This window comes from Zootoca vivipara, chromosome 1, assembly GCF_965207765.1.
Source record: "Zootoca vivipara chromosome 1, rZooViv2.hap1.1, whole genome shotgun sequence".
NCBI classification, from domain to species: Eukaryota; Metazoa; Chordata; class Lepidosauria; order Squamata; family Lacertidae; genus Zootoca; species Zootoca vivipara.
The window spans coordinates 922,608-1,372,768 of NC_142582.1; the positions used below are offsets into that span (position 1 = coordinate 922,608).

General features: G+C 43.6%; 15 protein-coding genes across 52 annotated transcripts; 7 read left to right on the plus strand and 8 right to left on the minus strand.

Annotated features, from left to right (window-relative positions):
• Positions 1–18,594: 18,594 nt before the first annotated feature.
• Positions 18,595–27,157, minus strand: TNFSF13B (TNF superfamily member 13b). Of its 2 annotated transcripts, none has more exons than XM_088675736.1 (6): positions 26,728–27,157; positions 26,505–26,601; positions 23,000–23,056; positions 21,956–22,068; positions 21,803–21,869; positions 18,595–20,054 (listed from the first exon to the last, which is right to left on the minus strand). In XM_088675736.1, the coding sequence occupies exons 1-6, from the start codon at positions 27,034–27,036 to the stop codon at positions 19,942–19,944; spliced, it is 756 nt and encodes a 251-aa protein (XP_088531862.1). In that variant the 5' UTR covers positions 27,037–27,157; the 3' UTR covers positions 18,595–19,941. The 2 variants fall into 2 exon arrangements, with proteins under 2 accessions (XP_088531862.1, XP_060138585.2); XM_060282602.2 differs by having other exon boundaries at positions 21,719–21,869.
• A 7,348-nt stretch (positions 27,158–34,505) lies between these two features.
• Positions 34,506–41,786, minus strand: ABHD13 (abhydrolase domain containing 13). Of its 3 annotated transcripts, none has more exons than XM_035140106.3 (2): positions 41,661–41,786; positions 34,506–37,223 (listed from the first exon to the last, which is right to left on the minus strand). In XM_035140106.3, exon 2 carries the CDS (start codon positions 37,186–37,188, stop codon positions 36,175–36,177), a length of 1,014 nt encoding a protein of 337 aa, XP_034995997.3. In that variant the 5' UTR covers positions 37,189–37,223; positions 41,661–41,786; the 3' UTR covers positions 34,506–36,174. The 3 variants fall into 3 exon arrangements, with proteins under 3 accessions (XP_034995997.3, XP_088531839.1, XP_034995988.3); XM_088675713.1 differs by having other exon boundaries at positions 41,565–41,679; XM_035140097.3 differs by lacking the exon at positions 41,661–41,786 and adding an exon at positions 40,993–41,131.
• A 43-nt stretch (positions 41,787–41,829) lies between these two features.
• On the plus strand, positions 41,830–49,643 carry LIG4 (DNA ligase 4). 4 transcript variants are annotated; one of them, XM_088675594.1, is made up of 3 exons: positions 41,830–42,320; positions 42,721–42,819; positions 43,020–46,671. In XM_088675594.1, the coding sequence occupies exons 2-3, from the start codon at positions 42,743–42,745 to the stop codon at positions 45,760–45,762; spliced, it is 2,820 nt and encodes a 939-aa protein (XP_088531720.1). In that variant the 5' UTR covers positions 41,830–42,320; positions 42,721–42,742; the 3' UTR covers positions 45,763–46,671. The 4 variants fall into 4 exon arrangements, with proteins under 4 accessions (XP_088531720.1, XP_034995952.1, XP_034995966.1 ...); XM_035140061.3 differs by having other exon boundaries at positions 41,830–41,963; XM_035140075.3 differs by lacking the exon at positions 42,721–42,819 and having other exon boundaries at positions 41,830–41,963; positions 43,020–49,643.
• A 1,010-nt stretch (positions 49,644–50,653) lies between these two features.
• SUCLA2 (succinate-CoA ligase ADP-forming subunit beta) lies at positions 50,654–70,545 on the minus strand. The gene is made up of 11 exons (XM_035140025.3): positions 70,427–70,545; positions 64,096–64,273; positions 63,038–63,137; positions 62,384–62,546; positions 60,411–60,539; positions 58,075–58,213; positions 56,961–57,122; positions 56,726–56,868; positions 55,881–56,001; positions 53,853–53,941; positions 50,654–51,960 (listed from the first exon to the last, which is right to left on the minus strand). Exons 1-11 carry the CDS (start codon positions 70,520–70,522, stop codon positions 51,886–51,888), a joined length of 1,395 nt encoding a protein of 464 aa, XP_034995916.2. The 5' UTR covers positions 70,523–70,545; the 3' UTR covers positions 50,654–51,885.
• Positions 69,834–83,823, plus strand: MED4 (mediator complex subunit 4). 4 transcript variants are annotated; one of them, XM_088675752.1, is made up of 7 exons: positions 69,834–69,970; positions 76,483–76,549; positions 78,611–78,781; positions 79,524–79,581; positions 80,759–80,845; positions 82,045–82,176; positions 82,911–83,823. In XM_088675752.1, the coding sequence occupies exons 2-7, from the start codon at positions 76,496–76,498 to the stop codon at positions 83,081–83,083; spliced, it is 675 nt and encodes a 224-aa protein (XP_088531878.1). In that variant the 5' UTR covers positions 69,834–69,970; positions 76,483–76,495; the 3' UTR covers positions 83,084–83,823. The 4 variants fall into 4 exon arrangements, with proteins under 4 accessions (XP_088531878.1, XP_088531875.1, XP_034995899.1 ...); XM_088675749.1 differs by lacking the exon at positions 69,834–69,970 and adding an exon at positions 74,634–74,870; XM_035140008.3 differs by lacking the exon at positions 69,834–69,970 and adding an exon at positions 74,634–74,738 and having other exon boundaries at positions 76,439–76,549.
• Positions 83,824–89,853: 6,030 nt separating this feature from the next.
• Positions 89,854–108,530, plus strand: ITM2B (integral membrane protein 2B). The gene is made up of 6 exons (XM_035139992.3): positions 89,854–90,129; positions 98,067–98,195; positions 102,116–102,322; positions 103,761–103,871; positions 106,628–106,778; positions 107,875–108,530. The coding sequence occupies exons 1-6, from the start codon at positions 90,010–90,012 to the stop codon at positions 107,961–107,963; spliced, it is 807 nt and encodes a 268-aa protein (XP_034995883.1). The 5' UTR covers positions 89,854–90,009; the 3' UTR covers positions 107,964–108,530.
• A 2,036-nt stretch (positions 108,531–110,566) lies between these two features.
• On the plus strand, positions 110,567–163,427 carry RB1 (RB transcriptional corepressor 1). 3 transcript variants are annotated; one of them, XR_015951514.1, is made up of 27 exons: positions 110,567–110,731; positions 113,652–113,766; positions 115,080–115,189; positions 116,003–116,137; positions 119,810–119,848; positions 120,373–120,440; positions 121,758–121,868; positions 124,394–124,536; positions 125,291–125,368; positions 126,781–126,890; positions 128,671–128,748; positions 130,503–130,590; positions 131,596–131,712; positions 132,492–132,548; positions 132,635–132,666; positions 132,764–132,840; positions 134,277–134,485; positions 145,781–145,899; positions 148,052–148,191; positions 149,943–150,088; positions 152,473–152,577; positions 154,679–154,792; positions 155,422–155,588; positions 156,888–156,918; positions 157,496–158,554; positions 159,194–159,243; positions 162,208–163,319. XR_015951514.1 is itself a non-coding variant. In XM_035139875.3 (27 exons), the coding sequence occupies exons 1-27, from the start codon at positions 110,670–110,672 to the stop codon at positions 162,279–162,281; spliced, it is 2,718 nt and encodes a 905-aa protein (XP_034995766.2). In that variant the 5' UTR covers positions 110,567–110,669; the 3' UTR covers positions 162,282–163,427. The 3 variants fall into 3 exon arrangements, 2 of the variants coding, with proteins under 2 accessions (XP_034995766.2, XP_088531738.1); XM_035139875.3 differs by having other exon boundaries at positions 158,412–158,554; positions 162,208–163,427; XM_088675612.1 differs by having other exon boundaries at positions 124,394–124,491; positions 158,412–158,554; positions 162,208–163,427.
• On the minus strand, positions 139,057–140,383 carry LPAR6 (lysophosphatidic acid receptor 6). Its single transcript, XM_088675698.1, has one exon. It carries the CDS (start codon positions 140,231–140,233, stop codon positions 139,199–139,201), a length of 1,035 nt encoding a protein of 344 aa, XP_088531824.1. The 5' UTR covers positions 140,234–140,383; the 3' UTR covers positions 139,057–139,198.
• Positions 162,456–185,709, minus strand: RCBTB2 (RCC1 and BTB domain containing protein 2). Of its 11 annotated transcripts, none has more exons than XR_015951523.1 (14): positions 185,604–185,674; positions 184,329–184,394; positions 181,401–181,526; positions 180,920–181,070; positions 179,057–179,223; positions 178,228–178,386; positions 175,689–175,796; positions 174,727–174,869; positions 174,117–174,307; positions 171,374–171,500; positions 170,835–170,974; positions 170,196–170,295; positions 169,058–169,188; positions 163,382–166,459 (listed from the first exon to the last, which is right to left on the minus strand). XR_015951523.1 is itself a non-coding variant. In XM_035139941.3 (13 exons), exons 3-13 carry the CDS (start codon positions 181,524–181,526, stop codon positions 166,319–166,321), a joined length of 1,584 nt encoding a protein of 527 aa, XP_034995832.3. In that variant the 5' UTR covers positions 184,329–184,394; positions 185,604–185,674; the 3' UTR covers positions 162,456–166,318. The 11 variants fall into 11 exon arrangements, 7 of the variants coding, with proteins under 7 accessions (XP_034995832.3, XP_088531755.1, XP_088531752.1 ...); XR_015951524.1 differs by lacking the exon at positions 163,382–166,459 and adding an exon at positions 167,402–167,536; XM_035139941.3 differs by lacking the exon at positions 170,196–170,295 and having other exon boundaries at positions 162,456–166,459.
• A 3,300-nt stretch (positions 185,710–189,009) lies between these two features.
• On the minus strand, positions 189,010–190,233 carry LOC118094398 (uncharacterized). The gene has a single exon (XM_035134790.3). It carries the CDS (start codon positions 190,205–190,207, stop codon positions 189,143–189,145), a length of 1,065 nt encoding a protein of 354 aa, XP_034990681.1. The 5' UTR covers positions 190,208–190,233; the 3' UTR covers positions 189,010–189,142.
• Positions 190,234–205,879: 15,646 nt separating this feature from the next.
• On the minus strand, positions 205,880–290,805 carry PCNT (pericentrin). 6 transcript variants are annotated; one of them, XR_015951507.1, is made up of 41 exons: positions 290,702–290,805; positions 287,119–287,268; positions 284,185–284,508; positions 282,924–283,098; positions 278,330–278,451; positions 272,473–272,584; positions 271,160–271,424; positions 268,294–268,381; positions 265,105–265,321; positions 263,456–263,679; positions 260,253–260,707; positions 258,034–258,604; positions 256,925–257,116; positions 255,538–255,680; positions 252,108–252,331; positions 249,089–249,270; positions 248,329–248,491; positions 245,417–245,629; positions 243,639–243,868; positions 243,382–243,505; positions 241,644–241,867; positions 238,976–239,143; positions 235,099–236,118; positions 233,412–233,942; positions 229,032–229,134; positions 227,609–227,769; positions 225,161–225,355; positions 224,302–224,475; positions 221,415–221,610; positions 219,348–219,570; positions 217,924–218,074; positions 214,272–214,952; positions 212,991–213,259; positions 212,138–212,237; positions 211,150–211,314; positions 210,574–210,729; positions 209,515–209,750; positions 208,354–208,479; positions 207,766–207,907; positions 206,978–207,084; positions 205,880–206,283 (listed from the first exon to the last, which is right to left on the minus strand). XR_015951507.1 is itself a non-coding variant. In XM_088675562.1 (41 exons), exons 1-41 carry the CDS (start codon positions 290,729–290,731, stop codon positions 206,258–206,260), a joined length of 9,321 nt encoding a protein of 3,106 aa, XP_088531688.1. In that variant the 5' UTR covers positions 290,732–290,805; the 3' UTR covers positions 205,880–206,257. The 6 variants fall into 6 exon arrangements, 4 of the variants coding, with proteins under 4 accessions (XP_088531688.1, XP_088531695.1, XP_088531709.1 ...); XM_088675562.1 differs by having other exon boundaries at positions 208,391–208,479; XR_015951508.1 differs by lacking the exon at positions 210,574–210,729.
• Positions 281,503–306,428, plus strand: C1H21orf58 (chromosome 1 C21orf58 homolog). 6 transcript variants are annotated; one of them, XM_088675730.1, is made up of 11 exons: positions 281,630–281,935; positions 293,365–293,500; positions 294,185–294,362; positions 295,994–296,051; positions 296,616–296,689; positions 298,326–298,472; positions 299,929–300,043; positions 301,723–301,862; positions 304,072–304,280; positions 304,880–304,948; positions 306,241–306,428. In XM_088675730.1, exons 3-10 carry the CDS (start codon positions 294,303–294,305, stop codon positions 304,920–304,922), a joined length of 846 nt encoding a protein of 281 aa, XP_088531856.1. In that variant the 5' UTR covers positions 281,630–281,935; positions 293,365–293,500; positions 294,185–294,302; the 3' UTR covers positions 304,923–304,948; positions 306,241–306,428. The 6 variants fall into 6 exon arrangements, 4 of the variants coding, with proteins under 4 accessions (XP_088531853.1, XP_088531856.1, XP_088531849.1 ...); XM_088675723.1 differs by lacking the exon at positions 293,365–293,500 and adding an exon at positions 296,199–296,225 and having other exon boundaries at positions 281,644–281,935; XM_088675727.1 differs by lacking the exon at positions 293,365–293,500 and having other exon boundaries at positions 281,503–281,935.
• An 832-nt stretch (positions 306,429–307,260) lies between these two features.
• On the plus strand, positions 307,261–333,588 carry KMO (kynurenine 3-monooxygenase). 5 transcript variants are annotated; one of them, XM_035139797.3, is made up of 16 exons: positions 307,261–307,358; positions 307,816–307,908; positions 311,348–311,417; positions 314,536–314,633; positions 316,234–316,323; positions 317,973–318,021; positions 319,594–319,681; positions 321,113–321,278; positions 321,622–321,693; positions 323,523–323,644; positions 324,983–325,130; positions 327,412–327,469; positions 330,977–331,059; positions 331,143–331,244; positions 331,347–331,406; positions 332,781–333,588. In XM_035139797.3, exons 2-16 carry the CDS (start codon positions 307,855–307,857, stop codon positions 332,949–332,951), a joined length of 1,431 nt encoding a protein of 476 aa, XP_034995688.1. In that variant the 5' UTR covers positions 307,261–307,358; positions 307,816–307,854; the 3' UTR covers positions 332,952–333,588. The 5 variants fall into 5 exon arrangements, with proteins under 5 accessions (XP_034995688.1, XP_088531803.1, XP_088531805.1 ...); XM_088675677.1 differs by having other exon boundaries at positions 307,278–307,358; positions 314,536–314,664; XM_088675679.1 differs by having other exon boundaries at positions 307,298–307,516; positions 314,536–314,664.
• Positions 333,589–333,881: 293 nt separating this feature from the next.
• Positions 333,882–381,016, minus strand: ITGB2 (integrin subunit beta 2). Of its 2 annotated transcripts, XM_035139784.3 has the most exons (17): positions 380,881–381,016; positions 374,932–375,105; positions 359,483–359,543; positions 356,957–357,045; positions 355,759–355,933; positions 352,857–353,027; positions 348,103–348,344; positions 344,752–344,907; positions 343,883–343,978; positions 343,590–343,679; positions 342,426–342,569; positions 340,598–340,785; positions 339,827–340,071; positions 338,186–338,405; positions 337,688–337,893; positions 336,561–336,727; positions 333,882–335,259 (listed from the first exon to the last, which is right to left on the minus strand). In XM_035139784.3, the coding sequence occupies exons 3-17, from the start codon at positions 359,538–359,540 to the stop codon at positions 335,194–335,196; spliced, it is 2,313 nt and encodes a 770-aa protein (XP_034995675.1). In that variant the 5' UTR covers positions 359,541–359,543; positions 374,932–375,105; positions 380,881–381,016; the 3' UTR covers positions 333,882–335,193. The 2 variants fall into 2 exon arrangements, with proteins under 2 accessions (XP_034995675.1, XP_088531747.1); XM_088675621.1 differs by lacking the exon at positions 374,932–375,105 and having other exon boundaries at positions 380,881–380,926.
• On the plus strand, positions 380,034–430,946 carry SLX9 (SLX9 ribosome biogenesis factor). Of its 2 annotated transcripts, XM_035139828.3 has the most exons (6): positions 380,034–380,180; positions 381,935–382,037; positions 408,889–408,957; positions 410,080–410,233; positions 424,836–424,901; positions 430,331–430,946. In XM_035139828.3, exons 1-6 carry the CDS (start codon positions 380,046–380,048, stop codon positions 430,455–430,457), a joined length of 654 nt encoding a protein of 217 aa, XP_034995719.1. In that variant the 5' UTR covers positions 380,034–380,045; the 3' UTR covers positions 430,458–430,946. The 2 variants fall into 2 exon arrangements, with proteins under 2 accessions (XP_034995719.1, XP_088531886.1); XM_088675760.1 differs by lacking the exon at positions 424,836–424,901.
• Positions 430,947–450,161: the final 19,215 nt, after the last annotated feature.

A 450,161-nucleotide genomic window follows, 5' to 3' on the forward strand; every position in this document is an offset into this window, starting at 1 on the left:
AGGCCCTCTGCCTAGTTCCCTGCAACTTGGCTTCTCGCAACGAGGGAACCAGAAGGCCCTCGGTGCTGGACCTCAGTGTCGGGGCAGAATGATGGAGATGGAGACGCTCCTTCAGGTATACTGGACTGAGGCCATTTAGGGCTTTAAAGGTCAGCATGAACACTTTGAATTGTGCTCGGAAACGTACTGGGACACAGCAAGGGTTGGCTCTGCTCTGAAGGCTTGTTCTTGCCCCTTTCCCTCCCGTACCTGTGTGACTGTGTTTGCCTCTCCAATGTGTTTTTGGGGGGTGGATGGAGCTATTTTCAGTGGCTGGGACTTATGTCAGCAAAAAAATTCCTCCTTGTCTTGTGCTTCAATGACCTTTTACAATTTTTAATTGTTTTCTCCGATATATCCAATACTACTACAGTACTGCGGTACTACTACTACTGCCAAAATTATCAATCTCTTTAAAAAAGGTGACAGAACTGATTGTGGAAACTATCAATGCATCTCTTTATTAGCTGCGGCCGGCAAAATTCCTGCAAGGATCTTAGCAAACCGTCTGGTAACAATATCTGAGGTGACCCTTCCTGAATCCCAAAACGGTTTTCGGCCTTCTAGGGGGACAGTGGATATGATTTTCACCGCTCGACAACTTCAAGAAAAATGCAGAGAGCAAAACCAACCCCTGTATATGGCATTTATTGAGCTGACTAGGGCTTTCGACACTGTAAATCGTAATGCCCTGTGGACTGTCCTTCTGAAAGTTGGCTGCCCAGATAAACTTGTAATCATCATTCAGCTCCTCCATGATAATATGACAGCAACAATCACAGATAACAATGGCTCTCAAAGTGAACCATTCACAGTGGGATCAGGTGTTAAACAGGGTTGTCTTATTGCCCCAACTCTATTCATTATTTTCATTGCCACGATCCTACACTTTGTCGACGGGAAACTCCCCACCAGAGTAGAAATCATATATCGAACAGATGGAAAGCTCTTCAATCTGAACAGGCTGAAAGCAAAGAGTAAGTGTCAGGGAGTTGTTGCGGCTACTCCCGAGTAAAGATGCTCCAGTCTGTTATGTCTTTGAAGGTTTTATTGTGCATGCTATTTACAGTGCAAAGATAGCAGAAAACATGACCGCCTAGTCACTCTCAGAACCCGGCAATGGCACCCGTCGGCTTTGGGGCCAGCATAATAGCTTGGGGACCCTGAAACCCCGCCCCTTTCCCCTGCATTTGGGCGCGTGCCTTAATTCGGGTGCCGGAAGGAGCGGGTTCCCTTCTTCCCCCCTTGCAGGCTGGGAAGGTGCCTGTCCGATGTCTCCCTGAGCCGTCCCTCCTTCCCCTGATGGTCAGAGTGGTGCAGAGGCTCTGATACGTCGCTGAGCCCTTCCACCACTGTCTGTTCCCCAGAGCGTTGCCAGGGCTCTGATGCCTCGCTGAGCCTTCCCTCTTGCATTCCTGACCCGCTGCTAGCGCTGTTGCTGGGTGAAGTGCTGGTCAGGATGATGGGGGGAGGCTCCCTGTAGGGAGTCCCCCTGACAGTAAGGTTACCGAAACTTCCGTCATAGAGCTCCAGTATGCTGATGACAACGTAGTGTGTGCACGCTCAGAGGATCCAAAGCATCCTCAATATCTTTGCAGAAGCTTACGAAAAGCTTGGCCTATCACTCAACATCCAAAAAACCAAAGTGCTGCACCAACTAGTACAAAATAACCCCTCTGCAGCACCACATATCCAACTCAGTGGTGTAACATTGGAAAATGTTGATCATTTCTCCTACCTAGGCAGTTACCTTTCCACAAGGGCCAACATTGATGCCGAAATCCAGCATCGCCTGAGCTCTGCGAGTGCGGTTTCTCCTAATCGAAGTGCAGAGTGTTTGAAGACCGGGACATTCGCAGGGAAACCAAAGTGCTTGTTTACAAAGCTATTGTGCTACCAACCTTACTATATGCTTGTGAAACATGGGCCACTTATAAACACCATCTCCAACTCCTCGAAAGATTCCATCAACAGTGTCTCCGAAAAATTTTACACATCACTTGGGAAGACAGGTGAACTAATACCAGTGTACTGGAAGAAGCAAAGATCACCAGTGTTGAAGCAATGATTCTTCAACATCAACTTTGTTGGACTGGTCATGTTGTGCGGATGCCTGATTATCGTCTTCCAAAGCAACTACTCTATTCTGAATTTAAAAATGGAAAGCATAATGCTGGTAGTCAACAAAAGAGGTTTAAAGTCTGTCTCAAGGCAAATCTTTAAAAATGTAGTATACACACTGACAACTGGGAAACACTGGCCTGCGAGCGCTCCAGTTGGAGAACAGCCTTTACCAAAGGTGTCATGGGCTTTGAAGACACTCGATCTCAGGACGCAAGGGAGAAATGTGCTAAGAGGAAGGCACACCTGGCAAATCCACACTGTAATCAACTCCCGCCTGGAAACCAATGTCCCCACTGTGGAAGGACATGTGGATCCAGAATTGGCCTCCACAGTCACTTACGGACCCATTGTTAAAACCGTGTTCATGGAAGACAATCTTACTCGGCTACGAGTGATCGCCAAAGAAGAAGAAGACTACTACTACTACTACTACTAATGATAATAATAATAATAAAATAATTTCAAACCTAGGAGTTAGCATAGGTCTCCAACAGGGGCTCATAGAACATGCAAAGAGGACAAGTAAGCACTTTGCAAGACTGTTTGGGAAACTCCTTAAATATTATGTCCTCACAGGTTTTGCAGGAGCAGCTGGGCTAAGATGAGTATTCCCTTTTACAAAACTGGCTACCAGAATTCACCCTGAAAGTCTCTTTTGCTTAGCATCAACTGGGCCCATTTTAAGATGGGTTAATGGGGGGCAAGCCGAAGGGTCCAGAGTTTGTTTGCATGATAAAGCTGGGCTGTCAGAGCGTGGCATTCAGAAATGTAATCTGAAAAAGAGCAATCGTCAATGAAAATGTCACTCCAGCTGCCTGTCCTTACAGAAACAGAGCTTCATTATCATAATGGTGAAGGCTGTGATTTGACAAAGTTAACATTGCATTTTTAAATGGTGGAGGACAGGCATGAGGAATTTTAATGATAATAAAGGTTGTTTTCCAGTTAGAGCATGACTTGTTGACAGTTGTTGGATGCAGGTCTGTCATACTGTATTATATGCTTCACTACCTACTTTTCAAGCTCAGTCATAAAAAATTCTCCCTGAGCAGATCTTTATATAAATAAATAGAACAACCACCTAAGACAGGGATGGCCACCTGGCAGCTCATGAGACACAACTGACCCACAAGGCCATTATTTTATTGGGCCTTGGGCAGCCCTACCAAAGGTTAAGCAAAGCTTTGTCATAAATATATGCCCACATTTTCATTTGAAAAGAAAACTATTTCCCAAAGCTTTAAGAGATAGTCTGCATCTCAATGTTCCACGAGTCTTTGCTACCAAAATTCACCCTGAAAGTCACTTTTGCTTAGCATCAACTGGGCCCATTTTAAGATGGGTTAATGGGGGGGGGGGCGCAAGCCAAAGGGATGCAATGCTGTGAATGACAGCTGCTCAAAGACTTTATTGAAGAATCTAATATTCTATGAAAGAGCGGAGTTTGTGGCAAGAAACACTTTCAGATTCTAAATCACTCACTGGGAACCAAGTGTGTGTTTGTGTACACATATATGAATCAATTGTTTCTTTTGAATAATTCTGTGATTAAAAGTAGGTTATTCAAGAAGGTAAATGGGAATCTTTTTCTGGCTTAATAGATCCCCTTTGTGCTGCAGGGTTCTGTCCTAGGCCCATTGTTGTTCAACATCTTTATAAATGCCTTGGATGAAGGAATTGAGGGGATGCTCATCAAATTTGCAGATGACACCAAACTGGTAGGAGCAGCTAATGCTGCAGAAGACAGAATTGGGATTCAATATGACCTTAGCAGATTGAGACCTGGGCACAAACTAAACAAAATGAGTATGGACAAATGTAAGGTTCTACCCTTAGGCAGGAAGACCATGAAATGGAGAACACTTGGCTTATTAGTAGTACATGTGAAAATGATCTAGAGGTCTTTGTAGACATCTAGTGTCCCAGTCAAGGAAAATAATAAAAAGGTAAAGGGGCCCTTGACCATCAGGTCCAGTCGTGTCCGACTCTGGGGTTGCGGCGCTCATCTCGCTCTATAGGCCGAGGGAGCCGGCGTTTGTCCGCAGACAGCTTACAGGTCATGTGGCCAGCATGACAAAGCTGCTTCTGGCAAACCAGAGCAGCACACGGAAACGCCGTTTACCTTCCCACTGTAGCGGTTCCTATTTATCTACTTGCACTTTGACGTGCTTTCGAACTGCTAGGTGGGCAGGAGCTGGGACCGAGCAATGGGAGCTCACCCCGTTGCAGTGATTTGAACCGCCAACCTTCTGATCAGCAAGCCCTAGGCTCTGTGGTTTAACCCACAGCGCCACCTGGGTCCCGACAAGGGAAGTAATAGTACCACTCTATTCTGCCTTGGTCAGACCACACATGGAATACTGTGTCCAGTTCTCAGTGCCAAAGTTTAAGAAGGTTATTGACAAGCTGGAGCATGTGCAAAGCAAGGCTACCAAGATTATCAAGGGTCTGGGAACCAAGCCTTATGAGGAATGGTTGAGGGAATTGGGTCTGTTTTGGCCCGGAAAAGAGGAGACTGGGAGGAAATATGATAGCCATCTTCACAACAACCTAAACCCCCCAACAGCATATGAATTGAAATGGCTAACCTGGCCTAACAACTCTGACCCAACAACACAGGCATCCAAACGTCACTGCAATCAACCAGGCCCTGGGTGATCTCTCACAATACCAACAAAAACAAACAAATAAATAACCTATCCATATGACGCTGACGGGACCCAGGTTGTACATGGGGACCCAGATGATACAACCACCGTTGTATCATCTGCAACCCTAATGATCTTGTTACTAGAGTACTTGGGAGCACAATCAGATGTATAGAGCGTATATAGAAGTGGGCTCAGCACGCATCCCTGCGGCGTCCCCGTATTTCTACTGAGATCCACAGAGACATGAGAACCCATCCTGACCCGTTGGGAACGGTTCGATAGAAAATCTAATATCCACCTGCATAAGCTCGGCGGAAGTCCCAGGACTAATAGTTTGGGCACCAGTCTATGCTGAAGAATAGTATTAAATGCAGAACTAAAGTCTATAAATAATAGTATCGCATTGTTCTTTCAGCGCAAGCATTTCTGCTTCCCAGATGGAATGAGCTCTCCTTTCCTCCTACCATGTGCTGTTCTGGGGGTTCTTCTGACTCTCCAGAGAAGATATGTGGGAGGCACAGGGAGTCCTTGCATTGGCTTCTACTTGTGTACTAGGTTGAATCCAGCCCTACACTTTGTTGATGCAACCTATAATACATTTGCCTTTTTTGCCACCACATCACCCTGGTCATTCATGTTTAGCTTGTCATCTGTTAAAACCCACACCCTTTGAATGTGTACTGCTGTCTAACCAGGTGTCACCTACCTTAGGGTTCATAGCTGCCAAGTATCCCGTTTTCGCTGGGAAACCCCCTTTTTTCCTACTGTTTCCCGGCGGTCTCCTGTATAGGTTTTTATCCCGTTATTCTCCCTTAAATCCGCTTCTGCCGGCAGCCATTTTTCTGGTGCCACTTTGCCCTTCTATGGGCACCAGAAAATGGGGGCACCGGAAGTCGCTTCTACGCATGTCCGGAAACGCATGCACGCAATGTCCGGTGGCACTTTGCCCTTCTATGGGCACCAGAAAATGGCGGCGCTGGCGCCGGAAGTCCCTTTTACGCATTTCCGGTCATGTGTAGAAGCGACTTCCGGCGCTGGCGCCACCATTTCTGGTGCCCATAGAAGGGCAAAGCGCTACCGGAAGTTGTGTCTACGCAACTTCCGGTGTTGCGGGCTGCCAATCCTGGATTTTTCTGTCCAGGACTTGGCAGGTATGTTAGGGTTGTTGTTGTTTTTTTTAATGTCTTTAAACAGAACTTTACAATAATCTCTGTTGAAATTAATCTTGTTTTCGCCCAATACTTCACCCTGTCTTGATCATGCTGAATCCTGTTTTTGTCTTTTTGTCAGATATGAGCTGGCCTTCCCAGTTTGGTGTCATCTGCAAATTTGATGAGTATCACACTCTTTCATCCACGTTATTTATAAAGATGCTAGACATCACCAGGCACAAGGCAGATCTCTGCAGCACCCTACTTCTCTTTTCTCTCCAGGCTGATGAAATGCATTAGTGAGAACTCGGGGTACAGTCCATCAACCAACTATGAATCTGCCTGACTGTAAAAGGTAAAGGACCCCTGGACTGTTAAGTCCAGTCAAAGGCGACTATGGGGTTGTGGCGCTCATCTCACTTTCAGGCCGAGGGAGCTGGTGTTTGTCCGCAGGTAGCTTTCTGGCTCATGTGGCCAACAGGACTAAACCACTACTGGCTCACTGTAGACCGTGACGAGTGCCAGAGCACATGGAAACACCGTTTACCTTCCCACCACAGCGATACCTATTTATTTGCACTGGCGTGCTTTTGAACTGCTAGGTTGGCAGGAGCTGGGACCGAGAAACGGGAGCTCACCCCATTGCAGGGACCGCCAACCTTCTGATCAGCAAGCCCAAGAGGCTCAGTGGTTTAGACCACAGCGCCACCCGCATTGTCTAGACCATACTTTACCACCTTGTCTACAGGAATATCACAGGAGACCTTATGCAAGGTTTGGTTTGATGGTGGAGGACCTTCCCTGCAGATGTGGGTGACCATAGCCAATTCAGATGGCCTTCCTATAAAACCACTTCCGCATCACACGGAGGTGGTGTTGTGGGCATGGCCTGACTGAATCCCTGCGATGGGGGCTGAGAGTTCAGCCCCCTCGCGGGATGGAGTTCCTGCCTCCGTCATAACCGGGCTAACCAATAGGGTCGGCCGGGAGGCGGGGCTTCCCCCGTTTAAATTAATTCGGAGGCGGGAACGCTGCCTCTTTTCGCCCCGGCACCCAGCACGATCGGTTCACCCGCCTGCCCTTTAGGCTAGGCAGGTTAGGCAGGTTAGGCCGACGCTGCTATGGACTTCTGTTGGTCGCCTTGGTTGGCTGGGGGGGGGCTGGTAGGACTTTTTCCACTTGGACTAGCCAAACTGGTTTTTTCGCCTACCTCATAGCAATTCGTCACAACTTGGTTTGGCGGTTAGGCATTGGAAATTTGCATAAATAAAGAGGGGGGCAGATTACGTCATCCTCTGCCCGAAATTGGAGATTTAATCCCGTTAAAGGGGTTCCGGGGGCGGTAGCTTTGTCCTGAGCCTACGGAGGTCAGGGCCTTATAGCCCCCCCCCCCAACGGTGGCCACAGGAGATATCTCAGTAGATGTACATGACTGGGCTCCTTTCTGGTGGTTAATTTCTCCAAGACTGTAACACACGGGTTACAGTCGGATATAGCCGGTTAGGTTCCAATGCCTAAGCCAATACCGCTCAACATCCGAAACCAATAAAGTTGTGGCCTTTTCGCCCACTTAAAATTCAATTCACTGTGTCTTGCGTCTTATTTCCTGGGGAGGGAGGGACATTGCCACACAAACACCTAAGGGAAGTCTGAATGCTTTGGGAAGTGAAATATACTCGGAGTCAAGAGTGAATTTCATGCTCTTTATTCAGCTCATAGTCATCAAGGAGGAGAAGAGAAGACGAATGGCTCTTTTCCCCAAACCATCTGCTTATATACATTATTTACACAATGGGCCTTGCGTGATTGGCTACTTCAGGGCTACACCTGTGGGCCAATTATATTGTGGATTGACTTCTGCCTGCAGCCTGATTGGCTGCTCCTACAGGCCAATCAGGTAGCAGATTCACTTCTGCCAGCCGCCTGATTGGCTGCTCCAGCAGGCCAATCAGGTTGAGGATTCACTTCCACCTGGAGTTGGATTGGGTAGCTCCCGCTGATTCTGAATCCTATTGTTCTAGGATTCAGCTCAGTACATAACAGGAAGGTTTCTTGAGAGACAGGATTTGTGATTCTGTCAGCGACTTTAAAAAATGTTTTTTGTTTATATTGGCATTTGACTGGTGGCTTCATATTTTTAATTGCTGCTGCTTTACTTGCAAATATTGGTACTGTTTTAATGTCTTGTTATTTTGTATATGCGTCTTGATGATTCTTGTTAGCCTTCTTGGGAGAGTTTTACCCTAAAAGGTGGGATACAGGTATATTCAAATGAAGTTCCTGACTCTGCCTTCCCTTTTCTAACTTCTCGAGAATTAGGCAGAGGGCTAAACTTCACCACAGCAGTTGCAATGGTTGTGCTGCTGAGGAAGATCAAGAGATCTGTTTGTTTACCAGAAAGGCAAGGATGCTGTCTTTTAATTCATATACTTTTTTTAAAGCCATCATTGACAAAAGGCTTGAGTGAAGAAGGCAGCTAATTAGAAGTAATTTTTTAGACTATAACAAGGGCACTCAATAGGTAGTAAGCTGGGCGAGCTAATCCTGCCTACTAAAACACAGGCATGCACATTAAAGTTGGGAGCAGGAACTCATTGTATGCTTCAGTTAACACTAACAGACCTGCAGGATTAGTGATTAACAGTCCTCCAGTGTGGAAGTCAAGACTTCTAGGCCTCTGGAGGCACATCACCATGTACAGGATAACATAACTGTAGGAGCACTTTCTTTCTTCCTTCCTTCATGAAGTTGGATAACCTAACCTAATTTGCTCAAATTGAGCACCCTTAAGAGAGGTGCTTGCTGCGTGATCAGTTCCAAGCACCTAAAGGGCCTGTGGGAACAACCCCTCAACAATGACACGTGTGCTGGCCATGCATCTGGCTGATGCATGAGTGGTGTTAGTCTGGAAGTGGCAGGAACCCTAGTCCCTAATGCTTGAAAATGAATTTGCTAAATATGTGGGCAAATACCAGGAAGTTACAGCCAGTCACGGGTGGAGGGGGACTGAAGACTTTGGAGTCTCTTTCACCTGTTCAGGCTGTGAATTTTAAAGGGCCAAAGCCCTGGCCTGACAACAAGCACCTCTCCTCCTTTCTGGGATCTCCTACCTGACATGCTCTCTGAGCCTCTGGATGGGTATGCTAGTATGAGAGATACTATATTTCTCTGTCAAGTATTGCATCCATGAAGGCCTGGGCTCAGGCTCTATAGGCTCTGAACTACCAGCATCAGGACCCTGACCCAATCCCACAGCCGATAGTACAGCACTCCTGGCTTCTGATAAACCATTTCTCCAACTGTAAGCTCGAGGTTCTGCCATAGCTGCCAAGTCTCCCGTATTCCCCGGGAAACCCCCGTTTTTCTAGCTGTTCTCAGCTTAAAAAATGGATTTTTTTCCCCGGTTTATTCTGGCGCGGCAGCCATTTTGGAACTGGGCGGAGCATGCTCAGAAGCGACTTTTGATGCAGCTCTGCCCAGTTCCAAAATGGCTGCAGTGCCACTTCTGGTGCAGCGGCCATTTTGGAACTGGGCAAAGCAGCATCAAAAATCGCTTCTGAGCATGCTCCGCCCAGTTCCAAAATGGCAGCAGCGCTACTTCCGGTCTGCTACTTCCGGTCCGGTCCCTTATTTCTCCCACAGGAACTTGGTAGGTATGGGTTCTGCACCTATGAGGTCTTTCAGCTATGTGAGGCCTAAGTTATTTAGGGCTCAATACACTAAAGTGAGTACTATAAAATGCAGCTCTTAGATCAGGGCCAATATGAGGTTATGTTCAGAGTTTATTTTCATATAATCCAGTTTGAGGGAGTACATGGTTCTGGCACAGTATTTAAGTGTCAAAAAGACATAGTGTATTATTTCTATTATTTAATTTTATTGGGGTTTTTAACCAAGGTAATTCAAAGCAACTTTCAATATGCGGTATGTACATACCAGTACAAGCACATACATACATTGAAACCAGCATAAAAGAAAAAATAAAGACCCTAAAGGAAAATCCTAGTTTTAAAAGGTGGGATTAAAACATTCCACCCACATCCGAATATAATTAAGAGGCAAAGGCCTGGTTAAAAAGGATTTTTATATAATGACTAGCTGGCCCTGCCACGCGTTGCTGTGGCTTTGTGTGTGAAATTAGGAAGAAAGGAATAAGATAGTTGATGTTTCAAAGTTTAATAATTTTCCAATACTTGTTGGTAGACAATATTTTTTGTTGTGCTATTGGTTGTGAAGATGTATAGATTTTCTGGTGTACCTACTCTGGAACATGCCACATACAATTCTCCGTGAGAGAAGCAATCCGTCTCTAAATCCAAGCCACAAAATTTCATAGATTGGCCTTGAGATTTGTTGATGGTAATTACAAACACTAATCGAATAGGAAATTGTAATCTTCTAAATTGAAATGGTGTATCTGTTGGAATGATAGGAATGCGTGGAATGAGGACATCTTCACCTATGAAAGGTCCTGTCAACATTGTTGCTTCTATGAGGTTTGTCATTAATTTTTTTTACTGCAAGTCGTGTGCCATTGCAAAGTTTTGTAGGGTACTGGGGCAACTTGGCATGGCGTGATGATTGGGTACTTTGGGTGTGAGATAAAAGGGGAAAGTATTGTTTTGTGTTGTGCGTTTTTTGTGTGAAGCCGGCATGGGGTGAAGTTCTTGAGGGTGGTTGTTGCTGGGGAGTCAGTGTAAAATTGAGGTGGTCTGGGTTCGTGAATTGGGAGGTTTGTGTGTGGGGTGGGGTGGGAGGGTACTGGAGCAACTTGCAATGGCGTGAAGTTTGGGGACTTTGGGTGTGATATTTTGTGTGTTACCTGGGCACTCCTCCATGGAGTGGAAGTGGTTGCGTCAGTGGGGGGAGCTGCTGGTGTTGGGAGGTGTAGTGTGGCGAGGTAAAGCCTTCTTTTGATGTGTTGGCTTTGACGACAGCGGCTGCGGCGGTGGTGGGGCTCGGCCTAGCTCTGATGGCGTCGCTGGTGTTGGCGGAGGTGACGGCACGGCCGACCTACCACTCGTGGCAGCGGCGGCGGTAACCAGCCAGCTTCTGAAAAGGTATGTGGAGTATGTGGTGGTTGTGGGGGGGCCTGGTCTGTCTTTCTGTATTTCGTGGCGGCGTCAGCGATGGCGGAGTTGTCGTCGTCGGGGTTTGGCCTTCCTCTCTGGGCATGTGCGGTGGCAGTCTCCGACGGCATTGTTGGCGGTGTCAGCACGGCACGGGTGCCTCTCACGTAGCCATGGGGCCAAGGGGCAGAATCCTGTCATTGCTTTTTGAGCAGGAGTTGCCATGGTGGCGGTTACAGCATGCTGAGTTTTCTGACGTCAGGATATTGGCCCCCACCCTTGGAAAAGGAACTGTTTGAGTCGTGTATTATAGCGGTAGTTATGTCATTGGCCATTAGAGGGCGCTGTGTTGAGTTCCTAAAAACTGGGTTTTACCTGCCTCAGGTGTGAAATCTGTCTACGCAAACTGCATAAGATCCCTCGCATATTCGCATGTGACTTTGTGTCAAAATTTTAACGCAATCGGCTTCGGTGAAAAGTGGAGACATGCAAACATGTTCTGTTTACATTTATATATATATATATATATATATACAGTATGTATAAAATGGATAAACAAAAAGGCTTTGCCACAGAGACCTCTAGATTCGACTCTGATGTAGTAAATTCTAAATCTAAAACACTCTCCAAAGCATACTGACTCCTCCTTGACTGGGAAGTCAAGGAAGAGGAGGTCACTGCTGCTATGATTAAGTGGGCACAAGATTTTGGGTACACAATAACTATGAAACAGTGGGAGAATTTGTGGAAAACCAACATCGATGGTATATAACCCCTTGGATGTATAAAAGTGTACCAAGTAACTGTTGGAGGTGTAAAGAAAGAGTCGCCCTTCAGACTCCCCTGACCTTCAGAGCCCCCGTTTTACATGTGTTATATTTACACAGGCGGACCCCTGTGACTCCCCCCACCCATTACCTAAACCGCCCCCTCCTCCCCCACCCCCCACCCAGGCAAGGCCCCACCTCCATTTGGCCTAGTCTGGAAAGCGGCCCAGTCTCCAAAGCCAAGCCGAGATACTGTGGAGAGGGAAGCTTTTCTAGGTGCAGTACCAGTGTAGCCATCACTAGAAGGCACTGCTTTGCAACCTCTCCTGTGCTCCCAGCATGCACTTTCGTATGATTTGTGTGTTCTGAAACACAGGGTTGGGGGGGGGTTTAACCTGGTGTAGGTGACACATCTGTCTTAGCAAACTTTATAAGAGCCTTCAGACATTCACATGTGATGTTTTGTCAAAATTTCACCTCAAGCGGTCAAGCGGTTTCGGAGAAAACTGGATAATAACCCACATGCCCTTTTTACATTTTTATATAGATAGTTTGTAGGGCAATATTTACCAAAAGATAAGAAGAATCTATCTATGTATGCAACAACAGTGGCCAGAATTCTACTATCTCAAAGATGGAAAAGCAACAAAATACCAACAAAAGAATATTGGCAAGAAAAGTTGATGGAATACGCTGAAATGGCGAATTTAACTGAGAGCCTCAAAGATAAGGACAATAACGACTTTTTAAAAGATTGGGAACCTTTTATGATATATATACAGAAACAATGCACTGAAATTAACTCATTGGCAGGATTCGAGTAATACTTACAATGGACATGTATAAATATAAAATATTAATATGAGGTAAAAAATGTTAAGAATACCGTAATTAATAATACAATTTTTATTTCAGTATATAAGGCATCAAAACTATAAGCAGAAGAAATAAATATGCAATAAACCAAAAAGGGAAGTTGGGGGGGGGTATTAATTGAAAAATGTAATTTGATTTTTTTGATTATGTTAAAATTTGTTGTAAAATCTTAATAAGAATAATTTTAAAAAATGATTGTCAAGCATTTCAAGGCCAAGTCCTTTGTGAAGGTCTACAATTTGCACCAATAACTATTTTTAAAAGCATCCCCCCCAAAAATTTTTAAAAAAATTTAAGTGAATATTAAGGCAGACCACCTGAATGAAGCTCATTGACCACATATTGGGAACCTCTGTTCTAGATAATGTATGACTGTAAATTGCTTATAAAAATCGGAAGCAAGGCCTAAGCAAGATTTTAATTTGGTGTGCAGATAGGCATTGGCAAAATACATGTGGATGTTTGCCTAAATGTATGCAAGTTAGAAGAATCGGCTTGTTTCCTTGTGAGGTAAATCAGTTTAGCCTAGTATAGAACTAACCTTCCTTTTTCTTATGGTTTACACAACCCTCATCATGGTCTGCATTCCCTGAGATTTGCCTTGGTATAGCTGGCAACTGCCAATAGTAATAAAAATTAAAACAGGTAGACATATTCTGGAGCTTGCACATCCATATAATATTTTCTGTTTAGAAGTAATTTAATGCTCTTCATTCAATGCAGTGGGCAGTATTCAACTAAATGTGTGAGTGGAGCAATTTCAATTTGCACCTTGGGAATTTTTCGCACTCTCCTCTCTGCACATGCTCCACCTGCCCTCCCCAAATCTGCTCCAGGTGGTTGAGGGAACCACTAGAACAGGTTTAGAGGGTGCTGTGTTGAATACAACCCAATGCAATTTTAATCTAATTCGCTTACCTTTGAGCGATTTATTCCCCATACTGTGGCTCCCTGCATTATGACAGTGTTTAGGAAGATTATCTGTCAGAAGGCTGTTCTTTATCATAGATTCACATAACCTTAGATTTGAATAGGAGCACCCTGCAATGCCAGAGTCATTCTTATTCCTTACCACATATGTTGACACTTATTCGCACTGTTTTAATATAATGTTGCATTTGCAATTACTGAAATACCACGTCTTTCAGTTTGACAGTTCGCCAGCGCCTGTTTCAGAAAATGGGTTCAGCTGTCTTACGGTGACCTCCACATGAGGTGCACCTCATTCCCCCACATTCCTAACAATCTTCAATGTCATATACAGTGGTACCTCGGTTTAAGTACACAGTTGGTGTTGTGACGTGGGGTTTGTGATTTCAGCTCTCTTGACAAAACATGCTGGAGACAGTTCTCTAGTAACAGCTCTTTATTAAAGTGAACAAGACTGAAGACTGAGGAGAGGAAAGCTACATTTATAGGGACAGGGGACTAGCTAGGAAGGGATACATTTTGGAGGGAACAATATCAAGCAATCACAGTGCTGCCTTTTGGAGGAAACCAATAAGACAGAGGATCCAAATACAGCAGCTTAAATGAACCAATAGTAGCTGTACCCTCTGGAACCAAAAGGCAGTTACTTTATCCTAATGCAAATACAGACAATAATAATACAGATATAAAATCCTTTGACTCAATACACAACACCCCTCCCCCCCTAGTAAGCACAGCAGACGTAATCCCTCAGGTACTGTGGGGTCCTACAACTTCTACCTGATCTCCTGACAACAGGTGTTGCAGGTTCTGGATTGGGTGTTACCTGTGGTGGAGGGGCTGCTATAGGGGTTTCATCAGGAACAGATGGAGTCCCAGACATCTCAGGGTCCCCGACCTGTACCTCGTCATCATGAGGACTAGCAGACCCTGGTTCATTTGCTGAAGCCCCTGGTGACTGTACCTCTGGACCATTTTCACTCTGGTCTTGCAGCTGTGCGTCATTAGCCAGGGATGAATTATCTGACTCCTCCCTGCTGAGCGCCCGGCGCCTCAGCTGATCTATATGTCTCTTCCAAACTTGCCCATTTTCCAAGGTCACATAATAGGACACAGGTCCACTAGCCCGGGTGATCACACCGGCCACCCACCGCGGACCTCGTGAATAGTTCCTCACCCAGACCAGATCTTCAGGGGCGAGATACCTTGTTGTGTCAGTCTCAGCCTGGGGGGTTGCTCTTGAATTACAGTTTGGCATTTTATCTGGGTGGACATAATCCAGCACCGTTACCAGTCTTCTACCTAAGAGCAGCTCGGCTGGCGACTTGCCCGTCGCAGTACATGGCGTCGCATGCTGCAAAAATAACATTCGCGCAATGCGAGCCGACCAGTTACCCTCCATTAAGCGCGCAATGGATTCTTTGGCTGTTCTTACCATGCGCTCAGCCTGCCCATTGGAGGATGGGTGAAAGGGCGCGGATGTGACCCCTCTTATAAAGTTATCAGCCAAGAATGCCCTGAATTCTTGGGATACAAAAGCTGCCCCATTATCTGATACAATGGTCTCAGGTAACCCGTGGGTAGCAAACAGCTGCCTCAACACCTTGATTACGGCAGCTGATGCCATGCTAGGGACCATCACCACTTCTAACCATTTGGAATATGCATCAACGATAACCAAAAAGACCTTCCCTTGGAATGGCCCAGCAAAATCTATGTGCAGCCGGCTCCAGGGAGTCCTGGACTGCTCCCACCAGTGGACTGGTGCTCTGGCCACTTCTGGCCGCACCTCTTGGCATGCCTTGCATGTTCGTACCCATTGTTCTATGTTCTGGTCCATTCCAGGCCACCACACATAACATCGGGCTAGCGACTTCATCCTGACCATTCCCGGGTGTCCCATGTGAAGCGTCTCAAGAACCCTGTTTCTCAGTGGTGCTGGGATTATCACCCTATCTCCCCATAGGAGACAACCCTTATGCATGGACAATTCGTGCTGCCTTGTCGCATAAGGCCTGAATTTTTCTTCATGCGGACCACCTGGCCACCCCCTCCCCACCCAAGTGAGCACACGGGAGAGAACAGCATCTTTCCTAGTTTTCTCAGCTATATCCGTAGCTGTTACAGGAGCCCCCGGAAGTGTTTCTAGCATCATAATGTGCTCCGCCGGAGCAGGATCCTCATTGCTCCCGCCAGGAAGGGGCAATCGACTCAGCGCATCAGCATGGCACAACTGTTTCCCCGGCACATGGGTCAAGGTGTACTGGAACCCATTCAGGAATATTGACCAACGCAACATTCTGGGGGAGAGAATTTGTGGCGTTTGTTTGTTTGGGTTGAACAACCCTAACAGTGGTTTGTGGTCCGTTTCAATGGAGAAATGGCGACCGTACAAATAATCATAGAACCTTTTGATTCCGGACACAATAGCCAGTGCCTCTTTATCAATTTGAGCATAGTTGCGCTCTGTGGGCGACAACGTACGGGAATAGAAAGAGATGGGCTTTTCCGACCCATCCGGTTCCCTATGACTCAGCACAGCCCCCAGACCGTATTGAGAGGCATCACATGCCAGGACCAGCGGCTTTGACTCATCATAATGAGCAAGGACGCTCCTGCTACTCAGCATTTCTCGCAAGGAGTCAAAAGCCTTCTGCTGCTCCCGCCCCCATCGCCACACATTCTTTTTCTGCAATAGTCTATGTAATGGTTCAGCTACCGAAGCTTTCTGGGGTAAGAACGAATGATAAAAGTTAATAAGTCCCAGGAATGACTGCAACTCCGTCTTGTTCTGTGGTCGTGGTGCCTCGATGATGGCCTTAATCTTAGCATCTGTGGGGTGGATGCCTGATGCATCAATTTTAAACCCCAAGAAATCCACCGTTGGCACCCCAAAACTGCATTTTTCCTTTTTCAGTTGCAACCCCACCTCCTTGAACTTGAGCAACACTGCACGGACACGCGCAACCAGTTCCTGTGGGTCTTTTCCAGCAATCAAAACGTCATCAAAAAATGGCAAGACCCCCGGCAGACCTCTTAACAGGCGTTCCATGAGCCCTTGAAAAATCCCTGGGGCCACACAAACTCCGAACTGTAATCTGTTAACTCTGAACGCCCCTTTATGTGTGACAATAGTCTGTGCTTCCGCTGATTGTGGGGTTACTGGCAGCTGTTGGTAAGCTTGTGCCAGGTCAATTTTGGCGAACACCTTGCCCCCAGCCAGTTTAGCCAACAGATGTGATACGACTGGAATGGGGTATGAGTTTCCCCTGAGTGCCTTATTGATAGTACATTTGTAATCTGCACATATCCTGACTTCCCCATTTGCTTTAAGGGGTGTGACGATTGGAGTCTCCCACTTAGCAGAGTCCACGGGTGAGAGAACTCCCTGCTTGACCAATTTATCCAGCTCTGCCTCGATCTTGGGTTGCAGTGCAAATGGCACTCGCCTTGGTTTGAGTCGGATTGGAGCCACCCCGGGGTCCAACTCGAAGTCAACTGGGGGCCCTTTATAACAACCCAGTTTTCCATTAAAGAGACCAGCAAATTCCTTGCATAATACCTCACTCATCTCAGGGCAGGTTTGGATTGAATTAAGCCCTGAGATACTCAGTCCCAGGGCAGGGAACCAGTCAGTGCCCAGGAGACTGGGGCGACTGCCCTTCGCAATCACCAGTTTGAGTACAGCCTGTTTGTCCCGGAACTGTACTCTCACGGCACACATTCCCATAACATGGATGCGGCCTGCTGAGTACGACTGCAAGGTTGCCGGAAAGGGCTCCAGAGGGGGCAACTTACCCCTGGGGAAGAATGTCTTCGCGGTCTGGTCCGACACGATGGTGAATGCGGATCCGGAGTCCACCTCCATGTCGCACTGCTGACCCTCAATCTTCACCTTGACGTGTGCCTTGCCTTGCGCTGGAAACTGCACGGCCCTCCCGTTGATCTCCGTTACGTAGTGGCAGTCCTTTAGAAAACGAGTTGCTGTGGGCGGTCTGCGATGCTCCAGTCTAGGTGCTCCTGTTGCTCCCGACGACGCCGATCTACAGACCCTGGCGATGTGACCCGTCTTTCCGCACGTCCGGCAGATAGCATCCCTGAAACGACAACTCTTCCTTTCATGGTTTCCGCCACAACCTGGGCAACTGCCTCGGCGATCTCTGTGCACTGTGCAGGCCTGACGCACCGACTCGACCCCACGGACTGGGCTCTGGCTCGGAGTAGCCTCTAGCTCGTCCATGGCATGCGCAACTTCTATCTGTGGCTTAGTGGCCTTGCGACTGGCATCAAGCTCCTCTCTTTCATAATTCTCCGTGGCGGTGGCCTCTTTCAAGGCTGAAGCAAGGGTAACCTCTTCTTTAGCCACGATGCGTCTTCTGGCTTTCTTGCTGCTCAGACCACCAATAAACCGATCCAGGAGAGTCTCTTCCAGATTTTGGAAGCCGCAGTGCTGAGCGAGCTTCCGGAGTTCAGCCAGAAATGTGGATACAGACTCCCCAGCATGCTGCTGCCTCTTATGGAACTCCATCCGCCGGGCCATCTTGGTCTCAGTAGGCGCCAAGTGGCTTGTTAGGCAGGCAAGAATATCTTTGAGAGATGTCTCACTCAGCTTTGCTGGAGCAAGTAATGCCTTGGCCAGCTTGAAGGTCTCGGGCCCACAGTAGCTCAGGAATGTGGCCCTTCTTTTGCTGGCATCGGTGATCCCTTGAGCCACTGCAAAGAACTCGAAGCGTTCGACGTAGTCTTCCCAGGTGTGGGGCTCTGATGGCTGGAAGGGCTCCAATACCCTTGGACTCTCCATTGTCCTAGCGGGCAGGGTCGTCTTCTCAGCTGGCCAGTGAGTCTTGTTCTCAGCTGCAATCCGGACTCTGAGGCAGGGTTGTGTTTAACCGCTCCTCAGCATTCCGGATCCCATCCTCGTCGCCAGTTGTTGTGACGTGGGGTTTGTGATTTCAGCTCTCTTGACAAAACATGCTGGAGACAGTTCTCTAGTAACAGCTCTTTATTAAAGTGAACAAGACTGAAGACTGAGGAGAGGAAAGCTACATTTATAGGGACAGGGGACTAGCTAGGAAGGGATACATTTTGGAGGGAACAATATCAAGCAATCACAGTGCTGCCTTTTGGAGGAAACCAATAAGACAGAGGATCCAAATACAGCAGCTTAAATGAACCAATAGTAGCTGTACCCTCTGGAACCAAAAGGCAGTTACTTTATCCTAATGCAAATACAGACAATAATAATACAGATATAAAATCCTTTGACTCAATACACAACAGTTGGTTCCGGAAGTCTGTACTTAACCTGAAGCGAACTTTCCCATTGAAAGTAATGGAAAGTGGATTAATCCGTTCCAGACGGGTCCACAGAGTACTTAAACTGAAAGTACTCAAACCAAGGGGTACTTAAACTGAGGTATGACTGTAAGTGAAAAATGCCGTCGATATTTGCACTACTTTGTTGGCCAATGGGAAATAAAGTCTGATGCTGCAGAGATCTTCCTTTATCTTTTTGTGTGTGTTAGCATTTAATTTATTGATAAGAACACATTTTTGCTTGACTTTTGAATTGAAAACTGCAATATTTTACACTTACTGAAATGTAAATCCCACTGCAATGATTTTTACATATTTATGAACATGCATGGAATTCAGTATCAAGGGTACTTCTGTGACATATTGCAACAATTCAGTTTTATTGCACTCTATGGGAATAATAATAATAATAATAATTTTATTTATATTCCACCCATCTGACCAGGTTGCCCCAGCTACTCTGGGTAGTTCCACTCAAAATATTTAAAAAAACAGTAAAACATCAAACATTAAAAAAAACTTCCCTATACAGTACAGGGCTGCCTTCAGATGTCTTCTAAAAGTAAAATAGTTGTTTATTCCCTTGACATCTAATGCGTGGTCATTCCACAGGGCACATTCTGCTGAAATAGTAATGCATCTCCCCTCCTTCCTCAAAAGAAAATTGATCTTAAAAGTTGTTAGTCCTGCCATACTAGCTGTTGGGGGAGACAAACAGTAGAGAGGGCTGTTGCATTTCCAGATAGCCACTGTAGGAAGTAGAACGCTAAAGTAATCAAACACAGATCAGATGTTGGTCTGACTCAAAGACTGCTCTATTTAGGCACTTATGCAACAAATGCTATATTTATATCCTCCTTACAAGTTTCATTTCTGGTAACCCACATGAGGTGGGGGTACCACATCCATTCAGCTTCCTGTTTTCAGTAAGTTAATGAAACAGAAAATAGTACTCCATAAACCAACTAGCTAAAAATGAAACACACAACAGATCCAACCCTTTGTACAATGAAGAGCTTCACAGAAGTCTGACTGCACCAAAAAAGGTGGCATCTCCATTCAAGACTATCTTGGCTCCTATCCGTGGAATGGTGAGCTGAAGCTCATCCCCTTCTTCTAATTTTGCAATACCTGTCAAGAGAGTTTGAATATCCTTACAGAAATGTAAACATATAAACATGTACAGATTGTTATCATTCAGTCCAGAGGCACCTCTTTGATTTAATGTTGTTATTGCTGCTGTTGCTAATAATAAGTTCCCAGGATGTAAAATAAAACTTACAACAAATGAAAAAAATTATTTTCCCAAGTAGAGCATAATACCTGGAGAGAGACTGTGTGGGTCTCCAGCAAGTGTTGGGAAGCGACACTTGTGTGACACATATTATGGTAAAATAAAAAAATTCCTTCAGTAGCACCTTAAAGACCAACTAAGTTTTTGTTTTGGTATGAGCTTTCGTGTGCATGCACACTTCTTCAGTGTATCTGAAGAAGTGTGCATGCACACGAAAGCTCATACCAAAACAAAAACTTAGTTGGTCTTTAAGGTGCTACTGAAGGAATTTTTTTATTTTACTTCGACCCAGACCAACACGGCTACCTACCTGTAACATATTGTGGTATCAGTCTGGGTGGGTGACTCTCTTCCTAACTTCATAGGATTTTTGAGAGGATAAAGGGATGGACAATTATATACACTGCCTGAGATCCTTGGAGAAAGTGCAATATATAAAAGTAATAAAATATCCTATATAATAAAGTCCCTGTGTCTCTGCGTCCAGTATTCCCTGTGTCCCTGGGTTTGCGCTAATGCACATGTGCCCCACGGACACAGGGACTGGATTAAGAGGCGGGACGTACACACACGCGCGCTCTCTCCCCCCCTCAACCCTCTGCCTCCTGTCCCCCTGTGGCGGCAGACCAAGATGGCGGCATTGGGTTCCGGGGCCGCGGCAGCAGGAGCCCAGTCCGGCTCCCGCCGCCGCGGGCCGCGGCCCCAGAGCCCGATGCCGCCATCTTGGTCCGCCTCCTCCTCCTCCTGACAACCCTATCTGGCCCGTGGGAGGAGCGGCGGGGCCGCGGCCTTCCCTCCCTCTCTGCGCTCAGCCGCAGGACACGACGGGAGAGCGCTTTGTTTAATTGTGTTCCCAGCGCGCCCCGAGCGCAGAAAGTGAGGGAAGGCCGCGGCCCCATCGCACCTCTAGCGCCCGTTTTCTTAACGGGCTGAATGAGACTAGTAAAATATAAAGATTGACTTTTAAAACTGTGGCCCAAGTTGGTGGCCACAGCTTTCAGGTCATGGAACAGGAAACAGAACCCCTAAACTACCCACAAGAGATCTTCAGTATGATGTGAGCATTGCTTATAGACAGTTAATCGTGCAAGTTTTCCAACACATAGATACACACTTTTTCAAGGGCAGGAAGTCATGTGAATTGTGCACCTGTTCCTCCACCACACAGAGACTGCTTGTCACCCAGGTAAGCATTTGCACTCAGGCTTCAAAATTACTGAGCACATTCTGCTGAAAGTAGCTTGAAATAACAGCCACAACTCCACTGAGGAGAATCTAGTATTGTCTTTGAATACTGTTCACAGGCAACCACCACAGAGTAGGTAAAGATCAGGAATTTAGGAATTTATGTATGAAACTTAATAAGTGAATCAGTGAATGGTTGCAGAAATATGTGCTACACACCCACACCACTTAGAAACACTGTGTCAGATTTTTTTTAAAAGCTCCTTCTCATTCCATGTGTGGGACAAAATGTATTTAGGACAGGTAATGTATTTACCAGCAGTATAACAAGAGTTGTTAGGATTAGTGGGAGGCATGTTTTGGATGCAACGAAATAATGTAACCAAACTGAGATCATCACCAACTACATGAGCTTTTTTCCTCTGGATCCAATGTCCCATTGCAAACATTTCATCTGTATACAAAACCTGAAGAATAAAGAGAGACAAATTTGATTACATCATGAAACTTTAAGAAAACAGAACAAACTCCAGGAGCTTCCTGAACTCTTTACCTGGCCGTATATGAAAAAGTAGCCAGTTTCTCTGACAAGGATTTTGTTTCCTTGCTCTTCCAGAGCATTTCCTCTTTTAAAGCTAAGAAGCCATGGAACTATACTTGAACCATCTAAAAGAAACAAAAAATATTGTAAGAATAAGCTAATCAGTTCATGCTTCCTTTTAGTATCAAAGGCATGTTGCTGACTTTTGAAGAGAATCAGTTGAATTTTTTGAAATCAGTCGTTTCTACCTGTAAGATGAGATTCAAAGAGCTGTGGTAACAACTTCTTTATACCTGCTTGTTTTTCTCTTAGGTCACTAGGAATAAGGCACCCTCTCCCCAACACAGATGATTCATGTTTTCAAAAAATTATGGAAAGTTGGGGGCCTCCACAACTGCAGCAGTGCAGCAAAAAGAGAAAATGAGGATTGCCCTAGTATGCACAGAGAATGCACCACTCGAGCTGGTATGGCTAACATTTCTCCAGGCTGACTGCCAGACTAACCCATGGGTCAACTCTCTGGGTACTGCATATCTAAGTGGGTGTGGCTAATTTTCCAAAAAGAAAAGGGGAAAAAAAGCACATCTGAGGGGGTCTTGAGGAGGGTCACAACCTCTTGGCATCACAGAAACACAGCAGAGGGCATGCATTTAACATCTTTGAAGAAGAAATTGACAAATTTGGGAGGGCACAAATCTTTTGAAATCACAGTGGGGAACAGAAGGAACCAAGGCAGGCCTCTGCAGCCCACAGGGTAGCAACCCCTGCACTAAAACAAGTGCAATAACTGAGCATAACTCTGTCACAGCGCTCACCTGAGCATGTGCTCCAATGAAGCAGTAGCACACAGGATTTGAAGACAGGGTCACCATTTCAGCATAAGGCTGTGCTGACAAATTCCCATTGGAAATGTGAAGGGATGTTACTAATGGAAATGAAAAGCTGAGCACAATTTGATGTGTTTCCTGCCCTGTAGCAAGTGAAATGGAATCATAGGTGGTACTGCCCATTTATTTGTGGCAAGAGTAAAACGAGATTTAAAAATTGCTGCATTACCATGTTGCTGAATGTCACGCTTGCTGTCAGCCATCAACTGAAGACATGACTGTAGAACTGAAGGGGGAAACACAAGGAAGTAACACATCCCAGCAGCCGAGACACTAAAGTACAATTCCCCCGCAGTGGCCGCAGAAGCAGAACAATATTGATGGTAGGTTCTCTCTGTGTGTGTTTTTCCTGCCGTCAGGGGCAGAGGAAGAGGGGTGCGGTGGGGGCAGGTCGCTTCGGGTATCACCACTGAGGGGGGTGACAAAATGGCAGGCGGCACTCACCGCGGGGCCTGCAGCGTGTCTGAGCCACGTGTCTCTCCTGGGAGTGATGTTGTGGCTTGGGCGCCTGCAGGCTCCACACTGCTCCAAACGGTACGCCCGCCGCCACTTCCCCCTTAGCTGTAGGGCGGCTGAGTGGAAGGAGGCAGGCAGACTCCAGAGGCCCCGCAGAGCATCCTGCCCTGGCACGCACGCCGCCCCAGTCGCCCGATTGGCTTGCTCCGCCACTGCCTGCCATGTCCCCTGACTCCTGCAAACTCAAATTACTCCTCCTAACTAGTCTTGGGGGACCTGCAGTCCATGGATTGTCAAGGCTTCATGTCATTGTGATGCCAGGTGACTGACATGTGGCAAGTGGCCTCACCCACCTGTCAAAACATGGCACAAAAGGGCTGAGGAGGAGAAGGATCCTACCCAATTGCCAGATCCAGTTTCCCATACCCAACTTAAGTTATTGCTATATTTTGTAAAATAGTGTTTTCTGATATCTTTTTTTGCTATTTGTACCCCACTCTTCAGCCCAAAAGGCTCCCAGAGCAGGCTACACACACAAGTAAAACAAGGCAGTCTATGCCCACAGGCCAACAAGCAAAACAAAAAAGCCATGCAAGGGAAAAGGGCCTGGCAAAGAAGTGGGGAACTTGTTCATGAATCGACTCAATTTAGGGGTGAATTTAGGAGGTCAAGTTTAAAGATGACACCAAATTATTCAGTGTGGTTAAAAAAAACAAGAAGTGTATCTGAAGAAGTGTGCATGCACACGAAAGCTCATACCAAAATAAAAACTTAGTTGGTCTTTAAGGTGCTACTGAAGGAATTTTTTTATTAAAAAAAACAAGTTACTTTGATAACTTGTTCATTACAAAAATGAAATTTTATTTATTTTGGTTTTCATTTATGTTTTTAGATTTCATATTGTAATTGTTCTGGGATGCCTTTGTAGGCCTGCAGAACTGCCTATAAATGGTTTGTGTGAATAGTCTAAAATGGAAGTTTACCCTCATGCGGCTGAGTGTAGTACAGAGCTCAAACAAATTACAGTGGTACCTCGGGTTACAAACACTTCAGGTTACAAACTCTGCTAACCCGGAAGTAGTTCCTCAGGTTGAGAACAGAAGTTGCGCAGCAGCAGCAGTGGGAGGCCCCATTAGTAAAGGTGCGCCTCAGGTTAAGAACGGTTATGGGTTAAGAACGGACCTCCGGAACAAATAAAGTTCTTAACCCGAGGTACCACTGTAAAAATTAAAAGTTAATGGAGAATGGTTTCCTGTCATCAGATTTATTTTCATGGCATTAAGTTCAGATATTTGCAATTCTAAACAAAAATTAATTCAGTTAGCAGAATGAAGCAAAGCAAACTTTGAAATGAGTACTTTATTGACTAGCTTTTGAGGAATTATTGTTTGAGTAAGACCATACCAAACTAAAAGTTATGAGCTTCAAAATTTGCCCCTTTAAATACAACAGATATAGAAAGTGAAAGGCAGCTATGGTAGAGGTGTTAGGTTGAGCAAATATGGGATTTAACCAACACAAAACATAATGAATCTACTTTTCCAGAATAGTACAGATTTTTATGGTGACATCTCATCAGCTTCTGAATATATTGATATATACAGATTCAGTATTCTCTTTTTTTTAACAGATTAACCATTACTTATTTATCTGCTACTTCTGTATCATGTCTTTCCACCAAATCGTGTTGAAGGCTAATAGCAATATTTTGACACATGTGGCTTCAATGAATCTGTGTAGTTTGTTCACCTTCTATAGATAAAATAACACTACTGAACCTACCAGAGTTGAAGTGTTCCCCATGTATGAAAACAATGGATCACACCAGGTGTGAGGAACATTTTTCAACCTAAGTGGGAAACTTTATGGAGACCACCAGCGGAGCAAGCCGATCGGGCGCCTGGGGGCGGGGCCAGCTGCCCGTGGGGGCGGGGCTAGCTGGGGCAGGACGCTCCATGGGGCCTCTGAGGAGTCTGCCTGCCTCCTCCCACCCAGCCGCCCAACAGCTGAGGGAGAGGGGGCGGGTGGACTGTTTGGGGAGACGCATGGCTCAGGTGCACTGCAGGCCCTGTGGTGAGTGCCGCCTGGCATTTTGTCACCCCCCTCAGTGCTGACACCCGGGGTGGCCTGCCCCCCTTCCTCCGGCACTGGAGGCCACATGCCAGTGGTGGGCAGGGCCAGAGGTCAAAGGGTGTGGAGCAAGCAAGCACAATTCTAGGACACATTGTAGCTAGGCAAAAGCTCTCAGGGAGGTGGGAGAGCAGGGCTGGTGAAAATAATGACCTGGAGAGAGTCCTAAGAAATGGATCGAGCCGTTCAGTCCCCGGGTCTGAGATTTCACACACACACACACACACACTGCTTTTCCCCTCTAAAAATGAAATACTGCCCGTCAGTGAGGCCAAACTTAAGATTCCCCAAATGTTTAGGGGTATGCGTCATAGCTGCCAAGTTATCCCTTTTTTAAAGGGATTTTCCCTTATGCTGAATAGGCTTCCTCGCAAGAAAAGGGAAAACTTGGCAGCTATGGTATGCGTACCACTGCGTCCCCCCAGAAAAAAGCACTGTCTCCCTCCCTCCCTCTCCCTCTCTCTCTGTGTGTATCAATGTTACATTTTCCAAAACCACATTCACATTAAAATAAACATTTCCTCATTCATATCTTTCTTTAAAATAAACCAATCATTTATGACTTTCCTTCTTCCCCCTCTCTGGTTACTTTAATTTTCCCACCTATCCCACCTATTCTTGTATTTTCATTTAATTCCCTTAATCCTTTATTATTCCTTTGTTATGTGTTATACTTTACTCCTACTAATGTTTTCACGTGGTTATAGTTGTTTTCCAGATACTCCACAAAATTTTTCCATTCTTCTTTATATACTTGCTCTTCTTGTTCTCTTGCTTTATTTGTTAGACGCGCTAACTGCATATTATGTCCTTTTTAATTGCCAATCCTCCTTATTTTGGACATCACTCACCCACCATTTTTGGGCTAACAAAATCCTAGCTGTTGTAGTAGCACACATAAATAGGTTTTTTCTGAGACCTAGGTACTTCCGACTGTACTATTTTCAAAAGAAATGCCTAATTACCATAATTTTGGCTGTATGGCCCAATCCCAGCAAAAAGACTTATATGCCATATCTGGCTTTCATAGTTGCTAGCCCATTTACTCCTTGGGGGCCTGTCTTCTTTACTAAGCTCTTTTCACTTACCTGCTTCTCCTGCGTGCGGGGGAGACCTTTTCCCCCTGTGTTTGTCTCCACTCCACATTATCTCTTCACTACTCTGATGTGGTCCAGAAGAAATTTGCTGCCAACAACATACGCAGAAAGTCAATTATTAGGGCTGTGACTCGTGTCCTTCCCCAAAGTGAATGGAAAATGCAGAACACGCAAAGAAGTATATATTTCCTTCCAAATGGGTCTGCAGGCTCACCTGACTAGAAGCACCTTCTAATACATTCAAGTAGGGAATGAAGGAATTGGCCTCTTTGCTCTTTTTCAAAGACCTCAAGAGCTGTGGAAATGCTGTCCTTGTCTGGACCCTGCAGTTCAGCTTGCTGCTCAGCATTGCTAGTTCTGATTTTAATGCTGTAACATAGTAGAAAGAGACTGCTGCAAGGCAAGATGACATGAACACTGCAAGCCCCAGAAATATTAGTAAGAGCCCTTTAGGATCCAAGCCATTAAAAGGATGGGAGATGGTGATATGGCTCTTTCCTCGTGTGAAGGTCATAGATGCCATGGCTCCTTTATTAAACACCAGATGAAAACTTCAGCTGATTCTTTCTGGTGAATAACTACATCTTGCCGGTTGCATCCAAGATATGTGGCCAAAATGCAGGCAGCGCTAACTTCCTGTCATGTGGGTCTGTTGATGCTATGTGCATGACATTTAATGCTTGCTTCTGCTTTATGGCTCTGTTTCTGTGGTTCCCCAACTCACCTTCCTCATTTCAGTTTCAGCTTGATACACAGCTGTGTATGATCTTCACCACATCCAAATGCCTGGTCATTTTGAATTCCATTGCACTCTTAGATAGCAAGCTGTGTAGGAAACTCTTGGCAAGGTGTAGGGAATACAATGTATTGGCTCTGAGTACCAAACATGACATAATTATATATTTTCATTTTCCTCTTATACAATCCAGTGACAGAAAGATTAAAACTCTGACATCATCAAAGAAATCCTATCAAACTACGGGGATTAACAATGCTACTCTTGTTTTTCAAAAGTCACTAAGAAATAATTATTATGTTAAAGCTCCTAGACCATGTATGTCTTATTGATACAATTTATGGAAATGGCTCATTGATCACAGTGGGGTTTAGAATCATAGAATCTTAGAGTTGTAAGGGAACAAAGAGCCATCTAGTCCACCCTGTGCTATGCAAGAAACACAGCTAAGAATCTCTGACAGATGGTCACCCAACCTCTGTTTAAACACCTCCAATGAATGATAGTCCACCACTGTCCACTGTTCAACAGTTATTTCTGTCAGAATGTTATTCCCATTGTTTTAGTTGGAATCTCCTTTATTGTAATTTGAATCCATTGGCTTGTGTCCAATCTTGCAGTGCAGGAGAAAACAAGCTTGCTCCATCGTCCATGTGTCAGCCTTTTAGATATTTCAAGATGATTGTTATATCTCCTCTGTCTTCTATTTTCAAGGCTAAACATACCCAAATTTCTCAACCATTCCTCATAAGACATGGATTCCAGGCACTTTATCATCTTGGTTGCCCACCTCCAAGGTTGTCAATAACCTTTGTAAACTGTGGTGCCCAGAACGGGACACAGGACTCCAGGTGTGGCCAGACCAAGGTAGAATAGTGCGGGACTATTACTTCCCTTGATTAGTTACAGGTAGATAGTTGTGTTCGTCTGCTGTAGTCAAAACAAAATAAAAGAATTCCTTCCAGTAGCACCTTAGAGACTAACTAAGTTTGTTATTGGTATGAGCTTTTGTGTGCATGCACACTTCTTCACAAACTTAGTTGGTCTCTAAGGTGCTACTGGAAGGAATTTATTTTATTTTTTCCCTTGATTAGGTCACTCTTGTTAAGCTGATGGTCTACTAAGATCCCTAGATCATTTTCGCATGCACTACTGGCAAAACAGCTACCCCCTATCCTATATATGTGTACCTGGTTATGCCTAGCTAAGTGTAGAACTTTACAATTCTCCCTATTGAAATTCATTTTGTTAGTTTGGGCAGTGATCTCTGATCCATAAAGATTATATTGAATCATGATACTATCTTCTGTGGTATTAGCTACCGTACCCCTGTCAGATTGGTGTCATCAGCAAATTTGATGAGCATCTCTCGCTATTCCTCCATCCAAGTCAATTATAAATATGTTGCTCAATGATGGGGCCAGCACAGAACCCTGCAGCACCCACACTTGTCACTTTTTACCAGGATAACAAGGAACCATTGGTGAGCATTTTCTTGGTTTGGTCAGTCAACCAGCCAGAAATCCACCTCATAGTAACATCATCTAGCTCACATTTTCTCAGCTTCTCCAGAAGAATATCATGGGGGACTTGGTCAATTTTTTTTTTACCAAAATCAAGATACACTATATCGAGAGCATTCCCCATACACACAAATCTGGCATAACTTATTTTTGAGAAAGCTTGGAAATGGGCTTCTGCACTGGTGTGGGGTGACCGGGGCTGTGGGGGGAGGTGGCCCAGCAACCGACACCCTGCAGGGAGGCAAGCCACACGAGGGCCAGGCCTTTGGGGCTAGGCTGGGCCCCACACTGTACCTGCCCAAGTTGCCCACCCACTGGCCAGCTCTTTTCCCCTCAGCGCAGACATTTCATTTGATCTCTAACATTGCAGCCAGGTGCCCCCACAACAGGTGCCCTGCAGGAAGGCAAGCCATGCCAGGGCTAGGCTTTTGGGGTTAGGGTGGTGCCTCTTTCTCCTAGCAAGAGAGAGGTCATCTGGGATCCACACACACACACCCCACTCTACCGGAGATAATTGGGACTGTGCTGCACTGCCTGCCCTCCCAGCGTCCACACAGGGGGAAGCCTGGCTGGCCAACAGAGAGCTGTGCTCTCTCTCTCTAAGAGGAGGAGGCACTGTCCCAGCCCCAAAGGCCTGTCTCCGGTGCGCCATGCCACCCCACAGGGTGCCTGTCATGGAGGTGCCTGGTTGTGCCCTCTCAGAATCCAGTGGTGTTGGCATTGACGGGCTCCATTCACCCTCCGTGCTCTACCTCCAGCATGCATGTACCCTGGGCACCAAAAAGGCACACTACACCACTGTGCCTCTGCCTACCCTTTTAAGATAAAAGGCAGTGGGTAGAGGCTTATCTCTGAGCTTAGCACTGCAGCCCCACACTGCTGAGATCAGGAATAAGAGAATGCTGCCTGATCTTTTGAGAGTATTGGTGGAAATACTGTTCTTTACTCCTAAAGAACAAGATATGCTTGTTATTTTATTTTTAAATGTATATATTTGTTCTTGTTTTTGTGTCCTTGGAATATGGTCCTCAGACCAAAAAAGGCTCCTTTTTCTTGCTACTAAAAGTGGTTTCCGGTCAGTTTCCAACCTAAAGTCAAAGTATTGATCTTCTAGGGCTTTAACAACTGTTGCTGAGAGTTCTTGAAGAACAGCCGCATCTCATATGACTTGCACATGACCCCCCACAAAAATCAGATTTAGTTGTCCTATTTTGGATGACACACCATAATTAGAGACAAGGTTGTGTCATTCATTCTTTGAATTCCTTCCTCTGGAAACCTGGCTATTCCCTTCCTATTGGCACTTTTAGAAGTTCCTTTGTTTCATCTGCTCTTTTGAGTTCTGAGCTTTCACCTGTTACAGCATTTCCCAACTTGTCGGTTGCTTTTAGAGATAAATGCCACATAAAACTTTTTGTTTTGTTGGCTTATTACAACCAAATGTCAGAACGGCTTGAGTGTTACATTTTAACACTTGGGAACCACTCTCTGGTGACAGATCTGGTGATAGTTCGCTGCACGGTCCTTATACAGGGTGTAGATTTGAGTGACTATTACAACCTGTCTCTGATGTGCAGCTCCAAAGGCAGCAGCTACACACAGGAGGCAAGGTGTACAAGTCACTCAGAATGACTCCCTGTACAAGCACCTTGTGGCAAAGTTAAGCCAAGGCTGATCTGAAGTTTGCATATTCAAAATAAGAAATAACATCTGAATAGGGTTTAATCTTTTTTAATTTTGGTACTGCTAAAGATGGATTAAAATGAAATTCAGATAGGTGGGTTTCGAAAGAGATGTGGGTGGAAAATGATGCTGTGAGAAGAATTTATATGTATTGTTATATGTTTTTGTTTATTTTGTTTATGTTCTGTTTTGTAGTTGGTTTTTTTATGTATTTATGTTGTTATAAAATGAATAAAAAATGGGGGGGGGGGAATAACATCCGTATCAACTAAGCCTAAAAAACCATCAAATAGGTCACTTCATTGGCAAACTGCAGGCTGAGATATCTCACGGATACTTTCCAAAATAGACTTTTTTTATGAATACTGTTTAAAATATTCATTGTTGGTTATAGCTAGCACTGCTTGTGTAACTGCACACAACAAACAAAAATAATTCTGAACATAACAAAGGAGGTTGATTCCCACCATCTTCTGAGGCCCTTCTCCATGCGCCCCTGCTGAGAGAGGCACAAGTATGGCAACCAGGGAGATGGCCTTCTCAGTTCCATGCTCTCTGGAGTGAGGCCTGCTTGGAGCCACCAAATACCTTTTTGGTCCGATGAAGACTTATTAGCCCTCTGTCATGGATGCTTTAACTGAGATTCCTGCATTGCAGGAGGTTGGACTAGATGATCCTTGGGGTCCCTTCCAATACTTTTCTTCACCAAGTGAATCAAGGCTCTGTTAGTACTGCTCTGGGTTGCTGATAAAACACCAGCTTTCAGAGCGGTAAGCGGTGGCTCATGAACTTAATTACTCATCTAAATTTTTATTGTTGCTGTTTGATACTCTTTCTCAGATCATTATTGGTTAGCTTACCTGCCTCTCATCACCATGTTGTGCAAGTTTCTGGTTTCTTGAAACGGCCAACATTTCAATCAGTTCCCTGAAGCAAAGTTTCCACACAATGGAAAAAGTCAGTTGTAGTTTCTGAAAATTGAGTTACATCCTTCACTTCTCCAGAGTAAATAACATGTCTAAGTAGAAAGATCCACAGAAACACTACAGTACCATGTCCATGCCACGGATTTTGGCGAAGTCATATCAAAAGTATACTATAAATGAAACACTGCCACCTACAGTATGATAATCCTCGTAATGTTCGGTTGTTATGGAAAGCAAGTATATTAGAACTGTATCAGTTAGTAGTCTTTCAGAGTAAAAGAACTAGATCCATATCTCTTGACTAGAAAAATATGGGTTGCCCTAAGACCCAATTTTCTAGGGTTTGCTTGGATCTCTTTGGGCTGATAACTGGCCTGAATTTCCAGCTTTCGTTCTAAAAGGGGAGAGAAGGAAGCCTCTCCTGTCACAGGTGGTGAACCAGCAGCCCATCAACCTGATGCACCTTTGTAGCATTTTTCTATGTCTGCCACTCACAATAATTTGCAATGGTACGGAGGGAGGAGAGGAGTCAGCAAACTACACAGGGGCTCTGCAGTTGACAAGATCAGCATTCATTTTTTCCAGTCATCGCTGGTGTGGCTGCGTTGAGTAGTTTTCTAAGCGATTGCAGCAGCATCATAGTGTTGGTTCTGCTGTCACTAGTGCTTCCTGAGAATTTGTGCAATTTGGATGACTATCTGGCCCTTTCCCCCCCTTTCTAGGTCAACTTCAACTTCTTCAATTCACTCCCCACCTCCAAATTAAGGAGTGGGTGGTGGGATGAAAGCCTGGGAGCTTGAAGCCCAAAGAGTTGATTCCCGGAGTTCAGAGCCTGTGTTTGCCTTTTGAAATCATCATTCAAAAATGAAATATTCAGGTGCCATGTGCCAGGATTAGGCAGCAGCATAGCAAGAGAAACTGAAGGATGTGAAATACTAATCGTATTAATATGCCATGCTACAACATATTGAAGTAAGGAAGAAGAGTCTATCTGAAAACAGTTTTGATGCACTGGCCGAAAAAGGATAAGCTTATCCCACAGGGCATACTATATACCAAACAGCAACCAATCCTTAATCAAGTCATACATGCCTTTAAAATTAACTGAACTGAATGTATAACAGATTAAGTTGGCAGTGTTTTAAGTATTAAGAGATTTTTTCCACTGCTGCCCAACTGATGGCTTATTCTACATTTTGAAACTACAGGAAATTGACAGAGAATCAGAAGGATAATTATACTGAAAACAAACCAAACACACAGAAAAGGCTATTAGCAATTGTAGGTGTTATCAATTTATTGCATATGTTAGTACATAAAAATAGAGGTTATGTAAAAGGAAAATCAATCTATTGTAAAAAAAAAAAAAAGGCAGATTAAAATGAAAATGAAAGTGTTTAATTAAATGCATGTCTAAAAATATGAAATGACAAGTATTGTTTTTAATCTGTAGAAAACACACATATACCAACAGTCTGGCCCTAAACATGTTCACTTAGAAGCAAATCTCACAGAACTCAACAATATTTACTTTAAGTGAAAATACATGGGGCTGCAGTTTTAATTTTTGTTTTGATCTAAGTGAAATATTCAAAATTGAACCCACAAGTATCTTTAATTCTATTGCATGCAGCAAAAAAATTTTGGCAAGAAAAGTTATGTGTCATTTGCAAAAAGTTACATAAACAACAAAAATCTATAGATGTTTCCCCATACTTATTTTCTAATTGAATTTTACTGAAATTTCAGTAGTCTTAATTTTGTGGATCTGCCAAAGCAGAAGGTAGGGTATATAACCTTAGCAAATAAATAAGAGCACCAAAAGGACATTTAAATATCGTTACTCTGATTTCAGTATCACCTTGTGCCACAATGCACAAACCCTTGAGAACAGACCCTCAATTGGTCCCATAAATTAATCCAGATTTTTTGCTGAATTATCACAGATAAAAATGTATTCAAAACAATACATCTGTCATTATAATTGGACCCAATAAGCTTGTGCTATATTTAAAAGTCTCACCTTCCCAAGGGGGTAGGGGGACATCTGAAATGGAGGGGGCTTTGTACAGTTCCTATGGAAATACTCAAAACAAGCACAAATTTCATATAAGCATCTTACTCTAGCTCTGCACAAGTACTTACTTGAAAGCATAAGCTTCTCTTATCTCTTCAGGCATAACTGGGGAGTCAATGAATCATTCTCTATTCAAAACTAGACCATTCCTAATCTTTCTGGAAAGTACCACAAATTTCAGAGGCAAAATTCAAAGTTCAAGTCTCAGCTGATTTACTGTTCCACAAAAGGCTGTTCAGTTGCTCTTATATAAAAGATAATGTAACCTATATTTTTTCTACAAGATGATGAGCTCCAAGCAAAGTCAAAGTGCACATAGCAAATACACATTTCATTATAAAAAGATAAGGGAAAAGGGACGTCTCTACAACAAATGCTGTAAGATTAATAATTACTATAAGATTCTCTTCCAAGCAATACTCAGGCCAATAATATACTGATCATTGTCGTCTAGGGTGTCATTGCAGCATTCCTGCGCTGTTTTCACATCAGGCTTTCTACGACTGTGGATGGTATGATCTACATCCTACAGTATGCTATTGCATGCTAATGCTGAAGGTTTTGTATCAGGCTTAATTTACTTTCTGTGAACACTAATAGAGGCATGTTTCCAAAACTAAAATAGCATACCACAAAAAAGAATGGCAAAGTACAAATGCTGTTGTTGCTGAAATATATCAAATTATTTAAGAGATTATTTGCAATTTCTGTGTAATATAATAACTGTGAATAGAATGATGAATGAGATGTTGGAAGAAGACTAATCAGGAAACAATTATGTCAGAGAAGATACAGAGAGGAAAAACAAAGAAAATGTCCTCAAATACTCAATATTGGTTCTAAGGGGCAATATCCCATGTTAGTCATACTCAGCAGACTCACTGAAATCAATGGAATCAATTGATTTAAGCAATTTCAGTCCACTGATATCAATTTGTATATTCTGAGTCTGACTAACAATTGAGTATTACCCATTAGTTTTCCACTTCCTGCACGAGCATATGCATAATACCTTGATTTATGCTCTCTTCAAATAAGCACAACCAGTTTTCAAAACTGAATGTTTTATTTTACTGCATCTTAACAAATGAGTGGTTAAAATTGCATTCTGTAAGATTCTGGAGCAGTCTAAATGGGTAAACTGTTTTTTTCTTTTTCTCGGAAAATAAAAAGCCCAGTTTTTTTTGCAATAAATGCATTGTTTATAAAGCAAAAATAAATTAAAACACACACTAGATATCCTAATAGAATAAGTAATTTGATTTTGTAAAGTATACTCAATATCAAACTCATTATTTAATAAAAAAAAATCTTTCCAGTAGCACCTTAAGTTTGTCATTTATTTTGTTTTGACTACGTCAGAACAACACAGCTAGCTACCTACCAATCATTATTTAATACTTAGTCTGGCCCTCTTAATAGCTCAATCCCAAGTATATTTTCATGAGGAAGTCCTGTTGTTTAGTGGGACTTATTTCCTGAGAAGTACACCTAGGATTCTGGCCTTTAATAACCAAAATATTTTCAGTTCTATTCATGTTACATGACAATGGTCAACAGTGTTTAGAAAATGACAACATGCTGCAATGAAAGAAAACCAATTCCCCTACAAGAAAACTTTTAAATTAAACATTTAAAAATAATTAAAGAGGAGTTTGATATGAAAAGCAGAAGTAAATGTTAGCAGTAGATTTTTTTTAAAAGCCCCTTTCCCTGTAGTCCAACTTCTCCCAATTGCCATATTGCTATTTAAGTAGAAAGCAATATTCCAACCAGACTTTAGGTTTGATGCATTAAGCACTCATGGCTTCTAGGGGAACAAGCACAAGAGGCACAATGCACAAGTGCTAAGGGGCAGTGAACCTTTGCAAACACAGCAAAATGAACACTAGTCAGACCGTCTTCATGACTGCATGAGAATATCAACACTAATATATCATTAACTTTAAATGCAACTTTTCCCCATTCATCCTGCATGTGGATGTAAGAAGCAATGAGTGTACTTCCATATTTTTTTTAATTCCTACCATACCTTTTCTCCCAAAGGAGCCCAGGGGGCCATTAGTGCTACTTATAATGTTAAGCACACTACACAATCAGAGATGCATAACAAAAGGATTCAGGGGTTTATCATGCATCCCAAAGCTCTAGCTACAGAGTGTGTTGCTAATCATGGTTACCTATGCAGCCAAAACACACTGCACGCAACAGCTCTGTTCTTCTCTTAACACCAGTGGGCAACATCCAATGATGTCTGTCTGCCTGCCCAACAGAAATCTGCTTGTGCAACAGAACTTCTGGTTTCTCTTCTCCCTGATCCATCCCACCCCGCTCTATGGAGGATCTTATAATCCTCTGGAGCAAAATTTGGGAAGGCGGGTGGGCTACAAAGGAAAGAAGTCCCATTGCACAAGTGGATCCCCCTTGCACCACATCAAATCTCCCCCAGGGTTAATTTAAATTTTAGCAATAAGCTTAATAATGTGTCTTAATCTAAGAAATGGAAATTAAGATTAATTTTATCAAAACCATCACTAATTTATAACGCTAAGTGTGAAAACTATCTGGCTCATAATTTATTAGATCTCTCCATGTTTAATTTTGCTCTTTAGATAAGTACAAGACAAGAGTACATACTTTAAAAATTGTCATTCTTTATCACTTTCTACAAATCCAGGTACAATGCAGTTGTATCAGACAGAAAGACTGGAATTAGTTATATTATTGTTACATTAGATGACATTTTTGCCATTTCTTCAGGGGAATAACTCTTTGCAACTTCTTTGATGAATTGTTCAAGTGCTGTGAAGTAGCCTTGGCACTGCCAAGTGTCATTATGAGTTCCATCTGGAAATATTGCCAATCTCTTAGTCCGAGCAGGGGAAAGCTCATAAAGCTGCTTCATCATAACTGGAGGAATCAACTGGTCAGCAAGCCCAGAGATGAAGAGTGAAGGCATTCTGCACTGAGATATTTTTCGATAGGAGAGGAACTTGTTTTTATAGCACCACAAAGGAAGGTACCTCATTGGAAAGAAAGAAAACAGAGTGCTGGCCATATGCGGGATACTAAGAAATGTGTTCTCCACCATGATGGCAGAAATCCTATGGGAATTCTCAGACGCTAAGTGAATAGCAACTGCTCCCCCCAAGGATCGTCCAAAGAGAAAAATTTTCGTCTTGTCAAGATCGGATCTAGTCATCACGTAGTCTAACACAGCCTCAGAATCTAAATAGATGCCATCCTCGCTTGCTTCTCCTTCACTTTTTCCATAGCCTCTATAGTCAACCAGCAATAAGTTTACTTTCAGGTTTACCAGCATCAGCAAAGCATTGGGTAGTCTGTGACCAATGTTTCCTGCATTTCCATGAAAGTAAATGATAGTAGGTGAATATGAGGAGTTGTCTCCTGTGTTTCTGAGAAGAATCAGATTGAGCAACACACCATCTTTGGTTTTGATGAAGATATTTTCATGTGGGATGCCAGTAGGCATGGGGACATAGAGTCGTGATGAAGCAGGTTGCTCTGGGAAATAAAGCAACACATCCTGGAATTTATATAATATACCTGCAATAGATACAAATATTAACAGAGGTAATATCATGCCTCCATACAAATGAAAAGTTACTATCAAAGGTAAGAGAGAGATACGGCAGAGGCCCCAGGACCATGAGACCAGTGCAAGGAGCCACTTTTCAATGAAAGTCCAAAGCATCCATGATTTTTCCATTATAGTAGTCAATGAATCTTTAGTCCATATGAAGCCTGAAAAAAGAAAATAAATAAGCTTCTTTAAAAACAACTTTTAAAAGGGACAACAAATGTATAAGATAATTCATACCTATACTTTATGTAGTGCTAAAAGACGTGTGGGCTCCATGCCTATAGGTGCACTGCAGAGAGTATGAAGCTACATCACAACATGCAGTGCATTTACACGAGATACGATGCAGAGAGATGTTGTTTTATAAATGTTTCTCATCACAAAGCAATCCCTAAAGGCTGGGATGTATGCAGTTCTCAATACATAGTTTGCTTTGCAAAAAAGAATGGCTGCATACTTCCCAGCCATTAGGGCTTGCTTTGCAAATGTATAGTTATTTGAAATAGAAATAGAAAGGTATGGAATTCAAGGAAAAACAGCAAACCATCTCATGTAAACAACTGCGCAAAGACTTGTGCTAACAGACTAACAACTCCAGGATTTAGTTCTGTACACTTTTCTTGTGCAATTTTCTTCAGCTAAAAGAGTCCATCTTTCCACTCATAGAAGGGCACTTTTGGACCCAAGCCACTTGTTCTTATCCACCTGTCCCCTCCCAACCATCAAATCTTACTTTCTTTAACCCTTGTCAGCCCTACATACCCCCAACACAGAAAGAGCCAACACATTAACAGTCAAGGTCAAATCCTAACATCATGCAAGTCTAATTTAAAACAGTTAATTTGCAAATGATGTTGCAGAAAGTTAACAGCTCTCTACTGATAATGTATTGGGTATCTGGCAGAGAGGTGGGAATGATTGGTAGATCCAAATAATATTATATTATTTTTAATAAAAATTTATATACCGCCCTTCATCCAAAGATCTAAGGGCGGTTCACAAAATAATCTGTTTGAATCTATGATAATGGATTGCAAAGGAGACAAGGACATGAAAGCTGTAACCAAATGATATTTTTAGAATGCTCTGATTGTTGGAATTTCTGCCTATATACTTCTTTGTTCAAATTGAAAATGGTCTCTCATCGAATTTCCAGGTATCCATCATGTAGAAAATTCAACCAAATTAAACCAAAATTCAACCAAAGCTTCAGTCTGTATTTTGTAGGTTTTCTGTGTCCCCTTATCTCCACCTCCTGATAAGTGATGGGTTCCAGCAGTCAATCTAACTACAAGCAAAATAAATTGAAATACTGTTGGGAGAAGGAAATCTGGATCTAGAATATTCTGTGTAATCAATGCCATTAGTATTTCTTCAGAGAGCATAATGTGTAATAGTGGGGAGATGACCTTCTACAAGAAGTAACTTCAAAGCTCAATAGCAAAAGCAGAAAAAATTCTGGAGCTGCTTAAATGACACATTTCTAAATACAATCACTAAGTACTATTTGATTAGCATCTTTCGAACACCCCTACCAGTCGTTATGCCCCACAAAGCAGCTGCTACCCTCACAAACAGTACAATATTGTCTGGGAGTGCAGAGCAGGATTAGGGAATCAATAGAAACTGCTACAAACAGATGTGCCTTCACATAATGAGGCTCTGGATCCCAGCTAGCATCATATAGACCAGTGGTGGCCAAACCCGGCCCTCCAGCTCTTTTGGGACTACAATTCCCATCATCCCTGACCACTGGTCCTGTTAGCTAGGGATTATGGGAGTTGTAGTCCAAAAACAGCTGGAGGGCAAAGTTTGGCCACCACTGATATAGACAATACACAAATGCCTAAATGCTTCAAACTAAAGCTATTCAGAATAATGGGATAAAGTGACACAGGTGCCTGGTAACTGAGGACCAATAAAATAAAGATATAGGACTACCTAAAACAATGTTGTTAGATTTTATTGATCTTTGTAAAGCAATTAAAAACAAGATAGGGGATTTAGCTGAAGATTAAATAAATTTTGTGCACAAAATATGTCTTTTACTCATTTGGAGGGGGTAGTTTCCCAAACCTGTACTGTATCTTTATAAATTTGTGAACAACTGTCAAGGAGCTATCAACAGGGTAGGCACACACACGAAAGGCACAGAATGCAATTAGCTCTTTATTAACAGAAAATAACAACACAGCAGATTCCTCTGGTTCATCTTAATCCAGCTAAGACATTGCTGAAACTGACCACTAGCTCCGAGCTTCCCACCTCTAGCCTTTCAGTCTGGATCCCTCCCAAGAGGACGAAGGGGGCAAGCTCCTCCTCTGGGCATGCATGGCCCGTTGCTCAGCATGACTCTTTTTGAGTGGGGTGGCAGAGGGGAAGGCAAGCCAGCAGGACTGGGACTGTTTTGTTGCTGTGTAGCAGGGCCAACCTCTGACTCCTCTTTGTCTAAATTGGCACTCACACTGTGACTCTCAGTCTCTCAGCCTGTCCTGGAAGGCCCTCCTTCTCCTGACCTCTCTTGATCGCTCAAACCCCCTGCTTCTAGGGGCCCCCTCCTTGCGTCTCCCTCATGCTCTTCTAGTCACCCCCTTCCATTCCGTCCATGACCACAGTTGGTCACCCCATTCTGAACAGTGTAGCATCAAATACACTTTAATGCTCAAAAGGCCAGGAACAACAATGATTTGAGTTAGTAGTAGTGTTGGCAGCAGAATATACAATATCAGAAAATTTAAACCCATAATTAAACAACTCATCAAACCAGCAAAACACCACTTTAAATCTGCTAAGCTACCTGGTTAAAACAAATAGGATTACAGCATATGTTAGGTAAAAGCCATTTGAAATATACTAGTCATACCTCGTGTTGCATCCGCTGTGGGTTGCGTTTTTCCGGGTTCCGAACGCAGCAGACCCAGAAGTGTTTACTTCTGGGTTCCGCCCCGCACGCATGCACAGAAGCGCTCTATTATGCTTTTGCGCATGCGCGGAAGCTCCGCTCATGTTGCGGACTTCTCAGGGTGTGAACGGCACCCCGGAACGGATTGGGTCCGCAACCCTAGGTACCACTGTAATGCTTACTTTAAAGCTTGCAGAGACAGTCACCCGAACCACCACTCATGGGAAGTTCCATAGTCCTTTAGGTCCATAGCCACACACACAGAAAATGTATGATTCAGCCACATTTGGAATACTGTATATGCTGTAGTTTAATTGCCCCATTTCAAGTGGATACTGTATTGTTAGCCTTCATATCCAGAAACAGGACATACAGCACTTAAAGGAGTACCGATGGTGTGCCAAGTTACAAAAGGAAGTGTATTAGCCAGTATTGCCTCACTATCATAATTGTTAATTTTGAAAAACAGGAATGAGGCTACATTAATTTTATCAAATAAGTAATTGCAGCTTTGGAAAACATCTTGTATCAGACATCATTCTTATTAATTTCCAGTTAAGAGTTGTTTTTTTAAAAGGACATTACAGGCTGCAGTGTTCACATACAAAAGAGAACTAACAAACTCAACTATGCATCCCAGAGTGATGTTCCCAGAATGATGTGATTTTTCATAAGCAAGTTTTTAGGCTATTAAATAAAAAAATTAATGATATATTACGTTTTTAAACATAAGAAATACCCAGACAGCTTTCCTGGATTTCTACTGTGGCTATCACCAAACCTTCTGGAGTGACACCATAGAGCAGTGGTGGCCAATTCCCATCATCCCTGACCACTGGTTCTGTTAGCTAGGGATGATGGGAGTTGTACTCCCAAAACACCCAAAACATCTGGAGGGCCGAGTTTGGCCACCACTGCCATAGAGCCAAACTTTTGCCTTATAATAGACTGGAAGCTACATGCTTGGAAAAATCAGGACTTCCAGGTAAACATGCACAAAGCCATTCTACCACCGTGAACATACTCACATCGAAGCAAATCCCACTGAAGTAAACTGGAACTGCGAAGTACACTTATTTCAGATACTATACAAACTCAGCAGGGCTAAATTCCAAATAATGTAATTTAGAGCTAAGGAATGGTACTGCCGTCAGATCTTCACGTAGCGAGGCCAGAGAGAGCGGCAACCGGTCAGAACCGACGTCGCCGGCCTGCGCTGCCGTCGAAGGCGCGCGGACGTTTTGTGTTAGGCGCGACAGCCGCCTACGCGGGATGTGGGCTCTGGGCAGGAGGGAGCTTTCACTCGTGAGGGGACGAGCCAGGTGTCAGCCGTGGGAAAGGGGCCTTCCTGCAGCACCGAGAGCCGCCGCCGCCGCCCTGCGCATGAAGCGCAAGGCAGACCGTGCTTCGCTACCTGCTGCGATGCGAAAAGCGAGAACTCCCGGGCGCTGGCGCAGGTGAGGCGGAAGGGGGAGGTGGACGAGGCCGTCCGCCGCGAGGAGCGCAGGGAAGAGAGGAGAGTGCCGCGGCTCCCCGGCCTCCCCTGCCTGAGCCTCTGTCTGCTACTCCGCTCGGGCTGATGGAGCCCCAATGCGCCAACCTCATTGCGGTCCTGGGCGGGACATGCCCGCGCCCCGCTCCTTCCTCCTCCGTCGTCCTCCCCGCCCCCAGGCAGGGAATCTCCTCGCCCACTCACCACTTCCGGGAAACCGGCACGGACGGCAACGCTTCCGGGTCAAAGTTCGAAGGGCAAAGGTTCCCAACGAGCGCCTCGACAGAGCCTATCAGAAGCGCTTGATTGTGGAGCAGGCGCGGCAGAAGGAAACTCCGCGAGAACAGACGAGGTTTCGCACATGCACATGCGCAGAGCAGGAAGGCCGTAGGTCGCGGCGAGGCAGGCTGTGCTTTGGTCTTTGTGCGAACGGCGGAACTCGCTCGGCCGAGGCTGCGGAAGGAGGAGGAGGAGGAGAAGCGTCCGGCCCCGCGGAAGCTCGTCGAGGTGAGAAGGAAGGGACGTGGGAGGCTGCCTCGTTCCGAGCCAGACCCCTGGGCCCAGCAGGCTAGCCGCGGCTCTGCGGGGTCTCTCCCACCGGGCGGCATGCGAGGCAAATCCTCCGCCGCCTTTGGCCCAAGGCTACATGTGGGAGGAGGAGAAGTCCCCAGGCTGCGCTTGCTGGGTCGCCTCCGCGCCAGTGTCCCCTGAAGTGGTTTGGACACACTTGCGGGCAGTCGCAGCTACATCAGCATTTCATTTCTGCATTGGTGTCTGCGACGTGCTCCTCCCACCCTTTAAAACTGTAAAGATATTTCAACATTGTTCTCTAGTATGAACCTGGAAATACGACCTATCCAGACGGTGAGATGCTTCTTTCTATCGTTTTTCATGTGTGTCTCTAGACTTGCGCTCTCCTTTTTCGGCCACTCCATTGCAGTCATCTAGCTAGATCAGACCACTTGACCCCTTGGCTAACGCTGTGGAAGAATGCCCACGCAGGAGATAGGAGCAACAGCTCTCTCTCTCTCCTCACTTGTGGTTCACAGCAACTAGCATTAAGAGGCAAATTGCATCTTACTGTGGGGATAGAACATTTCCATTATGGCTCCATGAATTTATCTAATCCTCTTTTAAAGCCATCAGATTTGTTGGTCAGCAATCCGATTTGGTGGTCAGCACTATGTCTTGCAGGAATGAATTCCATAGTTTAGTTGTGCACTGTGTGAAAAAGCACTTTTTTGCCTTTCTTTCCAACATTCAGCTTCACAGGGTGGCACTGAGTTATGAGAAGAGAAAAACTTCCTAAATCCCTCTGCAGCTATCACCACATCAAGCATAGATGGCATATATATAAAATGATGTATGTATCATCTTACTATTTTTCTAAACTGAATAGCCCCAAATGAAACTTGCTTCTGCCTACTACTATTGTTGTGTAATAAAACTGAGATTTTAATTCATTTTAAATGTAGAGCTATGTGGCTAATTCAAGGAAAAGCAGGAATAAGATGGGAGTTGTAATATTTGAAAATTAGCTTGCCATTTTCTTTCTTTTTGTAGTGAAATACTCAAGATGTCTTCCATCTCTACTTCCTGTTCTCCTTCCCAACTAACTGTGGCATCACAAGTTCCTTTTGAAGATCTCTGTTTGACATTAGAACGAATACAAAAATGCAAATCCCGACCTGAGAAAACCAAGAATTTCAAGGAGTTTTTAGATTCCTGGAGGAAATATCATGCTGCTCTTCATAAAAACGAGAAAGATGTAACAGATTCTTTTTATCCAGCAATGAGGCTTATTCTTCCACAGTTGGAAAGAGAGAGGATGGCTTATGGAATTAAAGAAACCATGCTTGCTAAGCTGTATATTGAACTGTTAAATTTACCCAAAGATGGAAAAGATGCTTTAAAACTCTTAAATTATCGAACACCTACTGGCTCACGGGGAGATGCTGGAGATTTTGCTATGATTGCCTATTTTGTGTTGAAACAAAGATGTCCCAGGAAAGGTCAACTGACCATAAAACAAGTGAACGATATTTTAGATTCCATTTCTAATAATAATGCTGCCAAAAGAAGGGATCTGGTCAAGAAGAGCCTTCTTCAGTTAATAACTCAGAGTTCAGCACTTGAACAGAAATGGTTGATAAGGATGATCATAAAAGATTTGAAACTTGGTGTCAGCCAGCAAACCTTACTTTCCATCTTTCATCCTGATGCTGCAGAGTTGCACAATGTTACAACTGATTTGGAGAAAGTCTGTAGACAGTTACACAATCCTTCTGTATTTCTTAGTGATGTTTCTATTACATTATTTTCTGCCTTTAAACCGATGCTTGCTGCTATTGCTAATGTACAACAAATTGAAAAACAAATGAACCACCAGAGTTTCTACATAGAAACCAAATTAGATGGTGAACGAATGCAGATGCACAAAGATGGAGATGTTTACAAGTATTTTTCCCGGAATGGGTATGATTATACTCAGCAGTTTGGAGCTTCTCCCTTGGAAGGTTCATTGACTCCATTTATTCATAATATCTTTAACAATAATATTCAGAACTGCATTCTGGATGGTGAAATGATGGCCTACAATCCCACCACACAGACCTTTGTACAGAAGGGTAGCAAATTTGACATCAAAAAGATGTCAGATGATTCAGAATTACAGACATGCTTCTGTGTGTTTGATGTTCTAATGATTAATAACCAAAAATTGGGTCATGAGATGTTGAGCAAAAGATATGAGATACTGAATAAGATATTTACACCAATAGAAGGTCGTTTGCAGTTTGTTCCTAGAAATCAAGCTAACACTCAGAAAGAAGTAATAGATTCTCTAAATGAAGCAATAGATCACAGAGAAGAAGGAATTGTGGTAAAAGATCCCATGTCAATTTACAAGCCGGACAAACGTGGGGAAGGGTGGTTCAAGATCAAACCAGAGTATGTTAGTGGGCTAATGGATGAACTAGACCTTTTAATTGTTGGGGGCTACTGGGGAAAAGGTCTTCGTGGTGGCATGATGTCACATTTTTTATGTGCAGTTGCTGAGACTCCTCCGCCTGGCGAAAGGCCATCAGTGTTCCACTCCATTTGTCGTGTTGGTTCTGGTTACACTATGGAAGAACTTCGTGATCTTGGCTTGAAATTAGCCAAATATTGGAAACCTTATCGTAAAAGAGATCCTCCTTTTAATATATTGTGTGGAACTGAGAAGCCTGAAGTCTATATTGAGCCTTGTAATTCAGTCATCGTCCAGATTAAAGCAGCTGAGATTGTGAGCAGTGATATGTACAAAACTGATTATACATTACGTTTCCCTCGTATTGAGAGGATAAGAGAAGATAAAGAATGGCATGATTGTATGACTCTTGACATTCTAGAGCAACTCCGAGGTAAAGCTTGTGGAAAGCTAGCGACTAAGCACTTTGATATAGATAATGATGAGCCACAAGGAAAGAAACGTAAAACTGTGTCAAAGATTAGGAAAAAAATTGGTTTAATGGATCATTTTAAAGCTCCTGATCTTTCAAATGTAAACCAGATTTCCAGTATATTTGAAGATGTTGAGTTTTGTGTTATGACAGGGACACAAAAATATTCAAAATATCAGCTAGAAAGTAAAATAGTGGAATATGGTGGCAGCATAGTCCAGAATCCTGGTCTGGACACCTATTGTGTGATTGCAGGAACTGAGAATGTCAGAGTGAAAAATATTATTTCTTCTGACAAGTATGATGTTGTGAGAGCGGAGTGGCTTTTACAGTGCTTTCAGTACAAAACATTTGTACCCTGGCAGTTTGATTTCATGATTCACATGTCTCCAGAAACAAAACAACATTTTGCCCGTGAATATGACTGCTATGGTGATAGTTACACAGGTGATACTGATATTGCCAAACTAAAAGAGGTGTTCTCAAGAATCAATAACTTTCAGGAAGAGATCTCTCGGGATGCGATTGCTGACATAGAAGCACGTTATTCATGGGAAAGCTCTCCACTAAGTATGTTCAGGCAGCACACGATTTACCTGGCTCTTTCTGATGAATTGAATAATTCAGGGGTTAGGATTAAACAAACAAAACTATTAACACTGATACTTCGATTTCATGGAGCAAAAGTGGTTCAACAGCTTGAAGAGGGTGTGTCCCATGTAATCAGTGGAGATCATGCTCATTTGAAGGAGATAAAGACAGTGAGAAGAACGTTCAAAAGGAAGTTTAAAATTTTGTCTGAGCAGTGGGTAAAGGATTCTATAAAGACTGGCAAGTTACAAAATGAAACGGTTTACTTAATTTAAATCATTTCATTTACTAGGAAATTATTTACTTTGGTTAACTTCATTTATCTATTTAAAGAATTCTGCCAGGCTGTTTTTAATACTACACTTCATTTTGAAGTTTGTAGATAGAGTTTCACAAGTATGAACATGAAAGAAAAGCTTTCAGGTATAGTGCTGAGAGTTAGGTTATTTTTAAAACAACCCCTCCATTTTATTGAGCTGCTGCTAGCACATTTATATAGCTGCTTTGGTCAAATATTTGTTAAACATAACCCAACTTGCAAATGAGTTAAACTGGAGAAAGTGGACCTAAAGTAATTTAGTCTACTTAAACCCAATAGCCCAAGCAAGTGTAACCACTGTGGATCTAGTCCAGGCTTCCTCAACCTCGGCCTTTGGGATGTTTTTGGCCTACAACTCCCATGATCCCTAGCTAGCAAAACCAGTGGTCAGGGATGATGGGAATAGTAGTCTCAAAACATACGGAGGGCCGAGGTGCTGGGCTCTGTAGAGCTCTGCCGGCACAGCTACTAGTGAGGATCCAGGCGTCTCCACTGTGGCAGCCTGTGGATAAATGAGGGTGGATAAGTGATCTTCCACTCCTGTCCTTTTACCAGTTGTTGTTGTTTAGTCGTTTAGTCGTGTCCGACTCTTCGTGACCCCATGGACCATAGCACGCCAGGCACTCCTGTCTTCCACTGCCTCCCGTAGTTTGGTCAAACTCATGTTCGTAGCTTCGAGAACACTGTCCAACCATCTTGTCCTCTGTCGTCCCCTTCTCCTAGTGCCCTCAATCTTTCCCAACATCAGGGTCTTTTCCAAGGATTCTTCTCTTCTCATGAGGTGGCCAAAGTATTGGAGCCTCAGCTTCACAATCTGTCCTTCCAGGGAGCACTCAGGGCTGATTTCCTTAAGAATGGATAGGTTTGATCTTCTAGCAGTCCATGGGACTCTCAAGAGTCTCCTCCAGCACCATAATTCAAAAGCATCAATTCTTCGGCGATCAGCCTTCTTTATGGTCCAGCTCTCACTTCCATACATCACTACTGGGAAAACCATAGCTTTAACTATACGGACCTTTGTCGGCAAGGTGATGTCTCTGCTTTTTAAGATGCTGTCTAGGTTTGTCATTGCTTTTCTCCCAAGAAGCAGGCGTCTTTTAATTTCGTGACTGCTGTCACCATCTGCAGTGATCAAGGAGCCCAAGAAAGTAAAATCTCTCACTGCCTCCATTTCTTCCCCTTCTATTTGCCAGGAGGTGATGGGACCAGTGGCCATGATCTTGGTTTTTTTGATGTTGAGCTTCAGACCATATTTTGCGCTCTCCTCTTTCACCCTCATTAAAAGGTTCTTTAATTCCTCCTCACTTTCTGCCATCAAGGTTGTGTCATCTGCATATCTGAGGTTGTTGATATTTCTTCCGGCAATCTTAATTCCTGCTTGGGATTCATCTAGTCCAGCCTTTCGCATGATGAATTCTGCATATAAGTTAAATAAGCAGGGAGACAATATACAACCTTGTCGTACTCCTTTCCCAATTTTGAACCAATCCGTTGTTCCATATCCAGTTCTAACTGTAGCTTCTTGTCCCACATAGAGATTTCTCAGGAGACAGATGAGGTGATCAGGCACTCCCATTTCTTTAAGAACTTGCCATAGTTTGCTGTGGTCGACACAGTCAAAGGCTTTTGCATAGTCAATGAAGCAGAAGTAGACGTTTCTCTGGAACTCTCTAGCTTTCTCCATAATCCAGCGCATGTTTGCTATTTGGTCTCTGGTTCCTCTGCCCTTTCGAAATCCAGCTTGCACTTCTGGGAGTTCTCGGTCCACATACTGCCTAAGCCTGCCTTGTAGAATTTTAAGCATAACCTTGCTAGCGTGTGAAATGAGTGCAATTGTGCGGTAGTTGGAGCATTCTTTGGCACTGCCCTTCTTTGGGATTGGGATGTAGACTGATCTTCTCCAATCCTCTGGCCATTGCTGAGTTTTCCAAACTTGCTGGCATATTGGGTGTAGCACCTTAACAGCATCATCTTTTAAAATTTTAAATAGTTCAGCTGGAATATCATCACTTCCACTGGCCTTGTTATTAGCAGTGCTTTCTAAGGCCCATTTGACTTCACTCTCCAAGATGTCTGGCTCAAGGTCAGCAACCACACTACCTGGGGTGTACGAGACCTCCATATCTTTCTGGTATAATTCCTCTGTGTATTCTTGCCACCTCTTCTTGATGTCTTCTGCTTCTGTTAGGTCCTTACCACTTTTGTCCTTGATTATGGTAATCTTTGTACGAAATGTTCCTTTCATATCTCCAATTTTATTGAACAGATCTCTGGTTTTCCCCATTCTATTGTTTTCCTCTATTTCTTTGCATTGCTCATTTAAGAAGACCCTCTTGTCTCTCCTTGCTGTTTTTTGGAAATCTGCATTCAGTTTCCTGTATCTTTCCCTATCTCCCTTGCATTTTGCTTGCCTCCTCTCCTCCGCTATTTGTAAGGCCTCGTTGGACAGCCATTTTGCTTTCTTGCATTTCCTTTTCCTTGGGATGGTTTTCGTTGCTGCCTCCTGTATAATGTTACGAGCCTCCATCCATAGTTCTTCAGGCACTCTGTCCTTTTACCAGATGTTTTTATAAATACCTATTTTCCTCCCACTGGGAAAAACTTTAGGGGAAACTGGGGTAGAGATTCACAGCAGCTTGGGCCCTTACCAATGTTAGAGCTTCAAAAGCTGTTAGATGTTTCCATAACTGTTGTGTGGTGGATCTGACATTTTATTTCTCCATCATCGATAGACAGGGAGCTCGGATGTTTCCTTGGACTCTTGGGATATATTCCTGGGGGTCACAGGATTGCAGTTTATAGATTATAATTTGAATTTTAAAGTCTAAAAAAATTAAATCCTTTGAAAGAAAGTTCTGTAAATAACTATACAAATAAAATACTTTTTTTAAAAAACAACTGCCTTTGATTTTGAAATCAGAAAGACTTGATGAGAGTACTTTCTGATGTATTTCAAGTATACTAGGAAAACTTTTTGATATCTTTTGGATGCTGATAATACTAATGTTGAAGAGTCTATGTTATCCAAACATTTTTAAATTTTCTACTAGGTGACATAATCACTCATTAAGTTTTGAAGCCAAAGGGGAAGACACTAATACAGTATTGCTGTCTTCTTTAATTCCAAATCAAGTGTGGAAAAAGGTTTGATATTTTAGGCCACATACCAACTAGTAAACCACCTTAAACAGCAATAAAAACCTTACAGAGAGAAATAAACAATCCTCCCAAAGACCTTCACCCACATACAGTACCCGATCCAGCCATAGGGAGCCCGAGTGTTTGGTCCATCATCCTACTCGACTACGTTGCCCTGCACCATTTGGACCTGCCCCAACCAGGCAGGGCTGGGTGTCTCCATGGCTGTTACCTGTGGCAATTAGGGCTCCTAATCTGGGCAATTCAGGCCTAGCTGGGCCACCTTCAAGGGCAGGAGTGCTCCTATGGGGACTCGCACGAGGGGTTGTGTGAGGGACAGAAGCTACAGGCAGGTCCCTCCCATCTTAAGTACCAGCTCATCGCCCAGCGCTAGTGCGAGTGGGGAGGGAGAGACCTCCAGCGGCGATTCAGGAAGTGGTGACCGAGGCTCAAGCAAGGTAGCGGAGCCCATGCCCAGTGTGGGAAGGGAAGTGGGAGGCAAGGGAAGAAGGCCGATCCCGCCGACCCCGGAATTGTGCAGGAAGCGACAGGGGCGGAGATTCAATATTCCTAGGCTACTTTGCTGGAAGAAAACGCGGGAATCTCCATTCGGAGGTTCTGACCCCTAACTGACAACATGTACATAGCACTGTTATGCACTGTAAATAATCAGCACTAAATAAAAGCATGAAAAGACAACGCTTGGAGGAGTCGTTACTCTAGAGTAGCCACTATCGAGCCTGTGACAGGTTGGTTGTGCAAGGATTGGAGCAGGGTGACGTAGTTGGAGAGGATGACGGACCAAATGCTGCTGAGGCCCCCTACGGCTAGATCTGGTGTATGTGGGTGAAGGTCTGGTGGGGGAATTGTTTCTTTGGAATTGTTTCTTTGGAGTTATTTCTCAGTACATTCATACCTTGGAAGTCGAAGGGAATCCGTTCTGGATGTCTGTTCGACTTCCAAAATGTTCGAAAACCAAAGTGTGGCTTCGGATTCGTTGCAGGAAGCTCCTGCAACCAATCGGAAGCCACAGAAGCCCCATCAGATGTTCGGCTTCCAAAAATGGTTCGCAAACCGTAACACTCGGAAGCGGTTTTCGGGATCCAAAATGTTCGAGAACTAAGCTGTTTGAAAACCAAGGTACAACTCTATAAGAGAGTTTGTATTGTTGTTTAAGAAGGTGGTGTCACTCTATATATCAAAGGGCATTAAACCCACAGGCTAGAAATCCCAAAAGGAGCAGAAACACAGTGGTGTGATACCTAGCAAGAGTAATTTAGTACTATGAACTAGTACTATCATCCCTCCAACCAAATTGCCCAGGAAAGAGCAAGTGTTGTACTAACTAGGTAGATGACTATTCCAATCATGGCAAAGAGGTAAAATGCCTTAAAAATGACACTGCCCCAGAACAATTTGTTATGAAACCAAATAGTGGGGCAGTGTCCATAGATTTAAGATTAATCTGTGTCTTCCGGTATGACCTGGTGTGAGATGCAAGTATTGTTGAACTAAATGGGAACACCGACCTTGTAGCTATTAAAACCCAATGCGGAAAACTGTCAAGTAATAACAACAGTCACATATGACTACAATCATGTATATGTATGCTGTGTTTAAAGATGTGTTTGTCAGCGCATATGTGTGTCATCTGTACTTGACATGTTTGTTGCACAAATACTCATGAAAACACATTTGCCACAAACATGTGAAGAGTTTCCAATTCTTTATTTATCCTAGTTACAAATCTGGCCCTGGTTCCAAGTTGTACGCAGCTTGTTAAACGTATATTCCAATAGAGGTTTTCTATAAAAAGGAAGTGTATCTATTAACATAACATTCAATCCCACTTTGCTGTAGCTAAGTTTTTGTGGCACTATTAGAGATAACACATGTTGAACGTTTTGTAGACTCTAAGGCACTATGTAAGTGCTAAGATTGTAACATTCAGATCCCCACTGATTTTAGTAACACATTTCACAGTAATATTTAACAATGATTTCATTTAAATATAAAAATGTGAAGGGGAACAATGCTCAGCTCTTTGAATAAATTTTATTTGCTACTCTAAAGAATACTATGTCTACCCAGTACTAAAAGAAACAAGCAGTTATTAGTTCGTATACAAATCTACATGATATTTTAAATTAAGTACCAGAAAATAATGAAGACGGTACTTTTATAGTGATTAAATTACAACGTTCAAAGAGCTGTTGCTGTAAAAATGCACTGTTCATAAATAGTGAGCAGTATTTTCTAGTTCAGGCATCCCCAGATGTTTTGGATACAATCCCCATCATCCCTGACCACTGATCCTGTTAGCTAGGGATCATGGGAGTTGTAGGCCAGAACATCTGGAGGGCCACAGTTTGGGGATGCCTGTTCTAGTTCATTCATTGTACTGCAGAATATAAATATATTTGATATACTGCCTATACAGAATACCTCAACACATTCATCTGTATTACCATAGTATTCTGTGCTAAATGAATTGTTTCTCTTAAAGTTGCCCAGCAGATACTTCTGGGCAATGAGGTGCTAATGCAGCAGTTTGACTTCACCCCTGGAGGTGCACTCCATTGTCTCCAGAGACAGACAAATGCCAACAATATGTTACTAAGCCTAACTGTTAAGTATGTTATCACTCAGATCAACACAAGCTATGGACTTTTAGTTTTTAACTAAATTTTCAACCTCAAGGTTGTATTTCCCCATATGAAGACCATCTGTTTCTGTAGCTGTAACTGAAGGACAGACTGCAACTATTTAACTTTTTTTTATTACAGCAAACACTTTGAATATTAACAGGAAGGTGATACAAGCTTGCCTATCAAGCAAGTAAAATCTTCACACACATAAAAGGAAGAAGAAATAATAGAACAGTATTTTAGAAAGCTGATCACAACAAGGGTTTGGGGAACATGAACCATTACGTGTCTGATCAAATTGGTAACTGAAACTTAACATCCACTTGAGCTTGCTTTGCTAAGGTGACTATTTCAGAGAGTTTCACAACCTAAAAGACAAAACAAAAATCATCTTGAGATACTAAAATCAACAAGTACAGGTGAAATGACAACAATAAAAAGTAATTTGAGTGATTAACGGTATGAATAACTGCAAAATGTTACAGCTAAGTCAGATGGAAGGAATAGCTTACAGAGTGTAACAAAACCTCAGAAAAGAAGTCATATCACTCTAATGCACTGAAAGATGAAGTCATCTGACCGCTTAAAAAAAGGATGAAGAACCTTAGGCCCAGGGGCAAAATCTGGTTCCTTTGGAACTGCTCTGCCAGTCACGTCGTCACCAGAAGCATGCGTGCGGATTCTGTGCACCTTAGTAGCTGCTGTAAATGCATGCTTTTGTCAATAAAAAATTAAACTATTGTCCATTTGTCCTCCTTGGCTGGGTATGGACAGGACATAGGAGCATGAAGAGCAAGTGAAGGTGATCTGAGAGCTTAGTCTGAGTGCATGGCCCCCAAACACAAGGCAGCTTCTTCCTCAAGGTGGGAAAGCTAAAAAGCAGAATGTGTTCCCACAATGCAAGATAAACTGGCTGTGCTGGACTTCTTGAGAGGCGGCACGACTGTCTGCACTGGCACGGGGATCTGGCCTGAATGAGTCCAGCATCCGTGCCATCAAGGTGTGCAAAGAAGGAGATCCATGGGGCTGTGGCATCAAGTGCTCCATTACCTGCCAAGGTGACCAGCCAGGGGTGTGCCAAGGCTTTAGTACTGTACCAGGTAGGACGGACGGTTGTAATTCTCTCATCCACTTCTCTCTCTAAGCTGTCTAAGCACCTAACAAACTCCTCCTCCTCAGACACTGTTCAGGGCAAAAAGGGTTGTGCCTCAAGCATTTGCTTCACCGAGTTCCATTAAGTTACTATGCATTCATCAGTTTACACACTTATATGCACATTCTTTCAAAACATGTATAGCTATATGCATGGTCTCTTATCCTGAATAAGGTCTAGTTATAAGTATATTGATTATGAACAGATGTAAACAGAGGCTGCCCTCCATGAGTTGGGAAGTCAAACGCCACTAATCTCAGGGTTGTGGGTTCGAGCCTCATGTTGGGCAAAAAAGATTCCTGCATTGCAGCAGTTGGACTGTATGGCCCTCATGGTCCCTTTCAACTCTACAATTATATGATTCTATGACCTGCATTGGGGTGTTTTCTGTGCCTGTGGGAGCTCCATGCGCAATTTAGACGCCTGGTTTACTCAGTACAGAAGGCTCCCTGCTGCAGATGTTTGCCCTCCAACATGGTAAGCAGCAAGCATGGAGCAGGGATGTGGTGAAGCCAGACGGCCTGCACCCCCCTCCCCCCATAGGATTTAGAATTGTGTGATCAAACTGAGAGCCTTAACAGGACTAGATCTTACAGCCACCTGACTGTGCATACGTACATTTTGCCGTATACTACAGTATTGGGACGCAGGTGGCGCTGTGGGTTAAACCACAGAGCCTAGGGCTTGCCGATCAGAAGGTCAGCGGTTTGAATCCCTGCAACGGGGTGAGCTCCCATTGCTCGCTCTCAGCTCCTGCCAACCTAGCAGTTCGAAAGCACATCAAAGTGCAAGTAGATAAATAGGTACTGCTGTGGCAGGAATGTAAACGGCATTTCTGTGTGCTGCTCTGGTTCGCCAGAAGCGACTCTGTTATGCTGGCCACATGACCTGGAAGCTGTACGCCAGCTCCCTCGGCCAATAACGCGAGATGAGCGCCGCAACCTCAGAGTCGGTCACGACTGGACCTAATGGTCAGGGGTCCCTTTACGTGAAGAATCCTATAACACTGAGAGCTTAAGACTGCCATTTCATCAGGTTTAGGTAAGCTAAAAATGCCTATCAAAAATAAGTTGCAGCAAGAATTTTTACAAATAAGTTTTAGCTCACCATTTTAGCAGCTTCATCCAAGTCATCACAGGCAAGTATTTTCAGACCGCTGGCTGTTATTAAAGCTTTAGCATCATCAACTCGTGTACCTACATAGTTAAGATTTTATATTTCAGGATTCACAGGTTATTTCTGTCAATGTTATCCAAACACTTGACTCTGAACACAGGACAGTGTGGCCTTGATTGAAGTAGCTACCATGCTTCTCTTTCCTCACAACCAATCTTTTTCTTTTGTCATATGACAATATATTTTAAGGCTAGAGTGGGAGTCCAGTTGTCCAAGAGGCAAAAGCTTTGTCATTAATGGACTTCAGTAGTCAAGAGTCTGATTCCATTCACCTAGAATTGGGGAAGTTGGCTTTCTGTTATCCCACCTCAGCTTCCTTGAACACATTAAAATTACATGTTAGGGTAGGCTTGCTGAAACAGCCTTTTTTAAAGCAGAATACCGGATTTCAGCTACTAAATAATGCAATGCAGTTTCATCAAATATTAAAAGCTTCCCTAAACAGGGCTCTCCTAAAAGTTACCATATTTTTCATTCCATAAGACACACTTTTTTCCTCCTAAAAAGTAAGAGGAAATGTCTGTGCATCTTATGGAGCGAATGCGTGGTCCCTGGAGCTGAACTGCCCAGGGGCTAAAGGCAGATCATGCTTTTATTTTTTAATAGCAAGCTAAAGGCTAACAAGAGGGAAAGAGAAAGGAACCCGCTGAGCAGCTGATTGCAAGAGATCGGGGAGGGAGATAAGAGAGCTAGCTCCCTTCCTGGCCCCTCCCGGCCCCTTGCCTAAGCCTCAATTGTTGTCTGCAAAGGGAGACATGTGACTGGCTGATTAGATTATCTGTCTGGAAACTGTAGAAATGGGTCCCTTTCCTAGAGAAGCTGCAGAACTGTGAGTTGAACCCCATAAAACAGGATTTTTCCCTTTGCAAGGAAACTCAGCAACTTTGAGCTGATCCTAAAAAATTGAGCTTTCCCCCCTTTGCAAAAAAGATGCACAACTCTGAGCTGACCCCCCCCCCAAAAAAATGGGGCTTTTCCCATTTGCAAAAAAAGCTGCACAACTTTGAGCTGATCCTAAAAAAAATGGAGCTTTCCCCCTTTGCAAAATAAGCTTCCTCAAATATTTAATGCGGGGGGGGGGGCAAAGGCACCTAGGCCTCTAGGAGTTGGCTGCTATGCCTAGGACAATTCAAGAAAGCAAAATATTTTTTCTTGTTTTCCTCCTCTAATAACTAGGTGCGTCCTATGGTCAGGTGCGTCCTATGGAGCAAAAAATATAGTGCTGAATTACTGAAACCTGGTGGGATGAGACTCATGCCTGGAATGTAGGAACTGAGGGCTATACCGGTAACCTGTTCAAAAGGAATAGACCAAACAGGAAGGTGGGAGGAGGAACATTATATGTAAATGTGTACACCTGTGAAGAAATCTATGACCTGAAGCATGGAAAGCAGATTGATAATATATGGGTAAAAACAACAGTGACCTTACTGTGGGGGTCTGGTATACACTGCCTAGCAAGACTTAGAAGATGCCTTCCTAGAGCAGATTACCAAACATTAAAAAAGGAGAGATACAGTAGTCAGGAGAAACTTCAGCTACCCCAATATCTGTTGGAACTCAAACTCAGCCTAGAATGTAAGGTCCAACAAATTCCTCCATTGCCGTGCTGAAAATTTCATTTCCTAGAAGGTGAAAGAAGCAACAAGAGGATCATCTATCTTGGGCCTGGTCCTCAACAACAGCTATTATTCATTGTGTTACAGGCTCTGCTTTTCTATATTCTGTATTGCAAAGCATGCCAAAGCAGCATTCGAAATTAACCCATCACCAGTGGCTTTTTGTGACTCAGGAGTGCCACCTAGCAACCAAGTTGAGATTTGCAGTCACATGATTTGCAACTGGCTGAGTGGCAGAGCCGAGATTGAGATTCCTGCATTGCAGGAGGTTGGACTGGATGACCTTTGGGATCCCTTCCAACTCTACAATCCTATAATTCTTTTATTGTAAAATGCTCACCTTGTAACCGTACAACAATAGGTATTTTGATTTCCAAATCTTTTACTGCCATAATTATTCCCTGTGAGATCACATCACATCGCATAATGCCTCCAAAAATATTTACCAGAATAGCTTGCACCTGTGTAAAAAAGTACATAGAACTGTAAACATAATGGTGCACAGATTCATTTCGTCTTCTGATTAGAAAATAGTGCCTGTTCTACAAAAGGAAGATCGTTGAATAGTTTGCTAATTTGTAGACAATATGCAATTATGTGGCTGCAAAAGAGCATATAATTGGTAATATGTTTTTCTTAATACAGTGGTGCCTCGCTTTACGAATGCCTTGCACAATGAAAAACTCGCCAGACGAAAGAGTTTTGCGTTGTGCGAGGCATCCGTAACACGACAAAATTTTCTATGACTACCGCTTCGTCTTACGAAGCGCGGCCATAGAAAGCGGCAAAGGAAGATCAGCTGTCAGCGCAGGAAGCTGACAGCTAATCTTCCTTTGCCAGGGGGGACGGAGCCGAAACACGGCAGTGCGGCGGCTGCCCTTGCCTGTCTTCCCCTTGGCTCGGGGAAGACAGGCGGGGGCAAGCAGCGTCCGCTGCAATTCGGCTCTGTCCCCCGCCGCCGCCTCTTGCCTGCCTCCCCCGACACGGAGCGCAACTTCGGAGGTCTATAGATTTCATCAAGTGAACTAGCACAGGACTGTGCTTACGGTAGAGGTCAAGATGTTCCTTGAAAGAATATGCCTGTTCATAGGAGAAACAGTAACCTGTATTTCTGACTAGCAGCAATACTTTATTAATTAAACATCAGGTTACACAGACAACTCTAAATAGCAACTGTGTTCTTACCTTTTTATCTGATGTAATCAGTTTAAAGGCCTCCGTTACTTGTTGCACTGTAGCACCACCTCCAACATCAAGAAAATTTGCTGGGGTGCCTCCATGAAGTTTAATTATATCCATAGTGGCCATTGCAAGACCAGCTCCATTCACTGAAAGAGGGACAGAAAAAGAAAACAATAACCATTGCAGGCATTGCTGCATCTTTAGTTCCTATATTCAGCATTCACCATGCCCAACATACCAAGACATCCGATGCTTCCATCTAATCCTATATAATTGAGATCTGCTTTGGCTGCATCTCTGTCTCGCTGGTCTTCCTGGGTCCAGTCCTGCAGGCCGAAGATTTTCTGCTGACGATAAGCCGAATTGCTATCAAAATTTATCTTTGCGTCCATACACATCACTTGGGAAAACAAACAAGTTGTGTTTAGATCCCTTAATGCTAAGAACAGTAACTTCCCAATCTATCTATGTGGGCTAGTCTAAACACAGTGCAGATTCAGGTAGCAGAGTCCTGAGCCAGTTTAACATGAAGAAGATATTGTATTTCTAAATGCCCCACAACATGCAAATTCCCTGAAAGCAGAAAACAACCCTTGCTTGCTCTGATGTGCAATAATATGTTTCCTGCCTGTTGTGCTGGTTTTGTACATGCAGGGAACTTTTTACAGCAAATTCAGGAGTGGCATTCCCCCACCTGGAACTACAGTGGTACCTCGACTTATAAAGACGATCCGTTCCGCGGCTGTCTTCGTAAGTCGAGGTTTTCGGATGTCGAAGCGCCACTATGGCGCATGCACTGACCGCGCGCGCCGCTTTGCGCAGGCGTAGAATGCGCCCGCCCGAAAGGACTTCCGGGGGTTGTCGACTTCGTAAGTCGAAACCTTCGGAAGTCGAAACGTTCGGATGTCGAGGCATGACTGTACACTCGTTCACCTCATCCTGCTACATGTATAGACCATCAAAGTTACGATATTTCTTCTCAAAGCCAAGAACACACGTGAGAAAGTCAGAGACCGGGGGCAGAGGAGTCACTTTGGGGCACAGCCAAGCTCTCTTGCCCCCAGAAAGCTCAATCTGGGGTTCTTTTGGGGGTCAACATTGCTCTCGCGGCTCCCCCCTCCCTCACAGTGCCAGGAACCTCAGAGCTTGAGGATTCCTCGCCGATCAGCGCTGGCAGTAGATCAGAAGTCGCCAGAACACATCTTAAACAGGTAAATCTAATTTGTTTTTGTTTGTTTTTAAATCCTCTTAATAAAACACGAGCAAAAACTCAGGTATCCTATTTTGTAATTAAGTTAATATTCCACAATTAAGTTTTCAAAGTGAAACAATTCCAAAAGAAAGTACTTTACCAATCCCTGTAGAATCTTCAACCATGGGGTTAATTTCTACCATAGTAGCATCAAATTTAATGAAGAGGTTGTAAATCTTAATCATATTATCAGCTGCTTCATTTACCAAATTAGCAGGAAACCCCATTTTCTTGGCCAGCTGGAATTGGAAAACAAAAACACAGAATGAACCTTTATGGTAAATCAAAAACAAGAAAACAAAAGAAAGAAAGAAAGAAAATGAACACATTTCAAGCTGCCTTACATATAAGCCAGAGATGGGGAACCTTCCCCCACCTCAAGTGAGCCACTCTGCTCGCTCTCTCACCTACACACAACCACGCTCTGTTCATTCATTCACTAACTCTTTTGGGGAGGTGGAAGATTCAGATCTAGATTATGGCACCAAGGAATTGGGGGGGGGTATCTTTTCCCCCAGCTACAAAGATCCAGACACAAGCATTCCTCAGACTCTGTAAGTCTGCTATTGGTGTTGGAATAAAATGTTCCTATTGAAGCAAACAGGAAGACAGATTGCAGGGATTGGGGGGGTTATAAAGAACCCTCCTGCCCCTCTGCCAGGATTGGGTCTCCATGCCTACAATTAGCTGTATCTCCCTGCTAGCCACAAGGGGAAAAAGCTCCTCCCTGAAGTCAAATCAATAGGGTGGAAGGAGCAAAGCCAAGGTCAAGAGGTTCTGTGGGCAACTACCAGACTTTTAGAAGACATCTGAAGGCAGCCCTGTTTAGGGAAGCTTTTAATGTTTAATAGATTATTGTATTTTAATATCCTTCTGGAAGCTGCCCAGAGTGACTGGGGAAACCCAGCCAGATGGGCGGGGTATAAATAATAAATTTTATTTATTTATTTATTTATTTATTATTATTATTAGAAAGAATCATCCACGAGTGGAATTAGGTCCACTCCTAGTGCAGGCTAATCTGTTGTTGTTGTTGTTGTTGTTGTTGTTGTTGTTGTTGTTGTTGTTGTTGTTGTATTATACTGTATATCTATTTATGCCCAACCTTTTCCCCTGACGGGCTCAAGCTGGCTTAGATAAAAATAAGAATCGTTAAAACATAGAAAACACAATCATTTTTAAAAAATAAAACATAAAATAAACATTGATAGAATTAACACTAACACCACCTTGAGTCTCTGTCAGGAGAAAAGGCAGGGAATATAATTAACATAATATAATTACTGTATTGTATTGTACTGTACTATACGGATGCTGTTGTGTTGCTTTTTCAAGGGAAGTCATAGCATTGCTCTGTTTGGCCTTGGTCAGACCACACCTGGAGTCCCGTGTCCAGTTCTGGGTGCCACAATTTAAGGATATTGATAAGTTGGACCATGTGCAGAAAAGGACAACCAAGAGAATCAAGGGCCTGGAAATCAAGCCTTATAAGGAATGGTTCAGGGAGTTGGGGATGTTTATCCTGGGAAAGAAGAAACTGAGAGGAGGTATGACAGCCATCCTCATTTATCTAAGGGCTGTCACATAGAAGATGGAGCAAGCTTGTTTCCTCCCGCTCCAGAGTTGGACATGAACCAATGGATTCGTGTTACAAAAGGAGATTCCAACTAAACATCAGGAAGAACTTTTTGACAGTAAAAGATGTTTGACAGTGGAATGGACTCCCTTGGAAACTGGTGGATTCTCTTTCACAGGAGGCTTTTAAGCAAAGGTTGGATGGCCAACTGCCATGGATGCTTTAGTTGTGCTTGCTCCAGCAGCATATATGCTAAAATTGGAATGTCACAGAGAAGATTAGCATATCATCAATGCTTCAGTTGAGATTCCTGCATTGCAAGGAGTTGGACTAGATTGTTTTTTATTATTTTATTAGTTGTTTTGTCGCTTTTTGCCACAGGCAACTTAAATTAAAACCAGATAAGAACAAAAACACATTAAAAATCTCACCCTCTCTAAAAGGTCCTAGATCATAAAAAACCAAGGGCTGGTTGAAGAGGAATGTTTTTGCCTGGTGAAAACTCTATGGAGCATAGCTGCCAAGTTTTCCCTTTTCTCACGAGGAAGCCTATTCAGCATAAGGGAATTTCCCTTAAAAAAAGGGAGAACTTGGCAGCTATGCTATGGAGCAAATGTTTGTTGGGCACAGGAGGCTGCTGGAGCAAGGTGGGGGGGAATAGAGGAGGAATGAGCAAAAATATCCTCCTCACCTATATTTCTACTCGCGGCAGCATTCAATCCACGGGATTTTTCTCTGCACAACTCTAAATCCAAACCATTAAAAAATCTGAAGATCCAGTGTTATATCTTTTAGTTAAACAGACCATATGTGTACAGAATATAGAGATGTCACTGAACAAACAATGCATATTTCAGTACCCTGATGGCCTGCTCCTTTTGAATGCCTTCTACAATGTCAACTGGCTCCTTAGCTATGGCATCAGGATTCTCTGCAGCAACATCTTCAATATTGACACCACCCTGAGAACTGCCAATGAGGACAGGACCCTAAAAAGAGGAAACACTTTTCAACAAGGTCTTTTTACAATCCCCAAAATATTAAAGTAATTTTGTAACATACTTGTGGGTTGAATATGAAAAATATACAATTAGATACTATGTAGAAACTGAGTGTTCAACTATATGCCTAGAAAAACTTAGAAACACAGAATAACTCATTTACTATAGCCTGGTTCCCAACCAGCTATTTGAGTGCCGGTTGACTGAAAGGTAAAGGGTATCAATTAGTCAATAAAAAAACTATAGGTTTGACAGCTGGAAATTTACAGGCCCCTAATTCAGTACTGGAGACTGGAGTCTTTCTTGCTATCATATCTTAACTACCGTCTAAAAACCAGCTGTCTGAAAATATTCCAATGAATGTGGTTGGGACAGGTGGTTATATCACTCACACGAGAACTTATTTATGTGCTTGTGAACTTTCAGAGAAAGGCAGAGTAGAACTCAATTTTAATACCCCCCCGGGGGAAAAACCCGATTGACCAGTGAAACAAAAGTGGTCAATCTAAAAAAAGTGGACGCCACTACCCCCAGTAGGAATCAGTATTTCTTAGAATAAATTAGTTGTGATCAGCACTTTGGGAAACTCCTAAAGCGTTTTATGTTTTTATAAATTCATTCTTGGAAGACAACCAAAGACACTAGCGGTTTAGTACCAACATGCAGTGCATAAGATAAGAATTTGAAACAGATTCAGTAGTTTTCATTTTATGCGAAAATGATTTTAATCCAAGCCAAAGAAGAACCCCCCCTCCTCTCCACTACCACGGCCGGTTAGCCCCCCAAATTTGCTACCACTCATAATCCAGCCTGGCTCCATTTCTGCCGGGGTAGGCTATAAAATGAAAAAATTGTATTCAAGTCTAACTATTTTAAAATCTTATTCATGCCCCTAAAGCTGTGCTCTTATTTACACTCTTGTTAAGCACAAAGGAAAAAAATGATGGTTTAAAATGCACCCAGTATTTTCTAGGAAAGGCCCCTTTCAGCTGCTGTCCTCAAGAGCAGCTGCTGTAGAACTTGTCACAGATGCATGCATGGTATTTCTCCTGAAAGGACTCTCGCCTGTTTACTAAACTTATACAGGTAAGAACGGGTTTCCTCAAACTCGGCCCTCCAGATGTTTTCGGCCTTACAACTCCCATGAGTGGTCAGGGGTGATGGGAATTGTAGTCTCAAAACATCTGGAGGGCCGAGTTTGAGGAAGCCTGGGTAAGAAGCTATTTGGGGATTTACTAAAGGCTACTGCCGAGAAGGAAAACCTCTAAAAAACTCAGATGCTCAGATATCTAATCTAAACCTTACATTAATAAACACTTCTGTCACCAAGCACTTTACAATTCATATGTCCTATGAGGCACCTAATTGCTTCATACTATAGTCAATAACACTGACAATGTTTGATAGAAGAATTTTTTTAAAAATACATACTACAAAAACAAAAGATTTTGCCCAGATTGAGAACTAGGGTTCTACTGCAGTCAAACCTCAGTTGTCAAACGTAGACCGTACTGGAAGCCCTTTCGGCTTCCAAAATGTTCGACAACTGAGGCACGACTTCAGATTGGTTACAAGAGCTTCTTGCACTCAATTGGAAGCTGCGTCGGATGTTCAGCTTCTGAAAAACATTAAAAAACCGGAGCATTTACTTCCAGGTTTTTGGCGTTTAGGAGCCTAAACATTGCAAAACGGAGCCGTTCAGGAACAGAGGTTTGACTGTATAATCCATGTTTTGCTTTACTAACTATCCTTCTGAAGACAGCTGAAGAGTCTTTATCCCAACCAAAAACACTGAACTCTAAGAGCATTTCTCCTCAAAATCGACTACTCACCTGAAATGATCGTTCCATGGTTATTGCAAAGTAGTACTCTCTCCTGGGATATCTGCGCTCACAGATAAACACTTGATTGCATATTCTGCCCTTTTCTCCTGTCTGCTTTGTAAACAGTTTTTTCCCAATCATTCTGGAGGAAATATCTCTTGCTTCTTCTGGACTAATAAATAAATATTATTTATTAATATTTATTATTTGTGTAGCCAAAGCCATCACAAAACAAAAACACATTAACCAAACAGAATAAAATATACTACACAATTAAAATAATTATTAAAGTATTATTCTGTCAGATAAGAGTTTGCTTCCCTAAAGAATTTAATTGATTATCCCCACAAACGTTTCTTCTTAAAATTGCCGCTCTAAAGGCAATCAGGCCTCTTTTTCAGAGTTGTAGGGTGACTTGTCCCCTAATAAAATAAAAATAGTATTCACAAAATACTAGATCACCGTAAGATCCATGTTATCTAATCTACTATACCAAAAAGAGATCAAAGTCCAGAAATGAAGTTACTGAAGTTTAAGTAATATTTCAAGTATTCTAAAAATACAAATACTGAAATAATTCTAGTAAATGGTTATGCATAGTAAATGCCCCTGGACTATTAATGTTTTTGCTTTCTGTGTTAATTAATTAGAAGCTCAACTTACGAAAATACTATTTTCACTCCTCCTTTAAGGCCACCTTCAAAGGTTCCTTTCCCCCTACCACCAGCTAAAACTTGTGCCTTTACAACAAGGTCCTTCGTACCTGGAATAGAAGGAGGGTAGACAAGAATTGTTTCAAATTAAATAATGTACAAATACTATTTGAGGTTTTTTTAACCTAGGCAGGTCTAGGTTTTAGAAAAGAGAATGAAAAGCTCCTTTGCAGTAGCCAAGACAGCATGTTTGACAGCATGTTGGGCCTAAACAAAACTCTTGTACTGAAGTACAAGAGTAATCTCATCCTGGGTCATGCTTTCAGAAGCAGAGGATATTATGGTGTTTGAAGAAGAGAAGAGTTTGGATTTGATATCCCGCTTTATTACTACCCGAAGGAGTCTCAAAGCGTTTAACATTCTCCTTTCCCTTCCTCCCCCACAACAGACACCCTGTGAGGTAGGTGGGGCTGAGAGACTTCAGAGAAGTGTGACTAGCCCAAGGTCACCCAGCAGCTGCATGTGGAGGAGCGGAGACGCGAACCCGGTTCCCCAGTCTACCGCTCTTAACCACTACACCACACTGGCTCTTGTGGCATCCTCTTGACGCCCTGACCTGATGAAACCGGAACAAGGGGTAGCCCCAAAGCAAGGACGACAAAATGCTATTTCTTTAATTCAGGGAGCCTTGCCATGCAACAGGCCATAAATTAGCAATGCAACAGGCCATAAATTAGCAATGCAACAGGCCATAAATTAGCAATGGAACAGGCCATAAATTAGCATGACTAGTAGTATAGACAATTGGGTTTTGGAAAGTGTCAGTAACATAACTAATGTCAAAAAGTACATCTAAGTACTTCACAGTTGACAAATCTCTGAATGGTATTATCTCTCCTACAGTGATTTTGTAGGATCTCAGGAATTGAGAAAGAAGAAAGAATTTGAAAAATGTAAGTAGTTTTACCACTACCTATTAAGTCTCTAAAACTTTGTGCATGGAGCATTACCTGGGGAAAAACAACAAAAAGAAAACATTTACTACATCTATAGACTTCAGTTCTATACCTATTTCTTTTGCAATTTTGTAGGCTTCCTCTGGTGTCTTTGCAACCAATCCATATGGAACAGAAATGCCAGCTTCTTTTAATAGTTCCATACTTAAGTATTCATGCAGCGACAAGCTCCTTCGCTGCTGCACTTGGAACATATAGCTAGGAAACAAACCTTGTCTTCCACTGAATACCTAGGAAAATAGGAACACAACTTTCAGTTTAACAAGTCTTCATTTATTAACATAGTTTACCTACTTTACTAAATAAATAACCAAACTGTGATCTTTTTACAGTGACACAACCAAGGGATAAACAGCAACTTCACCCTCTGGTTGAGATGAAGGGGATAGGGGGGTATGTAAATAATAATGTAATATATCAAACAGAGAGAAAAATGTCAAAGCAATACTGTTTATTATGTTGAGGAGACATTAACAATCTTAAAGCAATTGCAAATCATATTTTAGAATATACTGTACAAGATAGAAATAAGCTTAACATGAGTCAACAGTATCATGCAGCAGCAAAAAAAAATCTAATACTATTCTAGGCTGCATTCAATAGAAGCCTAGTGACAAGATCAAGGGAAGTAATAGTACTGCTCTATTCTGCCTGGTCAGACCACCAATTCAGGACACTACAATTTAAGAAGGGTATTGACAAGATGGAATGTGTGCAGAGGAGGGCAACCAAGATGATCAAGGGTCTGAAAACCAAGCCTCATGAGGAATGGTTGAAGGAGCTGGGTTTGCTTAGCCTGGAAGAGAGGAGACTGTGAGAAGATATGATAGCTGTCTTCAAATATCCCAAGGGCTTTCACATGGAGCAAGCTTGTTTTCTCCTGCTCTGGAGGGTAGGACCTGAACCAATGGCTTCAAGTTACAAGAAAAGAGTCCAACTAAACATCAGGAAGAACTTTCTGACAGCAAGAGCTGTTTGACAGTGGAAAATACTCCCATGGGAGGTTGTGGACTCTCTTTCATTGGAGGTTTTTAAGTAGAAGGTGCATGGCCATCAGTCATGGATGCCTTAGCTGAGATTCCTGCATTGTAGGAGGCTAGACTAGATGACACTCGGGGTCCCATCCAATCCAAGATTCTATGAATATGTTTTAGAATGCCATTCTTTTCTGTCACTGTGTGCCTGGGGGCAGGTTATCTGGTTTAGAGTCTAAATCGGTCACAATCAGTGTTAGAAAGTCAGATATATAAGCTAGGTGCCAAATGGCTCCTTAAACCAAAACATACTGTCTATTTTGGGGCAAGACAACTCTGTTAAACATATGGCTAGTTCAGATGACAATCTTGAGCTAGGATAAGAACTTTGAAAACTTAAAGAAGAAAAGTCACTTGATCCAGGGACAGTCCACATATATATCAGCCTATTCCAACCTCTGTTTCTTAATGGTGACACAGACTATTCATAACGCAAGTATATTCTTCACAACTGTGAGCAGGGCAGTGGGGTAAGTGAAGACAAGCTACATCAATTAACTATAACATTGTTCACTGCTCCTGCTCAAGCATTTTGGTTCCTGAAATTTAATCTGATTGTGAAGATAAAATATAACTGATAGAATTCTACAGGATGTGGTATTAGTGTGTGAAAACTGTCAAGATCCAATGACCCCCAGGCATGCACCTCCAGATGGTGGAGATGTCAGGAACCATCCTGGTACCCAGGAAGGGCAGCTTCTCTTGGTCACAAGTGGCTGATCATCAGGTGCAAAATATGCCTGGCACCTGGCTAATTTTGAACACTGGTCACAAGATGCTCAACTAAAGCCCAATAGCATGGTTGAGTTCATGGTTGAGCTTGCACTGCTAAAGTGGACCAAGAATTGGCACAAATAGAATCAGTGTGAAAAGAGCCATGAGCGCTAAACAGGTACAGACATAATGAGCCCCATTCCTTTTTTTTTTGAACATATTTTTATTAGTTTTACAAATTACAAAAAAAACAAGAAAAAAAACGGTACATACATAGACACATTTCCCCCTTCTTCCCACCCCCCCATGGGTCCTCCCCTGCCACTGGAGTATCCCATGCAGGTGAGCAGTCAAGGATGGTCCATTTTATGATTGGGTTTTCTGTCCTCCCCCCCTCCCCCGCCCCAGAGCCCCCCCCCTGCCACCAGAGGGCTCCAGGAAATCAGGGCAGGGAGCAGGAAGGCATCCATCCAACCATCCATTCTCATACCAAAAAGGGAAAAAAGAAAAGAAAAAAGAAAAGAAAAAAGAAAAAAGGGAAAAAAGCAAAACAAAAATAATCTTTTTCCATTCAACATTGATAAACCATATTTTGTGGGCTTCCCCAACCTCCCCCCTTCCCCGGTTTTCATCCATTTTTCCCCCTCTTCCACAGTTTCTTAATCTATCAAATAATTACCTTTATACCTCATACAATTATAAACATTGACTAATATCATTTTCACCAATTGTCTTAAGCATTATAAATCGAACTCCAATTTTTCTACCCGTGCCTAATTTTTTGCCCCCCCCTATAGACCTCCTTAATTTCAACTTTTTCTAAAATCAATTCTCATTTAAACTATAACTATTCCCACTCTAACCTTTCTTCCCCGGTTTCCAGCTATAACCCCCCCAATCCAGCAAGTTCCGTAGTCAGCAGTCCAGTTTTAATCCTAATCGTCCTGGTTATCCATCCTATTAATCACAACCCCACTCTCCCTTCATCCCACCCCCTTTTTCCAGTGTTTTACCGTCCAAACCTCCATACAACCCCCCTGAGTTTCACCCCTTCTTTGATTCTTTTTTTCTTCTTCCCTGTGGGCATTCTGAAGTTCCAGTATATCCAGTCGTACCCTCCTCAAAAGAGGAGCACTCCACATGTCTTTTTGTAGCAAAAAGTCATCTTTTCCTTCTTGGTGAGCTTCATTTTGCATTATATTGTCACAGTCGTCGTCATCCTCTATACGTTCCAAATCACAATCACCATCATTGTCAAAATCCTCCAAATCACTGTCACTATCATTTTCAAACTCTTCCTCCTCAGTTTCAGTGGCTTCATCCTCTAAGAGATCATATTCCGCAATCACCATCTGGAATTGTTACCTTAACTCTTGCTGTTGTGTCTCATCTTGACATAGTCCTATTCTTGTTTCCCACATAATTCTCACAACATTCCGCTGGAACTCAGGCGGATACCTTTTTGTTGACATAGTTCAATCCTGTCAAGGTCAAAACTTATCACATGGGATGGAAGCTGGTCACAGTTATTTTCTCGACCCCATTTTAACAAGCTGGCTGCATTCTCCAATTCTTAAATCCTAAAAATCCAAACTAATACTTCCAAAACATATAGGCCAAAAAAATAAAAAAATAAAATTCCACTTATAAATCCAAATCTGCTCGCTGGGCTGTCTGGGCTGCCGGCTCCCGGGGGGAGGAAAGGTCTTTCTAAATCCTTATATCCACAGTCCTTCTCCCCTTTTACCCTGTATCTTCTTTTTCTTTTTCAATGTCTTTAAGGAAGACTTCGGGTTCGGGTTTTTTGTTTACTGTTTCTTGAGTTGCCGGTGGGGGGGGGGGTGGCTTCCATTTTTACCCCTCTCTCCCAAATCCAAATTAATTTATAATCCAATCTTTTAAGGTTACTTACAGTCTTTTCCAAATCGTTTTTTCAAAAGAATCCAGCGCTCTCCGCCTTCGGCTTGAAGCTTCTCTCCGCTAGGTTAACGCTGTTGTTCAAGATGGCCCCCGCGACTTCTACCCTCCTCACTCCGGGGCTCTTGTAAGAGCTTACCAGAGAGTTGGGGAGTCCGGATTTGGGCACCGCTGAACAAAATTCGCCCCCGGGACGCTCTTCCCGGGGTTCTAAGGGGCGCAGCGTCGCTCTCGCTGCCCTCCCCACTCCTAGCGGAGACGGGTCGTCTCGGAGACGAGACGAAACCCCGCCGATCGGCGCTGGCGCTGAACCGGAAGCCCTAATGAGCCCCATTCCTACCGGTATTAATCAAATGGCATATATTCAGTGGGAAAACAAATCACCTGAAGAGCTTCCACTCCATATTACTGGGGATAGCTAACATGCTGCCATCCAGAGCCTGTTGGACTCCAACTCCCATCAGGCCTGGGCAACAGTCCAGCCAGCATCGCCCACAGACAGGACTGTTGGGAACTGGAGTCCAGCAACATCTATATGCACTGACTGGTATCAGAAACCAACAGAAGAAACCACACAGGCAAAGAAAACATTTTGGTTGCCGCTTTCATTTACAGCTTTTAGCAGCAGCTACGCAAACTGTATTTATGATATGCTTACTACATAGGTCCCATTGTATTGGATCTGTTTATAATGCAAAAAATTCATTTAATGCAAAAAATTCATTAAGGGGAAAAAGAACCACCAAAAGTCACACATGTATAGTAGTTAATAAAAAGATACAGCCACATAGAAAACAGTAACTCTGATATTAAGAACATAAATTATACTTCAAAGTTTGTGACCAAGGCTAACACATTTTACTTTAAAATAAAAAAGATTTCTTCCAGTAGCACCTTAGAGACCAACTAAGTTTATCATTGGTATGAGCTTTCGTGTGCATGCACACTTCTTCAGATACACTGAAACAGAAGTCACCAGACCCTTATATATAGTGAGAGGGTGGGGAGGGGTATTACTCAACAGCCTGCACAACAGGTATAGCACAACCTCTTTGAATTCTGTGGTTTTACATATCAGGACGTAATAACAACCATCTGTTCCTTAACAGATCTTTAAAATAGGTAAATAGAACCTCAGATGAACAACACACAACATATTACACTGTGTCAATATTTATTAAATCAAAATAAAGCAAAAATGGAGAAAGTAAAAAGCCTCCAGAAAGTTGCTACAAACAGAAGGAACAGCACCTCAAGGTACAGTACTAGCTCATGACACACCACAGTGCCGTACATTCCAGCAGTGGGAGAGCTGAGAGTCAGAGTTCATACCATGGCTCTGGTGTGACAGCCCAGCCCATCAGGTCTCCCCAGGGCTCATTCCACCCACTTTGCTAGAGGCCCAGCTCCCTCAGGCACCTCCTGCCCCTTGAACTGGGCCAGGTGGTCATGACAGGGAACAACTCTTTAGAAACTGGTGCCTGAGTTCTCATGTTGCATTTCCTCTTCCCTCACTGATCCTTTTCTCTTGTGTCTTTTTTTTTTATAGATTCTTAAGTCTACAGATAGAAACTGCTTTGTTCTTTGTATGTAAACCATGCTAGGAACCTTTTTGGCTGAGGACCAGGGAGCAAATGCTCTTCAGGGGTGGCCAACTCCCAAGAGACTGTGATCTACTCACAGAGTTAAAGACTCCTTCAGTAGCACCTTAAAGACCAACTAAGTTTTTATTTTGGTATGAGCTTTCGTGTGCATGCACACTTCTTCAGATACCTCATACCAAAATAAAAACTTAGTTGGTCTTTAAGGTGCTACTGAAGGAATTTTTTTATTTTACTTCGATCCAGACCAACACGGCTACCTACCTGTAACCAGAGTTAAAGACTGTCAGTGATCTACAGTCTGGGGGGTTCAGGTCAAAGTTGTTGAGCTTTATTTAGGGAGGAAAGCCCTGTTTTGGGGGGGGGGCAAAGGGCAAAAATGTTGACTTTTTAGGGGACTTGTTGCGCTTCTTTGAGGGGAGCCAGTGATCTACCAGTCATCTACCACAGACATCCATACCGGTAGATCACTGTTGGACGTGCCTGCTCTAAATAAATAAATATTACACAGGCAGGATGGTGGGAGGCTGAGATGTGTGAAGTAAATGCTTCCGACAGAAATCGTAGTTTCATCTGACTACTGTGTATTTTATGTGAGGCCCTCAGAAACACAAGCTCTAAAGGTGAAGCACGAACACTAAGAAAGCAAAGGAAATCCAAGGTACTGCTTTCTTCTTCTGCAACTATGTCAGCCTTGGCTGGCAACCTCTTTGAGTTTGGGGGGGGGGGTGGAAGGGTGACGAAGCCCCCTTTCCCTGTCACTGGCCCTGAATGGGAGGCGAGGCGCGGTTCCTGCGCGGGCCGGGCGCCTCGGGGGGGGGGGCCTGTCCAGACAAGGCCCGTCCCGATCCTCGCCCTCACCATCCACCCGCGCTCGCCATTTCCGCAGGCTTCTCCCTTTCTCTCCTGACCGGCTTCCCCCGCGGACGACTGAAGGGCGCAACCGGCGCCCCCTGCCCCGCACCCGGCGCCCTCCCGTTCGCCCCGCTGGCTCCGCCCCGGAGGCCTGTCGGTGGGGCGGCCGGTGACCTTCCCTCCCTCCCTGCCCCCGTCTCTGCCTCCCTCGCTCCGTCCCTCCGCGGGCGCGGCGAGCAGGGGGAGGTCGAGCCCCGCTCACCTTGGCAGCGGCACTCCGCTCCGCGCAGCCCCAGCCCAGCAGCTGTTTCGCCGCCGCAGCCGCCGCCGCCCGGGCGCCCATCATGGAGGCGGCCATGATCCACCTCCTCCCTCAGGCCTGGCCTCGCCGGCAGTGCGCTTGCGCGGCAGCAGGCGGCGGGGGGGGGGAGCCTCAGACGCGCTGGGTCCGGCGGGCCGCTTCTCTCCCCGCTGCAGCCCAGCCCAGGCTCCCCGGGCTCAGCCGTGTCTAGGCACCGCCCGCCGCCGCCGCCTCCTCCCTGAACCAGGCCTTGCTTCGTGCGCAGCTCCGCCTTTCGAGTCCTAGTCAGCCAGCGGAACTCTCTGCCACAGGAGGCGCCGAGGGACGGCTGTCAAAGAGGAGGCGGCAAATGCATGGCGGGGGCGGGGCTGTGGCGGGGCCATTAGGCTCCGCCCTCCACGGTCGGAGGCGCCGATGCTCCCGATCCCGGTAGTCGAGAGCCACGCGAGGGAGGGGAGAGGGGCTCGGAGGCTCCCGGTCTGCTCGCTGGTTCCCCGCAGCATCTGGTCGGAAGCTCCAGCCCCGGCCTCATCCGGCAGGGATCCTGCTCCGTTCTTGGATGGGAGCAGCTGCCCCCCCCCCCCGGCTGCAGGCGGGGTGTGTGCGCCCTTCCAGAGGGGAGGGAGCCGTGGCCTTGGCTTTGCTCCCCGACGCATCTGCTGCAGCGTCCACACAGCAACACCGGCGCCAGCAGAAAGCCAGTCCGCACTTTTCTGGCATTTCCAGTTGCTTTTTCCCATTGCCTAGGGCTGCTTCAAAGCTGAGACCGCTTCCAGAGGGTCGCTGTTTTCAGAAAGGGTTCAATCACATGCTGGCAAATTGAGGCTGCATAATTAAAGCTGCTTTGGAACTCTTAAAAAAAAACCCATTTCCCCAAAAGATTATGAGACCTTTTGCGATAAAGAAAGTGACAGGGAAATGCATTGGAAAGTGTAGGATCACACTTGTTTGATGTAACTGCCTTACTTTGCACAAACAAATCAGGATGATCTCTCCACAAACATTAGGCAGGACATCTAGAAGCATCCTGACATCTGATTTTGTTAATTTTTGTTATTTATTAAATTTGTACGTATACTACCCTTCAGCCAAAGATCACAGGGTGGTTCACAACATAAAAATACAAAATGAGAACACAAAATACATATAAAAAACCCAACCCCCCTTCAAACACATTTTGAAGGCCATAGATTTGTTGTTGTTGTTTGTTTAGTCGTTTAGTCCTGTCTGACTCTTTGTGACCCCATGGACCAGAGCACGCCAGGCACTCCTGTCTTCCACTGCCTCCCGCAGTTTGGTCAAACTCATGTTCGGAGCTTCGAGAACACTGTCCAACCATCTCATCCTCTGTCGTCCCCTTCTCTTCTCATGAGGTGGCCAAAGTATTGGAGCCTCAGCATCAGGATCTGTCCTTCCAGTGAACACTCAGGGCTGATTTCCTTCAGAATTAAAATAAAAAAATTCCTTCAGTAGCACCTTAAAGACCAACTAAGTTTATATTTTGGTATGAGCTTTCGTGTGCATGCACACTGTATCTGAAGAAGTGTGCATGCACACGAAAGCTCATACCAAAATATAAACTTAGTTGGTCTTTAAGGTGCTACTGAAGGAATTTTTTTATTTTGCTTCGACTCAGACCAACACGGCTACCTACCTGTTCCTTCAGAATTGATAGGTTTGATCTCCTTGCAGTCCATGGGACTCTCAAGAGTCTCCTCCAGCACCATAATTCAAAAGCATCAATTCTTCGGCGATCAGCCTTCTTTATGGTCCAGCTCTCACTTCCATACATCACTACTGGGAAAACCATAGCTTTAACTATACGGACCTTTGTCGGCAAGGTGATGTCTCTGCTTTTTAAGATGCTGTCTAGGTTTGTCATTGCTTTTCTCCCAATAAGCAGGCGTCTTTTAATTTCATGACTGCTGTCACCATCTGCAGTGATCATGGAGCCCAAAAAAGTAAAATATCTCACTGCCTCCATTTCTTCCCCTTCTACTTGCCAGGAGGTGATGGGACCAGTGACCATGATCTTGGTTTTTTTGATGTTGAGCTTCAGACTGTATTTTGCGCTCTCCTCTTTCACCCTCATTAAAAAAGTTTTTTAATTCCTCCTCACTTTCTGCCATCAAGGTTGTGTCATCTGCATATCTGAGGTTATTGATATTTCTTCCGGCAATCTTAATTCCAGTTTGGGATTCATCCAGTCCAGCCTTCCGCATGATGAATTCTGCATATAAGTTTAATAATCAGGGAGACAATATACAACCTTGTCATACTCCTATCCCAATTTTGAACCAATCAGTTGTTCCATATCCAGTTCTAACTGTAGCTTCTTGTCCCACATAGAGATTTCTCAGGAGACAGATGAGATGATCAGGCACTCCCATTTCTTTAAGAACTTGCCATAGTTTGCTGTGGTCGACACAATCAAAGGCTTTTGCATAGTCAATGAAGCAGAAGTAGATGTCTTTCTGGAACTCTCTAGCTTTCTCCATAATCCAGCGCATGTTTGCAATTTGGTCTCTGGTTCTTCTACCCCTTCGAAATCCAGCTTGCACTTCTGTGAGTTCTCGGTCCACATACCGCCAAAGCCGGCCTTGTAGAATTTTGAGCATAACCTTGCTAGCGTGTGTGTGAAATAAGCGCAATTGTGCAGTAGTTGGAGCATTCTTTGGCACTGCCCTTCTTTGGGATTGGGATGTAGACTGATCTTCTCCAATCCTCTGGCCACTGCTGAGTCTTCCAAACTTGCTGGCATATTGAGTGTAGCACCTTAACAGCATCATCTTTTAAAATTTTAAATAGTTCAGCTGAAATATCATCACTTCCACTGGCCTTGTTATTAGCAGTGCTTTCTAAGGCCCATTTGACTTCACTATCCAGGATGTCTGGCTCAAGTCAGCAACCACACTACCTGGGGTGTACGAGACCTCCATATCTTTCTGGTATAATTCCTCTGTGTATTCTTGCCACCTCTTCTTGATGTCTTCTGCTTCTGTGAGGTCCTTACCACTTTTGTCCTTTATTATGGTAATCTTTGTACGAAATGTTCCTTTCATATCTCCAATTTTCTTGAACAGATCTCTGGTTTTCCCCATTCTATTGTTTTCCTCTATTTCTTTGCATTGCTCATTTAAGAAGACCCTCTTGTCTCTCCTTGCTGTTTTTTGGAAATCTGCATTCAGTTTCCTGTATCTTTCCCTATCTCCCTTGCATTTTGCTTGCCTCCTCTCCTCCGCTATTTGTAAGGCCTCGTTGGACAGCCACTTTGCTTTCTTGCATTTCCTTTTCCTTGGAATGGTTTTCGTTGCTGCCTCCTGTATAATGTTATGAGCCTCCTTCCATAGTTCATAGTTTATTATTATTTATTAAATTATATTTAATGTATGCTCCTCGTTTGGTCTGAATCATGGCAAAATGGCTATGCAAAATGTGTTGTCTTGCTAGTAGATTATTACTCTGTATAAAGGGAAGAGATTATTTGCAGTACAGGTACACTATGCGACATCTTAGTGTAACTGTAATTGTGCAGCAAACTGTATTTTTTATTAATGTTACCCGCCTCCCCTATTTTTATATGTAAGTTGGAAAAGCGGGGTATAAATATACTGTACATAAAATGCTACTACTATCTCGGTTGGTTAGAGGGTGGTGCTATGGTTGCAGGTTTGATCCCCATATGTCCCCAACATGAAACTTGCCCTCCCCAACATAAATCCTGGCTACGTCCGTGACTGCTGCCCATTCATTTTTGTTATTCCATTTCCATACACGTAATATAAAAATATACGTACGATGTACGTACCGTAGAGAAAACTAAAGCAACTTAAGCAGTTACCAATTTTACAAAACAACAACAACAACAGCTGCATATAAAATGTTGCAGTATGCAATACGAAACTCAGGGCGACGCAGAAAAACAGGAACCCCCTTTCTCTCCCGCCCCCCATCGATTCCGTCGGGCTGCAGCCCCGGTTTGCTCCGCCGGCAGAACAGAAAAGGGAGCTTGGAGCGGGAACCTCGCGCGCGCTTGGCAGGGAAGCCGTGCTGCGCCGAGGGGCCAGCAGGTGGCGCTGCCTCCCAACCTCCCCTTCCAGCTGCCTTCCTCCTTAGCTCCCTTCCTTCCTTCCGGTCGCTCGCTCACTCGCTCCTCCTTGTCGGCGGCACGCTCAGTGGGGGCTATGGCGGCGGCGGCGGCTGGCGGCGGAGGACGGGGCAGCACCCGCGAGCGGCTTTTGGCTGCGCTGGACGACCTGGAGCTTCTTGCCAGGTGGGTCGCCATCGCCGCCGCCAAGGGAAGGTCAGCCGCGGGCAGCGTCTCTCAGGCGGCGGCGGCTTCCCTCACCCGCCTGTCGGCAAAGGCGATGCTCCTGTCTGTGCTCCCTTAGGAATTACATTGCAGGTTTAAAGGAGCGGTTACTGTTTATTATCATTATTAGGATTTTATTGCAGGTTTAAAGGAACTTATTTATTTATTATTTTCCCCGACAGTGGCTCAAGGTGGCGTACAAGTTTAAACAAAAACATGGGAAGGGGGAATGGGGGGAAATACTTTTTTTTTTTTAAAAAAAATCCAGTTAAACATATAAAACTATTATACCGGTATGTTAAGTAGAAGGCAGCTGCGAAACAGCCATGCACACTGGGTCGCTCTGAGGTTGCCAGGAAGGTAAATTGGTAAATAGACAAATGTAAACAACTGCTGCATAGTTTAGATTTTTATCAAAAGCACCTTGTTACCAATCTGCAGAATCTTAAATGATTATTATCAATTATTTATTAGCACCATACCTGCCCAGTCTCCTGCTGAAAAAAGTGGGATCAGCAGCGGCGCGGCACCGGAAGTTGCGTAGGAGCAATTTCCGGCGCCGCTCTTCCCATGTGTGGGCACTGGAAATCAGGCAGAGCGGCACCAGAAGTCGCTTCTATGGAAGACCGGTGGCCATCTTGGTAGCCGCATGGCGGCGGCCATCTGCTGCCGCCATGCAGCCACCACCAAGCTTAGCTGCCAAGTATCCTGTTTTTCGCAGGAAACCCCCGGATTTTAATCCGTTCTCCGCTGTTCTCCCAAATGGAGAAAAATCCTGGAAATCCCCTGGATTTCCTACCTGCCAAGGAGCCTCCATTTTGGGTGCCGTTCTTCCCATGTGTGGGCACCGGAAATTGGGCAGAGCAGCACCGGAAGTCGCTTCTACACAGGTCCGACGGCCATCTTGGTGGTGGCTGCATGGAGAAATGGAGTAGAAATATGTACCCCAAACAGAAAATTTTAAGAGACATCTTTTTGATTAAAGGACATGGTATAAATGCTTTAAGTAAATAAATAAGTGATCCAAACCAGGGATGAGGATGAGGATGGTGAATCCTCTGCATCTGAAGCCCTGTTGACTTGCACCAGAAGGGGGGAGGACAATTTACTATTAGGTTTTTGCCACACCTGCACCTTGTGTGTACTGTATTTAATTTGTGCAGTTTCAATGAGCAGGCTTTCAACTGTGCAAAGTTGAAATAGCACAGGTTAATTGTGCACTATATGCAATCATAATGTATTTCAGATGCTTTTTCCACACAAAATCAAGTTTTTAGAGATGCGGATTAACAGAGTGAACATGTAACAAGCCAGGAAATTGAAAGCTGGAAATTCAGGCCAGTTATTAGCCCAAAGAGATCCAAGCAAATCCTAGAAAATTGGGTCTTGGGGCAACCCATCTTTTTCTAGTCAAGAAATATGGATCTAGTTCTTTTACTCTGAAAGACTACTAACTGATACAGTTCTAATATACTTGCTTTCCATAACAACTGAACATTACGAGGATTATCATAATATAGACGACAGTGTTTCATTTATACTTTTGGCATGACTTTGCCAAAGTAAGTGGCATGGACATGGTACTGTAGTGTTTCTGTGGATCTTTCTACTTAGACGTGTTATTTACTCTGGAGGAGTGAAGGATGTAACTCAATTTTCAGAAACTGCAACTGACTTTTTCCATTGTGTGGAAACTTTGCTTCAGGGAACTGATTGAAATGTTGGCCATTTCAAGAAATCAGAAACTTGTACAACCTGGTGAAGAAAGGCAGGTAAGCAAACTGATAAAGAGCTCATAAGGTCCGGGTATATTTTTGTTGGGAGAGGCCTGTATAAGATGCAAGCTGTATAAGGCTTTACAGTCATACCTCGGGTTGCGTCCGCTGCAGGTTGCATTTTTTCAGGATACAAACGCGGTGGACCCGAAAGTGTTTACTTCCGGGTTCTGCCCCACGTGCATGCACAGAAGCATTTTGCGCACTTTCCGCCTGCACAGAAGCGCTCTTTCATGCATGCATGAAAGTGCTGCTTGGGTTGCAGACTTTTCGGGGTGCAAACGGCACCCTGGAACGGATTGGGTCCGCAGCCCGAGGTACCCTGTTTCTCATATTTTAAGACATACCCATAAAATAAGCCATAGCAGGATTTTTAAGCATTCAAGGAATATAAGCCATACCCCGAAAATAAGACATAGTGATAGGCGCAGCAGCAATGCCGGCCACGGCAGGAGGAGGAGGAAAAAAATAAGACATCCCTTGAAAATAAGCCATAGTGTGTTTTTTTGAGGAAAAAATAAATATAAGACATGTCTTATAATATGAGAAACACGGTACCACTGTACATGTTAAAACCAGCTCCTTGAAATACTAGTATTATTGGTATTATTACGATTTATTAGACCTGTTTGTCACTTGTTACCTGAAGGCCTCAGCAACTTACATTATACCACAAAAACAGAACAGAAACACCCCCATAACAGCCACCGGAAGTTTAACAATCAGACTGTCAGGAGGGCAGTGGGGTGGGGTAAGTGAAGACAAGCTACAATTAACTATAACATCGTTCACTGGTGCTGCCCAGGCTGCCCAGAAAAAGCATTTTGGTTCCCGAAATTCATTCTGATTGTGCAGATACAATATACAATATAATGGATAGAGTTCTACAGGATGTGGTATTAGTGTGTGAAAACAGTCAAGATCCAGTAACCCCCAGGCATGCACCTCCAGATGGTGGAGGTGTCAGGCGCTATACTGTCACCCAGGCATCTTCACTTGGTCACAAGTGGCAGATAGTCAGGTGCAAAATGTGCCTGGCTAATTTCAAACACTGGGTAGAATCATAGAGTTGGAAGAGACCACAAGGGCCATCCAGTCCAACCCCCTGCCAAGCAGGAAACACCATCAAAGCATTCCTGACAGATGGCTGTCAAGCCTCTGCTTAAAGACCTCCAAAGAAGGAGACTCCACCACACACCTTGGCAGCAAATTCCACTGTCGAACAGCTCTTACTGTCAGGGAGTTCTTCCTAATGTTTAGGTGGAATCTTCTTCCTTGTAGCTTGAATCCATTACTAGCATACGGAATCTTAAACAAGTTGGAATCAACCTCCTTTGTTATGTTCAGAATTATTTTTGTTTGTTTGTTGTGTGCAGTTACACAAGCAGTGTTAGCTGTAACCAACAATGAATATTGTAAACAGTATTCATAAGAAAGTCTATTTTGGAAAGTATCCGTGAGATATCTCAGCCTGCATTTTGCCACTGAAGTGACTTGTTTGATGGTTTTCAGACTTAGTTGATTCGTAGGATACGGATGTTATTTCTTATTTCGAATAAGCAAACTTCAGATCAGCCTTGGCTTAACTTTGCCACAAGGTGCTTGTACAGGGAGTCGTTCTGAGTGACTTGTACACCTTGCCTCCTGTGTGTAGCTGCTGCCTTTGGAGCCTGCACATCAGAGACAGGTTGTAATAGTCACTCAAATCTACACCCTGTATAAGGACCGTGCAGTGAACTGTCTCCAGATCTGTCACCAGAGAGTGGTTCCCAAGTGTTAAAATGTAACACTCAAGCCGTTCTGACATTTGGCCAACAAAACAAAAAGTTAAGGATTTAAAGCAATAATTGTTTTGGGTTCATCCATAAAGCCTGCAATTCAAATACACAGGATTCATAACCTACTTGCAGGTGATGACCCACTGTTTAGGAAATGCTGATTCAGAGCAGAATTGTTTCAGGAAACTGCTCAGAAATTGACAGTATATATACCTTCCAATTCAGCTTTGAATTTCTACTTAGCAATCAAAAATTGCAATTCACATTGGTTTTTGGACAGATCCTGGAGCTGTTGATTCAGAGGGATAAAGAGTTCCAAGAATTAATGAAATTGGCCCTTGATCAAGGGAAAATACATCATGAGATGCAGCTATTGGAAAAAGTGATGGAGAAGAGGGACAATGATATCCAGCAGCTTCAGAAACAACTGAAAGAAGCAGAGCATATATTGGTGAGTCTGTGAATAAAATGGCCTGTCGGAAGATTGGCATGACACCCATGTCTAATAAATCTGCCATGCAGTGAAGGGTGAATGTTTTAATTAGTCTTCTAAACACAGTTAGGGGTTTACATGTCTCAGTCATAATAAGATACACTGCACATTACTTTACTAATAGTTCAGCCTTTGGGTGCCTTACTCCAGTTACTATGGCACCCTCAACCCAAGGTCCAGGTTTCCTTCAACTCTCTTGAGAAGTCTAGGTTCTCAGACTCTTCCACTTCAATCATCCCATTCATTTGAATTGTTCTGTTCCCTTTTAACCCCAGGACCTCTATTTCTAATAGGCCATTTCTTCTCCCACTCTTGCATTTCACACTTTACTGGTATTGGCGTCCCTAAATTTCTCTCTTCCCTCAGTTCCATGTAGTAATGTTTCCTGTTTCCTGAAGTCAAGCACCTGGCAATAATTACAGGTGCCACAGAAATTCTAACTGGTGATCATTTACAACCATAGTGGATATGTGGACAAGCTTTGTCGTTGATATATCCCTGTGAGGGTATGCTGTTTTAATATTTTCTCTGCAACAACAAAAGCTAGAAGTATGTGTTGTCAATCAGTGAAAGGTATTCTTAAGATACTGTCAAATGTTTGGTCAACTTGCAAAACATTTAGTTCAACTCGTAGGGGAATTCTCTTGTACTAAACTCTGGTTACATATTTGTTCACCAACAAATATTTTTTTATATATAGGCCACAGCTGTTTATCAAGCTAAAGAAAAACTGAAAACAATAGAAAAGGCAAGAAAAGGTGAGTATTATAATTTATGTGTATTTTAGGAAGTTCTACGGTCAGTTTCCACAACTACATTTGACGTGTGATGATTATATCTCTTATGTAATAGCTTTCCAGTGAAAAACTGCTATTATCATCTAAAAATAAGAAAATAAGCATTTAAATCTCAACTAATGATCTTATTACATGGAAAATATATGTATAGTATTGTATCTTTACAAATGTTAAACAAATTTTTGGATTAATTTCCAAAGAAATCCAATTCAACTCGCTATTGGATTTTATTCAATCTGCTCTTCTAGCATTTATATCTTCACATATCTAAAACCTTTTAATTGTCTCAAGTAAATGTCTCACGTAGGCAAGGGTGGTCAGTAATGTCCCAAAAAAAAAAAGCTCAACAATCTTGTTTTCTTTTAAAAATAAAACTTTGGCCACCCCCCCAAAAAAATTTTTATATAAATTATATAATATGTGTGTGTGAGAGAGAGTGTGAAATGTATATAATGCTTTTTCAGTTTTATAAAGTTACATCTCCCAAGCCATATATGGCAGTTAGATCAACAGTTACAGATATATGCTAACACACAAACATTCCTGTAGACATAATTTCCTAAAATATATTTTCAGTTTAGCATCCTGGACATGATGACACTCTTCTATAGATATTTGAAGGCGGCAAAGAGTTGTACTCAGCTGCTCTGAGATCTAATGGGCTTAAGTTACAGAGGAGTAGGTTTCATTTGAACATTAGGAGAAACTGCTTACTGGATAAGAATAGTTTGACAATACTGCCAATTATTTACAGTAAAAGAATAGTGGCTCTTCTTGAACTACTAGATGTTCTACAAGACCCCCTTCCTGACTCTATGACCCTGATAGTATCCAAAATAGGAAAAAAGCATGTAGTTGGCATCTAGATGCAACACACTCTCACACACACACACACATTTCTTCAGCTAGGTTTTTGATTACAAACCATGCAACAATTAGAAACTCGCTTGGTTGTTCATCACTGCCAGCAGCACACATAAATTTAGTTACACCCATGTGTTCATGGTATCTGCATAAGAGTGCAGAACAGAATGGTTTAATAAACAGGAAGGAATTGTTTTAACACTGGCTTTTGAATCTTGTAATGCAGAGATGAGGCTTTTTACCTACTGCATCTTTTTTTCTCCACTTCTCATAGGGGCAGTCTCATCTGAAGAAATAATTAAATATGCTCATAGAATTAGTGCCAGCAATGCTGTTTGTGCTCCTCTGACATGGGTGCCAGGTAACAGGTTTCACAATTAAACATTTGACATATTTTCACTGGAAAATGGATCTAAAAATGTTTTATCTCTGCGTATACTTTGTGTACAAGTTTTGGCTGAATTTCACAGGCAGATGGAGCAAGACACAATTTTGTATGTAGAAAATATGCTATATGCTGCTAGGTGAACAGTGGTTAAAAGGAAAGGTGATTGATGGAGATTGCCCGCAGGCTGTCTCGCCAGAGTGGTTATCTCCTGCTTGGACTACTGCAATGCGCTCTATGTGGGGCTACCTTTGAAGGTGACCCGGAAACTGCAATTAATCCAAAATGCGGCAGCTAGACTGGTGACTGGGAGTGGCTGCCGGGACCACATAACACTGGTCCTGAGAGATATACACGGGCTCCCAGTACGTTTCCAAGCACAATTCAAAGTGTTGGTACTGACCTTTAAAGCCCTAAACGGCCTCGGTCCTGTATACCTGAAGGAGCGTCTCCACCCCCATCATTCAGCCCGGACACAGGTCCAGTGCCGAGGGCCTTCTGGCAGTTCCCTCATTGCGAGAAGTGAGGTTGCAGGGAACCAGACATAGGGCCTTCTCAGTAGCGGCACCTGCCCTGTGGAACACCCTCCCAGCAGATGTCAAGGCAATAAGCAACTATTTTACTTTTAGAAGACAACTGAAGGCAGCCCTGTTTAGGCAAGTTTTTAATGTTTGATGCTGTACTGTTTTTAATATTCGGTTGGAAGCCGCCCAGAGTGGGTGGGGTATAAATAATAAATTATTATTATTATTATTATTATTATTATTATTATTACTATTATTATTATTGAATAGTTGTCTTGCTCTGTGTGTGTGTGTGTGTGTGTGTGTGTGTGTGTGTGTGTGTGTGTTCAGAATTGCAAACCAACCAACCTCCACCTCTTTCCCCCGCCAGATGGGTGGGGTATAAATAATAAATTATTATTATTATTATTATTATTGAATAGTTGTCTTGCTGTGTGTGTGTGTATTCAGAATTGCAAACCAACCTCCCTCCACCTCTTTCCCCCTTTTCTTCCTAATGTAACACTAATGTCTCACAACAATTGAAACTGATCTGTAGAAAACGCAACTTGAAAAAAGAGACATTGCACATACTTTTGTAAACCAATAAATCTTTCATAAAAATCTATTTTTTAAAAAGAAAGAATTGCAAACCAATTGTTTATTTTTAAGGCGACCCGAGGAGGCCATACCCAACTGATCTGGAGATGAGGAGTGGTTTGCTGGGTCAGATGAACAACCCATCAGCAAATGGTGTCAACGGACACTTACCAGGCGATGCACTTGCAGCAGGCAGACTGCCAGGTAATGGGAAATGAGAGAAATTAAACTTCTCCATTGGCCAGTGACTGAATCAAATCATTTGACCTGTTTCAAATACAGTATATTATTTCAGAGATAGAGAAAATACATGTGCTTTAGTTAGCCAACAGCTAAATTGATTATTTATTAAAATAAACAGTATTGTAGATGATAAAAATTAAAAGTAAAAAAATTTCTTACCTGCACGGATGAGTCATTGTTTGGATGGGGGGGGGGGCTTTTATCCATTTTCGCAGTCACACAATCAATCAATCAATCAGTAGCTGAACTAGGATCCACACAGATCCACCCCTCCACTCTGCTGCAGGAAATGCTCCAGCGGCATGGGGGGGGGGAGTTGCACGCCTGCCAACCAACTGGCTGGCGGGCACACAGCTTCCCTCCCTCGCTGCTGCAGGAAACGCCATGACAACCCCCTTCTCCGCTGCCGGACAATGGAAATGTGGCACTCAAAACGGAAGTGCACCCCGGAGTATGTTCGGATTCCAAAAAAAGTTCGCTAACCGGAACACCTTCGGTTTTGAAGTGTTCGTGTTCCAAATAGTTCGTGAACTAGGCTGTTCGTAGACTGAGGTACGACTGTAGTTAGAAATAAAGAACTGCATAGTCCCATGAAACTTCTAGACTGTGCAAAACAATGGACTGCAAGGTATTAAAATACATTGCTATGAAAATAACTGGATGTGTGATTTTGTATCATTTCTTTTTTCCTTTAGATGTACTCGCACCTCAGTATCCCTGGCAATCAAGCGACATGTCAATGAACATGCTACCGCCTAATCACAGCAATGACTTTATGCTGGAACCTCCTGGACACAATAAGGAGAATGAAGACGATGTGGAAGTCATGTCAACAGATTCCTCAACCAGCAGTAGTGACTCGGATTAGGGACTGAGACTGACTCAGTCTGTTTGGTGCACATTATTTACATCATGAACACCTGCTCTGCAATCCAGAGAACCACAGTGTAAGGGGAAAAACTGCCTACAACTTGGACATTTGAATTGCTGCTCATTCAGAATAACCCAGCTATGGCTGGAAAGTGTCTTGGAGAAAGTGAAGCTTGTTTCCAGCAGTTGTAACACAATTTATTTCAGTGTGTAGATAAAACAAATTCTGGAAGAAGAAATAGAAAGAACAACTATAGGGAGTGGTAGCTGATCATCCTTTAATTTGTGGAAGGGGCTGTTTTTTCTAATGGTGGTGACAGCAAACAGACTGAGGATATTTTCACTAATTCCCCTAATAGAATAGATAGTTGAATAGATAGTTAGAATAGATAGTTGGAGGCCATGAAGGAATTTGGGGAAAGTATCTGCATTTCCATGAACAGAAATATTATTTGGAGTGAATTTCACTCACAGAATCTCTGGATTAATCTCTCTAACTTTTCAGAGCGAATGTGCAATGTGAAAACAGTTAAACTTATACAGATATTAGAAGTGCTGGATTCAGCTTATGACCAGTATATAGAATATAAGCTTCAACTAACTTTAGTGTATTATGGACAGCTTTCCCTCAAACAAAAGCATACCACTAGTCATCTTTTTTTCCGAAAACCATGCAATAGGAGGGCATAAAGTTGTATCCACTTGTTGTTGCAGGAAATAAAGCTGATCCAACCAGTCTTCCTCAGCTCAACCCACTCCCACCCCACAACAATCTTTCTAAAAAGCCTCTTCATTGGGCTGAAGACCCTTCTCAACATCAAGGGCTGGGCTGGCAGCTGCTGCCAGCATGGGGGGAAATTACCTAAAATCAGGTGGATGCGCACACAAAGTGCCTCTGCTACTTTGCATTATTCTACCCTCCTGGTACCCACAAACACAGTGCACATTATCCAGGAGGGCCTTACCGCCCTCTGGAGGTTTTACAGGGAAGCTCTAGGTTATGCAAGCTGCTTTCCATTTATGCAAACCGTGGATACAGTGCTAAGAGTTCTATTGTACATGCAATATTGAGGATTGCTGTACTATTCACAGAGCTATCCTAACTTCCAACCGACTGGAAGGGGTTTGGATGTGGCAAAGGAACCCTTCTGGTGAGTGCCTGAATGTCACCATATAAATGGTGGGTGGTAGTATCCCTGCCATGGCATTTTGGGAGTTGGCGTTGGCCAGTACTGGATCCTGAGCTGGGTCACGCTATGAGGGTAATGAATTTGTTTTCAGCCTCTCTACTGTGCCAGCCTGGGGATCACATAGCAGAGACATTTTTCCTGTGCCAGAGACAGCTATGGATGTGGCAGTGGCTACACAGTTCCAACCTCCACTGCTGCCAGCCATGGATATGGATTGCAACCTCAGGTTGCTTGCAGTATATATATGCTTAGTTTTTTTATTTAGCCTTTGAAGGTTAGGTGTGTTGCTTGGGGTGGGGGGAGGTAGTAGTGGGTGATTTTGAAAGAAAAAGCACTGATTGGGAGGACTAACATCACTTAATTCACGCAGTACGGTATGTTACTCGCAACTGTCCATATTGCAGGACCTGTAGTATTGAAGCTTCCCTTCCCTTGTAGCCAGTCTTCCAGGAACCCCACGGGTGGGCAGGGCCACCCAGCCCTTCCTCACATACCACAGAGCTGCACCTCAGTATGGTCCAGCACTTGGTCCCTGCCACCAGCATCCCAGCAGCCAAATCCCTGCCCAGTGCCTTGTCCTCTTATGGAAGCTGCACTATCCCCATCCCAACTCTTAAAAAAATATATATTTGCTAGACTCTGAGAAAAGGCCAAAGTGTAGTTTGAACTGGGTGAAATGCCTAGGAAAATGAACTTCACCTCATTTAAAAGGATCCCCCATGGACTGGTATATAGCTTCAGAGCAACTGAAAGAACCAAGGAAGAGAGCCACCAGTTAGGAGCCAGGTTTGGCTCCCAACTGGTGCCTGCACACCTCCACTCAGTGGTGAGCAGGTAGGAAGTCAAGCTGGTAAAGGCCGCTTATGTGATCTAGGGCCCTTGGCTAGTGTTAAACCTGGTGGTGGTTGAGCCCGAAGAGAAGGTATGTAAACAGGTACCCTAACTTCTTCCACCTCATTTAATCTTCAAAAACCACACTGGCTTTGTTCACCACAGGCATGCAAACCCTCAGTAGAGGTGGACAGGGAATTGTCCATCCCAGCCTTCTTGCAGTAATGGCCTCTCTTAACTCATTCTGTTGTATTAGCAAATACTGTAACACAAGCCTTGTCCCACACAAGGCCAATGAGCCAATCCATTCAGCAACCTTTCAGCTAGTATGGTGAGAAAGGAGCTGAAAATGCAACCAAAATGTTAAAGGAAAAGGCAGGGTGTGTGTTTGTGGGATTGTATCCCCATGTAGCATTGTACAATGAGGTTTCCTTGTTTATTACTGTCCTCGAATGAGAAGGCTGGGGCAGATGGAAGAGGTCATAGGCCAGGCATCCCCAAACTTCGGCCCTCCAGATGTTTTGGACTACAATTCCCATCTTCCCCAACCACGGGTCCTGTTAGCTAGGGATCATGGGAATTGTAGGCCAAAACATCTGGAGGGCCGCAGTTTGGGGATGCCTGTCATAGGCTGTCTTCCAAGAGGGTGTTCTGTGATTCTACACAAGATATTTCCTACAAAATGACTTTAAGAACAATGTTCCCCAAATGTTCCCAGAAGGACCTTATGAGGTGGGGGTGCAAACATGCACAGATACATTGCCACAGATTCAAACCGCTGGATGTAAGCTGGATCCTTTCCAACTCTATGATTCTAACATTTGAATTTGTTCCTACTTACTCGTCTTGGACGGGCTGGTGGAGCCAGTGGAGAACAGGCTGAAAAGGAATAAAAGGAAAGAGCACCGTTACCTGTCTGCTTCATTTAACCTTGTCCTCTCTTGTGCTGCGTGCCACACTTGGCCCAGGTGATGGGAATGTGGCACACCTGGACAGGAACTACCGTAGCCAGAATGTGGGTCTGGCTTCAGCATATAATCAGGCCTAGCTCTTGAACTGGTGTAGCAGCAGGTGGAGGCTCCATGTCCTTTGCAGGGCAACCTGAGATGGGAAGAGTCTCCAGCCACTAATTCCAGAGATACAATGTAGGAATATAAAAATGCTTTCAATAAAGTCTCTGGCAAAAAGAGCAATTAAATGTTGGAACAAGTGATAAAGAGACAACATGAAACAAGATAATTTACCAACTCTGAATATATTCAGAATCAGACTTGACATTGCCTAGCAGGGATGATTTAATTTTAGAGCTACTTAAATTACTTCTGCCATGAGAATGGACTGTCTGAGTCAATGCAAGAACCAGCCCTCTGTCTCAAAGAAGGCTTCTCAAATTGTAATCTATGGGGAGTTCAGTGTCAGAATGGATCCTTTCCTTATTCCCAAACCAATACACCATCTGAGACTTCAGTGAAAGGAAGGGCAAGGTTCAGCAAGGACCAAGAACTAGCCTCTATGTGGGTCTAGGTGCAATAGTGCCAGGGAGCACTGACGAAGTGTGCATGCACACGAAAGCTTATACCAAAATAAAAAACTTAGTTGGTCTTTAAGGTGCTACTGAAGGAATTTTTTTATTTTGTTTCGACTCAGACCAACACGGCTACCTACCTGTAAAGGGAGCACCTGTGTTTCAGTGTCTCATGCAGATTCAGAAGACATGGATTGAAGTCAGACTGAACAGGGTGATTAACCTACTGTTGTGTCACAAAGTGGCACGGAGATTAGGGAAACGAGGCACCTGGAGAGGGGTTTTCTTGTGGGAAGCTGCCCTGAAGCCACAGGTTAGGCTGCAGTACTGTATTGACAAAGCAGATTATTTATGGAGGACCTGTACAAAACAAGGGGGGTCTCCTGCTCTGTGACATGAAAGGCCAAATGCCATGAGAGCTATAGGAAGACCATCTTTTCAGACCAACATCAGTTCTGCAAGAATGAGATACCATTTATGTAGGAACGTTTATATATAATATAAAGGGGCCCCTGACCATCAGGTCCAGTCGTGTCCGACTCTGGGGTTGCGGCGCTCATCTCGCTCTATAGGCCGAGGACGCCAGCGTTTGTCCGCAGACAGCTTCCGGGTCATGTGGCCAGCATGACAAAGCTGCTTCTAGCGAACCAGAGCAGCGCACGGAAACGCCGTTTACCTTCCCGCCGGAGCGGTCCCTATTTATCTACTTGCACTTTGATGTGCTTTCGAACTGCTAGGTGGGCAGGAGCTGGGACCGAGCAACAGGAGCTCACCCCGTTGCAGGGATTCGAACTGCCGACCTTCTGATCAGCAAGCTTTAGACTCTGCGGTTTAACCCACAGAGCCACCTGGGTCCCTCATATATAATATAGCAGGGTTAAATGTTTCCTTATTGAATTTACACAGCAATTTACACAGCAGCAAGTGGATTGCTGACTCATTAGAGTCCTTCCTGCCTTCTTGGTTGTTAATCCCTTTTGTCCCTCTTGAGAGAATACATAAGAATCTGAATGATAACAATATAAACTAGTTTACTGTCAGATTCATTGAGTACATACTTAGGTTACAATAGATATAAACAATATATAAGATATTAGTGAGTCCTAAAAGACTCCATCAGAGCATTTACTTCTTAACACTTCTATAAGCAGCAGCCTAACTGACCAATGGACCAAACTAACTGACACTTAGTGGCAGTTGGTCCTCTCTTAGAATGTTGGATTTGACTGACATATCCCACAAACCCCTTCTCAGGCAATACAGTAATACCTCGGTTTAAGTACGCTTCGGTTTGAGTACTTTCAGTTTAAGTACTCCGCGGATCTGTCTGGAACGGATTAATCCACTTTCTATTACTTTCAATGGGAAAGTTCGCTTCAGGTTAAGTACGGACTTCCAGAACCAATTGTGTACTTAAACCGAGGTACCACTGTATAACATTAATAAACTAAACAACTTTACTACACAAAGTCCCAGTTTTCCTTGTAAGCTCTGGAAACTTTCCTTTGTCAGAGGTTTTGTTAGGATATAAATCTATGCATTGTTTATGCTTTAGCCTGAATACCCCAAAGTCACATATGGGGTACCCACACAACATGACCAGTTCAAGAAAGTTGATATTGAATAATCATTGCTTTGCTACTTAGCTTTGCTTTTTCCAGTACACTGGCATTAGTTCGCCTGCCTTCCCAAGTGATAAAAAAATTCCTTCAGTAGCACCTTAAAGACCAACTAAGTTTTTATTTTGGTATGAGCTTTCGTGTGCATGCACACTTCTTCAGATACAGTGAAATAGGAGTCCCCAGGCACTTATGTAGAGAAGGGGTGGGGAGGGGGTGGGGAGGGGGAGGGGAGGGGGGATCACTCAGAAGGGTGGTGGAAATGGGTGATTGACTGACTGATAGCTGTTGATGACCGAAAATGACTGCAAATGGTTTTGCATGAAAAAGCATGAGATGGCTACTGAAGTAATTTTTTTATTTTACTTCAACCCAGACCAACACGGCTACCTACCTGTTCCCAAGTGATGTGTATCTATTTTCAGAGATACCGTTGAGGGAATCTTTTGAGAAGTTGGAGATGGAATTTATAAGTGATCCATGTTTCACAAGCCTACAGTAAGGTTGGTGGTAGTACAATAGCTTTGTAAACAAGCATTTTGGTTTTCCTGCGAATCTCCCAGTCCTCAGTCGGGAGAAAGCTGCACTCGCAGAGCTCAGGTGATGCTGGATTTCAGCATGTCAGCCCTTGTGGAAAGGTAGGTACCGGTAGAAGTGATTGATGCTTTCCAACATTACACCATTGAGTTGGATTTTGTGGCGCTGCAGAGGGGTTGTTTTGTGCTTGTTGGTGCAGCACTTTGTTTTTGTGGATGTTGAGCGATAGGCCTAACTTTTCATAGGCTTCTGCAAATATATTTAGGATGGTTCGGAGGTCATCCACACTACGTTGTCATCAGCATATTGAAGCTCCATGACGGAAGTTATGGTATTCAGCCCACTCAAATTAAAGAGGTTTCCATCTGTTTGATATATGATTTCTACCCCGGTGGGGAGTTTCACTTTGACAATGTGTAGGATCATGGCCATGAAAACAATAAATAAGAGTTGGGGTGACAGCACAATCCTGTTTAACACCTGATCCCACTGTGAATGGTTCACTTTGAAAGCCCTGGACCTGCCCTATATGCAGGCTAGGGAGAAAGACTGTCGTTTCTTTTTCCGATGCCAAGGTGCAGGTTTGGGGGGAGGCAGCCGGGCGAGCTGTCTTCTCCGCGGCCCTCCTCGTCGCACCTCCCTTTGTTCGCCCTGCAGCTGCCCAGGGAGCCTGGGCTGCCGCTGCCCATCGTCTCCCCGAGCGCCCTTGGGCAAGGGGCCGCGCTGCGCCCAGGCGCACTTCTTCGTCGCACGGCTCGGCGCGGGGGGATTTCCCTCCCTCCCGCGGCTGCCCCAACGGGGCCCGGCCAGTTGTCCTCCGGCCTGCCCCCTCTCTTGCGGGTCGCTCCTGAGGCAGCTTCGCGCGCGCGCTCTCCGGGCGCCGTCCGCCTCTGCATGGCGACGGCGAGCTCCGGCGCTGCGCCCGCCCGGCGGCTCCCCCTCGGCCCGGTCCAGCCGCAGGGCTTCGTCGGAGCGGGCGGCGCGGCCCTGGCTCCTCCCTCGCCCCTCCCTCTTCCGCGGTTGCCGGGCTGGTTGGGCGCCTGAGCGAGGAGGAGGCGGCGGCGGAGAGCGAAGGGAAGGGAAGGGAAGGGAGGCAGAGGCGCAGGAGCAGGAGCGGCGCGCACCAAGCAAGCCCCAGCCGCACCCTCCGCCGCCGCCTGCCCAGCGAAGAGCCGGAAGCTCCCGAGATCGCCGCTCAGCCGCCGCCGCCGCCGCCGCCGCCATGGTGAAGGTGTCGTTCAACTCTGCGTTGGCGCAGAAGGACTCCGCGGGCAGGAAGGAGGAGGACGAGAGCAAGGAAGGCAGCTGCAGCCAAGTGCTGATCTTGCCCCCCGGCGCCAAGGTGAGCGGGCGAGGCGGTCGGCCTGCTGGGCTCCGGGGCGGCGGCTCCGTCCGCAAGGCCGCTTCGGGAGGCCTGCGCTGCCTGGCGGCCCTGGCAGAGAGCGGCGCCTGGTTCCCGGAGAGGCGAAGGAAGAGCTCGGGGCGGATCTAAAATGGCTGACTCGGGAAGAGCCTTCCGAGCTTCGCCCCCTTTTCTGTCGCGGCGTTGTTTTCGCCCGGCCGCGCTTGGAGCTGCCCCAGCGGCGCCTTTCGGACGCCGCCTTCCCGGTGCGGAGCTGCCTCTTGAGTCCCGGGGGGCGGCGGGGCCCACGGGGATGCTTAGTGGGCCTGGTCCGCTCCTGCATCGCTAGCAGGGAAGGAAAGACGGGCGTGGGCAGATCCATAATGCTCAGGTCGACGCGTCTTTTGCAGCAAGAGGGAGGAAGGTTCCCAGATGGGTAGTGTGTTGCCGGAAAAACAGCAAAAACAGATCTATTGTGTCGGAAGCTTTTCTCGGCAGGAGGCCGCTTCATGGCAGGCATTTCCTCCAAGTGCAACCGGTTTTCTTTACACCTATATTTCTGCCTGCTAAAAAGCACATTTAATGTAGCTAATGAAGTACTGTAGCCTATAATCAAGGAAAACCAATGTTAAAATTGATAGATTGGTCTTCACATTGCCACATGATGGTCATATTGTACCAAATTGTGACGACATCTAATAAATCATTAGTTTTATGCAATGAATTTAATCTCCAATAAGGCAGTGGATGAGCCATTTTATTTCCTTATTCCCAGTCAAGCTAAAACTGTCTTGCAGGATCCTGGTTAATTTTAGGTTACCATTTTATCATGATGGGACATGGTAGTTAAAATAGTCTGGCGTTTTCTGACTTTCTAAAGACTAAAAAGTTCGTATTTACACTTTATAGTTCTCTAAGCTGCAACTGCAAGTATGTACAGTACAGCATACATGTATCTACAGCAAAGAGGATTCATCAACATGAAGCTACTGAAACTTTCGCCATGGTTCCAAATTTGGTATTCCTAGCTTTGGGTTTAAGCAGTTTAGAAAACTGATAGACAATTGTTCATCAAAACGGAGGGGGAAATTATGAGATTAGTGAGGGTTTTTTTAAAAAAAGTTTTCCCTATCAATTGGCACAGTTAGATCTGCTCAGTATACTGTGTCCAACTGTCTATCTTCAGCTCCTCTAATATTTCTGCTGCAGTAGATATTTTGCAAAGTTGGTGCTATCATTTGATGTGGAAAAGGGGGGGGGTTAGTTTGGTCTTTGTAATAGCTGTTCAAGGAGCTGCTGTTCCCCCCCCCCCCACCATTCCTTACATGGGATCCAAGATCTAAACAGTTTATTGTGGGGTTGAGGTAGGGGTGACCCTTTTTTATTTCCCTTGAGTTGTTGGTTTGTGTTATCCAGCAAGCGTCTAGCATTAAGGTAATTAAAAGAGGAAATCAAGCATACAAACTTTTCGGCTATGTTGATGTTGTTTCACCCTTCCTCTCTGACTCAATTTAATCTTGCTTCATAACAAGAGCTACAGAATCAACTGGGCAATGCAATCAGCTGGACTCAGCCAAAAGCAATCCCCTTTGCCCAAAACCTTTCACTGTCTGCCTTGCCTGGAACATTACCTGGAAAATGAGCAGATTTGATGCCTACACTTCTGTAGAGTGGGCCTGCCACTTACACAAGAGTTTGGTTATAGGGGTCCGTGCACAAAGGCAACCTCCAGAACTGCCCTCCTGTGAGGTAGGAAGCTGCATACTGGAGTCTGTGGAAGTCCTGGGAGGGTCCTGAGAGCTTTCCAGGGCCCTCCCAGGACTTCCACAGACCCCAGTAAGTGAGGTGGTGCCTCCTTTACTGGGCTTTGGGACATTCCCAAAGCACTCGCTCTGCCTTCACCAAAGTCGGGTCACTGAGGGAAGGAGGCATGAGGGCTCCAGCCTTGTTCCAGAGTCCTGGCACCTCATTCGTAAAGTCTGGAGACTGTTTACTGGGCTTTGGGAAGGTGGATGAAGGATTTCTGCTCTCTATTCCAGAACAATACTTTTAAAAAGGTTCAGCTGTTTCAGAGATTTTTCCTGGGGGATGGAGTCTTAGCTGTGTAAAACTTACTCCAGATAACATGGAAACTACAGAGAGAGGCTTGATTCATTAAAACATCAATCACAATCAATACCAAAATACATTTTTATTAGCACAAGCTAAATGATGGATTACCTTGACTGGGCAGGCTAACAAGTGACTCTATCATTGCCATAGCATGGCTCAGATTCACTGGTCTCAATTAGGTATTTACATATTGTCAGGGGATTGTTGCGGCTGCTCTCGAGTAAAGACGCTCCAGTCTGCTCTGTCTTTAAGAGCTTTATTGTGCATACCATTTACAGTGCAGAGACATCAGAAAACATGACTGCCTAGTCTGATTCAGAACCCGGCAATGGCGCTTCTCTGTTTTTGCGCCAGCATAATAGTCTGGTGACCCCAAAACGCCACCCCCTTGCCCTACGTCTGGGTGCATGACCCAACGTGGGCGCCGGAAGGGGCTGCGTTCCTTCTCCCGTCCTTTGGCTGGAGCGTTGCAGTCTCCAACACCTTGCTGCGCTGCCCTTCCTCTGGCGAGCTGGGTCGGTGCAGGGGCTCTGACGCGCCATTCCGCTCCATTCCTCATTCCCTCCTCCTGACCCGCTGCTTGCGCTGTCACTGGGCAAAGTGCTGGTCAGGATGCCTGGGGGAGGGTCCCTGTAGGGAGTCCCCCGACACATATGATTGCTGCCAGGAAGTAGACTAGGAGTACAGTGGCATAGCAAGTAGATTTTGACCCATTTGCTGTTAATTTACTCAGTACAGTGGTACCTTGGTTCTCAGACTTAATCTGTTCCAGAAGTCCATTCCAAAACAAAAAGCATTCCAAAACCAAGGCGCACTTTGCCATAGGAAGTAATGGAAGATGGATTAGTCCATTCCAGACTTTTATAAACAACCCCTAAAACAGCAATTTAACATTAATTTTAGTATCTTATTGTTTAGTCGTTTAGTCGTGTCTGACTCTTCGTGACCCCATGGACCAGAGCACGCCAGGCACTCCTGTCTTCCACTGCCTCCCACAGTTTGGTCAAACTCATGTTCGTCACTTCAAGAACATTGTCCAACCATCTCATCCTCTGCCGTCCCCTTCTCCTAGTGCCCTCAATCTTTCCCAACATCAGGGTCTTTTCCAGGGAGTCTTCTCTTCTCATGAGGTTTACAGGGGTCCCCAAACTTACCCGGCTTCGGTACAGTGCCTGCAGCGCCGATCGCGCGGAGGACGGGGAGCACGCGCCTTGTGTGCATGCTCATGGGCCTCCTCAGATCCGGAAATGACACTAGCGCATGCGCACAGGCCATTTCAGGCCCAAAAGTGGGAGGAAGTACGCCGGAAATGACGCTAGCGCATGTGCGCAAGCTATTTCCAGCGCTTTTTCAAGCCCAGGAGTGGGCAGCCGCACCGGTAAGAGCGGGCAGCGGGGGTCATCGTGGTCATCGTGGGCCGGATAAAAGAGGCCTTCGGGCCGTATGCGGACCCTGGGCTGTAGTTTGGGGATGCCTGCTTTAGTATCTAACGAGACTATTGATCCATAAAATGAAAGCAATAAACACTGTTAATGGTTCTCTTGCCTTGGCTGCTTTTATTTATTTCCGCAGTCGCACAATCAATCAATCAATCAATCAGTAGCCGAACTGGGTTCCACACAGTCACAAAAGCAAGTCACAAAAACGAAGTCACAGTCACAAAAATGAAAAAACTACAAAAACGAAAACACAAAAAATAGCAAAAACAAAAGCACCAAATATAAGATCCAAATATCACCTCAGAACAGAATACTTCTTTTGGAATAGTAGGGTGCAAATTAGCAGTGCAACACTAAAAACGGAAGCTCAGGATTCAAAGCGGAGCATGTTCAGCTTCCAGAACAAAGTTTGAAAACTGGAACACTCACTTCTGGGTTTTCAGCATTCGGGTTCCAAGTAGTTCGAAAAACCAAAGCGTGACTTCTGATTGGCTGCAGGAAGCTCCTGCAGCCAATCGGAAGCTGTGGAAGAAGGCCCGTCAGACGTTCGGCTTCCAAAAAGAGCTCACAAACTGTAACACTCTCTTCTGGGTTTGCAGCATTCAGGAGCCAAAATGTTTGAGAACTAAGCTGTTCGAAAACCAAGGGGTTTCTTTGGGTGGGGACTAGTTTGAATGATGTGCTGTGCTCCTTCCACACCTGTGATCCTGTGTATGGGGCAGAATATGTAAGAGGAAACAAGCCAAACCAGTTCCTTTTTTAAGGTTTGGCTGCCTATTTAAGTACTGCAATCTACCAGTCTAAAGAGGTTGCCATAGAAATAAATGGGTTGGGTGTCAACACCCCACCTGGCTAGAAGATAGAAGTAGTAGCTCTGGTTAATTTGTTCAGGAGGTCCGGTCTTAACCTGAAACGGTTCTTAACCCGAGGTACTACTTCTGGGTTAGTGGAGTCTGTAACCTGAAGTGTTTGTAACCCGAGGTGTTTGTATTGGAGGCCGGCTGGCAGCTGGAGACACATAAAAATGTTTGCTCTGTGCTGGATTTTGGGGACTCCCTTGGAAACCAATGGGGAAGCAAGAGCTAGGTAATTTTAATCTGCTTCAGTATGTTAACTTTTGTTTGTTTTAAAGTAGGGTTGTGATTTTTTTCTTGATTTTACTGTGTTAAAGGTAAAGGGACCCCTGACCGTTAGGTCCAGTCGTGACCGACTCTGGGGTTGCGCGCTCATCTCGCATTATTGGCCGAGGGAGCCGGCGTATAGTTTCCAGGTCATGTGGCCATCATGACAAAGCCGCTTCTGGCAAACCAGAGCAGCACATGGAAACGCCGTTTACCTTCCCGCTGTAGCGGTTCCTATTTATCTACTTGCATTTTGACGTGCTTTCGAACTGCTAGGTTGGCAGGAGCTGGGACCAAGCAATGGGAGCTAACCCCGTCACAGGGATTCGAACCGCCGACCTTCTGATCAGCAAGCCCTAGGCTCAGTGGTTTAACCTGTGTCCTTTTTGTAAACCACTTTACTGTGTTACCTTTTTGTAAACCACTTTTAGGGTTTCGCAATCAAGCAATGTATGAATTTTATTAAAAAAGTGAATATAAATAAGATTTACTGCAGAGCTAATGCTGAGCGTCATTCAAAGAAAACCAAGCTTTGGGTAAGCGCAGGAACCCCTGGATTCTCTCACTGCTTAGAGATTGGAGTGGCACACAACAGTACATTTCCCTCACTAAATTCAGATTTTCCCAGTCTGAAGATAATCTGATATGGGAAGAAAATCAAATATAAAGTTGAACGTTGTCTGATAGTAGAGACCCTGGAACATATAGTATTGGCGGGTTCTTTTTCATATGTGGTGGTATTCCGTTGGTCTCACCCCCTCCTCCCATTTGGGTTTCACCAATCCAACAGAAAGGATGCAGCTTGCTCTTTTTATACTGGCTGTTGCTGAAGGCACATTCATAGCGATTGTTGTTGGTTTTTAAAATCTCTTTTGCACAGAATTGCTCTTGCATGAAACAACTATATTTTTTTTATTTTAAAAATTGCAGGAAATGGAGTCAGGAAAGGAAAATAAGGAAGTGACAGACTATTCTGCAAGTAACGCCAAGTTCTTGGCTGCTTTGCAGTAACACACGTGCACACACACACACAGAGAGAGAGTGATGTTAAATTCTTGAGAATAATCTTTTGGAGACTATTTTCAATTAATGAGAATATTAGAGAATTTTCATTTAAAATAGGAGAATTCACCATTCTAAGGTGATGGCACCAGTAAGGTTTGGTATAAGGAAACTCAGTAGTTAAATCATATTTTATTATTCCATTAGAACATGTACATGTTATAGGACAAGTCAAAAAATACAGTTGGCATGTTTGATACAAGTAAATTCAGTAATATGCTATCTTGTGCTTCTAATAGCTCTAACACTTAATTACAGTTTTGGTGACAAAAACACAGCTTGATAAACAAAACTATATGTATACATATAAAAAAGCCATTAACATTAAATATATTATCATTATATTATATTTCAGTATGCCAATCTCAGGTAAATGGCACCTTGTACCATTGAATGGCACTGCAAAAACCAGTTGGAGTGGACGCTCAGGTTGCAAACATGATCCATGCGGGAGGCACGTTTGCAACCCACAGTGTTCGCAACCCGCTGCGCTGCGCCTGCGCACACGCTGGTTGCGACTTGGCGCTTCTGCGCGTGCACAAAGCACAATTTAGCTCTTCTGCTGAAACCCGGAAGTAACCCATTCGAGTACTTCCGGGTTCGGCGTGGGACGCAACCTGAAGCGTCCGTAACCTGAGGTATGACTGTACTGCCACTAATGGGGCCCCCCGCTGCCACCGTGCCATCAGTGCGCAATTTTTGTTCTCATCCTGGGACAAAGTTTGTAACCCAAGGTACTACTTCTGGGTTAGCAGAGTTTGTAACCTAAAGCGTTTGTAACCCGAGGTACCACTGTATAGAAACGCCAGCTGTTTAAATCAAGGCCACCTCACATGCTGTTACATGTAATTGTATAGGCCTGGGTACTTTAAGTGTATATTAAAGTGTATATTAAAGCTACTTTCTGTAAAAAAAAATCACACTGTATGGCCAAGGGTATAGAATTGCTAAGAATACACACCAAAATAGAAAAAAGGCTATTGCATATAGTTGAAATACATACAAATTCAAATGTTCATCAGGTTAAATGAATAGCATTTTTAAAACTAAAACTAAAACTTAAAAAAAAAGAAGTTTTCTGTAGCTCACATTTCAGAACTGTCAATGGTGAAGGACACTGCCCAATCATTATTCATTACTTACACTGGCAATATCACAGCTTGACTTACAGTGCTACCTTGGGTTATAAACGCTTCAGGTTACAGACGCTTCAGGTTACAGACTCCGCTAACCCAGAAATAGTACCTCGGGTTAAGAACTTTGCTTTAGGCTGAGAACAGAAATTGTGCTATGGCGGCGCAGCGGCAGCAGGAGGTCCCATTAGTTAAAGTGGTGCTTCAGGTTAAGAACAGTTTCAGGTTAAGAACGGACCTCCAGAACGAATTAAGTTCTTAACCAGAGGTACCACTGTATTATTTACTAGATTTTTTTTTAAAATGTGAGTTGTAAAACTGGTTCTTACATTAGAATTTACAGTTTGTGGAGAATATTTTCTGGATAATTTTCTAGCAGAGAATATTCTCACCTCACCTCACTACACGCACATACCTTTGCAAATCTGGTACTGTCTATTGAAAAGTGTGTATATAAAAAAAGTAAATGTTTGAGTACCCTTGCTCTCTAGCTAGATTTATCCCTACAGGACCAGTGATGCAGCCAGCATAGCTTTGTGCATGTGAGCAAATGTCTTCTTAGCACAAGCTTGGAAGTGGGGGGTGGGCTACCTTGGCAATGATTATACTGCTTACAGAGATGTGACCAATTTTCAGTTACTTGATCTGCAAGACAAAGCAGGGCCTGTCTCTTTCTCTTTCTCAGATACTTGCAAGCATGCCCAAAGTGCACCTCAGGTTTCTGGAATTTAAGGAGCGCAGGGACATACCACATAATTATCTCTGTTGGTGAGCTGCTGACAAAAGTTGGTCAATTTGCCATGATCCTCCCCAGAAGTCCTTCCCCCCCCCGTTATATAGCAATTTCAATATTAAAAAATATACATGATAACAATTCAAAGCTCTCATACTAATCACTTTTACTTAGAAGTAAACAATGTATATACTTTGATTTCAATGAGTGTACTACTCTCTGACTGTGATTTAGTTTGGTATCACCCTTTACAAAGAACCACAAATCCATGCATCTATATGGCCTTATAAAGCTTGATGGACACAACTGCTTACTGTTTCCCTTTCTATATTTATAGGATCCAGAGGGCGTGGTCCCTATCGCACAAAGGAGGGCTTGGTGTTGGTGTATGTGTTTTGGATTAGCTTTTATGCTTGCTGTGGTGATACTTGGGGGTGCCTATCTGTACAAGTATTTTGCATTCCAGGTAGGTTGAATATATTATTTGTAAGTAGAGGTACCACTGTACTTAAATGAGTAAATACTTTAATTGTTCTCTTGGTAGTGTTTTGACAATTTTCTGCTGGTTACCCAACTTTAACTCTTTTTTTAAAAAGGTGAAGGGAAAATCCCCAACTGCTATCCCTTGTGTAAAGGTAAAGGTAACGGGACCCCTGACCATTAGGTCCAGTCGTGACCGACTCTGGGGTTGCGGCGCTCATCTCACTCTATAGGCCGAGGGAGCCAGTGTTTGTCCGCAGACAGCTGGTCATGTGGCCAGCATGACAAAGGTGCTTCTGGCGAACCAGAGCAGCGCACGGAAACACTGTTTACCTTCCCGCCGGGGCGGTCCCTATTTATCTACTTGCACTTTGATGTGCTTTCGAACTGCTAGGTGGGCAGGAGCTGGGACCGAGCAATGGGAGCTCACCCCGTTGCAGGGATTTGAACCGCCGACCTTCTGATCAGCAAGCCCTAGGCTCTGTGGTTTAACCCACAGTGCCACCCGGGTCCCTTGTATACTTAGAGTTAATTCACATGGTAATTTTAATCTTTTCATAAGGAAAGTTCTTGCATTTAACATGTATGGCCAGGGACCATCAGTTTTGGGGGACTGGTTTTACTTGCCAGCCCCAAATCAGTTGTTGTTAGGACACTTTTTCCCCCAAAGCTAGGTCTCTGAAACTTTGCATGAGCTCCAGGATAATAAATCTGCTCCTCTTTCCAGCTTCAAGCTTGGAATTGAGAGCTGAAAGAAATCTTCCCCCAACAAATTAGAGATAGAGGGAGGCTAGAGGTTTCTTCTGCATCTCCGGCTAATGGCTGCTGCAAGCTCAGCTACGGATAGGTGCTTCAAGCTCAGAACTGGGAGAGTTGAGACACTGTCAGGCACAGATGCAAGCCTATGTTTCGCTCCATAACACACAGTTTTTTCCTCCTCAAGAGTAAGGAGAAATCTCTGTGCGTGTTATGGAGCGAATGCCATGGCTCCGGCAGCGGGATCCCTCGGTGCAAAGGAATGTGGTATTCAAAGTGGAGGAAGGAGAGATGAGGAAGGTGCTGAAGGGAATCAACTCAAGGAAGGCTACAGGGCCAGATGGAGTAGCTGGAAGAGTCTTAAGAGACTGCGCAGACCAACTAGCGGGAGTCTTCACTGGGATTTTAAATCGATCCCTAGCCCAGGCTACTGTCCCATCTTGCCTGAAGTCTTCTATTATTGTTCCAGTACCAAAAAAATCCAATCCGGAGAATCCGAATGACTTTCGTCCAGTAGCACTTACACCCATAATTATGAAGTGCTTTGAAAAGCTGGTACGAAATTATGTCATTGCCTGCCTACCAGAGGGATTGGACACATTCCAATTTGCCTACAAAACGAAAAGATCAACAGAGGATGCCGTGGCGATTGCCCTCCAAGCTGTTCTTGCACATTTGGAGCAGCGGGGGAGCTACGCCAGACTGCTTTTTGTAGATTTCAGCTCGGCATTCAATACCATTCTACCGCAACGTCTGATAACTAAATTGGGAAATCTGGGGCTCCCGCTATCACTCTGTGGGTGGATACTGGACTTTCTCTCAGATCGCTCCCAGAGGGTCCGGTTGGGCCCTTATATGTCTAACATGCTTAGGACTAACACAGGAACACCACAAGGATGCGTGCTTAGTCCGCTCCTTTATACTCTTTATACATATGATTGTGTCGCTGCCCACCCTAGAAATAGGGTTGTCAAATTTGCAGATGACACAACCGTGATCGGGCTCATCTCTGATAAGGAGGGTGAAACTGAGTATAGAGATGAGGTGGAGCGGCTGACAGAGTGGTGCAGAGTCAACAACTTGCTCATAAACACAAAGAAAACTAAGGAGCTTGTGGTGGACTTTAGGAGACAGAAGAACGAGGTCCAGCCACTCTTGATTGACGGAATTTGTGTGGAGAGGGTAACAACGTTTAGATTTCTAGGCATTGAGTTACAGGAGGATCTGTCCTGGAGTGTTAATACAAGGGGGCTTGTGAAGAAGGCGCAGCAGAGACTGTATTTTTTGAGAATTTTAAGGAAAAACCATCTTCCACAAAAGCTGCTGCTTGCCTTCTATCACTGTGCCATACAGAGCGTGCTCACGTACGGTTTATGTGTGTGGTACGGAAGCTGTACTTCCCAGGACAGAACAGGGCTGTGTAGAATTATTAAAACAGCAGAGAGCATTATTGGCTGCTCACTCACCACCTTAGAACAAATTTACACCACCAGGTGCCATAGAAAAGCACTAGATATATCAAGAGATCCAACGCACCCTGGTCACCATTTCTTTCAGCTCCTGCCATCGGGACGGAGATATAGAACAATGCAGGCAAGAACAAGCCGTCTCAGGAACAGTTTCTTCTCTAGAGCAATTTTGGCCTTAAATGGAAAGCCCGGACTTTGAAGTCATCTTATTTTACTTGTTATTTTGTAGTATATTTACTGTTTTTAATTAGCTTTTGTAATTTTGGATTATGCGGAATGCTTTATCTGAGTGGATGTAGCAACCGAGTAATTTCGTTGTTCCCGCAAGGGGACAATGACAATAAAGATATCTTATCTTATCTTATCTTATCAGCTGTCGCTGCAGTCGGGAGCTGACGGATGTCCCCGCCGCCGGAGCCATAGCTCCCGCCCGTCCCTCCTCGCTCCTCCCTGCTCGCTGCCCCCACCTGTCGCGCTCTAGCCGGGAATGGAAGCGCCACCCATGCAGGGCAAAGCAAAGAGCGAGCGAGGGAAGCATGTCCCTTTAACCCCATTGGGGCTGGGCATGCCTGTGCCGCCACCGCCGCTTCCCGCTTGCCAGCTCCGAAATGGTGGATGCGCTCTTCCAGCCTCGGCGCGTCCACCATTTTGGAGCCTGCGAAATAAACTTTCCTTTATTTTCTACACTGTTCATAGTTTCATTTTTAAACTGTTAAATTTTATTTTTAATCTAAATTTTCCTGTTAAGAAAATAGGATATAAAAGGTAATAAATATTTATAGCAAAGCTTTCAGGGCATTTTGCTAAAACACAGTTAAGTTAAATATGATATTTTATTACTTAAGATTTAAGAACATGCAAGAATAATAATTTTACCCCACCCATTTTGCTGGGTTGTCCCAGCCACTCTGGGTGGCTTCCAATTCATAAAAGCATAATAAAAATCAAACATTAAAAATGTAAGCTCAGGAGATGTACAGGTGAAACTCGGAAAATTAGAATATCGTCGAAAAGTGCATTTATTTCAGTAATGCAACTTAAAAGGTGAAACCAATATATGAGATAGATGCATGACATGCAAAGCAAGATATGTCAAGCCTTTATTTGTTGTAATTGTAATTATTTGTTGTTAGGCAGGCCAATTATAAATGGAATGTAATTAATGAAATGTAATAGCGATGTTTATTTTTGTTTATTCTTGTATTGTTGTAACTATTTGTTTTATTGCTGTGGAATTTCCAAAAGAAAGCATTTGTAAAAATTAAAGTAAAAATAATAAGTTGCATTACTGAAATAAATGCACTTTTCGACGATATTCTAATTTTCCGAGTTTTACCTGTAAGTCTAGGTTTGAGAAGAAAATCCATAATGTATGTCTCTCTATTTTCCCAAACCACTCCCACAGTGTTTTTAATTGACTTTAAAACTTCCAGATATTTTAATTGATTTCTCCCCAGAAATTTCCTGTCTCTAGCTGGACACATGAACCTGCCTGGGTTACACCTGCTCTTCACACTCCGCTTCCCCTCCACTATCCTTCTTGAAATAGCTTTGAGAGGAAAGTGGAAATAGCACTTTAGTGCATAAGGAAGGGGCCTGGTACATATTAACGGTTTAAAGGTGATTATGAGTGCCTGAAAGCTTGCATAATATTTGCTTCACTTTTAACTTTGCCTTTTAGGAAAATGGCGTTTACTTCTGTGGAATAAAGTACATTGAGGATGGCTTAACATTAAGTGAGCCGGATTCAGGTGCCCCAGCTCCCCGTTACCAGATAATTGAAGAGAACATTCAAATCCTCAAGGAGCAGGAGGTTGAGTTCATCAGTGTGCCTGTTCCAGAATTTGCTGACAGTGATCCAGCTGATATTGTTCATGATTTTCACCGGGTAAGGACAGTCTCATGGTAATGTCTTGCCATATGCTTGTTTGTAGCCATTGATTGTTTGTGTTGACTTTCAAAAGCGGGCTGCAGGGCTGTAGTTCAGTCCCTGACATCTCCAACAGGGCTGGGAAAGGCTTGCACCTGAGACCTGGAGAGCTGCTGCCAGTCGGCATAGACGAGGGTGGGCAACGTATTTTCACCTGAGGATCATATTTGTTCCTGACCAGTCCTTGAGGCTGCATGCCAGGAGAGGGCAGTGCCATCAGGAACAAGGCCACTGCTCACATGCATCTACAAGTGACACAAAAGCGATGCAGACACTCAAGCAGCACACACCTACCAGCTTTGAGATGGCAGTTTCATACCAGGAGTTATTGTAAAACACTCCAGCTGTCTTCTCTACCCTTTCATGATGGAACTGCCACTCCTGATGAGTTCATTGAAGATCCAGTGCTCAGGCTGTATTGGAAATGATGCCCTTTTCCAATAATGCTCCGATACTGACACTGATTGCTGAACGTTCTGGCGCAGAAGTTCTATTCTGAAATTGGAGAGAGGCCAGCATGGGGCAGGTGAAGCCAGAGGAGGACCACTAGCTACTGACAGTTGACAGAACTTGTTGTATATTTGATTCTATTGCCAATGCCACAATGCATTCAAAATCAGGGAGTGTCTCGAGCCCAGATAAAAATGCTCAGGCCGTTCATCATCCTTGTGTAGTAGAGAATATTTGAGTTAGCTGGACTGATGATACGATTCAGTTTAATACAGCTTCCTATGTTCCTGTGCAATAACATAGTTGCAATAACTGCAACCACTGAACATGTTCTAAAGCCTGTCAACAACAGGCTTTTTAGGAACCTGGGGTTTGGAATGTGGCAGGTATGGAAATAGGAATTTTCAGTCCTTAACAAAAGTCCTGATTTTCTTCCCTAATTCATGTCCCAGACAAGGAAATGATGGATCCCAAACAGGAAATGATGGACCAAACAGGAAAGGAGGAGGAGTGGCATTATATATCAGAGATGTGTATACCTGTGAAGAGATCCAGGATTTAAAACTTCAAAGCCAAATTGAGAGTATCTGGGTCAAAATTAAGGAGAGAAAAATAACAGTGATCTCATTGTGGGAGTTTGCTATAGACCCCCGAGCCAAACTGAGGACACAAATGGTGCCTTCCTGGAACAGATGGCCAACCATTCAAAAGGAAGTGAGATAGTAGTAATGGGGGATTTCAACTACAGTGGTACCTCGGTTTAATGAAGTCCAGAAGGCTGGACTTTTCTTAGTGCTAGTTTTGTTTTATCTGAAAGGACATTACAAATAATATACAAAGGCAGGCATTCAGCAGGAAAATGAAGTAGCCAGTTAGAATGATTACTCATACATAATTTTGTATGTTTAAAATTATTAACATGCTATTTGTGACATCTTCTCATCAGAGACTTACAGCTTACCTTGACCTCAGCCTGGATAAATGCTATGTTATTCCTCTAAACACGTCGGTTGTTATGCCGCCTAAAAACTTTTTGGAGTTGTTGATCAACATCAAGGTATGATTAAAATTCATTTTTGTTTTTGAATATAATCAGGCTAGAACATTAAACTTTCATACTGGAGATATAAGTGTATGTAAACATGAAAGAGCACTTAATGTACTACAGGACAGCAGAATGTTGTAACTTCTTTAGCTAAATTTTTATTTATAAAGTTTTTCATTTCTTTTACTATAAAGTCATTTTGAGAATCTAAAAAATAATAATTACACTGTACACAATTCAAAAGCATAAATTACATTGTTTGAAGAATGTGGTTTATATGTGGTCTATAATTAGTTAATTTTTACATTTGTTTATGCATTCAAACCAATTGAATGTTGTTAACAGCTTCTAGCATATTGTTCAGCAACTATTCTATGTGATGCTGTTCTGTTGACATGGCTGCTTTTCCATTCCTCTCTTTATAGATGTTTACTGAGTGGAGTGCTATCCCTTTAAAATTTTATCTCCTCACGGGAGCAACTGAAATGTGAAGGTGTCTATCTTGCAAGGGAGGAGTTGCCAGGGAAGAGTGGTGTGGGGAAAGGATCCTGTTGCCAAGCACAGTTGGGAGTGAGGTGGTCTTTGGGGAATGCACCAGCAAAGGCCACGGAGTCCTGCAAGCAGTTGACTTTCCAACTGCTCTTGTCTCGTGACTTTGTAGGTTGGCAAGCATTTTGAAAGTAGCAGACAAACAAACATGGCTCAGCCAGGTTGGGACATAACTCCAAGTGAACAACAAACCATGGCTTCAGATTATGGTTTGTTGGCAGAAAACAAAGCATGGTTAATTTGCTGGGCAGGTTTCAGTTGATCACATAAGCTATAGATCAGCTACGCAAACTATGACTAACGTATGTTAACCAGGCCATGTGGATGGAGTGCACTCAGCTGAGTTTTGCTTATGCGGTGCTCTGCTGCAGGAAGGGGAGGCAATTTTCACTGATTCCTTCTGCAACCTCCCCCCTGTCCCTCTTAAGAAGTTGTTTTGGGAGGTTAGGGGAATCACCTGAAATAGCATAAGAGGTGATTCTTGAGGCTGAAATGGAATCAGCAAAAAATACCCCTCCTCCCCTTCCTCCAGTGGGAGCCTCCTCTGGATCAAAGCCCCATCCGTTTATGGAAGGACAACTCAAGGTCCAGTCCTTTATCCCTTATCTGTAAATATTAATACCATTGTGAATTTTGACATGTTAAACATTGTCGTTCATATGAGACCAAACCCGACTATTTACCAGTAATGAAGCATAACAATGAACATTGCTTGCCTTCTAGTGTATAAAAGATCTAAGTATATCACTAGAATTAAAGTCTCGATCATATATAATAGATGAAGATGTAGAATTGCTATAGCTCATTTCCCCTCTATATTCTTAATTATTTAATTTATGAATCATCTTCAATATGTGCACCTACCATATTTTTTTTGTCCCATAGGACGCACCTGACCATAGGATGCACCTAGTTTTTTAGAGGAGGAAAACAAGAAAAAAATATTTTTCTTTAATTGTCTTAGGCTCTGGGCGGGCTCTGGCTTTTGGCAGGGCTCTGGCTCTCGTATTCACTCCATAGGACGCACGGACTTTCCCCCTTCCTTTTTGGGAGGGAAGAAGTGTGTCGTATGGAGCGAAAAATATGGTAGGTGCACATATTGAAGATACCATAAATACAGCTTAAAATAATTTTAAAACAATATAAAATGAGCATCTAAGGCAGTAACTTTCTCACCTAGCCTGTCAAGGCTGGTCAGAACAAAAAGTCTTCAGTTGTTTTTGTAAAGTACAAATAGTGGATGCCTGATGTATCAACAAGAATGCTGTTTCACAGAATAGGGGTAGTCACACTGAAAGCAATGCTTGGAGCTATGGTTGACTAGGCTTCTGATATATTTGATATATTAAGGAGAAAAACTGCCTTGCAGAACACAGTGACTTACTGAGTAGATAAGAGATAAGGGGGTCTCTGAATCTTAATACAAATTATTAATATTAGGTTTTTAAAGTAATCTTGTCCTGAGGGCCATTTTTGCTAGTAGCCCAAACCTTTCAATTTAAACTAGAGTTCCTCATTATGTCCAAATTGAGAGAACTGCAGTTAACTTTAGCCATGGAAGGGTTTCCATACGTCCGGAATTTCCTGCAAATATCCGGAATACTCCTGTCTCTAGCTGTGTCTGGGTGGAAATCGGTCAAAGGTCTGGGAAAATCCGGATGTATGGCAGACCTTGTCGGTAGTGCCATTTTTGCTTATTTTCTTTAAAAAGAATTACGTAGAAAGCTCAACAAAATTGGCCAAACCAAAGCAGAACAACTTTGCTGTCTGGATTTTCACTGTTTGAAATATGGCATCCCTAGCTATGGTTATTTTCAAAAATAGTGTTATAGTGGTAGCATTAAGCCAAAAACCTTTCGGCAGCTTTGAGAGATTATTGAATATATTAACAGGGCAAAACTGCCACACTCCTTAACATTAGTGTTGGCAGAAATATATGATACAATAGTTATCTATTATTATTTATATCTACTGTTCATCAAAATTTGATTCACCATTTCTCCTCTATTATGTTTTATTGTTTTCTAAAATGTGCAAAATTGTTGAGTATTTTTTTTAAAGCAATTTCCTTTTACCTTCTGCAAAAAAGTCCCTCCCCTCCAACACACATTCTGCAGAACTGAACTTTCTTTTTCACACAGCAATTGTAAAAACGACTCATCTGGCATCATTAACATTATTGAGACTATACTGTTGCACTTTTATTTGGGTTGATGTAGGCTGGAACATACTTGCCTCAGTCCTACTTGGTTCATGAGCAGATGATAGTTACTGATCGTATAGAAAATGTGGATCAGCTGGGCTTCTTCATCTATCGCCTCTGTCGTGGCAAAGAGACCTACAAATTGCAGCGCAAGGAAATGCTGAAAGGTATGGTTGGCATGTGGATGGGAAAAAGAAAGGTACCTCAGCTCTGTTAAGGGTGATGGCCCTCCTGTTAAGTGCCATATAAAATAGTGAAAGTGTAGCGTCCCAGTGCTCTGTATTCATATTGTGATAGTCTGAGACATCAGTGCAACTTTGCTGCAGTTCAAGTGGACTTACATGCATTTGTTGGCCCTCATGCTAAACAGTTACATTCTCACACGGCAACTCTTAGCATTGAAGGCAGTTTTTTTTTTGGTGTCATTGAATATGTTTAACCCAGTGTTTCTCAACCACTGTTCCGCGGCACACTAGTGTGCCGCGAGATGTTGCCTGGTGTGCCGTGGGAGAATTACTTTATATATAGTCAATATAGGCACAGAGTTAATTTTTTTAACATTTTCTAATGGTGGTGTGCCTCGTGATTTTTTTCATGAAACAAGTGTGCCTTTGCCCAAAAAAGGTTGAGAAACACTGGTTTAACCTCATGCCTTGTGCGTTGTTTTAATATCAGTAATTGCATGTTTAGCACTGGTCTGATTCAGAGAATATGCTTCACTAAGAACTGTAATAATAAACGTATTAGTGGAATGGTAAACTCATGGACCAAATACATAAAACCTATTTCACATGCTACTTGATTATTTAGTTTAACCAGTTTGCCAGTTTGAATCATGCTACTTTTATGCACCAAGCACTTTGCATAAGATTTTACAACAATGCTTTCTGAGCAGAGGGCTGCCTATAACTGACTATCAGCTAATAAAAAGTCACAGGGAGCCTCTTTGAAGGCCCAGCATCCATCAGCTGGGAGCAGCTCTAAAGGAGGTTACTGTAACAGTTCCAGTTACGGTACCTCCTTTGAACTTTGGCATACACCTGGCACGTCATTGTGATGTCAGGTGTATGCCAAAGTTCCCACCCTCTCAAAGTTGGGTGTGGGGGAGATAAGGAGCTGGCCTGCTGGCCAGACCCAGTTCCCTATTAATGATCTACAGAGTCTCCAGTTTGACAGAATCCCTCACAACAGTTTTCACAGGAAACAAAAGGCAGCTATCTTAATAAAAAAAATCTTTACATTCTATTCACTTTTCCACGACAGGAATACAGAAGCGTGAAGCAAGTAATTGCCGAAAGATTCGACACTTTGAGAACAGGTTTGTCATGGAAACACTCATCTGTGAAGAATAGACATACTGTTGTGACTGAAAATACACCCTTTATATTATGTGCAGTGATCTTTATTTTAAGTCATTTATGTAAGTAGTGGACAAGGCTTTATAGCTGAATGCCAACACTTTTTATCTTACAATAAACCTTTTTAATGTTTTCCCATCTTTGAAGCATGGTGCCCTTTTTATATGTTTGAATAGCTGCTATATAAAGTCTTAGTTGTTAGTGCATCTCATGTAAAAAACCTTTAAGTAATACCAGGTCAATGATTTATCCCATTTTAGAGTAAAATTGGAGAATAATTCATCTGAATTTATAATAAAGAATACATGCACAAATGGACTGCAACTCTTGAGATTTTTAATAGCATATTACTTGCAATGTTGGGGAAGCATTGGGAAAACAATTTGTAACAAAAGTGCAATTCATTTTCTTTTTTAAAACTCATTTAAATTTGATTTCCAAGTCGCTGTTCTACTATAAGCATCCGCTGTAACTAAGTTAAGCAGTAACAGAATGTTACCGACGTGTATATATGCTCTGTATGTGCTGTGAAAATAAATATTACAAACCTGTTTGTCTAAATGTTTTTGTAACTTTATGTGATTTTCTTTATGTGGACAGTATCTCTGGGAATGTTTGAATTGCAGGATTTGAATGCTAATAATATTTTAGAGCAGACTTGAGACTAAAGTACTATAAATCACTGTATAGATTAACAATAGGAACCATTATTAAATGGGAATTCCTAACAAGTAAACATAGAAAATTGCTTCATGTTCTCAATTTTGTTTGTCTTTTTTCTACCACAGTTAGTTACTTTACCACAGTTGCCCCAGTGAAAGGGCCTTGCAGGGTTGCCAGTTGTGTTGCTAGAATGTGCTCCAAAATCATCCAAGTGACCTCAGTGAGCATTTCAATTTAAAATATTCTGATTATTTCTATTTAAGTATTTTTATTCATTTACTTGATTGGGGAGGGCAGCTGTCCCGTGGCTACGCCCATGTCAAAGTAGTCTGTGTCCACAGCATTCCCCTGATCCACCAAACTTGTAACTATCCAAAAAAGAAATGAGATTTGTCTGTGCCCACAGACTAACTGTTGAGATTGTCTAGGTTTTTCCTTACCACCTTGTTTTCTGTCTTGGGTTGCAGCTCCCTCCTGATATCATTTATTATGTTATCACCAGGATGGGCATTATTTTCTTTTTGGATGGAGGCAAAGAAGGGTGGAATCTACACACACAAAAACTGCTCTGAAAATGCTTTTTTTTAAAAAGTTCTTTAAAATACATGGAATTTTCCATAAGGCTCATTATCGCCATCTAGTGTCACATTGTATATTGCACTTAAAACACACTTAAAATGTTTTTTATTTGCAGCTGTATAGCTGAGTCCTAAGTGTTGAGCAGTTCTGCCTTTTGTCACCCAATAGCATTTCTTTGTCTTCGCCATACAAATGACTTACCACTTTCTTGTTCACCCTCTTGCTTCGAACACAGGCAAAGAAACCTTTTTTATTTTTTACATCTCTTTCAAGCGTGAGCTCATTCTGAGCTTTAGTCTGGCTGACCGTCACCCTGCAACTGTTGGCTACTCATGTGATTTCCCCTTTCTTCCATTTTTATACATGCCCTTTTTAAATCTCAGCTTTAGATGCCTCCCACTTTTCTTTCTTGTTGTCATTTGAGGCTTCAGTATTTCGCCTTTAAGAAACTCCCATCCTTCTTGAACTCCCTTCTCTTTGAGTATTTCTGACCATGAGATCTCACTCAGTAGCTCCTTAAGCTTTTTGAAATTTGCCGCCTTAAAGTCCAGATTGCATGTGTGACTAAATGCAGCTCTCCCTTGCTTCTGAATAATGAAACCCAGGACTTTATCACTCCCTTCTAAGTTTCTGAATAGAGTGCAGGGATTCTGCTCCTGGCCCCTGCATGCTCTACCCTGCCCCTGTTCTGCCTTCTTCCTGGTCCAAAAGTACCCACATGTTGGTGGTCACACATCAATGGGGTGCACACAAAATGATTGCCACCTTTACTTCCTCAACTTCATCAGTCAGTTCCTCCTTATTGGTGAGGACAAAGGGGGAGTGAAGCGTTCAAAAAACGATTTCTCCAAACTGAGTGGGCGGTAAAAACAAGTGCAAAATGATGCATTTTGGCGGGTGGTAATTAATGTTACAGATGTGGTGTCTGAACTGGTGGTGATGGATCAGGAATGAGACCTTGGAGTGATGGTGGATAGCTTGATGATGTGCAGCAGCAGCAGCTGTTAAAATGGCAAGTTCCATGTTTGTGATCAAGGAGTTGAAAATGAAACTGATGCACAGTTCTGGCCCCACGTCACTTCAAAAGGTACATCCAATGAAGCTGAATGTGGGAAGATTCGGGGCAGAAGGAATAAAGTGTCTCGGCGCAGCGTCCGACTCGAGGACCCGCTTCTTCCCGCTGGCCAAAGGCTCGCCGAACCAGGCTCTCGGTGCCACGCGCTTCCCCGCTCAGAGCCGCCGGACGGGAGCCGGAGCCCACGACCTCCCGAGGCTCCCGGGCCGCCCCGGTCCTGGGGAGCCCGGCATGCTTTGCAAGCGGCAGCGCCTGGGCGGTGTCTTTCTGCCCCGGAAGTGACGCAGGGGGCGGGAATCTGCCGGAAGAAGGGGCGGGAGCCGCGGGCGCCGGTCGGAACCTCGTCTGCGCTGGTCTCGCTGTGGGCGGTGGCGGCGCCCGGGATGGCGACCCCCAGGAAGACGGAGGCGCCGCCCGCAAGCCAGGCGCCGCCGGAGAGGGACAGGTGAGGCTGGCGGGGAGGGCGCGGGAGGGAGGGAGGGAGGCTCGCCTTGGCTGCTCTCTCTCGGTCTCGGTCTCTCCCTCTCCGAGGACAGCGAGAGGCGGGGCGCGCGGCGTTTTCTCTCCGGCCGAGCCTCTCCGTTGTGGCGAAAGGGTCCCTTCCGCGGCAGGAGGAGTCAGGCGGGGCTGCGCGGGGTCCGGGGGGCGCAGCGTGGAGGATGCCCGCCCGTCTCCCTCCTTCGCCCGCCCGCTCCTCTGGCGGGACTCACGGAGGCTCACCTGCGAGCGACCAGGAGAACCGCAGAGAGAGAGAGAGAGAGGACAGCGCTGTTCCCTCGTAAGTCTCTTGAGGCTGATGGAAGTGGCCCTGCAGCCTGAGCAGGTGTCCTGAAAAGGAGGACGAAGTAGGTGAAACAGAGAAAGGAAAGGGCAACAGGGACACCAGGCATCAGGAACTTGGCAAGTGTACAGAGATCCCGAAATGGATCTCTCTCCTCTCTCTCTGTCCGGCAAGGAACTTTTATTCTGACCCAGTCCTGCCCTAGGGAGTGAGGTGAGGATTCACCTGGCATCCCTGCTCCCTCCAGCTCCCACTTCCACCTCCACCAGACTCCAGCTGTCTCTTCCTGGGCCCCCAACTGCTGCTGCCATCACCATCCTGGCAACTATTCACTTCCCCACTATAGCTGACACCTGCATTCCTTTTGATCCTGGTGAGGTCTGGAATGTCATAGAGATGGGTTAGAAAATGAATAGAGTGCCCTTGCTCCATCACTAGAGGTTTAGTTAGAGGAAGATGGGACGTACAGTTGGCCAGAAATACAGATCTTATGAATGACGTCTCATGCCTTTCTCCCACCAAATGGAAATGGATAAAATTAGTGTCTAATCAGAAAAGCATGTTCTGGCCCAGGCAACACATGTAGTGCTTCAGGGGGAGTCCAACATGGCAGCCATATTTTTGTCACAACCCACCTTGGGTACCAGCCCACTGGCTGAGGATCTGTGCCTTGTCCTGAGCATAACCTCCAGGACTTTTATCTTTTTCTATCGTTCTCCTTTGGCTAGGTTTAATCAGACATGAAGGGCAAGGCTTGCAACAGCACATTGTTAGGTGCATAGTCACAAGCACCTTCTCAGAAACTGAAATGAATCCCATAAAGCGTGATGTGATGAAGCATTGGAAATCTCACTTGGCGCTGCATCAGTCATTGATACATCTAAATTTCAAAAATCGGGTTAGAAGCTTTCTTGTGATCCAATAGTACTTTTTGTTTATTATAGCTATCATTTTGCACAAAAGTTACTAATTTGGTTTTGGGATCATTGAGACCTTAGTTGCATCTGCAAATGTTTGCAAGGAATTTGCACGCTTACTTCAAAAGGTAGCCAGACTTAATGGCAGCTCTCTGTGCAAGACCTTTCTTTAGATGACTGCTTGTTCTATTCGTGGAAAGATTTACAAAATGAGTACAGTAGAGTGTTGTCCCAATAAAACACCCCCCCCCCAAAAAAAACCCCAAACATCCAAAAACTAATTACAATCAAATGGTTTCTGATACGTATTTGTAGATTTTAATAAACTGCAGCTGATGTTCTTTAATGTATTTACCAATAATTGTATTTAAACTTTTAGTCAAAATCGTGGTCCACATTTTGTAATATTGGTTTAGGAAAGCAGTGGGTTAATAATACTCTATTCTAGAGAAATAGTGGGTTTTTGTTTTTTTAACCTTCTGTTTGACTTAATCCCTTTTTGAGGAGAAAATATTGCATTACTTAATTTATTTCTTCTAACAAATCATATGATAACCCCTTAATAAATGTTTTGTAATATTCTTCTGTCAAACCATCTGGCCCTGGTACGGTGCAATAACTTCATAACATTCAGTAATATTTCCCAGGTTTCAGTATCTGTTGCAGGCTCATCTGCACTGTACATTTAAAGCAGTATCATACCACTTTAAACAGGCATGGTGTCTCCCAAAGAATCCTGTATACAGTACCTGAAAGAGCATTTCCACCACCAGTTCCGAGGGCCTTCTGGTGGTTATTGCAAGAAGTGAGGTTACAGGGAAGTGAGGTTGCAGAGGGCCTTCTCGGTAGTCGCACCCTCCCTGTGGAACACGCTCCAATCAGATGTCAAGGAAATAAACAACTATCTGACTCTTAGAAGACATCTGAAGGCAGCCCGAAATAGGGAAGCTTTTAATGTGTGGTGCTTTACCGTAGTTTTATCATTTGTTGGAAGTCGTCTAAAGTAGCTGGGGCAACCCAGTCAGATGGGTGGCATATAAGTAAATAAATAAATAATCCCCATCCTCATCATCCTGGGAACTGTAGTGGTTTAACAGTTAATCCTTCCCACGGAACTCTCGAATCCATAGCTCTAAGCAATAGTACAGTTCAGCTGCAGTATATAATTTGTGTTTCTTGTTCTGGTGTAGAGTACGAATACTGTTGATAAAAGCTGGTTCATTATGTGCTGAAGTTTCTGCAATACTGCATGGTCTGAAGAATGAACTTTATGATTGGCCAAAGAATCCTGATACTCTTCATCCTGATAAATGAAGAATAATCCATAACCCACCTTAAACTTACACCCAGGCACAGCCTGCATTCCTAGAAAGAGAAGATGCAACAGATCCAAATAAAGGGAGCAAACCTTTAGTCTTCCAAGCAAGCCAGCAAAAATATTATTATGAGAAGAAATGTAAGGCAAAGCAAGAGGGATTGCTTTTCTGCTAGAACCATTTGTTTTTGAGAAACAAGATCACAATTAGAAGCCCCTTAAATCATCAGCCAGCACAGGAATCAGCAGCAGAAGCCCCACAAGCTTGTTTGCAAACCACAGCATGTCTCAGTGAAGGATTGGAGGGGACAGGTGAAAATCAGTCAGATTTTGATACATTTTTCTTCCTTAGGCTTCCATTTGCTGAAACAGCCTTTTTTGTCCTATGTGATGCTTTGCATGTGACAGACAATGTGCGAGTAACCGCTTGGAAGACATATGAAAAAGTGTCTCTGGATGGAGTTGTAGTAAGTATATGATTTGTTTCTTAACAGAATAATAGGGACCCAGGTGGTGCGGTGGGTTAAACCACTGAGCCTAGGGCTTGCTGATCAGAAGGTCGGCGGTTCGAATCCCTGTGACGGGGTGAGCTCCCGTTGCTCGGTCCCAGCTCCTGCCAACCTAGCAGTTCGAAAGCACGTCAAAATGCAAGTAGATAAATAGGAACCGCTACAGCGGGAAGGTAAACAGCGTTTCCATGTGCTGCTCTGGTTTGCCAGAAGCGGCTTTGTCATGCTGGCCACATGACCTGGAAGCTGTACGCCGGCTCCCTCGGCCAATAATGCGAGATGAGCGCGCAACCCCAGAGTCGGTCACGACTGGACCTAATGGTCAGGGGTACCTTTACCTTATGTTAGAATGTGCTCAAGATATAAAATAGTTAAGAAGATTGAGACAATAACACCAAACCAAAAATTTACTAGCCCCTCTTTATACTCAAAACATTTTTTTCTGCCTTTGTTTCTATTTCATATATCTTGTGCAGTTGAGTTGGTTTGCAAACAAACAGTATTGGTACAAATCATGCATATGTAACGGTCTTCTTAAAAATTTAGTGTGAACCTTAGATATTTCCGAAATTGCATTAATCAAATGCAGGCATTTATGACCAGTAACTTTGAAACGGGGTTCAGTTCTTTCCTGTATAAGCACAACACTCATGTGCAGAAAGACCTTTCCCCCTCTCCACTTGCTGCTATGTGCAGTTGGGCCCTCAGCAGACCAGGCAGGTCTACGAATGGGAATCCTAGGCCTCCTGCCATTCCCATGCAGATGTTCCAGGCTCACATTATTGAATAAGGTGGAGAGGAGAAGCTGTATGGGCACGTGGGAAATGTTTTTCTTTCTGACCATGTCTAGATATGTCCTGCGCACCCTGAGGAGGGAAACCTGGGCTCTGGTGTGCCCTGATAGGCCACAAGCATGGGACACAATCCCCCTCTGAAGTGTTGCCCGGCCGGTTTGAGTGCTGCTGTTTCCTATTGATGTCCATGGGAGAGCCTGGGATGTGCTTAATTCTTTCACATTGACATGAATGGGGTTTCAGTATCCTAATTTAAAAACGAATTCCACTGATTCTGAGGGGGTGCAGGAGAACCTCAGCTATTTTTATATCAATCATATCCATTTGACATTTGCTTCTTGGTATCAATTTCCTAATCTTACTAGCAAATGCATATTCCTAAGAAAACACTCAGTTTTGTCTTAAGAAACAACATTGACTACTCAGTTCGGCTTCTGATTTACAATGAACATGAAAACTACTATTTGTTTTTTCTAGGAGGGCCATCTTAAAAAAGAATGGTGGGGGATCTGTATTTTTACAGCAGCCATTGACCTGGATGAGGTGACATTCACTTTTACAGAGCTCCTGAAATGCTTAGGTATTAGGTAGGTTTGTTGTATCAGCTGAGTTTGATATAATTCAACAGGTATGGAATAATTCTGTGTGTGTATTTTGTCGGAAGCTTCTTTCCCAGCTACTGTGAATGGGTCTATTGCTGTGGTTTTGCCTAAAGCAATGTCTAACCTCGGGGTCTAGGATTTAACAAGATAAATGTTTCCTCATTTCACTTGCATGAAGAGGGGCCTGGGATCAGTTTTTGTCAGATTGTACTTGAGAATGGGTAGGGACTGTTAACCTCCCCCCCCCCAATTTCCCATATCGAATCCTACCCTGCTGTGGAAGAATACAAATCCCAGCATTTCCTCCCTGCTGCAAAGCTTTATAGCAGCTTGGTGGGTCTGCACTTTTGGTCAGGGAATTGCTGTGCTACTACCCTGATAACTTTTATCAAGCCCTCCATGCATTGCAGCTGCATTTAAATAACGGCTGGTGGAGTAGGGAATCATGATAGCAGCTTTTCCATCTCATGTCTGTTTTAGGCCAGGGAAAGAGAGTGGTGTGAGTTGGCTGAAGGTTGAAGTGCGATGAGATGCAGGTGTTTTTTTCCCTTTGGGGCTCCAGGGTGAGGTGCTGGATAGGCTGCCTGGGGCCAGTTTGCCTCCTCCTGTGCCTAGCTTGGGGATAAAGCAAATATTTTAAAGGCCCTGGAGAGCTTCACTGCTCTGTTAGCCAAGCAAAGCTTAAACCCTGTAGCATTGCTCAAGGAAAGTTTGGTCCTTTTTGAGAAATTGGCTTTTAATATGTGCTTTGAGCCTTATGGAAATATTTGATTATTGACTGTTATGTTTTTCTTGCAGCGTTTGCAAATTTGTGTACATGGTTAAAGAAATGGATGTCAACATGGACACCATTAGCACTAAAGTGGAAAGTACTATATCACACCTGAAGAAAAAATATGATGTTCTGCTTGCGCTATACCACAAGTTGGAAAGGTAAACTGCGTTCTAAAACCTAGTTTAAAGAAATTTGGTCTTTGCTTACTCAAGGCTTTCTGAGTCCTTACTTTCAAAATTTTACTGTTTTGAGGGAATTACAGTGTTAAAATGAACATTGTGTTTGGGGATTAAGAACGGTGTAGTGGCTGAAGTGTTGGTCTATGACCTGCGAGACTGATGTTCTAGAACCCACTCAGCCATGAAGCTCATTGTGTGACCTTGGGCCAGTCACTGTCTCTCAGAAATGATAGGTCAATATATCCCCGCAACCTCCAGCTTAGTCTTGCTATTATTTAATGACATATTCCCTCCCCCAAGGTCCAAAGAATTGACAGTCTTTCTGTTTATAGCAGCACAATCCCAAATCACACAGATAAATGAACAGAATACGGTTTATTAGGCTTTCTGAATGTCTCACCGTGCCAAAATTATTCAAAGCACCCCTAAGAAAGATTGTTTTGAACCTGTCTGGTTCACCTTTTAAAGTTAAGTTAACAACCTAAATGTTATACCTACAATTGCTTAAATCTCACTGCGGAGAGGTTTAGTTTCTCATAAATGAAGAGGCTTGATACAGGTAACATGTTTATGATCTTAGCTTAGCTTATCTCTTTTATTTCATTGTAAGGGCAATATAAACAATTCGGGGGGGGGGATATCTTTATTATCCTGTGTTTGACTGTAACGCAGTATGCAATGATAATATAAAACAGAAAAGCAAATAAAATTGATTTTTTTAAAAAATTGAAAAAAAATGTTTACAGTTCAGCCAAATTAATTCAAAATTACACAAACACACACAGTGTCTTTTGAAAATTGATAGTACAACAGTGCTTAAGTTTGTCTGGATCATGTACTACTACTACTACTACTACTAATTTTTTATTTGTATTCCGCCCTCCCTGGCCGAGGAGGAGGCATGAAAACAGAAATCAATTAATTAAAATACATCTTAAAATTAATTCAGACAAGTTAAAATCTGGGCAGGTGGCAATTATCAGGTTGGAGTTGAGAGTGGTTAATACTTGCCAGGACCAACTGTTTCCACTGAGCATACAAGGACCTGTGTGCGGTTGGGGGCCTCCTTCGGGCTTGTTTTTATACAAAGGAAAGTAAGTCTGACCTGTTCAAAGAACTTTCCATAATGGAAGATGAAAGACTTGATGTTCTCTTTGAGGATTGCCCTGTAGCCAAGTGTGCTTTCTATGGCTGCAAAAGCTTAAACAAGAATAATTTAGTCTCCATCAGGGATGGCCTCTTGAGAGGCACTTTCTGGATGAAAGTTGAGATTAATGTTTAATATTCTAGGGGGAAAGTAATACAGGGTTGTATCCAACCAAGTTCCACTAACACAGCAGGAATCATCCTTTCTGTCCTCCTGTCTTCTCTGTGGGGTCTTCCAGCCTGCAAGGAGGGGCAGGGGGGAAGAGGGGAGGGAGGGGAGTCCCATGGCGTGAGCAGAGGTCTGCTCTGTTTGTGCGAGGGCTGTGTGAGATACAACCCACAATCCCGAACACTTGGCTCTCTGACACAGACAGCGGCTGGATCAAAGGGTGTGGCAATAGATAGGGATGGTCTCACTGTGTCTATGTTTGTAGCAAAGTATGTTAAAGAGCTGGTTGGGTCTGATGTGACACAATTTTAATGTAGGATTTCCCCCTTCTCTCTACTGAATAGTTGGGTGCCAATTCTCCATTTCTAAATTAAATACTTGATGGGCCAAAACATAGTTTTAATGCAGATTCATATGTTGGTTTTCAATAGTCAGTTAGAATCCCTTCCAGATGACCAGGCAGGAGAACATGGCAAAAGTTGTTGTTTTTGTCTCTTGTGTGTTTGTGTGTGTGGTGATATTTGTTGGCTAATGTTTACAGAGCCAGAACTCCACCCATGGGACACTCACCTGGAGGAAGGCGGGGGTGTCCATTCTCCTTTCCCACTATGGCCCTCCAAAACGGGGGAGGGGGGGATAGAGGGCTGCTGTGAGAAGGGGAGATTGGCAAGAATCACTTTCTTCAGCAGTCGTAAACAGTTCACATCAGTGACACACTGTTAATATCACATTTTTAATAGCAATTGTTAATAGGGCAGCACAAACATAAATGGGTCTCAGCAACAGAGGACAAAACCATAAGTCTTTTGAATATTTGCAAATACTGGCATGTAAATTGTGTGTGTGTGTGTGTGTGCGTGTGTGTGTGTGCGTGCACTCTATAATTATGTAAATTATTGTGCTACATTTGAACTTGCATGTTTAAATTTGTTCATACAAGAAAGATACTGGTACCATACTTAAGATTTCAAAATATTCTACTCTTTATTGCTCTTGAATGGCCATCTGTCATGGATCCTTTAGCTGAGTGAGATTCCTGCACTGCAGGGGGTTGGACTAGAGGACCCTTGGGTTCCTTCCAACTCTACTATTCTATGTTTCTAACATGTCCTTTAGCAACATCCTTCCACCACAGATTTGCAGCATTGAAATCTTCCAGGCTGGGAGGGGGAGTTTGAATGGTGTGAAAGGAAACAAGGAGGAGGAGTTTAAAACTTCCTGTTAAGTCACTCTGTAAAATACTGCAGGGAGCACGGTATCAGCATACTACAGTACATCAAGGGAACAGAACAGTTCCCGCCAGCTGCCAGTTACTAGCATGTCTCTCAAGCTGAGCTGAAGAGTTTGGAAAAGGGAGAGGAATAAGCAACTCTACTATACAAACACAAAGTAAAAACAAAACCCTGGTATCATTCCTATTTGGGGCTTTCACAACTAAGTAGTGTTTTTCAAGAATATCCAGGTAACCCTGAAAAGACGCGCCCCAAGTTACTGGACATGTTGTGTTTTGTGTGCAAGGGATCTCCCTCCTTCCACAGCCCAGAGGAGCTCCATATCCACACTGAGCTCTTGGAGGGTTCCTGGACCTTCACAAAGCTCTCCCTGCCCACCTGCACCTCCTCTGCCCCCCTTAGCCTGAGGGGATTTAATGCAGGGGGCTTCCTGCAGGAGAGGTCCGTTCCCTGGCTTCCCTTCCCTTCCCTTCCCCAGCTCCCTCCAGCCTTGGGAGGCATTTCTCCTCCCACGGCCTCAGCGCAAGCAGCGACAAGTTGGATCTGAAGACTTAGGCGAGGCATAATGCGACAAGACTTCAGAAACTGCTCGCACTCATAAAATTCCTTGTTGCGGAACGTAACCCGACGCCATCGGCTTTTCTGGTGCTTGCTAAATGGTACATGCAGTATATATAAAATAATTGTGTATAGTATAATACTATAGAGCAGGCATCCCCAAACTTCGGCCCTCCAGATGTTTTGGCCTACAACTCCCATGATCCCTAGCTAACAGGACCAGTGGTCGGGGAAGATGGGAATTGTAGTCCAAAACATCTGGAGGGCCGAAGTTTGGGGATCCTTGCTATAGAGTATAGAAATAATAGTAGACATATTTTAGCATTCATATGATAGTATAAGTTTCAGCATAATTGGAAAAACCCCTGCAGAATTTCATTTTGCACCCCTGTGGCTCCTGCTAAAAACCATCTAGGATCTAGCCCACTCCCAGAAAACACATTCTCTTCAAAGCAGCTGTGACTTTAGAATACTCTGGGTATGCTGAGTTGAAATCTTAAGTTTTAGAGTGCACTGATACACCTTTTTTCTTTTTCTTTTGAAAAGAACTTGTGGACTTATCTATGTTCAGCATCCTGATGATCAGTAAGTTTGCCTGTTTCATGAAATGTTGATATGTGAGCTGCTAGCTAGTGCATAGAAAGGGTATGAGTATGTTTCACCATTATAATGTGAAGGTATATTGTTTAGGGAAGTTTTTAATGTGTAACAGACCATTGTATTTTAATGTTTTGTTGTAAGCCTCCCAGAGTGGCTGGGAAAACCCAACCAGATGGATGGGGTATAAATAATAAAATATTATTATTATTATTATTATTATTATTATTATTATTATTTTAATAAACTGTGTTGGGGGTGTGGTGGTACTGTTTTTGTTTGTTACTATGTTATGTATTTTTCTATTGTAAACTGCTCTGTCATCCTCCATGTCCCAGAGCAAGCAGTTCAAGCAGCTCCAAGTATAACTGTATTTTTTGGCTTAAAAACTCACAGCCACACAAAACATTAATCCCCTGGTTTAAATCACTTCAGTTGCATACCTTTTAAAAAGTGTTTTAAAGCAGGAAATGTAGAATAATCACTGTAATGTTTTTCTCTTCTATTTGTAGAGCTTGTGCTGAACTAAGTTCTTCACTAGTTCTAAAACTATGCTGGATCATGTTTCTTTTGGCAAAAGGTAAGTAGTAGTATCCTTCAAATTGGTTTGACTATTTTGACTCTAAGCTTTGCATTAATATTAATATTTGCCACCTGGAAAATGCTGTTATTGGGACCATATAAATGTTGTAGGTAGATCAGTCAATCAGTAAAATATTTGAAATCTGAGAAAAGCAGTCATAGGGGTGGTTCCTAGCCGGGGTGTGTGTGTGTGTGTGTGTGTGAGAGAGAGAGAGAGAGAGAGAGAGAGAGAGAGAGAATTGGGCGATATTCAACTGGTAATGTGATGGCAAAGCTTATCTCAGGAATACAATTTAAAGAAAAATAGCAGAGGAAGATACTTATCAACTATCAGCTAAAATTGTTTTCTAGCCATGTTGCTTAGTTAGAGAATCTTCCTGTCAATTTTACCATAAAGTTGCCAAGCTAAGCAATCATATTACCAAGCTGAATTCAGTGCTGCATTTGTACAAAAAGGGATCACCTGAAATAAACCACCTGATCTTGTATAGTGGAGCCCTTTGTATAATACCTTGGTCTGCTACTGTTGTTTAGCGTGGGCATATCCTTTTTAAAAAATAAATAAATTTTTATTTCAAAACAAAACAACACAAAACACAACACAACAAAACTTACATAGTGTTCCTTAACAACAATGCTCCTCATCTAAAAAAAAAAAAACCCGAATCGAAAAAGAAAAAAGCGTGGGCATATCCTAAAGCAGCAGGGGCCGTTTTGGATAAACCGTGATGACCTGCCCGTGACCTGATGTCATGATGTCAGGCGCAAGAGAGTTAAGGGGATCTCTTTATTTCAAATCTACATAAGCACCATAGCACTAAGGTTGGAGGGAAGCGTTCAATGAGGAAAAGGTAGCAATGAGATCGCTTATCTATTCTAAGCACCACGGTGGTCAGATCAGAGAGAAGCTGCCAGCTTAAGGGAGAGGTTTGTGGAAATGCTGTTTTTTGCTCTTGTTCCTATTCCTGTGGTGCTCAGTCCTCTGGAAAAAGCAAGCAGAGGAATCTCCACCCCAGGGCTTAAGCGGAATGGGCTGGAAATGCTAAATGTGTGTGCGCCTGCCTTCCCTCTGAGGACCTTCCCTCCTCAGCATCCTCAAGGGTCTGCACCGCTTCCTGAGGTTCAGCACCATCTCCAGTGGACGGCTCCACCTCACTGCCATCCAGGGCTCTGGCAGCATAGGAGAGCCTTTGTCCCCCCCTTCCGGGACACTCCGCTGACCCCTGGTGGTCCCCATACAATGTGATAAAATTTTCACTTATGGTTTAAAGAGGTGTCAATTGAAAAGGTACTCTCATTTTTCTAACGTTTTCAGGAAAAATACTGCAGGTTGAAGAAGATTTGGTTATTTCCTTCCAGTTGCTGCTTTGTGTCCTTGATTATTTTATCAAACTGGTGCCCCCAGCAATCCTCAATGAACCATACAGTAAGGATTTAAGCTTTTCATTGAACACAACAGTAAACATGTTTGTAGTCCACATAAGAGATTGTGTGTTCTGTCCTGAAACTGTCAGGCCTTGAAAGAGAATTTCATAAGTTGTTTAAACTGACCCTACTTTCATTTACTGTGTTGCTTATATTTTGTGCCCCTTAGTGCATTCTGTACCAGAGCGACTGTTCAGCCATGCACATATATGTTGCTACAATGGAGCAGCAAAAATGTAAAATCTTACACATTACAGAGGTACCTCGGGTTACAAACGCTTCAGGTTACAAACTCCGCTAACCCAGAAATAGTACCTCGGATTAAGAACTTTGCTTCAGCGGCACAGCGGCAGCGGGAGGCCCCATTAGCTAAAGTGGTTCTTCAGGTTAAGAACAGTTTCTGGTTAAGAACGGACCTCCAGAACGAATTAAGTTCTTAACCAGAGGTACCACTGTAATAATATTTGGGAATCATGCTTGAGCATTGAAAACAATAACGGCAATATTTGCATTTTATAATACAGTACTTGCAAAACTTTTGTATTGCTGCAATGCCCTTTAGAATCATTTCCCCATATTCTCTGTGGTCATAGACAGGACTTTGAAATAGAAATGCATAAAGTACATTCCAGTTGTACATTCCAAACCCAAAGAAGGTTTCTGCTGAAAATGACACAAAGAAAATTGAAACATCTGTTTAATCTGAGTATTTTTGCATGCTGCTTAAAATATTGTTTACAAATCTTTTTTTAAGGTAAATAATAAATATTTACCTACTTTACTAACTGGCCTGGTGGATGCTTGAATATATGTTAGATTTTGGTTTAAACCATCCCTGAAATCTTTCAGAGAGCTATGCCATGTTTAAAAAGGTTTTTTAAATAAAATTGTTTTGTGAATTTGTCCTTGAGCTCTGTATAAACTGATATTCTGGCATCAAAAATATATGGTGATGCATATACTATAAATGTACATGTCATGTGAATGTGCGCTCTCAATTTTGTACTGATCCAAGTCAGACTCCATAGGCCGGGGGACGCCTTTCAGGTTTTGAAAGAGTGCTGTTTTGCAGGAACAGAATGGCTACCATGGGGGAGTGGCATATCATTGCAGCTCACTTCAGAAAGTCAACCAATGCAATTGCTGCCCAATCACAACAGAAAGCCTTCCCCAGTACCAGGAAAAATGTACACAGTAGCCGCAATCACTCTCTCCCTCACACTCATGCCACATATGCAGACCACAGACACACAGGCCTCTCTTTCTCTTGCGTTCACACCCCTTTCAGGTACGCAGCCACATGTGCCACCCTTCCCCTCCCCTCTCTGACCAAATGCATCTCCCCCCCTCTCTCTCTTTGACCACACAGTCATGCCCCCCTTCTCACACTGCACACATTTCTCTCCCCTCTCCCCAAGTACATGACTCTCAGTCACACAAACGGCCCCTTCCTTCAGTGGGCAATGAGCAAGCAAATTGGAAGCATCCCCGCCTCTTCTCCCCCCACCTCAAATTTTTCCAAACCAGCCAGAATGTGGTGGGGGGCCTTCCAGTTCTAGCAACCACTCCACACTTTTGCCATTTCCAGTTATTTAATTTTTTGTGGGTTACCTGGACTGGGCACCTTTGAGCGCAGGTGCCTGTGTATGCCAGGGAAGGCCTTGGTGAGAGTCATGGAACCCAAGGGCACCAAACTGGTGATTCTCACAGTAGGCAAAAGGCCCAAGTCTATAAGGCTATTGCTTCATGCTGTTCTTCATTACTGTTGAAAGAAAATCCTGAAATAGTGCCAGTTGCAGAATAGTTTTAGATTTCAGGATGAGACAAAATTGTTTTGGTTGGTGGCTGAAAAACAAGACACATTTGATTCAGAAATACTAAATTCTATTAATTCCTAAGTACGACTAAAATAGTGTTCCTATTTGGAGAATGACATAGAAACACAATGATCAGTTCTAGAACTATCTAAAATGCAACACAGATATTTCTAATACTGGTTTTATGTTTTAATATTTCTTGCAAAACCTCTAAAAGGGACAAATAATATAGATATCCAGATCTTTAAAATTAGGGACATCATTTTCTGATTGCACTGTAAAAAAAACACACACACACACTTTTTTCCCTTTTAGGGGTTTTGCAAGAAATATTAAAACATAAAACCAGTTTAGAAATATCTGTGTTGCATTTTAGATAGATCTCGAACTGATCATTGTGCTTCTTTCTATGTGATTTAGAGAGAGAGAGAGAAAAGGGAGAAAAGCCAAGGGATATATGTGAATGCAGTTGAGTGTTGAGGATCAAGGGCTTGAGCCAAAGTTTCAAGGATATTTTAAGAAAACAGGAGTCTTCAGAGGGTTATGCATAGTGAGAGTTATTCTTGTTTAATAGATGTTCTCATTTCCTTTTCAGATATACAAATAGAGCTTTTAAAAATTTATTTTCATATGCTTAAAATATTGCTTTTTTGAATTTTGCTTTGACTTAATGATTAATGATGAAGAAATACTTGCCTTCTTCCCATAGAATCCCTGAGTGCAATGTCGATCAATAGCTCAGCTCGAACTTACAGGCGAACTCAGAACAGGAGTATACGTACTTCAAAAACAGATACAGAAATAAAGGTTATTGAAGAGCTTTGTAAAGAACATGATTGTAATTTGGATGAGGTAAAACCAGGTTGTTGTTGTTGTTGTTGTTGTTGTTATAAAAAACAAACAGTTTTCTGCAATGTCCTCCCCTGCCCCCCCCAGGTGACCCACTCCCTTCCACATTTGCCTACAATCTCCCACTTGTCTTACTAGTTTCTCAGTCTGTTATTGCTTGTGTCCCTCTCTATGTGATCTAATGCCTTTTGAGCCCTTTTATTTTTGCCCTGGTAAAACAGATTTTTCACACCGCTTAGAGTAGCTGCCTTGCCCTGTTGCTAGCATGCCACGAACTTCTGTTCTCCCTCACATCTTGACCTCAGCAGTGAAAGTCCCATAGCTTCATAACCCCCCAGTCAGTCTATAAGTATGGGTTGAAGTGCAGGAGCAACAATCTGTTATTTATCTATTACAGTTTCATCTGATGTACGGTATCTACTCCTAATGACATAATAGCATTCAGCACTGAAGGATTCCCTTTCTTTCTTCTTTGGAGATTGAAACCTTTGCCTTGTTTTCAGTGTAGTGGGGTCAGGAAGAGTGCCTTTGAACAATGTCCTGAATTTAGCTCTCAAAAGTTAAAGCAATTGAAGATACTTCATAAAGTAATTTAAAAATCTAATGTCTGCATGTGGGCAACTGCTCAGACCTGGAAATACCAGCAAATACCAGTACATCATAGTTTTTCCAATAAGCTTGTTTTGCTATATTATGCATGAAACTAAGAGGCCACCTAATAGTGACACTTTGTTTTGTTTTGTTTAACCTTTTTAAGGTGAAAAATGTTTACTTCACTAGTTTTATTCCATTCCTGAACACTTTGGGTATTACACCTTCCAGTGGACTTCCAGAGGTAACATTAGTGTAATTTTAAAATCTTTAATTAAAGGTTGTCACAGTGAATCCTAGTTCTGTTTTTGTTAGTTTTATTCTGTCTAATTCTTATAAATAGTTTATATAGGAGTACCTACTTCACAGCTTTTTGATATGATAGGTCCTTGGAACTGTCAGATTAAAGAGATTAAGAAGAACTTTAAACTGACAATCAAAGGGTTGTCATATAGATGATGGAGCAAATTTATTTCCTGTTGTGCCAGAGGGTATGGCTCAAACCAGTGAGTTCAGTTACAGAAAAAAGGACTTAAGACTAAACATCGGGAAGAACCTCCCAATTGTATACACCAGCAGAATACCTTGCAGAAAGCTAGACTGTTGAAAGTTTTGAAGTACAGTGGTACAGTGAGGGGAAAAAGTATTTGATCCCCTGCTAAATTTGCCCGTTCGCCCTCTGACAAAGAAATGACCAGTCCATAATTTTTATGGTAGGTTTATTGTAGCTGTGAGAGACAGAATAACAACAGGAAAACCCCCAGAAATGGGCACATTTAGCAGGGGATCAAATACTTTCTCCCTTCACTGTACTTTGGTTCTCAAATGCTTTGGTACTCAAACAACTTGGAACCCAAACACTGCAAACCCGGAAGTAAGTGTTCCACTTTGCGAACCTTTTTTGGAAGCCAAACATGCTCCAATTTTGAGTGTTATGCTTCCGATTTGAGTGCCACACTATCGTTTTGAGTGTTCGCTTCCGTTTTGAGTATTACACTGAGGTCTGTCTGTTTTTGCATTTTTGCATTTTTTGCAGCTCGTTTTGTTGTTGTGACTGTGTAGAACACAGTTCAGCTACTGATTAATTGGCTGTGTGACTGCAGTACATTGTTTACTGCTTTCATTTTATGGATCAATGGTCTAGTTCAGGCATAGGCAACCTTGTCTCTCCAGATGTTTTGGAACTACAACTCCCATGATCCCTAGCTAACAGGGCCAGTGGGTCAGGGATCATGGGAGTTGTAGTTCCAAAACATCTGGAGAGCCAAGGTTGCCTATGCCTGGTCTAGTTAGATAGTAAAATTCATGTTAAATTGCTCTTTTAGCGGTTGTTTTTAGAAGTCTGGAACGAATTAATCCATTTTGCATTACTTTCTATGGCAAAGCACGCCTTTGTTTTGGAACAGACTTCCGGAACGAATTGAGTTTGAGAACCAAGGTACCACTGTATAGGCTCTTGGATGCTGTAACAGTAGATTTTGTTCATCAGCAGTGGGTTGGTGGAGTAGAGTCCTCTAACTGCACAGTCCTCTAATTACTTTCAGGAATGAATTGAATTGCAAATAAATAGCTTGCATATGAATAGTTAGATAATTGTGAGCCTATGTCTCTCAGTCTTAGTTTTTTCCTTTTGTCCCCTTTTTGTTGAAACCCAAGGTTGAGAATATGTCGAGCAAATATGAAGAAATGTATCTGAAAAACAAGGATATTGATGCCAGATTATTTTTAGAGAAAGATGAAACTTTGCAATATGATCACACTGAATGGTAATTTTTTTAATTGCTTTTGTTTTGCATTGAAATTCTACTAATTCTTGAAGCAAAGTGGAAACCTGGGGGAATGTTTCTTAACTAATCTATCTTGTGGGATTTTTCCAATGATAAATGATAAAATTCTATGAGAAGTGCTATGTGAGAATAAATAATAAGGCTTTAAAATCGCTGCAGTAGAATATGGCTTCTATGGATAATAATATCTGTATGAGTTCTTTCTAATCATCCTCCTTCTTCCAAAATGTCCTGTCATATTTCCACTTGCTTTAATTTATATGTTTAGAGCTGAGATTCTCTAATACTGATAAAGAGCTTCTCTTCACTGAGTTGTTGTCATCATGGACCTGAGCTGGAGGCCTGATGTTACTTTCTTGGAGTTGCAACTGGAGTCTGTCATGGCAGCAAGTGAGCGCTCCATCCCTGTGTGCCCAAGGAAACTGGCCTTTTCTCAGCACTGGCCAGCAGGGAAAAGCCTTCCCTTCCCCTGTGGACGATTGCTTGAGGTCCCATCTGGCTTGACTTTCGGGGAAGTTAAGGCCATAAACCAGAGCTTTAAAAAATTTTCATGTCGGTGGCACACTTTTTAAATATGCATCATTTCGCAACACAGCAATTGAGATTTACTACAAAACTGGAGGATAAACTAACCCCTTTCCAGCCCCAGGGGGAAAGTGGGAGCATTTGCGCGACACACCAACACGGCCAACACACTAACGTGTCGCAACACAGTTTGTAGCTCCATTACAAGTGGAAAGGCCACTTTTAAAGAATCATAGAATCATAAGAGTTGGAAGAGACCACAAGGGCCACCCAGTCCAACCCCCTGCCAAGCAGGAAACACCATCAAAGCATTCCTGACAGATGGCTGTCAAGAAATCTTCCCTGGGTCCCAAAGACTTAAATAACTATCACCAAGTTGCAAATGTCCCCTTCCTAGGCAAGGTTTTTGAGCAGGCAGTTGCTAACCAGCTCCAGGCTCTCTTGGAAGAGACTTGATTTTCTAGATCCATGTTGAGGTTTAGGCTTTGTTTTGGCATGGATATTGCCCCTCCCGTCTATCTGTCTATCCACCCACCCACCCACCCCTTCATCCAGGGCAGTTTACAATATAAAAAGACAAAAATACACACCGTAATAACAGACAACACACACACACACACCACATACACTTACAGTTTAAAAGGGCATAGATTAGATCAGTGTTTCCCAACCTTGTGCCTCCAGATGTTTTGGGACTACAACTCCCATCATCCCTAGCTAGCAAGACCAGTGGTCAGGAATGATGGGAGTTGTAGTCCCAAAACATCTGGAGGCACAAGGTTGGGAAACACTGGATTAGATAAATTAGATAAAGGCCTGGGAGAAGAGGAACATTTTTGCCTGGTGCCTAAAGGCGTCTAATGAAGGTGCCGCACAAACCTCCCTGGGAAGAGCCTTCCACAAACGGGGAGCCACCTCTTCACTGGAGCAGAAGTGAGCAAACCACAAGCTCTTGTATGATTCTATGAAACCATGGCTTCATCTCCTGGCTTGTTTGGAAGCAGTTCACTGTAATTTCCTGGTTTGAACAAAATGGGAGAGTATGGCTAATGAGAAGACTTCCTGGTTTCTTTGCTCATGGGCATAAAGGGTAAAGCACGGAGGTTTTGTGCAAGATCTAAATGCTCATTCATACCTACCTACCAAGCCAAGAGTTTATTGTCCAAATGTAGGCATCTTTGCTGGAATACACCAGGTTTTTATGTAGACAAGCTAACATTTTTCTCATGTTAAGTTTACAGTTGGAGAGAACACCAACCAAGAATATCCCAGGTTATGATCCTCCTGTTGTCTTTCCACAGACCCCAGTTCGGTAAGAATAATTGTCCTAATTTTGAATTTAGTTGAAAGGTTTAGAAAATTATTTCTACAGGTATAGGAAATACAGTGAGTTTATCTGAAATTCTGTTTGTCCTGCAAGTGCTTCAATCCTGATTGAATGCTTCTGCATAAAAAAGCATTTTCAGATTCCCTACAGACAACTCGAATGGTATGACTGGTCTTTCCAGGAAAACCAGCCTTCAAGTTCAGCTCACAAACGTAGACAGTAGTCAATGTCTTCTGGCTGACAACTTCTCTCCGCAGTTAGAATGCGTGTCAACATTGCATAGCTTTAAATCAGTTCAGCCACTGCTGCCCAGAAGCTTAATCAGAACTTCCACAGCTGCCGCAAAATTAAGCTCATAGACTGTATGAAATGTTGCTGAGGATACTAGTGATATGAATGTAAGGAAGTACCAGCTCTGTTTTTAATAATGTTCCAAAGAAGGTTATTTCTGGTAGTTGTGTTCAGCTGATCAAATCTCTGGGTCAGTAAATTCTGATTAAATTGGGGAGTCACAATACTTCTAGAGCAAGCATCTGTACTTACGTTGAGGAAAACTGAGCTGTGGAACACCTTGCTACCAGGAAAATACCAAACTCTGCCTCCTTCTGCTGCCATTTGGTGACTTCTTCCTCTGCAGCACCATTTTGTGATTGATGAGTTTCAGTGAGTTAAGCTGTCTCTAGTGTGTCCTGAAGGGAGAATTTGTGAGAAGCCTCTTTTAACCTTTCCTCATGCAGGGGGTGCTCCAGACCCCTGATAATTTGGGTGGCTCTACTCTGAAACTTGCCTAGATCTACAGCATCCACATTGAGCAGAGGCATTTTCATATTAGCAAATCTATTTTAGATCCCTTTTCTAGTATGATCCCTAGGATGGATTTTGGTGTGGACAAAGCACAATGCATTACTTAATGCTGCCCTTTGCATTTTATTTATATTATGGTGATTTTATTGATATATTGCTTTATATATATATCAGTTTAATTTCCTGGTTATAATAGGCATTATATACTGTAACTAATTTAATTAATAAATAAAGCCCTTGCACACAAGCTAGGAAGCTATGGTTAATGACTTCCAAGCAATCCTGAATATAAAGAGATAGTTCAACATTGGTTGCATATCTTGGTTTGTTTGGAAGCCATTAACCATAGTTTCCAATGTTGATGTAACAGGAAACTACTGTCACGACAGTCCTGGCACCGATCTGAGCTGTGTGCAAGCACAGATGGGCGGGGTACAAATAATAATAATAATAATAATAATAATAATAAATAATAAAGCAGGTGCAGACTCTGCCTGTGTCTAACCTGCTTCTGCTCCTCCCTCTGCAGTCCTCTTCTGGACCTGGGGAGCAGGGGACCTGCGGGCAGGAGGAAGCAGTGTGGAAGCCCTGGGCTCTCCCCCAGCCTCTTCCTTCTCTCCCTACATGCTCCCTCAGATCCCTTCTTCCAAGTCAGTCCCAAGCCCCCTTCTCCCAGTGCCCACTCCTCAGCGTCCAGCCAGTTCCAACAACTACAATTTCTCCTGCTTTCCAGGTCACTTCCCTTCTGTTGAAAGGAAGGAAGGAAGGAACTAAGCATGCAGGTGTAGGAAGCCTGTTTGTATTGCTGTTCGTTATGTAGATATTTGATGTCCAGATGTGGCTCATGTATCATTTTATGTGGTGATTTTTTTTTTGTTCAAAGGCAGTTTATTCATTTCAAAAAATACTAATAAAAATACTTTCACCCTCTGTAGTGCTGCGATGAATACTATCCAACAATTAATGATGATTTTAAACTCTGCAAGTGATAAACCATCAGATAACCTTATTTCATATTTTAACGTAAGTAGCATCATTTTAACCAAAGGAACTGGTTTGAATGCAGTATAAAAAAATCAGAATTTAATGTTATTTTATGCTTCACAAATGTTGCATGTTCTAACATGCTCTTTTCATGCTATTTCCCCACCCCACCCTGGCTTCAGGGAGTATAGCCCTGTTTATCTCCCAGTCTCCAGAGGTGGAGCTAGCTGCTCTGGCAACTGGAGCTCTGTGCACCTGGGGGAGGGGTGAACCGCCTGCGGGGGCACTGAAAGCAGCGAGCGTTCCAGGGGTGGGGGGGCACAGCGATGTCTCCCCCCCCAGGGATGACACCTGGGGTGGGCCGCACTCACCGCACCCCCTTGCTCCGCCAGTGCCAGTCTCTGCCTTTTTCTAACTCAGAATATTCTAAAGTAGTAGAAGGAATAGATGGTAACTTTTAAGGATCATATTAAAGCCCTACCAAGTATCCTAGTACGTTTGTTTTGCCAGCAATGTAACTTTTAATTCCTAGGCAGGACATACAGATTTGGGCAAGAGTGGAATGAGGATGTAGCAGGGGTGGTGTTTGTTCCCAGAGATGATAGAATGATTCCATCACAAACACGCTTACTAAGTAGACTTTAATGTCTTTTGAATAATGGAGAGGCATTTGTGAGCACAGATATTGTAGTGAGAAAACCCTTTTTTGAAGGGTTTACTTAGAACCTCCTTGTTAGGTGGTAGTCTCCTGAATTGTGGTAAAGTAATTGGATTTATGTATTCAGACCTTCGAGGATTTCAGAGAAGCCTTTTTTGCTGCCAGGAAAAATCTTAGCCCATTTTCTGCTCTCAAACTTCCTTGATAGTTGGCAGTCTTTCTTTCTTTCTTTCTTTCTTTCTTTCTTTCTTTCTTTCTTTCTTTCTTTCTTTCTTTCTTTCTTTCTTTCTTTCTTTCTTTCTTTCTTGTTATGTATATTTATTTCTTGTTTATCCAATATATTATATCTGTTCATCTAAGGGGAAGCTTCCCCCATCTCATTACAGAACTGCACTGCAAATCCCATGCAAAGCATATTGGAAAGAACAGAAAACCTGAGCCATGTCTTCAGACAGAAATTTGCTAAAGCAGTTGGGCAAGGATGTGCTGAAATTGGATCACAGGTGGGGTTCTCCGTGGGGGCGCAGGCATCCTCCCAGGCTGCATTTGAACGCATCACGTTCAAACTGCCCTTCTTGCAGGACTCCAGGAGGCTCTGCTACTGCTGCTGGTGCTCCCAGTCCAAATGTAGAGCGCTTTTGCTTATGCTCTTTGCACATACCGGTAGCTGAGATAGACCAGGGCCTGGCCAGTGCAGGCTGTGCTGATTTGATTTCTCCAGGACCCGTGCCACTCTCTGGACTGTACATTTGGTATCCAGCAGGAAGCTTCTATCTGAATATCCCAGGGCTAGGGTGGGGAGTGTACACTATAATCTGCTCAGTAGAGTTTACTGCAATTATGAAGCTAAAGTTGTTTTCCAGAGGCAAACTCGCAACTTTTCATTTCATTCTTTCTTGATGTATCATTTGCTTCTAATTCTGTTTCTAGGAATGTTTAATTGAATGGATATTATGCAAAAATACTACATTATGCTTAGTGAGCCATACAAGTCTTGTTACAATAAAAGTTATGAACTCAGACAAAAAAAGCAGCTGTTCCCTGGAAGGCCCCCGCAAGGTCTGGGGCAAGTGGTGTACCTGCCCCCCCCCCCCAGTACAGGCCTGTAGCCACAAGATTGGGTTGAGTTGCAGGGCCATAATGTCTTGCCAATAGGTATCTAGCACCCTTTCTCAAACCCATTAATCACAAATAAACTGAAGTGTATTACAGAAGGTCATTCTCTTAAAGCAAAGTATTGTTACAACTTATTACATCAGCTTTTAAATTGTTTTTCCCCTAGAGGTATAGGCTTGGAGTACGGTTATACTACAGGGTGATGGAATCCATCTTAAAGTCGGTAGGTTTTCAACATACAGAATTCTTAATATTTATATTCCCTTTTTAATGGGCTAAAGTTTATCTTCATTTATTCGTTTATCTTAGGAAGAAAAACGCCTATCAATTCATAATTTTAGGTATGTTTGGCAAACCTACTTCAAAGTTATATTTTAAATGCATCTAAAAATGTTAATGTTGAAATGCTGAAAGACTGTCTTTTTTCTTTTTTTACAGCAAACTTTTGAATAACAACATCTTTCATACATCTCTATTGGCCTGTGCTCTTGAAGTTGTCATAGCTACTTATGGCCGTAAGTTGTATATCTATGCCATATTACGGAAGGGGCTGTTTCATCCATAGAGATCAGTCATGATTCTCCCCCCCCCCCAATGCCCCGCTTGCCTTTTCCCACACAGCCATGACTTCCCTAGTATTTACTTTGTTTCACCTAATGCTGGTAAGAGTCCGTTGTGGTGTTTTGTGTGTGAGCTTTATCCTTGGGACAATGCTTTTAATATCAAATTATTAAAACTGAGTTATTTACATTTGAAATACTGATTACTGCATTATTTGCAAAAGGAACACCAGGCAGATTAATACCAGAAGGATTGGGGTGTGTGTGTGTTAATGTACCCAATTTCCTAAACTGTTATAAAATTGCCACCTTTTGTATAGGATTCCTTCCCCAGTCTCAAGTTAACACACTTCCAGTTTCCTTCAGAAACACTGAAGCATTAGGCGTGTTGAATTTTTCAGATTCCTTAGAATGAGAGGTGCTGAAACACGGCTTGGGAATTCAAAATATATTTCAGTTAAATTAATATAATTTAGTTTTGCTTGGTAAGTAAAATGTGTGTAAAATTGCATGGAAATCATAAAAAATGATTGCCAAGTATTTGCAATAATATTCTATATTAAAATTATTATTAATAATAATATTTAATATCATTTGGCATTATGCTATATTTTCAAGAGGTAAAATTAAAATTCTTAGATTTTCTGAAAACATTATTCTTAGATTTTCTGAAAACAGTAAATGTAGACTTACCAAGCTAAATGTGGTCCAGTTACCAAAAAATAGCAGATTTGAATTCCTCACACCCAAAATTATTTTTAAGACCAGACCCCTCACTGAATTTCCCCCCCAAAAAGTAAGTTTAACCCCCCTAAAATGACATGCTCTAGAACAGGGGTCCCCAAACTTATCTCGCCGAGGGCCGGTGCCTCCAGCGCTGATCGTGCTGCGGGCCGGAGCGCGCAGGAGTGTGCGCCCATACGCATGCGCACACGCGATTTCCAGCGCACTTCCGGGTCGCCAGAACACCAGAAATAGTTTGTGCGCATGCACTTCCTCCGGCCTGGAAGCACGCCGGAAATGAGGCCTGCGCATGCGCACAAGCTATTTCCGACGCTCTGGGGACCTGGAAGTGGGCAGCTGCAGTGTGCCGTTAAGAGCGGGCGGTGGCAGTGGGGTCGCCGGGGGCCACATAAAAGAGCCTCGCGGGCCGCATCCGGCCCCCGGGCCTTAGTTTGGGGGAGCCTGCTCTAGAACCATAGTTTGTGTGCAGATTTGTTGTCCGATCTCAGAACTTAAACTCTGGAGCAAAACTTGTTTTCAACAGGACTTCCTTGGATCTGGAACTTGGAGAATAGGGACATGATAAATGGCACATCTCAGTGTGTAGAAACAATTTATTGAGGACTTGTGTTATTCAACAAAAGACTCATCAGTTGTATTCTCTTTAGCCTCAAGGAATGCTTCACAAAGTGAAAGTATGAATATGGAAACAGATTTATCTTTCCCATGGATTATCAACATATTTGACTTAAAAGCCTTTGACTTATACAAGGTTATTGAAAGCTTCATTAAAGCAGAACCAAACTTGACAAGAGAGATGATAAAACACCTGGAATGCTGTGAACACCGTATAATGGAATCCCTGGCCTGGCAATCAGTAAGTTGTCTTCTCCATCCAAATACTAGCAAGGTCTAAACCTGCTTAGCTTGTGACTTCAGGCGTGTTCAGGGGGCTATGGCCTTAGGCACTGGTCCATTGTTTTCTAAACATAAAAATGTAGTGTATCACAGGAGTATAGATACATAAAATAGATGTTATTTAAGAAATGCCACCATTTGATCTCTCTGTCCTATATTTGTGCATGTCCTCTCAAGTTAAAGCCCAAGAACCCCTCAGCCGCCCTGGTGCCCATGGCCATTGGCTTACGGTTGGGTGAGGGGAGCAGCCGCTGGCAGTAGTGGTGGTTGGAACTGCAAAGGGTGGGGGTGGGGACATTGTGTACCTGGCTTCTGACACCAAGTGCTGATTCTTGCCAGATGGGTAGGGGGGGGGGGAGGTACAGGGATCTCAGTGTCATGCAGGCACGGCAGCAGAGCCAATCTGGCCACCCTGCTGCTGCCCCCCACCCCCACCCCATGGATCTCCCTGTGCCTTGCCCACTCCCTCTGGTACGCAGCAGCCCCATCTTCAACCTACTGGTTGCTTCTGCTAAGTGACCTCTTCTTGGGGGGGGGGAGAGGAGGCTGGTCTGGGCAGCCACTCCTGCCTATCAGTTGGGCTGGGCGTTACCAGCTTTTCAACATTACGGTATATTGCCAGCCAAACATCACAGTTTGGCGATATTCCACCATGTTGAAAAAACAAGCTGCATTGGCCTCTGCCCACGAGGCACCTGGTGAAGCTGCTCCAGCTCTCAACTCAGGAACCGTGGCAGTTTCACCCAGGCGCTCACAGGCTCGAAAAATGCAGCTTGTTTGCGCAGCTCAGCTGGGAATGGAGAAGGTTCCCCTCCCCCAGCTGAGTCAGCCCTGGTGCGTGCCTGTTTGTTCACCCGGCTCCAGTTCATTCTCCACCAAGCTCTGATATTGATAGGAACTGTGGGAAAGCTTTCTGCCTCAACTTCAGTGTTTCTTTGGGGTTAAACACCATTCTAAGCATTCCTGTAGATGGAATATTTATTTGACTTCTATTAGTCCGTGACCTCTTGCACGTATTATATGGAATTAAGAAACAATTGATTGTGTTTCATAAATATTGCCAATACATTATTAGCCCACGTGTTGCCTTTTGTTGATCACATCATCCGGCTGAGGTAATGGCAGCTGCACACTCCTCAGTCAAGCAGGTTAAAGATCCTTCTGCATCAGAGGAGGGCAGAGTGCGATGGCGGTTTCACCCTGCATTATATCGCTGGTGAAACTCCTACCGCTCCCGAGTCCTTCTGCTAGCAGTACCCCTGGAGGAAGGAACTCTAGCAGAGGGACCCAGGAACAGCACGGTCTGCTCCTCATACTGGTCCTGGGCAATAAATTGATATATCGCCCAGGCCTAGCCATCAGTCGCACCTTCCCTAGAGCCGCGAAAGTGGCAATACTCCCTTCTCCTCTCCCCGTGTTGCTTCCAGATGGGCCTTCTCTTCAGGATATATGAATTTTTGTCGTTGAGATGGGCTTCTTCACAGTTGGTTATTTCGCTGTAGGGTGGGGAGCAAAAGGAAATTCTATCAAGCCATTACAGATGGAATAAATTAGGACTGTTATTCTTAAAATTAATTCCTGTAAAGCACTGGGGCCAGATGGCTTTCCTGTGGGGGGGGGGGTACGATGCCTATCTAGATTTCTTGCCCGCTAAGCTTCTTTCTGTTTATCAAAATGCTTTTGAAGCAGGTACCCTGTCAACGTCAATGTCAATGTATGAAGCACATATTTCTCTGAAACCTGGCAGAGAGCATACTAATGGTGAAAATATAGACCAATCTCTTTAATTAATGTTGGTGCTAAAATGCCGGCAGCAATTCTGGCTAGTATCTTGATCAGTGATTTCAACAAAATAAAAAAATTCCTTCCAGCAGCACCTTAAAGACCAACTAAGTTTTTTATTTTGGTATGAGCTTTCAAGTGCATGCACACTTCTTCAACAGTGTGTTTCATTCAGCAGAGAGTAGACCATCTAAGATGGGAAACCAATTTAGTGGCTAGATATAGGGTAGTCTTTGAATGGGTCTGGCTGCACTTAACTTCTTTGGGTGCTATCAAAGCATTTGACAAAATATATTGGCAGTTTATGTTTGTTACTTTGGAAAAGTTTGGATTTCCTCAAGAACTTATAAAACGGATTAGAATTTTATACCAACTTCCTAAATCTTAAGTAAAGACAAATGGAATTATTTTTGATCCGTTTTTTGGAGAAAGTTACAAGTCAGTGTTCTCCTCTGTCTCCAATGATATTTCCAACCCTACAGTTCTGTTTCTGTCAGGTATCAGTCCACATTTATCCAACATTATGGAACATTGAGTTATCAACAGTTGCTTACAGGATCATCTTCATCCCCCCTCCCCCCAATAGAAACAAAACCTGTTCTGTAGAATGTTACCTATACTGTATTGTTTAAGTTGGCTTCTCTTGACTGCAAAATTATTCTGCCCAGTAGATGTCAGGCTTTTCCATCTTACACTTCATAGTTGCAGGCATAAAAAACACACTCTTTCTCTCTTCCTTTGTAGACATTACAGCTAACCTTGGTTGTATCCTTCCTTCTCCACATGGCAGATGTGGCACAGCTGAGATACCTCACATCTAACTTTCACTTGCTTTCTCCTTTACTGACTGTTTCTTCGATCTTTTCTATTACTATTTTTTCTACAACAAACCTGTGAGGTCATTAAGCTAAAAACAAGTTCTTTGCACAAGGCTTCCCTGGGAGCATCACGGCTGGGAATGAATTTGGCCTTACATTGTTTTTCACTGCCCTCGTTCAGCCACTCTTGGATTACATACCACCCCCCACCACCCCCAACTGTCCTTGGGATATGAAAAAGTATTAGTTTCTTTCTTTCTTTTTTAAACTTGGGGTTGCGTAACTGGCTGTGCTGGTGAGGCCCTCTATCTCGTCCTTAAAGGGGCATGCCATTAAGAATGGAGCTTCTTGCAAATGGACATGTTCTGGGAAGTTCATATGAGGCTATTAAATTAGCCATGGTTAAAAAATCATGGTGGTTTGGCAGATGAGCATGTTGCAGTAAAATTCTCATAACTTCAGTCTTGGTATCTTTTGATAAATATTCTGGATCATAACATAGCTTGCAAAGGGAAAATAAAACTGAGGCCCTGAAATAGAAGCCGGTATTAAAATGTGTGTGTTAGTGGTATATGATTCAGACTGTGGAGGCCACTAGTAACGTACATTATAATCAAATGTCAACAACTTTTTGCGCAGGAGGGAAAGGCTAGGCAGGAGAACAAATACTGTTCTTTTGGGCGCTGGGCACCTATGGGAAGCGTCATTTGATCATTTCCCCCATACACTCCTTCCTGAGAGATGTTACCAAACCTTGCAGCTTGAGTGAATGAGATTGGAATAATCACTTAAAATTTCTAGAGTTCAGAGTATTTTTTCACTCAGGAACTATTTACAGAATGAGTGGAGAGGAATAGCAGTCATTTTGTCTGAAAAGAACAACAAAATGGCTCAGCATTTAGGGATGGAGTTGTAAACAAGCTGTGTCCTCATGTGGTTTAAAACAAGACCTGCATTAGCTACTAACTCAAGAGAAGGAAATGTATTTGCTTTTCTCCAACAAGGGAAGATCTAAAAGGAAGCATGTGCTAATAGCCACTGATTTAGTGTACAGTACTCTGCACACCTCCAGAAGGCATTGCCAGACTCTTCCCCAGTTGTCCTATCTGAGGGTAAAGGCTGGAGGGGAAGAAGGTGCAATTTCTAGCTGCCTTTGCAATTCTGGCCTTGCCTGTAAAGTATCAGATGGTGGCTGGCAAAACCAAACTTCACGGAGCTAATTGTAATCATTGTAATAGCAGGCTATGTGTGTGTAGTATACGTTCTGAAATACTTATATTTCTCAGCTTCGCTCTAAAAACGTTTACAAGCAGTTATTGTACCCAGTGCACTGTTTTCTGTTTAGGCCAATTAACAGAGCTTTCTCAATGGAAGTACACAATGTAAACAGTAAACTATTTACATTACACGGATGAATTCATAGAATCACTCTCACAGGGCTAAATTATCTACATTTTCCCCTCTCTGACTGCATAATGCAAGGCAGGATTTATGGCAAAATTTCAAGCAACATTAATCTGTACACTCAAAGTGTAATTATGTAAATGTCATTTGGAAAGAAGTGAAGACTAACCTGGATAATTAATTTAGCATTAGATTGCTTGTGATCAGGCCATTCCCGTCACAAGGATCAGTCTTTTTTTGTCTGGGGGGTGGGATCTTACAATAGGTAGGAGTATTGTAGGTATTAATCTTCACAAGATTCTTTGAGCCTCTGGTGTACACAAATTTGCTACAAGAACATTGAAAATAAATGGGATTGATAATCTTGCCAATTTAGGTTTTAAACTTGCAGTGCAGCCAATGTTATGTACAAAATAGAAAAAATAATGCAAGGTGGGTGAGAATCACTTTTCATGTTTGTTATTCCGATAGGGATAATATGTGAAGCTTTTTCTCATCAGAACATAATTTATAAATTGTGAGAGGCTAGTTTTAAATAATTGCTTTAATCAATATAATTTTCATCGTTATATTTACAAGCATACAAGCAACTCCTTATACAAAGAAACAAAAAACCCACAGATTTTTTTTAAAGGTTCATTCTGTCTCTCCCATTCTCTCGTGTCCATTCATATTGCAGATTCACTGTCAAATATTCTTGTTTTTATGGTTTGGAGGCCATGTTGAACGAATTTGTCAGAACCCTTAGTTTCAGTGAATCTATTATCATATCTTCTATTTGACCAGCTCTTCATTTTTATTGAATTTTGAATAGTCTCTGAAGTGAAATAATAAACTATGGGGTCAAAGCAACAGTTTGAAACTGCAATACATAGAGTGATTGGATACATAGTCCTGACAGCAGCAACTACTGAACAGTTAATCCACGTTTGTGTTCTGATCAGGGAATAGAGTATTAGGGTGATGTTATATGGCACAAAACAGAAACAGAAAATCAGCAAATGAACAAAAATCATTTTAAGGACTTTCTTTTTGCTTAATTTATTCCGACTTAGTGTAACTGGCTTATTTAAAGTTCTTAAAACCATTGTGGAGCAAGTAACATTCAATATCAGCGGAATTAAAAATCCTACAATTTCAATGAAAATTATAATCCTTGAAAGATAGGTTTTCCAAATTTTTTCAGGAAAGTTTTCAAAACATGTCTTTTGGGGGAGTCCTTCCATGCTGACCTGAACATTGGTGGACTGGAAAAAGCTTGCTGGGATGCTCCCTCCTATCACAATTATCCAGACAGCAGCACAGATGATCCTGGCGTTTCTTCTTGTTCGAATAGCCTTAGATCGAAAGGGGTGTACGATAGCTAGAAAACGGTCCATGCTTATGCCAGTCAAAAAGAAAATGCTTCCATACATGTTTATATAGAAGAGTGTGACCGAAATCCGGCAGAGTATGTCTCCAAATGGCCAGTCTTTGGATGCAAAGTAATAAATCCTGAAGGGCAAGGTGAAAACGAAAAGTAGGTCTGATATTGCTAAGTTAAGCATATAAGTGGTGGTTTCATTTCGTACTTTTAATACGCAGGTGAAAATGTATATAGCAACGCAGTTGGATATTAAACCAAGAACAAATACCATACTAAACATGCATCCGTACAAAGTATACTTGAAGGAGTCTTCAGCAGAACAGTTAGAGCTTAGCATTGCGATGCAATGAACTGCTAAAACTAGCTGCCGCTTCAGTCAAGCCGTACCTTGTATTTGGTTGTAGTCGCCGTGAAATCCTCAGATGGTGCGTAAAACCAGTCCTTGAGTGATTTCATATGGGTCCAGCTTGACTTTGAAACTTCACAGCTGAATTTCAGTATTAAACAGAGAAGATACCATTCTGCTGGTCACTGGCAAATAATTATTTTCTTCCAAATGCCATAGTAGTTCTGGGTGACAGGGAGCATCTCCTTATCCACGATGAAGGTGTAATTAAGCTTAACTTCTTCACATATTTCCGTAGAGGTTGATACTTCCTGTGGTGCTGTAGAAAGTTACTTCAAAAAAATCCGTTTCAAATTACGTTCCGATTTACGTGGGAACAGACTTCGTTGTGTTAGCACTATGCTAGCATTTTTCTTGCCTTTGTGCTGTTGAGTAAGTTCTGACCCCACAGGGTAGAAAGCAAGCCAAAGAATAAAATTCCTAAGCATGTATTTTCTTGCTGCTCTTAAGCTCTCCCCACAGCTGCCAATTAAATGGTGTGTTTGCTTGTTCAGAGAAGGCAAACTAAAGAGCACGCAAACCCAAGCCCCACCCGTGCTTACTCAGCTTGCTAAATGACATGGCAGGAAGAGGAGGCTGGGCTTCGGAAAGGAAGGTTTCAGCTCAGCTACAAATTGTTTAGCAAAAGTATATTTTTAACCTTCCATGCCAGATATATATTTGAACTGAGAGCCACGCAGACGATGACTACCTGGCTCAGAGTGGCAGATCAAAACCTTATTAATACTTTGTAAAGGTAAAGGTAAAGGGACCCCTGACCATTAGGGCCAGTCGTGACCAATTCTGGGGTTGCGGCGCTCATCTCACTTTATTGGCCAAGGGAGCTGGCGCACAGCTTCCGGGTCATGTGGCCAGCATGACAAAGCCGCTTCTGGCGAACCAGAGCAGCACACGGAATCGCCGTTTACCTTCCCGCCGTTTACCTACTGTAGTGGGTGGCACTGTGGGTTAAACCACAGAGCCTAGGGCTTGCCGATCAGAAGGTTGGCGGTTTGAATCCCTGTGACGGGGTGAGCTCCTGTTGCTCGGTCCCAGCTCCTGCCAACCTAGGTTTGCCTTAGGAAAGTATAATTAAGCAAGCAGTTTTTACCGTAGTTACATTTCATTTTTATTTCTATGGCTGTCAAACCATTTTAATTAATCATTCTGTTGATTGATCTGTTATTAGGTTTAAATATAAGTGAATTTCTTCTTTAAATGCTCAGTGTAGGTGTTGGGGGACATTGCAAGAAATGTAAGAACTTGCAAAGTTGCTTAGAAGTCATCTTTAATGTTTTCTTTTTCTATTCTCTGTTATAGTAACTCAAAAATCAAAATAGTCATTTTCTCTCTCTCTTTTTTTTTAGATTACACTGAAATGCCATATCTTTTTCTTACCTCTTGACAGTAAAGGGAATTGCAGCATTTCCTTTCAGAGGGGGCCCAGTAATAGAGAAACAGAAAGCGCTGTATTCCTCTGAGGTGTCCAGCTGTTCTACATGCTTTCAGTCCCTTGCTATCAGAGAGTGCATTCATAAAATGAATCAGGCTAGCATAGGTAACCCTCCACAATCCAAAGTGCAAAACAAGCATTAGAGGATAGTTCAGAAAGCATCCACTTTTGAGAAGAGATCACTCTGAGGTTCTGGTCTTAAAGACAAGTTGTCAGTGCCTGATAGAACACAGTTACAAAGCTACATAAATGTATGTCACTGTTATATGCAAGGGACCTTTAGAAAGCATTTTCCCATTGTGAACTCACCCAGCCCTTAAATACCTTACATGCCTTTCTCACCACTATCTCACCACTAAATTAATGGATGGTTTGACAAGTGTAGGAATTGCTCATAATAGACAAATATCTCTGCTGCTTTGCACCCTAATTTCAAGTTTGATTTTTTGGGAAATGATTCCTGTTTCTGGGATTTGTCGACTCTAAAAAGGGCATGTGTGAAAGGCTGACTAAATTTAACCCTATATATGTGTATTGTGATTTTAATATGCTCTGTTTAACTTTCAGTGAAATTAATCTTTGGTGACTCTAAAAACAGAATGCATTAGTGAAAATTGGTGATGATATTTGAATGGGATGTTTAATAAGAGAACAACTTCGTCAGTATTATCCCTCCAATGTAATTTAGCAGCAACTGCTCTACAGACTTCAGCAAAGAAGTGGGACTGCGGAGCTTCTGCATCGGCTAACCTAAGAGGCCAGCAACGTTTGGCTCTTCCGCTCTTTGATTTTTTCCCCATTCCAGCTGGTCAATACAGTAATTCTGTAGTTTAGAAGTACTGTAGTGCCTGAGCTTGCTTTCTTCCCCCTCCTTACCAACGCCTGTTTCTTTTGTGTCATAATTTATGGCAGGAACTGAGTTTTCATTATTTATTTATTTAGTAAATTTCTGTCCCAATGTTCCTCCCAAGGGAGCTCAGGGTGGCAGACCACAAAACAGAGCTCTACAACATCCTATTTAGAAACACCTAAAAACAACCACGTACCTTCACAGTTGCTAATTTCAAGGCTGTCAACCATCTAATGGCAAGGTGATAAAAAATGTTTTTAAATTTCTTCTAAAAAGCTATAATGATCACGATAGACACACCTCACCAGGGAGGTCATTACGCAAACAGGGAACCACTACAGAGAAGGTCGTGCCATGGGTCAGTCCAACTGGACAACAACCAGAGGTGGCACCACCAACAGGGCCTCCCCTGCCAACCATAGGGCCCAAGATGGCTGGGGTTTTTTTTGGGGGGGGGAGTCCTTTAAGTACTTGGTCCCAAACCATTTGGCTTTGTATGCTAGGACTAGCACCTTGAATTGGACTAGTGTAGAGCCTGCAGGACTGGTGGCTGATGGCTCCATCCGGCTGCCCCATTTACCAGCCTGGTAGCCACATTCTGCACTAGCTGTGTCTTCAATGGCAGCCCCACCTGGAGCACATTGCAGGCTCAACGGGAGACCCCTAGAGCATGACTCCAGAGGTCAAGGAGTGGCTGGAGCTGGCAAACCAGCCTGAGCTTGGGCCTAAGCACTCCCAGCCACAGAAGACTCAAGTGGCAAATTGGAACCCTGGATTACTAATAGGAGTAGTAAACTATTTTGAAAGCATTTTTTCAGCTGAAGAGGGGTGCAAAAAATTGTTTAAACTGTGTTCTTGGTCCTTCTAATCCTACTTCCATAACTCCTTGTTGGTGTGAAGAATGTCCTCAAAACACAGGACTTAGTGATGTACTTTAAAAAAAAAACTTTTTGGAGATTTTTACCGTATTTTGTGAGGAGTTTGACTTGTATCCTAAGATAAATTTCTGAAGTACCAGTAAGTGCCTTCTGTGAAGCCAAGTTCATGGAAAGACAGTTCAGCTTTTTCCTTCTATGAACTACCTTAATGGTGTAATCTTTTGTGCCTACTCAGAAGGAAATGCCACAGAGTTCTGTGGGATTTATTGCCAGGTAAATTTGCATATGTTTGCAATCTTAAGACTATACCCACTGACCTTTGAGTGACATTTTTATGGGTAGACATTCATAGACTGATTGCGCTGTCCACTTGTGCTGTGTGAGTAGACAGAAGGGCTTGCATTTCAGCATCAGAAAAATGTAAAGTATGCAAAATATAATGATCATTTATTCCTTTTTGTATTTTCTTCCTGAACCTAATTGGGAAGACTCTTCCTGATGTTCTCAGCTGACATCCCGAGGCCTTTCTTTCAGTAGGAATTGTTTGATTTAGAGGACAGAATAAAATACTCAGTCTTGTTCCTTGGGCCTTTGGAACTGAACGTTTCTTGTCAACAGTTTGGCAATCTTACTTGCAGGCATAGGCAGTGGTAACTTAAAGTGCATTGTTTGGATTCTTTTTGTCTTTTGAAAGGACTTCATGGGTTAGAAGAGTGAAGAAGAGGGGCATGCAAGTAAGATGTGGGTTTTCCTCCTCCTGTGTGTGTCCTGGCGAAGCTACTTACTAATCTGTAGTTTCCTTATCTATTAACCCTGGCTATATTTACCTAACTGAGCTGAGGCTTACAGGTTGACTCAAGTGGAACTCTGAATTGGACTACTTTGCAGTCAAATGTTGTCCTGTAACAGAAGGTTTAGCAAAAATATCCCATAACTTAAATAATTTCTTTAAAATAAATCATGTTTAAAATAATGTGTAATTTGGCACCCTAAAGTGTCACTTAAAAGCTTTGAAATTCCTTATCTAAAAGGAATTTAAGATAATGAAGTTTACACAAAAACCCCAATCAAGTAATATTTTCTGTAGTTTCTGTAGAATGGGTGTACAAAGTCCTGTTTTATGGGTGTGATAGTGGACTCTGCATTATTCCTCTAAAAGGCTTTTCTTCAAACTACAAAAGGTATGCAAAAGGTCTCTGGTTCAGTCCCTTTTGTCTCTAGGTAGCTGAGAAAGGGTTTCTGTCTGCAACCCTTGGTGGAATTATTTACTTACTTAACTAAATTACTTACTTACTTACTTCACCTTTATTAATCAGAAGTAAATCATATTTCAATGGAAGTTACTTCCAGGTAACATTAGAGGCTGCATGGAGAGGCAATACTTTCACTGTTGAACCTCTCTGACTGCTACAGAAATAAGCTGCGTTGCCCATTCAGAGTCACAAGCCAGGGTCTCGCCATCATGAAGTGAGCCTGGCTTGTGATTTCCTTTCAGAAGTTCCTGCTTCAAACACGAGGAACTTGAACAGTTCCTCCTTTAACAGGAAATTAATGGTGCATTTTAAAATAGCTAAAACATTGAGCCCGGTTCTTTTCAGATACAGCATTCTTCTGTCTTCGTCACATACTGGTTTACCTACATTGAACCACCAGTCCACCATTACAAAGAAATAAAGAATTGTTTGGAAATAGTTTTTAGTATTTACCTGTCTTGGTTCTTAACTTAAAGGTCGGAAGGGAGCAGCTTGAGAAAACTGGAATGCTTCCAGTAATTCTGTATTTGTGATGGGCAGCCAGACCAGTTAGAGTTTAGTGAAATCGCCAAGTTCTATCAGGTTCCAAGTTCGTAAGTGTATTGATCTAGCCAAGGCCATGACAAAACTCTAGCAATAATACAGAACATATAGCCATAATAGAAGCCAACATCCATGATGAAAGAGAGAAGATACCCGAGACACAAACAAGATTGATTTCAGATCAACCCCCCCACAATCCCTCAAACAACATACAGCTATTTTATCAAAAGCGTTTTTCCTGATTTGTTTTGCAGCTCGTGCAAAGACAGCTGCTCTGTGTATTACAAAGCCATTATTGTCACTCAAACTCAACCCTTTATGCTGAGGTGTAGCTGCTTGCTTATGCAAATAATGATTTCAGAAAGCGATAGAAGGGCGAGGCTAACAGATAAGGAGTGATTTCTTCCACCTGAGATTACTATTGTAGTAGGCTTTTTCTTTTCTGGTTATTTTTAGCTATTTAAAAACTTAAGAGAACTCCAGTAACTAATCAGATTCTTATGTTGCTGGCTTTTGTTTTAGGATTCACCATTATTTGAGCTTATAAAGCAGTCTAAGGAGCGAGGTGGGCAGCCTGACCAACCTGAACCTCCCAACTGTTTCACTCAGCCTCTTCAGCATAACCACACTGCTGCAGACCTGTAAGTAAAAGGATGGGCAGATTCCTATGAGAATATAAAGATACTCAGTTGGTCCATTTGACTCTACCTACTCTGACTGGAAGCAATTCATCTACTCCATTTAAGTTTACAGACATAGGCAGTGATCACAGATGAGATAGCATCTGTATAGGGTTACCGTGGGGAGCATCTTTTTCCAACTGAGCTGGCCAACCTGCCACTACCTTCTGACCAAGGGGTTCCACACATTGACAACCTTGAGATTGCATTACTGTAGTAGGGCATGTTGAATTTTCCAACTTTCAAAGTTAAAAATTGAGGGGTGCTAAAAAGTTGTAACATGACTTGGGGATTCAAAAGATATGTTTGTTAAATTAATATAATTTAGTTTTGCTCAGTAAGTAAAATGTGTGTAAAATTGCACAGAAATAATAAAAATGACTGCCAAGTGCTTGCAGTTACATGTGAGATCTGGGGTACCTTGTTGTATTGTGAAAGAGCTTTAATACAGTTTTATGGGGGGGGGGGAGAGTGTGTGTCCCTCACTCGTTCTGTTAGTACCTCATTGGCCCAGGGAGTTGGTTCTCTGAGAGCCTCCACTGAGCAGTGTCTCCAGGTCTTCCTCTGTCTTCAGGCAGGAGTAGGGAAGCTCCTCCAGTTTCTTCAGTCCAGGGTGTCTGTCTAGCCTCAGTGCCCACCCACATGTCAAAGATTACTTGGAGAAGCTACACTTATTTCTCCACTAAGAGTACACAGTTCCCCTAAATGGCAATTACACACAATACTCAACACTTTCACCATGGGGGGGCAGGCATTATGTGGGGGGAGCAGAACTGAGTTACCTGTGACACAATTTGCCAGTTAGTTATTTTTATTTATTTGCTTGACTTAGCAGGGCTGCCTCTCCGGCTATGTCCATGTATTTTACTAAACTTATTTGAGTCACTCTGTGGAACTGCTGTGCATTGGCACAAGGAGCCTCTGCATTCAGTGTGTTATCCATCAGTAAAGATCTATGTATAGTCCACAGCGACTGTGACCCTAAGGATTTGCTTCAAGATGATTATTATTATTATTATTATTATTATTATTATTATTATTATTCCTGTTTTCCACAGAGAACAGGAGCCAGTGCTGCCTTCCTAATGCCTCCATGCTCTCTCCCCTGAGCAGGCATGGGGCACCTTAGATGTCTGTAGAACTCTGTGCGCGCACACAGTCATTTCACATTTCCATCCTCGCTCTGGGGCAAAGGCCTTGAAGGGGCTGCTTGGGAAGCTGTGGCGTGCCAGGCTCCTTGTCTCAGGCTCACAGCACATTCCACAAAGCAGCAGCTGCAACTGCAGCCTTCATTACCAATACTGATATTCAGGACATTTCCAGTGCCCACATTTACGAGACACTACAGAGTGGATCTACATGCATCAGTTGTGGTGGTCTTTGTTTTTCTGCCTCAGTGAGCGGTGTTTTGATTCCCACCCTATGTCCCTACAGGCCCTGGTACATTGCACAGTCGCATTTTGCTAGGAAAATGGAACACTTACCATGCACTCACCAAATGGTACTTACAATGCAGGGGGGCCAACTTGAATAAAATTTTGGGAGACTCAGGGAAGCCCCGCCCCGCATAACTGATCACAAGACATGGTGCATACACACCATTCGAATGGTGATGCCCATCAACTTTGGGGGATCCTATCCCCCTCAAATATTTAGGGAGGGGCTGAAGGAACCTTGGTCCCTAGGTGCTGGCTCCCAAGTTACTGTGAATGCAACTTATCCAGCAGAATATGTGTGATAACCACCAGCAGACCCTGCATACAAACTGCTCCAAGCCTCATGCAGCAGTTACTGAAGGGTGGGGCATTCCTACCCTTAAGAACATTAGAGGCCCTGTTTTTTGACTAGCTTTTCCATGCTATACTCTGTATATGTATTATTTCCACACGTTATCTGTGATCTTGGAGGAGCTTCCATCTAGGCCTGGGCGTGACAGTAAGCCTGGGGAGGAGCAGTGGAGGAAATGATGAAGTTTAGCCACGTTTCCTGCCTAGAGCAAGTGGAAGGATATTGTTAGCCCCCAGTAGGCTCACTCGCTTATTCTGCGATAAATGTCCCATTCATGGTTAGCATCCAGTGTTCCATTCTTGTTGATTTTGCGTTGTTTCCATAGGTACCTGTCCCCAACACAATCTCCCAAGAAAAAGGTTTCTTCCGCTTCAGTATATCCTCCTCCAGATGGTCAGCACGCATTGGCAAACCATCCTCAAAAACCTTATAAATCTACTTCTCTCTCACTGTTCTACAAAAAAGGTTGGTGGTGTGTGTGTGTGTAACACATTTTTATTTTCAGGCAGTGGGCAGAATCCACTGCGACAGGATTCTACCTTTCTCTCCCTCCCATGACTGCCACCATTGCACCCCAAAAAGCTGCTCCAAGAAGGTCTTCCTTCCATGAGCTTGTAAAGCGCTGCAAGGGGGAGAGCAAGAAAGCGGCAGGAGCGGAGTTCTGTTCTGCTCACACATGGGCAGCAGCATTGGCTGCCTCCCTTGGATCCTCTGTATTCCATGACAGACATAATCAAGAGAAAGGGAAGGAATGCAGTCTGGAGCAGGGAGGGGAGGGAATGAATTTCAGTCCTGAACATTTGAGGAAGATTGCCAATTCATAATAATGGAGAAATAAATAACGCCCCGTCCCATGCCGGGGAAGACAGGCAGGTGCAGCGACCGCATCGCCACACACAGCCGGCATTGGACGGGGCTTCGGAGACCTTCTCCAAAGCTCCGTCCCATGCCGGGGAAGACAGGCGGGCGGCGGGGGGGGGGAGAAGCGCTTCTCTTCCCCCCCCCCGCCACCTCGTTTACAGCCAGCATTAGACAGGGCTTCGGAGACCTTCTCCGAAGCCCCGTCCCATGCCGGGGAAGACAGGTGGGTGCAGCCACTGCACTGCCGCACACAGCCGGCATGGGACGGGGCTTCGGAGACCTTCTCCGAAGCCCCGTCCGATGCCGGCTGTGTGCGGGGCGGTGGGGCGGGAGAAGCCCTCTCCCCCTGCCTCGTACACAGCCGGCATGGGACGGGGCTTCGGAGAAGAGCTGCGCCTTCTCCGAAGCCCCGTCCCATGCTGCCGCCATTCCTCCGGAGCCCATAGGAACGCATTGATTAAGTTTCAATGCATTCCTATGGGAAACCGCGACTCGCAAGACGAATTTTCCATAGGACGAATTGAGTCCTGGAACGAATTAAATTCGTCTTGCGAGGCACCACTGTATACCAAAGGCATCTAAATCTGCATAAATTCAGTATGGTTTATACTTCTGATAATGGCTAATTATTATGTCCATTCTCGAATGTTTCGGCTCCCGAATGCCAAAAGCCCGGGAGTAAGTGCTCTGGGTTTGGAACGTTACTTGGAACACAAATGTCCAACATGGCTTCCGCTGTGCAAAAACCTAGCTGCCGGGCAATCGGAAGTCATGCCTCTGAAGTCGAACGGACTTCCAGAACAGATTACATTCGAGTTCCGAGGTACCACTGGACTGGACTGATATTTGGCAAATTATATAATACCACTTTCCCCCTGTATCTGAAAGAGATCCTACTAGGTGATTTAAAAGGAGAAATAGAATTAAATGATTTATAGCTAGTTCCTACATTATTTTCAGGGGCAAAAACATATTGCCAAATACTGGGAATTAGATTTAAACCTGCAAATATCCGACTGGCTGGTTAATAGCTGGGAAACAACCATTTTAATTAACTCTATAACACACATGCATTTTAATACAGTATATATTCTTAAACGAAAGCCGCATAATTTCTTTAAAACAAGAGTAGATTCATCAAAAGCATATCTATTTTTCTGAGCAGTTCACTTCTGTACATACCATGCTCAGCTCAAAAGTGCAAAATGCAACAATGCATTTGAGAAATGCTGTTCTGTTGCCAAATAGGCTGTTGGTTCTATTTAAAATCACAGTGCTTTGCTTTAAATTTCTGCAACACTAAATATTATGTGTCAAGCAGTGATTTGAAGATGATTCTCCTCTCTCCTCTCTAGTGCATTGGCTGGCTTATATGCGATTGAAAAACTTATGTTCGCGTCTTCTGTCTGAGCACCCTGAACTTGAACATTTGATCTGGACACTCTTTCATCACACACTGCAAAATGAATATGAACTTATGAAAGACCGGCACTTAGACCAGGTAAGGAATCTGGCGGGTGTGAGCTGATTTCAGTCTTGTGTAGCCTATGCTTCTTTCTTCTTTTAGCTTCTCCATGGTTCAGAAACATGCTAAATTTGCGAAGTAAGTGTGTATTTTTGAGAAACCCAGTAGCCTTTCTCAATCTTCTCCACACAGAGAACATACCACTTGCTTGTTCTTCCTCTTGCTTCAGACATCGCCAAATAAACATTTATTATTATTTTTTACCTTCCTTGCAAGTCTGAGCTCATTCTGTGTTTTAGCCTGACTGTCACCCTGCAACTCCCCTCCCCCAACAGCTTCATGCAGTTGTTGAATAACATTGGTGAGAAACAGAGCACTCAGGAACATCGTGGTACATATGCCTTAAGCTGAGTGTGCCCCTCAGCACTATCCTCTAGGATTTACCCCCCAAGTAAGAGCAGAACCTCTGTAATAAATGCCATCATCCCAGACAGGAAATCCAGGATACCAAAGCAATAGATTGTCCCCCCTCCACATATTTTGCCGTTTGTAGGCTGTCCACCTTGGACATGCACACGAAAGCTCATACCAAAATAAAAACTTACTTGGTCTTTAAGGTGCTACTGAAGGAATTTTTTTTATTCCTTCAGATGTTTGCACTAGTGAACATTAGGTGGGTGGAGACCAGATAGAATACATTGTCAGTAATGGCCCCAGGTTTTATGAAACGTCTTTCCCAAACACATGCGGGAGGTACAAATACTGTTGTTGTTTCCGTGACAAGTTAAGAACATTTTTATTCTCCCAAACATTTAGTGGTTGATTTGGTGCAGTTTTTCTAAAATTTTGTTGCATATTAAAATTGATATCTCCCCCCCCTTTTTTTTTTAATAATTATTTATTAAATTTTCCAAAATAAACACATTTAAAACATTATACAAGACAAACAAACACATAAACAAACATTCAAAAATACAAACATCCCAAAAAAACATGCTCCGCCGAGCTTGACTTCCCTCCCTCCCCTCAAAAGGTTTTCTAATCAGTTCTTATCTCGCAGTTCCTTTGTATCTAATCTTTAGGGTCAATTCGTAGGATTTATTTCACGCCTGCAAGTGTCTTTAAACCTTTACAGTTCATTTCCATATAGTCCACAAATTTACTCCAATCCCTTAGAAACCTTGTCTCCCTCTGGTTTCGAATCCTGCTAGTCAGTCTCGCTAATTCTGCATATTCAATCATCTTTGTCTGCCAGTCTCCAATTGTCGGTAAGTCCTGGGTTTTCCATTTTTGGGCTAATAATGTCCTCGCCGCGGTTGTCGCATATAAGAAAAGGGTACTATCCTCCCTTGTTATCTCTTGGCCTATCAGTCCTAACAGAAAGGCCTCTGGTCTTTTGGGAAAAGTATATTTAAATATCTTTTTCAGTTCGTTATATATCATTTCCCAATATCCTTTAACCTTTTCACATTTCCACCACATATGATAAAAGTCCCCTTCCTTTTCATTACATTTCCAGCACATTCTATTACTCATTCTATACATTTTCGCTAATTTCACTGGAGTTAAGTGCCATCTATACATCATCTTCCAAACATTCTCTTTCAAAGCAGTACATGCTGTAAATTTTATTGTTTGGTTCCATAATTTCAACCACGCATCATATTCAATATTATGCCCAAAATCCTTAGCCCATTTTATCATTACCTCTTTCGTCAACTCATCTTTAGTATACCACTCTACCAGCAAGTTATACATTTTGGACAACAATTTCACTCTGCCCCCTAGCAACTCTGTTTGAAATTTGGACCTTCTCTCCCCAAAACCAATTTTTTTATCTTGCACAAATACATCATTAATTTGATGATATTGCAACCAACTCGTCAAATATACTTTCACCTCTTCATACGGTTTCAGTTTCCAACCTTGTTCCGATTGTCTTAGAAAATTTTCATATGTTGGTCTCTCACCTTCCATATTCACTTTTTTCACTATAATCACTTCCATTGGTGAGATCCACCATGGCGTCTTGGTCTCTAACAAGGCTTTATTTCTTTCCCATACTTCAAATAACGATCTTCTTATAACATGGTTCGTAAATCCTTTATGGGTTTTTTTCTTATCATACCATGCAAGTTCCCCCCCCCTTTTTTAACAAGTGGAGTATTCAAGTGCTTGCTGGTTTTTGTGCTTGTGTTATCATTGTGTTTGTGTGTTTTTTTATTATTTGTATAGCTGCTTTTAATAGAAAAGCAACATAGGAATCTTAAATAAAATTAATTAAACTTTTAGGTAATTCCAAATTGTGTGTAGTTCCATTTGTTGAGTGGCTGCTTAGAGCTCATCTTTATTGCTTAGAGTTCACCTCTGTGAAGGAGCAAAATGTCCAGTTCTGACAGGCACTCTCTGTTTTTCCATAGATAATGATGTGCTCCATGTATGGCATCTGCAAGGTGAAGAACATTGATCTCAGGTTTAAAACTATTGTGACAGCATATAAGGAACTCACTAATGCAAATCAAGAGGTATGGGAAACCTTTCAGCATCAGTTTTCTATATAGCTCTTTTAATTATAGCTGCTAGTTGGGTCTAACATTTCTTTGAAACATTATGGCATTGTGAAAATGTGTTGCCATCCCATTTTGTCCCAGCAGAGATAGGCAATTGAAACAAAAGAGAAAAAGACTTTCTCCATTGTCAAAAACATTTGAATATCATGATAAGGAAATGGTAGCATTAAGAAAGATAAGGACACTCTGGTTGCTTTAAAAAAAATCTTCATTTTATATTGCTTTTAACTCTCTGTCATGTTTAGAAGGTGCTGGCTGCAAAAGTAAAACTGGATTCTTTAGCGCTGGAAAGAAACACACTGCTTACTTAAAGAGACAGATACAAGTTTTCAAGACAGAGATGGTTAACGGGGAGAATAACAGAACCCAATATAGCAAAGACACTGTTGAACACCCCACTGATTATTGATATCATGCGGCAATTATTAGATGAGCAACTGAAAGAGCTGAGAGCTGAGATGCATAGAATGGTGAAAGAAATTAGATTAGAAAAAGAGCAGACCAAAGAATACACAGGGCCTTTGGGGGGAAAATACTGATCAGGATCTGCCTGAATATGAGAGTGGAATGGTAAAGCAAGAGACAGCAGATGGTGAAACAGAGACCCAAACAGGTGTCTAGAGGAGTGAAACAGGTAAATGATGGAGTTGTGGTGCTGGAGGAAAGGAATGGGACTATTGATAGAGACATTAAACATCTTGAGGTGGCAGAGACAGAACTGAGAGGGAAAGGATCCTGTGTACAAGTGGAAGTGAATTCAGAGGAAGCTACTGGTGATTCTTATGGGAAAAGAATGGAAGAAACAGAAATGGAAGGAACTTTTCTTTCTAAAATAGGATGGGAAATCATGGCCAGCAGGAAAAGGGATTGGAAGACAGGGAATGAATTAATGAATATACAGTGGTACCTCTACTTATGAATGTTTCTACTTGCAAACGGAGCTCCGTCCGCCATCTTGGATGCTGTTTAGATAGGATTTTTTCTACTTACGAATTTTTAGATAGGGTTGCTTCGACTTACAAATTTTTTCTCCCATGCATTCCTATGGGATTCGACGTACAAATTTTTTCGACTTACAAATGTGCGTTCGGAACGCATTAAATTCGTAAGTAGAGGTACCACTGTACAACAAGTAAATAATTATGGGTTATTTTTCTAATTAGAGATGTTGGAATTTCTTGGAGATAAAGGTGTTATAATAACAATTGAAGAGCCCCTTTTGGATTTTTTGTGTGGAAAGGAAAATGAATGAACCTGAGGTGTCTGGGATTGAAAGATTGGGGAGGAACCACGGGACATTGCCCTAGAAGACAGTTGGATAGCACCCTGGAGTGAACACTTTGAATATTCTGAATAACCTTTATATACACAATTGACAGATGAAGAATCAGAAGTCCTTTTTTATTTCTTCCTCTTTTTCTTTTTTTATTATTTTGATCTCCTATTTTCATTCTTTTTCTTCTGTTCACTTTATTCTTGCTTATGTCCTGTTTTGCTTTTTGATGTTCTCGATTCTGGGTTAATACACACAGGAAGGTGATGGTTGACAAAGGACTCTGTCTGAAAGGCAGGGAAGGGAAAACCTCCTGGGGTGGGGGCTGGGAGGGGAAAGGGAAGCTCCCAGGTGAGAGCTAGGAGGGTCCACCCCCTTTTGTTTAAGGCAAGGGTAAAGATCTACCTTTGAGAGAGGGCTTTGTATAAAATAAATCTATTTTCTGTTTCTCATTTTGTTTCCTTTTCCTTTTGTCTCCTTTCCATTTTTTATTTAGATTTGTTTGTTTTTTATTGTATTGTATGTGGGAAAGTATCAATAAGAAGGGGGGAAAGAAAATGATAGCATACGCTGAACAGTGTGGATGCATTAGTTACTTAAAGGATGTCTTGAACTTTTGCAGTTCCTGAGTTAGATCCAGGAATGCCCTATCTAAAGGCAATTTTAAAGCTAAGCCAACCACCACAGAGGGACATCTTTCCATTAGGACTGTGCTATGGAGTAGAATAGAAGAAAATGCAAATACTAAAGAGAGCTTATATATAACTTTCTATTCCTGTCCAGACTTTCAAGTGTGTTTTGGTTGGGGAAGGAAGATATGATTCCATTATAGTCTTCTACAACTCAATATTCATGCAGAAGCTGAAAACTAACATTTTGCAATATGCTTCCAATAAGGTAAGTAGTTGTGCTCCTGTCCTGAGTCTAGTGTAAATTAAGAGAAATGAGCAAAAATTAATTGGATGGATTACAGAATGCCTATCCTGATATGAAACCACATTAGCTCTCATGCCTTTCTCCACGTCCCTTCTGTCAGGGAAGCTCTGAGGATGAGGACCAGGGAGGGGGCCTTTTCAGCTGGGGATCCTCGTTGCAAGGGGGGGGGATGTTCTCTGCAGGTTGGTCTGCCTGGCACCTTTGCTGACATCTTTTTGGTGCCAGATAAAAACGTCCTCTTTCCTCCAGGCTTTTGATGGACTGTGATGCTGATGTTTCACTACTGATGCTCTGTCAAAGCTTTCTGCTGCTGTTAGGTAGATTATTTTGTGCATTTTTAAACCAACAACATTAGTTTTTATGTGAATGTATCTATATTATAAACTGACACTGTTAAGGCCATATTGATGGAAGACAATCTTACTCGGCTACGAGTGATCACCAAAGAATAAGGTTATAATCTAGTCTTACTTACCCTTATGTTTTTAAATACGCTGCAAGTAGCTTGAAGGCCTTTTTTGTGTAACAAGGAACTAGCCTGTTTAATTGATTATGTTGTTGTTAATAATCATATGTTTTCATGTTAACAGCCTCCAACATTATCGTCCCTGCCACACCTTCCTCACAGCCCTTACAAGTTTTCTCATTCCCCTTTGCGTGTCCCTGCGGGAAACAACATTTATATCTCACCTTTGAAGAGTCCCTACAAATTCTCTGAGGGGCTGTTGTCCCCCACTAAAATGACACCCAGGTCAAAGTAGGTAACCTGTTTCTTTAAGCAAATAACTGAATCAGACACAAAAACGAGCTAGATAGAATGTTTCTGGGCTGAAAGGATCAGACTCTTGCTATACATCTTCATTATGTGAATGCTTGGGGGGCTCTGTCATCTCATCCCCCTTCCCCATATCTGCTACAGGAGATAGGGGGTATATTATATTATATTATATTATATTATATTATATTATATTATATTATATTACATTATATTGTGCTACCGGTACTAGTAACTAGTAAACTAACCATAAGCAATACTATACTATACTATAAGCAATACTTACTTTTTTGCTATGTCATTTACTGATTTATATGAAAACTTTTTCAAGATAATGTGGAAGTATTATTGATAACCTTAAAAAGTATTAAGGATTAAAAGTCTGATGTTTTTAACCTGGATTTTCAGTTTCTACTTTAGCTATGTCATGATTATCTCATCTAGAACTTGTTTAGCCAAATGAAGCCTCTGACTTGGGCTATTGACACAGGAACTTCAGCGATCTGAAGAAAAGCAGCTGGGGGAAAGGGCAGGGGAAGCAAGAAAATTCGTTTAGTTGGGTCAAATAAATGAACCACCTCCAAACAGCCTATTAGAATTATGCCCAGACTAGGAACGTCACTCTGACTGGTTGAACATATGGATATCATTGGTTATCAATCCTTGTCTGTAGCATTCTCTCCCCTCCCCCTCAGGAGTAGTTTGTGTTGTAGTTTAGGGAGTTAAGAAAATGGGTTTTGATTTCTTTCCTTTGAACAAGATATGTCTAGCTGATACGACTTGGCACTTCCTAAATCTGGGTGAAAAGGAGCAAGTTGAGCATTATGGGGAGTATTGTGCAATGTTCTCTTGTGGATGTGACGGTTTTCACATGTCACGCCTTGTATATGAGGCAACTCTCATCTTATGCAACAGTTTGGTTAAATATGTGAAGCCAGGAGACCCCGTAACCACTCCCTCCACAAGGGTCCCAGAGCCCTGCTGGTGCCTTCTCAAAGCCCAAGTCTGGCTTCAGGAAAGAGGAGTGAGAGCTCAGGCAGGGTCCTAGAGTCCTTGCGCCTCCTTCCCACGATCATAGCTTTAGGCAGGTGAAGCCAAAAATAAATAAATGGAAAGTGGGTTTCCTTCAATTTCCATTTATTCATTTATTTCCCACCCATACATGCAAAGCTGCCATCGCAGAAGTAAAACAAGCAGAAGATGCAAGTTGCCTGTAATCTTTTGGCATTAGTTTAATAGAAAAATGAAAGTTATGTTTTTATCCCATTCTTGTTCTTGCAGAATATTGGTCTCAATTGGAGAATCCTTTGGGGTGAGTTTTGTGTTTGAAATGATAATTGCTTTAGAGTATTATGGTAAAGATGCACGTTACAGAGCTACAGCATGTCCCTTACATCTTTTTAAATAAAGAACATCTGGAAGGAGTGTGTGTGAAGGAGTTTTGTGGTTGGCTCTTTCCCCTCACAATTTGCACCCATCAAGCTACATGTCTCTCTTCAGGCGAAAAGATACAAGAATCTGTTTTTATTCCCCTGTACTGAGGTGAGACAGGAGCAGCCTGAGGAGGGCAATTATGAGCGGAAATTTACCAACATGGAAAGGGTTAAACATCCCCCCCCCCGGTCATCTTTCTGCCCTTCTGATTTCAGCTCCATCATTAATAGCAAACTAAAGTGGTTGAATTTCAGTTAGTTTGGAAGTGAGCAGAGCCACACAAAAATGAGATAAAGTCGTACTTTGGTTTTCGAACAGAATGCATTCCGGAAGTCCATAAAGCACAGCTTCTGATTGGCTCCTGATTGTGCGGGTGTACCGGAAACAATAGCGGAAGCTGCATTGGACGTTTGGCTTCCAAAATAATGTTCGAAAACCGGAACACTCACTTTCAGGTTTCGATCGTTTGGGAGCCGAAACATACGAGTACCAAGGCGTTTGGACTAGTGGTTTCTACATACAGTATTGAGTGGACCATCTGGGTTGGAACCCTCTTTCATCCTGAGGTCTGGATTCCCTTCCAAGGGCCACACACCAGGGGTGAGTGGGGCTAGAGGCAAATGGACAGGGACCTTACTTTTGCCCCATTGGCTGCATTCCAACCATGCAAAGGTGAGATCACAGGAATCTGCCTTCCAGCCAGCCAGACACCTGGCCCCTCTATCCCAGCGAGTTTCCAGGGTCTCAGGCAGGGATCTGCCACCTCAGTTCCTACATGAACCTTTTAGCATAGTGAAGGGTAGCAAGGAAGAGTGGCCTCCCTGCCCCCTGAGCTAAGCTTGAACAAGGACTACAGTGCACCTGCGCTAGGCTGGTTGGACCTTCAAACTTCCATTCTCTCCTTGGGCTCAGGTTTTTTTGTGTTTCCTCCCTCCATTAACACTCAGCAGCTTATAGTACAGTATCCCAGAAGGAGTGATGGTTAGAGTTTGGAGAGTAAGTGCTATGATATTAAAAAATAAAAACAAATAAACACCAGCTCCCTATCCTAATCTATGTGAGGCTGTTTCAGGAATACGGAAGGGAAGAAAGATGTATTTTCCCTACTGAGACTTTGATGAGTTAATCCAGTCTTGTGCTTGGTAGAGGTCCATTCCTATGAAGTTCAACTGGAGGAAGGGAAGGAGAAGCGATCTACCCCCGTTTCTCCTTCGCCCTCTGAAAGGTGGAAAGACCTTTGGAGCACCATGGCACCTTGTGATGGATCTGCTCCCTCCACAAACAGAAGGGTAACTGAATCAAACCCATAGTACTGTATTTCTCAGATAAATTGATGGATTTCAACTTTTGTGTGGTTCTCTGGCATTCTAGACTTCTGAAAAGTTTCAGAAGATAAACCAGATGGTGTGCAACAGAGATCATAATCTAAAACGCCATGCCGAAGTGAGCACAGCGCCCAAACCTCTAAGGAAGAAGCTGCACTTAGATATTGGACAAGATGAAGCAGATGGAAGGTGAGCTTGTTTTTAAAGTGGTTGGATTCAATTGTCTATATTGATATAACTTTCTAAAAGGAGAATGGAACGTTTGGTTAAGTGTACGTATGTATAATTATGGCAATTAACATGTTTTATTTTTTATACAAAGTGATAAGGAAGTTTCTGAATTTTCCAAAGCAGCTGCTTGTAACTCATAAGTCTTGCTGTATTGAAATGCCGCTTGTTTCTTCTACAAATGACACTGGAAATTTTTGGTGAAGCCTCTGTGTGTTTTGATGGTTATATAACTGATTTCATATAGTAAATGAAATTATGCAAATGCCTAAAGTGCGGTGTAGACTGTATATTTCTCTCTGTGTGTACACACACACATTAAACTTGAATGAGAAACTATGTCTGGTTTAAATTATTAAATTATGTTCTGATCTGCCAAAGGAGATTCCTTCACTCCCTTGGAAATTCCACACAGAGATTAGGTGCAATGTACACTGGAAGTCATTCGGTGCCGTTTGCCAAACATGTATCCATGTTCTCATCTGATTTGCAGTGGGAAAGCACATACGCGTTTGCTGCCCTGGGGCACTCGTCAACCAACCATGCTTTTTGGATCAGAGTATTGTGTAACTGTGTGACTGGGTTTTTCTCTCTCTACAGGGAACACCTCTCTAGAGATTCCAAGTTCCAACAAAAGCTTGTAGAAATGAGTAAGTTCTTGTCGCCAGGAAAAAATAGTTCTCAATATAATGGAGTGACATTCTCAGGAAAGGAGGAAGAGGGGAACAATCCCTTAGAAGGACCCATTCCTTAAGGCATGAGCAATTGTCCTCTCAGGCCTCTGGGGGAGTGGAGGGATCTTGGTCGTGGGGGAGTCGGTCATTAGCAAAAAGAAAGCCACCTGTGATGGGGATAAAAGATTGGTGCCTGAGATGCCCAGGGACAGCTTGACAGCATGGTCTCCATGTGTGGATGAGACTGTATTGCAAGGAGGACGTTTGGACTTATTTGGCACTGGGGAATATTTGGGGACAAGCCAAGCCTGTACAAGCTTGTATGTTTAGCCTGGAGAAGAGAAGGTTAAGGGGTGATATGATAGCCATGTTCAAATATATAAAATGATGTCATATGGAGGAGGGAGAAAGGTTGTTTTCTGCTGCTCCAGAGAAGCGGACACGGAGCAATGGATTCAAACTACAAGAAAGAAGATTCCACCTAAACATTAGGAAGAACTTCCTGACAGTAAGAGCTGTTCGACAGTGGAATTTGCTACCAGGGAGTGTGGTGGAGTCTCCTTCTTTGGGGGTCTTTAAGCAGAGGCTTGACAGGCATATATCAAGAATGCTTTGATGGTGTTTCCTGCTTGGCAGGGGGTTGGACTGGATGGCCCTCGTGGTCTTTTCCAACTCTATGATTCTGTGATTCTATGAGAGGCAAGCTGCCCTTGAACCAGCATGGAACCAAACTATTGACACGTAAAATATAAAGGTGGCAAAGCAGCTTTAAAACAGATTGTTGGGGGAAAGTTGATAGGAACCGAGGAGGGTCCAGTTCAGAATAAATCTTTCCCCCGAGATGAAGGTGAAATTTTGTTCAAATGTCTTTGGCACTTGGTTTTAGACTGTGGTGCTTTGATCTCTTTGAACTGCTGCCATGCACCACTGCACTTTCAATGCCTAGATTCTGTCCCTCTGTGAAATCTTTATATGCCAATGCTAGACGCTTCTGAGTCCGCAAGTGTGAGCTTGCGTGCTTGGTCTTAGAGGAGAGCATTGATATAAGGGGCATATGGAGAACACCAGCGGGATACAGTAAGCTCTGAATACAAAATCCACAGTAAAGGCAGGGAAGGAAGCACTGGAGGGGGAATCACTCGGTATATCAGATAGGGCACAGAGTCCAGCAAGCTGGAAATCCCCAAAGGGGAAGATTTCTCCATAGGAATGCTACACATGATGATACTGCATCCCAAAGCTAACTTAGTGCTGGGGGATGTGCCATCAGCCCCCTGACCAAATTGCTCAGGATATTGAGATAGATTGTAGTAATAGGTGATTTCCATACCCTCATATGGACAGGGTATATGTGTGCTCCAGTCAAAACGAAGAGGTAGAATTTTTGATGCACTGAATGACTCTACTGTGTTCATGGAACTGACCAGAGAACTTAATCTTAAGTGGCACCCAGGACACCTTTTCGCCTGAAAGGGAATCAAGGCAGCTTAAAGATAAAATAGAAATAGCTTAAAACATTTGGGGGGGTGTCATTAAAAACAGTTAAACATTAATAGAATTAAAAGGTGTGTATGTATATAAGATCTGTTAAAACACAGAGATCGTTACAATAAAAGCACCATTAGGTCCAATCGCGGACGACTCTGGGGTTGCGGCACTCATCTCGGTTTAATGGCCAAGGGAGCCAGCGTACATCTTCCAGGTCATGTGGTCAGCATGACAAAGCCGCTTCTGGTGAACCAGAGCAGCGCACGGAAACGCCATTTACCTTGCCGCCGGAGTGGTACCTATTTATCTACTTGCACTTGGATGTGCTTTCAAACTGCTAGGTTGGCAGGAGCAGGGACCAAGCAACGGGAGCTCACCCTGTCGCGGGGATTCAAACCGCCGACCTTCTGTTCGGCAAGCCCTGGGCTCTGTGGTTTAGACCACAGCGCCACCCACATAGCACCAGCCTTTTCCTTAAAAACAGTCAGTTCCCAAAAGCCTGTTGGAACAATAGATTCTTCACAAGCTGGCAGAAGGAAGCCAGTTTAGCCTGTATAGCAGGTTTCCTCAAACTCTGCCCTCCAGATGTTTTGAGACTACAATTCCCATCATCCCTGACCACTAGTCCTGCTAGCTAGGGATCATGGGAGTTGTAGGCCAAAAACATCTGGAGGGCCAAGTTTGAGGAAGCCTGCTGTATAGGGAGGGGGATCCAAAGTCTGGGAGCAGTTTAAAGCAAAACATTCACACAAATGGGGTGTTGGCCATGCACAAAGTAGCTTAGCAGTTTTCTAAGTCTGGGTTTCTTGATTTTGACTGTGATAGTCTCCGGTGGTGGCATTCTTGGACTCAGATGGGTTTTGTCCCCCCTTGTGCTCTTAAGTCAGGTCCTTTTAATAACTGATGCAGTCCCGGGTTTTTCTGTGCCAACTTTTCATTATTCCTCTTGATACTGTTTTTATTCATTCTGTTCACATGTCCATTGTAATGAGTACCGCATTTGTAGAACAAAGGCCAGATCAGCTGCTTACAGGTGAAACTCGGAAAATTAGAATATCGTCGAAAAGTGTTTATTTCAGTAATGCAACTTAAAAGGTGAAACCAATATATGAGATAGATGCATGACATGCAAAGCAAGATATGTCAAGCCTTTATTTGTTGTAATTGTAATTATTTGTAGTTGGGCAGGTCAATTATAAATGGAATGTAATTAATGAAATGTAATAGTGATGTTTATTTTTGTATTATTGTAACTATTTGTTTTAATACTGTGGAATTTTCAAAAGAAAGCATTTGTAAAAATTAAAAGAAAAATAAAAAATAATAAGTTGCATTACTGAAATAAATGCACTTTTCAACAATATCTAATTTTCCGAGTTTCACCTGTATTTGCCTTCCACTTATTTTTCTCATTTAATGCCCAAAGTAAAACTGTTGTGCTTGTTTTTTTAGAATCTACTCAAACCAGAATACAAAACCAGAAACTGAATGATGGAGCTGATACTTCAACCACTGATCAAAAGTGAACTTCCACATTATGTGAATTGTGTGTTTTGCTGTATCTTTATCTTGCCATTTGCTAATTTGAAATAGTTGGGCTTTATAGCCAATGTTTTATAGCAGTATGCAATATTAGCTACTTAATTGCCATATATATGGGTTTTTTTAAGAAAAAAATTTCCTTGCTTCCAAATGCAGCATTGGTGTTTAATACTCTTTTATTTATACAAATTCCTTAGAGAAAAGGCATCTGAGATTTAAGTAGACAGTCAAAATGCACTTGTGTTTTAAGAAATGTCATTTCAGTTTTAGACTTGCAAGCACTATTTACCTATTTTATGCATTAGAAACAAACATGCGAACAAAAAAGCAGTTTGTACATAATTTAATTACACATGCAAGGGCTAAGATCTACAATGATATGTATAACTTGAACATGAGGTGTAAAAGCTGATTGTACTTGAGTGGGACTGGATCCAGCTCACTGTGTAGCCATACTACTGAAACAAAGATGCTGTACCTCATTAATATTTCCACCTTCATTCCTTTTGTTTTCAAGCACTTATTTGCTTTTTGTAATCTGGTAGGCTTCTGGAATTTTACTGAAATGTACTGATAGGCATATTCACCATTTTCTTTTCTGCAGTACAAAATACTAAATGTGCTCTTTTCCATCCATATCTTGAACAAAAAAAGATGTTAAAAGCTTTCATGCAAATAGGTAGTTGGATTTTAAAGCTTAACTAGGCTATGAAAATGAAACCCTGGGGTTTTACTAGCAATAAGTTTAAGATTTTGGCTACTAAAGTTTAACTATCCTATTATAATTATGTATTGAAGCAAAGGTGACCACTGTTCATTGAAAGTATTATTCTTTATACAGATAAATATTACTGCTTCAAGGATTAATTTCACTTTTTCATGTAAGCAGGGATGGTCTTCATGTAAGCAGCAGTTTATAGTTTTCCTTGTAGTTATGTCCTTGAATTCTCATAACCACGTGCATTTGATTTTGGTCCTAGGATGGCTTAGAGGTGAACTATAAAAATGGATTTTTTTTCTCACCTTTGTCTCCAAGTATGGATTATTTTCATGCTGCATGATATATGGGCTTATAGGAAAAAACTACATTCTTGAAATTTTTATTTCAGTACAATAAACATTTACAAACATTGGTTGTTTAATGTTAATAGTGACTTCAATGCAGTCAGATTGCTAGCAAAATACTAGTGGTGTAACTATTTTTAGGGCTTTTTCACCTGTAGTTTATTAGGGTTTTAGTATTATTACAATACAGTTTCCTATTCACTTGCCGTCCTGGTCCCTCCCTCCCTCCCTCTGCCCTCATGCCCTTTTGTTGTTGTTACATTTCCTCTTCAGTTGTTCAGCAGAAGTGTTCAGGTTCACATGTTCAGATAAGGGTTAGGGTAAAAGAGGGTCAGTGCTCTGAGTTCCAGATACAAATAGGCTGGAAAGGTTTGCAGCTCCAAAAATATCATTCACAGCCCTTGAACATTTCCCTTTTTATGCAGTTTACAGAGCAGAATTTGTTCCCCTGTGTGGTCTTGGATCCAGCTTTCCACACTTCCCAATGGAGTGGTTATTAAAGGTGACATACAGTACTACCTAGTGAGGTGCCAAATCTATCTATAGTTTTCCAATCACCCAAGGTATTTCAATGAGTGTTGTTGTCTTCCTCTTTTTCTGATGCTCTGCCAAGCTCTCGCCAGCACTGGAAATGAGGGCGGAGGAGCACTCAGCTGGTGGACATGTTCAGGGACAGCAAATGTGCTAGCTCCTTTGGGTCACTTTGCCATGGTTGCTGGCCAGCCAGCAGGTCCCTTTTCGGCCCTAGAGACATTGGATCTCCAAGGCTGGTCCGGTCAGGGCAGTTGTGGCAGAAGCAGGACCAAGGGATCAAACAATAGATCTCTCTTCAGCCTCAGAAAGGGAGAGCTGATGCATTCTGTGGCCACATGACGTCTTTCCAAGCATCACAGGATTACAGCCACAGTATCATGCAAAAACTCCTTAATTTGGTTTGAATAGTACACAAGGATGTTGATTTTCAGCAATGATGATTAAATAAGCAACTTTTATAGCATTATCTTACACAAGGTTTACTTGGCAGTAGCACTTGTGTCATGGTGTCACTGGGTTGGGTGGAGTTGTCCTGGTGAGGAAGGCAGGGGAGCTCTTCAAGAAGTGGGTGCTCCCCCGTTTCCTGCTCTTGCCTGTGCTTTGCTCCCCTTTCGCTCCTTCTACAGTCAGCAGTACTTTCTACAGCAGAACTTTAGCTCAGCAAGTCTGGGAGGATACCCACTGTGGGAAGAGCTTATCACTCCTGCCTTCTTCACCAGGACGCCACCCAACCCAGTGACCGCATGACACCCTTACAGATCTACTTTTCAGGTAAAATACCAGTCGTACTTTCTACCAATGGAAAGTTTAAAAGCTCTTGTAGACTAGAAACACCATTTTTCTTTGCACCCCATTTCACTTTGGTGACAAAGACAAAACAGTACTGTGGCCTTTCTTTGACCTAAAATATGCACACGTATGTATCAGATTTTGAAGCAGTTTTCAAGTTCCCACATACATGGAAGATCTTTAGAAGACTAGTTCTAAAAATACACCTTAGTCAAACACACATGAGTATTTTCTACCAGTTGTAACAGTGAAGGAACTAGCTCCTGTTGAGATTTCCCTGTAAGAGCGTGTGATTAGAGAAGGTTAAATTTAGATATCTGAAGCCGTAGAAGTGGGAGTGGAGGAAGAAGAGTTAAGCAAAGTTTAGTAGTTAAGGGGCAAGAGCTCAGTGCCCCCCCAAGATCTGCAGGATAAATTATACATAATTTATACAGGTTGGCAGAATTTCAAACCAGAGTTAAAAAAGGTAAGTGAACAGAATCTCTTCAAAAATCCACTTGTTTTCTCCCCCAGCCAACTTCTTTTCCATAGGGCAGCTCCACTGCCTCCTTCTTTTACAGTGGAAAAAGAAGGGACAGCAAATGTGCTAGCTAATGGAAATGTGCTAGCTAATGGAAAGTGGATTAATCTGTTCCAGACGGGTCTGCGGGGTACTTAAACTGAAAGTACTCAAACCGAAGCGTACTTAAACCGAGGTATGACTGTATTAATGTTCTGACTTATTAATGTAAAATATTTATCGTCCTCCACCACCCACCTTTGGGTGGATGGAAGTAGAGAAGTCATTTCTGCTGCAAAAGGCACTCACTGTAGCTTGGAGTACAAAAGAGGTTTACAATGCTGCTCCTCTTGCCTCTGAGGATTATAGGGTGTGACAGGCTAGAAATGACAACCACAGCAGAGGCTGGTATAATAACCAAATTTACCTGCAAATGAGGAAAACACCAGTTGCTGAAAAAATACTGTAGGTTCTGGTTGCTTAGTGCATCTCAATGCACGAGGCTACGTACCACTGCAGTCACTTTTGTAGACGGCTAATAGCGGTGGCGCTTTTATGACACTTGCTTTTAAGTGGGTTTAGATTTCTGAAAACTAGCCTAGACTTAAATCAGGGAGTAATTTTTAATTCCCTGTCAAAAGTGGGCTATGGCCCACAAAAGCTTGCACCATTGTTGCAGCAAAGAGACTGATGGAGTGACACCATTTGAATTTCACTTAGGATAATATATTGCTTTGAAGGATTAATTATTTCCATGTCCAAGCTAAAGCCAAGAGATGGCATCCTCTGCAAAGAGAGTAGAACATAGTGAAGTGAATAGACCAAGGGGTGCTGTGTCCTTTCCTAGGTTTCCATGAGTACTAAGAGTCCCTTATTGGGGCAGCACATTGATTCTTGAATGCTGCCAATGCAAACTCCAAACAGCATTTCTGCAAGGTTTTTCAAAGCTGAACAAGTGACAACGGAAGACGCAACAATATCCCCCCCCCCGGGGGGGAGTGGCTATGAGAGTCCCGCTGCCTTTTTTGCTCCATGAAGTTAGTGGCTATGTTTTGCGAGCCAAACTACATTTCAGCACTTACTTTGCGAGTCTCCCTTCTGAAAATGCCTTGATTTTCTGCCACTGCCCTTCCTTCAGTTTTTAAATGCTCCCACTTGGCTGGCTTTGCTAATGAAGTTCTTCAGAAGGTCATGGTCCATTTCTGCAAAGCCTGATGTCTGAGTAACTACAGTCAAGTGGTTTATGCAAAACCGAAAGCAAAATTCCTCTAATTCCTAGGAAGGAAATAAGTATTACATATGTTAGCAGAAATGGGACCACCCAAAGTGAAGCGACATGGCGAATACATTTTCCAGCTGCTGCTGCTGCTGCAGCCCCTATGCTGACATTGGGCTAAATTCAAAGTAAACTCTTGATGGCAGCTGCCACCCATGGGCTGGTAACTCCAACTGTGGGTCATCCAAATCAAGTGATTCAGGTTTTTTTACCTCGTGGAATCCAATATTCTTAATATTTTGTACACTTGTTGAATGATCAAAACTACTAAGTTTAAATCTAAAATTTTATTTTTTTATCTCATCCCATTTTTGAGTTATGTGGGTTTGAATTTTTTTAAAAATGACAATTTTGGCCTTGCCAGACTACACAAAAACCTTGAAAGCTCAGCCCAGAATTGAGATATTTCAAAACTAAAAATACTGATCTCTTCAGAACCTTTAATATGCTATGTCACATGATGGGCTTAGTTTAAATTGTAAAGTTACAAAATTTTAAATTTTATAAAGTGATTTAAAAATTAATATGATTACAAATTTACCAAATATGTATTATTTAATATTTGTAAGCGTTACCTGTAAAATTTCATCTTGGGATCTCAATGGGATCACATTTTTAAAAAAATTTTTTACATACATGTCTACCTTATTGGGTTCTATTTAGGAAAAATAGGTCGTCTTGGAGTAAAATATAGCAGAATAAACAAGACTTCAAACTATAATATCAGTTACTTCAGGCATTTCTTTAGAAAGTTATTCAGTTAAAAGGTACCTGAAAAGCTAGTCAGGCTTTTAAAAATGTGTTTCAAAGCCGAGTGATAGCTTGCTGTTGCATGACAGAATTAACGCTTTGAAAGAATCCTTGTTAGTACTTCATTTCAAACAGTCACTGGATCATACCGTAGGACTGCAGAGTTGAAAGGGACCCCATGGGTCATCTAGTCCAATCCCCTGCAATGCCAAAATCTCAGCTAAAGCATCTGAGCCCATTAGCACTAAGCCACAGTTCAGTATTTGCAAATGCAGCTAATATTGAAAAGAAAGTTGGCTCCAGTAATATGAACCATACTCAGCAACCTGAATAAGAAAAGAAAAAGTATTTGAAAAGAAATTGTTACAACAGAACTATGAAGGCTGGATCCTGGCCACCCAGGAGCAGAGCTCTTCCTAATAAAAGGCAGAAGAGAAGTGAGTTTCTCTGGTGGCCCCTTCCCCTTTCCATTCCCCCAGAAGTTGGGGGTGGGGGTGGGGCATTCGGAACAACAAAGAAGGTAGAGCTGGGAGCTGCAGGAAGAATGAGGAATGGGTGAAAATTGCCTCCATACAAAAGGAAGGAACTTGCTCCTCTCTGTAAATGGAAGGAGTCCATCCCTTAGTTACAGGAGAGTTAGTATAGATCCAACCCTTGCTATTTAAGAATCACCACTTAAAAGTTCTTCAATAATAATGTACCGTGCACCATGAATACACAAAAACAGCTCTCACAAAGGGACTGTTCAAGATATTTTTAAGTGTACAAGTTCTGCTGAAAATGCAGCTTGTGGCTGAGCTACAGTTTTCCTTTATTTAGCACATTTCAGTGCAGATAATGTGTTGTAGTGGCTATGAACAGAAAGGGCAGGTCACTAGTGCCTGGTCCCATGAAGACACCCACGAAAGCTAGTCTAGAAGGAAGAGGGGAAGGGGAATGTCTGCAGCTCTCTGACCTTTTTGATAGCTATTGGATATCTTGTAAACCAAAAAACCCCTGTGACCTTCTGATTAATATTTGTGCTGTACTTTCAAATGTTCAAACTTCTTTGCATACTGTGTCTTCTTCTCATCCTTAGGACAGCCAAGGAAGATAGGCCAGGAGTATTCTCTCCAGATTGTAGATGGGAAGCCGAGGCTCAGAAAATGGCCCTTTGCCCCTGGCAGGACGCGGATAAGTGTGCCCTGCTGGAAGGGGGCTGTCATCTGACTGGGGAGAGGAGGGCAGTGGTTTGTGGAGGTAAGAATCAGAGGCAGGAGAAGCTTCAGAGCTGGAGGAAGAGGAGGAAGGACAGCCAAATGCTTCCCACCCTCCCCTGCCCCACTGTCTCCCAGAAGCAGGAGAGGATGGAAGGGGGAAGGACAGAGGCGGCTTCCACGCAGGTGCCAGCTATGTTTGCACAGGCTGTGGGGAGAAGGGGCAGAACCTGGTGGAGGGAGAGTGCTCTGCAGTTGCTGCAACTGCTCCATAGAGTCCAGACCTGGGAACAGCTGCCTAGAAGATACTAGATACATGTGCTTAGGTATCCTGAGCTATAGAGGCGACTGTGTGATCTTTGGCAATGAAGAGTTAACTCTGCCATGTGCATTCCTTGGACTGGGAAGCACCTCTGACAGCCACCTGGAAGGTATATTACAAAAGCAAAATTCAAACTGGGCCCCTCCTGATTCATAATCATCATTTTAATTTTAATAATAATCTTATTATTTATACCCCACCATCTGGCTGAGTTTCCCAGATTAGTCTCTTAGTTACCAGATTATTTTCAATACCAAGGGGTCTCAAACATCACAAGCAGCCTGTCTCTGCAGGAAACTATTAAGCCTCATGGTAAGCCTCGTTCCTACCTTTGCTTCATACTTGACTGCAGCGGAAAGAAGGGCGATTGCATTCTCCTCGGAAATTCCCTGCTTGATTGTTTGCTGGCAAAGCTTTTTCAGTCTATTTTCACGGTAGAAGGTTGCGAGGTCCAGCAGACCTGCCAGGAGAAAAGAGGGGCAGGGGAAACACAGGTTAGAAGGAAAGGAAACATTTACGGTAATAGTTCATATTTCCAGTGGCACACAAACACCCAAGCTTTTAGGGATGTTTTGGACAGACAACATGCTTGCTATTTGCATTCCACAATTTTAACTCATCCCTATTTTTCTGAGGTTTTCCCAAAACAGAAACTCTGGATCTTAATACAGTATAACTGTCCAGAAGGGGAATAAGGCAGGAAAAATGCTATAGTCCTGTATTTCTTGGATCAAAATGGGTAGACCACAGCTTTATAGCTTAACAAGCTGCATAGTTGCTTCTTGGGGGAACCATTTAACATGCTTCCAATTTCCGGAATCCTGGTTGCCCAGGCATTCAGCTGAATGTGCAGCAGTTGCCCCCTTCAGACCTTCCTACTCAATGGGTGAAGATCTGAGGTTGCAGCCAGGACAAACTTGACTTGGTCTGCCTGTGATCAGTCAGGACTGAGCAACCCCCACCCTGATTCCTGAGGCCTAAGAGCCTCTTAGCAGAAAAAGTAAGGCAGGCTATGTGTGTTGTGAAAGCAACCATTTCCTCATTCCCTTTTCATCACACAGACTTGCGTGACAACAGCCTGCACCCCCCCCCCCAAACAGAGTCTGGAAACTGCTATGCATTGCATGTTCCCGTTATATAAATTCTGTGTTGTGGCGAGTTTTGTGATGTAATGTTTATGCAGTGTTCCTTTTTGAAAATGAAAAGGGAAATAATTGAGCTTTCACTTCTTCTTTTACGGAAGATGTGAAAATACTATTGGGTCTTCAACGTCAACGGTCATATTATCAATTGAGCAATTATGCTGAACACCAGCATAACTGTGATAATTTTTTAATCAAAACTGCAGCCTGGGGAGAAGCTGTGAGGAACGACAGTGATTTAATTTTGCTCAAGTATGCAAATGGTACAGTAGGAAAAGTAGGGATGCTGAAAATAATCAAATAGGGGCAAAGCCTCTTAGCTGACCTGCAGGTTAGTTGAGCAGTACACCTGGGGCTCCTCCTGCCCCCACCTGGGGCAGGTGGCCCTCTGGCTCCCTCATCTGGAGGGTAGGAATTCTGTACTGCTAAAGAGAATAAAAGACAAAAGGGAACAGAGGGTGGGGAGCACCCTCTAAAAGGCTTCCAAACCCCTTTTTTCCTGGTCTCTAGCTCTCTCCCCAATCCAGACTAAAATATCTGGAGTTGAAGGTCTGGGGCTGGCTGCTGCTGCACTACCCCCATGCACCAGCTGTTAGGCAGGGAGATGGAGCAGCTGAAAAAAGCCCCGCTGTGCCTCAGGTCTCTTCAGGGCTTCCTCTGTCCTCACTCTCTTCGGGCTCCAGCTACAAGGACTCTCTAGCTCTCTTCACACAATTTCCAAGTTTAAATTATTGATTTCTCAATGCCACGTGTATACATGACGGCGCACAAATCGATCACATGTAAATGGGGGGGGGTACGCCTATATAAACAAACGAATGATCAGAATAAAAAAGGGCTATTCTCAAAATATATGAAGCATTAAAGAGTATCACAGGCTTTTCAATACATTCAACTACTTTACATTTTAAGCTTGCTGAAATGAACTCCAGCTCTTCCCAATGAGCCCATTTCTTCCAATTACCTACTGCATCTTCAGGAGGAAGACTGATGCTGTCTGTGTACAGGTATTCCAGAAAGGCTCGGTAAACGGGATATGAGAATTCACTTATTTCTATAATTTCATCGTTGTTGTTGTTTAGTACTGAACGGAAGTGCTCACACCTGAAGAATTACATACAAAAGGAAAATAAGTTTTGTTACTGGCAAGCAGCTTGATTCTGGTTGTAAAACAGAACAACAATGGCACAAGTTCCCACGCACTTCCTCAGATGTACAAAATGTTATCCTGGGTTACCAGATGTATCAGAGCTCCACCAATTTTGCAGGTTCTAGAACTCCACAAACTCTAGCAGGATGCCAACTGTTAGCAGCCAGGCTCACCTGACTCAGCATCAAGGTGGCCCAACCAGAGAGAAATGATTGTTCGCTTGGCAGAAGAAGTGCTAACAAAACATGGACTAAGAAATTATGTAGCACCACAAAGATTTTAATGCCAAGGGAGAAGCAAAGTAGAAGCTAACAAAAAGGGAGAAAAAAAGGGTGGGAATATTAGTTCCATACCTAATTTTGAGAAGGACTTTATGAACATGAATGTATTTTCCATCCACTTGAAATCTCACATCTGCATTATCTGGACTGTCAAATTCCTTCTTTATTGACTGAGCTACTGTTAAGTGGTCATCAGGCTCTAAACAAGACACCAATGAATACATTTAAAACACACTGCCTCTCCCTTCAGCCCTCTGTTCACATGAACCAATGCAAAACCAGCAGGCAAGAGCATTTCAAGGAAAAGGAAACTGACAATAATGCAGGCAACCAAGGGAGAGAGGGGACAGCCTTTCAGCCATTCTGGCCACATCAGGAGTTCTTTGCAGAACAGGAATTGTCTATCTTGGCTTGAGACCGAGATGGTAACCACATCCTCATTTGTCACGTAATCAGCTGAAGTTCCCACAATTTACACCCACGGCCCCAGGCCCCAACCTAAAAAGATGAAGAGCAGAATGGAGCAGACTCCAGTGCAACCAGGGGTCTAAGGCTCCCACCGCTGGCCAGGGGCAGGCAGTTAAGTGACCAAGGACCTGCAGAGCACTTCCTCCAGCTCTGCCGCCAATTCTGAGCCCTGGCTGAGCTGAATACCAGCGATGATGGATCTGATTATGAATGCCAAACCAAAGTGCTAACACAGAACTGCATTGAGCAAAGAAGGAAAACGACTCCATCCCTTGCTGTGAGCCCCTCCATCATAGGCTCAAGTCGTGTGTGTGTGTGTGTGTGTGCAAATAAACCATATATCCTAAAGACACCAGTGTCTCTTCTGTGCCTCATTTCCACAAACTCAGGCTAAGTGGCGAGACTCTTGGAATGCTGCAGTGCTGTGGAGTCTGGGGTGCCATGTAACACTCTTTCTCTGGATGGTGTTGGAGGCTTCCAGCACAACCCCAAAGGTCAATCACAACAGGGTGGGGCAGCCGTTCAGAAACCGGGAAGAACCTTTTGAAGCATCCCTTGCCCCAATGCTGCCTTGGCCAAGTGCCTGCTCTAAGTAGAAGGAGCAGCGCCAGTACCGTATTTGAGGAAGTCGTCCTCCCCCCCCAATGTTGATGGGCATTGTCATTCATATAGTGTGCATGCACTTTGTCTTGAGATCAATTGCAGTGGTTCTCAACCTGGGGGTCCCCAGATGTTGTTGGACTACAACTCCCAAACTGAGGACACAGTGGTACCTCGGGTTAAGAACTTAATTCATTCCGGAGGTCCATTATTAACCTGAAACTGTTCTTAACCTGAGGTACCACTTTAGCTAATGGGGCCTCCTACTGCTGTCGCGCCGCCGGAGGCCTGGAGCACGATTTCTGTTCTCATCCTGAAGCAAAGTTCTTAACCCGAGGTACTATTTCTGGGTTAGCGGAGTTTGTAAACCTGAAGCGTCTGTAACCCGAGGTACCAATGTAACTCCTTGCAGCTACAGCAACTCGACTGTCCCAAATGTTAGCTCACCAGTCTAGGAAGATAAAGCACAGAGGCATTTGCCAACTACTACCATGGAAGATGCCCATTTTCTTAAGGACCTGGAAGTGTTTGCTGCTGCCACAAGTCTTATGGGTTGATCCTTTCCAAGATGGAGGCATTGGGACAGGGAGAAAAGGAGGCAAAGTAAAAAAGGGAAAGCTGCACCAGGGAGCTGGGCAAATAAACATGTGCTTTTTTAAGCAAATGAAAAGCAAAGAGGAGAGCAGTAAAAGACAGAAGGCAAGGGCTAAACTAGGCTAAAGAGAAGAGGAGACAGAAATAGGAGGCAGAATGAGCTGAGCTTGTAGGAGAATCAGCAGACCCTGAGCGAAGGCAGGAAACAAACTGAGAGACCAGCAGGAATTTTAGGATTGCGTTTCCTGCCTTCTGAGCAGTAGGAGGCATTCGTGTATGCAACACATACATTGTTTTTCAGGCTGACCTCAAGCAGTTCACAAAAGATATTTACAATGATAAGGGTTACTTTTTTAAAATTACAACAAAATGGGAAAAGGAAAAGCGCTTGTGACTGCCTCTCTTGGGGCAAGATGGTTCTGCAGAAGCGCTGTGGGAGCTGGCTGGAGACAGTTCACCAGGCTGCTTCTCTTTCTTCTTCTTCTACTTCTCTTTCTTGAACGGCATAATCCCTGACTGGCCATGCTGCTAGGAATGATGGGGGTTGTAGTCCAACAACACACAGGGACCCAGGGTTGAGAAAGGCTGCTCTAGGAAGATGTGCAGTGAGCGGGGTGGCCTGGGGGGAATCCCAGGGGTCAGAGAGACAGGCTTATGGGCCTGTGCATTTTGGCCCCAGGCTCCCTACTCCTGGCCTACAGGTGAGCTTCTTGCAAATTCTCCTTTGTGGTTCTGCAGTTGCTCAGACCTGCAACACAAATAGGGAAGGGCTTTCCACAGCTCTCAGAATGGTCAGCCCTGTCCCATTCAGCTGCTTTCCAACTGCTATCACAGCAGTGGCGCTTGGAGCTTTCCTCTCCTCCTGGGGAGATTTAAGAGCACATTCTGCAGAACACCAGGCGGAAAGGAGCCTTCAGCAGTCCAAGTTAAGGAGGCAGGTGCCCCTTAGGATCATTAGGGCAGAAGGCCTGCCTTTCCCCTCAAGAGAAGCCATGTTGGTGGAGATAGAGCCAGCCCTGACAAGGACGTGGAGCTTATTTCTTCCACCAAGCTGTGATCCAAACTATACCACTAAAAAGAATGGTATTTACATATCTTCAAGAAATAAGTAATATACAGCAATGCAAACAGAAAAAAAATGTCTGAAGCTCACCTACTGAGAGGAGACGCCAAGTCACTGCAGGAGTAGCAAAACAAGCAAACACATCATCCGTGCAGACAAAGTGGGTGAGATGCGGCAGAGTGAGAGACTGCCCCCGGCACTGACCCCACATGTACACTTGGCCACCCTGGGTTTTAGCAGCAGAAGTATGAGCAGAGTGACATGCAGCAATCTCTACGACTCTATATTTAAAAGCAAACATAAAAAAACAGTGGCATAAGGACAACATGCAGTGACAAAGCTCAGAAGTCCTAGGTGCCGGTGGCCATTGTTCACTTTGGTGGATAAAATGCATATTTGGAACCTAATGCCCGTTTCTATCCCTTGCCTCGGCTGTATTTCTGATGGCCAGACTTGCATTTCTAGGCACACGTATCAGTTATAAACAAACTCTCTTTAGACTCTGCTTCCTTGTCCTAAAAATCTTTGGTCAGGCTGCGTAAACACTGCACATTGTTTTAGCAATTCTTGTTTTTACCTGTAAGCAACCTTGAGCCCTGTCGGGGAAAAGTGGGGGGTGGGGTACATATATAAAATCCCACAGTTACTGCAGTACATGCTACAAATTCTGCTTATTGCTTGATTATTAGCAGGATCCTACCTGTCTTTATCCACAGGCACAGGAGCAGGGTAGGACTGGTTCCCTCTATTCCCAGTGCCTAACTGGCCATAGGAATTTGCTCCCCAGGCATACAGCTGACCTTTGTCCGTTAGCACTAAGGTATGTGCATAGCCACAGGCAACCTAGAAAAAAGTACCTAAAATAATTTGTATTCTTACATTTTTGCATTTTACATACCAGAAGATTTACTGAAGCTTTTAAAAGCATTTCTGGAGAAGTATTTATTGAAAAAAACCAAATGCGAAAGACAGTTGAATCATTTATCACCATTCAAGATTCACAAACAGAATTCGAGATGCTGAACTCTCTGAGTTTGTTAGAAATATCAGCTTCCAACATATCACAGAATCTTCTGTCTGCATGTGGCAGGACATAGAGTGAATACAGATCGACACTCAGGCAATGTGTAAATTCAGAACTGACAGAAGGCTATCATGACCTTATGCAGGATTAGGAACAGCCAAGGAAACAGAAAAAGGCAGGTGGGCTGTCCATTTCAGGATAATGGTATTGTACTGATAACGCAAGTCACTTTTGACAGTATCTTTGTTAAAACATTAATTTCTTTGACGATATATTGTAGTGCAGAGTGCTCCTTTTTGAGACTCCAGTAAAGCAGACCCTCTTCCAAATACTTTGCTCCTTCCCTGTCTCCCACACACCAGTTCAGCCCAACAAAAGCCAATCAGCACTAAATGCCAACTGGGCATGGCTCACAGAGCTGTTTTTAGGGTCCTTCCCCCTTTGAATGCCTTTCCTAAATATATTTTGGGCTTCTGTAAACCTGCAGCTTCCCCTAGGCATGTTGCCACCTTCCCTCCTGCATTGGCTGCATCAGTATCCACACTTGGGAGGACAGGCTTGCTTATCAGTATATAAGATGAAATACATAGCCTATTTTAGCCCATTTTAACGAAGGCCTGGCAACAAATGAAACCTACCCGCTGCACATGGATGCCTTGCAGAGCTGCTATTCTGCAAGGTGTTGGTTGATTGCCGCTATTGCCCAATCCAAGCTGGCCATTGCCATTGTATCCCCAGACATAAACCTTAGAAAGGAAGATAATTCCAATTAGTTTGCAGGAATAAGAGCAAAGAAGAGGGAAACAGAATCCCCTATAATCTTTGTGTAATTCATTAATGACACTTAAAACAAAAAGTTTTAAATGCTAGAACCAGTTATGTACTCCATGGGACCTTAGCGTTCACCTGAGATGCATCTAACAAGAAAAGATCCTGCCCTGTCCAATATATCTATGTGTACAGGAGTGATGAAATGACCCGCTTGATCAGGGAAATATCTGAATGCTCCAATTTGCTTGGGTAGATGCTGCCTTCTAACCTTAGCATTAGCTTAGAGCACACACTAGCTAGACTTCTCAGGTTGCAGAGGCAGCGCTGTTCAATGGTTTCCAGCATTTGTCCCTAAACTGATCCCATGAGCGGCTAGAGCACCTGGCTTTTCTTTTCATCTCACTTCTAATTTGTATACCGCCTTTCTATAAGGCAGGTTATAAGCTGTAGAGACGACAACAAAATATACAACAAAGGTCACACATCATATAACAATCCAATCCAAGGCAAATAAGCCATAATAAAGAATATGACCTTAAAATAAACAACTTACTGGTGTGTAAAATAAAGCAATATGCAACGATCCATTTAGGGTATACTGTATTACACTATTAAATTTACTCCCTACATATCAGCAAATAATAATTAAAGAGAAATTCACTCTCAAACAATAACAATAGATCATTACTAGACTATAATCAATAAAAATAAAAGCCAGAAAACTTAGAATACTACAATACATAAATGAAGATCAAACTAAGCAACAAAGTCACATAGCTTATAAAAGTGCAACATAATGTAACTGGTCCCTTGGTCCACACCCAGTTCCTGGTGAGTCTCCCAGGGGGTCCCTCCACTCACAGTTCTTTCTCTAGCCTCTGCCCCTTCCCCTTCAGCAGCTTTCAACTTATCAGGCCCTTTAATGCTTATGTGCTGTGGATAGGAAATTACCTGAGGAACTGCCCCCAAATTAGACCTAAACAAAATCTGCAGTTTTACTACTCCCTTTCACCCACAAATTTGATTTTTAGAGCAAAGAGGATGATGGCCATTTCCTCTACTTTACCATGCAAGCAGCAGTGGGGGGGGGTGGCACTCAACCCTGTGCTATTACAATTGTCCCATCACCGCAAGCATTTCTTGCCAGACAAAACAATCTCCGCTCCTTCCCCCCACATGTTGACGTGACCCATGCACCCCAGAGCTGATTTGGAGGAGGGAATGTGTGGGGCTGGGACATGAGGAAGCCTCACCGTTTTAGTGGGACTCCCTGTGCTGCCTCCAGCTGCTGCAACTATTTTGTTGGATCTGGTCCACAGAGTGAATTAAGAAATAAATGGGGAAGTGGATTTGCAGTTGTTAAAAGCTCAAGGGAACAAAAAAAAAAACCTTCACTAACTTGGACAGCTCAGAAAGAACCCAGTCAGAGAGGTTCCCTTGGAAGAACACTTAAAAGTTGTGACAGAAGGTAGCCCAAATCTACATAGCTACCAATCTGGTACTGACAAACACCCTATCCCCCAGTTTAACCATCAAAATCTGTTTTCTGGATTCAACTGGATTCAACCTGTTGACAGTCTCTAGACAGCTGTTAACAGACTTCATGAGGAGCATGAAAAACAGAGCTGCACTCTGTCCACATACAGACCTAACACTCCAAACTTCCAATACAGAATTGCTCCTTTGCTTCATTTTGTCACCTAAGGTGAACTGGGAAAGGAGATCTCACCAGAGGCTGTCACTGCGTGACCCCAGTGGCAGCACCAGGGTGGGGTGGGGGGCAGGATTCTGCTACCTGAGATGGCTGCTTCAGTTCGGCTCATGGGCAGACCGGCCTGCCACCTGCACTGCCTCTTGGGCACCTCCAATGCAGAGTCTCTAGTCACTGAGATTGGTACTTCCTTGTGAAGATGGGGGCAGAGCATTCCCACAGCTCTGCCACACAGCACAACATACTTGCACTACCCAGCATGGGGGAAGGAGAATGGATACCCAATTATCTTCACCAGGGGCCTCTCCTCATCCCTTCTGAAACACTCTTCCTTGCAGCACAATGGACTTTCATTCAAATGCTGTGTAAGAGGAGGCACAGAGGACAAGAAGGACTCACAAGCTTCTCTGCTCAAAACTGTGCCTAGCTTGGAGGGAGGAGTTTACACTGGTGAAATCAGAAATTGAGCCTTTATGCCAGGAGGAAGCACTATTCTGAATGTTAAGAGAGAGTTGTTCTCCAGACACCAGGAGGGAATATTCTATCAGAATCTATCTAACCAGACTTATTATAATTAAATATCTGTCTTAATTAGCAGCATTGTCTACTGTAGGGGGACACAGTCAACGACTTAAACCCCAATATTACACACCATAAAGAAAAACGGCCCTTTTAATTCTGAAGAATTCTCTTACCTCCCCATTTTCTACCACCGCCATTGAGCACATCTGGCCACAAGCAATGTTAGTTGCAATCTTGCTTTTTAAGCAGCTAGTGACTCTCCGTGGTATTGGCTGGTTGGCTGTTGAGCCAGATCCAACTTGCCCTGAATTGTTGTAGCCCCATGTATAAACCTGTAAAGAAACAAACTATATTATATGGTTATAATCCCATATTGAGAGAAATGCCAGGTCCATTTAAATTAAAGGGACTCACTTCCAACAAACATGTTTAAGATTGCACTTATGTCAAAGACAAATGCTAAATTAAATCTCAGTTGATTTAGGCCGATGGAAATTTTTGTGACTCAAAATTTTCTGGAAAACTCATGTCACTGATAGGTCTGTGAAGAAATCATCCCAAAAGCAAACAAATAGAAGCAAATATTATTTGGAAGTTACATCTCAAAAAGAGCTCTTTCCTTTTTGGTTTCTTGATACTAGATAAGATTGGCTCTTGTTTGTGGAAGCAACTACTAGGACAGCAATGTGAGTATTCATGTATCTGAGCTAGTATCCCACCATATCTGGGATTCCCAGAGCAGATATTAACAATAATATAATATAGTACATTTAAAAACACCACACAATCCCTTGTCTAACCTCAGAAACTAAGGAAAGAGACTTTGTTGCAGTGGTTCTGTAGCCCAAAAGGGCTACTAATGTAGTAGCCCAGTGAACTTTCAGGTGGCTATCAGCATACAATTTACACCCCAGTTTTATCCAATCCAGAGTGCTTGCCCCTTTTTGTTTCAGATATAAAATTCCAAAGTTACTTGAACAAGATTCCGATAGATTTTCTTACCTCTCCATCAGATGTTAAAACCATTGAATGATGTGAGCCACAGGCAACTTCAATCACTTTTTTGTTTAACAAGTTGGTGGAGATTTGGCAAGGAACTAAACTATGGTTGGTTGTTCCATTTCCCAGTTGACTATAAGCATTATGTCCCCAAGTATATACTTCTCCTTCTACAACATAAGAAGAAAATAACTTTGAAAACATTAAAGCTATCTTTTTCCCAAGTAAAGAGAAAAAATAAACAATGACTGAAGCTTTTTGTTCCATATATTGTCCTCTGCTGTGATTTAACCACTATGTACACAGAACACGATTAAGGGCAAATGTCCATTCAAGCATTAGCAAGCATTAATGGAGACAATAATGGTTCAAATAAGTAAAAGGGATGGGTTGTGCTCTATTAGCATTCCATGTATTGTCAAGCCTTCAAATGAAACAATTTAAATCTTGAAGAGAATGTGCGAGGTTATATTTTTGGCAAAGTAAAATCTCCATGCTTACTATGCATCTCAAAGTATAATATTCTCTCCTACTGGAACTTTCTCCTGTAATGTGACACGAGGCAGATCTCTTAGGTTTAGTGTTGCAATCTCTCATTGCTAAAATAAAATAAAATCTCATTTATCTCTACAGTGCATTGATCCAGATTCACATCCTCTCTACCACCCACCCTTGTAGAACTGAATCTACAGGGAAAGGCCTGCTGGAACCAGTTCGGTCTGGGACTGGAGGCAGCAGCTACACAAAGCTTTTCAACTTTGCCCAGCTTTGCACAAATCAGTCACACACAGCAGCTGTCAGCAGAAAAGTCTGCTCAACCCTCTTCTGGGATTTTGAAGGCTTCTACAGTCACTGGAGGAGGAGGATGTTCAGCTTTTCCTCACACTAATATGATCGGGGGGGGGAGGGAACATAATAGGTCATGGATCGGGACAGGGTGGGGGCAGTCACAGGGATTAGCCACAGCAAGGCATGGCACGGTCAGCTAGTTAAGATCTAAAATGCTTCTGTTTAAGGATGCACAAACACAGATTCTCATGTGCATGTGTTAGTAATTAAGGATTTGTTTGGTTTTTACAGTCAAGTAGTATATACATTTTATTAAATAAATAAATGGATACTGAATTTGCTTTTCAACTTGGATACTGAATTTGCTTTTCAACTTGCTTTTCAGTGGGTGTACTGAATGAGTTGAATCCTATTTTATGGATGCTGATGTCTTATATACTATATTATTTCATTTGTTCTATGTAGTATCTTCAATTTTTCCCTTTCTAAACAGCTTTGCAGTCTTTTCTGGTGAAAAGCAATATATAAATACTTAGAAAAAAATTTGTTTTGTTTTTTTGTATTTTAAGCATAGGGCTTCTTAGGGGGCAGAAAGGCACACCTCTAGGAGGAAAGTGCCCCATAGCCTTTACAGGCTTGAGAGCACTGAATCAAGAGCACAGAAAGGGTAACATGGATATATTCTAAGAGTTAGGAAAGCCTTGCTCTTTTCCTTAGCGTTTCCACATGTTGTCCCTTGGTGTTTCTGAATCTGAGCTTGGCTTCACCAGCAAAATATGGTTGTTCCTTCATTATCTGCTTTTGAATCTCTAATAGGCAAAACATTATTAACACAGACCATTTTCATTTATTATCATAAGAGTCCCAAGATCTGGACCATCCAGGTGGTAATATGCCCATGAAAAAATAAGGAACTAGACTCAACAATCACCCCATAATCGAAAACTTAAAATGTTCTTTCTTATCAGTGTAAAGAGTACCGTATATACTGCTTTTCTCTTACAGTTGAAAATTAAATATCCCTGTCAGAGTAGACTAACAGAGTAGACTAACCACAATGAAAAGCACACAACGTACCAGTGGTCGCAGCAACAACATGGGGGCCACTTCCATAGCTGAGGCAGGCTAGTTTTTTGCCACACAAAGTATCTAACCTTCGAGGTTCAATGCTGCTCTGTGTGTCACCGATTCCCAAACAACCACTGCAGTTAGTGCCAAGCACAAAAACCTGTCACACAGTGATACTGTTAGTACAGAAAATATTTACTATCATAGAATTTCAGTCTGAAAGTTTAATAAAATAGTTACACTTTTTAAGATTTTGTCAGATATTTGTTAAAGAAAATCAGAATTCTGCAGCAAGGATAACTGTTTGGGCACAGTAAAAAATTGTGACATCCACGCCTAGTGTACCATTTACTGTGCTTGCAATGGGAAGAAGCCAGGCATCAGGCATGACCTTGAAGTCTTGTGCCCTGGAAGTCTTCATCCAATGCCTGTTTAGACAAACATGATGTAGAGGCAAACAGTTATTAATTGTTGTATCTCCAAAAGTTACCTCATCATTCTCAGTTGCATAAAGTACTTCATTGCCTGCACTGCCAAATACACAGGCCTGGCGAATTAACTTCAACTCCTCTTGAGAGCGGAGAGCAAATATTGGCCATTTCCCAACATCCAGCATCTGTTTCAATAAAAGCAAAATATTGTAGATCAGTCTAAATAGGTTAAATGCTTCTTTTCATATTGTTTTTTTTAAAAAAAATCACAAGTATTACATTGTTTTGAAACAGTTGTCCTGTTCATTTCACTAAAGATAAAAGTGAATATAAACTAAGCAAGAAAAGGCAGCCAAATGACAAATGAAAAACAAATAGGATAGCAAATTATGAACCTAATCCCAACGTTCCACAAGATGGAACAGCGCACAGTGCTCTCCTTTTCTCTTTCAGCGTTTTGTATGGTTTTTATTGTTGTTGTTTCCATGGGATGGCATTCAAATTTGTTGTACTATGTACAATGACAATAAAGTTATATATATACACACACACACACACACACACACACACACACACACAGTGGAACCTCGGTTTATTAACACCTCGGTTTATGAATTTTCGCTTTATGAACGCCGCGCACCCATCTGGAACGGATTAATTCATTTTCCATTACTTTCAATGGGAAAGTTCGCTTCAGTTTATGAACGCTTCAGTTTATGTATATATACTGTATATATACATACATACATACATATATATATATATATATATATATATATATATATATATATACACTGTATATATACTGTATATATATATATATACCGTATACTGTGTATATATATATATATATATATATATATATATACACACACACACACACACACACACACACACACACACACATCACTTTAAAACTACTTCCTCCCACTTTATAGGTATTTAAATGCATGTACAGTGGTACCTCTACTTACGAATTTAATGCATTCCGAACACACATTCGTAAGTCAAAAAAAATTGTAAGTCAAATCCCATAGGAATGCATTGGGAGAAAAAATTCGTAAGTAGAAGCAACCCTCTCTAAAAATTTGTACAGTAAGTAGAAAAAAACCTATCTAAACCGCATCCAAGATGGCGGACAGAGCTCCATTCGTAAGTAGAAACATTCATAAGTAGAGTTATTCGTAAGTAGAGGTACCACTGTATCTGGTACAGTGTTACCTCGGTTGTCGAATGCTTCGAAAGCCCAACGTTTCAGTTTTCGAACGCCGAAACCCTGGAAGTGAATGGTTCTGTTTTTGCACGCGCCTCAGAAGTCAAAGGGCTTCCGAGGTGTGTTTCTCCATTTTCTCTTTGGAATTTGCCAACCGCCCATTGCGGCTCAGTTGCCAAACGTTTTGGAAGTTGAACGGTCTTCCAGAATGGATTACATTCAACAACCGAGGTACCATTGCACTATGATTTGTAGGTTCTCCTTTAGCAATACATGCTTCGTTCACATAATCAACTCCTTGGGAGCCAGCTCCTGTTTACTGCATGTCAGTCAATACACACAGAGAAAAGCATTCATTTCCAACCCTACAAAACATCACAATACTTTACTGTGGGGTGGTCCAACCCACAGCCCATTGAATGAGGTTCTTATAAACATGTTACATGTAATTTAGTTCCTTTTGGGGCTGAACAGAAGAAGATTCACAAAACAGAGACTGAAATCTGGGTTTCCTGTTGCCGGAATTCTGTTGGGACTGCAGCAGCACAAGTATACTCAGAGAGCAGTTCTCTCATGGACTGACTGTGATGTAGGCATACTAAAGACCGAATCGCTATGGCCTGTGAAGGGTGGCATTTCCCCTCTTCCCCTTTCTAGCAAAGTGCTGTACAACAACCAAGGTTCCTTGTATATGACTCACACCACAGTAGACTTCACTCGTGGCTCCGTGACGGGTGGTTTCTTGGCAATTTTCATCTCTGAATCCAGGGCGGCTCAGCTAAGTGCAGAGAGCGCAGCAGGTGAGCCTTGGCTTGAGGTTCATGGCACGGCACCCAACCTTCACTGAGGCAGCCTTGGGAGGGGGGAGGGGGAATGGATGCCCCAAGCTGCCTGTTCTCTTCACGCTTCTGCTGCTCAGGCTCTGTCCTCTGGCTCCATATTTCAAGGGTCCTAGTTGCAACTGCACACAGCTAAGTGCCAGTATAGCTGTCGCCTGTCCTTTGCAGCCTCAAGGGGCAGTTGACAGTGCAGCTTTTTTTAAAAAAAAGGCAGGCAGGCAAGTTGGCTGTTTGGGCTCACACAGACATTCAGGCTGCTTCTCGAACGCCGTGTAGCATAGTGTACCATGTATGTTATAGGCTCACAGGCTGCAATCCAAGACACCATTACTCTGGAGTAAGAACCACTGAAATAAAGGGGACTTACTCCCGAGGAAATGTGCACAAGTTCAATAGGTAACCTTTACAACAAGGACGGGGGAATCTGTGGCCCTCCAAATGTTGATGGTCTGTCACACCCACCTATGGTCTGTGTTTGTTGTGGAGGTTGGGAGGTTGAGGTCGGATAAGGGAAGGGGTGGGCTGCAGCCCACTGCCCACACTGTCCACAGCGCCCTTGCTGGGGGGCATGTGTGTGAAGTTAACTGTGGGGCAGCCGCCACTGCTGCTGGTTCCCCTTCTTCTAGTCTTTCCGTAATGGCCACATGTACTGTGGTGGCACCGGTAGTCCTATGAGGAGGGGAGGAAGCTCATAGCCTTCTACAATATTTTTTGCATAATATTTTGCATAATAAATTAATATAATAAATGTGTTTTAATGATATATTTTCAATTAAATATATTACTATTACTATTTATTGCAAACACTTTAATTTACGATATGGAAATTTAATTCAGTTCAGTTTGTGGCTCACAGGTTCTGTGTCACAGAACTCTTGCGGCCCACTTGGTCTGGGGTTGGACCACCCTGCTTTACTGTGAAGAACCAATCTTACCTTTTCAACATCAACAAGTCTTAGTTTAGATCATTTAGAGATGAAAGTCTATGCCATTTCTGTAGCCTAGAAAAATAAGAGGAAGAGGTGATTAGGGCAATCTCTGAAGCTCTGTCTGGCAACATCTCAAGATTAAAGCCACCCTCTGGGACATTTTCCCCATTATAGAAGTGAACAATAACCTGTGCATACAGTTTTTGAAATGTTGCTTTTAGAGTCCATACAGGACTGTGGCTTTATGCAGCAAACATATCTCCAGGGTGTCTTTCAACGAACACTAATAAATCCACTGTGTGCACCATCAGATAAACTAATTGGCTGTAGTTCTTTAGTGCACAACCAATGTCCCTCTGCAGATGCATGAACATCTTAAACAGTTCTGATAATAGACATAATGAGCTGACCCATCAAAATTCCTCTCTATCCGGCCCATCTCCAAGAGCTCAGGCTGGCTTACAGTTGACACAAACTAGCAATTCTAAGAACAAACAAAAGCAACTTATAAAATTTATGCACATATAAAACACACCAATGCCAACATTGCATAAGAAGAAAATAGTACAAATAAAATTTTAAATACAACTTCTATGTCCTGACTGCGCACAATCTTGCAGAAATCTACAGTTATGCTCTGACTCTGTGCATTATGGACCCGACAGATAGCCAAGGCAGCTGCTGAAATTTTGTTCTTTTATTTTGTATCTGATCCAGGCCAGAAGCGGTTTAGTCCTGCTGGCCACATGGAAGAGCTGTCTGTGGAGAAACGCCGGCTCCCTCGGCCTGGAAGCCAGATGAGCGCCGCACCCCAGAGTTGCCTTTGACTGGGGTTACCCCTTGACCTTTTCCCTTGTTGCCGGCAGTGGCTCTCTATGAAGGCAAGGCAGGGTGGTGCCTCCTTCTCCCCAACAGAGGGGCGCTTTTCCAGCCCCCCCTTCCCGCCGCCCCCCCCCGAATCCCGGCCCCACCCCAAGCCCAGAGCCGGGGGAGCAGGCCGGTCTGTGGCTTTCAAGCGCAGCATCTATCCACCCAGGGCTGTCTAGGGATGGGACTCTTCCTGCGCCCGCTTTCGGGGGCGCCGGAAGGGACGCGGCGAGGGCCTCGCTCGACTTGGGGCGCCGCTGACAAGGGAGGCCTCGCCGGCCGGCCCGACAAACAAGCACCACCACCTGCGGGGCTCCCTCGTCCCGGGCGCGGTTTGCGCGCAGCCCCGCCCGGCCGCCCTCCCCCCCCCCGAGGGGCGCAGAGGGACCACCCGCACCGCCGCCCCCGCCTCACCCGAGAGGCGCCTCCTCCTCGTCGTCGTCGTCCTCCCGGCGCTCGCTCCCTCCCTCCCTCCGCTGCCCGCCTGGCCTCGCCCTCGGGCGCCGGGCTCTTCCGCGGCGGCGCAGCTCTAGGCCTCGGCGTCCCCTCTGGCTGCTCCGTCCGACCGGCGGCCCCGGAGCCGAGTGTCCTGCCGGGGAGGGGGAGGGGGAGGCGCCTGCACGAGGCCAGAGGAATCGGATCCGGAGGTTCTTCGGTCCCCGGCACAAGGATCCAGGAGCGCCTTTGCTGCACATCGATCATACTGTACTTGCAATTCTCTTTCCTCGACAAAGAAATTGCCACACTGGAAGTTCAGGGTAGAAACAAATGTATGAAGGATTTTCAGCCTCAGGACTTGGAAGCTCATAAATTTATAAAACAAAACCTAACTTTTATGAACAAATTATAAAATAATTTCACAGTAATCCTTGTAGAGGTAGCCACGAAACATTTCAAAATGCACAGTAACAAAAAATGGGAAAAGTGGTGGCCATCTTCAAGGATAGAGACCAACCACTAAGCAAAACAATTGGCAGCTTATATTTTTTAATTCAGCACATGTCTGAGGCCGCTGTGCTGTATTACTAAGAATATTTTACCTCCATTAATTTATTGCTGTTGCTTAAAGGAAAATGCATTTTTGAGTCCTAGGAAACTCACAAGTAAAGCATTTTAAACTTACTTTGCACTGTGTGCTCTTTTTTATTTTTTAAAAAAGTGGTAAATGGGGTTCAGCTGCTTCATAGCAGACTTAATAGCATATTCCTAGGCTTCCTTAATCAGCCTAATGATGGGACTTTGTACTCTGCTATTGGGGCTCTCTGTGTGTTAGTCCCACGTTTTAAAAACAGACACCAGCTGGTCCCCCCTTTGTTAAACCACACACATGGGTCTCTAGAGGATTAAATATATTTAGCATATCCTTATGCCAATTTCCATCATAAAAGTGAATTGATGACTTAAATTATGGGTGGTTTGGCAGTCCTATACCTAGGATGCCTCTTTGGTTTATTTTCTAAGTAAAATCCACAAATCAATGTCACTGGATAGTGACTCAGATGTTATTGGCAGAAAAGCTCAGCTTCGGCTTCAATGGAAGGTAGAGAATAGGTGAAAATCATTTTTATAGATGTGTAGGAGGAAGAAAAGGACAAAAGGTCTGGAATTCTCCACACCCCTGACCTGTTTTTGAATAAATGACAAGTCCCATTAGATGGATGTTGTAGGAAAAGAAAGCAATCAAGACCTGGTAAAGCCACTTTATTGTCCTTCTTGGCACAGTAAACACTGTTACTGGTACATAAATTACTGCACTTGCATCTGGTGCGGCTGGAAAGATCTCACTAATTCTCTCTATCCGAAGCTGGTGCAACAGGGTTGGGCAGTTGGATTTAGATAAGCAAAGTAAAAGCTCAAGGGTAGAAATGCAAACAAAGTCTCTGAAGTTTGATACCAATTTATTGAAGGGATAAAACGGTTCTTGCACCTGCAGCTCAACTGTCTTAATGATTCATTCCCTGTACGGACATTGAGATGAGATACACAATTCAAGATGTATTGTGCCCTGAAACTGGTTAATTAGTGGCATTTTGATTCAGATTGTTGATAAACCAAAAATTTCAATACAATCTTCAAAAAAAGTACAGAACTAGCTTCCTATATGATTGTTATTTATTTGTAATATTCATCACCCACCCATCACCATCAGGTTCCAAAGAAGGCTACAAAAGTTCAGCATCCAGTCATAAAAACAGAAAAGCCTATTGCGATTAAAAAACACGTGAAACTATTCCAAATGTACGAGAGCAGTAAAAATCCAGCCAAATATATTTTATTATTATTTATTACATGAAATATACTCGGACCTATTGTTCTAGGATTCAGCTCAGTACATAACATTACATTTATACACCACCTTCATCTTTTAAGGATCTCAAGGTGTTGCACATGGTTCTCCTCGGCTCCTCCCCATTTCACCCTTCCAACAACCCTGTGAGGTATGGGGACTGAGTGGTCCAAGGCCCCCCAGTGAGCTTCACAGCTGAGTGGGGATGCAAACCTTGCTCTCCCAGGTCCTAGTCCAAGACTTGTTGACCATTACGCCACACTGGGTCCCACCAAACAAAATGCCTTAATTGTCAAAGGCTAAGATGAAGAGGTCTGTCTTCAGCATGTGGCAAAAACTCAGGTGCTAGGTGCATTTCTGGGGGGGGGGGTGGAGTCCCATAATTTAGGGGCTGCCACAAATAAAGGACCCCCATTCTCTGCGCTTCCAAGGGTGGCAAACTACAAAGAGATGGTTGATATGCAAGAAGGTCAGTAGGGAAGGAGGCTGTTTTTCAGATATTTGGGGCCTAAGTTATTAATGGCTTTAAATACTAATGTGCTCACAAATCCCTTGTGCTTGTTCTTCTCACAATCCCATCTCATTTCTACTTTAAACTGCAGTGTTTCGTTTTAAACTCTATAAAAATTAGTATTCATATATATATATATAAATCAGAACTGCACAACTTTTAAATAAGTATTTAATCTCAGTGTACATATAATTTCTGCTGGAAGAGCCTCAGCACACAAATTGTTCTACTGATCTGTTCCTCAACGTGACAAATTTCCCTCATGGAAAAGATGACCTCGTACTCAACTGAAAGCACAAAGAGAACAAAAATAGGCTCTGCTTTATCATCTATGCAGATAATCAAGACTCCAGTTTAACTCTGCCAGATATTTGTGGGATAGAATATAGCTAAATTATATGTCCTAAATAAATCTAGGACATTAATAATTGATGGCTCTGGAGGCAACATGGTCATCATATGATGTTATACTGTGTTGTTAGTATATCATGGAAAAATATATATAATATATATTTTTAAAAAGAATGTACCTATGTATCCTAAAATACACATTTTCATGCATTTTTGTAATTTTAATGCCAATAAAAATTCAAGGAGGTGTATTTGCATTACTGGACTGTATTGCAATCAGAATGTTTGAATTGGATTCCTTTGCTTAAAAATGCAAATCAAGCAGAATTCTCCTCCATCTGTAACCAAGATGTAATGTAAAATATGCTAGCATCCATGAGAATAACATACGCCAGGCACTGGAATATTAAAAGTCTCTTTAAGGGAAGAGATTTAACACATCTAGTTAAACACGCCTAGTTTCTCTAGGCCCACCTTCTGTTATTGAAAGTAGCCCAGAAACAGAATTATAGAGATGGAAGGGACCCCGAGGGTCATTCTTCCAATGGAGGAAGCAGGAATATAATTACGGTAGCATACTTTCATTTTTTTATAGTAACCTGGAATTGCTAGAGCAGTTTTCTCTATTAAAGTACATATTTATAGCTACATGCCTACATTTTCTGCTCCTTCTTGTAATGGTGAACTATGCTTTGGAAATAATCAAAAACTTCTCGGAAGGAAAGAGAGAATGCAAAATCTGAAGGGAATTACTAAACCTCATAACTCTAAGTAGACGAAAAGGTACTCTCAAGATGTGCTGCTTCAGTTATGAGCATCATAGGAGACTTTGCTGTCCTCACTCCAGTGCTTGCCTGTCCTCTTCTTTCTGTTCCTTTCAGCCATGACAATGGCAGCTACCACAGTAACAAAGACTGTGAAAGTTATGACAAGAACCGTCACTGTCTCTGCAATGCACAGCTGGCTGTCCACAGATGACAGAGGACGGTTTCTCAGGATATGGGGCTCCATGCACCTCACATTGTGATAGTCATCTAGGATCAGCCTCCTGACGCTGTGCAGCTTAGCAAAAACCCTCTGCAGGTCACAGTCACAAAACCATGGATTGTCCGAGAGCAAGATGTGAGTTCCAGAGGTCTGGAGAGATAATAATGTTTTGAATCGAATATGTTCAATTTGGTTGTGCACCAGGTTAAGTGTTGTGAGGCTGCTTAAAGAAGTAAAGACTCCAGGGCCAATGGTTTTGATTCTGTTGCCCTCCAAGTTCAAAACTTCTAAGTGTTGTAGCATAGAAAAATCTCCATTGTTGAGGTTACGAAGGTGATTATTCTGAAGACAAAGTTGCCTCAAGCAGGTGAGACTGCGGAATGCACCCGTTTCTATCAATGATATATTATTATTTTGCAAATTGAGCTTCTGAAGACTTTCAAAGTGCTTGAAGTTCTTGTACTGTAGCTCCTGCAGCCTATTGTAGGCCAAAGTGAGTTCATAGAGACTAACGAGACCCAATGAAAAGCTGTTTCCAAGAAAGGAGATCTCATTTCTACCAATATCAAGCTTATGGAGTCTCTCCAGGGAGATGAACGCTCTCTCTTCAACTCTCCTGATGTAGTTGTCACTCAGAAGGAGAACCCGTAACTTCCACAGGGATCTGAGACCTTTGCTTGGAACAAAATGTAACTGACTGTTTGACAGATCCAAGTGTTCTGCCTCCGGAGGAAAAATGAGATTGGAGCTGACATTGACTCCTGAACAGTTCACAAACATTGCCCCTTCTGTGCAGAAGCAGATTTTATGGCATGGGTTATGGATTTCAGAGACACTAAAGGAGAGCGGAATCCAGAGGCAGATTAAGTAATGAAAATACATCTTCAGTCTTGTCCTGTATGTTCTTTAGTTCCTGTTGTACAACAGAAATATATATTTTTAAAAGCACATTTTAGAAAAATACCTATAATTTTTGGTATATGATAGAAACACAAATGAATAATTAACCTTGAAAACTTAGTTTATGGAATGACAGAAGTGAGAAAAGGTTGGCTATCTGGTTTGTTCACACACTAGAGCTTCAGCCACAACCCTGCCTGACTCTCCAGTTACCAGCTCTCTTCTCGGATTCTCATGTGATGAAATCATTGAGAACTTTCTGACTGTGTACTTATTGGAACATATAAAGTTTGACCAAACTGCGGGAGGCAGTGCAAGACAGGAGTGCCTGGCGTGCTATGGTCCATGGGGTCACGAAGAGTCAGACACGACTAAACGACTAAACAAAACAAAAGTCACTTCATTCTATGCATAATTTTCATTATAGGATAAAAAGAAAGTAAAAAAAAAAGATGACTAAATTTCAGACCAGAGGTGGCTAACCTGTGGCCCTTCAGATATTGTTGAAATACAACTCCTACCATCCCTGACCAGGCTGTGTGGGGCAGAGGACAACTCAGCAACATGTGAAGGGGCCAAGGCTCAGGTATCTCTGTTTCAAATAACGCCTGGTTTGGAAGTAATGGCAAATGATGATTTAGGCAAAAGAGGAACTGCTGGAGTGTGTGAACCTGATGCTCATGCAGGTAAAGGTAAAGGACTCCTGGATGGTTAAGTCCAAACAAAGGTGATTATGGGGTTGCAGCACTCATGTCACTTCAGGCCAAATAAGCCAGACAAAACCACTTCTGGTGCAACAGAACACAGTGACAGAAACCAAAGTGCACAGAAATGCTGTTTACCTTCCCGCTACAGCAATACCTATTTATCTACATGCACTGGTATGCTTTTGAACTGCTAGGTTGTGGCAGGAGCTGGGACAGAGCAGCAGGAGCTCACCCCATCACGCAGACTTGAACTGCCGACCTTACAATCAGAAAGCCTTCCTTGAAGGTTTTTAAGCAGAGGTTGGATAGCCATCTGGCATGGATGCTTTAGCTGAGATTCCTGCATTGCAGGGGCTGGACTAGATGACCCTTGTGGCCCTTCCAACTCTAAGATTCTATGATTCTAAGCCCAAGAGGCTCGGTGGTTTAGACCACAGTGCTACCCATGTCCATGCATGTAACAGCAAATAACAGTTTAGTGTGATGTCCTAACTCAGCTCAACAATTTCTATGAACATTCAGAGTGATTTGCATATCCTGTCCTGGCCTTTTAGGCAAGAAAAAGAAATAATAAAAATTGTCTTCCTATTCAATAGCCCACTTATATTCACATAAATGTACGAACCCTCACATTTTTCTGAATGAGTACATATTTGTTCAACAAATTTCCAAATAAAAAAAAATTAAGGCATACCCTCCAACATTTATCTGATAGGGAAATAGGGAAGTTCTATTTCATAATAATAATTTTACTATTTATACCCCACACTTCTTACTGGGTTGCCCCAGCCACTGTGGGTGGCTTCCAACATATATAAAGGTAAAGGGACCCCTGACCATTAGGTCCAGTCGTGACCGACTCTGGGGTTGCGCGCTCATCTCGCATTATTGGCCGAGGGAGCCGGCGTATAGCTTCCAGGTCATGTGGCCAGCATGACAAAGCCACTTCTGGCAAACCAGAGCAGCACATGAAAACGCCGTTTACCTTCCCGCTGTAGCGGTTCCTATTTATCTACTTGCATTTTGACGTGCTTTCGAACTGCTAGGTTGGCAGGAGCTGGGACCAAGCAACGGGAGCTCACCCCGTCACAGGGATTCGAACCGCCGACCTTCTGATCAGCAAGCCCTAGGCTCAGTGGTTTAACCACAGCGCCACCTGGGTCCAACATATATAAAAGCATAATAAAGCATTAAACATTTTAAAAACCTTCCCTATACAACACTGCCTTAAGATGGCTTGGGGTGTGGATAATTCCATACCCTCCAAAAGTTCTCCAATGAAAATAGGGACATCCTAAGGAAAAGTGGGACATTCTGGAATCAAAGAAACTGGGGCGGCTTCTCTAAATCAAGGATGTCCCTGGAAAATAGGGACACTTGGGGTGACTTCCGGGTTGCTCGCTGCCGGAGCTGCGTCGGGATCGCTGCAGGCGCTTGTGGTGATCCAATTTTAGAGGGGTTCAGGGGGTCTCCGAAGGCAACGGAGCCTCAAAACCCTCGAAGGAAAATTTCAGGGTCCTGGGACGAGAAGCGGCACTAGAAGAAGGGGCAAGAAAACGCTTAAAATTTGAAAGAAAACTCAAGCCCCGGCGCTTAGAAAATGTCCGCCCCTCTAAAAGCTGCCTCAGGACGGAGCACGGAATAGCGACAGCACTTCAACGCAAGGGAAAGCACCCTAAGAGCAGAGGAAGTACAGTTTTTATTCTTATAGGTTTTTTTAATCAAACTTATTTTGCCAAGTTCTCTGCTGAACGAACTCAAAACGACTGGCAAGCGGAAACTGGGGAGGAGCGCAAACGGAGCTTACCCCTATCCTTAGAGGACTTGTGAACTGCTTTAAAAAGCGATATGGGACTATAAAACAACACAGAGCCCTAAGAAAAGAGGAACCGACCCCCCCCCTCCCACAACGCCTGGTCTGGAAGTACCCACTTTCTGGGGGAAGGACGAGGTGACAAACGCAAAGACTGTGAGTACTGAGTTAATAAGGGAGCGCGAGGGGTGGTTTTTCCTATACGAACTGCTACAAAGAGACACTAAGAGAGATACAAAGAAGCAAGAAGGCAGAACGAGGGGCGGAGAGAATAGACAAGGAGTGAGAAGGAAAAAGAGCTGGACAGAGTAGAACAATAAAAGGGACCACAAAACAAGGACTGAACTGATAAAAGGGGAGGGAAGGAAAGTTAAACTTTGAACCACTGAGAGGGAGATTGGAGGCTGAAGAAAGTATCGCTGCCGGAAAGGGGATACCCCAATAAAAAAAAACGGGACTAAAAGAGATTAATGGCGGCGAGAAATTGCTGATCCACTGAGAAACGGAAGCTGGTGATAAAAGAAGCAGGAAGAAGAGAGTGAGGAGTGGCAGATTATAAGAAAAAGGCTGGGAGAAGGGGAGAAAGAATAAGGAAAGAGTGACACCTAGTGACAGCCTATACCAGCCCATACTTTCCAGACTCCTGCCCTACATGGGAAAGTGGATTTAACCCTTCTCTGACTTGCTTTCTGTCTCCCTCTTGACTTAAGTGGTAGAGATATGACATCAGCGTAAAAACCTACCTACCCCCCCCCCAAGAGTTAAGGTTGAAAATAAACTTCTTTCCACTTTAAAGGTGAGGATAACGGACTTTTATAATTTGAAATTCTAAGCTTTGGGGATATATACCACCCAAGAATGGGTGAGAATAAAAGAATCAAGAACCAATTTGCTATTACACCGGCTGGTACCCAAAGAAGAGGTTCAAACATGGACACGGACACGCTGGATATAAAGGAACTGATTCTTGGGCTAAAGACAGATCTTACAGAAAAGATGGACTCACTGAATGATAAAATGGATAAGATGGGGAACAGAATTGAAGAAAACTGGAAAAAGACAGAAGAGAATACCAAAGTGATTGAGAACTTGGATAAACACGTCATGGATTTACAAGAAAAAAAATAAAGAAATGGAAAGGGATATCCAGAACTTAACAGCAAGGTTAAACAAGCAGGAAGAAGTGGCTAAAAAGTACGCAGAGGAAGGTAGAGAATATAGGAGAAATCAAGAAAAAATGAGGGAAGAAATACAAAGACTAAAAAACAGTCAGGAAGCACTACTGGACGCTCTCGCGATGCAAGAACTTAAACAAAATGATTTGACCCTGAGGTTCAGGGGACTGAAGGAGAAAGCAGACGAAAATATAGAGAATGTCATCATTACAGCCCTGGCGCAGTGGATGGACCTGCAGGAGGAAGACATTTCCATTTGTTTGGATAAAGCATTCAGGCTGAAGTCGAAGCAAGCCCGCGCGAACAACTGGCCAGGTGACTGCTTAGTCTTTTTAAACTCAAGGATTCTGAGAGACAAAACCATGATACGCAAGAAAACCCAAAAATTAAAAATAGATGATAAAGAAATAGCAATTATGAGAGAGATACCACCAAGACTTTTGAAAAAAAAGGTCAAAATATAACTTCCTGACTGAGGCACTAAAGAAGAATGACATCTACTTCAAATGGGAATTTCCTGAAGGAATTACTTTCACCTACAAGCAAAGTAAGAGAAAGCTGACTACAGAACTAGACGCTGACAAGTTCTGGAGGAAATATGAAAAGTTCCTGGGGGGGGGGGGAAATCTGGAGATAAGAAAGAAGCTAAGGGAGACAAACATAGTTCGGAAAGTGAAGAAGAATAAGGAAATTTAACAAGGAAGATACCTACTCTGTTTAAGGCACAATCAGCTCTAGTATAGTAAGAGATTTTTAAAATTGTATGCAGAAATTTGTGACCATTATTGATATTTTTTTTTTCTAATTCCTTTTCCTCTTTATTGTTCTGTTTTTTTAGTTAACTCTCTCTCCCTCGCTCTTCGTTGTTTTGCCCGTTAATTTAAAATTTCTCTTACTCCCAAACGAGGAGATTTAATAAAGACAGAATAAAGATTTAACCAGTTCAAAAATGGATTTAAGATTTATTACATGGAATGTTAATGGCCTTAATAATAAGACGAAAAGAAACAGAGTTGAACACCTACTGGGCAAAAGGAAACCTGACGTAATTTGCTTACAAGAAACGCATATCACCAAAAGGCACCGCAGACTACTAGTGAAGAAAAATCTGGGGGAGGAGTTTATATCTTCGGATGTAGTTAAAAAAAGAGGGGTCGTATTATATGTGAATTCGAAATTGAATCCGGAACAAATTTATAAAGATAGTGAAGGAAGAATTATTATGGTGAAAATACAAGGGAAAGCAGAAAAGATAATAGTGGTGGGACTTTACGCACCCAATGAAAATAAAATAGAATTCTACCAAAAATTAGAAGAAATATTACTGGATTTTATAGACCAAAAAATCATCCTACTTGGAGATTTTAATGGGGTGGTCTCCCCAGAGATGGATAAATTGAGTAAAGGTGTAGGGAAAAAAGAAGGGAAATTACCCCAAATTTTTTTCAATATGATTGAAAAATTGGATTTACGAGACATGTGGAGATATAAACACCCCCTTGAGAAACAATTTACATATTATTCCCACCCAAATGATACTGAAAGCAGAATTGATTTAATCTGGACCTCTAGAGAATTAGCAATGAGATGTAAAAAAATTGAAATTCTGCCAAAATGTCTATCGGATCATAATCCAATTTTAATGGAATTAAAAGGTCATGACCGGATAATCAGACGGTGGAGATTAAATGAACTCTTATTAGAAGATGAAGATATAATAAAAAAGGCAGAAAGGGTATTAAAAGAGTACTTTGATGAAAATTTAAACCGAGGAACATCAGCAAATGTAGTGTGGGATGCTGGAAAGGCGGTGATTAGGGGCTTTTTCATCAGCCAAGGTAGTTGGAAAAGAAAAGAAAAAGAGAAGATATTGGATACTTTGTTAAAAGAATTAACAAAGAAGGAAGCAGAACTAGGAAAGGCTAAGACACAAAAGAAGGAGGAAATAAAAAGAGCCATAAAATTATTGAAAGATCAAATTTCTAAATTATTGGATAAGGAAATCGAGAATAAAATAAGATTTTTAAGACAAAGAAATTTTGAACTCTCGAACAAGGCAGGCCGATATTTAGCATGGCAACTGAAGAAAAAACAGAAAGAAAGAGTGATAGACAAATTAACACATGAAGGGAAGGCAATAATAGAACCTAAGGAAATCAGGGATTCTTTTGTCCAATTTTACGCAAAACTATACAAGGAAGAAGAGTTAGATCAACAAGAAGTAGAAAGATATTTACAGGAATCAAAATGTTAAAAAAATAGATAAAGAAAGACTAAATTCGTTGAATGAACCCTTTTCATCTTTGGAAATACAAAAGGTAATTCGGACAGCAAAATCAGGAAAATCACCAGGAACAGATGGGCTCCCAGCTCTCTTCTACAAAAAGTTTGAAATTTTTTTGTTAGATCCTATGAGAATATTGGTGAATAAAATCATTGATCATGGTGAAATCCCCAAAACATGGGAAGAGGCTTATATAGCGGTAATACCTAAGCAAGGAACAGATAATACCCAAATTAAAAATTTCAGACCAATTTCTTTACTTAACAACGATTACAAAATATTTGCGAACCTATTGGCTAACAGAATGAAGCAGGTATTAGGGAATGTAATAAATAAAGATCAGTCGGGCTTTTTACCGAAAAGATACATGCATGAAAATTTAAGAAATGTTATTAACCTATTAGAATATCTTAGTGTAAAAATCGATAAAAAAGCTGCATTTTTACTGTTGGATGCCGAAAAGGCCTTCGACAGAGTATCGTGGACCTTTATGAAAAAATGTGTGAACTTCCTCGGATTTGGAGAAAAAATAAACAACGGAATAGAGGCAATTTATAAGACCCAAACAGCTAAATTAATAATAAATAGTGAAATCTCGGGAGAGATAAACATCCAAAGAGGTACTAGGCAAGGCTGTCCTCTATCTCCACTTTTGTTCATATTGAGTCTTGAGTTTCTATTGGAAAATTTAAGAAAGGAGGAAGAAGCCAAAGGAATTAGAATTGGAGAAAATGTTTATAAAACAAAAGCATTCACAGATGATATTATCATTACAATTGAGGAACCGATAGAAAGCATCCCCCATGTATTGAAAGTAATAAATGATTACGGGAAATTATCGGGTTTCAAATTAAATATCAATAAGACAAATATGTTAACCAAAAACCTAACAAAACAAGAGATTAACCAACTAGAAGGGAAAGTGGGGCTAAAGGTGGTGGAAAAAGCAAAATATCTTGGGATTTGGATAACCAACAATACAAATAATTTAATAAAGGATAATTATTGTAGAATTTGGAAAGAAATAAAAAAGGATTTGGGAAATTGGGAACGATTAAATTTGTCACTGCTTGGTAGAATCGCGGCCGTAAAGATGAATATACTCCCTAAAATGATTTTTCTTTTTCAAATGATCCCTATCTTAGGCACAGGAAATAATATTTTCCAACAATGGAAGAAAGATTTGACGAAATTTATATGGAAACACAAACCTGCTAGAATAAAGTATAAACTCTTGATTGATACTAAAGCAAGAGGAGGCCTGGCATTGCCCGACCTCAATCTCTACCATGATGCGGCAGGCCTTGCGTGGTTAAAAGAATGGATTAAATTGGAAAATAACAAATTATTAGATTTGGAAGGGGTGGGGAACAAATTTGGATGGCATGCCTACCTGGTAGAGGATAAGGTCAGAGTGCATAAGGACTTCAACAACCATGTAATCAAAAGATCTCTCTTAAAAATCTGGACTAAATATAAAAGATTGTTGGAGCCTAAAACTCCCAGGTGGGCATCACCAATAGAAATAATCACAGTTAAAAAACTAAATTCTGGGGGAAAGAGGGGAAGTTATAGGGACCTATTAGAGGACAGAGAAGGAGAAATTAAATTAAAAGAATACGGGGAGATAAAACACCAATTAAACGGATGGTATCAATATCACCAAATTCATAGTAAATTTAAAGAACACAAACAAAAATTAGGCTTTCTGGAAGAACCCTCTTTATTGGAAAAGAATTTAATACAACCGGAAATCAAAATCATTTCAAAGATGTATAATGTGCTGCTAGAATGGGAAACCAAAGATGAAATGGGCAAGGAGGTGATGACGAAATGGGCTATTGACATAGGGAAAAGTATACATGTTGATCAATGGGAACGTTTATGGAAAACAACATGGAAATTTACAGCCTCAGAGGGAGTCAGAGAGAACATGGTCAAAATGTTCTATAGGTGGCACTTAACCCCTGTCAAAATTGTATAAGACCAAAGATGTATAAGACCAAAGATAATTTATGTTGGAAGTGCAGGGGGGAAACGGGGACATACATACATGCATGGTGGCACTGTGAGGGAATTAAAAAATTTTGGAATCAAGTTCTTGAAGAAATCAAAAAAATACTTAAATATAATATAAAGAAAAGCCCTGAATCCTTTCTGCTGGGGATTACAGATAGTAAAATTAAGCCACAGGATGAGACATTGTTCTTGTACGCAACAGCAGCGGCGAGAACTCTGATCGCATCCTATTGGAAACAGAAAGAAATACCCAGCATATTGGAATGGCAGGAGAAATTATTAAGTTATTTGGATTTAGACAACCTGACTAATTCAATTAGAGGACACTCTAAAAAAATTTTCAGCAAAATTGGGACAAATTTGGGGAGTACATGAAGGGACAGTGCCCCATGGTAAAGTCTTGGGTCTACTTCTAGCATCCCGTATTGAGCCAAAAGAAAATAAAACATATGGAGATGAGGGAAAGGAGAAATTTATTATCTTATTATACTTTTTTTTTTACAATTTAAATGTTATTAATGCTATTAATCTGATACCTTATGAAATGGATATTGGACATGTGTATTGAATTATATCCAATGGGGAATGCGGTAATAGGAAATAATATCTAGAGAAATCTGAGAATAGGGATAAGTGGGAGTCTTTAGTGGGAGTTTAGATAACATCGCTACGGATTGTTTCTGGATGAGAATGATGAGATGAATGTATGTTTCCCCTCTTTCTCTCTTCCCTCTTTCTCTTTTCTTCTTTCTTCATTTGTCTTTCTTCTCCTTTTTCCTCCCCTTTCTTCTTTTCCCCCTCTCTTCCCAATACACCCTTCCCCCCTTCCCTCCCTCCTTCTTTCTTTTCTTTACTATCATATAATTTATATGATTTTGTATATTATAATTTATATGATTTTGTATGATTCTGTACGTTATGATTTATATGATTTTGTATATTTGAATTTATGTTTGGTATGATTGTGATCTTTGAGTATGCGTGGACTGTATTTTAATTTTAAACCTTAATAAAGTATTATTTTAAAAAAAGGAAAATAGGGACACTTGGAGGGTCTGTAAAGAGTGGGATCCAATGATCGTTCTGTCAATGCAAAGATTTCTGCTTGCTCAGCGAAACATTCTCCCTCCCTTCCCCCACATGTTCCCTAAATCTGTTCTAGGTGTTTCCCCAACCCTTGGGAGCAAGAGCACAGACTTTCCCCCACAAGTGAGGGGGCTGACACCTTGCAACATACTGACATCATTCATGCTTGCACGCGAGACGTGCACACACCATGTGGCGTGCATGCACAAGGTGCACGCAGTTGCCACAGAAATTTGACGCCCCCCCCCGGCTTCCCCTATATGGCATCCGTGCTCGAGAGTAGATTTGGGGAGGGTGTACAGCACAAAGGAAGGAGAGGGAGAACTCAAGTTCTCTTGCATAAGCAGACATCCTAGCACTCCTCAAAGCTTTTAAAACAATCAAACAGAAAATGTGCTTTATCCCAAGACTATGGGTCTTATATAAAGCAGATACGTATCTGAGAACAGCCTGGTTGTGTGATTATTGACTTGTGGCAACATGGAGGCAGCCTTTTCCCTGCTGGCGCCACAGTTGTGCGATGCAACCCTGCGGAAATTCACGAGGCCTCAGCTGTTCTTGCATTTTGCCGACTTTTGAAGACACACTCGTTTACACAAGCATTTCCTTGATTTCGTGACCTATCTTCTGTTTCAATTGCCATGTTGTTCTAATGGGATTGTTTTATTGCATATTTTTTACTGTAGACGTTTAAATTTTGAGGTTTGTGTAATTGGTTTTTATACGGCTTAGAAGCTTATTTTAGAATTAAACTGTTGTAATAAACAGTGATGATGAGGATGTAGCTTAAAAGGATGAACAATCCATCTTAAGAGAGAAAGCCAGTGTGGGATAATGTGTAGAGTTTTGGATTTTGAACAGTGAGATCAGGGTTCAAATCCCAGCATCATATATGGAGCTCACTGGATGACCTTGGGCCAGTCAACATCATCTCCTTCAAGCCCCATAAAAGATCAATGAAAATTAAACCAAGTTGCAGCATAAATGGAGTTTAATACCATTGTTTAAACATATTTACAATCCCACTGAAGTGGACAGGGTCTTGTTTCTAAAACCACAATTTGCTTAATTATCGCTGTTTCATGCAATTATGTTTCTTGCTATTGACAGCCATGGTGGGCATTTCCCAGACTTTCTGGAAGGATTATTGTTATCCTACTGTGACGCGGGTGGTGCTGTGGGTTAAACCACTGAGCCTAGGGCTTGTTGATCAGAAGGTCAGCGGTTCGAATCCCCCGATGGGGTGAGCTCCCGTTGCTCGGTCCCAGCTCCTGCCAACCCAGCAGTTCAAAAGCACGTCAAAGTGTAAGTAGATAAATAGGTACCGCTGCAGCGGGAATGTAAACAGCGTTTCCATGTGCTGCTCTGGTTTTGCCAGAAGCGGCTTTGTCATGCTGGCCACATGACCTGGAAGCTGTACGCCGGCTCCCTCGGCCAATAATGTGAGATGAGCGCGCAACCCCAGAGTCGGTCACGACTGGACCTAATGGTCAGGGGTCCCTTTACCTTTACTGTGAAACATATTTGATTAGAAATGTGCTGGTTAAATGCAAGTGAATTATGGAATACTGTACTTGAAATCAAAACTGCAGAACACATTTCAAAGTTTTCTGATAAAGAAAATTTCTTGTAAAGAAATTTACAAATGCTTCTCACTCTTATTTCTGCTGCTTCACACCATAAAGATCAAGGCTGCAGTTCCATGCACATGTATCTGGATGTCCCATTGACCCTAGTGGGATTTACTTCTGAGTAAACGTCTGAGCTGCATGGCTATTAATCTGATTTCCCAAACTCTCATTGCTCCAGTTCTTTAGAAAAAGTGTCATATATGTTTGTTTTATACATTCTGTGAAAGCAGTAGCTCCATGCACCCTTTCCACTGTAGAATAGCCTTTTGGTGCACTCTCTTATTTACAACATCAATAAAAGCAACAACCGTGCTACTGCAGATTCTAATGCCACCCTTTTCATGGCTAGACATGATACTTTGGTACTGACAGCTGCTTCAAAATAAATTTAAAATATCTGCGGTCAACTTTAGAAAATGAGCACTGTCACTACCAAGACCACAGACTCCACCTAGGAGTGGCAGGAGGGGGAGGAATGTAATAAAAACTGCAAGTTCTTTAGGCATGTGTTTCTTACTATATAAAACTCAGTGAGAGTAGACAGTAATTGCAATAATGTCTGCAAGTGTCCTTAAAAGTTGAAATATTTCCCGGTTGGCCAAAACCATGATATCCATGTTGAACACAATAAACTCTTCACAAAGCAGAAACAAATATGCATGCTGATTATTTAAAGTGTTTTAGCAACTACTAACTGCACCAGCACAGGTGAAAATATCTGTTATCTGAAGGAACAATCGCGTGTGTTTTTATCTAATTGCCTGTAAGTGCCTTTCAGCAACATTCACTTTTAATTCTGAACACTCAGATCATCCTTACCTTTGCTGCAGCCCAAGGCTCTTGCCAGGGTGTTCCTCCTTCAAATGTCCTTTGGACATGGATAGTGGCGGATGGAAAAGTACGGAGATGGGGATGAAAGGGTTGGCTGTCAATGTGCTGAGAAAGACAGGTTGAAAGCCTCATGCAAGGCGGGAGGATAGGGAGCGAGGAAGCATTAATAATGGAAGCAGTTGCAAAATTATGCTGGCCACCTGCTTATAGCTGCAGTCACTTGGGAAGAGTGTTGAGATCTGAAATGTGTATAAAGAGGCACATTTGGGTCAAACCATAGTGTGACATCTAGCTTTTAAGGAACTGGAGTACAGAAAAATCACACAGAGGTGAACCAGTATACATATATTGGCATATGTACTGGGGATTCTTGGTTGCGACTCTTTGTAGTTACTCAGATGGGTATATTGATGTAAAAGCTTATCTGTTAAATTTGTATATGCCACAGTTTATGAGATAGCAAAGAATTGCACCTGGGCTTAAATGTAGGGATTTTGTTTAGACAAACCTACCCAGATGCTTAGAAAACTGAAGTAATTTTATTCTGTTTTAATATTTTAACTTTTGTATGTTTTAAATCAGGGCTGTATTTTTTGTTGTTGATTTAACTGTTTTGTAAACTGCTTTGGGACCCAGGTGGCGCTGTGGTTAAACCACTGAGCCTAGGGCTTGCTGATCAGAAGGTCAGCGGTTCGAATCCCTGCGACGGGGTGAGCTCCCGTTGCTTGGTCCCAGCTCCTGCCAACCTAGCAGTTCGAAAGCACGTCAAAATGCAAGTAGATAAATAGGTACCGCTACAGCGGGAAGGTAAACGGCGTTTCCATGTGCTGCTCTGGTTTGCCAGAAGTGGCTTTGTCATGCTGGCCACATGACCTGGAAGCTATACGCCGGCTCCCTCGGCCAATAATGCGAGATGAGCGCGCAACCCCAGAGTCGGTCACGACTGGACCTAATGGTCAGGGGTCCCTTTACCTTTTACCTTTAAACTGCTTTGAGCCCCCCCATCAATGTGTATAAATTTTGTGAAATAAATAAAATGTATTCAAAATGATCTGTTAACACATATGAAAGGATGGCAGAATGTGTGTGTGTGTGTGTATAAAATGCACAGCAGCAGCCCATGTCCCAGACAGGCTGGGGGAGACACAGAAATCAACAGTTCAAAATATCTGGTACTGAATGATGCTGAATAAAGTTGGGAAACTGCACTGGGAAATCTCAAAGCAAATCTTAAAAATCAAGGAGCCATAAATCAACAGAGCCACCATCAGCTCTCCAATCAGAAGCTAATGGCGTCAAGGAATAAGCTACCCTCCTCTCCACTGGTTGACTCCCTCCATGCACTTGGCAGTGAGACTTCCCACTCTGCTTTTCTTGTGCACCCCATCCCTTTAACACTCGCCCAAACCCTTTTACAACCCCCCCCTCCAATGTCCAAAGGAGAAAGGCAGGGGAGATTGCAAAAGGCTTAGATGTCCCCGTGCTGCTGCTGGCAAATGAGGATGGAGAGTCGGTCTGGCAGAAACAGGAAGGAGCACAGGGCAGAAGGGGAGCTGAGCACTAGTCCGGCACTCCGCTGCTCCTGGCCACTTCCCTCCTTCATGTGTTCCTGCTGGACCAACTCTTCTGTGTCATATGGAAGATTATATGCAGCGATCCCCTGTGGTCCTCCAGCGGTCAGAGGGGGTGGGAGCTGGAGTCCAGCAACAGGTTCCCCATCACTGCCATAGTCCTTTGGCTCCTCTATTGCAGTACAGTATCTTGTAGTCAACAGATATTCAATTAATATATAATAATTGAGTCTAAATCATTTTGTGCTTGTTTTTGTATAAAATGATTATTTCACCTAAAGTATCTGAAATATGAAATCTAGTAAGGGTGAATAAATTGATGGTAGTATCAGGAAAAATAATCACTTACTTTTTCTTGCACAATGCAGAAGTATTCAGCTTCATTTGTCATCCAACTGAGGAAGTTGCTTCCACCCCCCACCCCCAGAAAACAGCCTGTAATTCCTAAAGCTTGAATCTGACATCCAGATTAAACAGAAATCCACTCTGTGAGGATTAAATGATGCCAAAGTGCCTCTAGCAGTGTTCACATTTTCCAAACAGATAATGTCCTGGCATTAAATCTCAGTGTTACATTTAAGAGGATGTAGCTCCCATCCCTTCCCAGACACATGGACCAGGTGTTTGTCTTTGCTGGCCTTTGCTCCTTGACCAAATACCTGCATTTGCACACTTGCTTGAGGCCAAGCTCTCCTCAGTCACTTTTAATTTGCAAGCCTTCTGCCTGTGATCATGAGGTAGTACAGCCATCATAACTAGGAGCCATACATAACCTCATCGGCCATTAATTTGACACTTAGAGCCATCCAAGTTGGTGGCCATAACTGCATCTTACGACAGTGAATCCCATTGTTTAACTTGTCTGCCCAACTTACTTGAATGACCTTGGGTTCTAGTATTATTTGGGGAATTCAAGTTTATGCACCTCTATCATTCACTTCTTACACACTTTTTGTCTAAAATAAGCTGAACAGCCCAAACATTGTATCCTCTCCTCCTATGCAAGGGTTGATTCAGTTCCTTGCCCATTTTGCTGGCAGGCCCCTTTTTTACAAGAATAGACTCCTAAAAAAGGAAGAGTATTCTCACCTTGTACAGTATATGGTGGGGATCTCTGGTCCCAATGACGGCATCACAAATGTTGAGACTTGGACTCCTGACCTTGGGAGGAATCTCTTTGTCTTCCTCTCTTGTCAGATAACCATTGTGAAGAACCTCTAGACATTACTGATGCCCTTAAGCCCCTGGGCAAGCTGTGCTGGAGAGATTAGATGGTCTGATTGGGGGGGGGAATGGTATCCACTCTAGGCCTTCAATAAAAAGGACCTCTGAGGTGAGGTCAATAATATCCTTGTCCAGCACTGATCAAACATCTGGAGCTCTGGGTTCAAGGATAAGTGCCAGTGATACCAAATCCATAGATGGGCAAGGAGAAAGAGAACTTTTCCACGATTGGCATCAAAGGTGTGAGAAGAGTTGTGCACAATACACAAGTACTGCCAGTACTGGTCCAATGCAGGCAGAGTGAGCTTGGGTAGGAACCTTGTCTTGTCCTTATGCTTCTTTTCTTCAAACCTTCAGGGCCAGAAGAAGCAGGACACTTCAAATGTCAAAACTTCTTCATTTTTTATTCCAAGGTGGCAGCAGACTCCTAGCAGGGAAGGCCAGCCAGGATGGACTCCAGCACAAAGGTCTCCCAAGAGGAATCCTCTTCCACGACAGAAGGCCCAGGATCACACCGTGAGGCTCTCTCATCACATCACGGAAGACAAAAAACTGCAGTTTTACTGATATACTTAAGTCCAGTAGCACCGACAGTTATATTGCACTCTGTGCATGCCAAGGGCTTTCCTTCCGTTGTACCATGTAGGCAACTTCATTTCTCCTCGGTGTGTCTGTGTGGGGAGGCATTCTGGGTTGTACCCAACTAATGTCTACTCAAGAGTAGACCCAATTAATGCTCCTGTTCACCATGCCTATTAATTTCAGTAGGTCTACTCTGAGTATGACTGTCATTGGGATACAACCCTCTGTGTATGTCTAGAGGTTTCCTTCCCTTGTACTATCCAGAAAACTTCATGGCCTCATAGATATTTTCTTTTGCCAAGGCTGTCTGCTCCATTGCCATGCATGGCTAATTACTGGCTGCAATCTATATATTATTGCAAGGCATCTGTGGCATGAATTGCCCTGGCACCAGGCAGACTGGAAACTTCAGAGTTTGATTTACTGAAAGAGCAGTGCAGGGGGTGGAAGGGCACTCCAGGCTTCCAGTTATATCACTTAATACCACAGACGTCATTACAGTTTCTCAAAAGGACAACAAACAAAATGGATGCATCTCAAATCTGTTGATCAAATAAGATGGCTCTTGATTGGAAAAGTTTACAGTGACTTCAACATCAGGAGAGATTCTGCTAGTGGAACATACTGACTGACTCTCAGGGTCCCTTCCAACTCTACAATTCTAAGATTATATGCAGTTTCACATATAATACACTGAAATTATAAAGATGAAAGAAACACAAACACAATAGTTCTAAGTAAGGATTTAGGAGTTTTTTTTAATAATGGTTTGTGAGAAATCCAACTGAATTATTTTAGAATTTTAGTAAAAAGAAGCACTTGTCTTAATAATAACACAGCATGGCACATTCAGTTCTCAACTTCCTAATAAATCCAAATAAAAAACCGTGATGCATTAGACCCAAAGTGCACTAAAATTTATAAAAAAATACTTTGTATAAAAACATGATGCAAAATTACAGCAAACACAGGCTCTTTTATTCAACTGAGCAAAAGTGTTGACAGATTCTGTACATGCAGACATGTTGCTTGCGTAAGCTGCTCACTGGAGAAGAAAGCAATAGCTGAAAGTTTCTGTAGTTCATGTCAAAGATGTGATCTCAATACTTTCAAAGTTTCTCTTGTTGAGATTGTCCTAAATTAACACAAATTCAAGTTAATTCAAACACCACTTTAAATCATAGTTAAACTATTTATCAAAGCTATGGTGCTGGTACAAGCTGCTGAAGCAGTGGACACTTCACTCCTCCATCCCTCCCAGCTAAGCTTAAATAATCTAAAATATAAATATAAAACTATACAAGAGCAAGTTAGACATGCAGGTGCAGCCCTCCCTCTCAATAGGAAGTGGGGCAGCTGCTTCAGAACAGGGAGCAGTGGAAGTGCTGGAAGGCAGAGGCGTGTGATCTGCCCCAAACTAGCCTGCTGGCCTCAGGTACAGCGGAAGATGCTGTCATGTTTATGGCATTGAACAGCTAATCCATGGAATGGTGAGACACCACTTGATCCTTTGTCTCAGGCAGCAATGCTTTGAGCTAGCGCTGTGGACACATACAAATGCAATATGATGCACATTTACTCTGAAGTAAGGTTTATTGAGTTTAGGTTGGTTTACTCCCAAATAAGTGTGTAGCATTTCAGCCTCTCTTTTTTTTTTTTAAAAAAAAGTTCTACATGTTCATTTCCTGTTTGAAAGTATTTTGGGCCATCTCTGTTTGTTTCTTTGACATGGCGACAAAAAAGGGCTCTTTGTCTCTATGTGGGTTGCTGGGCATGATTTAAGACTGAAAGCCAAATGCACACCTCGAAATTAATCAAAACTACCTTACCTGGCATAATAATTCCCAGTCTCTGCTGAATGGCCTCCAGGTGAGCAATATATTCAGTTAGTGAATGTTCAGGATCTTTAGATGAAGCTGAAGAACTGTTGTAAGTGCTATAGGACATAAATAGAAAAATCATTAAGCCTCCCCAATACACAAAATTCTCAGTACATAAAGTAGCCAAACACATTGACATAAGCACAAAGGGCAAAACAGACTTGGGAGGCCCTGACTATCACCCCCCTCCATGCGAAGCCTGGGTGTGTGTGCCAGCTGCTTTCCAGCTTTCCTATGAAGTTTGAGAGATCCTGGTTTTCATGCTAAAAAGTAATTGCAGCTATATTCAGGTTAAACTTCCTTGGCTGACCAACAGACTAGATTTTTTTTAAAACCATGAAGCATAGCAATAATTGGAAGATGCAACATGAAGTGCAGGTATTAAATGCTGTTTGCAATGCACACGCCCCCAAAAACAGAAAAAAAGTATTTCAGTCTTGTGGATAGGTACAACTCTAATTATAAAAGGGAGCTGAGCAGTATATTCACAGCTTTGGATTGGCCCCTTGTGGTCTTCCAGGTGCTGTTGGATCACAACCCCCATCATTTCTAACCATCGGCCATGCTGTGAGAGACAGTCCAACAGCAGCTGAAGGACCGCAAATTCCCTGCTTCTGTCATACATAATTCAAGCCTTAAATGGAGTTTTTATTTATATAATGATTCAGAATGGTACATTAGTTAGAAAAAAGTAGAGTGTGGATGACACCCACATTTGAAACAAATTCTACACCAACCTGTTATGCAGCTGCTGCGGTGGTTTAGGTGAGCAGTTCCCAAGACTCGAGAGACTGCTTCTGCCGCTGTGCCTCCCTTCCTGAGTTCCATCACCTGGGAACACCTCGTGCTGCTTTAGCACCTCGATTCTAGCCCTGGTACCTAGGTTGAACAGTATACAGTGATTCATTTAGACCTGAACCTATGGTCAATGAAGACAATTCTATAATGCAGGAAGGAAGGAATGTGTGCATTTTAAAAAGATATAGCTACAGCAAAAACTTTTACTGTAAAAGCTGTGCATCAACTGCAGCAGCCAAACATTTAAAAGCTTATTAACTATGAGCTGCTATGAGCAAACCCAAGTCCTGGGCGTTCCCTATGGCTTCCCACCTCCTGCTTTCCACATCACCATCCATATATCCAGAATCAAGAGATTTCCATTAGTTTGTGTGGCTGCTTGCACAAGAGGGAAGCAGCCATATTTTTCGAAAGATATGTGGCATAATAATAGGTTATTCCGAAATAAGAGGAACACAAGTATACACAATTATGATAGGAGTTTAGTTTGTTGAGTTCTGCACAAATATATATATACAAATAATAACTTGTAATCAATCCGCAGGATTCTTTTGGAGTTCTCACATGAATTGTGTCTAACGCTAGGAGAAACAGATTCCGACGGCATCTCTTTCCTGCCAACTTTGTGCCATTTTTTCACCAGAAACTTTAACCTTGAGGCAAAAAGACATGAATCAGTGTGAAAAATAGTTTCCATAGTACTTGCAAGATCTCACAAATCTGTACAAATGCCACCCACCACACTTACTGTGAAAATTCCAGGAAAAACATACAAGGTGGCCACACGCTCCCCCCCACTAACATCACATACATCCCACCCTCAATCAAGGGCATTTCTACATTTCACAGGCCACACATATCAATTTTGCCAAACAAATAATCAAATAACATACCTCCCCTGTCATATACACACTATACTGGAATGCCCACCACCTACCACCAAGTCAGTAAAGTCCCTCTGCTCAACAACAGAGATGATCTCTCTCTCTCTCTCTCTCTCTCTCTCTCTCTTTAAAAAAAGCCATTACATCATCGCTGAATTTAGGGCAGTGTGGGTAGATTTAGAAGGTTGAGCCAAAGGGGCACAAAACTGAGAAGACCCATCATTGAAATGATTCATTTTGGCCTTGCTCAGGGTGCTGTACTACAAAAGGTTACCAAAGTCCACCCCTGGTTCAGTGCCCACTGCCAGCTCTACATGGCTGGTGGGCGTGAAACAGCTGAGAAAACGGGTTGATCTCTTTTGTTCTTTCCACCCACCTCAGCAAGTGCCCACTGCCAGGCCAAAGTGGCCAGCAGGTAACAAATGTGAAGGCCCTGGGGAATAAACCCTGGAAAATCTGATATAAAGTCTTAAAAAAAATCAAACTGGAAAAAACTTATTTTCTTCTTTCCCTACCCATTCAATAAAAACACTTCACAAGGCACTTTGATTGGCAGGTGCCCCTGGTTGCTTCAGGTATGCCAAGGAAAGGCCTTCAGCAGTGGGAATTGGGTGAGTGACTATGGACATATGCCATCTTCACTTCCATTAGGACACATGGCTTGCCAACTGAGTGAGGATTTAAATTCTTTTGTTTCAGTGGGAACTATTCATTCCTCTTTAAAAAGAAAAAAATAGATAACGTGTAGTGAAATGTACAAATAGGGAACAATTTGGTGATATTTGAAGAAAAGTGTTTGGTTACCTTGATATTGCAATCACCACTCTAATGGCAGACCTGAACTTTGTAAACGAACGGCTCCGTAATTCAGAGACGGCGAGATCAGGAGAAGGATAGATGCCCATGCGCGCTATGAGAGACAGGGTTGCTTGCTCGCATTCTTGGAATCCACCCAGAAGCAGCAGAAGGTATTTTTTCTGATAAACCAGAGCTTTCCTAAAGCTCTCAGCTCTCAAATACTTCCTGTATAACTTTTGCATCTAAATTTTAAAGAGAGAAGAACATTGAGCTTACAGAAAATTTAGAAACCAATTACAAAAGGTACCTACCTCAACAATATCTCCCTGCAATCCATTTGTCTATGACAGAGAGCTTTCCAAACTGTGTGTCGCACAAAGGCTCCCCGCTCTCCTCCCAGGACTGGAAAGGGGTTGGTTTTACCTCCGGTTTGCTAGGAAAACTGAATTACTATGTCACGAAATAATGCATGTCTAAAAAACATGTCACCAACATGAAAAGTTTGGAAAGCTCTGGACTATGTGCTCTTAGCAGTTAAATGTTTACACATCGTGTGTGAGTATGAATGAATGCTTGCAGCCTAATTCATTAATGGTTCCTCTTCCCCCTTGAGTGCCTCAGTGTTGTAATGGCACTTACTATTTAGTTGTTTCTTGGTTGTCTTGAAGTTTTAAGAGGGTCCACTGCTGTGTTTTGTTTAATAAAGCTTTTAAACTTATCCTTTGCTATGCTTCTTGGATGCCACTTTACACAATCCTCACCCTGGTCTGATCAGCCATAACTCAGTTTTTTGGTAAAACAGCTGATTCTCCCTCAACTTTGCCATTTCTCAGTTTGGGAAGATTTGGGATTTTATCAGTTTGGGGTGATTCACCAGCTGCAATCCTATCTGTGCATAACAAATCTATGCAGTAATCCATGACCATATTATTATATCCAGGATGCATTATTGCAATGCATTCTATGTGGGTCCACCTTTGTAAACTACTTCATAGAATCAAAGAAGTGCAGAGTTGGAAGGGACCCAAGAGAATCTCAACTGAAGCATCCATGACAGTATCCTACCTCTGCTGCGAAACCTCCAAGGAAGGAGAGTCTACCATCTTCTGAGGGACACCGTCCCACTGTTGAACAGCTCTTACCATCAGAAAGTTCTTCCTGATGTTGAGTTGGAATCTCCTTTAGAAGCTTCAGCAGATGAAGAATGCAGCAGCCTAGGTGCTGAAGGTAGCGAAACGCTCAGACTACATTATACCTATTCTGCATCTGCTGCACTGGCTTGTAGGCCAACTGAAAGTGTTAGCAATAACTTTAAAGCCTTTGTTTGGTTGGGGCCCTTCCCTCATATAAACCTGTCATAGGAATGTGCAAGAATATCGTTTGTGATTAAGCCCAGGAGAAATGCTTCCAGTTTCTTAATAAAATATATTTTAAACATCTTATGTTTTATTTGGATTTAAATGTTGTAATCTGTACATAAATAAATACTCATTTTGGGAGTTTAAGATTTTCAACACAAGATTCCCTTAACCCCTGCTCTGAGCACCCTTCCTATTGCCAGCTAAATTTTGCTTCATATATTAATGTTGATATGCATGAGAACAGCTCAAATGAAGAGATCATATGCAGAGAAATTTTTACCTTCGGATTGGAAGATGACATTGCTGGCTTATTTTCTGCCACAAAATTAGTTTTTGTTTCTTCATGCTCTGTTGTTCGCAAGCCATTGTGCAAAATAGGTTTCTCCTCCTGATAAGCAGTCCCTTCCGATTTTTGCAGGGAGTTAATAACACATGTAGGTTTGATCTAAGCATGACATTTAAAGACTGGTTCAAAACTTCAAACTTCAATACAATATAGGCAATGAAATTCAGCAACATTTAAATATAATGAAATCTCACTGGGGTGGATATAAAGCATTTGAACATGCACCAGAAATTTGAAATGAACATATATATAGCCTTTAAAAGTCTGATTCCTCATATGGCTTCTATAAGGAGCAAATGAGGAGTAAATGTCTGATGGCCTGATACAGGTTGTGTGGGGGCTTCCGGTTTGCTCACGGATCAAAATGGAGTGCGGGATCGTTTCTGCTGAGCGATCCTGAGCTTTGCGAGGGTAAAAAGAAGTCTCGCTAGGGCTCCACGGACCTCGAAACCCAAGGATAAAATCCTTGGAGACCAGGGGACTCAGCTGCGTTTGGGGGCGACTCTCCAGCTCGGAAACCGCTAGAAGAGTCCGGAGGGAGCAGGATAAAAGTAAAAAGGTATAAAGAGAAGGGAAAGTTAAAGATAGCTCAAAAAGCAAGCCTAAAGAAAAGGAGCAAGGACATCTGCTTGAGCTGGCAGGAAGACAAAACTAGAGATGCTGATAGGAAAATGAGGCAGAGCAGTCAAAAGAATCCTAGAGCTTTCCTTCTTGAGTTGCTAGAGCAGCTAGGACTAAGCATGGCTGCTACGTAGCTCTTGTCTGCCAGGAAAATAGCTCACAGATATTTAGGAGGAACTCTTCCTTCAACCCCCTCAAAAGGTGAAATGGGTTACCCGCCTTTTTTCTTTTAAAAAAAATGCTTATAACCATTAACTGAAGTATGAACAATGGCTTATGAAAATAAAATGAACCCTCTTACCGGAGATTTGGAGGAAGCCAGTAACTCTCCTTTAAGTTCCTCAATTATATGCAACAAGGCTGCAACTGCTTCATCATTTGAAGGAGGCCAGTTAACTGTTCTGTTAAATAAAGGGTAGGAAAAAAAGAAATAATCCAAGTTAATTGTAGACTCCATTGTTGTCCCATGGAACAGACCTGTCTCTGTATATACGAAGCCTGAGCCATTTGACATTAAGGCAGCATATAAAACAGAAGTAATTCACCAACTGTATAAGGAATAACATTTCACCAGTAAAAAAGTACTAATGTGTTTTGATGAAAGTAATGAAGGCATCACTTTTTTCAGGCACACCTTATTTTTCACGCTCATGTAGACTGAGCATATAGGATAAGCTGGGGCCTGAAAGTGTCATGAACTGCCATTCAGGCCTGATTCAGACCATTGTTTAGTGTTACATCAGCACCAGCAGGTGCAAACTTTGAGCTGCTTTGCATCACGTGTGCAGATACAAGCGTGTGTGTGTGTGTGTGTGTGTGTGTGTGTATTCATATTCCTTATTGAAGGTAAAGCAGAAAAATGAATTTTTTAAAATGTACGGTAATAATAGTTTAGGTGCATTACATTTGAATTGGGCCTTAGGGTCAAGACTCTTGTTGACATGTAACAGTTTTAGGATTTTATCCAAGGAAACTAATGTTTCTAGTTGGTGCAGATAAAATGTCCAATTACCGTACTAGGAATGGTTAAGACATTAGTAACAAATTACAGAAACCAGGACTCATAGCTGTGGTGGTCCCTCAGTATTGATAAGGTATTTCAAACATGAGAAATACAAAATTGGTTTCAATTAAGATCAATGTAAAATACTCACCGCTTTGTAGTTTTATATATGAACTCAGAAAGATAACCTGCAGCAATGAGCAACTGTTCTCTGATGTTTTCTAATTTCTGCTGCTCCACATGGAGCATTACTGTGTCAGTTGTGAAGTTGGTGTAATGGTTTTTTGAAGAACATGGAGGAAGTTCATCTTGATTTTTATGACAATTAAGGTATCTTTCCTGTTTCTCCAAGTGTTCTAGAATCTGTTGCAAATCCTTTATTCTTCCAGTGTTCTGCCAACGTTGCAATTCCAACTCATGCTATGGGAATAGAAGCATAGCTATTTGAAATATTTAAAAATTAAGTAGCACTTTGCAATGCACACAGGAAATAATTCACAAGCTGTAGGAAGAAGTTAGTATCTAAGCTCTTCCATGCCATGAAATTCGTTACTAACAAGATGCAGTTGGGGGGGGGAGAGGAATGTTATTTATGGAAGTGTTTGGTGGGAAGGGTGCTGCTGCAGTGAGCACCAGTGAGAGTAGTGGGTTAGCTTTTCCAGGGCACCCACACCACCCTTCTTGTCCCCTGATATGTGGTACTGTCAGGAGGCCAGGTCCACAGGGCTATCCTTCCCTCTGGGCCGCTACTGGTTCTCTGAAACACACTTTTCTATGTGTTCACTATTAAATAATTCCTTAACTCACCTGAACCCTCATTTCAGGTTCTCCCATTTATACATTCAAAGTATAAAAGGCTAAAAAAATCTGAAAAGGGGGAAGGCATCCTGGTAAAACCAGTGTGGTCCTGACTTGCCCCACATTTATCCTGGGATGAGTAATCATGTGAACTGTACTTACTATTGATACGCAAAGCTGAGTAAGGTGCAACATTCTCCACAAACACCCAATGTGAACAATCCAAATTAGGAAAGCATACAGTGGTACCTCTACTTACAAATAACTCTACTTACGAATGTTTCTAGTTACGAATGGAGCTCCGTCCGCCATCTTGGATGCGGTTTAGATAGGATTTTTTCTACTTACGAATTTTTAGATAGGGTTGCTTCTACTTACAATTTTTTTCTCCCAATGCATTCCTATGGGATTCAACTTACAAGTTTTTTCGACTTACAAATGTGTGTTCGGAACGCATTAAATTCGTAAGTAGAGGTACCACTGTACTGGTAAAAAAATAATCTTTGTGATGTTTTTATTGTATCATAGGGCAGATTATTGAGATAACAAATCCATGGCTATAAATAAGTAAAAAGGCCTCTGAATTTTTTAAAGGCAGGGCTGAAAAAAGTAAAAAGAAACCACATGTTCTTACCAGACTTTCTCCAGCTTCCTGTAGTTTGCCAAATTCTGTTTGTTGTTCTTGCTTTATTTCTCTTCTTTGTTCTGTCCCTCTTTCCTGCTCCCTCAGTAATCTGAGAATAGACTGCAATTGATCCCATTTCTTTCTCATTTGTATATCTTTCTCTGTCTGTATCTTCAAGGCATGGATAATGTCCTCTTTTTGACTTTGCAGAGCAGCCTGTGCGGCCTGTAAAGAGGTGTGGAGCTCTTGTTCTTTCGGAGGTTGTTCAGAGGGCACCTGCATTTCACCCATTTGCTTCTTTGAATCAAGTACTTGCTGCCGCGTCTTCTCAATTATGGCTAAAAGATTCCTAGCATGGGACCTCTCTTTGTACAACTGAGCTTTCAGTTCCTGCAATGAATCGTTATGCGTACAAGACCCACATTCATTTATTCTCATGCTCAGCTGTTCTGTCAAAATACGTTCATGTTTCAAAGCACTTAAAAGTTCTAAACTGCGATTCTTCTCAACATCTTCATTTTTCTGCAGTTCCAAGAGTTTATTTTTATATTGGGACAATAAAGCTTCACAGCGAGAATGTTCAATCTCAATTTCTTTACGGAGATTACTGTTTGCTGACTGTTCATGCTCTAAAGCCACAGACAGTTGGTTGTTTTGAATGCACTGTAGTTCCAAGGCAGCTTGCAACTCCTGTACAGAAGAAGGAAAAAATCACTACAATTACACAAGACTTTCAATGTCTGAGAGGAATTCCAGTTTGTAAATTAAAATTAAAAAGCAGATTCTGATCCAAAAGCCCACAACTTGCTAATTCTAACTAAATTATTGGTAATTTGATTTTTCCTTAAGTCATGGACATGACCAGCGACAAATCAAATTTCTGTCTAGGGTGGAGCTTGATGCCTCAAACTCAGCAGGTCACCCATAGCCTTTTAAACAATGTGTATATATCAACTCTGTGCAGAAAACCTGAGACTTCCAAGACCAGGCTGTGAATCATGGACAATTCTTCTTGACATTAATTATATGTTGACATTCGCAAAATAGCATGGTACTTCACATTTTCAGGAATGAGCCATGCACTGCAAATATGCATGTTCTGTTGTACCCTGGCCATCATTTGTTGTCCATCAGTTTGAATACTTTTAATTTAGAGAAAAATATGTTTTGGATTATTGAAAGTTAAATTGATATTTTGGGAGAGGAAAACTGCATGCAATTGGAAGTAAGTTTTATTCACATTTGAAATGTTTTTGTGTGTTTGTTCAGTTTTTTGGCAATAGGTGTGTAGGTATAATCAATACCCTAATTCAAAAACTTATGTTGTGTGGTATGTCTTTCTAAGTAAGAGGTATGTGGTCCATCTTGTTTGAAAATCATACATGGGCCCTCTTACACAGAAGCTCTTTCCCTGTCCATACAAGTGTGGAGAAAAAATAATTCTCTGTGTGTGTGTTTGTGTAGAGACAGTGGCACTCTCCACACATGTACTGTGCCACCAAAAAAGGCTTTGTACAAGTCCTATTATGATAAAACAGCAACATTAAAAATTGCAGCCCCCCCACATTGCAGCTCTACAAAGTTAAAATGTTACTAGCCATGACTGCCACCCACCTATCAAGCAATATTACTGGTGCGGCAGTGGAAGGACAAGGTTTAATTCTGGATTGGCTGTTCCCCCTGTGTACTTCTCCTTCAAGCAGGTGGGGTGAAGGAGTCTCACTGCTGCCTTACTTACAGAAGCAGAGCTGCATCAAAGGGCAAGTCCTTTGCAAAAACAGTCTTCTCCTGAGTGATCTGAGTGATCAGGCAGGTAGGAGAGCGATCTGAGTGATCAGGCAAGTGGGAAGGAACTCCTCTACTCAGCCCAAAGTTTAAGCAGAAGCAGGGGGGAAAGCTGCTTCAAAGACCACTTTTCAAAGGGCTTTAAGACAGTCCTCTGGAGGCTATTTTAAACCCTTTGCAAAGATCCCTGCCCAGGAGCGTAGGAAGATAGGGGTGGTGGGGGCGGCACGCCCCGAGGCGATCCCATGGGCGCCATCGCCGCTGCCCGCCCCGCCCCAAAACGCCCGCCCCGCCTCCAGAACGTGCGCCACGTCACCGGGGGCAGCGCGCCTGCTCTCCACCCCCGGTGGCGGAGCATGAAGCTCCTCCGCTGTCCCTGCCCTCCCTTTTCCAGCCTCCAACACTGGAGTTTAAAGGGGGAGGGCTGAGATTGCAAAGCTGAGCAAGGGATATTGACAGGTGGACAGCCCCACCCATCTGTCAATAATTTTATTCGTTTATTTTGTTCATAATATTTCTCAGTCGCTTTGTCTTGCCCAGGGCAACCAAAAGTGACTTACAATGAAACAAATAGGCAATAAAACACATAGATACATTAAAACCATGAGGAAAGAGAAATACAATAAAAACATCCCAACCACTTCTAAAAGGCCACTAATAGTTAAAAGGCCGACGCATATGAAAGAGGGCGTTAACTCCACAAAGGGAAAAAATCTGTTTGGATTTGCAGAAATCAGTTTCCTTAAGAAATAGGAGTGTCAAACGATATGTAAAAACAGAGATAGCATGGATTGAATATACACTCTGCGACAAAAAGAGGAGAGTATGCTGATGGAGATAACAGGAAGTCCAAAGATAAAATTTACTTTCTTTTCTTTTTTTTCTCCTTTCCCTTTTTTCCTCTGGGAAAGGAGGATTAGAAATACAATACGAAAAACTGTAACAAACAAACATAAATGTATATGTGTATGTATATGTATACAAGCATGAAGAACAATGTTCAGGTCTGGTGATGGGAAAAAATAAATAAATATCATTTAAAAAAAAAATAGTTAAAAGGCCAATTCATTTGCAAGGCAATCCTTTGCAAGATGCCAGAAAAGCCTCCCTGGGGAGAGCATCATAGCTGGCGAGGAAGCCTATTCAGCAGAAGGGGAAATCCCTGGGAAAAAGGGAGAACTTGGCAGCTATGGAGAGCATCCCACAAGGGGGAGCCACCAGTTCTCGTGTTGCCATCCTCCGGACCTGTCATGGAGGAGGCAACCATGGAAGGGCCTCTGATGATAATCCCTGGGTCTGGGTTGGTTCATATAGAGCAGGCGCCGGCAATGTTTTCCGGCCGTGGGCCGGATCATTCCCACGGACGATCATCAGTGGGATGGACATGCGCAGAAGTGATTTCCGGCGCCGCGCTGCACATGTCTGGGGCGCCAGAAATCGCTTCTGCGCATGCCCGGAAGCCAAAAATCATGCCTGCGCAGAAGCGATTTCCAGCATTTAATTAATTGAGAAATTAATTAAAGGTTATGAATATTTGATGATTATAGGTTAAGAATAATTGATTATTATAGGCTAGGAATATTTGAGGGATAATGAAGAGGAAGTGTGGTTGTTAGGTTGTGACAGAGTGGGAGTGGGGTGAGAAGTAATAATGGATTATTTTCTGATTGGCTAAGATGGACCGAAACTGGATTGCTCTATGGAACTTGCTGAACCTTCTGGGAGATTCCGAGACCAGGGGAGGGGGGGGCAGAATTAGATGTAAGTGTTTAAATGTTACTTATGGTTTCCTGAAAGCAGGATTTAGAGGCATGGTAAAACAGAAAACATAAGCTTGAGTACCAAGAAAGGCTATAATTACCCCACAAGATTTTACCTCTATTGCTTTTGACTTCTCTTCCTCTTTTAACTTGTGCTGATGTTGTTGTTCATCTAACATGTGCTGTAGTTCTTTTTCTTTAACTTGTTCATTCTGGAAATCTTGAAGAACAGCTGTCATATCTTTCTCCTTATTTTCCAGTGCAGAACTGCAACATACAAAAGTTCTATGTATTTTTCTTTTGAAAAAAATCTGCTAACTTGCATCTTTCTGTTTTTTCAGCAGACATGCAGCTGTATCCAACTAAGTTCTACTGAGAATAATCCACTAAAATTAACAGACCTAGTTAGCCACCCCCATTTATTTCAATGGCTCTGCTCCAGGTAAAACGAACACCTGGACACAACTCAATGCCTTTAGTAACTGAGCAAGAAGAAAAAACAATCAAGTATCATGGTTTCTAGGACTAAGGTGAAACTGTAATGCTCCCTTGTTATTTTTGCTATTGAATGCTGGATGTTGTTCAAAGTAATCTTGTTATATTTATAGTATTAAAACGTATTGTTCTATATGTTATTATATTTTTGTTTTGCTATGTCATTATGAAATTGTTTGCAATGCATCTGTTTCTTTGTTGTGGGCCTCTTTGGGCAGGCTTTTTGTGGGAATACGAATAAATGAATGAATAAAACACTTCATATAGTGCTTTTTATTATGTCAGGAACAACACTTCTTAACTTTTAACATTTCAGCACAGGTTGGTATAAACAGTGAATTCTCAAGCTGAAACACTTCCTATACTAGAGTCCTAGAAACAAAAATCAGGAAGGGACTCTGCAGTTGAAACCCCAGGGACAGGTGGAAAGGGGAACTGGAATAAGAAATTTGTGGCAACAATTATGATTTTTAATGCTCTAGCATTAAAAACCACAACTAGAGGTAATGGGTAGGTAAAGGTACCCCTGACCGTTAGGTCCAGTCGCGGACGACTCTGGGGTTGCACGCTCATCTTGCTCTATGGGCCGAGGGAGCCGACGTTTGTCCGCAGACAGCTTCTGAGTCATGTGGCCAACATGACTGAGCTGCTTCTGGAGAACCAGAGCAGCACACGGAAATGCCATTTATCTCCCCGCCGGAGCAGTACGTATTTATCTACTTGCACTTGATGTGCTTTCAAACTGCTAGGTTGGCAGGAGCTGGGACTGAGCAACGGGAGCTCACCCCGTTGTGGGGATTCAAACCACCGACCTTCCAATCGGCTCAGTGGTTTAGGTACATTTAGGCAAATACTGAAATGCAAAAAGTTGTTAGAAGAGGACTGTTTGTAATACAGGAGGATTGGGGTCCAAAGGCACCCCAGAACTTAACTGAATGTCTCCAGTATGATACAAACTGAGAACAGGAAGAACTTCACATTTACATGGAAATTGTAGCTGTAGATTGTTCTAAACGCAAACCAAACTGCCCTTAGAAGTCCTTACCTGTACTTAACTATGTCTTTCTGGAGGTCCTGTAGGGATTTTTGGAGCCTCTCATTTGTTTGCTTGCTTTCACAGAGATCTGATTTCAAGTTCGATATTGCACTGTGTTCCTGTTTCAGTAGTTCATGCATCTCAGAGGCTTTCTCTTGTTCACTTTTTAGAGAGGCCTGCAAGTCACTTGTAATGGATTTCTCCTGCTGAAGTTTATATTCCAGTAATTCAACTGAGAACAAATATGAAGTTACAACAAAATTAAAAAATTAAATCCATTCCAATAACTTAAAGTAATTTCCCCCCAATATAACTTTTTAAAAATGACAAATGAAGTGGATTTTTAAAGGCAAATAAATGCAGTATGTATTGTGACATTTCTGGATGAAAGGATCTGTTGGCAACACTTTGCTTCACTTTCTGTTTTCCCATACTTACTTCACATTAGGCTGTAAAAAGGCTGCCATTCATTACTTTCAGATTTCAGCTATCCAAGGCACATTTAATTTAGTAGGCCGATTCAATAAACCAGATTCAGTGCACTGCTCATGTAGATTTTTAGCTATATGAAATTTCACTTGACCAAATGAAATAATAATATATGAAGGATTTATGCAAGTCTGTATGACATCACCATCATCCTTCACAATTATGTGTAAGAGACAAATTATCAGTTTCGGAACTCGTTTTTCACAGAAACCCAGCAAGAACATTTGACCCATGCTTTTACTGGTGAAGTTAAACAGGTATGAACATTCTCCAACAAGTGACCTTCGGTACCAACAGTGCTTGCCTTATCTTTTATGGCCATTCTTAGCAGTGATGTAGAATACTTTGTTAGAGCATGCATAGAATTCTACCAGTGTCTTCCTGAAGAAGCTTAGCAAGAATCTTTCAGTGGGGAGATACAGGAACGGCTCTATGACAAGCCAATGACAGAAAACCAAATGGCTGGTAATTCTGCATTCTAATGTGGTATAATTCTGACAATGTATCTGGCACTTAGGTTAAAGAGGGTAGAAACTTCTTTGGAGAAGCTTCTAACTCCCTGAAGTGTTCTCAGGCATATGCACGATAGTGGTGTCAGAACATCTGGCATACCAAACCCATAAGGCAAAAAATGAAGGGGGGGGGGACCACACAGGGTAATTGTGTTGGTACTTCCTTTTCTTCTTACATACAGAATAAAAAAATTCCTTCAGTAGCACCTTAAAGACCAACTAAGTTTATATTTTGGTATGAGCTTTCGTGTGCATGCACACTTCTTCAGATACACGGTGCATGCACACGAAAGCTCATACCAAAATATAAACTTAGTTGGTCTTTAAGGTGCTACTGAAGGAATTTTTTTATTTTGCTTCGACTCAGACCAACACGGCTACCTACCTGTTCTTACATACAGGCGAGTGGGAGTTCATCCCCCAGATGCACTGCGTCTGTTGCGGAGGGATTTACTGTCACAGTGCAGTAACCATACTTGATTCTTCATGAGTGGAAGACAGATGGCCATTGTATTTATTTCGTGCTTCTGTCCTGTACTTTTATCTTGTGAACTACCCTGAGATTTACACATGAAGGATGGTATATAAATTTTAACAGCAATGAAGAGGAAGATGAGACTGAGATAAGATATGATAGCCATCTTCACATATCTCAAGGACTGTCACATGGAGCAAACTTATTTTCTTCTGCTCCAGAGGATAGGACTCAAACCAATGGCTTCAAGTTACAAGAAAGGAGAGTCCAACTAAACACCAGGAAGAACTTTCTGGCAGTAAGAGCTGTTCAACATGGAACAGACTCTCTCGGGAGGTGGTGGTCTCTTCTTCCTCAGAGATCTCTAAGCAGAGGTTGGATGGTTATCTGGCATGGATCCTTTGGTTGTGTTTCCTGCACTGTAGTTGGTTGGCCTAAATGACCCTTGGGGTCCCTTCCACCTCTACAATTCTATTATTCCATGATAAAAGTGTTTGCAAAATAAAGATTAAAGATATAACTCCTTGCATCCTGTTTCTCAGTCAAATGAAGGAATGGTAAAAAGGAAGTAACATTTTGTAAACTTCCACAAGGTACTACCTTGCCTTCGAAGTTGATGTTCTTGTTTACTCTGATGATTCTCCGTATTTATAAGTGTTTCTTGGAGTTGTTGCAGCTTCTCCTGACTTTGAAGATGCATCAGTCGCAACTCTGCTTCAAGGTCCTGTATTTCAGTAAGCAAGCTGTTTCTATCTGAAGAAAGAAGATGCTCCAGAACTAGCTTTTGCTGTTGTTCCTGAAATGAAAACAAGTCCATTTTACACATTAAACAACCTATTTCAGTTTCTTTGAGGATGTAAATTCTTACAACCAATCCTTTAAGCTACATAACCAATTTCCAACCTAGCTTGTTATCTTAGGTTGGAAATTGGTTATTGTAGCTTAAAAGGATAGCCTAACTACTGGATCCTTTGCTGTTACTAGAGGCTCAGGTGGCCTCGGTGGCGTGGAGTGCCTTCCATCGGCTTCATCTGGTGGCCCGGCTGCACCCCTATGTAGACAGGGAACGTCTAACTTCTGGTAACCTGGTAACCTGCTCTGGTAACATCAAGGTTAGATTATTGCAATGCATTATACATAGGGCTGCCTCTGAAAATGGTTCGGAAACTTCAGCTAGAGCAGAATTCAGGGGTCAGGTTGCTCCCCGGAGCAAGACGGTCTTGAGCATATTACACTGATCCTGGTCCGGCTGCACTGGCTACCAATTAGTTTCCGGGCCCAATTCAAACTGCTGGTTTTGGCCTATAAAGCCTTAAATGGCTCAGGACCGCAATATCTCAAGGACCGCCTTGTTCCATATGAAAGACCCTAAGATCATCTTCTGGGGCCCTTTTTCATGTGTCGCTTCCACAAGAGGTCCGCAGGGTGACAACATAATAATGGTTCTTCTCTGCAGATTCCATCTGCTCTCCCCAGGGAAGTTCACCTGGCGCCTTCATTATACACCTTTAGGCGCCAGGGGAAAACGTTCCTCTTTAACCAGGCCTTTGACTGATCTGCTCGACATCCTATGCCCTTTTAAAATGTGGTTCTTTGAAGGGGGGTTATTGCCTCGTTTTTATTTTGATTATATATATTGCGGTTTTTATGTTGATCTTTTCTGTGAACCACCCTGAGACCTCCAGGTATAGGGCGGTATATAAATTCAATCATTAAATAATAATAATAATAATAATAATAATAATAATAATAATAATGGATGCTTGCTTTTTTCCTCCTTCCTCACCTTTCCTTTTCCTTATGTGTCATGCCTTTTCGTCTGCCTAAGGGCAGAGACTAACAGTTTTGTAAGCTATTCTAAGAACCTTTTCAGATAACGTGCTGCGTGAAATTATTTGAATCAGGAGTGGGGAACCCCTGGCTTGTGGGTCTAATTAAGCTTGCCAAGTCTCCCCATTTTGGTGGTCAAATTGGCTAGCTAGGCCCACCTACCCTACACCTGATATCATATATGATGCTAAGTATGCGGCAGGTAAAATTGCCGCTGGGCCAAAATGTGGTGAACTGATTGGTGGCAGCTGCAAAACCCTTTGCATGATGCATTGATGCCCTTACAACCAGCCGATTTTTAGCACAGGGATCTATCTCTGCAAGCCTCCTCAGGTGGGGTCAGCTGCACAAGGGAGTTGCAGCTGACCCCAGGAATCCCATGTGCAGCTGAGGGGCTAGAAGGAGTGTCTTGGATTTAAAGGGATTCCTTGTAAATCATGGGTGGCAGTTAATGGATTGAAGTTGAATCCTGACAAGACAGAAGTACTGTTTCTGGGGGACAGGGGGCGGGCAGGTGGGGGGGGGACTCCCTGGTCCTGAACAGTGCCCTTAAAGGACCAGCTGCACAGCCTGGGGGTCATGTTGGACTCACAGCTCTACATGGAGGTGCAGGTTAGTTCTGCATCCAGGACAGCTGTCTGCCATCTCCATCTGGTATGCCAGCTGCAACCCTACCTGCCTGCACACTATCTTGCCAGGGTGGTATATGCTCTGGTTATCTTCCAATTGGTCTACTGCAATGTGCTCTACATGGAGCGACCTTTGAAGGTTACTCGGAAACTACAACTAATCCAGTAGGCAGCAGCCAGACTGGTGACTGGGAGCAGCCGCCAGGACCATATAACACTGGTGCTAAAGGAGCTACACTACCTCCCACTACATTTCCGAGCACAATTCAAAGTGCTGGTTATAGCCTTGAAGGAGCGTCTCCACCTCCATCGTCTAGCCTAAACACTAGGGTCCGGCTCCGGGGTACTTATGAAGGTTCCCTCACTGCAAGACATGGAGCTACACAGAACCAGGCAGAGGGCCTTCTCTGTAGAGGTGTCCCTCCTATCAGGTATCAAAACAGATAAACTACTATTTGACTTTAGAAGACATCTGAAGTACAGGGAAGTTTTAAATGGTTGATGTTTTATTGTGTTTTTAATAGTGGTACCTAAGGTTAAGTACTTAATTGGTTCCGGAAGTCCATACTTATCCTGAAGCGTACTTAACCTGAAGCAAACTTTCCCATTGAAAGTAATGGAAAGTGGATTAATCCGTTCCAGACGATGAAAAACACCCCCTAAAACAGCAATTTAACACGAATTCTACTGTCTAATGAGACCATTGATCCATAAAATGAAGACAATAATCAATGTACAGTGGTACCTCAGGTTAAGTACTTAATTGGTTCTGGGAGTTTGTACTTAACCTGAAGCGTACTTTCCCATTGAAAGTAATGGAAAGTGGATTAATCCGTTCCAGTACTTAAATTGAAAGTACTCAACCTGAAACGTACTTAACCCGAGGTATGACTGTATTTTGTTGGGAGCTGCCCAGAGTGGTGGTGGTAGTAGTAGTAATAATAATAATAATAACTAACAGGATGCATTTCTTGTCCAGATTTCAGAAGGCGAATATTACATAGTAAACCAATAGAAAATTATCATACTTGTTGTTCCACTATATGTTCCAGCTTTTCTATTAATGATTCTTTGTCTCCAGATCCAGGATTGCAAAAATGTGTCTGTAAGTAGCTTTGTAACATGTTTCGCTCCTTTTCCAATACACACTGGACTGCTTGAAGTAGGTCTCCTCTCCAGTCAAAAAAAGCAGATGTATTTTCCTACAAGACAGGATGGATAATCAACAATAAATCACAATTCCCATTTCTCACAAGATTGGAAAACTTATACATTACAATAAAAATACATTACAATAAAAAACAATAAAAATACATTACAATAAAAAACAAACTAATCTAAACAAAAATACATCAAAAAGAGAAAAAAGCAAATAGCTATTAATATTGAACAGTCATAATAAAAACCAGTTAGTCCCACAATTGACCTCTAAACTGAATCAGGGAGGAATTGCACTAGCACTGTTTGCCTTAGAAGGACTAGATGTTCCCATCTGTCTCTACAGAATCTTCCTTTGCCAGACTCATTCTGAACTGACTGGGATGCAAGCGCTCAGCTTTTTAGAAATCACCAAGAAGAGATAATACAGTTGTATCTCAAATGTCGAATGGAATTCATTCTGGAAGTCCATTCGACTTCCAAAATGTTCGGAAACCAAAGTGCGGCTTCTGATTGGCTGCAGGAAGCTTCTGCAGCCAATCGGAAGCCCCATCGGACATTCAGCTTCTAAAAAAGAGTTCGCAAACAGGAACACTCACTTCCAGGTTTGTGGCGTTCAGGAGCCAAAATGTTCACGAACTAAGCTGTACGAAAACCAAGGTATGACTGTAGTTGCAGCTGTTGTTAATGGTCTCTAACTCAAGTAAAATTATAAAGATATCTGTATACCTTGTCTTCTTTATCTGGTACTTTGTTGAGGTAATTCTTCAGTGACTGAACTTTATCAAGCAAGGCTAGTCTTTCTTTTTGCCACCCCTCCTTTGATGGAGATTTCTGTACATTTTTTTTATCATCATGAGGCGGAGATTTTTCTGACAAAACCAGTATTTTGTAGCTCTCTTCAGATACCATCTTCAACACATTCTGAGAAGGAAGCAAAATACTTCAAGCTGATGATAGCAGGTAGCCCACAGTCCTCAAGACATTTACCACTTGAAACTGTTCTGCAGTTTGAAAATAATATAGACACTGCAGGCAAAGTTCTTCAAAGGAAACAAAATCCATCCTGCAACTGGCAAATATTACATAAGAAACATAGAATCCAATACACAATCAACTGGATTTAGTAGACCAATTATCCAAGATGGATCTTAGCACAATCCTACCACATATGTAGGTAGTACCGAATAGAGAACAGTCCCACCAACATTTCGGCAAGGCACCTTCGTGAATGACTATTGGTTTTCTAGGACCATATGTGGCTTTTGATTACACACTAATACAGAGAAAGTAGGAAATAAATCCTTGAAAATCTGTTACAGAAAGGTAAATATGACTTGATAGAGACTTGATGGGATGATCTCCATGACTGGAATGTAGCAAGTGAAGGAAACAGCTTGATCCAAAAGTATAAATGCAAGAGGAAGTGAGACAGAGTAGCAATATAGGCCAAAAAACCAAAAACCATGTGAGCTGAGAGAGTTAATAGCTCAGCAGTCGTCCTGGATCATGGGGTCTGTGACGTGTCATGTAAACAGGAAACAGGAAGTATCTGTGTGATTGCTGTTGTATCTGTAATATATGACACCATATGTTTCTGTTCTTTTTGTTCGTGTTGCAGTTTCCAGCCGAGATGGACCTGAACTCCCCCGGCTGGAGTTGCCTTAATAAATCTTCTTTGTTTTAATGAACAAGGAGTCAACGTGAGTTATTTTTCACAGGCATAGAAAGCTGGATAAGACTTTCGCTGCTACGGACTGTTATCTAAACTGGGAAGGAAAATTCATGGACCATTTAGAAACAAGACTTGATATTTGGAAGCGTACTGGGCTGAGTATTTGCAACGCTTCTACAACACAGCTAATAGTTGTCGTAGGCAGATCGATTCTCTGCTATCCTTCTGCCTCACAAAGCTGCGTTTATTGTTGTTTACCAATTGGATAATTGGACAACATTCTACAATAGGCCAAAAAACCAAGGAGCAGGACAGAAATCCATTACTGTAGAGAGCATCTGGGCAAAACTAAACAGGAAAAAGAAGTATAAAATGACAGTCACAGTCTAGCACAAACCACCAAAATAAGGAGAGGATGTGGATGATGCTTTCCTGAAACAAATATCAGATTTTTCATGCAAGGAAGAGTTATTAGTAATGTGAAATTTCAACTACTTCAATACCTCTTTGGAAGACAAATTTTGCTAAAGCACGGAATCTCTCAAAATTCCAGTTTTACTGGTACCCTGTTTCCAAATTTAGCACTCCAGCTTGTGAAGAGATGAAGAGAATCAAATGGACATGCACCAGAGAGAGCGAGGGGCTTGGCACTGTGACTCTTTTCTCTCTAACTGGAAGAGTAAAACAAGCTTGAATCCAAATAGCTGATTCAAAATATTGACAAAATTCCCCACCCCAGGAACCCTTGTGCCAAGTTTTGCAATGATATCTTGAGCAGCATCCAAACACAGAGAACAAAATGAACAAACTATTTTCCACTCTCTATATAGCGTGTGTGTGTGTGTGCGCACACACACACACACACACACACAGAGAAGCTGAAATTCTGAAAGGAAATTTTTCAGCAGAAAGCTAACATGTTACATAGCGGAGAGAAGGACATCTGAATGAGCTGAATGAGCTGTCAGGAAAAACAGAACCGATAAGATGCTGAGAAAGAAGGAAGGAGGAGCATTCAAATGAATCATAGAGCTTCCTTTCAGGGGTTGCCCAGCAGTGACTGTAGGGCTAGTCTGCCAGAAAAAAAGGAGATATTTTCTGTCATTTATTCAAATCAACTAAGGAATATGTCATACAGTATTTTAAATATTGCTATTTCAATTTAAAATTGTGGTACACAATCTCATCCAGACTTCCTTTTGTGCTGGGCTTTCCAGGCACAGGTCTATGCCTTAAAGCTCTATGTCTTAGCAGTTGTTTTTGTCTCTGCGCTTTCCCTAGGAAAACCCACATTTTGCTGCTAAAGTGGATCGAATGGCAATCTGTGGAAAACCCGATTGCTGTTTTCTCTGATTCAGCGATAAAACGTAGAGTTTTCCAAGAGAAGTGCTGGGACAAAAAATCCCCATTGCTCAGACATTGAGCTTTAAAGCCTGAAACACGGCACAAAAGGAAGCCTGGGTGAGCTTCAAGTTGCCCAACAATTTCCTTACCCACATTACCTTCAACTGTTGTGAAAACACCTCTCTTTCTTTTCTTGCTGGTTCCGTGATATCTGGAGCAATTCCAAAGCACTGCAGATAAGTCATGACCTTGCTATCGTGGTGTAAAATAGTTTCTGGATCTTCTTGATTAATCTGAAGAACTAAATCTGAACTAGTATCTGACAAACAAAACGGCAAGAACGCTCATATGACTAGGGTTCGGTCAGTCAACCAGCTACAAATCTACTTAACTGTAACATCATCTAGCCCAGGCATCCCCAAACTGCGACCCTCCAGATGTTTTGGCCTACAACTCCCATGATCCCTAGCTAAGAGTGGTCAGGGATGATGGGAATTGTAGTCCAAAACATCTGGAGGGCCGAAGTTTGGGGATGCCTGATCTAGCCTAGCATTAACTTATCACATTCCCAGAAGAATGGCTAGATACTTTTGGCACACCCTATCTTCTTCTTAAGGTAAGATACCAGGCTGTGTACTGCACTTTACCAATCCAGAGATGATGACCTTGTTCAACAGTGCACTGAGGACTTCTGCTAGGTGGAGTAGAAACCATAGAGTCTGGATTGCCCTGGCTGTGTCCAGGAGGCAATGGGGGGCAGGGAGGGTACTAGATCCAAAGGGTTCAAGACTATGGGTAGATGCTCATTCTCACATATCTGATCAGTGCAACTAGGGCTACCAGGATCATGAATACTATGGGTGAAGAGAACAGGACAAAAGATAAAGTGCAAGTGGTACCTTGGTTTACGAACTTAATCCGTTCCATAAGTCCGTTCTTAAACCAAAGCGTTCGGCGTGCTTTCCCATAGTAGTGGGGGACTAAATTTACAAATGGAACACACTCAACAGGAAGCAGAACATGTTCTGCTTCCAAGGCAAAATTCACAAACCGAAACACCTACTACCGGGTTTGCAGCATTCTTAATCCAATTTGTTCATAAACTAAGCTGTTCTTGAACCAAGGTACCACTGTATACAAACTCTATTTAGCTTCAAGAAATAATGCTAAATAATGCTCCTGATGAGTTCTTCAACCTAATAATGACTTTTCCCACCTTTAGTAGGCAAGCTCAAAGATTTTATATTACAGAAAAAAGTTATTGGTCAGCCAGCTTTCATTGCTCAAGCTATCATTTTAGCTTGTTTTTTTAATTGTTTCAGTTTCTAAGACTAAAATTTGTTCAAAATCACTTAGCCTGCAAGTGACAAGGCTTGAGAGTGGCTCTATTTCATGGGACCAGGGAAGTCTCCTACAGAAATAAGTACAGGATACCCCCAATTTAGTAGTTAATCTCTACCTCCTGGGGGAGTCTGCATGCCTAAGACTTGCTCCCCACGTGACCCGAGGTAAATCCCAGAAGCCAAGCCACACTGGAGCATGCCCACTGAAATCACTTATAGCATGAATTCATTAACTCACTGCTGCCATACTCAGTGCTTGCACCCTCACGTCTGGACATCGTTGATTTTAGATCATCTTGCAGCTTGGATTGCGACAGAGTGAAGCCTTCAGCATCTCTAACCTATATAGAAATGAATATACAAAAATACAATGAAGTCCTAGCTTCATTAACAAGTCCCCTACAGCAACAATGGACGTACATATTCTGCTTTACGTTTTCCACAGGAATGAATAACAGTACCGTATTTTTCCGTGTATAACACACCCACCCATATAACACGCCCCCTATTTTTGGGGACTACAATTTTAGAAAATGGGAGGAGATGGCCCAGAGTTGTTGAGCTTTTTTGGGGGTGGGATGCTTATTGACGTATTTTGGAGGGGGAATGCTGAAAAACATTCACCCGACTGACAAACGCTACAAAACGCATGTGCAGAAGACGCAACAGAGTGTCTGCCAGCAAGCCAACAGCAGCCGGCATTTGCATGCCTGACTGCAGCAGCAGCAGCAAATCCACAGCAACACTTGTAGCAGACTCCATTCTCCCACCCAATTGCAGCTGACAATCAATCGCCAGCCCCCAGAAATCACTACCCGTGTACAAGAATACCCCCCCCCCCCAATTTTTAAAATTCTTTTACAGTAAAAAAAACCACCCTCGTCTAATACATGGAAAAGTGTGGTAATTCTTTTAGGGTTACACCTCACAATACATTTTGTACAACTATTACATTAGTTATGAATACTGAATCATAAATATAAGTGCAGCTTATATTTTAAAAATATTACCAGTGCTCAGGAATGAACAAATCCCACACCATTTAGTATTTTGAAGGAAAGCATTGCTGTTCAAACAAACCCCCAGCCCCTTCAAGGACACGACTGAGATAGGTGATCCCAGCATCAGTGCTGAGGGAACAGGTTTGCCCCCATTCTGGTGCCCACCAAAACACAGATTTCGTTTTTCCCACTGTGATTACCACCAGATGACAAACCAGGCACAACAAATCCTATCACACTGAGTTTTCCACTAAAATGAGCCCCACGTATGTATAGGAGGCCATACGCACACTTGAATATATACCACATACAAAAAAGTTACTGAATTTGATATTAATTGCAGAATAAATCAATTTGAAAGTATGTTTGGGCATCATGGATTCGCAAATGATACCCTCCTGATCAGGAAGAAGCCCAGCCACACAGAAATCTAGGGAAGGGTAATAGCGCAGAGCCCTGTCTTCAATGTGGTGGGGGAAACATTCCTTTTTTAAATAATTATTTTATTAAGTTTGATAGCAAACACAAAAATATGCAGAATATACAGAACTATACAGCACCCTTGCCCACATGGCCAAAAACAAAAAGAACAAGAGCAAAAGAACAAAGAACATTCTCTGCCCAACCTGTCCTGTGTTTGGTTATCTGGGTTCTGCAGTCCTAGAATAGGAAAATAAGCCTCTTTTTCTTAGTGCTTATTGTATCTCTGCTTGACAGTGGACAGCATAGCAGAGATGGAAAAATATGATGCTAGACAAGTCTGATTGGGGGAGAAATGGGTCTGCATCATAAGGAAATACTAGGTCAGTAAGTTTCTCCAGCATCCCTGAGCACCCCGGGGCTCTTAACAGATGGGAGAGAATCACTGGCCTTTCCTTGTGGGAAATGCTGAGAGCAAGTTTCCTTTCCCAAGTCATGCTTAGTTTTAAATCACTAATATATCCGTGGCTTTCTTGGTCACTCAACCCCTTAAGAGCAGGCATCCTCAGACTCGGCCCTCCAGCTGTTTTGGGACTACAACAGCCATCATCCCTAGCTAATAGGACCAGTGGTCAGGGATGATGGGAACTGTAGTCCCAAAACAGCTGGAGGGCCGAGTTTGGCGGTGCCTGCCTTAGAGCAAGTAAGAGATTTAGCAAGCAGCAGTGAAATGTTTTATTTCCATGCCTTCCTGCTCCTCTACTCCTCCAAGGGAGAACCATTCAGAAAGGTATACTGACTGCTAACAGGTTTGGTTTGGTATGGTCACTGTGGAAAACACAAAGCTGGATCAATTGAAGTGCTGGTTTGCTCTGTCAGCGATGCTCTTATGACCCACATGCTTTCTCCACATCATCCCTCAATAAATATGTGGCTAGCCCTTTTTTGGTTCAAGCGCTGCATCCACCCAGGGGCCATAATAAGTGGTGGGTGTGGCCAAATGTGGGTGGTGCCACGCACACTTTCTCACACACACACACTCAACATGTGTGCACACACAAACACAGACACATAGCGGGCAGTACAGATCAGTTGAGGAGGGTGTGCTATGCCAACGCTAAGGCTGAGATTCAAAGAACCAGAGAACTAAAGAACTGGTGAATAAAAAAAGCTCAAGAGATCCAGCACTTAGCCGACACACATGATGCACAGTGTTTCTTTAAAGCCACAAATACCATCTATGGGCCAATAAACTATGGTATAAGCCCCCTTGTGGGACAAGAAGCTACAGTTAGAACTAGATATGGAACAACTGATTGGTTCAAAATTGGGAAAGAAGTACGACAAGGCTGTATAGTGTCTCCCTGCTTATTTAACTTATATGCAGAATTCATCATGCGAAAGGCTGGACTGGATGAATCCCAAGTCGGAATTAACATTGCCGGAAGAAATATCAACAACCTCAGATATGCTGATGACACATCCTTGATGGCAGAAAGTGATGAGGAATTAAAGAACCTCTTAATGAGGGTGAAATAGGAGAATGCAAAATATGGTCTGAAGCTCAACATCAAAAAAACTAAGATCATGGCCACTGGTCCTATCACCTCCTGGCAAATAGAAGGGGAAGAAAGCTATTGTACTACCTTACTGTATGCTTGTTAAACCAGCGTTTCTCAACTGCTGTTCCGCGGCACACTAGTGTGCCGCGAGACGCTGGCTGGTGTGCCGCGACGTGCGGCGACGAGAAGGGCGATTTGCATTGTCATGTGCCTGGTGGCCGCCAATAGCCAACACTGACCCACCGGAAAGCAATATTTCTCCTCCTCTTTCCCAAAGCTCAGTGCAAACGAGCCTGGCGGCCGCCAATAAACAACGCTGACCCGCCGGACGGCTTGTGAAGCCTTATTACAGGAGATTGCAACCAACACAGCAATTGGCAAGTGTTTCTTACAGTCATAATTATAGTCAATATAGGGCAGCACAGAGTTAAATTTTTTAACTTTTTTAATGGTGGTGTGCCTCGTGATTTTTTCCACGGAACAAGTGTGCCGTGGCCCAAAAAAGGTTGAGAAACACTGTGTTAAACATGAACCACTTATAAATGCCATCTCCAACTCCTCGAAAGATTCCATTAACCGTGTCTCTACAATTTTTTACATATCACTCGGGAAGACAGTCGAACAAATGCCAGTGTACTGGAATTAACTGGAAGCAAATATCACCAGCTTCGTTAGACTGGTCATGTTATGTGGATGCCAGATCGTCTTCCAAAGCAACTACTCTATTCCAAACTTCAAAATGGAAAGTGTAATGTTGGTGGTCAACAAAAGAGGTTTAAAGACTCTCTCAAGGCAAATCTAAAAAAAATGTAGTATAAACACCGACAATTGGGAAACACTTGCCTGCGGGTGCTCCAATTGGACAACAGCCTTACCAAAGTATCATGGACTTTGAAGATACTCGAACTCAGGATGAAAGGGAGAAATTTGCTAAGAGGAAGGCATGTTTGGCAAACCCCTCACCGTGATCAACTCCCACCCAGAAACCTATGTCCCCACTATGGAAGGACGTATGGATCCAGAATTGGCTTCCACAGTCACTTATGGACTCACTGTTAAGATCATGTTCATGGAAGACAATCTTACTCGGCTACGAGTGATTGCCAAAGAAGAAGTTATCAACCCTTCTCTGCTCAAACGCTCAATCTGATGACTGGAGGGAGTTGATTTGCGTCCTCCTCAGGGCGCTGCACTCTGCCTACGCCTGCATTGTGTCTACTTTAGTTTTTCTCTTTGGTCACCAGGATTGGCAGGATCTTGGAGGGCCTAGATGAGACCTCTGAACTGCCACCATTGCATTAATCCCTGAAAAAGTGGTCTTATGTTAAAATACGATACTAAAATATTTCTCACAGCGGGTGAGATCTCTCTAAGAATAATCCATTGTTCACTTCAAAGGAACCTCATTTACTTTTCAAAAAACTAGTCACTTACATATAATTGATTATTAAAAGGGCACTGCAACGTTGACCACAATTACCTTTACTTTACTGCCTGGAGTTCATGATGAAATGATCAAATCTGGCTACTATGACACAGTACCTATTATTCTTTGCTCCTTTTGTTTCCATGGGAATGGCTGAGGGCACATGACTCAGCAATAAAATAATATGTGTTTACAGAATAATCACTTACTGAAATATTTTCTTGCACACCATTGTAGTCAGTTGCTTCTAGGAATGCCGAGGCTGCAATGTGGAGACTGGAATGTGGAGACTGAAGGAGATATGCTGCTGTTTTTTCACTGCCATTAGAATAGGAAATTGGGCACCCCAACAACCCTGCGATGTCTCCCTGGAGGACTGAGGAATCTGAGCACAGGCTTGCAGAGCCTCTGCTATCAACTTCTGAAAAGGGTGTTAAAGGAACACTTATTTGGAGCTCCATGCTGTTATTCTGTTCTCGCATCATCTCAGGTGAGTCCCATGAAGTCTTATCTGTGACCCTGCTTTCAAAGTTTTCTGATATCTTTTGACTGAATTGTGTGCTTTGAAAAACATGATTAAGTTGCAACATTTGTTGAAAAACTAGCTGTGGATCTTGATGTTCTTTAATAGCATTTGTTATTTCTGCTTCATGAACCAGAACCATTCCTTGAAGATGTGTATCCTGAATAGTAAGATTTTTACTGGAAGACTTCAGATTAGTCACAGTAATATATTTTTCCTGCAAAGAAGCACAAACATTTAGTAACCTGCCATAACATGAAACCACTGAACCTTAAGGCTGAGACAAAACAGAGGGAGGGTGTTTCTCGCAAACATTTTTGCTGCTAATAAAAGTCCATCCTTTTTATCTGTTGGGGGGGGCATGCTCTAAGTGGGTCAAAAATGTTTGCATACCTCCCAACACACATCCCATCAGTGAACCCTTCCCTAGCATTTAGGTACTGGCAATAGCACTCCAAAGTGAGCCTCTTTGCAGCTTTGCTCAGCTGTTCCTTCTGCATTAGCTTTAGTCCAGACTATTATTATTATATATTAAATTATTTGCCCTTCATCCAACTATCACAAGGTGGTTTCCAATATAAAACCACAAATATATATACCATAATAACAAACAAAAACAATAGCCCCCACCCTGGTTAAAAAGGCCATAGTTTAATTATTCAAAGCCCTGGGAGAAGAGGTAAGTTTTTGCCTGGTGCTTAAAGCCTTCCACAAGTGGGGAGCCACTGCAGAAAAGGCCCATTCCTGTGTTGCTGCTTTCCTCCCTGCTCACTTACTGAAAACAGGCTTTGAATGTTAACTGCTTACATTTCTGGGCAGCATGAGTGCACCCTGAAGCAGCAGTGTTGGCAGCAAGGGCTGGACCGGTGGGGCGAACTCCCCCTACCCCCATCCCATGCATGCCAGGCGGCAGTGGCACGTTATGCTCATCAGTACCTTGTTATCCCACTTTGTTTTTGCACACACAGACAAGAAGAGTATCTCCAATGGTATCTTTCTTATTTCCCCAGGTTTGCAGAAGGTTCTCCCACCTGATTTCCACTATTTCTCCCTTTTGGATTCAGGCTCAGCCTGAATTATTACGGCTCACCAAATACCTAGTTAGGAAGATGGGGCCAGCCTGCTGCAGCAAGGACTCCCACATACCCCGGCTGGTGTGGTCAGCTAAGAGACCAGGAGGTCCTGCCCGAGACGGGTCAGCCCTGCTCTTTAGGAGAACAAAACAGGACAACTTAAAATGGCTTATCTGGAGAAAACCAAGAATTTATTGACGGTGACACATCTTGACATCTCTTAAACAGACTCATTTTAATATCCTGATTATTAATTTCAACCATTATTTGGGTATTTATAATATTAGGGTTGTCACATACCATTTCATCTCTGTAAGAAAATTCCAGTGATCCTGAGGGCTTGTTATTTGGTTCCCTCTCTTCTCCCCCTTCCTCTATTTCTTCAGAAGAGATGTAGGGAACGGTTTCTGGCACCAGCTCACAAAGTGATAATTCCTTATTATCATTATCTTGACCATTTTCCCTGTAGGATTTCAACTGTGAGTGAAAAAAATCTTTCTCAGATCTCACAGTTTCCAGTTCTCCTGTCATTTTCTCAATCTGAGATTTGAGTTCTGCAGCAGCAGTTTGAAGTTCACTAATCTCCCTCTGATAAGTGGCCTCTTTGTCATGCAGTGTTTGTGCCAAGACATATCGTTCATTTTCAAGCACCACCACCTTTCCTTGTATGTTCTCTACTTCAACTATCAGCTCTATTTTCTGCTCTGACACTGCTTGGAACTGTTTTTCTGTCTCTGCAAGCTTTATTTCGCTGTCTTGCAGCTTATCTTTAAGTTCCTGAATGCGAGAAGCAGTCACAGTCATGTCACTTTCTTTTTGAGTCAAGCACATGTTGAGGAGCTTATGTTCTTCCTGTAATTCTTTATACTGTAGCTGTAAAGTGGTTAGCTCAGTGAAGTGCTGTCTAGAGGACTCTTGAACATTTTGCTCCAGGTTTTTTATCTCTGCTTTAAACTGACATTCTTTTTCTTCAAGCAGCTGTTGCCAGGTTTCTCTGTCTGCCAAAAGACTTTCTAGTTGTCCCAGAATCTGTTTCTGGCTGGAATTAAGTAACAGACAGCTGTCACCCTCATCTCTGCTCTCCAGATGATGTGGTGATCCTTTCTTCAATTTATTATGAAGGTTCTCCTCCTGCTCTACTAGAGCAACATTATTAAGACTGTCTGGGCTATAGCTAATTTCATGAAGAGTCAATTCATTTTGAAGCTTCTCAATTACTTTGTACAGCTGCTCTATTTCTTCTGTTTTATCCTTTAGCAATTGTTCCTTGTCATCATGAAGATGCTCTATAACAGACTTCAAGTCTTCAATTTCAAGTACCTGTGATGGAGATATAATAATTTCATAAAACTTTATCATTGATGATTCCATTTCCTTTTGAACCTACAGCCTATCTAAACTGAATAGGCCTGTGCCTGCCTACTTTTTTTTTTACAATACATAACTAGTATTGTACATAGTAAATGTCCATTCCAGACACTGAAAAGAATAAACTGTTAGAATCTATGGTGGCCACTGTATGCATGAAAAGAGAATTGGAAAGGTACAACAATTTTATGATAATTGCTGTACCTTTCCAATTCTCTTTTCATGCATACAGTGGCCACCGTAGATTCTAACAGTTTATTCTTGCATTGCATAGACAGATGAAAGAGGATATTAGGAGACATTTAATGAACAGGGAAACTAACCAAAGTCTTAATAAGGAAAGACACTTAAAAAAGGTTATATGTAATCACATGAGATTATTATGATGGCTGATCTTAAGAACCAAATGGTTTTGATTGGTAACAAATGAACAAGTTGATATGCTTGAGATCCAATACTACCCAGAGATAGCCATCTTTCTTGGGCACAGTAAAGAAGAATAAATGCCAGAACAGAGATCCCTGAGTGGAACTAGCTCTACTGCTTCAATGTCCTGGAACTGTTGGGTTGCTTGCTTCACACCAGCCTTCTTTACTGGATTCTTGAAAATGGGAGGCAGGAAACATATGTGAGGGGGAACCTCTGACAACTCAAGGTGAAGTGCATGAAAGACCATCCCATGGCAGGGTGGCAGCAGAATTGATTGCAGAAGGAAAGAAGCAGACTGCTGTTGCCCTTGTCCTCCACCTCATGAACAATTTCAGGAGGGACCTTGGACCAAAACTCTCTCTCCCCACCACCAGGCCTAGGAACCCAAAAGGACTGCGAAGGATGAAAGGAACTCTGTTTTGCTTTTTAATAGGCATACTTATTTTTGGCTTAGATTATACTAGGATAGGACGTCCTTCACAGCTTCATCACCAGATAGTTTCCCCCAACACAAAAGCCTCCCTGAACAGGGCTGCCTCCAGATGTCTTCTAAAAGTCTGGTAGTTGTTTTCCTCTCTGACATCTGTTGGGAGGGCGTTCCACAGGGCAAGCCCCACCACCCTCTGCCTAGTTCCCTGCAACTTGGCTTCTCGCAACGAGGGAACCACCAGAAGGCCCTCGATGCTGGACCTCAGTGTCTGGGCAGAATGATGGGGGTGGAGACTCTCCTTCAGGTATACTGGACCGAGGCCATTTAGGGCTTTAAATACTTTGAATTGTGCTCGGAAACATACTGGGAGCCAATGTAGATCTTTCAAGACCGGTGTTATGTGGTCTCGGCGGCCGCTCCCAGTCTAGCTGCCGCATTCTGGATTAGTTGTAGTTTCTGAGTCACATTCAAAGGTAGCCCCACGTAGAGCGCATTGCAGTAGTCCAAGAGGGAGATAACTAGAGCATGCACCACTCTGGCTAGACAGTCTGCAGGCAGGTAGGGTCTCAGCCTGCGTACCAGATGGAGCTGATAGACAGCTGCCCTGGACACAGAATTGACCTGCGCCTCCATGGACAGCTGTGAGTTCAAAATGACTCCCAGGCTGCGCACCTGGTCCTTCAGGGGCACAGTTACCCCATTCAGAACCAGGGAATCCTCTACACCTGCTCATCCCTCCTGTCCCCCACAAACAGTACTTCTGTCTAGTCAGGATTCAACCTCAATCTGTTAGCCGCCATCCATCCTCCAACTAAAGAGAGTGGCGAACAAAGGAACTGGCTACCAGGGATCTAGAAGAGAACTGAACTACATATAATACATCATCTGCCAATAAGGCTAGAGCCCAGGATACCCTGAGCATGGTCTTCGTCAGTCTGTTGGTATCTTGAGTATAAAAAGATTGGTTCAGTATAGGAATTCATTAGAGCCCCACATACTTTCCAGTTAATGGGAGAATAAACTACACATATATAAATAATGTGGGGATGGGTGAGGATCAGATGAATAGCCATTACAGTATGTATTACTGGAGAGCATAAAAATGCCAAGAATTTGAGAGGAATTTATATTCAACATAAAATGGCCCAAGGAGCCTGTTGCAACTATACAAGCATTTTCCAGCACCTGCAGTAATCGTATGGAACTCATAGCGTTGAACTGGGAATTCAATGCAACTAGCAAGTGCTATTGTCAGGGACTGGACTGAAGGGGAGGAGGAATGGTGGAGATCACCCCTCCCCCCGCTTCTCCTGATGCTCCCAGAGAAAAGAAAGGGAGTATTGAATTACAGAAGTGGTTTGAGGAAGGACACAGTGCAGAGACAGATGAACAGAAAAGTTGGGAGAAGAGAGGGGGGAGCCAGAGCCAGGGGAGCCAACTGACATGTTATCACTGGAGAGTATTTGACCCCCCCCCCTTCTCCTAGAACTCTTCGCTCATTGAGGGTGCAAGAGCAATTAGCCCTTGCAGAGACAATTAGCCCTTGGCTGCCACCATAAGGGGAAGTGCTGTTGCTAGGAAGGGATGAGCTCAGTTGGAACAATGCCATTACAGTATGGGAGATTTCTTTGTCTCTCACCATGATGTTTGAATAAACTCATCACTAAGAACTCTTTGGTTTTTTCCTGCTTCGAGCTGCCGCCAGGGGAGGGATAGAATTTTCTGAGCCTGACACCTATCCTGCAGCTTTCATTCAAAAACACTGTAAGATTTCAAAGACCATAAAGGTTAAGGGGGGGGGAATCAGTAGAGGTAACTATTCATTTATAATCTACATTCTTAAAATAGGGTTTTGAACTTCTATTATAGTTTCAACCCAGAAACAGTCAATATGAGGATCAGGATTTTTAAAAACCAATTGGCCCTTTTATTATTCTCATTGCAACTTACATTTCTATTTTTTGATAAAAGTTCCTCTTGTGTTTTCAATTGTTCCATCAGTATATGATCCAAGCTGTCTTCCCTAGGCACTTTGTGCCTGATTTCATCCAATTTGGATTGCAGTGTAGAAATCTGAATTAAATTATCATACTGTTGCTGCTGTAATGCTTCTTTATCCTGTTAATATAAACACAAAAATCATATATGTTAAGTACAGTGGTACCTCGACTTACGAATGGGGGTAATGGCCGCCTGCTTACGAATGTCTCGACATCCGGGAAAAACCCGCGGTGGTTTTATTTAGAGATTTTCCGACTTGCAAATTTTTAGATAATGGTCAGGGGTCCCTTTACCTTTAAGTAATAGTACCTTCAGACTATTTTGATTGCTAACATGTGCCAAAGCCTATTATAAATCAATGGCGAGATTAGTTTTTTAATCATTTGAATTTACCACAGGCTGTCTTTGCTGTTCTGCAATCTCCATTTATATCACTGGCCCTGAAACAAAAAATGTTACTAATATTCCAATTCATCCATGGTTTCTTTGATGTTAAATCAAAGGAAGTCACGTTTCAGGACCTCTTCCTGTGCAAGCCTTTTCTTCTAGAAGCCAGAGTAAAGCTGCCGCCGCCTCTAAAACTATGAAGGACAGAGACAGTCTCCCTACAACCAGTAAAGCAGGGTAGGACTTCAGTGCACCCCTGCTATTTAGTAACATGTAGATACTAGGGGCTAAGCACCACTGTACAGGCACAGCTGTGGCTTTGAAAAGTCACTGTGGCAGAGATCAAAGCAAGGCCAGGGCTAGAAACTTTTGGCTGACCAAAATGTAAGGTGCTTTTAGCACTGCCCATCTGACAGGGTTACCCCAGCCACTCTGGGTGGCTTCCAACAAATATAAAAAAAACTCCCTATTGCAGTGGACCATCAGCTCAATTCTGCACAGATGGAGATATACAGCCTTCAGATAGGCCTTTCAGTGGCCATAGTAATAGGGAAATATTACACAGGCCCCCTTCTGCTTGTGTGACCTTTGGATACAACTTGCCCTTTTGGGGAGAAATAGGTCCCATGAAAGGAGAAAAAGATCAGAAATAGAAGAGGCAGCAAAAAGCACAGTAAGCCTTCAGAAGATCAAATAATCCTTTACAAGAAAATTAATAATGTTTAAGAAAATGAATCATCAGCTTCTAGAGGGAATTTTTTTTTACTTGTCAATCAATCACAGCAGGTAAAAACCACATTGTCGGGATGTAGCCAGGATCAATCCAGACTACCATACCTCTCTAGATCAGACACTGGTAGAAGAAGATAGCCTGTATGCAGGGGCAGTCTGAAAATTCAGCCCCAGGCTGCATTATCAGGCAATCGGTGAAGAGGCCAGCAGAGGCAGCAGCAAACCCAGCAGCGGGAACAGATGAAGATAAGACAGGACATTTTCACAATCTCCAAAGACAGCAAAGAAAGTTGAGAATGAGATTTAAGGTAGGGCAGAGGACCGTGAGTGGAGCAACCACACACAGCTGCCATAGCCTTAGCACCCAGTGCCATCTGAAAAGTTGACCCCCAGAGGTCCATGGTGACAATTCCTACCACCTCAGCACATCTCTTCCAGCAGCTAGATTTCACAAATGGCCACTAGGCTAAAGGAGGGAGGCCATATACAAGAGGGTAAATCACTGTGGGGAAAACAGGAAAGGGTTCAATCACACAACCTGTGAATGAGCAGCTAAAGGTTTAGAACTTGCACTGCAGGCTGAACCATCCCTCAGGTCTCAGCTATAGTCATGGTGCTGAGCCCAAGACATTACTCACCCTACTCCATCTTCTTAGCATTCTGGCAGCCAAGCGGCTAAGACAGCTTTCTTATGGGCACCTAAGAGCCAAGGGCAAGAGCCTGGCCTTCAAACTTCACTTGAACAGGATTAAACCAACTAAGCAGATCAGAGACCTGAGACTGCTCAGTCGGGAGGCAGAAAAAAAGACACAGAGAGGACATGGAAGGTGCATCCCAGTATAGCCAAATCTTTTAGAGAAAATATACTTCTGGTGCAGAATGCCCTAGTGCCGTTACGACTAAAGGCAAAGGTAAAGGTACCCCTGACTGTTAGGTCCAGTCGTGGACGAGTCTGGGGTTGCACGCTCATCTTGCTCTATAGGCCAAGGGAGCCGGCGTTTGTCTGCAGACAGCTTCCGGGTCATGTGGCCTGCATGACTAAGCTGCTTCTGGTGAACCAGAGCAGTGCACGGAAATGTCATTTACCTTTCCACCTATTTATCTACTTGCACTTGATGTGCTTTTGAAGTGCTAGGTGGGCAGGAGCAGAGACTGAGCAACGGGAGCTCACCCTGTCATGGGGATTCGAACTGACGACCTTCCGATCGACAAGCCCTAGGCTCTGTGGTTTAGACCAAACAATCTAAATAAAATATAAACAATCAACGTCCCCCCCTCAGCAGGCCGCAGTAAAATTATCAAATGTTGACTGGTCCGTGGCGATAAAAAGGTTGGGGAGCACTGGTTTAGACCACAGCACCACTCACGTCCCTTGTAGTCTTTATGACTACAGAATCCAAAATCATTAGAAACTCACAACACAAAAATGTCATCTATTACTCCTGAGTAATGCCTAAATTCTTCTTTCTGTTAAAGAGCGTAATTTATATAAATTTACTTGTTTTAGTTCCGCTTCCGTTTTTTTCATTTTTTGCAGCTCTTGCGTGAGTTTATTTACACTCTTTGCCTCTTCCCTGTTCATAAACTCCAGTTCTCTGACTCGTGATTCCAGCTTTTCTATTTCTTCTTTTTGAACAGCAAGGTTTTTCTGTAGCTGCTCTTTATCTAAGAAAAGCATATTATAATCCTCTGTTTTCTCTTTTATTTCATTGTGGAGACTCTCTACCTATAAGAATGGACAAACAAAAAGATTTCATATTGTTTGAAAAATAAGCGAGTTAATCTAATAGTTACTACACCCCTAACACATTTATGTAAGAAATCATTATAATTTACTTCAAAGCTCCTATCTGGACAGGGATAGCCTAACTTCTGTTGTCTATGCTCTCGTAACCTCTAGATTAGATTATTGCAATGTGTTATACATGAGGCTGCTTCTGAAGATGGTTCGGAAACTTCAGGTGGTGCAGAATTCAGCAGGCAGGTTGCTCAATTGGGCAAGATGGTTTGAGCATATCACACCAATCCTGGCCTGACTGCACTGGCTGTCAATTAGTTTCTGAGCCCAATTCAAAGTGCTGGTTTTGAACTATAAAGCCTTAAATTGCTCAGGACCGCAATACCACAAGAACCATCTATCCTCATATGAAGTGAGTTGGACCCTGCGATCCTCATCAGAGGCCTGTCTTTATGTGCCCCTTCCATGAGAAGTCCAGAGGGAAGCAACATGAGAACGGGCCTTTTCTGCGATGGCTGCATACTTGTAGAATGCCCTCCCCAAAGAGACTTGCTTGTTGCCTTCATTACATATATTTAGACGCAAGGCAAAAACATTCCTCTTCTTCCAGGCCTTTGGCTAATTAAACAACCTGTGGCTTTTTAAACCGGGTGTGTGTCCTTATTTTGGTTTGTCTCTATGGTATGTATTTTTGTGATTTAATATTGTAAACTCCCCTCTGATCCCCAGATGAAGGGTAGTACAGAAATTTAATAAATAATAATAAACTAAGAATTGCCCCAGCAACTCCTTGCCAATACTGAAAAACAGTATGATGAGCAAATAATATATGGACTAACCGTGTAAGTTAGTTTCCCTTGTTGCCCACCCCTCCGATGGACCCGGTTGCACACTTCAGTGGCTTTGAATCCTTGCCACACCAAGAACTTTGTATTTCCTGTGAAGATCTCCTTCCAAGAGAGCTATGGTGATAATTTGCTATACCACCACCATTCCTTCCCTTTAGATGGTCAAGTTAGCAAAATGTTCATTAGCAATCTGTGTGTCATTAGTAGCCTTTGGGGATTCAAAATCCATTATGTTGGGATTCCAGAAAGCTCTCTGTTACTGGGCTCTGCTGATGTCCAATATATTATGGCCTTGTGTCTAGTGGGGTGTGTGTGGGGGGGGGGGGGAATATAGTGCGTTGATGCCATGAAGGCTCTTTCCTGCTATGTTTGGATTGGCTCAGTCCATGCATGACGGTGTGGATGCATTAAGCAGTGTTGCCATGGCTGCAGGGAAAGTGGCTTGGAGATTTATTATGGGATGTACACAGGATGTTGTCCAGGATACATTGACACAGTACATTGACACAAGCTAACTGCCAGCTTGGTGGGGTCTTAAGATTGTAATACTTTTTCTGGGTTGGGCTGGTCAATGTAATGTTGAAAAATAATCAGCGTTTTCAAAGTTGCCCTAGTTCAGTTGATCCATCCTTGAAGAATGTATGTTTTACCTACCTCATACACTATGGACTGCTCAGAAGTCTGGGATTTTCTTGTCACTTTTAACTGCATTTCAAGTTTATGAATTTCTTCCTGAAATTCATCACGTTCATGTTCCCGTTCCACAGCTTGTTTCTGTCAAGAAAATAAGAGTTGTGTTTCCAGATCTTAGAATTTACAAGAACTGTTTTAAGGCTACTGAGAATTTGAACTGAAAGATTTAGTGCTATTTTGTCCACAGATTGCAAAGAATGCATTGGTTTCTTACATCCATGAAATCTCGCTGGTTTTTAAGCTGTCTTTCAAGGGCTTGAATCTGTTGCCTCAGGTCAGTAACCTCTAATGACATGGCTGTTATCTTCTGATTTTTGTTTAGTTGTTCTTCAAGTTCCATCTCCAAGATTTTCATTTGAGAATTCAAGGTGGAACAGTCCTTTTCTACTTGACATTGCAGTTCTAATTTTTCTTTTGCTAGATGTTCGATTTCCTTGAGTAAAACTAGTACATAAAAAATAGCATTACCAAAGATATGAGTATCACACGTTATTTTAAAATTAAAAAGTAACACTGATCATTTATCATGATTGGAACTTATTGGCTGGGATCAGAATACATCTATGTGATGAGTTGTGTCTTGAAATTCATTCAAGTCAGAGAAATATGATTGATCTTACTCTCCTTGCTTTAGCACCCTCCTCAGTCCTGCCCATGGCAAGCTAGAACAAAAGTGCAGAAGAAGCCTTGGCCTGTAAGATGACCTTTGTCAGAAGAGAAGGGTGTCTCTGTCACTCAGAAGCTTTCAATAGCATTAACCATGGTACTGTATTCTTCTGAGAGGCTATCTGAATTGAAAAGGGGGCATTGCTTTGTGCTGACTCCAGTCCTACTTGGATGACCAGCATCAGAGGGTGGTGCTTATGGAGTTTTCTTCGGCCCGATGGGCCTTCTGTGCTTTGGTTTTATGCCCCATGTTGTTTAACACCTACATGAAACTGCTGAGTGGTCATCTGTAGTTTTGGTATGCATTGTCAGTAATATGCTTATGACGCACAGCTCTTTTTCTCCCTTGCATCTGCAGTTGTGACAGTGGGTGTACAAAACCAATGTCTGGCCTCACTAATGGACTGGATGAGAACTAATAAACTGAAGCTTAAACTAGATAAGAACATGGGTGGGTGGTTCCCTATATTGGATGGGTGGGACATGGCTTGTTCCAGGTAGAATTACACTCCCTCTGAAGAAGGTGTGCAGACTTGGGGTACGTTCTGGATCCATCAAGGTTCAATTGGCCTCAGTGGTGCGACCTGTTTTCCATCAGCTTCATTTGGTGACCTAGCTATACCCTTAACTTTGGTTGTCTATGCTCTGGAAACCACTGGAGTAGATTACTGCAATGTGTTATATGGGGGGCTGTCTTTGAAGATTCTTCAGAAACTACAGCTGGTGTATAATTCAGTAGCATAACTGAGTATCACATAATACTGATTCTGGCATGGCTGCAGTGGCTAACAATTAGTTTCTGGGCCCTGTTCAAAGTGTGGATTTTAACTCATAAACCTGTTTGCAGCTCAGGACCACAATACCGAGAACTGCCTCCCTCCACTTTGCATTCTTCATCTGAGGCCCCTCCAAGGGTAGCCACACAAAACTGCAGCTTCTCAGTGGTGGCTCTCCGTCAAGGGAATGCTTTTGCCAAGTAAGCACGCCCGGCACCAGGGGGAAAAAACATTCTTATTTACCCAGGCCTCTGAATCTTTTCTGCTTATCATATAGTTTGCCCTGTGTTTTAACCCAACAGAAATCTGTTACCTATTACATTTTTTTCTGTGCTTTTGGTTGTAAGCTGCTTTGAGGCAGAAGGTGAAAATAGGGTGTAAATTTCTTAAATAAATAATACCTACTTTTGCTTTACATACTTAAAAACTGCAATCCATTTTAAAATATTTTAAGTCAGTGGAAATTTTCTGCCTAGCAAAATTTTCAAACAATTTAGCAGTTCAGGATTTTTGCGTGTTTAATATTTTAACATATCCGTCAATTCCTTACCATCTTCTCTCTCCCCTACATTGGCAGCCAATGCTTTCTTTTGACTTATTAGCAGCTTCTGCTCCTCAAGAGATCTTGCATGTTCCTGAGTTAACTCTTGGAGCTTTGCTTTTAAGTTCTCCAACTCTGAAACAAGATGGCATTCAGACTCCTCTTTCAGTTTCAAGGCTTCTTCCAAGGCATGTCTTTCTGTTGAATAGCCTTCAATGAGGCCTGAAATCCAAACATTGTATGAAAGCATAATGATCAGGCACTGAAGGTAGGAGTACCTAAGTATAACTATACTGACATTGCAAAGAGTATATAAATATACCAAAATAGATTAACAGTTACACATCTATTTTCATTGAAAACTTACTATGAAAAGAATAAGATGTTAAAGAACAGAGAAAATAAACCCTATGTTCCCCAAACACAGCCTGTTCCTGACATATTTTGTTTATATTAAGCTAACTCTGTATAAGAACAGAGCTTGGCTACTGCTCAGGGTTTGTTTGGGAGAAATGAAGAATCACCTTTGGACACAATAAGCCACACTCTGGCTTGTGTTGTCTGTGTAGTGGCAGTAGCAGGAGTGCGGGAGGAGTGTCAAGGAACTTTTGAACAGCATCAACCAACATGCTGCTAATTCACATTAAACCACAGTTTGTTTTAAGCAATGGTTATATGTGACATGCGAACCTGGCCAAATTTATGTAAATAGCTCTTCAGGTATGCCAAATTAGTATGTAATATTTTTTTATTGGCTTTGTCCCCACTCCCCCAAACTCTAAATAATGTAAGCAAAATATATGTTACTTAAGTTGCCATGACTTATAGATTTACAGATACTCCAATAAAAATAATGTCCAAGTAAAGTGTCACAGAGCTAGCTGGCAGTAAATTGCACCATTCAAAGTTGGAGCTAACTCTTTATTAGCAAAATAAAAAAATTCCTTCAGTAGCACCTTAAAGACCAACTAAGTGGTCTTAGCAAAACCATGATCTTCACAAACTTCACTGAGTGTCAGACCCAATAAGCACAGTGGCTCATCCCCATAAGTCTTACCCCATAAATCAGTTGCTGAGACCAAAAGTCCCTGCCTCCCCACCGCTGTCCAAATTCCCTCCTCTCCAGGGCTTTCCCCAAGCAATCAAAGGCTGTGCCTGCATGCAGCCAACCTCTCCTCCACCCATTGCATGCCTCTTCTGGTTCTGGGAGGTAGGGGAGGGAAGTTTGTTGTAGCAGCAGAGGGAGACATGTGTGACTCTTCGCCAGCCTGACATCTCTGCCTCTTGGCCTCCCTCCTCCCACTCTCCTGCTTCCGTTTCCACCTCTGATTCTGGACTTTTCTCCGCCACCGATTCTCTCAGCTCACTGAGCCCTATTGCCTCTTCAGCTTCCAGCACCTCCCCCCCCCCGTCTTCACCCTCTTAACCACACATTTTTGTCCTTCCCTCTGTGAGGGAGCCTTCCCTGACATGCTGAAAGAGGCAGTTATTAAACCTCTTCTTAAAAAAAAATCTTTAGACCGGCCCATATGGCCAACTATCGCCCAGTCTAAAATCTTCCACTCCTGGGCAAGGTGACTGAGCAGGTGGTTGCTGAACAACTCAAAGCACGCCTGGAGGATACAGACCAATTGGATCCCTTCCAATTGGGATTCAGGCTTCATCGTGGGACTGAAATTGCCTTGGTTGCACGGGTCAATGATCTCTGGCAGGCTAGGGACAAAAGTGAAATCTGTTCTGCTGGATCTCTCAGTGGCCGTTGATACCATTGACCATGAGATTACTCACTCAGGTAGACCTGCCAGGTGCTGTGCAAGATAAGCAACACCAGGCGGTTCCTATGCAGCTTGCCACCGCTGCGCTGGCCCCACACACTGTACATCTTGCCCACCAAGATGCTGACTATGTGCTGCGCCTCCAGCTTGCAATCCATACCCGACGGGATGTCCTTGTAACGGCGCGCAGGGCCAGGAGGGGCGGCGCTGTGAGCCGCCTGCTGTCCAAAGCGAACGCAAGAGGGGAGTGGGCCCATACATGCATAGTGCTCCACTCATCTCCATCGAAGAGGCAGCCCGGCAAGCCTCAACGCCAGCTGCTCTCCATCCCACCTCCGATTTGTAAGGTCATGAATATAAGCCGCACTTTAACTTTTCATAGCTGGAATTTCGAAAAAAAAGTGTGGCTTCTATTTGGGTAAATGCAACCTATTACATGTTTTCTAGAAAACAAGTAAAAGGTAAAGGGACCCCTGACCATTAGGTCCAGTCGTGGAAGACTCTGGGGTTGCGGTGCTCATCTCGCGTTATTGGCCGAGGGAGCTGGCGTTTGTCCGCAGACAGTTTCCGGGTCATGTGGCCAGCATGACTGAGCCGCTTATGGCGAATCAGAGCAGTGCATGGAAACACCATTTACCTTCCTGCCGGAGCGATACCTATTTACTTACACTTTGACGTGCTTTCAAACTGCTAGGTTGGCAGGAGCAGGGACGTCGCAGGGATTCAAACCGCCTACCTTCTGATCGGCAAGCCCTAGGCTCTGTGGTTTAACCCACAGCGCCACCTGTAACCCCAGTCAAGTATGCATAGGATTGCAGTCTGTGTGCATTTTTTGTTCTATATGTGACAGTCTTTCAGATAAGATGGTGGACAGAAAGACAGTAGCAGAAACCGAACTGTTAACAGATATAGCCTCAACGGAAACTATCATTATGGCAACTGGAAAAAGGGTGCCATGATAACTAGGGTGTCACTGTGTCTATATGTAGACTTTTGTTTCACCATGCAATTGTGGTCATGCTCACAGGCTGAACAGGCTGCTCAGGCGTAGGAGAAAATTACCCATGCAGACCACACTTTAGAACTGCATTAGATCCCCGCAAAGTTTTAGCACCACACAAGAAATTTCATTTTTTCTTTCCATACCTCTTGCTTTGTGAAGTTCCAGTACCAGATTATTCTTTGCCTCACTTTCTTCATTAAGACAGTCCATTAGCTTGTGGCGTTCGTGAACCACCTGACATGCTTCCCAGTTCCTACGCTTTAATTCCTCTTCATAGTGAATATGAGTTTTATGAGTTTCCTCCAGCTTCAAAGAATGAAATGTTTAAGACACTAAATAAAAGGCTAGGCTGTATTTCTAATATTTTAGACTTCTTAAATGATTATTTATTTTAGGCTTTGCTAACTAAGTAACATACAACAAATCACTGTTTGTATTAAGAAGCTACCTTATCCTTATGCTACCAAAATCCTCTGACATAACTTTTGAATCACTATTCCGAACAGTAGTGATTTCCCCCTTCACAGACATTTCCCCCTTCACACAATCTTAAATCTCTGACATGTCTACTTATGCAGTTTAATGAAACCACTCTTGTTAAGGGTGCTGACCTCACAGAGCTACAGTTCCCAGCACCCATAAACTAAATTTCCCGGGATTATCCATGACTGCTAAAGTGGTGCAATAGTGCTATGGTGCGGATGCGACCTTGCACACATTCATCTCTCCATACGGCTGTGTCCCTCTTCCCTGTTCCCTGTTAACCACAGCGCCACCTGGGTCCCAACCGAGGTATGACTGTATATTAGAAGATACAGATCCTCAGTAATGCTCAACATCACACTATTAATATACAGTATATGGTTACACTTCAAAATTAAGTAAACATTAATATAAGTTTACCTGTTTAGTTGATTCAGCAACCAGCTCTAGAAGCTTTTCCACAGCAATGTGCAAACAATGACAAATTTTATGAATCCATTCTTCATTTTCGAACACCAGGTTTGGGTTTTCAAAAATACTTTCACATAAATGCTCACTCAGTTCAGATACTTCATCAGGCAACGAAGAATCAAAGCTGTGTTCTGGCAGAGTTTGATCAAGAATTCAAGAAATTAAAATGTCACAGATTTAAAAACAAAAACAGAGACAACAAAATAACTTGTTATACCAGTGTGATTCCCAAAGTGGGCAGTACTGCCCTCTGGGGAAAGGTAGTGTTACCTATGGGGGTGCTAAGAGTCAAGCAGGCGGGCTCTGGAGGTGAGCCCCTCTGAATGCACTGATCACTTATGTATGATTGACCAGGCTAGAGCCCAGAGCAAAGCACATTCCTTGCTGTGTATTTAAATTTCAGATTGGATGATAAATCCATTTTCAGATATAGTCGTACCTTGGTTGACTAGCAGTTGAATGTTTTGGCTCCTGAACACTGCAAACCTGGAAGTGAGTGTTCTGGTTTGCAAATGTTCTTTTGGAAGCTGAACGTCCAGCGGAAGCTCCTGCAACCAATCGGAAGCCCCGCCTTGGAAGTCAAACGTTTTGGAAGTTGAATGGACTTCCGGAATGGATTCTGTTCAGCTTCCAAGGTACGACTGTACTGTGGAACAGAGGTAGTGAAGAAAAAACTAATTTGAGCTGAAGCAAATGTTTAAGAAATTTTACAGTGAGATTTGGTTACAGAAGGAAATTTCTGGTCACTCTCCTACACAATCAGCAGGTTGTTAAGAAGCTCCTTGTTGAATTTCTAACATCACATTTAGTGGAAGGCCGTTTTAGTTCGGTCATCCTACTTCTGTTTAAGCAAATAAATCTACTCCAGATTACTAAACATGGTGATATAAGACTTCTGTTAAGAGACTTTAAACCTGACATTGAGGAAGTGGTATCACTTGATCAATCCCATCCATTGCATTAAAAACAATGTGGTATCTCAGACTTTGGAAAACTGGTTTCACAGGATCAAGTTCATCAATTTCATCAATTTTGTTGAATTAATTAAACTAAATCACTTTAACAATAGTTTGAATAAATTGATACTCTTGATTTTTTGTGTTATTATCTTCCTTAACTGGATGTGCAAATTGCTATTCTGAATGTTTTTTACAGAGTAGGGTGGGGGCACTGGGATCAGTTTAGGGCAGGTATCCCCAAACTTCGGCCCTCCAGATGTTTTGGACTACAATTCCCATCATCCCTGACCACTAGTCCTGTTAGCCAGGGATCATGGGAGTTGTAGGCAAAAACATCTGGAGGGCCGCAGTTTGGGGATGCCTGGTTTAGGGAACCGGGGGGGGGGTTTGGCCCAAAAAATTGTTTGGGAACCACTGTTTAGTGGGAACCACTAAACAATAATCTGTATAGTAGAATTATGTAATTGTACTTTGTTATGTTTTTTAATATTCTGTTGGAAGTCACCCAGAGTGGCTGCGGCAACCCAGACAGGTGGGCATGGTATAAATATTAAATTATTATTAGTAGTATTTATTAACAGGTAAGGGACCCAGGTGGCGCTGTGGTTAAACCACTGAGCCTAGGGCTTGCTGATCAGAAGGTCGGTGGTTCGAATCCCTGTGACGGGGTGAGCTCCTGTTGCTTGGTCCCAGCTCCTGCCAACCTAGCAGTTCGAAAGCACGTCAAAAATGCAAGTAGATAAATAGGAACTGCTACAGCGGGAAGGTAAACAGCGTTTCCATGTGCTGCTCTGGTTTGCCAGAAGCGGCTTTGTCATGCTGGCCACATGACCTGGAAGCTATACGCCGGCTCCCTCGGCCAATAATGCGAGATGAGCGCGCAACCCCAGAGTCGTTCATGACTATTAACAGGTAGTGCTAAGTATAAAGAATGTTTCTTCATTTCTTCCTATTTGAACATTTAACCCCCCCCCCAATTAAAATTCAAATATTTTTTGCTCCATAAGACACACTTCTGTCCTCCTAAAAGAAGTAAGAGGAAATGTCTATGCGTCTTATGGAGCGAATGCATGGTCCCTGGGCCGAATTTGCCAGGGGCGAAAAGCAGATCGTGTTGTGTTTTTTTAAGAATGAGCTAAAGGCTAACAAGAGGGAAAGATGGTGTTGAAAGGAACCCGCTCAGCAGCTGACTGCAAGAGATCGGGGTGGGAGATCAGAGACGCTAGCTCCCTTCCTGGCCTGCCCCCTTGCCCAGGCCTCCATTGTTGTGTTTCCCCAGCAACATGTGACTGGCTGGTTAGATTATCTGTCTGGAAACTGTAGAAATGGCTCCCTTTTCTTTCCTAAAGAAGCTGCAGAACTGTGAGTTGAACCCCATAAAAACAGGATTTTTTTCCCTTTGCAAGGTAAGCTCAACAACTTTGAGCTGATCCTCAAAAAAATGGAGCTTTTCCCCTTTGCAAAAGAAGCTGCACAACTTTAAGCTGATCCTGAAAAAAATGGAGCTTTCTCCCTTTGCAAAAAAGCTGCACAACTGTGAGCTGATCCACCCAAAAAGGGGGCTTTTCCCATTTGCAAAAGAGGCTGCACAACTTTGAGCTGATGTTCAAAAAAACGGGGCTTTCCCCCTTTCCTCCTCTAAAAATCAGGTGCGTATTTTGGTCAGGTGCGTCTTATGGAGCGAAAAATATGGTAGCTTGAAACCTCCAGCTTATTAATCAGTTTCTATATATGGTGAAGGAGGAACAAAGGAGAGTAAAAAGAGTAAAAGTCAGCCCAAGGTCTGATCCCCATCATAACCTGAGTAGAACCCAGACAAGTAACATCTGAACAGGGTCTCGGAAATACTTAAAGATGGAAAAGAGGAATAGATATTGGAAAGACTTATGGCATGATACATCCAAAGTCAAGCACTTTCAACAGTAGAGATTAAACACATGAGGAAAGTTATTTGAAGACAATGTATTTGAAACCCATGGTAGTTTTAGTTTTTCTCTGCGCACAATTACCTCTACTGCTTTTCTCTATGCCCCATTTCTCCACAGCTTTACGATTTTGTGCAAGTACTATTTCTCCAATGATACTCCGACTCTCTCCTGAATCTCCAGATGCTAGGCTCTCATCAAGACGAAGACCAATCTTCTTGTAGATGAGGTCTTCAGTATCTTTTGTAGCCTTCACCATTTTCAGAAGCAATTTCAAAGCATGCTGATAAGACTCTTGCAACTTTTTCCTAGAATAAAACATATATAATTGAGCTGTTCTGTCTCTGTTCTGCCAAAGATTTCCCTCTGTATGATCACTAGCACATCTCCTTCAATACTGAACAAAATCTACCCTCCCAATGATCTGCCTTCTGCACTTTCTAGGCAGTCATTGATCCAATGTCTGCATAGACATTGCTGTTTTCTCAGCAGCTTTGCTGCCACCTTGCCTGCTCTCTGGACTCTTGACCCATTCTCCCTATGAACTTTTCACTCTCATCCTCAGCCTGCCACACTCCTTCCATTGGCTATCTTCCTTCATACACTAATGCACCTAAGCAATGTTCAAAATTCCCCAAGTGCATTTAGTGTTTGGGAACCATCCAATCACGATCAAGCCAATATTTATTGTCACTTGGTTGGTGCCTGTCAGGGGGACTCCCTACAGGGAGCCTTCCCCAGTCATCCTGACCAGCACTTCGCCCAGAGACAGCACTAGCAGCGGGTCAGGAGAAGGGAATGAGGAATTGAGCGGTTTGGAGAGAGGGCTCAGTGAGGTGTCTGAGCCCTGGCAACGCTATGGAGAACAGGGAGTGCAGGAAGGGCTAAGAGACGTGTCAGAGCCCTGGCACTGCTCTGGTCGAGGGTCAGTGGATGAGGGACCGCCCCAGCCAGCAAGAGGGGAAACCTCTCCTTCCGGCGCCCGAATTGAGGCGCGCGCCCACACGTAGGGCGAAGGGGCGGCATTTTGGGGTGCCCAGGCTTTTATGCTGGCCGAAAAGCAGGTGGCAGCCACTGCCGGGTTCTGAATCGGACTAGGCGGTCATGTTTTCTGTTATCTCTGCACTGTAAATAGTATGCACAATAAAACTCTGAAAGACAGTGCGGACTGGAGCGTCTTTACTCGAGAGTAGCCGCAACAATCCCCTGACAGTGCCTAACTTCTCCAGCTGATCTGTGAGAAGCAGAGAAACTTCTTTCTTTCCCAGCAAGGGCTGAGGTATAGTTCAGCACCAGATGAAAAATGAATGTAAGATTTTAGCTGGAGTTATTTGTACTCAGGGTGGGAAACAGAAGGAATCTACAGTGCATTCCACTTATCCATAAAAGCTTGTTAATTAAAATGTTATAGAAAAAGGTATTGCTCTCTTATGTATATCCCCTTAATCATTTTGGTTTCTCTTTTCTGAACCTACTCCAGCTGTACAAGGTCCTTTTTGAGATGAGGCAACCAGTATTCCCAGTATTCCAAATTCAGTCACACCACAGATTTGTATGTTATGATATCAACAGTTTTATTTTAAATTCATTTCCTAATGCTCTCTCCTCTCAATCACATAATCTCTCTCTCTCTCTCTCTCTCTCTCTCTCTCTCTCTCTCTCTCTCTCTCTCTCTCTCAGACTCCTTTACCTATTGCATTGAAACAAAAGTATTGTAATAGAGACTTTGGCACCCTGGTTGATAAGCCAGTGTAGAGTAGTGGTTAACGTCAGACTTGGACCTGGGAGACCAGGTCACAAATCCCCACTTGGGCATGAAGTTCACTGGGTGTTCTTGGGCCAGTTCCTGCCATTCAGCCTAACCTAACTCACAGGCTTGTTGTGGGGGTTACGGTAAATAAGGAGGGGAAGAATCATGCACACCAGCTTGTGTTCCTTGGAGAAAAGGCTGGCATAGAAATGCAATAAAATATTTTTTTAAAAAAAATAACAAGGATGAGAAAGATATCATTGTTTGAGAAGAGGATGGGTAGACATAGGAAAGCATGGAAAAAAGATTGGAAAACTGCAGGGGGGGAGGGTTCATCCCTCCATTTGGGGGGGAATGGGGGAACCCTAGAAAAATGAGGGGGGGGACCTCTGGTTTTTCAAGCCTTCACATCTTTTTGACTGGGTAAAACATCAATGGGAAGCATAGCAAATGTAACACAGCACACAAAACAAAGTGTGAAAATAGCTTTTGCTTTGAAAATATATATATGCTGGGATAGAATGTGTTTGCAAGACAACTGGAAGGCTGTGAAAAACCTAAAGGGACATCAGCTACACTTCTCCCCTGAGTTTTCCAGAGCGCAAAAGTTCTAGGGTCTATCTGCAAATGAAATAAAAAGTTTAATTCCGTCTCTGAACAATAAAAGGGGGGTGTCTTACCATGCCTAACCGTGGCTTAGTGAGAAGGAGCAAGCATGCAGGGATCCAGAGAGAAAATCTCAGCCACCTCCCTCCTTCCCCCATCCCCCTACTGCCATGCTACCTGGAGATATATCATGCATTAACTTTTCCTCCTCAATTCTGGCATTAACCATACTCAAACCTTACTCTCCTACACTGCCAAATTTCAAATAAATTAGCTGAGCTATTTTCAAACTATAAGTTGTATAAGCCCCCAATTTATCATTATAACAGCGGAATGAGATTCAGTAACTCAATCTTAACAATAAAATAAATAAATCCATCAAATATACTTTCCCCTGTCTCTGTCTCACTCCCTCCTCTTCCCTCGGGGCTTTTCTGTCCCTAATTGCACACTCTTGTCATTTCCCCTCTGACCCTCCCTCTATCCAACATTCCCATTCAAACTCTCCCCTCCCCTCAACCTTCTTTTACAAAATAAAAAAATTCCTTCAGTAGCACCTTAAAGACCAACTAAGTTTTATTTTGGTATGAGCTTTCGTGTGCATGCACACTTTTTCAGATACACCTGTTTCAAGTGTATCTGAAGAAGTGTGCATGCACATGAAAGCTCATACCAAAATAAAAACTTAGTTGGTCTTTAAGGTGCTACTGAAGGAATTTTTTTATTTTGCTTCGACTCAGACCAACATGGCTACCTACCTGTAACTTCTTTTTACAAGTTAATCTTCAGCATGTGTGAAGGACACATTCATAAATCCCCCTGGCTTGACTAACATTCGTCACAAAAGTACATTTTTAAAACTACTACGAAAAGCCACATACACAACGCTTCCCTTGAATTAACATAACAAATCACACAACAGCACAAATGGACATTTTTTCCCAGAACAAACCCCCATCAAACTCTATGGAGGAAAAAACACAGAGCAGCTGTCAACAAGCCAGAATCATTTGTCTAATGTCAATCTTGTTCTTATTCTCTAATACTGATTACTAGCATTATCTGCTTCAATGGTATTATCTTTTCTGAACCTCAATTTATACTGCTTACGTAATTTATATTAAAACCAAAAAAATATTTTAAATATCATGTACTAACCATTCAATACTACAAATGTCCATATCAGATCTCAATAAGGCCATTAGAGTCTCTCCTTCCTGATTCTCTCTATCTTCTTGCTGGAGGTTTCTCAGTTCAGCATCAGCATCTTCTAGTTCTAGGAATTTGACTTTCTCCTCCATCTGTAGAAAATGTAACAATGAGCTAAAAGGTTTTGCAAAAGCAGCATATAGAGGTTTTGGTGGAAAATTCATTTTTCAATATGCTAAATACTACAATGCAACTTTTACTGCACTTTGATAGCTAAGTTCATTGTTAAAATTGTAGCAGAGGCATGGTTCCCACAGAGACCATGAAGTCCTGAGTCACTCTCAGATTTAATGTTGCATTCCCTCCCTCCGTAAACAAAAGCCTGGGAGACTCCAGTATCACTGTGAATACAATCCAGGATAGCCCAGGATGACAGTGGACAGCAGGATGGAGAGTACTGCATGTGAAATAACTGATCTTCTTCCTGTTTAAAGAAGATTTGACAACGACTGTCATACACATACAGGAATATAAGCTTGTATTAATGATACAATCTCTACTTTCTGCAATTGCCCCATGCTAACCCTGTTTCGTTATACTAGAGAGCAAAGTAAAGAAATAAAAAACAGCTAGGCATCTAAGCCTCACTGAAATTTTATAGTAGTATGAATGTGAATGCCTCTATACTATCAGTACAGTACTTAAATTTCAAAGACCTTCAGATTGGGCATTGATAAAACAAATTCAGAATTGGCCCAAGAATTGTTTTTCTAGAAACTTGCAGACTAGTTTACCTTACCTTAGAATGTAATCATATCTATGTCTTTCATACCTGGCTAAGGAATGAAATATCTAAAACCTTTGAAATGCAATTTATTTAGTAATTAATGCTAGTATAGTCCTTGGAATGAGTCAGTTCCAATAGCTGGTCCCACAGACTGGCTTATTTGACTAACGCCAGAAAAAGAAAATTTCTATATCATATGTTTTCCCAGCAAGGGTCAAATTAGAGAGATGTCAAATGCATGAATTGCCTTTAATGGTTAAAAGAAAATAGATGGAGGGAAGGAGTATTTCCTTCTGTATCATGATCTAAATAACAAGTTCCCCCTCCACAGCTAACTGCCCTGGGAGGGAAACCGCCTTTGGCACCTTTGCTGCACTTGCTTACAAAGTTTTATCAAAACTAATTAGGTAATACAGTATGTTAAATGCATTTATGCACTTAATGTATGATTTAATTTACAGCTGCAGCAGAACTAGAGAAAGGTGTCACTTGATATTGTTCCTCAAATAAGACAGCTTCAAATGAAGGCAACCTACAGAAACAAAGTTAAAATATTTTTGCTTTTCTTAGAAATCAATGCAGATCCTCACTTGTTGTTTGTTGTTTTACCTCTGTCTGAAGATGCTGGCCACTTTCTTTTTCTTGATTAACTTCCACCATATGAATATCTTGAAGTTCCTGTATTGCTTTTTTATGCTGCTCCTCTATATGGAGGATTTCTTCCCGCTGCACATCCAGGGCGTTATGATAGTCATCTTTCAACAAACATCGTTGTTTTCCTAGCACTATGGTCAAATCTTCCTATACATAATGAAAAGTTAAAAACAGGAATCCCAAATTACACACAGACCCAGAAGCTGTCTGCGGACAAACGCCGGCTCCCTCGGCCTATAGAGCGAGATGAGCGCCGCAACCCCAGAGTCGGACACGACTGGACCTGAAGGTCAGGGGCTCCTTTACCTTTACCTTTATACCTTTACAAAACAATAAAGCAAAGGGAGACATTTGTACCAGAAAAATATAACTGTTGTAGCTCATTTTGCTGCTTTACTTACAGATTATAAGGATTTTAAGCAGTTTCCCTAGGCAGCTATAGAATGTAAAATTCCCTAACTTTAAGGGTTACAAACTTTCTGCTGCACTAACGTCAGTTACTCCATCTTGCCCTCCCCTATACCGATACCATATGCAGCAGGTGCAGTGCACAAATAAAATATACATGTTTCTGGTCACAGATAAAAATCTAATAAAAGGAGAAACTTAAAGGGCAAAAGAGAAACTAAAAGAGAGCAAAAGCAAAGCCTATACAATAGCTGGCCAAATCATGATTTGGCTGTCTGTGAAAATGTTGCATGCCAACATGCTCCCTCCTCTCTTGATGACTCCCTCCTCCCCTTCCACAGTAAATCTATTTTGCCGTGGTGTCCAGAATGGATAAACTATATTTGCTGCCTACAACAGTTTACATTCAAGAGCCAGAAATTCATCTGGAAGTTTGCTTCTGTTCTAGTGCAGAGAGAAACTGTGGATAGGATTAACCATAGTTTGATAGATTCAGAAAACACAGTAAACTACTATATAGCTATTACAAATCAAGAAGTAGGGGGGAATCCATATGTGCAAGGAAAAAAGACACTAGAAACCTGCAGCACCTGTGATAATCTGGTTCAACCTGCATCACTAAAACCCAAGAGTAATTAATGGTTAGCATCACTCACGTTATGTGCTTCTTCTAGTTCTGCTGCCATTGTTTTAAGTTTTCCCATGTGAAGTGTAGTCAACTCTATTTTCAGATTGTCTTGGCAAATCTGCAGCTCTTCAATATGTTGAAGTTTCATCTCATCTACTTGAGCCAAAAACATTTGATTTTCCTTATCTTTCTGAAGCAACTGGTCTCTGAAATCTACCCACAAATCTTCAAGAGCTTGCCTGTGCTCATCTTGCAGGAGCTGAATTTCAGATATATATGTAGACTCTAGAGAATCCAAATTTGATAAATGCTTAGTTTCCAGTTCTGTAATTTGTGCTTGATGATTATTCTGCAGGTCTGCTATCTGAGTTTCTAGAGCCTGCTGCTTGCTCTCAAATACAGACTTGAGAGTTTCAATGTCAGCTTGGTGCTTTGTCTGTAGAATGGATGTCAGGGACGAAATATGCTCCTTATGCTTATGCTGCAATTCTGTCCTTTGGAGACTGAGCTCCTGAGTGTGTTTTTCCCTCAGCTCCTGAAAGAGAATCTCATGTTCTCTCGTATTTTTTTTAGTAATAGCTTCATACTCTTCCACCGATCTAGATTTACAAGGAAGTAAAAACAGTAACACAACACCAACACCAGCACGACCAACACTAACAATTTATTATTTATACCCCACCCATCTGGCTGGGTTTCCCAGCCATTCTGGGTGGCTCCCAACCAAATATTAAAAACATGATACAGCATTAAACATTAAAATCTTCCCTAAACAGGGCTGCCTTCAGATGTCTTCTAGAAGTTGGGATAGTTGTTTATTCTCTTGACATTTGATGGGAGGGTGTTCCACAGGGTGGGCGCCTCTACCGAAAAGGCCCTCTGCCTGGTTCCCTGTAACTTGGCTTCTTGGAGCGAGAGAACCGCCAGAAGGCCCTCGGCACTGGACATCAATGGCAGAACGGTGGGGGTGGAAACACTCCTTCAGGTATACTGGACCGAGGCCATTTAGGGCTTTAAAGGTCAGCACCAACACTTTGAATTGTGCTCCGAAACATACTGGGAGCCAATGTAGGTCTTTCAAGACCAGTCTTATGTGGTCTCGGCGGCCGCTCCCAGTCATCAGTCTAGCTGCCGCATTCTGGATTAGTTGTAGTTTCCGGGTCACCTTCAAAGGTAGCCCCACGTAGAGCGCATTGCAGTAGTCCAAGCGGGAGGTAACTAGAGCATGCACCACTCTGGCGAGACAGTCTGTGGGCAGGTAGGGTTTCAGCCAGTGTACCAGATGGAGCTGATAGACAGCTGCCCTGGACACAGAATTGACCTGCGGCTATCAAAAGCCTCATCAAATGTCAGAACTGATATCATACAAGACAATTTCATTTTTACCCCACAGCACAATTTTACTCTCAGAGCATTGTTGCATATTATTCTAGAAGTGCTAGATACGTTCCCATTACAGGCACAGAAAATGCAAGGCGTACAAATTTCACTACGTATTTTTTAAATGTAACTCTTCCACTTTCTATCCCATATTAACAATGGAGAGCTCCCTTACCCACAGAAACAGTCATTTACCAAAAGAAAATGGGAAGTGTCTTGGCTTAAAAACACACATTTCCATATGAGAAGGTATCTGTCAGTCATTGGGAGCAAGCATTAATAAGGCAAGTCTGCTGAAACACACACCTCTAAAGAATAAGACCAGCTTTCTCCTAAGGAAGACTGTATTAAGAACCCTAAGAGATTTCTCTTCTCAACTCAACACCCACAGGACCATTCCCCGCCCCCCAATTGGTTTCTGAAACAGGAAACCTGGTTCACCTCCATACAAACCCTTTCAATTTGGGTCTTCTGCCCACTTCTTTTCAAAAGAAGGCTCTGAGCATCCATGAGATAGGGAAATTACATTTTAATTGTAATTCATAAACAAATGTTTGCCTGTCCTTCCCAGTCTTTTACTACCGTACACCTTGATTATGTACAGACTTACATAGCCCTGTACAACTTGGGGCTGGGATACTCCAAAGAATACCTTCTCCTGTATAGAGTTACCCACTTTTAGTGGAATTTGATGTCAGTATGGATGTTTTTAGTTAGCTGTTTGCGATTTACTTGACATTTTCAATAACTACGGTATATTGTGCATTTGAAACTTTTGATAACCTATTCTGAAATTGCTCTGTAATGAAGAGCTGGTAAGAAATGTTTTAAATCATAATCGCAATGATAATATAGTAAATTACAAACCTGCTCTGTGCATCTTTCCATTCTTCTTGTAACACTTCTTGGGCTTTTTCTAACTCTTCAGTAATGAGAGTCTTAGTGGAAGTTAGTTCACTGTCATATTGAGCCAAAGTCTTCTGTGTATTTACTAAAGTGTCCTCCAGCTGCCGGACGCAATTTTGCTGCTCCTTTAAGGATTTCTCCAGTTCTACAATTCTAGCAGCCTGCTGCTGCTGAAGCCAAATCATTTCAGCTTCACGAAATTCGAACTGCTTTTGCAAGGCTTGCTTCTCGTATTCTGCCTTGCTTTCAAGCTCTTTACACAGCAATAATAGTTTCTCTTCAGCCTTTCTTCTCGATTCCTCCTGTTCTCGTTTCCATTCTTCAGCTTTTGTTTTATGAGTCTGTTCCATTTCCTGCAACTCCTCTCTAGCTTTGCTTAATTCATTTGCATGATCTTCAATGAGTTTGCATTTAATCTGTGAATTAAAAAAAATAATCAGTTGAAGTTTCAATCATATAAACTCTCAATATCAAATTGCTTGAATTTATATTATGAACTACCAGTCTTCTGCATTTTTAGTAACTTTATTAAAAATATCTTATTTTATATGATATTAAGAAATGAACATGCACTATCATCTAAACAGTTGCTCAGAAGCAATCCCACTGTTTTCTATGGGACTTACCCTCCCATAAATGTGCACAGGATTGTAGCCCAAGATACATTTTAACTTTATGCATTTTACGCTTTCAGCAATTTTCTAGCGCACATGGAATTGCTGAAAGCTAATACAGGAAAAAGCAAATATAGAAAGTACCAGTAAATTAGACACTAATCCAATATCCAGTTAACTGGGAGTATGTCCCATTTATGTCAATGGGACTTACTTCAGAGTAGACATGTATGGGACTGCACTGAATGCAGCATAATGTGATCCATAAAGTCTCTTTTTAAATGAAACCAATGCAGACCAAATTTTGAAGGGGATAGAATTTTCAAATGTTCCCAGAAATGAGAACTTCCCATAGAAATCAATGAAAAAAATCCAGATTTCAAGGTACAATCCCGCTCAAACAGCCCAATGAGTGTACAGAATGCAGGTGAATGTTTGGGAAGGAGGGGAGGTGTGAAATGGCTGAAACCTTGAATAGAAGCAGTGTTTTGTTGCAGCCCCCACTTGGATATATCAACCCTTTTCCCAAGATACTTGCCTTCTATGGATGAGGTTAGAATAATAGAAGCATAGAGTTGGAATGGACCTCAAGGGTCACCTAGTCCAACTCCCTGCAATGCAGGAATCTCAGCTCAAGCATCCATGAAACGATGGCTACCCAACCTCTGCTTAGAAACCTCCAAGGAAGGAGAATTCACAACCTTCCAATGGAAACCATTCCACTGTGAAACAGCTCTTACTGTCAGAAAGTGTTTCCGTATGTTTAGTTGGAATCTCCTTTCTTGTAACTTGAAGCCATTGGTTTGAGTCCTACCTTCCAGAGCAGGAGAAAACAAGCTTGCTCCACCTTCCATGTGACAGCCCTTAAGATATTTGAAGATGGCTATCATATCTCCTCTCAGTCTCCTCTTTCCCAGGCTAAACATACCCAGCTCCTTCAACCGTTCCTCATAAGGCTTGGCTTCTAGACCCTTGATCATCCTAGTTTCCAAGTCAAAGCATAGGCCTACACCTGTCTAGCCTGCCTAGCTCTTAATTTTCCCCCTCTAGGAACATGGCTCCTTTGGCAAGTGAGTGCTACCTTAGCAGCTTTCAATACCAATGCTCCACTGGAAGACATTGAGACGAGTCATCTGGCCCCCAGTCTGCTCATTCATTAGGCATTACATCTGCCAATGAGGTCATCAGAAGGGGATCCAACGGATTATTTCCCCTTAATTCTGAACAGCAAAGGGAATCAACCACAGATACCAGTACTAAAGATTGGAAGGCGTGGGAAAACCCCAGAAAAAATTGGGGAAAAGACAGGTCCCCCCCATTTTTTTCCAAACAACTTTTTTTGGGGGGGGGCCGGGAGGGGCTGGGCTGCTTTTTTCTTCTTCAAATTTTTCCGTTTCCCCCTCAAGCGTTCCCATCTCCAATCCACTACTACTATTGAACAACCTGCTCTGGATAGCCTTCATTGCTGACCAAGGTAAGAACATTGGACTTGTCAATAACTTTTCTTCTTATCAACAGATGGAGGACATCCACCTCCACCTTTCAAGCGCTCTCACAGTTCCTTGGAGTTCCCAGAGCATTGTTAGGCTTAGTTTGAATTCTGGGGAAGGCACTTGTATCCTTTTCTTCCTCCTCCATTTGTTCAAGAAACAATGTAAAAAAATGTGACACAAACTGTAACTGTATTTTTTGCTTGCCCCAGCTGTACTTTATTCCCAAACTGAGGAGCCCTCGGGATAACCTCATCCATTGACTAGAAGAAACCTTCATATTAAGTCCCTTTTCCAAGCATATCAAAGCACTTCTGAAACGGCTCTTCTGAAGCTGTTCAGAGAAACCAAGTTTCTTTCCCCAGCCCTCCCCACCACAGCCACCACTGGAGAGGATCAAGGAGATCCCTCCTGAAGGAGCTGATGGGGTGGAAGCCATTGTTGAGAGAAGGGGATGGGAAATGTTCCTTTTGTAAAGCCTCCTTTACTTAACATGTGTTAAGAAACAAAAAACCCTTCTCCCAGCAGCCCAACATGTCCTTCTCCACCTTGTGCATGAAGCCCCCTATCCTTCTACAAAGACATGTAAAGAGGGTGTAGGCAATAGTAGCCAGAGAAGGGAACAGAACATTTTGCTGCTATGAATTTTCTTCCACATAAACATATACAGGATAGCACTATAAAAAGGAGGATCACAAATAATAATAATAGTGTTTGGGAATTCAAAGAAGCGAACAGCAGTCCTCACTGACAATAAATGCAATTCTGAATGGTTCAATCTGCCAGCTTGACTCAACATGCCATCCAACAGTATTCAAACATAGCAAAACAAAACAAAACAAAACCCTGTTCCTTGATCTCAGGAACTACTGAGATCTGTGCCAAATTTAGTTACAATATCTTAAGATGTGTCCAAATGAACTATTTATTCTTGAAAATATAATATAGAACATAATTTATGTTGTCTCATTTTGAAAAATTGTTTATACACATATGTATTAATTAAAATCCTTAATTATTTCTCAGAAACACAATATTTCAACATCCCTCCATATTTTACCTGCTCCAGCTCCTCCTTCCAATGCATTTCTTGACACACACTAATTTCCTTTAATTTTGTATTTTCTTTCCTCAATTCTTCTATGTCTTCTTTTTGGGTCTCAACCTGAAGAACACAAAGTTTAGCTTTGTACTCATTTTCTAGTGCCAAGCATCGCTCAGCCACTTCCATTTCTACTTGACGCGCAGCATCTTGAGCACTTTGTAGACCAAGTTTAGCAATTTCTGAAAATAATAAAAGTTTAAAATATTTTCTCATCAGTTTTCATAATTGCAACAGAAGAAAACCAAAATTATAACAAAAAACTGAACAAGTCATATTTAGTGTTTCATTGCTATAATCTTAGTTTAGATTAGAATATTAACACTATTAGAAGATTATTAACACGGCTATTACACGGGTTCCATTCCTATTTGCAGGGTTGTGTCCCCAGCACTCGGAGGCTGCTCCTCTGGCCCATGGCAGTTATGCTATGGGATTGCACAGGTCTCTATTTTTTATTATTATTTTTTTTAAAAAATTATTAGATTTTACAATTTAATATTCAACACATTTACCATATAAAAGAGAAAAAATAAAAGAAAACGAAACTCCCCCCCCCATGACTTCCCTCAACTTCCCCACTGGTTCTTTAAATATTTGCTACTTCTGCTTAATTTTTCTTATTTTTCTGATCTTTTAGCTAAATGCTCTTATATTCTTATCATTTTTATACCAAATTTTCTTTCCAGTTACATCTTACACTTGATTAATTTCCATATTGTTGTTTCTTAACTTTCTTAGTTGTGTTTACTCAAACCCTGCTAGTGAGTCCATTTCTTAACAATATTTCTGTAGATACAACATGAACGGTTCTGTCTTTTTTAAAGTCTTCATTGTCATTGTCTCTGAGTCTTCCTGTGAGTTCCACCATTTCTGTGTATTCTGTAAGTTTGACTTGTCATTCTTCTTTTGTTGGTATCTTATCATCTTTCCATTTTTGAGCTAATAGAATCCTAGCCACCGTTGTAGAATACATGAATAGCTTCTTTCGCTCTTTTGGCAATTCCTGTCCTACAACGCCTAACAAAAAAGGCTTCTGGTTTTTTAACAAAAGTTATTTTAAACATCTGCACAGGTCTCTATTTTGTCCCCAGCTATATGAAGCCTTTGGGAGCAGTCACTAGGAGTTTGAGGTCAAGGTGTAATCAGTATGCTGATGATACCCAGCTCTATTTCTCTGTTACATTTCATTCAGGAGAGACGGTGAAAGACCTGGACAGATGCCTGCATGCAGTGGTGGACTAATGAAGGCTAATAAGCTGAGTATGAATCCTGGGGAGGCAGAACCTTTGTGGGTGAATGGTTCTCAGATGCAGGAGAGAGATGATGTGATTGCATTCCCTCTGAAGGAACAGGTCCGTTGTTCGGGGGAACTTCTTGAACCATCCTTATCAATTGATGTATAGGTGGCCTCTGTGGCTAGGAGTGGCTTATATTAGTTTCACAGGGTAAATCAACTAAAACCATTCTTAGAAAGTGATAGCCTGAGCACTATAGTAAAGCAATGTATTTCACTGGTTTAGAACACTGAGCTAGCATTTTCCATATAAATGTAATTTTGGAAATTGAAATTTTACATGTTATTCTTATGACCTGCAACTTCTTACCTCTGAGGTGCTCTTCTGACATTTTGGCACGGAGCTGTTCAAGACTTAAACAATGTTTTCTTTTCAGTTGCTCCATTTCAGAAGTGAATCTATCTGAAAGATCCATCCTCATCTTCTTTAGGGTCTCTTCATACTGAAGCGTTAGTGAAGACCTTAATAATTCCACCTCACTTCTGTGTTTATTATCCAAATGCAACCGTAAACAAGAGAGTTCTTCCTGAAGCCAACATGCAAAAGAAAAACAATGGTAAGATTTATTAAACATATCCATTTTAAATTTTCCATGCAAAACACTTGTTTTACTAAACTATACTTCACAAGAAGAAAAGGCTAAGCAGTAAATCCTGCACAAATCCAAAGTGGAGCCCCTAAGACAGTTGGATGGCGCCTTGTACACCTCCTTCCAACAACTCCTGCAGCCAAGCTGGTGCCAAATGTTTTGCTCTGCTTTCCTTTGGGCCCACATCAGTGAGGCCAAGAGAGGGATCTTGTCGCCTAGACAGCCTAGAACCTCCACACACACTGCACAGGCTTGTGCCGAGGACGTTACTTCAGTGCTGCCAACGCAGCAGTTTGACTTCACCCCAGAGGTGCACTCCATTATCTCTTGAGACAGACAGATGCCAACAACTAAAATTAGCACAAGCAATTTAGTCGTACCTCAGGTTACAGACACTTCAGGTTGTGTGGTTTCGGGTTGCACACCGCACCGAACCTGGAAGTACCAGAATGGGTTACTTTCGGGTTTCGCCACTCGTGCATGCGCAGAAGCGCTAGATTGCGCTTTGCACATGCGCAGAAGCGCCGAATTGCAACCCGCGCAGACGTGGCACTGCAGGTTGCGAACGTGCCTCCCGCATGGATCACATTCGCAACCCGAGTGTCCACTGTACATGGAGCAAATTCTTCACAGCCCTTTGGCGGTCATCAGCAATAAAATGCAACAAGTAGATCTGCCTTCTAGTACAGCCACAATCAGGATGGAAAACTGAATGCTAATGTATTAATAAATAGAATTAGGATTGATCATAAGCCATAAGTAGCACTGGTCTTCATGTGCATTGATATCCACTAATGGGTTGCAGCCTTACCCAAGGTGGACTGCAACAGCAACACTACTATGCTATGGAGACTGGTCCATTAGAATGAATGGAATGCCTCACCTTACCTCATGGGAGGGCCAGCCCTGGCTATAGACCTCCAAGCCAGACTGAAGACTTGGATGATGCCTTCCTAGAGCAGATAGCCAAACATTCAAAAAGGAGAGATACAGTAGTCATGGGAGACTTCAACTACCCCAATATCTATTGCAACAAGAACTCTGCCAACAAATTCCTCAGTTGCCTCATAGACAATTTCATTTTCCTGAAGGTGAAGGAAGCTACAAGGGGATCATCTATCTTGTACCTGATTCTCAACAACAGGGAGGAACTGTTAGACACCTACTTTGCCTCTGTCTTCACCCAAAAGGAAAGCAGTGCCCAATCTAGTGATAACAGAATAAATAATGCAAGGAGAGAGCTGAAGCCCAAGATAGGAAAAGAGTGGTAAGGGAACACCTAGCTACTTTAAATGAACTCAAATCTGCAGGGCCTGATTAGTTGCACCCAAGGGAGCTTGTGGATGTAATCTCAGAGCCTCTAATCTTTGAGAATTCTTGGAGAACAGGTGAAATCCCTGCAGACTGGAGACAGGCAAATGTTATCCCCATCTTCAAAAGTGGGGGGGGGGGAGAAGACCCATGTAACTACTGACCAGTGAGCTTGACATCAATACCAGGAAAGGTCCTAGAACAGATAATGCAACAGTTGGTCTGTGGGCACTTAGAAAAGGATGCGGTGATTATGAAGACCCAGCCAGGGTTTCCCAAAATCCCAGTCATGTCAGACAAATCTCATTTCTCTTTTTGACGGAGTTTAAAACTTGCTGGATTGGGGGAATGCTGTGGACATAGTGTATTTTGATTTCAGTGAAACGTCTGGCGAAGTCCCCTATGATATTCTTGTGAAGAAGCTGGTAAAATGTGGGTTGATTGAGGTAACTGTTAGGTGGATTTGGATGAAGGAATTGAGGGGATGCTCATCAAATTTGCAGATGACACCAAACTGGTAGGAGCAGCTAATGCTGCAGAAGACAGAATTGGGATTCTAAATGATCTTAACAGATTGGAAAACTGAGCCCAAACCAACAAGATGAATTTCAATAGGGACAAATGTTAAGCAGGAAGAACCAGCTGCACGAATATAAGATGGGGACACCTGCCTTACTAGCAGTACGTGTGAAAAGGATCTAGGGGTCTTAGTAGACAAGCTTGACGTGAGTCAACAGTTTGATGCAGCAATATCAGATGTAATCTCAAAGCCTCTGTCGATAATCTTAAAAGACAGACATTTCTGCATTCCACAGCCTCGACTGGTGGGGGGGGAGGGGGGAGGCAGTTGTTTCCGTAAGCACATGGGAAGCCACTCATGAGGATTCTGGCTTGGTTCTACAGGCTTTGGTGTGGTGGCAACTGGTTCAGTTGTCTCCTCCCTGGCAGCGGCAGGATCAGTTGTCCTTCAACACCAGCATCAGGCTTGGAGGCGGAACCCAATCTGGAACCTTAGCTCACTGTAGCGACCGCTGAACTTAGGGGTCGTGACACTTACTCTAGACCAGAGCTTTCCAAACTGTGTGTCGCAACACGTTAGTGTGTCAGCTGCAGGGTGTAGGTGTGTCATGTGAATGCTCCCCACACTCCTCCCAGGGCAGGAAAGGGGTTAGTATAACCTCCAGTTTGCTAGTAAAACTGAATTACTGTGTCACAAAAAGATGCATGTCTAAAAAGTGCGTCACCAACATGAAAAGTTTGGAAAGCTCTGCACTAGACCAGGCATCCCCAAACTGCGGCCCTCCAGATATTTTGGCCTACAACTCCCATGATCCCTAGCTAGCAGGACCAGTGGTCAGCCATGATGGGAATTGTAGTCCAAAACATCTGGAGGGCCGAAGTTTGGGGATGCCTGCACTAGACTATCCACTGCAGCAGGATTGCTCAATGTACATCCCAAGGGCTGCATGCGGCCCATAAGGCCTTTTTTGGTTACCCTCAGCAACAATCCCCAGAACAGCACATGGAGTTGGGGGGTGGGGGGTGTCATTTTGTCTGGCAAGCCAAATATGCCTTTTTATTACTAGCTAGTAATTTACCTTGTGGCGTTCCAGTTGCTGAGTTAGCTGCTCAAATAGATCATGTCTCTCCTTTTCGGTCATCTCTTCTAAAAATATGGCAGATGAACTGTATGGGGGGAAATTTCAAAAGAGTAAGTAACATGGCCTTAATAACTTTAATAATGTTTTATTATAGCATTACTTTATTATAGCATTATATATACTGGGTATATGCTTTACTATATTATAATTTAATAAAGCAATAACTCTAATAAAGTAATAAAGTAGTTTTCAGTATATTTAACAATGGGTATGTTTAGCATGAAGAAGAGATTCATATGAAGAGATTCATATGAAGAAGGCAATATGATAGCCTTCTTTAAATATTCAAATGACTATCATGTAAGATGCTGGAGCACATTTGTTTTTAACTGCTCCAGAGTAGGACCCAAAAATAAGGGGTTCACATTACAAGAAAGATTATTTCACTGAAATATTTGGAAGACCCTAATGGTATAAGATGTGGTAGAACAGAATGCCTCAGAAAGTGATGAACTATCCCACATTAGATGTTTTAAAGGAGAGGCTGAATGGCCACCTATGAGGAATACTACAACAGTGGATTTCCTGCAGCAGCAGACAGTAGATCACCCAACTCCATCATTCTATGTACTGAACTGTAAATTTGGGGGTGATTTAAAGTCACACAGAAGCAACCATGGTAATATAATACTGTAAGAAAATGTTAGCATGAAATGGTATTCATTTCTACAACCACGGATTCACATTTTTCAGTTACCACAATCATGAGATTAAGATTCCTGTATCCATATGCAAGCCGGTTCACACTTCACTTAACTCTATCACACTAGTTCTAAACCTCAGGGTTCCCCACCACCACATCATTAACAGTTGTGGTGTGCATCTCTCTCCCTCTCTCTCTCTCTCATCTTTTCTAATTGGTTGCAGTAAGGATCTGGAGCTCATGTAGGTGAAAGGCATCTTAGCAGAGATTTTGCTACAGGAGAAGCATTTTCCATTGTTCAGCAGGCAGGCCTGCCATGCTGCTACAGCCTGGATAATGCAGCTCAGGCCTTCCCAAATGTTCCCCAGACAGGGAAGGGTCAGGCACAGACAGGTACACATATTTAAGGCTCCAGCCTTCACAGAGGTACTAAATGGTGCATGGCTAATCCACAGAAATTCACAGCACCATGTTGCTTTGCATTGCCCATGAAAACAGTAAAATCACTGTTTTAGCTGCCTTCCGTTTTCTCTCTAGCTATAGCTGCTTTGGTGTGAGAAGAAACAGCTGTTTGGGACTCTGCAGTCATTCAGGATTTTACCTTAAATAGATCTTAAATTCCAATTAAATATACAAATCCCACAAAAACTATTATCAGCTTTTATCAACAGGCTCTCTCTTTAGTTTGTAAGCATTTAGGGTACCTAAAATTTCCACTGGAAGTACAACATGAGGTAGTGAATTTTCCTTGACCCACACCCACCCGCCTATCAACTGAACTCCCTGGTAGCATCAGCTGACAGGCTGGAGGACAGAGTGTAATCTTACACTGGCTGCCCACTGCCACGTTCCCAGTAAGAAACACCAACCACATGTTTCCTAAGCCACCCTCAACTTGAAGCAGCTGCAGACAGATCTTAAGCATTCACTAGAATCCATACAAACGAAAACAGTAAATGAAAGACACTGGCAGCTTGCCTCTTGAAAAAAAAAATCTAAATCAGGATTAGCAAAGGATTCCCATTCTTCAAGTGGTGTGAACTAACCAATATTTTACAAGTCGCTCACAGAATGCAAGACTGAGCTTGTGAAAACCAACTTAGGCAACTAATGTCTGCCTGGTAATAAATATTAGCATTGGTAACAAATAATAGCCTTTCCAGAGACAAAACATGAGGGCAGGCAATTGCACAACACTTCCTTGAAAGGCTAGTCAGTGGCAAAGTTGTGAAAGGCATAAAGGGTCTAATTTTCTTGACTCTTCAAAACAACATTAACTCTCTCTTTTTTAATGGATACATGACAATCAAGCTAACCCAATCCTAACTGTGACAAACAGAAATCTAGTGCATCCTACAGCTGCTAGATGCTCCTGAGTATCAAAGTGTGGTAGTAACAAAAATTATCCCCTAGCCAGGAGCACAAGGGCTTCAGGAAAGTTCTCCAACATGACCAGCTGTCCTGACTGCCAGAGGAAACTACAATTACAAATACAGTGGTACCTTGGTTTAAGAACAGCATAATTTATAAACAACTTGGATTAAAAATGCTGCAAACCCTGAAGTGGCGCTGTGGTTAAACCACTGAGCCTAGGGCTTGCCGATCAGAAGGTCGGCGGTTCGAATCCCTGTGACGGGGTGAGCTCCCGTTGCTTGGTCCCAGCTCCTGCCAACCTAGCAGTTCGAAAGCACGTCAAAATGCAAGTAGATAAATAGGGAAGGTAAACGGCGTTTCCGTGTGCTGCTCTGGTTTGCCAGAAGCGGCTTTGTCATGCTGGCCACATGACCTGGAAGCTATACGCCGGCTCCCTCGGCCAAAAATGCGAGATGAGCGCGCAACCCCAGAGTCGGTCACGACTGGACCTAATGGTCAGGGGTCCCTTTACATTTACCTTTTAAACCCTGAAGTAGGTGTTTTGGTTTGTGAACTCTGCCTTTGAAGCAGAACATGTTCTGCTTCCTGTTGAGTGTGTTCCATTTGTAAACTGAGTCCCCCGCTGCTATGAGAAAGCATGCCTTGGTTTAAGAATGCTTTGGTTTAAGAACGGACTTCTGTGTAGTTTTCATTACACATTCCCCCCTTATTCAGAATGTAATACTTAGTAATCAGCTCTTTAAAAATCTGATGTTACAGATCAAGTTACTAAATTATTAGCATCACCCAAATTCCACATGTAGATCTTGGCTGTTCTCCACCTCTGATAGGGAATAATCTTTCATTTCCCGAAGCCTCTGATGCAGCATTGTTAATTCTTCTCTGTAGTTTTCTTCCACAGACTTTAATTTCTGTTCAAAATAAAGTCTTAATTGTTCCAGTTCATTTTCATGTTCACTTTTCTTTTTATCCCATTTAAGTTGAAAATCCTTCTTCAGGTATTCCATTTCTTCGATGTGTGACGGGCGAGCAAGCAGCTGTTCTTTCAACTCTGGTGGAAGACCAAGATAGTACTCTCTTATTTTAATAAAGTATATTAAAATAAAACAAGCTTCTGAAGACGTACAACACACACAGGACGCCATTAAGAAGACTAGGCTTAACATTTGACCTTAAGTGCCTTAGATGCTAAGAAGCACTTTATTAACGTGAACAGAACTTATTACAAGTTCTGAGGTTGCTTGTGTAATGCGACTTGATCTCCTTCCCCTTGCCATCCCTCAGTCTGATCATGTACGTTTGGGGGACCCTTCAGAACACATCAGAGGGTGCAGCGGGAGGATAGGAAAGCTTATTCTGTATGAAAACATTGGATAGCTAGCAACTCCACCTATATTTACATTTTCCAAGATTTGCATAAAAACCCCAAAAGGCTTGTGATCTATTAATATTGGCCAGGTTAAATGCATAATAAAATGAAGAAAGTAAATATAAACACTGCCAAGTCTGAAGATTAGTATTACAAATCTTAGAGCTCATTTATGAATGTTAACTACTCAATATATCATTATATTTTATTCCTTAAACTGCATACCTGAAGTGGAAAAAGGAGGAAATAATAATAATAATAATAATAATAATAATAATAATAATAATAATAATAATTCAAGAGCTACTATATAAATACAAATCACTGAGTTAATTTTTCAAATTAATTGTTAAGATTCAAAATGAATGGCATCAGGATTATTTGTGCCATAAATTTAGCTTGTATGTTATACCTGAAATAATAAAAATATTTTTAGAAACTTAATATTATATTTGAACAGGATAAAATGTAAATTATGTCAATCCTCAAATCTGAGAAAGTAACCTAAAATCCTGAAATTAAAACTGAGAGTTTCACAAACATGCGTTAACAGGTCCTCAGCTAATCAGTCATTAAGAAGTTGTAAAATATTGTTCCTTTATATGTCATTACTTAATAGCGTAAAATAAAATGCTTCACTGAATGATAGAGAATCAGACCCTAAAATTTAAAAATGAACAGAAAGCAAGTTACAGGTTACAATGCTCCTATGTCAAATCCTCAAACGTACCACTTAATTCTTGGCGACTTGCCCAAGCACTATCCAGTTGAGACAAAAGTCGCTTGATTTCTTCTTCTGACTCTGCCTTTAGTTTTTCTTGCATAGCCGTTAGCTTTTCTATCTACAAGAAGTACAATAAGTTAGTACACCTACAAATTTTAATTTTTAAAAAAGTTTTCAAAATCTTCTAACCAGGAGTGATAGAATTTTTGGCCAATTTCTGGCTCCGAATTTCTTAACAGCAGCAACAATAAAACCACTTTATAAATTAGATTGTTGAAATTTAAGGAAGCTAACCAGTAGTGCATATCTGCATGAAAGGACTCTTTGCTTTGTTCAATTCTGATACTAAAACACATTCCTAGGCTTAGAATGTGCTCAGATGCTGCCTGTTCTTTCATTTTAACTCTACATCGTTTGCAACTGACTGGTAAGATTTTGAATGGGATGGGGAACCTTTTTGGCCCCCACTGCACCCCTGACAGATGGACAGCACCACCCACTTGTCAGTCAGGTGATGTCATTATGACATTATCAGGCGATGTGCACAAAGTTCCAGTTTTCTTCAGGGCTTCAGTGTGCCAACTACTGTAGTTCACTGTGAGGAACTAGTTTGTACACCTGAACCAAGCAGAATTAAACTCCTTGTGCATCAGCTGATGCATGGGGACATCAATCTTGCTTTCAATAGGGTTCAGGTGCACCAGTGAGTTCTTTCTCTCTTTTTTATTATTGAAACTTTTCAACATACAGTCATACCCCTTTTGCATCCGGGATCCGTTCCGGAGCCCCAGACACTCGACGAAAGCGCCACTCGACAAAGCGCCACTCTGCGCATAGCGTGATTTTGTGCTTCTGCATGTGCAGCAAACCCGGAAGTAACCCGTTCCAATACTTCCGGGTTTGCCGCGGACGTTAAACGAAATGGACCCTAAACAGGGCGGACTCAAAACGAGGGACCAATGTACAATAGAATAAAAGCCAAACTAATCCAAATGAAAATAGAAAGAAAACGGGAAAGCAAATGTACATACGTACAAGAAAGAAAGAAAGAACACAAAAAGAAAGTGGGAGGAAGAAAGGAAAATGCAATGCCCTCTATCAGAGGTGCATCTCATCCCTTGTCCCACAGCCTCCCAATCTGGGAGATCTTCCCTTCTCTGCATCTCACACAGAGTTCTTCATCATCCATCCACCACCTTCATTTGTGTATCCTCATTAACTCAGAGTAGAGGACACCAACCCCTTCATGGATCAATGCCTTGTCGTGGCGAAGGGGCTTGAATAACTCAGAGAAGCTATGAGCTATGCCATGCAGGGCCACCCAAGTTGGACAGGTCATAGTGGAGAGTTTTGACTAAACGTGATCCATCTGGAGAAGGAACTGGCAAGCCACTCCAGTATCCCTGCCAAGAAAACTCCATGGACAAAGACAACAGGCATATAAAAGTTATGACGCTGGAAGATGAGCCCCTCAGGTCGGAAGGCGTCCAACATGCTACTGAGGAAGAGCGGAGGACAAGTACAAGTAGATTCAGAGCTGATGAAGCGGCTGGGCCAAAGCCAAAAGGACGCTCAGTTGCGGATATGCCTGGAAGCGAAAGGAAAGTCTGATGCTGTAAAGAAAAATATTGCATAGGAACCTGGAATGTAAGAACCATGAATGGAGGTAAGCTGGATGTGGTCAAAAATGAGATGACAAGAATAAATATCGGAATCCTGGGCATCAGTGAACTAAAATGGAAGGGAATGGGCGAATTCAGTTCGGGTGACTATCATATCTACTACTGTGGGCAAGAATCCTGTAGTAGAAATGGAGTGGCCCTCATAGTCAACAAAAGAGTGGCAAAAGCTGTAATGGGATGCAATCTCAAAAATGACAGAATGATCTCGATACGAATCCAAGGCAGACCTTTTAACATCACAGTAATCCAAGTTTATGCACCAACTACCGGAGCTGAAGAAAGTGAAATTGACCAATTCTATGAAGACCTACAACACCTTCTAGAAATGACACCAAAGAAGGATGTTCTTCTCATTACAGGGGATTGGAATGCTAAAGTAGGGAATCAAGAGATAAAAGGAACAACTGGCAAGTTTGGCCTTGGAGTTCAAAATGAAGCAGGGCAAAGGCTAATAGAGTTCTGTCAAGAGAACAAGCTGGTCATCACAAACACTCTCTTCCAACAACACAAGAGACGACTCTACACATGGATATCACCAAATGGGCAGCATCGAAATCAGATTGATTATATTCTCTGCAGCCAAAGATGGAGAAGCTCTATACAATCAGCAAAAACAAGACCTGGAGCTGACTGTAACTCAGATCATCAGCTTCTTATAGCAAAATTCCAGCTTAAACTGAAGAAAGTAGGAAAAACCACTGGGCCAGTAAGATACAATCTGAATCAAATCCCTTATGAATACACAGTGGAAGTGAGGAACAGGTTTAAGGATTTAGATTTGGTGGACAGAGTACCTGAAGAACTATGGATGGAGGCTCATAACATTATACAGGAGGCAGCAACGAAAACCATCCCAAGGAAAAGGAAATGCAAGAAAGCAAAATGGCTGTCCAACGAGGCCTTACAAATAGCGGAGGAGAGGAGGCAAGCAAAATGCAAGGGAGATAGGGAAAGATACAGGAAACTGAATGCAGATTTCCAAAAAACAGCAAGGAGAGACAAGAGGGTCTTCTTAAATGAGCAATGCAAAGAAATAGAGGAAAACAATAGAAAGGGGAAAACCAGAGATCTGTTCAAGAAAATTGGAGATATGAAAGGAACATTTCGTACAAAGATTACCATAATCAAGGACAAAAGTGGTAAGGACCTAACAGAAGCAGAAGACATCAAGAAGAGGTGGCAAGAATACACAGAGGAATTATACCAGAAAGATATGGAGGTCTCGTACACCCCAGGTAGTGTGGTTGCTGACCTTGAGCCAGACATCTTGGAGAGTGAAGTCAAATGGGCCTTAGAAAGCACTGCTAATAACAAGGCCAGTGGAAGTGATGATATTCCAGCTGAACTATTTAAAATTTTAAAAGATGATGCTGTTAAGGTGCTACACCCAATATGCCAGCAAGTTTGGAAAACTCAGCAATGGCCAGAGGATTGGAGAAGATCAGTCTACATCCCAATTCCAAAGAAGGGCAGTGCCAAAGAATGCTCCAACTACCGCACAATTGCGCTCATTTCACACGCTACCAAGGTTATGCTTAAAATTCTACAAGGCAGGCTTAGGCAGTATGTGGACCGAGAACTCCCAGAAGTGCAAGCTGGATTTCGAAAGGGCAGAGGAACCAGAGACCAAATAGCAAACATGCGCTGGATTATGGAGAAAGCTAGAGAGTTCCAGAAAAACGTCTACTTCTGCTTCATTGACTATGCAAAAGCCTTTGACTGTGTCGACCACAGCAAACTATGGCAAGTTCTTAAAGAAATGGGAGTGCCTGATCACCTCATCTGTCTCCTGAGAAATCTCTATGTGGGACAAGAAGCTACAGTTAGAACTGGATATGGAACAACTGATTGGTTCAAAATTGGGAAAGGAGTACGACAAGGTTGTATATTGTCTCCCTGCTTATTTAACTTATATGCAGAATTCATCATGCGAAAGGCTGGACTAGATGAATCCCAAGCCGGAATTAAGATTGCCGGAAGAAATATCAACAACCTCAGATATGCAGATGACACAACCTTGATGGCAGAAAGCGAGGAGGAATTAAAGAACCTTTTAATGAGGGTGAAAGAGGAGAGCGCAAAATATGGTCTGAAGCTCAACATCAAAAAAACCAAGATCATGGCCACTGGTCCCATCACCTCCTGGCAAATAGAAGGGGAAGAAATGGAGGCAGTGAGAGATTTTACCTTCTTGGGCTCCTTGATCACTGCAGATGGTGACAGCAGTCACGAAATTAAAAGACGCCTGCTTCTTGGGAGAAAAGCAATGACAAACCTAGACAGCATCTTAAAAAGCAGAGACATCACCTTGCCGACAAAGGTCCGTATAGTTAAAGCTATGGTTTTTCCAGTAGTGATGTATGGAAGTGAGAGCTGGACCATAAAGAAGGCTGATCGCCGAAGAATTGATGCTTTTGAATTATGGTGCTGGAGGAGACTCTTGAGAGTCCCATGGACTGCAAGAAGATCAAACCTATCCATTCTTAAGGAAATCAGCCCTGAGTGCTCCCTGGAAGGACAGATCGTGAAGCTGAGGCTCCAATACTTTGGCCACCTCATGAGAAGAGAAGAATCCTTGGAAAAGACCCTGATGTTGGGAAAGATTGAGGGCACTAGGAGAAGGGGACGTCAGAGGACAAGATGGTTGGACAGTGTTCTCGAAGCTACGAACATGAGTTTGACCAAACTGCGGGAGGCAGTGCAAGACAGGAGTGCCTGGCGTGCTATGGTCCATGGGGTCACGAAGAGTCGGACACGACTAAACGACTAAACAACAACAACAAGAGGACACCAAAAAAAAAAGAACAAAACATAAGTATAGTAGAGTTTACAGAAGAAGACAAAAGCTAGAAATCATAAAAAATAAGGAGATGAGAGAAGGAGGACTTCTAGTTCTCCATCTGCCAATTGTGTATATAAAGATTATTCAAAACATTGAAAACATTCATTCCAGAATAGTTAGTATCTAGTTGTATTCCAGGATAACGTCCTCAATCTGCTAGGTGTTTTTCCAATCTTCAACCCCAGACACCTCAAGATACTCTTCTTTCCACACAAAAAGTCCCAAAGGGGCTCTTTGATTGTTATTATAGCTAAAGGCCAAAAATAGTCTTTCTTCAGTCCATTATGTCAGGGAGTTGTTGCGGCTACTCCCGAGTAAAGATGCTCCAGTCCGTTCTGTCTTTAAAGGTTTTATTGTGCATACTATTTACAGTGCAGAGATAGCAGAAAACATGACATCCCAGTCACTCTCAGAATCCGGCAATGGCGCCCTTCTGCTTCAGGGCCAGCATAATAGCCTGGGCACCCCAAAACGCCACCCCCTAACCCTGCATTTGGGTGCACGCCTCAATTCGGCTGCCAGGAGCTGTGCCCCTTCTTCCCCTTGCTGGCTTGGGCAGTGCCTGGGCTCCGACGCCTCCCTGAGCCGTCCCTCCTCCACTTGTTGGTCAGTGTGGTGCAGGGGCTCTGATGCCTCACTGAGCCCTCCCTCCGCCGTCTCTTCCCCAGAGCGTTGCCAGGGCTCTGATGCCTCGCTGAGCCTTCCCTCCTCCATCCCACTTCCCCCTGACCCGCTGCTGGCGCTGCTGCTGGGCGAAGTGCTGGTCAGGATGATGGGGGAAGGTTCCCTGTAGGGAGTCCCCCTAACACAGTATAACAACTTCCTCTCCAAGAAATTCCAAGAACTCTTATTGGAGTAATAGTCCGTAACTATTTACTTGTATCTTCATTAATTCTTACCCAATTCCATATTTTCCAGTCCCATTTCCTCTTGGCCATGCTTTCCCATCTTAATTTAAAGAAAATAAGTCCTTCCATTTCTATTTCTTCCATTCTTTTTCCAAAGATTGCCAGCAGCTTGATGGTGTTTTCTTCTGTGTTCAACTTGTACAGAAGATCCTTTCTTTCTTATGTCTATCACTGCCATCTCCAGATGTTTCTTAATATCTCTGTCCATAATTCCACCCCTCTCTTCCAGCATCCCAACACCCTCATTTGCATGTTTCAGTCCTCCAATCACCTGTGTGGAGATCCTCTCCATTTTATCTTCTGTTGTTTCCCACTCTGCCATTTCACTCTCATATTCAGGCAGATCTTAATCAACATATATACATCTATCAACTTTGTTGCTTCCAAAATAAAGAGCATTGCAAAGAATCAACATAAATGTGCTTATTTACCTCCTGCTGTAATTCTCCTTCTTTCTTGCTTTGCTCTTTCATACCTTCCAACTTTTGTTCAATTTCAGCCTGCAGCTTTGTCATGGCCAGATCATACTGGTTTTTCAGGATGTCATGCTCCACTACAAAATAACATTGTGTTCTGTTATAAAAATAATTTTCTTATCAGCTGTCAAAATGCACACAAAGTTTCTGGCATCACAACAGTCCAAATGTCTGCATATAAGGTCAGCAGTGAATTTAAATTCTACTTCATACATACAATTCTGTTAAGTTTTCTAATAAATTCCACAATCTTTGTAGCAATATTTCTGACAGAAAAGTATGATAATGTGAAATGTGAAATCAGCAAAGCAATGCCAGATGCTATACGCTGTCTAAAAGAGATGATATTACAATGCAATCTTTACAAGTTTTATTTTAATTTTAACATTTATATCCCACCTTTCTTCCATCATGGAACCCAAGACCCTGTATATGTGGTTCACAAATGGGCACCCATCCAAGAACTGACCAGACCCAGACCTGCTTATCTTAAACAAGTTGGTAGCCTTGTGTGCCTGTTTACTCAGAAGTAAGTCTAACTATGTTCAACAGGGCTTACCCTCAGGTAAGGATGCATAAGACTGCAGCCTTAGTCTCCCCATAACTGGGAAGCAAAAGAGGAGTAGAATTCCACTATGAAGAGTCTACAATTGCAGACTTCCTTTTTGTTCTCCATTAAGGAAACGTATCCCAGGTTTACATGCCCGGGAAACAAGAGTATTAAAAAGAAGATAAAGAGAAGTGTAGAAAGGAAAAGGTTTAGAATATAAAATATGTTATTTCAGAGCCATTCTGGATAGAACACAAAAATCAGAGAATGAGAAACAATGAATAAGGACACCTAGAGAGGGTGATACATAAAAGTCATTTTGCTCTGAACAGAAAATCAATATGAGTGAGAAGAATATGAGATAAAACATAAGACCTACAAGCCACCTCAGGGAGAGAAAGGCTGGAAATCCAAAGATGAGAGAATGCAGAAGCTATCTAAAAAACAAGATAGCATCATGTCACAAAGAGGAGAACAAAATGATAGACATTGTTAAATAAGACTAAAGGGAAAGGTACCCCTGACCATTAGTCCAGTCACGGACGACTCTGGGGTTGTGTGCTCCCCTCGCTCTATAGGTTGAGGGAGCTGGCGTTTGTCCACAGACAGCTTCTGGGTCATGTGGCCAGCATGACTAAGCCGCTTCTGGTGAACCAGAGCAGCACACGGAAACGCCGTTTACCTTCCCGCCAGAGCAGTAATCTACTTGCACTTTGACGTGCTTTCAAACTGCTACCGGTAGGTGGGCAGGAGCTGGGACCGAACAACAGCTCACCCCGTCGTGGGGATTTGAACCACGAAGCTTCTGATTGGCAAGCCCTAGGCTCTTTGGTTTAGACCACAGCGCCACCCGCATCGCCCCCTTAAATAAGACTAGCAAAATCAAAAAGACTAAAGGACAAAGAACTGAAAACCTTGGTAAATGTGGATTTAGTGTAAAGTGTGATTGCAGACGGCCAAGGTATGGGATGGAAACAGCCTTGGTCACTCACCCTTGTAAATGATTTACAAGGGAGAATAGACAGAGAACTATTTAACACCATCAACCATGGTATCCTCCTGGTAGCTGCGGTTCTTCCTGGAGGATTGGTCTCAGATGGATAAGGAGAAACAAGCTGAAGCTTAATTTATTATTTGTAACATTTATATTCCACCTTTCCTCTAAGGAGTTTAAGTGGTGTACATAGTTCTCCCTCTTTCCATTGTATCCTTAAAAACAAACAAACCATTAGGTAGATTAGGTTAAGATACATTGGGAGGAATTCAATATTGCACAAAGGTGACCGTTCCGTCATGACAAGCACTATGGCTTCCCAGAGAGAATGATGGCCCCTCTAATCCTGTGCATTGTTTTGGGGCTCTTCCAACACTTACCACCCTCACCGCCCAGCCACATGAGCCAATTTCAGTGTGGGCAGTGGGAGGAAAGAGGTTTAAAGTTCCATTGTGCTAGTTCTTGTGCAGAGCTTCCACTGATGGGGCTCATTTGTTCACTCCTGCCCAATATCTGGCCCAGTGAGCTTCATGACTGAGTGGTGATTTGAATACAGTGTTGCCTCGCTAGACGAATGCCCTGTAAGACGATTTTTTTTGTTTAACGAATAGGTTTTGCTATCGGAGGTTGCCTCGCAAGACGACGAGGTTTTCTATGGCCGCCGCTTCGTCTTGCGAAGCGTGGCCATAAAAACCTCCGATCATAAAACCTATTTGCAAAAGGCATTCGTCTAGAAAAGCTGTCAGCGCCTCTCAGATGATCTTCCTTTGCCTTCTTCCCCGCTGCAGCTGGTTCACTTTTGTGTTCCGCTGGTCTCTGCCAGTTGCCCCGAGCAGTGAGGGGCAACCGGCAGAGACCAGTGGAACACTAGCGCGGGAATAAGGCAAAGGTCTTCCCCCGCCGCGTGTCTGATCCAGGCGGGAGGCGGCGGCGAGGGGAAGAGCTTCTACTGCCGCCGCCTCTCGCCGCGTACAGCTGGCATGGAGCGCAGCTTCAGAGACCTTCGAAGCTGCGCCCTATGTCAGGGGAGGCAGGCGGGAGGCGGCGGCAGGAGCTCTTCTCCCGCCGCCTCCTCTCGCAGCATGCAGCCGGCATGGAGCGCAGCTTCAAGGTCTCTGAAGCTGTGCTCCATGTCAGGGAAGGCAGGCGAGGTGGTGGCTGGGAGAAGAGAGCTTCTCCCCGCCGCCTCGCACACAGCCGGCATCAGGCGAGGCTTCGGAGACCTTCTCCGAAGTGCCGTTGCATGCCGCCACCAGTCCCCCAGAGCCCATAGGAATGCATTGATTAAGTTTCAGTGCATTCCTATGGGAAACTGGGACTCGCTAGACGAAAAATTCATTACACGAATTGACCTGTGGAACGAATTAATTTCGTCTAGCGAGGCACCACTGTACTTGTTTCCCAGGTCAATTTCCAATACTCTAAATACTACACCAAATTAATTCTCCAAACAAGATGGGAGTTTATGCGCATGAGAGAACCATTAACTCTGGGAAGAGGTGTTCTGTTTCAGGGAGCTGCACACCCTTGAATGATCACATTCATAGTTCAGGGGCACTAAATGATTCATTGCTGACTGGGGAAGCTGAGGTGGCAAGGAGTGCTTTTTACCAGCTTAAAACAGGTACACCAACTGTAATCCTACCCAGTAAATCAGTAATACATTCACTTGTCACAGACCAGACTACTAAATGCATTTTACAAAGAGCTGCCTTTGAAGATGGTCCAGAATCTTCAAATGGTACAGAATATAGTCACCTCATTATTGATGAAAGCCAAGCAGTCCCAATATGCTACTGTGATTTTTGCATCAGTTGTACTGTTTACCACTGCACTTCTGGATCTAATTCAGGGTGCTAGTTATTACCATTAAAACCCTGACTGGTTTGGAACCAGATTATTTAAAGGACCACTTGTATGCAGGACTTTTTTTCAGCTGAAACACGATGAAACTCAGTTCCAGCATCTCTCAGGTGGGCGCCATTGCCATGTTAAGAGAACAAGGGAGGCGTTCAAGGTGAGTTCCAGCACCTCATTTTCTAGAGAAATAGCACTGCTTGTACCTATATAGTTCTGCCTATACCTTAACAACCAGTACAAAGGGCCAAGTTCAGTGCCCACCAGTAAAGACATGTAATAGGGCTTTCTTGTAATTACAGAATTCAATGAAATTAGGCAGGCTCCATATCTCTTATTTTTTAAAAGGCTTTTCTCAAAAGGTTTTGATGGGGTGTTAGGATGAAAGTAGTTAACCGAGATATGATTGTGTTATTTTTTATATTGGTGATTTTTAAGTTATTGTCATTTATTGGTTCCACCTATATGCTTTACAGTGGTACCTTGGTTTGCGAACGCAATCCGTTCCGCGGAGGTGTTCGCTCCCCAAGGCATTCACTCGCCGAAGGCACGCTTCTGCGGATGCGCGAAGCACCGATAGAGCACTTCTGCGCACGCACACGCTGTACAGATCGTGTCTGCGCATCCGACGCCGCGGAACCCGGATGTAAACACTTCCAGGTCCGCAGCGTTTGTAAATGGAGGTTCCACTGTAAAAGGTTTCATGAAATGGATTTGTATTTTAAAATAAAGTAAGCTGCTCTGTGGAGGGTTTCCTCAAAAAGCCAAGTATAATTTCATTAAATAAAAAAATCATGAGAGTTGGATGACAGAAGTGATGTCAGTACTGCTAATCTATACTTTTAGAAGTCTAGAGGTGGGAAAATGCTAAATGAAATAAAATACAAAGGAGCATAGAGGGTAGCCACAGACTTTTGGAAGGTGGAGAAGACTTGGAGATGAACCGAAGTGCAGACCTCTAGCAGCTGACCAATACTTCCCCTACCTGCCTCTCATTTTTAATAGCAACATACCTCAAGAATTGATGCAGCTGTCATTCTATTGGCAAGAGTGGGAAAGCACCTACTTTTCTAGTAGATGAAATACTGCTTCTTGCGCACAAAAGTATATTACAATGATAATAACTCTTCTCAGAATATAATACCTACTTTCAACCTGCTCTTTTTCAAGAGAAAGACTCTTCAACATTCCTTTTACTTCTTCAATTTCTGCATTCAGGGTTCTTTCCATCTCATTTAATTCAATCTGATGTTTCACAGATAACTCTTCATGCAAGTTTTTTAAAATGAGGTCTGTATTTGATGCACATCCTCTTTTAAGATTCTAAAAGAAAATGAAGTCTAACATTGAAAATTGCCACACAGTATCCTGAAAAATCCATAGCTTTTTTAATTAAAGGAGCAATACTTTAAATACTTGTAACTTTAGTTACTTGTCAGTCCCAGCTGCTACTTGTTGAGCCTTTGCAAAAAATGAAGTGGGTTTCCTAGACAGGACCTACCCAACAGCCCATGTGTGTTCAAGCAACTCTTTTTTCAGAAGGAAACTAACTAACATCTCTGCTTTTATCTCATGATCTCTTTAGCACAGTCAGCAAGAGCACTGGATGCCACCACTAGATTAGCCTTTACATTCACTTTTAGGATCTTATTTTAAAGATGCATGCTCAATAGTTTGTTAGTGCATTTGTATTAGCATGTTTGGATAGTTAGCCATGCAAGATTGCATGTACACATAATTCCTATATTTTAAGAAAGGGCACTTTAGTGTGTGTGTGTGTGTATTTATATATATTTAGTATCCATGTTTCACCAAAACCGCTTGACCGATTGCGTTCAAATTTTGACACAATGCCTCATGCGAATATGAGAGCAAGCCCATACGGTTTTCAAAGACAGATGACACACCTGTGCCTGGTAAAACCCCATGTTTCAAAACACACCACTCAGATGAAAATGCATTCTGGGAAAAGAACCAGGTTGCAAACCAGCGCCCTCTAGCAGCGGCTACACTGGTACTACACCTATAGAGTTTTTGGATTTGATATCCCGCTTTATCACTACCCGAAGGATTCTGAAAGTGGCTAACAATCTCCTTTCCTTTCCTCCCCCACAACAAACACTCTGTGAGGTGAGTGGGGCTGAGAGACGTCAGAGAAGTGTGACTAGCCCAAGGTCACCCAGCAGCTGCATGTGGAGGAGCGGAGACGCGAACCCGGTTCCCCAGATTACAAGTCTACCGCTCTTAACCACTACACTACACTGGCTCTCACCTATAGAACCTTCCCTTATATATATTATATATATATAATTCTGAAGAACTGTAATGTAAATCAAAGAATTTTCATTATATAAAAATCTAGTAGCTTTAAAAAGAAAATATTTAAACACAATAAATTATACACAATACCTCTAAGAACTGGGTGTGTGTCTTCTCCATTTCCAGAGCTATTTCCTTCTTCTGTTTATCTGAAACATCCATGGCATCTAGATGTTTCACAGCCATTTCTTCTTTTTCCTTATCACTCTGTTCTTTAATACGCTCCAGCTCAAAATGGTATTGACCTTGTAGAACTGCTACTTCTTGAGCATGTTTATCGTTGAGCATCTCACGCAACTCCATGAGGGCAGTTTCTTTCTCTTTTCTCAGGTTAGTCTGCATCAGTTCCAACTGGGATGTGTGTATGTTATTTGAACTTAGCCTTAAAGCTTCCAGTTTAAGATTATGAAGAGCCTGTAGTCAAGAAAGACAATAATTGAAACCCATAACCCTGCTTGCAATTACTTTCAGTTTCTTACAGTGCAATCCTATGGCTCACTTTTGCCAGCTGGACATCCTTGCACCAGGGATGTCTCATGGCACTGATTTATGTTGTTGCAGGAACCAAAAAAGGTGAGCATCAAGGAAAGGGGCCAGGCTTAGTTAGTACCCCAATTTCCCTCAAACCTTGATTCCACTTTTAACAACAGGGCAAAGTGATGGTGACAAGTGAGGTACTGCAAGTTAATGTTAAAGCACCTTTCCCAAATCACAATGATGGCGACTTTTACTAGACAGTAAGGAAGATATATTTCTTCAGCTTATTAATAATTACCTCTAAGGATGTGGACAGGCTTCTTTGACAAGTGAAACTGATCACCTGTCTCCTGGACCCTTGCCCATTCTGGCTCATAAAAGCAAGCCAGACATGGTGGGGCAATGGGCACTGTAGGGTGGTGAAGGCTTCCCTCTGTGAGGGAGTCTTCCTGGATCCCCTTAAAGAAGTGGTTATTAAACTACTTCTTTAAAAAAAAAAACACCATCTTTAGACCTGGCCATTATGGCCAATTATCACCCAGTATTCATTCCTGGGCAAGTTGTTTGAGCAGATGGTCGTTGAAGAGCTCCAAGCACGCCCAGAAGATGCGGACCATGTGGATCTCTTCCAATTGGGATTCCAGCCCTACCAATGGGACTGAGACCACCTTGGTTGCATTGGTCAATAATCTTCGGCAGGCTAGGTTCAGAGGTGTAAGCAGTTTCCTGGTTCCGCTTGATCTCTCAGCCACTTTTGATACCATCAACCATGGTATCCTTTTGGAATGTTTAGGGGGACTGGGAGCTGGGGGCACTGTTATGCAATGGTTCCATTCCTTCCCCTGAGCCGTGTCCAGAAAGTGGTGTTGAGGGATGAGGATACAGACACCTGAGGATTCATTGGGGCTCCATCATTTTCCCCATGGAAAAACTACTTTTTAAAAGAAGTAGTTTTAACATGTATATGAAGCTGCTGGGAGACATAATCAGGGGGGTTGGGGCTGGGTGTTCACCAGTATGTGACTGATACCCAGCTCTACCTCCAATTTAAATCAGAAACAGTGAAGGTGGTGAACGTTCTATGTGAGTGTCTAGAGGCAGTTGAAGGATTGATGGTGGCTAATGGATTGAGGTTGAATCCCAATAAGATAGAAATACTGTTTCTGGGAGACAGGACAGCCAGGTGAAGGGGACTCCCTGGTCCTGAATAGGGTAACTGTGCCCCTGAAGGACCAGATGAACAGCCTGGGATTCATTTTGGACTCACAGCTGTTCCACAGAGGCACGGATCAATTCTTTGTCCAGGACAGCTATTTACCAGCTTCATCTGGTACGCAGGCTGAGACTGGTACGCAGGCTCCATCTGGTACGCAGGCTGAGACCCTACCTGCCTGCAGACTGTCTCACCAAAGTGGTGCATGCTCTAGTTATATCCCGCTTGGACTACTGCAATGCGCTCTACATGGGGCTACCTTTGAAGGTGACCCAGAAACTATAACTAATCCAAATGCGGCAGCTAGACTGGGAGTGGCGCCAAGACCATGGTCCTGAAAAACCTACATTGGCTCCCAGTACGTTTCCAAGCACAATTCTAAGTGTTGGTGCTGACCTTTAAAGCCCTAAACAGCCTCGGCCCAGTATACCCAGAATGGCTAATGCTATTCTGGGCTGCATCAACAGAAGCATAGTGTCCCGATTAAGGGAAGTCATAGTACCACTCTATTCTACCTTGGGTCACTACCTTGGGTCACATCTGGGTCACTTTAAGAAGGATATTGATGAGCTGGAATGGGTGCAGAGACAGGTAACCAAGATGTTCAAGGGTCTAGAAACCAAGCCTTAAGAGAAATGGTTGAAGGAGTTGGATATGTTTAGCCTGGACAAGAGGACACTGAGAAGAAGTATGCTAGCCATCTTCAAATACTAAAGGGTTGTTACATGGAAGATGGAGCAAGCTTGTTTTCCCCTGCTCGAGAGACTGGAATGGAATCCCTTGGAAAGTGATTGACTCTGCTTCATTGGAAGTTTTTTATGCAGAGGTTGGATGGCCATATGTCATGGATGCTTTAGTTGAGATTCCTACATTGCAGCGGGTTGGACTAGGTGATCCTCAGATTTCCTTCCAACTGTGCATTTCTGATTCTATATACAAATAACTGTGAACATTTGAGAGATTATTTTTTAAAAAATGATACAGTGGTACCTCTAGTTACGAACTTAATTCATTTCAGAGGTGCATTCTGAAACTGTTCTTTACTAGAGGTGTGCTTTCGCTAATGGGGCCTCTTGCAGCCGCTGTGCCGCCGGCACACGATTTCTGTTCTCATCCTGGGGCAAAGTTTTCAACTCAAGGGAACTCTTCCAGGTTAGTGGAGTTTGTAACCTGAAGTGTTTGTAACCTGATGCATTTGTAACTCGAGGTACCACTGTATTGGTTTGGAATACAGTTTATAATCTTCCCTGTGTTCACTTATTTCAAATGACCTGTTTCATATGTATTTGCAGCAGCAAAGGACCCTTGAATTATTGCTGTAGTTAATATTGTACCTCTGCTCGCTGCATCTCTTCTTTGTGTGTAACTTCCATTTTTTGTAGCAACTGTTGTTGCTCCTTTAATTTAGTGTGCAACTCTTTGATTTCTTCCTCATGCTGAACAATTAGTTGACGTATTTCACAATAATGTTCTTGTTCATGAACCTAGGGAGAAGAAAATATCATTAAAGACCTTTCTTAAAGTATCATTAACGAATGCATCACCATCTGTTCAGAATAAGCTATTAAACACAGCAAAGGTCACAGGTTTTAGTTTTAAAATTTAAATGGATTAAGATATTAAATGGCTCATCCACATCTAGAGTTAAAGTAAATTGTATTATGGCTGAAACTTTCCCTCTACTCAGAGGAACTAGACTACTGCAATGCACTCTACCTTTGAAGGTGACTTGGAAACTACAACTAATCCAGAATGCAGCAGCCAAACTGGTGACTGGGAGTGGCCGCCAAGACCATATACAGTGGTACCTCGCAAGACGAAATTAATTCGTTCCACAAGTCGTTTCGTGTTGCGATAATTTTGTCTTGCGAAGTGCGGTTTCCCATAGGAAGGAACTGAAATTTAATCAATGCGTTCCTATTGGGGGGGGGAGTGCAAAAAAGGCGCCGACTCACCCGCCATGGCCGCTCCGGATGTTTTTGAGGCTCTGGGGAGGGGGAAGCAGGAGGAGGGCCAGGGAGAGGCTCCCTACCTCCTTCCCCAGCAGCCGGACCCTCGCACCCAACCAGACAGACAGCCCGTTCGCGCGCAGGCAGGCAAGCTTAAGGTGAGTGAGGGGGGATCCGGCTGCTGCAGAAGCCGGGCAGTGGCGGGCGGCAGAAGCGCAAGGTGGCCGGGCTCCGGATGGCGGCGGCGGCGGCAGCACAAGGCAGCCGGGCTCCGGGCAATGACGGAAGCCCTGCTTCATCTTGCGAAGTTTTCTATGGCACGGCCATAGAAAACGTCGTCTTCAGAGTCTGCCAAAAAATCGCAAAATGTTGTTGTCTTGCTATTTTTTCGTGCCGCGAGGTGTTCGTCTAGCGAGGTACCACCGTAACACCAGTCTTCAAAGACCTACATTGGCTCCCAGTATGTTTCAGAGCATATGGGAGAAAAGCAATGACAAACCTAGACAGCATCTTAAAAAACAGAGACATCACCTTGCCGACTAAGGTCCGTATAGTTAAAGCTATGGTTTTCCCAGTAGTGATGTATGGAAGTGAGAGCTGGACCATGAAGAAGGCTGATCGCCGAAGAATTGATGCTTTTGAATTATGATGCTGGAGGACCCATGGACTACAAGAAGATCAAACCTATCCATTCTGAAGGAAATCAGCCCTGAGTGCTCACTGGAGGGACAGATCCTGAAGCTGAGGCTCCAATACTTTGGCCACCTCATGAGAAGAGAAGACTCCCTGGAAAAGACCCTGATGTTGGGAAAGATGGAGGGCACAAGTAGAAGGGGATGACAGAGGATGAGATGACATTTGTAAAACACTCTGTCCAGAGTGGCTGGGGGAAACGCAGTCAGATAGGAAGGGTATAAATATTATTATTAGTAGTAGTAGTAGTGCTACTATTAGCTGGCCCTGCCACGAGTTGCTGTGGCTAATCCCTGTGACCGCCCCCACCCTGTGCCGATCCATAACGTATCCCGCCCCCTCTTCCCCCCCACCCGCCTTATCCCTGTGATTTCCCCCACTGTCCCAACCCATGACGTATCATGCCCCCTGTTCCCCCCACCCCCCGGCTCATCCCTGTGACTGGTCTCACCGTGTCCTGACCTATCCCGTCCCCTTCCCCCCCCCCAGTCGAGTCAGTACCTCCATTCCGCCTAGTCTGTAAAGGCTTCGGCCTAGTATGTAAACAGGAGCCGAGGTGCTGTTGAGAGGTAAGGTTCTATAGGTATAGTACCAGTGTAGCCGCTGCTAGAGGGCGCTGGTTTGCAACCTGGTTCTTTTCCAGAATGCATTTTCGTCTGAGTGGTGTGTTTTGAAACACAGGGTTTTTGGGGTTTTACCAGGCACAGGTGTGACATCCGTCTTTGAAAATGGTATGGGCTTGCTCTCATATTCCAATGCGGCATTGTGTCAAAATTTGAATACAATCGGTCAAGCCGTTTTGGTGAAACGTGGATACTAATGGACATGACCAGTTTACATTTATATATAGATAGATAGATAATACAGGAATGCCCATTATCACCCATGTTTTTTATTATCTGATTAGAACTATTGGTTAAGACAACATAGCAATATTTACAGAGCAGTTCACAATTCAATTGAAAATAAATTGGTTCTATTTGTGGATGATATAGTTCTGTTTATTTCAGAATTTCGTATTAGTATCCCCACATTAATGCAAACAATAGATGCCTTTGGTGAAATATCCGGATACCCTATTAGCTTGGCTAAATCAGAATTAATGCCGATAGGTGGAAATTTGCTTACTTAGTTATTTAATAATTAACAACTCCTTATTTTGAAACTATTCAATATTTAGGTATCTTAATATCAAAAGATATAATTCAGTTAGTAGCATGTAAATGAATAAAATAATTTAACAGGTTTCTTTAGATATTAATAGACGGGTCATTAAACCTTACCCTTTGGGGAAAGGTGAATACTCTCAAAACAAGCATTATTCCCAAATCAATCTATATTCCAAAAGGAATTCCAGTTTGTATACTGTACTTGGAAAATATTTTTTTAAAAAACATAATTCTTTGTTTAGGAAAATTTCTTGGGAGTTCTTCTATACCAATAATATCTTTATTAAAATGCAAGCACAAATTAAAGGAGGATTTGGTTTTCCAAACTTTGGATTATATCACCAAGTTTATTTAATATGAAATGCTAAATATTGGACACCTAAATCCAGTGTAAATTTTCTGAATTGGGCAATCTTAAAATACACATATACAGTTCTTTTGGTTGAATGTACAGTATTAGGATCAAAGTATTTGAATTATGGTGCTGGAGGAGACTCTTGAGAGTCCCATGGACTGCAAGAAGATCAAACTATCCATTCTGAAGGAAATCAGCCCCGAGTGCTCACTGGAAGGACAGATCCTGAAGCTGAGGCTCCAATACTTTGGCCACCTCATGAGAAGACTCCCTGGAAAAGACCCTGATGTTGGGAAAGATGGAGGGCACTAGGAGAAGGGGACGACAGAGGACGAGATACCAACATGAGTTTGACCAAACTGTGGCGTGCCATTATGGTCCATGGGGTCTCAAAGAGTCGGACACGACTAAACAACAACATCTTAGAACCTGGGATTCTCTTGAAACTGTTGTGTCAGAAAAATCTGGAGTATAATGTCCAGATCTCACCCTCATCCTTCTAGCAACTCCAACAATGAGTCTAGCTGGCAAAAATTCACAGAAACATATAAATAGAAGGAAACAGTTAGTGCTGGACTTCAGCTCCCATCTACAGACTGCTGTCGCACTTGTGGGCTCCCAGTCTCCGGCCCGCCCGCTGCTGTGAGGCGCTTGGCCTCAGCGAGAGGCGGGCGCTGGAACTGCGCCACCGCCGCCCCGCAACGCGAGAACCCCAAAACGCCCCAGACCCTCGAGAGGAGAAAGGAAACACCTCTGCGCCGCCACCGGCCTCTCGCTCCATTTCCACGTCCAGTCGCTGTTCCCCTCAGGACGCTGCTTCTCAGGCTCCGCTTCAACCGCCGCGCAACCGCCGGAGCCGGAAAAAAACTTTCAGCCAATGGGCTGCCTCGCTCCGAACTCCGCTGTCCAATGGCGAGGCGAGCGCTGAGAGGCGGCTAACCTGCTGCAGCCGCCCGCCGGGCGCGCTTGCTAACGGCAGATTAGCAGCTCCAGTAGCCAATGGGACCTCGGATGCGCGGACGTTAAGCGTTTCTTCCTCCGATTCAACTTTGTGTCCCGCCCTTTCCTCCGGAAGCGGCACCCAGGCCGCCCATGTGACCGCGCGGGGGGCGGGGCTGTTGCCCCGGAGGTTGGAAAGCGCCTTTTCCGAGCTCTGCACCCGGGGCGGGCGCCGTCTCTTTTGGCCCGGAATGGCCGGAGCCCCCCCACGGGGGTGTCACAGAGATTTATATTTTCCCCTGACAGAGACTCAAGACAGCTAACATATTAAATAGCCCACACCCCAAAGACACCGCCTCCACCGCGAGCTACACTAGCCAGGGAGATCCATCCACCAACAGTATCGGACATAGTCGACACCAACACCGCCGCCTCCTCGGGAGCAAGACTACTCCCTCCGACCCTCCCGCACAGCCCAACAGACCCCGACAACAGCCCGTCCGCCTCCTCGGGAGCAAGACCCCTTCCCTGACGGTATCACACCACCCGACAGCCCCGACACCACCTCGATCGCCTCCTCGGGAACAATACCACGTCCTCGGGATCAAGACCCCTCCCTCAGACACTGCCCCACCACCCGACAGCCCCGACACCACCGCGTCCCCCTCCTCGGAAACAAGCCCACTCTCTCAGACACTGCATCACCCCCCGACACAACCCTCACTACTGCCCCAAACTCCCGACCCTCACGAACCCATCCCGGTCCATATCCCACTACCCTGCCTGAGAACAGAACTGTCCACTCCCCGGATCGTTCAACAGACTGCGACTCCGCTGTAAATCTGGACCACACACGGACTTACACCTTTGAAGAGACCCCACCACCACCCAAGACCCCCGACGGAAATGGACCCAGGCCTCTGTCTACCGCTCCCCTCCGACCCACATCAGGCCCATCCACGGACCAAACACCCTCCTCATCCCTCCCCAACCCCTACCCCAGACCACAACTCTCCACAAACCCACCTCAAACCTCTTCCCTCCCCACCACCCACCAATACCAGGACCCCCCATAACTCCTACCCTCTCCTCACCCCTCCCCTCCACCCCCCCAAAACCCCACACCACCCAGAGACAAAACACCCTCCACATCCCTCGCCACCCCCCACCCCAGACCACAACCCTCCACAAACCCATCACACACCTCATCCGTCGTCGTCCCCCCCACACACTACCAGGACCAGGAACCCCTGCCCTCTCATCGACCCTCCCCTCCACCCCCCAAAAACCCACACCACCCAAAGACCCAGACCACCCCAAGGGTGGGGACCAAGGTGTGGAGATACAGGGGGGAGCCCCAACAATCCCTGGAGACAACAGAGGGGGGACTATCCTACCCTCCTCCGCTGGGATATCTGACCCCTCACTGGACCACATCAACGCGTGCCCGGACCACCTAGTTTTAAATAAAAGGAAATCTTCTAATCTGGCGAACCAGAGCAGCACACGGAAACGTTGTTTACCTTCCCGCTGTAGCGGAACTTATTTATCTACTTGCACTTTGATGTGCTTTCGAACTGCTAGGTTGGCAGGAGCAGGGACCGATCAACGGGAGCTCACCCCGCCGCGGGGATTTGAATCACCGACCTTCTGATCGGCAAGCCCTAGGCTCTGTGGTTTAACTGAAATAAATGCTAAAACTCAGTCCCACTGAGTTCTGAATCCAATTGTAGGTGTTTTCACATGTCATGCTCAAAATCTACATTGGTTAATTTGCTTTCTAAAATTACTGTAAGATGCAGTGTGCATTCCCTTTGTCTTCTGAATTCTACAGTTATAAAGGCAAATTAAGGCTCATGTCATGTGCAAAAACACTACAGTGGTCCCTTGGTTCTCAAACTTAATCCGTTCCAGAAGTCCGTTCCAAAACCAAGGCGTGCTTTCCCATAGAAAGTAATGCAAAATGGATTAATCCATCCCAGACTTGTAAAAACAACCCTAAAACAGCAATTTAACATGAATTTTACTATCTAACGAGACCATTGATTCATAAAATGAAAGCAGTAAACAATGTACTGCAGTCACAAAATCAATCGGTAGCTTAACTGGGTTCCACACAGTCACAAAAACAAAAAAGCTGCAAAAAAGCTGCAAAAACTAAACGCAAAATAAATAGCAAAAACAGACAGACCTCAGCATAACACTCAAAATGGAAATGTGGCACTCAAATTGATGGTGTAATACTCAAAATGGAGCATGTTCGCTTCCAGAAAAAGTTCACAAACCAAGGCATTTGAGAACCAAGGTACCACTGTATTCTATGCACAGCGTGAAGTTCTATATTTGCTCCTGTATTGCCAGATGGAAACAGCTAGCTCGAGATAATCTGCTGGGGCCTCTTTTACTGTTTGATTTTATTCAGTTTGTAACAATTAATTAATGAATCAAAAGGTATGCATTATTTTCTCTGTACAGGCAAGGACAAATTTAGGTGCGTCCGAATGAAACGCAATCATGCACATGCGCATAGCACTGAACTCGGAAATAACCCCAAAATGTCGTAAAGATGACATGAAAACGGGCAGAATGGACTTAGGCTCTGCTGACGCAGGTGGGGGTCTAGAACAGAAACTCCACACAAAACAAGTGTTTTCTGTATTGTACAGTGACTTCATGTGAAAGGAAATTTGAAGGAAGAGGGAGATCTGGCAAAGTGAAAAATCTGATGGCTCTAATGCACAGAATCATAGAATTGTGGAGTTGGAAAGGACCATGGGGGTCATCTAGTCCAACCCTTTGCAGTGCAGGAATCTTATGTCCAACGTTGGGCTCGAACCCATGACCCTTGAGATAAAGAGTCTCATGCTCTTCTGACTGAGCTATCTCAATATTCATTGTCTGTTTGGGCTTTCCTTGAGGCTTTCCTAGATTAAGGTACTTTTAAGTGATGGTTGTTGGGAAATGCTTGGTTTGACACCCTCACTTGATTTGATAGAATCAAGAACAGCCTCACCCAGTTGAATTTTTATTTTTTGTTTCTCTCAGATGACCAAACTTCATATGAACCAGGTTAGTGCCTGAGTTTGTTTAGGTCACAGACAATGCAAACAGCTACAAAGTTACCTGAGCTTAAGAAAGTTATTCATAGGAGCATGTTAGCAACGCACAGGGCTGGGCTTAGTGACTTTGTATGGGGAAAGCCATCTTAGTAACCACAATGTGCACACTGCAAGAGACTCTCTGTATTTGAAAGGATTCTGTTTTCCGTTGTAATTTCTGACTGAAATGATCACAGAGACTTTATGGAAAATTTCAACCAAGAGCCTGGCGGAAGAAAGAAGCAACATGCATTAAAAAAACAAACTACTCTCCTTTGTGATTTGAAGAGCCTGTTGCCCTGAAATTTTGTCAGGATGACAGACTCAGATGTGGCTGATCACATGACTCGACTCAAACTCAAACTTCTTGAGAAGGTAAGGTAATTTTTTCTAAGGTCATATCTAGGTTATAACTTCCAACACTATTGTTTTTACAAACTAGCACTAAATTGGTAGTGGGCAAAGCAAAAATTTCCAAAGTGGGATTTTTAACTAGTTAACTCTTCTGCCCTGTATCCATCTATGCTGATCAGCAAAGGAGTTTATAAACTCACCACCATGAGAAACTCAGCAGGTTTTCAAGGTATATATCGTCTTCCCTTGTGTGTGTATCTGAAAAAGTGTGCATGCACACGGAAGCTTATACCCTGAACAAACTTAGTTGGTCTCTAAGGTGCTACTGGACAGGTTTTTTTATATATATTTCGACAGTCTACCCTTATTCATGATGCATCAACTTCCCAACTTTCTAATATAAAAGTTAATATATGCCTAGTTGAACATACTAACCTTCCTTGGTTATATTTAGTGCCGAGCTTTCCAAATTGTGTGTCGCGGCACGTAAGTGTGTTGGCTGCAGTGTGTAGGTGTGTCACACAAATACTCCCCGCTCTGGAAGCGTTTGTGTGACACTGTAGCTGGAAAGGGGTTGGTTTAACCTCTGGTTTGCTAGTGAAACTGAATTACTGTGTTGTGAAATGATGCATGTCGAAATCGTGTCACCACCATGAAAAGTTGGGAAAGCTCTGGTCTAGTGAATGAAGTGCTGGAATAGGATAGGACCACAGAGATCAGGCTTCAAATCCCTGCGCAGCCATGAAGCTCAGTGGATGACCAAGTTGGGCCAGTCATTCTCTCTCTCTCTCCACCTCACCCACCTGAGAGGGTTGTGAGGATCAAGCGGGCAGGAGGAGAACCAGGTATTCCACCTGGAGCTCCTTGGAGGAAAAGTGAGGTCTAAATGTATTTTCATAAACAAAGGTTGTTTTTTACAATCCAGCAGTACAAAAATTGTATGAAATAGAAAATAAATTATCAATATATTTATATCCCACCTTTTCTCTACAGAACTCCCCCTCTCCATTTTATTATCGCAACAACCTGTGAAGTAGGTTAGGCAGTGACCGGCCCACAGTTCCCCATTGGGGATTTGAACCTGGTTTCTGGGGTCCTACACCAGCACTCTAACCACTCTAATCAACTGAAGTCCTAAGAAGGAATGCAAGCATGCTGCAAAGAACAGTCTTAGGACAAGAAGGAGCTACAGGAGAGGGCTTTCTGTTTCTGTCAAAAACATTCTTAAAGTACTAATTATGACTCAACAAGGGAAAGTTGGCGGTTCGATTCCCCGCGACGGGGTGAACTCCCATTGCTCTGGCGGGAAGGTAAACGGTGTCTTTGCACACTGCTCTGGTTTTGCCAGAAGCGGCTTAGTCATGCTGGCCACATGACCCAGAAGCTGTCTGCGGACAAACGCCGGCTCCCTCAGCCAGTAAAGCGATATGAGCACCGCAGCCCCAGAGTCATTCGTGACTGGACTTAACGGTCAGGGGAACTTTTACCTTTACCTTTTTATGACCCAACATAAACTAGTGCTAACAACTCCCACTTTCACAGCGCACAGATTGTACAAATCTTTGTAGGTTTTGTGACGTTCAATTACTTGTTGACAGTCAAAGCTGAGGTTCTGAGTTTCTTGTTAATCCTCATGCTGCTTTGATCCACAGAAACTAGAAAATGAACGTGAAAACATTGATGATTTGGAATCTTCCTTTTCTGCAGCAAGTAAGCAGTTAAAGCTCACTCGTATCTCCGTATGAATCAATTTGTAATGTTGGTTTGAGGGAAAATGCATTAAACAGGATTTCTCCACATTTACTATGGGATAGGTATGGATTGTGGCAACCTTTCTCTGCATTCCATCCTCTACAGATCCATGGGCCAATAGGACTTCTGATGGTGAGGAAGGCAATGAAAACCCACCCTATATTATCATTATTTTTTAGATTATTTACCTTCACCATGTGTTCCCAGGACATGTTTGAACAACTTTAAAATACAATACTAAAAAGAACAGAGGGGCTCCCACTGTTATTGCCCTTTCCCAGGCTGCTGCTTCCCAAATTTCTGAGGGTGGCGGAACTCCCAGAAGGGCCTGTAGGGAAGGATATTTGGGACCTGAATCATTTAGGGCTTTACTAGTGTGAGTGCCTTGAATTGGATCCATAAATGAACCAGCAACTAATTGCCTTCTTCCCCCTCCTTTATCTACCCCCCCCCCTTTGTTTTGTAAATTACTGAAAAATTGTAAAACTAGAGATGGCAGACTATTTCCAACTGTTTTTGCAGGGAATTATGGCAGCCATGGCTACGCATTGCAAAATGCATTGAGACGAAGAAAGGATCTTCTGCAGCAGCTCAGGGTATGTCTCAGGCAGGGGGTTGGACTAGATGACCCTCAGGGTCCCTTCCATCTGTACAATTCTACATTTCCATGATTCAGTGCTATGAAGTTTTTTCAACACATGAAGGCTGCAGTCCTGCAGTCCTAACTGAGAGTACCTAAGAGTAAGTGCTATTGAACTTGATCATACTTCTGAGGAGACACATATATATAAGGTCAGATTGTTAAACTCTTGGAAGTCTCTGTTTAAGGATGCTGTTATGAGTTTTCTTTGGAGGAAGAAATTCTTGGATCCAGCATGGAATAGCCAGACCAGCCTGGTAATAGCTAGCTAAAGATGGGTTCTTAAGGAAACAAAGGAGTAGCTCTATGCCAGGGAGGGGAGATGGGGGGGGGGCTCCCTCCCAAACTGTCTGCTAGATAGAACGACAAAAGTCCAGAGTTGAGAGTTTGCTGTTGAGTGAGCTAGGAGCTAGGTGCAAAAAAGTTGCTGGCTGGAAAAGGCAGAGAGAAAGCCGTAGCTGAATTCTGCTTGAATCCAAGGCTGTGCTATGGGAGAAACAAGACCTTCTTGGGGTGTCAATGCTGTGAACCCCTCCACCATAGGTTCAGGTTGTAAATATGTGTAAATAAAAGATATTTTTGTGCCTCATTCCCAAAAGGAAACATGAACCCTGTGTGAGTGCCTGGAACCCCTGGAATCGTGCACCACTTGGAGGCTGGAGTGGCAGGCAGCAGCAACATGTTACCCCTCAGTCTGGGCAAAGCACATAGCTGTAAAACCTATGTGGTTCAAGTTAGCTATGTCTCCTGCTACTGCCTGCCATGGATTGACTGGATGCAGTGGAGTGGTGGGAGGAGTGGATGGGACCCCCAAGGAAAGAAGGCTCAGAGTCAGGGAGATGAGGGAGCAGACTGGGAGGAGGAAGCTGAAGAGGCAACAGGGTTTAGTGAGCAGGAAGAGGCTGGCAGAGAGCAGTCCAGAAGCAGAGGCAGAGGAGGAGGCTGGGGGGGGGGTAAGAGGCAGAGACCAGGCAGGCTGCTGAAGAAGCCAGAGGTCTCCACCTCCTACAGTAACTAGTTCCCCTCCTCCCTGGTCTCCCAGAGCCAGAACCCACAGAAGTATGAAGAGGACAGAGCAAAGACAGAGAGGTTGTTTGGGAAGGACGCAGGGGAGGAGGAATCTTAGGGAGCTGTGGGAAGACGGGGATGTTCAGTCCTCGCAACTGCCTCATTGGGGCAAGATCTACTGGGGAGAGTTACTGGGCTCACTGGACCTGAGCTTTGTTGTTTCTTTGAATAAATAGTTAATTTTGCTTTTCACATTTGGCTTATGTTAAACCCATTGGGCTTCTCATTCTTGATGGCATTGCATGCATTGGATGAAATCTCAGTGGTTTGTGTCTCCCAGTAGACACAAATATTGTTGGCTCCTATCAAATCCAGAATCTCCTGTACCAGCTTTAATGTTTAATGGAATTGGGAAGTGCGGTCACTGGTCTCCTATGTCATGAAAAATTTAAATACTTTTTGTAAATAGTTAAATCTTTGATTTCTCACTGATACACTTGGCACAACAAGGTTTGTGAATTAGAAAAAAATGAAACATAACTCGTTTTTCCTCTTGAGGAAAGCATATATATTTGGTATTGTAGGAGCAAAATGTTCTGGAAGAATTGTCATTACCATGTGGCTTGCCAAGACTCCAAAGGAAGCACTTCAGACCAGAACCAGAACATTTCTACCAAATTCCTCTTCCTCCTCCTCCTCCACCTGAACAGCCAAGGATTATCCAGCAGACAGTGAGTACCTTATTATAAAAAAGAACTGCAAATGATGGATGCATAGATGAATGATGCATTTTTTCATTAACAAATACCTGGCAGTGGATAATCCTGTCCTAATTCCTGGCCCGAATTTCCTGATGTTGATCATTCCTATTAACAGATGGAAGCTCCAGCACTGTGTGTGTGAAAGCATTATACACACACAGGTGTAATAATGGAGATTTTTCACATGAAAGGTTTAGATCAACTTTGTTTGATTCAAAACCTCTAACTAATATATAAATGTAAAACTTAGAATTGGCTTGGGAAATCTATAGCAGAATATTTTAAAAAAACTTTTCACTTTCAGTTTATCTAACATAGTTTCAGGGACTGTGCTGAGGAGGGCGGCACTGAGGAGGAATGGTGGGAGCCTCCCCCTCCCCTTGCTCCTGATCAGGATCCTGAATCTTCCCAGGAGCAGGAGGACAGTACAGTGGTACCTCGGGTTACAAACTTAATTTGTTCTGGAGGTCCGTACTTAACCCGAAACCGTTCTTAACCTGAGGCACGCTTCTGCTAATGGGCCTCCTGCTGCCGCGATTTCCGTTCTCATCCTGGGACAAAGTTCTCAACCCGGATGTACTACTTCTGGGTTAGCGGAGTTTGTAACCCTAAGTGTTTGTAACCCAAAGTGTTTGTAACCCAAAGTGTTTGTAACCCGAGGTACCACTGTATAGATTTGGAAAAGTGGTTTGAAGAGGGACATAGTTCAGAAGGCAGAAGCTGGGAAATACTGGATGGGGAACAGCTAGGAGAAGAAGCACTGGGGGAGAGAGAGAGTTAATAGATTCACTGTCTCTGGAAAGCATTCATCCACTCTCCCCAAGGTCAAGAAGAGCTGATAAAGTGGCAGAACAGAAAGCACAGAGGGTACGAGCTCAGGTTACAAGACTCAGTAGTGACGTGGGTGACTAGGGAGGAAGGGTGTGGAACTCTTAATTGGGAGCACCGCCATTCCTAGGAAATGGATTCTTTGTTCTCTCACTGTGATCATTAAAGTTTTAACTGGTAAGAAGACTCCTTCATATTTGTTCTGTGGTTTTTTAATTTTTCTACTACACAAGAATGCACACAAGTTAAATGTGTGTAAGTTTAGGAAGGCTCAGTTTTGTTGTAACTTAGACACACCAATTTTGTCTTGTCTACACACCAAAAAAGGAATCCTTGGAAAAAGACAAACTTCTCTAGCAGTTGATGATGCCTCTAAGTTTAATTGTGATTTAATGTGTCGTCCAAACCAGACATAGAATAAACTGTAAAAAATAATAATCCTTGATTAGTCCAATAATGAACTGAAAACAAAATATGTATCAGTTTACAGTATTTGCTGCTTAGTGTATTGAGTACTGACAGGACTTAATCAAAGTCTAGGATTTTGGCTACACTTTGATCAATTATTATTTTGTTTTTGCTTCCTTTCTTTTCCAAGTTACCTCAGCAGCCAGCAACCATCATTCAGCAAATTCCTCAGCATCCACCGCTCATTACCCAGATTCCATCTCCACAGCCTTGCCCAGGCCCTCGCTCTGGCAGTATTAAGGAAGGTGGGCAATCCCATATGCATTGAAAATGGGGGGACTTTTTCTGGATACATTGAAAATGGGGGGGGGGCTTTTTCTGGGTAGATGTAGGTTAAATGTGCAGAGAATTACAGCACATCTTAAAACCTTGTGCATAATTAGGATTAAGAACCACTGGATTAAGTGGGATTTACTTATGAGTAAAGAGGCTTGGAATCAGGCTGTGAGGCCCTTTTCAGATTCGCCTAGCATTTTTTTCATCTCACATCGTCCCTCCTGCATGTACAGCATAGCATGGAGAGATGCCTGTGTGAACTAAGGTGTGCCTTGCTACAAACTGCCCACATAGAACCAAACTTATTTCTGAGTTTATTTAACTGCACCGTATGCTGAATGCTTCCATGCAAGGAAAGCAGAGAGTGAACCCTTGAAGTCTGTAGGAAAGCCAAATCATAGTAAGGGGAGAGCCAGGATCTCTTCCTTTGACGCATCCCTTTGACGCAGGATGCGGGTGATGCTGTGGTCTAAACCACCGAGCCTCTCGGGCTTGCCAGTTGGAAGGTTGGTGGTTCAAATTTGTGTGATGGTGTGAGCTCCCCTTGCTGTGTCCCAGCTTCTGCCAACCTAGCAATTTGAAAGCATACCAGTGCAAGTAGATAAATAGGTACTGCTGCAGCGGAAAGGTAAACGGCATTGCCATGCACTCTGACTTCTGTCACAGGGTCTCATTGTGACAGAAGCAGTTTAGTCATGACCTGGAAAGCTGTCTGCGGACAAATGCCAGCTCCCTTGGCCTGAAGCAAGACTAGCCCCACACCCCATAGTCATCTTTGACTGGACTTAACCCTCCAATGGTCCTTTACCTTCAACCTTTTATGCCTAATGAGCAGAAAGACATTGATGGCTAGTCCCTTTCCTCCTCTGCCAATTACTTCATCTCCATTTTAGGAATGTACTTCTAGGGCCAAACCAGGTGTAACTTAGCAGATACTTGAAGGAGCTCCCAACTTTGAAAAAACCTTTATGCAGCTGGTGGGGCAGTCTAAATTTTATTGGACTAGAAGGGATGGGCTGCCTTCAGAATAATCCGTCCTAGCTTCTTTCCAAGTATGGAAGTTGGGAAAATTGGATATTTGGGGTGTTCCCCACGAGGACAGAAAAGATCAGGAGATGCTTCATCGATTTTCAGCATCATACTTCAGTTACAAGATAATACAGTTAAAGCTCTTCGCATCTGTTTTCCTGCATAGTGAAGGACTGGTCTTGCCACCGGTGCTTTTTTCCTGGGGATACGCAAAGGTATACAGTACTGGCACCTTTTTTTAAAAAAGGAAAAAAGAAGAAGCACTGCTTGCCACACATTTGCATATACCCTGGGTGCATTATCCCAACCTCTGGCAGACCTGTTGCCTACAACAACACAGTATGTGTCATTCCACAGGTCGAAGGAATTCTAGAGGCATCTTTATTTCTTCCTTCCTGTTTACTAGTTTGCAAATAATCACTCCAAGTTACTTATATTGCCGATCTTTCATCGTTTAGAATACAAAGAACACAGACAAGAGTTGCTGCTGCTGGGCTGGTTTTGTTCAAAGGCTTCTGAGCTGAAAAGATGAAGGCTGCTTCTCCCTCCTAGCATTCTGTTGTGATCTCTGTAGTAAGCAGAGTGTTGTCTCTTGATCCTGATCTTCATGTTTTCGTAGATATGGTGGAAATGATGCTAATGCAAAATGCACAGATGCATCAGATCATTATGCAGAACATGATGTTGAAATCTCTGCCACCACCTGCTTATTCACCAGCTGGTGGGCCTGGAGCTCCTGTGCTTCACCATGGACAACAGGTAAACTTGTTTTTAAAGGACACTAAATGTTGACTGATTGCCAAGGCGGAAGTTAAATCTTTATTCAGAAAAACAAAACAGCTCAGGGCCAATGAGCTCAGCAACTGGGGGGGGGGATAACATAAAAAAGTGTACATTTGAAAAGAGAGCTTATGAGCTCCACAGAAGCTCTTTCTCCCCTCCATGCCATGTGGCATGTACAGGTGAAACTCGGAAAATTAGAATATCGTCGAAAAGTGCATTTATTTCAGTAATGCAACTTAAAAGGTGAAACCTTTGAGATGCTGGTCTATGACCATCATAAAGATTTGTATTGAGGAGACTGAGAGGAGGTAGGATAACCATCTTCAAATATTTAAAGGGCTGTCACATGGAAGATGGAGCAAGTTTGATTTTCTTTTGCTCTGGAGGTTAGGACTCAAAGCAATGGGATCAAGTTCCAAGAAACGAGATTCTGACTAAATATGAGGAATAACTTTCAGATAGTAAGAGTTGTTTGACAGTGGAACAGTCTCTCTTGGAAGGTAGTGGAGGTTTTGAAGCAGAGGTTGATCTAGTTGAGATTCCTTCATTGCAGGGGGTTGGACTAGATGGTCCTTGGGTTTCCTTCCAACTCTACGGTTGTATAAAATTTGGAAGACATCATGATTTTATTACCACATATAGACTAAAATCAGATTGAAATGGATCTAGGTAATCCATCTCATTCAGAAACTCCTGGAGCTGAGATGCTAATGTTTAGCAGGGAGGCGACCACAGGCTGTGCCAAGGAGGTGCTTTATGGCTCTTTGAGAGAGGCATGAAGATATAGCACCAGCTCTGACCTGGCAGCACTGGCTGTCAATTGTTTAAATCGGAGGTTGTCAACCTGGTCCCTACCGCCCGCTAGTGGGCGTTTCAGGATTCTAGGTGGGCAGTAGGGGGTTCTATGGCACAAGCTGAATCCTCCTTCCATCGAGCATTGGTGGGTGGTAAGGAAATTTTACCATCAAGAAAGATGCATTGGTGGGTGGTAGGTAGAAAAAGGTTGAGTACCCCTGGTTTATATACTGAATTCAAAGAGATGGTTTTGACCTTTAAAGTCTTATGCAGCTCATGACCTGACACATAAAGGACCACCTTTACCCATATTAACCTGCCCAGATCCTGAGATCGTTCTCTGAGACCCTTCTCTGCATGCCATCTCCAAGGAAAGATCCAGAAGTTTGTGATGAAAGGAGAGGCCTTTTATGTAGTAGCCTCCCCATCTATGGAATGCTATTCCCACCCAGGGAGACCCACCTGGCATCAACATTGTCATCATTTTGGTACTAGGCGAAGACTTTTGTTTTCCTGGGCATTTGGGCAGAGATGAGTAGAGCAGCCACGCTAATCTCTAAGGCAGGAGGGGAAAGCATTTTTGGCTCTGAAGGCCAAATTCTTCTCAGATCCCAGCCTTACAGGCCAAGTAAGCCCCTTGCACAGTGCTTTAAATCACCTGGGCTTCAGACTGCTCATCTGTTTGATAGCAAACAGTTTGCTTTCTGTAGGCACTTGCTGTGTGAGTGAATTCTCCATGAGGAAACTCCAGGAGACTTTGGCTTTACTGCCCACCAGCTGATAAGCAACAGAGCCGAATCCTGCTTTCCCTTCCAATGCAGAGTTAGTTGGGAGTGCACAGGCAGCTTCATCCCTCCTTTCCCCACATCTAAGGTGTGGGGCAGGTGGGCGTGGTTTGGGGGAAACTGCCTCACAGGTCAAAGTTGAACCCCTGGCAGGCTAGGTTTGGCGCACGTGCTGGAGGTTCCCCATCCCTCCTCTAATGTGTTCAACTTGATCTGCTCCCTTGCCAATCAGAGCATGGAAGGAAAGACAAGCAAGATGTGTTTTATTGAAACAGGCAGAAATTAGCCACCAACTGTTTGGAAAACATTTCTTAATATGCAGAAGTATTGATTTTACTAAGATCTTTGATCCAAAAAAAATAAAACATGTGAAAAAGGAATATACTGCATACCTTGCAACAAGAAATATTATAATTTTACCTGACATTTCTTGCAGAGGAAACAGGCCGGTGGTTCATTGAAATTGTTTGCGGGGCTTAAACATAGAGGGATCTTAAGCCAAAAAGCTACAAACTGGATCAGCTTCAAGATCTGAACCTTGTTCTTGCCTGTCCCAACAGCTGGGTGAATGTGTAACACCCCTTCCTTTTCTTAACTACCTGCAGTTCACTGCTCCGCTTCTAGTAAGAACAGAGAAGTCACGACCCCCAACAGTGCACCATCACCACTACACACCTTCAGGGATGCCAGCCATCCCATCTCAACTTGGCTTTTCCATGGGCCCTTCCGTGATGCAACCTGGCCTTGGCACACCACTGGGCGGATTCCCATCTGATTTACATCATCTGCCCATCCCAACATCTGCATCGTATGTGTAAGTCAATATATGTAAGTCAACAGGCTGCCATGCTAGGAACATGGTTTCATCAGAAAGGCAACTGGTTTCTTACAGTATTCCCAATTCAGTTTTATTTCAATGTTGTTACTGGCTGTAACAGAGGCACAAAGATAGAGTTTTTGGTTTTTGAATGTAATCCATTCCAGGAAGACCGTTCAAGATCTGAAACATCCAAAAACCAAAAACTCAATAGCCGACCGCTAGCTCTCAGGATATTGCACTCAGCGGAAGCCTGTTCAACTTCCGAGGCGTGTTCGAAAACCGAAGCATGTACTTACAGGTTTACGGCGTTCAAAAACAGAAATGTTCACCAACAGAGACTTTCAAAAACTGAGGTCCCACTGTACAATACCTAACATTATTTTGAGAAGTAAGAAAGTAAGCGATTCAGGCTACTTTGGCTCAATTGTCAAGGCCTCATATGAGCTCCCAGCCCTCTGCAAACTCATATATAGGATGCTGCAGTTTTTAAGTGTTATATAAATGCCTTTGATAAATGATAAAGCAAGGATGCATGTATGAATTAATTCCTTGCAATGAATGCATATTTCTAATGGCTTGTTCTGTCTTCCAAGTGTACCTACCAATGGACTGCTTGGATTGCCCCCGGGTTTGTAGACTTCTACAGTGCCTGACTAGCAAAGGTAACCAGAACACAGTCTTCCTGTGTTCGTATTTGGTCCTTCTCTCCATGTGAAATTGGCCTCGTAGTCCAGGAGCCCACGTCATAATAAGTCTCAGGATGATCAAAGTTATGCTGTTTCTAAAGCAGTCAGCCTTATGAGCAATGATTGGGGCATCTAGTGGGTGACAGGCGGCCCACCCCTTTCTTGGGAAGATAATTACATCAGAAGGTAAATGGGTGAAAGAAGCTGTATGTGTTCAAGGATAGTGTGCATCATTCAGAACTGTCCAATCTGACTGACATTGTTTGGGATCATCTTTCTGACCCCACCAGAAGGGGGTACTTGGCTGTTTCACTGGCAGTAAATGGCTGAAACGGGCCGTTCTGGATAGAGATCTCCTTCCTGCATCTTAAGCTATCTACTCTAAAGTCCCAGAGATGCTTTAGCTGCCCACATCCTCAGGAGAGGATTTGTCTGAGGGAGAACGGTTTCTGATCTGAGTGGAACATCCGCTGTGAGGAGACTATCCATAGCCAGAGGAAGGAGCCTTGCCACTTAAATAGGGAGAGTGAGTTGAGGGTCTGGGGAAGATAGACAGACAGGAGTTACCTGGAGGGCTGAGTATGAGGCAGGAGAGGGAGAAGATGTGGGAATATGGACTCCCTGGGTCTTATTCCAGTCAGGAGGGGAGGGTTCTTCTAGAAAGAGAAGACTCCCAAGCCAGTTACAAGGGGTGAGGGGATCCCCTGGGTCTGTTATACCTCAGGAGTGGGATTGTTAAGAAAGAGGGGAATTGAGGAAAAGTGCCCCTCACTTGTGAACCAAAGAATTAATCTGTGAAGGAAGCTGTGCTGTGCAAAAAGTTTTTAACTACTTATAACACCAGTCACAACTAATTAGCAGAAACTGGGTTAAGCCTTTTACCACCTATTCTAGAAACCAGCGACATCTTTATATTTAGTTTAAGTGTTAAGTTAACTTCTACTTGAAAGAATGCATTTCCTGAACCAACTTTATTTCACAAACTCCTTTTTAATAAAACTTTTCTTGTTTGTTTGACCTACTCCTGCCTAAGACTAAATCTAATCCCTAAATTTTCCCTCACACAAGACACCCCCACAAGATGAACTGTGCTAAAAGGTAGAAAATCCTTTAAGGGGCTTACCATGAGGTGTGCATGCAATGTTTAATTGGGGCAGTAAGCAGGGTGAGTCTGCCGCTTTATTAATTGGTGGTATGCGGTGGATCTGCTACAACTGGCATTCGAAGTTGTGGTGAGAACTATTTAGCATGGAGTCTTTTCTTTACAGCATGAAATGAGATTAAGAGTGCGGTGAACCCCTCCTTGGAAGGCAAGCAGACAGCAATCTTGAGACCTGAAATAAGGAAGGAATGCAGTAAATGAAGATTACATTGGGCATGGGCAATGTTGGCTTAAGGGAAGAGTTGTATCCATTTACAGTTTGCTTCAATAAAGTTTTAGAATCTTTGATGCATAGCTATTTGTTTCATTCTCATAGTATGTGGTTATGGTTACACAATTGGTTACGTACATCCAAGGAATACATTCATTATACAAAGGTTTCATTATGCATCGGTTTTAAACTATACTACAGTCTAAATCTCCTTCATGGATCACTGCCTTGTCGTGGCGAAGGGGCTTGGATAACTCAGAGAAGCTATGGTTTTCCCAGTAGTGATGTATGAAAATGAGAGCTGGACCATAAAGAAGGCTGATCGCCAAAGAATTGATGCTCTTGAATTATGGTGTTGGAGGAGACTCTTGAGAGTCCCATGGACAGCAAGGAGATCAAACCTATCCATTCTGAAGGAAATCAGCCCTGAGTACTCACTGGAAGGACAGATCCTGAAGCTGAGGCTCCAATACTTTGGCAAATTTGCAGGACACAAAGGGTATGCAAGTTTTATGCAAACTTGTGCCCTCTCCAAAAAAAATTTGGGGGGGGGTTCCTGAAGGGACCTCAGCCCCTAGGAGTTGGCTCCAATGGGGGGGGGAGTGGAGTCCAAGCTCCATACAGGAGAATCATACACCCACTAGCTCCTAGAAGCACTTTTTGCCCTTATTTTTGAATTTGTGGACCACAGGGAAAATCCAGTTCAGGGGAGGGAGAGAGCGAGCGAGCAGTGACTCAAGGGAATGCCACACAGCCACCAGACTTTCTAAGGAGTGCCGAAAAGTGTATATAAGACATGGATTAGTTCCAAGGATAGCGAGTAAATCATTGACAGAGATGTCCATCAAAACATACACACAGCAGATCAATCAGGAAAAGTGAGTCAACTTCACTTACATCATCCATCGCTGACCTGCCCTTTGGACCCAGGCACAGCAGCACCTTTGAGGACAGAGCTCAGGTGGGACAATGTGACCAGACTGCGGCAGCCAGTAACAGCCTGAGGAGCTAAGGTACTCCACAACCCCAGGGAGCTTAGAATCAATTTTCTTAAAACCCACATGCTTCCTTTCCATGGGTCCCGTCCCCCCCCACCATCATGCTGCTTTTAGTGGCCTGGAATGGGAGTAAGTGATCAAACAGGAAAGACAGTGGGAAACACGTCTCACAGGTAGGTAGGAGCGTGTTTTCCTTTTGTCCAACTCTGCAGGAGGCTTCTAGGTCCTTAATCAGCAGGGGTGGATAAAAGAAGTTGGTCTCTAGGATTTTGATTAAGCATGTGATATTCAGGAATGTATTCAATATTGGTTAGATTGACACTGACCAATGTGAAGTTTTTGGGATGGAAGAAACAGCAGGTTGTGTGAATCCCACTTGAGTGCTCCCTGTCAAATGTTCAGAAGTATTCTATTTATGCTGTAGAATGAACTGCCAGCTTCTCCTTCCCTTAAAACATTTTCTGTTGAGCAGGAGAGATATAAATGCACTTTGCCTGGAGAAAAAGGTACCATGGATCTTTCAGCTCCGCAGAGGGAAAAAGTGGCTATCATTGGAGGAGGTTTGGTAAGACACTTTTATTTTGTTCTCTAATGATTTACTGAAATAATAAAATGCTGACTATTTTTATATATAGAAAGATCCATCACTGTGGGTTCACACATAATGCTAAGCCATAGTTTAATAAATAATTTCTTCGTGCTGTGTGTGAACTCTCTGCCATAGCTGCCAAGTCCCGGTTAGAAAAATACGGGATCAGCAGCTCTGCCGGCGCTGCCCAATTTCCAGTGCCCAGACATGGGCAGAGCGGCACCGGAATAAATCCGGGGGAATTACAGGATATTTCGCCATTCGGGATGACAGCGGGAAACAGCTTTAAAAACGAAAAGAGGACAGGATCACACTTCAGAATGACCTTAACAGATTAGACAACTGGACCAAAGCAAACAAGATGAATTTTAACAAGGAGACATGTAAAGTACTACACTTGGGCAAAAAAAAAATGAAAGACACAAATACAGGAAGGGAGACACCTGGCTTGAGAGCAGTACATGTGAAAAGGATCTAGGAGTCCTGGTAGACCACAGACTTGACATGAGCCAGCAGTGTGATGCAGCAGCTAAAAAAGCCAATGCAATTCTGGGCTGCATCAATAGGAGTATAGCGTCTAGATCAAGGGAAGTAAGAGTACCACTGCTATTCACCTGGAGTACTGTGTCCAGTTCTGGGCACCACAGTTCAAGAAGGATACTGACAAGCTGGAACGTGTCCAGAGGAGGGCAACCAAAATGGTCAAAGGCCTGGAAACAATGCCTTATGAGGAACTGCTTAGGGAGCTGGGTATGTTTAGCCTGGAGAAGAGAAGGTTAAGGGGTGATTGTTGTTGTTTAGTCGTTTAGTCGTGTCCGACTCTTCATGACCCCATGGACCATAGCACGCCAGGCACTCCTGTCTTGCACTGCCTCCCGCAGTTTGGTCAAACTCATGTTTGTAAGGGGTGATATGATTGTTGTTGTTTAGTTGTTTAGTCGTGTCCGACTCTTCGTGACCCCATGGACCATAGCACGCCAGGCACTCCTGTCTTCCACTGCCTCCCGCAGTTTGGTCAAACTCATGTTCGTAGCTTCGAGAACACTGTCCAACCATCTTGTCCTCTGACGTCCCCTTCTCCTAGTGCCCACAATCTTTCCCAACATCAGGGTCTTTTCCAAGGATTCTTCTCTTCTCATGAGGTGGCCAAAGTATTGGAGCCTCAGCTTCACGATCTGTCCTTCTGGGCTGATATGATAGCCATGTTCAAATATATAAAAGGATGTCATATAGAGGAGGGTGAAAGGTTGTTTTCTGCTGCTCCAGAGAAGTGGACACGGAGCAATGGATTCAAACTACAAGAAAGAAGATTCCACCTAAACATTAGGAAGAACTTCCTGACAGTAAGAGCTGTTCGACAGTGGAATTTGCTGCCAAGAAGTGTGGTGGAGTCTCCCTCTTTGGAGGTCTTTAAGCAGAGGCTTGACAGGCATATGTCAAGAATGCTTTGATGGTGTTTCCTGCTTGGCAGGGGGTTGGACTGGATGGCCCTTGTGATCTCTTCCAACTCTATGATTCTACGGGGGTTTCCCAGGGAAAACGGGAGACTTGGCAGCTATGCAAGCTCTCTGCAACAACTTAACTATGGTTTACTGCCAGTAAACTAGGGTTTGAAGACTTGGTTTTTGCAGGCTTACAAACCTTTGTTTGCTTTAGCTGTGGCTTAGTATTATGTGCACCCCCATCATGCTTCCTTAAACCATGGCTTGTTCATCCATCCTACTCCAGATACTCACAAAGATACAAAGGTACAAGACAAGAGCTGCTGGAAAATAAACCAAATTTTGGAAAAACATGCTACGTAGGTCAACTCATACTTAACTTATAGTTTGCTGAGCCAGTGTCTTAACTCTGTGCATATAGCAAACATGTACCGGTAGCTGTAAAATTGGTATAAGCTACAGTTTCTGAGATAGCAAAGAATTGCACCTGGGCTTAAATTTAGGGGTTTTGCTCTCATAGATCTTTGCTTATACAGTTAATGCTTTAACACTTGTTTGCTTCCCCTTAACTGGGTCTATGAACTAGCTGACTAGATTAGTGCTTCTCAAACTGCTCATAGGAACCTTGGGGTTTTGCATCAACATCTGTATTTCCTACAATTTGCAGCTCCCATGGCATGTCTGATGCATTTTAGGATGTGCCTTCAGTTTACACAGAAGCTGCCTCACAATTCTCCCCAAACCGCCCTGTTCACAGATGCAGACTTTGGGGAGAGGTGGACAGTGGCTGAAGAGCACAAGTTCACAGAAGCGCAATGCACAAGAGCTTGACGATCCAGCATTACATCAGCCTACAGGCACTGTATATATCAGCAGCAGCACCTGTTCACTTTACAGCAGGGGTGGCCAACTTCCAAGAGATAGCGATCTACTCACAGAGTTAAAAACTGGTAGTGATCTACCCCCTTTTTGGGGGTTCAGGTCAAAGTTGATGAGCTTTTTTTGCTTTTTTTTGGAATAAGGAAGGCCCATTCTTGGGGGGTTCAGGTTGAAATTGTTGAACTTTTTATAGGGAGGGAGGGAAAAGCCATGTTTTTAGGGGTCCAGGGCAAAAATGTTGAGCTTTTTTTTGGGGAGCCAAACTTGTTGAGCTTCTTGGGGGCCCCCAGTGATCTACCACAGATGTCCAGTGATCTACCGGTAGATCACGATCTACTTGTTGGACGTGCCTGCTTTACAGTGTTGCCAAGAGAACCTTTATGCCAGCAAAGTGTGAGGGTCGCTTCAAAAAAGATATAGGCACAAATGCTGCTTCTCTTCTTCACTGAATAACAGAAATGAGCTATTAAGAAGTGTAGACGGGTTTTCCTTTTTGTTTAGTGAATCCTGTGTGGTGGCTCAATGTCAGGACTACATTCATGCAAGAAACATCTGATGAATATATCTGATGATATAAGAATGTTTTGCATTCAACACATAACATACCCTTTCCATGTTCTAGGTAAAGGGTAAAGGGACCCCTGACCATTAGGTCCAGTCGTGACCGACTCTGGGGTTGCGGCGCTCATCTTGTGTTATTGGCCGAGGGAGCCGGCGTACAGCTCCCAGGTCATGTGGCCAGCATGACAAAGCCGCTTCTGGCGAACCAGAGCAGCACATGGAAACGCCGTTTACCTTCCCACCAGAGCAGTACCTATTTATCTACTTGCACTTTGACGTGCTTTCAAACTGCTAGGTTGGCAGGAGCTGGGACCGAACAACGTGAGCTCACTCCATCATGGGGATTTGAACCGCCAACCTTCTGATCGGCAAGCCCTAGACTCAGTGGTTTAACCCACAGTGCCACCTGCTGTCACAGTACCATGTACTAATGTTTCTTTATTCTCTTTTGTTGAAAAGGGTTAAGGTGTTTTGAACATTATAGGGTGGTATTACTATTCGACTCTAAAATTCTTCTAATGCTTTTCTTGCAGGTGGGTTCTTTAAATGCTTGCTTCTTTGCAAGAAGGGGCTTTATAGTGGAAATATATGAAACCAGACCAGGTATGTACATTTTGATATTTGCAGGGTTGCAATCTTTTCCCAAATGCATGCACATCCCATTGACGTATGTGGAGGTTGCTTGCTTGTGAGCATAAGAGGCCTGCTGCATCTTGTCCTCATAGCAGCGGATGGAAAGCCAACATACATGACATGAGAGCAAAAGCAGCTGGCATTTATAGGCCTGCTGCCACAGGAGAACATTGCCATGATGACAAGGAGCCACTGATGGTCTTATCCATGAATTTGTCTGTTGATATTCTCTATATTGTCTATTAGCCTTTTATTTATTGCCATCTGCTTGTCTTTTTAGAGTGGAGTAAAACTATATTTTGAAGTCATAAGTTCTATATTTTTGCAGTGGGAACCTCTGTGAATACACAACAAATATTGTAAGTAGGGATGAGACTCCAAAAAAGAATGCAGAACAACCCGGAACAATAATAATCCAAAAACACTTCAATAAATACCCATCTAGTAGGGTAGATATATGTCCTATTTTTCCATGACAGGTCCTCTTTATCATGGGCAGAGTCGCCATAGCGATCCATAGTTAAAAGCAGAAGTCAGCAAATGTGTCCTCTTTTTTGCTCTTCAAAATATGGCGACCCTGGCTGTTATGTTGTTGTCGTCTGTTTACAGTATTACATTTATAACCCACACGGCAGAAACAACTTTTTGAAAACTACATTTCTCCTCCCCTTGGGACAAGACATCCTTAGATAGTTCTAGGTGGGTGTTTTCTGTCATTGTATAAGACAAGGGCTGCCCAATACATTTTGGCACCTGAGGCAAACCACAAAATGGCTCCCTCAGGAATAAAGAGCTACATCGGGATCTGCTGCCCCTGTGGATCCTGCCGCCTGAGGTGGTCGCCTTACCTTGCCTCATGGGTGGGCAAGCCCTTAAAGAATAAGACCTGGCAAATCTCATCCAAAGGAAATCCGCCCAGAAAGCATGCTGCCATCGCCCAGGCCTTTTCTCTAGATTGCCAAAACACAGACAGGATGTTCTTATTCTTGCCTTTTAGGCAGTGTAAAAACTGAGATATGAAAGCTAGGAGCTAAATGGCACCTTAAACCTAAGTTATGGGCACAACAACAGAATGTCTAGGTGTACTTTTTTTAATAACAAGAATACAAAGCTGGAAATGAAGGAACTGCAGATAAAATATTAGGTTCAATTTTCACATGGTCTAGTCCTTCCTCTGCCCACTCCCTAATATTCTTAAGAGGGTTTCTTCTCCGGTCTTCAGAGAGTACCTGAAAGTGGGGAAGCAGAATAAGGTCCTCCTTCCCTTCCACTCTGCAGTTTTACTCTGAAATCTTAGGCACAGTACTGGACCCAGAGCTCAGAAACTACTCACACTAATGAAATTCCCTGTCATTAGTGCCTAGATTAGAACAATGGGAGTTTCAAACTCTGCTTTTTGGGCATGGGTGGTTTCAGACCTGTACAAAAATCCTGGGTTTATCAAATGCCCAACCACATTGTCACAGAACAGACCAACCACAGGGTCCTTAGCTGCTTTGAAGCTAGGGGCTTGGTTTTCTGTTTCTCCCCCCACCCCACCCCCAAAAAAGTCCTGTCTCATCTGCATCAAAACCTTCCTGGGGCACATATCCCTTGTTGTCTTTGGGGAATGCTTTTGCCGCCTCCTTGTCTGCCAGTGCACCCTCCCCGGAAATATGCATGTTCTTGAGGTTGAAGCGGTTCTTAAAAGTGTGAAGCTGGCTTTGAATTCCTTTTTCCAGGCTGCTCACCCTCTGGAAGGTTTGCCGTTTGCACAGAGGGAGAGAGCCTTTTGGTGTCACTGAGGTCCATCAACAGGCACCCGTTTCTGACTCAGCTTTTACAGTCACAGGTTTAATGTCTTCTCAGTCTTGACTAAAGCCTTGTCACACCCCTGGCTGGTCACCTTGGCAGGTAATGAAGCACTTGATGCCACAGCCCCATGGATCTCCTTCTTTGCACACCTTGATGGCACGGATGCTGGACTCATTCAGGCCAGATCCCCGTGCCAGTACAGACAGTCGTGCCGCCTCTCAAGAAGTCCAGCACAGCCAGTTTCTCTTGCTTTGTGGGAACACATTCTGCTTTTTAGCTTTCCCACACTGAGGAAGAAGCTGCCTTGTGTTTGGGGGCCATGCACTCCTTCCCCTTGCTCTCAGATCACCTTCACTTGCTCTTCATGTTCATGCTAGGCCCATTCACACACCCCAATGCTAACTCTATCACCATGCCCAAACACTCTCCCAGGGGCACTGCAGTGGCTGATGGGATTCCCAACTCTTGTTTCCTGCTTGCCTGTCCCTTTATTGGAGTTTACTTTGGAATTCTTTGAATTGTTTCTTACCTGTTAAAACTTTAATGATCATAGTGAGAGAACAAAGAATCCATTTCCTAGGAATGGCGGTGCTCCCAATTAAGAGTTCCACACCCTTCCTCCCTAGTCACCCACGTCACTACTGAGTCTTGTAACCTGAGCTCGTACCCTCTGTGCTTTCTGTTCTGCCACTTTATCAGCTCTTCTTGACCTTGGGGAGAGTGGATGAATGCTTTCCAGAGACAGCGAATCTACTAACTCTCTCTCTCCCCCAGTGCTTCTTCTCCATGCTGTTCCCCATCCAGTATTTCCCAGCTTCTGCCTTCTGAACTATGTCCCTCTGCAAGCCACTTTCCTAAATCTATATTGTCCTCCTGCTCCTGGAAAGATTCAGGGGGAGGGGGAGGCTCCCACCATTCTTCCTCAGTGCAGCCCTCCTCAGCATGGTTCCTGACATTGCCTAAGGAAAGTGAGCGTGTACCATAATAGACCTAACAGCAGTGGCTGTTGAAGCTCTTTCTAAATTAATGTGGTCATCCATTGCAATAGTGTCACACACATGACGAAAGTGCCACCTCGTTTCATCCCCTAAGGTTTTATCTTATAATGGTTTTATCTTACTTGTAGATTTTTAATTTTAAAATTGAATTTTAACATTGTATTAATCTGCATTTTAATTGAATTGTTTCTTTTATACTTGCGTTGATATTTTTGTTGTTAGCCGCCCTGAGTCCGGTCTTGACTGGGAGGGGCGGGGTATAAATAAAATTATTATTATTATTATTATTATTTCAGATATCCGTGATTCCAATACAGCTCGTGGCAGGAGCATTAATTTGGCCTTGTCTCACAGGGGACGGCAAGCTCTCAAGGCTGTTGGACTGGAAAAGCAGGTGACCGTACATTTAAAGGATGAAACAAAATGTAATACCTTTGTGTTTGGTTTTTCAGTACTGTATTGGACTGCTGGGTAGTTTGAAGGAACCAAGGGTTTTAAGAAGAGCTTAAAACCAGGACACCCTGAAAGTTCTTTTTTTATAGGAAGACTGCTGAATTGTTGAGCTTTTCATAGGAAATCACCAACATTGTTTTTTTAGTTGTTGAGCAATACATCTTTTTAAAAAATTAATCTACCTCCTTCCAAGGAAAGACTGCAGTCTGGGACAGGTTTTTAATACAGATGTTTTCAATGCCAGACAGAAAGTTACTTATGAGATTCATCATTCCAGTTTCAGTATACAGCTTAAGTGGTCAGAGCCATTTCCCAGTGATAAAATGCATCCTTTGCATGCAGAAAGACCCAAATTAACTCCCTGGTATCTCCAGGGACATAGAGAGTAGAGTTGGGGGGGGAGAGAAATAATGGCTGGGCCCCCTGTTCTTTACTGCTTTATAGGTAACTACCAGCCCTTTTAATTATGCCTGGAAATAGATAAGCAAACAGTGCATTGCAACTATTTAAGCACAGGAGAGATGTGTTCTGTGTACACTTGAGAAACCGATGGTGGTGCAGGGAAGGGAACTTAGGGGAAAATATTGTGTGTGTCGTCGTCGTCCCCCCCCCACAGACACACAGTGACTAAGCTTTTGTGGGGCAAGGGCTGCGTTGACCCATGGTCAACTCTCCAAGGGCCAAAGTGCAACAGAGAAATCAAAGTGCTGTGGAGAGATCAGCAGGGGGGACACATTTTAGAAGTCACAAAAATATTTTGGCACCTGAACGACATCAGGGGGCCTATGGAAACAGTCAATGTAATGTATTATTATATTGTTTGTGTGTGTGTGTGTGTGTGTGTGTGTGTGTGAGAGAGAGAGAGAGAGAGAGAGAGAGAGAGAGAAAATTATTTTTGGACGAGGGGTATTGCCCCCTTCCAAACAAACAAACAACAACAACAACAACATCAACCTCTTGGTGGGCCATAAGTAATGGTTTAAAATCAGTGCTTTTATAACCATATAAGTAATGATTTAAAAATTAAAGTAATGTTCTACACAACTTAAGAAGGACGTGGGTGGCGCTGTGGTCTAAACCACAGAGCCTAGGGCTTGCCGATCAGAAGGTCTGCAGTTCGAATCCCCGCGATGGGGTGAGCTCCTGTTGCTTGGTCCCAGCTCCTGCCAACCTAGCAGTTTGAAAGCACATCAAAGTGCAAGTAGATAAATAGGTACCACTCAAAGCGGGAAGGTAAATGGCGTTTCCGTGCGCTGCTCTGGTTTGTCAGAAGCAGCTTAGTCATGCAGGCCACATGACCCAGAAGCTGTCTATGGACAAATGCCGGCTCCCTTGGCCTATAGAGAGAGATGAGCGCTGCAACCCCAGAGTCGTCCGCTACTGGACCTAATGGTCAGGGGTACCTTTACCTTTTTTATACAACTTAAAATACAACAAAAGCTGTAAAGATTTAGAACCTTTGGGAACTCCAGCCTGTTGCTTGCTACTTTTAAAGATGCCCTATCTCTTAGGATGCAAATGTTTCTCTTTTCTGATTCCAGATTGTGTCTAAAGGCATACCTATGAGAGCAAGGAGAATTCACACGCTCTCAGGCAAACAATATTCAATTCCATATGGGACAAAGAGCCAGGTATTATTTTAAGTATATATATATATATATATATATATATATATATATATATATATATATAAATGTAGAAGGCCCATGTTTGTTAAAGCACAATGTTATCCGAAACTGCTTACCCGATCGATCGTTCTCAAATTTGGCCACATCCTCACATTCCCCTACGGGAGTGTTTCCATACACTTACATTGAATAGAACTCACCTAGGACAGGTAAAAAACCTGGATTTTTGTAAAAAAGAAAGAAAGAATTGCACCCTCCTGTGGACATCTAACTCACACACGACAAAAATACTTCCACAATTCCGCCCACTACCCATCAACCCCCACCACCCCGACACACAACCTGCCCCAAAGACCTACCCCGAGACCAGGCCGAGCCCCATCCTGGACCGTCCATGGAATAGACTGCTGTAAAGCCCTCGCCCGTACTGGAAATCACATCCCCACAAAGGACCAGACCAACCCGAGGCCACCCACCTCACCAACCCCCTCCCACCCCAAAGATCACGCCAATGTCACGGAGCAGGCCGCCCTGAGACCAGGCCGATCCCCATCCCCTGCCCACCCCAGAGATTGTGCCGATACCACAGAACAGTCTACCCTGAGACCAGGCCGAGCCGGACTCACGCACACCCTGGAGATCCTTCCACCGCCGCCAACAGGGACCACACCGCCCTGAGACCAGACCACCCCAGAGCTCCCATACCCCCCGGAGATCACGCCACCACCACCACGGACCCACCCTGAGACCAGCCCGCTCCACAGATCTCCCGACGACAACCTCCAGCCCTCCCCGAGACCAGCCCACTCCAGAACCCCCACACCCCCGGAGATCCCGGGGGCCAGGGCAGACCACATAACGGACACCACCGCCAACACAACGGAGGCCAGGATACCCGCCTCCTCCCCTACCACCAAACAGACCGGACCACCCCAACAACCCCTCACTTCAATGCGTGGCAGGGTGCAGCTAGTCCCTTTATAAAATAGTTTTTAGTCTTTAATGGTGTCTTTTTGTGTATAATACCCAATTCCTACTATTCCGCTGATTATTATACTGCAAGCACACATGAGGGGCTGCACTGGGCATCTTCCCACATTGCTCTCCCTTCAGAATCCTTCTTATTGAAAACTGAGTCATCTGCAAAACAACTCTGGAAAACAGGCCAGCACACCTTTATTCTCATGATGTCCAAACCCAGCCTTACAACTTATTTCTCTCCAAACAAACCATGAGCGATATTCAAGGTTTGTTCATGGATTCCTGATTGTGATTTGTTTTGGGAAAACAAACAGAAGTCAGGATCTGGATGTCATGACAAGCCACTTGGGCTATTTTCCCAGTGGCACAGCAAGAGCGCGGCTTCTGCTGATAATGGCGGGAGATCACCTTGGGGTTTCTATTGCGTGCCAATCACCATAAAAGCAACAGCTACTTGATTGATCAGTCCCAGCACACTTCCATTCAGGAGAGCAGTAAAGACACACAGCTTCCAGCAACTGAAGACCCAGTTTGGGGTAGTGATAAATCGCAGGACCGCTGTATCCTAGGTTTGTGATGCATGGAAATTTAGGGACTTAATTGTGACCTTTCATATATGTTACAAGACATTCAAACTTACTCTGTGTCTTATGGGTTTCCCCCCCATGCAGTACATTCTCTCTGTGGATAGAGCAGATTTAAACAAAGATCTGCTAACTGGTAAGTATGATTCCTGCCCGCCCCCATTTTCTGTCATTTTTTACCTCTTAAAGACTCAGATGATGGAGACTGTAATTACTCAATCAAAAATGAGATATAAGAAAGACTGAGCGCAGTGCTACTCACTGGCTGACTGTGTACATATTCCTAACCCAAACCATGGCTGGTGTGAATGCACTACTAGCAGACAGAAACTTACAGTAAAATTCATGGCTGCTTCACTCCTCCCCAGTTCTGCTGCTGCGCTACCCAAAGCTAAGCCATGGTTCTAATTATAGGAGAAGTGGTTTAGACAGGGGTCCCCAGACTATGGCCCGGGGGCCGGATATGGCTTGAAGGCCTCATTTATCCGGCTCTGCCGCCTGCTGCTACCACCCGCTGTTCCCGGCGTGGTTGCCCACTTCCGGGTCAAAAGAGGACTGGAAATAGCCTGCGCACACGTGCAAGCGTCATTTTTGGCGCACTTTTGGGTCGGAGGAGGCAAGCTATTTCTGGTGCTCCTGCGACCCAGAGTGCGCCAGAAATAGCGTGTGCGCACGTGTATGGGCGCGCGCTCCCCCGCCCTCCAGCCCACCACACGATCGGTGCTTTGGGCACTGGCCCAAAGCGCGGTAAGTATGGGGACACCTGGGTTTAAATATGCATTGGCTGCGCACATATGACAGATTGTTCTAGAATCAATGGAGACAGAAGTACATGTTTTTTCTATGTAGCTCATCCACAATCTGGATCTAGTGCATATTTTTTGCCCCTGAATGCACTTCTTGAGAAACTGGTTGTATTCTGAAAATAAAAGCTCATTGCAAATAGCTTTTGCATTACCTTACAGTGTGTCCATGTAAGGACAGATGCCAGTGGTCTTGGCAATGGGAGTGTTTGTGTATCCACACATATGCCAAGGGGAGCATAGAACAAGAAGGTTATAACCATTTCCCTCCTCTTTCAGCTGGGGTAGGTGCAGAGAGGGAAAGACATGGATAACCTAATCTAGGGGTTTCAAATGCTAATCAGGTAAACCCACCCACTATTATGGATGGCCTGATCTAGAATCAACTAGATTGATTCTTCCCTGAAAACAAATACCTCTCAGTACAGCAAATGTGTTCAAACCACTTTCATAATAACTTAAAATACTGCTACTCTCTTCACTCTCTCTGTGATTCAAATGTCGCAAGAAGACAGCCCTTTTTCCTGTGGTGACCTCATGCCCCCTATAATCCTGGCAGCCTCCCCCTTTCTTGTCTGATACGGAATGCCTCACCTTCTGTCAGGGTAATGACTCTGTCACCACCACTGCATTTGTTCTTGGATGGCACCTCTTCAAGCCCAACTCCTGATGAAACTGGCTGGCTTCAGACCTCACATTTACTAATTTCAGAAATTCTGGGGAGAACCCGGTGCCCAAGGTTTTGGGGGGATCCTTGCCCCCTGCAAATCCATACATGAACGTTACCTTGCAAATAGCTGTTCAGCCATTCATTAGGAAAAATGTAATTTCATTATGCAGCTCCCAGTTTGGGTCATATTTGTGTTCAGTACAATATATGTAATATGTACTGTGTCTTTCTACAGCTGCTGAGAAATATCCTAATACTAAATTATACTTTGGACACAAACTGCTTCACTGCAATGTGGAACTGGGGACACTGACCTTTTCAAGGTAATCATTATCTCCATCCTTCCTGAACATGCTGATAATTAATCAGAACCCAAACAGCGAGTTGACTCTCTCCATCCCTCTTGGTCTGGTGGGGGGGGGGTCTGGGAAGGTGCGCACCACCAGGTGCAATTGCTCCAAGAGTCATTAGATTTTTCAATAGGACATGGCACCTAAATAAATTAACAATGTAATCCTTTGCATGTTTATTTGAAAGTACACCTCACTCAGCAGTGGAGGAAGCCGCAGGGGTGCCTCTGGAGTCTGCCTCCTCCCACTCAGCCGCTCTACAGCTGGGGGGGGGGGAAGCAGTGGGCAGGAGAGAGACATGTGCCTCGGGCAGACTGCAGGCCCCGTGGTGAGTGCCGCACAGCATTTTGTCACCCCCCTCAGTGGTGACACCCCCCCTTCCTCCACCCCTGGCCTCACTGTGTTCAGTGGCTTAAACCCTAGTAAATGTGTTTAGTTTTGTAGTCTAAGAGCATGATAGTAATTTTCTTTGACGAAAAGTTTTATCACTAAGGTAGTAATTTTCTTTGATGAAAGGTTTTATCACTAATATAATAATAGCTGCCTCTTTCATTGAGCTAATAACATAGTAGCTTATACTGGGCAATGACTTCATAATCAGAAGATGTCAGTTCCTCCTCAATAAATAATTTCTTAAAAATAAAGGGCAAAATGTTGATTTTTTGAGCCCAAACATTCAATAGGATTGTTTACATGTTACATTCAACAATTGTACAATCTGTGTGTCCATGTACACAAATTACTTAACTGTACGCTCAGACAGTTTTACAAATGTAACCTTAGCAAGTGGACAGTCTGTGTACTTCTCTGCACAACTGTTTACTTTTATAAATCAACTAGTGTATACTCTTTCACACTAACACTTGTTATATATGCAGAGACAGCTTGTATCTGTATGAACAAGCCTAACAAGAGCGGCTTTTTGTGTTAAAATTTTTAAAATCAGTATGCACAGGCCTGAGATTGAAAAGATTGCAGCTGCTTGAATAAGTGGAAGAATGGACTAAACAGCGTAAATTGCACAATCTGTTTTGCATATACTTGCATTTTTAATACTATTTCAGGGGTCAACTGTTGTTTTTGGAGTATTTAGGGTTATTTCCAGCCCACAACGTGGAAAGAAAGTTAACCTTCTCTCTCCCTGCTTTCTCAAATCCATTTGAGCAAAACTCAGTGAGGATTTTGTGTGTGATATGTTTTATAAAGTCCAGACTTTAGAAAGGGGGAGAAAAGCAAACCCTTAAGGTCTTAAAATGTAATGCTACAAAGAGAGGTCCGAGCAAACAGATGTCCGGTTTGGCCACCACTGAAAATACAGTAATATCAAATAAAAAATGCAAGATATGTTTGATTATCAGTTAGTGTGAGGAAGTACAAATTCTCTGCTGCTGTTCTCCTTTCTAGATCAGACCAGATGTCAAAAGAAGTCAATTGTGACCTAATTGTAGGCTGTGACGGAGCCTTTTCTACAGTTAGGAAGCAGTTCATGAGACAAACACGTTTTGACTACAGCCAAGTATATATTCCTCATGGATACATGGAACTGAAAATACCCCCAAGGGATGGAAATGTAAGTGCAGCCATACCTTGGTTCTCAAACGCCTTGGTACTCACATGTTTTGGCTCCTGAACGCTGCAAACCCAAAAGTGAATGTTGTGGTTTGCAGATTATTATTTTTTTAAGCCAGATATCTGATGCGGGTTTTGCAGCTTCCAATTGAGTGCAGGAAGCTCCTGCAGCCAATCTGAAGCCACGCCTTGGTTTTCGAACGTTTTCAGAAGTCGAACAGACTTCTGGAATGGATTACGTTCGAGAACCAAGGTACGACTGTAGTGGTAACAGAGTCTCACTTGGTTTCCAAGTTGACAGCTGCATAAACATTGACAAACATATTTCTGCCCCTCTCTTTCAGTTTGCAATGGAACCAAATTATCTTCACATCTGGCCCAGGAATACATTCATGATGATTGCACTGCCAAACCTGGTAGGAGAAACAGTACATGTTTCAAACTGTCTTTTTAGTAGTAACACATAATTTGAAATGTCAATGTAATTTCAGGATGGTTTAGATTTAGATTTAGATTTCTGGAAACTAGAATAACAACAAAGTACAAACGTTGTTGTAGTTGTTTAGTTATTTAGTCATGTCTGACTCTATGTGACCCCATGGACCATAGCACGCCAGGCACTCCTGTCTTCCACTGCCTCCCGCAGTTTGGTCAGACTTCATGTTGGTAGCTTCAAGAACACTGTCCAACCATCTCGTCCTCTGTCGTCCCCTTCTCCTAGTGCCCTCCATCTTTCCCAACATCAGGGTCTTTTCCAGGGAGTCTTCTCTTCTCGTGAGGTGGCCAAAGTATTGGAGCCTCAACCTTCAGGATCTGTCCTTCCAGTGAGCACTCAGGGCTGATTTCCTTCAGAATGGATAGGTTTGACCTTCTTGCAGTCCATGGGACTCTCAAGAGTCTTCTCCAGCACCATAATTCAAAAGCATCAATTCTTCGGCAATCAGCCTTCTTTATGGTCCAGCTCTCACTTCCATACATACATCATTACAGTGACCTAATGTAACTAGTTGAGACAGGGACAATATTTTCTATCTACTGACAGAATTAACACATATCTTACATGCTGTCTTTGGGAGAATAAAAGGCTAAGGAGTAAACCCTACACAATTCCAGAGTGGAGTCGCTGACTGTTGGACGGTGCCTTGTATGCTTCCTTCTGGCAACTCCTGCAGCCAAGCGGGTGCCTAATGTATTGCTCTGCTTTCTTTTGGGCCCCATCAGGGGATCTTGTCATCTGGGCAGCCTAGGACCTTGACACACACTGCCCAGTGTTGCGCCCCAGGGAGGCACTTCAGTGCTGCTAAAACAACAATTTGTCTTCACTTCCAGAGGCACACTCCATTGTCTCTTGAGAGGCCAACAAAACCCACATCCATCTAAAAGTAATTGCAACCAGTAGACCTGTAACATAATGTTGCAATGTTTCTCCATCCTTGAAGAGGAATGCTCCTGTTGTGGTTTCAGATCAGAGGTTAATTTCAGGGTAGGCTGAGGTATCCCACCACTTTCCAGGGTATTTCTGGAATAGATATAACAAGTATCAATACTTTTAAAAAACAAAATCTCTCTCCTTTTCGTACCTTTGTGCTTTCTTCTTCATGTTGTTCCTCTTTGCTGTAACATTCTCCCCTCAGTTACCTGAGCTGAAGGGTGTTTAGAGCCAGGTGAGTTGGAACACCAAGATAGCAGTTTTATTTTGGACATCCAGATGAAGACTCAAGACACCCTGCTGTGCTCAACTGAGTTGTTTTTGGTTTTGTTTTGTTTTGGAGGGAATATTTATCACAGGTAACTTTTGAAGAATTTAGAAACAACATTTTTTGCACATATTTTATTTCCCCCCTCAAACACTGCTTTTCTGTCAATTTAAACTTCATTTTATTTTATTGTAATTACTGTATGTTGTTATTATGGGATGATGAGAGTTGTTGTTCAACCACAACTGGGATCCCAGGGTATTAGAAGGGTGGTTGCAATGTGTGTTGAAAACAATATAAGACCTGGAATAATATGTGTAATGTACATCTGTACAGTATTTTAGACAGACATGTATACTGTATATACTAAAATGCAGATAGTATGTTACCACAGCACTTGAAAACTTTGTTTCCAAAAATACATTTAACATAAATGAATCAGTGGAATTTATTTATTTTTTGCTGATATTTCAGGAAATTACTTTCAAATTTAAAACTAACCAGTGATATCTCTTCTTTCAAGTTCTCACACCCTTTTTAATTCATAGGATAAGTCATTCACATGCACTCTCTTCATGCCTTTTGACGATTTTGAAACACTCACAACAGGAGACCAAGTGCTGGATTTTTTCAAAATGTACTTTCCGGACACAGTTCCTCTGATAGGAAAGTAAGTTTGCCACTTACAGCCCTTGAATGAACACATGAGATCCCAGAATGAATGGAGTCCTGCAGGCGGCTCGCTCTAATTAATGGGAGAGATAAAAATGGAGAGGAATGGCACAATAGCTCTGGAGGTGAACCAGGCAAAACAAAGTGCTTTCATATCTAGTGAATCAGCATTAACAAAATTCCTTCCAGCAGCACCTTAAAGACCAACTAAGTTTTTATTTTGGTATGAGCTTTCGTGTGCATGCACACTTCTTCACACTTCTTCAGCATTAACAGTTATTAATGAATCTGTCACCTTTATCTTACCTTTTCAAATAGGACGCGAAAGGAATATCTTTCATTTTCAGGAATTTACAAATCATCACAGTATTTATAAATGAATTTTATGATTACTAAAATTATTAACAGAAATTATCATATATTAGCATAATTCAAATAAATATTTTATTATTTCGGATGCTGAAAGTCAGGACCTTCATGGTGGATTTCTCTGAAAGGCTACCAGTTCTACACCAGCCAGCCAGACAGCTGTGTAGTCTCCATGTGTGTGTGAGAGAGTGGTGCTGTGCAGGAGAGTTTTGCCTGTGCAAAAGGGACGGGCTCCACTTGAAGCAGGATGGAATCAGACTGCTGGTGCTTCATATCAAAAAGGTGGCAGAGCAGTTTTTAAGCTGATAGTGAGGGAAAAGTCGACGGGAGCTGAGGACTTTCCAGTGCAGAGCAAATCATCCCCATGCATCTCTCTTTTTGTAAACAGCCTTGAAATAATTGATAAAATATGGCATATAAATGTGTTAAATAATAAATAAAACTTACTCTGGGTGTTTACCAAGAAAGACTAGACCAGCTATAAAACAAGCCTGGAGGAACTCCCTCCAACCCCAAATTATAAAATCCTGGTGACTCTGATTAAATTCCCATTACCATGTCTGGATTAAGCTTTAATCAGTGTTTCTTTCATGCCTACAAAAAAATCGGCAAAGGAATGATTTCAAAATGGCACAGAAACCCTTGGGAAGCCTCAGCCACACTTTTGCCTGCAGAAAATCTTTCATGTAGAAAAGATGATTTTGTGAATGTGTTTTCTGTTAAGTTATCTGATGTTTTGCTTTTGTTATATGCTTTTCGATCCTTTTTCTTTTTCTTTTTTGTAAACATCTTTGAGAGTTTTGTAACTTTTAATAACTAAATAAAGCTTATTTTTAAAAAAAATTAAAAGAAAGAAAGAAAATCTTTCATGTAGAATATGTACTAATGTACCATTTCCTTCTGTATCTTAGGTTTATAACATGGCCATATTTAGCATTTGATACATGCTCTGCTATTTCAATTTCAGGCAAGAACTGATGCGAGATTACTTTTTGTTGCCAGCCCAGGCCATGGTCTCTGTGAAATGCTCCTCGTTCCACCTTGGCTCTGGCTGTGTGCTGATGGGAGATGCGGCCCATGCGGTTGTGCCCTTCTACGGACAAGGCATGAACGCTGTGAGTCAGAGAGTCAGCTCTGCCATTCCTAACACTTTGTCCCTCTCTCTTGGGGAATTAAAAATCCTTTTCTTTTTTATTTAAAGAGATTTAAAAATCGCCATGTAGAGTTTATTGGCTTTTAGAACTGAAACACAGCTTTGTGATATGTGGCACTTCAGGCTACTTCTTCCCCAACTAAAAAAAGTAAAGCAAAAACCGAAGACACAATGTCCCAAGCATGCCAAACTAGCAGGTCAGTTTGTTGCATCCCATTTTTCCATGTGAAAAGGGCCAGACTTTAGTGAGCATTCTATTAGAGGAATCTTTCTGGTGTGGTTCCTAACAAAAACATAGTAAAAACACATGCTAAAAACTTCCCTTCTGATGTCTGTTGAAAATCACAGAGTTGTTTATGCATTTGACATCTGCTCACAGGGTAGCTCCCTGTGGTCTAACTTTGGCCTTGTGGGTGGCTCAAGCAGTCCGGTTGTCCACAGCGAGAAGAGTCTTGTGGATTACATACTGGATCTGGACTGGATGATCACTTATGTTAGTGCATTTTGTAATTTTATAAGGTTTGTAACTTCGTTGCTCGGTTCAATATTTTCCCATGGTTTTTTTAAATGAATTATGATATTTTATATAATCTGACGCTGCTGTTATTTTTGTTGATTACAGTAGGGTTACCAGACGTCCCTGGTTTCCGGGGACAGTCCCCGGATTCTCCCATTTGTTCCCAGACAAAATCTGTCCCCGGAATCTCCCTGGATTTTAATTAATGTCCCCAGATTTATGCCTGGGGACTTCCGGCGAGGCAACATGGCGGGTGCCATGGCAGTGAATAGCTCCAGAGGTCCGGCCAGGTCAAAGTTCCAGCCAGCCAATCCACTGGCTGGGGGGGGGGCTATTTACATAGCTGCCAAGTTTTCCCTTTTCTCGCGAGGAAGCCTATTAAGCATAAGGGAATTTCCCTTAAAAAAGGGGAGAACTTGGAAGCTATGTATTCAAACCAACTCCTGCAGAGCCGCCTGCAGCAGAAGTGCCCGCAGCGCTCTTCTGCTGTGGGCTCTGTGTGCCTGAGTTGGGGGTGGGGGGGGCGAGTGAGGAGCTGAGACAGTGAAGAAGAGGAGGAGAAGCATAGAAAAGAGCTGTGCCACGTTGCGAGACACACACACAGAGAGACTGAGACAGAGAGACAGAGCACAGCAGAGGCGAAATGAGGGGGAGGAAGGCAGGTGGGTGGACAGGCTCCTTTGCTTTCTCTCCCTCCTCTCTCTCCAACAGCCACTGTGGAGATGGTGAGTTTAACGGGAGGTGAAGGCGCTGCGGCGCCCCTAGTCCCTGGTGGTGCTGCACTGCCTTCCCACCAGGAGTGGGGTGCAGGCGATGGGGGTTGAAATGTTCTCGGAAGAGGAGCCTCCCTCCCTCTGCGCTTCCTCTGGCACCGGCAGCCTCTCTTGTGAGGATGCGCAAGTCCACTGTTTGTCCACCTCTGGTAATGAGACACCACCACTGCCAGTTAAATCTCCATAGAGATTGCACTCGCCCTCCAGCGGTCTCCTGGTTTTGCGAAGCCGGTGCTTTGTGTGTGCGTTTTAATGCGTGTTTTCCCAAGACCAGCGAGCATCCCTCTCCCCCAACCTCTTTTTTTGGGAGGGGGCATTTGTGTGTTTGTAGATGGGCTTCACTGCCTGCCTTGTGTTGAGGTGCACGCCCAACAACTTTGGGGTTCACCCCAATTAAAAAAGGACAAGAACTCTGGGCAACCTTTTCCTAAAATAATAAAGCATGAAATTAAAAAAAAAGTGTCCTCGGATTCCTTGAAAAAAAATATGGTAACCATAGATTATAGTCTAGTCACGACTTGTTGTAATTGCGGAGTGAATTTCTGTTTAATTCTTATATATTGATACTTTGAATGTTAATTTTGTTGTGTAATATTATATCCTAAATGCATTATTGGCTATTACTTTATTTTATATAAGCTGTTTATTTTAAAGTTGTATTTTTTGTTATAACATTTGCACTGGATTGGGATTGTTATAAGATGCATGATTTTTGGTGTGTTTGTGTGTGTTTGTGTGTACACATATATACAGCTTTATGTATAGCAATATAGAAATATGGTATACAAATTAAAAGTGAAATGAACATGAAATGAAATATGCTGGCTGGCAGCTGCTTTCCGGGTTTTCTGGAGATGCTGGGGTTTGACTCTGGCACCTTCTGAATGCAAAGCATCTGATCCAGCCCAAAGGTCCTATCCTAAGCTGGTTTTTTCCTTCAACTCCTCCTTCAGGGATTTGAAGACTGTCTGGTTTTTGATGAGTTAATGAACCAGTTCCAAAACGATATAGGTGAGTATATGTTTCTGTCACGAAAGACCATTTTCCTCATGAGCCTGAATGAAAACTGCGGCTGTAATAGTCATTTCAGCTTGTTAGCCCTCTTCTCAAACGCTCCCTCTTCACATCCTCCCTGCCACCCAGCATTTGCTCTGAAGGCCTCTTGAAATCGAGCAAGTTGGTTACAGAAAACCTCCACCAAGCAGGTGCTTCCTCTCGCTAGGATTCAAAGCTGCCCCCAATATTGCTACATGGCACCCCAATCTCCACCGCAGGGCGAGAGTCATTGGAGTTGTGGGTGCCCTTAGTTACCAGAATCTGTGTTTCCTTTAGGAAATGAGGCACAGCAGAGAATAGCCAGCTGGGTAGGAGTGGAGGCGCCATAAGATGGTGTCCCCAAACCCTTTACCAGTTAGACTCGTCAGAAGGATATCAGGCTTGAGTTATTAGCTTCTTGGGCAAGTTATCTGCCTTCCCCCCTTACCACATGCACAACCTTCCTCTTCCTGGACCACCCTGCCCCCCCCCTGCTGTGCCTCTTGCTTCACCCACTTTCACATCTCCCATTGCTCCCACAGTTCTCACCTACCTCCAAGTTTATCAGGTGCTCCATAGCCATTTTCTAAGAATGCCTCTGAGCCTGAGTCAACATAGCACCCAAAAGCATTCTGGGGAAATAATGATGGAGGATAACTCTTTGATGTACTTTGTGAGATGCTGGAGCTAATGGGATAGGCTATGTCCTTGTGATGCTAGGCAGGCACAGAGAGTTGTGTGAAGCAGGCTCCACTCCTCAGTTTTTTTCTCCTGCCTGGCACAGCAGTTGCGACGTACAATGTCCCCACCTTACGCCTTTTGTTTCCAAACCTCTCAAATTATAAAAAGCACTAATAGGGATTTTTGAGGTAACACTAAACCTCTCCACTCTTCCCTATAGCCTTGTTGTAATCCCCCTATCCCTTGTGGGTTTTACAAATAAAATGATAGTACTTTTCCAGCCTGAACGTGGCCCGGTATCTTCTTACGCTCTGGGGTGAATATGAGACTATTCTTAGTGTACACACCAGTAAGGGGTTCTCCTCACTTGAGCTTTCCCCACTGTGAAGCTTTCCTCCCTCCCGAGGAAACTTTGTGTCTCCCTTGAACCAGTCTCCCTCTTCCTCCCCCTCTTGGTGCACTCCAGGGACAACAAACTATCCTTTCTGCCTGGGATAGGGGTTTTGTCCTTTTAATGAGTATCCCCACCAGATGAGCAAGAGATACCTCTGCTGGAAAGATCACACTAACGGTAGTTTAAATGGCACTTTAACTTAACATTTAATGTCTTAAAATCTGAACGGTTGCATTCAAGTTTCATGTGTACAAGCATGTGGTTTCAATAGAACTGTTCTTGTTAAGCATATTATTACAAACCTAACCAATTCTTCATCTACACCTACTCTAGTAACCTACTCCACGACCTCCCACACGCTCACGCTCCCAAAACCCTCTCTCCTCTGAATTAACAAAACAAAACAAAACAAAACAAAACAAAACAAAACAAAACCTCTCCTCAAACCCCATTCCTGCTTTCTTCCGATCAGCGTTATTATCTTTACCCTGCTTTATTCTGCAAATTTCCTGGGTGCCTGTGAACATTTCTTTCTTTCTTTCCTTCTTTTCCAGCCTCTCTCTCAGGCCCTGAGGCAGCTTTGTTTTTTGCGGTTCGAGGACCCGCCCCCCGCAATAAATAAAGACACAGTGACACGTGGTATTAAGGTTAATGGGTAGAATAAGGCCACAACTTTATTGGTTAAAGCAAGTGAGAGGTATTGGCTTAGGCATTGGACTCCCTAGCAAGCGTGACTCCACCCCGCTCGGCAGGGGGGTCATATTAGATTAACACCCCAAGGGAGGAGCCTGTTGATGCAAATACAACTGAAAGCTCACCCTGGTGCCACCGGGGTCATGCCATGGCCCTAGCCACCCGCAGGGCGTAGGACGGGATCCACGACCGCCGGATCCCTTTAAGGGGATACCCCTATAAGAGGAGGGTTGGATGATGGCCACAACCAGTCCTCGAACACACCAGACAACTCCATATTCCAATGCCTACCGCCAAATACCGAAGAAGAAGTTGTGACGAATTGCTACGAGGTAGGCGAAAAAACCAAGAGGCCGGTGCCAATTAGCCAATTGGAGAAAAAACTCCTACCCGGACCCTTTGGGCCACCAAAGGCGACCCAAAGGCGACCAACCGAAGTCCATAGCAAGGTCAAAATGTACCTGACTAAGGGACGACCTAAAGGGCGGGTGGGTGGGAGATCCGATGAGGTGCAGGGGCGAGAAGGGGCGATCTGGAGCCTGCTGCGCTAATTTAAAGACCTGTTAGCTCCGCCCCCCCAGCTGGCCCTATTGGCCAGCCCTGAGCGCGGCAGGTAAAGGTGGAGCAGGGGGCGGAACCCGCCCCCTGCCTGCTGCGTAGAGCGGGTCCCGCCCACAAATTCCCCCCTCTCTGAAGAGGAGGGATCTTCACAGCTTTACTGATTGGAAAGATGAGGAATGCTGTTTATTCCTGCAGCGTTTTGGCGGCTTTTTGCAAACGCCACTGGTTTTTTCTCCAGGGTTTCTTCCTGTCCCTTTTCTATTTAGTTTGTGGATTTAAGGGGTTTGTTTTCTCTTCTGGCAGTTTGTTTCTCTTGCTTTCTGTGTTGCTTTGGCAGCAAACGGAGTGGAGCCCCTCTTGATGGGCGCTTGTGTGTATTTGAGGCAGTTGGACTTGGCCTATTTTCTCCTGGTCCACGGTGTGGCAAAAGGTGATTCAACATCCTGCCAATCCTCCCGGTCCATGGTGGCAAACAGAGTTGAGAGCTTATATTTTGTAGTCCAGGACTGTGGCTGTGTAGGGTCTCTGTCTCTTTGTCTTATGTTTCTCTGACTATTATGGAGCCAGCCCAGGCTGTGGCTGAGCCACCACTTAAGAAAACGAAACAAAGCTGAATCACTTGTTGCCCTCTAAAGGGCATGTTGTTTAGTCGTGTCCGACTTCATGACCCCATGGACCAGACCACACCAGGCACTCCTGTCTTCCACTGCCCCCCGCACATGCACCAAATCTGCTCCTCCTGCCCACCCCAGGAACCTTCCTTACAGGGGTTTCTTTTACACAACATTCATTTCCGATGCACTGTTAGTGAAGGTTTAGTCTATTGATCATAATTTACTTGCCTTTCAGATATCTAGCACATTTCTTCCTTTAGATTTTTGAGCCATGGAGAGAGGAGGTAGGCAGACCTTTTTACTTCAGTGACTCTGTCAGTGTTTGCTGCTTGGCGAATCCGGAAAACTGAGGAGTCAAGCCTGCTTCACACAATTCTTTGCCTAGTGTCACGCGACAAAGATATAGCCCATCCCATTTTCTATAAATAATAATAATTTGCAGTCTAAATTGAAGCCATTATTAACTGCACCTGCTTTGCTGAGTGCAAACCGAGGCTTACCTTCAGCGTAATGAGTGAAATGACCTTGTTTCTTCCCCAGGTATTTGTCTCCCAGAGTTCTCAAAGCTGAGAGTACCTGATGATCATGCAATTTCAGATTTAGCTATGTATAATTATATAGAGGTAAGTTAAATAGAGTTAAATAGAGAGTGGGTGGCAGCTGAATGATGAGAGATGTTTCCAGACGTTTCTCTTGGTTGTTTCAGATGCGGGAGCATGTCAATTCAAAGTGGTTCATTTTCCGAAAGCACATTGACAGCTTTCTTCACACCCTCTTCCCCTCCACTATCATCCCTCTGTACACCATGGTAAGACCAGCAATAACTATATTGCAGGGTTTCCCTTGTTTTCTTCATTCCCGGTTGTCATCCCCTCCACTTTCACCTGTATGATTTCGTAATCTGATGCAGGTCACATTCTCCAGAATTCGATACCATGAAGCTGTGCAAAGATGGAAATGGCAGAATAAGGTCAGTGGCATCTTAGATTAATATGTTTGGGCTGGGTGCATAGTGATATAGCCATGGGCGTAGCCAGGATTTTTGTATGGGGGGGAGAGAACAGGACTTGCTTAGGAGGGGCAGAACCAATAATGATTGGTCAGTTAGTTATTTCTATTGTTTTACTTGGTCTGCCCCCCCCCCAGCTACACCCATGGATATAGCCAACAAAGTCCTACTCAGAGTAGATCCTATAACAGAAAGGGGAGATTAAACACCTTTTACTCCCTTTCTTTGATGACTGCTCGTCTAGGTAGACCAGTCATGCCAGAGGCTTCCACATAGTCCCTCTAACCGTGGATGACAGGGCTTTCCTGGGATCCAAGGTACAGTGGTACCTCGGTTTATGAACAAAATTGGTTCCGGAAGTCTGTTCATAAACTGAAGAATTCATAAACTGAAGCGAACTTTCCCATTGAAAGTAATAGAAAGTGGATTAATCCATTCCAGACGGGTCCGCGGAGTACTCAACCTGAAGCGTACTTAACCCGAAGCATGGGTGTAATTGGTTCCGGAAGTCTATTCATAAACTGAAGCGTTCATAAACTGAAGCGAACTTTCCCATTGAAAGTAATGGAAAGTGAATTAATCCGTTCCACATGGGTCCGCGGCGTTCGTAAACCGAAAATTCATAAACTGAGGTGTTCATAAACCGAGGTTCCACTGTACATGTATACAAGGAGAAGCAGAGAGAGCAGTTTACCTCTCTCCCCCCAGAGACCAAAATAACTTGCTTTTGTCTGTCGACTTATACACACACATAGCATAAACCAAGTGACAAGGCACCTAAGAGTTTGGAATAAAATACACCCAAATGCACTCTTAATGGAGTTAAGAAAGAAAAGAGAACCAACAGAAGAGACAGAATGTTGCTCCGAAAAAGAAAAAAAAGGAATGTGTGTTTTATTTGGCTTTATCAAGCTCTGTTTATCTGGGTTTTATGTTCTCTCATATTAGTATCTGTTTAACAAAAGGCAGTGTACAATTAAAATAATGGGTTGAATCCAATTTATTCATAAGTACCATTGATTTCAAGGGGTTTACTCTGAGTATGATTATGCCTGGAGCCCATTGTGATTTTAGAATGGTTTTTAATATATGATTTATTAAATTAAATATGGAGTGATATGTTATGCATACCGCAAAGCAACTTGTGCATTGTCTGTTGTATACAAATATTATATCTTTTATTGTGAGCCTTTAAAGATTCTAAAATTTATTTTGAATGGTATCTTATGTAGTTAGTGTAATATTCCAAAATATTTAACTATAGACTAGTAAAAATATTGCAAACTATTTTCTCCTGCAACATTTTCTAACTCAAATTGGATTTCTTCTTAAAAGGTAATTAATAGAGGCCTCTTTCTCACTGTGGCTATGACAGCAGTAAGTGGCATCTATCTGCTCAGAAATGGCATTAAGCTACAAATTGACGTCTGTGTAGAGAACCTGTGGAAATGGACACTTAGCCTCAGAAAATTTGGAAATGTACCACTGGTTACCCAAAAGTGTTAAAAGCAAGAGAAAGAAAGAAATGTATTCAGTGTTTTAATTTTACCTCTGCTTGGAAAGTCGGAACGACAAAGTATTCCCAAAAGACTAATTGTGCTACATGGTGCTGGATCCAAGTGTTAGAATGCCATCCATATGGAACCCAACCAGGGCCGTCTCAAGCAGGTCGGGCGCCCTGGCGCTGATGCGCGGAGATCGCTCCGGCGCCCCCACCCTCGCAGCGCACAGCACGGCTTTCCACGCGGCTTTGCCGTGCAGCGCCCCCCCTACCGGCGCCCCACGCCACCGGGACTACACCTAGAGCCGGGCCTGAACCCAACACAAGACACTTGCCATAGACTTGAGTGCCCTGCTGTCATCTTCCTAAAGAAATGGTATGTGTCCCTCAAGAGCCTGAGGGCCTCCAAGCTGTTCTACCATACTTTCCCAAATACCAGCATCCACTTTTACACACAAGAGGACATGTATAAATTAACTGCATTTTGTGAGTTTTAGAAAAGTTATGAGCTGCACTGAACTTGCAATAGATCTGTATCCAATTTTTAAAGTGTCAACCAGTTTTCCAGTTTCTTAAGTGAACTGTTGAACTACAATGTAAACGAGAAACAGAATCAGCAATAAACTTGGCATATAAAATTCAGGTTTGTGTGGTGCTTTTTTGTCACATAGAAACTAATAAATATATATATATAATTTCAAACTTGAGGCTTGCCCGCAGTACAATGGAGAATGTCCATATATATATTGAACATGTCACAATTCAATTTTCTTATTATCACTCTGAAACAGATGAAGGTTCCATCCATTCTCTACTTAAAGGAAATAAAGTTATGACCAAAGATGATACAATCCTTTCCCTCTCTTAAGTTTAGTCCAATAGATACTGCAGATAATGTTAACAGTGGACACAATGACACTCCCAAACACGTCACGTCATTTCAGGAATGGTGTTTTGAGATTTATTACTTGCAAATCATAGGCACACAATAGACGTTTATACACTTGCAGTTATGTGCTCTCAAGCAATATTCTTCTTGCACCTTGGGAGCTTTTTCACTTCAATACACAAGGCTAGAATGAAGGCTGTAGATTCTGAGTGCTGTATTTCTTCACATGAGTCTATTGTTTGTCCGTTTCTCCAAGATGTTTCAATTTGACTGAGGTCTCTTTTGCGCTTATGGCCTTGTACAGAATTAGGAAGGTGTGGAATCATCATCCTACCTTACTAGTGTACACTGAGTAGACGTCACTGTCATGAGATTTATCTTCCCAGAAACCCAGAGCCAAAAGGTGACAGTTCTCCCCGCCTGCTAATGCCATTTGGTAAGGCAGAAAAGGGCCAGGGGTGTGTGTCAAGGTTTTGCATCCTAGAAGCACAATGTGAACAACAGGGGACCCCATCAACCTAATATTCAATAGTGTAGAGCAGGCATCCCCAAACTTCGGCCCTCCAGATGTTTTGGACTACAATTCCTATCATCCCTGACAACTGGTCCTGTTAGCTAGGGATCATGGGAGTTGTAGGCCAAAACATCTGGAGGGCCGCAGTTTGGGGATGTCTGGTGTAGAGCATGCTTATTGTTTTGTGTGCTTCTATAATATGTAGCACTGCAATGTTTAACTGATTATTTAACAGGTGCTTCTCAATTAGGTAGATTCCATCATCATTATTATCATTATTTTATACCGGTATGTGTATTATAGAAGCACATACATACAGTATAAAAACTATAGCTGGAAAGTTATGTCTTAAGAGGCATTAGCCCTTTTCTGTCACACAGGAGCGATAACTTCTTTCAAATTATGCCTTTCTACAATGCATGGCTTACTACCACTGTGGTATTAACCTCTGCTGTTGCAACAAATACTTTGTCTATGTAGATCCTTGAATAGCCACCCCACCTCTTTCCCTTCTATTTGGGTTCCAAGTGTTGACCTTTAACAGCTGATAACTGGAGAAGTTGCTCTGAGTGCCTTGCGCAGGATAAGTGGAAATGCAAGTTGAGATCATTCAATGGAGTGTGTGCTTAAGCAATCTTAACAGAGAGACCTTTTTTATGAAAAGAAAATCATCCATATCAAAGTATGTTGGGGGGGGGAAGCCACACAAAGGGTTATTGAAAACACATGATGTGACATGGATAGTGGTTGACAGGAGTAAAGCACAGTGGAGAATAAAGTCAACATCTTCTGCTTCTCTCCTGAAGAATTTCTTTGTGCTTTCCCATGTTGCTGCAGTTGAACTTCACTGGCCATTAAATCTGGGGTTCACAACAGTGGTCGTGGCACTCTTGAAAAGAGGGTTATCAGCCTGCCAATAAAAACATCACAAGTGTCTGTAGCTGGTGCTGCTGTTTTACTCGTTCAATAGTAGTATTACAATCCCAGGCTACCACATTAAGTAAGTAGATCAAGTGGACAAATGTCACTACAGCTTGGTCTCCTTTAATGATCTGACTGTCTATATACAGGGCAACTAAAAATAGTAGCAAATGTTGAGGAAATGGGGACAGTTTACTCCTTACTCAAGAAGGAGAGCTTCCACTGTAGATCAAACACTGACCCCAGGGAGGAGGTTGTTTGGCTGAACTTGCTGGTCCTTGGTCCTCTCCCATCACTTCCTCCATTCTACACCCAACTAACGTATCTAAATTTAATCCATGTGGCTAAAGAAGATCATTATAGCACAGTAGCAAACCACAACTCCATGTGTGGCTGAAATGCAGAGGAGCAACCCAACCATGCCACTCTAACATAAATAGGACCCCATCAATGGTTAGTGCATCTCTGGATCTTTCTGAAGGCACATCTCCCTCCACAGAATAATTGTGTACAGTGGTGCCTCGCAAGACGAAATTAATTCGTTCCGCGAGTCGCTTCATCTAGCGATAATTTCGTATTGCGAAGCGTGGGTTGCCATGGCAAAAAAACAATCCGCCGAAAAACGTCGTCTTGCGAAGCGCGGCCATAGAAAACTTCATTTTGCGAGTCACCAAAAACATCGCAAGACACTTTCGTCTAGCGAGTTTTTCGTTGTGCGAGGCATTCATCTTGCGAGGTACCACTGTAATAATAATACTAACAATAATTATGATTGTGCCCCCAAAGAAGCCCAGGACAGCAAACAAACAACAAAATGCCTTAAAAACAATTCCAGTGCAGATGCATTATGGAAAAGATCTCAGCTTAAAAGCCTTGTTGAAAGGAGAAGGTCTTCAGTAGTCACCCAAAAATACAACAGAGGCAGAGTCTGTCAAGTATTCAAGGGGCTGGTTTCCAGAGGGCAGGTGTCACAACACTAAAAGGCCTAATTCCTACACAGTGCAGAATGGACCTCCTGATAAGATGGTAACTACAAGAGGTTCTCGCCTGCAGAACACATACTATTTATTTCAGGTAGTTAGGTCACAGTGTAATCATAGCCTGTGTGTGCTAATGTGAGAAGCTTAGCTTCTCATGCCTGAGCAGCTGGATTCAGGCCTGCCTGAGGTACTGGAACTGATACAAAATTTATGTCCCTGATGTTTCTCAAGAACTCAGAAGAAAGGGGGAAGAGCCAGTGCCTTAGCCAGTCTTCTTCCAGCCCCTCCTGCCAAAGGGGGAGTGTCTTACATCATTCCACTTAGCCTTGGACTTCTCTTTCTCAAATCGGTGATATTCCTTGCGATCAACCAGCTCCGTTACCAGCTTCCAAATCAGGAGGAGGAGGAGGCCGATAAGAGCCACGCCAGCAACAGTGCCCCCTACGATGGCTGCGACATTAGGGGGTTCTGGGCAATCTATGAAAAGAAAAAACAATGGAGAAGGTGCCTCATCTGAATGAGGAGGGAAAGGGGGCATGTGCTGTATGCCAGGAATGAGCGGACCACAGATCCAGGAAAGCTGGGAAGAAAGGTTGGAAGTTGATTCAATGAAGGGGGCAGCTCCACATCCTGTGTCTATGTCCCTCCACCATGCAAAAAACTACTGAAACTGCTCCAGATACCGTAAATGGCAAGGAACTCTTTTAAGGCCACATATACTTCCACCGGGGGAGCCTTGCTCACCTGGCGGGGCTATGTGGCCTCCACTCTGCTTCCTTTGCCTCTTACCTGGAGCTGGGTCCCCACCTGCACTCAGATAGCTTGGAAAGGAAGCCACTCCTAGGGGCCCCTCTATCTGCCACACCTAACAATTTGGAGGGCCATCTCCCTCTAAAGCCTTGGGTGATGCAGACCGCTGACACCCACAGTCTTTCTTCCTGTTCCAGTACCCCACCCCTCGCAATAGAACTTTATGGGGGAAACTGGTGATTCTCCCAAATTCAAAGTTTTGATGTTGACTTTAAAGCCCTAAATGGCTTTGGCCCTGAATACCTGAAGGAGCATCTCCGCCCCCTTTGAGGGCCTTCCGGCAGTTCCCTCATTGCGAGAAGTGAGGTTACAGGGAACCAGACAGAGGGCTTTCTCAGTAGTGAATCCCACTCTGTGGCATGCCCTCCCATCAGATGTCAAGGAAACAAACAATTATATGACCTTTGATTTACATCTGAAGGGAGCCCTGTTTTGGGAAGCTTTTAATGTGTGATGTTTTTGTGTATTCTGCTGGAAGCAACCCAGAGTGGCTGGGGCAACCCAGTCAGATGGGTGGGGTACAAAACATTTATTGTTTATTGTTATTAAGCCACCCAACCCGACTTCTGGTGCTGGAACCAGAGCACAGAACTGGTGTTGCAGCTGGTGGCACCTTCCCCCACATACCTTTTAAAGGTTCCACTTTAACGGAGTATGTCTCCTCTCCATCCATTTGAAACATAGAGTAGGAGATCCAGCAATTCTGAGAATCTTTCTCCTTGCATTCTTTACTTTTGGATATCACATTATCTCTCAGAGTAATGTGTGAACAAGCTTGAGAGCAATTCTTCTGAAATGGCCCACTCTTAAAGAAACGGCACTCAACACATGATCTGGAAAATCAACAAGAAGCATGTCTCCAAGAAGAGTTGCTTAGCAAGACAGAGATACAATTGATCTATACTACAGAACATATATCTAATTTTCAGTGCAGTTACTGTACAACCAGAGATATAAAAGAAGCCAGTATTGTCATCCTCACATTGCAGATGCAAAGGAGACAGGGCCTCTGGGAAAATAGAGGCTTGTCTGAGTCCAGGTTGTGAGTTAGCTAAAGGCAAGACTTTTAAATACTGACATCCAAAGTGCAGTAATTTTCACCGCGGTCCCTCTTATCTCACTTACACGTGTCTGGGACAGGGTGATGGACAGCCTTCGCAATCTTCACAGTGTGGAAGCTGATAGCCTGGTTTACATTGGCATGTGTTGCACAGACATTCCCCGCGGCCACTGCAGACACTCTCATTGATGTTCAAGCAACCGTCTGTTGAAGTCTCACATTGGCAGGCACTGCCTCCATAGCCAGGATTGCATTTGCATTTCCCACAATCACACCGTCCTCGTACTAGAAAGAGAAAGTAGATAGTTTAGAACAGAAAGCATTCCCCATATTTGCAATATGCAGATTGATAGCAGCTTGGGTAGCTTCCAAATTATACCGTGTTTCTCATATTATAAGACACGTCTTATATTTATTTTTTCCTCAAAAAAACACACTATGGATTATTTTCAAGGGATGTCTTGTTTTTTTCCTCCTCCTCCTGCCGTGGCCGGCATTGGTGCTGCGCCTATCACTATGTCTTATTTTCGGGGTATGGCTTATATTCCTTGAATGCTTAAAAATCCTGCTATGGCTTATTTTATGGGTATGTCTTAAAATATGAGAAACAGGGTATGGTCAGAGTGATATTCAAATAACTGTAGTCTAAACCACTGAGTCTCTTGGGCTTGCCGATCAGAAGGTCGGCGGTTCAAATCCCCGCGACGGGGTGAGCTCCCGTTGCTCGGTCCCAGCTCCTGCCGCTCCGACAGGAAGGTAAACAGCGTTTCCGTGCGCTGCTCTGGTTTCGCCAGAAGCAGCTTAGTCATGCTGGCCACATGACCCAGAAGCTGTCTGTGGACAAATGCCGGCTGCCTTGGCCAGTAAAGCGAGATGAGCGCTGCAACCCCAGAGTCATTCGTGACTGGACTTAACTGTCAGAGGTTCTTTACCTTTACCTTTTAAGAATAATAGAATCACAAAATGGTTGACTTGGAGGGGCCCAAAGGATCATCTAATCCAACCCCCTGCAATGCAGGTATCTTAACCTCTGCTTAAAAAGCTCTAAGGAAGGTTCACCACCTTCCAAGGCAGTCTCTTCCACTGTCCCACAGCTCTTACCGTCAGAAAGCTCTTCCTAATGTTTTGTCAGAATCTCCTTTCTTGTCATTTGAATCTATTGGTTTAGATCCTACCCTCCAGAGCAGCAGAAAACAAACTTGCTCCATCTTCTGTGTGACAGCCCTTATGATGTTTGAAAATTACTATCGTATCTCCACTCAGTCTCCTCTTTTCCAGGCTAAACAGACCCAGCTCAACAACTTTGCCCAAAAAACTTTTGTGTCCGGATTTTCACCTTTTGAAATATGGCAACAGTATCCTCTGCACATGTTTCAGCTTGCCAACATCCTCCTTAAATTGTGCCCAGAACTGGACACGGGACTCCAGGCAGGGTCTAACCAAAGCAGAAGAGAGTGCTGCTATGATTTCCCTTGATCTGGACACTAGACTTCAATTGGTGCAGTCTAGAACAGAATTAGCTTTTTTTGCTGCTGCATCACACTGCTGACTCACATTAAGCTTGCGGTCTACTAAGACACCTAATAATGTGTGCCCTTTAAGAGCTTGCAGTAAAAAAATGTAGCTTGCTGGAACTCTGGCAACAGGAAGCTGGGAGAAGTAAAGCAAAGGAGTCAGGGATATTCCTGCAGTCGTCAGTTACTCACTTTCTCCGCCACAAAGTTGACCATTGTGAATCTCACAGTTCATGTTGTCACACTCGCAAAAAGAACCATAGATCTTCTTTTTGGAGGCTTCATCGGTGTGGCAAACACATTGCCCACACACGCAGTCGCCCAGGCCGGAGCAGATGACGGAGGCATTGTCCTTCCGGCAACTCTTCTCCAGCTCCTTGCTGGATTTGCCTCCAGTTTGACAATCACAATTCTTTCCAATAAAGCCAGGAAAACAGCTGACATGAGAGAATAAATGTTCAGAATATAGGAAAGGCTTACCAAGCAATACTAGTTTGTGTTGGAGGGTTGATTTGCCTGAATTTGCACAGATTTATTGTTTTATTGTAATTATAACCCACATTTTCCCATTACAGAACCCACGGCAGCATATTCCCATCCAGGCACAGACCAGACCTGACAGGCCAAATGTGGAGACCTGGGGGCTCTGCCACCCCTCACCCTAGTCCAATACCCAGAGTGGCTTGAGAATTTGGCAGGAAAAGGGTCTCAAGGCCTTTCCCCCAATTGTCCTCTTGCCAAATTCTCAAATTCTCCTTTTCATTTTAGGAAAAATTATACTCAAGCAGCTTGCACATTCTGTAAAAAAAGATGTTGTTCCCAGGCAGCATGAAACTGCAGGTACAACATGTGGGACATGCATAAGCAATTATTCAGATGGCGATCACGGTTAACCTTTCCCAGGAGGGCTGGCATATCCCCATGTGATTTGGAGGCAGGATATTGGTGAAGTGGTTTGATTACCTGCAGATTCCACAGTCTACTTTCCCATGTCCACTGCAGTCAGAGCTACTTGATATTTCTTCATCACATTCGCAGTTGCATCGACCGCGCATGTGCACATCAAGGGAGTCTGTGAAACCGAGAGCCCGGATAGTAACCTTCTCGTTGCCAATGCATTTGGTTGCTGTAACTTTCACCTGGAAAGTAATCTGTAAGAAAACAAAGAACTGATCAGTCTATTCTCCATTAAATGTAAAAACCACTAGGAAAGCAGGAAGGAGTGCATTTATAAATAAAAGGCTGGGCATCCTAACAGTCAGAAGGATGTAAGTACCAAAAAAAAAAAAGACATTATTCTTCTGCACATAGAACTGCAATGGACATTCCATGTATTTGGGCAGTATGCCTCACTTTGTTCCACCCAAACCAGTGAGTGTAAAGCCGGCGTTTGTTTTTTTAAATTATATTTATTGAAAGGTTTTTTTGATACAAAATAGAAAAAAACCCAATTTTACATAGCCAATACAAAAAAACCAACAAGAAGAAAAAAAAGAAAACCACAGAAAAAAACACTTCGAGAAAAAAAAAGATATAAGAAAAAAGAAAAGAATAAACATTCTAATTTATCATCCATGATTATAATCAATTCCGACTTCCCCGACCCCTCTTTTCTGAGCCCCTTTTTATCCCCAAAATATGCAACTTCCAATTCATTTTAAGAATACAACTTTTCTTTTTACATTCATTTTCCAATCTACAACAATACCATTTTCCCCCCTAGTCATAAAATCTTAATCTTATTTATCTATTATAATTCCCCATTGGCCTCTAATTTTCCCTCAAAAATGATTCACAAAATTATCAAATCTCCTTATATTTTCCTCTTTTACTTCTAAATCCAACTCCCCCCCCCCGTTTACTTTCCTGCCGGAGCGGTACCTATTTATCTACTTGCACTTTGACGTACTTTCAAACTGCTAGGTGGGCAGGAGCAGGGACCGAGCAACTGGAGCTCACCCTGTCGCGGGGATTCGAACCGCCGACCTTCTGATCGGCAAACCCTAGGCTCTGTGGTTTAGACCACATGTAAACACATGGCCATAAAGTGTAGTTGCTGCTTTCTGCAGACACTCCTCCTCCTAAAATACTGTTTGCTTTTTATTTTATATTTTATTTATGCATGTTGTTTTCAGAAATTTATATTCATTTATATTACTTAAAGTAGTGTAACCTGTTTTTCTGTGGTTGATATGATCGTGATGGTTGAAACAACAACAACTTATTATTTATAACCTGCATCTGACTGGGTTGCCCCAGCCACTCTGGGCAACTTCCAATATATATAAAAACAGAATAAAATATCAAACATTTTAAAAAGCTTCCCTACATAGGGCTGCCTTCTGATGTCTTCTAAAAGTCAAATAGTTATTTATCCCCTTGACATATGATGGGAGGGTGTTCCACAGGGTGGGTGCCACCACCGAGAAGGCCCTCTGCCTGGTTCCCTGTAACTTTGCTTCTCATAGTGAGCGAGCTGCCAGAAGGCCCTCGGAGCTAGACCTCAGTGTCCGGGCCGAATGATGGAAGTGGAGACACTCCTTCAGGTATACAGGGCCGAGGCCGTTTAAAGGTCAGCATCAACACTTTGAATTGTGCTTGGAAATGTACTTAAAATAACAGGTTTAACCCAGCTGCAACTTTTAAGGGGTTTGGGAAAGGAGAATAAGTGAAGACCCTTCTCACAAGCAGCGAACCTGTTGGAAGAAATGCACACTGCTCTTTTCTCTCTACATACAGAGCAGTAGCAATCAGAACAGCTTTGGATAGGAAGAGAAAAGTCTTCTCCTACCTGATCATTTATCTTCACGTTGTCACATTCCCCTCTTGGTTTATCCTTGGTGTGTATTTGGTTAGGGCAGAAGGAATCATACGTGATTTTGATGAAGTTTGGCAAAGGGCCATGATGGTCCAAAATAATTTTGGAAGACAAACTCTGCAAGGAAATGAGAATAAGGAAGAGGTGAGACTAGGAACCCAAGTCTCCAGCGAGGGAGAAAAATATGAGAATTGTAACTTCCATTCCCACTGCCTCAGTTGTTCTGTTGGAAAAGATGAGCCTTGAGAGAAGAAGGGAGCCAAGGCCAATATCTCTAACGGTTATGCACTTTCTTTGTAGGATTGTCAGGTCAGCACAGTGATGCTTAAGTGAACATGTTGAAGCAGAGGGCAGAGGTTTTCCTGCAATACAGACTTGAGAGGAATTTCCCAAGGGACAAAAGGAGTATGTTGGGGACATAGCCTGCTGACAAGCTAAAAAACCTTTACTATTGGGTATGTACTGGCTAGATGTAACCGAGAGCAGATAACAATATTTGGCCAGTGTGTCACTTCCAATGTGCCACAGCAAAGCTAATTAGTGGTTTTAAGAAGCTTAAGCAAGGGAAAGAGAAATGTGTTACTGGGAAAGGAAGTTTAGGATTGGTTCAACCAAGGAAATTACAGTGGGATGCAGGTCAATTAGTGTTAAGCTTTGAGAAAGTGAATTTGATCACTTGTTCATGCTAATTAAGACCCTGCCTTTATAAACATGCAACCCACAAAAATGTGGTTTACAGAGAAGAAAGGAAGAAAGCATTTGCAACTGCTCAAATGACCTTCTCCTGTTTCTGGTTTAATACAGTAGTAGGAAAGCATGTCAATTGTTGAGCATTTTCTCCCTCAACTCCTATTATGGCTGCTTTTTCTTTGGTTTCATTCCTTTTTTAGGCTTGGTGGGCGCTTTAATCAGGGAAGCTTTATACAGGGGAGATGGAGAAAGGAAGGGGGAAAGGTGGAGCAGGGGGGGGAGCAGCTATCCCCTGAAAACTGATTTGGAAATCTGAACCAAATCCGCATAATTGTGAGAAAGTTACACAAACATGCTTCATGTAAACAAAGTGCAAAGTCTGGCAAAGTCTGGCTGGCTTCAACATATATTGTAAAGGATTAAAATGATAATATCAGTAACACTTACATCATAGGCACGCTGGATGAGTTGGATAATATTATTCGAGTCTTCTTGCAGCTCTCCCACAGCAGATTTGGGAATCATCTCACTGAGTTTCTATCAACAAAGAACAAATGAATTGAAAGCATTCTGTTAAATAGAATGCCTACCAGATTATAATGCAAGAGCAAAGCAGTAAGTATCTGCTGTCCTAATTGTTCCATGTATATTGCTCAAATTATAGACTTGGGCTTCTAATCATTATTTTCTCCGCAGACATTGTTTACTTAACCTTCTTTACTGCTGGTAGTTTTACTTACCCGATATGTATCAACCATTTTACTGGTAACAGCAAAAATGGGCTGGATATTGTTTTCTTCAAGTTTTTGAACCAACTGACCGACAGATGGATAGTCCTGTGTAACAAAGGAAACGGTATTTAGGGCTCTCTCTCCAAGTTAGTGAAGATTCTGGTGAGATCTTGCAGTCTAGATCTGGCCTGCAAAGAATCCCTCTGGCTCCGCCCCTTCAGTCTAGCCCCTCCCTCCCTGGTGCCTAAGGGCGGGGCCACTGGCATAGTTAAAACAGAGAGACTGTCAGCGCAGCCAGGAGCACCGGCAGGCACCACTGCAGTCTGACCTCCCATTCTCACTGCAGACAAGCAACTCACTGGCGCTCCATCCCCCAGAGAAACAGAGCAGCGCTCTCAACATGGTCTCATTCCTGTGCAGCAGAGATGATGAGAGAGGGCACTGATGAAAACAGAAGCAAAGGCGGCAGGGAAACTGCTGGAAGAGCCCAGCCCCGTCCTCCTCACCCACTGTGCTCTTGGATTTGTTCCCTCTGTCTTGCTGGCACCAAAGGAAGGTGGCTCTCTACAGGAAACAAACGTATCCCCATCGCGATTGATAGCTCAGCTTCCCAAGGTCTGGCCTTGGATGCCACAAGCACACACACACCAGGTTAACAAACAGCTTGGTTTACAGATTTATTGAACCTTTAAAACAAAAAACATGGACCCCTTGTCTTTCTGCCTAAGATAAGAGTTCTTAGAAAATTAAGAAGACTTTCCCTAACATAGCAGTTGTATGAGTTGTCCAGTCGGCTCCAGTCTAAAATCTTAAATCCAGTAAGGCAAAGGTAAAGGGCAGGTACTTTATAAAGTGGGCTGCCTACTCTGAGTACTTACATATTCATTGCTCCTTTTATACATATTTTCCTCCAGGTGGCATTTCCCATCATAAGGAGTTAAGATGGCTCCAAGTTTACCATCCCCAGCAAAATGGAAGCCATCATCTGTCGTATACACCAGTAAGCGTGTTACATTTTTCCAACCAATCTTGGCCTGGATTTAAAAAGCAAGCAGATTAAAAAAGCAAACCACACTGGGTGAAAGATTCCTGCTTTGCAGGACTAGATGACCCTTGTGGCCCCTTCCAACTCTGCAATTCTAAGATTCTATGATTCTACATAAAGTCAGAGCTGAAAGGGGCAAAAGGTCTGTCCAGATCTCCGTCCTAAGACAGGATAACCTATGTATATACTAAAATGGCTTTAATAGGTTTAAATATCTACCCATACATTTTGCACCTTTATGACCAGTTTGTTCTCCTGTCATTATTTTATGGGACATTTTATTAAAGCTGCCACAAAACGGGCACTGTATAATTAATTAACCCCTTGTTTCTTGTATTTTGAAGACTAATCAATCTTTATTTTTATGAAGGTTTGTACAGACAGATTGTTTTTATCTTTTGTGCTGTTGCTTTATCTCATTTGTCGTGATTTTATTTTATTACTCTACTAGCTGGCCCAACCACACGTTGCTGTGGTTCTTTCCTGTGATTCCCCCCCTCTCTGTCCGGACACATGACTTATCCTCATCCACCTCCCCCCACCCCCTGGTTCATCCCTGTGTCTGCCCCCACCCCGTCCCGACCCATGAGCTATCGAGCCCCCTTTCCCCCCCACACCTGCAGCACATCCATGTGACTGGCCCCACTCTGTCCTGACTCATGAGCTATCGAGCCCCCTCCTCCCCCACCCCCGTCTGAGCCCTCTGTTGTCTCCGGGGAGTGTTGGCCCCTCCCCCTGTTTCTCCATACCTTGGACCCCACCCTTGGAGAAGGAACTGTCAGCTTCTGGGTTCTGTTTCCCAACATGCACTTTTGGCTGAGCCCTCTGTTGTCCCTGGGGAGTGTTGCTCCCTCCCCCCTGTATCTCCATACATTGGCTACTGCACACGCATCGTGAATATTTATATATATATATAGATTTTTTTTTTTTGAAATAAGAACATGAGAAGCAGAAGTTACGATTGTTTAATTTTATTTTTGGGGTTGTCATTTATTTTGGTGGGCATTGTATGATTTGGGCGTTGTTGTGTGTTTTGTGGTTGGTTGGTTTGTTTTGGTTATTTGGATTTTCTAATTTTGGAGTAGGTGTTTTGAATGTAGGATGTGGTGTTGGTTTGAGGATTTAAACTGGGGAAAGAAAGTGCATGGTTGTTGTTTTTTTAAAAGACGCAGAGGCTGGCAATCAGTCATAGTATAAAGCCTAGGTTAAAAGGGGCACGACTGCCCTTATTTAAAATGGCCACCGTAGCCTCGCATGTGACACAACACCCACTAAATTAAAAAGCAAAAACCCCTCGCCGTGCCCCCAAGTGCGTGTTAGGGGAAATGATGAACGACTGCCTAATGCTGCCAGGCATTTATTAATGCAGCCACCGGGAGAGGCTTTGGGTTTGGGCTTTGGAGGTGGAATGGCCATTTTGACGTCAGCCTACTCAGTTTTCCCTGTCCCAACCCACCCCCCACTGCTTTGGCTGACTCAGGGTCCTCACCCCCATGGCTATGTGTTCCCCCCTCCCTTTGTTGTGCCTCATCTCTGTGCCCCCCCCCCGTTGTGAAAGGCCCTATTCTGTTTGTTTTTCCCTGCTTGGCAATGTTGCGGCCTATTGAAAAAGCTGGGCCTTGTTGCTGCAAAAGGACTGTTTTCAGTTGGTTGCTGTGGAATTTTGTGATGTCATCTGGTGGCGCAGCTTTGGAGGCAGCAGCGTGCAATCTGCCTTTCTATTGGATGCTGCTGGAGTCTTCAGAGCTTCTGGTTGTGACGTCTAATTTGGGCTCCACTTTTTGTGTTTAATCATTATTTTAGGTGTGAAAGGTGTGTTTTTTTGGTTTCGTCATTGTGACGTTTTCTGCTAAGGCAATTTCTTGTGCCAAGCTCATTTGGTGGATGTTGCTCACTTGGTCTGATCTTTGAGCTGTGTTGACCAATCCATCACTGTGATAGGTGGTGGGATAACCTCGTCAAGAATGCATTCGCTCTGGGTTCTCTTATTCTCTACTTTGTGGGAAAAATAGTTGGTGATCTTACTTTGTCTCTTTCGTGGCACCATTAATTTATGGGGTGACATTGGCGTGAGTCCCAGGTCCTTACACTTCTTCCGCATGAGGACCAGGATGGATATAGGGTGTGGCTTAATTGGATTTCAACGAATCACTAGCGGCCCTCTGCACTGGATGGATGACCTTGCCTCCGGGACCTCTGCCAGCGTAGGACTCGATATCTCCGCCTATGGAGTTTATTTTCCCAGTAGCTATTCCTGAGGCAGGGTGACGGGCCTCACTCAGAGTGATACTTTAAACCCAATGAGGTTGACAGGCTTATTATGTTAAGCAGTGTCTTTCATTCATGGGAGGCTGGAGGAGTGCTTGGCTTCCTTTACAGACGGCGGCCGCCAGCTTAGGCTGGTACGATAACAGGCCGTTAATCACAGCTTTGAAAGGAGTATTGATAAAGTAGCACTGATGAAGCATTGAGGAGAGGAAGGTCGAGAAACGGGTAAGCTGGTGCCCGGGAATATATTAAGAGCATAAATCTTGCCTTCAGTTGGGGAGTAGCCAGGATCAGCTTACCTCCTCCATGATTTAGCTTATCTTATTTATCGTAATATTTTATTTTAATTTAATTTAATTTGTAACAATACAACATCAATAATAAAGACCCTGCCTAGCATATCTCTAGGCCAGGGGTCAGCAACCTTTTTCAGACGTGGGCTGGTCTACCGTCCCTCAGACCATGTGGTGGGCTGGACTATTTTTTTGGGGGGGGGGTGGAATTGAATGAATTCCTATGCCCCACAAATAACCCAGAGATGTGTTTTAAATAAAAGCACACATTCTACTCATGTAAAAACAACAGGCAGGTCCCACAAATAACCCAGAGATGCAATTAAAATAAAAGGGCACATTCTACTCATGTAAAAACATGCTGCTTCCCGGACTGTCCGTGGGCCGGATTGAGACGCCGATTGGGCCGCATCTGGCCCACGGGCCTAAGGTTGCCTACCCCTGCTCTAGGCCTCCAGCACTGAGTCTAAATACAACTTTAAAAGCAACAGCATATCTTGACATTATGCTTGTTGGGGGGAAACTCTCTTCCACTTTGGAGAAGAATCTGGTCCCCCAAATTCAACTTCCTCACTCCCCAAGAGCACTTTGTCATGGCGCCTGTTCCCAGATGGTAATCTTACCCCACAGACAGCGGCTTGCATCATGGCGTCGAGTCCTCCCTCTGGGGCGTCAAGATTCCCTGATATATCCTGCTTGCCGACTTCTTCTTTAAACTTCTCTACCCTGTCTGTCAGGCTGAGCACATGCCTGAAAGCAAATGGTGGCTGGCATTTGGTCTCCTTGCTTGGACAAGGGTTCTGCAGCTTCTCTGGGTGAGTGTTAACAAAGGGCAACACAGTCTTATCCACAAAGGCGCCAAACCCTAAAGGAACACAAGGGAAGTGCCGCTGAAAAGAAGGGTCCAAAATGGTTATCGTCACTGAAGATATATAGAGAGGGAAGAACGCTAAACCACTGAGGGGGATAGGGCTGTCAATATACCCTGCAATTGTTTAAAATAAAGTTAAAGTTAAATAGAGTGGAAAGAGCTGGGATTACAAAAGGGATATCATTTGACAACTGAATACAATATTAATTCTATTTTTCTCTGACCTTAAAATCTCTAACCCCCATGAAAGAGCTAGATCTTTTTCTTTGCATGCCACCTGTCACCCAAATTAGAATAAATGTCATATTTTCCCTTCCTATGGGTCAGATCTCAACTGTTGGTATATTTCCTTCAAGAAAGGGCTCATCCACAGTTCTACTTGTTTTTGCCTAAAAAGCACTGGTCTGAGTGGTATTGCATTTGACCTGCTGCTTCCCCCAGGGATAGCTGCTTTTTGCCACTGAATCAGAACAAACAGCTGTTGACATCCTACTGTCTCAAGAGACAATGGAGGGCACCTTCAGGGTCAAGTCAAACCGCTGCATCAGAAAAGGAGTTGGACCAAGGTGTTGGACCTCTCTTGAAGCTTCCAGAGAGCCATTCTGCCTGGGGAGGGACGGGGGGGGGGCTGCCAGGGGGCTTTCTGGGGTCCCTGGCAGGGTGGATCATGACTTGGAAGTTGAGGGAAACCCATCCTGCAGAAACCACGCAGATCCAGAAACACCTCCCTTTCTTACCGTAATTATTTTTGGAATAAAATAATTTACAATTTAAGTGAGTTTCTTCGTCCGCCAATGAGAACTTTTATCAGGTGAGTCAGCTACTTTTTATCACTTAGGAAGGAGGAAGCCACTGAGTGAAGAATGAAGGCAAACGGCTTGATTTATGCTCTGAGATAACAAAAGTTTAAATGAACAAAGGAATTTCTGTGCTATGTTTAAGTGCATTATTTTATTATTAAGTGGAATTATTATTATTACAATATTTTGACAAAAATGTGCATAAGAATATAAAATCTACTTTGCCAGTTGATACTTCCTCCATAGGAATGGGTTTTTTTTTCCATATTAAATGAGTTCAGCTTACGGTTGGAGGATGGATGGCTGCTAACAGATTGAGGTTGAATTCTGACAAGATAGAAGTACTGTTTGTGGGGGACAGGAGGCGGGCAGGTGTGAGGACTCCCTGGTCCTGAATGGGGTAACTGTGCCCCTGAAGGACCAGGTGCGCAGCCTGGGAGTCATTTTGGACTCACAGCTGTCCATGGAGGCGCAGGTCAATTCTGTGTCCAGGGCTGTCTATCAGCTCCATCTGGTACGCAGGCTGAGACCCTACCTGCCTGCAGACTGTCTAGCCAAAGTGGTGCATGCTCTGGTTTTCTCCCGCTTGGACTACTGCAATGCGCTCTGTGTGGGGCTACCTTTGAAGGTGACCCGGAAACTAGAATCATAGAGCTGGAAGAGACCACAAGGGCCATCCAGTCCAACCCCCTGCCAAGCAGGAAACACCATCAAAGCATTCCTGACAGATGGATGTCAAGCCTCCGCTTAAAGATCTCCAGAGAAGGAGACTCCACCACACTCCTTGGCAGCAAATTCAACTGTCGAACAGCTCTTACTGTCAGGAAGTTATGTTTAGGTGGGATCTTCTTTCTTGTAGCTTGAATCCATTGCTCCGTGTCCGCTTCTCTGGAGCAGCATATCTCCCCTTAACCTTCTCTTCTCCAGGCTAAACATACCCAGCTCCCTAAGCCATTCCTCATAAGGCATTGTTTCCAGGCCTTTGACCATTTTGGTTGCCCTCCTCTGGACATGTTCCAGCTTGTCAGTATCCTTCTTGAACCGTGGTGCCCAGAACTGGACACAGTATTCCAGCTGAGGTCTGACCAGAGCGGAATACAGTGGTACTATTACTTCCCTTGATCTAGATGCTTTACTCTTATTGATGCAGCCCAGAATAGCATTGGCTTTTTTAGCTGCTGCATCACACTGTTGAATTATGTCGTTTGTGGTCTACCAAGACTCCTAGAGCCTTTTCACATGTACTGCTCTCAAGCCAGGTGTCACCCATCCTGTATTTGTGCCTTTCATTTTTTTTTTGCCCAAGTGTAGTACTGTACTTTACATTTCTGCCTGTTAAAATTCATCTTGTTTGCTTTGGCCCAGTTGTCTAATCTGTTAAGGTCATTTTGAAGTGTGATCCTGTCCTCTGGGGTATTAGCCACCCCTCCCAATTTGGTGTCATCTGCAAACTTGCTCAGGATGCCCTCAAGCCCATCATCCAAGTCATTGATAAAGATGTTGAATAAGACTGGGCCCAAGACAGAACCCTGTGGCACCCCACTAGTCACTACTCTCCAGGATGAGGAGGAGCCATTGATGAGCACCCTCTGGGCTCGGTCAGTCAGCCAGTTACAAATTCACTGAATGGTAGCATTGTCTAGCCCGCATTTTACCAGCTTCTTTACGAGAATATCATGGGGCACCTTGTCAAAGGCCTTGCTGAAATCAAGATAGGCTATATCCACAGCATTCCCTTCATCTACCAGGCTTGTAATTCTGTCAAAAATGAGTTCAGATTAGTCTGACATGACCTTGTTTTCAGAAATGCAAGCTGACTTTTAGAGACCACAGCGTTTCTTTCTAGGTGCTCATAGACCGTTTGCTTAATGATCTGCTCTTGATATCTTTCCTGGTATTGATGTCAGGCTGACTGGGCGGTAATTGTTTGGGTCCTCTGTTTGGGTCGCCTGTTCTCCAGGAATTTTCAAAGATTACTGCCAGTGGTTTTGAAATCACCTCTGCCTGTTCTTTTAATACTCTTGGATGTAGTTCATCTGGCCCTGGAGACTTGAACACGGTGCCACGACTTGTTTGAATTCCTCTCTGGTGGTTTCCCCCTTTTTCCATTTTTTGTACATATCCCTTTTAAATCTTAACTCAGTTAAAAGTTCTTTAGATAGCCACCCCGGCTTCTTTAGGCACCTTCCATGTTTCCGTCTCATTGGTATTGCCTGAAGTTGTGCTTTTAATACCTCCCTTTTAACAAACTCCCAACCACCATGAACTCCCCTCTCTTTTAGTATTTCTGTCCATGGGATTTTATCCAGTGTTTCCCTAAGTTTTCCGAAGTCGGCTTTCTTAAAGTCTAGAATTACAACTAATCCAGAATAGACTGGTGACTGGGAGCGGCTGCCGAGACCACGTAACACCATTCTTGAAAGATCTACATTGGCTCCCAGTACATTTCCAAGCACAATTCAAAGTGTTGGTGCTGACCTTTAAAGCCCTAAATGGCCTCAGTCCAGTATACCTGAAGGAGCGTCTCCACCTCCATCGTTCTGCCCCGACACTGAGGTCTAGTACCGAGGGCCTTCTGGCGGTTCCCTCGTTTCGAGAAGCCAAGTTGCAGGGAACTAGGCAGAGGGCCTTCTCGGTGGTGGTGCCCGCCCTGTGGAACGCCCTCCCATCAGATGTCAAAGAGAAAAACAGCTACCAGATTTTTAGAAGACATCTGTTTAGGGATGCTTTTAATGTTTAATCGATTATTTAATTTTTGGGGGGGAAGCCGCCCAGAGTTGCTGGGGAAACCCAGCCAGATGGGCGGGGTACAAATAATAAATTATTATTATTATTATTATTATTATTATTATTATTATTATTGGCGTTGCTGTCAAAACAAGAGATCTAGAGGAGCTGTGCTGCGGCTGAAATTTCTACAGAAACAGTTATAATAAGCATTTTATTATTTATACACCACCCCCATAAAGAGACAGATGTGCTAACAGTCTCAAAAAGCAAAGTAGAAAACAGAGGGGGGTGGGATTAAAACAGTCCCAACACAGCATGTTGGGTACCAGGAAAAGGGCAGCAGAGGAAAGAAAGGCATCTTTAGATACCCCGCTCTCTGGTGACATTTTACAGCAGATGATGGTAGAACAAACAATATCTCTTAAATTAGAGATTAATGAAATTAAAAATTATTTGGATTCTTAAATAGGCAAAATAAGGGAAAACTAGACGGAACATGTAATAAAATAGAAGAATCCTATACACAAACATCTGGAGAAATGAGGCAAATAAACGAAATGAAGCAATTAAGGGTAGATCTACGCACAGACAAAAAACGCTATAAATAAGTCAGAAATCATATTGTTATAACAAAAAACCCTATTGAAAATCACATAAAAGCTATCCTGCTCTCTGACGCCATCTGGTGTTGCATGTTTATAATGCCTTCAAATAATTGTTTATTTGCTAATATAGCTGAGTCCTAAATCATGTTTCATTTTGCCTATTATCTGCTGTGAAGTAGCAGCAGAAGTTCCATACCCAGCCTCATTGACAGGGCCTTCAGTGCAAAAATAATATCACTAAATCTCAGTAAATCTCTTTTGATATGCAAGAGTTGTGCTCCGTGTAGTTTTACTCTTTTGAATGAAAACAATCCTAGATGCTAATTTTGTTAGTACCAGGTGACAACTGGAATAATCAGAAATGTACGCACCTATTCGAGCATGTTTGGTAATCTTTTTGAGAGCATTCAGCAGGTCTCCACCTAGCTTCTTCACATTTTCCAGATCATCATTCATAGAGTATGAGAGGTCCATCAAATAGTAAAGATCTATAGGGTAGTCCTCCCCACGGCGGAATGTCACATTAAAAACAGCAGGTAGATCTGTTAGCAAAAGGGAAAATAATGAGCATTAGGGCGTGTCATTTAAGGATGGAAAATTTTCTTTTGCGAATTTGCTCAATGAGGGGTTCTAAAAATATGTTATTGCACATGAGGAATCCAAATCTGCAATTATTTTTATGATTGGTTGATGATTAGCTTGGTAAATTGAGATTTGTTTGAAATACACTTTTAAAAAGCCAAAAAATCGCATTTTGAAGTGAAGTTAAAGTTTTTAATCAATTTATACAAGCGAAAATATAAATAAATTTTGTTTCTAGCTGTAACAACATATCATTACTTTATCTTACAATGTCTTATTATAGAAAAAAAGAATAACATTAATTAGAATTAATAACAAGTTTCATCAAGTCCTGTTTTGATTCATTTCTTGACAAAAGCCAAGGACCTGCTTCTTGGCCTCTGAGGTAGCCCTCCCTTTTTTCCTGTGTATACACTTTTCCTGCAGCCTCCGTGACTTGTTTCACACATCTTTCAATCCCTTGACCATGACAAGGCCACTGAGGAACTTGCATAGGCTTGTCAATAAATTCTTTTATTTCTGTCAAGGTCATTTTGCATGTTAGTGGAGGTTCATAAACTCCATCAAACCAGTCTATCAACTCTAATAAGTTTGAAGCAGAGGTGTTTATATCCTTGGACATACTGAAAGGTCTCCAAATGTATCATCATTGCCACCTCTCAAATTGATGATCTTTTGAATTCCAGCTCTCCTTTCTTCCTTATTATTTGAGCACAGCAGTGTCTGAATTAACATTTCACTAAATGCATACCACGCTGAACGCTTAACAGTCAGCAAAACAGCATTTACTACAGCCTTGTTTTGCAGTCTAAGCTGTTGCAATTGAAACAACAAATGACGTGGATAGTACACACCAACGATGTATTCCACAATCAGCCTTAAATTCTTGATGTTTTTGCCTTTTTGGCCATGTTTGGAAAACCACAAGCAACAAAGTCTGTTTGCTGTTGTAAGCCACCTTGAATGGCTCACTGGTTCAATTTCAAGAAGTGCCAGATTATTGGGAAGTTTACTTGCTCTTATGGCCTGTGTACTGGTAATTCTATATCCATACGCGTTGTCCTGAAACTAACTTTTGAGGGCAAGAAGCAGAAGTGCTTGTTGTGCCAAGATTACTAAGCTCCTCTCATACTTAGAAGTACAGTATAGGCAACAACCAATTGGTGCATGTCCAATTGGCATGCAATTGTGTGCATCACACTGAACCCAGAAGTGAATTAAAAATGGCAAAAACAGCCCTCAAAGAGCCCAGAAAGGGCAAACAAAAGGTGGTATGAAAACAGTGCCTAGCAGTCCCATGAGCCTCTGCAAGTACAATTCCAGGAGCCATTGCACCGGCCATTGGGAGTTTGAGCAAGGAGGTTTAGAGAGAGTGATCGTGGTGGAGTTTGGCGTCTGGTAAGTACTGTTGGTTGTTTTTTTGTTTTTTTACTGTTTTTTCAAGAGTTTCCAGAGGTTTCGAGGGTGTTTGCAGGCTTTTCCAATGGCGCTGATTGCACTTAAATGCATGGTGGCTCGGAACACAACCCCTGCATAAATGGGGAGTTGCCTGTAGTGTTGGGTAAACTCTCCAAGGTATAGCATGAAGGGGTGCAATGTTCTACAGGAAACGTAGTACTTTCAGTGGCTTTGGTAACTGAAAGAGCCCCTGAGAGAACTACCCCGACAGATTTTTGGGGGAGGGGGATCCCCTTTGCCGCCTCTCCTTTCATCGCTCCTGCATTCTGCCTGTTCACCAAGATGAGGTGGGATATTGAGGGCTGGCAGGTGGGGAAGGGGATTTCCTCTGAGCACTCATATTCTGAGGCAGAGTTTGGGAGACACACTTCTCATTTTGAGTTGGGTCTTTGGAACCACCTAGGACTCATTTCCAAGTCAGGCTCAGATAATCTCTCACAACATCCATACTTAGAAGTGAACAAGGTGTGGCAAACGCTCGATATTTGATGTTTATTTCTGCATACTGTTTTCTGTTCTTTCAAGCTTTAATAAAAATTCAACTACGAGAAAGAAAACAGAAAAAGAAGTGAACAAGGTGCATGTGTATAACAACACAGGTGACATATATTTCCCTGGATGTTCAGCATCTACATCTTACCTCTGCTTATTTGTTTCAGGCACTTTATAACTAGTTCTTCAGCCAAAGGCTCCCAAAGAAGCATTACAGAATTTAAATCATCAAATCCAACACTCTTAAAACCAGGCGATGTCAGCCTAGTGTCAACAAGTGAACACTCACAGCACTTGGACGGCAGCCCATAATTGAGGAATGCAGAGGAAGGGGAGATCCCCAGCTCCTAGAAACAGCAGAAGACAGCTTTCCACTCAGTGGTGGGTTACAAGAGAAGGGGAAGCTGACATCACTTAATAGAAGGAAGAAGGTGTGGTTCCCACACGGGGTTAAAGGGAGGTGGAACAACGCCAAGGACTCAGGTGAGTCATCAGATTATTCGTTAGTCAGTGAGGGCAGTGTGCTTGAGACCTGTGGCTTGTTTGTATTTTTTTTTTGTTACTAAAATAAACTTCTCTTCACCGTTGGAATGTGTGAGCGTCTTGAGGCGGCGACCCACCTTCCAAGAATTCGAGAACTATTTATATACCTGTACAAAGGAAGTCACACCTGTTCTTTGCCCTGTCACTATAATCATCCATTTCATATTTTTTTTGTCTAATGATTACTCAAAGTAGTACCTTGTCTGAGCTGCAGGTGCACAATCTCAGGCTGGATTTGCTTTATCTGACTTGGTGGTGGACCTGGCTGGGCAAAGCTTTCTGGAAAAATTATGTCATCCCCACATCCCCTCTGCCGGAGTTGTTCCCTGGTGTCACAGCGACTGGAATCCTGTTCTCCTACTTTTGTGAAATCCTGTATTTCATGAAAATCAAAAAGAATAAATGGTCAGTATGTTTCAGAAATAAGTCTGATGCATTTTGGACAACAGAGGAAGAACAATAGCTCCAAAAACATGCTTTGCCTGCAGAACTTTGAATGTCCAATGCCCAGTGTCTCTAGTTAAAAGGATATCCAGCTACAGGGCTGATAATGCCTTTGCCTGAGGTGGTGGGCATCTACAGACAGTCAGAGTAGAATTCAGGAGCTTAAAATATTACTCTTCTAAAGGATTGTACTGGAAAGGCATTCATGGGACTTCCATATGGCAGTCTGTTGTGGAATTGGTCCAACATTGCTCATGCTTTCAAGTTTTTTTGTCATAGTATTCATATGATGTTATTAAAATACTAGTCTGTATTTTTCTTACATTTCAATCATATTTCCCCTTGCCATGGAAAAGTTAATAAAGGGACTTTTGGGGAGGAAAGATGGCGGACTAGACTTTTATTGTCAACATACACTGGTACCTCCGTTTGCAAACTTAATTCGTTCCGGAAGTCTGTTCTTACACTGAAAGCGTTCTTAAACCAAGGTGTGCTTTTCTCAATTAGGCCTCCTGCTACCAGTGCTCTTCCACTGATCGGCTTCTGTTCATCTTCCAGGGCAAAGTTCGCTAGCCGGAACACCTACTTCCGGTTTTGCGGAGTGCGTTGCCCGAATCGTTCGTTAACAGGACTGTTCTTAGACCGAGGTACCACTGCACTGTCAACAGGGCACCACAGAAATTTGAGACCCCCAAGTCTGCCTCTGAAAAGGGAAAGGGGTGCCATGGACCTGGAGATCTAGAGCAGAGCATTCACAATTTTGAAAACAGCAGAAGCAGATTCTGTTTATTATTTTTAGGACTTGAAATGGGCACCCACTATCCAAAACCAAAAACGTTTCATTAGCTTTATACCAAAAGGTTTCGTTCAGAGTGAAAAGGTTTGAAGGGAAAAGTACGGTATCTGTCGGAACATAATAATATGCTTGAAAAACAAGAGATGGAAAACTTACCCGCTTCTTACACCAGGCGCACCCCGGGCCAGACTGGATGCAGTCCTGACAGGTTTTCACATTGTATTTGGTGCACTCAAGAGACAGTGCTTAGGAAGAAAGGGGGGTGGAATCAACATGAGGAAAACTACACATCATATGAAGCTAAAACTTACTGCAAATTGAGTACATGGCAAACTATGTATAAGGTTGATATATGAACCAGGGGTGGCCAACTCCGAAGAGACTGCGATCTACTCACAGAGTAGTGATCTACCCCCTTTTTTGGGGGGTTCAGGTCATTGTTAAGCTTTTTTTCAGGAGGAGGAAAGCCCCATTTTTTAGGGGTTCAGGTCAGAGTTGTTGAGCTTTTCTGAGGCAGGGGGAAAGTCCTGTTCTTTGGGGGTGAAGGGCTAAAATGTTGAGCAATTTTTAGGGGAGCCAAAATTGTTGAGCTTCTTTGGGGGCAGCCAGTGATCTACCAGTGATCTTCCACAGATGTCCAGTGATCTACTGGTAGATCACGATCTACATGTTGGACGTGCCTGGAATATACCAATGCATTATTAAAACAGGCATATTAACGGGACAAAAACAACCTCAAGACTCTACTTCAATATACATTGAGAAGGGGCTGCATTATCCGGCACTTTAGTTGCAAACCTATCAACAGCCTGGATTCAGAAGGACACGCAGGGCTTGTCCACACTTTGCTTGTCCCACACCTAAAAAGCTTGGGTCCAAGAGCTTTTCTGCTTGCCCTGTGCTTTCTAGGCATGGGTCTGAGTGGGTTTTCCTTTGTCCCACTGCTTTCCCCAGGAAAACCTGCTCTTTACTGCTGAATCGGAGCAAACAGTGGTTGGCATCCGTCTCTCTCGAGTGCACCTCCGGGGGTGAAAACAAACCACTGTGTTAGCAGCACTGAGGTGACCTCCCCAGGGCACAAGCCTGGGCAGGGTGGTTGGAGGTCCTGGGCTGCCCAGATGACAAGACTTGGAGGACTCCTGTGGTAGGGATGATGGCCAACGGCCTGTCTCCATCAGCTGCTGGCTGGCGAAGACAGTGGTTGATGTTTGCTCCAATTCATCTGTAAAGAGCAGGTTTTTCTGGGGGAAAGTGAAGGGACAAGCGGGTGAGTCCTCCCTGTGTGGAATATGTCTGGTGGACAGGATTTCAGTGTTATTTTATTATTAATATTACTTATATCGTGCATCTTCAACCATGCACAGGCCCACAGGTGAATATGATACAATGTAATGCAATATTAAAATAGCAACCCATAAAAAGTTTTACCTCAACAAGAGATACAAAAAGAAGCACTATACCTCATCCCCCAGCAAAATCACAAACAGGTTAAGAGCGAGGCAACACAGCAAAGCTTGTGGGGTGTGAGAGAGAAAGAGAAAGAAAAAGAGAAAGAGAGGTATTTATATTATATATATTCCCTCCCCCCCCCCTTAAAGATACAGAGCGCTGAAATCTCAGGACAAGGAATCCCACAGTCTGGGCACTGCTATTAAAAATGCCCAGACACGCACCCGCAGTTTCCAGGTTTCACAGTGTAGCCAGGAGTACAAAATCTCTCAGCAAGTGAGGGTGTTGAAGGGATCCTTCTGATATGGAGGCTCCAAGCTTATAAGCAGCTATCGGTTGAAAGCAGCACCTTGAGCAGCACCATGACAACACCCATCTTGCTGCTGCTTTCTGTCTCCAGACGCCCTCCAAGGACAGGCCTACATTCTGCTGCTGTTAGGAAGAATGGGGCCCATGTCCACCTTGTTTTTCACAAGCTCTGGGCTGCCGTTTGTTGCAGATTGGGGCAGAAGAATTGACTGTACGTTCTATTACAAACCATTTGTGTGCCTGATCCATTACGGGGTCCTCAGGCAAACAGTCCTGGAGGTTGCTGCTTCAGTTTCACAGCTACCCTGTTTCTCCGAAAATAAGACGTAGCCATAAAATAAGCCGTAGCAGGATTTTTAAGCATTCAAGGAATATAAGCCATACCCTGAAAATAAGACATAGTGATAGGCACATCAGCAATGCCAGCCACAGCAGGAGGAGGAGGAAAAAATAAGACATCCTCAGAAAATAAGCCATAGTGGGGTTTTTTGAGGAAAAATAAATAGAAGACGGTGTCTTATTTTCAGGAAAACATGGTTATCAGCACCGCAGACCCAAAGCCTACCGGTAAGTGTCTTGTGGATGAATCTGCACCTTTTCACTTGCACAGGCACTTATTAAAGTAACCAGTAGCTATTTGAATATGTTTTTATCGTATTGCCCCCTCCCAATGGCCCATGTTTTTGCAATATGGTGTGGTAGATGGCATCTATAGGTAAAATGAACATGTGATCCTGTAGCTCAGACGAGGGCCTCTCACGGGAAAACACCACCAACTTGGAATACCGATCAACAGGATTTCCCACTGAAGATAGAATAATGGGCACAATCCAACAGAAAGTTCAAGGCCCTTAAGCAGGCTTAGCTCTACAAGGAGACAGTGGTGGTTACTCCACTACAAATGCAGATAATGCTGGCAGGTACCTGATGTCAGAATCAGCAGTCCAGCGCCAGACAGCAGAAGGAAGCGCTCGTGAAGCATCTCCTGTGAAATTGAAATAATATACCATGAAATGACTACACTAAAAGACTATTAAATGACCTTGTTTGTTTGTTTGTTTGGTTGTTTGGTTGGTTGGTTGGTTGACTTTATATTCTGCCTTTCCTCCTGAAAGAGCCCAGGGCAGCAAACCTGTCACAGTGGCCGGAGCGGGCTACTTCAGAGTAACGACTCTACACAGCTCTGCATCTTATTCTTTTATTGGTGCTGCGTATTTACAGTGCTGAAGTCATTGCTATTTACACGGAGCTTTGTGTTCAGTCGGGTTCAGAACCTCCGAATGGCTTTTGGCGCGTCTTTCTCCAACACAAAAGCCTGGGTAGACCCATCCTCTTTCCTCTCCGCTTTCTGCGTAATTCCGGAGTTGGGGGGATGGGTCTCCCCCCCTTATTTGCCCCTTCCTGTCCCACCTGGGACCCTGGCTCCGCTACCTTGCCTGAGCCTCGGACACGACTTCCTGCTTCCCCACTGGAATCGGAACTCTCTCTGCTTTCCCCTGTGCTCGGGGATGGGCTTGAACTCAGGAGGGGAGGGACTTCGCGATATCCCCTGTCCCTCACATCCACCCCCCTCCCAAGCTCCCCTTCTCCCCTCCCCAGGGCCCCCCCAGGTGTCGGTGACGACTGGAAGCCTAAGAACTCAGTACTTTCCGAGCCCGTTGGTGTGAACACCTCCCCCCAGTCCTGCGAGCCCCCCCCTTCCGCCTGGGAGGACTGGAATCCCAAAAAGTCCGTGGCGTCAGAACTGGTGGGGGTAAAAGTGTGCTGCCAGTCTGCTTCTTCCTCTGACTGGGTGGATCTCGGCGACGCCCATACTTCTTCCTCTGGGTCCTCAAACTCCGCTTCCCATCCCCATGGTGAACTGCTCTCCAGTACTTCCTCCCCCTCCCCCTCCCCCTCCCTTTCCATGTGCCAGGGCTTGGGTCTGTGGGGAAAGAGGGCGTGAAATTCTTCCACCAAGAATTCCTCCCGTATCTGAGTGGCTGGGACCCATTCATTCTGTGACGGTGGAGCATCCTCCCATGCCATGAGGTACTCCAGGCCCCCCACCCCTCTCCGTGAATCAAGGATGGCCGTGGCCTCATTGAGTTGCTCCCTGCCTTCCCTCTCCCCCCCTCCCTCGGGGGTTTGTTCGCCGTCTCGGAGCCTGCTGCTTTCCCTGTACGGCGACAGCAGCGATCTGTGAAACACTGGGTGCACCCTCATGTCCTCTGGTAGTGCCAATCTGAAGGCCACCGGATTGACCTGTTGCGTGACCATGAAGGGGCCCAACCTTCTGGGCACCAGCTTTTTGCACCTCCCTCTAATGGGAAGGCCCTCCGAGGACAACCACACCTTGTCCCCCACCCTGATGACCTCCCCTTGTCGCCTGTGGCGATCTGCCCCCTTCTTGTACGCTTCCTTGGCCCTCTCCAAGTGTTCTCTGAGCTGCTGGTGCACCGTCTCCAGTTCCTCTGCCCAATCCTCTGCCAGTGGGCCCTCCTCCTCCTCCTCCCCCTCCCTCTCCGGGAAAGATCTGAGGTCGCGCCCATAATTGGCCTTAAAGGGCGACACCCCTGTGGAGACGTGCACTGCATTATTGTAGGCAAATTCCGCCAGTGGCAGGCGATCCACCCAGTCCGTTTGTCTCTGGCTGACGTAGCATCTCAGGTACTGCTGCAGAATGGCGTTGACCCTCTCCGCCTGTCCGTTGGTCTGCGGGTGTCTAGCCGTCGATAAGCTGACCTCCACCTGCAGGAGGTTCATGAGCCGCCTCCAGAACCTGGAAACAAATTGGCGGCCACGATCCGAAATAACCCTTAAAGGTAATCCATGCAGTCTGAATACGTGGTCAACAAACAGTTTGGCTGTCTCTTCTGCAGAGACCGCCCTGGCACACGGTATAAAGTGGCACATTTTGGACATAAGGTCCACCACCACCAACACTGCGGTCTTGCCCCTGGACGCAGGCAGGTCCGTGATGAAGTCCATGGACACCACTTCCCACGGCCTGTGTGGTGTGGCTAAGGGCTCCAGCAAGCCTGCTGGCGCTGCTCTGACTACCTTTGCCCGCTGGCAGGTGTCACAGCCCCGTACATAGTCTCTAACATCTTCCCGCACCCCTGGCCACCAGAAGTGTCTCATGACTAGGTGAGCGGTTTTGTCCCTTCCAAAATGACCCGCCGTTGGGTTGTCGTGCATCTGCTTGAGGACCTTACGTCTAAGCTGGGTGGTGGGCAGGTACAGTGCCCCCTTGTAGAAAAGCAGCCCCCTGCGTTCTGCAAAGTCTTTTGCCTGCTCCCTCCCCCCTCTCAGTTCTCTGAAGATGCGGGTGGCAAACGCATCAGCTGCTGTCAGTGCTGTGAGTTCTGCCTCGCTCACCACTGCTGCTCCGCATGACCATGCTGATGGGGGGAAAATGTGCCTGGGTGCTGGAGGCAACTCCTGCTCCATGTACTCTGGTTTGCGGGAGAGGGCATCCGCCCTGACATTCTGCTCCCCCGGGATGTAGTGGATGGAGAAGTTGAAGTTCGAGAAGAACTCTGCCCACCGTATCTGCCGCTGGTTGAGCACCCTGGCTGTTCTCCAGAACTCCAGGTTCTTGTGGTCCGTGCACACCTGGATGGGGTGCTTGGCGCCCACCAGGAAGTGTCGCCAGTGCTGAAAAGCAGCGTGGATCGCAAGAAGTTCTCTATCAAACACCGTGTAGTTGCGTTCCGGCTGGGTCAGCTTCCTGGAGAAGAAGGCACAAGGTCTCCACTCTCTGTTGGCGTCCAGTTGCAACAGGATCGCTCCCAAAGCCCGGTCTGAAGCATCGGTCTCAACGCGTAGGGGCGCATCCTGCACCACGTGGAACAGGTTTTGGTCTGAAGCGAACACCCTCTTGAGGCTTTCGAACGCTGCTTGCGCCTCTGGTGTCCACCTGAACTTCTGCTTGCCTCTCAGGCAGTCAGTGATGGGAGCTGTAACACGCGAGAAGTTCTTGATGAATTTCCTGTAGAAGTTGGCGAAGCCTAGGAGGCGTTGGGCATCTTTGCGCGTCCTGGGGCTGTGCCAGTCCAGGATGGCCTGCACCTTGTCCTTGTCCATCGCCAGCCCCTTGTCTGACAGTTTGTAGCCTAGGAAGTCTACTTCCCTGGTGTGAAACTTGCACTTCTCCAGCTTCACATACAGGTGGTTCTCCTTCAGGCGCTGCAACACCTCCCTGACATCCTTCACATGTTGCACTGGGTCATTGGAATAGATAAGGATGTCATCCAGGAAGACCAAGCAGTTCTTGAAGAGGAGGGACCCCAGGACGTGGTGCATGAAGGCCTGGAAGCATGCTGAGCCCCCTTGCAACCCGAAGGGCATCACCAGATATTCGAAAGAGCCCAGAGGCGTGAACATCGTGGTTTTCCACTCATCGCCTTCCCGGATCCTGATCAAGTTGTACGCCCCCCTCAGGTCCAGCTTGGTGAAAATCTTGCCCCTGCGTGCCGCTGTCAGGAGATCGTCCACTCTGGGCATGGGGAAAGCCACTGGCTCTGTCACTGAATTGAGCCGTCTAAAATCTACCACCAGGCGGCGCTGTTGCGTGTCTTTCTTGTCCACCCAGAAGACCGGGCTGCCCCCTGCTGCCTTGCTTTCTCTGATGAACCCCCTCTTGAGGTTCTTGTCTATAAACGCACGTAGATCCTCCAGTTCCTGATCTGACATGGCGTACAGCTTGGCTGGGGGTATCGTTGCCCCTGGCACCAGGTTGATCTGGCAGTCAAAAGACCTGTGTGGGGGCAGGTGGTCGGACTCCGCTTCGCTGAAGACCTCCTGCAGGTCCCAGTATGGTTTGGGTATCGCCTCACCCCCTTTGACGTGCATGGTGGCCACCGTGGCTATTGGAGGCCCCTCCCCTGGTTGGTGCTGCATGCAATGTTCCAGACAAAAGTCCGACCCAAACGTGATGCATCTCTGGTGCCAACTGATGGAGGGGTCGTGGCGCGCCAGCCAGCTCATGCCCAAGACGATGGGGGGGTCTGAGATGGTGGTGACGTTGAATGCCAGTGTCTCCGAGTGCCTTCCCACCGTCATTCTCATGGGGGGGGGGGGTTGATGAGTGATGGCCCCTCCCAGCAACTCCCTGCCGTCAATGGTGGCTACGTGCAGGGGAAAGTCCAGCTGCAGAAGCTGGATCTGGTGCTCTTCTGCAAAGTTTCTCGAGAAGAAGTTGGCTGATGCACCACTGTCAATTAAGGCGAGGACCGTCAGGGGATAGCCATTTGGTAGCGTTAGCGTCACTTCTAGAACCACTCCTGCTCTGGGAGGGGTGGGCTGGCTCTGCTCCGCGCTGTGCGGGTGGGCGGGCTGGGGCTGTTGTCTGCTGACTGCGCCTGGCTGCTGCCCCTTGTCTCCTGCAACCAGGCTTTCCCGTTTCCCTGCTGTGGTGCTGCGTCAGTGGGGGAGGGCACAACCGTTCCCGCCTTTCCTTGCCACTCTCTGCGATGTGGGCAGTCTCTGACGAGATGCTGGGGGGAGTTGCAGAGAAAGCAATTCCCGCCCCTTCCCTCCTTGCGTCTTGTCGCCGCTGGGGTTTGAAAAGCCCCCCCCGCGCGCTATCAATTTCCATGGGTTCCTGGTCCTGGCTGGCCCCAGGCGTGGCTTGGAAGGGTTGTTGGGGGAGTGGCTTCTCCTGCGACCGTGGGAACCAAGCCCGCTTTGCGCGCATTGCTTGCTTGTCGTTCCACCGGGATTCCTGTCTCACCCCCACCGCCAGAGCCGCTTTGCTCAGCTGATCCATATTACTGGGCTTTGGACCTCTCGAGAGCTCATCTTTCACATCCTCATTCAACCCCAGGTAGAACGCCGCTTCCATCGGAGGCGAGTGTAGTTCCCACCCCAGTCTGTGCACTAGCATGGTGAATCTCGCCCAATATTCGCGAACTGTCATTGTTCTTTGCCTTAAATTATGCAGTTCCTCCTTGGTCTGGTCCATATGGCTATCGGACGCATACATAGTTTTCAAAGCCTCTAGAAATAGTTTGACATTCTTCATGCAAGGATTTTTTGTCGCTATTAACGGTCTTAGCCACTCCCTGGCTGCCCCTGTAAGGTGTTCCACAATAAACGCTACCCTGTGCTCATCATCAGGGAACTCATCGTGGTGCAGCTCAAGAGCATACACGATCTCAGTCTCAAAGCCATGATATTCCCTCGGGTCTCCATTGAACTTGCTTACTAGGGTCCCCGCTCTCCTTCCTGGCAGCACTTGGAGTTGGGGGGCCCCTCCCGCCTTGTTTTTCTCGGCATCCAACTTGTTTTGGAGCTCTACCGCCACCGCCCTTAATTGCTGCTCTTTTTCCTGAAGCGCTCTCACCTGTTCCGCAAGTTGTAGCCGGTCCTCCTGGACCTTCTGGGTTTCTTCTTTAGCTGCCTTTAATTCCCCCTGTGCCTGCAGCGCCAGTTGCTGCAGGTCCTGTTGGGCTTTCTCCGCGATCTGCCGCCATTTCTCCGCCTCTGACGCACTCATCCCGGCACTCCAAAGTAGCCCCAAAAAAAAGATTCGGAGGTTGCTGTCACAGTGGCCGGAGCGGGCTACTTCAGAGTAACGACTCTACACAGCTCTGCATTTTATTCTTTTATTGGTGCTGCGTATTTACAGTGCTGAAGTCATTGCTATTTACACGGAGCTTTGTGTTCAGTCGGGTTCAGAACCTCCGAATGGCTTTTGGCGCGTCTTTCTCCAACACAAAAGCCTGGGTAGACCCATCCTCTTTCCTCTCCGCTTTCTGCGTAATTCCGGAGTTGGGGGGATGGGTCTCCCCCCCTTATTTGCCCCTTCCTGTCCCACCTGGGACCCTGGCTCCGCTACCTTGCCGGAGCCTCGGACACGACTTCCTGCTTCCCCACTGGAATCGGAACTCTCTCTGCTTTCCCCTGTGCTCGGGGATGGGCTTGAACTCAGGAGGGGAGGGACTTCGCGATATCCCCTGTCCCTCACAAAACCTATCCTACAATCTTTTTTAAAAATAATAATAAACAATCAAAAATACTGTAGTTAAAACAATCTAAATACAATTACAGTTTAAAACATCTCAAAGCATTTACAGTTAAAAACATTATTCTCTCCAATAATCTCAGGCTTTCCATCTACCAAATGTGTGAGTAAACAAGTTAACAAGGATGGCAAAAGTTGCACCGGGGGGGGGATTCCACGTCTGGGGAGCCACCACTGAAAAGGCCCCGGTGGCAGCACAACTACCCAGACCTCATCTGTTGATCCTATGGACCAAGACGGCTGATACTTGGTTGGTATTTTGGGGTAGGATAGGAAATTTGGGGAGAAAGCAGAAGTATATGCAGCATTTGCTTATAAGTGCATTGACTAACTTAAAATGAAATTTAATTCTGGTATCTCACGACATCGCAGCACATCATCCTTAGGAACAAGAAACACCAGGACTGGTTTGATGAGAATGACAGTGAGATTGAACGCATGATTGACAAGAAAAGGAAGGCCTTTCAGATCTGGCAAAGAGATACCGTAGAAATTGTGCCACTAAGAAAAAAAACCTATGCCAATGCTAAGGCTGAGGTTCAAAGAAGAACCAGAGAACTAAAAAACACCTGGCGGATAAAAAAAGCTCAAGAGATCCAGCACTTAGCAGACACTCATGATGTTTCTGTTTCTTTAAAGCCACAAAGACCATCTATGGGCCAATAAATCATGGCATATTCCCCCTACGCTCAGCAGATGGTAACACACTTCTAAATGATAAAGAAGCTATTGCACGGGCCACACGGCGCTGGAAAGAACATTACCAACATCTCTTTAACCCCAACTCCCCCGTAGCTGCTGAGGTCCTCTCACAAATTCCACAAAAACAAGTTAGAGATGAGCTTGCAGTATCTCCAAATCTGGGAGAGTTGTGTACAGCTATTAACCAAATGAAAAACCATGAAGCCAAAGTGCTGCACCAACAAGTACAAAACAACCTCTCGGCAGCGCCACAAATCCAACTCAGTGGTGTAACATTGGAAAATGTTGATCACTTCTCCTACCTAGGCAGTTACCTTTCCACAAGGGCCAACATTGATGCTGAAATCCAGCATTGCCTGATCTCTGTGAGTGCAGCTTCTCCCGATTGAAGTGCAGAGTGTTTGAGGACCGGGACATTCGCAGGGAAACCAAAATGCTGGTTTACAAAGCTATGGTACTACCAACTTTACTATATGCTTGTGAAACATGGACCACTTATAAACGCCATCTCCAACTCCTCGAAAGACTCCATCAACAGTGTCTCCGAAAAAAATTACACATCACTTGAGAAGACAGGCGAACTAATATCAATGTACTTCATTGGACTGGTCATGTTGTGTGGATGCCTGATGATCGTCTTCCAAAGCAACTACTCTATTCCGAACTTAAAAATGGAAAGCGTAATGCTGGTGGTCAAGAAAAGAGGTTTAAAGACTGTCTCAAGGCAAATCTAAAAAAATGTAGTATAAACACTGAGAACAGTTGGAGAACAGCCTTTACCAAAGGTGTCATGGGCTTTGAAGAAACTCGATCTCAGGATGCAAGGGAGGAACGTGCTAAGAGGAAGGCATGCCTGGCAAATCCACACCGTGATCAACTCCCGCCCGGAAACCAATGTCCCCACTGTGGAAGGACGTGCGGATCCAGAATTGGCCTCCACAGTCACTTACAGACCCATTGTTAAAACCGTGTTTATGGAAGACAATCTTACTCGGATACAAGTGATCGCCGAAGAAGAAGAAGAAGAAGAAGAAGAAGAAGAAGAAGAAGAAGAGGAGGAGGAAGCCCCAATGACCTCAACAGGATTCCACTCTACAAGATTAAAACAGCTGCAGAGCAATTCAAGGCAGCATTTTCCAGGTAATAACCCCAGGAAACTACTTGAATGACTGGATTCAAAAACATGGCTGGATGACGGCAAGGCAGCCTCTGCTGCAGCACAATTGGTAGCAGTCAATTTGGTCTGCTTCCAGCACTCTGCAGACTAAAAATATTAGAGGCAAACTAGTCAGGTATCCCAATTTGCTTGCACAAAGCTTACTGGGAAGCTAGATGATATCCTGGCTTTAATTAAAATTTAATAAACAACTATCTGACTTTTAGAAGACATCTGAAGGCAGCTCTGCTTAGGGAAGTTATAAAAATATTTTTAATATTTTGTTGGAAGCTGCCCAGAGTGGCTGAAGAAACCCAGCCAGATGGAGGGGTATAAATAATAAAGTATTATTGTTGTTGTTATTATTATTATTAGGCAGTTTTATGACAATGAGCACATATCCTGCATTCATCCTTCTTTGCTTGCAGGGTGCTCACATGTTTACCCATTAGTCATTTATTCGCCCCTCACTTTCAACACAACTCCCTGTCACTTTTCAAACCACAAAAGGTGCTTTAATCCACTTTCAGTGCAGAAAATTAAAGTTTCGTTGTACTTCTGAATCCCTCTGGCAAAGCAGTGAGTTTGGAGTCATTTACACTTTGGAAGCAGCTAAACACAGTGGTTAAAATCACCATTCAAAAAAGCAAAAGGAGCTAGCTGAGCAGACCCTTTAAATTTATCTAACTTTCTCACACAAATTTCTCTAACTTTGCCTTTAAAAATAGTCATGTTCATCTGCAGGCTGCCTAGGCTGAAAAAGAGCCTCCTATATGTGCTGTGACAGAGGTGGAAAAAGCACATGAAGGAGACTGCCTGTCTCTTCTTTGATTCTCATCTCTGCAAAGGCTGGCATTTCACACTCTTGTTGGGATCCTTATAAGTACCTCTGTAAAGTAGGCAAGTAGACTTGCCCACATGGCGGAAGGGTGGGGCTGAGCCTGAGAGATAAGGGGAGATTTGAGCCTGTCTCATATAGCTCACTATTACAATCTTGTAAATGGTCACATAAACGCCACTTTTCTGGGACGTATAGCTGTGTTCCCTTCTCTAGGCTGTGCCGCTTCCCCAAGAAAATCTAATTTGCTTGCATTCACTCAAACAGCAGTTTGAGGCAATGATGCCATTCTTCTACCCAACTGCAAAGGGAGTCTACAAATTGATTAGGCTTGCTATGCATTAAGTGGCTGAATCAGTGACATCATTGATGTTAACACTTTCCTTCCATGTTCGCATACATTATTTGGTACTTTTCAAAGGTTTATTAATTTTTAGTTATTTTCAGCCCCATTAACCACATTTTAAAAGTGCCACCACCTTCCCTGCAGCAAGGTCTCACCATTACAGAACATTTTATTGAGGGTTGCCGTATTTCGAAAAGCAAAAAAGAAGACGCTATGACGGCCCTCATTTAAAAAACCCCTACGATAGGCCATAGAAGCTATGATATATTGCTGAGAGGGGCAGGAGAAGAGAAGGGGAAAGCAAGTCTTCAACCACCAGGTATGTCTGCGTCTCATCCAGAAGGTATAGCCAGAGACATTTTGACAAATTTAACAATTTTACCCCTGAAAAAGAGGACATGTCCTGGAAAAAGAGGACACATGGAAACCCTAGCCCTGGCACACACCTCAGGACCACATGGGTATTCTTTTAATAAACGGGCAAATATATTCCTGCCCCACCCACCTTCATCCTTGCATCAGGGTGCCTCTTCCCCCTGCACCCCTCCAGAATGCATGTCTGCATCTCTTGCCATTGCTCTGCAAGGAGGCTAGCAGAAGAATAGCGCTGAAATAAAAGATACTTCCACTGCTTTTTATGTCTTTCTGTAAAAACAAAACCCTAATTGGGCATTCTAGATGCCTCTCAAAGCCGCAGAGTCTAGCAAAGTGCATTACTGTACTGATATTTCGACAAAAAAAAACGCCCTCCCCCAAAGCAACAAAAGGCATTGTTTCCACAAACATAAGCATATTTCTGGCTAGCTGTGTAGCTACAGATCTATGTCACAAAAGTGTGACAAGCTTTTAAGTTCTCTATAATTCTTTATCAGGCAAGGTATTACACAAGGCAGGAGTGGGTGGAGGGGGAGGAAAAATAAAAACCAAAAAAGGTCAGAAATTAGGCTGTGGGAATAGGAGCCTCCTAACAACCTAACAACCCTCAGCACCTTTTACCAACTACAGCTCCCAGGATCCTTTGGGGGAAGCCATGACTTTTTAAAGTGGTATCACAGAGCTTTAAAGGTATGATGTGGATGTGGCCTCTGTCTAAGCAACTCAGGAGTGTGGGAAAGGTTTCATCCTCCCTCTCCATATATATGATGCTACAACACTAATAAAGGACAACTCTTCCAGTCACTTTTCTCATATGATGTTGTTGAAGGTATGTCTCAAGTTGGGTATTGCAGTGTCCAACATGGAAAATGTCCCTCCTAGGAGGCTCCCTCAGGAATAAATTACATGTGGCAGCAGCATATCCAGTGGCCTGCAGTGCTGGCCCATTTTAAGAGCCAGAGGGCTGTGTGGGCGAGGGGAGCTGAACCCTGCTCTGCCTCCTGCCTCCTTTCAGTCTCCCACCCTAGCTACATTGCTCTCAATCAGAATCAGACACCAAGACAGGGAAACAAGTGAAAGAGGACAGCCCTGATGGATCAGGCCGTAGACAGTCTAGTCCAGCATTTTATTCTCAAAGGGTTCAGTCAGATGCCCATGGGGAAGCCAAGTTCAGACATGCACACCATTGCCCTCTCCTGCTTTTGGCTGCCCCCTGACCCTGTGAGTATTTATAGCCTTCCTGATGAGAACCTCTTATCCTTCATGAGTGGCTGTGGCAAAGAAAGCCACAGAATCAGGGGCAGATTCAGCTCTTCTCATCTACAATACATTTTTGCTATTAACCAGACCTAAACCATGGAGGCAAACCTGGTTTTACAGAAAAAGTTCAGGCTATTTAAATATTCAATGACGTTTTAAGAAGTAAAATATGTTTCTTGGCATGGATGGTGTGTTAATATGCTGGTCTAGTATCTCCTTCTAACTGTGTAACATTTTTGGAATTGGTTTAGGTTATTAAAGTATTTAATTATCTAATATTAATTAAAAGTATGATGGGAAAGCTCCTGGATAATCAAGGGTATGTTAGGACCACAAGGCGTGTTTACAACATGCTACTTAAGTTTTGAGCAGACAGGCTCAAACTTAAGACAGACAGGCGTTTTATTTTCCAAAACATCTTGGAGCCAACTTGCTCTGGTGTATGAAGATGGAGATTATTGACAGTGGCCTGGTTTCTACATACCACTAAACCATAGTTTAGCACTATGTGAACAAGCCTGGATGAGATTTGGGCTTGTGTGCACACCTTGCTGCTCTCCCCGGTTGTAGATGCAATTTGGAGACTGGAGACGTCTTCTCTTGGTTTAAATAAACTGGAATATATGCTGCCCAAGCCAGGAACTGTTTCCTCAAACAAGCCAGGATGAAAAAGCATGGTTTGACCTTGGCTTGTGTCAATAAGCCATAGTTTCAACTATGTAACAACAAACTATGATTAATTTAAGGCAGGAAGTGAATGCTTTCAATTCCCTCCATGTGGATGAGCCAGAGGAGGAGGGGACAGGGGGAGTGTACAAGACTGAGGCTCATTCATATAGGACTAAGCAATAGTAGCATGAAGTTGGGACTGTGCCATTGGCTTCCAAATTCTCTGGGGAAAATGAAAGCAGCCTGGAAAAGACTGGGCCTATTTGCTTCACTCTTTGCAGAATTCCTCCCTTGCTTCTGGCTGTCCCCAGAACTATGACTGTTCCTTATTTTCAAGTTGCTGTGTTGAAAGAGCTCTGAGAAAAAGGGAACTCTTGGTGAGTCTTTCTCCCTGCAGCGTGGAAGAAGGAAGGACAAGGGGCATTTGCACTGCTGATGGAGACATATGGAAAGCAAAGGCAAAAGCATGCTGTGCCTGTGATTGTATCTTACAACATTCATCTGAATGCTGTTTCCATAAATAGTCTTGGGTATGTTTGAAGCAGGAAACAGGCCCGGCTCTAGGTAGACCCCCGGTGGCGCAGGGCACCATGGCGCCGGCCCACCAGAAAGGCGCCGCGAGCTGTGCCCACCCGCTGGCCGGCTGATCCGCCGGTCCGCCGCGCAGCTGCGCCTGTGGGAGCCGCGCTGCGCACTGCGCCCACCCGCCCACCGCGCTGGGAAACGGGGCGGGAGGGCGCCAGAGAGATCGCGCTGTGCCTGCCCGCCCGCCGCTGCGCCCACCCGCCCACCGCGCTGGGAAACGGGGCGGGAGGGCGCCGGAGAGATCCGGCGCACCACAGCGGCAGGGGCGTTTAAGACGGCCCTGGCAGGAAATGCATCTCCCTCTCTTCTCTTCACTATAAGGGAAACTAATTATAAATGTTGTCCGACACCTTTTGAAATATGACTTTAAAAGTCCAAATTTCAGATTTTATGGGCTGGTTGTCTGTGTACCATAGAGATACAATCCTAGGCATACTAGGGAACAAATCTCATTGGTGAGCTCTCTCTCCCTCCCCCCCTCCCACTTTCTACTTAAAATATGCTTAAATTTATGCTGCACATTTCTAAAAACATTTGCCTTTGGAGAACTAGTGTGAAAAAACAGGGTGAAACTCTATAGAAATAATAGAATGCTATATGTTATTCTCTTCCTTTATCTTAAAGAAGGATTCATAAAGTTATAAAAAAAGGAGATTCTGACAAAACATCAGGAATAACTTTCTGACAGTAAGAGCCTTAGAGGGTAGTGAATTCTCTTTCCATGAAGGGCTTTTGATCAAAGGTTGCCTGGCCCTCTGTCAGGGATGCTTTAGTTGTGATTCCTGCATTGCAGGGGGTTGGACTAGATAAGCCTCAGGTCCCTTACAACTCTACAATTCTATGATTCCAAGTTATACTCCAAGCCTCATGTGGCCCTGTGCCTAACATCCACACACCAGGAAAACATAGAATCATAGAGTTGGAAGAGACCACAAGGGCCATCCAGTCCAACCCCCTGCCAAGCAGGAAACACCATCAAAACATTCTTGACATATGCCTGTCAAGCCTCTGCTTAAAGACCTCCAAAGAAGGAGACTCCACCACACTCCTTGGTAGCAAATTCCACTGCCGAACAGCTCTTACTGTCAGGAAGTTCTACCTGATGTTTAGGTGGAATCTTCTTTCTTGAAGTTTGAATCCATTGCTCCGTGTCCGCTTCTCTGGAGCAGCAGAAAACAATCTTTCTCCTTCCTCCATATGACATCCTTTTATATATTTGAACATGGCTATCATATCACCCCTTAACCTTCTCTTCTCCAGGCTAAACATACCCAGCTCCCTAAGCCATTCCTAATAAGGCATCGTTTCCAGGCCTTTGACCATTTTGGTTGCCCTCTTCTGGACACATTCCAACTTGTCAGTATCCTTCTTGAACTGTGGTGCCCAGAACTGGACACAGTATTCCCGGTGAGGTCTGACCAGAGCGGAATACAGTGGTACTATTACTTCCCTAGATCTAGATGCTATACTCCTATTGATGCAGCCCAGAATTGCATTGGCTTTTTTAGCTGCTGCATCACACTGAAAACATTCAGCTTCCCAGCTGGCAAAACTAATGTTTATCACTGGAGTTGACCAAATGATTTCCCTCTTGTACCTTTAGCATTTATGTGATGCTCAGCAATTATGCAGGTTACACCAATCTGTTACAAACTACCAAAAGGAAGAGCACACTACACAATGTACGGCTGCAATCCTAACCCCACTTACGTGGGAGTAAGCATATTTGAATTGAATAGGACTTACTTTTGAGTAGGCAAGGTTAGCATTGCAGTCCTGGTCAGACTCATATCTGCCTGGGGGGAAAGAGAACTTTAACCAAATCTTGGGTACTGGATCTTCCATTGTGGTTCTGCTGGAGTCCTGTCACTTTAAAAGGATTTCAAGCTCATATAATACTATTCCACACCAGGTTTCATCAGAAGCCACAGAAAGTAGCTTTCTCGTGAGATATTCCACCAAAGTGTGAAAAGCAAGCTGGCCTGCAAACTTACACATGCCATACCACAAAATAGCTAGCATACCGCTTTCACAGAAGCAGAGATGAAAGTTGCACATTGAACTATAGCCAACAAGAAATAGGCTTATTAAGGATATAGGAATGACCACTGGGAGGAACATAGAGAAAAAACCACCATGGTGCATCTGCATCAGCAGTGTGACACCTTTATCTGTCCCAGATGGAACAGAACATGTCTTTCCTACATCAGTCTGCTCAGCCACAACAGGTGCTGTATCCAGTGTTTGAAATTCCCATTGTTCTAGGCACATTTTGCGACAGAGAATTTCATTAGTACAACCATTTCTGAGCACTGGCAGAGGAAGAGGAGTGCGGGGGGAGCACACCGCCCCAGCCGGCACAATCCTGGTGGGGGGCCATCGTGGCTGCCCCCCCGCCTGCGCTGGGTGCCACACCCCTGGGAAACACACCAGCCCCTCCCCTGCCTGCTCTCTTCCGCCCCCCCCCATGCCATAGCATGAAGCTCTGCCACTGTTTCTGAGCTCTGGGTGTCGTACTGTGCCTAAGATTTCAGATTAAAACTGCAGAGTGGAAGGAAAGGAGGACCATTTTCTGCCTCCCCACTTTCAGCAACCCTCTGAAGACTAGAGAAGAGACCCTCTTAAGAATACAGGGGGTGGGCAAGAGAAGGACTAGGCTATGTGAAAAATGAACATAATATGTTAGCTGCAGTTCCTTCATTTTCACCTTTGTATACTTGTAATAAAAAAGCATGCCAAGACATTCCATTATTGCGCCCATAACTTAGGTTTAAGGTACCCTTTAGCTCCTAGCTTTCACATCTCTGTTTCTAACACTTCCAAAAGTTTGACTTCACCCCAAAGGTGCAATCCTCCATTGACTCCCCAGAGAGAACAACTGCTCCCTCACATGCAGAAGGTCTGTTTCTCCTCAGAAGTATTTCTCTTCAGCCTGGTGACTCTAGAAAGCTCTGGCCCTTCTTTCTGTTGTTTTCCTCTCAGTTCCTCCTTCTCAAAGAGAGAAACTGCCTTGCATTTTGAATCCCGCACGAGGAAAAGGTGCATGTAGGGCGACTGCAAGCTTTAAAATAGTGGGTAGGGAAGGCATTGACCCCAAATCCTTTCCTTTCAGTTAACAACAACGAGGTGGGGGACAGTCGGGACTCCGTTACAGACATCTACAGGAAACATGCAACTAACCTTCAGTGCTAGACTCACACCTGAGGGGAGCCAGCATCTAGAGAACTGGAAGGTATGGTGCCTCCATCAAATACTGCTGTTCAATTGAATTAATTACCTTTACAGTTACATGTATTGGCTGCTAGTGGTTCTTCAGTTAAGATTTTGGACGTACCAAGCCCACCAGAAGATAATACAGATGTCAAACTCTGCAGACTCAGTTTGCGAAAAGAGTAAAACACAGAGGAAATAAACAAAGAATTTAAAAACATACATCAAGTTGTCAGTCTCTCTGGCTTCTTCTCGGCTATTTTTTTGGGTGTGTTGTGAAGTTCTCTCTCTTCTGATCAGTTCCTTCTGCACAAGTGAGAAAAAGCCAACCCGCTCCTCCGAGGGCAGAAAAAGGCCCACGCCTCTTCCTTTTTCATTGATATTGCATATCTTGCCCCTGTGGGTTGTAGAGGAAGTGAGAAATGAGGGAGGGTGGCAAGCTTATTTTCAAGACATCCAAAGTTCAAAACTGTGCTCAAACCCCCATAATGTGTGTTCAGTTAAAACACTGGAAACCCTATATTTCTCAGAAAAGGACTTTTACCCCTTGGTAAAATCTTGATCTTGGCCAAAAGCCTGAGAAAGACCCCTTGGAAGGTGTTTTTCCCTTCAGCATAAAACACTACGAAGGAAACCATTACAGTGTCCACCGTAGGCATTTCCAGGCCGGCTGCCCTAAAGTCCTTTAGAGGTCTCTCAAATGAGCTAGCATTCCTTGGAGTGCCTTCCACCTTCATTTCTAAGTGAGATGGGTGGTGACTGGAGGGGCCTTTTCATTTGGGCAACCCTAACTTTATAATTCCCTGGTCAGCGATGCTCGCCAGGTGCCATTCTTGATGACTTTATATTTATCCTGATTTTGAGGCATGTTATTTTGCTGGTTTTAATTTGTTGTGATGTTTCTTAATCTGCTGCTCTTTTCATTTGATTTACTGTATGTGTATAACCAAGATTTGTTCTAAAGGTAAATGTCATTTTGTAACACTAAAATAAAAATATTTGAAAAATACGTGAGCAAGCTCTTTGCCAAGGAGGCTCGTGTGAGGCCTGCCTCTGCTGGCTTCCTCTAGCAAACCACCTTAGAGAGTTCTTTCATGCATCCTGCTGCCAAGGGTCAGTGTGGCTTCTGCAAAACAAGTTCTGCCTCACCAACCTTTTTAAAAGAATTCCTTGAGAATGTAGATATGATCCAGTAGACATTACAATACTTGGGATGTTCAATAAGCTTTTGACTTCTCGCCAAAGGCTCCTGAGTAAACTTAGCAGTAATGGGAGGAGTCCTCTCACAGATTACTGACTGGTTTAACAACAGGAGACAGAGATGAGATTATTGGTGGGTGGGTGTGTATTGGTTTGTTATGGTTTCATTCTTGTTTTTATTATGTATTTTGTACTTTTATATTGTATTTTTTATGCTGTGAATTGCCCTGAGATATTTGTATGAAGGGCAGCATATAAATGAAAATGAAAAAACTTGCCCATTTTCAAAATGAGATAAAGCAAGAACTGATGTTCCTAAGGATCTAAATGGTGATTAAAAATGAAAAAAATATTTTTTTGAAAAGTGTAGCGATCTTTAAATTTTAATAAATTATCTATGGAAGGGTAAGCAATGAGGTGAACAAGTTTGCAGGTGACATTCAAGTATTTAGGCTGGTGAAAATTGTAATGGCCTCTGAAGATCTCCAAAAATGGCAAATGCAGATAAATGTAAATAATTGTAAATAAACATTAGGACAAAATTTACATTTATGCTGATGGGGCCTGAACTGGCAGTGACCAACTAGTTAAGGTATTTTATGTTGCGGTGAATACAATCAAGACCCTAGCTCAGGATATGTCAGCCGTTTTTATACTTCTTGTATTACTTTGGAAAAAAGTTATGCTTCTTCATCCTCAGTGCTCAAATTGTAAGGGCAGGGGCTGAATAGGATTGCCAAGTCTGACCCACTGATTCCATACAATTTTAGGCTAAGGGGCTAAAGGGGTCATTATAGGACATATTGGGTCAAGCCCCTGTTCCCCTCATCATGATAGTGCTATGCTTCTTGGCATCACAGTGTAGACTTTTGCAGCTGCTAAACAAGGAAGCAGATTGGTAGCAATTGTGGTGAAATGTTGCTAGTCCACTGTGGGGGTGAGGCACATCCTGATTCTGATGCAACCTATCAGAAGTTAAGTAAAAGATCCCTCACATGTGCGTAGTCATTTTCTGAGACTTTCTAAAGTAAAAAATAACTATCTGACAATATGTATTGTTACAAAAACATTTGCTGGATAATAGTGCATCCAGGGGGAAAACTCAAAAAACAATAAATCTCATTTAGCTAAACAGCTAAATGGTACACCTGCACGTTCATATGAAAAGTTTATTGGCTTTTCATTTCTTTTTTTCCTTGCATACAATCAACACACCAACCAACATGTGTGGCTACATCATTGCCTTTGATATGTTACTTTGCATTTTTTGTCTCATATTGTACAAACATTTTATTTTAGATTTCTTTATTCAAAACATACCAATAATGGAACAATTACTATATATACCGTAAGCAGGTCACACCATTAGAACAGGGGTCCCCAACTAAAGCCCGGATGCGGCCCAATCGCCTTCTAAATTCAGCCCGTGGACGGTCTGGGAATCAGTGTGTTTTTACATGAGTAGAATGTGTCCTTTTATTTAAAATGCATCTCTGGGTTATTTGTGGGGCCTGACATGGGCATACCCAGGGAGGGGCGGGGGGGCAGCTGTCCCCCCCCCAGAAGCAAAACAAAAAAATCCCGTATTTTACGGACCATAACCCGCACAAACTGCGGGTTATGGAAATCAGGCTGTTTCCGCCCCCCCTCCCGCGGCTGCAGCCAGCGACAGGAACCTTCTCTCTCTCTCTCACCCCTTCTTTCCTTCCTTCCTTCCCTCTCTTCCCTCCCTCCCTCCCTTCTTCCCTCTCTTCCCCTCTATTGCCCCCCCCCCCAGTTTTGATCCTGGGTACGCCCCTGGGGCCTGGTGTTTTTACATGAGTAAAATGTGTCCTTTTATTTAAAATGCACCTCTGGGTTATTTGTGGGACATAGGAATTCGTTCATATTTTTTTTCCAAAATATAGTCTGCCCCCCCCCCCCAAAAGGTCTGAGGGACAGTGGACCAGCCCCCTGCTGAAAAAGTTTGCTGACCCCTGCATTAGAATAATGAGCCTGGTCCTTGTATACTGTAAGATGCTGTTTAATGAATAGTAATTGATGCATACATAAAACGACATTGTGGTTTTGTTACTGATTTGGTAGATTCTAATAATAAGGGGGGGGGGGTTGTGTGGTGATTTTTCAATCCCAGAAGCAACCATGATTTAAGGATGCACATAAGTGAGTGACGGAGGAATCCTAAGCTCTGGGTGGCAGAGCAGGTCAGTGGGTCCACCATTTCCAAAGTTCTGCTGACTCACGCTGACTAGGACACATAGTATGCATGGTATGGGTGTGTGTGAGTTTTCTACAACTGTTTGTTGCACAACTCGTCTTATGCAAGTTGAAGGGCTCAGATCAAGCCCCTCCCTAGAGAATGGCATCTGTGCTCCCCCCCCCCCTGCACCAGCCGGTCTCACTGGGTACAGTGGAAACAATCCATCGCAATTTCCATGGCTGCCGTCCATCTGCTGTGGACAAGGGCGCCCAGGACATCCTAACCCCCTCATCCTAACAATATGTAAACAAAATCCTCAGCAAGGATTTTGTTTACTTATTGTTTATTATTAACTTTGCAAACCACCCTTTATCTCAGCCTAATTCACAGCATAAAAATACAAAATGAAAACACAACATACATAATAAAAACAATACTGTGTCCAGTTCTGGGCACCACAATTTAAGGACAATGTTGACAAGCTAGAAGGTGTCCAGAGGGCGGCAACCAAGAGGTCTGGAAACTAAGCCTTATGAGGAATGGTTGAAAGAGCGGGGTAGGTTTTGCTTTGAAAAGAAGAGACTGAGAGGAAATATAGAAGCCATAGGATTGTAGAGTTGGAAGAGATTCTAAGGGTCATCTTAGTCCAACCCCCTGCAAGGCAGGACTATGCAGCTATCCCATATGATAGCCATCTTCAAATATCTCAAGGGAAGATGGAGCAAGCTTGTTTTCTCCTGCTCCAGAGGGTAGGACTCAAACCAATGACTTCAAGTTAGAAGAAAGCTGATTGTAGCTAAACATCAGGAAGAGCAGGCACCCCCAAACTGCGGCCCTCCAGATGTTTTGGCCTACAACTCCCATGATCCCTAGCTAACAGGACCAGTGGTCAGGGATGATGGGGATTGTAGTCCAAAACATCTGGAGGGCCAAAGTTTGGGGATGCCTGAGGAAGAGCTTTCTGACAGTTAAGAGCTATTTTGACAGTGCTTGGATGGAAGGTGGCAGACTCTCCTACCTTGGAGGTTTCTCAGCAGAGCTGGCCACCATCATGGATGCTTCAGCTGAGATACCTGTATTGCAGGGGGTTGGACTGGATGACCCTCGGGGTCCCTCCCACTTCTACAATTTTCTACGAAGAGGAACATTTTCCCCTGGCCTCAAAAGGCGTACCATGGGGGCAGCAGGTGAGCCTCCCGGGGGAGAGCCATCCTGTGGGTCAGGAGAGCAACTTGAAGCCCGCTGAAGACAGTGGGGTTCACCTGGGGAGACAGAGGCTGAGGCAAGAAGGGTGGGGGGAACAGGTGGAACCAAAGAACAGGTGGAGAAGGAAGAAGGGGCTTCGAAGGCCGCTGCTCGTTCCCCGTCCATTGGTTCCCCCCTTTCTGTAACACACAGAGAGAAAAGCCGGACTTGGAGGAACCAGACAGGCGCCCATCTTGGACACCGGGGCGCCCTCACGGCCTCTTCTTGCCTGGCCACAAGCCCCGATGGAGGCGCCCGAGACCGAAGGGAAGACCCGCGAGCGACGCCCCTGCCTCCCCTCACAAATGGCAGCCTGACGGAGGCAGCAGCGACCGGGCGAAGGTCCTTGGTGGGCCTTCCTGGGCCCCCGCGGCGGGGCTTCGCGACCGGGCTGCCACGGACCGGAGGGCTCTCCGTTCTAGCGCGGCTGCCTCTCCCCGCCCCGGGACGGCCTCTCCCCCGTTTCCACCGGCCCTGGGTGGCCTCCGTAAGCCGCCTCGAGGCCGCGCCAGGGAGAAAGGCCTCCTCCGCGTCGCGCTGAGGGAGACGGCGGCGCCCCCGAGCAGCGCAGCCGGGCGATGCGGCAGCACGTGGTTCGCGGCCTCCGCGCTTCCCCGGGGCGCCGCGAGGGGGCGACTTCCCTCGGCCTTCTCCCAAGCCTCCTTCCTCCTCCTCCTGCCGCCGCCGCCGCCATGGTGGGCAAAGCGGCGAGGCGGCCGCGGCTGCACCAGGCGGCGCCCAGGCCGGCCAAGGACCTCTGGACCCCGGGCGAGAACGAGACGCCGCTCCCGACGGGCGCCCAAGCGGCGAGGGCCGCGGCGGGCGAGGTGAGGCCTCTGCGCCTCCTCCACGAGGCCGCGCAGGAGGGAGGGGGAGGCGGGCGGAGGCGGCGTCCGGCATTGCCGCGACCTCGCTTGGGGGTTTGGCTGCCTGGTTCCAGCTACTGAAGCCCCCTCCTCGCGCGGCTGCCTTGCCGCATAGCTGCCAAGTTTTCCTTTTTCTCACGAGGAAGCCTATTCAGCATAAGGGAATGTCCCTTTAAAAAAGGGATAACTTGGCAGCTATGTTGCCGGCAGGTGGACTAGATGCCCTCGGGGTTCCTCCCTCCCACCTGTGTGAGTGGATGAGCTCTGGAAGGAGGGAAGGGGCTGTGCGGGGGGTGGAGAGTGGCATGGAGGCGAGGCGCCCCTTCATCGCCTCCTTCCCGCTCCTTTTGCAGCACCAGGCATTTTGGGGCGCAGGTGCAAATAAGTCAATGGAAGGTCTTAACTCACTGACCCATTGCGCCACAGATACCTGGGTTCTTGCCCACCCCCCGAAATACGTCCAGCTTGCGCCCATGGCACCAGGGGGAAGGGCGTGTGCCAGGTGTGTGTGAACCTCTGGCCCGCCAGATGTTGCAGAGCAGCAGTTTCCAGCAGCCCCTAGGGCAACATCTGCGCAGTTGCCTGAGAAAGTTGACATCCCTTGAACCCTTTGTCAAAATCTCAGCGCTATTTCTCCAGAAGAAGAGGTGCTGGAACTCACCCTGAATGCCTCCTTCGTTCTCTTTGGATGGCAATGGCGCCCACCTGAGAAGTGCCAGGGCTGAGTTCCAGCTGGAAAAAAGCCCTGGTCCAGCCCATGGCACTTGGTAGCACCTACAGCGGTAGACCAAAATGAGCGGTGTACGCCTTCAGAGCTCGGAACAAGGCTCTCCACAAGATGGTGATACAGGACATGTTTCTGGAGGGCAAAACTTTCTTAGGACAGGAGGAGGTGAGGAGTGAGCCATCTCTTGTCAGATTCATAGCAAAATCTGAAAGGTAAAAGTTTGAAAGGATCCTGTAACTTCCACTTCAGTTTAGGGGTGGTTTCTTCAATCGTTTTATCACCTTTACTTTTTATTCACCAATTTGGGTGAAAAGTTATAGTAGAAGTAAAAAAAATGAATATCCACTGATTACAGAAATAATTCTTTGAGAATAAAAATGGACCAAAATTTTGCTATTATACTTGAGATACAGTAAAGTAACAACTCTCCAACCTGGTATATTCTGGCCAATATATTTAATGCTTTTGTCATAGGCATTGCCAGGATTTATTTTTGAGGTGGGGGGGGCAGAATCTGTAAGGGGGCAGAATGAGTTCTGTGATGCAATTGGCCAGTTAAGTATTTCTATTTATTTAACCCCCCCCCCAGCTAGGCCCATGGCTTTTGTTCTCCTGCTCATGGATGGTGCAGTAGAAATAGCAGCCTAACAGAAATGCTATGTCACACTTGTAGCAGCAAAACCGAACACCTTCATCTGCCCCAGTTGCAACAAAACATGTCTGTCCTTTATCATTCTCTATAGCTATAGCAGGCACTGTAACTCCAATGGTTTGACTTTACTCTCAACAAAGGTGCCTTCTTCTGTTGTCTCCTGAGACAGACAGATGCCAGCAACAACAACAGTGCATGGGACAAAGGGAATAGTTACATCACATTTTATTCTTAACATGTTTTTTTATCACATCTTATGAAATGTATAGTAGTCCACCTGAACTTATGCCATGATGTCACAAGACTCTTTGTTGTTCTTGTCTGTGTTGGGACCAGGTATTTTTTACCTCAAACGTCTTTGCTGGAGTGAAGATTGATCCCAAAAGTCTGGTGAAGACATTGGACATTGATTCTAGAAGCATCTCTTCAGCCATAAAGGGTAAGATTTAAGGATCTTCTAGCTAGCACATCTGCCTCACAGTGAGAAAGAATACAGAAATTCACTTACTGAATCAAACCTATTCTCTTCCTAGCTTCAACAATTTGTAAATGGGCTAGGTTCTTTGGAATGGGTTACAACTTTTTCCAATAAAAAGTGCCTTCTCATTAGCTGTTGAATTAGACCACCAGAAGATGTTAACCCTTTTTGCATACGGTTTAAGCCAACACCAGTCAGATGTAAGGTTTTTCTCAAGCTGGCAACACCTTTGAAGCAGTTTGTATGAAAGTAGTTACAGGTAGGTAGCTGTGTTGGTCTGCCGTAGTCGAAACAAAATTAAAAAAATGCTTCCAGTAGCACCTTAGAGACCAACTACCGGTAAGTTTGTCATTGGTATGAGCTTTCATGCGCATCTGAAGACGTGTGCATGCACACGAAAGCTCATACCAATGACAAACTTAGTTGGTCTCTAAGGTGCTACTGGAAGGATTTTTTTATTTTATTTTGTATGAAACTAGACATAGTTTTGGTTTGGTGAACTATTGTATTTGAATTCCCTTCCTGGAACAAGACACTCCCTTCTCTAATAACATAGCAGGGTACACTGCCCACCTCTGGGTTCTGGGCTCATCCACACTTGCCTTTTGTCCCATGCTTTCTAGGCACAGATCCATGCTTTAAAGTGCTGTGTCTGAGCACTCCCCCCCCTGTGCTTCCCCAGCAACAAACCTGCTTTCTAATGCTGACCAAATGGCAGTTTGGGTTTTCTACAGATTGCAGTTCTGATTCAGCAGCAGAGAGTGGATTTTTGTGGGAAAGCACTGGGGCAAGAAGAAAAAATCACTCTGACACAGCGCTTAAAGCAGAGGTCAGCAAACTTTTTCAGCAGTGGGCCGGTCCACTGTCCCTCAGACCTTGTGGGGGGCCAGACTACATTTTGGGGGGGAAATGAAGGAATTCCTATGCCCCACAAATTACGCAGAGATGCATTTTAAATAAAAGGACACATTCTACTCATGTAAAAACATGCTGATTCCTGGACCGTCCGCGGGCCGGATTTAGAAGGCGATTGGGCCACATCCGGCCCCCGGGCCTTAGTTTGGGGACCCCTGGCTTAAAGCGTGGGCTGATGCTGATAAATGTGTCACCAAAAGAAGTGTAGATGTGCTGCTTACCACCCCCACCCCAATATTTTTATTAAACTTCTTAAACAATACTGTATAAAAAAAATCCTTCCAGTAGCACCTTAGAGACCAACTAAGTTTGTCATTGGTATGAGCTTTCGTGTGCATGCACACTTCTTCATGTGCGCATGAAAGCTCATACCAATGACAAACTTAGTTGGTCTCTAAGGTGCTACTGGAAGGAATTTTTTTATTTTGTTTCGACTATACCAGACCAACACGGCTACCTACTTGTAACTATTCTTAAACAATGAAAACCATACAAATTGCACCATAAAGTAGCCAGAAGTGTCTGCTTCGACTTCACAAACCTGAGGGGAAAAGAAATAGGAAAGATTTCTGGGGCAAATGTACTATTTGGGGCTTGCAAAACACCAAGTGTAAATTGGGAGGCTTGAGTATGGTCCAAGCCAGAGGGGAGAGGGGAGGGGAGACAGAAGAAGAGGAGAGTCATTTCTCATCTTCGGGGGTGGGGGTGGGGTGCGTTAGAACCCTTATCATCTCTAGCTTGCAAAAGCAGCGTCATGGGCAGCTTCTGCTTTTGAATTGTTTTGAGAGGTTTCCCGTTATGTTTTGAATGTTAATTATTATTATTATTATTATTATTATTATTATTATTATTATTTGCAATAATGAAATTGCATAATGTGCTGCCCTGTGGAAATTCAGGCAGTGCATCCGTGCACATTGTAACTTGGTTTCTCAAATCACCTGACCCTTTGCAATATAACACTAAATTGTAGCGTATTGTGAGAGGGAGCCGCAGCCGAGGAACTGTCCTGGAGCCGGCTGTTCTTCTGTTCTTAGGCTGTGTGCACAAGCCTCAATTTTCTGCTCTTCCCCGTTCCCTCTCCTCCTCTAGCACCCCTGTGAGGAGGGTGTGGGAAGCATTTGCTTTTAAACCAACTTTTTAAATCTAAAGTCAGGGAAACAGATTAGTTTAAAAGTGGGTGGATGAAACAAGTCAGGGGCAAACTGTTTACAAACTACCGTAAGTAGATTCTCTTGAGTTTGGATGTAGTAGGGAATGCAAGTGAGTTTGCAAACAAAAGTGCACACATTGGATCTGCTTGTGGCCATGTCAGAGCAGGTCAGGGGAGGTGGAAGGCTTGAGCCGAAGAGTCACCGTTCCTTGGGCACGTAGCACCCAACAGGCCTTGCAGAATGATGCTTCCTTGTGTTTAAAGGTTTGCAAGAAGTACAGTAAAATACATTCTGTGACTTAGTGACAGTTCCTTCTGAGCTCTTCTTCAGATATAAATATTTCTGATTTAAAATTAAAGCTAAAGCATGAGAAACAACTCATTCAGAATGAAAGCTTATGATGTATGTAATAAAATCAGTTTCTATTTCAGTGTTCAGAATGCATTAAGCTTTTGTCTAGTAAATGCCCACAAAGGTCGCTGTTATAGCTGTTCTCTGCATTATTAACATAGTGGTTTTGTAGGGTAATATAAAATTGAAATATTATGTTTAGTAATCTGTTTTTCCTCCCTGCGATGCCAGGGGCCTTGGAGATCCCAGCTGCAGATGAGCGCATTATTGAGCTGGACCCTGCACTATTTTTTAGCTGGAGAGAGTGGGACTCAATGTTCCTTATTTCAGGAAGAAAAATGTTAGTGTTAATAGTCATATAATCTGAAATGTTGGTGAAAGGAGTTTAGCAATTGAGAGTCTAGCTTCTAGCTCATGAGAATAGATTTTTAAGTACAGTCGTACCTTGGAAGTTGAACGGAATCTGTTCCAGAAGTCTGTTCGACTTCCAAAACGTGCAGAAGCTCTGTCAGACGTTTGGCTTCCAAAAATAGTTTGCAAACTGGAACACTCATGCCAAAACATTTGAGAACTAAGCTGTTCAAAAACCAAAGTACAACTGTATACAGTATTTTAATTTAAATTATGGCCTGGTAATACTCATGGCCTTAGAGAGGTTCAAGTGCTGAATAAGGAATGTGGCAGCTGTTAGTTTCCTGATCTCATGTTGCATCTATAGTTTGTGATGATAACATTTCATATAGCAAGGCACTAATCTAGATTACTCTGCGTTTAATCTGGCAAATGCAATTCCGTGTTAGCCAATGCTGTGCAACTACTGGGACAATACCTGCTCCCATCTGAAGCAGCAGGGTTAGGAAGGAGGCTGGGGCTTTCTATGGTAAGTGCAAAATAGCACACCAGCCATGGGGAGTGAAAATGTGGATGCTTCAATGTGGGAATGAGAAGTTCCCTTGGTGGAGGTTCTCAGTATCACAATAGATTGATTGTGTGTGTGTTGCATAAAAATTTAAATGATCTCATTAACTAAGGAATTTCAAGTTTTATTAGTATCTTCCAGCATGATTGCAGGTCTTCACAATGTTCATAGGTCTTGGTGTGCTTGGTTTGGTTTACACCCTTTCTCTTCAGGCTCATGGAAGGGATCCTGAGGGTCCTCTTGTCCAACCCCCTGCAGTCCAAGCCATACTGTTGTTTAATGTGGATAGTATTCTTCCTCTACCACCATGAATTCTCTGTTGTCCGTGTGATGTTCTCCTCCAGCTCAGTGCCTTCCTACACTTTCCCTTCCCTCAGCCTTCATTTTCTCATACCATGGGTACTCCAAAAACAGAGGATGTGAAAAAATCCAGTTTGAGGGAGGAGAAAGTGTGGGAAAGCAGTGAGCCTGAAGAGAACCTCATATGGACAATGGAAAACTAATGGAGGTTCAGGATGCCGCCTGCTATGCACATTAAACAGCTGTGTGGGTGAGCCCTTCCTCTACTTTGTTTTCTGTCGGCAGGTGGCAACATTTATTCTACATACCAGTAGCAAAATTTTCAAGCATTGCTGTTTATTCTAGCAATTCAGATCTTGGAGACACATCATAGAATTTACATAATGCATTTAGTTTTAGCCACTCATTTGCCCTAGATTTCCTTATTTCTTTGAAGGATTTTTACCCTATTCTTCAGCCCCAAAAGGTTTCCGTAGTGGCTTACAGTGATCCAGTCCCTCCCTTCAGGCTTGCACAATCTCAAGAGATGTGATGAAACAGGATTGGGAAGGAGGAGAAGCAAAGCAAACTCCCCAGCTGGAGAGGAGGATAGTCAAGTAACAGCTCTGTCAAGGAAGAGTGTCTGTGTCCACCGTTTGGCACATGAGTAGGTGCCAGAGGGGCTGGTAAAAATGGTTGCTGTTTGTATTCATTTGCAAAGCTGGATAAGCCCCCCTACATTTAAATTACTGTACACATTTGCTAAATATAACTTGTTTGAACACTGCTATGCACAAAGCCTTGGCTGTGAGCCCTGGAAGACCTGCTCCCTGCCTCACAAGCCTTTCCCCATCTGGCCTGCAAGCACAAGGTCCTGACAGACCAGAGCTGAGGAAGCCTGTGTAGTTTTAGCCCCATGCACCAGCATGCTGCCTATTCACCATTGCATCCTAGTTATGCTTGCATATAGTGATGTGTGACTCATACTGATACAAACTCTTTAAGGTGCAGCTAGAGACAATGAAAGGTTATGCATGAGGCTAAAAATCAAGAAGAAGAAGTGTGCATGCACACGAAAGCTCATACCAAAATATAAACTTAGTTGGTCTTTAAGGTGCTACTGAAGGAATTTTTTTATTTTGCTAAAAATCAAGTTAACTTCTAAAATATTTTCCATAATTCTTTTATAGGAAGTGGGGGGGAGGGTGGCCTACCCCTTTGTCTTGAGCCAAGAGGTCCAAGAGGTAACCCTTTTGCCTGAACAGAAGAAGCAGGAAGCGCGACGGCGGCAGGCGGCGAAAAGCGGAGCGCTGAGATGCGACCGCCGATCAGCTGTTCTGTGACTTTAAAGCGGTCTCCCTCGGCGAAGCTGGCAGAGCGGCGGCGGTGAGGGCAACGATCCGGGCAGCGAGAGAATCGTTGCCCTCGCCGCCGCTGCTCTGCCGGGAGACCGCTTTAAAGCCGCAGAACATATACAGGGCTGCCTTCAGATGCCTCCTGAAAGTCATATAGTTTATTTCCTTGACATCTGGTGGGAGGGCGTTCCACAGGGCGGGCACCACTACCAAGAAGGCCCTGTGCCTGGTTCCCTGTAACCTCATTTCTCGCAGGGAGGGAACCGCCACAAGGCCCTCAGAGCTGAATAATGGGGGTGGAGATGCTCCTTCAGGTATACAGGGCTGGAACCATTTAGGGCTTTAAAGGATTAACTTTGACAACCAAGGTACCATTGTAGTTGAATCTTCCCCCAAAATAAAGATTGTCAGCAGTTTGACAACTAATATTCAAAAGTAAATTAGTGCCATTTAGCTGCTTCTTGCTTTGGCCCATGCAGATGCCTTCTTCCATATCTGAGGCACATTTCATAATAATTTGGAGTCATTATATGAATGTTTGCAATTTTTTAGTGCTTTTGATTGGATTTATGTCCAGTTCAACCCCTCCTTTCCTCTCTTTGTTTTTCTTTTTCTGTAGTGTTTAGATTATAGACTTTCAGTAGGGATCTGTTTTGTTTAACTTTGTTTAACTACTATTGGCAGTGGTTTATAAATCATATTAAACTTGACTGTTAGAAAAAAAACATGGCAAACTTTTACAGCCTGGCTTATATCTCTTATTAGGTGTGATTTTCAAACCACACTAGATAGTGTTGTGCCCAGACCTATCCACTTTCCCATTGTATTTCTGCTGGATACTATTATGAGGCAAGCCTTGTTTGGAGAGAAGAGAGAGTGATATAAATGATGGGCTGCATAGGTAAGAAGCAAGCCTTAAAAAAAGGGAAAAGAAGAAGCAAGCCTTGTTTAGATAAATGTCCATGCGGTTTTGATGGGTTTACCAGTGCCTGCCCTTGGAGGACGCCTTGACCCATGTCACCAAACACCAGCCAAGCCATTGCTCTTGATGAGACTCTTACTGCCTTGCCTGAGGCTATCTTCAGGTTCTCCCAATGAGCCCCACAGGGTGGAGGCAAAGAGGGAATCCCTGCATCTTTGATTTACTCCGCCCCCTTCCTCCACAGGCAGGCACAGGAGTCCTGGGCTTAGGCCAACAGCACAGGAGCTAGGCACCCCAGGAGAGGAGGCCCACTGAAAGATCTTACATATTGGTGAGAGCAACCTAGGGCATGGGTGGAAACAGGCCTGTGAAGCAGCAGATATGAAATAAAGCTACTTCCAGCATGTGGGTCCATGGAAGATAGAAAACCTTTGAGGTTTTCTTCCCCTGACATACAGCATGGGGGGTTAATAATAATAATAATAATAATAATAATAATAATAATAATAATAATTTATTTATACCCCGCCCATCTGGCCGGGTTCCCCCAGCCACCCTGGGCGGCTTCCAACAAAATATTAAAATACAGAAATCCATCAAACATTAAAAGCTTCCCTAAACAGGGCTGCCTTGAGATGCCTTCTAAAGGTCTGGTAGTTGTTGTTCTCTTTGACCTCTGGTGGGAGGGCATTCCACAGGGTGGGTGCCACTACCGAGAAGGCCCTCTGCCTAGTTCCCTGGTATGTTAAAAGATCAAGATTGGAACCGTGATTGTGTGGAGTTGGCAGTGACTTTGGACATTCAAATAACTCTTAAGATGCTGTAAATTCAAGGTGTCAGCATCTGAAGTCTAGGATTGGATTAATGGTGGGCTTTCCTCAACTATCTCCAGTTCTGTCTTTCTGCTCCATCTGTTGTTTAGTCGTTTAGTCGTGTCCGACTCTTCGTGACCCCATGGACCATAGCACGCCAGGCACTCCTGTCTTGCACTGCCTCCCGCAGTTTGGTCAAACTCATGTTTGTAGCTTCGAGAACACTGTCCAACCATCTTGTCCTCTGTCATCCCCTTCTCCTAGTGCCCTCAATCTTTCCCAACATCAGGGTCTTTTCCAAGGATTCTTCTCTTCTCATGAGGTGGCCAAAGTATTGGAGCCTCAGCTTCACGATCTGTCCTTCCAGGGAACACTCAGGGCTGATTTCCTTAAGAATGGATAGGTTTGATCTTCTTGCAGTCCATGGGACTCTCAAGAGTCTCCTCCAGCACCATAATTCAAAAGCATCAATTCTTCGGCGATCAGCCTTCTTTATGGTCCAGCTCTCACTTCCATACATCACTACTGGGAAAACCATAGCTTTAACTATACGGACCTTTGTCGGCAAGGTGATGTCTCTGCTTTTTAAGATGCTGTCTAGGTTTGTCATTGCTTTTCTCCCAAGAAGCAGGCGTCTTTTAATTTCGTGACTGCTGTCACCATCTGCAGTGATCAAGGAGCCCACGAAAGTAAAATCTCTCACTGCCTCCATTTCTTCCCCTTCTATTTGCCAGGAGGTGATGGGACCAGTGGCCATGATCTTGGTTTTTTTGATGTTGAGCTTCAGACCATATTTTGCGCTCTCCTCTTTCACCCTCATTAAAAGGTTCTTTAATTCCTCCTCGCTTTCTGCCATCAAGGTTGTGTCATCTGCATATCTGAGGTTGTTGATATTTCTTCCGGCAATCTTAATTCCGGTTTGGGATTCATCTAGTCCAGCCTTTCGCATGATGAATTCTGCATATAAGTTAAATAAGCAGGGAGACAATATACAGCCTTGTCGTACTCCTTTCCCAATTTTGAACCAATCAGTTGTTCCATATCCAGTTCTAGCTGTAGCTTCTTGTCCCACGTAGAGATTTCTCAGGAGACAGATGAGGTGATCAGGCACTCCCATTTCTTTAAGAACTTGCCATAGTTTGCTGTGGTCGACACAGTCAAAGGCTTTTGCATAGTCAATGAAGCAGAAGTAGACGTTTTTCTGGAACTCTCTAGCTTTCTCCATAATCCAGCGCATGTTTGCTATTTGGTCTCTGGTTCCTCTGCCCCTTCGAAATCCAGCTTGCACTTCTGGGAGTTCTCGGTCCACATACTGCCTATGCCTGCCTTGTAGAATTTTAAGCATAACCTTGCTAGCGTGTGAAATGAGCGCAATTGTGCGGTAGTTGGAGCATTCTTTGGCACTGCCCTTCTTTGGAATTGGGATGTAGACTGATCTTCTCCAATCCTCTGGCCATTGCTGAGTTTTCCAAACTTGCTGGCATATTGGGTGTAGCACCTTAACAGCATCATCTTTTAAAATTTTAAATAGTTCATGAATTCGCCCATTCCCTTCCATTTTAGTTCACTGATGCCCAGGATGTCGATATTTATTCTTGTCATCTCATTTTTAACCACATCCAGCTTACCTCCATCCATGGTTCTTACATTCCAGGTTCCTATACAATATTTTTCTTTACAGCATCGGACTTTCCTTTCGCTTCCAGGCATATCCGCAACTGAGCGTCCTTTCGGCTTTGGCCCAGCCGCTTCATCAGCTCTGAATCTATTTGTACTTGTCCTCCGCTCTTCCTCAGTAGCATGTTGGACGCCTTCCGACCTGAGGGGCTCATCTTCCAGCGTCATAACTTTTATATGCCTGTTGTCTTTGTCCATGGAGTTTTCTTGGCAGGGATACTGGAGTGGCTTGCCAGTTCCTTCTCCAGGTGGATCACGTTTAGTCAAAACTCTCCACTATGACCTGTCCATCTTGGGTGGCCCTGCATGGCATATGTGACGGATTGGCCTGGTGGGCAAAAGAACTCCAGGGTGCAGAGAGTTAAACCCCAACCTTCTGGATAAATGACACATTCCATTCCTGAGGGGCGGGACTGCCAGGGTTTTAAAAGGAATGGGAGGGAGTTAATTCGGTTGAGAGGGTTGTGGGAGCGAGGGAGAGTGTGGGTAGGCGTAGGAGATCTTAAAGTGTTCTGAGGAGTTTAATTGAATTATATTATCTAGCGATTGTTGATTGAAACTAAGAATATGATCTAAGAGCCTGTACACATGAAACCATTACGCGTTTAAAAGACCTCTAGTAATAAAGCTTTCTTAAATGTTAGTGGATGTGCTTAGTTATTCCAGCTGGGTACCTAAACTCACAGAAGTGGGGGGGGGGGTGGTTTCACCCCTGGATTTCTGTGTCAGTTTTAGTAATAGAGAGGGAGGACATTTCGTCTCATATTAAGAAGGATCCCCGAAAGTTTAGTGACAACGCCGGGACTGGGTTTGTCGCATATTAATTGGTGGCAAAGTCCTTGGGTTCGTCGCAGCATAGCTCATAGCTTCTCTGAGTTATTCAAGCCCCTTCGCCACGACAAGGCATTGATCCATGAAGGGGCTGCTCCATCTACACTGGTAATAAATCTCTGCATAGTGCTGTTGAAAAAAACATTTTATTTTGGTACCGGACTTATGCACCTCTCCCAAAGTGCTGTAAAGTTTCTCTCCTTCATGTACAGTCATGATCTGTTATTGCACTCATGGCAGCTTGTTCTTCCAGAGCATAATAAAAAGGGGGGAAAGTAACTCTGTAATGAGGATGCATCATGGCTTGGAGCACTGCTCCCAATCAGGCACGTGAAATCTTGGAATGGTCTAAAGATTGGCCAGCGCCTGCTTGGCTAATATCCTTGTAAAAATAAAAAATGTGAAACAGATCGGCTGTTCTATTGCAGTATCAGTTTGCATGTGCAGAGATTTAAAATTTATCTTCTTTCATGTAGTGGTGAAGTGGATAATCAGATAAGAGAAAGCCGTCTGTTTTCATTTCCAGAGTGTCTACCTGGCTCAGATAAAGATGCTGGTTCCTACTTTCTGTTCCACAGCATTTCATAACCAAGAATTCTGTTCAGCTCCCTGCACAACAGCTGCAGGTTGCTGGCTTAACTCTTGACGTATAGTTGTGCAATAAATAGATCAGTGTTTTAGCTATACTCCTCTCTGTGCAATCTATTGGAAAGACTTAAAAAATCAAGGGCAAGCTCTGGGAAACTGCAGACCCTCAGCTTCAGTCTGCACCTCCATGACCTCCATCTTCAGTGGACTATTTAGCATCACTGTGGTGAGCATTTGCACCATTTTCTGCTACTTGGAAAAGGGGAGACTGGTTGCTCCAGGCAATCCTTTTAGCACAGCATCTCCACTAGTCCTTTTTATCTCTCACTCCTCAGAACATTAGATCCTTTTTATAGTTTATTTTTGCTTTGGCAGGAGGAGAGCTTTAACTTTAAGCTATTGGTGCCCTCTCCTGGCCAATTTACCTGTGTTTTAAAATCAACCGTGGAGACCTTCTCTGTGTTCCACCACAAGGAATGGTGCATGTGGTGGCAGTGTGAGAAAGAGCCTTTTCTGGGTTAGCATCCTGACTATGGAACATGTTCCCTGTGGTTTGGTTGGCTCCAGCAGTATGGCAATCTCCACACCAACTGAAACCATTCCTGGAAAACCAGATGTTCTAGCTGTACAGCAGGCATCCCCAAACTTTGGCCCTCCAGAAGTTTTGGACTACAATTCCCATCATCCCTGACCACTGGTCCTGTTAGCTAGGGATCATGGGAGTTGTAGGCCAAAACATCTGGAGGGCCGCAGTTTGGGGATGCCTGCTTTACAGGATGAGTGGACCTTTATGAAAACTGCTGCTGTTTTTCTTAATTTCTATTCTGATGTGAGTTTTAATTGTTGTTTTTATTAGTTTTTTATTATTCTGATATAGTTCATGATGTAAGCTGCCCAGAAAACATTCTTGGTTAAAGCATGATATGAACCTTTTAAATAAATCCCTGCAGTGCTGTTGATTGCTTTTATCCTCACATTGTAGGTTGGGTTGAGTAGGCAAAGAAGAAGCCCAATGATTGTAGAGCATGTTCAGTGGAGCTGAAGAGCTCACTGATGGGGGCCGGGGAAGAAAGCAGGGATGGAACGGGGTGGCTGGAACATTGAACAGACAACATTATCCACTGCAGAATGTTGTTGCAGGGCCCCACGTGTGACATACACCCTGAAAGAGTGACATCCAGTGTTGCATGGATGAATTTCCCCTTCCTTTCCCCCCTAGTCTCCTGCGCCATGCACAGCCTGCTCCTGAGGGACCTAGAATCATAGAATCATAGAATCATAGAGTTGGAAGAGACCACAAGGGCCATCCAGTCCAACCCCCTGCCAAGCAGGAAACACCATCAAAGCATTCCTGACAGATGGCTGTCAAGCCTCTGCTTAAAGACCTCCAAAGAAGGAGACTCCACCACACTCCTTGGCAGCAAATTCCACTGCCGAACAGCTCTTACTGTCAGGAAGTTCTTCCTAATGTTTAGGTGGAATTTTCTTTCTTGTAGTTTGAATCCATTGCTCCGTGTCCGCTTCTCTGGAGCAGCAGAAAACAACCTTTCTCCCTCCTTTATATGACATCCTTTTATATATTTGAACATGGTTATCATATCACCCCTTAACCTTCTCTTCTCCAGGCTAAACATACCCAGCTCCCTAAGCCGTTCCTCATAAGGCATCGTTTCCAGGCCTTTGACCATTTTGGTTGCCCTCTTCTGGACACGTTCCAGCTTATCAGTATCCTTCTTGAACTGTGGTGCCCAGAACTGGACACAATACTCCAGGTGAGGTCTGACCAGAGCAGAATACAGTGGTACTATTACTTCCCTTGATCTAGATGCTATACTCCTATTGATGCAGCCCAGAATTGCATTGGCTTTTTTAGCTGCTGCATCACACTGCTGACTCATGTCAAGTTTGTGGTCAACCAAAACTCCTAGATCCTTTTCACATGTACTGCTCTCAAGCCAGGTGTCTCCCATCCTGTATCTGTGCCTTTCATTTTTTTTGCCCAAGTGTAGTACTTTACATTTCTCCTTGTTAAAATTCATCTTGTTTGCTTTGGCCCAGTTGTCTAATCTGTTAAGGTCATTCTGAAGTGTGATCCTGTCCTCTGGGGTGTTAGCCACCCCTCCCAACTTGGTGTCATCTGCAAACTTGCTCAGGATTCCCTCAAGCCCATCATCCAAGTCATTGATAAAGATGTTGAACAAGACTGGGCCCAAGACAGAACCCTGTGGCACCCCACTAGTCACTACTCTCCAGGATGAGGAGGAGCCATTGATGAGCACCCTTTGGGTTCGGTCAGTAAGCCAGCTACAAATCCACTGAATGGTAGCATTGTCTAGCCCACATTTTACCAGCTTCTTTACAAGAATATCATGGGGCACCTTGTCAAAGGCCTTGCTGAAATCAAGATAGGCTACATCCACAGCGTTCCCTTCATCTACCAGGCTTGTAATTCTGTCAAAAAATGAGATCAGATTAGTCTGACATGACTTATTTTTCAGGAACCCATGCTGACTTTTAGTGATCACAGAGTTTCTTTCTAGGTGCTCACAGACTGTTTGCTTAATGATCTGCTCTAGAATCTTTCCTGGTATTGATGTCAGGCTGACTGGGCGGTAATTGTTTGGGTCCTCTCTTTTCCCCTTTTTGAAAATAGGGACAACATTTGCCCTCCTCCAGTCTGCTGGAACTTCGCCTGTTCTCCAGGAATTTTCAAAGATTATTGCCAGTGGTTCTGAAATCACCTCTGCCAGTTCTTTTAATACTCTTGGATGTAGTTCATCTGGCCCTGGAGACTTGAATACATCTAAACTAGCCAAGTATTCTTGTACTACCTCCTTACTTATTCTGGGCTGTGTTTCCCCTGCTGAATCATCTGCTCCATATTCTTCAGGTCGGGCGTTGTTTTCTTTCTTGGAGAAGACTGAGGCAAAGAAGGCATTGAGGAGTTCTGCCCTTTCTCTGTCCCCTGTTTGCATTTCACCATCTTCTCCTCTGAGTGACCCCACTGTTTCCTTGTTTTTCCTTTTGCTACGGACATACCCATAAAAGCCCTTTTTGTTGCTTTTAACCTCTCTGGCGAGCCTGAGTTCATTCTGTGCTTTAGCTTTTCTGACTTTGTCTCTACACGTGCTGGCTATATGTTTGAATTCCTCTCTGGAGATTTCCCCCCTTTTCCATTTTTTGTACATATCCCTTTTAAATCTTAACTCAGTCAAAAGTTCTTTAGATAGCCAGCCTGGCTTCTTTAGGCACCTTCCATGTTTCCGTCTCATTGGTATTGCCTGAAGTTGTGCTTTTAATATCTCCCTTTTAACAAACTCCCAACCATCATGAACTCCCTTCCCTTTTAGTATTACTGTCCATGGGATTTCACCCAGCTTTTCCCTAAGTTTTCTGAAGTCGGCTTTTTTAAAGTCTAGAATTTGGACCTTAGTATGCTTGGTTGCTCCTTTCCGCTGGATAATAAACTCCAGAAGAGCATGGTCACTCCCACCTAATGATCCTGCCACTTCTACCCCACTAACCAAGTCATCACCATTGGTTAGGACCAGATCTAAAATGGCTGATCCTCTTGTTGCTTCTCCCACTTTCTGGACAATGAAGTTGTCTGCAAGGCCAGTGAGGAATCTGTTCGACCTTATGCTCTTGGCTGAGTTTGACATCCAACAAATATCAGGATAGTTGAAATCCCCCATTACTACTATCTCACTTCCTTTGGAATGCTTGGCCATCTGTTCCAGGAAGGCATCATCTGTGTCCTCAGTTTGGCTTGGGGATCTATAGTAAACTCCCACAATGAGGTCACTGTTGTTTTTCTCTCCCTTAATTTTGACCCAGATACTCTCAATTTGGCTTTGAAGTTTTAAATCCTGGATCTCTTCACAGGTATACATATCCCTAACATATAAAGCTACTCCTCCTCCTTTCCTGTTTGGTCTATTTCTCTTAAATAGATTGTATCCCTCTATTACTACATTCCAGTCATGAGACTCATCCCACCAGGTTTCAGTGATGCCTATTATGTCATATTTAGTTTGCTGTACCAAGAGCTCAAGTTCATCTTGTTTATTTCCCATGCTCTGTGCATTAGTATACAGACATTGAAGACCGTTGATCATTCCCCCATGTCTCTTATCATTCCCCCATGTCTCTTATTCCCCCATGTCTCGGCATGTTGGGCAGGCGGATATGCTGAAATGTTGAGTTTCGTCATTTATTTTCTCTTGGAATACCTCTACCCCAAGGTTTGTGCAGTTGGGGGTGAGAGGAGAGGAATCCAGTGTCTGGCAGAATGTATATCAGTTTCTGGTTGGCACCGTTTGAGACAGAGAATGTTAGCGTATCAGATGATGGACTGATATGGGCAGAGGGAGACAGAGAAATGGCTTTCTTACTACATTACAGAGCATATCCTCAAGTGTCCCCATCTGTGCCATGAAAAACATCCCTTGTCGTATATAGAGATCCCAGAATAGAAAATAGAATAAAGAGAAATTAGTCCCTCCAACTCCAACGTTGAGAGGCCTGAACCCACCCAGGCTCCTGTTTCAGGCTGCTTGGAGCCCTGAAGAAGAACACTCCTTGAGGGGATGGTCAGCAGAAGGGGTGAACTAGGAATAACTGCTCTGCAAAGTCATTTCATTGGGGAAAACAGAAAATGTTCTGCCTAAGGACCCCATTTGCTTTAGTGTTTTGCAAAGAAAATACACCTTCCCTGAACGTAAGCAGTGCCACATCAATGTGCAAGGAGTACTCTGCACATTTTGTTCTATTCTTTAAAATCCTGGCTGGCACAGGCTCTGCCATTCAGTTCTAAAGAAGTGGATTGTCTAAGGCTAAATGGCCTTTCTCTCAAGTCAAACAATGTGGGATTTTATCTCTTCATGGGACAAATGCAGACTCTGCAGCATTCAGTGAAAGCTTTTTGGTGGTGTCCCAATCTGATTTCAGGTAGATTGTGCAGATTCTATTTGGAAAGCAAGTGCTGTGAGTGAGATTAAGGGGTGTGCCTAATCTTCTTTGGGGATTTATTTTACGTATTTATTTCACAAAATTTATATACAGGTACTGCTTGATTTATATTCCACTTTCCTGTAAGAAAATCTAGAAGTGGTTTGCAAAAAGGTGTTTTGGGTTTTTTTTAGAAGAAGTTATGAATGGACAGGTCATTCTTGACTACATTGTAACTGCATGAGGAAATGAGATACCAGTTGACCTGCATAGAGAAACTGCTGCATGTTTGAAGGTCAGGTGGTAAGCGGATAGGAAGGTCAGTTTAACAGAGTTCAAATCAATTGGCTTAATTACTATAGAAGTGATAGGTTTTGAATTATGTATGGATGCCTCCTTAGAGAGCCACAAGAGAGGAATGAAATAAGGCGGGTGGAGTTGCTGTGGGCAACTGCTTTTGTTCTGGAGAGTCAGACTGACCCCCCCCCCCATGGGGAAAGCTGTGAGCATTGTAGGCCATCTGTGTGGTTTGTGCCATGTGGTCACCCTAAATATGCAAGAAGGAGTGAAACAAGAATGATACTGCATCTCTGATATTTAATTCTCAGCTAGCTACGATGTGTACAGTTTCAGGTGCCTATGGCCTTAAATGAGAATAACGAGCTCAAACAAGAACCCAATAGTTTGTTGTTAGAATTCATTTTTAGTGGAAAACGGACATGTTGTAAATAACCTCTGCCTCATTTGTAGAAACAGTTGGGGTGTAGTGCCATTGGGTTTTGTGAGGGACAAGGGATATCGGGAAGTCCCTCCCATCTTGAGGTCCAGCCCATCGCCAAGCGCTGGGGAAAGCAGGGAGAGTTCCAAATCGAGTGGAGAAGCAGGAAGCGGTGTCTGAGGCTCAGGCAAGGTAGCGGAGCCACTGCCCAAGGTGGGACAGGAAGGGGGAAGCAAGGGGGGAAGGCCGATCCCCCCAACTCCGGAATTGCGCAGGAAGCATCGGGGGAAGAGGTTGGGTCTCCCCAAGTTGTTATGTTGGAGAAAGACGCGCCAAACCCCATTCGGAGGTTCTGACTCAAGCGGATAAGATGTGTCTCTGTAAATAGCACTGCCTTTAGCACTGTAAATACGCAGCACCAATAAAAAGATAAAATGCAGAGCTGTGTGGAGTCGTTACTCTGAAGTAGCCCACCCAGGCCACTGTGACAGGTTTGATCACAGCCCAGCAAAGTTGTCTTGCCCCATCTGTCTTCCTTTCCCAACTTCATAATTGTCCTCCCTTTCGTGAGGCATCCTTTAAGGAGGGGTGGAGGCTCCTTCCTACACTTTGCTTCCCATTTGACAGAGCCATCAGAGAAACAGCCTCCTCAGTCCCACACCTCTTCCAACCAAGGACAGCGCAATGATCTCAGGTTACTTACAGGTAGGCAGCATGGATGGTCAGTTTCTCAGTGAACACAAAAGAGGTCTGGCCGTTGGTTCTCTTCAACTGCCTCTCTTGGAATACCATTATTGCCCAGGCAAAATCCCAACCCCAATGGAAAGCCTTTTCTATCTCTTTTGGTCCAGGTGGGCCAAATGGCCAGGCTGGTGGAGGGGGATGAGACAATCCTAAGGCGAAGAATACTTTAATGCCCACTCCTTTTTTTAAAAAAGAAGTTTTAATAAGATATGTTTTTACATTCATTTTTTAAAAAAAACAGCCAATCTCTTGCCACTTTTTAAACTGAAGAGCAGAATCCTATGATGTTCCAACAACAGCTTGCTTTGTGTGTTTGTGTGGAGTAGGAGGTAATGCCTGTTTGGAGGGAGCAGTCTGGTGATGCTTGGGTCTTTAAACATGAATGTATAAAACAGAAGCAGTGACCAAAGCTTCTGAGGACAGAAAGACCATGAAAACGTGCTGCTTTCCTCTCCCCCTGCCCCAACCTCACAATGTCTATGGCAGCAGTGTCTCACACTGAATGTAACTGACCTGTGGAATGGACTCTATGAATTGAAAACAGAGATGTTGTATGTACCCTTGTTAAGTCTGAAAAAAATTCATAAAAACAGCTCTTTAAAAAGGGGGGGGGTGAGTGCACTGCAGCTAAATTGTATGGAAGCACAATATACAGGGTGAGTCTTTTAAATGGAACATGTGTACTCTGTATCCATGGGGCCCCTTTTAAAGGACTCAACCTGTATGAGACTGCAGTATGAGTTTGCTGCTTACACAGCAAGGAAGGTCGAGTGACATTTCCGTTTCTATGCTTTGTGGTACTTGAGTGATTTTTGTAAAAAGAAACAAAACCTCAAGGCTTCATGAACATGTGTGTTAATGTAGTATTTTAGTTTATCTTTTTGTTAAACAGAATTCCTCATACTTTGTTTTTTTTTAAACAATTTAATAGATTTTCCAATTAACACACATTTATAAACATCCAACCAAAACATACAAACATTCAAAATCTCACAATAACATACATTACTCTTTTGACCTTTCTCACTATCCTCTATTTACCATGCTCCGCCGAGCTTGACTTCCCTCCCTCCCCTCAATAGGTTTTCTAATCCGAGCTTATCCCGCAGTTCCTTTGTGTCTTCCCTTTAAAGTCAATTCGCAGGATTTATTTCAACCCTGCAAGAGTTTTTAAACTTCTACAGTTCTTTTCCATATAGTCCACATATTTACTCCAATCTTTTAGGAACCTTGCTTCCCCCTGGTTCCGGATCCCGCTAGTCAGTCTCGCTAATTCTGCATAATCCATCATTTTTGTCTGCCACTCTCCAATCGTCGGTAAATCCTGCGCCTTCCATTTTTGGGCTAATAATGTTCTAGCCGCGGTTGTTGCATACAGAAATAATACATTGTCCTCTTTATTAATTTCTTGACCTATCATTCCTAACAAGAATGATTCAGGTTTTTTAGGGAAAGTATATTTAAAAATCTTCTTCAATTCATTATATATCATTTCCCAAAATTCTTTAACCTTATCACATTTCCACCACATATGATAAAAATCTCCTTCCTTCTCCTTACATTTCCAGCACATTCTATTACTCATCCTATACATTTTAGATAATTTTACTGGAGTTAAATACCATCTATATATCATCTTCCAGATATTCTCTTTCAAGGCGGTACATGCGGTAAATTTTAATGTTTGATTCCATAATTTCAACCACATATCATATTCAATATTATGCCCAACAGAATTCCTCATACTTTGAAATTAGCCCTTTGTTATTTTCCATATTGTTTTATTTACCAAATGTCCCTATTCTCTTCTAAAGAAACTATGCCTAATACTTAATGTGAGTATTCACATAACAGAAGTGAAGATGCTTTCTCTGTGCAGCTGCAATAGGAACAGATTTCAGCTTAATGTCATGTCAAGTCAGCTAATCTACTTAGAGCAATTTAGGCAGACACAAGGCCATAATATTCCCAGATTACAACCTTTCATCCCTTCATTATTATTTTAGTGTGAATCTGGTGGGTTATTAGAAGCAAGGTGTGTGTGTGTGTGTGTGTGTGTGTGTGTGTGTAATCCCATTTAATAAAATTTAGGAAATCTGCTCAAGGTCAGCTGTGGGGAATGATTTTCAAACATACCACAAAGTGCTCAGTTTCAATTCTCATTTTATATCTGGTTTATACAGTATTCTTTGTTGCAAGCACAGCCAAACTCCTGTTGCTGCCAGTGGTAGATTGCCAGCCTACTTCAGTCATGCCTTCAAAATAAGAAATACTATATATCAGGTAAATGATATAATAATAATAATAATAATAATAATAATAATAATAATAATAATAGGTAATACCGTGTTTCTCCAAAAATAAGACACCGTCTTATATTTATTTTTCCTCAAAAAAACACACTATGGCTTATTTTCAGGGGATGTCTTATATTTTTCCTCCTCCTCCTGCCACGGCCAGTATTGCTGCTGTGCCTATCACTATGTCTTATTTTCGGGGTATGGCTTATATTCATGCTCTTTCAACTTCAAACTGGGCAGGGTAAACAAAATAGCAGGCAGACAGGAACTTGCAGGAAATAGACACTTAGGTGCTTGAAGAAACAGCACTCACACGTACTCTGAGCAGCTCTCTGCAGCAAGTGGTGAAAATGATTTTAAATGCTTAGGTGTTCTTAATTTGCTGCACCTTGAATGGTGGTTTTTATGATACTGTTTTGATTTGTTTGGGGTGGCATGGGGTGGTTAAATTTTAGTATAATTGTTTCTTGCTTCGTTTCTATTTTTATTATTTTGGTAAGTTAAGCCAACAGTGCGGGGGGGGGGGGGGGGGCTCAGCCAAAAGTGAAACAAAAGAAGTGTCATGGTCAAGTGAAGTCTGACCAGAGCAGAATACTTACTTCCCTTGATCTAGATGCTATACTCCTATTGATGCAGCCCAGAATTGCATTGGCTTTTTTAGCTGCTGCATCACACTGTTGACTCATGTCAAGTTTGTGGTCTACCAAGACTCCTAGATCCTTTTCACATGTACTGCTCTCAAGCCAGGTGTTACCCATCCTGTATTTGTGCCTTTCATTTTTTTTTGCCCAAGTGTAGTACTTTACATTTCTCCCTGTTAAAATTCATCTTGTTTGCTTTGGCCCAGTTCCCTAATCTGTTAAGGTCATTTTGAAGTGTGATCCTGTCCTCTGGGGTATTAGCCACCCCTCCCAATTTGGTGCCATCTGAAAACTTGCTCAGGATGCCCTCAAGCCCATCATCCAAGTCATTGATAAATATGTTGAATAAGACTGGGCCCAAGACAGGACCCTGTGGCACCCCACTAGTCATTTCTTTCCAGGATGAAGAGGAGCCATTGATGAGCACCCTTTGGGTTTCGTCAGCCAGCTAGTTACAAATCCACTGAATGGTAGCATTGTCTAGCCCGCATTTTACCAGCTTCTTTACAAGGATATCATGAGGCACCTTGTCAAAGGCCTTGCTGAAATCAAGATAGGCTATATCCACAGCATTCCCTTCATCTACCAGGCTTGTAATTCTGTCAAAAAATGAGGTCAGATTAGTCTGACATGACCTATTTTTCAGAAACCCATGCTGACTTTTAGTGATCACAGTGTTCCTTTCTAGGTGCTCACAGACCGTTTGCTTAATGATCTGCTCTAGAATCTTTCCTGGTATTGATGTCAGGCTGACTGGGCGGTAATTGTTTGGGTCCTCTATTTTCCCCTTTTTGAAAAGTCTGCTGGGACTTCGCCTGTTCTCCAGGAATTCTCAAAGATTACTGCCAGTGGTTCTGAAATCACCTCTGCCAGTTCTTTTAATACTCTTGGGTGTAGTTCATCTGGCCCTGGAGACTTGAATACATCTAAACTAGTCATGTTATATGGGATCAATTCCTGTCTGTTACCTCCAAGGATGTGGACAGGCTGCTTGGACGAGTGAAATCGACCACCTGTCTCCTTGATCCTTGCCCATCCTGGCTAATAAAAGCGAGCCGGGAAGGGCTGGGCGATGGGCTCTGCGGGGTGGTGAATGCTTCTCTCTGTGAGGGAGCCTTCCCAGACCCGCTGAAAGAGGCGGTCATTAAACCGCTTCTTAAAAAAACATCTCTAGACCTGGCCAATATCGCCAACTACCACGCAGTCTCAAATTTACCATTCTTGGGCAAGGTGATTGAGCGGGTGGTTGCTGAACAACTCGAAGCACGCCTGGAAAAAGCGGACCATTTGGATCCCTTCCAGTCGGGATTCAGGTCTTACAATGGGACTGAAACTGCCTTTGTTCCGCTGGTTGATGATCTCCGGCGAGCTAGGGACAAAGGTGAGAGCTGTTTCCTAGTTCTGCTGGATCTCTCAGCGACCTTTGACACCATTGATCATAACATCCTTCTGGACCGTCTAGAGGGGCTGGGGGCACTGTCATACAGTGGTTCCGCTCCTTTCTCTGGGGCCGTGTTCAGAAAGTGGTGGTGGGGGATGAGTGTTCAGGCCCCTGGGCACTCACTTGTGGGGTGCTTCAGTGTTCCGTTCTCTCCCCCATGCTTTTTAATATCTATACCGGTATGAAGCTGCTGGGAGAGATCATCAGGAGGCTGGGGCTGGGTGTTCATCAGCATGCAGATGACACCCAGCTCTACCTCTCTTTTAAATCAGAACCAGTGAAGGCGGTGAAGGTCCTGTGTGAGTGCCTGGAGGTGGTTGGAGGATGGATGGCAGCTAATAGATTGAGGTTGAATCCTGACAAGATAGAAGTACTGTTTTGGGGGTCAGGGGGCGGGCGGGTAGGGGGGATTCCCTGGTCCTGAATGGGGTAACTGTGCCCCTGAAGGACCAGGTGCACAGCCTGGGAGTCATTTTGGACTCACAGCTGTCCATAGAGGCACAGGTTAATTCTGTGTCCTGGGCGGCTGTCTACCAGCTCCATCTGGTACGCAGGCTGAGACCCTACCTGCCCGCAGACTGTCTCGCCAGAGTGGTGCATGCTCTGGTTATCTCCCGCTTGGACTACTGCCATGCGCTCTACGTGAGGCTACCTTTGAAGGTGACCCAGAAACTGCAATTAATCCAGAATGCGGCAGCTAGACTGGTGAGTGGGAGTGGCTGCCGGGACCACATAACACCCGTCCTGAGCGAGCTACACTGGCTCCCAGTACGTTTCCGAGCAAAATTCAAAGTGTTGGTACTGACCTTTAAAGCCCTAAACGGCCTCGGTCCTGTATACCTGAAGGAGCGTCTCCAACCCCACCATTCAGCCCGGACACTGAGATCCAGCACCGAGGGCCTTCTGGCGGTTCCCTCGCTGCGAGAAGCCAAGTTACAGGGAACCAGGCAGAGGGCCTTCTTGGTAGTGGCACCCGTCCTGTGAAACGCCCTCCCAGCAGATGTCAAGGCAATAAGTAACTATTTTACTTTTAGAAGACAACTGAAGGCAGCCCTGTTTAGGGAAGTTTTTAATGTTTGATGCTGTATTGTTTTTAATATTTGGTTGGAAGGCACCCAGAGTGGCTGGGGAAACCCAGCCAGATGGGTGGGGTATAAATAATAAACTATCATTATTATTATTATTCCTGCTTTTAATTGTGTTTGTCAGTGTTGTCCTGCACAGAGAGTCATCATTGCAACCAACTAGAGGACGGGAGGACTGGGGGATGTGGTTTAGGGAATCAATAAGTATTGGGCCCTGTGTTCTCATACTCATTTTTCTGAAGAAGATATTTGAAAAGTGTTTCATTCAATATAACGTGTCTTCCAGTCTGTTGTTATTATGGTTACAACTGACACAAATGCTGATGGCATTTTTCTCTGAGATGCCAAGAGGTTGTTACATGGAGCTATTTGACTTTTCCAGGGCCATGTTACTTAAGCAAGGTGTTGCTGGAGGAGAATGACTTCAATTGTTTCTCAAAACACCAGGCCACTTAAAGAAATGAGCATCCCACATGCCTGTTCCTTCTGTAAAATAGGCATGACAGGCATATGACTCTGGCAGCAGGAGTGTCGTCTTCACACAAATCCAGCTCAGCATTGGCAGTGAGATGTACAAAGGAGGAATGGAACACTTTTTTTATTCACCTGCTTTTGATACATAAAAGGCCCTGGAAAAGGAGTGAGGAGTGCCCTGCTAATGAGTAAAAAACAGGTTTGTTTTTTAAAAAAAAGAAAATGCTGTAACGTTGGGGAGTTTATTTACAAGGCTGCTTTATTCTTTTTTTTCTTCTTTTCTTTTCACAAGAATTAATTTCTTTTGCAAATATTGAATAGCACAACTACTTCTAGTCTCCTAGTTGCAGCAGGCTAAGGTTTTTATTCTGTTGCACAATTGTTGTGAAGCACACTGACTTTGCCCTTCACAAATATCTGACTATGCTGGATTAGGATCTATGCTAAAGCCTTCAACGGGGCAGATTATAGCTGAGGTGCACAGCTTGGAAAATCAATATGCTGCTAATGAAAATGCTCTTTCACAGATATTGACTGAAAGAACGGGTAAGCCTTAGCAATCCTCAAATGCCCTCTGTGTGCACATGCTGGCTGTTATAAAAAGAGATATAAGGAAAAGCGGGGCGGGGGGGGGGGGCGGGGAGACACAGAATCCAGAAATAATAGCAGGGGCAGGGGGAATAAAGGATCACGAGATCCTACTCGGTCTCCCTCTCTCTTTTAGGTTTTGGAAAGGGCAATGCAGGGAACTTGTAGGAACTTCCAGACCAACCATTGACCAGTCTAGTTGGGGCTGATGGGAACTGGAGTCAAAGGTCAGAGGTTACTTATCCCTGGGGTAGTGTGTTAACCCTCTCCCTGCACTGGATTGGGGTGTTCAGTTGCATTGCCATAATCTGTCTTCCCTAGCACCCAGCCTTGCTCTCCCCTTTTAAATACAATTACAGTGGTACCTTGCAAGATGAATGCCTCGTGCAACTCGCTAGACAAAAACGTCTTGCGATGTTTCTAGTGACTCGCCAGGCGAAGTTTTCAATGGCCATGCTTCGCAAGACAAAGTTTTTCGGCAGTTTTTTGTTTGTTTTGCCGCGGCAACCCATGCTTCGCAAGAAGAAATTATCGCTAGACGAAGCGACTCACGGCATGAATTAATTTCGTCTTGCGAGGCACCACTGTATTTCTCTGCCCACATGGGGTGCTCCTGAGTAAAGAGAACTCATCTCTTGCTTATGGATAAGCCTTGTTTGGCTGCCCAGCTGGCTGATAGAATCATAGAATCCTAGAGTTGGAAGAGACCACAAGGGTCATCCAGTCCAACCCCCTGCCAATGAATACCTGCCTGTTGGGGTATTCATTGATGCTTTGCATAAAATAATCCTACTGGATTGACTAAACATTCAGCATTTGCCCAACAGTTACAAACTACAAGTTCTTAACTCCTTGCATATCAAAACAAAGTTTACAGTATTTTTTCCCCACCTCAACTGATGAAAATATTTTTTATGTTTTAACTTTATTCTCCTCTTTAACGTTCTTAACATTAAGAACATGCGATGAGATATTAACTGAAATGTGTTTTACATGCAACATTCACTGTGACCAACCTAACACCACAATGTTCAATTTACAAAGCAGAAATGTGTTGTCGTGTGTCATTCAAACCTCTCTTTAGGACTGTCATATTTTCCTCCCTGATAATTTAACGGTTAGTGGGGGAGCAATCCCAGGCACAAGAAACTGGCATAAAGCAAGCTGGTGTCAATTAAACTGGAGTAAAGTAATAATAATAATAATAATAATAATAATAATAATAATATTTATTATTTATACCCCGACCATCTGGCTGGGTTTCCCCAGCCACTCTGGGCGGCTTCCAACAGAAAAATAAAACACAATAATCTAAAAAACATTAAAAGCCTCCCTTAACAGGGCTGCCTTCAGATGTCTTCTAAAAGTCTGGTAGTTGTTTTCCTCTTTGACATCTGTTGGGAGGGCGTTCCACAGGGCAGGCGCCACCACCGAGAAGGCCCTCTGTCTATTTCTCTGCAACTTGGCATCTCGCAACGAGGGAACCGCCAGAAGGCCCTCGGTGCTGGACCTCAGTGTCTGGGCAGAATGATGGAGGTGGAGACGCTCCTTCAGGTATACTGGACCGAGGCCATTTAGGGCTTTAAAGGTAAGCACCAACACTTTGAATTGTGCTCGGAAACGTACTGGGAGCCAATGTAGATCTTTCAAGACCGGTGTTATGTGGTCTTGGCAGCCGCTCCCAGTCACCAGTCTAGCTGCCGCATTCTGGATTAGTTGTAGTTTCCGAGTCACCTTCAAGGGTAGCCCCACATAGAGCGCATTGCAGTAGTCCAAGCGGGAGATAACTAGAGCATGCACCACTCTTGCTAGACAGTCTGCAGGCAGGTAGGGTCTCAGCCTGCGTACCAGGTGGAGCTGATAGACAGCTGCCCTGGACACAGAATTGACCTGCATCTCCATGGACAGCTGTGAGTCCAGAATGACTCCCAGGCTGCGCACCTGGTCCTTCAGGGGCACAGTTACCCCGTTCAGAACCAGGGAATCCTCCACACCTGCCTGCCTCCTGTCCCCCACGAACAGTACTTCTGTCTTGTCAGGATTCAACCTCAATCTGTTAGCCACCAAAGTTAGACAAGAGCCAAACTCTCTTCAGCAGCAGAGCTGCTGCTCTGCCTGAGTTTGGCAGAGGGAAAACAAGCCTTCAGAAGAGTGTTCTGTGCTGGGTTTCTAGGTCACATGACTCAACCGAAGACCTCACCTCTGGTTCTGCCCACCTACCCACGCCACTGGAGTGCCCCTTTGGTGAGGCTTCAACCTGCCCTGGCTCAGCCAGCTTCAGCCGGGATGAGCAAGCCATGTCAACATATGGTACATACGCTGAGCCAGGGACTTAACATCAGAAGCAGTCATTTGTGATGAAAGTTTTCCTAGGGAAACAGGGCCAGAGGTGCCAGCTTGCAAGGGGGATGGCAAGGGCACCAACATCATGTACCTGAGCATCATGCCGCCACCCCTTCCTCCTCCTCTCTTCCGGGAGAAGCTTCCAGGGCTTTGGGAAAGAGGTGCAATACTTTAATACTCCAATTTACTGGGAACATTCAGGGGACTATCCTAGTCCCCCTAGTCCACTGACCACACTGGCCAGTAGGGAGTCATGGAGCTCCATTGCATCCTGCATTGCTCATCTTAGAAGATCTTGCCATAGGATTGCCCCCAAAACATTCTCTGTGTACCATCATGCCATCCGTGCAGGGCATCTTGCAGAGTTTTACAAAAAGGGACAGTTGCTTGCCCTTAAGAAGCTTGCAGTGTGAAAGACAAGATAGAAAGTTATCCTTCTAGGTTAATTTTCGGTAACTTCCGCCCTGATACATCAAGAAACGTGTAGACTTTATATTTCCCCTGTGGACCACCATGCCCTTTCTTGAAGCTTGTAGAACCTAACCCTTCAGGAGGCAGGCCAGTCCCAATTGGCTCTCCCTAGCTAGGCTGCAGAGGTCAGCTCATTGGGGATGAAGACGGGACGGACATTTTGACTCTATTGGGCCACATCCTTATCAGGATCTGCCTTGTGGACCAAAGTGGCAGGTGCGTTCCCATCACAGTGGTTCTGGGTTTAAAATAGCACAAACATAGTGCATTGCCTTGTGTACCTTTTGGATGAACTTGGGCCTAAATATATAGAGAAATTTAATACTAAATTGGCAAGTACTGAGAAGGGGAGCCTCTTTATTCTCTCTGAGGTTTAAATAAGGTTGTTGTTAACATTGCAAGTCTGCTGTTGTAATTGATCCTATAGGTTTGGCATTTATAGCTATATTCTCTCCCAAAGTGCACAATGAGAACAAATGGTTCACTTACGTATTTTCTCACCTCAACATGATCTTTGGAATGTTTTGATGGTTTATACTGCCATGTTCTCTCCTTTCCCTCCCAATTGCCATTTTATGTCTTGTATTTGTGAGCCTGCTTTTGATTTCTGTACAGTGGCTAGCATATTTTAGGCACTTCTATCAATAATAAGAGGGACCCAGGTGGCGCTGTGGGTTAAACCACAGAGTCTAGAGCTTGCTGATCAGAAGGTCGGCGGTTCGAATCCCCGCGACGGGGTGAGCTCCTGTTGCTCGGTCCCAGCTCCTGCCTACCTAGCAGTTCGAAAGCACATCAAAGTGCAAGTAGATAAATAGGGACCGCTCCGGCGGGAAGGTAAACGGCGTTTCTGTGCGCTGCTCAGGTTCACCAGAAGCGGCTTTGTCATGCTGGCCACATGACCCGGAAGCTGTCTGCGGACAAACGCCGGCTCCCTCGGCCTATAGAGCAAGATGAGCGCCGCAACCCCAGAGCCGGACACGACTGGACCTGATGGTCAGGGGCCCCTTTACCTTTACCTTTATCAATAATAAAGGATAGTGATGACAGATTTACTCTTTTGAATGCCATTCACTTATGGTTACATAGAATTATATTACCCTCAACACCTTACCGTTTTGCTTTGTTTTGTTTTTACGTTTGAAATATATATAAATAATGTTCTTACCTGTATGAGCAGGTACTGTTTGCTTTCAGGGACATACAGGATAAATGACCGAGGGAAAGCATTACTTTTTCATCTGTTTGATTTTTCAGGTGAAGATGAAAAGGTACTTTTGCCTAAGAAAGAAAAAATGAAGCTGCGAAAAGAGAGGTGGTTGCAAAGTAAGTCTAATTTTGATGAATCCTGTTTTCATAGAAGACAACCAACCCCTCAATGCTTAGACTTTTACGCCCGGCTTTCTCAGGGAAGGCAAGCGGGGGACACGTAGCCCGCCCACTTGCCAAACTAAAACCAAAAAAAGATGCAGTTTCAGCCACTAGAATCACAGGTAGAATGGCTCTGTCCTTAGAAAGATTTCATAGGAAAAGAATTCAGAATCGGGTCTGTCTATCTAAGCTTCATTTTTGGAAAGCTTTGAAGTAATGCAACTTCATAGTTCTGGACCAGAAAAAGGAGTACTGGTGATCCACAATGCATGTTCTCTCCAGCCAAGAGAGCCCATCCGAGGTGAAGTATACACACAAGGGTCTGAAAAGGCAAACGTTAACAGGGCAGCCCAAAGAGCCAAGGATGTGGTGAATTCCAGCTCCAAAGAGTCCAATGAAGGGCTGAAGAGATCTAACAGCATTGAAAGGATTGTATCTTCTGAATCACTTCTGAATCCGTAGAATCTTCTCTTACTTTCGAGCTGAACCATTCATACTAAGAAGATCAGAGGAACACTGGGACCTCTTTGAATCTACATGATAGTGGGTTCAAAATGGACATATTTGGCTTAACCACCCCCCTTCTCTCTCTCTTTGCTGGATGTTACAGCAGAACGGGTAAAGTTCATTAACTCCTGGTTTTATGCTGTTCACTCAGGTAAGTTATGCCAGAGCCTAGATAGCTCCCTTTGGTGCTCCGATGCCATGTGACTCCTTTTGTTCAGTTCTGTAAGCCCCAACCCTGGCTGACTGAATATTTCCAGTGACCAGGCTGGGGCACTGCATTCCTCCCTCTCCTATTTCACTCTAGCATTGTGGCAGAAATAATGTTATTGCCCCAAATAATATTTCAGCTAGTAATTAGTCAGTTACCCTCATGAGTCAAGCAAAATATTTTTTCCTAAAGAAAGAATGATAGAACTATGACAGGACCCTGTAGTTAATAAAAATGGACTTGAAACAGACTTCATAGACATGGACTTTAAAAAGTGGTAAAGACATTTTAAAGATTCAATTAACGGAATTTAAAATATACTCGCTTAACAATTGTTTCTCCCTCCTGCCCCTGTTTTTCAGAAATAGAAAATATCAAGCTAGCAAAACAACAGCAAAAAGCAGAAGCAAAGCGAAAAGCTACCCCGGTAGTTGGAGATATGCATCCTTTGATGGACGCTCTGCCTGAGCTCTCAGCCCTGGGAGCTGTTAGCAAGTTCTGCAGACATCCTAAAACGTAAGTGTAAGTGCTGCACACACAATTTAGATAAGCTGAGGTGGTAAACAGACTTTGAAATTGGAACCCTTGCTTGTTAAATTAGGGTCTAAAAGCATGAAGTTATTTTAAATCTTAATTTTTTAGATTCATTGTTGTTGTTTAGTCATTTAGTCGTGTCTGACTCTTTGTGACCCCATGGACCAGAGCACGCCAGGCACTCCTGTCTTCCACTGCCTCCCGCAGTTTGGTCAAACTCATGTTCGTAGCTTCGAGAACACTGTCCAACCATCTTGTCCTCTGTCGTCCCCTTCTCCTAGTGCCCTCAATCTTTCCCAACATCAGGGTCTTTTCTAGGGATTCTTCTCTTCTCATGAGGTGGCCAAAGTATTGGAGCCTCAGCTTCAGGATCTGTCCTTCCGGTGAGCACTCAGGGCTGATTTCCTTCAGAATGGATAGGTTTGATCTTCTTGCAGTCCATGGGACTCTCAAGAGTCTCCTCCAGCACCATAATTCAAAAGCATCAATTCTTCGGCGATCAGCCTTCTTTATTGGACTGGCATAATGCTGGCATATTGACCTTAACAGCATCATCTTTTAAAAATTTAAATAGTTCAGCTGGAATATCATCACTTCCACCTGCCTTGTTATTAGCAGTGCTTTCTAAGGCCCATTTGACTTCACTCTCCAAGATGTCTGGCTCAAGGTCAGCAACCACACTACCTGGGGTGTACGAGACCTCCATATCTTTCTGGTATAATTCCTCTGTGTATTCTTGCCACCTCTTCTTGATGTCTTCTGCTTCTGTTAGGTCCTTTCCACTTTTGTCCTTTATTATGGTAGTCTTTGTACGAAGTGTTCCTTTCATATCTCCAATTTTCTTGAACAGATCTCTGGTTTTTCCCATTCTGTTGTTTTCCTCTATTTCTTTGCATTGCTCATTTAAGAAGACCCTCTTGTCTCTCCTTGCTATTTTTTTTGAAATCTGCATTCAATTTCCTGTATCTTTCACTATCTCCATTGCATTTTGCTTGCCTTCTCTCTCCCGCTATTTGTAAGGCCTCATTGGACAGCCAATTTGCTTTCTTGCATTTCCTTTTAATTGAGATGGTTTTCGTTGCTGCCTCCTGTATAATGTTACTAGCCTCCGTCCATAGTTCTTCAGGCACTCTGTCCACCAAATCTAAATCCTTAAACCTGTTCCTCACTTCCACTGTGTATTCATAAGGGATTTGATTTAGATTGTGTCTTACTGGCCCAGTGGTTTTTCCTACTTTCTTCAGTTTAAGCTGGAATTTTGCTATAAGAAGCTGATGATCTGAGTTACAGTCAGCTCCAGGTCTTGTTTTTGCTGATTGTATAGAGCTTCTTCATCTTTGGTTGCAGAGAATATAATCAATCTGATTTCGATGCTGCCCATCTGGTGATGTCCATGTGTATAGTTGTCTCTTGTGTTGTTTGGAAAGTGTGTTTGTGATGACCAGCTTATTCTCTACTAGTGTCATTCAGCCCGCTTAATAAATGGGCGCTAGAACATTCGCCCTTTTTCGATGGCAGTGGCGCGTGGGGGGCTTTTATTCCTTGTCTAATTGATTGTTCCTTCCCCCCTCCCTTTGATCCTTAATTTATCCCTAATTTTCTGCCCCCCATTCCCAAACCCCAAGCCAAAGTCCCCCCCTTTTTTTACCTTTACAGCTCGGCTGGGGGGTGCGGGGGGTATTTCTTCCTTTACCCCCTCCGAAGCTTGTGTTTGGAGTGCGGATCCCTCCCCACCCTGTTTTCGCGCACTTTTTGCGCCTGCCGTTTGGTTCCTAATTTTTCCCCATCAATAGCGCTGCTGCTGCCAGGGCCCAGTGGCCGAATTCTGGCTCCTGGACGGCCCGGGCAGCTGCTCCGGGTTGTACGCCCAGTTTTTCGGGGGTGGTGGCTCCCGCTACTTTTGTTGGCCTCCGCGGCTGTTTTTCAGTCGCCTGGTGCGTCCGGGAGGGAGCTTTGCCCTCCGGGGGGCTTGCGCCCGCCCCAGCACTTTCTGAGGGTCCCGCGGTTGGCGCTGAGGATTCGGTGGCCTCCCCGCGCCTTTCCTGGCCGTTCCAGCCCAGCGGGGGTCTCCCGGTTGCTTGCGCTGTTTGGGCCTCAATTTTGGGCCTGTTAGTGAGGAGAAGCCGGGGCCTCGATTTTTTGGTCGTCCCGGCTTCCTCCTCAGGCCCTTGGGCACGTTGAGAGAGGGCCTGCCCTGCTTAGGGGCCTTGCTGCCTGCTCCTGCCTTCCACCTGGTGGCCTCTGTTTTAACTGCTTATTGAACCAGTGCAGGGCAGAGGGGTGGGGGTGGGGTGGGGAGAGTGTGTTTGTGTGTGTGTGTGTGTGTGTGTGTGTGTGTGTGTGCGTGCAGTCTCTGCGTCCAATCCCTGTGTCCCTGGGGCACATGCTCAGTAGCGTGAAAAACGGGACACACGGAATCTGGATGCAGAAACACAGGGACTTTATTATATAGGATTAGCCTTTGCCCTGCTTCGTTTTGAACTCCAAGGCCAAACTTGCCAGTTGTTCCTTTTATCTCTTGATTCCCTACTTTAGCATTCTAATCTATAATGAGAAGAACATCCTTCTTTGGTGTCATTTCTAGAAGGTGTTGTAAGGTATATTCATTAGGGTTATAGAAATATGGCTACTATATACAGTGGTGCCTTGGTTCTCAAACTTAATGCATTCCGGGAGATTGTTTGACTCCCGAAACTGTTCAAAAACCAAGGCACGGCTTCCAATTGGCCGCAGATTTGTGGCGTTCGGGAGCCAAAATGTACGAGTACCAAGGCGTTTGAAAACCAAGGTACGATTGTATAGCAAAGTAAATCCTGGTGGAGTCCTTCCATTCCACTTTTTACTAGCTGACACTGAAAGTCTTAGTGATTGATTTCTTGCGCCATTTGAGAATCTTCTCTTATTTGAATAGTCACATTAACTGCCCCAGGAAGCCATGGAAACCTTTGAAGGCAAAGGAGAAAAGAAAATTAGTTATGATGATAAGTATTTGAAGAGCAAGATTTTCAGTCACTGAGCACTGAACTTGATGCTTAGAAAATATTTGCAAGTGAGTGCCAAGCGGGTACAATGAAGTTGCTCTACATCCACACAAGGTTTTCATTAAAAGTTCACATGCCTATGATCTTGTCTCAGAGCAGGAGTTCCACTGACCTCTCAGTTCCTAATTCTTTTTACTTTATAAATAGGAGCTAAAATTAAATTCTCGTCACAGATGCATGTTTCTTAAGAACATATTTTATTGTAAGCTTTAGAATTGGCGTGTGAGAGGCTTTTGCCTTCCTGGTGTTGTGCTCCATCAGCCTTAGAGAGCTTGCTCAATGATCAGGGATGGTGGAAATCTGGCAACATCTGGAATGACACGGGTTCTTCAGCCCTGCTCTAAAATGTCTTGTTGTCAAACTTGGTTTAGGCATTTAGCCGTTCTGGAGTCTTCAGTTGTGTGGCTTTCTTCCTGTTGTGACTCTTTAAGAGATACTTTGTCTAAGAAACCTGTGTTAGACACTCTGTCTAACAATTCCAGTTTCCCACAGGGCTCAACAGGACTTACTTCCCTGCTTGAAAAGATGTTTAGGACTTCTGCTCAAAGCACTGTTGGTATGGGAAAGTCTTGCTTCCTTTGATTTACCACAGAATAAGGCATTTTAGTATTGACATTTTCAGATTGACATTTTCAGTGGTTGTGTGAATTCGCTCATGTTTTTTGATAGCTTTTTTCCCAGTGGGAAAAAATTCAGAAACCTTTCAAATCTAATGGATTGTTGCTTACAATTTACAGCTGTCTGAGTTATTTTGTTTATATCCCCTCTCATTTGCTTTCATGATTAAAACCTATTTTGAATAGGATAAGTTCTTATCTTTGGTTATTTGTTATACTTTTCATTACAATGTTAATATTACAAAAATGGTATGTTAATACTTAAAAAGAAGAGAAAACAAGAAATATAATACAGAAAAAACATGTATACAGAAAAAACATAATACAGAAAAAACATGTAGCAGGACCTTGTCTTCAAAGTTATTGTTTGATAAATGTATAAACAAAGACTGTCTCTCAGAAAACCTAGCAACTGGTTTCCTAAAATAACTCATTTTTGAGACGTCAACTTACACCAAAAAAAGTTTGCTTGTTTTTTGTCTGCTTTGTGTTGGATTCCCTCTGGGAATTGTGTTACTGTTGGCTAACTTAGAAACAGTTCAGACACTTTAAGCCAGTAGATCCAGGGTATCGTAATTTATTTTTATTTATTGCATTTATATTTTGCCTTTTCTCCAAGGATCTCAAAGTGCCATACATGTTGCTTCCTTACAACAGTAACTGGCTTAGGCCACCCAAGGAGTTCCTGGCCAAGAGCGGATTTAAAGCCTGGTCCCTCAGGTCACAGTCCAACACGTTAAGCACTACTGCACATGGGCTCAGGGCAGTAGACCTCTTTCAGCTTGAGGACCACATCCCCTGCTGGTCAACCTTGCAGAGGCCACATGCCTGTGGGGGTGGGGCCAGAGGCAAAACATCATCTTTGCACAGGAGGCGAAATGCTTCCGTTGCATTTCAAGAACACATTCCAGGCAGCTGAAACCCCCAAGCAGGAGAGGCCAGAGGGTGTGGGGCTGAGGGGCAATCTGGCCTTGGGAGAGTCCCCACGGTCAGCTAGAGAAGCCTGGAAAGCCATGTTGGCCCCTTAGTCAGAGAGTCCTCACCCCTGTGGTGGGGACTTAAAGAACGGCAGCAATCCTTCCTCTAATGTGCATTTGACGTGTGTTATTCCAGCCATGCACAGCTGTAGGCAGGCTGGTTAAAACTCTGCAAGTCAAGCTCCAAGCAAGGCAGCTTAGCTGGAAATAATAATATTAATAATAATAATAATAATAATAATAATAATAATAATAATTCTTTATTATTTATACCCCGCCCATCTGGCCGGGTTCCCCCAGCCACTCTGGGTGGCTTCCAACAAAATATTAAAATACAGAAATCCATCAAACATTAAAAGCTTCCCTAAACAGGGCTGCCTTAAGATGCCTTCTAAAGGTCTGGTAATTGTTATTCTCTTTGACCTCTGGTGAGAGGGCATTCCACAGGGTGGGCGCCACTACCGAGAAGGCCCTCTGCCTGGTTCCCTGTAACTTGGCTTCTCGTATTGAGGGAACCGCCAGAAGGCCCTCGGCGCTGGATCTCAGTGTCCGGGCAGAACGATGGGGGAGGAGACGCTCCTTCAGGTATACTGGACCGAGGCCGTTTAGGGCTTTAAAGGTCAGCACCAACACTTTGAATTGTGCTCGGAAACGTACTGGGAGCCAATGTAGGTCTTTCAGGACCGGTGTTATGTGGTCTCGGCGGCCACTCCCAGTCACCAGTCTAGCTGCCGCATTCTGGATTAATTGCAGTTTCCGGGTCACCTTCAAAGGTAGCCCCACGTAGAGCGCATTACAGTAGTCCAAGCGGGAGATAACCAGAGCATGCACTACTCTCGTGAGACAGTCCGCGGGCAGGTAGGGTCTCAGCCTGCGTACCAGATGGAGCTGATAGACAGCTGCCCTGGACACAGAATTGACCTGCGCCTCCATGGACAGCTGTGCACAGTTCCATTCAGGACCATTCAGGACCAGGGAGTCCTCCACGCCTGCCCGCCTCCTATCCCCCAAGAACAGTACTTCTGTCTTGTCAGGATTCTAAGGGCAACCCAAGCAGACCTGGCGCAAAAATATTTCTCAAGCTCTTGGGCTTGATTGGAGCTTGACTTGTGCAGTTTTAACTGTGCATGCCATTCTTTAAGTCTTGGCACATCTGCTCTGGGAGTGCTGAGAATGCTCTTGTGTCCCTCACCCACTAGCGGGGGGGTGGGGGTGGCAAGGAAGTGACTCTAGGTAAAAGCATGACAGGAACACTACAGGTTTAATTTTTCAAAGGGTGGAAACTCTCCCCCCCCCCCGCCGCCTTTCAGATTGACACAAACCCTATTCAGTTTCTCAAGGATGCTCCAGAAATGATTGTGCTAAACAGTCATGAAAAGGAATGAACTTCAGAATGAAATGGTCAGAATCATTTTAATGTGGGCAAGGGTGGGGAGAGATGTTTAAGGTTCATAACCAAGCCTAGAGGCTCAAATAAAATTTTTATATTCCACATTGAATTCTTTTATTTCGAAGCAGCTACAAGTTAGTTCAAAGTCTAGGAAATGGTTGCTGCTCTTTCTTGTGGTAAATCCACTTTGCAGTTCCTCCTTTGTGCAGGGGCTGTTCTGGTTGCTCAGTCTGAATCTGTTGCATGTGCTATTTAATCAGCACAATTTTTTAGAGGATTACGGTTATTGCATAAATGAGGAATTATACTCCCAATGATTTGTCAGCTTTTAGTCACAGAAGATCAGATTCTCTAGAAATGTGATCCCCTGCTGGGGATAAGTGCATTCAATTGAGGTTTTATTCTGATTTATAATGAATGAAGTCTGAAACATGTAATGAAACAAGGGTGCCTTTCATGATGAATAAATAAAAATGAGGAGGCGGGCATCCCAGCAGCACATCACAGACACCTGAGGCAAGTTTCCACAAGTGGCACAGACAGCTGTATATGTGAATAAGTCTTATTTCTTGGGTTAGTTACAGGCCACATTTGTTTAGGGAAGTTTTTAATGTTTGATGCTGTATTGTTTTTAATATTCGGTTGGAAGCCGCCCAGAGTGGCTGGAGAAACCCAGCCAGATGGGCGGGGTATAAATAATAAATTATTGTTTATTATTGTTTATTATTGTTTATTATTATTATTATTATTATTATTATTATTATTATTATTATTATGTCACGTGCATTTGATCTCACAGAGAACTTTGGATTAACCTGAAGTCTGGTAATACATTGATTCAAGTCTGTAATGAGAAGCTTAGAGAGTAGTCTTAAATTTAATCCTTTCCCACCCCGACCTGGCCACAGTGATCCATGCGACGGTCACCTCCAGGCTGGACTACTGTAATTCGCTCTACGCGGGGCTGCCCTTGAAACTGTCCCAGGAACTCCAGCGGGTGCAGAATGCTGCAGCGAGGCTCCTCACGGGGACCCTGCCATGGGAGCATATTTGCCTAGTGCTTTTCCAGCTGCATTGGCTCCCGGTGGAGTACAGGGTCAGATTTAAGGTGCTGGTTTTGACCTTTAAAGCCCTTTACTGCCTAGGACCCTCGTACTTACGGGACCGTCTCTCCCGGTATGCCCCGCGGAGGACCTTAAGGTCCATAAATAGTAACACCTTAGAGGTCCCGGGCCCAAAGGAAATCAGATTAGCCTCAACAGAACCAGGGCCTTCTCAACACTGGCCCCGACCTGGTGGAACGCTCTGTCTCCTGAAACCAGCGCCCTGCAGGACCTGATTTCTTTTCGCAGGGCCTGTAAGACAGAGTTGTTCAGCCTGGCATTTGGCCTGGAGCCAACCTGATCCCCTCCCCCATTTTCAGAAAATGGGTTTCTGAAAAATAGGTCATGTCAGACTAATCTGATCTCATTTTTGACAGAATTACAAGCCTGGTAGATGAAGTGAATGCTGTGGATATAGCCTATCCTGATTTCAGCAAGGCCTTTGACAAGTTGCCCCATGATATTCTTGTAAAGAAGCTGGTAAAATGCAGGCTAGACTATGCTACCATTCAGTGGATTTCATGTGAAAAGGATCTAGGAGTCTTGGTAGATGTCAGAGGGCCTGGTATGGCTACTCTAGAGTAACGACTCCAGCATGGTCTTTTAAGGTTTTTATTAAGTGCTGATTATTTACAGTGTTCAGAGCAGTAAAAATGCATCCTTAAGGTGAGGTGTCTGAACTCCCGAATGGCGATTGGCGCGTTTTCTTCCAGCACCACAGCTTTGGCAGACCCAACCTCTTCCCCCTACGTTTGCGTCGCAATTCGGGAGTTGGGGGAATTGGCCTCCCCCCTGTGCGTCCTACTTCCTGTCCCACCTGCGGCCTGGGCTCCACAACCTTGCCTGAGCCTCGGACACCACTTCCTGACTCTCCGCTGGAGGCAGAGCTCTCCTTACTCTCTCCCGCGCTTGGGGATGGGCTGGAACTTAAGATGGGAGGGACTTCCCTGTATCCCTCGTCCCTCACATCCATCCCCCTCCCAGGCTCCTCTCCCCCCCTTCCTAGTGGCTCTCCGCTTGCTGGGGACGAGTGAAACCCCAAGAAGTCTGTGGCATCCGAGCCTGTGGGTGTAAAAATTTCCCCCCAATCCTGCGATCTTTCTCCTTCCCCCTGAGAAGACGGGAATCCCAAGAAGTCAGTGGCGTCAGAGCTGGTGGGAGTAAAAATGTTCTGCCAGTCCTCTCCTGCCTCTGACGTCGTTGACCTCGGTGAAACCCACACCTCTTCTTCCGTGTCCTCAAATTCCGCTTCCCATCTCCATGGAGAGCTGCTGCCTGCTATCCCTTCCTCCTGCCCCTCCCCCTCTCCCTCCCTTTCCATGTGCCAGGGCTTGGGCCTGTGGGGGAACAGGGCGTGGAACTCTTCCACTAAAAATTCCTCAGGTACTTCTGTGGCCGGTATCCACTCATTGTGGGACGGCGGAGTGTCCTCCCATGCTATCAGGTACTCCAGTCCTCTCACCCCTCTCCTTGAGTCTAAAATCTCAGTTGCCTCATTGAGCTGTCGGGCGTCTCCCGTCTCCCCCCCTCCCTCTGGAGGCTGATCGCTGTCCCTGAACCTGGTACTTTCCCTGTACGGCGACAGCAGCGATCTATGAAACACTGGGTGCACTCTCATGTCCTCCGGCAGTGCTAGCCTGAAGGCTACCGGGTTGACCTGTTGCGTGACCGTGAAGGGGCCCAGCCTCCTGGGTGCTAACTTCTTGCATCGCCCCCTGGTGGGAAGACCTTCCGAGGATAACCAAACCTTGTCCCCCACCCTGATGACCTCTCCCGGTCGCCTGTGGCGATCTGCCCCCTTCTTGTACGCTTCCTTGGCCCTCTCCAAGTGTTCTCTGAGCTGCTGGTGCACCGTCTCCAGGTCCTCTGCCCAATCCTCTGCCTGTGGGCCCTCTTCCTCCTCCTCCCCCTCCCTCTCCGGGAAAGATCTGAGGTCGCGCCCGTAGTTGGCCTTAAAGGGCGACACCCCTGTGGAGACGTGCACCGCATTGTTGTAGGCAAATTCTGCCAGTGGCAGGCGATCCACCCAGTCCGTTTGCCTCTGGCTGACGTAACATCTCAGGTACTGCTGCAGAATGGCGTTGACCCGCTCCGCCTGTCCATTGGTTTGCGGGTGCCTAGCCGTCGACAAGCTGACCTCCACCTGCAGGAGGTTCATGAGCCGCCTCCAGAACCTGGAAACAAATTGGCGGCCACGATCCGAAATAACCCTTAAAGGCAATCCATGCAGTCTGAATACGTGGTCAACAAACAGTTTGGCCGTCTCTTCTGCCGAGACCGCCCTGGCACACGGTATAAAGTGGCACATTTTGGACATGAGGTCCACCACCACCAACACTGCGGTCTTGCCCCTGGACGACGGCAGGTCTGTGATGAAGTCCATGGACACTACTTCCCACGGCCTGTGCGGTGTGGCTAAGGGCTCCAGCAAACCAGCTGGTGGCGCTCTGACCACCTTTGCTCGCTGGCAGGTGTCACATCCCCTTACATAATCCCGAACATCCTCCCGCACCCCTGGCCACCAGAAGTGTCTTATGACTAGGTGAGTGGTTTTGTCCCTTCCAAAATGACCCGCCGTTGGGTTGTCGTGCATCTGCTTGAGGGCCTTACCTCTCAGCTGTTTGGTTGGCAGGTACAGGGCTCCCTTGTAAAAAAGCAAACCCCTCCTTTCCTCAAAGTCTTTGGCCTGCTCCCCCCCCCTCTCAGTTCTCTGAAGATGCGGGTGGCAAATTCATCAGCTGCTGTCAGTGCTGTGAGTTCTGCCTCGCTCACCACTGTTGCTCCGCAGGACCATGCTGATGGGGGGAAAATATGCCTGGGTGCCGGTGGCAACTCCTCCTCCATGTACTCTGGCTTGCGGGAGAGGGCATCCGCCCTGACATTCTGCTCTCCCGGGATGTAGTGGATGGAGAAGTTGAAGTTCGAGAAGAACTCTGCCCACCGTATCTGCCGCTGGTTGAGCACCCTGGCAGTTCTCCAGAACTCCAGGTTCTTGTGGTCTGTGCACACCTGGATGGGGTGCTTGGCGCCCACCAGGAAGTGTCGCCAGTGCTGGAACGCAGCGTGGATCGCGAGAAGTTCCCTGTCAAACACTGTGTAGTTGCGTTCCGGCTGGGTCAGCTTCCTGGAGAAGAAGGCACAGGGTCTCCACTCTCTGTTGGCGTCCAGTTGCAACAGAATCGCTCCCAGAGCCTTGTCCGAAGCATCTGTCTCCAGGCGTAGGGGCGCATCCTGCACCACGTGGAACAGGTGCTGGTCTGAAGCGAATACCCTCTTGAGGCTTTCGAACGCTGCTTGCGCCTCTGGTGTCCACCGGAACTTCTGCTTGCCTCTCAGGCAGTCGGTGATAGGAGCCGTGACGCGAGAGAAGTTCTTGATGAACTTCCTGTAGAAGTTCGCGAAGCCTAGTAGGCGTTGGGCATCTTTGCGCGTCCTGGGGCTGTGCCAGTCCAGGATGGCCTGCACCTTGTCCTTGTCCATCGCCAGCCCCTTGTCTGACAGCTTGTAGCCTAGGAAGTCCACTTCTTTGGTGTGAAACTTGCACTTCTCCAGCTTCACATACAGGTGGTTGTCCTTCAGGCGCTGCAACACCTCCCTGACATCCTTCACATGCTGCACTGGGTCATTGGAGTAGATAAGGATGTCATCCAGAAAGACCAAGCAGTTCTTGAAGAGGAGGGACCCCAGGACGTGGTGCATGAAGGCCTGGAAGCATGCTGAGCCCCCTTGCAACCCGAAGGGCATCACCAGATATTCAAAAGAGCCCAGAGGCGTGAACATCGTGGTTTTCCATTCATCACCCTCCCGGATCCTAATCAAGTTGTACGCCCCTCTTAGGTCGAGCTTGGTGAAGATCTTGCCCCTGCGTGCCGCTGTCAGGAGATCATCCACTCTGGGCATGGGGAAAGCCATTGGCTCTGTCACCGAATTCAGCCGTCTAAAATCCACCACCAGACGGCGCTGTTGCGTGTCTTTCTTGTCCACCCAGAAGACCGGGCTGCCCCCTGCTGCCTTGCTTTCTCTGATGAACCCCCGCTTGAGGTACTTGTCGATGAAAGCGCGCAGATCCTCCAGTTCCTGATCTGACATGGCGTACAGCTTGGCTGGGGGTATAGTTGCCCCTGGCACCAGGTTGATCTGGCAGTCAAAAGGCCTGTGTGGGGGTAGGTGGTCGGACTCCGCTTCGCTGAAGACCTCCTGCAGGTCCCAGTACGGCTTGGGTATTGCCTCACCCCCCTTGACGTGCATGGTGGCCACCGTGGCTATCGGAGGCCCCTCCCCTGGTTGGTGCTGCATGCAATGTTCCAGACAAAAGTCCGATCCAAAAGTGATGCATCTCTGGTGCCAACTTATGGAGGGGTCGTGGCGCGTCAGCCAGCTCATGCCCAAGACGATGGGGGGGTCTGAGATGGTTGTGACGTTGAAAGCCAGTGTCTCTGAGTGCCTTCCCACCGTCATTCTCATGGGGGGGGTTTGATGCGTGATGGCCCCTCCCAGCAGCTCTCTGCCGTCAATGGTGGCCACGTGCAGGGGAAAATCCAGCTGCAGAAGTTGGATCTGGTGCTCTTCCGCAAAGTTTCTCGAGAAGAAGTTGGCTGAGGCACCACTGTCAATTAAGGCGAGGACTGTCAGGGGATAGCCATTTGGGAGCGTGAGCGTGACTTCTAGAACCACTCCTGCTCTGGGAGGGGTGGGCTGGCTGTGCTCCTCTCTGTGCGGGTGGGCGGGCGGGGGCTGTTGTCTGCTGACTGTGCCTGGCCGCTCCCCCTTGTCTCCTGCAGCCAGGCTGTCTCGTTTCCCTGCTGTGGTGCTGCGTCAGCTGGGGAAGGTACAACCGTTCCCGCCTTTCCTAGCCACTCTCTGCGATGAGGGCAGTCTCTGACGCGATGCCTGGGGGAGTTGCAGAGAAAGCAATTCCCGCCTCTTCCCTCCTTGCGTCTTGGCGCCGCCGGGGTTTGAAAAGCCCGCGCGCGCGCTCCTCCGATCTCCATCGGTTCCGGCTCTGGGCTTGGCCTGGGCGGGTGTGGGGGCGGGCCCTGGGGTGGGGTTTGGTGATGTGGTCTGTCCTGGGAGCGTGGGAACCAAGGTTTTGCTGCGCGCGTCGCTTGTTTGTCATTCCATCTGGATTCCTGTCTCACCCCCACCGCTAGCGCCGCTTTGCTTAACTCATCCATAGTTCGCGGTTTGGGACCTCTTGCCAGCTCATCCTTAACGTCTGCGTGCAAACCCATGTAGAAGGCTGATTTCACTGGCTCACTTTGCAGATCCCACCCCAGTTTGTGCACCAGCATGGTGAATCTCGCCCAGTAGTCCCTAACTGTCGATTTTCCTTGTGTTAAGTTATGAAGCTCCTCTTTAGTGGCCTCCATTTCACTGTCACTAGCGTACATTATTTTTAAAGCTTCTAGAAATAATTTTGCGTTCTTCATGCAAGGATTTTTTTGCGCGATGAGCGGTCTTACCCATTCTCGGGCGGCCCCCGTCAAATGCTCTATGATAAAGGAGACTCTGTGCGCGTCATCTGGGAATTCTGCTGCATGCAATTCCAGCGCATAATTTATTTCTGTCTCGAATCCTAGGTACTCCCTAGGGTCGCCGCTAAACTTGGTGACTAGGCTCTGTCCCCTTCTCACTTGGACTAGCTGCGGCTGGGGCACCCCCCCACCTCTAGCGGCTTTCTCCTCTTCCAACTTCTTCTGTAGGTCCAAAACCATCACCCTTAGCTGTTTCTCAGTCTCCTCTTTTGTCCTCACCTGGTCCACCAGCTTGTTCAGCTCCTCCTGCGCCCCTCGCGCTTCCTCCTGAGCGGCATGCAATTGCTGCTGTGCGTGCGCTGTGAGGTTCTGCAGCTCCTGCTTCGCTGCTTCGGCCTCCAGCCTCCAATGCTCAGCCTCTTGAGCGCTCATCGCTGCACTCCAAAGTAGCCAAAAAAAAGATTCGGGAGTTGCTGTCAGAGGGCCTGGTATGGCTACTCTAGAGTAACGACTCCAGCATGGTCTTTTAAGGTTTTTATTAAGTGCTGATTATTTACAGTGTTCAGAGCAGTAAAAATGCATCCTTAAGGTGAGGTGTCTGAACTCCCGAATGGCGATTGGCGCGTTTTCTTCCAGCACCACAGCTTTGGCAGACCCAACCTCTTCCCCCTACGTTTGCGTCGCAATTCGGGAGTTGGGGGAATTGGCCTCCCCCCTGTGCGTCCTACTTCCTGTCCCACCTGCGGCCTGGGCTCCACAACCTTGCCTGAGCCTCGGACACCACTTCCTGACTCTCCGCTGGAGGCAGAGCTCTCCTTACTCTCTCCCGCGCTTGGGGATGGGCTGGAACTTAAGATGGGAGGGACTTCCCTGTATCCCTCGTCCCTCACAGTAGATGACAAACTTGACATGAGTCAACAGTTGTGGTCTCTTCCAACTTTATGATTCTATGATTCCCTTTCTCTTTCCCTTTTGTATGAGGCTGCATTTTTAATTTTAATGTATTTAGTCTTGTTGTTGAATTGTATTTTAACTAGTTGCTTTATATTTGGTGTTAATTGCTCTGAGCCCGGCCTTGGCTGGGGAGGGCGGGGTATAAATAATAATAATAATAATAATAATAATAATAATAATAATAATAATAATAATATAGTCTTATTCTTGAATAATATGTGTTTCACCTGGGATTACTTCACTAGGAACCAATGTTTTATGTTTCTAGAAGTAACGAGAACAGTGCAATTTGCTTTGAAGGTTTGGAGCAACGGCCTGCAGATTTTCTGTTGTCTCTTCAGAAACTGTAGGCCATCTTCTCCTGGGTGATGTGCTGGCTTCCTCAGAAGGCTCTTGCTGCAGAGTCATCCCAGAGCATACCTGGCGGGAGGGAGGGGCGATGGCAGCCTCCTTGCAGTGAAACCTTAAAGGGTGGGGGCAGCAAAAGTGCCCCCAATTTTGGAGTTCTCAGTGGAGGATTTCATCTCAGCACTATTTTAATATAGACATTTTTTTAATAATCAGACAGTAGTTTTGACAGGTTTGTGCTAGATCATGAAAGAATGCAGTTAATCACTAAAGTATGTATTTATAACAGTGCGTAACAAAGCAGAAGACACAACATTCTCACGACAAATCATTTTGGCTTCTGTTGCTCTGACATGAATCAAAGGGTTCAGCCTTGGCAGAAGCCAAAATGTTTTGCTGTAATAATTTAACATCTATTTTGTTAGCTGCTGTAGTTTATGAGAGAGAAATAGAAAATTCAGAGTTTGTAGAAGGACAAAAAATCATTTGTAAAACCCCAAAGGTCTCTGTGGCCACAGAATACTAGGTAAGTCCTGGAGCTGGAGGGGGGGGCTTGAGAAGGGAAGGGGGCCTGGAGTGGCTGGAAGCCCAAGCGGAAGGTGCTGTACACGGCAATGTTTTTGACAGGCCTTTGGTGTCAATATTGTTCTCAATTAATACTTAGTTTTTGTTTTCTTCAGCCCAGCAAAGAAGATGCTGCTGACTAACTTTTGTCAGATGAAATCAACCCAGAAACGCAAAGTCTTGTGAGTAATGGTGGGACAGTCACAAGAAGCCCTTCTGGGCAGCAAAGTCAAAACCTGTCTTGCCTTAAACCTGTCTTGCCTTTCATGTCGTGAAATCATGCTCCTCTGCTCAACCAGCAGCAGACACAAACTCTGAAGTAGCAGTATGGACACCAGCCCATAATTTTCGAGAAACTCTGCTGCCACTTAACAATCCCAGCATCCCATGTTGGTGCCTCCAATGCATGGTGAAATGTGTGGGGTTGCTTGCTCTTTCTTTCTTTCTTTCTTTCTTTCTTTCTTTCTTTCTTTCTTTCTTTCTTTCTTTCTCTTTCTCCAGATAGGCAACTGCACATCCCCCATCCAAGGCCTCCCATCCTAACCAAGTGAAAATTAAATCCCGCAGAGAGCACTTCATTACAGAAGCAATTTCAGAATTACAGAAGCAATTTCAGAATTTCAAAATTACAGAAGCAATTCTGTTGATCATCGGGGCCTCTAAATCATAGCTCCCCTTTTGAAAACAGCAGCTGAATCAGAATCATAGAGCTGGAAGAAACCACAAGGGTCATCCAGTCCAAGCAGGAAACACCATCAAAGCATTCCTGACAGATGGCTGTCAAGCCTCTGCTTAAAGACCTCCAAAGAAGGAGACTCCACCACACTCCTTGGCAGCAAGTTCCACTGCTGAACAGCTCTTACTGTCAGGAAATTCTTCCTAATGTTTAGGTGGAATCTTCTTTCTTGTAGCTTGAATCCATTGCTCCGTGTCCGTTCTCTGGAGCAGCAGAAAACAACCTTTCTACCTCCTCTATATGACATCCTTTGATATATTTGAACATGGCTATCATATCACCCCTTAACCTTCTCTTCTCCAGGCTAAACATACCCAGCTCCCTAAGCCGTTCCTCATAAGGCATCGTTTCCAGGCCTTTGACCATTTTGGTTGCCTTCCTCTGGACACGTTCCAGCTTGTCAGTATCCTTCTTGAACTGTGGTGCCCAGAACTGGACACAGTACTCCAGGTGAGGTCTGACCAGAGCGGAATACAGTGGGATTATTACTTCCCTTGATCTAGATGCTATACTCCTATTGATGCAGCCCAGAATTGCATTGGCTTTTTTAGCTGCTGCATCACACTGCTGACTCATGTCAAGTTTGTGGTCTACCAAGACTCCTAGATCCTTTTCACATGTACTGCTTGCTCTCAAGCCAGGTGTCACCCATCCTGTATTTGTGCCTTTCAATTTTTTTGCCCAAGTGTAGTACTTTACATTTCTCCTTGTTAAAATTCATCTTGTTTGCTTTGGCCCAGTTCTCTAACCTGTTAAGGTCATTTTGAAGTGTGATCCTATCCTCTGGGGTGTTAGCCACCCCTCCCAATTTGGTGTCATCTGCAAACTTGATCAGGATGCCCTCAAGCCCATCACCCAAGTCATTGATAAAGATGTTGAATAAGACTGGGCCCAAGACAGAACCCTGTGGCACCCCACTAGTCACTTCTCTCCAGGATGAAGAGGAGCCATTGATGAGCACCCTTTGGGTTCGGTCAGTCAGCCAGTTACAAATCCACTGAATGTTAGCATTGTCTAGCCTGCATTTTACCAGCTTCTTTACAAGAATATCATGGGGCACCTTGTCAAAGGCCTTGCTGAAATCAGGATAGGCTATATCCACAGCATTCCCTTCATCTACCAGGCTTGTAATTCTGTCAAAAAATGAGATCAGATTAGTCTGACATGACTTATTTTTCAGAAACCCATGCTGACTTTTAGTGATCACAGCGTTCCTTTCTAGGTGCTCACAGACCATTTGCTCAATGATCTGTTCTAGAATCTTTCCTGGTATTGATGTCAGGCTGACTGGGCGGTAATTGTTTGGGTCCTCTCTTTTCCCCTTTTTGAAAATAGGGTCAACATTTGCCCTCCTCCAGTCAGCTGGGACTTCGCCTGTTCTCCAGGAATTTTCAAAGATTATTGCCAGTGGTTCTGAAATCACCTCTGCCAGTTCTTTTAATACTCTTGGATGTAGTTCATCTGGCCCTGGAGACTTGAATACATCTAAACTAGCCAAGTATTCTTGTACTACCTCCTTACTTGTTCTGGGCTGTGTTTCCCCTGCTGAATCATCTGCTCCATATTCTTCAGGTCGGGCATTGTTTTCTTTTTTGGAGAAGACTGAGGCAAAGAAGGCATTGAGGAGTTTTGCTCTTTCTTTGTCCCCTATTTGCATTTCACCATCTTCTCCTCTAAGTCACCCCACTGTTTCCTTGTTCTTCCTTTTGCTACGGACATACCCATAAACACCTTTTTTGTTGCTCTTAACCTCTCCAGCAAGCCTGCGTTCATTCTGTGCTTTAGCTTTTCTGACTTTGCCTCTACACATGCTGGCTATTTGTTTGAACTCCCACCTAATGATCCTGCCACTTCTACCCCACTAACCAGGTCATCACTATTGGTTAGTACCAGATCTAAAATGGCTGATCCTCTTGTTGCTTCTCCCACTTTCTGGACAATGAAATTGTCTGCAAGGCCAGTGAGGAATCTGTTTGACCTAATGCTCTTGGCTGAGTTTGACATCCAACAAATATCAGGATAGTTGAAATCCCCCATTACTACTATCTCACCTCCTTTTGAATGCCTGGTCATCTGTTCCAGGAAGGCATCATCTGTGTCCTCAGTTTGGCTTGGGGGTCTATAGTAAACTCCCACAATGAGATCACTGTTATTTTTCTCTCCCTTAATTTTGACCCAGATACTCTCAATTTGGCTTTGAAGTTTTAAATCCTGGATTTCTTCACAGGTATACACATCCCTGACATATAACGCCACTCCTCCTTCTTTCCTGTTTGGTCTATTTCTCTGAAGAGACACCATGGTCTCTTGCTGGGTGTTGGGATGTCATCTGCTTCTTCAGAACCTTCCATGCCTTTAGATGTCGGACTGAGTGAGTCCTTCCTGCTGTGCTTTTGCAGAAGCAAAACGTTTGGGCAAGTCCATTTGTCCTTGGGAAGCTCTCAGTCTGTGTCTCACTGATCTGATGACTCACTTGCCGGGGGCCACGGGCTCTGCTGCATAAGTGGGCTTTGCTAATGAAAAATTTGGCAATTTTCCTGGTTCCTCTTGGGTATTTTTGTTCATGGATTGCAGGGGATAGGGGTGGGCACTTCCTAAGAATTTAGCCAAGGCTGCGCCAATATCCTGTTCTCTTCTTCCCCCCTCCCTCTTCTGGCAGAGTTCTGTAACCTTAGTTCTGTTCGTGCCAGAGAAAAGTCCACAGGTCAAGAAAATGATTGTACTCACCGACGCAACACCATCCTGTTTATCCAAAGCAGCTAATTTGGGAAATGTTGTGCATGGAAGAGGAATAAACGCTAAAATGTTAACTGAAAAATACAAGGCAGTCCAGGTCCCAAAGAGGAGGGTTCATAAACTTTTATTGCACTAGCCAAAGGCCAGGGCATCAGTAGGGGTATGCACCAACCACAAAAGTTGGTTCAGACCCCAATTTGGTTCTTTGGAATGAGTAAAAAAGGAATCATGTTCTCCCCTGATGTTTTGTGAACAAATGTTCTGAAAACTGCATACATAAGAGAGATCACTGGATAAGAAAACTGGCAAACTGAAGTGAAACATGTCCACCAATTTTTGTGGAGGCAAGGGGGATTTCCAGGTAAAATCAGTTCCTCTGATGACAACTTTGCCCTGTTAGTCACAACGATCTCTCACATAACTCTCCCAGTGTGGGTGTTTATTCTTCCTTCCCTCAGCATTCCACTCTGGTGTTTTCCTTATATGATAAGCTTAGTTCTGCTGTTGGCATATGCTTGTCTTCAGTCGCTTTTTGACATCTAAATTGCCACGGCCCACAAAATGCTTCAGGGGTTCTAGATCCTACTTCACCTACAACAAGCCCCAAACCTTTTTGAGGTGCCACACTTCATCTTGGATTCAGGATTTGTCTGAATTCAGTGCACACCCCTGCTGGATAGCACATATACTCCTTATGAGGCTTGCAGAATTACGGAACTGCCCTTATCTTCAGTAGAGCCACCCAGTAGTGTTGTTTGCAAAAACACATGTAGCAACTATACACCAGCTAAATTCCATTGTGCCTGGCTAATATAACTTTGATTCTTGCAAATTCAAGCGAGATATTATAACGAGAGCACTGGAGATAAGATTGTGTTTCAAATAAATCTGGAGAGCTCTTCTGCTAAGAGACATTGTTAGAGGGCCCCCAATTTCCTGCCCCCCCCCTTTTAAAAGTTTAAAACGTTAAGCTTTTCTTGGCTTATAAGGCAGTTAAGCACACTGCAGAGCCCAGAGCTGATAAGACCCTGGCCAAGACCATCTTCATTTCCCTGTAAATTAACAAATGCACATTTTGGGCAATCCTGTAAATTCATAGCTACACTTTTGCTCTTACTTTTCTCTGAAGAATGCTATTGCCAGATACAGTGGTACCTTGGTTTGCAAACACTCTGGTTTGCATACGTTGTAGATTACAAACATGTCAAACCTGGAAGTGCGTGTCCTGGTTTGCAAACTTTTTTTGGATTACAACCCATTCAATTTTTTTTTTATTACAAGCAAATTTTTGTTGGAAGCCCCATTGGCGAAAGAGCGCCTTGGGTTACAACCTGTTTTGGTTTACAAAAGGACCTCCAGAACAGATTATGGTTGTAAACCAAGGTACCACTGTACATGACACACTCCTGATTTTATTTTACTTTTCTCAAGCCACCCTAGGAGCAAAGCCCTGGTTTACAGTCTTCCATCAAGTAATTCACATTCAAAGGAATATAATGAAAGGTCCTATTTGTGAACTCCTGGTTCTGTGCTCTGCACAGCTGCAAGGAAAGGGCTCTGTCTAATTGAACTCAGACTGTAGTGGGTATGTTATGCTATTTCCATAGAATAAATTTGAGTCGTTCAAGGAATATGGAAGACACAATTGGAAATGAACATCTTCAGGTGTTGGGAGTCCTGCTGTTGGCACATGACTCTTCCTCGTGAGGTCTCTTACACTGACCCCCATTAGTCACACAGCAGATGTGCCTAGATGACATCCTCCAGTTTATGCCTTTTTGTACCTGGGGTGTGCTGGAAGTTTAGTCAGAGCCAGGTTAGGTTAGCCCCACCTGAATACATTGAGTTACTTCACTCAAAGACTGGTAGTACAGTGGTACCTCAGACATCGAATGGAATCGGTTCCAGAAGTCCATTTGACTTCCAAAGCATTCGGAAACCAAGGCACAGCTTCCAATTGGCTGCAGGAAGCTCCTGCAGCCAATCAGAAGCCGCATCGGATGTTTGGGTTCCAAAGAATGTTCGGGAGCCAAAACGTTTGACTCGCAAGGCATTCGGGATCCAAGGTACAACTGTGCTTTTAACTTGCCTCTTGTAATGTTAGCATATCATCTGATGCATTTTATCCCTTTTTTCTAGGATGCAGGAAGTAGCACAGTTTCACAAGACTATATCGGATCCTTTGTTCAAAGCTAGCCCTTTGACAGTCCTTGGTGAGCATCTTTCCGAAAGACTGAAGCTGGAGAGGGAGGGAGAGCCATTCTGACATCATTGCTGGGACTGTTTGAGAGCACAAGAGATTGGATTCCCGCAAACACACTGCATGATGGATGACCTTACATGCCCAGTGTGCCAGCATAACTTGCAAGATTCCACAGGATTATGACATTCAGTGACCTTGTTTTCTGCCAACAGAAATAATGCTGCCAACACTGATGATTGCTGCAATGTTGTCTACTGTTTTACTAGAAGCTCTTGGGGATTGTTCTTGATTCCCACTCTGCTATATCATGCACCAGATGTCGTTTCTCTTTTCTTTCCATAGTTCCTATGAAGTATTACATCCTCTCCTTTAGGAGTAATGCAGCATTGGCATCATTCTCCTGAAATTATATTCAATAGAGATTAAGTCTGATCCTGTTTCCACGAACAATTCAACTGAAAAATATCTGTTCTTGTTAGTTTTCGATACTGATTTGGCAGGTGCACAATGTAAAGTTTAGTTTTTCTACATAATAAATATTTTCCCCCCGTAGTATGATGTTGTAAGATAGCAATAATAAAGGGAATACCATCCTAATTTTTCAAATGAAAAATGATGAGGGACACCCTTTTTGAAACATGGTTCAAGCAACATGGTTTACAATTGGAAAATCAGGGTAACTTCTGCAATCTGATCTTGAATGTCTTAACACCAAAGGGATGGAATAAATGACACAGTGCTAGAGAAATGTGTTGGAATAGTAAAAGTCTGAGGGAAAAACCAGGAAGGCAATTTCACAGAACAAGTTAAACATGGCATTGTAGTAGTGAAGTAGCAACGACAACAGCAGGAACATTTTTATATCTCACTTTTTAGCTGAAAAGTTACAATTTGGCTTACAATAATACCAAGATGACAGTGACAGTATTAAAACAATATTCTAACACAGATAACAGATAAAACAGCAGCAGAGGCAGTAAAATGAGGTACAGTCAGTGACAATAACAGGAGAATTTGTTGATATTAAGCCTGGGAAAACAAGGTTTTAGCTTCATGGCTGAGGTTAGGCTAAGCGGGTGTTGCCCAGAAGAAAATTCTGCGGGGAGAGTTCCAAACTGAGGATGCCACTTCAGTGGCAGGAATGCCCAGCGAAGGCTGCTCATCAGTCTTGTATGGGATAAGTCAGTGCTTTAATTTAGATACCAAAGTCCCAAGCCATGGCACAAAACCAACATTTTGAACTGCACTTGGAAACTAACTACAATCTGCTTAAGAGTTGGTGAGATATATTCTGACCAACCTCTTCCAGTCAACAATCTTGCTGCCATGTTTTAGACTAATTTGAAGTTTCCAAGATGTCTTTGAAGGCAATCTCACATGTAGAGCATTGCACCAGTCACTTCTGGGTGTTAACCAGGACATAGGCAACAGGGTTCAGGCTATCTGCAGAAAGGGCAGCGTGCTGTCACATATCCTAAGTTGAAGAAAGATGCTTTGTGCCAAATATGCAATTTGGGGCACACCAGCAGATTCCCTACTCTGTCCCGGTTCCCTAATACCAAGTCCCAGGTATAGACACTCAGAGTGGGACTTAACCAAACAGAGACCATCTCAGCTAAAAGAAAAGAACTCACCCTGAAACTCACTCACAGATGGTACCTAACACCACAGAAACTAGCGCTGATATGCCCAGGAGCCTCACCAAAATGCTGGAGAGCCTGCACCTCCACAGTCACATACCTCCACATGTGGTGGGAATGTCCCCAAATCCAACTCTTTGGGACATCAGTCATATAAGAAATATGCAAAATAACTAAGCAAATATTAGAGGTCACCCCAGAACTGGCCCTACTGAACATCTTCCAAGAAAATAATGCCCACGCATGTTATAAAGAGCTCATAACCCACCTCCTCTCAGCAGCCAGAAGCATCATAGCCAGACACTGGAGAGACCTGTCAGGAGTAAGCCTGGACCAATGGTATCAAATAGTATGGGAAACAGCCTTACTAGAAAAACTAACCAATAAAGTGAAACTGACACAGGGACAAATAGAAGAAGATGCCTTCACCCTGGTATGGTTTCCGTTTATCACATACCTACCCCAACAAGATAACAAAATCCACTGTCAACATACAAATCAATTTTGCTAGCCTGACCCCAAAACCCACCACACAAAAACAAATCTCACTACAAACAACCAAAGACAACCAACCACACCCTAGGCCACCCCAACCTCTCTTACCACCAAGGAAATACAACAAGCGAATAGTAAGAACCCACACAAGTGACACCAACCACCCCACTCGCCATTCCCCTTCCCCTCCTCTTTTCTTCCTAACCTAACACTAATGTCTCACAACAAATGAAACTGATCTGTAGAAAACACAACTTGAAAAAGAGACAATGTACACATTTTTGTAAACTAAAATCTTTAATATTTTTTTTAAAAAAACACAACAAAACTGGAGTGTGTGTTGTGGTACAGCGGCACTTGACCATCAAACCTGTGCTAATGGTAAAAGAATAACTTGGGAGGGGGAGCTTTACCCCTGCAAGCTCATCCACCCAGGTATTTTTTAATGCAAGCCAAAGTTGGCATCCTCCTCAAGGACAAAGTCCTGAAAAAAAACTGTTTCACACAGACGTAGCAGTCAGCTAAAGCGCCACCAGATTTGATTTGATTTCTTTTTGGCAGAGCAGCCAAGTTTGCTTTGGCTGGGAGGAAGAACGTGCAGGGGGAGCACAATGTACAGTCCCATCTTCATTAACCCCTTAGGTTGCCAGTCCATGAAGCTTGGTTTTTTATTATTATTAGTTATTCACATACACAGTACTACGTTTCAGCTACAGTATGTTGTCAAACGAATAATCATTCTTATCTGAACACAAAAACTGTAAAGCATATAATAAATTCTTAAAACAAATCACAGGTGTGTAATAGCTTGGAAAATTATACTTAGGGTGGGCACATCATCCAAATTCAGTAATCATAATTGAAATATAAACAGAATCAAAAACCCCACCATGCCAACATGTGACTTGTATTTGAGTAAATAGCACATGTATGACTTGGCTTCTTGAAAATGAAATCTGCAGGCCCTGTCAAGAAAGGAAAGCCAAGTGGCTCAATATCTGCTTTGGTTCACCTTTCCTTAAATTGAGGGTGTCCAACATGTTGCCCTCCAGATGTTAAGAGGAAGAAGAGTTTGGATTTGATATCCCGCTTTATCACTACCCGAAGGAGTCTCAAAGTGGCTAACAATCTCCTTTCCCTTCCTCCCCCACAACAGACACTCTGTGAGGTGAGTGGGGTTGAGAAACTTCAGAGAAGTGTGACTAGCCCAAGGTCACCCAGCAGCTGCATGTGGAGGAGCGGAGACGCGGACCCGGTTCCCCAGATTAGGAGTCTACCACTCTTAACCACTACACCACACTGGCTCCCATCATCCTTGACCATTGGCCAGACCAGATGGGGCCGATGGGAGCTGGAGTCCAACAACGTCTGCAAGGCACCAGATTGTCCCTGCCTTAAAATGTCAGCCAAATTGCAAAGTCAGGTAAATCAGGATGGTGAAGCAAAGAACCTGGCTAAAGTTCTCAATTCCTCAATGAGTAACAAATGTTTGAGATACTGCGGGAGGGCAATTCATTGGATTAAAAATTAAAAATAGGACCTCTGACAATAAAAGGGAAATTTAAAAATAAGGGATAATTCTACCTTTTGGAATTATTTGCGACAGGAGGTATTGTCACTAAAAGCAAATAGGGCAAGAATAAAATTATTCATATTAATATCCTGGCTCTCACAAAAGAGCAGCTAACAGCTCTGTGATAAAAATGCATTTTAAAAAATACGTAAAACATTTTAAAACAAGTATAATAAATGAGCAAGTTATAATGTCAAAACAATACAAGAATTAAAGCCAGTGCACTATTGGGGGAGAAAGAGAATGGAGGCGCTTCATTCCCATGTTTGACAATATATTATCAAGCTGGTATGTTAAAACATTCAATGACATGGTTCACTAGTCTAGACAAAGTGTCTAGATTGGAGGAACAGGATCTATCCACGCACCTTAAATATATCCTTTGGTATTAGACCACAGGAGATCCGAGGGCATGAGGTATTTATAAGTGTAAATTAAGCCCTGGTATGTCACCTTGCGCAGCAATTTATTATAACAAAGAATGGGAAGGAAAGCAGTTCTTGGGGGACATACAAATCTGGGAAGCCCAAAGTCTGAGATCAGAAATTTATTGGGGAATGGTCTAATAAGGAGTTACCAGAAGATGGTTCTTGAAACAATCCCCTTCTTTCAGTACCTACAAATTCTACATTTAGACAGCCCTATTGTTTTTCAGTGGCTTGGTTGAGCAACAATGTTAAAAGGCGGCCCAGGGAGTAAAACGGAATGCTATAACCCTAAGGAAATGCCATCAACATACAGTCTTACCACCCCATTGTTAAGATTTTGTTGGTGTTAATGCTGATGTTATTTAAAGCCATGGCATCCAATCTTATTTAAGCGCCCCAGCAAATATTATTCTAAATGAATGACTTGGTTTTTGTGAATGTCAGATTGGAAGTAAAGATTGTCCTCAGGGCCAGCCCCAGACGTACGGTAGATCCCAACCCAGAAGCACTTGCACAAGAGGAGTGTGCCATGCCTGTCCCTCTCCAGCGCATGCTTGCCACGCTGCCCCCTGAGGACCCCAGCTCAGCAGCCCTAGCAGAGCCACCGTCTTGCCTGCTCCATCAATGCCTGAGGCAGAGCAGCAGCTGCTGAAAAATAATGTTTTGAGCTCTGCTCTTATCAAGTCTTCTAGCTGAGCGCTGCGTGGAGTGTCCAGGCTGCCACTGAAGCCTTAGTTTTCCTCTGCACTCATGAGACTGTGGCTCAAAACAGAACACCAGGTGTCTTCCTCTCCGGAGCAAGTAGCTCCCTCATAAGATTCAGAGATTATGTGTATCTAGAGTCAAGTGGCCCATGCTGAGCCCTTGCTGGTCAGGTACAAACTAAACGGAGTAGAACAGCTGTTCCCAGTCTCCTCTCTTTTCTGAGCAAACTGACATCATGATCATGATCATCATCCTTCATCCAATGATCCCAGGGCAGTTCACAACATAAAAATACAAAATGAAAACACAGCCTACATAATAAAAGCAAAATAAACCCATAATCCTCCTCCCACTGACACATTTAAAAGGCCATAGAATGTTAATCAGCCAAAGGCCTGCTTTCAGAGAAATGATTTTGCCTGGTGCCTAAAGATATGTAATGAAGGTGCCAGGAGAGCCTCTTGTGGGAGAGCATCCCACAAATGGGGAGCCACTGCAGAAAAGGCCTGTTGCCGTGTTGCCAAAGCATCATGGCATGGACATTGTGGAAACCAAACCGGCATCATTACCGTAGGGTTTTTGTGATAAAGTGCAAGGCTATTATGGTATGGAACAGCCCTCCTGATGAGATGGTATCTGCAAAAGGCCATCAAGTGGGTATATAAAGGATGACACAATCTTTCAGGTATCTTGGTCTTGAGCTATTTAGGCCTTTATACCCCAAAGCCAGCACATTGGACATCGTCAATGCTATTCTTTCAACAGCAGGGTAATGTGTGGGCGATACCCTGCCCCAATGAGCAGCCACATTTTGCACCAGCTGCAGTCTCTGGATGGACCTCAGGGGAGTCCCACAGAGTGCGCTGCCATAATCCAGCCTGGAGCTTAAATCTCATGGACAACAGTAGACAGGCGACTTCTGGGGAGGAAACGGCAGGCTGGACATTGACTGCTGGTGCTCCAGCCAGCAGAAATAATCATGCAGTGACGAGAGGTTATTTAAGAGAGGACAAAGGCTAAAGCCTCACCTGCTCAGAAGGCCTTCATCACCACACCAGGGGAACAGAAACCTGTGGGGTTGGGGAATAGGAAAAATCTTCAGCCTGCACACTCCATAATTGCCCTCAAATTAGGGCTGCTGGGCTGCAAACCTCCTTTTAACTATTACTAAGACTGGAAATGAATATGAATTGGATTTTTAAAGAAGCAAGCTTCTGGGTGATAAAAGAACATTACATAACAGCCTGGAAGATGTATCAAAAAGCTTACATTGATTGATTACCTTGAAAAACGGTTAATAGCTCTGAAGTCACTTATAACCTTTACTTTATGTTGTTCGCAATTCTCCATCTCTGTTTGTGCTGAGTTGACTGAAAGCAAAAGCTGAATTTGATCAGTGTCATACGTTCTGGAAAGCAGAGAGAGCCAGTCAAACATGGCAAAATTGAATGCTTAACTGATTCCTGATCTTTTGCAATGACTGTTCAAAGAACAGCTAGCAGAGCTAAGAGATGAATTGTGTGGAATGTCCAGGCAGACTGGACTACATATAAAGCAGATGAAAAAATGTACAGAAACTGCAGAAGAAGACTTGGAATTACTTTTACCTAAACACAAAGAAACACCAGGCGGCAAATGGGAGACAGCTTTACAGCAGTGTAAAGGTTTGAAAGCAAGCAAAGGAAGCTGATGTAACATCAGAAGAGATGAATGAAATTTTTACCAAATTATGATGACTGCAGAGGGTAGAGATTGAAATTAATATCCAAGCAAAAAAAAAAGCCACCATCAAAGCATTCTTGACATATGGCTGTCAAGCCTCTGCTTAAAGACCTCCAAAGAAGGAGACTCCACCACACTCCCTGGTAGCAAATTCCACTGCCGAACAGCTCTTACTGTCAGGAAGTTCTTCCTAATGTTTAGGTGGAATCTTCTTTCTTGTAGTTTGAATCCATTGCTCCGTGTCCGCTTCTCTGGAGCAGCAGAAAAACAACCTTTCACCCTCCTCTATATGACATCCTTTTATATATTTGAACATGGCTATCATATCACCCCTTAACCTTCTCTTCTCCAGGCTAAACATACCCAGCTCCCTAAATATGATTTAATGAAGATGTGACAGGAAAATAAATATGAACTGTTGTATTATTAAGTTATGTTGGAATTCCAGAGGAGAAACTCATCACGACAAACCAGAGAAAGACCATTTTGACACCTGAAGATAATAATAATAATTGAAGAGCTATTTTGGAATTTTTGTGTGGAAAAGGGTCAATTTGAGATGCCTAGAAGGGAACATTGAGAAAATGCCATCTAGAAGAATGAGAAAAAGCTGAATAGCAATACAGCTAGAAATTATCCTAGTGCATACTCTAAATACTTTGAATAATTGTTACATACAGACTCTCTTTTTTTTTTCTTCCTTCTTATCTTGCCTTTTCTCTTATTTTAAACCCTTGATAGCTCTCTGTTAATTCTATTTACATGTATGTTTTGCTCTTTGTTGATTGATATTTGGGTTAAATGAAGCTGCATACAGAGAGGATATGGATAGAAGAGGAAGGGACCTGCCTAAGAGGCGGGCCAGAGAGGTTTCTTCAGGTGTGGGACTGACAGAAGAGGGGGAAGCTCCCAGGTGAGAGCTGGGAGGGTTCACCTTTATGTGGAATAAGAATCAACATATCGCTGTGATAGAGGGCTTGGTATTCAATATACATATAGGGTTTTTCTCTCTCTCTTATTCATATTCTTATTTTTCTCTTCTCCCTGTTTTGTTTATATTCTTCTTCTTTAGTTTAGTTTGGTTTTTATTGTATCTTTTGTTGAAAACTCTCAATAAAGTTTAGTACAAAAAAGCAACAGTGGTCAGGCAATGCTAGACCAGAAATGGGTAAAGTTCTTACCAGCCAAAACTGCTATAAGGCATTTCTTACAGCCAATGAGGTCACCTGAACCTTGTTTGTTTGTTTAATTATATTATATATCAGGGGTGGCCACCTCCCAAGGGACTCTGATCTACTCACAGAGTTTAAAACTGGGGGTGATCTACCCCCTTTTGGGGGGTTCAGGTCAAAGCTGTTGAGTTTTTTTAAGGAAGGGAAGCCCTGTTTTTTTGGGTTTAGGTCAAACTTGTTGAGCTCCTTTTAGGAGGGAGGGAGGCCCATTTTTTGTTCAGGGCTTCAGGTCATAGTTCAACTTTTTTTAGGGAGGAGGAAAATTTTGGGTGAGCTTTTTTTAGGGGTGTCAGTGACCTACCAGTGATCTACCACAGACATCCAGTGATCTACTGGTAGATCACAATCTACCTGTTGGACGTGCCTGTTATATATTAAATTTGTATACCGCCCTTTATCCATAGGGCAGTTCACAACATAAAATTACAGTATAAAAAAAACACAAAAGACATAATAAAAATAAGAACAAAACCAAACCAATAATCCTCGTTCTAGCACCCCCAACTACAAAGCTGCTCTTTCGGGGAGAGTACAGCCCCACCCAAAGCAATCAACTAATGAATTGCCCAGATTCAGACCCCCCCCCCACACACACATGCCCCCAATGCCTTGTCAGGATTCAGGGTCAGTTCCCCCCCCCCCCATGTACCAGCCCGGCTCTTTTTCAGGGTGAGGGGATTATAACTAAGCAGAATCATATAGTGAGATTCTTATATGTATAATTTGGCTGTGTGAAAAAGAGTACACAAACTATTCCATTCATTTCTTGTACAATGGCTCTACAAATGACAGCGCTTATGTTAAGTTCTGGGAAATGAGCAATTTCTCCATGGTTTTTCTCTGCTCCCAAAGGTTCCCTATGACTATGCAACATGATGCAGCATCATGGAGATGTGCTGGGAGCCCCTGAGTCCTCGCAGCTAAAAATAGCAAAAGCCAGCCTGCCTTAGTTTCTATAGAGACAACCCGTTGTCACACTCAGAGTTCGGTTGGCCCGTCTGTCAGAGGATCTCATGCAGCCACCACAATGAATGAAGGGCAGTTGCCCAGGCTGTTTGCAGAGTGGAAGCCCTTGCTGAGCCCTTCGTTAATGAGGGCTTTGGACTAATTTCCTAACAAAAGGAACACTGTTGCTATTGTTCATCACAACAGGAGAGCTTGTGCACTGTTAATTGTGTGTGTGTGTGTAAGCCGGGGGAAGTGACACTGCCAGAGAAATCTGGAAAGAAGAAAAAGGTTAAAATTACCATACTGTTTTGCTGTCTGCTTCAGTGGCAGATGGGCAGAAGTTACACATTTTGCTGCTGAGGGATAGCAGAGGCCGGCAGAAAGACAAATGGAGCTGATGCTGTGGGAGGAGGAGGAGGAGAGGCTAAACAGAAGGAAGGATGAGCAAGGAATTTGGAGGAAAAGAAGCAAATGTGCAGCACTCGGTAGCCACTGCAGTGAATCACTGATAGATAGATTTCATAAAATTTATATACCACTTGGTGGTAGAAAAAAACCTCAATATAGCTTACAAAAAAAGATAAAACAGTTTAAAAATACACTAAAAGTTTCCAACTACTGTAATTTAAAACATACAGGAATTTAAAACCACAATAGAATATATCAATATTAAAACTCATACAAACCTTCTAGACTTGTCTAAATATAACATGACATATTAAAGAACTATCATTGCTATGGATGCATACACATAGCACCAAACACTGGCCAAATCTAAACATGTCCTACCATTGGTTTTGAAAGTTAATGAGCTTTGGATGTGAGCAGGATTTTCAGAAGGAAGCACCAACTCAGTGAGTCTTTCCATTTGGCCTGATGGCTTGAATGTTCTCTCCATTAGCTCGTAGTAACTGGCTGCACAGATGTGGCCTTTCAGGCATTGCCCACTTTCCATATGACTGAAGACCCTCCCACTTTTATTGTGAACCCGGTTCCCCTGACAGTAAGAGCTGTTCGGCAGTGGAATTTGCTACCAAGGAGTGTGGTGGAGTCTCCTTCTTTGGAGGTCTTTAAGCGGAGGCTTGACAGGCATATGTCAAGAATGCTTTGATGGTGTTTCCTGCTCAGCAGGGGGTTGGACTGGATGGCCCTTGTGGTCTCTTCCAACTCTATGATTCTATGATTCTATGATTACGAGTCTACCACTCTTAACCACTACACCACACTGGCATACAGGGGCGAGATATGGCTTTCTGTTTCATACAGTGTGCCCCACGAGTGGCATCGGTGTTTGTGAGAAGTCCCAGTACAGTGATGCTTCACAAACAAAGGACGGTTTGTTGTGGTCCCTCTTCAGGGCCAAGCAAAACAAGTGTGGAAATAAACCAGGCTAAGATCTATGCCCCCCACAGCTGCACAGGGGCCTGCCTGCTGTGGTCTTCCCTAATGCACACGGGGTCCGCTTCCCCTGCTCAAATCAGTTAGCAAGTAAACTACTATACAAAGAGAAAGAGAGGGGTTTGCTGGAGAAATGTCCTTAGAGAGCAGGCATACACCAGCGAGGATATATGAACAGTGATCAATACTAAAGTAGAATGTGTACATCCGAATTGTGATCGGTTGCATTTAATATCTCGCTTCCATTAGGGTGCTAACTGACCTTCAGTCACATGGTGAAGGAAAACAATATCCGCACCCCCTTCTTGAACACACATTTGGGACTGTCCCGATTCAGGCTTCTTTGTCTTGCCACTGAGGTCATAGGGTCCTTTCAAACCAAAATTTGGTTCTTCTCTTTATCTTTCTCCTGAACAAAAAACAGCAGCAATGTTGGTGCTGGCATGAAACCAAGTTGACAGAGCTCAACCCGTTTGCTTTCTGTCTCCCTCGGTGTAATTTTCAGGAGGAACTTAAAAACATTCCTGTTTGCCCAGACATTTGATGGCTGAAAAATACTGTTTCTTTATAGAAGGGTGTCTTCCTGGCGTTGGGTAACCTGGGACAAATGAGGGATGCTGCTGGCTTACCACCCATCTTGCTGCCCTGCAGTCTCCTTGCCTGAGTTGACAGAGCTGGTCTTGGAGGCGGCGTTGAGGACGCCCAAACTGCTGAGGCGGTTGGCTCTGGGGTGACTCAGACCCCGGGGCTGTCACAACATATCCAACGCATGTGGCAGGCCACACTATGGACTTGGTTTTCTCAACTGGGCAGGAAGAGGGTTGTCACGGTCTGGTTGGCGGGAGGTAACAGACCCGACTCAGGATGTCAGGACCAGAGGCAAGATGGTGGTGTAGAAGCAGGAACAGGTGCAGGGTTGAGGGTCCAGCAGCAGGCAGTCGCAGGGTCAAGGAGCAAGGCAGAGGCGAAGGTCTGGGAGTCAAGGAGCAAGGCGTCGGCAAGGCAAAGGTCCAAGGGTCAAGGAACAAGGCGTCGGCAAGGCAGAGGTCCAAGGGTCGAGGATCAAGGCGTCGGCAAAGGCGAGGGTCCAAGGAACAAGGCGTCGGCAAGGCAAGGGTCCAAGGAGCAAGGAGCAAGAGGCCAGATGCAACCAGGCAGGGATAGCGTTGCTGTGGCAAAGAGCTGAAGGGAAATGATGAGCTTTTATCCCTACCAGCTCCTGCCATCAGGTGCAGTGAGAACCAGCAGGGGCTTCGTTCTATTGTTTTATCACTTTGGTGCTTGCTGCCCTGGGCTCCTTTGGGACAAAGGGCAGGGTGGAATTTTAATAAATCTACAAATCAATAGGAGGGCAGCAGTCTGCAAGCTCTCCTGGCTTACTCAACTAATTCCCTCTTAGAGCAGGTTGTGTTTTCCAACCTTTATGTTAGCTGAGGTTTGATGTTGGAAGGAGAAATAGAAATGAAGCTTAACGTGCACAACAGCCCACATTTGGTGTTCTGCATTGGCTTCTTGGCAGCTGTTGTGGCAGTTAGTGAGCAGCAGATTCTGCCTTAGTAGGAGAATTGCCTTGGCAGGAGGGTTGGGAGACAAACCGTGGAAGTGATGGCAGAAAGTGGCCTCAACAAACTCCACAAGTCCTAGACATATGGCTCCATGTTGGCAAATAATAAAAGCCCTGTACTAATACATTTTGTAGCTTTCAAAACACAGAAGCCTGATTTGTATTTACAGCGGGGCATGGCTTCATGCTATGTACTGTATGTTTGTGAGATAAATATTTGCTCACACAAAGTTGGTATGCTGTTATTCTGTAACGCAGGCCCCTGGGATCAAGGCCCCTGATTAGGTCCTTTGCAGCACCTGTCCCCTTTCCTCCCTCCTGCTTATTCATAAGGAACTCAAAGACAGGGGAGTTTGGGGCTTCCCTTTCTCAAAAACCGCAAGTCCTAGTTTTACTGTGCAAGCACATTCTCTGCTCTAAGGAAGGAGCTGGGCCAGCAACTGGCTGCTCAGAATGTGCTTGTTCTGCTCAAACACTGGTCTTGATCAGCTCCAGCAATTTTCACGAGATCTAGACAATAGTTACCTATGGAACAAGTTCCCATAAAAATCTTCAGTGGCAATTTTGCCTCATTTTGTTCCCCAGGGTGATGGGATTGCAGCCTGAGCAGGGACCACCTGGCTCTCTGCGGCCTGGTGAAGTGTGCCCTTCCCGCCACCCCAAATCTCAACCAGCTAATAACTTCTTTTTCTTCACTGGCATCATATATGGTTTCCAAAAATCTTAGAAACTTAGCTGAATTTTATAATAAGCACTGTTTACCCACCAAGCACAGGATAAACTAAGGAAAGACAAATGAAGGACAAATTTGAAGGAAACATAGCGAAGGCAATAGTCCAGACATACTCTTCCTTTCAACTGCATTCTACCTTGCCAGTGAAAATGATAGTCTGGGATGCCCACTTGCATTCAAATTTCCTCTCCACCTGCAGTTTAAAAGCAGGAAGCTTGTCAAGGCAACATTCCTAGAGATGCTGCTCAGACAGTGCAAAGAAGACTGCAGGACGCTTGTCTTGATTGAGATAGTGAAATTTTCCAGTACAATGAATGGGACATCACATGGCGATGAGGCACAGCAGGTGCAGACACATCTATGCAGATGTAATGCATGGCACCTGATTCCTGTATTTTCAATAAATTAAATTGTTTTGATTACTATTGCTTCAAAGCCTGGCCTGCTTTCTTAGTTTAAATACATCTGTTTTCTGTAGCCTGGTTCTAGAAGCTACTGCTGCCTGAAAGCCTGCCATGACAGATCACTCAGAAGCAGCAGTCTGGCAAGCCAAGACGCAGCAGCGCTCACAGTCATTTCCCCCTGTCCTTGGAAGGGCATTGGCAAGGAGAAGGGCGGACAGGGAGCAGCAGAGAGAAGGAATATGCTTCATATGGAACAATGTCTAGCCTGAAGTGCCCTTCTGGAGTCTCCCCTTCATTGCTGCACTGCAAGAAAATGCAGCGTGTCTGCACTGAGATTTATTTCAAATGAAGTTGAAAAGTAGTCATTTCTGTTACACAAAGACATAGTCCAGAGATTCATCTAGCACTAGAAAAGCTTCCACTTCCTTCTGTGAAAGGTCCTGCTTCTCGGGGGCACCAGATGTGTTCTTTTTAAAGAGGGGGCCAGGAAAGCCAATCTGGAGGCTTGTCAGGATGGCGAGGTGCAGACATACCAGCCAAGAGGCTTTTATACCTACTTCTGTTCAGTCCTGGGCCGAATGAGAAGAAGAAAATTGGAGTGGAGACATGCTTGCCCCCCAGTGCACGGTCCCAGACCCCCTTCGCTTCAAGGTGGTGGTGAGGAGTCAGCCTCCTTGGCAATTGAAAGGGACCTTTGGGTTGGTAATTTGAGAAAGGAGGGGAAAGTGGTTCCTCTAATCCAAATTAATCTAACCCAAGAACCAGTGCTCTTCCCCCCACCCGGTACTCAAGGGCACGCAGTACCAGCACCTCTTTTGTTGTTGTTAAAAAGTGTGACACTTACTGTAACAATTTCATGGCGAGTACCAGCACCTATTTTTCTAGAAACGAAAGCATTGCCAAGAACTATCATCATTATAAAATAATAAAGGATACACGCACACAGGAAAAAAAACCCTTTCCTTGCAAAAAGGCAGCATCAAAAAGCTTACAGTGTGGATTTAAAACACAGTTTAAAAACCTGGTTGAACAAAAAGGTTTTCACACTGAAAAGACCACTACATATTAAGGAAAGCAAGATGGAGGAAATTGGGATTAAAGAATGTGCACCATTAATATACATTCTGCAATTTGCAGTTTCCCCTCAAACTCTTCCATACAGTCTTCGGTGAGAGTTAAATCCCATCCCACACATGTTCTGAGTCTTATCTGACTCAGAACTGACCACACTTGCACTCTTGGAAAGTTGGAAGAGTGTGAATTTGGACAGGAGAGGGTTGGTGGCAGGGGTGCCAATTTGAGTTAACTATTGTGGGGGCCTAGATAAGCCCCGCCCTGCATAATCGATCACATGACACAGAGCACACAAACTATTTGAATAGGAATGCCCATCAACTTTGTGGGGGCCCAGCCCCTGCAAACATTTTATTGTGGGGGCTGAAGCCCTCACAGCCCCTAAGGGTTGGCTCCTATGGTTGATGGTGGCAGAAAGACTGATGGAATCAATTGAATATCGTGCCTCCCGCATGGATCACGTTTGCAACCCGAGCGTCCACTGTAGCTGGTGGCCAAGTTGCTGGTGCCAAGCATGTTATTCTGCTTTCCTTTGGATCACATCAGTGAGGCTGGGCGTGATTCTTGTTGTCTGGGCAACCCAGGCCAGGACCTCTAGACACACGGCCCAAGCTTGCGCCCCAGGAGGTCAACTTCAGCGCTGCTGACACAGTGGTTTTGACTTCATCCACGGAGGCACACTCCTTTCTTTCTTGAGACAGACAGATGCCAACAACAACAACATCAACAATACCCCAGCACTTCTATTTGCATGGAAAAGTGGAGTGAAGTATTGCATTACTGTACTCTGTGTGTGTATTTCTCCAGTGTTTATAACATCTGACACATGTTAATGGAAGACACATGACAAACCTGAAGCAGACAGTAAGTCACCCAGAAGATTCTCTCTTCAAACTAACACATCCTGCCTAACAGATATTTTTGCTGCTTATGGATCCACTTATGAATAACTGGCAGGCGTCAGGTCTGGTGTACAGTCACATCATGGGCACAGGGCTTTGCAGTCTCTTTACATTGCTTCCATGGGACAACGGAGTCATTTCGTATTTCCATCCATCTCTGGCTTAGAAGGGAGACCACAGACAGACGACATAGGACATGACAGATTTGCTGGGGTCTGTGGTCCATCTACTCCCTATCTCCCTCAAGGATTCTGCCACTTGGGATGTGCATTGCCAAAGAACCAGCCGGCACTTGCAGCACAATGTGGTTACTGAAGGGCAGTTCTGCATTGGCACACAACCAACCTTAAACACAGCATTTTATTTCAAATCAAGGAGCCCAGAAATATACCTTCAACTTCTGAAAAGCGTTCAAGTTAAAAATAAATAAATCACAGTATGTGGTTACAGTGTCATCCCTTGAAGGAGGACATAACCCCTAAAAGTCTTTATGGCAATTCCTATTGGCACCACCTTGCTTAAGGTAAAAACTGTGCTTTAAAGGTGAACACAGAACTGCAGGTGCCCCTTCCCATCCCTGCCGCTGCTGCAGTGCCACAAACAAAGTTACCTTCATGTTTGAGAAAGCAAGGAAATGAGTGTAGCAAGTCCATTTACCTTTGCTGGGTGCATGCAGCCATTGTTGACTAAATCAGCTAGCTAGAATAATATAGGCAGCAAATCAGTCCATTATACTGGAACCAGGGCCAGTCCAATACATTTTGGCACCTGAGGGAAACCACAAAATCCTGTCAGCATCTATCTCCTCTGCTCGGAGACCCTCACTGACTACTGATTTGCTACCAGGCCAGTCCAATGAGTTACAATTAGAGCAGGAAGCCCTTGACAACTATTGTTGGTCCACTTCTTCCAGGTGTGCCTGGAGAAGTTAGCCCCACTGAATTCCATGAGCTAAGCCAAGGTTTAACTTCAGCTTATACTCTTTCCAGACTAACAATGAGCTGTAACCAAAAACAAACTGAGGTCAATTTCACCCCCACAAATCAAAGTTTTTGCTTACTCCTCTTTAACATAATAATAATAATAATAATAATAATAATAATAATAATAATGGTTATGTATTGTATATCGTTTTCCCTCAGGTCCTTGACAGTTGTTTTAGGATGGAAATTTAGGAGGGAAGTTTGAATTATGTTTGATACATTGTTTGAGCCAGCCTCTATAAAAGCAGGCCAGCTTGGCAATGCAGTTCAGTTCTGTTCCAGCTTCCAAATAAAGAGCTTATTGAAGAATCAGTGTGTTGTCTACCCACTATTTAATAATAATAATAAATATACCCTGTTGATCTGGCTGGAAAAACTTAAGAAAACTTAAGATGTCTATAGAAAACTTAAGATGTCTATAAATATTCATATGACATTCACTGTGATTCATCAGAAAACATTTTATTGCTTCACTGAAGTGGAATGAGGCAGCTCAATTCTTAATATGCAGGCGGATGAGGCTCTTAAATTAAATCCTTAAACAGCAACAAAAGTCTAGTTACAGAGTGAATGGGCAAATGAAATATCCTGCAAGACTAGATAGATAATACAAGGGGTAAAAGGACAGTTCGACTAACAGTACTGTGGTCAAACACCTCAAACACATTTGCCAGGATCTAAATGGATATTTCAAAGTCTATAAAGAGAGTCCTAGATTATTTTTTAAATAATGTTTATTCTCATTGAACATTGGAAAGCCAGGCTACTTCACAATCCTCTTTGCTCTGCTTCACAATTGACTTGCCTTGTGACCTGCAAGCCTTCTGTTCAAGAAACATTTGCAGAAAGTGGCCCTCTGCCATGTAACTAGTTGTCCAGTGCTTTGGATCCTGGCCATTAGCTGAAAGTAAATTATATTGATTTAATGTGTTTAGAATAAGAGAGCCTCTTGGGCATATTTAAAACCACATTAAGTACATGAAGCAAATAAACAACATTATTTATCAGTCAACAAAAATACTAACATTGACAATGAGTGAATAGGCATATTTATTTGGAATTATATATCATCATAGCTCTAGAAGGAGGACAGATTACACAAACATTTACAGTTGCATATTGAAAAGCAGGACCAATCAAGGAGAGATGGATATTCCTCCCGTCATGACCCCAATCTTACCTGCCTTTGGAGACAAGAAATTATAAATTATCTACTATCTCCAGACAATGGAGTCTTACAAAAGCAAAGCATAGTGAATGGAGTTATTTTAAGTGTCTGCAAAAGCTGAAAGTACTAAGAAACATGTGGAATAAAAGAGAAGTCCAAAGCTGTCATTTTGTGCACTCATTCCTGTAAGCAGGATTCTCCTTCAAAAGCCGGACTTGATACCCAGCAGAAAAGTACCACTTTTACTTTTAAAATTGAAATCAACTTGGTAGTTTCTGTAAGCTTCAATTAAACAATTTTTAAGACCAAAAGAATGAGCTAACTTTGAAGCCTTACTCGGCTCAGGACCTCAATGCCTTAAGGGTCGCTTAACTGACCAGGACCCTGCACTTGTCATCAGGGTCCCATCCCTATGCCCCCTCCCAAATAGGTTCGGAGGGTGACAACAAGAGAGCAGGCCTTTTCTGAACTCCCCAGAGGTTTTCCTGGCACCATTGTGTGCAAAAGCATTCCTCTTTACCCAGGCCTATGGCTATTAAATAATCAATGGCCTGCGAAAGTGTGGGGGAGGGGACTGGTATTATGATGACTATTTCATTATTACGCTGTCTGTCAGTGTGCTTTTTATTAAGTTTTTATCATTGATGTTTTATAATAATTATAATAATTTATTATTTATACCCCGCCCATCTGGCTGGGTTTTGTCATGTGTACAATGATGTACACCTCCCTGGGATCTTTGGCTATAGGGCGGTATATAAATTGAAAACTCCTCCTCCTACTATAGCCGTATACACAGCATTTCCTCCTTGTATCTCACCAGAACACATGAGATCAAATGCAGAGCCTTTTTGGGGCTGGCTGGGTGTGTGTGTGCATGTGGTCTGGGATGTGAGGTGGTGTTTAGGCTCCTATTTAGAAGAAACATCAGTCATGTCAAAGGTGCCGCTGACTCCGCGGCCGCATAGCAGTGCAGCTCAATACAATACGTAACATAATATTTTGATGTAAGAGTTAATTTCGTGTGCACGGCACTGAGAATGACAAGCGCCGCCGTTGAGTCTGACAAGCGCCGCCGTTGTGAACGACAAGAGCTGTCGTTGAGTCAAGTGCCGCTGCTGGCGCGGTGCGTCTTTGGTAAATGAGCGCACAAAGTCGAAAGTCTTCGAGTGAAACAGTAGGTACACATTTCGGTAATACCTAGGTATATATGTATTTTGTTTTTCTAGCTTGATCAAAATTATTTATTATAAGAGCTTAGGCGGCTTCAGTGGCAGGCACCGGCCGCCCCCCAGAATTCAGCGCCTGGGTGCCCCGCACCCCGTGCATCCCTGGGTAAAGACGGCCACCACTTCCTGGGCTCCCTGGCACTGCCATGGTGAGCAACCAAGAAGTCCTGCTGCACCATCTGTTTCCATCTGGGAGAAGGGTAGAAAGCCATGGAAACGGAGAGCGAATAGAGCCCCATTATTCTACAGAGCTCTCTTGGTAGAGATTTAGCTAGAGAAAGGTAGAGAATACGGCCAGCTGGAAACATGCATCTAATTGAAAAAGGGTCCTGCCTTTCTCTAGGCACATTGCAACCTTTGTGGATAAAACAAGTGTCTCATCAGAAGATTGTGTCCCAGCCCAGATGTCAAATAGAGGGTCCCTTTGGTCTGGGCAACCTTAGCAGGAGTTGAAAGCTGGTGGCCTCATGACCCAAGGGTTGAAGATCTCTGATATAAATCAAGGGACAGTTGACTTCAATTTGACAAAGCAAGAATGCACACAGAGGTTCTCTTAACAGTAAAGGCATAACTGCTTTGTATCAACCCGGGCTTGCATTTTGCCCAAGAACACAAGAAGCACATTGCACAAGAAGTCCAGTACAGTAGCTTTATTTGCAAGAGCCTTGCCAACTAGGAGGCACCAGTGCTGCATGGTACAGCATAATTTATCATCTCCCCACTCCTGATATAAATGATATACAGAGGATGCAATTGTACCAAAGATACATGAAGAGAACTTTTAAAGTAAGGTTTTCTACAACTGCTTGCCCCCCCCCACACCCATTGGATCAGGGGTGGGGAACCCAGCTTCTTCTGCCTAATTTAATGTTGATAGGGGGAGCCTGGACAGAAAGTTTAGGAAGGCAGGATGAAAAAGAAACGGGGGTGAGGACAGTCAAGACAGATAGAATGATGGAAAGGAGGGGAGCCCTCTCAAGTCCATCACATCTGACCTCTGGCAAGAGCAATCTGTTCCTCTGCAGGCAGAGAAAAGAGATGACCAGCCATTTATAAGAGCATTTAATTGGGGCAAATAGCTTTAGGTTGTGGGTAAATAGCTAAATAAATAAATAAATAAATGTAACTTGTTGATTAGTGTCAAAAGGATGTTAAAGGATATGTTGACGGTTCAAAGGGGAGTCAGGAGAAAACTTGCTTCACCAGCCAATCAGTAAGCAATTAGGAAATAAACTTTGGTGCTCTGAAAGTACAGTACAGTGGAACCTCGGTTTATGAATCTTTGGTTTACGAACGCCGCGGACCCATCTGGAACAGATTAATTCACTTTCCATTACTTTCAATGGGAAAGTTCGCTTCAGTTTATGAACAGACTTCCGGAACCAATTGTGTTCATAAACCGAGGTACCACTGTATACAAGAGTTAACTGTGGAAAAGAATGTATTTGCTTGCTGCAAATAGTGAGATAGTGAGATGATGCAACATAAGTTATGGGAGCATTTATCTGTCTAAATGTAACACTTTTAGGTCATTTTCAGTAGGTAAGATTTAAGAATGTGTTTTCTCCC

Coding starts and splice junctions, on each gene's coding strand:
- SLX9 (XM_035139828.3), top strand. CDS start 380,046: ATGGTGGGCAAAGCGGCGAGGCGGCCGCGGCTGCACCAGGCGGCGCCC. Junction 380,181..381,934: donor CGAGGGCCGCGGCGGGCGAG/GTGAGGCCTCTG, acceptor TGTTGGGACCAG/GTATTTTTTACCTCAAACGT. Junction 408,958..410,079: donor AAAAGAGAGGTGGTTGCAAA/GTAAGTCTAATT, acceptor CCTGTTTTTCAG/AAATAGAAAATATCAAGCTA.
- LOC118094398 (XM_035134790.3), bottom strand. CDS start 190,207: ATGTATTTTCATTACTTAATCTGCCTCTGGATTCCGCTCTCCTTTAGT.
- TNFSF13B (XM_060282602.2), bottom strand. CDS start 27,036: ATGGCATCTATGACCTTCACACGAGGAAAGAGCCATATCACCATCTCC. Junction 23,057..26,504: donor CCCGCACGCAGGAGAAGCAG/GTAAGTGAAAAG, acceptor TTCCCCCTTCAG/TTCTACAGTCATGTCTTCAG. Junction 20,055..21,718: donor CAACTCTTGTTATACTGCTG/GTAAATACATTA, acceptor CTCTCTTGACAG/GTATTGCAAAATTAGAAGAA.
- LIG4 (XM_088675594.1), top strand. CDS start 42,743: ATGAGAAGAGAAAAACTTCCTAAATCCCTCTGCAGCTATCACCACATC. Junction 42,820..43,019: donor TGGCATATATATAAAATGAT/GTATGTATCATC, acceptor TTCTTTTTGTAG/TGAAATACTCAAGATGTCTT.
- LPAR6 (XM_088675698.1), bottom strand. CDS start 140,233: ATGCTAAGCTCTAACTGTTCTGCTGAAGACTCCTTCAAGTATACTTTG.
- ITM2B (XM_035139992.3), top strand. CDS start 90,010: ATGGTGAAGGTGTCGTTCAACTCTGCGTTGGCGCAGAAGGACTCCGCG. Junction 90,130..98,066: donor TCTTGCCCCCCGGCGCCAAG/GTGAGCGGGCGA, acceptor CTATATTTATAG/GATCCAGAGGGCGTGGTCCC. Junction 106,779..107,874: donor GCGCAAGGAAATGCTGAAAG/GTATGGTTGGCA, acceptor TTTCCACGACAG/GAATACAGAAGCGTGAAGCA.
- ITGB2 (XM_035139784.3), bottom strand. CDS start 359,540: ATGCTTCACGAGCGCTTCCTTCTGCTGTCTGGCGCTGGACTGCTGATT. Junction 348,345..352,856: donor TACCAAACATGCTCGAATAG/GTGCGTACATTT, acceptor GTGTTCCTTTAG/GGTTTGGCGCCTTTGTGGAT. Junction 340,786..342,425: donor ACGTGAAGATAAATGATCAG/GTAGGAGAAGAC, acceptor GTTTTCTTACAG/ATTACTTTCCAGGTGAAAGT.
- RB1 (XM_035139875.3), top strand. CDS start 110,670: ATGGCGACCCCCAGGAAGACGGAGGCGCCGCCCGCAAGCCAGGCGCCG. Junction 148,192..149,942: donor CTCACTGTTCTACAAAAAAG/GTTGGTGGTGTG, acceptor TCTCCTCTCTAG/TGCATTGGCTGGCTTATATG. Junction 159,244..162,207: donor ACAAAAGCTTGTAGAAATGA/GTAAGTTCTTGT, acceptor TTGTTTTTTTAG/AATCTACTCAAACCAGAATA.
- PCNT (XM_088675562.1), bottom strand. CDS start 290,731: ATGGAGCGAGAGGCCGGTGGCGGCGCAGAG. Junction 278,452..282,923: donor TGAAAAAGAGCAGGTTGAAA/GTAGGTATTATA, acceptor GTTATTTTGTAG/TGGAGCATGACATCCTGAAA. Junction 245,630..248,328: donor GGAACTTCACAAAGCAAGAG/GTATGGAAAGAA, acceptor TTTGGATTTCAG/GCCTCATTGAAGGCTATTCA.
- SUCLA2 (XM_035140025.3), bottom strand. CDS start 70,522: ATGGCCGCCTCCATGATGGGCGCCCGGGCGGCGGCGGCTGCGGCGGCG. Junction 63,138..64,095: donor CAAAATTGCAAAAGAAATAG/GTATAGAACTGA, acceptor CTTCTATTCCAG/GTACGAAGGACCTTGTTGTA. Junction 56,002..56,725: donor TGATTACATCAGATAAAAAG/GTAAGAACACAG, acceptor TTTTTTACACAG/GTGCAAGCTATTCTGGTAAA.
- C1H21orf58 (XM_088675723.1), top strand. CDS start 294,303: ATGACAGACTCAGATGTGGCTGATCACATGACTCGACTCAAACTCAAA. Junction 296,052..296,198: donor ATCTTCCTTTTCTGCAGCAA/GTAAGCAGTTAA, acceptor CATCCTCTACAG/ATCCATGGGCCAATAGGACT. Junction 304,281..304,879: donor CCAACATCTGCATCGTATGT/GTAAGTCAATAT, acceptor CTGTCTTCCAAG/TGTACCTACCAATGGACTGC.
- RCBTB2 (XM_035139941.3), bottom strand. CDS start 181,526: ATGCTGGATGTTGGGAAATGGCCAATATTTGCTCTCCGCTCTCAAGAG. Junction 170,975..171,373: donor AAAGTCCTTCTCAAAATTAG/GTATGGAACTAA, acceptor GTAATTCTTCAG/GTGTGAGCACTTCCGTTCAG. Junction 169,189..170,834: donor TCCTCCTGAAGATGCAGTAG/GTAATTGGAAGA, acceptor TTCTCCTGGCAG/GTCTGCTGGACCTCGCAACC.
- MED4 (XM_035140001.3), top strand. CDS start 74,650: ATGGCGGCGGCGGCGGCTGGCGGCGGAGGACGGGGCAGCACCCGCGAG. Junction 74,739..76,482: donor GACCTGGAGCTTCTTGCCAG/GTGGGTCGCCAT, acceptor ACTTTGCTTCAG/GGAACTGATTGAAATGTTGG. Junction 80,846..82,044: donor TCCTCTGACATGGGTGCCAG/GTAACAGGTTTC, acceptor TTTATTTTTAAG/GCGACCCGAGGAGGCCATAC.
- KMO (XM_035139797.3), top strand. CDS start 307,855: ATGGATCTTTCAGCTCCGCAGAGGGAAAAAGTGGCTATCATTGGAGGA. Junction 314,634..316,233: donor CTGTTGGACTGGAAAAGCAG/GTGACCGTACAT, acceptor TTCTGATTCCAG/ATTGTGTCTAAAGGCATACC. Junction 331,060..331,142: donor CTATGTATAATTATATAGAG/GTAAGTTAAATA, acceptor TGGTTGTTTCAG/ATGCGGGAGCATGTCAATTC.
- ABHD13 (XM_035140106.3), bottom strand. CDS start 37,188: ATGGAAAAATCATGGATGCTTTGGACTTTCATTGAAAAGTGGCTCCTT.